General features: G+C 43.1%; 7 protein-coding genes across 13 annotated transcripts; 2 read left to right on the forward strand and 5 right to left on the reverse strand.

The window, feature by feature from the left end:
- Positions 1–20,654: 20,654 nt before the first annotated feature.
- XYLB (xylulokinase) lies at positions 20,655–102,882 on the reverse strand. 4 transcript variants are annotated; one of them, XM_032183379.1, is made up of 20 exons: positions 102,795–102,882; positions 101,653–101,735; positions 100,671–100,740; positions 99,099–99,179; positions 97,528–97,614; positions 95,600–95,728; positions 94,245–94,310; positions 91,790–91,862; positions 86,780–86,898; positions 85,506–85,587; positions 84,493–84,533; positions 83,946–84,061; positions 81,167–81,282; positions 78,611–78,684; positions 77,176–77,272; positions 35,843–35,901; positions 31,700–31,787; positions 29,361–29,455; positions 21,565–21,609; positions 20,655–20,710 (listed from the first exon to the last, which is right to left on the reverse strand). In XM_032183379.1, the coding sequence occupies exons 1-20, from the start codon at positions 102,837–102,839 to the stop codon at positions 20,696–20,698; spliced, it is 1,581 nt and encodes a 526-aa protein (XP_032039270.1). In that variant the 5' UTR covers positions 102,840–102,882; the 3' UTR covers positions 20,655–20,695. The 4 variants fall into 4 exon arrangements, with proteins under 4 accessions (XP_032039270.1, XP_032039271.1, XP_032039268.1 ...); XM_032183380.1 differs by lacking the exon at positions 20,655–20,710 and adding an exon at positions 101,329–101,365 and having other exon boundaries at positions 21,331–21,609; positions 102,795–102,858; XM_032183377.1 differs by lacking the exon at positions 20,655–20,710 and having other exon boundaries at positions 21,331–21,609.
- Positions 102,883–112,804: 9,922 nt separating this feature from the next.
- Positions 112,805–117,778, forward strand: C2H9orf152 (chromosome 2 C9orf152 homolog). The gene is made up of 2 exons (XM_032183357.1): positions 112,805–113,033; positions 117,111–117,778. Exons 1-2 carry the CDS (start codon positions 112,805–112,807, stop codon positions 117,680–117,682), a joined length of 801 nt encoding a protein of 266 aa, XP_032039248.1. The 3' UTR covers positions 117,683–117,778.
- Positions 117,779–122,864: 5,086 nt separating this feature from the next.
- On the forward strand, positions 122,865–138,312 carry NUB1 (negative regulator of ubiquitin like proteins 1). The gene is made up of 15 exons (XM_032182593.1): positions 122,865–123,042; positions 125,863–125,980; positions 126,071–126,232; positions 128,261–128,319; positions 128,863–128,933; positions 129,785–129,967; positions 131,455–131,543; positions 132,881–132,987; positions 133,867–134,053; positions 134,414–134,521; positions 134,717–134,869; positions 135,787–135,933; positions 136,171–136,269; positions 137,034–137,226; positions 137,637–138,312. The coding sequence occupies exons 2-15, from the start codon at positions 125,864–125,866 to the stop codon at positions 137,798–137,800; spliced, it is 1,839 nt and encodes a 612-aa protein (XP_032038484.1). The 5' UTR covers positions 122,865–123,042; position 125,863; the 3' UTR covers positions 137,801–138,312.
- Positions 138,313–140,504: 2,192 nt separating this feature from the next.
- Positions 140,505–160,667, reverse strand: WDR86 (WD repeat domain 86). 2 transcript variants are annotated; one of them, XM_032181545.1, is made up of 7 exons: positions 160,341–160,667; positions 159,120–159,427; positions 156,192–156,333; positions 154,310–154,742; positions 147,407–147,542; positions 143,391–143,494; positions 140,505–141,873 (listed from the first exon to the last, which is right to left on the reverse strand). In XM_032181545.1, exons 2-7 carry the CDS (start codon positions 159,280–159,282, stop codon positions 141,655–141,657), a joined length of 1,197 nt encoding a protein of 398 aa, XP_032037436.1. In that variant the 5' UTR covers positions 159,283–159,427; positions 160,341–160,667; the 3' UTR covers positions 140,505–141,654. The 2 variants fall into 2 exon arrangements, with proteins under 2 accessions (XP_032037436.1, XP_032037437.1); XM_032181546.1 differs by lacking the exon at positions 160,341–160,667 and adding an exon at positions 159,870–159,919.
- Positions 160,668–175,435: 14,768 nt separating this feature from the next.
- CRYGN (crystallin gamma N) lies at positions 175,436–181,748 on the reverse strand. The gene is made up of 4 exons (XM_032183368.1): positions 181,728–181,748; positions 181,052–181,300; positions 179,608–179,753; positions 175,436–175,571 (listed from the first exon to the last, which is right to left on the reverse strand). Exons 1-4 carry the CDS (start codon positions 181,746–181,748, stop codon positions 175,436–175,438), a joined length of 552 nt encoding a protein of 183 aa, XP_032039259.1.
- A 4,923-nt stretch (positions 181,749–186,671) lies between these two features.
- RHEB (Ras homolog, mTORC1 binding) lies at positions 186,672–227,376 on the reverse strand. Its single transcript, XM_032181222.1, has 8 exons — positions 227,206–227,376; positions 209,028–209,099; positions 203,230–203,297; positions 200,323–200,405; positions 195,676–195,732; positions 195,528–195,575; positions 194,934–195,015; positions 186,672–187,988 (listed from the first exon to the last, which is right to left on the reverse strand). The coding sequence occupies exons 1-8, from the start codon at positions 227,255–227,257 to the stop codon at positions 187,896–187,898; spliced, it is 555 nt and encodes a 184-aa protein (XP_032037113.1). The 5' UTR covers positions 227,258–227,376; the 3' UTR covers positions 186,672–187,895.
- A 6,125-nt stretch (positions 227,377–233,501) lies between these two features.
- PRKAG2 (protein kinase AMP-activated non-catalytic subunit gamma 2) lies at positions 233,502–442,818 on the reverse strand. Of its 3 annotated transcripts, none has more exons than XM_032180954.1 (16): positions 442,611–442,818; positions 376,950–377,021; positions 364,593–364,872; positions 299,619–299,833; positions 279,755–279,827; positions 260,508–260,617; positions 248,359–248,440; positions 247,567–247,625; positions 244,590–244,635; positions 243,719–243,773; positions 242,273–242,399; positions 241,315–241,480; positions 240,822–240,859; positions 239,300–239,446; positions 236,812–236,905; positions 233,502–234,618 (listed from the first exon to the last, which is right to left on the reverse strand). In XM_032180954.1, the coding sequence occupies exons 1-16, from the start codon at positions 442,719–442,721 to the stop codon at positions 234,587–234,589; spliced, it is 1,707 nt and encodes a 568-aa protein (XP_032036845.1). In that variant the 5' UTR covers positions 442,722–442,818; the 3' UTR covers positions 233,502–234,586. The 3 variants fall into 3 exon arrangements, with proteins under 3 accessions (XP_032036845.1, XP_032036846.1, XP_032036847.1); XM_032180955.1 differs by lacking the exon at positions 442,611–442,818 and adding an exon at positions 389,950–390,084; XM_032180956.1 differs by lacking the exon at positions 442,611–442,818 and adding an exon at positions 389,380–389,424.
- Positions 442,819–472,464: the final 29,646 nt, after the last annotated feature.

Genomic DNA, 472,464 nt, shown 5'->3' on the forward strand with positions numbered 1-472,464 from the left:
GCCTTTATAAGCGATACTTGGCTTTTTCTGCTCCCAAGCTTGTCTGCTGTGCAGCGTATTTCTTCTGCTGATAAATATTTATGCTCCATGATTTTGATTTATACGAAGGGCTTAAATATCATAAAGCTGGATAAAACCAGCATAAAATAACATAAAACAAAGCACTAGTATCCAGAATGGGGTGGACTAAAAAGGCATGGCTCCCATGGCAGCCAAATTTTGCCCCAGAAATGACCTCTTTCCCCCCAAGAATGGCACAACTTGGCAGCTTCCCCCTCTCTGCATTACAATTGAGATTCCAAAACTGTGTGTATCAAACAGGAAAGGTGTTTGCAGTATTGCCAAGGTTACTAGAGTGAAAACATTGCAAATGTCATTTGCATGATTGTACTTTCAAATCCTAACTTGTAGCAACAGTGCATTTTAAATGAAGGTGATTTATAACTCCAACCAGAACACTAATCATATTTTGGAGTAATAGGATTTATTTGTTGGTTGTTTGGTGGTTGTGTTCTTTAACCTCAGAGACAACAAGCTATGTTCATGAAAAGGGACATGGCTGGGCTTAAACCCTACCCCAACAACATTTTGAAAGGATTAGAAAATAAACACAAATGAACTCTATTTTCAATATGCCGTTCAGAGTCTGGGTAGTCTTTAATGTTTCCTTGCTATGAGAACATCCTAAATTGCTAAGCAAGTTCAGACAATTTCCATTTTAAATGAAAAACTCAGATTAACACAAAAAAGGAGTTGTCGTTTGGGGATCAAGAATGAATGTTTAACAGCGCCCAGCTGTTCTCCAGCTCTGAAACTCCTTACCCAAAGCACATTGGGCTCATTACAAAGCAACATTCAGTCCTACACCAAGACTAGGATTTATAGCCCAATATTTTGACCAACTAAAACTGGAAGCAGTTGCCATGTTCTCTATGACACTGGATTTTTGGGACTGACCGTTAGGTGCTGGGGCACCTAACTTTGAGTCATGCAATATTTATGGGGAGAAACAGCTTGTTTAGGCCACAGTTTAGGAGGCGCATTAAATCTCATCTCATGGCCCATATCCTTAACATCGAACAAATGGATTAGGTCAATACATACCACCCAAAGAGCTCGACTTTAACCTCCGTGCACACCAGACTTACAGGAACAAAGGTGTTCCACGAGGGACTAAAAGTTACAAGAAATAGTTCCAACAAATTCCCACCCACACCTTTAAAAAAAAAAAAAATCTTTTCCAGACATTTCTGACATATCTCCATGAAAAAAAAAAAAAAAAAAAAAAAAAAAAAAAAAAAAACACGTTTAAGCCACCTTCTAGGACTTGTTTTAATATAACTGTTCTCAGTGGAGGCCTGTTAAGCTAACCTGGTAGACGTGGGAAACCAGGAGGGTTCATGTGGTCTGTTGCTGCAGCCCAGCCGAAGGGATGATAAACTTCATCTGGCCACTGGGAACTTCATAAAACACACGCTAATGTGGCCACTTAAACTGCATGATCATACACTTACTGGCAATTGAGTTTGGGCTAGTTAAAGGGGTGTCAAGTGAAACGTCTAGAAACAGCACCTAAAGACTCTAGTTGTGCTTGGAAAATTTGGCCTTGAGTATGTTCACACACACACACACTGATTTTATACAGTGTGTGTATATATATGTGTGTGTGTATATATATATATGTATAATTTCACATGTACTTATACTCACATCTATAAATGAAAAAATTAATCTAAAATATGTCGCCCTGCAATCTGTCAAATAAAGCTGATATAATAAATATGTCACTTTATTTAACAACTGATGCTGAAGAGAACGAGGCAGAATGAAAGAAATCAAGACAAGGCTTAGTAAAAACACTGAGGAAGGCAGAAATTAAAGCAATCAATCACATTCTCGTGGAACGTCTACACCACTCGAAATAATATTTTATTGTCTGCTATTGATTGGATGCCACTGAACAAAATTGCAAACAATGAATCTGGTGTTATAAGCAAGAATCACAATAAGAATAACTTATTTCAAAGCCTCGGCCACACAACAGTTTGCAGTTCCAGGCACGGAGCATTGGACTTCTTCTTGCTCTACCACTGAAACCTAGGAGAACATCCTTGTTCATTAACTACTGTAAGGTTCTTCTGCAACTCTGCCAGAAATAAGGGCACATTCCCCTTTTGCTCTCCTTTGTATTTTCTATGTGACCATGCAAACTGGCAAACTTTGGTAGAATTAGAGGGAAGGACAAGGAAGCCAGGGAGAAGTGGAACTGCTTCTTCAAATGGTGAGCTCTCCATTCACAGAGGAGGAGGAGGAGAACACCCTTAAGGAAAATACATCATTCACCAGCAGCCACACAGTTCAAACCCAAGCAATTTTGTGGAAAAGAAAATTTCCATGGGCCTTCCAGCAGGCCTAGCCCCTTCCCAGGTGCTTTGCCCTTGCTTGGATGGGATGCTGCCACACTGAGCTGTGCAGGGCCAGGACTTGGGCTCTCATTCAGTCCTGATGGAAAGAACTGGGTGCAGGACAAGCCATGAGAGGCCACATCCTCTTGCTGCTAACCAAAGCACAATTCTCATTGAACACCCCACATGAAGCCACCAGGACAACCCAAGATGGATTCAGCTCCAGAAGGGATGAGTTGTCACAATACGGTGCTTTACAGCAGCAAGAAGGACATCCAAAGCTGGTACCCAAAACCCTTCTGAGCTTGGCTTGCTGTAAGGTGCAATGAATATGTGGCAGGGCTTTTTGTGCAACAGAGAGAAAGTCCCACTTCTTTCTTTCCTTTCAAAATGCACAGCCTGTGCCACCTCTACGAATGGTTAAACAGAGCACGATTCACACAGCCAGGAAAATCAAAGGGGGTGGTCTCTGGGTGAGCCATGCAATCCTGATAATATCCAGACTCTAAAACAAAGGCAGGCAATTATGAATGTAATAGGCTGGATGAAGGAGCGGGCAGCCAGGCTGGATTAGGAGGACACATCACTCCCTGGGTTGTCTTATGGTCATGTTAGCCATTTGCATACACGTGTGAACAGCACGAAAACTCCGGGCCAGATCCATCCACAGTGCAAACTCATTCAGTTCCAGTGGCTATACCCTGGGTGCTAATTGACATTTTTAATTACACCTCATATCACAGCTCTAATCTGCCCACAATGAGTAAGAAAGACATAACACACAGACTGGGGTCTGGCTCCAAGTGTGACAGAAACGGGTAGAAAAAAGTAAAATCATCCTTGGACCTGTGCAGTATGGCCAGAGGAAGAGGTGGAGGCTTCCCCCTGCTGAAGGAGCTTTTTACTCAACTGGTATTCAGGAATCAGATTGTTTCTAATTTACTGTGACTCAGCTGTAGGAGTTGGACTTGATGATCCTTATGGGTCCTTTCCAACTCGGGATATTCTAGGCATTCCCAAGGGGCTTCCAGTTAATCTGGAAGAGATTTTGGTACTCTCGGTATACCCACCTGCCAGTTTGGGAGGAAAAGTTACTTCCTAATGTATTATAGTTACTTCAGAAAGGTTGCCTGCACAGTAGTATCTGTGGGCAGATCCATGGATCCTGGTGAATTCGGACCACGGATGCTCTGGGCCCAGAAATCACAATAACCTCAGGCTGTGGGAAACGCAAGGGAGGAAAGGATGCAAGTGGTTGAAAGACAGCGTGCAAAGTGGTTAGTGATGGCTCACTCCCAAACCTGCAGAGGCTTGCCTCAAATCCGGGCCTGGCCAATGTTTTAATTGATGCCTTTGAGGAAGGGTAGAGAAAATGTTTGAGAAATGCATAGTAGAACTCAGACCAAAAGGGGTATGAGTGCTCAAGAGGCGAGGAGCAGGCTTCAGACCAACCACGATCTGCAAGGCAGTGGTCTGAAAGAAGCAAGGAGAAATCTAGCGGGGAGAGCTGAACCTCCTGCCCCCGGGAAGGACGTGTCCAGAGCACAGGCATGAAATGAGATGCTGCTTTGTAGTCTCAGAGCAGGCAGAAGGCCACAAAGAGCCATCAATGGGAATGACAGCCCAGTAAGGGCTGCAGGGAAGGGGTACATGGGAGGCAGGAGGGGTTGGGGGGGGATTGCCCCAAACCTCCCTAGCAGGAGGGCTGAGGGCAGCTGCTGCTATTCCAGCCTCTGGGCTCCCTACCCAAGCCCAGGGATTATTCCTGCTGTCAGATCAATGCACCTCCTATGAGCAACACAATTTTTTCCGTGCCCGCCACCCTATTCCAAGAAGCAGCTCTGCCTTTCGGAGCAAGCCAGCCCGTGCCGAGGTGGACACCGCATGGATTTGAGGACGGCCGGCGGGCTCTCAGCAAGGCTGTGGCTCGTACAACGAGCAATTAAAGAGGGAGGAAGGAGCCAGCGAGGTGCACAAAGCCAAACCCCTCCAAACCTGGGCAGAGGTTCGCGTGCAAGGCAGGCGCGGAGGGAAGCGATCTGGCACCCTCTAGCGCGATGCTCCGGGAAGCGCTCGTCCCCCCGGCACCCATCGCCGGGCCCCAGCCGTGTCCCCTCGCCCTGCAGCCCCCCAGGCAGTCCGAGCCCATCTTTCCAGCCCAGCAGCCCCCTTTGGATGCCATTTGCTAGCCCAAGACACGTTATCTCCCCAGCAGAGGAGGCGCAGCTACAGCCGCCCACGAATGTTTCGCCTTTTATGACTTGGCTCTCGAGCTGTTGGAAGGGAAGCAGCTTTCTTCCTGTCCTCATCACCTTCACCGTCCTCTGGTGAACTTTTGGGTAATGTATGCTGTGTCACCGGAGCAGCACCAGCCTGTGCATGGCAATCAGGCACCCGCATGTTTCCCAGGAGGATATCTCACATCATCTCCGAAGCTGAGGAGCCTGCACGGAGCATGGGCAGGAGAAATAAGATAACCCCAGCTCAGGGCACATCAGTCCCTTCCAGGGATTTGGACCAATTCCACAAAGCCTCCTGAACAAAACCTGCTCCTTTCCCGCGTTGTCACAAGCAGCATGGTTTGAGGGGCAGATGGGGGGGGTGGCCTCAGCATCACCACCCAGGAAGGTGCAGGTGGGACCGTGCAGAAGCCGTCACCACCAGGACAAACACCTCTGCGAGCCCTGAGACAGGGCAGGGCCAAGCCCTGAAATGTTGCTGTTGGTAAATGTTGCTTCTGGTCTTCCAAACGCATAAATGTGAGAGCTCCACTTGGACCTGGAGAGCTGGCACCACACCAACCTTCATGTCATTGAAAAACACCCTTCTTAGTTGCCTAGTCACTGACATTTTTGTTGAAAGTTTTTATTATCTGGGGAGAAATGGGTATTTTGTGCTCAGTGCAGGGCAAGCTTCCCATCCCAAAACACAGAGTCCACTTTATCAACCCCCCTTCCATTCTCTTTCTTGTCCCCTTAGTCCAAAACCAAAGGACTGCTTAGGCAGGAGTCAACCCACGTATCTCCTGCCCCACTCTCACCCCAAAACACCCTCCTCCATGTCCTGTGCTCCTCTGCACCAGCCAGATGCTTCCCATGAAAACCAGCTGCCAGTAATGCAAGCCACGGGTCTGGCTCAGCTCTGTCTCAAGCTGGATCCAATTTTACAAAACTCATCTCGCAAGCAAGTTCATCTCCTACAAATAAACATAAAACCTGGGATGTTTGCCTGGCCCCTGAAACAAAAGGACTTTTGCTACACAGCTTAAATTTTTATTGCTAGTTAGTGTAAGAGAGGGGGAAACACAAAAGTGAGGACTGAGCCAGGATCCGTGCACGCTTTTGCAGGCAGACCAGCCAGTGAATCCCCTTAACGACCTTTAAAAGGCTTCTTGCCTGTCGTGCTAATTGCGTGGTCACTTTGTGATGTGGACACATGTTCGCAGGATACTCAGCCGAGACCATCAGCGAGACAGATTGCTCTCAATTTATGCACATATTCTGAAAAGTGTGATTTTTCCCTCTTAAAGATGTAAGAGGCCTTTTTTAAAATCGGCTTACGTTTCCAAACCACAGACCCACCAAACTGAATAAGCCGAATTCAGCGAGCCAGAGCTATCAGCAAGGAGACTCAAGCCCTGGTCAGGGTGTCGGAGTTATGACCACATCACTTGCTCCCAAGAAGCAGCAATTTTTTATTTTTTGGAGGCAGGGCAGGAGGATAAGCATTAAAGCAACTCGCTCACACTGGCTTTTCCACTTGAAAACCACAAAGCTTCCGCGGCACGTGCAATGCTTGCATCCTTTTAGAAGACCACAATAAGATCCAGCGTTGCCATAAAACCAGTACGAGAGCGGTGGCTTGCAGGAAATCACTAAAAAATGGTCTGGGCAATGTGGAGAGGTTGAGTAGTGCCCTCCCTGCTTCAGAACAACCAGTTAAGACTGTGTTAGATCAGGTGCATTTTTTAATTATGGATTACAGAAGACACAAAAGGGAAAGGAACAGGGGCATGGGCAGGATGCTTGGTGCCCATTTGAAGAGCAGGGCAACGTCGCACCCGTCCGTGCACACAGATGTTAAGTGCTAGTGCGGTGGAAAAACTAATGCAATAATACCCAAATCACTTGAGACGCCCTGTGCTCCCCCCTCCCTAGGAGCTTTAAATAAGAAGCATTAAATGAAAGCCGGAGGGCAGATTGTTGCTTGGGGTCAATCGATGTTTCTCCCGCACGGTCAGTGACGTTGCATCTGGCGAGTGCTCGGCCCCGGGGCTTCAGGGGCTGCGATGGTGAGAGCAAAGTCAGGGACAAGGAGAGAACAGCCTGGGCTGTGGTAGCACCAAGCAGCTGAAACCACCACCTCTCTGCCCATCCTGGGGAAAGAGAAGCGCAGGAGCAACAGCACGTATCTGTGTTTGCACCATTAGGAGGAAAACTTGAAAGTTAACATGTTATTTCTTGGTTTCAAAATATTACTGAATCGGAAATGGATTTCTTTTTTTTTCTAAATATCCCTATTACCCTACTATTCTTGACTGCTCTTTAGTCATTACTTAGTTAACTCAAACTTGCTGGTGAATGTACTCCCATCAATGCTGGTCAAAAGAGCATCTAGGCACGTGCTTAACTCGAAGCAGATAACTAAGGCACATTCAGCGAAACTCACCCATCTGCCTCAGTGTTTTTTTTTCTCTGAATAGGGCCCCTCTGTCATTTTAAAAGCTATATTTCTTTTCAGCATAAAGTACTGCAGCAGTGAAAATCAATGCGTTGTGCTCCATCAGTGTGCATCTGTCACTCAGCTCCCAGTGCGGGGAAAAGGAAGCAACGCACGGAGAAAACACTCGCCCTGTCCCCTTCCTTTAAGAACAGCCAAGAGTAAAAAGATGCATAATTTAGTGGAATGGCTTTATTTGTGTGTTGGGTTATACTGAACGTCAGCCAAGGTTATGTTCTTGCCTTCGGTTGCTGCTGGGTGTTGCTTCAAAGTCATTCTGAGTCACTGCTCTCCGTCTTCATCTGCTGATGGGCCCCCAGGTAGTGATGGAAACATAACTTCCCTTGACATGGATAACCTCCAATAAAGGAGTGACTTCTCTTTTGACATGCTGATTAGAATAAATGCAGGGAGGCTGAAGGGAGGAGGAAGGGGGCCATAGCTCCTGGAAAGCAAAGAAAATGGGTCACATCCTGCTCTGCCTCTGTGGCCGCAGATTCACTCCGAGCTATTTGCAAAGCAGCAAGGAACTCGTTAGGCTGCTGCTAGGGCTATTGATGGAAATGCAAATCTTTACCTACAATACCTTATTCCACAGCAAATGAACAGCAGCCTGGGGAAAACCAGAGAGCTGTAGTCTAGGGAACACGAACCTCCCGGTCCCGGAGTCCGTCAGGATTGAGGCATCGCTTCTCTTTTTCGGATCTTAGCCCGAAAAACAAACCCCGAGGTCTGACTTCACTCAGATTTTCCATTAGCTGTGTCAATACTGACTTTAAAGAAATTCCTCCAGGTTTCCACGAGCCTCAGTAAGGTGAGAATCAGAGCCTGAGCATTCGGTAAATCAGCCCTGGCTGGTGCAAAGGGAAAGGGCTGTGCTCAGAGGGACGCGGTCTGGCTGGCACTTTGCAAGACCAAGGGAAGTCTCCTCTGGAGCCGAGCTTTTGTTTCAGCCTGACACGAGGCTTGCCAAGGCCAGTAATTCTTTCCATTACGTTCAATGGGCTTTGGGTCAGGTTGTTTATAGTGAATTCAGCTTTGGCTGCCCAGAGCAATATGTTGTGAGATCAGCTTGCTCAGAAACCAGGTGGGGGGCTTCCAGAAAAATCCTGCCCTGGTCTTCCAAAGGATCCTGCTGTGAGAGTGCCCCAGTCACTGTACTGGTCCCAGTAATGCTGCCTGCAATGGGATCACACAGCCAAGGGCTTCCCCTCTCTAGGAAAGAGCATTAACACTCCCCATCTCGACCCCTCAGTGGGGTCTGCACTTGCTGTCACATGCAGGCTTTCCACCGAGCACCAAACATTGTCATTTACACCCATAAAAAGCTGAATTCAGCACTCTTTCCATAAAACGGATCGTGAACCCTTACCACCACTTGCCTCTCCTTGGAATAATAAATTATGAGGACAAATGGCAGAATCATTATCAGTTTCAATACCCAGTCATAAATAGTCTTGTAAGAACACTGAAATGATGGTGTTTTATTGCGTTAGATATCACTTGCCATTAATTACAGCATGAAACTTTTGTACTTTGATGAAAAGCATTTTAGCCAGCTCAGTTATAAATTTAAAACAGCCTTAAAACAAAAGTCACCTCAAGATGTGTTGGCCTTTTTTTTTTTCTCTATAGATCTAAACCCAAAATAGCATTTTAAGCTTGGACAGACACAAAAGCAAGATTTTATAAAGCTATTTTATTGCATGCACATTCAGCTTTCGCATTTACGGCAAACTAACAGTACCCATGGCTATTTTTTACAGTAACATCGTTGGCAGATGGATTTCACTGGTGCAGATACTTCATAGTTGGCTTGGTTTAGTACGGGTTTTCTTTGTAATGATCAAGTGCTGTTGTGAATCAACGTGATCTAGTTTACATTTCTGCCCTGTTTCCTCTGTTTGGATCATTTCTCTTCCCTTCTGTCACTGTAACCACAGAGGACAGAAGCAGCTGAGTGCAGAGCAAGCTTGAAGTCAACAGGAGCTGGTGGGCTCAGCTCCTAACAAATCTGGGGGACCCCCCAAGACGTCACATAAAGAAATTGATTTCAGCCTAACTTTGGTGCAACAACCCACAGGAGTGAAGCTAAAAATCTACATTTTCAAACATTTCAAACATTTTTTATGCAGAGGTCGAAGGGCTTCCTGCTGTGGCAGTTTAAGTCGCTGCTCCTGTGGAACAGGTTATCAGCCCGTGGCATTGATCCCATTTTGCATTCATTTACAGAAGGGATTATTCCACCCTGCTTTGGGATTGTAATCTTGAAGCCACTGCAGCCAAATCCCACAGAGAGCAGGATTCTGTCCTAACCTAATCCCAGCAGGATTGCTCACATCCATACATGAATTTACCTTGCCAAATCCAGATGAACAGCACCAGCTGTACTGGATCTCTTATTTTGAGTAGACTTGGAGAAGACATTTCTCTTTCCTTTCCCATTCCTCCAGGAGGGAAGCTGTGTGGCCCAGAATTTGAGTTAGTCTCATGAGACCTGGCAGGCCAAGGTTTGGCTTCTGCCCTGCCAAAGGCTCTTGTTTTGTCCAGGCACACCACAAGAACCTCCTCAGAGGTATGGTGGGAATCAGCTCAAGCTTAAAACAAGCCTAGGAGTGTGCCCATTTTACTTTACTAGCCCCTAAATTGATCCTCCCCACCTATAGGTAGAGCCCATCTTCCCCAAAATCTGCCACTGGACATAAAGAGGCTTGGCAGCACATCTTGCCAGTAAAGACAAAAGCAAAGCTTTTTCCATGTTCTTTATGACTAGGTTGGCCAAACCAATCAGCAGCAGATCAATATACTTCATGATTTTCCTTTTTCTGATTATTTACCTATTAAAAGCCTTATTCTTGCCCCTCACGTCCCTCATCATCAGTTTCATCTCGCTTCTGGCTTTTCTAATTCCATCCATGTTGGACCATATCTGAGATCTGAGGACAAGTGACGTTCCCCAGGACTGATGAGCACCTGCAAAAACAGATGTCATTATAGCAACTGAACTGGTGCTTGAAATGGTGACCATTTGCTTTTTGACACAAAAGTGAGAAATTGGAAAAAGAAAAAAACCAACAGCCTAATTGCTCATTTAAAGCAGCCTGTTCTTTCCCTTCTGCTTAGCCTCATTTGACAATCTGAGAGTTTAGCTCCCAGTGCTCTTGCTTAAAATATAACAGATGGCCTCTAATAAGTAAATTGAAAAGTGCAAATAAGGTTAAAACAATTTTTCTTTATTGAATATCATTAACTTCAAGGCTGTCCACTTTAAAATGCTAATTAAACCTCACTTCCTTTTGCAGGGTTCTAGTGAAGAAAGATTGCCACGGGGTAAATTCCTCTTGCTTGCAGAGGACTAACCCAGCAAGCCGAGAGCAAACGGGGCTGTTACGTGCCCCACTGTTACGAAGCTGAGTTGGAACCTCTCAATTTATCTGCCCCTTTCATGCTCCTTCTTCCCCACAAGTCCAATGCAGTCAAGAGGAAATTCAGAAAGAGGTGAAGTGTGAAACCCCACTCGGCAAACAGCAGTTTCTCCCAGGGTCACTTCTGGTCCAAGGCTAATGTAGGGTTTCTGAGGGAGCAAGGGATTGCTGACATGGTGCTACGGCCCTGCCACGCGTCATGCTGCAAGCACGTGGCTCTGTGCTGCTGGCACCACACTCAGGGGACGGGAGGTCCTCCAGCACCTTCCCCCCGCCTCACTCCTAATTTCCAGTTCAAATTTATTCCTGGTGCGTGTCGTTTGCTTGTGTGCCAGCACTGTCCTTTGGCTTGAACAACTCTTCTCCTGCTCTTTACCCCCAACCTGAAGGATTTATGCTGCGTGATGGTGTTACCTCTCAGCTTCCACTTGGTAGGTTAAGCAAGCCAAGCTTTTAGGACAGCATTTCTCTTCCCCTGATCAACGCATCAGCCCTCTTCCTCGCTTGTTCCAGTTTAAATTCTGTCTTGAACACAAGAGCATCGATTTGCAAATGCCCTCCCCGACGGGGTCCCACCAGTGCCTTGCACGAGGCAATGCTCCTACCTCAACTGGAAAGGTGCCCAGCTGAGCTCAAGGACAACACTTAACCTTCATGGCCAGTTCACACTTAATTTCTAGTCACCATGTGGAGAAAAAAAAAAAAAGAAAAAGAAAGAAAAAAGTGTGTTGAAATCTTTCACTTCCTTTGTTACTGCTGAAGGCTGAGGTCCCAATCCAACACGAGGCCCTGGAGACACCACAACTCCACAGCCAGCCCCACACACACCTGAAAGCAGTGGCTGTGGGGCATTCAGCCTTTTGGACAGCAGCCTTGGGGTGCCAGCCCATCACGGGGAGCTCTGGTGCTACCTCTGCCTGGTGGGTTTAACCCCAGTTCCCAGTTAGTTCCCAGTTTGCAGACTGGGGGAAGCTCAGGGAGGGGGCCGTGTCCATGTCCCCTGGGAGCCTGGAGCACTGTAGAGAAACAAAGCAAGACACATCAGGGCAGAGGAGGGGTCCCTCCCCCTCCAAACACAGCATTCTCACTCATCTGAGAAATTTAATTTACTTCTTCATTTAAAGACTCAGAGCGTAAATTACAAAATGCTGGACTTGGTATATAAAACACCGAACTTGATACAAATTACCTGGCCAGTCTCACCTCAGTGATTTCTCATCTAGACAATCTGGCTCACCATCAGCACACCCACCCCCTACTCCAAAATACTCATGTTATGGACAATCCAACTGTGCCTGTCCCATGCCTGAGTCACAGCAAAGCTTCTAGGCCAGGAAAGAAGGCAGTTTTTTGATGTTCCTTCTGGCCTGTACTATGAGCACTTGTCCCAGCGGTGCCTCTTCTTTTTTTTGCTATGGAAAGCTCGTGCATGATGGGAGTGACTACTGACAGGCAGGGGAAGCTCTTAGCAACAGTTGTTTAATTATAAAGCATGCCAAAACTGCACACAGTACAGATCAAAGTAGAAAATCTACATTCTCTGGGCAAACAGCAAAAGGAGTCTTTGCAGAAAAGCATTTGGGAGAGTTTGCCACACGGCAAACACGGTGAAATGGAATCAAATAAAACACCACGGACATATCTTTGGAGCCAAGAGTCACAGTGAGAAAAAAAAAATGCTTTCACACCAAAGGAAGTCTTGAAACGCAGTTTATTTGCTTATTCATCCACATGAACTGACTAAATCACGTATTGGATTAGCTACATTCAATGCCTTCTTTCTCCCTCTGCTTAAGTAGGCATTTCTTCTAAGGGACAACAATGGCAGGCACCAGAATAATTAGGCTGAGAAATTGAAATTAGGGAAACGCATTGTTGCCTTTCAACAGTATCTTTCTTGATCAAAAGGGTATTTTTGCAATAAGCAACTGTCCTCAGGTTGAGTCATTTAGGGCAGGAATCTAACAAAGAAATGTTATCAGGAGTGACAGGGGAATGTCCTGTCCTAGCCTAACAAGCCATGGCAGCAGTGCAAAGAGATGCTCTCAGGAGACGTAAGCTGTGACATCAAAGTTGTGTGAGAATCCTTTGCTTCATACTTGTTTTCTCTAATGTGTTTTATTTTGAGATGAAAGTCCTCAGCTAAGAAGCAGCTCCGTTTCTGCCCTTTTTCTCTAAGCTCTTCTTTTATCCAATGTGGCTCAGGCTGTTTTCAAGGAGAATGCCATCTTCCGACACAACGGCACTGGAACAGAGCTGAGGTTTCAGGAGGGTAGTGCATACATGTCAGTCAGAGAGTAAATATTGTCTCCCAACAGCAAGTTGAACAGACCTTTGTTTTCCTCTGCAATGCTTGTCTAGGTCTTAAGGGAGCTGTCTTTTACTGTACCAGAGTACTGAGCTTGCAGGCATAATACAAATGCCTGAAAGAGTCCGGCTTGAAGGGATAAACACAAGCAAGGGCATGCAGCAAAAGGACAAAAAGCAGAAACGTAACAAAGCTCCCGGCCCACGTCCGTTGGATATCTCCATGCAGGTGTACAAAACGGGCTGTCTGAAGGGAGCTGGGGAGGTCAATCTCATGGATTTGACAGTAAAAACAGAGCAGTCCTGGAACAAGAAAACTTTCTCGTTGTACAACAGTAACTGGGGACAACTCTTGCCTCCGAAGTTGAGAGCAGCTTTCAATCAAGTCTTCAAGAGTTTTGACACAACCTGAAAAACTGGCTTTTTCTGCCCTTTCTCCACAAAACTGCCTTTCTACTCCCTCTGTCAGCAGGGAGGAAGGGCTCACTCAGGAGACAATTCACCTGATCTCTTGTAGACATCTGCTGTAAGATAAGAAGAGCAGCAGCCAAGAACTCCTTTCCCTTGTCAACCTCTTCTTTGATTACAAAGAGAGCCCCCATCACAGGAGACAGATGTCTCCTATGTCTGGTCAGATGAATCCCATCCCAAAGGTAACCACAGACTTCTGTCTGATCAGATGCTAAGAGAGAAAGGACAACCAGAGAGATGCATCCCATAGGACTAAGACACAATTTATCCAATAAAAGCAGAGTTTGTAGCAGCATCTTAACAAGAAACATAGCACTAATTTCTGTCATCCAAAGGTCTTAGAGCAAGAAATGCTGCATGCAATAATAATATCCTCAGTTGTTCTAAGGGAAAGGTTGAATTATTGAGAACTGAGGCAACCAAGATCACCTAATCTCAGAAAACCAAGAGAATAGTGTTGGGGTTGACTTTCAGCAGGAAACAAGCTCACTCGGGAAAGTACCATGTAAGAGAAGTTCTTAGCATCCCCCAGAAGTGGAAACAGCTGTCCAGGCAAACCGTGTACGAGAAAAAATCGTATCTGCTGCTGAAGGAAAAAGGAAGAAAAAAATAGATCATGGGGGGAAAATATCTAGAAATCTTACATTCCAGCAATGTAAGCTTTGATGACTGAAAGCTAAACCACTTGTACAGGCTAAGCACAAAGGCTTGACCTAGGCTGCAATCAAAGCACAGAGAGTGCGCAGGGGCTGTAACGACTCTGAAAACCTATGCTGAAGATGTCGTGTTAGCACACTTCAGAGACATACTCAGGAAGAAGCTGGTTACCAAAAAAAATCATCCTAAATTCTTTTTGCCTAGCACATCCCATTGCAATTTTGACCTGCGCCAAAGGAACAATGTAATAACAGATATGCACCTTTGGTGCAGATATGACTTTATGCCCAATTCACATGTGTGAATTGTACCAAAACTTCACTGTAGTAAAAGTTCAAGCCACATGAGATCAGGACTACATTCACCTCTAGTGAAGTTTTGTAACACTCCTTGTGGGATGGTGATCCCCTGCTATCGGAGGGAATATCCACCCAGCTGCTCATCATCCTTGGCCATATTTTTAACCATTTACCAATTTCAACCCAATTTAACTAAGGGTTGAGATCTCATTAAGATCCAATTCCTGAAGGTTACATGAAAAACAGCAGTGGCTGAGAAAAAGAAAAATCAGAATTAGCAGCTTTCAGAGAGAAAGGGGTTATAACTTGGACCCGTATTCATGACAAGCACCAGATGCAGACAGTTTAGTTCTCTAAAACAACTGTGCTTTTCTTCCCCACCCTCTAAGCTGCATACAGAAGTCTGGGGATGACAGCAAGAGAAATGTGGATAAAACAAATTCTGCTTTGGCTTTTTGCAGCTTTAGATACACAGCGCTGCTCTGTGATCTGTGGTGGTAGCCACGACTCCAAAGGAAAAGAAAGCTGAAAAACAAAAAGGTCCCACCGGGATCACACACGGCGCTACTCAGCTCAATTACTTATTAAAGCACCGACAGAGCGTGGACTTTTTCAGCACATTACTTATTCAATCAGAGCTCCAGCTCTCTCGGACTGATCCCTTAAGAAAACCCAAGCACCTTTCCCTGTTTGTTTCCAGTTGCATCACAAAAAGATTTTAAAGACTTCAGGCTGCCAAGAAAAGTGTCTCTGGGTCACGGTACACCGAGAGCTTGTGGGCGAATCCTCTGCAGCTCCAATTGACTGACGAGGGCACAGGGCCATCGAGCTGAGGAAGCAGCTTGGATTTTTCCATGTACCTCCACGACCCACCTGCAACCTAGAGGGGCTCTGTTCCTGCCAGGTGGAAGCTCTGGACCACACAGCACCGAACAACTTCCTTGTGGCTATAAAGTGTTTTGTTTTTTGTTTGTTTGTTTTTGTTTTTTTTTTAGTCAAGGAGGTGAGATCAATCTTCTATACAAGTTCCATCAGATTAATCTGGACTGGGAATAGCTCAGCAGGTCTTTAAACACAGAAGCTAGCTTTTCCTCTAGACCAGCTGGGGATACCTTGTGGCTAACCTTGAAGCACAGCAAGGTCCCTTGTTGCTAACCTCAAAGGTCCCTTGAGATGGAGGGTGGGCATCAATCCATGAGATACGTTGAGGTAGAATACATTGCTTTTAGGTTTGTGCTCACTAAGATCTTAATTAACAGGGTAACCTCTTTACTCCAGCCAGCCAGAACATGAGGTAGAGAAGCTGGCAAAATGAAAACTAAACAAACAAACAAACAAAAAACACTTGATTTTTGAAACTACATTGCACCAGTCTTCCATCACTGTGGGCTCCTTTACAGGGATGTGCACATGAGAGCAAGAAACCTGTGGTTCCTTGACGGGCTAACGTGCATTTCTAAGAAAGACAAAAAGAAAAGAGTGGTAAAAGTCTTAACCAAGGGAAAATCATGTTCGACCAAACTCATAGCCTTCTATGATGGCATTACCAGCTGGGTAGATGAGGGGAGAGCAGTGGACGTCATCTACCTTGATTAGCAAGGCTTTTGATACTGTCTCCCAGGTCATCCTGCTAGTAAAGCTGAGAAAGTGTGGGATAGAGGACTGGACAGTAAGGTGGGTTGAGAACTGGCCGAGCTCAGAGGGTTTTATTGACGAGCAACGTCAGTGTGCCCTGCACAATGCCACTGCCACCTCGCTGGAGCAGTTTGAGTGGCCCTATCATAAAAACATGCCCCTTGGAAGGTGGGGGGCGAGGCAAGACAGAGCTGGAAGTCCTGTCAAGGAAACCTCAGCCCTAGGAGGCCGGCACCGCCCTGCAGCCTCCTGGCACCCACTGGGTGCCCCAGCTCCATGCTGCCTAGCAACAAGCACCACCGGCCTCGCTATTGGCTGAGCCAAGAGGCGCCAAGGTAGGCGGCCAATGGGGCGGCGCCTGGCTGTGATGGAGCAGAGGTGTCACAGGGCAGGGTGGGTGATGTGGTGCTGGGTGTGCCGGGGCTTCAGCACTCCAGCGATGGCAGCGCGACAGTGGGCTGCGTGTGGCCCCTGAGGAGTGCTTCTGGGGGCAGAAGTTCTTCATCACGCAGCTTTGGGTGTTTTCTTCACTGAGACCCTGAGGAATTCTTCATCGTCTGTCTTTTGGGGTTCTCCTCACATGTATCCCCCTGAGGAGAGCTTCATCATGCAGCTTTTCGTATTGTTTTCACCCTGTTGCCCCTGAGAAGTGTTTCATACATGTATTTTAACTTTTGGTGTTTCTCTCTCATTCCAGGTCCCAAGGAGTTTTTCACCGTGCAGCTTTTGGTGTTCTCTTCACTGCAGCCTTTGAGGATTTCTTCATCGTGCAGCTTTGGGGGTTTTCTTCACTGCAGCCCTGTGGAGTTCTGCATTGTCCAGCTTTTGGAGTTCTCTTCACCGTGTTTACCCAGAGGAGTTCTTCATCCTGCAGCTTTTGGTGTTTTCTTCATTGCGGCCCACGAGGAGTTCTTCATCGTGCAGCTTTTCAGGATCTCTTCACCACGTTTCCCCTGAGGAGAGCTTCATCACTCAGTTTTTCATGTTTTCTTCACTATGGCGCTCGAGGAGTAATTCTTCATGGAGCTTTTTGTGTTTTCTTCTCCTTGTCGGCCCTGCGGAGTGCTTCTGCTTGCTGCTTTTGGTGTTTTCTTCACTACGACCCTGAGGAGTTCTTTATCGTCCAGCTTTTGGTGTTTTCTTCATTGCAGCCCATGAGGAGTTCTTCTTCGTGCAGCTCTTCGAGATCTCTTCACCACGTTTCCCCTGTGAAGAGCTTCATCGTCCAGCTTTTGGTGTTTCCTCATTGCAGCCTCTGAACAGTGCTTCGTTGAGCAGCTTATGGTGTTTTCTTCGCTACAGCCCTGAGGAGTTCTTCATCGTGCAGCTTCTGGGGGTTTTCCCCACACCATGTTTCCCCTGAGGAGGCGTCATCATTCAGCTTTTTGTGTTTTCTTCACTATGGTGCTCGAGGAGTAATTCTTCATGGAGCTTTTTGTGTTTTCTTCTCCTTGTCGCCCCTGAGGAGTGCTTCTGCTTGCAGCTTTTGGTGTTTTCTTCACTACGGCCCTGAGGAGTTCTTTATCGTCCAGCTTTTGGGGTTCTCTTCAACACGTTTACCCTGAGGAGTTCTTCATCGTGCAGCTTTTGGTGTTTTCTTCACTGCATCCCTGTGGAGTTCTGCATTGTCCAGCTTTTGGGGTTCTCTTCACCACATCCCTGTGGAGTTCTGCATCGTCCAGCTTTTGGGGTTCTCTTCACCATGTTTACCCAGAGGAGTTCATCATGCAGCTTTTGGTGTTTTCTTCACTGAGGCTCTTGAGGAGTTCTGCGTTGTCCAGCTTTGGGGGTTCTCCTCACCATGTTTTCCCTGAAGCGAGCTACATCATGCAGCTTTTCATGTTGTTTTCACCCTGTTGCCCCTGAGAAGTGCTTCATCTTTTAACTTTTTCTTCTGTTTTTCTCTCATTTTTGGTGTTCTCTTCACTGCAGCCTTTGAGGATTTCTTCATCGTGCAGCTTTGGGGGTTTTCTTCACTGCGGCCCTGTGGAGTTCTGCATTGTCCAGCTTTTGGAGTTCTCTTCACCGTGTTTACCCAGAGGAGTTCTTCATCATGCAGCTTTTGGTGTTTTCTTCGCTACAGACCTGAGGAGCTCTCCATCGTGCAGCTTTTTGGGATCTCTTCACCACGTTTCCCCTGAGGAGAGCTTCATCACTCAGTTTTTCATGTTTTCTTCACTATGGCGCTCGAGGAGTAATTCTTCGTGGAGCTTTTTGTGTTTTCTTCTCCTTGTCGGCCCTGAGGAGTGCTTCTGCTTGCAGCTTTTGGTGTTTTCTTCACTACGGCCCTGAGGAGTTCTTTATCGTCCAGCTTTTGGGGTTCTCTTCACCACGTTTACCCTGAGGAGTTCTTCATTGTGCAGCTTTTGGTGTTTTCTTCACTGCATCCCTGTGGAGTTCTGCATTGTTCGGCTTTTGGGGTTCTCCTCACCATGTTTTCCCTGAGGTGAGCTTCATCATGAAGCTTTTCATGTTGTTTTCACCCTGTTGCCGCTGAGAAGTGCTTCATCTTGTAACTTTTGGTGTTTTTCTCTCATTCCAGGCCCTGAGGAGTTTCAGCGTGCAGCTTTTGGTGTTCTCTTCACTGCGCCCCCTGAGGACTTCTTCATCGTGCAGATTTGGGAGTTGCCTTCACTGAGGCCCTTTTTGGCATCTACCATGTCTGCAGCCAGACCGACCGCTCAGTGCCTGAAGTGTGAAGAAGCACATCCTCCCGTTTGTTTTCAATCTGCCAACTGATCCTTTCATGTAGAGCTCTTTCTTTTTTTACTAGGTGTCATGTGTAATCCTTTCTCCTCCTTTTCAGTTATGCTGCTATAAATCTCTTTCAAACCATTTATGAGTTCTCTTGCCTTATTCTATTTCAAACCATTTATGAGTTCTCTTGAATAGGCTGCCACGGGAGGCTGTGGAGTCTCCTTCTCTGGAGATACTCAAGGCCTGTCTGGACGCTTACCTGGGCAACCTGCTCTAGGAACCTGCTTTGGCAGGGGGGTTGGACCCAATGATCTCTGGAGGTCCCTTCCATCCCTACAATTCTGTGATTCCGTAATCTCCTACAGCTGCGTCTTTTCAAAGGACTTTTCTAGGGGGAGATTTATTGAGTGTTATTCTATCTGACACTAGTCAGTGAACATGTGCAACTTTGGTGAGCTAGAAAAAAAAGAAAAAAAAAAAAAGAGGTTGTCTATAAATTCTTATACTCCAGACACCGTTCCTCAGAGGCCAGCCCTAATAAACCCATCACCACAGCAATACTGTAATTCAGTGGTGCTCAGCTCCTGGTCTTCCAGAGTCTTTTTGCAGAGACTCCTGCAGCAAGCACACAGTGCATCAGCTGCCCTGGGGAAACAGCATTTTAATGCTGATACGGGACACATCAGAGAGCCCCAACCTGACTTACCGGGGCCAGAAATGTTCATATGTGGCTGCGGTACAGCCTTGAATGCAGAGAAGAGCTCAGGCCCTGAAAGTAACTAAACCACCTAAGCAATACCCCACTAACAGTACTGCTAATAATCTAGAGATGCTCTGACTACCAAAAAATAAATAAAATAAAAGTCCTTGTGCCTTGTAGCACTGTGCTACGAGCTGGGAGATGTGAGCTTGCTCACTTTCTTCAGCTCAGCAAGGAACTGAATCTCTTATTTCACTGGCAAAGCACCAAAGCTGGACGAGGTATCAGTCTGCTCACTCGGGTAAGCCAGCTGAGCTACTCAAACTGTCAGCAAAACCAGACAAACCTAAAACACCTCCGAATCCCACCTCTATCAATTAGTAATTAGCTAATGATTAATGATGACAAACTAGTAGGCATCGCTTAACTCGCATTAACAAATTCCTCGGTGCCTTTCCACAGCCCTTCTCAATGACAGAGCGACTGCTGAAGGTGGAGGCTTGTAAGAAGCATTACATGTTTTAGCACTGTACCTTGGGACTCAGAATAATAAGCGCATAAAAGAGATAAATGTGTATTTGTAATGCCACCTTTTAAAGCAATTGCTTAAAAGAAACCAGCTTTAGAAACTCGGAAATGTAATTCTTGACCCCGCTGAGTAATCTTGCTAATATCAGGCAAAGTTACAATTATTCAGTTATGAACAAAAAAGGCACTGTTCATACTCACAATGAAGCACTCATGTATAAAAGGGAGAGCAAAGGAGAAACGTGCCCATTCCCCTACCCCTCACCAGGTGAGTCACTGCAAGGGGTTCCCACTCCAACCACAGAGATGCGGCAGGGACAAGGTGAGTGCTGCTATCCCGCTGTAAGGTGAAGAACACGAGTCTGAGTCACCCATCTCCAGCAAATACCCAATAAAGAGACCTGCTCCCTACAGTTCCCTACCTTACTCCCTAGGCACTTTACAACTTCTGCAAGAACAGAAGAAAGGCTTCAGTCACTTACGTTAGAACAAGCCTACTTTATTCCCAGAAGAAATTTTATCCTAAGGGAAAAATATTGGCACTGTACAAGGGTGCAATAAGGTGTTCCCACTTGCAGAGGGTGATTTAGGATGTTCACTTGAATCCTGTGACTTCCACACATCTCTGTAGAAAGATCTGTATTTTCTCTGAGATTTTCCTCAACTAGCACCTACTTAATCGGGACTGGAACATTTGAAGTGGAAGAGTAGCATCAGAGCAAGACAGCTCAGCATTCTGCTCAGCATTTCCAAGAAAGAAAAATGGCATCCTGGTGGTATAAAAAACAAACAAAACATTGACCTTCCTGGCCTGTTTCTTCTGCACACACACTCAGCATGAAACAAAGAACTTCATGGCCATGACACCTGAAGGAGGAAAGGAAAACAGCAAACAATTACGCAGATGAAACCGACTCTTCATGAAACAGAGAGAAAGCATCTAAAACTTTCCGCATCTGACCCTTATTTTCATCTTTTCAAAGCTGTTGTCAGATAAAACTTCGTGCAGCTATGTGGGCATCACACAGGGTAAATACAATGCATCTACAGATGCCTCTGCAATTTCTGATTTCTAAAACCCAGTCACATCATGTTCCATCACACGGTGGATTTTCATGAGGTAACAAGAATTCCCCATCTCTGAGGATCCCAGGGAGTGGACAAAAGCTTTAATCAGCCTTCACAGAACACATCCCCTATGTACTGAAGGAAAATGGGATGGAGTATGCTTCAGCTTTCTGTTGGTGTTATGTGGGCATAGACGTAAATATAGATAAATTATGTAGGTGGAAGAGGTTGCGGAATTAAGATACTGCACTAGATGGGTACAGAGAGAGTCCAGCACACTGAACACATGGAATCAAAGCTGATGGAGATGGGTGGAGTGATTCGTATACACAATGGACGTGACTTAGTCAGCCAGCTATTCCAAAACAGCAAGCACCCTCTGAAAAGCACTCAGGAAAAATTGGGAGTCACACACAGAGAACAATAAGATATTTTTTTAATTAGGGTTTCGATCACAATGTAACTTTTTCCATCAACACATTCCAACTCGGCCATTTACAAATTATTCTTCTACAATGAGGAAAAAATGATTTAAACAACTCCAGTAAATTCTGAGCAAATCTCTTTTGATCTCCTTGGGAGTCCACCACAGCCAATGTGTATATTTTGTTTGCTTATTATTTCACAGGACAAGAGGTTGGGTTGTAGATCACCTTCTGTTCAAGCTCTGCATATCTTTTCAGAAGTGGACGATAGAGCTAAAAGGGAAAAAGAAACAAATACGTCAAATTTGAAAAATCAGATTTTTCAATCACACTGCAGTTAAAAATACCTTCGGATCTGAGAAATGTAGCATCTTCATAGGCACCTGGAGGTTTCAAGTTTTTTTTCCCCCAATTTACTGAAGAAAATGCTGCAGCGTCTTCCTTCTTCAAATGTCACTGTCCCTTTTACCGTCTCCTTTATAGCCTAATTTTATGACACGTGCAGGTTGTTCTTATTGTGATTGCGTTCTTGCTATAAGCAGAAGTCATTGCTTCCAGAGGAAGCAGCTCTGGTAAAGTCACCTCTCCGAGCCTGGCGTGCCCCCCCAGTTATAGCTGTCCTGACCACCCAGGCAGAACTCCGTCCTTGCCTCCCTCCCTCAGGACGGATCGCTGCCTCTGTCCCCTCCTCCTCTGCCTTGCTAATAGGCACGCCGCCACCCCCAGCACACTGAAATACCACTGCAAAAAGGTCCTCCTTGGCCAATGTGCTGACTGGGGCTTTCTAAAGTACATTTCCCACTCCCTCTCCCACCCCTCTTGTACTCCCTTATCTCCTTTAGCTTTACTTCTCCCTCACGCCTTCCAACACCCACAGCCCTTCCCATCTACGATGTGCTCACGGCCTGGCTCCTCGCCCTGCAATCCCAGGGACAAACGAAGACCCAGCTCCTTTCCACAACCACACCGAGCATACCAGTAGCTTTCCCCTATTTCCTTAGCTGGAATCCACCAGGAATTTTTAGATCCAGAATTGTTCCAGCTATGAAAAGTACAAGAATCAACGTACTCAAAAACCCAGATTGAATATCTCGGGCTTTTGGATATGGCCAAGATCCTAGCCCTACTGTAGCCCTACTGCTCCAACCTTACATTATACCTCCAGATCTGAGAAATAAACCGCTTCGTTAGCTCCTGTACCCACTTTTAACTGTCTGTCTAATAAAAAAAGTAATTTGACGTGCCACACCAGGACAGCATCCCTTATTCGCTGGCCTTAGCGCAAAGAAGGGACAGCCAGGAGCCAGTGTAGGGTCTGGTACAGGCTTGAACAGTCCTTAGGAGGATGCCATAAGGTCAGATCCCTGCAGCACTGAATCCTATGGGCCGCCAGTCTGGTCTACAAGCCCTCTGCACTGATGCTATACATAATCAGGGCAGTCTCGCTCCTGGCTCCGGGATCAGAGAGGTTACAGAGCCACAATGAATCATACCCAGTAAACTGAATTACTGCTCTCATCAATAAGTGAGATCCAGCATTTAAAGGCATGTTATCCTCTTCCACATAAGAGCCACAACCAACAACTGTAGCTGCATGAAAAATTCAGGAGGGAGACGTTTTGAGTGCAAACTGTGAGGCTGCAGGAAAAGAGAGCGCTGTTCTTGCGGAGTTTTATGCACAGTCCTGCACTGGCCTCATATTTGCACCAGTCACTTTCTCAGATGAAAGAAAAAAAAATGAAGCGTTGGCAGATTTTTCTCATCTAAGAAATAAAGAATTGGAGTGTTTTATTCTTGATGGCAAAATATGCAGTGCTCGCTTTCCTCTTCCCAAAGGGTAGTGTCAGTCTGCTGGGTGAAACCTGGAGGCACTGCTTCAGTCCCACTTCCACCTTCCTCTAGGGCAGGTGAGAGCGACCTAATGGACACATTCTGCAGCAGGAGCCTGTTTGATCAACTCCTCCCTTTCACCAACACCATGGTGCAGCAGGTGAAGTACATTTCTTCAACAGATTAAATATATCAAGGGGAAGAAGAGAAGAAGCACCTACAGCAAGCAAGCACTGTTGTTTAGCCGTGACCTCTTCAGGACAGTTTTTTCAATCCATCTCACAGTAATTAATAGTCTTACAATGCCTTAAACTTACAATTAAAATAGATTAAAATGAGATTAAAATAGAGAAATCTACTCCCTCCTTCCTCGGCAACAGGCTAACTCAGTGGCCTTGGGCAAGTCATTTAACATGCACGTGCCCCAGCTCCTCTTCTCTACAGGACAGTGATGTTGAGGCCTGTAGAGGTTTATGCAGACTAAGGAGTTAACAATAGCATTGTTTTCATTTGCTAAATGCCACGTGACTCAGCATGACATTTTTAACTGACTACACGGGGACCTTGGGTGTTCAGTGAAGTCCATACACATATTATTTTCATGTGTCTGAAGAATGTTATTGCTCCCATTTCTGCTGAACGCACACATCACAGTAAACAAAATATTGAGCAGGCAACCACAGCTATACCAGGAATAACAGCATATCAGACAAAACCAGCTCTTTTAACCACTGAAGCGTTTATAATCAAGCTTCGCTATTTCTTACTTTGCTGTTCTGTAAATTTGGAAAGCCCTCAGTGTTTCTCAACAAGGATTCAGCACCACAGAGCTGCATTGGCAAGTGTGCTCAGCTGCTAAGAAAGGAGGCTCCTTATTACTTACCCAGCAGTGTTTTTACAAAATATACAACAGCACATTCACTGGAAGGCTGGGAAGTATTATTGTTAATACATCACTCTAAATTAAAATGTGTCAAAATAAAGGAACAACCACGTTAACTGATAACAGTTCCTTTTCCTGTTTATTGGACTTAAGCACTTAGCCTGCTAATTGACAAAATTCAGGCATTTGCAATAACCTTCCCAGCCGTTAGTGTAAATGAACGTTGCATTGTGTACCCTCTGAAAAAATGCAAACAACAACTAAATTCAAGACCATTTCTTGTACTCTATTTATTTTCAATTGGGGTTAGAGGGAAAAAAAGGAGAAAAATAACAGCAGCACAGTTCAAAGGGCTAACACAAAGTTTTAAATTCCTCTTCATTAGGGAATTTGGCTGCAATACCTCATGGCTGGTAAGGGCAGCAGTGCTTCAAGCTTTTCATAAGCTGTGCTTTTCATGCCAACCTTACAGCAGATGACGTTTGGGGCCAAAGCAGCACTGCTCCCATGAAGTACACACAAGAAATGCCAAAGCATCAGCTGAGAACCTGGCCTGAGCATGCAGCCAGCTACGCTTGTGAAAGATGCGTCTCCACATCTGCCATGACTGAACTGCCTCTGCAGAACCTCAGGCAACTCCTCCTAAGCGATTCCAGGACCCTTTTTCCTGAGGCAATTATATAGATTTATTTTTCTAATTGAGGTCCAAAGGGAATAAAGAACTCTCAATGATGCATAAAAACTCAAGTACATAAATTCCCTCTCTGTCATAGCTTCAAACCTAATATATCAGAGCATGATATTTAACGAAAGTAATTACATGTATCACAACATGAACCTTATTATTGTCCATAATTTAATTGTCCTTGCTATATTATGGCCTTTTCTCCTGCTTATCTCTATAGCCTACTCTGCAACATTAGCAATACTCCGATGGCTTCATTTACAAACCCTAAACTTCACTCCTGGGACAACTTGGCCACACTCCGACAATCCCACAAATAAATAAGAAAATGGTAATGACACGTATTACCTTATAACAGAGGAAAAACTTGACCTGTCTTTCCTGGGAAATATGTTCAAATAAATGTATCTTGCTCTCTAGTCCAAATCAAGTATGTCATCCTCGTATTTTATCTCACCATAGTACTAGCCTATAAACTTAACACAGCTGTTACTATTTCCTCATGCAACGCCGAGGAAAATGGGACTTTGTCCCTCTACAAGCAAAACCAGCTACAAATTATTACAAGTGACAATCCTCACGGATCCTTCTGTCTCCTGCAATGCTGTGTTAGCCAATGATTGGAGCAATTCAAAATTTACAAATTACAAAGATGATGCTGATGATTATCTAATTTTAATCTACCCAAGTACATTTAATCTACCCTGAATAGATTAAAATCAATCAGTCCCTTGCAAACACTTGCTACTTTTGATAGGTTCTTTTTTTTTTTTTTTTATTTATTTCAACCACATTCAAATTACTTCAGCATCAGAGATTTGCTTAAAAAAATCAAGAGAGACAGATATTTTATTTTTAAAATCATGGCAGTTGTTCACCTTTTTTAACACAGAATGAATATGCTTAAAGCAGAATGGATATGACAGTGTCTAGAAATACCCCGAAGACAACTCCAAGGAACCACACCCCAGTCTCTTTATCTACTCCATGTATTCATTCCATAAGCATATCTGAATCAGTTTAACAGGTTACAAAATTTATTGGCTTCACAAATCACTTTAATCAAACTTCCATCGATGCCTATTATCATATTTCTATAGCTGTATTATTATTACCTACTTTGCACTAAATTACCAACCGGCACCAATCCTAGAAAATAACCATCCCCCTCCAAAATCTAACTCAACAAAAAATATCGTTATTTCAAATCAATAAATAGGTCGTTATAACTTTCCTGGGTAACAGGGTCACTTCCATAAATACACATGCTTACAAGGCAGTTCACCAAAGTCAAGAAAACCATGTTTTCCCACGTTTTTCCTCCTTGAATTTTTGCAGAATTAATACATCTCAGTACAGTCAATAATGCAATCAAAATACATATCCAGAGGTAGTGAACTGCACCATGCCTTCCCCCTGCAAAACCCTACACAGTATTACAATAAATCTGGTGCTATGTCACAGGGATGTGGTTTGTATCAACACAAGCGATCAACTCCAGATAACCATGTTCCTTCTCAAGCTTTTCTGTTAATTAAGCAACAAGCTAAACAACTCTGTTTTAATAGATTACTGAAACAGAGCTGAATTCTGATGCCATAATAATAGATTCTTTTTGTCCTTTAATATATATTTATTGCTCTAGAATCTCCTGGTTATTTCTGTCATGCTTAGTGGGTTCTGATTAATTTTTTTCCTTGGGGGATGAGACGGCTCCAAAGAGGTGAGATGACTTATTTTTGTTGTTCTGAAAATAGGGAAAGGAATTCATCAGGTTAACCTACAGATAGCTGACTTCAGCTAGCCTGGTTGAGTCATGACCAAAGATTTTTGGCACAGTGCTTACCACCAGAATTCTTTATGACCTGTTTGGGTATCTACAGAATTATAAATAAGCTCAAGGTAGTGATGGGCCCCCACGCTCTACAAATATTCTGTGAAGTTGTGTTCAGCTAAGAGGCTTAGGGTCAGCCACAGAGAGGAATTTATCCTCTTTGGAATAGTCTCTTCCACAGGAAAAATTGACATTTTCACCAGAGAAGTTGCAACTTCTGGGACCTCGGTTTCCACTACTAACTCACCACACATCACAAGCTCTCTACTTCTCATCTTGTGACTCTGTTTTACCTGCTCATCAGCTTAACTGAACTGGAAGAATTGTTTTGTGTGTCCTGCTCTTCCTTTCAAAAGAAATCATACTCATTATTACAAAGGATCCTTTGGCAATCAAAGAAACACTTTTTGCGTTTTTGGTTCCTGCAAAGTCCTACTGCATGGATAAGCCTTGGCACCGAAGAAGCAGCCACATCAATCTGTCACATTTGACCTCTTGTCTATAGGAGGTTTTCCTCCTTCCAAGGATGTAGCACATGTTGCCTTCAACCTCCACCAGGAAGAAAGGACAAAACCAGACCAGATTGCTGTGTTATGACTGTTTTTTCTCCGCACTGCCAAGATTTAGCTGTAGCTGTCCAGAAAATGTAGGGAAGTGGTCCAGGCAATTTCACATTGGTTAGCCAGATTCTTTCAGAAGAGCTCCTCAGTGAGACAGAACCTAACCTCGGGATGACTTTGAAGTTTATAAAAAGAACCGTCATTTAAGTGAAAGCCTCTAAACTCAACAGAATTAAATCGGAGGGACAGGGAGATGCAGCTCTGTAAGAAACAGAATCAAACTGACTCATCACATTATGAATTTTTACTGCACTGTTCATGCTAACACACCATTACTGACAGGCCCTCTGGCTTTCTGCAGTTTCACAGCCATGAAACTAGCCAGGGAATCCACCATCAACTGTAAAATTGTAAGACAGGAAGGAAAAAAATGGTGTGGAATACGTAATTGCAAGAAGCTGCTTTTAATGGAATGAAGCTGGCAAGCAAAGCTAAAGCAGAGGAGCGGTTATTCCTTTGCATGCTGTTTGGCCACTACCTTCTCTATCATTCACTCCCATCCATTGGGGCAATAATTCACTGCTGTACATCATTTAAAACCAATAAAAAGATGTGCTATGAGAGCCAGGTTTAACCAAGTGGAAAAGGAGAAGAAAAGTATCGAGAGGGAGATAATTAACTCTTTTAGCTTCCAGGCCATTTTATGCAGACAGTAAAATGGAAAGAGGTAAATGAATTCCCCACTGATCCTTCCAGCTAGGTTAGCCTGGCCCCTGCAGGGGCACAAGGTGCTTGCTGCTCTTGCAAGGCCTCTGTGAGTGACAGCTGTATCCCCTGCCCTTGAGCTTTCTAGCTGAAGCAGCACTGGGGGGTCAAAAGCAGGTCTCTGAGCACTCTCCACCTCCACCAAAGGCAGCCTGTCAGCTTTTCAGCAGAGAGCGTTTTGGGGGGAAACAAGGCAGCGACGGGAGGCTGAACCAGGCACCAGGGAGCTGCTCCCGAAGCCCCTGCAGGAGCCTTCAGCTGCAACACATGCGGCACAGGCCACTGCTGTTAATTATTTTATCTTTCAAAATGAGGGGGGAAGGTTGAGTAAATGAGATCAGATCAATCAAGTTTAAATTATTCAATGTCTTAATATTTCTGAAGGGGACTTCTATTCGATTACTGAGCTCCTTCATCTCAGTTAATAATTAAATAATATGCTGGCAGGCACAATGCAGCATGATCATTTCTATTATTACTCATGATGATATCTGGTGCTCCACTACACATGTAGCTGGGAGTTAGTACTTTTGGCAGATCATTAATTTCCCAGTTTAAATAAAAGCTTTAAAACCTTGTTGCCTGTAGTTAGGGCACAGCCAAATCTCATAAATGAAGAGCGTAAGGCTGTCTTGATTTAAAAAGTTTCTACACAGCTGAAGACGGAGGTAGACTTACCCTTTCTAATTTAAACCCCTATTTTCTAGGAATCTTGCTATATCTTACTGCTAATTTATTATCTGGCTTTATATTTCAGAAGCTGTTGTAAACTAAGGCCTTTGGCACTCAGTAGTGAGAGGTACGGGGTTGTACTGGAGGGCCTGAGACTACAATTCCTTCCTTGGCAGGGATACGGGCAAGAACTGTGCTGCTAGCAACAGTGACTGCTTTGCTTTATCTCTGAAGCACAAGCTTCACCTTCAGATACGCTGAAATTCCCAGGGTGGGCAAGGTCCCAAGAAGACCTGTGACTACTGAATCCTCCCGGCTAGCACGCTATTAGCTGTTCCAACTTGGAGCAACAAGAATTGCTGTCCTCTCTTTCAGACTGGAAGGATTTTGCTGATGTTTTCCAGTAAGCACCCCCACCGTGCTTTTTTTCAATGCTGCTTGCTGCAAGCAAGTAAAGACTGTTTTGTCAATTATTATCAGTTACAACCTGACCTGTATCCAAAGTCTACCTATTTTATAACTTTTTCTGTCCTTTAAGAAGCAGATTCTGCTCTCTGATCACACCCAGTTAGGAAAACACATCTCAGACCTGGATGGAGTGATCACACAGATTATTACATCGTTACAACACTAGGCATCTCCCCAAACGAAATCAATTTTTACAATAAGAACTGTGCAACAAAATAATTCTTAAATTAATCTATTGTATTAGAAAAAAAATTAGTTAATGACTGCATTTTGAAGCAGACAGGAAATGAAAATGAAAAGGAAAATGACATTTCCAGGCTTGCTCACCTCCTCAGCCCCGGTGGTTGGTGTAACAGCCAATCTAGGCTCCGGTGCTAATTTCACAACATCAGCCAAGGACACATTTGTCTCAGCTACAAGTCCTGCAATGAGAATCACAATCCTGATCAATGCAAAAAGCAAGATGAGGGATGTGCCTCGACTCCCTGGCAAATTAATACTTTATATTGATCTTCCCTGTTCAGGTCAGCATTCGGGATTGAAGGATAAATGGCGAAAGATCTTACATTCCAATGCAGTGGGAAGTAGGGACTCTGTGATTGAGGTTTTTGCCAATCACTCAATTCGTACCCTGGAGAATAGGCAGGCAGCAGAAACGCTACTCAACAATATCAGTAATTATTTATGGTTACAACAATACAGTAAGCAGCAGTGGAAATACGTGGAAGCAAAGGATTCAAGGACAAAATGTGACCCAAAAAAAAAGGAAGTGAAAACAATGTCAAGAAAACCTGCTACAAGTCATTAAATATATTGATATATAACAAAGCAGAATAATAGCGGGGTCCCTCTACCATAGCATTTTGCTTTGCAAGTGAATCACAGCATTTCAGGAGTTCCTTGTTGCACCTGCTAAGAACCCCAGGCTAACTGTGGAAAACCCTGCTTGCAGATGTACACGGTAATGTTATTAAGGAGCCCCTGTCATCAATATTTCGTTTATATTAACTAGTCTTTGCTTTTACCCAATTCCTTTGCCTGGCCAACAGTGAGTCAGCTGAAGGCATCAATCAAAAATGGCATTTAGAAGCACACACAGCATGCCCCGGGGGCTTGGCTGGCAGAGTACCTGAGCGAAGGAGCCCCTCTGTCAGCATGGCATCCAAAATCTTCCCTCAACCGCTCTGTCAAGCAAGCCCCAAGATTTCACATGCCAACTGGCAGAGGGAATTTACATCTTCCATACATATGAAATAACTGCAAAAACCTTAACAACAGCTTGACTCTGCAGCTCACTTATATTCGTGGGCAAGGGCTTTGCCTGTGGCATTACGAATAGGGAAGGTCCTGGTGGCTTCTGAAGCAGTAGGCAAATTTTGAGTAAAGAGTTTGGAGATCTGGCCCCCAAAGTGCAAAAAGGAACCCATTACGGCCTCAAACATACCGATAACCTAACAGTAGTGTTTCCACTGTCCTGCCATACTTTGCCTGACAGAACCCTTGTGTCTTTTCTGGAAATCAAGCAGAGAGCATGCTGTTTGTGTTAAACACGTTGACTCAAGCTTTTGGCTGTGCTGCTTTCAGATGCACGAGAGCATGTCGTCTTCAGATGCTCTAATGTGACAGCAGAATTGGCTTCTAAAATTAAAACATGGCTGATTTTTCCTGATGGCTGATGTTATCTTCTCCATGCTTGCTGCAATGCCATGGATTTTGTATGAACCTGTACAGAATCTATCCATTTCTTAAGGGCCAAATCCTAAAGCCTCTTATTAGAAAAACTGAGGCTAAACTGAGTTGGTCGAAGCAAGGACTTTACAATTTTATCCGCATTCCCCAACTTATTTAGCACTAAGGTATTAGAAACTTTTAAAACTACTTTAATGAAATGTCCCGTCTGGGACTGAGCTCTTAAATGGCTGAGGGCCTACCCTGAACATACAACCCCATGCATTAATAAATACAAGTTCATTAACCCTTTAAATATGGGACTTGGACCGCTGTGCTACAGTGAGTGATGTAGTACAACGAACAAAATGACTGCATAACCTAAGAATATCCCACGATTTACACTTTTACAAGACAAAGTGCACACAGCTTGAGCGTGAAGCCCAGTATGCCTTGTATATCCTATGTCTTGACGTTTAAAAGCTGGAAGATATATATAGGTTTAATAACATTTACTCAGCTCGCAGTATTACTAGTCCTGTCATCCCTGCCCTCTTGGATCCTATTTGCTTGGATTGATCCTTTGTTTGTTTTGACCATTTCAGCAGCCCAGTTTACAGCCTGGTCCACGATCCATGGCAGCAGGGTACGCTGACATCTTCAGATGGCTGTATTCTTCCTCAGAAAAGAGGCACGGAGATCGTAACTTAAATCATTAAGCTCCTAGACCCTACCCTGCCGATCTCAGCAGTTTCCAGGCCCTATTCCCCTGGTTGAGGAGCAGCCTTGAATCAGACTTGAATTATAATGCAAATGCTATTCTTGGGCCTGATCCAAGTGTATTAAACCAAAAAAGAAATACCCTTTGACCTCAGTGACCTTCCAGTCAGATCCACACAGCTTTATTCTCTCCTTATTTTCAGTAATGTTAATCCCAAGTATTAACCAGCTGAAATTAAACGCCCAGGCTGCTCAGAAGTATCTCCTTACAGTCTTACCGTGAATTGCTCTGTAAGCACTTCCCAAACAAGCAGAGTTGGCGGTATCAATAGTGTACACCGGTGCGTTGAACACATCAGACAGGACCTGAGGAGTATCAAAGCTTCAGTTATAGCATGCCCGTGAAAGACAATAGGTAATCCCCTAACACTGCACAGAAAAACAAATGACTACTGTACACTCCAACCAAGCATTTGGGTACCCATGCAAAGAGGCCCTGAACTTGTCACACAATGGGGTATTGGTAAATCTGACCTACAGATGTAACTACGGCCAGGAAATGAAGCCCCATTTCTCTCCAAATCTCTTTACTACAAGTTCAGAGGACTCTAAATTTGAGCATCACCTCCATCATAAGCCCACAATCTACCTAGGTACCTATCTAGGTAGATTTTGCACAATCTACCTGTGCAAAAGGCTTACATGAGGGCAAAGACATCCACTGAGGAACCCACAACTGGTTCCTCTTTCCCTCCATCAAGTTTACGACTGAGCCCAGAGGAAAGGAAGGAGAGAGGAGCCAGTTGTGTCTCCTCAGTTCTCAGCTTTGAAACAACAAAAGCTACAGCAATATGAAGGTCTACATTTGTCGCTTTTGCCTCCAGCACTCCCACCACATTACGGTTAGCAGGAAAAATGATACAGGAGCTGGTTACACAGGCTTTACACGCACTAGGAATCCTCCTGTACTTGTGGGATCCTTAGCTACGAAGACAAAGCAAGACTGCATGTTCTCAACTTTGCTTTGCAATACAAAGATAATTGTACAGACAAAGAATTGGCTATGATATCCGACAGACACTACAGTTACTCCACCACGCACCGTTCCACCCACTGCACTGAAATCTACACCAGGCATCTCATATTTAATGAATATATGCTCTATCCCCCACAGTGTAGGTATAAGGAAAAGAGATACAGAAGAGGAAAAATGAAGACAAATTTGAGTAAGGACAAAAGAGGTTCAAGAACTTTTTTTCTGAAAACACCGCCAATAAATTCATTCCAAATTAAACAGACATTCTGGTTTCATCACCCTGAGGTCTGCAGGTGTCCCTCGGGCTAGGCAACGCAAGAAGCAGGTAGGAATTGAGATTTAACTTGTGATGGTTATTACTTTTACCAAAGGCTACAGTGTATCACCCAATTTACATCAGTATGTAAGAGTCTGAAACGAGACCAGCATCCAAGAATCCAAACCATTCAGTTTCATCATCTGCAAACCCCAATCCAGGAATTAACAGCCCCACCAACCATGGGCTCCAGGGGTTCAGAAAAGATGAGGAAGGAATTCAATTCATATATGCTGTACAAGAAATAGAATATTACATTTCTAAAGGATTTTGCCTCTTTCTCTGAAAGGTTAGGTCAAATCTGCAAATCAAAACCTTAGAAAATCATCTATTTGGGGACTTTTAAACAAAAGTGACTTGTTGCTAATAGGATTCATTGAGAGCCTGAGCTTATACACTTAACACTCATATATATCTAACTTCAGTTGCAAACAATCATTGAGCAGTACGTGAGCTTCAGTGCTAGAGGACAAGTAGAAAATTAATCACAGTATCCATCAAAAAGTCCTCTGATAAAGGCCACAGAGTGCTGCTTCCACTGCCCATCCTGCTGGCCAGTAATACTGCGTGGTTTCAACACATCCCCCATCTGCTGCTTCATCTCTCCATCCCAAACAGGTGTTCCTTGTCTTATGCTTGAATTGTAAATTCCTGTGGACAACAGAGGTCTTTTGTTTTGCATAACTGCAGAGCCTGACACAATGCAGCTCTACTCCATCCTGAATGCTAACAAGTACTGTAATACTACAAATAATAACTATCTTGTGCCACATGATTATCAAATTAAAATGATTCAAAGTTCATATTTTTAGTATGTCATTTGAAACCACGATCTCTCTCATGAATAGGTTTAAAAGAAACTGTTAGAGGTTTTACTGTTAAAAATATTTCATTGTGTTTCATGTGGTCATTAATCAAGCACCAGGTATGTTATAAAAAGCTTCCCAGAACAGTGGAAAAAAGCTGCCCTACTATGGCTATATTTTTTAAGCACATTTTCCTAAGTTGCCTCCTTTACTACGTAAAATATAGGAGTTACTGAATGTTGATTAATTAAATGATACTCTTTTGTAGCCCTGGAACAAATTATCCAAAATTGAGCACGATAAGGGGGAAAGCTGTTATTCTTCATGCAACTGATATGGTTTCTGAGGTTTTGATTAAATTAAAAAGGAGGACCCAATTAACCAGTGATTGGATTAAGTGGATGACACTGTATTGATCATATTATTTTAAGACACCTCTAATGAGTTTTAAAAGCAGCTCCATTGTTGCACTTGAAGAGCAAGCACCACAGCACTCTCTCACCCCCACAATTTTCAGCTCTGTTTCAAAATCCCATGTTATAAAAACATCCTGCTCTCTGCCTTCATTCCACAGCAAGGAGAACCCCTTGCACCTAAATACTGCTTTAAAAACAAACTCAAACTAAACTAAATTCAAAACAAACCCTACTAATTCGATCTCTTCCTTGACATACTCTTAGTGGAACTACTTCAGCAAGGACCAATGTTTTAAGCAATTAAGCCATCAGCTAATTTCCCAATGTCAAGTTCCTGAGCAAAATAACCAAAGCAGATGAAGAGAAGTGACATCTACAGGCAAAACATGCCAAATCTGTTGTGTCCCAATCAGCTCTACACCCCATGGTTATACAAACATGCATTTTAGATGACTGAGGAGAAAGCGAGCTCTTCGCTCTTCAACCTCCATTTATTCCAACTTGGGTTTCGGAGAATGGAGGCAGTCACTTTGTACAACTGCAATTGTCAAAGAGCGTGGTGCACTGCTGACTTGCTGTAGCTGATGGAAAGGGATCGGCATCCACAGAAAGCAAACGCCCTGTGTTTGACTAACATCAGGGCCAGGACTCAGCCCAAGACTAAGACAGGTGCTTTGTGGTGCAGATGCCTACCTCCAGCCTCAGCATGTGAGGCTTTAGTCAAAAGGAAGCTTGTCAGTGCAGTCAGTGGAGTACAGAAAGCTCTTTGGCTCACCCGGAGGGAGACACCTACGTCTGATAAGTTAAAACACCGTTTTCTTTGCACTGTAACTGCCTGGCTCTCCCCTGACTATTACAGGATTTTCAGTGACAGACCGCATACAGACATTGCATCACAGATGACTGGATTCAGACAACGTGAATCCTAACCCAGAGGTCTAATTCTGCGACAGCAAAATCTAGGTGAGAGGCCTCTCACCATCAGCAAGAGGCTTTGCTAAATCTCAGTGCTCGCTTCTGCTAAGTAAAAAACTGCCCAGATCTGTTGTTAGTGGCTAAGTGTCCCCACCCTAAATGCAACGCCACTCCTCTAATGCTGATTTCACAAGGGAGGCCAACAGTTAAAGAAGCTGTAGAGATTAAACAAGCTTTCCATCACTTAGGAGGGTCCCTACAGGACAGAGCCAAAGTGCAGAAGCAGAGAGCACACCATACTCTGCTCCCAAGACATATTCTTGAGACAGAGAATCTTAACCAGGGCTGGATGTGCAGCAACAGCAGGAGATGAGGAAGGTGGGAAGATGGAAGAGAGACTACACAGAAGCACAGCCTCCCCCGCAATATGTGACACACTGCTAATACATAACAGCTGCTCAAAACAATAGGGACAGGGTGTTTTGGTGGTGGTGGTAGTTTTTTTCTGTCTGGTTGTTTTTTTTAAGTGTTCAGAACCAGCACAATCCCTCTGCAGTTTAATTCTAAGGTCCAACTCTGGCTTTAATGACAAAAACTACAAAAATATCAGGTATTTTAGCAAGCCTCTTCTTGATTTCTTTGCTGATTGATTTGACCTAAGTGGTGAGATCTGGAAATCACCAGTGTTTCAGATACATGTTCATGAAACTAGTCAAGTATATAAAAAAAAAATTAAACTTCATTACAAAATTAGCACTGGGCTAATGGTCTCTCCACATTAAACCTGACGAAAAATCCCAAAGATCTAAAGCAGATTCACAATCTCATACCCACACCTTCCTGTGCAGCTGCAGTGGTTTGGATTCTGTACACCAAAATAAAAATGCAGATAAAACTGTGCTTGAGTTCAATGGATTTAATTTCCTACTTACCTGTAATATCTTCTTATTGTGGGATGCACCACCAGTAGCCAAAATCCTTGTTCTGGGCACTGCAACGCAATACAACACATAGATCAGACTGAAATTGCATATTGTCGAGATTTGCACTAAAATCTCTGAACCAAGCAATGAGAACGAGGTGGTGGGAGTCAAACAGTCTGGGCTCTCTCTCTGTACCTCTAATCTACCTTCTGTAAAAAAGGAGATAAGACTAATTACCCACCTTTCCAAGCCACATTAGAACACTTCTTTGGACAAGGCAATATAAATTTTGTTGATCTATTATTATTATAGCGCTATCAAAGTCTGGGAGATTTGCAAAAGAGATAGCCAATACGAAAGGCTGAGTGTTATTACACTACAGCTCTGGTTTGAGGTCAGATTGGTTTGGCTCATAGCTGTATATATACAAGCTGACAGATAACCTTTAAAATCAGCAGTATTTTCCAAACTTGTCTCCTCGTGACGTTCACAATCAGAATTCACTGAAACCTGAGCAATCTCTATGTGCTTGACTGACAAGGAAGCGTGTCAAAAGGCAATTAGAGATAGTCTAAGTCAATTCCACAAAATAAAAAATGATCTGAATCTTCATCCAATTCAAACCCATAGATTTGGAGGTACTGAGAAAAAAAAAATTACCCTGCATTCTTCAGTCTTTAAGGAAACCCACCCTTCCTCATCACGTTCTCGAATTTCTGTCCAATGCCTCATTATTTATTTGTGTGCATGCTCCTCTGGAGCACAACATGCAACAAGCCAGACGTCTATCCACAATCACAATTCAGCAAGGTGTTATAAGCATCTGTAGTCCAAATATCTCACTGAAATTCTTTAAAGGCTTAACACTAAATAAATGCATAAATACTTCAATATTTTATATTTTAAAAAAGACATGTTTAATTATCCTAATCTATGACAATAACACCATCCTCCTGAAAGGGAAATTTTAGTGTGATATTATTATGTTATTTTAACCTCATTTTTAATAAAAGCTAGAGATAATTTATTTCATAGAAAGCAAACTTGGTCAACTTTTACTGAGGCTCAAAATGACTTCTTGTCATTTTATCTTTTCAGGTACCTTAATGACAAGGCCTCTGAAGACAGAACCAGCAACAAAGAAGATGGAGCTCACAAAGGTTCCTCATGCCATTTTTCGACCCACTACTAGATTCTCAGGTGGAGTCTAAGACCCAGCTAAAGCATGGAGGACCCTATTTTGCTGATAAATTTAATTTTATTTTCCTCTTTGGAGGATATTCAGAGATGCACAAATTGGGTTTTCAAAGCCATTAGGATCTCTGTCAATGTCAGTAAACAAATAAAACAAACAGCAGAGCAATTCCTCAGGGAAAACAAGTTTCAATTATACCAACACATAGTGACAGATCCCTGCCAAGATTATCACAACAACATAATAGCACAGAAACCAGTGAAAAATAACTGGTAAGCCTCTGTTCCTAGAGACCAAGCTGAACTCTGAATGATTTGCCTAGTAGTTGCAATTCTGTCTTGCTAAAACCTTATTGTGAATATAAATTCTTGCCAAAGTACCGTATCCAGCACGAAACCACATTTCAAAGACAGCCAGCAAGACAGAATTAGAAATAAATGTTTGCTACACTTCACAGTGACTAAACAAACCCAATGAATGAGGCGTGCTTACTGCCCCCTGCCTCTGGAAAGGGGCTTTGTGTACTTCTGGGGTATCCCCATTGGGAAAGGATGGTGCACAAGACACTGGTGGTAAAGCCAGGCAGTGACCACCTCTGCCTGGCTTTGTTTTTTTTGCAAACAAATCTTAGCTCAGCTGCTTCTGGTACTTCCACCTGCATGCCAGCTCTCTGCCTTAGGGCTGCCGCTACACGACTTTCCAAAAGTTTTGGGGTTCTGTCAGTAGATACTGCATCTTCTTTCACTGGCATAGTAACTGATAGGCCAGGTAGGGCTGCCTTGTGCCTTCAAGCTGACTTCAGTGTTCCTGTAACAGATAACGTATCTGCATTAGGAAGTGAGGACTGGACAAGAGACTTCTACTCCTTGCTAGATCAGAAGATTCGGGTTTTGCATCCATTAGCATTTTATGCCATAACTATCTCGGGATATTTCTGTGTAAATACATTTCCCTAAGAAAAATAGGGGTAAAATTACACTGCACAAGCTATTCTATAGAAATCACCCATGAACCTACATTTACCCTACTTCTAGTTGAGTTAAACACCTAACAATAGAGGAAACAACTTAAGCCTAGAAGTGCTTAACACCCTGATTATCTGCACACCTATCTTAATCCAGACTAATTCTTTTGTAGCTAAACACTACAAATTATTTCAGTAAATGTCTAACCTACTGGATAAAAGAAACTGATGTAGTTTATGCAGTGAAGTTTCTGATGTTGGTTGGACATCTCAGGTTCTGAATGGGGTCAGTTTATGGGTACAAAAACACAGATACACATAAAAATAAATAAATAAATCCTATGCTGAAGCTACATAAAGGGCAAAACCATTCATCCTCCTCCACTTTGAATAAGTAGGATGGTTTGCTTCACCAAAACATATCCCAGTAGGCAACAGCCTAGTGAACCATAGCCATCACAATCTGACAACTGAATCTGACCCAGTGTGCTGGTGGGACTGGTCCATCAGGGCACGTAGAAGACAGATCTCAGGTGAACCCAGTGCTCCACACTTCCAGCAGCAGCTCTGTATGTGTCCAGAGCAGAGACAACAGCTTCACTGGTTGAGTTTTATTACAAACAAGAAGGTCCCAAAAGAATCGATCTGAATTCACTGAATTTTAGGTTTATTCCTCATTTCAATCTCTCCCTTGAGACTGGGGAAAAGGCATTGATCACTGATTACAGGATTGCCTTCTTAACGCCAATACTGTGTGCTTTACCGAACGGTGGACATTCGCTCTGAGGTGTGTAATTGGATACATCTTATAAATAAATAAAGCCCATCATTTATGTATACGGGGGCATTAACAAAGACATCGTTCATCCATCACTAGTGGTGTTCTCAGCCAGCTGTGTTTGAATCTGTCGGGAGCTACCATCTATCCCCTACGGCGGTGCACAGAAAGAACTTAAATACAGTGCTACAAAAAAAAAAAATAACAACAACTGTAGCAAACATAATTCATGAATTCAATTCTTTGACAGTTGAATCAGTTTAAACACCTTTTAATTAAAAGCTCCCTGCATAGTACCTAACCAACCAGTTTATTTCCTTCCTACTTAAAATTTTATGATTTTTTGAGCGCCGATACAGATTTTTAACCCTGTCTAGAAAGTGTTCACAGGGCATGGTGTCATCTTGCATCATGCACATCTTCCTCAGATCTATTATCTGCTGCGGAATGGGGTGACTGATTTAACAAAATTCAGTTAAAATAATAATTCCCATGGCAGCAGAGAGAGCGAGGGGGAGAAGAGGCAAGTAAAGAAGTTCACTTGCACAGCAAGATGGAGCATAAGGCTCCAAACACGACTGCGATGTTAGCCCTCCGAACGTGTTACTGCTCACACAGCCACCCCCACTCCGCCTTTCACAGATCCAGCAAGAAGAATTGAATGATGTTAAAGTTCATCTCCTGGCTCTTGTTTTCAGTCAAAATATTGCTTTCATGGAAAGGCACAAAGGGGAACAAAAACCTGTCACTGAGAAGACAGAGAAATTACAGTGGTTTGTGTTACAGCAGTTCCAGTGCTCCCCAAAAGATTGAAGCTCTGTGCTGATGATGCCTTCCCAGAAAAGCAAGCAGCTTCATCGTGTTCAGACAAAAAGTTGGGGGGTGTGGAAGCAGCAGAACAAAAGTTTTAGAAAGTGCAAACTCAAAGAAAATTGCCCACATGGATTCAGCATGTGGAACAGGAACCAGTGGCACAGAGAGAGTCACTCCGGAGCAGCCCAGCATCCCCTCCAATGGTCTTGGCACATAACCATAGCTATTAAGAGAAATAATCAGATGAGCAAACTCACATCAATTGGGTTAGTGCCAATGATTAGCACCAAGGAGGCTGGAGGTAGAAATTCACCCTCCTGTTCCACCAGGAGCGGGGTCGGAGCACAGAGCTAACAGGTCCAGGTGCTGAAATCGATGGGAAGACTCCTGGCCTCGAGGCTTTGGGATCTGGCTGTATTTCAGCTGACAGCAACAACGTGCCTGTGTCAGTCCTGAATTTTGCTAGCTCATGCATGGCCAAGTCAGAAAGCAGAATCTGAGGGTGAAAACCCTTCAACTTTTTCCTCTACATTTCCCAGCCCAGCCCTGATTTGTACCCCAAACTCCAAGCGCTAGCTGACATTCAAAACTCCTAAAAGACATTTCCAAGGCTTCATCCAAACAACTTCATAATGTCTTTCTCATCACAAATGAATCCATAAATAAAACAGAACAATAGAACATGCATTCAAAAAGCAGCTGATTACGCACACGAACCCACGCCAGCTATAAGCATGATTGCGAATAACTGCAATTTACAATTTGTAAGCAACAAGAAAAGTGTCAGCCCCTCCTTTATTTCTCTGATTAACTCCAAACACTATAATTTTAAAAAATATATTTTCTTGCTTTTCATTCAAGAAAAACAAAACAAAAATACATCATTATTTTGCCCCATTTATAAAGCCAATGTTCCAAAATCTTCCTCCTTGCAAATTAACTCTTCAAAAACTCGTGCTAATCATTCTTATTCAAATAAGCACTGTGAAACTGAACTCCCGCTATGGTAAAAGGCTTTTCTTGTCTATACCTTTCTAAATATGAAATTATGCAAGCTACAGGTTACCAAGTGACCCTTACGTCCCTGTGACTTCTAGGATTGGGTCCAAATGCACTTGCTGCTCTACCTTATTGTGCTCTGTTACTTCTAGCATCTCCAAGCATTTCGTAATACAAAAGAAACAGACTGCCACAGCCTTCAGCACATTAGACAACATCTGATTTTTAACTTTTTTTTTTTTTTTTTTTAATTTAGAGATCCATACAACTGCCCCAGTGAAAAAACTACAAGCTTGAAGCCAAATAATAAAACAAATTCATCCATCTTTACAATACTAAAAAGAAGGGTAATTCGTAAAAGCTTTTCCTGGCTTATAAGCAAACTTTTCATATTTCGTTAACAGACTTCTAATTTCATTGCGGGTTTCAATTGCTCAGCTGCATGTTAGAAGTTTTCCAGGCACATAATTTATTTTTATTTTTTTTTAAATGCAGTGCCCAAGGAAGAAAAATAACTTTTAAGGACAGAATTGATCATCAGCCTGTATGGCTACAGCTCCTATCAAACCAGCTGTAATTCAACAGGAGAAAATAAAAGCCTTGATTTTCTCAGCAGCAGTGACAAATATGGCTAATATCCTCAACATTTACGCTACTTACATAGACAATGTCTCTACAATGATGTAGGGAAGAACAAGCATGATTCTTCTTGATCACACTGCTGCAAGGCAAGAATCATACCACTACAATGAGCTGATGTGCACATGCCTAAGTAAAACAGAGTAGAAATGTTACCCATAGTCAAGATTCATATGCTACTGGCAGTCTAGATGGCCTTGTGTTCTCATGCAACAATGCTGACTCCTAAGAGCAGAGATTGTTCTTCGTGAAGATGCCAAATTCAGCTTTCCTAAGACCTTGCTTCAATAAAGACAAAACTTCGTATTTCACAGCCTGAAACTTAAAGACACCAAATCACCTAACTCTGAAATTCTTCTTAATCTAACTCACTTCAGACAGGAAAAAGCCTTCCCCGTTTTAATGGATTTCAGGAAAAATCAACGTAGAAAAAAATGTGTACAAAAATTATCTTTTTAACCTCACCTTACTTCATTGCAAATTACCCCAAAAACACAAATAGTCCAAGACATACTATAGGGAACCAGAAAAAAATTACGATACAACCCTACTGACAATTCAACTTCATTGACTTCAGCTGAGTTACGCAGCAAAGAAAAGTTTGGTTCATGAACGCTAAAGACTTATTTGGGAACAAGCTGATCAATAGTCATAACAGTGCTATAGCATACATATTGACAAGTGCACTATGAGACCTCTGGAATATTTGCACTTCTTGTAGAAATACTTCAGAGCTGCAATTGCTTATCAATTCGCTGTGATTTTTATTTTTTTGAAGACATGGATCTCTATTTGACGGAATATTTTCTTGAAGCCTGGGCTAAATTCCAAGTGTAACATATAAAAACATACCCACAACTCAGCACTAGGGTTTACAGTAAGCAGCTAAAAAAAAAAAAAAAAAAAAAAAAAAAAAAAAAAAAAAAGGAGCCAATTCAGGCCAGAAGTTTTCATAGATACAACCTGAATAATTTGGGAAAACCTTCCTGCAGAAGCTTTTAAGGAAAGAGGCAGAAAGCAAACAAGAAGGAAACACTTAAAATCTATTTGGTCAAGACTGAAAATGTACTTGGGGAAAAGTCCTCTCCTGAAGACATTATTACTAGATGTAATTTAATAAATACTTGCTATCTCTTTGACTTGTATAAACTCTTGGTTCTGAATTAATTCCTTATAGAAAAAAATAAGTTACCATGAATTAGTGAGGTAAAATGCATTCACTTAGCAACAGAACTGGTTTACATCAAGTTGATTTATTTATTTTTTTGACACTCAACGTTTTCATCTTTTCTTTACCCAAAGTTTAAATATGGTAAGAACTGTGGAACTCAAAAATAGTGTGTTGGGAAAAAATACTAATCTGCACAAAAACTGTTCAGCAGTTGTCCAAACATCCATGAAGTAGCCAAGGCTGCCAAGGCTTCAATTAAAGGCTCAACAAAGTGTCACCTGCTTTGATTTACACCATGCCTCTGTTAATTATTCAGAGACTCTTGGCAACACCTCTGTGTTCCCTCTCCAGTTCAGAATTGTTGTCCTTCAGCAAATAAACATTACATCTGGAACCAATGGGACAAATTAATTGATTCTCAAAAAATGTTTTCAACCAGAACTTAGAGGAGACCAAAACTTAGAGGAAACCCAACCTGTGTATTTGAAATCTAGCCATTACATCCAGCTATTTAATAATCTACCGACAGAGAACTCCAAAAATGTTAAAGGTCAGAAAAGACCATCTGCTTTAATGAGGTCACAAAACTTCAACACCATGATCCTACCCAACCACCATCCAATGCAGCAACGCATTTACTCAAGGACAGTAATGCGAAGAAGATACAGAAACTCTCAGTTGAGAGACACAAAGGGACAGAGAATTTACTGTGACTACTGGCTATTTTCATGCTGAATGAGACTTTAAAGTTAAATATTTATATTTTCCCCATCATTTAGATTTTTATCTTTTAAACTTATAGCTAGTTGATCTTTGTGGGCTCAGCCTTCCAATTAAAACACTACTGTGGAGCTGGGCTTCCCCTTTATGTCTTGGCACTTACAGACCACAATTAAATTACACCTTGTCTTTCTTTTTTTGATAAGCTAAGTATATTAAGTTCTGCTACTCATTAAAAGGCATATTTCCAAGACCACAAACCGCTGATGCTTAGAGCCGCTGGTACCCTACCAGTACCTAGCAGAAACGTCTTCACCACCACAACCGCTAGGAAAAAAGAGCTGAGTCAATGACAGCATTAAAAACATCTACCCTAGAATTATCTGATGCTGCATGTTGCCAGTTTGCCTATCCAAATATTTAGCAGGAAAGTGCCAGTGTATAAAATAGGTTGCACAGAGAGGTGGTGGAGTCTCCATCCTTGGTGATCTTTAAAAGCTGCCTCGATGTGGTCTTGGGCGACCTGCTCTGGGTGGCCCAGCTTGAGGGGGGGTTGGACCAGGTGACCTCCAGAGGTGCCTTCCAACCACAGAATCACAGCACAGTTTGGGTTGGAATGGACCTTTACAGATCATCCAGTTTCAACCTTAACCATTCTGTGAAGAACTCCTGATTAATCAGAGAACCTTTGGCTTGAAATCTGCCAGGTTTCTTGGAGGCATGTGCCAGCTTTGAAGGTGTGCAGCTCTGGAAGATGTGCTGTGTAGAGTCCCACGGGAAGAGGGCAGGCATCCTCGGTCCCCATTGCAGGAAGCACCAGAGTTTGGGAGGGCTCTGCACCGATCCATGCAGCAATGACCCTAGGAACACTGAAGATGCAAAGCAAGAATTCCTACTGCTCTGTTCCCTGGACCGGAGGTGAGACGTTCACCTACAGTCAGGACCATGCAAGATGTTCCCAGAAATTGGTTTAATAAATAAATAAATAAATAAAGTCACCTCTGCCTTAAGCATTTTCTACTAACTAAAAACTATTATTTTCTTCAACGTGCTCTGTTGCTAGCATTGCAGCACAGCTGAGTATTTCTTCAAAATATTCCAACACAAGAAACTCACGCCTGAACCTGAGCAAAATACATACCCTCCCATGCCTATCCCAGCTCTGACGTGAGTAATCATCACGTGGATTTAGAGACCACGCAGCAATGTATAGTGCTGCTGAGTTATTTAGAAGCATAAACTCACCATTGCTTCATTTTTAAAATCTATTAGTCCTCACACACAGCAATATTCATCCTTGCAAATCTTTTAAGGGGACTAAAAAAAATTCCATTGGCAAATCAACATATGACACCATCCATGGAAGGTTAAAATGGGAAAAGCAAGGAAGGAGATAAATGAGCTGCCCAAGGTCGCACAAAATCAGTAGAACAACCAAGAATAGAACAAAGGCCCCTTCATTACTTAGATCACAAATGCATTCGATTCTGCATTAGTTAATCTGCACAGTCTGCGCATCAGTAGCAAGACATGTCCACAGGAGAAAATATAATAATAATCAGCTGCAAGTTCAGCATTACCTAAAGCCACAGAATATAATTAAAAGGCACAGGGTGCGACGACTTGACCTTGAATGCCACTTGAGGGAAGAGAGGAAAGAACATCCTACGGGGTATTTTGATTTTCAAGAAACCCAAAGCATGACAAACTTTGTGAAGAAACAGCTTGAGATCTAGGTTTGCAAACCAGACCTCTAGGAGATTGTAAATCTACTCTGCTTCTTTACAAGTTATCAAAAGACATTAACAAAGGCCTACAAATAACAGGAAAGAGTCAATGTCCAAGCATCATCTTATTTTTGCAAAGGAAAAACCAGATGAGAAACAGAAAAGAAAATACAAAACAAGGCAACTTTGGTGTTTGTATCTCTCTTCACGAGATATTAAAAAAAAAAAAAAAAAGTTTTACATGTTTGGTACTCACAAATGTTGCCTGTACCTCTCATTCTCCTAGTCCTGTAAGACTGCTTTGTGCTGGTGAAGAAATTTGCTTCTTGATTTTTCTCTTTAATACCTCCTGTTTCTCTCACTAGATGTAACCTACAGGTCATAAAGGACTTCAGAAGAATAAAACTAATTAATAAGAGGGGTTCACCTGCTTGCAAAACACCAGGCAAGTATTCTGAGGAAGACAGAAAATGTGCTTATCGGTTTCATACACCCAGAAGGGAAGCAAACAGAGTGAGTTGGCAACAGTTTCTCCTTTTTCTCCCTATAAACCATACAAAACTTACTATCCGAAAAAAAAAAATAATAATAATAACAAACACTAATCTTCCTTACATGACTATGGTGGGTCACTTCATTGCCCAGAACCTCCTCCTGTCTGTACCGACAGCACGCAGCACTGGGGACCGCTTGCATCGGCTAAGGCTCTGAACACTACTAAACTCCTCTGTTATTAATAAACCTCCTTCTTTCCGAGAGGATTACTTATAAATGAATTTTGTGACCTCTGGCGAACTGGAACTAAACAGAGAACAGAGGGGTTTTTTGCCTTTAACTAAAAAATAAAGGCTATAGGAAGACGAATAGAGAGGAGCAATTAATATTTCCTAATAATTGTCATAGCGAATGGGAGAAGCACTACGTTTCTAGGGGTTTCGGAGCAGAAAGGTTCCAGGTAGCTGTTCCTTCCCGGGCTGGGTTCATGTAAATCGGATGCAGTTGCCAAGCAACAATAGGTGCTAAGGAATGAAATACAGGCTGCAGAAACCTAATAGCCTGGAGAGAACAAGAACTACAAGCTGAGATTTATGGCAGATATAAAAGGAAAAGAATCATTCTCCCCCACACAAAGAACACAGATACTTTATTATCAGTGTCCTTAGCATGTTTTTTCTAAGGCATAATTAAGTAATAAAATCCCCACTCCACCCGAAATCAAACAGGTGATTTTTTTTTAACGCTTTGTTCATTAAGCTTTTTAGAAAAGGACCTTGAGAAATTAGCTACCAAGACAAAAGCTGAAATTGAACCCAAAAAGCTTTCTTTCGCACGAGAAAGATGTCAGCTACACAGACAGTGCTGCGACTGCCAGTCAGCGATCCACGTTACCTTCTTGTGTTTTTATACCCTGCTCATTAACATTGCATCTGATCATCAGAAATTCTCTTTAAGCTTATTAAGATTTTAAAATATTTTTAGCAAGTTAATTAGAATACATTAACAGAGCTCATCTGTGTTCACCCATCATGCATATTTTATTTTATTCAGGCAAATTGCTTTTAAATGAAATATTAGACCCAGGAAGGGTACACCGCTGGGCACTGTACCAAGGGGTTGCATCGTTCGATACTCCATTCCCAAACACCCCCAAAACTTCATGCTGCTGGAAATGGGGAGATCTGGTGGCAAATAGGGGGTTTTGTGGTGCCTGCTGTATCACATTCCCCTCTAGGTGGGGTGCGGGTACATCAACCTGATGGCTCTTCCTAGTAGATGAACCATCCTTAGCTGCCATCATGTTGCTGCACAGTTTCCAGGGGTCAATATAAATTAAAGGCATCAAGAGAGCACCTGAACGGGAACCAAAGGCACACACAACGAGTGCCTTCAACCCCTCACTCTGCAGTGGAGCTGCTCTTACAGATTCATGTATTTATTTTTGCTGTTGATGGTCTCTTAAGATGTTATCTTACCTTAAGGAAGGAGCCCAACCAGAAGCTTGGGCATGGTGTGGCACAGGTTTCCAGCAGGAAGAGGTACACATGGACTTGGCAGAACAGCAAGAAAAGCTCACAAAGAACAAGCCTGAAATATACTTTGCCTTAGCTGGAGTTATAAATTCTTCCCTTTAATGTGCACTAAATGTCACCAAATTCAATCACCTAAAATTAAATAACAGTTTATGAGGAAAAGGGAAACAGCAAAACCTACCTTGGGGTATTTTGGGCATGCCAATTCCAGATTTTTGCTCTAGTGAGATAAAATCCATCACCAGGCAGTGAAAAGTAACTATAATAATACTATAATAAGGCGTTCCTCAAGATCTGCTATTCATTCACTCAATCCAATCAAGTGTGACATGGTATATTTCAAATTGTTCCTCCAGACTCCATCTGGCCCAAATCCTTCCCATGTAAAGAAGGATGGAGAATGTCACTAATTTCATCAACACTTCTCAAGCTAAGCGCTTACTTTTAGAGGTCTGCTCATAGAAAAGGATGAATGAAGTTTGCCAGCCTCGTGCCTGATCCAGATTTTGCACTCTCACCGCATTTCAATTAACCCACCCCAGATTGCAGAGCTGACATATTTGCTTCAGACAGTAAAGAAAACATCCTTTAAAAAGCAACAGGTCTGAAGCTTTTGATGAGTGATCGCACAATTCATATCAAAACAGATATTTAAATCTCAGCCATCACACGTTTTGAGATCTGCATCATTAACACAGCCTGGTTTGAAGGATTTTGATAATGTTTACAATCCATAGAAGTTCTTTATCTCCAAGGCACTTAGTACTTTAAACCAATGACCACTATTTAGGTATGTGGTATTCCTGTAACCTTTCCTGACATGTTAACCTCTTCAATTCTAGTGGCTGCTTTTCCATGAACTGATTCCCTATTTGCAGTTTTCTCCTGCTGAGGACCCCCAAAACTAGATGCATTTAGGACTTGGCTGAACACATCAACTGTGCTGGCACAGGGAACCTGAATCACAGCTGGGCAATTCTACAGCAAGCTCTTCCAAATGCCAAAGACAACAACTGTATGGATGGGTGGAGTCCCTTTTCTCTGACAATAACCCTATCGATTTCAGTGAATCCAAAACTACCCCATCATAACCTTCTCCTTTCGTTTCTGCGTTCATTAATCAACTCCAGCACCCAACCACACGCTCCAGCCTACCCTTTCTCCTCCAGCTTGACTGGGCAGAAGTTTTGCTGTATGAAGGAATTCTCTGCTTCAGAAAGAGATTTCACCTCCCTGCAGCTGCCATGGCCAACAACCTGCGTCTTCACATTAAAGGACACAAACTGTGTTGGTTTATTTTGTAACATTTAAGCAGAAATATGTCCTCTCCTAGGGAAAGCACCTACCTGGAAATCGATGCACATTTCTAACTACACCCTAATTGCAAAAGAGTAAAACGAGAATGAGCAAGGAAAGCAAGCTGACATTTTAATGTCATTTGGAGTGACCAAAGACACTGAAATATGTTGACAATTAAAAGCACTCGCTAAAATAATAAAATTTTTTTTAAAAAAAAAAAGCATAACCAGCAGACAACAGTACAATAAAATGCAATTTAACAAAGCACATGTTGCCACTGACCTACCCTGGTGAGCATATGCTGTTCCTAGAATCCGTGGCTCAGCTACCCAGGCCAGCATGGTGTAAGCAAAACCCTACAATAACCCCATTAGAGCTGCATCTGTAGTGCAGCTACACTCCAGTTCTGCAGGCTCAGGATTTAAATGCGAAGCTGGAATCCTCCGGTGCTTGCAGAAACCTTGCTGTCAACCCAATGATCCCCACAGCAGCCCAGAGCACATTACCCACCCCAACCCCCAGCTGGCTGCCTCTCCTCCAGAGAAGTCCTGGCTACCTTTATTGCAGGGCTGCAAAATTCCTCCTGTCCATTCTCCCCTCCTCCACAGCCCATACTCAGCAGAGAGGTTTCATGATCAATTCTTTCTGTTTTCTTCTGCAGAAGCCAAATTCTTTTGCCTCCAAAAACCCACACCCGTCTAAAACATGCAGTGTCTCTGCAACAGCCGCTGACCCTATAAATTATTCCCCAATCTGGGTCCGTCCTCTGTGTACCTGAGATGGGTTCACCACATAGACCTGAACACAGCATATTGCAAATCCCATCTGCATTACATCCAACCCTGACACACGAACAGCAGTCACCAAAAACACACGACGCCTTTTCCCAATTCCTCACCATTAACACATCAAGCAGCAATAAAGGGTGCAATGACTTTCCAAGGGCATCTACCTGTTTAATTATTCAAAAGCAAATTGACTCAGGCACCACGGTATGAAACACTAAAATATGCAAACGAAGGAAATTATGGGGGAAAGCAACAAAAGAGGGAAAACGATCGTGGCGAGAGGAACACATGGGGGCCCATTCTGATCTCCTCGCATGCTTGAGTGTCTCTATATGTTTCTACAGAAGAAGAAAAGGCTGTGAAGTAACAGGGTAATTATTATTTACTCCTTTCAGCACACTGACTAGGCTCTTGAAACCAGCTAACCATGCCAACAGCACCCTAAATAGAGTGTTATTTTCACCTATAGGCACGAAGCAATTTCTGAAAAAGGGAAGTTTGCACCTTTCTAGGCAATCAAATCTTATTGCTGGGAAAACACTTGTTTCAACAGAGGCTCTGTGTATCAGATGCAGGATCTGATCCATCGCTGATTCCTGTTTATTCTATATTAAGGTCCTGAAATACCTCATTAAATAATAAGAACAGGTTAACTGAGAGATACTTTAACACAACTTCTTGTTATTTTTCCATAAAACACAAATATCCCATTAAAACAAAGAGCATTTGGTTTTAGCTTGGACCAAAACCAATCTTTCCAATCAAGACCTCCAGTGAATTGAATGTCTCTTGTAAGCAGGTGCCACTGTGCTATATTTTCATCCAAACTGCTGAGAATAAGCTAGAAGAAAATGACAAAGTAAATTGAACAAGAAAGTATCTGATCTTGATGAATAATTCAATGATGCAATGCAACAAATACGGATTTTTTTTTTCTGGTAAATGCAGTTTACAACTGTCCTTTGCTTAGAAAAATGACCTTCTGCTTGTAATTATGCTTTTGTCTTTAGGCACTGAATCACGGTCTCAGTAATACTTGCGATTCCAGTTCGCAGCTCTTACTGATCTCAAAGCACTCCACTCCTGCTATGTACCTAATCTTTCCTTAACAAAATAATACACCGTATGAAGATCTTCAGCTGTAGTATTAGGGCCCCTGCTCGCTGACTGTTCTTTAACTGTTTTGGTCGCTTTTCTTGGGTCTGAAAAGACATGAAAGTATCTTTTAATAGAGCTTGTAGAGTGAAAACCTGCACATAGACTTGAGCCACGGTAACTGCAGCGTGATGGACGGGTCAAGGCAGGAGCGATGCCATCTGCCAGGGATGCGGCTGCTGAGCCGACACCTAACTTCTTACAGCAGCAGCCAGAACTGAAAGGTGAGGATTTTGTGATCCATATTCAGCATTAGCTATAGTCTACTAAAAGTACATTAAGTCTACTTTTGTCTATTAAAAGGTTTTAGACTAAACCCACAGCAGGAAAGCAGGATCCAGGGCTGTGGGACCATATTTCTGCCTTACACCATCACTGCCTCCTTCCATTACACTGGGCAACCTTTCTTCAGCCTTAAAGGTAGAACTCATATGCTTATAAACAGGCAGTGCTAACACTAAACTAGTGGAAACAGGATTAAAAAAGCATCCACAAGGAGAAGGGGAATAAGCTCTTCTCTGTGGAGAGAACAGAGACTGGCAATATTAAATCGTGGCGTGCCAAAGTTCAGTTTGTTGTGAGAAAAGCTTTTTAAGAGTCAAGGTAGCAAGACGTGGGCATAGGTTAAGCACCACTCGCATTCCCCAGGGAACTGACCTGACTCCTTGGGTAACAGCGTGAACAGACACCCATCTCTCTTCCCTTACAGAAAAGTCACCGTGCAGACAGGACTGCCAGAGCCACAGGTCCAGAATAACCACGGCCACGTTGTCTAATAAGAGAATTCACTGGGGAAGCACCTGAGCTGGTCACCAGTCTGTTCCCAGAACTATGTCCTTTATTCTTGACAATTAGACAATTATTCTTGACAATTATAAATAAGGATTTACCTGTCAGCCTTGTTGTATCCACAGCAAAGACAGCAGCAGAAGAACCCCACTCACTGGGGAGGTGGGCACAGATGGATGACCTAATAGCAACAGATCCTGATAAATCTTCCTTAGAGCTGGGGTACAACACAGTGTCTTCGGGTCCTTGTGTAAGTCACACCTGGCATATCAGCATTAGAAGTGGAAACTATGTGGTCACGACTTAAAAAGACTCTTTTTGTCTTTTTTTTCATTTATTTTTCACCAATTCTGCTGCATGGCTCTTTCTTGATGCATAGCCTTAACATAACCAAAAGATATAGGGAAGAATACAGATAGAAACAAAACAAACAAACAAAATTAACCTTACCAATCTCTGCAATATGAGACACGTAGTGAGTAAGACTGGCTTAAACACAAGTAAGGACATAGGAACTCAGGTGCATATTTTCTGTCCCCTGCAATATATCAGCATCTCTTGCTCATGAATACTCAGATTGCATTTGGCCAGTTGGCAGCACTTCTTAACACCTAACAATCTCATAAAAATATATTTTTTCTCTGCGCTAGACAGATCTGCCCACCTTCAACCTCTGCTACCCATAAAACACACAATTTATTCAAGTACCTTTACTCAGAGTATAATTAACCTTTTCAACGTACAAAAGCTTCTGTGCCTCTTAAATGAACAAAGAGCTATTAATGAACAAAAATACTTTCCTGATCAAATGTTTAATACTAGTTCTGGGAATACAGAGTATAATATTACTACACATACAGTGTATATTATATAGTATATAGTTCACACATTTTCTTCCAGAAGGTTTCTGTTTTCTGAGCATCATCATATTAGCCTGATTTTTAAACACCATGAGGAGACTTTAGACAGGTTACTGGATCCAGTCACAATAAGAAACTGCACAACACAGTCATGAAAAAGAAGTCTTATCTGCCTTAATTTTAAGCCAAATAATAAGAATAAGATGAATTTGATTTTACTAATTTCGAGGTTAGACTGTGAGGAGCCTTAACATCACACACGGACGTAAGTTTTCAAGGCACAGGCCGTGAGCTCTTGGCAGCCCATAATGTGAGAGAAACAGGCCTGTTGTCTAGGAGACTTGAATCTCCCACATAAGAGAGCCAAGCCCATACTGAAAAATGTATGGAACTCCCAAATTTTACATCTGCAAATCAGTGACCAAGAGGAAAGAAAGTACGTGAGTTGTTATCTTTTTTCCCTGGTGCTAATTTTTTACTGGGATGAGAGGTCAGGATTGGACTGAAGGCTTGAATGTGCCCCACATCTTCTGGTGGGCATGTTGTGCACTTTCCATGGAGGCAAATGCTAGCTTTAGTTCAGTAATTTTAGCTGTGTTTTAAACGAAAAGATGCCCTGAATCCTGCAGTAATGCAACTGTTGATCACACTCTGTTCAATAACAGAAGTCCTGTCAGATATTTAGCCTTAGTTACCAAAAACTACCTTCAGGGAGTACAAACATTTCCCCTCTGGCATCCTGTCAGTCACAGCGAATCTGTAAATAAACTGTCAAACTCCATTCCAATCATTCCTGAATCTGCAAGGGAAAAAGTAGTAAAATTGGTGCAGCTGGTTGGAGTCCCTGTAGAACAGGGCTGATTTCACAGCTTTAATATGGTTCACTACTTCACAGCAAGTCCGATCTGATATACAGCATGCAGAAATGAGTGACACCTTTGCTAATCATTTTCTTAAACTTATCACATGCGGAGGTAATAATGGATGCAATGACTTTTCAAGGGCACGGCCAGGTTAATTTTTCAAAAGCAAACGGATTCAAGTTCTGCAAAATTAAAAATCCACTAAGACACACTGTAAAGCTATCTAAATTATGGAAAATCACAAGAATAAAGGAAAAAAAAAAAAAAAAGCTCTGGTCATGGGAGTCTTAGACTCTTCTTGTACCAGCATATAGAAAGTAGGAATACAGCAACTGCATACAAGCCAAGGATTTAACTAGAGATGCTGACTATAGCAAAGACTAGTTAAATAAAATGGGAAAACCCATGCATTATTACCTAGAACATATTGGCACCCTTGTTTTATAATTCATAACTTATGAAGTAGTTCTGAGAGAGCTGGTCAAGATTTTTTCTGTGAGATATTTTTTGTTGGACCATGACAGCTAATCAAAGAATTTTTCAGGGCCATGACAGAAAATTAATAACTGAAGAAAGATCAGAAAAAGAATAAACATTATCACCCCACTGCCCATGCACTCACCTAGGATGTAAATCACCTGATTTAGAGCAGGAACAGAACCTGAACAGGGGTCTGCTTTACCCCACAAATTTTCCTTCACCATCAAGTTATACAAAGTCACATTGTCTCTCTGGACCAGTGAATATTTCATAAGAAGTAGAATAGCCCCAAGCAGAAGACAGGCTGACTCGAAGCCCAATAGCAAATGCACTGGCTTGATTTATGTCAAATCCAGGTTCAAGACGAAGTCCTGTTATCAGTCAGAAAAGGGATTTCAGTTGCCATCTCCATGTCCAACTCTTTCACGTTTCTTCACAAAAGCCCCCCGAAGTGTACTTTTAATTATGTGACAGTTTGAAAACAGATTTTGAAAGCATAACCCCTTATGAAACAAAAAGGTACATATCTGATTGCACATACTTCCTCAGCCTCCTGCTCTTGGGACATGTAAAACTTTTCATGGCAATAGCTGAACACAACAGAGGAAAAGATTAGGGTTAGTTGTTAAGGTCAGTATGACTGCAACGAGTATGACGATGAAAAAATACAGCGGCCCCTTAATTAGGGTCACTGTATGCTCAGACTTCTCTCTTCATCCTGTCTTTTTCAAGCTTAAAAGTTGGCTGGCTGGGAAGAGAGGAATACAAAATGCATCATGATGTGCCCTATGTGCCCTGGCCTCCTGTGCGCTACATGTGTCAGATCTGACATATCAGAGACATCGTGCTCGCCAGGCAGACTACGTGGCCTAGAACCTACTAGCTCCTTTCATAACCTTGCAGAATAAACAATAGAAATACTACACCACATCCATATCTTACATAAGTTTTAAGCAAAAGCAACAATTCCTGCCCTCCAGAACTGTGCACCAAACTGGTTTATTCTCCTTTACATGTATCTAAGTATCTCATCCAAGGTACAAGTTCAAGTTCAATTTGAACTTGAAAACATCAGTGACTCTGGACTAGACCTCTGTTGGTGTACAGGGTCCTTAGGAAGTTTTTCCACCAGAGGATTAACCACAAAGAAAAAAAAAGGAAACCTCTGGCCCAAATTTTATTTCCCATATAACAACAGAGCTAGTTTATAATCCCAGTCTGATAATGATCAATTCATCCTCAGAACGCCCTTAACAGCCAGGAATTATCATCGTTTGTATTTTAGGGATAGAAAAACTATTCACCTACGTGAAGCAGGGCTTTGTGCCATGTCTCGTGAGTGAGAAAGCAGCACCCATATCACACCACCTTTTTGCTGCAAACCACGGTCAATGCTTTGCTTTAAAATCAATGAGACATCAAAATCCAGCCTGTACACTTCTTTCCATCCAAAAAAAGCAATATCGTTTCAATTTCCAATAAGAAAGAAAATGGCTTATTGGATTGTCCTTCCAGTATCAGAAAATAAATAAATAAATTTACTTTGCATGACGAAGTTTCGGTCCTAAAAGCCTGCAGTGAAACACAATCCTCTGGCAGACAGCACAGCAAAGCACAACAGCTCATGACATGACATGAACCCTAAGATAACAGCTGACAAAAAAGGGGACTTTAGGTAAAAAGAATGAAATGATCCCAGTGGGAGTTGCTCCGGGGCACCTGTGCTAACTCCCCTGCCAAAAGCATTTTCAACTCTCCAATGGCCACAAACGATAAGAAAAACCGATGATGAAAGAAAGCCCACAAGGCTACACCTGCAAAGTGAAGTATTTTCTCAAAAATACTTCAGATACAGAGGCGGAAGCAATTAAAAACAAAAGAAAAAAAACGTGTGCTGCTGTCTTTGTTTTCACCCAAGCTGAACTTCCCCTGCGATTGAATCGCTGGCTGGGATCCTGAGCCGCGGGCAGGAAAAGCTTGTCTGGGAAATTGGAGCGGGTCTCGGGCCTGCCTCTTTGGAAATATGCCCATGGGGACACGCTCACCCAGACTCACAGACCAAGGTCTGAGCCACACTACGGCAAACTGGACCTGGTGATGAAGGAGCAAAGCTCTTGATGCCCTCCTCACCTCAGTTTTTACTGCTAGGGTGTGTGTTCAGGTCCCTGAGACTGGAAGAGGGAAAACCTCTTCTCAGGGGAAAAGACCACACTGGGGAATGCTTAAATAAACTAAATAGACATATAAAAGGCCATGGGACCTCGTGGGATGCACCCGTCGGTGCTTAGGCAGCCTGGTGGTATCACTGTGAGGCCAGCCTTGATCATCTCTGGAGGTCACAGCAACTGGGGGAGGCTCCTGAGGGAATGGAAGGAAGCAAATGTCGCCATCTTCAACAGGGGGAGGAGGATAAAGGGAACTACAGGCCACTCAGGCTCACCTCTATCTTTGTAATGTGATGGAAGTAAATCCTCCTGGATACCATTTCCAAACATGATTAAAAAAGGTTATTGGCATTAGCAAGCATAGCCTTCTGAGGTGAGGTGACTGGTTTGGTGGGTGAGGGGAAAGGGGATGCAGAACACTGGATGTTGTTTACCTCAGCTTCAGAAAGGCTTTTGGCACCATCTCCCACAACATCCTCACTGACAAACTGATCAAGTACAGACTAGATAAGTGGTCAGTGAGGTGGATGGAAACTGGCTGAGCTGCTCGACTCAAAGGTGGTCATCAGAAGAACAAAGCCCAGCTGGAGGAGACTCGATGGTGGTGTACCCTGGGGTGGATACTGGAGCTGATGCTGTTCAACACTAACAGCCCTAGATGATGGGACAGAGTACACCCTCAGCAAGTTTGCAGACCGTCCAAAAATGGGAAAGGTTGATAAACAAGAGGGTTTTGCTGCCATCAAAAGGACCTCAAAAGACTGAGAAGGGCCAACAGGAGCAGCTTGGAAGAAAAAGGCCTGTGGTATCAGCATGTAAAAGAGTGGTATCAGCACGTCAAGGGAGCACTGCTCAGCACAGATGAGACCTCTGGAGTGCTGGGTCCTGTTCTGGGCATGAGTAATAAAAGAGAAACATGGACATACTGGAGCAAGTCCAGTGTAGGGCCATGAAGGTGATTCCAGAATTGGAACATGAAACCTTTGAGGAAAGGCTGAGAGGGCTGGGAGTCTTCAGCCTGGAGAAGGCTCCTGGGGGATCTTGTCAATAACATGAACAGTTTAAAAAACCCTAAAGACGACTTTTAAAAAAATCAGCCTGAAGTGTGAGATACTCATTTACAAATATTTGTTTTTCATCACTAAATGCTCCAGTTTGTAGAGATGAAATACTAAACAGCACATCAAAACATACTTTGAAATACAGAAACTAAACAGGGAGAAGGGAGTAGGAGCAAAACAGAAATCTGGTCACATGCCTGTAATTAAAAGTGCATCTTCAGTAGTTAGGGAAGAGCAAACTTGAGATGATAAAATAACTCCAGAAAGCACTATTATGAAGGCTTATTTTTGACTGGTAAGTAAAGAAATTTTTGAAGACATGACAATTACTTTGTAGAGCAGAAGCTTGTGAAGGTAGCCAACTCTGCTTTGTGGGAGCCTATTTGACCCCAACTAAGCCACCTGATTTCAACAGGAATTGGATATGATCAAGGCAACACAGTGCAACTTCACCTTGTGATAATCTAGCCCTGAAGATTTTAAGAAGAAACAAATGTGTCTGCTATAAAGGCTGTAGGTGTTCCATCCTTTTCATTTTTTTTTCTATAGCATTTCTTTATAAAATAACTGTACATTCTAGCATGCCTCGTAGTTTATTTTTCTAGTGAGGAAAAGAAGAATATATAGACAAGACGTGACTAAATTAATTTTGAAAAACTCCCGATTTTAAAGTGCCTGGTATTTAACATTGTGATAATTGCAGGGAGGAGAGTTGTCCCTAAGTATGTAAGGAGGAGAGAAAAGGAAGCACTCGGATACTGCAGAGAAATAGGCAGACGGACAGATTTACTTGACACGCTCTCTCGAAGCCCTGCAGGCTTCATCAGCGGTGCTTGTAAGGCCTTTGAAGTGTAGCTGTTGCACAGCTTGTAAGTCCCGTCCTCTGGAGCTGCCGAGGTTGTGGTGTTATAAGCTACTTAAGCTCCTTACTCCAGATCTAAGCAAACGGCTTGATGCACTTACAAGCTTCACTCCCTCTTATTCTGAAGATTTTAAGCTGCTTAGCTTACTGCCTTCAACTTTCAAATTCCTACAACCAAATCCTACCCATGCACCATGCACCCACCTTTATTAACCTGCTTCTCTTTGCTCAGGATCCTGACTCTCTTGTGCCAAGTCAACGGCAGAACAAAATCATCTTTTACAAGCTTAGCCCTCCCAAAGTCACAGCCAACACCTGAATCCTATTGTTTGGCAGCTACCACTCTGCAGTTTCAGGATTCATGGATTTACTGTAAAGCAAACAGGTTTTCCATCCTAACAAAGCTTTTTGTCAAGGAAGTCTATTTTTTTTGGTTACGGTTTAAAAAAAAATAAAATCCACACTGGCATAACTTCACTCTTGTAAATGTGAGCTTTTACTGTTAATTTTAGATTCAGGAGGAACTGCAGAAGCTTTTGGCAGCAGGGCTGCTTATACAGGAGAGATGAGTTTCATCTAAATCAAGCTGGTACCAGACTACTGGCATTTACAGTTAATAACGTTACGGGAGAGCCTTTAAACTAAGAAGCATAGTAAGGCTGGCACAAATGGACATGACACGTTTTCTAGGCCTGAAATCATTTTAACTTTGTATCCATAAATAAAAGATAGGACAGGCATTAATAAATCCGAATAAGAAACTGCAAAAAAAGTAATTCCATTTTAATCACAGCACAGAAAATAAGCTACTGGGCCAACTGTGTAAGTGCTGCTACACAGACACTAGAAAGCTAAAAAATATGATAGAAAACCTGAAGTGTTTAGTTTTCAATGAGGATATTGACAGAAGCAGCAGAGTAGTGAAAGGCAGATAATAATTGCCATGCTGTAAAATAAAAAGAACAAATCATATTGCAAAGCTATAGAAAAGCACAGCGATGAGATTGTTGCTATACATTAATGAAAACCTGGAGCCTGAACAGACAAGCAAGCTAATTACACCAACTTGTCACAGCATCACAGAGTCACAGGGATGGTCTGGGTTGGCAGGGACCTTAAGGACCATCCAGTGCCACCCCCTGCCATGGGCAGGGACCCCTGCCACCAGCCCAGGCTGCCCCCAGCCCCATCCAGCCTGGCCTTGGGCACTGCCACGGATGGGGCAGCCACAGCTCCTCTGGGCAGCCTGGGGCAGGGCCTCACCTCCCTCTGAGTGAAGAATTTCCTTCTTTGTATCTACTCAAAACCTACTCTCTTTCAGTTTAAAACCATTAGTTCTTGTCCTACCCCTACACCCCTGCCCAAGAGTCCCTCCCCAGCTCTCCTGCAGCCCCCTTTAGGCCCTGGCAGGCCGCTGGGAGGTCTCCCTGGAGCCTTCTCCTCTCCAGGCTGAACAACCCCAACTCACTCAGCCTGGCTCCACAGCAGAGCTGCTCCAGCCTCTGAGCATCCTCGTGGCCTCCTCTGGACTCACCCCAAAAGTCCCTGTCCTTCTGGTGCTGGGGCCCAGAGCTCCAGGTGGGGTCTCACAGGAGCAGAGCAGAGGGGGACAATCCCCTCCCTGCCCTGCTGCCCACGCTGCTGTCGGTGCAGCCCAGGACCCGGCTGGCCAAGCACACGTTGCTGGCTCACATTCAGTTTTTCATCCACCAACACCCCTGGGTCCTTCTCTGCAGGGCAGCTCTGAATCCACTCATCGCCCAGCCTGAATTCCTGCTTGGGATTGCTATCCATGGGATGAATCCATCCGGTTTGAATATCACACCAACATTGGGATCATAGAACAAGACTTGCCCAGAATGATGACAAACACAAAGGGAGCAGAGAGACTACCCTGGACAGAAAATACAGGAACACTGAGAGATTACAGTTAGCCCTTTATGGTTTAGGGTAAACATCACACTCATGTATCTACATGGTATATATGCTTTATGCTATGGTATAGATGTTAGATGCACTACAATTACTCAAGAAACCTAGAAGAAAGAAAAGACATGGGTTCAGAAAGTTACTACTGAGGAACCCCTTTGTAATAGTTACCGTGAAGTATTTAGGTATATTGGTCTGGGAAGAGCCAATAAATCAAAATAAATAAATAGGATAAAAACCCACAACAGAAATGTTATTTCAATGAAATGGAGTACCAGAAAAAGCAGAGAGCACATTAAAAAAAGGCAGCAGACAAGAGCCTACAATGCTCATAAAGTAACCCAGACTATTAAAGAGCAGTGTATGAAGAAGCTCTTAATTCAGGATGTTTTTGAAGACATGTCCCAGAATGAGGTGTCAACAAGGGAGGCACAACAACAAATAAAATAAATAAAAGAGGAGAAATAGATAGATGGTACCCATGCAAAGGGTGCACAGGAATCAAGTGTAAAATTGTTAAAATGTTCCCTGGGGGAAACAAAACCTAAAGAAAGGGCAAAAGGGGATACAGGGGGAGGCCAAGAGAGCACAGCATTCAAGGAGATCAATAGGGAATAACTATTCGCTGTTTCTCGTGGTAGAAACCTACAGAGGAGCAAATGAAATTATCAGGTGAGACGTTCAACACAAAAAACAGGGGTTTCTCACACAATGCACAGCTCAGCTGAAGAGCTCAGTGCTACAGGATATTATGGGTGCCAGAAATCTACATGCTTTTAACAAGCCATTAGAGAAGTTCATGGGAAAAAGTTTGTCAACAACCGTGAAATAATAATTAAAAACACACCTCAGGCTCAGGATGTTGCTGAATTGCAGACTGGGAGGATGTTAATAGCTGTTGTAGCCTTCCCCGTGTATTAGAGACAGGCAAAGGAGGAGCCTTGTCTTGCTCGTCCTTTGGCCTGACTCAAGACAGCCTCGTTAACCTTCATTACAGCAAGTAAAAGCACTTCAGGGTTGAGCATTCTTGAAATCGTCCCCTCAAATTTCTGCCCCTTTTGAATGAGTCTGAAAAAGAGTTCAAACCAGAGCTGGTCCCAAAAGAATTCTTAATTGGGAAAACAAACCTCGCACATTTTTCCTTTCCCCATCACAAATAATAAGTCAGCAAATAGGGCAGCCTCAAATCTTGCAGACATTTGACTGTACCATGCCTAAATTTCCAGGTATAGCCATCCTCCCCTGGATGTGTTTGTTTTAAAAGTTATGACAAGTCTCACAACCTTTATTATATTTATCATGGTTCTGGAGATTGCAACAATCTTGACCTTTTTCCCACATCCTAATGCAATTTCAAATTAATCTCCTCTGTGTAACAAGAGTTATCAAATGCCACGGAGCATGTAAACCACATCTTGACTGCTGAGAAAACATCTCTTAACAGAACATTATTTAGGCACGCGTTTAAGCTTCATTGACCTCGCAGGTACCTGAGCACTTCCTCGCATCAACCATTTCTAATCCTGACAGCACCAAGAGTCGATGTGAGCTGGAAGTTTGCACTTCAGCTGCCAGACTTTCACTCCATCACATCCTCCTGAAAGGGCGGCTGGTCAAGATGCAGTTTTGCCTTTTTCCACCGTCATGAAGGGCAAAACACAATAAAGCTTAAAAGAGAAAGCATTCTTTATTTGTCAGAAGTAATTAAACATGTCACTGACTTTCTGCAAAGCTCAGGAGTCATCTGGGAAAAGAGCAGTGTGTCCCCTCATCCATCTGAGTGACAAGGTCAGAGCAGCCCTCACTTTCTTGCTTGCATCTCCATCACTGACTCTGTTCATCAAGCTGTAAATTAATCTGTAAAAATTTGGAGAGAGTACCTACTGTAATTAGCCCTATCTGTCCAAATGAGGCAAAACGAGATGGGGTGGCAGTGGAGGGCTCCAGTTGGCTTGTGGCTGCTGAGTGACAGAACTAGGTCAGTACACCAACTTGATTTGGAAAAAGAACAACATAAAATTAGCCTTGTGTCTTGTTACATTTCTGAGACAAGGCTTCAAGACCTTCAGTTACCAAGAGGCCAGTGATAAAATGCTTTATATTTTTATTCCTCCTTATGAAAATTTTGTTTTCCATATCCAGTTAGAATCCCTCAGCTGTTGTCACACGTTCTTCTGCCACGCACCTCAGCCTCCCTGAAGACTTCTCTTCTCCAGGCTGAACAAAACCAGCTTTCCCAGCCTTTTCTGCTCAGGGCAGCTCCCTCTAGCCCTCAACCACTTCACTCGCCCTCTCTCCTGCGGTTGCTCCAGTTTTATCAACGCATTTCTTGTATTTAGTGGCCCAAAACTGGGTGCAGTACTCCAAATGTGGTATAATACATGTTGAACAGAAGACTGTAGCTCACTTCCCTCGATAGCCAGCTGTGATGTTGATGCAGTCCGTAAGCTGTCAGCCTTCATTGCTCCAAGGAAGCATTGTTGGCTCTTTTTTAGCTAGACCTCCCAGGTTCCTTGCAGCAGTTTTTCCCCCAGCCTCTTATCGATGCAGGGAGTTCGTGTGCCCCAGGTGCAAGACTTGACATTTTTCCTTGTTGAATTTGATGAGGCTCCTGACAGACCATTCCTCTGTTTAACATGCAACTTACGTGATTTATTCAAGTCACAGGCATGAGCTTCTCATCATCATATCAGAGGATAATCCTGGAGATAGAGCTGAATGTGTAAAACAGGATTAAGTGCAGATAGGATGAAGTAGTGTGATGCACAGCTCACCTCTTTGGCCTTTTCTCATTATATCATAAGACCTTTCCCAATGTTTATATTCACAGCTACTAATACACTGGAGGTCACTACACTAATAGTTCTCAATTCTGAGAAATTTGGCCCAAGCTACATCCCTGTTCAAGGGATTTCTGCAAGGAATTGCTAAGCATGCACTGGGTCACAAACGACACGACTCAGTTTTCTTGCTGGCTCTCAGCAGGAAGAGAAAAATTGAAGCTAGGAGCTCAGGAAACCACCTCAGAGCATGCCTAAACACAAGTAGCATCGCTAGCATAAGCAAGACAATGGGATGAAAATCTTTGCAGTTTAATCTACATACAAAAAATAGTTGAACTAGAAATAAAGCCCATAAATAAAAGTGTACGCTTTCTTCCAAAGGTACTTTCTTGACTCAGAGCTGGGATTTACGGGTAAAGAAATTTTCATTGCTCATGTCTGCACAGAACCTGTCCTGCAAGTAAAGAAGCAGTTGCAACTTCCACCACTACTGAACCTGCAGAAAGTCTGTTTTCTCTTGGGTTTGTTTCCTTCTCCATTTTCTGTGGACTTTTAAAGCGGATGGAAGTAGTTTGGGACTGGCTGCCTGAACTGGTAATGTCAGTTACAAAAAAATGTGTTTTTTTTTTTTGTTGTTGTTGTTTTTGTTTTTTAAATTTTTGGGGGTGGGAGGGGTCTAGAAGACTTACCCTATTGTGTATGAGGGAAGAAGTGCAACTAAAATGACAAGTCAAGGATGTTTATGTATTTGGATTTTTGTATTTATATAAAAATATGGATACTTATGGATACAAACCAAGTATGTCCTAAGGTAAAATAATTTCCGCCTCTAAGATCAGAATAGCAGGACATCTGTGTAATTAAATAAACAAACAAAAAGAAATAAACATAGCAAATCACAGAAGTTTTAAAGACAGACTTTTCACTAAAAAAAAAAAGTTCCAAAACAACTTCACATTGCTTATTTATTAAAATTATTAATAATATTAATAAATTTGTACATTTCTCTTTCTTGTCAAATCCAGTGTATTAGGCAACTGGTACACCTGCCACGCAGAAGCACTTGGGGTTTTCATGTATGAGTGGCACTAGAAGGTCAGGGAGAGGTTAGTTTGTAGACACACAAAATGGGTTTGGTGAGGAGGAAGAGGAGGAAACACTGCACGGCTGCAGAAGAACATGGCATTTCAGCACACAAGGACACATCAGCTATTTTCTTCCTAGGCAAGAAGGGGAGTACACTGCCTGACGCCCCATATCTTGGCAAACTGAGCATTATAATTTTCACAAAACACAGAAGGGAAGGAGGGAATCACTTCTCAGTCCAGTGTGGGATTTGGTAAAGGATGAGCTGCTGTCCTCTAAGGGTCTGGACATGCCTTTTTTCTCTCCTGGTTACAAAACAATTTTAATCACGGTGGGAAGGAAACAGTTATTCCATCCTGTTCTGTAGCCGAACCATGAATCAAGATGTGAGCTATCAATTTACCCTCAGGAATCCTTTGTTGCACAAGTTAATTTACCTTTCCTCTTATGTAAACCCGGTGTCACCTTACTGTTTAATATTGAAAGTTATTGACAAGGGAAATGCTGATTCATGAAAGTGAGATTTTGTTCTAACGCATTCATGTGAAAACAAATGAGCCTGCACCGTTACACGGCCCTTCCTCTCGCTCGCATTTCATTCCAGCCCTGTCACAATTTCCAGTGGGGTGAGCGAATCCCCAGCAAATCCTGCAGCAAGTTCTTCTCAGTCAGGGGCCAATGAATTGGATTTCAAAGAACAGCTTCGTCCTCGGTGCAGTAAGAGCTGCCCTGGGAGTGTAAAAGGGCACCACTGCTCACAGACTGCAGCTGAGCTATCTGAAATGGGGGAATTTGTTTATCTAGTTTGTTTCCTATTAATATTTCCTTCACTCTGGTGACCAGAGATAGGATATAAGGGAACACCATGAATCAAGGGAGGGTCAGGCTGGGTGTTAGGGAAAGGGAAACACCACTCTCAGACACAGGGTCTGGTTTTGGGTGGTTTGTGTGGAGCCAGGAGTTGGACTTGATGATCCTTGAGGATCCCTTCCAAATCAAGATATTCTGTGACTCTGTAGAGCAGAAATGTGCCCTATTATGTTGCTGTAGCATAATCCTGATCAAGATTTATATTCTAATCCAGCACTACTTTTCCTCACTATTCATACACCTGCACTGGGCCTGATTGCCTGGGCTGGATCGTAGCCTACAAATTACTTCAGCCACCCTGAAACCACCCAGCCATGGCTATGTGATAGGTGGCCAGAGGATTATTCTGGAACTCTGGTTATCCTCTGACAGTAAAAAGGCTCACAAATCTGGGAGAAGCACCCGAAAACATCTGTGTAAGTGCATTTTCAAAAATCTTCCAGAAGAAAAGCCCAAGCACTGTCAGCCTCAAAACCACAGCCCATCTCCTGCCAGGGAAAGCTCTCTGTTGCTAGCCCAGGAATTCCTCATCTACACCACTGCAAGCGGGCACTCAACAGCAGGCAACACCCTCTCCAAAGGGTGATGTATGGCAGGTTTTTGAGCTAGAATGATCTCATTTTTAGACCAGGCACAGAATGAGGACCCCAACGGCCAAGGGAATGGAGGAGCACGGATAAAGTAGACCGACAGACAGAGATGCTTGAGGGTGATGTTCTGGAGCCATGTTCTAAGGGTTTGTGAAGTAATAGGTATGAGAGCAAAGTTTAAACTAAGGAAGGAAGCATTTTGCCAACTCTACAGTAGCAATTATTGAGCAGTCAAATGTGTGAAGCAGCACCATGGCATGCTGGTCTTCATCATAGTGCAGGAAAACGTTTTTTTCATTCATTCCAGTGACTAAACATTACAACCTCCTTCAGTGCCTTCACAGAACCATCTTCAATGACTCTGGATGCAGGTTGATCCAGAACTCAGAGAAACTGGAATCCCATCTCCCAAAGCCAAGTAATACAATACAGGTAGTCCAGCTACATCCACCAAGATGTAGGGAACAAGAGACAGTAAACACCTCACAAGCCTCCATCACATCACCTCTGACAATTATCCTTCCAGAGACAGCCAGCTTAACCACCGACTGAAGATGTATCAACCTGACTCACACGGATGCTAATGAAACCAATAGTGCTGCTTGCCTCATACACTGGGAAAAGAAGTCTCTCTATATAGGGAAACCAGAGCAACAGCTGTAAGCTTCAGCATCTCCACTGCTTTGTCAGCATCCCACTTGTATGGTTTCCTCACCCAGGATGGATGCAGGGGCACGGGCACAAATCATACCCAGCTGTGCAAAGTGACACTCTCTCCAGGTGAGACTGCCGCAGGGCAGCTTTGACTACTTGGCTCCATTTCACCTCTCCGGATGAATTCTGAAGAAAACAGTTGCTTAAAAATGAAAAAGGAACTTTTATACAGATGAGTAACCTGCCTGTGCACAAAGCAGACTAGCCCGGGATGGCACCCGGACTTTCCTCTTCCTTAACTAGATTTCTGCTGATTTCTGTCAGTTTAGGATACAGCATCTTCAAAAATATACACCAAAGCATAGAGAACAACTCAGAACGATCCAGTTCTGGTGCTAGAAAATATGCTTCATTTATTTTGGATGTTTTAATCACACGGGGAGATAAATCATCTGAAACTGGCGTGTTCCTCGCTAGCTACCAGTATTTTAAGTTAGCATAGCAGAAGCCAGTGAACATTTATTCAGGTGAACTCGTGTATGTAATGGAGTTGCCTTCAGCAACTCTCCCTTGCTTGTGGGCCTCCTGTGACTAGGCTGCCTAAAGTTTACCTTGATATTTCTCTGATGGTCACAGCTGGGCAGGATTTGTAAAACTTCAGGCTAGAAAGCCTTGCAGCCTGCATTATACACGGTGCTAACAGGCCAAACAAAGAGGCAAAAGCAGCAAGAGGTTCACTGTAATACTGGTATTTTCCTAGCTCTTATCGAGCAAAGCATTTAATCTGATGTATTACACTTAATGAAGAGTCAGGAACTTGTACTGCAAATAACAGATCAGATATAATTGGAATTTGTTCCACACCACTAGCCTACATACATCAATAAAAACAATAACCACATTGGATTTTGGGCTCACTTCATTTGCATTTCTTAATTTAGTGTTTAACTAATTTAACAATAGTAATGATTTAATTCAAATTAAAATCTAAGGAAAATAAAACAATTTTAAAAAGCCATTAAAGATTCCATTAAGTTCCATCTAAATTAATATTAGCTTTCTTAGTATTTTCAGTAAATGATTTTCGTCTCTCACTGCTGAAACAAACATGAAGTTTCCTCTGTGCAGTCAAGCTTTAGACAAACCTTGTTAGATTTATTGGTATTATTTCAAGCAATTAATTAATATACATTGGAGTTATTCAGAGGAAAAGCACAAAAATGGCAGGAAAATGGATGAAGCTGTTTTTAAAACACAGCATTCAACTTAGATAATTGTTCTCTGAGCCTTTTATGCGGAGTTCTCAGGTATACACTGTTAGATAACATTTCCCACACATTTGTGGTACTGCTCCTAAGCAGCAGACGCACAGGAGTTATCCAAGCCACACTAGTTTTACGAGACATCTTTCTGCATCTCCACATGCAGCAGTCACTTGCACATGAGTGGCTTTTCAGACAGGAGAGTTCATTTCAGGAATACATCAGTTACAGGAACTAAAAGGTAAGTTCTGTAAGTATCCAGCCCTGCTTCCCAGCCTCTAAACGGTACAGAAAAGTTATTTATATAATACCAGCTATATAGATTACCAGCTATCTAAATCTATATAAATTTAAACAAATAAATCTATTTAAAAATCTAAATCTATATAGATTTAGATAGATACAGATATATAGCATATGTACAGAAACTTTGGTGTTTTTATTCTACTGATGAAAACAAGAGTCCTAAATGTATTTTTGCTCTTACAGTCTCCAGGAATCTGCAGCTGATTTTGGAGGGTTGGATGTGCAAACAAAGGATGCATGGAGGAGGGAAGTGCAAGAAGTCAAACCGAGACCTCTCTAAACCAGAACTGCTCACTACATCAGTTTAATCCCTTGGTTAAAGCAAAAAGTGGTGAAATGCTAAGGCCTCTGAAGAGCTACCTGGCTCATTTTCAAAGAATATAGAAGTGCTGGAAATTAGGTTTATAGTCCTGCACTCTCCTGGTTCTCATGATTAACCTTTATTCATGCAAATGGCAGCAGTGATATCAACAGGAACACTCCTGCAGTGATTATGCTTGCAAGTAACAGCTTGGCTAACATTTAAAACTTGCACTGGACTGTATTACAGCTCATAACAGCGACTGTAGTTGAAAGGATTTATTAATACTTGTAAGACACAAGTAAAAAAGGAGATTAAAGCAAAAATAAACAAGAAACCTTAGTCCTTCCAATTTACTTAAAAAGACAATTCCACCTTTCCAAACAGATACTGCAGCAGTTTTTTATTCTAATGTGCCACACTTCAAAAACAATGGCTCCAGATTTTCACCTGCATTTCAGTGGGTATCAGGCTTTTGCACTCACAGACAAAATTAGGTAGGAAATACAAAGCTTTGTATCACTTTCTCTGAAGCACAAGTGTTCACTTGCAGGTAAACTTAAGTCATCTAACTAGAAGTGCACTTAATTTGAAGAGATTACTCGAGCAGCTCTCCACTTGTACACTTGTATTACCATTATAATTAGAACTACTTCAAAACAACAAAAAGTTCAATTTTGACCACAATAAACACAGAGGAAAAAGATCAAGAGCACCTTGACTGAAGAGGATGAATGCTTTTGAAAAATATCCTTTTAAATCCCTCCAGCTCTGTGACCAGTGACCGCCTTCATTCCAACGCTACTTACAGGGCTGCAACTAGACAGGCTAATATATGACATTACTTTCTGCTATTTTGTATGCTTTAAGTAGCCATTGAGAGGCCTGAAATACATCACTGATTGGCAACAATGCTGAGTGCCCTCCAGCTTTCCATAATTACCGCTTCTTGAGATGCATACATGAAAATTGCTATGTACATATAAATATTGCCATTTACCTGTTAGGTAGCAGATACCAGCAAGGGAGAGGGAAGGAACTGAGTAACTGAGTAACCCAGCCCTGGAAAAACTGAGGAAGAGGTCAAGGATGTGTTGAAATAGAGCTTTCAGAAGCCTTCCTTCAGCACATGGGTACCTCTCTGTAGCAGCCTTGAAGAGCAGATCACCAGGTGCACAGTGATGAATGCTATGAAGAGCAAGCCTCAGAACTACAGGTTTCATGGAGAGGAAAACACCAGCTCCACAATCTGCCTAGAAGACAAACAACGTACTCTTTTCAGCCACGCTCTCTCTCTCTGCTTTAGTTCTTGTCTTAGGAAGTCATCTGCTGACTGTCCTTTTGGCATGAAGCAGTCCTTTGAAACATGTCCTTTGGTCAGTGCCTAGTAGGGTCAAAATATGATCCCAAACCTTCTACCAACAAAGCTTATACTTGAAACATAACAACGAGTAATCTTAATCTATTGAAAACAGGACATGAGAACGTCCTGAAGAAAGCTTCTATCACCCATGGAGGACTTGTCTAAAAACACTGAAACTTTGGCTACCAACTTTAGGCTAATGAAGTCCAATATACATTCAGGTCAGTTAATCTGTTGTCCAAAATATTACCTGCGTTTAATACTGCATATATAATACATCTGTATTGTTTAGCATCGTTACCTTCCACGATCTTGTTGGCATGTAAAAAGAAAGAATTCACTATTACGTGTTTGTGCATACCAAGCACTTTCAAGTGGAGTTTTCCAGACAGGGCATTCAGCTTGGTCACACTCCTACGCAGCTGTTCCTTTCAGTTTGTGTTACTGCAAAAGGAGAAGTACAAAAGCACGCAGATTTGTATTTCAGTAAGATGCTAGCTGATTTCTACAATCAGGAGTGAGTTGAAGTTTCCTCCATCAAAACTTCCAGAGACTTGTAAAAAGTATGCATTTCAAAAGAATCAGCAGAGATAAGCACACCTAGAGGTGAAATACTAAGAGTTAAGTCTCACTTCAGTAATGTTTCTGGTAGAGATTAACAAGTGCATTTATATGCAGCAGTTATCCTCTAAAAAACTTCAAAGATCATTTTGAGACACTACCAAAAATAAAACCGTCACAAACGCACCCTCTGTTTATATATATGTGTGTATATATACACACACACTTCTATTTTCAATTTCAAATTTCCAACTTCCAGAAATGTCTTGATATGAACTTATTAAGCTTCAAATACTGTCAGATAGAAAAAAAAAATACTTAAAACCAACATTAGTGATAGAGAACAGGTTGTTTTTAAACTCACTCTCTACTTGGGTAGTAACTGATGAACAATGCTTAGCAGGTGCTCCTGGATTTAGTTTTAAGTCTGTCTGATGCTGTACAATCACCGTAAGAGTTGCGGGAAAAAGACAATTTCTGATTCAAGGAAACTTTTTCTTTTTGCTCTTTTATCTAGTCTTTAGATTTTCCAGCTAGGAAAAGTATAGCACTGATGAGGCAAAGGGACACTGCAAAAGACCATCATGTCTGGGCTTACAAACATCAAAGAGAAATTATATCACTGTCCAGAAACTGGGAACAGGAATTTCATGTCACCTACCATATCAGCAGTAGATTTAATTCCATGGATGCTCTAATCCCATTCTTCCACACATCCAACCTTTTGTATTTTGGGTCAGTTTTGTCATTGATTCCAAATTTCAGTGTTTAAGTGCAAAGCTAAAAAACTTTCTGCTCCTACTTTCAAAGTTCTCTCTTTGACATGAGTAAATACTGCACTCAGAACTTATTTTCATGAACTTCCCATCCTTTGCCACCATTAACACTTGGACTAAACCGACACTGTGAAAGCCCCGGGGCTGAGACTTGTCACTTCACGTGCACCATGCATACCTGTTCTCGTGCATAGATTAGACAAAACATATACAGGCTAAAAAGCGTTACAGTTTAAAGGTGGAAAAAGAATACCCTCGGTTCTGAGGAACCACTGCCAGAAATAAGAAAGAAAAGCTGCCCAAATTAATCTTTTCATGTCTCAAGAGAATTAGATATACAAGTAGACTGCAAAATTCCACCTGTCCAAAGAAATGGGAATTTTTATTTGGTTTTTACTTACACAAGAAATTGGGGTAGGGAGTATTTTTCTTCCTTGATATCATTTAAATAAGCATTGAGTAACTGCCCTCCAGAAATCAGTCTGAAGGGAACCAAAGCTTTAGATGCTTAAAGCTGTTTTAAAAACGTAGGCTCCACTCTGTTTTAAAGCAGGTTAAATCTGTCTTGCCTAACCTCATCCAACAAACACAATCATAGCTAAAAAATCACCGTACGTGTAGGCAAATAGAGTAGGTAGGGAAAGAATGACTTATCTAGTAGAACCCCTGTTAACGCTGAAAAACTCGAGTGTGGGTTTGATGCAGCTGAAAGCATCGAGACACTTAGTGCTCAGAGCTGATGCATAACGTGAGATGTGCAAGAGAGGCTGAATCACCTTAAATCAGAAAAAAAAGGAAAGACAGGGTCTAGGGAAGCTTGGAAGAGCTGATTAGAGTTCACTAACAGGCCTGTCACATTTGAGCAACAAAAAGGAAAACACAAAGACAAAGAGAGATCTAAAGAGGAAGAGAGATTTAAAATAATAAATATCTAGCATTTGACTCAGTGTTAACAAAGGTAAATGTAGGATTTTACAAGCAGAACGATCATCAAAACAGGGGATCGCTTAGGGTGGTAGCAGCATTTGGTATAAATGATTAATACAAAGGATTGTTTGGATAGCTCTGAATCAGATGAGCCTCCAACAACTGCATCTCCTACAGACTCACATTTCTGAGGTGGAATGAACAACTCTGATCCTTCAAACTCACCCTTCAATAACATAAGTGATCCCTTTACTAAAAACAGGATGCCTATTTTTAGAAAAAAAATCCATCTTGTTCTTAAAACTGTCAGAGCTTCAGAATCCACTACCCCACTGTCAATTGCTGCATCGTTTGATTTCAGTCTCTGTTAACAACCCGCACCTTGCTTGTCATTTGAGGTTTGCCTACCTTCAGCTTCCAGTTATTGAACCATAATGTTTCTGCCTGTAAGGCTCTGGAGTCCTATACTGTCAAGTTTCCTTTCCCAAAGAAGGTACTTAAGGACTGCAATCATGTCATTCCTTTGCTAATCTAAATGGATTTAGAACTATAGATCAGCCTCAAAAAACAAGTGATAGAAGGTGATTTATTAGATAACCCAACTGATCTCCAAATCCCTAGCTTCTAGAGATCCATGAAGCTCTAACAAAACCAGTCAACTGACAGCTTAACTATTTTTCAGAGTACTGCCTGACCAGTACATCCACTGCAACAGTTATAAACAATCTCTCCCCCCATCAGGGTACAGGAATTGAACCATTTAAATACTCGGTCTTTTGCTGACCAAACATTAAAAGTGATTGTTCGAACAACGACAACATTTCATCATTGTGTCAGGGAAGAAAGACAGATAGTGCCCCTTCCAACGTTTTTATTAACTCTTCGGATTTTCTGTCTTCATTGCGTTTCCTGTATATGTATAGCAACAATAAAACCAACTAAAAGCAAGACAATAGCCACGACATGAAAAAGCCTAGAGCACGTAAGCAACTTCCTTGTAGCACATTAGGTCATTTCCTTCAGAGACACTTTATCTAACCCGTTTCCAAACTAGCTAGGCTAATACTGTACTCTCCTGAGCCAAGCAATAATAAAGAGCCCTTTTTATAAAAGACTTGGTCAGGGAGTTGGTAACGAGCTAACCAACCTCTCACTCCAGATCACTGGCTTAAAATGAAGCCTTGCTTGTTGGTTCTTAAAACCAAGCCTTGCTTGATGGTGCCTAAAGGTTCAGCTGCAGGACAGCAACACAAGTCGGATGCTCTGTGGGAAACAAGAGGAGCTGCAATAAAGTTCTTGGCAAGGCATTGCCCATCTCAGGCTGGCATTCTTTTCAGCCAGAAGTTTCAGCAGAAAATACAAATATCCTCTGCAGCAGTATCAGTGACTTATCTGGGAGGAATATCCTGCCTTTGATGAATCTGAAAGTACTTTTTGAGCCAACACTCCTCCCTCAAATGTACATGTCCACCAGCATGGGGTGGACATACTTTGTTTGTACATACTTTGTTTGTACCACATATTAAGCAGTTCACTCTGCCCCATCACTATTCATATATGTTCCAATCTGACCATTACCACCATTCCCTATTATTTTAAACACAGAATTTCAACCTCCCATCCAGGGCACTGTCCCCTAATTATTTTTAAATTGTTTTCACTCACTTGCTGAAGCAAAAGGCCCCTAAAAAAGCCATCACCCTCGTGCTGCTGAAACCCCATCAGCACTCTTGGCAGCAAACATCGAGAGACAAGCATGAAGCCAACACAACATTTTAGTATTGATTTCTCTAAGAAATTTAAATCCCGTAGGGCATAAACATCAATTTAATCTGTATGCAACTACAAAATGGCTTCACTCGCCGCGTTCCTCATTTCAGCCAAAACACTGCTACAACTCGAGCAGAAACACAGTCAGCAGTGAAGGCAAAGACTGATAGAACAAGTAGCCCAAAGCTGCTGGTAATTTGTAAGAGAATTGGAGACTCCAACCACAGAAGCCATTCCTGTGAGGGTCCCAAAATCCGTGGCACCTCGCCTTGCCAAACCCGAGAGCCACTTATCATGGAGCAGAGTAGTGACAGCCTCACACCTCACCTTTGGGCTTCTGTGCCTCCACCTGACAAGGTGAACAATGAAACACAACAGCTCCACGTTACACTAATTGATATTTTCTGAGGTCCCCTCGCTCCATTAGACCGCTCTCCCTGCAGACAAAGAGGCACACGTTATTACTACCCTCGGCCCGCTGAAAAGAGCATCAGATGAAAACATCACCCAAAGAAAAAAGGAAATTGGGGAACGTGGAGTTTGCCCTTGTGCGATCTTAGACTGAGCTCTCTGGAGTGAGAATGCGTATTTTCTGACTGCTGGAAAGTCAGGCCCAGCATGCTCTGACATTTCCTCATTTTTCTAGCACTGTATGACTGCTGTTTTGTGTCAGGATGCATCCCATTGTACACGTGACCAGCAAGATGCATTTTCACACACTCGAAACACCAGTAACATATGGCACTTCAAGAAAAAAAAGCATCTCATTCTTCTAACAGTGCAAAAACACAGGCATGTCTGCATCACCCCAGCCAACACACAGGCACCAAGTGCTGTCAGTAGAATTCAAGGCACCAACGTTATCTGCAAGTGATGGATTTATGTACGTAACAAACTGTAAATTCCATAATAAACACAGACGCGGGATTTTATGGACAATGCTTTCGCTTGTAAAACTTGGCACCTTCTATCCATCTCCCCCTGCTGATGATAGTTAGGTGGCAGAATCAGATTCCTAAAGGTACAAACACGACACAAACAGCACAGCGGGCACCTAAAAGTATTAAGAACCCACCAACAGAGGTACCAAACGTGAACGCTGAGAGCCATGCCCAAAGCTAGCAGCTTCTACACAAACACACCCCTGCCCCAGATTATTTTTCTACCTCTAAGGCAGGATTTATTCATTGCTGCTGCAGTTCTACAGCTCTAGCACACAGCATTCACGCACATACTGCTCAGATTGCCATCAACACAAAGGTTCCTATACTACCAGCACATCATTGCAGTATCTATTGGCTGCTTGTGTAAACACCACCAAACACCTACTTGTGTACTGCCTTCCTTCAGCATACCCAACGCACACTGTGGCAATGTTTACTTCACCCACCAGTGGCCAGCGGGGTAGATTTTGCTCCCAAAATTAATGTTTTGTTGGTCTTCACCAGGACAGCTTCACTGGATGAGAGCAAAGACCACCATAACGTTCTCTGGCCAGTGTCAACATGAAGTTTAGGACTGCTTGGTCAGGAGTAGAATCAACTCTGAAGTTTATTAAAGATCATTATGAAGATTATTAAAGCAAATACTGGCAGATCACTCTAAGCCACGGAAAGTTTTATAGCTGCTGTGATCACCTGTGTCACCAAACTGCACACGCTGTCATTTCTCTGTAAAGTTGCCATGGCTTGGACCAGAAAGGATGGGTATGTTCCTTACTACAATAGGTCCCCAAACCACGCACCAAGCATGTTTACACAGTCAGCATCTGAATTCCAGTTGTGAGCTTAGCTTTCAAAACGGGCTGGCTGTAAGCAGAAGAAGGAAGTGACAAAACAGAAGGTGTTTATGATATAATCAAAATCCAGGAAAATAAAGGCAAAACAGCAAACCTTCCCCTTATCTGCATGAATCTCTGAATGAGAGGATGTAAACAACAGGCACAGACCAAACTTTGCTTGTTTGTTTCTAGATCACAACGCTCTATCCAGCCCTTAAGCAAAACAGGATACAGGGTGTTACTGAATGATTTCCCCTGAAATCTGATTGAGAAAGATTAGAGCAATTAGAGCAAAGTGACACACACTTTTAAAACCCTTAAATCACGATTAATGTAAGGTCTAACTTTTCTCTCAAGGATTATCTGGTGACTCTGAGCCATTTCCAGAACAAGGCTGACACACACATTCCAGCCTGAAAGAAAAAAAAAAATCATGAGGCAGAATCCCCTGCCCTCTACTGGCACACGAGATGCACTGAAGCCTGTGCACACACCCACAGCCGAGCACAAACACAGCAGCTGAAGAGCTGTTTTAATTTTCTTTATACTAAGATTTGTAATTTGTGAAAGATCTATAATGTACCGGACACGTCAAACTGGCTGAAAAACCTTACACGTGAAATAATATTTTGGCATCACTGCACTTCTTCCTGCAGAGCCAGGTAGACCGAGGAGTTTTAAAATACTGCTAGCAAGATAATACATTCTTTAGCCAAAAATAAATTCTAAGGGATTATCTGACATTTTTGATGTTCACAGTGCATATCCAAGAACTCTGACAAACAGAAATATATTCTACAGAATTCTCTTCCACGCATATGGCTTTCTGGCTTACCTGCTGCCTTCCAGGTCACAGTCAGCCAAAGTGCGTTTGGCCCAGGAACTGAGAGGCAGGTTCATCACTCTGCAGAAAGGATTTTCCAGCACCTCGGTACCAGAGCTAGGGAAATTCTCAGCCATGATTCTGTCTCATTTGCACTATTGAGATGGTACCATATAAACCTTGGGATACCACAGGGAATTGCTTGCTGTGACTGACCATGTCACTTCCATCTTCTGTGGCTGATCAATTTAATAAGTATCCTCATGTAACTTTCTGGGTCTTGTGAGCAGTTATTACTGTATTCTCTTACTGGTGAAAACAACAAACATTAAAAAAAAAAAAAAACACAAATGGTTTATGCTGCTGTACTTACATTTTTGAATGCAAATCTTGATTTCTGGAAAAAATAAATTGCCCGCATAAACAAAGCCCAACAGGAATTGAATAAACACAAGGGTCCTGACTGTATCTTTCATCCAAAAGATAAATAAGCTTTTAAATCACATTAAAAACAAAAAAGCAGCCTGAAAAGGAGCTGCTATTAAACAACAGAAAGTCTGGTAATATCAGAGTAATTCCCACAATGCTCATCCGTACCCTGAAACACGTTCAGAACACACCCTGTTTTCAGAGCTGTCACACAACAAATGCAGATGTAAGCTTGCCATCACCACACAAACAACAGAATATGACATTTAAATGATACCACTAAGGAAAAGTGGGAGATGTATACAGCCTACACTACATGCAGCAGTTCTTTCTTAAAGCAACTCATCTGTTAGTTACCAAATAGCTAGACCCTTGGGATGAAACAAAACAAAAGCATACAAGGTTCCAAGGAAACTACAGGAACACAATGCAATCACACCCATCTCCTTTTTGCTGCAGATACCTACAACACTAAAAAAAAATAAAATAAAGACAATTCTAAAGCTTATGAAGCCACATCCTAAAACTAGTTAGGTTTTCACATGTTCTACTAAGCTTAAATGGGTAGAAATTATCTGTAAATTCAATTATTTCTGTGTCAGATTTGCCTGGTATCTTAAATCATTCTCCTCCTACTCTGGTGTTTGTCTAACCCCTGACCACTTAAAAATTACAAATGTATCCTCTTCAGCCATGAGCCTTCTAGTCTATATAAGCCAATCTTTTGGTACAGCAGAATCTAGGAATGAAGGATAAATGGTTATTTTAAACACGATCTATTTGAATCTCTGTCTCCATAAATAACCTCCACAATTAAATACTGTTTCAAGTATATAAGAAAACACGTAACAGGAAGATCTTTACAGTGTAAATTTATGAGGTGGTGTTGCCACGCCTTGTGATTTGTTCCAGTGTCTCTATATTTTCTTAACTTGCAGCTCCTGGACTTCCCTCTTCACAAACAAACCACTCTCTTTCGTGATTATGAATAAAAGTAAGAGATTCGAGAAAATAAATTGCTCAAAATATTAGGTCAGGATGGGCTGGTAAAATACATAAATGACCAACATTTTATTTTGTAAAATCACATGATTTCATAAAGCCATCAAGAAAAGGTAATCCAATGTTTTTGAGATGCCACTGGCTGACATACTGGCAGAAAATGCCAACAAAACAGCTTACCAAATTTCCTGTTTTTTTCCTAGAATTTCACATCACACTTATTTAAGTAAAATGCTAGCCTATTTTGCTGTTTCAATGTGCTAAAAACTATGTTATTAATTCTGGGGAGCAAGATCTCTTACTTTCTAAATCACAAGACAGAGAAAGGGCTTCAGCTTTATTAACAGAAAACTGTGGTAAAGAGGTAAGTGACCATTTTATGGCAGGTCCAGGAACTGAACATAGATTTCAGATTTTCTGAGTTACGGTCTTGTGCTTCAGGCAGAAGGCTGTTCTTCTTTTCACTTAACAAGCTATCGAAAATCCAAACTCTTATTTAAAAATTGACAATGCAGCTCAGTAACAATGAAATAGCAAGAATACGTGAAAAGAAGTAATCAAAGTTAAATCACCAGTCCTTCTAAATTTAACACCTGCAAAAATTTGTCCCCAGCACACTGTCAAAAATGTTTCCAAGAGGCTAGTTTAGAATTCATACCACTTTCTGTATCCGTTAGGGCATGAATCACGATACTGACATTACTGTCAGAACTCCTATCTTTGTGTTTGAACTCTAGTGCCATTAGTTCTGCAGCTTTTTCATCATACTTACTGACTTTATATCCCAGCTTTTCAGCGTGAATCCTCTTGGCCATGAACTGCCCTTCAATCAAGGCTCGTATTTCCACCTCCTTTGGAAAGTCTGAAACCTGTATCAAAGAACGAATACATTAAGTTAACCAGCACCTTGCAGAGTATACAATGCCAAGCTGGAGACAGGTTAAAAGTACGAGGCAGATTTATAGTTCATTATCCTTGTCTTCACCCTGAAGTCAGCTTTCAACTAGGCCCAGCTCTGCAGTCACATACAAAAGGCACACCTGAAGACTCAAACGCAACCCATAACTGCAGAGCTGTTGGCAAATCCATCAGTCTTGAAATCAATGCCGGATGGATGGGAAGAGGTGCCTGGGTGAGTTGTAAACTCTTGGCATTTCTCGGCACAAAAAGCTGCTCAAAGATCAGTATCTCAAAAACATTAAATTAAACAAGTAGATAAAATTCAAATGCATTAAGCAATGTCACAAAAGTTTAAATCCATTTCTGTCTGCAGACAGAACAATCCTTTCATTAATTGCTATCTATAACATTTTTCTGTCCTTCTGTTAACTAGAAGAAAGGCAAAAGAGTTAGGAAAATGCTGAACTACAAACCACTACAAAAAACATTTCACAAAAAGTTCAGTTTTTCCATGCACTACAAATACAGCAAGAAGTGACTAAGCATTCATTTAAGCAGTAAGTGTTTAAAAGACCAGTGCTACACTGCAAACACAAGATAGTATCAATCTCTGTTCACCTAAGTGAGGTCTAATCAACGGGGAGTCGTGATTGATTAAAAACATCTGTTGAGTTCCAATGCCACCCAGAAAGCCAGGCATTTAAACAACACCCATTTCTCAAAAGAAAAATACAAACATAAAAAGAACTTTTCTTTTCATAACATAATTTTTATTTTAATTCCTGTTGTACTTGAGCTTGTGTTTACTTACTTACCACCATGTGGCCTGTAGGTTAACCAAAGACATGCAGGACAGCCAAATGAGGTCTTTGCACTCACATTTAGAGCAAGATAAAAGACGAAATCCTATAGCCCAATGTTTCAACACATTCTCATCTGTGTCCAAAATTTAGAAGGCAAGGACTAAGTGATGCAAGTTTAGCTTTAAGATTATTGAGAGCTTGGTAATCTTTTTTCAAAAATAGCTTTAGCTTTACTAAATCCACATTTTCTAGTAAAAAAAAAAAAAATATATATATATATATATTTCCTTCAACAAAACACCAACAACATTTAAGTTCTAGTTCAGACTTTGTGTTATGGATGTTCTCTAGCTACAAACCAAACCTTATGTAACTCATCCCTTGGACTTGCATCAATCAATGAAATTCAAAAGCAAGCATCTCAAAGAAAAAAGATAATGGCAAAGATTTTGAGCTTTGAGAGTACTCCTTCAAGCTTTTGGACATTAACTAGATTATTACTACCTTTTGGTTGTCACTGTTGAATCTGTGAATCCCAACTGCTTCAGGAGTAATTTCCATCACATCAAAGTAGAAACCTGCATCAAGGAACATTAAAGAGTGTCATGTTTTCTCCTAGCCCAAAGTTGTAATCTTATTTCAGAACAGATGAAATGATAATAAATGTATGTCATATATTTGGAAAGACATTTGAGACACTGCACAGCTTGTTTCTTAATTCATTTCAGTCCAGATACTTACTAAATTTAATTACTTTCAGTTTACAAAAAAAAAAAAAGAGGATCTTAAACATATCTGGCTCAAAGCCTTTAATACTTCATTAGAAATCCAAATAATATAATAAAAGACAAGTCTACAAAAAACCACTTATCCACCAAAGCATGCACACATGCAAGTAATATAGTAATAAGATAATATGTAACACATCTCAGAAATAGTTCCAATAAATTATGTGCAAGGGTGAAAGAAAAAAAATGAAAAAAGTGAAAGTTAGTAAGAAGAGTACAGGAATAGTGGAACACTTCATGCACTGGATAAGATTTCATGAGTTTATTAGAGAGCATCAGATATTTTGAGTCATGAAGCAGAGCCGGTCTCTGAATAGTTTTGATGAGATCTAAAGAAATACAGTAACGCTTTGCAGGCAGCTAGACAAAAAGTGAGAAAAAGATTTCCTTTGTGTTGATGGCAAGTTGGTCAGAAAAGATATTCAAAAAAGGGGACCAAAAAAAAATAAAAAAGAAAATGAGAAAAGAAAAACTGAAAAGAATAGCTAAGAAACTAAGGGCAGTCAGCACAGCCTGTAAGACTCAGATCTTCGGAAGAAGACTATGCTGCCCTAGCAGCCCTATGAGTATTACCCCTCAAAAAAAAAAAACACAGAAATAGCACTGTGCTTTAGCACACACAACCTTTTTGATTAAACATTCTAAAAGCCTGCCAGCAAGGAACACTGTGGGTTACAGATCTGCAGGCCCTACCAGGGAATTTATATCCCAGAATTTCCTTCTTGAACCTGCTGCCACCTGGCATATGAGGTGCTCAGGTAAACTTGCTGTTTTAATAGCTTTCTCAGGGACCTCCCAGCTGTGACAGGACCTTCTCCTCTTCACCACTCTTCTTTCTCTGTTTGTTACCCCTGTTACTCTCGTTATCCCAGCCTCACCCTACCCGCTGCCTCTGCTCATCTCCAGCTCTCTAAAGCTTCCAGTGGCATCTTCTTGCACAATAATGGGTGTGGGGAACAAGTGTCAAAAGGGAGGATGTCTAACCAGGTCCTTCTTCACTCTGCTTCCCTCAGGAACTCGGAGATTCCTGTATTTTTACATGTATGCTGTATCTTCAAGTAACACAGAAGTTAACCAAGGATACCAGTTACTGAAGATGATTTTCAGGAAACACATTTTTACAGGGTACTGAGTTATCCGAGTGAATATACAATAACACAAATTTTAGGACGTAAAGCCCGTGTCCTGGTATCCCTGAAATCACTAACAAGATTTCCATCAACTTTTTGTGTGTGTTTTGTTGTTGTTTTTTTTTTTTTAAATATCGTCTAAAATGGCTGACTTCTGGGTTTTGGAATAGCATCTTCCCATTTTCTGAAACACCTGAATTGATTTGTCTTCTAGGGAAAAGAGATGCCTGGCCATTTCAATACCCCACAGAAATTGGATTTGACAGACAACGTAACAGAGCTTCTAAAAACAAAATCAGTGCTAACATCACTGTCAAGAAACTGTATCTTTAATTCACTTTCCTAAGGAGTGGATTCTTCTATAGCTTAATTATCCTACTTTTTTAAAATTAATTTTAACATACCGATTCAGATCTAATATGATTGCAGTGATTTCAAATCCAGCTCTGCAATGGTTAAATTTTAATCTTGATTATACTCACCTTTCAATAAGTTATTGCAAAGCTATTTAATATACCCATGAAATGTTAAGCTTTATGAAAAAAATGTAGAATTTCAAATACATGGATTTATTAATATTTTTTTAAATGTTTCCATCATTTTATTTAGTTCACTGAGCATAATGTGGGAGGAAACAGGGATGAAGTGACTCTGTGACATACACTGGGGAAAATGCAGGACATCTGGGTACGATTTGATATTACTGCTTTGTTCACATGCACAGAGCACGATTCTAGAGTAATGTGCAGAGAGCAAAACCATTGAAGACAGAGAGAAACAGCATGGAGCTACTTGAACCACTTGATTTGAGTTTCAGCAAAAAGCAGCATACTTTCATGAAAGCCTCCTTCAGAAATTAGTAGTTCTAAACATTCTGTAGATAAGATGCCATAAAATGCTAACACTTTTTCAATGATCAAAAGAGCTCCATAAATATAATTTTCTTATTCAGTGGACACTGAAGAAAAATACTCTTATGACACTTACCCACCAACAGAGTATTTCTGAGCATACATTAGAAATTTCCCTTGCTTGGCTTAATTCTTGGTCTTTATCACAACCCAAGTAAAAGTAGGTGCAACTCGCAGCAAATTATGTCTCCAAACAAACCCTGGAACTCCCAGCCCTGCTAAGGCTCATACCCAAGTTTCCATTGTTTCCAGCAACAGTTGACGATAAGGCTTTGGAGAATTCATCCCAGGAGCCTGAAGCGCAGTCATCTCTGATCCTCTCCCTCATCAGAGAGCCGTTCTTAAAACTAAAACACACAAACACACCACATGCATTTTTCAAATCATTTGACTGTTTTTTAAGCAATTTGTTGTTTTACTTAATACTGCTGTTCGTTGTATCAGCTGAATACAGCCAGGCAAGCAGATACAATCATCTCTTCATTATGGAAAGAAACGCAGAGGAAGGAAACTAAAAAAAACAACTACAACAAGACACGATGAGGAAAACAATGCAGAGATGCTCTTCTACATCTCTCCAACGAGTGAATGGTTCAGATCTATTCTGGCAGGCCATGCCAAACACAAGCTAGCTCTGAACAGCTAACACGTCTCCTCAGAGCTCCACGTGCAGGATTTGCAGCCCAGTGCCTGACTTACTGCAGTTTCCTGGAGCCCAAAGCCCTGAAGACACACCGGGCACTGTCGCATCATGCTGGCCATGAGGCAGGACCTGTGGAGCTGGGTTTCTGCACTGTGCCAACACTCATCAAGGGCTTCATTGAGTCTGGCTGCACCCAAGAGCAAAGACAAACACCTGCTTTTGGACATCCCCCAGCTGGACCTAGTGACTGCTTTCAAGAGAAACGGTTTGTGCTGCGGGTGCAGAGGTAGCACTCGTGTGCCCTGCCAGCAGTACTCTGACACAGCACTAAAAAAAACTCACTTTGATATGGCTGTAAGGAGGAGCAAGAGTGTCTCCACGCTGCATTACATCATTTATGATTTCAGGGTCCAATAAAACTTATGAGGTCTAGATCCATGCCAGTATCTGGCAAAGGGAAGCACCACAGCTGCAGCTACACGGTTCTGTTCCAGAGCCCGTAAGCCATGCTGTAAAAATGCATCTGTTGAGTGTGCACGATCTGTGCACCCTTTGTGCCATCTCCTCCTTTGTCTCCTCTGTGAATATAACGCTCCTGCAGCATACTGCAGCACTGGACTCAGACCCAAAGGAAAGCAGTCTGAATCCTCTCCAACAGGGAGTCATCACACCAACTCAGCAGGAGAGGCACAAAAACATCCAAAAAGAGGGCAAGGAAATTATTGAACATGCTCTGTAGCAGCAACTGAAAGCATTCAAGTTTTCTATACATATATTCTGCCTGGGAGTTCAGGCACTTTTCCTACTAAAGCAGGCGAGTTCCCTATTAATTACACTGCTCCATTAGTAAAGGGGCACTGGTGCCAAAGGAGCAGTGTTAGGGCAGGACCAGCCAGACTGGCAGAACAGAAATTCTTTACATCTGCATGGCTACAGAAGTAGCCTGTGTTCTGAAGGACAAAGATTTGGCCTTCTGCACGTGTTAAGCTGGAGCAGAAGAATGGCAGCAGAGTGGTTATTCAGAAAAATGTCTCAGCGTCTCCTCTTACAAACAGGTTGTTTATAGAGCTCTTCCACCCAGCAAGCAGTGAGAAATAGAGAAAAATTGGGAAAAAGGAAAACTTGAATGCAAAGCTTCAAAAATAACCAACTGCCGGGAAATCATATTATGAAACTCAGTAACTTGCAATTGACATCACCTTTTTAAGCTCCACTTCACAACACAGTTCCCACTGTCATCTACAGCATCCTTTCACTGTGCAGGTAAGGCTCAACATCACAGCTAAAAGGCAGATTTGAGCTCTGTTGAAGTTTTCAGTTACAAGCACCTACAGTTTGATTTTGTAGTGTTAGTGATACGAGGTAATCTCAGGATCCACAGGGAGCAGGCTGAGTTAATCACTAATGCCATCAAATCTCCGCTTCGGAAAATGCCTCTACCTTATAGATCTGATCATTTGTAATAATTGAAACAATATTACTACTGCGACTTATAAGAGACAGTCCAAGTAGGGGAAAAAATAATAATCCCTCTTAAGTCCTTAAGAGGGTTTTATGTGCACACTCGTAATTAACAGGCCTGTTACAGAAGTGCTGTCCACTTCCGAAGGCCTTCCCAAGGAACAGCTCTACCCATTCCTGCCAATAACTGCTGCGTTGTGCTCTGTGCAATCCCAAGTATTTAAACACTAAATGTACCTGTGTATTACTTGTAAATATTTGCCTAAATGCTCTGACTTTGGAAGTTTTTCAGTTGAAAATGTGGATTTGGTGAGGGACAACCCACAGCTTCAGGCCTTCCTTCCTCCTACTTGGCTGGCAAGAGGCCAAACCATCCCCACATCACAGCAGCCAAAAGCTACCAGGAGAATCATTCTGTCAGCTGGGCTTCCTGAGATCTCAGTATTTGCCACGTGCACAGTCTAATATGTCCCTGAACAGCACTGATTATACTCGTCTATGAAAAGGAAGCCTTCACCTGCCCCATTATGTCCCCTCTGGACCACTAGAAGTTGCACAGTCCGGTCAAGCTTCTGACATTTCAGATTATTACATTTCAGAAGACTGCTATTCCTGTACATTAAATATATTACCTTCGATTCACAGTGAACTGGCCTTATGTATACATAAAAATAATTTTGTCTTTTTATCGCCGTGAGAATTTATCCTTCACAACTCTGCAGTTACCCACATTGAACAATGGGCATGCCATAATCCTGATGCAAATGTTTCAGCAGTAGGTTGCCATATACCATACGGAGCGCTGAACATTCTTTCCATTATCATTTTGCAAAAGAAATAAACCACTAATACAAAATATATATATATATATTATTGATCCTAGATGTACAAAAAAAATGGTATTACCATAAAAGTGCCATAAATGTTTGCGAATCAACAGGATTGCAGAGGATATGACCTTCTAAGGCAGGAGTCGGTTCCTGGATCCACAGAAACAATGTGTCACTTGTGCCGAGGCTAATCTGGAAGGAGAAAAAAAAAAAAAAGTAATTGAAGCGTTATCACAACGTGCACGGAAAGCAATACAGAAATTAAATTAAAACCATTTGTTATTACCACTAATTGTTTTTAAATTACACATTAAGTCAATTGGATTCGTATTGAAGCTAGCGCTGACTTTTAGGTTGTCACATCAGTGAAATACATACCAGACAGAGACTTGAGCTTTAGGGTCTAAAGCATTAGTTAAAAATAGTTGCAGTTTACTTAAAATCTTTCAGGCAGCTTGCAGATTGATAGAAATAAAACAAGAATGAAGGCAATAAAAAGAAAATCAACACTAGCAGATTAATTTAACTGATAACCTACAGCTATCGTCCTTGTTACCGTTTCACATTTCATGTATTCCATTTATTCAGGGATACAGATAGTTTTCAGGAATGTTTTGACTTACTGCAATATCTCCTTCTTGAAGTCTCATCCCTGCCAATGATGCTGAAAGCAGAATAACAGAGAAAAAGTTACTCGTATGACTCAATTTTAGCATGCTACTTGGGACATCACGGCACACTGCACTCGCTGTCTCAAAGTAGAAAAAATGGGAATTATGTTCATGATAACCTTGGCCTATACATTGTAAAAAAGGGGCCAAGAGCTTGGGTGAGAGCTTTAACACTTAATCAAAACACTCAAACAACTGCAGAACTGCAGGATTCTCTGAAGGTTTGTATGTTCAAGTTTGAAATACTGTGGACCCTTACTTAACAACACTCTTTAAAGTACAACACCACTCACCTGCATCAGACTACTCATATATTTATTGGACTAAACTGGACTTGAATTTCTAAAAGAAAAATTTGCCTTTCAAGAAATTCAGAGCTTAATCATGTCCCATAATATACATGGGAAATATACCATGATGAAGCCTACATCTTTATTCAAACCTGGATATGCTACTTTTACATGGATAAGTATTTTATTTTCATAGTCTTGAGAAAGATGACTTTGCTCTGCCCTGAAACAGTCATGAGGATTCCAAAAACTGATCCTAAATTAACACTCTCCCTTACACTGGGATATATCAGTCTGACAAAAGGACAGCTCTCATTCTTACAGAAAGGCTCTTTGATTCAAAAGATACAACAGCAGGGTTTGAATTCACATTTCCTAAGTTAAAAATGGAAGTAATTCATATTACAAATAGTTTATTCTCTTAGACAAACCAAAACCTAGAGTCACCTCTAATTACTAGGCTAAAGGGAATTCATTTGCAGTACCCAGCTTATCCAAGATGTCTATACCTCAGAAGAGCCAGTGATGGATGGCTGTTGGAAAAAGCTATTAATGCTGATAAACATGATATTCTTTCGCTGTATAAGGGAGCATCTGAGAATTAATGAGATTGATCTAGAATTTCAGTACATGCATAATGATATTCACTGAATCTTACACATTTAATCATCTCACCTGGGTTGTCTCCTGTAAAGGCTACTACTTTGCAGTCTGGGCTAAACCCATAACGCTGAATATAATACGGAGAAATGGACCCCTAAGGAAAGAAATACGGAGTGAAAAAACAGCTTAAAAAATGGAAAATGATCTTGCAGTGTATGATACAATTGGTTGTAGCACAGAGCTGAAAAACCCTAGAGCAGCTACAATAACCATTTCTGTATATTTAAGGCAGGAATATTTCATAGATTTTGAACCTTTTTTTTTTTTTTTTTTTGTCGGAGAACCTCATAGAAATATCCTGAGATTAGATTTTGAAATACATGAAGTAAATAGCAGCATTTTAGCTCTGGGTCACTCTGGAATTCTTCACATCAAGTAATATAAACATACCCATCTATTTTGCACAGATGCATGAATATTAATACATAAAAATTAGAAATTCAATGCAAACAAAAGAGGAAACAACATTAATATACATCACAACATTAAAGGTTGAAATATGACACCTATTATTGTAGGGGTCAAGAACTGTATTCTTTTAAGCCACAGAGAAAACACAGGAGAAGAAAACCATCCTTAAAAAATACATGGACATTTATGCAGACTTTTGATTTGTTCCTCTCCATTATACATGATCAGCACAGGAATCACAAGTCAGCTACCTTACTAGCACTGAATTGAGAGGGATCAGGTGACAGATATCTACCCTGTTTTACATGTGTACCACCTAAAGCAATAGCTCTTTCTGTGCCGGACAGTAAGACTACATTTATTTACTCTAAGAGACATGGGTCTTGATTTCATCTTTAAGCTGCATAAACTGAGGAGCTCTAAACATCCCAAATGATTCGGGAAGATTAACTTATTAACTCTACAAACAGTATAAAACAAGGTCCTTGTTAAGCAACACAGATGTTGGGTTATGTTTCTGCAGTAATAAATACTGTGCATAGTTTTGCAGTCGTAGTTGTGGGCATATGGGAAGTCCAGAGAGAAGAACCCTAGTGATTCTTATCACTTCAGCATCTGCCAAAACCTTTATTTTCGGAGCCCAGGGCATGCAGGAATCCAAAGTGATCTGTGGCAAAAGCTATGACAGACACCAGCTACCAGTTTTCAAAACTATCTATTTCTGCTCTGGCACACATCTCTGAAGGTAATTGTGCATGCATGCACACACACACACACAAATATACTCCAAGAAAGTACCATCAGCAGAACTCTCAGCACAAAGCCTTAGTTCTTCCAATGATTTTTTTTTTAAACTCTTCAAGACTGGCACATACCAGGACTGAATGTGATGGCACGGGGCTTCCCAGTTTCTCTTCTAATCCTGGTGCACAAGCATCAAGGCAGGACGCTGACCACACCTTTTCCCAGATTTGCAGCAGATTCATACCAGAACCTACAAGACAGAGATCAAACCAAGAAGCACAGATCATTAAACATAACAGCAGTGTAAAGAAAGCAGATAATATTGCATCAGAAAATTCCACCTTGTTACAGGCAACAGAAAGTTATCCTGGAAAGTTGTCCTGGTTTATAAAGTTAACTGAGGTTGGTTAGTGGCCAAATCTATGTAACTTCCTGAGCACTCCACATCCCTTGTTTGTATTTCTAAGATGCATTTAATTGCACATTTCATTAGACTTGAAAAATCCGTACACGCTTCTGGTTAGTGCTGTTCAGGGACATATTAGTCTTACTCTGGATTAACAACATTTTCATTTCAAAGACTGTTTAGCCCGTGACTTATTTATCTCAGAAACACAGCCACATTCTCAGCCGAGCACAGTGGAAAACTTCAAATTCAATTCAAAACATCTTTAAACTCGGTATAGCACAAAGAAGGTGAAGCTGACCAACAGGCAGAGTCTGTGGAATGAGGCTACACTTGCAATGCTGGGACACAGAGGAAGAGAAGAGTCCTAACCACATCTCAGCCAGCACGTTACAAGGCTCTAGTAGGACTCTTATTCTCAACAAGACCATAAGCCTTCCATATTCCCTGCACATACCCTACTGTTGGTTACACACGCACAAATAAGCTTACACTATCAATTCCCAGCAGCCTTTTTCACTTAATAATGAGTTTAATAATGTTTATTAACAAAACACCTATCTGTACAGTTGAATCCTAAGCACCAACACCATGGTCTGGACCCAGTGCTTTGCACGGCGCTGTAAATAGAAAGTGTTGCACGCTCCAGCTGAGACACCAGAATAAACCAAGCCAAACAGCAGGAAATTTGGACTATACTTAGCAACGTAGAAAATAGAATTACATTTATTAAATTCAATCAATCCCATTTCATGCAAATTGAACGCACTTAAATTATGCGCTGGTAAATTTGGCCTGTGATGCGGCAGCAGGAATTTGACAGAGCACAAAGTGTGCTTGCTCCCACAGGCAAAGGGTGCATTTCCCTTTTCTGCTGTCAGAGTCACTACCAGCAACAGCAGAAGGAAGGTGGCAAGATTTAGTCCAGCTTCTCTCAATTCTCTCTTAAATCCAGCCATCCCCCCTGCCTTGGTAAATTGAATCCAGAATTGTTATCTGCACTTCCAAGACATGGAATGGAGCCTCTTCCCAAATCTCTCAGGCTTAATGAGGAAATATGCAAAGCTAGAAAGTTTCCTAGAAAAGACCCTAATGTAAAAGGACAAGAACACCTTAGCTAAATTAATCACTGAGCCAGAGAATCTTTAAATAAAGAGGAATTTCATTAGAAAAAAAAAAAAAAGTTAGCTGTTGTTTTTTTCATTTTTTTGTTTTGTTTTGTTTTTTATGGTTTTCCTTGTTTCTTTTGTTTTTTAAAATCCTTCACCTCAACATCCTGCAAGCCCGAAGAAATGTTTAGCCAGTATCCTCCAATGCAATTCTGGAAGAATAAGCACAGCCTCTCCAATCTTTTCTGCCTAAACCAGGCAAACCACTAACCTTTGTGACTGAAAAGGTCTAAGCTGATATAGAAACTGAAACCACACTTCAGTTTTATTGACTGGTAGATACAGCTGCAAAGAGACTTTAACATGCCCTGAGAAAAGAAAGATGAACTAATTTATCCCACCCTCAAAAACTCATTTAAAAGATGTGAAACAACTATTTTACAAGAGCTACCCGTCTGTTGGCCTGGATTCATCCTATCCAGCTGCAGGAGCTTGAATGAGAATCTCGAGGCAGCAGAAAACCAAGACCAGAGAGCTGAAAGCTCCCTGGAACTGCTTCTCCTTCTCCTTCACTCACACAGGGAGCAATGCACAGTGAGCTCCTAACTCAAACATGTCTGGTCATGCATGATCTATGCTGCTTCTAGAAATAAAAGTTAGTAAAAAATGGCTTAAGCACACCATTGTAAGTTTAACATTAAAATAAACAGTAACTCTAGAAATAAAATCATAGGAAAAAAACAAAGGCAGTCTTCAGACTTGTCACTCCGACTGGGTATCCCATCAGCAACGAAGGTCGATAGCCAAGCCCATGGTCTAGTAAGGACTGAGGAAAGGATTAACACGTGGAGGAGTAGGATTCAGTATTTCACTGCAAGCATCCCTGACTTAAAGTGACCAAGGAGCACAACTGGGACTTGCCAATATTTACTGCTTATACAAAAATATAATTATTTCAAGACTGGGGAAAAAAAAAAATCATTACAAAGACCAAAAGACACTGACTAACTGGCTTTATCAATCTGCAAGCTAAAGATCAATATTTGCATCCATTTAGAAACGGGTAAGTGCATCTATATTACAGCATTCTGGATTGCCTTTTCGGCGAGCAGTGCAGCTCTGCTGACACCAAACAAGCTACAGGAGGAGTAAATTCAGCCCAACAGGCTGCCTTCTGAAAAGGCTTCGGTTCAAAACAGCCTTAGTTGAGACAACAACAGAAACAAGTATGCTAAGCTACGATTTGCCTAAGGCTCTTGGAAAATCATTTCAAAAGATAAAGCTTCTCTAGGTCAAGAGCTGAATAGCTGTTCTTTAAGGTGTCTTCTGAAAGAAACAATGCCTCGAGTGTTTGAGTTATTTAGGTCCCAAATGTATCTTCCTTTTACCACCTGCACAATATAAATGAAAATCATTCTTCGTTCCACCAGAATGTAATTTAATTTTTTTGGAATCAATCACACAAGGTGCTCAGCCATTCATAAGCAGTGGTTTGAACCTTACAAGATTGGACCTTTAAGGAGAAAAATTCCTGAAACTGAGTAGCACATTTCCTACAATAACCCTCAAATTTAAAGAGAGAAGTTATTGTGCAGAGCTAAACAATTTGACAGGGTCTTTTAAAGACGATATGACCTGAAGTTAAACCTACAGAAATGAAGAATAGGTCTATTATCTGAGTATTATTTTGAGACGCATTTCAAACTACAATATACAGGTGCAATGTAAAAGATCAAGTGAATTGCAAGAAATCGTACATGACAAGAAAACAGGTTTTTAAGATGGATCCAAAAAACTATTGCATGCATTATAATTACATTTTATTACCAGAATTAGAATTCGCTCTCATTATGTTAACAGAAGAAAAGAACGTAGAAGACAAAATATAGCTTACAACACCGAAAACTCTTTTGTCTTGTAAAGAGAACTGTAACATCCTGCTTAGTCCCCTTATCTTTCTTCGCGCAAAAATTTAATAATCTTACATGCTTTGAACAGTAGATAACATTGATTCAAGTTATGTAAATAGCCAGAGGTGTAACAGAACAGGCTCTCCTTAGAGCTGCTTGAAAAATGCAGCACATTTTCTATGAAAGTTCTCCAACGAAGCAAACTTTTGTTTTGTTTACAGTTTGAAACGTTTTGGTTTCCAACCAAACTGAATTGTTCATGTTCCAAAATAGAAGAAGCACAGATTTTCCTCACTTGCTTCCAACTAGAAAAGTCAGAGATAGCATTACCCAAAAAAATAAACAAAACAAAAAAAAAAAAAAACAGGATTTGTTTATTATTTGCTTATATTTTAAACAAAATGTGAATCAAAATAAACACTCACTGACAAAATAATCAACAATCAACATATTTCTTTGTCAGAAAAAAGGATCTTGGAGCTCTCACCATCCTTATTTGAAAAACAGTAGACACAGCCAGTTCTGTAGGCTGGTGAGTGGCCAAAATGCTCAGCACTCGGGACTACTGAGGAGCAAAGTGCAGCTCTCAACAGGTATTGTGGGCAATAATTCACAAAAAAAAATAAAATTTAGCTGTGAAAATACATGGCTAACAGAACAAGACCACAAGACAGATGTAATAATCTCACAATTGCTGCAAAATAAGCGTGGATCGCCTTGCAATTTTTAAGGTCTCAAATATAAATGGGAAATCTAGTATTGAATAAGTTGTCCATTACCTAAAATTGAGGTGCCTTGCCTTTTCCTATGAGCTTTGATGGAACAATGAAGAGGAGAAAAAATAAGTTTGTCTTCACACATGGGTGTCAACTATGGCTCTATAATGCAACATTTCCTTAGAGAGCCTTGTTATCTAACCTTTCAGCTCTGAAATGTATCTCCTCTTATTTTCAGAGAAGGAATCAAAAATGCTATTTAGAAATGACAGCACAGCTCCCAGGAAGCAGGTATCCCTCATAAAGGCTGTTTAAATTTGCCGTTTAAAAGCTGGATAGCTGAGATAACACACAACAGAAAGGAGAGACACGTGTCCAGTCACTTTTTTGTCTTTGTTATGATGAATGAAGAGATAAAAAAGGTTAGATTTTATTCTTTTTAACTGAGCTTGCTTAGTTTTGTGGGGTTTTTTTCTTGCTTGGCTTTGCTTATCCTTTTAAAAATGAACCAGAGGAAATTTGTTACAGATCCTTACTCCAGTTAGGCATGGGGGCGTGTGGAATAATCACAGTATACATCTTATTTACATCCTGTGCAACTCAGAGCTAAGCCAGCAAAACCAAAAAATATCAGAACTATGAAGTCTACCTGAAAATCCACAGTTTTTAATGCTTTTAAATAGATATGTCAACATTCCTTTCACATCAGAAAGTAATGAAAAAGGTTCACTTTCATTTAAGAACTTTTTCTCTGGCTCCATTTTATAGAAATTGGAATCATGGTACGATGGGGATGAATAAGCAAAGCTGACAACACTATCAAGAGTAGCAACAAACTAAAAGGAATAACTTAGTTGAAAATCTAACAGACTTGCAATTAAAGCTTAAAGACTGAAAATAAATGGCAGAGAGCCTGTCCCCCTTTTATGTAAGGCGGGGAGGAATAGAGAGAAAAATTTCCTTCTTGAATTGTCACTACCAGAAAAGCCCACGCACTTACCATCACTGTAATCGATGGGTGCATAAGCTCCTAGGAAAAGGGAAGCTGCGAAACTACTAACCAAAGAGATTCTCTGAAAGTAAAAAAAAAAAAAAAAAAAAAGAGTGTGAGAGTGATTCCCATCAGTACTCACTTCAAAGAAAATAAATAAGTAATTGGAAGCAGCAAATGTTAATAGATGCTTAATGTTAGACACAGAATGCACACAGAAATACACCTAGAAGGATTATTCAGCTTTATATTCCTGCCTAAGTAACGCAGCAGATATCAATCTAAAAGTAACCCCATGATAAAAGCTGTTAATAGCTCTGCATTCTGAAACATGCAAAATACACCTAGTATATTAGCATATTCTATGTTATCATGAATTAATTCACAACTGTGGTGTATCACAGGACTTCAGTTAAGGTAAAATACTCACCAAGAAAAAAAACTGTGTGTGGATGACCGGGGAAATGCCCAGAAGACATGAATTGGTCAACTCAGGGTACAGGTCTGCGAGCTTTCTAGTCACTGGCAAGGCTCTGATAGCACCTTTACGTGAGCTCTTACCTTCTTCCCATCCATGACCTCCTCCCAGCTGAGACCCCAGCCCTCCCAGGAGTTACTCCCTGGAGTTGGGAATAATCAGCTCTGCACTAAACCACTGCCTGCAGTTCTGCCTCTGGATATGTTCCAGCAATGCGTGAAATCCAGCTGCAGGGCTCCTAGTACTGGCCCCAAAATACCCTGGCCATGTAACATAAAGCACTGATCCAACACAGACTCACCTCCGTTTCAAGCCTGCTAGAGAAACCACCGAGTTAAGCAGGCCAGCTTTCTGCAGGATCAAGTATTGTATGTTCCCCAGAAGCTGGCATAAAAGCTGTCAAATTCCTTATTGTGTGCTCTAATTCAAAAGAAATATGATTGTCACCCAATAACTAATCAGAATCAAATCTCTACTGGTGGAGCAAGCCTGCAGTGACAGGTTTTTGTATTAGTGATTATGAAACCACTGCTTCACACAGCATTCAGAGACGGACTATAGCCAGAGCTCTAAGAAGTGGTTACAATGGCCAGGAAACTTAATGATGCACTCGCTCTTCATGCGTCTCTCCCCAAGAATATATCACATTGTGCTTAGATAACGAAGGCCTACCTTCTCTGGTGCCCCAATGGGCACTAGCTGCCTGAAATGGAAGGAAAAGGATGGAGTTAAACTGTGAATCAGCCAGTTCAGCAAGCTGACCTAGAGGAGGAAAAACATCCACCTTCCACATGTCACTCAGACTGCCAGGCTGCTAAGTGCTGCTTGAAGGTCCCCTAAAGTAACTCTGTCATGGAAATACTTGTACTAGAACACAACTTCTTGCATATCCTTTACTGCCACAAGGTACCATCAGTGCCACCAGCCCTCAAAGTCTTAGCTGACTTAGTCTGACCAATTCTCAGTTCCCAAGGACTTGTCTCCCACCCTGCCTCTTCGATTGATACATCTTTTGCTAAACTTACTCTTAAACTTGTGATCAAGCTGTATTAGTGTTCTGTTCCATCCCATCCCTTACTGAGCACAAAGGTTATACAATGAAAAGAGAGAAAAAGAAATTTTAAAAAATGAAGCATTCTCCCCAGAAAACTTTGCCACTCACTCCTCCATGAAATCAAATGTTTCATGCATAGGTGAGATTCAAAAAAACAGAAAATTTGTTATCAATACTGACAAGAACTACAGGAATATAAAAGCACAGGACACCTGACTTCACAGCTCAGGATGTTTGGTGTTTTCTAATCACAGGGTAGGAGCCTTTCCCTCATGTATATCGTACCTGTATGGAGGTTTCACCTTGCTTCAAACCATTTTAGTCGCAGCTAGATGCAGACTTGAATTGAAGCAATAGAATTGCACATTGATTTCTAAAAATTAAAAAGCAGAAGGAAACTACACGATGCAATTCATTTGTCGTAACAGAATCAAAGTAGCTCCTCAAGGGAAAATCTATTAAAAAAAATCTAGGATTGATTGCAGTTTTTTTCCTATGCACATCTGCAGGGATGCCAGCTTTGTATGGCAGAGCAACCACATTTCTGTATGCAAACAGACAATTCTGAGTGCTAAAATTTCAACTGTGTGCTTAGTTACCCACTTGTATTTGAACTGCTGAACATACAATTTACTGCCACCCAAACGAAAGCTTGGTTTAAAAAACTTCTTCCACAAAGGCAAGATCCAATAGAGCCCGCTGTGTTAAATATAACATTCAAGATGGAACTGATGCCTGACTTTTATCTGCCTAATGACTAAGAATATAACAAAAAAAAAAAAAAAAGCATTTTTTTAATTTTATTTTCAAAAGCAAACAGAAGAATAAAATATTTTTAGCCAAAAAAGAATAATAATCTGACATCTGCACAAAATTCTTTTTAAAAGATTTTCATCTGTGATTTCCAATAAGTATATTGAAGTTGAGCCAACCTCAGTTTGCGCGTAGACCTCAGGATTCTGGCTGTAAATCTTTGCTATCTGGTTTCCTGTAAAACGCTGAGAAAGAAATGCAAATGCTTAGAAACACAAACCTTAAATGGAGTCAATAATCATTAACTCTGTGTAATGAGTTCAGTACATTGCACTTTGGATATTTAATTTGCCTGATGCATGATGAAAGTCAGTGCACAGCAGGCAATCTGCACTAAACAGGCTATAACACATAGTCTCATTATGAGAATTTTGCTCACCTTTTGAAAAAAAAAAGCTTGTGAAAAAGCATTACTATCCATAATTTACATTTCAGAAATGACAGTTCAATGGAATGAATCACTCTTATTACATGCCCAGGAACCAACACTATTCAAATGCTGCCTTCAGATTCTTTAAAAGATTTAGGCTACCCAACCTATGCACCTCTCTGTGAGGAAGGTGAATGGAAGCAGGCAGCAAGTTTAATACTCAAAGAAACAACTTAAGCACAAGCTAACGGCAGTTCTAAGAATACTTATTTTTCATCCATGTATTGTATCAAACAACAAAAATCTTCTAACACCGAACTTCTGAAACCTTAACCTTTGGCAAGTTAAAAACAAACTGTTAGAGGTATGCAAAGACTGATTTCAAACACTGGCCTTATGGCCAGTGCATGATTCAAAAACAGAATCAGCAATTCTGGGGGTTAGAGCCTTATTCTATTGAACCAACAGTAAGAGCAGCCAGGTGCCAAGATGCCTGGAGGGCAGCCCCACTCCCACTCATTGTCATAGTTAAAAGAGAAGAAAGGGTTGGAAAGAGGAGATGAGTGACTGTGTACTCTCTGATAGGGTCCCGAACTTCGGAAACTCATTTCTCTCTTAGGTTGACAGCTACTTGTTAGCCTTCAAGGAACATTAAAAGAGCAATTCTTTTAACTGAAGAAGTAACCTAGAGCATTTATCCCCAAACATCGACTCATAACCCTGAATAAGCCTGTAACACAAATTAATTTGTCATTAAACATGGAAATTTGGCTGCACAGGAGCTCACAATGGAGAATTCAGCCCTGGGAACCACTGACCAAGTGCAACAGCTCACTACAGTCACCATTTCTGCACTGGTTCCTGCAGTAGAAATTCCAATGTTTTGCTTAATTTCACCTTAAAATTCCCATAGAATACGGTTTCCACCTCTTCCTTTGTGAGGCTACTACAAAGCACAGTACTACGGGAGGTTCTTCAAAAACACTGAATAAAATTCTCTCTTTCATAGTTAATGCCTGCTCATTATCTGCTGTGGTATAACTTAAGGGCAGAATCTTTTCTGTCACCCGACTCTGCCGAGGATTTCTTCTCCCTGCTCCTCACCTCATAGGCTCGAGATCCAGTGATAGCCGCTAGGCGCTGTGCTCCTCCCACAGCCTTCTCCAGATTGCTGCACTGGGAAGCTGTACTCGAATCCATCCAGATGGGGCTGTTACTGACAGCAAAACATGCCTGGAACAAACAATATTCTTTATTAATACCATCTGAGCTCTTAGAAGTCCCTGCTGGAACAATAATAATAGAGCAGACCTAGCTGTCAGCTCACAGTTCAGTGCTCTGAGGTACCTTCTGATCCCCTCTCGATAATTATAGGAAAACAGATATTGGACAGCACGTTGGTCAGCAGTGGAAAACCTAACCCAAACTTCACACTTGAGGGAAGCAGCAGACTCCACCTGATGGTAATTCGCACACGCCCTGCCGCAGGGTGTGCTATGGCAATGTATTGCTAACACTCCTTTGGTAGCCAAAGCCCCAGGTCATTTTATACAGGTTTAGACCCATTTTTTTGAACTTCTCTTCAAATATTTAAGACTATCCAGAGCTGTTCTAACAGATTTCTCTTCAGTGACTGGTATAACCAATGCAAGTGAGGCTTGCCATAAGCAATGCATGTGAGTCTTAGTATCACCAGAGAGTATTCTAATTCCACCCCCAAGAGTTTTGCACAGATGAAGTATTTCAAAAAGTAATCATTTAATAGATCATTTACACAAACGCCTCCTTTTCCATATACGACTGTTGTTTCTGATCTTAGAATCACAGAACATCCTGAGTTGGGAGGGAGACACATCGAGTCCAACTCTAGCTCCACACAGGACCACCCCAAAACCAGACCCTGTGTCTGAGAGCGGTGTCCAAATGCTCCTTGAACTCCTGCAGCTCAGTGCCAGGACCACGTCCCTGGGCAGCCTGTCCCAGTGCCCGACCACCTCTGGGTGCAGACCCTTCCCCTAACCCCCAGCCTGACCCTCCCCTGTCCCAGCTCCATGCCGTCTCCTCGGGTCCTGTCGCTGTCCCCAGAGAGCAGAGCTCAGCACCTGCCCCTCCGCTCCCCTCGTGAGGGAGCTGCAGGCCGCCATGAGGCCTCCCCTCAGCCTGCTCTGCTGTGGGCTGAACAAACCAAGGGGCCTCAGCTGCTCCTCACCAGTCTTCCCCTCCAGACCCTTCCCCATCTTTCCAGCCCTCCTTTGGACATTCTCTGAGAGTTTTATGTCCTTTTTATATTGTGGTACACAAAACTTGCACACAGCACTTGAGGTGAGGCCACACAGCGCAGAGCAGAGCAGGACAATCCTTTCCCTAGCCTTGCCATGCCTCATGCACCCCAGGGTACAGCTGGATACAGATCTTGAAGTAAGGAAGGTCAGAGACTCTGAAAGGAAAGCTCTTTTCTCCCTACTTCTCTTTTCAAATAAAACTGTCAAGTCTATATTCAAAACATACTAAACACAACAAAAATAGTGTTGAGGTTCAACAATTTACTTGTTACGAGGTTCTGTCCTCACAGCATTACACTTCAATGGTTTCACAGGGAAATGTAAATTGATTTTTTTTTTTTTAATATTTTCTAAAGAAATCTCAGGCATTACAAGGAAACTCAGCTACAATAATATTCTTCATTGCAATTTTTTTTGTTAATACAAATAAAAAAAATGACAATACTTACAGGTTGTTTACAAAATATAATGTTTCCTAGAAGAACAAACAAGCTGTTACTCTGACATAAAAAGATTGTGGAATGCCTGCCCACTGACACCTGTAAGCTTTTAGAGCAGTACACACTGTCAATCAGGAGAACGGGAAATGTCAAAAGCCCTGGAGCTGAAGGAGTAACCTGTATATTTCACTTTATGCTGCAGGGACATGCAACTCAGCTAAACACGAGGAAAGGTTGGCAAGGAAAAAAGCAATGCCTAAGTATCAGAACAAGTGTAGCTCTCCCTTCAGAGATCTTTTATGCACATTACCTTTAGTAACTGATGTAAAGGCAGTTCGGGTGATGCATTCTTTAAAGTCTGGATGCTTCCTTTCTTCCAATACACACTCCCATGTTGCTGTAGGAAAGTACAAAAGCAGAAGTTGGAGATGGCCTCTCGGGCTGCAAATTTTATACCCTGATCTGAATTTCAAGCTCTAAGGGACAGAGAACTCTCTCCAAGCTAGGAGAAAAAAAAATGCACGTTTTCAAATCAAGTGTCCCATTAGAAGACACTTCAAGACTGAGCAAAGCATATACTGAAACTGTAAACACAGGAGTCAATACAATAATGATCTTGAATTATACCAACTACACCAATGAAACTAGATATACACAAAGAAATCCCCCAATCCCATAGTTCTTGACCCACAGTATCATCCAGATTGCTTCAACATCTCTCTTCTGGTTCTTCTGACAATTGAAACCAGTTTGCCCCTTCTCTGGGGACAAAAACTGGCACATCAGTGTACCTCTGCTGTCTGATCTGCAGCACAGAAACAAGGTTCTTAACGGAGAAAAGGAAAAGACTATGTGTGTTGGCAGGTGACAGCTAAGTGAAATCCATTCTACCTGAAAGAACCTGAATATAGCACCAAGTTGATACCCCAGCTTGTGGAATTAAGAGGAAAACAAAGGGAACACTGGTAGTCTGGAAAAAACCTTCCTACCTTCACTTGAGTGAGTTGGGGTTGCCTGGCAGTCCCTAACTTCTGTTCCACTGAGGAATTCTTAACAGAGCCTTGATACAAACTATGACTTTCAGACATGTTGCTCAGACTTTCAACTGAAAGCAATGAAACATGGAGATTAAAGCAAAAATTTTGATTAATTAGCCCCAGATATATCAAGATGAATAACTAAACCTCATGCATCACAATCAGCTATCACTTCAGTGCTGTCCTTACCCTGAATATAATTTTTAAATCTGTAAATGGTATAAAAGACTTCCTTATCTCACCACAGTACTAGGAGACTGGAGAACTGACTTGGTATCAGAATGGGTTTTATAAACCTCAAAAAATGTACTAAAGGATAAGAAATGGCCAAGCAGCATATTTGTCCTCTTTGCATCAAAGACTATCATAATTTGTTTTCTTTTGTTCCTAGGCAGATCTCCATCCTAGCCAACAAAAGCAGTGCTCAACGGGACTTTACTAAGCCCTCAGCTATGTCAACTAGTCACTGTTTTTCTATCCTATTCCACGAGCACCTGGATAAAGTGAAATTCAAAATGACCCTAGTCATTTCAGAATCTGCATGTATAAAGAATTTAAGCAACAGGGAAACAACTAGCAGCTAGTTTTGCACTACACTGATCTTAACAATTACAGAATAAAGCTCATGCTCCAGTCCTACTACCTTCTACAGATTGCTCTGAATGCTTCAGGTTTTAGGTTACCTTGAGTAACATGTGTCTTTTAATGGATGCTTACACAGAAGCTTTGATCTTACTTGATGTCTTTAAGGTCTTCTGCAATACAACTATTTAAAATTTATCTGCATACCTTGTACTATATTGAAGAAATACAGTAAGATTGATTTATTTCTTTATAAACTAACCTGGCCAGCACCAGACAAAGCTCTGACTTGAGTGAAGTTAAAGCCGGAAGATTTCATCTTTTCTAAAATCATATCCAGAGCCTACGAGAACAAACAGAATCAAGAATGACTGTAACGAGCTACCAAATTATGCATACTCACAATCCTTGGAATTAAAGAGTAAATTCATGTCATCACTGATAAGAGTTCATTGGCAGATAATGAAAAATTAGCTAATGACTATGGACTTTTCAAGAAGCTGCATAAATTAATTTACTAAGTAAGAGTCCATAAAAGAAAAGTTGAATCACACAACGGAGGAAAAAAAATCTTTAAACAAGCTCAATCACAAAGAATCATTCTTTGAAACCTAAACAAGCGGCAAGATTTAAAGAATTCCAATTCATTAAAAAACATCTATTAAGAGTGCCAGACACAAGACATGATTATCTTTGTCTGTTCTTACTTTTGGAAATCTATGAAATCTTTAACAGTGTGCACCCTGCACCCCATTGTACAAGATGCTAGGAATCCTCAATCCATTGTGTCTGCTGAAAACTCAGAACCTCTTTAATTCAAGCGATTTTTTGCACTTTAAGCCCCTAGGTTACTTTTGTTCTTGCCACATTTTACTACATTTTAAAACCAAAAAGCAATATATCTTTATATAGTCCCATTCGGATCAGCGTTTGCCAGACTTTGTTGACAAATGGACCGCTGTAAGGCTTTAGAATTTCCCAAGAAACCATATTCCTCTATCACATACCTGTACCATCATATTATTAATTTAATAATTACAACTGTTCCTGTTTATTATGGTTCAAAAGACCAACTGCGAACAATTTACCAAATCTTTATGGATCATCAGACAGAACTACAGTGGAGCACCAACTGGGGATTCCATGACCTTTTAGATGTCTTAACTATTCAAATCGTGCTAGTAAAACAGATTGACGCAGCACCACGTGAGAGCAAGCATTGCAGAATCTGCACAGAGGCAAAGAAGGCCTGCTTTTAAAACAGAAGAGAATGTTATCTGTATTTCAAAATAAACACCAGTCAAAGTGACTGGGAATTACTGAATAAATTGCTCTTTAACCACCTGCCATTTGAGAAATCAATTTGTTAGCAAAGCTTATTCTAAAAAGACAGTGCAAGTAACCTGGATGCTGGGGAAAAAAAAAAAAAAAAAAAAAAAAAAAAAACAGAATTAAGTTAGGCAAAGCTGCAGTGGTCCATTTTGCATACGAAACAGGAAGATGGAGGGGGAAAAAAAAATAGCATGTTAAAAGTAGGGGAAATCCAGGAAAGGATTTTTCATGCATACAATGCTATAAGTAGCAGAGAGTGAAGAAAGAAACAAAGAAACAATATTATGCGTAACTAAAGTGGAAGTTGTTTACATTAACATCTGCATCCCAAAGACATAGAACAGCACTTTAAAAAGCAGAAAATAAGCAAAAGGACTACAATGATTTTAATGACAAGTTTCACTGTTGTTTTCAACATGTATTTATTTCAATGGCAGCAAGAAGAAGTTGAGCCATACACTACAAATACTTCCAAAAGGCTGACAATAAAGTTTGTTCATACCTTGACCCACATTAGCACAGGAGAAGTGACTGTCAGCCTGTCACTGTGAACATAGGCTCCACCTTGAGTCCTACAGAAAAATGGTATTTTCTCTTGGTAAATTCAGTCTCTTTTCCCCACCAAGCAATGTTATTTAAGTTTAGTAATAACCAAAGAAAGTTGCGATGTTTTGGGTTTTTTTTGTTAGGAGCAAAGATAAGATCAGTGTTTGAAACCTTAAAAACTAAAAGCCAGCTCCTAGGAAATGACATTAGAGAAGTTTGACTCAATTGCAAAGGAAACAAATTGCAAGAAAGGGTCATGGTCCTGAAGTAAGACCTGTGACAGACTCCAGTGCTGACGCTGCTCATTGGCTCCATGCAAGTCACGGTTATTGCTAAGTTTCCTAACTGTCCCCATTAGTGGCTTGAATCTAGAAGATGAAATTCAATTTTTGCTGTTAAACCATCAAGTAGATAAATGCATTTTATTGGCACTTGTGACTATGATGGAAGAAATCTGTAAATCTGTAAATTCTAGTCTACAAATTGAGTTTATACATCTTAATGTGCCATTTGGAGCCACTGAATTTGTCTCCAAATGCCTCTTAGAAGTTTCCCTCATGCAATTTATTTCCTGTTGTCATAACATTCCATCCTGACATAAAGGTGGTGCTTACTTCTGTGTCCCAAAAAGAAACCGCCACGTCCAAAAGTCTGAAGTTCCAAAAGAAAAAAACGTTGGTTAATTTACACCACGTTGGTTAATGATACTTTAGGGTGGGAGGGTCTTTTTATTTCCTGTCGGGAGTTCTTGCCATGCTTACACACAAAGCAAGGCAAAAGGGCATACTTCCATTGCCAAGTATGAAACACAAACACAGCATTAACTTTTTCCACGCCTCCACACATATCAATAAGACCAAAGTAGGGAACAGCCCCCCCCATCCTAGTCCCCAAAGTTTTACATTGTATTATCCAAGTAAAACATAAAAAAACCTTACTTAAATTCTGGAAGATCTTTATCAAAATGAACGTTATCCTCATAAATGACTCTCAGATGTTCATCAATGGCAATGACTTTCAGCTAGAAGAAATAAAACAGGATGTTAACAAAAACTGTCTGGAACAGTAACTAGAGAGTACTGATAATTCGTTTATAATAATTCAATTCTCATAGTTGAAACGGGAAGGAAGAAGTAGGGATCACCCCAATCCATACAACTAACTGTAAGTATGGGCACAATTTTACGCGAACCAAGTTATTACGTGAGTTTACAGCATTGACATACACATATCCAGCAACATGTGTATTTGTTTGCTACATTTTCTCCCTCCTTAAACACAGAAGAAGGAGATGCTTTGCTAAAGAACAGCAAATAAGTTATATGGTTTCCAGTTTGCATCACAGTAACCAAGTTCTCCAAAGAGTACAGTATCTTAGGTTAAAGATGTCACATGGTGTTGGCTTTATTTTCTTAAAAGCCTCATCTTACCAAGGAAACTTTGGGATACCTTCCCTCCTGCCCAGTGTCTGAACTGAACTCTACCAGTCTGCAAAGCTCTGAGGCCATCCCACAGCTGCATGCTCAGCTTCTGCAGCCTGTGCAGAGCTACATCCAAATCCCAAATCCATCGAGCTGGGCTTTCCTGCAAGCACTGACTAGAAGAGTGCCACAAACTAGCTTTTCTCAAGCTCACCTGGCACAGAAGAAAAGCATGAAGCACCTCAAAGAAAAGCAGGCACGTCGTTCACATCCTGCATACGTTTTAACAAGGGAGAGTGCAACCTGCTGCTAAAGGACTGAAAAAAAACCTACAAAGAGCGAGTCAACTCAAAGGAGCTGTATTCAAATAATAAAACCATCCCCGTTTGGGGGCGGGCTACTTCAATTTTAGCCATACCAACGTAGGGCCTCGTTTATGCACTAGCACAACTCATTACCAAGCCGGTGCACGGCGCTAGCTTAAGAACGGCTCTGACCCAGTGCGGCTTAATTGGCTTTCTGCTTGCGGTGCACCCCCTTGGAAAACACTTGATCGACATCCAGGGTAACCTGGATATGTCTTTGCAAGCTCCCAAACTTCAGCGCAGCTGTAGCGAAGTGATTTCTGCCCGAGGAGGGGAGGGAGGAGGCCGCGGTACCTGCTGCGTGCTGAAATCCCAGCCCAGGAAGCAGGGGGCGGCCATGTCGCGGCCGGCGGCGGGGAAGCCCTCACAGGGGCCGGCTGCTCGGGGCTCTTCCCCCCGGCTTCCCTGAGCCCTTCCCCCGGTTTCCCTGAGCCCTCCCCCGGCTTCTCAGGGCCCTTCCCCCGGAAAGGAGCCGCCAGCCCGGCCCCGTTGTGGTGCCGTGGGTGGGGAAGGGCCTGAGGGCGGGCGGGTTGAAGGAGCTGGGCGAGGAGGAGCAGCCCCCTCGTCCCTCCGCAGCCCCCTCGAAGGGGTTTGTGAGGGAGCTGCGGCTGGGGAAAAGTCCCTCCGGAGCTGATCCCATGGCAGCTCGCTCGGCTTTGTTCAGCTCAGCTGAGCTGCCGAGATCTGGAGGAGAAAACGCCGAAGCAGCCGCACGGCGATTGGCCTAAACCGAGGCACAACGAGCAGGGCAAATCTACGCCACAGCCCGAAGCAATCCGCTGAATTTTTATATATCATGTGTACAGGTCTTGGTGTAGCATCACACCCTGCGTTTGTGTAAAAACATTCCCACAAAATTCTGTTTGGGGAGGTTTTAGGGTTTTGCATTTTCTCCTATAGCAATGTGACAGAGGCGTTGCCTAATCTAAGGAGGGCTTATCTGAGAAATACTCCATCCTGCAGCCCCGGCTGTATCTCAGCAGAGCTTTAACGAGATTTTGCATGCCCAGGATCCTAAACTGTTTTAAGAGTACAAATATTTACTTTGAAATGCCCTTCGAACTATAAAACATTAGTACATTTTGTCATATACTGAACAATTTGAAGATCCTGTAAATACTCCCAATAATTTCTCAAAGGCCCAATACCCAAAGCTTATGCTTCAAGGTTTCTAGTTACTATTGAAAATAAAAACCTCTAAAAAAATAATCCTGAAGACTTTAAATCTAGAATGCAGACACCATTCTAATATACTGACTTTTAAACAAATCCCACTCCATCACATCACCTTTGAATACCCTGTGTTGGCAGTACCCGTATTAGAACTCCCAAAGACATGGGATCATAAAATCTTTAAAAAAGAGTTTAATTTAAAGATGTTGAGGAAACATTGACAGTGTGGGGATCCCTTCAAAGGCATACAGTGGTATTTTCCAGCACTTTAGAGTTTAATCCTGTGAATGTATCTAAATAGTTTGCAATCAGGAAAAGTCCAAATGAAGAAAGCACTGACAGGCCACTTGAAAGCAAAGTTATGTAGAATTGTCACTGAATTTGTAGTTTGGCTTCCTTAAATCAGAAGGCTTCCAGTGTCTGGTATTGGTGGTTTTTACCTGCCCCGAAAGAGTTCATGCTAGATGGACCTGTCCCAAACAAAGGTCTCGTTTAAGCAAGAAGAAACTGTAGAAAAATACAGTTTTTAAAATGTTACCAAGAACTGTTTCCTTAGTATAACTCTCACCAGAAGAGAAAGGATCAAATAACACACCGAGGCTTTTCCATTAATGCAGAATGTGACTGGTGAGCCAGGGAGGAGAAGCTTGCTTTGCCCTTTAACTTACTGCATATTTCCGATAAATAAGTAACAGATACGGAATTTGAAGGCTGCAGTTTTCAAAGTACAACTACTTGCAAAAAGAGAAATTGAAGTCAGTCCTGAAGAAAGCCATAAAAATAATAAATGACTTCAGAAAGAGACAGCTGTGCAACTTTTGAAAAGAAAATAGAAGGAGGTGGTAGTTACGCGAAAGGAAACAATAGTTTATAAATACATAAAGCAATCCTGTGGGGATGTAAGAATCCATTATATTCTTCGGCAATGAGATCATTCAATGGACAGATTGCTGCATGAAATACTTCATTTTAAACAGCACAGAAGAGTTATGGGATTGGGATAACAACCCACGTGTTATCAGATCTCCTTAAACTGGAACATCATTGCAAGTTTGGTAGAATCCACTCAAGGACAGAATTGGAAAGTTATTGTTGTTACTTTTCAGGTTTTTCTAACAAAAATAGGGAAGTTTAGAGAAGAATTGTCTCATCCTGTTGCTCTGTTGCACATCCTTCCATCAAGTCAGTGTTCTCTCAAATTTAGTAGTTTGTGTGTGGAAAATTTGCATTGCTGTTGTTCTTTCTGCATTTAAAGCTCATGCTGGCAGTTACTACCATAACCTCTAAAATTGTTTCTTGAAAGCAAGCAAGGCTTAACTGTACAGCTATCAGTGAAGTTGCATTCACGTGCCATTGATGTTTTAGCACTGACAAATCCAAAATTTCCAGAGGGGATGGACAGAATGCCATTTATAATTGAAATGTCACGATCACAGATTAACAGCTTGAGGCAAAGCACAGATTAATCACACAGGACACATAAAGCAGGGTAGAGGGAAAAGCGAGTTTCTTCCCCTTTTCCTATCAACCAGTTTCTGCAGTTACACAAAGAGCTGACAGAGAAGCAATACTTTTATGCTCCGCTAGGCCATTGGATCTTTTAGTAAGTTATAACTGTCAAGTTAACTTCTATCCCACACTCATTTCAACTCATTGCAAAACAAATTATTTTAACCGTATTGCATAATCCTACATACAAGGTGTTTTCACTTTTTATTCTCACTTCAAGTTTCAAACTCTGCCTCTGATCCCAGTTTTACCCTGATGTAAAAACTTAGATTTAACTGCAGCCTTCAGCTTTGCACAGGTGTGCAGGTAACAAAGAAACCATACAAATTCGAGCAGTGAACTCTTTCAAAAATAGTGCCAGCCTAATTACCATGCTTTGATATCATCACATCATCTTAGATGTGCCAACAAACTAGGGAACAGCTAGAGCAACCCTTTGTTTGATATAAGTTAGGATTACCATACTGACTTTAGTCCAGCTATCCTGATTTATGCAGGCCACATAAAATACTTGTACCTGCCTACGAAGGTACGAGAAGTCCATGAACAACTACAAAGCGACCAATCCTTCTGCTTCCAGCAGACCTGGGGCCTCTACCTAGCTATTTTATGCAGCGGGGCAGCCAAATATTCTTAAGTCCCAAACTGATTGTTCAAGTTTGTACCTCAACAGAGGTTGGCGCAGCAGAAATGAGACAGCTAAGACTCATTGCACAGCCCTCAGTTATGCACATGCAATACCAAGGCAGCCCATGTTAGACCTGGCACTGTTAGGCCTGCTGGCACGGTTATCCTTTTCCCAGTAAGAATTCTCCAGGGTCTTTAATTAGCCTCAGAAACATTAAACACACTAAGCTGGGTCAGATAAATTCCTGTGTATTTGCCAAGTAATCTGACAGTCACATGCAATGCTGCTAATTAAGTGGGAGATGTTTACAACGCTAAGCTCCACATAACACAACACTAAAACAACACCTCAACAAAAACCTCAGCACGAGCACTGGACCTACCTACTGGAAAGATATCTGAGCCATAATAATTCTCTAAAGGTCATCCCTTTTCTGCTTAGCACCGCTGGTACTCTGTTATCACACGATCTCCAGCGATGTTCAACCAAGTACTGATAACACGGAATACCACAGTACCATAAATTAAATACAAAGCTGCTGTTATCTTTAATGAGATAGCTTTGTAGCATCAACAAATGTTTTCCTTTCTGTAAATATGGCCTTAGCTGTGGAAGTTACTTTTGCACTTGATTTTGTGGTAGCCATTTTATTTGATCATACCTCCAAATGCTGTGGAGAGTCTCATTATTCATTCTAAGAATAAATACTCAATATTTAAAAGCAATGTGTCAGGACAGCTATTATGCACTTTAATTTTACCAGTTCTCCTGTGAATGGGTGAAAATTTGTAAGACAAAGATCCAGCAAAGGCCTTATGTACGAGTTCCACTAGAGGAAGCCCAAACCAGTTACGCAGAGACACAGGTGTTACACTGAGACTGAAGACATATCTTATTTGGGTGTAATCATTCCACAATCTTATTAGATAATTTAGTTCCTGATGTGCCCAAGGCCAGGCTGAATGGGGCTGGGGGCAGCCTGGGCTGGTGGAAGGGGGCCCTGCCCATGGCAGGGGGTGGCACGGGGTGGGCTTTAAGGGCTCTTGCAACCCAAACCACTCTGTGATTCTATGCTATTGAAGCTCTTAGACACTGGACTGCATTAAATTAACTAATTAAAGTGCTTTAATGAAGAGGAGCCTCTCATGAAGATTTGGCACAGGATTCCGTATAAAAGCACATGAATGTACAGGAACAAAAGATATAAGCAAAGAATTCAGATGAAGGCTCAACTGCACAATCTCAGCAATATCGTCAGTTTCATGTGTTTTGGTCAATTTGCAGCCTGTATTTAATCAAGTACATAAAATCCTCCAATTTCACTTCTACTGAATTCAACAGAAATTGTTGACTTCAGGAGGTACTGAGTCAGGCACTGTGAAATTGTTTCTGGTTTTACATACTCCAGTTTTACAGATGTAATTTCATTGACTTCAGTTAGGCTACTAGTGATTATGAAGGGCAGTACAAATTCCTCATGAGATCTCTGCATGGAAGTGAAGTGAAGTGAAGAACGTTTCTGAATAGCAACTTATTTTTAGGACACTTTCCTCCCCTGTACAGATTTCAAGTCCATATTCATTCTCACAATAGCAGTAGCACTTAACCATCCTTTTCAGAGAACTACCTTAACTAGAGTAATTTGCAAGGCTTATTAAAACTTACACACCTGGCAGATTTCCTTGAAGATGAATTCTTAAGTTGTTTGTGTCCTAAAGCTCAAAAGCAAGATGTTGTCATCCAGATAAAACTTTTCATTAACAAGAGATTAACCAGTTCTTTTATGCTGCATTTGATTCTTATCAAACTCCACTTACAGATAAGTACATTTTATCGATTGAAAACAATCAAAGATCAATTCATTCCTGCTCAAACAATGCCTTAAATGGAAAATAATAAGGGCCAAGCCTCACACTTCTCCGCATTACCCTGCAAGGATCAAAAAAAAAAAAAAAAAAAAAGAAAAATTTACCATCAAAAATATATCAAAATCATGTAGTTTAGAGGTGGAAAAAAAACAAGGCAGAAAATTTACATAGCTTATCCAATTCTTTTTAGGCCCTATTTGAAATTAGGGCTTCTTCCTGAGATCCTCTCTGGTTATGTCTGTTGCAAGAACAAATTAACACAGGTTGATGTCATCTCACAGAGATGTAGCCATCATAACTATATGCATAGGAAACACTCTTGAGAAGTAGCTGGTGTAAAGACATTTACATAGCAGTACCACAAACGTGATCGCTGCTCAACAGTAACTGGAATTTAAGACATGCAGAATCAAGGAAACTTCAATGAATTTCCAAAATCCTCTCAAGGTCTATCCATGAAGGTGACCCACCTTCTATCTCACCCTCTTCTCATGGATAGCTTTATGATGTCAAAATACTCTGAACATAACCATCTTGTTCACAATAATTTAAGAAACACTAGAACTACGAAGGAAGGTAAACGGTGAAGGAAGATGTCAGGGTTCATTTGTTTAGAAAGTCTAAATCGTAAATAACTTCAGTTTCTTCTTTGACTTCCCTCTCCACACTGCCACTTCTAAAAGGGCATCTCAGAAATGCTCAGTGGGCAAGGACAACAAAACTACAAAATGAACACCAAAACCTGTCCCTAAGTTTTGGATGCTAATTGTTCATACAGAGGGAGAAATTCTAGTCCTAATGGTGCAGGCAGCCAACAGAGTAAGCAGCCCTCTAAAAGATGAAAATTTAGTATTTTAATTTACTTTCCATAGCAGTTAACAACCTAAAGGAAGGTTATTTAATCCTCAGCACCAACAGAGTCAAGACAGAAGAAAAGGTTTTTAAATGAACCTAAGCCAGGCACAAAAAAAAAAAAAAAAAAAAAAAAACCAGCACATACAGGACATCTGCTGCATTTAACTCCTCACAGCCAGCAGAGTTTAATTTGACTTAGGTGAACCCAGTGATTTCAGTGTGGCTGCATTTACCACCCACAAAAAGAAAACAAAGAACAAAATCCACTGTGGTTCTGCAAAGGGTATTGCTTAGCACCAAGTACAGATGAAAGCATATACCTAAATACACACACATTACATAATTATATTTGCCTAAAGTCCCCAAGAGATAACAGGGGAAAATAGAATCCTATCAAGGAAAGGTGAAGATGGACTACCTAAGAACCAGGCTCACCAAACCTTCAGAGGGACTTGAGGACAGCTGGGCTGCTCTCCCTTTGATGCACTTGAACCCTTCATGTGTGAAAGCACCTAAAAGGTCAGCAGATCAGAAGAAAGGTCTCAAAATCCTTCTGAAAACTTGCTTCATAGGCACCTTCATCCCATTAGCATGGACATGCAGAGAACACCAAAAAAAGGTCTTGCATCATCGGAGTCCTGTGCTCAAACTCCTTAACCAATCCATGACATGCTTTAAGGTTGTGCTTCCAAACAACAGAAACACACGTGCCCTTATAAAAAAAAAATGATTAAAAAGTAAATAATTACAATTGATTCTGATAAGATTGTCTGAAGCACAAATAATAGCAGTCACCTTGTTTCTACCTTTTTTTTTTTTGTTCCTAAATTTTCTAACAACAGTCAGTTTCTAACACTTGAATACTGTGTACGAGTGAAAAAAAGCATATAGAAAGTTACAGAAAGGGCATTATCATAGTAACTTTTTCCATCTCAGTGTCACTTAAAAAGCTTTTTTTTTTTGTATTCTACCTTTACAAGCTGCACAAACAGTGTAGGACATATGTCTGTAATTCTCCACATGAATAATCTGAATAACCATACATACCTCCAGTCCCAGGTGTGCAGGAAAATCCAGTGCTGTAGGAAGCGCATTCAGTCACAGTTAACTGTTAGGAGCATTTTTTAATTATCTTTAAATCAACAATTATTGCTATAAGATCCCCCAAACATTTTTTAATAAAAAATTAATTTGCTAGTCGCAAATTAATTAGTCTGAGATAAAATTAGTTGCATCTTTTTAAATGAGATTTTGCAACGAAGGTCAAGGGCAGTAAGCGTCTACTTCAAGTTCTAAAAGCCATTGCTTTTGGATTATGAAGTACTCTCAAATTTATTTTGCCTCAAGGAAATGAAAAATTGCTTCCATTGTGTGATGGAAGAACAGACTTAAGAGAAAATACAGCACTTCAGACTTCAGTGGATAATCAAATTAAAATCACTCAGACGACGTTTTTGAGAGGAGTTTGTTCAATTAGAGCAAGCCAAGTTTGTACAGAAACCTAATCACGGCAGTAAGTTTTCAAAACCTGTGGTATTGTTAGGACATACATCTACCAGTGCTAAGAAATGGCTCGACTGCTCCTATTCCTCAGCAACCTACAAGCCAAATCTGGCCCTCTAACATTTTAGGACTAAGGCAGCCTGCAGCCATACCACTCCAATAGTGCCATCTGCTGCGTATTTTTAAAGCGCACAGGGGTCTGCAGATGCAAGTGTGTAAGGACTGAACGACTGATTTAAACCAGTGTCATCGTTTCAATTCTGCGTGTGTATATGATAAGATTTTTCTTTTCATTAGCAAAACTTAGACAGTTGTTCCATTATGGTGTAAGAACAGAAGCCAGTTTGCAAGTTTATGTCTGTGGTATAACAAGGATTAGCTGCATCAACTCGCCATACATCCAAAACACATCCCTATTTACTTTGTGAGCCTCTGTAAATTAGCCCTGCACCTCACTTTATGAATCATATCCTGGCTGCAACTTATTCACAAAACACACACGCGTATGTATGCACATACACACCTTGAGAGCAAGCAAAGTACAGGCTCACAAATACATATGTACACACGAGCACACCTCCTGAGACCCGGTCAAGATGCCATGTTCACAAGCTTCCCCTGAAAAGAAAAAACTGCAGCGTGTAAGGGGCTGGCTCAGTAACACAAAACCACTCCTATTCCTGGTTCCACTGATCTTCAGGCTTCTGTTTTCTGTCCCCTGTTTATATTTTTGCTATTTACCCACGCAACTTGGGAAGAGACCGCCCTGTATAATGCATTTGTGGAGCTAAGAGTGATGGCTTTTCCACCAGCCTGAGGTGCTGGTATTGTACAAATGATTAAAAATCATAATAGTTTCTGATCAGATGAAAACTCACACTTTAAATGCCCTTCTAATGAGAAGTTAAATGTCTGTCTTTTAAGACAGAGCCTACATGTCACGTCAAAGGATGTTACCGCAGTAATTCTGCCTGCAACACACACTCAGGTTGTACAAGTCACTTTCTTAGGAGGGCAGTGAGTCAAACACTGTGCCTGGAATTTTAAAAAGCTTGGGTAACTTTTACAAGCATTAATAATGTTTGTATTGAGTGCAAGCTCAAACTGTAATGGGGTTAATTAAATCACCTGCCCCAATGTAAGAAACCAACTGCATGAAGGTCCAGGGGGAGACTCCACGTGCCACCAAGTCAGAAGACTGAAAAAACAAGGTGACTCAGGTACTCCTTTCCGCAGATCACCAGGTGTTTGCCACTGCTGAAGGCAGGATATCCACACAGATATAGCAGAGCCATGACACATCAGAACAACTCTTAGCACAACACATGATTTTTCAAGGGTTAAGAGAGGGAAGCTAACCTGAGGAGTGTCCACAGCGTCTGATAAAGTATTGTGCTTACTTTTGTTTCCCTGGCAAGGGCAGAAAAAGCCTGCAGCTGAGGTAGGGAATGTGTTTTGCAAGACACAAACACATTGGGAAGCCAGAAGCAATTAATGAGTGAATTAAAGCAGGTTTACACCTGAGCCTGTTGAGCCTTACCAGAACTCTATGCACCTAACTCTGTAGCTAGAGCTTTGTCACCTGCAAACACACAACTTCCAAACAGGTTCCTCAGACCTGTAGATTTTGAACCCGATTCAGTCAATCATTTATAATGCAAATGAGAGCATAATTTCTGCCAGTAACTGGAAAAATACAGCACACAGGCATTCCCTCCACACTCTGCCCTTTCACACTGTTTTTGTGCAATGTTTCTCATCGCAAGGAACCTAGCAGCTGAACAATTATATTGACTCTGCTGTTTAACAGCATTATTTTCTCCCATGCGACTCTCTTGGACCCTTGTAACAGCATCAAGTGGAGATATTTCAGGGACAGGAACTTGCAGCTGATACTTCAGAGAGTCTCATACTTTAATTGACATGATCCAAAGCCATTTACCTTTTTTAATATAATTATTAGATAACACTGTAACATGTAAGAATGTTTAAAATGTGGCTCACCACATGTTCAAAGAGTTTATTCAGCTCTCAGTACATAAATTATTATTTCTGCAGCTTATTTCATTTTATAGAAATGCAGAAAAAAATGAATGAGTGCAAGGAAGGAATTTCTATCTCTGGCTTCCCAGTTTCAAGAGTCGTTGGCACGCACTGTTTTGTCTTTGCACCCAGGAATACTTCAAACACATTCTGAAAAGGAAGCAATAAGAACAAGTTGTTATTAAGGTTCTCAGTCCAGTCCCCATCCCACTGCCCAAAGAAGCTGCAACAAGAATGAAGCTGGATGAAAATTAAAGAAGGAAGAGTAAAGGGGGAAAAAAGCACAAAATACACAGAAAGAAACCTGAGGAAAGATTTTTTTCCTGATGCAATTACTGTCATGGGCAGGTCACCACGACAGCATCCCTTTAAGAATTAACATTACTATATAAACCAGCATTATCCGGCCCTCTTTGCACCTGACTGTGTTCAATGAGGTTTTGTATTTCACTGTTTTTTTTGGCAAAGCCTCATGCGCTCACAACCTTAAGTCAACATTGAATCTAACTATCCAGTCATAATCATGAACCCTGTATGCAGGAGCTCAAGACACGCTGCACAAGAACAAGCTGACGGATATCCACGACTTCAGAGTAGACAGCACAACTTCTGAAAGAAATCACCATACTCAGAAGAAAGTTACTTCTTCATTTAGGAAGATTTCAGATGCTTCATATTTGATTTTTTTTGTATTATTATTATTTTTATTTTTTTTTGCCAGCACAATGAAGGAAGTGGCCTGCTTTTGCATGAGTTTTTCTTCCTTGTGGGAACAGATGGTAAAGGCTTACAAATACATAACTGGTATTTTTTCAGTGACTCATACCTCAGAGCAACAAGCTTCAGATCGTGATAAGCAGCCAACCAAGATGGATGTAACCTTACTTGAGGAGCAGTACGACCATATAAAACAGAAGCAAAAGCTGCAGTCACACATTATTGTATTTAAAACAGGTATGCTCTGATTTCTAGGAAACAATGTAAATGTAGATGTAAAAACTTTTACTTTAAATACTGAATAACTTTCTTTGTTCTTTTTATTCTCACCTTCAAGAGAGGTACAAAGTGAATTCCTTTTCTGTCATTTCGTTGTGTGTGTTTTTTTTTTTATTCATTTCACTAAAAGGCAGTCTTATGGTTATATCAATCAGTTTCACAGCAGTGAAACACTAACGTGAATGTGAAACAGATGAACATATTTGATATAAGGTTTTAGTCAGGAAAGTAGAGTTCTTAATCTCTTACAGGAGCCACGTACTTCACATCTATCATCAGTTTTTTTTGTGCGATGTACTCTGCAACATTTCTGCTTTCTTGAATGCTTCTGTCAGAACAATCAATGCTGGGTCTTCTCTTTCTTTTTCTCTTCTCCTTTACCTATGTAGAGAAATGCCTTCTGCAAGACTGCAAGAAGTAATAGCAAATATCAGGCATAAGCTGGGTTTTTGATTAACAACAACAACGAAAAATGTACTCTTATAGTGGGTAACTAATATACAATCTTTGAACAAAAGGCTTCTGAAAGCATTTTCATTGCACATAGCTCAGAAAATATATAAATTAAATAAATAAAAAAGTAATGAAGTATCAATCATCTACCTGCTATGTCAGACAGCTTTTACAAAACAAACATTCAACTACTTTGAAGTTTTTAGTTAGTCTGCTGCTTATCATATTGCTCTGATGTGTTTTCATTTCATTTCTAAGTTAAAGTGATATTGAGAATACTAACTCCATTAATGAAGTTGTTTTTGAATGTAATATTATGTAATAATGAATGAATGTAATAATAATATGCAAAACCTGCTTCCTTCACCTCCAATATTAGTATTTAGCTCAACAAATGCAGAACTTGGGCTATTTCATTCTTTACATTTTCCCCTATATTTTTCAGCAGTTTTCGATTTTGGTGGTCAGACCTTATCATCAAAACAATTGAAAAAACACATCATGAGCCATAAAACAGATTAACTTCTTCAGTATCATTTCATTCAAATGTCTAGAAATTGTAATGTTAGAAGAATTTAAGCCTCTGTGAGGAAGAAAAGGATATGAATACACAGGCTTATTTTATCAGGTATGAGAAGGAAACTAACATGAAGACAAAACAGGCCATCTAGTCAACTATTGCAACAACAAAACCAGGTAAAGAAAGGAAGCAGAGGTCTGTATTTAGGTGAAATTCAGACGAAACTTCAGATATAATGAATGTAGCCTTTTTTTTTTTTTTTTTTTTTTTCCAGTACAGCAATAGAAGTTTAAAGAATGATAAAGCAGGGCTGTACAGTTTCTAGGAAGTTTAAAATTTAGAAGTTCACATACATGTTTTCATGTACATACACAGAAACCAAAACATCCACATAAACATAGCCCTCTGCATTGAACTTTTCAGCAAGCCATGTGGAAAGGATTAATGTTGCAGTTAGAAGCAGCTGATTGTTGTTGTTATTGTGCTGAGTTCTCTGTGTCCTGAGAATTAATCTTAAGCATTCCTATGGTTTGGAATTTGGAAAAACCTATTACATAGCTCAGCACTTTGAAGCTGTTACATGAATCAGTTTCTAAGAGCACGTCAAGCAGCAACACACATCGAGACAGCATATTGCCCTCTGCTCCTTCAGTTACAAGCTTGAACTAACCAGAGCTGTTAAGAAATAATGAGTTACTAACTGGTAAGCCACCTGAAAACAACTTTCTTCTGTTCCTTCCCCAAAACACACAGCCACAGTCACACTTCTGCCTGTTCCTGATTATTTGAGAAGAAAAGCTGACAAGACTTGAAACTCCCCAGGTAGGGGATGATACAGCAGTGCATTCATTATTCATTGGCTGCGAAGCAGAAAAGCAGTGTTTGCTGTAGGAATTAAAATAGCATTTGGAGCACTGCAGTGGCAACAGAGTAAACACTGGGCCTCTGACTGCAGAAATCTCCTCCAAGAATTTCCCAAGCTAACTTGAAGCAAGATCAACTTTTGTTACTTCACAACCGTAAAAGCACCTGTGATGACATAGAAAAGGCCGCATGGTAGACAACCCTGCAACAAGGCTATTATGTGCAATTAAAAAAATAATCTGTCTTTTCCAATGATCAAAGATCTGATTCGAGCTTTCTTTAGAAGTTCAGAGTGCTGAATGTTTGTTAATTCAACAGAGGACTTGGACATTCCTATCGGAGCTCATTGCTCAATTTTGTGTGCCACACCTGCAGCCAAGGAATCAAATCAAACCTGAACCGAAAACCAGTTCAGGCTATTTGACTTGGACTGGTGCGTTACCCTGAACTCTCTGATCAGCTCAAGCCAGCCTGGAATTCTCCTGATGAGCAGTTCAAATGGTTCTAGATAATACCTGACATTGCCTATCAATGCCAGTTCATCCAGGAGTGTAGTTATACCCACAAAAAATGTGCAAAGCTGCATCCCTTCAGTCTCTCAGTTCCTCCTTCCTCTCGTCTCACAAGTGAAGAACAAGCCCTGCTTTGTAGGTTGGTGCTGCACTGTGCTGTTCTGCAGGCTTTAGAAGGATCTCCTTTGCAAGTGAACTTTTTTGCAGCCCCCAAGCTGAGCTTTATTTCCTGGGCAAAGTCCAGTTGTAGCTTTGATTCTCACTGCTCCACAATAGAGCACTGTGTGATCTTATCTCTAAGAATGGTTTCACCCTAGGAAATTCTCTGAGCGTATTTCACTGTATAGACATGTGCAGAGACACATCCGTACCTCTACTCACCACGTCCTTTCATCTCTTCTCTTCCGGTGGCACTGCAGGGGGATGGAAGAAATGGGCTCACGTGGTTCCCACTGCCAAGAGCCACCAAGCAGCCCATATCAGATCAACCTTACTCGGCCAGCTGAGGGAGCAGAAAAAATTCAGTGAAACTGTGCCGATGTCACTGCTTGAGCAGTGGGAGCCAGAGACGGTGACGGAAGCCCCTCCTCAGCTGAAGCCCTGTTGCACAGGACCATTTACTGCCAGTATATCAGCTGGTCCTGACATCTTCAAATAGGTCCTTGTTAAATGGCATGAAAGGCAGCTATAAGGTTTTTTGTGTGCGCATGCATTTTTTAAGGCAACTTCCTATTCAAACCAGCTTCATTTCAAATTCAAGGTGACAATTCTTTGGAGCAGCTATTCAGCTCTCCTGTTTCAAAACACAATCACCACTCTATTTTTTTCACTTCAATATGCTTTATAATTCCTCTTGCAACAGACACAGTTCCTGTAACTCAACCCTGTAAATAAGGTCAGCATTCTCTTACTCCTACTCCTACTTTAAACTATATTTATAGTAACTGAAGTGTATTTCATTAGCACTTACAATGACAACAGCGCTGTTTGCTTATCTTTAGTATAATGGTTCAGCTGCTATTCATTTCCAAGGCACAGGCCAGTTGTGTTCAGGAATCTGATGGCTGCTATGTGTAATTAAGGTAGCGTTAGCATTTCTATCCTTAATATCTTATACGTGTCTAACAGTAACTTTCATACCGCATGAGAAATTAAGCCATAGAGATGGAAAACAATACAATTAAAAAATAAAATACACACCTCTGTGTTAATGACCCTTGTTCAGAAAAAGAAGAAATTTTCAGATGATTTTTAGGTTGTGAATACAAGCCTCAAGCAGTATCGAATTAAACATTTTTCTCTCTCACATCACAGTACCTATCAACACACTGAGCAAGCCCTCGTTCACCTTAAGAATTTTTGCTTACAAGCAGTTAATTACTAAAAGTCAATTCTCAATCTGTGCTGTTAATGAGTCTTAGAGTAGTGCTTAGATCAATATTGACTTGATAAATCTCCATTATCTTTTGACTGATCCTATCGTAGCATTTATTTCCTCAAAACTGAACGTGAAATACTTCTACTCCGTAATCTGGCATCAAACGAACTTGTACTACTCTCAGTCAAAGATGGAAAGAGTACAGATAAACTCAGCTGAAGAGCTTTAAAGGAGGAGTGTGTGCTACAGAAATTAGACCCTTAATTTCTGCCACAGTAATAAATTGCATATATGCAATTCTCTTGCAGGTGCACAGGAATCTGTTCTCCCAGAATCGATGGTCAGTGCTGTTTTAATTAATAAAAAAGTTAGAAAATCGAAGTCATTTACAGAACATGTTCCCATCAGAAAGGTCAGACTGGAGGTGACCAGCAATGGCAACGTGCAAGACAACTCACCGTGGCGCACTCACCTGGGAATTCACCGCCTGGCGCAAGCCCCTTGTCAAGAAGTTCCCTGGGATCCTTCTCACTGCAGGAATGGACCGTGCAGTTTTGACAACCAGAGACTGATTTCAAAGGAAAACAGCCCACTGCAGCACCAGGAATTAAAAGGTGAGGGTGAACTATCCGCGCTCAGTCAGCTGGGAAGTTCGAGCATGGTGAACGGTTTCAGCAAAGAGAACGGCAGCAACGTTGCAGAAAGCTGCCCAAAGCCTCCTCCGAAATCAGCCGCTTCGGCCGTTTGGATGCAGCAATACATTTCCTCTACAAAATGCACGCCAGCTTGCCACAAGCTAGACTTTTACCCTTTCCCCAATAAGAAAGCACCCAGAATTTCCGAAGCAGCAAGGAGGCTTGGGTTGTACGTCTCACGATGAAGACCTTCAGTAATACCTAAAATTTAGTCCAAAAAAAAAATGAATAAAGCTTAAAACAGCAAAACAGTCTTCCTAGTTACCCTGATCAACCTGCTGAAGGCCTAATTAGTCAAGGAAGATCTGCTCTACATTGGACTGTAAAGCAACAGATTACTTAAAGTGACATTTTGTAATGAAGATGCTGGACTGCAACAGAAACTCACTTCTGCTGCTATTCCAGATACAGGAGCAATTATCTGTTTGTTTGTTTCCTTCTCTATTTTCAGGTTACTTGTTTTAGAAACTAAAATTTTATCACAACAGCAGTCGAAATACCTGAAAGAGCTGGAGCAAAGATTAGCAAAACTGCTAATGAAGCAACTTGGCTAAATTTCAGTGTGTTACAATTTGACTAGACAAATAAGTAATGAAGCAGTATTGAAGGTGATTTATACAGTAAACATGATTCGATAATTATCTTTCCTTTTGGAACGTTGAAAAGATATTCGTGATACTTCTCAATGTATTTTTAAAATCAATGAATAAAACCTGTGCTCATTTCTATTGTTGTTTTAATGGGATATAGTAAATGGCACCTTTTCCCTATATGTAAATCCTATTAAAACATACTGCTGGTTCCATTCCGCCCCCAGAATTTCATTAAAAAAAAACAAAATTCTGAAATAGTTATTTCATTCCCCAATACCCTACAGCAACATACCTTCCTTACCAGAAATATAACACACCTTTCTGCTGCTACAGCTGGATGCACTCAAAGGGGATGTAACCTACACAAATATAACTGCAGTGACACAATTTCTTATGTATAAGGCTTAATGTTTGCTGTTGTGGCACAACTGTACCACAAACCCATGCTATTTTTATTTTTTAAAGGAAGTTGTTATTTCTGTCTCCCTTCCTTTTACACCTTTGTCAAAGGAGACTGTCCCAGGTGCTTTTCAATGAAAAAAGAAAACATGCTACATATCGCCCACTTTTGGAGGCAAGTGTTAGGACAGGTCTCTCTGACAGGTAAGTTTCAGGAAAACTGAAGAGTTGAGATGTCTCCTTATTTCATGAGGACTGATTTTGAACTATACCCCTGGCAGCCACTGGCTCTTCTGAACTATTCCACATCTACCACAGCCCTAAGAGGAGAGCAAAAGAAGGATCGGGTGGATGGCCCACAAACTTCACAGCCCTACAAAGAGCCAGCTGGCACACAGCCATCACAGCCTATGCTTCCATTGCAGGAGGTTTATAGCCATAAGTACAGAAGCAGAGAATGGTTTGGGTTGGAAGGGACCTCAGAGTCCACCTGGTTACAATGCCCTGCGATGGGCAGGGCCCCCTCCCAGCAGCCCAGGCTGCCCCCAGCCCCATCCAGCCTGGCCTTGGGCACTGCCAGGGTTGGGGCAGCCACAGCTCCTCTGGGCAGCCTGGGGCAGGGCCTCACCTCCCTCTGAGTGAAGAATTTCCTTCTTTGTATCTACTCAAAACCTACTCTCTTTCAGTTTAAAACCATTAGTTCTTGTCGTATCCCTACACCCCCTGACCAAGAGTCCCTCCCCAGCTCTCCTGCAGCCCCCTTCAGGCCCTGGCAGGCCGCTGTGAGGTCTCCCCAGAGCCTTCTCCTCTCCAGGCTGAACAACCCCAACTCCCTCAGCCTGGCTCCACAGCAGAGCTGCTCCAGCTTCTGAGCATCCTCGTGGCCTCCTCTGGACTCACCCCAAAAGTCCCTGTCCTGCTGGTGCTGGGGGCCCCTGATCTGGATGCAATCCCTGTGAGAATACCCCAGTACCATGGCACACAGTACTACGGTGTTTCGTAAGAGCGCAGAAAATTAAAGAATATCATAGAATATAATGCTGTTCTAACCCCTCTTGCCAAGCCTCCTTTTTTTCTGTGCCACTCAACACCATTCCAGACCTAAATTCTCTCATGTCCCACACTGATCCAGCCAACATCAGTAGACAGGCAGGCAACTGTCTCCTGGAAGTGACCATTCTTACGAGAAAGGCAAAAGAATATCGAGGTTCCTTAACAAAATTCTCTAAAGATATACTTCAGTAGCTTTTACTGATCTTCTTGCTCAGGACTTGCTTAGTAATGTATTTTGAGATGCCACGCTGAAAAGCAGCAGCTGTTACCGATAGTGATGAGTATGCCCCAGTAACTCCTCAAGAATTTTTCATTCATCTTTAGTAAAAGCAGCAGATTGAAGACATCAGTTTGGTAGAAGCATTCACTGTGATTTTTCAGTGTTTTCAAATTTTTTTTTTTGATGTTTTCAATAAACTGGCTTGCCACAGACTGGTTTCCAGCTCAGATACCAATTCCTATTTCAGTGTAGGCATGAAACATCAATAAGCAATCATAAACACTTAAAGAAACAAACCAAAACAGCAACAAAAACAGTACTTAGAGTACTTAAAGAAAGATTAGAAAGGAAAAAAAATAGATAAAACAGATATGAATAAGAGGTATAGGTACAACAGGGATAAAATACTAAATAACCAGCCATAAGAAAGTACCTGGAGAGAAATATTGAGGGACAATGATTTTTTTGAACTATGTGATGCACGTTAGCTTTCTATTTACCTGACTTTCTTATTACAGAGTATATTGACTTGTACTCCAGCCTTTCATTATACTGGAGTGTTATTTTTGTTGCATCTCCAAGTCTGTAGACCATAAGGGAATCACATAAAGCCAAAGGAATAACTGAAAAAAAAATCCCATGCTAGCAAGAAGCCACTATAAGAACTATTAAAAATTTAATTTAAGGTCATATTGGCTGGGTACTTGCAGTAAAATAGTCAAAAACATTTCAGTGAATGCAACTTCTAAACTTTTAAATCATTATCACAGAAATTTTAAAATGTTATCTGGCCACTTACCTACTCTATAAACCTACTTGATTAAATTAGCGATATTATTTTCTGCAAATACGTTTAAATTGTTTTTAAAGTGCTTTGAATTAGTTATCTTAATTAAACATAGACCTTGAGTACTTTGATTTAAAACTCGGTGAAAGTTTATGCATGGACTAAGTAACTCAATCCTTTGTAGGCACTTTCATGCAAACAGTTCAGCCTTTCCTGAGTGTTCTCCAGCAAACTTGCTTGCTTTTTGCTTTGTACTAGCTGGAGCTTAATTAGGAAGGGCATTCTGCCTCTGGAGAAGTCTTTCAGCTTAATTCCTAAGGTCATTATGGAAGATAAATTTCAACGAATTTTCACTTGTTAGTGGAGTATTTTTAGTTCTGAGAAAAGTTGTTACATTTCAGGAGACTGAAATGTTACACAGGTACATTGCCTGAGGAGAATTCTACTTTTTTTTTTTTTTTTTTTCCCCTCTAAAGGGGAAAAATGAAATAAAGGACACATTTCATGAGAAGAAAAATGGAAACCTTCAGATATTAGCAAGTCCCAATTCTCAAGTGCTCCTGATTTGCAAAACCCTTTGCTGTTTGGAGCTTCTTCATGTTTGGAGATCATGGGGGAGTAACTACCATCACTGTGTTACTCAGCTTCAGCAGAGTTTCAAGCATTGAACTCAAGACTTGTCATAAAAGCAATTTCAGTAACAATACCCTTACTTCACCCATGGGCAAACTTGAATGATTTATGCACGTGGGGGAGCCTGGAATCCTGAAATTCTAGTTCAGAGTCGTGTTCACGAACCACAGTACCTGTGAAGTTCCCATTTTCTAAGCTTCAGTATGCAGCACCCCCACCTAGCTTCATGACTGAGTAAGGAATATATTTTACATAAGGACTGACCTGCAGGGCCATCTGTTCTGGAATAAGTAATATTCTTGGGCAGCGCTTTAACTTTATCAGAGCAGTTAGAAGAAAATCCCTTAGCTACTGGGACAACTGGGCACAAAAGAGTATCAACTCACAAGTTAAAGCATTCTTTTAATGGGTTACACCAGAAATAATGATGTCTTTTACAGGCCCCAACAGGGTTCCAGGAGCAAGCTGAATTCTGATTTTTGGGTACACCTGGAGCCAGGAGTTTGACTCAGTGGTCCTTGTGGGACCCTTCCAACTCAGGATATTCTGTGTTTCTATGAGCTGCAAACTTTTGGGAGTCTCTGGTACAAGTGTAGCACCAGACAGCCCACCTGGCCTCACAGCCTGTTCCCAGCAATGGGGCACTACGGGGATGGCAGCAGGAGGTAAAAGGCATGCCCATGGACCACAACACACGATGTATTGCTCCACTCAGGTCTCTGAACCCAGTTTAATTTTAACACCCGCACAACAAGCACAAATCTGTTCTCCAAATCATTTTCGAGGGGACAAGCAGACATTGATTCTTGAAATAACTCTACAACTCAAAGTAAATGAGTTAGAAAGTAGGTGTGTGGTTTATTTTGGCACTGGGATAGCTCCCAAGTGCATGCACACCTCAACACTTGACTTGCTTTGGTTATATACAGGAAAAAGTTATATATGCATGAAGTTTCCCAATACACCTATACATATGAATAACCTATCTCTGCTTTGTATTAAAATTAGCTCCAAGAAGTCATTTCCACAGACTCCTCCCATCTGCGCCTGCTAGTGGTCATTGGGGGGTCATGGGGACGAAGGCCGATAACTCCTCTTCATCACCACTGCTTGACCCCCTGCCTTTGTACAGACTCAGCTGCTCCTTGGCTCTTGTCCAAACCACACGGTTGTTCTCAGCTGGTTTTTGAGACAGGTTTTCCCCATTTTTGTCAGGAAACATCCTCTTGGGAGGGGCCCCAAGACTCCTCGTTTGGGTTCATTTGCACAGCAGTAAGCAAAGACAACTCAGCAACGTCTATTGGAGTGAAATTAAGCAACCCCCCCAGCCCTTCATTCCTGGCTTTGATAATTACGATTGCTTTATTTAGCCATTTATTTAATTTATTTGTTTATTTATTTAATTTATTTATTATTTAATTAATTAAATTTAAAATTATTTATTTAATTAATTTATTATTTAATTAAATAAATCTAAAATTATTTAATTTATTTATTATTTAATTAAACATTTATTACAACTAAGCAAGCCCCCACTCTTTCATCCCTGATTTCAACCTAACATTGCTAAAATAAATCCGGCCCCCCCCCCGAACTGAGGGCAAAGCCCTAAGATGGCGGCGGGGGCTCGGCTTCACCCACGTGACGCGCGCCCGTTCTCCCCGGGCTCCTTCCGGCCTGGCTGAGGCAACCGGCCTCCAGCGGCCGCCGCCCGCTCCGTGAGGCCGAGGAGGCGGCCGCCATCCCCCGGAGCCCCCGAGGGGGGCTGAGGGGCCGCCGGGCAGCACCCCCAAGACCCCTCCCCGAGCCCCTCAGGGATCTGCTGGGCCCCCAGGCTCGGCCTCCGCCGTGGAGGCTCAGGTGGGTGCCCCCCCTTTCTTAGGGCGCGGGGAGATTTTGGGGGTGGGGGCTGTCGCCATGGTGTCGTGACAGGGGTGATGGTGGTGACAGGGGTGATGGTGGTGACAGGGGTGATGGTGGTGACAGGGGTTTGGGGTGCCAAAAGTGCTTCGTGGTTTTGCCCGTGGTGCTGCTTGAGGCTGCACAGCCTCCCTTGAGCTGCGGGGGTACCAAGCAGATGCTCCAGGGAGCCTCTGTTTAACCCATATCTCTTTATTATAACCTCAATAATATTATTTATAACTGCTGTGGTATTTATTATTTATGACCTCACTGAGCATCTTCTCCCCCTTCCCTTAAAAATTCCTTTTTTCACCCTTATTTCTATATTTATTTTCGTTTCTCTCACCTATGAGGCCAGCTGGCCCCAGAGGATAACCCCCGAGCTACCAAAACTCCCCCCCTGGCATCCCAAAGCCCCTCCCAATTCTTCACCAAAACAGCTTTGAGAAAGTCCCTTTAAACCCTTACCGAAAGTGAAAGCGTTTCAGGCACACTTGTTGTGCTGGCTGGGGGCGAGGTAAGTCACAAAGGCGTCGTTAGAGATCCTCTTGCAATTTGGTTACATTGAAATATTAATTTATGAAAAACGGGAGATATTTTGCATATAGAGGGATAGATTTTTGCTTGTGAAAGGGAAACCTGCCCTTTTTTTTTATGCAGGATGGGAAAGGGTAAGTTTAATTGGAGGCTGCAGTGTTGTTTTCTGGCTTAGTAGATGAGTAAGAAATCACAAACGTACAAAACTATAAAATAGAATATTCATAAAAAGGTAAGTGTACAACTTGTAGCCTTATTTAACCTTATTGCAACTTCAGACTTTGTCTGGATGCCCCAAAGCAGTGGATACCTGTTTGTTTCTTAGGTTTATGTTAAATAGACTATATATAGGTATGAGGCACTCATTCAGCATACTCTAAATATGCAAAACTCAGTGTTTAAAGTTATTAATGGGAATTACGTGACATAGTTTGGAAAAGGAGAACAGCTCTGTCAGTACCTTTAAGACAATCTTTGGAAAATGGAATGTGTTTGTTGCGTTCTGCTTGTAAATGCCGTATTTTGCTGTAGCTGTAAGGTAATAACAGCATCTCAGCAAGAAAAAGCCGGGCTGCCTCACCTGGTTTGGCCAGACACTATGTAAATGACAGGAAACAAAGCAGAAGGGTTGTTAAAATCCCCATTTGTTTCAGTTAGCCACTCTGGCTCTTCTCTAGAAGAGACTCTTGTCTTTGTAGCATTCAAAGATTCTTTGTAGCTCACTAAAGCTGGGGCTGAGATGCCGCTGACAAGTGAATTTAGGAGCTGTTGGATTTTTGCCTAGTGTGTCTTTTTGTTGTTTTTGCTTTATTTTCAGAAAGCATGCCTTAAGCAAGGAACAGGCTTTGTGCAAATGGGTGGTAGCATCTGATTCTCCTATTCTGTCCCCTTCTTCCTGAGAGCTCTGTGCTGATCTACAAGAATAAGAAAATGAAACCATTCTCAAAAGAAAAATGAAACCACTTAATCAGTTTTGATGCCAATCTCAGGGCACAAATGCCAACACTTTAAGTGCCTTTCTATATAAATTAAAAGATGTCTTGCATATGATTCCAAATGTCCAAAAGCCAAGTGCTCCATGCTTTAATATCCAAATCGATTTTTTTTTCTGTCGAGATCACTGCATCTGCCTTTCCTTGCCCTCTCTCTGCCTTCCCTGTTTCTTGTTGTGGTTTTTGTTTGTTCTGCTTAGTTTTCAGGGACATGCTGCTTCCCTCACAGAGGTTACTGCTTCCTCTCAGCTGAATAACCTCTGGTGATGAATTCAGCCTAAACTATTACCTGGGAGACAGGGAACTGCTCTGCTCAGCCACAACCATCTTCTCCCCAGCGATGGGAACTTCATCGCCTGCTGCAGATTTACAGCACACATCACCTCTAATCTCAGCCTCTGTTCTTTATGTTGCTTGTGCCTTTTCTAACTTTGCAGTGGGAGTGGGAAGAGCATCTCTTGGACTGTGACAAGTGATGCCCTGCTGTTTCATTGTTGTGATACCAGAATTTTACAGTTCCATTTAATGATACTGTTCAACATGCTTTCTTGTCAAACGACTGAGACTGGGGAGACAAAGATCTCTCTCATCCCTGTAGCAGGTCTCACTTTGCCAGAGGGATAAGAACTTTGCCCTGTGGTATTCTCATGGTGAGGCTCGTGGTACTGAGATGCTTCTTCCTGATAGCTCCTTTCTGTCTTGCCAAAGAGGGTTATAATTCACGTTCAGCCTCCACTGGTGTAGAAAGGCTGTTGAAGCAAGGAAGCAGGAGAAGCAGAAAGGCAGAGGTACAGCAAGAACATGTTTTAAATGGGGATTGGAATGAGCAGCCCTTTCCAGGGCAGGGCAGAAGAATTGTATCACAGAGGCTGATGAATCAGCACATTCTGTAATTCCATTTTACGTGAGGGGTTAGGAAGAGATTTAATTTTGCTTGAAATACCAAGGTGCAAAGCAGGAGACTCCTGAATTAGCTCTGTCTCAGTCCAGCTTTCACACTCTTTCTAGGGTTTTTGATAATAGTTTGGTTGTCAGATTCCCCTCATCACCAAAATGCATGGGATGCATTTTATACTCAGGGGATTGTTTGTTTGTTTGCTTTTGTTGTTTCTGTTTGTTTGTTTTTACAGAGTTCTTCAATATTGTTTAGGCTCAGTAAAAAAAACACTATCTTAATACAGGAAAGCTATATGAAAAGACTGATTATTTTCCTTTCTTTTTCCTTCCAACAATGCTTTTGTTTTAAAAGGATGGCACAAAAGAAGTATTTAATAGCAAAACTGACAAGTTGCTTACGAGAAGACAAAATTCAGCTATGGAAACCACCATACACAAATGAGAATAAGGAAGCTGGTGAAGAGATGAAGGTAAATATTCTGTCTTGAGTTGGTGTCACGTGCTTTTCATGTCCTGTTACTGGTGTATTTTGCCAGTTTTTTTTCTTGCTGTTTCCTTAGGAGCTTGCACAGAAATATTCATCCAAGCTGAATATCAATGAGAATGATGCAGAGAATATGCTTGAAGAAATACGATGTAAAGCAATTGAGCGTGGAACAGGAAATGAAAATTTTAAAGTGACTGGGATTGCGAGACTTGATATATATCTGCCTCGAAGAAAAGTAAGTGCCAGTGCAGAAAAGTTAGGATAAGTACCTAGGCCATAGGATTATGGCCTTTTGAGTACTATTTTTTTTGTATCTAATTCAAATGTTTTCACTTCCCTAACTTGTAGGGGTGATTTGCATAAGAGATCTGTGTTGAGGTATAAAAAATACATTGGGGAGAAGTTCTGTAGGTATATTTTAGTTTCCCAGATAGATGGAAATAGCACGGCAAAGGAATATAATTGAATATAATATTGAGAGATTAGTAATTGTCTTTCCTTTAGGATTTAATGAGAAATGATCTTTCAATTAAGAAAAGTACATTAGATTTAAGCGTCTGTCTAGTTCAACTTGATTCCTTCTGACTTAACCGCTCACATTAGCAGTAAAGAGCAGATATATTTTTTTCTGTTGTGAAATACCTAAAGTTGCATTAGCATATGAGTATCACTTTATTACCATTATCCTTGTTTGAATGACAGCTTTTTTCTTTAAAAAAAAGAAAACTTTAAGTGCGATAAGCAGCTTGAATGCAGTGTCATCTTTAGCTGCGTGTGGATGATGATATTGGACAGAACTGCTTTGGCTTTTAACCGTGGCATTTGGCAGGGTTTTTACAGTGACTTTACATCATCCTTGTGTAACTCCTCCAGCCCAGGCACTACACCTACTTTAAGGTACATCCAGTGTTTGAACTTGGAAAGGAGAGGGGTGGTTTTCTGTTGTGAAGGTACGCATCTATTCTAAGTCCAGACCAAAAAGCCTGACATAATTAGAATTCACTAAGTCTTGCTTTTTTAAAGCCAGGCTTCAGCCTTTGGTGCGTGCTATGCATGAAAACAGAATAATGAAGTGAATCTGACGAAGTCTGTGTCATGCAGGTCACCCTACTGGATTCTGTGGCTATGTCTACCCTTGTCAGCTCAACTCTCACGGGGCCGGCTGGCCGCTGTTCCACAGTCAGACATCCTGTGGGTTGTTAGCATCATCTCTGAGGCAGTTTTGCCCAGTCCACCTGGTATTCTGCCAAGCCACAGCCAGGTGCAGTGTAAGGCTGATGTGGGCCAGGGACTGATTTCTATCAGTTTGGACACAGCTGCTCGGCTTTGAAGGCTGGGAGATTTCAGCCCTGTGCAAGTCAGTCACAGGGCAGAGGACGGGCTCTTGGTTAGGGTTTGTAGTAGTGCAGACAAAGCCAGTCTCTGGCAAGCACAACTGTGATTTCCAGACAGTTCCCAGTTTTGATCCCGCTCTGAGGGAGCAGCATCTTCCCCAGTGCTGTACATCTTTGTCCACTCTGATAACAGGAAAAGAGAACTCCCCTACTTAGGGACACTTAAAGATTGTCATCAGCAACAGAAGTGAGTGGTCATCCTGGAAAAGGGTAGTATTTTCTACTGAAGATGATGATCTTAGATGATAACTTCTGCTTCAGAAGGATTTTTTGTTGTTGTTACCGAATAATTTAAAAAACACAGCACAGTCATAATTGTTCTCTCTCCTGTAGTGAAAATTAATTACTAGGGGATGTGATGGGCAAAAGGGTAGAGGGTGTTAAGTGATTGCTGTGCAGTTAAGGCAAACAAATAGTTTCATAATTTCTCTTTTCAATGCTACTGGGCATAAGGGAATTAATTCATTTAAAATTCCAGTTTATCTAATCTGGGACCAGACACACTAATAAGGAATTAATCATAACTTAGCCAGTCACAGGTGAGTGGCATAATTACGAAGCAGAGTTCAGATTGGAAGTGCATAATTAAATTAGTCAGTTTAAATTGTTTGGTTCTGAATTTGGATTTATCTAATTCTCCATCTTCTGCTGTGGTAATGCTTATTTTTAGCACTGTATAGCAAGTGCAAGACTCCCTGCCCAGAAATTACTAATATGTATGCCAAGCCATAACCCTGTTAACATGATTATTATTTGAGAAAGAAATTGTAGTTGTTGTAAAACAGTTAATTAAGAAAATGTCCAAAGTATCTTGATATCATGCTCTTTTCCTTCCCTCCTCCTTACCCCACCCAATATAATTACTACAGAGCAGAAAAATCCCACTGGAAACCAGCCTGTTCATCACAGGCAAGGAACTCAGATCACAGTAAGTGTAATCACCTTTTGGCTCTTCTCTTCTGAAGTAGCATACTGTCATACGGTACTAAAACTACAAATGGTGTGCTATTTGTCATGTTATCTTGAGCATTTTCTTAGCATTGAGCATGTCTGAATAGGATGCCCAGTGATACAGAGGGCAGTTCTTCATGTAAAAAGCAGTTTAACAGAAAAAAGAAGAGTTACAACTGTGGAAGGGGACTTTCCTCTATAAGTCACCAACAAGTACCTGAGAAGGCACCACTGATTAGTGCTCCAAATCTGTAACGGGTCTGCTGAGCAGTGGCCATCAGCTTCTCTCCCTTCTATATGTTTAACCGTACTAAAATCACATTCTTTTCTGCCTGTTTTGCTTTTCCCATTTTGCATCCCATCTTTTCCCTAAGCGATTCAGAAAGCTTTCTGATGCTATTTTTATTTCCAGCAGCCTTTTGTAGCAAAAGGTTAAACCAGTTATGAATGTATTCATTTTCTAGAAACACTGTTTATCCTTACAAATTTATATTAATGGGTGCAATGATTTATTTCACAGGATAGCACAGGAACATGGATTAAAAGAAAATGCCATCAAAATAATCATAAATAAGAAGCAGCTTGACCTGGGTATGTATCTCTAGTTGAGTATACTTCTGTGTTTTTAATTTTATTGCTTCTCAGAGGCAAAGTTTCTTGCAGTTTTATTAATTTCTAAAATCCCCAAGGAATAGCAGTTATATTTGTCAGGTTTTGCTCTATAGGAAATGTAAGAAATCATAATGATCAAAAACCTCAGAAAGAATTAGAGTGATTATGTGAATCCCTTCAGAAAGCAGATTTTCATCATTTATTAAGTGTTGAAACGCCCAAAATATGTTTAAGAGAAACCATAAACTTCTCCAAAGTCCATATTGTATAACAGCACATTCAAAAACTTTTTGTAATGTCTTACACATGTTCAACTTCAGCTACTTTCCTTTTATTGATTCCCTAAGCATATTTAGTTCTCTTGGAAGAGGTCAGATGTAGGTAAAGCCATAAACTTGATAATAAGAACTTGGCTTCAATTCCCACTTCATCTGTCCTGTTACTGTTGTGGTGTATGATTCTGGACACGTTGTTTAACCTCACGTTATTCCACTTTTTGCCTGGAGATCTACTAACTGAAATAGAAACACTCATATTTCTTGAACGCTTTGGAAAAAAGCAAGCAAAGAAACATACCAGACATTTTAAAAGCATTTTTAAAATACCAGTCTGCTTCTAGTTTCTGAATTTCTGCTGAAGATGTCAGTAGTTGACCCAAGTACTCAGTCAAAACCACTGTCTAGTAATTACTGTAGTTCTCCAGTACAGTGCAAGTAAGGCAAGGAGCTGTTTAGGTTGTTTTTTTTATCTTCCAGAGGTAGTACAACATAAAATGGTCTCTCTTTGTAAACTTAGTATTTATATTTCATTCATCATACTTTATTTTACAGGAAGAACTCTTGAAGATCAGGGTGTAACTCACAACGCGAAAGTGATGGTGCTTCAACTGGAACAGAGCGATGAGGAAACTAAAAGAAAGGTTCAGGAAGAGGAACTTCAGCGCAAGAAAGAGAAAGACATCAGTGACAAGATGCAAAGGACTAAGAAGGGTTTGGAAATTCTAGCAGAGAGAGGTGAGGCAGAAATGGTTTGGAGGTGGAGAGCTGGTTGTTAAGTCTTGCTGATCAAAACTTGTCTTCTCAATGGCCTTTCAGTGTAGAAGAGTACCTGTTCCGTGACCAGACTTCAGCTTATACTGGTGTAGTTTTCTACCAACTTGAAAACTGCATTTTAAGTTGATTAAAACTGCCTCTTCTACTCTAACTCCTATAAAACTGGAATGCTAGAAAATATTTGGCACTTTGAGAGGGACATAAAATGAATCAATTATTATTTAATTGACACTTGACAGTTAGGGGACTGGCAACTCTGCGAACAGGCTTCAAATTTATTGTACACATAAGCACAGTGGAATAATGTATTATAAGTCATTACACACTTCTCTGTAGTTTAACTCAGATATGGCTGTGCGTAACCATGGTTTCATTGTGCAGAACAGCTCTCTTGTCACTCTGATCTATAATGTGGCTGTTCTTTTCTCATTGTGTTTGATGCTGATTGCTAGCAACTGTGGATTAAGTTAAAGGGATATAGTCAATTTAACAGTAATAATTTTTCAAAATGAGGTTAAGTGTGCCCATGAATTGCACTGCTAGATGGTGAGTTTCAATCATTTTGCTACTTTATTGTTTTGAAAAATCCACAAACAAGAAACTGAAATTGAGTATGTAATGAGTTCCTGCCAAATGCAACAAAAATACGTGAACAAAGCTGCTTTTAATGCCCAGTGACAGCCTGTTTCTTACTGTAATGTCAGATTTTGGACAAATTAAAAGAAGTGATTCCTTTTATTGACTTAAGGGGTAATTTAGATCCCAAGCCTTGGATCCTGTATAGGGCATTTTAAAGATATTTACCACTGTCAGTTATAGCATAATGCCACAGTATGGCATGGAGTCCATAATTGTTTCATAGGCTCGAGGCTCTCTTCAAAGCTATGTGAAATTTAAAAAAGACTTAACAACCCTTTTGTAAACTTTTAATCTCAGCAAACTTCTCTTAATTGTCTTTTGTTTATAAGAAAAGCATCTTTTTATTTTAAATCAAGTGTAGGTTAGAACAAAATTGATAGTTTGGTCACAAACATTAAATATATGGGGAATGGAAAATACTGAGCTGTATTTTTCTTTGTTTTTTTATCAGCTGTGCTGAGGATTTCCTTGTATTCTGTAAGGTTTATTTGATAAAGTATTTCAAGTGTCATATCACGTAAAATGTAGGTGGTTTTGTCTTCTGAAAAAAACTCTTTACAATTCACATAAATTTCTGGATGCTCATAGACAGCTCTCTAAGTAAGAGACCCTAAAAGTTTCTTGGGCTTGGCTGGTTGACAACATTGGTGGCAGATCTGTCCCAAACCAGCCTTCATATGGAATTCAGAATTTTTGGGTTTGTTTACTTTTTGTTTAACCATGCACTTAATGACATAATTTTATGACAGCAATGTTATTCTGCTGGAAGGTGGTACTTGAAACTAAGACTGCTTTTTCTTATGTTTCAGAGGAGTACTTGGATCCAGATACTGCTCCATATCTAGATATAGCTAATCAGACTGGGAGGTCAATTGAGATTCCTCCTCAAGCTAAAAAAGTAAGTAAAAAATATCTTACAAAGGTAATAAGATAGCTTTGTAAAGCTTAATTAGTGAAGTATGTCAAATGTGAGATTGAAATACACTCAGGCTTTTTGGGGATTGTACACTGGGTCCAGTAGATGTATGCTTAACAGAAATAATTTTGAAATAAAAGAAGAACTGAGGATACTTTAGTCAAGACAGACCCCTAATTGCTGATGCAATTGATGTAATCTTGCCTTATTTTTGTGTTTTAAGATGAGCTGTAACTTCGTTATAGCATACCACCTGTTTTAAATTTGAGTTGCCCGAGAACCACATGAAAATAACTTGTTCTTTAGGCTCAGTCGGTTTCAGTTGGGAACTTGCTGAGTCTCACAAAATCGGGAGTCTCTCAGATTTAAATCTGTTCACGTTCAAGGCCAACATTCTCAGCTGAAAATCTTTGGCTGGGTGCGTGCATTGAATTGTAGTAGGAGTGACACACCTGATGTTGGCTGCTGAAGCAGAAGAGTGGTGGTAGACACTGTCTTTTCAGATTTTTGGATTTGGTGAAGATAAATAGAAAATTCTCTACAAACTGCTTGGAATTATGCCTGGAAAAAAAAAAAATAAAAAGGGGGGGGGGGGAAATGAGCAGGCCCCAACATGTGTTAATTGCAGCTCTAGCATCAGTTTTCTGGTTCATCTCGAGTTTCTGGATGATTGGAAAAAATAACTGCCTGTTCCCCCAGCGCATATTGTTGTGATAAAGTGCTGAAAGTAGTAACTCACCCTAAGAGTTGAAGAATCAAAAGTGCAATCACACCAGCTTTCATCACTATTGAACATGGGTGAGAAGAACTATTGCAGATTGTTTCTATCAAGAAATATTATTTGTATTTCCATTTGTCATGCTGCAGGAACGAGAGTATTTTCCTGCCACATTCAAGATTTAATTTTCAGTTCTGAGGTTTTGCAGGAGGTGAATCATTAAAGTTTACAAGGTAGCATTGATAGCTAAGCAAAACAAAATTGATACTGCTAGGAAGTGTAGGACCTACAAAATACTTAGCTTTTTATCAGTCATTATTGAAAATCTATCTAGTTTCAATCTTAAATTTGGTACAGCATCTCATGTGTCAGTAGCATTCACTGCTTTTAATTGGACAATATATTAATATTAGTAGATGGGAGGAAAGTATGAAGCAATGTGAAACAGTGTTGCTCTTACTGAACTGATAGAATGGTACTTTCTTGGAAAGAACAAGGGCACTATTGGATTACCTAGATATGTCTTTTCAGTTATAAAAGTGAGCTGGGGGGTGTGCAGAAATGTCTCAATATGTTTTTCACAGGCGCTTCATTTTTTCAGGCACTTGTGCTGGCCATGGGTTATCATGAGAAGGGCAGAGCATTAATGAAGAAGAAAGAATACGAAATAGCACTGCCATATCTGTTGGATGCTGATAAACACTTCTGGTAAGAACTTTTTTGAGTCCTTATACCTGGCTTTCCTGTACTCTCAACCAAATACAGGAACACCGCTAGCTCTGTCTGTGCCTGTAATTCAGGGCCTGTTTTGCCCAGGATTACTTCTGCAGACGGGAAATAGCAGACAAAGGCTCTGACTTTTGGTGACAGGTGGCTTCATGGAGAACAGCTGAAACAGATACTGCCACGGGGCAGTTTAGTCTTTCATACAACATAAACAAACCATCAATATTCATGTACTGGGCTATAAATTGCTGTAGCTGGAGAGGCAGATGCAGCTACTCTTTTGCAATTGGTCCTGTGAAGGAATAATTTCCTGCAAAGGGTGGAGCAGATAGCAGAGGTCAGTAAGCACGTCAGGGTTTCTGCAGGTAAAGTATTTTGGGGTCAGCAGTCAGAACCTTAAGTTGCTCTTTTGAGAACACCAAAAGTATCGTTGTCCCCGTCTGCTTCTCATCTGCATGGAGCAAGGAGACTGGCCCAGAACCCAGCGTGATCACTTGCGCTGAGAAAGATGATTGATCTCTGTCCTCTTAAAGGTTACATGGAATTTAAATCCATCCTGCATTTAAAGAGATGCTTGAATAGTAACAAAATTAACTGTGACTGTTGTAATTCTTTGAGGTGTAGTGTTATCATTCATGTCCTATGTATTAGTGAATATGTTGGGAGATCGATGTTTTATTAAAGTTCCATTGGTGTCAGTTTGCCTCAGATAAGAAGCACATGCTTCCTCAAATATGTGAGTATACATACTTCTAGCATGTTGCTTCATTAGTATTTAAAAAAAAAAAAGTGTGGAAAAAGCAAACAGCCACCCCCTTGCTTTCCCCTGCCCCCCAAAAATTAAAGTTTTTTGTTTTCCAGTGAGTGTAGCACAGAGCTGCTGAACACCGTCGATAACTACGCAGTGCTGCAGCTGGACATAGTGTGGTGCTACTTCCGCCTGGAGCAGCTGGACTGCCTGGATGATGCCGAGAAAAAGCTGACCACTGCCCATAGATGCTTCCAGAGGTGCTATGGGGAGAACCACGAAAGGCTGATTGATATCAAAGTACGCTGGTTTTGGTTTAATTCAGATGTCTTTGTTTTTTTCTTCATAAAAAAGAAGAGTTCTTACTCAAATATTACAAGGTCCTCTTGTAGAAGTTTAATGTTTCCTCATGCTTCCTTTGCTGGCTATCTAGTTGTGTCACTGCCAGCATGGTGAAAGTGTTGGACGTGACAACAAGATCACAGCAAATGTGCTTATATGCACAGATGTCCTTGTTCTAGACGTGATGCTTTATCTGCATACAAAGTGCTGTATATTAGAGACTACGTTTTCTTTGTGTGTACAGTGTTCTCTTAGTAATAAATTCATGTTCTCATTTATGTTTCCCCTTCTTCCCACCTTTGCTTAACAATTCTTTAGGGAAGCTATGGTCGTGAGAAGGTTTTGTTTCTACGGCTTTACCTTCTTCAGGGGATAGGACACTATCACAGCGGCAGAGAAAAGGAGGCTGCTGAGTACATTCAGAAGGTAAGACACAATTAGGGAAAACTTTCAGGTTGTTCGCACCAGAAACCTTGTTCAAGGAAAAGTGCTGCTCTGTTTGGGCTCTGTGTTGCACCTGCCTGCTCTTTGCTTACTCAGAAAAATGGAGAAAAACATTCTTTTCCATTTGTATGTCAGCAACAGTGTTGGTAACACCACTTTTGTTCCATTTACCTGCAGGCATCTCATTTATATGAAGAGCTGTACATAGATCCTGAAAAAGTCTATCGCCTGTCGCTCCTGGGATTCTCCGAACAGGAAGCCCGCCTTGCCCTGCGAGCGTGCCATGGGAACGTGGAGCACGCTGCCAACCTCATCACCAACAGGAGGGAGGTATGGTGCAGGACTGTGTCTGTTGGGGTGTCTGTTAGATCATGCCTTGCGTGAATAATGCACCGTGGTGCTAAATTAAGGGCTTTGATTATTCTGCTTTGGCGCTGTTACTGGAACTAACAGCTTGACATCTGCTGCCACAAGTTTGAAACCAAAACTTAATAAAACAAGAGAAGCTCTATCCCAAAACACTTGGGAGGAGAGAGCCAAAGACCTGTGATTGGTGCAAACCCTTTCAGTGTAGTACAGTGTTTGCTACTCAGCTCTTGTCTTGTATGCAAACAAAGCCACCGAGGTGAAAGTTATCATTCCTGGGCTTGACTGGCATGGAAGACAGGAGGTTGCACAATAAAGTGCTGTTAGGGTGACCATGAGGCCGCACTGTATGGCTTTGGGCTTAGAAGACTTACAAGATCCACAAGGAGAGAAGGCTGTTCTGTGTTGGTGTGAAAGAGGCTGAGGGTGTTGTCCAGATTTGAAGCACCTGAAGTCACTTTTGTTAAGTCGAAGTGGCACTTCTGGACTTCAGACACTGAAATGTGGATAGAAAAGTCAAACGGCTCAGAACTTGTTGGCTACATGCCTGCTTCTGACTGCGTGTCCTTGGCAAGTCTCATCTATGGGCCCATCTGCCAGACTGGTTTATCACTTACCACACAGGGCCTATAATAGCTGTGATGGCATAAGAATCTGATCTGCCGAGACTTCAGAGCAGAAGTACAGCCACGCTGCTTGCTCATGGGAATACAACTTTATTTAGGGATGAGTGTCTGGCAGTAATATCTATATTTAAAACAAAAAATCCTTTTTCCTCAAATTCAAACACAAAGAAGTAAATCCAAGAAAGCCCATATGCACCAGGGGAAGGCCGAAGCATTGCCATGCACAGTTAGCTTTGTAATGCTGTGTTCTTGCAGGAAAAAGCACAGATAAGGAGGGAGGAGAGAGCTAAAAGAAGGCAGCGACTAGAGGACATAAACACCTTGAAAAGTATGGGCTATTCAGAGAGAGCTGCTCAAGTAGCTCTTCATCATGCACAAGGAAACCTGGACCAAGCCTTTAAGGTAAGTGGTTTTTAGGAGCAGTGCTTCTGTACCAAAAAAAGTACTTTTTTTTTTTTTTAATTTCTTAGCAGATTTTCTGCCTTATGTAGTGGTTAGCTCTGAGCTACCATTTTTTTTTGAACTGTAACAACTGAACTGCTTCCTGACCCAGTGAATCAGACATCATCTAAGATGATCCATACCGAGGACTAATACGACTGCATTGCTCTATTCTAATCCCTCTCTATTTTACTGTAGTTTATTCTGGACAATCCAGAATTATTGTTGGAAAACGATGACGACGACGATTCCGTGGCCATGGACCAGTTTCAAGTTTCCCAAGAAAGTATTGATCAAGTGAGTCAGACCTCTTTTCTTTCTCGGGAGCTCATAGTCATGTTTATGAATTGTCTTCAGCCCCTCCAGATCTTCCTTAAGCGAAGCTGCACAAATATTCTTTGTGCCATGTCCCTCGTGAGCTGTCACACTTCCATTATCTCACATCCGCCCCTCACAGTGAACTTGCGCTCCGGCTGAATTGTAATTCCTGTTTACTTCCTGCCCCTCACACCAAGCTGTCGTGCACAAATGCTAAGGGAAATGTGTGCACTTGAGTGCTCCAACCCTAAAAAGACAGCAGATGAGAAATGCATTCAAGTCTTTAAGCATATTGTAGTGCAAAAGGGAAAGAGTTGGGCTGTGTCTTTCTCACCACAGGCCATCTGAAAAGCTCCACAGCAGTTTGTGTGGCTCTGCAATTAGTGTCAGATAGGCAGGAAGACCAGATTGTGTAGAAAAAGTAAATAGCATTCCAGGAATGTGAATGTGCTGGAGTGCTTTGAAGTTTCCTTTTTGAAAACAGAAGAAGAGTTGGTCTGATGTTCAAGAAGAGGCTCTTGATTCTGCCCAACATCCCCATTCCTTTAATGGGTCACTGCCCTGTTGTTAACTGTTCCAGTAAGGCAGAGTCAGTGTCCTGGAATTCCTGGTATGCAACGCTTTCCTCTGTGCGAGAGGAGTGACTGTCAGACACACAGTCAGATTCCTGTCAGTCACTGGTGCTGAATGAGCTTGGATTTCTCCATATGTACTGATTTTATTTTTTTTCCTCCCTCCTGTAGCTGACGTACATGGGTTTCAGCCATGAGTCAGCAAAGCAAGCTTTAAAGGTCTTTAGAGGCAACATCCACTTAGCTTCCCAGACCCTTGCCCACTATGGGGGAGTTCTGCCTGCCTCCCTGCAGCTGTCTTCTGAAGGGTCCAGTCCATCAGAAGAATCTGCTTCATCTAAGGACTCACCCACAGAGTCCGCAGGTAAGAATTCCTGCGTGCCACAAGCACCTATCACTAATCGCTCCCACCTACCTGTACTCATCACACCAATTAGAATTAACACCAAACAAACCTCTCCCTGCCTGTACCCTTCAGAGAGCAAGCAGTAAGCTAAGACTGTCATTCTTTCTGGACCTACAGCACTGTAGATGACTTTTTTTTGGCTTGCTGATACCTGATTTTTGATTGCTAAGAAGTTTTATTCCAAATCTGTGCGATGCAGTAGCTGATTTGACCACATATCCCTTACTGTGATACAGCTGTAACTGATACCACTTACAGTAACTGGTTCTTGTAAAGCAGTCATGCTGATGAAGGAGGGAAAGTATAAACTTCTTCCAGCAATGAAATCACCACTGTTTGGGGGGTTTTGTTTTTCTTTTTTATTGAAGGTTCTTCTAGCTCACAGACAGACGAAGACATGGAGACCGATGCAGTCAATGAAATCCTGGAGGATATTCCTGAACACGAAGAGGATTATCTGGATTTAACACTGGAGGAGGAAGAACAGATCATTCATGAATACTTATCCTATATACAAGTACCACAGCATTAAATCTCATTACCTCTACTTCAGTTACATGCTTTTCCCCTGACAAATTGAGTTTGGATTATAAACGCATCTTCAGCTTATCTCTTACTAAATGCCTCGAATTCAGTTAAACTATAGGTGAAACACTTAATTCCTGCGTATTTATAAATCTGCTTAAAGCCTACATTTGTGATACATTGTAATTTATTGTCATAGCAAAAAAAAATAGAAGCGTTTATTTTCAGAAGAAAATTTAATAGAACTTAACTATATTTTTATTGTGAAATAAGTTGATTCACTTAGAATACAGGTAAATAAGCATTTCTATGCCACTTTAAAATACCAGCTTTAAAAACCGGTTGTAAATGAGAAACCTAGGTGATGAGGCTGGAGAGGTGTCTATTTACAAACCGTTCTTTTCTTCTGAAGGATTTCTAAGAGTCATTTATGTATCCGTGCATGGATTTATACTGCATCTCGCTTGTCACTTCATGCAGGTGTTACACAGGCAATAAAGATAACGATATGCTGCTTCAGCTTTTGGCCAGTCTTCCGTTCTTTGCTCTTAAAAAGCTGCAGGAACCCCTCTGTAGGCTGTGTGTTTGTGTAGGGGGGTGTAATTCGGTTTGTACCTAAATAACCAGTTTCCCCAAGCAGCTTTTCTTCCTCTTACAGGTACCCAACACACCTCAGGTTGATTGAAGTGTTTAATTTCACGCGGACCAGTTTCTTTAACTGGCTGTTGAACAAAACCCAGCTCAGCTACTCTGGCAGTGGTTGTACCTGGCTAAATGGGTTCTCAACGTTGTGGAGAAGTACTTGGGTTTGAGTGCCTTTTATAGCATCCAGGTTTCTGCTCTGTAAGCACTCCTTTCCACCTGGAAGGCAAGTTCACCGTGTTAGCTCTTCTTAAAAATGGTTTATCTACTTCCAGTAACTTCAGTCTCGCGGTAGAGGGAGCTCATGGCCTACCTGCTCCAGGCAGAGGCGCTGAAGCTGGTGGGAACGCAGAAACCAGCCAGGATCTTTGCTTAGAGGTAGGTCCGAAAAACTGAGAACCTTTTATGTGGTGCCAGTTCATTCTTACCCAGCATTTACCAATGGGGGAAATGAGGGCTTGCAGCTGTGTTAGGGCACACACAGTGCTGTAAGCAGAGCCACAGCCTGCAACCCGACAGCACCATTCCAGTTACGGATTTGATAGGCTTCAGTAATGGACTTTTCTTTTTTATCTGGCTACCCTAGTCAAGGGCAGCAAAAGGCAGGGGATGATTACACTGTTAAGGAACTGTTTGTCTTTATTTTACACTTGTGCATCAAGACAAATGCTACAAAAACGAGGTAGTTTTGTATCTTGTCCTCATAGGTTGAAGCATTTCTAAAGCCAGTAATACAAAATGCTGAGGAAAGAAACGGCAACTGTTCTATCCCATTTCTATAGGGGAGAGCACTGAGGAACTACTGAATGATAATGAGCAAAAAATATATAAATATACAACAGAATGGGAAAAAAAAAAAGTCCATGGACAAGAAATAACAAGAAATGGGTGGGAAAGCATGAGTTTTTGCTTTCCTTCAGCTAAAAGGTTCACAAACCTACCGGCATGATGGCATTGCCTTATCCAACCCCTAAGGCATGCACTGAAGGCAGCGTTGTGCTGCACAGGGCTCTTTTCTTTGAAGTGGCTTGCATAGCAAAGTGGCAATGACAGTTCGAGAAGTGCACATTTGTCCTTGAGGAATTTAAAATTAGCATCACAACATGCCGTGTCTGCCAGAGAAGCCATTCCTCAGTGATGTAATCCTGCCAGCACTGCCCCCCAGTAACTGTGCGTGCAGTTTTAAGCCGGGCGGGAGGCATTGGCTAAAAGGTGTAGTTAATTTTGAACCTGTGCTTGAAGACGTCGATATCTTTAGCAGCAGGCAGAAGTGGTACTGACTCATTAATTCTGCTCGAGGAGCTCTGCATCTATAAAATCCATTTGTGACCTCCCTGTGCAGCTGCTCGCTGACGGGCTCTCACGTCTGCCCCAAAGTGCCTGCAGTTCAGAGTTTTGAACACAAAGAATGTGCCAGGCCATCTGTGCAGCTCTGTCCATCTCTGCTGAAGGCCTGCTACTTAGCATAGATTTCCAAGCACCACACAACTCAACTGAGCTGCGTGCCGAGCCTGCACCCCCAGCAACCAAGGGAAACATTTCCTGCAGGGCCAGCACCGAGCTACAAAGGGGCCCGCCGGAGTTACAGGGGAATTAGTGTACAGTATGCAGATGCCCTCCAAAGCTGGTCTCTTAGCAGGCGTTTAACATAATTAAAACGTTCTTCCCAACTCGCTGCAGAAACCCGCCAGGTAAGAGCTAAGGAAGCTGCTCAGCAGGAGAGGCGAGCAGCGTACGTAGCAGCACTGACAGCCCTGACAGCCCTGACCCAGCGCTTCAGCTGCTGTGCGTGGCTCCTCATCACACGCAATTTTTCCTTAGTATTGTGCTCTGGTTTGGGGCCAGTCACCCCTTCCCCTGACTACGGACACTAAGCTCGATCTGTCCGGTCACGGGCAGGAGGCAGGACAGCTCCGCAGCGCGCCTGCCTGGCCCCAGCACTGAGGGAAAGGAAAGAAATGTTTTCAAAAGCGTATGTTTATTTTTCCATATTCCAGCCATTCTTTGCTGCTGCGCTTCTGCAGGCGGCCAAATCCCCGCCAAACACGAGTAATAAGCAGGCAGTTATCTGTAAATGCCACATGTTTATTAGTCCATTCTAAAAAGGAATTACAGCATTATTTTTTTTATCTTGCCGTAGTACAGAATAAATAAAGCCATAAAAATAAAAACATGTGGGTAGCTATTTTTGTACTGGGCCTACAAAGAGCTATATCTGCGAATAGAAAAATAGAAGAACACTTGTTTATTCATGGCTCAGTGGTTATCAGAAAGGAATGAACCTGGAAAAAGACTGGGAGAAGTACCCTCGACTTCAACTGCTTAGTGACCCAATAAATCTTCCTGTTTTGCCTCAAAAACATGCTCAAAACTCCCCATGGATAGAAGGAGGATGCCCAGCTTCCAGCCCCGGCTGTGCTGAGGCCCGTCCCAGACGCACGTAAGGAGTTTCCCATCTGGGAAACTGTGCCTGGGGAAAAACAGGTGGTTGGCAGCGTGTGCACCCCTGGCAGCACACACGAGAAGCACACGGGGCCACTGCTGCTTCCTTTCTGAAGCGTGAGAGCTTAAAGAAGGATCCTACGAGGCGGCTGGGAGAAGGACAACTTGCTGTGCCTTAGCCCAAGAGGTCTGAGGTGTGGCTTGGTCTCTCATTTAGCAATTTAATTGCTGTCCTGATGCTCTCAGCTTCCCAGAGAGGTCTCCAGCCTGCTTTAAACTCCTCCCTGCTAGGCCGTATCCTCCTGCCTTCATCCGTCTGATCAGCAAAAAATTGAGCTGAAGGTCAGCCTTGATCATTGAACTCATAGTCCCACTGCAAGGCGCCTTCACTTGCTACATTCAGCTGGACAGAGGGCATGCGAGCAGGCAACAGGAACGGGAGGAAACGCTTCTCATTAGGTACCAGACAGGCAGAAGTGTGAAATGCCTCTGTGCCAGAGAAATTGGAAAAAAAGCAGTTGTAAATCAAGTCCTTAATTACACACCCAGCACAGAGACATCACCTGACCCCCCCCATGCTCAGCTGAGAGTCAGCTGGGGGGGGTGGCCTGACTGGAGTCTTGTCTGCCAGTCCCAGAGAATCAATCCCGGCTTGTAAAAGGCTCGAGCAAAGCAGTTTCCCATCTCTTCTTCCCAAGTTCTGGGTTACATGGACACAGTGGTGCAGAAAACAAAAGGTTCAGCTTTGGTCACGGCTGAGAAGTCCCTTCCGGACAGTCACATGAGTTCAACGGTCTCGTGGTCGCCGTTCTCCTGCTGCACCATGCAGCCCACTTTGTTGTTGAAAAGCCGAGGGAGGCTTCCCTTCTGCGAGCTCCTGCCCTGCGCCGACCGCTCCTTCTTCAAGCGCCGCTTATTCCTCTTGCATATCCCCCGGATGTCCCAGATCCTTAGCGTGCCGTCGTGGGAAGCCGTGTACAGCAACTCGTTGTGGATCTGCAACAACAGGGTCACACAGCATCAAACTGCACGGCTCCGAACGAGCACAACCCAAAATCAGAGCGAACGCAGCTTGAACCGAGCCTTAAGACCCGATAGCTCGTCGCAGGAGCCGGTATAAATTATCACGAAAACGGCTGGAGTGGGATGAGATGTTACCAAGTCAGGCTTCGTTTCTCAGCCACTTCACAGAGCCATCAAATATAAACAGCAAGGGTTATAAATAACTTAAATCTACCAGAAAAGCAATGGGGAGCTAACTTCTTAGTGTCAGTGTAGGCTGGAGCCGGGAATTTCTGTGCTGGTTTCAGCCTGCTGGTTTTGAAGCTGAAGGCAGCACCGAAAATCAGCACCGGTGGGTGGGTCAGGAGTTGTCCTTACCACCTCCCTTCTTCCTCTGCAGTACACAATCTGCACAATTCCCCCTCTGAAATCTTTTGTTCTTGCAAACCCCCAGAAATGTAACCTCAATGCCTGCCTGTAGTTTGTATTTCTCAACACAACATTCTCTCCGTTGGCAGTGTTTCCAGTTACCCCCCTGCCCCCAGAAGAAAGCCATCGGCCTCGTTCATCCTCCCCTTCCCACACCGGTTCAGATTAAGGTCGCCACTTCTCAGTCCTCTCCTTTCCCGGGATGTTTTACCCTTGGGAATTAAATTACAAAAAAGTACAGAGGCAAGATCTGCTCTCGGCAGTGCTGCAAAGTGATTCTTGCAGCTGTTACCCAACTTCACCTGCATCCAGGTGACCCTCTGCTACAAAACCTGCTCAACAGCCAAGCATTTGCAGTTTAAGACCAGCTAGCCACGTGCTAATTCAGAAAAAAAAACATACAAGAGGAGCATATTCACAAGTATGTACGCTTGGGATCAGCTCCAACAGGAATTTCATCCCCTCTCGTTTTTCTTTCGACCTTCAGCCTGCCAAAAATGCTGACAGAGTCTCATGCTCTTCATCAAAAACCTCATCCTGTGCTCAGCTTGTACCGAGAGCCTGACGTGGGGAAATGTGGATCACCCAAAGCACCCAGGGATTCAAACTTTCCCTCCAGGACTCCTTGCAGTGTAATTTAAACCACAAAACTGGTCTTAGCACTGCCCGCAAGGATTACTAACTTCCACACTTTTATACTGAAACACCCGTAGCCCTTGAGGACAACGTGTGTGCAACTTTTGAAGGGCTTCAATTAACTTCCAGAACATTTTTAACCCAGCAGCAGAGATTCTTCCCTTTGTCTGGTGGGAGGTGGACCAGATATCAATACAGAGCTGCTCTGTCATCTTCATATCTATAGAAAAATATATGCCGGAGGCAGTATTTTATTATTTTATATAGGGTTTTATAAGGTTTCGCTTATCCTCACTGGAGTTTTTCTAAAATTGCATGGGGAACGTTTGAGTCTGTGACGTTTCATCTTAGCCCAGCACGTCACAGGGAAAAGAGCCACAGCAGCTCACGGAACCAACGGGGGAGAAATCAGAAGTGAAATCCCAGCAGAGAAGCCCCTTTGGTACCTGGATGCAGTTGATGATGAACTTGTGTCCTCGGAAGATCTTCTGCAGGACGCCGCTCCTGGAATTGAAAGCTCTGGCGCAGGCATCCCCGCTTCCTGTGAACACTGCAAAGCAACCACACGGCGTGGCACGAGGCCAGGCGTGAGCAGCCACGTAACACCAGCTCACACCAGTTCACAAACCTTCCCAAAACCAGTTCACAAAGGACTGGGGCATATCAGCATTTGGCCTGAGCCTCTTCTCAGGTAGAGCAAGTTCTGATCATTTCAATTTCAGCCCCTGCACGTCTGGCTTCATTTGTAGTCTTCAAACACTGAACTCCCTCCACACATCCCTTTGTAGCTATTTCCCATTCTGATCAGATGAATTTGGCCCCAGCTTCATCATTTTACGTATTTTCCCCCATTTTCAACCAAAAGCTTACTGTCAAAACGTCTGGCTGTCTCTGTTAAAATATCACGGGTAGATCTGGCCTCGGAGGTGAGCAGCAGGTGCAGGCAGCTTTACAGGAAGCTTTATAAACTCTTCCAGCGTGGTAGATTTCTTCAGCTAAATCCTGCAGCTTAGGGTCTTTGCAAGCAGCAGAGCCTTTAAGCGACTCAAGGCCTGGGCTATAACCTGATTCGGTACAGAACTATTTGAGGATTTGGGCTGTAACTCTTCTCTTCTAGGTGCTAGACATTGTAAATGTGCCGCGAGATTTTTGTTTTTAAACTAAATTAAGCACGAGCAGGGATTTTGACTGAGGATCAGGTTTCCGCAGGGTATCTTAACATGCTCAGAGAACAATTTCTCAGCTTTTCAGGAGCTTCACATTAGACCCTGGATTTGCTGCAGCCAGGAAGCATAAGGCAGTATCAAACATTTAGGCTGTGTGCTTAGCATTATGCCCCAAAGGGAGCACATCTGCATGCTTTAAGGGTTACAAACTGTCCTCGTAAACAGTTATTTTCCCTTCACTTACCCCAAATTCCTCGAGTTTATCTAGAGATAAAAATTTCAGATGTGCAAAAAGCAACATACTCACTGCTCCCTGCCTTTCATGGCTCTGCAAAAGCCACTAGAGTGGGAAGACTTTTACAGAACTGAAATGCCTGAAAACAACAGATTGCTGATGTCTTATCTTTTGGGAGTAGCTGGGCAATGGATTTCTAAATAGATGTGAAGAAATTAGCACGTTGGTAAATTAACACATGGTAAATTCAGGGCTAAAGTAAGAGATGAGAACGGGCTACCTACTGCCATCAGCTTTTCAGCTTCCAGTTAAACAGCAGGAGGCTGGGTACTTCGGGGTACACCTTCAAGAAACATCTGGATGTGGAAAAATCTGCCTCATTTTCTATGGGCCTGCACAAACTCAGTTGCCAACACAATCCTAAAAAAGCATTTGTCCCATTCTGCAAAGCAGTAACACCAATGTAAAGCACAGAACAAGGTATTTCTTTTCAGTGAACGGGAATCACTTAATGCCTACTACACACAGACACACCGAGTAAGAACCAATTAAGAGTTGTTTTCGCTGTGCAGCTGTCAGTTTGTTTCAGCTATCAGGATTTTGCTTTTGACAAGCATCCTTTACATCTTTTGAACTGCCACTCTAGATTTAGGGAGCTTCTCTGCAGCTCTGAGTTTTAGAGCCGAGCTGTTGATCTAACCCAGATTCAGCATTTAAATATGGTTATATGTGCACCTCTGTGAAACAAGCAATTAATATATAAAAATAACAATTCATTTTTTATAATTTACTTAAATTTCACAGTATCTTGGGAGGGTGGACAGGTTTTAAACGTTCCCTTGGGAATTTTGTGTCATGAAAAAAAAATAAACTGAATTAAATTTTTAATGACCATGCACATACTGCAGGAGAGAAATAACCAAGCCAATATCATTAAGTTAATGAAGCTGAGAACAAGCTTTAATATTCCCCATGCTATTAATTCCAGAAGTGTACTGAGGAAAGCCACTAGAAACATATTCTGATTATTTTAGGCTTAGTTCTCAGATCTGTCTGGCCTCCCTATATGATAGACCCATTTAGGAAACACGTGTATATTCTTCCTGCCCTCCTCTGACTACGTTTCCTTATTTACACTGTGAAATCTTTGAGGCACCAAGCCTGTGGGTACTGATCAGATAACAAGCAAAAAAATTCAGATCTTCTAAAAGAAAATTACCACTTCTCAGCTGAGATTCCTTCTGTCTTCTTGGGCAGGTGCACGTGCGACATAACGGAAAACAAAGTTAATTTATCTGGAATTATTTTCTCCACGTTTTTGAAAAGCAGAGAATGCACGCACAGTGCCCATCTGTCCTAGGTGAGCAGCTCGAATTTCAAGCTACATTAACTCTAATATTTGGTATCGAGTGCATATGCCTTTGATCACTTACTTACCCAGTAGCTAATAGCTGTGTTTCAATCACAATTGCAGCTATTAGAGAATTGCATTACTTAACACAACCAATCATAGTATATAAATTCATTTTTAGAGGGAAATTTCCTCCTTCAAGAATTAAAACGCATCTGGATTATTATTCAGTCGCAGCCCTAGCATTTTTCCATGACGTGTATTCCACCCCTCAAGTGGAAGGATTCAATTTGCCCTGTTTGACACCTTTACTATTTCTGCATCTGATTTAAAAATGAGATTTTTAACTAACACTACGCACACTTCTCTCACACTAGCAGGATGTTCTTCACAGGTCTGACTAAATGCAGCAACAGCACTGCCTGCATTTTGAGAGACTGCGAGGGAAACGCAGCGATGTGTACGGCAGGGACAGGGCGTGGGGCTGAGGGGGAAGAGAAAGAAAGCCGCAGGGTTGGTGGGGGTGGCCCCAGATGATTAAACTTCTGTCTGAGCCTGACTTTCTTCTTTTGAGCAATAATAACTTTGCAGCATAAGCTCAGGCCCCTTTCCCTTCCATTTCAGCCTTTTAGCCACCTGCACAAGTTTAAATCAGCAGCAACTAAAGCACGGGGCAGTTCTGGGAGCTGAAATTAATTATGATTAACTATTTTAATAGAGGCTGGTAGTGCTGTGGGTCCATTAAAAGGAAGGCCAAAAAAAAAAAAAAAAAAAAAGGCTTACCTGCTAAAAATCTAAATCTACCTACGGGTTTGGTTTCGTGTTGTTTCCAAACACGATTAAGCAATGAGTTCGGTTACTGGATGATGAGTGTGGTCAGGTATTTGGCCATGTCCAACAGCCCATTCATCACCACCATGCCAATAATCTTCCAAAAGAGTTATTAAGGCCCAATAGTAACCATTCTTTTAGTCTCACGTGTTGGTTGCAGAGCTGAAGTACAGAAATCACAAGCAGAAAAGCTCTGCAGTTTCTAGAGCAGCTAAAGACAGGTATTCCTTCACTGGATGACATGGATGGCAGAGAAATACTTGTCTGGGAAGTGAATGAAGGCTCATCAGGTCTGATGTCAGTGGCAGAAGAACAGGCTGATAAAAGCAGAGCCGTAGCCTTGCAACCCAAACCCCGAAGCACACAGATGGCATGCAGAAGGAAAACCAGCCAGGAGAGGGATTGAAAGAGATTTCTTGGTCAGAGCATGCTATGTGGACTCGAGATGTGGTTCTGGTTTAGGGCAATCCCTTACACAGCGCTGACAGGGTGGCAGAGGCAGGCACAGGGCAGCACTTTGTGTCCCCAAATACGCAGCAGAAGCAGACTGACAGACATCAGACTGGTGAAGCCAAAGCGTGGCCGTACAAACAGCCCCCAGACAGCTCTGGATCCAAGCCCCTTCCCTTCCTAGCAGAAATAAAGCAGCTGCCCCTTCACATGCTGGAAGAGGGAGGTGGGAAATGATGGGAAGATCGAAGCTTCTCACATGGAGCAGCGCAGCAGAGTTTGATACCGAGCACAAAACATGCTGGAGCTGAAAAAAGCGACGGTTTCACAAGCCTTCGCAGCTACTGTGTCCTCTAGGAACAAGCTTTGATCAAAGACAAACATCCACAAGGAGACAGGGGATTGCTGAACACAGGAAAGGCAACTTACAGATGCCAGCGTGGTATTTCAAAGTGCTAACGCTGTGCTTGTGAGCCTTGTAGGTTTGGATTCGCTCCCCAGTGTCCACCAACCAGCACTTCACCGTCCTGTCCGCGCTGCCTGAGTACAGGTGCCGGTTCACTAGCTGAAGGGAAGAGAAAAAAAAAACATCAGCAAGAGTCTCTCAGGCCTGCTGGTGAGAGAGCTGCGCTGCAGTGACTCATCCGAAGTCACGGCTTCTGACTGAACAGCCTCAAAAAAGGGAAAAAAAAAAAACACAACAAACCTGCGTGGCGGTCTCTGCAGAGCCTCACTGACAAGAACACTTAATTAAAACACTTCGTTTTAATTAAAACGAAAACCCCAGAACAATCTCGAGTAACAAAAAAATGTAAATTCAAAATACATTTCCACCCAACAGAAACCCGAGAATAACAGGATCGCTCTGCACAAGGTCGTTTGGAAACGCTCACTCTTCCTCGGGTCTTGTACCTTTGTTTCCTGAAGTCTTTTTGGACCATTACCTAGAGATTAGATGAGTAACTATTCTCACACGGGTTTCTAAACATTTTCAACCAGATTCTCTTCTGCTGGGAGTGTAGAGCAAGCCTGCCTGTAAAACCCAAAGAACAGCTCTTCGTGGATGGCCGTCATCCTCCACCCTGTGAGCTCAGCAGTGAATGAGGTTGTTTTCTCCTTTCCACGCAGACACAGCCAAGGGAAGGATTGCAGGAGGGAAATTGAGACAGTGAGGACGTTACCGACCCGTGCAAGGCTGTGAAGCCAGCTGGTACACACCAACAGCTTCGCAGGGAAGCCCTCTGGTGCAAAGAAAAGCCTTGCACTCGGTGTTCAGCTGAGGAAAATGAGCGGAAGGTTTGAACAGCCACAGTTCCACGGAGCTGTGAGCCCAGGCTGAGAGCTGGCCCACCACCTGGAAGCAGGAGGACAACGTGCTCTCACAGCCACCCTTCGAGGTAAGGTTCAGAGACTTGTGGCAATCCGTTTCAAAGGCACAGAGAGCCGGGAGGGGGAATCCCAACTCCCCAGGGACACAGGATTTATGTTAAGGAGGAACACCACCATGGTTCCCCTCCCCACGCACAGATCAGAAGGCTCAAGGGACTGGCAGACACCTGCAGGAAACCAAGTGGAGAACAAATGACAAAAAACTGGAGCTGGGTCTTGCTCTGAGGTCACTTTTAAGGGGCTGGCTCTTCCACCAGCTTGCATTGTTATAAACCCTCCTTCTCTGCTCTTTGCACGCTGTTTCTGCCAGGTTGAAATGTTTTTCGCCCTCTCCCACCTCCATCCCCACTCCCAAAAGGCGTCGTTCCTATCAGAAATCCCATCAGAAATCCCAGCAGGTGGAGCAGCCCGCTGGATGGCACAGACCAAGCCCAGCAGCAGAACTGTGGTGCTTGCAAAATGCAGGGCACGAAGGAGCTGCTGGTGGGGAAACCCAGCGAGAGCCATCAGCTCAGGGTGAAGACGCAAATCAGATCCACCAGCAGCAGATATCTGAAACAGTTTCTACCTTAAAACGGAGCATGCTGCCTTCTCCACCAGAAGGCAAGACCATGCTGTAGCTTTGATGGGGGCCAGGCTTCCCTGGTACCACAACTGGCACCCTATTTTGTGTCCGGGCATCCAGGTGCGCTCATTTTCAGCAAACACTTGTGGGCTTGCAGCCCCCCATCACAAACTACCAGGCCTTTTCCCTCCCCTCATCCCAAAAGGCTGTGAAATCCCTACCCAATTCCCTATCCCCAGCCCTGTTCTTAGTGAAGAATTTAACTTCTTTATGATTTAAAAGGAAAAACGTAAAATTTCACCCAATAGATTTCCCGAATATACCCCAGCCTGTCAGCTATTGGTTTCCAAACGATCAGGAGAAAGAGTTACACGCTGTAATCTGCAAGTGCCTGGAGAAGCAGTGATATTTTCAGAGCTGTATTTCCCTTGGCTGGCTTCGAAGCCCTTTGTTCCCTTTGGCTAAGAGCCCGATAAAGTTCCGGACGAGGCAAAGCATGGCAAGGCGAGGCAAGGCCACCTGTGGCAGAGCACACAGCACCCGAGGGACTCGCAGCTCGGATACTAACAAGCTGAGTGGGCATTTCAGACCCGAGGAGCTTCAAAAGAATAAAAAAAAAAAAAAAAAAAAAAAAAAAAGCTGATGACAATCAGATGCCCGGTTTTAAAGCCTGAGCCAGACAGAGGGGAAAAAAAAAAAATCACCACGTTGATAGCTGTAATTCTGGCCCGTTCGTTTTTCCTCGTTGCTTTGAGGGACTTTGTTTTGCACCAGATGCAACCCAGACACCAGAAGGAAGGAAATTCGTCTCAGTCCTTAGCCCGAAGTCCTGGAGGTGTGCTGGTCCGTGAAGAAGCTCAGTGACACTGGCCTTTAAGCTGCAAAGATACAGCAGTGGCAAAATACAGGTTGCAAACACTGAAGCATTTCCAGGTTTTACTTAAAACTGCTCATTTTATGCAGCCCTGCTGGTGGCGGCAGCCCCTAGACACGCCACAGCTCCACCAAACAGCAAACCAAGGGCTGGTCTCTCAAGGCAGTCCCAACCCTGTTGCTCCACGGGCTTGGCTGAAGTCAATACTTGCAGCAGCTTAAGACAATTTCCACCTGTGTGAATGCCAACAGCACAGCAGCAGAATTATTTAGCAGGTATTTCACCCCGCAGCTTCCAGGAACGGACTTTGCTCTCCCCATTGTGTCTCCCGAAATTGTGTAAGCCACAATTTAGCCCCCAGCCAGCTGCCAGGAACTCGAGTTCACGTCGACCCCGTTTCCCACTGCCAGCTCTTCCTCTTCATGGGGGTCGGTGTTCCTACAACCTGTCAGCTGGGTCTTCTGCTCGCAGCTGCTTCCAAGTCAGCAATCACCAGCTTGGAGCAGCCTCAAGTTACAGCTCTGCGAGCCTTCAGCCGAGTTAGACTTTCAGGATCCCATTCAAACCACATTCATTTTAATGAGCTAAAGAACTCCCTGTGGGCAAGGGATTGGGTTTTGTTTTTGTTGTTGTTTTTTTTTTTTTTTTAAACTGAGAATCCATCTAGAGTGAGCTCTCTGGTCTGGCTGCTAAAGAGCGTTTTTCAACTTCTTCAGTGCAATGTAATGGTCCTAGAAGCACGACCCTTTTCTAAAGGTGTTGTACAAGTTCAGATCCCTCTAATTCGTATCTTCACCCTCTGATGAATTATGCAACGAATTACAAAACCTACGTGCACTTCATTCAGTTGATGTGACAAGGAAAACAATTCTGTCCCCGTGCTCACAACAGTTAAGCGCACAAGCAGAGTTCAGGCAATGGCTTTGCTCAAAGCATTCTTTTCTCCTCGCCAGCTCGGAGAGACGACCAAAGGGAATGTTCCCAACAAAGGATCTCTTGCAGGAAAACCAGAAGCAAGCCCTTGCCCACGCGTGTTCATTTAAAACTCCTTTTGCAATTCTCATCCTCCTAAGAACGTTCCCTGTAGCATCCAAGCTAAATACCAAGCTGGATCGTTTTCCTCCTGCCAGCTTCTGGCAGCACAGCTTTTACAAATACTCGGCCTGAACAATCGGCAAACGACAAAGCAATCCCTGAGAACGATTTGCAAAACCGCTTTGGAGGCGTTTGGAACAACATACACAAGGAAATATTTAGGCCGGGGTTACTGCAGACGGCCGCGTTAAGGAAAAGCAAAATCGATTATTAATTACAAATAGCAGGGCTCCGAGTTTTTTTTAAGTGGAAGAAGCGGAACGAGCTGCGTGATTCCTCTCAGCCCACCCTTGCTTCTTCCCCGTTGCTTCCTATAAAACCTCACCGCTGGCTCTCGGGCGGAGAGGGAGCACGCAGAACAGCTGCTGGCCCTCGCCTGCCAAGCTCTCGACGCGCTGCGGGAGAGCAGGGAGGGAGCTCTGGCTGCCGGTTACCTCGCCTGACTGCCTGAGCTGCCACGGCACCGAGCTCGGACACGATCCTCGCAGCAGGCAGCAAATCTTCTGGGAAAACATCAGTGGAAGCAGGAGGAGTGGCAGGAGGGGAAGCTGGGACCTGCAGCGGAACGATGAGGGGAGCACAGCACGTGTAGGACCGTCAGCCCAGACAGGACGAGGCACAGGAAGATGGGAACGGCTCGCTCTCTTCACTCCATCCTCCAGGTTCTCCAAGGAAAGGGGAAAAAGGAGAGCTAAAAGCTAACCAGGGCTTTCTCTCCTAGTTTAGGATCCTCAGGCTCCTCCAATCGATGCACCTAAAGGATCTCAGAGCAACCGAGGAACATTCAAAATCCAAATGTGTCCACGGCATCACCTCTCTGCTCTTCATGCTGCAGGAAGCAAGGTGGAAAACACAAGTGTGCTTTGTGCTATCTGCCCAGAAAGGCTCCATCCACGCTACAGAAAGGCTCCTGGTATTTACTGGAAAGCAACGGGAACAGCCCAGGCCTCATTTCAGCAGTTCAGAGCATCCCGGGGCACTCCGGGTAATGACAGCGCATTTTAAAGTTGGGGAAAAAACACGGTCTCGATATCCAAACTTTCCCTGTCCTCTGGCCAAAGTCATTTTCGCAAACTTTTTGAAAGGTCAGCCTGCCTTCGGAGCCTTTTTTTGCATAAATAAAATGAAAACAAGGACTTTTTTTTTGCCCCATCAGCCTCCTCACACAAGCATTTACCAGCCGGTGAGGAGGTAACAACCGCCTGTAATTGCTGGGACCAGCTCTGCTCCTCCAGGACAGGGGAGTAAAAATCTGGGGTAATTAGCAGCTCACTCTTCTATCCCCCGAAGAAAGCAATTACTGCCAACAATTAAAACTGCTGGCTACCGGGAGGGACTCGCAACTACCTCCCAGCCCTCCCTGGCCCACTGTTAGAAAAATGCTCCGCTAACTCCCTGACACAGATTGCAACACCGACACAAAGAAGCCCCGGGCAAAGAAGGCTCCAAAAGCTTCGGGAGAACAAAAAGTCGTCAGGACAAAGAGCAGAGCAAACAAACAACAAGAAAAAAATAATTAAAAAAAACAAAACACCTCTGTTCAGGAAGTTTCCCTTCTGTTGTGCCACCTTTGTATGGATTCTGGTGACTGACCTTTTTATAAAAGGCTGAAAAATCCCACGTGGGCTGCACGGAGAGGCAGCCAAGTGGAACAGAAGGGCTCGTGTTGAACCCAGTGCAAAAGAGGAAGGATCGACGGGCTGAAGCTGTTCAGCAGCGACTCTTCAAGCTGGGGTAGGGTTTAGAGGCCTTAAAACTGCAGGGTCTCTGTGGGGCAGCGTGTACCCAGCCTCAGACACCAACCGGCGATGGGCTCCGGGAAGAGGATTTGGCCAGGAGCGCTGCCAGCACAGCCTTGGCAGCAGCAGGCCTCCTCTACCCCGAATTGTTCAGGTTTTCCAAGGAGATGTGTTGGGTTCGCCTTTCTTCTCCCCCCCCCACAAGAAGCTGTGTTTGTTTAAAGCCATTGTTTAACTCCGTGCTCACGAGCGGAGGAGCACTGCTCATTCTGGAGCATTCAACAAACTTAATTGAATTTCCCAGGCTTCTGGGAGAGGGTCAAGCCAGTTTTGTCTAACGATTTTAGCCAGAGCCCAATTAAATTAAAGCAAGCTCTGTCCTTGCCAATCTGTGCCTCGGAGAAGGGCAGCAATTAAGCAGCAAAACATAGCGTGACACCAGGAACGGCAGCAGCTTTACTTGAGCATCCTCAAAGACATGACCACGCTATCTCAGGACCAAGCTGTAACACCCAAGCAAGACAAAGATTACTCCAGGGCATCACAATTTAGCTCTTTTCTCCTTTCTAAAACTGCAGGAAAACAGAATTCCTTCAGTACCATTGGGTTTTCAGTCCATTAGTGTCGGCTGCGACCATCTTCAGAAACAAAGGCAACTTTTATTGCACAGCTATTAAAAACAGATACTGCAGCCTCCCTAAAGGAAAAGCTGGTAGGGCCATAAACAAGCAGAGCATTGAGAAAACTATTGTCTGATGGAAGTTAATATGACACATCTATTCAAACACATTTTTTCCTGACCTGAAATTTAAGTTACAAACCTCCTTTAAACACCCCATTCATATTTTCTGGTGAATAACGGACTTTGCAGGACAAATACTTGTTCTGTGGTTCCCCTTTTCCTTCTTCATCTCCTTAACCCCTTTCCCTCCCCTCCAACGTTAGCAAACTTGGCAACATTCACCAGCCAAATACTGCAAACAGAAAAATAAGGTACAGTTTTTCAATTCACATTAATTTTTCCCCCTCTTTCCCTCACTATTTCCGATTTTTCTCCCCCAAGCTCTACTCTCTTCCACTTTCCTTGCCCATTCTGCTGTTTGGCCATCTCTTTCTCAGAATATGTTTGCGTGGTTTTAACAGCAGGATTTCTTTCAGCTTTACGCTCTCCTAGTATCTCTTGCCCATAATTTTGGGTTGTTTTTTGGTGTCTTGTCCTTTTTTTTCTTTGGAAGGTATCTGCTTTACTCTGATTTTTACCCTCCCCTTTTTAAGTTATCCATCCCTGTGTCTGGGGATGGGACTCAGGTTAAATTTCTTCAGAGTTTGGTGAACACAGACCCTACATAACCCTCCTCAGAACAGTGCTCCCTGCTAACCCCACATAAATTTCAAGACCTAGGAAGCTTGGAATAAATACTGAGGTAGAAGTTAAACCAAGACAGCCACTAGAAGCCAAGAGGACACCGTAACACGTTTCAGAGAAAGAAGAGTTGTTCCAAGACCACAGAGCACAATTATTTTGTTATTTCATGAATGTTTCACGCTCACCATTTAAAACCTGTCTCAGAAGAGCTTCCATTCTGTGAATGGAAGAGAAAATTGAGGCCCACGCACTCAGGATATGGACACCCACTTCGAATGGCTCTTGAGAAGGCCTCCGTTCTTACCTCTAGACAAATTATTGATCCTTGGTGCTCTTTGAACACTTTCAACTGCTCACCAGTGACAATATTCCACGTTCGAATGGTGTAATCCGTGCTGCCAGAGAACAGCTCCCTGTTTGGTGCGTCAAGTATAAGGCATAAAACAGCCCCAGTGTGTCCCAGCAGAGTCTGGTAACAGCGCCCGCTGGACACCCACCAGACCTTAACAGTGCAGTCCGTGCTACCTGTCACCAGGAGGTCTCTGCTCACTTTCTCCTCCTCTTCCTCCTCCTCCTCCTCCTCTTCGAGGACATCCTTGGAGGAGTAGTGAGCTAGAGTCAGGACACAGTTCCGATGGCCCCGGAATTCCTGGATTTGGTTCTCCTTGTCCACACTCCAGCAGCGGGCCGTCCTGTCATAGGAGCCACTAAAGAGATAGTCTTTGGCAACCAGGATCCTGTCAAAAATAACATTTATATCTATTAACACTACCACTCTTTTGACGTAATCTGTTTTTTTTGTCACTATTTTCCTTCCAAGCACACTGAAGTTAGCAACAGTAGCATGAACACAACACCTATAACTCTGATTCAGCCTGTTTCAAACACATTATTTATGAACAGACATCTTTCTACACTTTCTACTCCTTTCCAGCAGCACTACTACTTTTTTTTTTTTTTTTTTTTTTTTTAAGTTATACATGCTAATTAACAGCTGTTAATTTGTTAGGGGCAGTGTGGGGGTGGGTAGTGTCGTGGTTCTTCTGCATGTTTTTCTAGTTGGCGGTGGATTTTTGTTTTTACAAAAAGCTCATTTTTCTTGATAAGTGTGTATTAGTATTTCTTTGCAGATAATTACTTATAAACTGACCTACGAAAATCGCTTGGAATTAAACTACAAAATACATTCCAAGAACCTGGACTGTAACTAATGATGTAGAAATACAAACATATTTCTATCAACAGATAGAGAGTGCAGAAAAAAAATACTGTACAGCTAATTTCTCATAGTGCAGGATCTTAAAAAGGGTAGAGCAAGAGCACCCCAATTCTAACAGGACTAAAGAGCAAACTAGAGATTGCAGCTCAAGAATTCAGCTCACTGGGCCTCCGCAATAACGAGCTGAAGCTGCACAAACACGTAACGGATAACAGAACAATCTCTGCGGTTCACATTTCCCAACTGGAGATAGGGAACATTATAACCTATCTCCTTTGTCAGCTGAGTTTGGTCCTCTGGAACCTTTCAAACTGGCAACAAAGACTTATGAATAGGGAACACATTTCCCCATTTGCTGATTCAAGCAAAATCAGGCCAGTGCCAAAACACAGACGGAGCCAGCCCTCCTATTTACAGGATCCAGCTACACATCGTATGTGTTTTGTGTTCGGTAAAGAACAAAAAAAAACACACATAAAAAGAAATCAATCTTTTACTGCTCTGTTTGTGATGAATTAAAACCATCCCAGCGATTAAGAGGACTTTACAATGGGCCGATCAGTCATGCACAATCAGTTTCATACTAAACTTCATGTGCACGAGCAGGAATAGTAACTGCAGAAACAGCCCCGACTTTATGCCTCTCAGTGACTCAAAGGCTTGACGTGATGTTTTTACATCTCTTTATCAGAAGCATCTGTTATCAATTGAATAATTTCTTGTGGAATTTCATTCCTAGCACTGGATTCAATTCCCCTGCTGTGTGCCTTTCATTTCTCTCCTATCTGCTGTCTGTGGATGTGTCAGCACTGTTGCTAGGAAAACGAATCATTACAGCACGGAACACGTGTAGCTTGCACTCAAAGGTTTACACAACCTATTTTATTAGCGCGGTAATGGAAAGTTGCAGTAAAACGACAACACACGTGGTAACAGGAGCACAATGGAAGAACTGCGTGGAACCAACCTGTTAACAATTGAGGTGTGTCCTCGGTAAATGGCCAGGCACTGGCCCGTCACCACGTCCCACTTCCGAATGGTGTGGTCGGCGCTGCACGTGAAGGCGGCCTCGTTCTCTAAGTGGCAGAAGGTGATGTAGCTTTCATGCCCTAGGAACAGGAACAGAGAGGTACAGACATTCAACCACAGTGCACGCAGGCAGGGCAGACTAGGTGTGCTCTTCAGCTTAACTCAAAATCCAACAAACAAACAGACTGAAGCCCTAGTTTTAAATGCACAACCATGTTCTTCACATTTAAGGATTTGTGTAAAACACAACGTGTTTAATTAACAGTGGAAAACTCTGCTTCATTGATATAAGGATCAAGTGAAAGGGTAAAACAGCACAGTTCCACGTATCAGGCAGCTCGTATCATTTTATAAAAGCATAATGGGCTAAATTAGGATCAGTATAATAAAATTTAGCCTACTGGAGTTTAAAACTCATTTTAAAAAGGGGGGTGGGGGCTGCTTGTTTGTTTTAAATAAAAAATGGTTTGGCTTTCTTCTTCTGGTCAGGAAAAAAAAAGGCTGCATTTCAACTCAGCCCATTATCAGGACACAAACAACAGTCCTAAACTAAATCATGAAACTATGAAAAAAGGAAGAGACGTGAGCCTTAGCAGCAAGTTTAGTTTCACTGTCCAAGCAGAATGAAACACAAACAAAAAAACGTAACTAACTAAAAGTCAACCAGTAGTTTCCCCACTAGGACTAATAACCTGAGTGAAAACACTGTGTTCAAACCATCAGTGCACTTTTAGGAAACGACACGGAAAGAAAGAATACGAGCAGAATTATTTACACAGTAATCAGAGTATGTTGGGAATTTACTGTTACAATAGACAAAACCGCTACGCTACAATTTCATGCTGAAAAATATGGTAGTGGTAGCGAAGAGGAATCTACATTGCAACCCGAGGCTTCTGTTGCTGCTTTGCAAGATGTGACGTTGTTTTATGAAACATAACTGCATTTAAAACCACCTTAGGATTTGGGGCCCGGCTTTGTCCAAGATTTCTTCTGTGAAATATTGTCACCGATCTAGGTAACTGATAAGATTGTTACCCAGATTTTAGCTCTTACACTTTTTCGTATTTATATATTCAGACTAAGTTTTCAGACCAGAACTGTTTCTTCTGAAGTGTCACAAGAGAGCCCCAGACTTTGGCTGAAGCCGGGAGGCCTTACTGGGATTTAGAAAAGAGAAAAATATAAAAAGAACAAGTGTGATTAAAGGGAGAGAAGTGGACAAAGACACTAGAAAAACAGAATCATGTTGTACAAACAAGTTACTAAACAACTGAGGGAAAGCAGACTGTCCAGTAAAACACTTGGGTTCGCTGACTGCAAAAATGTGATTTTGTTAAAATTCCTCTACTTCAAGAGCCTTTTAGTAATCAGCAAATCAGAATCCACATTACAAAAAACACAGGCTTGTTTTCTCTTAAGCAAATTCGCCAGATGTCAAAAATTAAACAGGCCTGTAAGTAGGACTGTAAGTAAACTATACCCATCCTCATATTACTTGAAAACGTTTTGCGAAGCAGCTTAAACGGGGCAGGTTTCAACCACTGGCATTTTTCTTGCAGCAGCTTCTTCTAATCCTGCTCTTAGAAGATCAAAACAGCATTTTGGTTACTGAAATAAAGTCTGTCAGTCAGATTTTAACCATCGATACTACTTGAGCCACACAACGGATGCCAAAACCCCCTCTGGCAGACAGGGTCTGGTGATGGTCTGGTCAAAAACAGCCTCCACAGAAGTGGGTCGGTTACGCTGTGGTGGAAGCTTGAAGCTGTGCTACAGATACAGGTTGATTAGTAATTATAGCTCTTATAACATGAATTTACACAAGAATTGTGTGAGTGCATGGATATAAAATACATACAATTATCTGATTCAATTGACAGCTCACAAACAATCTATCCAACCTTCTTTAAGTTTACCCCCAAAGCTATCAGTTCGCAGCCAGATCCTGAATATAGAATATCCAGTATCCTTATCTTTCTAGTCCAAAGTTAATTAGTTCTTTAAATGGATTTCTGACCCTTAAGAGCAAATGCAGGGAGTTTTCCAGGAGACAGAACTATGGCAGGATGTGGGGGAAAAGACAATACTCTATCATTAAAAACAAGCAGACAAACTAACAAAAAAAAATCCAAACAATGTTTATTTTTGGAAGAAAAAAGGATCAGAAATTCCAAATGTTAAGAGCTTCCTTCTTTTTTTTTTTTTTTTCCTCCCTGTTTTAAGAGAAAAAGAACACGAGTGAGTGAGAATACAAACAATCTTTGGTCCACAGAGTGACCCCTCATGAATGGGTTCTGCAGAGCTTTTCCTCTCCTTTTAATTATTCAAATGTTAGTTTAAGGATAATAAATTTTGTTCATAATGCAAAAACAATTTAGAATGAAAAAGCCCAGCAGCTAACATTTCTGTGTCAAATGTAAAGTTCTGTGGGGAAAAAAAATAACTTATTTATTACAGTTTCTTTCCAGAAACTTCAGTTTCTGGGTCAAAAGCTTCTAAATAAAGATCATCTGAAAAGTGAGATGATTAAAAGGACCAAAAGAAATACAGAGACAATAATAAGAAGTCAAGATTTCATCAGGCTGTAAAACAGAAGGCTTCTGGAAGGAGACAGAAGTTAAACTGCTGTGTTCCACACCCTGAGATAAAAGGATCCGTGCCTTCAGTAGTGCTGGTAACCTGGTTTGGGTTGAAAGAGCTTCTGCTTAACATTACTGCAACCAACCCTCAGAAAAGCCCAGAAGAAAACAAGCACGATTTTGGCCGCGCAGCAGACAGCAGGAACTGAAAGAGCCCAGAACATGCTGTGTGGCCTGTCCCAGGCTCCCAGCCTCGAAAAGCAGGCAAAAAGCAACCGCCCTACCTTGGAAGTGGCCGTGGCACTGGCTGTCGGCCGTGCTCCAGAGCCTTGCAGTGCCATCCTCACTCCCTGTCAGCAGGCGCTGCCCGTCGGGGCTGAGGCTCAGCCAGTTGATGCCTCCTTGGTGATCGGCACAGACCTTGACGGCGGAGCCGCTGTTCCCCATCCCGGCGAAGGCAGCAGAGGCTCGGGGGTCAACTCATGGGCGCTGGGCACCCCCTTGGCACCGCCGTGGGTCTCCAGCCGTCTCCCACCGACCCACTTCAGCCATTACCTTGACTCCGAAAAACTCAGCCGGGGGGTCCTGACTCCTGTACAGGGACACAGAGTGGTGAGATAAGGACGTGCCGAATCCCATAACCTCCCCAGATCCCATAACCTCCCCCGTGGACACATCGCTGCCTCAAGCAGGATGCCGCCAGGCTCTCGAGCACCCCTCTCTCCACAGAAAGCCCCACTGTGGAAGATGGGTTTCCAACCACTCCTGCACCTTCTCCACAGGCATCCAACCCCTTGGGAGTGGACCAAACCCTCCCAGCCCCACAACGTGGGCACCTGGAGCCCTGTGCTGAGGCAGCGGGGCGCGCTTCGTCGTTTTAAACCACCTCAAGGCTGAAGAGGAGACGCCTCAGAGCGGGGTGGACCCAACCCTATGGGGGGACCCCAACCCTATGGGGGCCCCAGAGCCCAAAGGCGCTGCCTATCCCCGTCCCCCTCGTTCCCCCCCCAGCTCCACGGCCACCACGGGCTCACCTCAGGGACCCTCCTCGCCATCTCTCCCACACGACCCCCAGCATCTCCGTCCCGGGCTCGGCTCTTTGCGAGGGGAACGGAGCTAGGGGGGGGCTCAGCTTCTCTCTCAGAAGGATGAACCCCCTCCCCCGGCTCCGTATGGTTTTTCTGGGGAGGTCAGAGGGGCAAAAACAACCGAGGTGCTGCCCGAGGGGGAAGAGGGAAGGGCTCCCCCCGCCGCCGCCGTGCCCCCCTCAGGCCACCCCGGGGTGGGTCCCCGGCGCCGGCTCTCCCTCCATGTTAGAGCCGCTTCCCCCCCGGGCGGGAACCGCGGCCTCTCCCCGGCCCTCTGCCGCTTCCTCGGAGCTCCCTCTTTGTGCTCCCGGCACGGCAGCCCCCTTTTTTCAAGAAAAAGAGGCACCCCCAACAAAAAAAGAGGCGCCCCAAAGCTCCCCCCCACCCCCCATCCACGGGGCTGTAGCCGCCCCTTACCTCTCCTTCCAGTCACCCGGCGCTGAGGCGGCGGGGGGGAAGAGTCGCCGGGGCGGGAGGGTCGTTCCCAGCTGGGACCCTGCAATGACCGCCCTAAAAGCGCTCGGATCCCACACCCCCTTCGCCCTCACACACCCGCCGAGTCCCCGGGCTCGTCCTCGGGGGGAGGCAGCGCTTCCTGCGGCACGTTTCGCCCCCTCAGGCTGCCTCCCGGCTCCGCGGCGCGGCTGCGCCATTCCCCCCCGCCTCAGGGCGACCCCCGGGGGGCAGCGGCCCCGCCGCCGGTTCCCCGGAGGGCAGCCGCGCTTCTTTTCCTCCTTCCCCTTCCCAAAGGCTCCAGTTTTGGCTCCCTCAGCCCCTCCGCCTGTCCCCCTCCCCGTGCTGCCGAGCCGGGGGCTGGCTTTGAGGGAAGCCATCGCCTTTTGTTCCTCCTCTCGCCCCCCCTCCTCGCCTTCCCCGAGGACCGGCTGAGGTTGGGCTTCTCCTCACGGGAGCCCCAAATATCCACGTCTTCCTCGGAGCTTTTGGGGCTGTTTCTCGTTTAATGGGATCCCTCAACCTCTCTGCCCCATGGGTGAACCACGCTGGCGGCAGAGCCCATGACTTCGGCCCCAAAGTGGGATGTGGGGTGGTAGGGTGGGGATGCTACGAAACGGGGCTCCGCTGTGCCAGGAGCGGTACAAAACAAAGATAAGAAGGGTCCCATCCCACCACAGCATAATTAAATGTATAAAAGGTAAGCCCATGAGGTAGAAAAGGTGATGAGAGCCCCCAGCAAGGGGTTGAGGGGATCAGACACAGATCCTGTTGCCCAAACTAGTCAACTATGAAACGGGCAGCTGAGGAACCCATGCTGCTAAAAACACACCTGCAAAGTAGGATACAGAGCAAAACCCCACTTTTCTTGTCTCCCACTCCATTAAATCACAGAAGCACCTTTGCATGTCAAGTCACCAGCCTTGAAACGGGCCCGCCGGCTCCATTTCACCCTGTCGTGTTCGATCTGGAGGTTCACCAGACATTGAACAAGACAGCGGCCCAGCTCCTGCGTGATGTATTTCAGTGCGTGGGCTGTGCAGAAATGCATGCATTAAATGGATACTTAATGGGATATTTCATTTTGCACAGCGCGTTCTGGCAGACGTGGAACGGAGCTGATACGTCCCGCCCAACACCAACATGAGATGGTCCTGACGCTGCTGCTGGCTGTAACCACACGACCACGGGGAGGCTCACTGGAGATGCAGCTGCAGATTTGTGTTTCGTGTGGCACGGTGTCACTGGCCAGCCCTTTTCTGACAGCAAGTCCTTCTGCACCATCCCTAGGACGAAGGCTGCACGCTCAAGAAAGTAGCCAGTAACTTTCGGGTGTGAGACGTGAGCACTGGGTTTCTTCCCTCCTGGATTTCTTCCCTCTGAAAATCACATTATCCGTGGAAAGATATTTTTTTGGATATGTCGGCCTGGGAATCGGCTGCTCTCAGGGAGTGTCCCTCACCATCTGCTCGTACATCTGTCAAATCCACTCACAAACCACTGCCCGGAGTCCCTGTTTGGGAAACTGTAGGATAGATTAGCACTCCTTTTTTATTTTCCTATGCCGGAGTGATGAGAACACAAGGGAAAATTCAGATGGAAGGGGTATTTTGTTAGGTGGGAGGCAGGTACGGACATTTTAAACATAAACATTTTAAATCTCCAGGGAAGGATGAGCTGCAGGGGAAACCCTTGGCCACAGCTCAGGAGGCCGTGCATTGACTGCAGGAGCCTGTGGGAACAGAGGTTGTGCTGTTCCCTCCCCCTTTTTTTAAAGCCCTTTTAAGGTTTTTTATTATTATTTCAAATGAATATTTCCCTCCTGTGGTGACTGATGAAAGAATCTGAGCTTTTGAACATTTTCATGAATATTTATTCATTTTCTTGGGGTTTTTAATATTCTTTTTCTATGACTTTTATCTGCTTGAATTTCAGATTATGTTTCTTTATTGCATTTGTATACTCCTTTTTCCATTTTTAATTGTCATGAGGAAGGCAAAATAAAATTATCAGCTGTTTGATTTTGCTCTTCAGGGCCCAAATCCTGCAATGAATCTTTCGTCATCCAGACACACAAGCACAAAACTCAGTGTTGCTGGTATACATTTCACTTGTCATTCTCCAACAATTTTCTGTTAGCTATTCACATAAATATAGATATCTGCATACACAGATGCATGAGCTGCTCCTGTAACATCCAGATAAATATAAAGCTTTGAGAAGGCATCTAGATGTTTGTGTCTAGATTTGCACTACATGATTTGAGGGCTCCAATGGCTATTGCTAAGTTTAGAGCCAAGTTGTTTAAACTCTTTTACTAGTTACCGAGGAGAGGCAAGTGCCTTCCAAATAAAGAATTTAGAGTTCATTTACATTGTATTTTATAAGGGGAAGGGATATGTCTATCCTTCAACATGGACTATGCTAGGGGTCCAATATGAGCAGGTTCCTAATTCTTTTCCATTAAGTAGGATGAACTGGGACCTTTGTCTTTAAACCATTCTTTCTTTCCAACACAGCTTCAGCTTCTGGTGTCTCTGATCTGGTAACAACACGGTGCAGGGAGATTCCTTAAATCATCCCCAAGAGAGTAGATGATCAGGTGGAAAAGCCTCTACCAGCAACCTTCATCCCAAATTACTTCTATTTAGGGTCTCACTTGACAGACCTTGACAAGCAGTGTAGGCTCCATCTCATGTATAGCTGTAAAATGTAAATGCTGAAGAGCACTTCCCGTAATAAGACTTGAGTGATAATGCAAATGATTTCAGTAATCTTATTGATGTAATTTGTGGGGGACGGAGAACAGGCAGCTCTGCCACCTCCCCCTTCTCAGGCTTTGGGTATGTGGATGGAATTGCAATGGTCTTTATGGACGACAAAGGCACTTTTGTTCTGTCAAAGAAGCAGAGCCAATAATGCCCCAAAGAAGTCAGCACCAGAGCTCCGCTCACCCGACCAAAAACAAAAGAATAAAGTGTGCAGCAATGCAAATTATCTTTCTTAGAGGATTAACCCCTTCCTCCACACAAACCCCTCCACATTCCCACAGAAGGACCTTTATGGCTGCCAGCCTCTTTTCACCGAACCCTATTGCTCTGCTTCAGGCTATCAGCGCCAGTCACCATCAGATTGGTGGATAATTAAGCATTGCTTCCTCTTTCTTCACCTCAGAAAATCACAAAAGCCAACCAACTCGCTCCTGAAAATACTGTCTGGGTCCCAGAAAATTGATACTGGCATACCCTGCGCTGATTTTTTTTAATACCAACCACATCGTTATAGTGATTGAGAACAGTTAACCTCAAAAGGCCGTGTGGTGTCTCCAGTGGCAAAGTTCCTCACAGAGCAAACCTAGTCTCTACGAAGAAAATTTCTCTACTAGGGTTAAATTTGATTTTAAAATTGATCTAGTTTCGCTGGTACAGTGTAAATAAAATTTAACCTTAAACGGATTTCGATGTAGCTTCCACTGGTTTGATTGAATTCAGAATGTCATCGACGTCTAAATAGCTTTGCTTGCATTAAGGGTTGGTATTGGCAAAGGCAGATTGATTTTTACATGGATTTAATTATCAGAGCTCGAGCAGATGTAGCCTTACTCTGAAGGGATGGGGGAGTAGCAGTCAGCACAGCTTCACAGCCCCAGCAAGTGCATTGCTCCAAGAGGAGCTACTCTCTCCTCTTCCCTGCATCCTTTTGTAGGTTCAATAAGAGCAACGCTCAACTTTTCCTGGCAGAGCCACGCTGCAGCTAAAGGATGGGCACAGAGCTTTGTGTTAAAATGCAACAGCATAGCTTTGTAGGATAAAATGTCTTGATTTCCCAGCCCGATGCCGCAAGTATGAGGGCAAGCCAGATAGTTCTCAGCTCTGAAAGGAAATACCTTTTAGGCAACATGTAATCAGCCCGTGGAAGTCATTGCCACAGGATGCTGTTGTGGCCAGGAGTTTCACAAAGAAATTCCCTAACAAGTCATACCAGCAGGACCCTGCCAGCCCTCAACATTTACCGGAGACCGCCGTGTAGCTCCAGATCCATGTGGGGCCGTGCCCCCGGGTCACAGCGCAGAGGAAGGCTGTGACCGTGCCTTACATCTGGGCTGGGTGCGAGATTTCTTGGGGCCTCTTTGAAAGGAAGGGTTGGTTTGATCCGCAGCCCAGTTGCAGTCTTCTGGCCGTGGTAATGTCTACATGTGGGATCAGGAGCTCTTTAGAGCAGCCCTTTTACCACCCAAATAGGAAGCCCTGTTGGTATAGGGTCCCTTCCCTTGTAAGCAGCTCGGGCAGGACGCTGCTTGCCTGCACATCTCTCCGTGATGCCCAACAGAGCCAGGCTTTCCACTCCAGGACACCAGTTCTGTGTGAGGTATTGCTTGGGAACAGGACTGAAGAAGCTCACATGGAGGTTCACAAAAAAAAAAAAAAAAAAAAAAAAAAAAAAACTGCAGGGTTGGCAATTGTATTAAGAAACACCAAAAAAAAAAAATCGTTTTGGAAAGTATATTGACCCTCCCTGTTCGCCTGCTCTGGAATTTCTTGCATTTTCCCAGGGTCATCCAAAGGCCTTTGGAGGCTCTGGGCACCAGGCTCGTGTGTGCACACAGTCTGAAGCTATCCTTGCGGACTTCAGACTCAGATATCACAACTGAAAGCAGCACTGCAGATCCTTCTGAACCCTCTGTGACCGGCCTCTGATACAGGCAACACTACATGAAGGTGACAGCTCTCCCTTTCCTCATCTAAGTGTGGATCCTTTGCAGTTAAAAATCTCCCAGGGTGCTCAGAAGTCTAGCTTGGGTATCAAGATTTAGCAAATTCCCCCTACAGGGATAAAAAGATGGTTTGAAACTGTCACATAGCCCAGGATTTCCTGTAAACGTCTACTAACTTCTTTCGGTTTTTAATCAGATCAGAAGCAGTGGTTTCCAAACCGTTCTTTCAAAAAAAATGCTTGGTTTTCTAGGTTTTCTGTTACGTCTATAACAAGAATGCCTCTCAGCTAAACTCAGATACATCTCTGCCGTCCACTGCTACTTTACCCAGCTGGACGGACTGCTCTCTATCAGTGTCAGAAGTCTGAAAACCCGAGATTTGGAAAATCAAGTGGTATTCAGTGAGCTAGGTTAGGTGATGGTAATATTGCTGGTCATATTGGGGTCTTAGCACCTAACCCCTGTCGGCAATGGGAGTTTAGCCACGGACTCTCTTGAGGGTTGAATTGACTTTTTGCTGTGATGAACTGATGGCTTTAAACCCACTGCCGTGAAGGAATCTTATCTTGCTGGCTCAGAAAGCAGATGTCATTTCCTAGAAATTTTTAAGATGCTACATGCCAGGACGTGCAAGGTCTTTACTGTAAACAGCTTTCCCCTCACGTAGGCTATAGATGGCAAGGTCCTTCCATCGTGTCACTGTATAGCGGGAACTTTGCTGCATCATTCAAAATCATAAATATTTACAAAATTGCAAAATAATGGTAAAAAGCTCATTTTACCCTCTTCCCTACTTTGATGGGAGCCCTGCTGTTCCTTCCAGACGGTAAGCTGGCCTCTTGCCCAGACCATATATCTCTTATGACAGACTCCTTAAGGACCACATCTACATGGAAGCCAAAAGAAATCTGTCTTACTAAGTGACACAAGACTGACTTTCTGAGCCCAATTCTGAGCCTGTCTTAACTGATTTTGCCCTGATACAACCCTGCTGGCTTTGACTGCATCAATCCAGATTTATACTGACGCAGGCTGAGAGACTTTTGACATTGGTACAAAACCCCAGATTTCTAAAAATGCTGAAGATACAACCAGTGACCTGTGCAGTGTTATAACAACTGTATTCACATCTGGCCTCTAAAAGATTTATCTGTTTTTCATCTGCCTGGCTCTCAAAATTGCCGTGCTGCCTTAGGTAAGGGAGGAGCGTTCATGATCTCTTCCACCTCCTTGCTGCTAAGAGCCTTGTACCAACAACTGATATCAAACCCATAGATCAAACCAGAAAAGTATTCTAGAGCTGACTAAGCTTTGCTCTTCGCGGCCAGCCCTGCTCCTGACCCCAGTACAGCAGGAATTGCAATCTTGTTCCAGGAGGCTTTTTTTTTTTTAATTTATTTATTTTTATTTTTTTTTTACTAGGATTTACTAGCACCTCTGCAGTGTGAGCCGCTCGAATGCAGCATCCCAGTTGGTTTCACAGGGAAAATCTTCACATGATGCACCTACTCTTTTGGGGCACATATATTTTAATTAGAAGGTGCATTTTCTTTTTCACCTACAACAAATACAGCACCGTGTTTTCAAGTACTCTTGCCCTTAGGGCTTGATTTTACTTCTAGCTGACCTAATATAGGTTTGTGTAGGGAAACTGCACTGCAACAGCCTCAACCTCTGGCCACCAGCAGTAACTTCATACATGACTTGAGCTCTCTGGGCTCACCAGTGAACACGTTTTGTCTCCTTTTCTTATTGCTGTCAGGCTGAGGAGAGCTGGCACATGCTGCTGCAGCCTCACCAGGCCCAAGCAAAACCTCACTTCAGTGTCCTAAAGAGGGTGTGAAGGACTGGTGAGGTGGTGGCTGGTGTTGTGCTGAGGGGACACAGAATGGCAGCTGCAGGGTACCACAAGGAAGCTCAACACCGTGCGCTGCTAACAGCATGACAGGTAGTGGGATGTCAGTCTGCTTTCACTTCCCAAACATCCCCACGGTTTGCTTGGTGAATAAACCTTTCCTCATCGCTGTTCTCCTTTTTTCCTCCTCTACCAGTGTTCATTTTAGCCTTTTTTTTTTTTACAAAAAGGCACCCCCGCTGGAGTCCTTTGCTGTCGGGAGGCAAGAGTGCAATTTAGCTGGTCCGCGGCCGTCTGTTTCCATTCATTCCTGAGGTTTTCCAGCTGCCCACAAAAACAATGCACTGATACACTCTGGGTGGACTTGAACCATGGCCAATGCAGAGGGTTAGGTGGGGCCGGGAGATCCGCAGTGCTTTTTGTCCTACAGAACGGAGTGGATATCAACGCCACATGGCCAGAGGCACGATGGCCAGGAGCACGGAGGAGCAGTTTGCTGAGTCCTGCAGCCCACACGTGCCATCCAGCTTCTCGCCAGGCAAATATCAGCAAACTCAAGCATCTAAGGGCTGGGATTAAAAACAAACTGAATTTCAAGGAGGTCTGGAGCTGTTTGCACTTTCACGGGTGTGAGGTAGACAGATCCCATCAGAAAGGATGCGATATTTAGCTATTTTTTTTTCCATTAAATTCCTCTTTTCTCCTTTTATCGTCCTTCTTGCTCATGCAGAGGCATGGAGTGAGTAATAAAAAATGCTAACAGCACAACTCCTTGATTTATACCGCCAGCAGATCTCAGGCAGAACTCCCTGTTGAGTTGGAGGGAACAGCCTGATTAAAAATTGATGCCACAATATGGTCTGTCTTAGCAACGACACTCGCAGGCGAGATTCATCTAGGATATAAACCGTGACATTTAAAAAGCCAGTTGGGTGAAACTTGACCAAAAATATAAAAAATACAAATCGGTGGGCGCAGCCCCGGGGAATAAAGTCAATTGCCGTTCCGCTTTATGGAGCATGGCGTGTGGCTCACTGCAGCCATTAAGTCGTCTTCTGCTGCCTCTTTTCTGGCCTCAAGAGGTTAAATTCTTCCCAGAGCCATCCACCGGGGTGGGAAATTAAAAGTGAGTGTGTGTGCCACAGAGCTATGTCGGCCTGGGTATGTGGGTGAACTCGGTTTCGTGTTGTTTGCCTGAGAGGTCCAATGGGGTGGATAATGAAGGGGGTCGGAAGAGGAATGTGCTTTCTGCCCAGAGTGGTCTTTCAAGCAGGCCTTTGCTTATTTGTTGGGGGAGATTACTCACAGGGTCACCTGGCAAAAATGACTGGAAGTTATGAAAGAAAGGGCCTCCTGCCAACTATTTAGGAGAAAGAGGGAGAGAAGTGGAGAAGAAACAGAAGAAAGAGCAGCGAGTTGGCTGCAGGGCAAGGGACATTTTGTGATTCGGGGGAGAAGCCAAGAACCAAGGCTGTAAAGGGAGGGAGAGGACCCTGGGCTCCTTAGGAGGCTCCGTGCTGTGTTCTGGTGACATTCAAGCACAAATGGAAAGAAAGAAAAAAAGCACAGGAGCTTAAATGTGCCTCGTGGAGCCTTTATGGCAGCTCTGTCTGTACCTGCAGAGCATGGGCAGGGGTGAGCACGAAGCCTGGGGGTGCTGCTGGTGGAGGCCCGGCTGGTCCTCCCCGGCCTAACGCTGGGCCTCAAAACATGGTTGTCGTTTGTCACTGCTCCCACAGAGGTGCTTTTAGGGCACTGCTGAGACAACCCCATAACTCCCAGCCCTCGTCGAGCCAGCAGGACCCTTCTGCAGCCTAGGCAGGGCAGGATGTCAGAGAATCGGGCCTTGAGCACCCCAAGAAAGGCACGGATGGGCCCAGCATGGCTCCCTGCGGCTCGCACCACTTTGGCGAAACATCTGCTTGTCCGAAACACAAATCCCTGCCATACCCCGAGCAGATTCAGTTCCCCCCGAACGCAATCGGAGCTGCTGCATCTGCTCACGCCACGGCCAGGCTTCAGCCCCAGGAGGATGAGGCCTTAGCGAAGTCAGGCCGAGCTGCCTGCTCTGCCTGACGCTCTCCTGTGAATAACTTTTCTTATTACACCTCTCTGCTCCGGCGCCAAACCCCAAACAGGCAGGAAAGGCATCCAAAATTCAGAAGAATTATGACAGAGGCTCAGGCATCGCGGGGTTTTGGAAAGGTTATTCGTTTAGTAAAAAAAAAATAATAAATAAATAAAATAAATGTGCAAATCAAACTCTCTGGCAGCTTTTGTGTGATGATAATCGTGCTGATTAAGTGTTTGAGCCTCAGGAAATGCTGGGAACGGCACTAGGACCTAGGAAATAACCACTGCGAGCTGTTGGAAGACAGCTGCGGGCTCTTCCTGTTCTGCTCTGTAAGTGATCCATCTCCTCTCACAGATCTGTGCATTTTGGATGCAATTGCACAAAATATGCATTACTTATGGCCATGCAGATAAATACAGAGGAGACCAGCAGTTGTGCTGTTAACCCCTCGCATCCCCCTTAGGCCTGGACGTGCAACGAGGCAGCAGCAGAGTCAGAGCCCAGTTTTACCTACAGCTGACTTTGATGAAGCCATGGCTACATTAGCTAAGGGTATTAAGCTTAGGGAATATATTCTTCCTCTCCCTCTCTAAATTTGGCTGTGGTTTCCATTGCCCTTTGCTGATGAGGAAGGTGCTCATTCTGATATCCGTGGCGGTGAAGCCAAGAAGAAGCTGCTCAAACCAGTGGCCTTGATTCACTTTCAACCTTAAATTTGATGTATCATCTACAAGAAATCAGAGCTCTGCGCAGGTTGACGTGAGTGCTCGATGTATTGAGCACAGAGTTGATTTCCCAGGAATTTACAGTAGCCCAGAAAGGGGCAGGAGGAAAGGATGAGGACGGAGAAGATGCTGTTTACCTTGGTCAGCTGCTCTGGGACTTTCCTCCCCCCTCAAGCGTGGATTTCACAACAAAACCACTGAAATGATAAAAACAATAGCTACTTTTCTGTGGCACTGCTGAACTATGCAGCCTCGGAGCTCCTGCAGGGGAATGGAAATGTGAAGAACAATCTTTAACCATATAGGAACGTATGCGCAGTGTTGGCCAGCTATTTGGCAGCCGTAAATCAGTGCAGTCGGGCTAAACAAACTCGATAGTGCTACGTGGCTTGCTCGATGAGCCAGCTCTGCACCAGAGCCCTGCGCCAGGCTGTGGCCCTCTGGGACCGGCTGCGTTAGCCAGCACACAGCTCCGGGACTGCCTTAATTGATGGTAATTGGCACTGCCTGCCTTCAGCGTTGGGTAATCGCACTTTGGGGCTGGGAAATCAGAGCTTCCCCGCCGCTGCTGCACCCAGCAAAAGTCAAGAACTGCAAAAGGACTGAGGCTGGAGTCTCCCGAGACAGTTTTGAGTCTTTTCCATACAAGCTAAAGCATCTGCTCCTTCTTTCAAAAGCTGATTTGGACCCAAATGGAAAAATCACTGATTTGACTGTTTTTATTATTATTGTTAGTGGTATTATTCTTACGATTACCATTCCTTCGAACTAGGTCGTGGGGAAAGAGCACCTTCTGTAAGAAATCAGTGCAAGCTTTGAGAATCTGGTAACCTCTGCCCTCCCCTTGACCTTCCAACATCTTGACTGTAAGTTTGACCTGAATATTCAGATGCCAATTTAAAAGGAAAAAAAGAAAAAAGAAAAAAAAAAAAAAAAAAAGGAAAGAAAAAGGAAAAAGAAAAATACCCCAAGAACTGGAACAAGGGAAACTCTGTCTGGTATTTCTTTCCAGCCAAAGAACTCTTTAATAGCAATCTATTAGACAAATCCCAGGCCTGGGGGTCTGTTACAGAGTTTTTGGATCCTTACCAGACTTTCTTTTTTTTTTTTTTTGTCTCCAAACCTGTGTTGCCTGAATGCAGCTGAAAAGGAGAATCAGTCAATGCAGTCAGAAGGTTTTCCAGTGCTGTGGAAGTCCCTGTTTCTGATGGGGCATGTCATCTTTTATTGTCAAGGGAGCTGACTGTTATATAGCTCTTATTAATAAATTATAGAAAAAGACGTCTGAAACCTGTGAAATGCAGATTGCCAGCTCTGTAGTAAGACCTGAACTGAAACGATAAATTCCAGAAGCCAGAATGGTGTTTGCCTACTTTTTTTTTTTTTTTCTCTCTTTCTTTTAAAGGTAGAAGATAAATGAATCTGGCCCCAGCCCCCAGTTGAAAAAAAGAAGCTCTATTATTATTATTATTCTCAGAAAAATAATTTCAAAGGACAAGTCAATAATAGCAGGATACACACAAAATAAAACCTTTGGAATCCTGTTATTATTATTATTATTATTGTAGGTTCAGATGACTCAAATGTTATTATTTTCTTCTTGCATTACCAGCCAAGAAAACCAATGACAACCACATAAAGCTCTGCAAATCTCAGCAGTTTTGGTTCCCACTTACATTACTGGAACAGCTGCTGCGCTCGCATAGCTGAGCCGGTCAGCTCTGCGTGTGGACGGGACCACACGGTGCTTTCTCACTGCGAAAGCTGGAGGATGATTTACGCCCAGGATTTATGTTCATCCCACCCTGCAAAGCGGAACGGAGCCTGGAGAGGCAGGCACGTCACCGTGTCGGGGCAGGCTCGGTTATGTGCTGGTGCCCCGTGGCACACAGAACATAGAGAAATCATTCACGGAGAGGGTAAAGACTTCTTTTGGTGGTGGCTGCCTTCATGAAGGCACGCGAGGAAGAGGACGATGGCACAGACACCTTTTCAGGGGTGATCAGTGACTGATCCTTCAGTGTCCCAGACCCTGTGCTGCCCTAGCAGGATCACATAAAGCCATCCCTTCCAACAGAGGGGAAGGCGTTAGTGCATTTTGGATGGTGTGAGTGCAGGTGTGAATGCCTACCCCAAGCGCAGCCTTACCACAACCCACTGGAGATCATCCTATTTAAAGAAGGAATCGACATTAACCATTTCAGTATGATTTCGGGTTTCCTCCACGCGCAATTTGACTGCGAACACTGATGCATCCCTCCACGTGCCAGCACACTTGAAGCAGGGCAGCTTGACTCGGTTACAAATGGATTTGTGCCAAACCACATCAAGACGGTCAGCCGTCCGTGGAAAACACGGCGTTCCCGTTTGCTCCTCCCTGTTTCTGTCCCTCCATGGAAAACTAAAACCCTCCTGTCCTTTTCCACGCTTTCTTCCATGTGGGTGTGTTTGGTTTCCTTCGTTGTCACCAATTTGTCACCAGTTGTATGGGAACGGCTCAAAACTGTTATTGCAGCTCCTCTACTGATTGAATGATGGCTGATATGGAACTTTTGGATCAAGAGGACACCAAGCCACAGCCCCTACAGGAGTCCCTGTCACTGGAGGTTGATTAAGCTGGCTTTAACCTCTCCGATAGATCAGGGGGGTTAGGAATTGCCATTTGTGATGCTGAGGATGCTGACCACATCAGGCACACAGATATCATCCGCCTCAAGGGCTTCTCAGCTCCGTCAGATTTACTCCTGGGCAATAGTCTGAGCCCATGGAATGAAAATCCCCAAGCCAAACCTGGTTTCACCCCAGGCAGCTTCTCCTTAACCTGAACACAACAGGGAAGAGAAAGCTAAAACCAGACTTTGCATGGGAGCCAGAATACCTGTCCACCAAGAAAACAGCTCTAGCAGACATGGAAGAGTGAATTCATTGCTACCTGGTCCAGAGAAGTGGCTCTGGAGGAAGAGAAAAGAAAGCACAGGAGGGTCTCTCCATGCGCTGGGTAATGTAGCAATGCAGAAGCGCTGTAGCTGTGCAGATGTCTTCCACAGATTCATTTGCAAAAGATATTCCATCAAATTCCCACATTATCCAGCTACAGAGAAAGGACATTCGTGTATAAAGGCATTCTGGCAGGAGCTACTTGCTTTGGGGCCAGATGTAATTCAAAGTTATTCTGAATATTACACTGCAGCAGCCTGGCCAAGCCCAGTAATGCTGATTATTAGGGCTTTCCTGGCTTTCCAGATGGAGCTGATTTCATTTAGTTCCCTCTCTTGTAATTAATAACTTGTCCCTTTTGTTCATTTTTTTTTTTCTGAATCTTTGTTTCACCCTGGCATTTTGTAGGACGCTTTCCAATTTACTTAATCCTTTGCTTGCTGCCTGGGTGCACGTAGCAGAGCTCGTTCAGCCGTGCAGTTTAACGCCGTGCGGCTCGGAGCTCTGCTCCACGATCTCACATCCACTTCCCAGAGGGCTGGCACTTCTGTCACCGAGCTCAACCACACAAATCAGGCCGTTTCATACCCGAGCAATGGCAGTAATCTTAAGAACAGCCACCACCCTAACCGCCAGCGTGCACATGGGATCCGTACGCTCTGTCCTTTAAACAAGTGCAGATTTAGCAAGGAGGAGGAGGGAAGGCGAGCTGCATCCCCCCGCTGCCAACGCAGTGCACGTTCTGCAGCACCACCAGGCTCGTGTCCACCACATTTAGCTTTCAAACCAAAAAAAAAAAAACAACAGGAAAAACTCATTTCCCCGCTGCCAGCTGCCAGTGATACAACGCTTCTACGTACGGAGGATGGTTTTCAATGAAGTGTTCCCATGAGGCTGGCTCCTTGCGCTGGGAGGGTGCTCGTAAATGGGATCTCACGTGTTAATAAGTGATGAGCGTGTGGTCTGGAGGCGTAGCACGGACATGTGTAAGGCATGCTCTAGGTAGCTAAGCGCTGGTTACACGCAACCGCACGGCTTAACCAGGCTGCTTCTTCTCTGTTTTTAACCCTAGCAGGGTTCAGCCCAGGGCTGGGGCTCCTGGCTTCCTCCGCAGTGTAAATAATGAGTAGTAACCCACCCAAACCCATAAAAAACCTGAATTTGAAATGTTTAGAAGGAGTGGACCTGCACGCAGTGCCTGTATGGCCAAGTGGGGCTGTACATCTGTGTGTACATGCACGGTCCCATACATGCATTAAGGAAGGGGAGGGATGGCCGTGCTCCCCCCTAAGGGCTGAGCCACCGCAATCTGGAATCCGTACAGCTCAGCTCCCCAGGGTTTCTCAGGTCTGACCCAGCTTCAGCAGGACAGCCAAGTGTGGAGAAACCCAGGTGTGCGGATTTCTGGTCTTAGACCGCTGCTCTCGGGGGAATTGGGGTGGCTGGTTTGGATGGTTCCTCGTTATTTTCCTTGCTTTTGTCCTCCAGCCACACAGAGCATCTGGGATTCCTGGTAGGGCTTCTTTAAAACCCTTTGTTTCTGCTTCCCATGAATGAAACTCCTTTAAAGCTACTCACAGTTCAATGCCCGTCTTTCTTTGGGAGCACATTTGTGTTGTTTTTTTTAACAGATTACTGTCCGGAAGGTCACAACAAAGAGCACCGTGTGTGACTGAATATTAACTTTTCATATGAACTCGGGAGCCGATTAGAGCTTTCACGAAGCAAGAGCAATGCTAATCCTGGAAGAACTCCTAAAATCTTTCATAAGCTGCATTTAATTAAAAGAAAATGAAGTACGCAAGAGTTGATGCATGAGTTGTACGTTTGTGCATCCTACTCAATGAATGAATCATTTCCCTGCCTTCTTTTCCGACCCAGAAATACCTTGCAATCCATCAAGGATGCTTCAACATTTTTAGGGTCCCAGCGGACCGTGTGTCAATGAAAGCCACCCAGGACATGGCCAGCACAGTCTGGAGCTGTTGTCCATCGGGGGACATCACTGCCTGTGTTGCTGCTGAGGGAAATGTCAGCTGAACTGTTGGTAGAGTCACTCTGTAGGTTTTTTAAGCTGTTTCCATACCCCCTTAACACATATGTGACCTATGCGGGCACACTGCATGCTTTGCTGCCCCCCCTAAAATGTTTTTATTTTATTTGGAAGCTGGTTTTGATATGGTTTTCAGCTGATCTAAGCTCAGAGTAAGTCAGGAGGAATTATTTCCATCGCCTTCGAACCAGGACCAGCTCCTGGCACTCAGACAGGCCCCGTAGGTCCATCAGATCGGGGCACGAGCCTCACGTGTGTCCCCTCATGGCACGAGCAGCTCGCACCCCTCTGACGGATCACAGCGTGTGTGTGCAGCACCCTGACCCCCTCCAGGCATCAGGAGCCGGCTGGGTCCAGCGCGTGGTGGCCCTGGATGGGACAGAACAAGCACAGCTCAGAGCAGAACCACACTGGGAGTGTGTTTTGAGGTTTCTCCAGGTCTCCTTGCCACCACCACTTCTGGAAGGAAACCTGTGCCATCACCCCGTGTCCTCCCTATAGATCTCTGCACCATGGAGAATGAAATCCCAGCGCGTAACTCAAGCTTAGAAAGGTTGCAAGCCCGTTCCCTCCTGAACTCATACAATTGACGGGAAAAAAAATGTGCTTAGAGCCAAAAGCTGATGTTGAACGATTTATTCCTCGGCCCAGATGGCAGGAAGGGGGCGATGCCCGGCCTCAGTGGTGGGGTGAGAGCTCAGCTAGACGTAGTTGACGACTCTCCTGACGGACTGGACGCTTGAGCTGCACGCCTGCCACACTCTGAAGCTGCTGAACTCGCCCCGCTCCACCACGTACATGCGGCCTCGATAGTTGGGCTCCTCGTACAGCACCCACCTGAGCAGAACAGGACGGTTACCTGCGGCCCTACAACCCCACTGTGCAAGCTGGGCTTGGCCACTGCAAATGCAGCTGCATTTAGGGGCTTCCGTGCTGCAAACCACCAGGCCCCACAGCCCCATTCAGCACACAGAAAGCCCCCAGAAGAGTTTCCAGCACAGCCTGGCAGTCACCCCGTGGCCAGCTTGGGCAGAAGTTGGTTTGGGTTACAGCAGCAACAAAGCCTGGCGCCAGACCTTTCCCCTTTCTGATTGCTGTAGGAATTGTGTGTTTGTGCAGGAGCAGAGTGAGATGTGACAAATCTGATCTTCACCAGACACGACAGAAACAAATTCACAGCATTCAGCGCTAAAGAAGGACACCAGTCCCCCCCAAAATCTAATCAATTTACATTTTAAATCATAAAACCAAACTTCAGGGGCCAGAAGCAAGGCAAGTCTGAAGAATTCCTAAAAGCAGGACAAGAAAAAATTCCTGGGGTGCACCCCAAAAGGCCCCTCAACCCCTGGGTAAACAAATTTGGGACTGTAAGGAGAAATATCCTTCCTGCTGCACTGGAAATAAATCCTACCTCCTTGAGCTGCCTCTCTAGCTGTGATGGGAACCATGTCTCTAGCCACGCTCAATCATTTCTCTTTTTCCTAGGAATTCTCTCTGACGTTTCCTAACAGGGAGCAGGTTAATCTTCCAAATCATTTGGTTTTTGTGGTCGATCTCTTGCCAGACATTCAGCTGTGACATCTTGGTTAGGACCTACTGCATGTGGGATTTCCAGGGAGAAAACTCCTTTAAGTCCTGCACGGGCTAGTGACTGCTGAGCCTCCAGGGTCAGACAACAGCTGCTGAGCTCGGATCAGTCTGACCCAGAGCTGAAAGCTGCAGCCCTTAGGAAAAAAATGTTGTTTATAAAACCAGCCATCCATGAGCATAATCAAAAAAAAAAAAAAAAGAAAAAAAAAAAGAAAAACAAATAGAAAAAGCTTAGAGCATTTGGTTGAGCCACCCCACAGACTCTGGGACACGTCTGGATTTATTTTGCACTTCTGGAGGGCACCCACCCATGCGGTCCCGGTGGTCCTGCATCACCAAAATGTGCCCAGCCGAGACAGCTGGCTCCTGAGCGTTCCCTACAAACAACCAAGTTCATTTTTTGGCACTTTTTGAGGCCAGTTTCTATCTGAAGCAGAACTGCGAAGTCGTCCTCAGGCTTTCCTTGGAGGCTGCCCACTGCTCGCGTACCGGCAGGGTGCCCTGAGGCCACGTGCACCCTCAGTATCTGACCCTTCAGAGAAGGTACTCAGCTCTTCAGCTTAATTAAGAACAATTCACACCATCATCATTCTCCTCTGAACACACCCCTGCCTTATTCATAAGGCACGCCTGGCTTTCTTCCTTTTCTACCCCATCCCATTCAGCAACGGAGGGACCCCAGGGAACAACGTAGGGCTAGAGCAGCCCATCATAGCCCCAGAACCTCCGTGTTTCTCTCCAGGCCCATGGTTCACGTGTCCACGGGGTCAGTGGAGCAGCTGAGCAGGCCCTGGGGCAGATGGAAGCGGAGAGCACGACCTGCTCTGGTGAGAGCCCAGCGGTTTGGGGAGCCCCCTGCTTAGGGAAAGGCAGCGAAACAGAAGAACAGAAGGATGGGATTGAAGCGTATTGGCAGTGCAAGGTGATGAGTGAGGACTTGTACTTAGCTCTTCCTCTATTCCCTAAAATTTACGTTCTCCCAGAACATCAGCAACCAAAGCAATGGAGTCGGTCAGCCCAGAAAGGAGACGATCCCGTCCTGGAGCCCAGCAGGGCCGAGCGGATCCAGGCACAGAGCACACAACCCCCAGCATCTCCGTGCTGCGTTTCATTAGCCCGTAAACCCAGAGGACGCTGGAATGAACCTCATGTGGATCCCCATCAGCCAAACCCAGCTGCTCGTGCTGAAAATCCAGCAGGGCCTTGGCTGCAGGAGACCTGGCTGCTCGTGGCCGGGGAGGGACACCGAGAAGAGCAGGGGTGATGGGGGCAGAGGAAAAGACACAGGCGTTGGTGGAAACTCACTGCTTCACCCCAAAATCATCGTGGCTACTAAAAATCACCCTGTCCTGTCTGAAGGGCCTCGGTAATTAGCACCAGGAACACTCGGCTGTGATGAAGTCCACGAGGTGTTTACACTGCAGCCCATGGCTTGGGGTTGCCTGCTCGGAAGGGCTGTTTCTCGCTCGCTGTACCCACACATGGACCACAAACCTGGGAATTTCAGCCTCTCGGCCTCAGGAGGAAACCAAAAACCTGCGGTTTGCTGACCCAGCTCTTCCTGAAATCTCTTCCTTTGCTTGCTCTGAGGCCGGCCGATGGGTTGGGTGTCAGAGCCCGGTGGGTGCCGCAGGTTCAGCTCTGATTGAGCAGTGGGGCTCCATCCTTCCCCGTGTGGGATTCGGGCAGAATAAAAGTTTGGTTTGGTTTCTCCAGGTTATGTCGCTACCGTTCAGAAAAGCCCTTTTTTTTAGGCGTTCTCTCCCAGACCGTAAAACAAATTCAGCTTTTTAAAGCTGTGATTTCCAAGCCATCCCCTGCAGGTGGGAAGCACGAGGCCACTTGCCATCAAACTGCCAAGCTCCCACGGAGGCAGCAACATCTCCGAGTGCCCCAGAGAAGATCTCTCGTTCCCAGCATCACCCCAAAAGCTGCACCAGCACCGTTTCTGTTCCCGTGTCCCCAGCCCCAAAGGGAAAGCAGGGAAGGTGCCAGCACCCTCAGTCCCACACAATGCTGAAGGCGGGCGTTTCTCCGTTCCTGCCTCTCCATCCTCTCCATCATCACTTCCCACAGGCACGGCCACCCCCATGAGAGCAGCAAGCAGCATTTTCATGGCACGTGGCACCATCCGCGGGCTTTGGAGGGGAAGAAAATATTTCTGCATCCAACCAACGTCATGCAACAAGGAGGGAAAAAACATTGGAGTGAGGTTTGGGCACTGCTGGGAGCTCAGAGGAGCCCTGCTTTATGTTGTTCCTGGATGCGCAGGGTGATACAGACCTGCTTGTGGTCTGGGGATGAGCTGGAAAGAGCCTGCGGCTGAAATTCGCCTCGTTTCTCATGACTGCATCTCCTCTGCTCTCCAAATGGCCAAAGCAGGACTTCACCAGCACCCCGCAGAGCTGCAGCACCTCTGGGGACATCTGGGTTTATGTGGTCCGTCCGAAAGAGACATGGTAAATGAGTGGTCCTACAACACTTAGCACACTCGTGGGCTCTCTCTTGGCTTTATGGTGCTGGTTCTCCCCCACTGCTCAAATGACTTCTGCTTCAAATGCTCAGGGCTAACTGGGTCCCCAGTGAGCTCAAGAAATAAGGAAGGGAAGGAGAGAGGGAGGGAGAAAGAGAGATAGAGATAGAAAGAGAGAAAGAGAGAAAAAGAGAGATAAAGAGAGAAGAAGAAAGAAAAAGGGAAGGGAAGGGAAGGGAAGGGAAGGGAAGGGAAGGGAAGGGAAGGGAAGGGAAGGGAAGGGAAGGGAAGGGAAGGGAAGGGAAGGGAAGGGAAGGGAAGGGAAGGGAAGGGAAGGGAAGGGAAGGGAAGGGAAGGGAAACGAGAAAAAGAGAAGAGAGAAGAGAAGAGAAGAGAAGAGAAGAGAAGAGAAGAGAAGAGAAGAGAAGAGAAGAGAAGAGAAGAGAAGAGAAGAGAAGAGAAGAGAAGAGAAGAGAAGAGAAGAGAAGAGAAGAGAAGAGAAGAGAAGAGAAGAGAAGATCGAGTTTGAAGTTTCATGCACCTTCAAGGTATCCCAGAGCTCTTGTAGCCTTTCACCCTGCAAAAATCATGCCCTTTGCAGCAGCTCTCATTCCACACTCAATATTGGAGTCGCCAAAATCACTATTAGAGTCGCCAAATTTCATCTTTAAACCTTGACTGACACTTTCAGGCTCCCCCACACTCCTCCAGCACCAACAGGTTTTCCCCCGCTGGCTCCTTTGCAGCCGCATCCCTCGCCCTGATGCTGGCCCTGTAGGGCACGTGGGAAGGGACCCCGTGGGTACTCACGCGCCGTCGCCGTACACCTTGATGGCGTTGACGAAGGGCTTGTCCCAGCCCTGCCCCTGCAGTGAGGCGCAGTCCTCAGTCAGCTCCAGGCTGCGGCCGCTGAACCGGCTCCCCTCGAATATTTCCATTCTGTAGTGCTCGCCATGCTGGGGGCAGAGGGAGTGGAGTCAGCCAAAAACCAAACCAAACCCAAACCCAATCAACCCACGGTTTGTTGTTCCCCCAGCTCCTGCGAGATAAAGAGGGGAGGGTGTTTTGGGGTGGAAACAGGGGGAAAAAAAAACTCGTGCCATAACCTCGTGCCACCTCCTGGCCACATCGAGCTGCAGCCGCAGCCCACCTCTTCCCTGTGAATCCCCCCCCCAAAAAAAAAAAAAGATGTCATAATGTTTCCCCCAGCTAATTAATTAGGAATCTGTGGTTCCGCTGTGCCTTTCTTGAAGAAGAGAAGTGAAACAGGGAACAGGAAGGGAAACCTTCACAGCGGCATCGCTACGTGAGCCTGTGGGGGTGAAATGAGGTGAAATCCTCCGGGGAGAGCTCGCTGCCTAGGTTCAGGGGGGGCAGAGCGAGCTGAAAGGGCTTTCTGAAGCCGAATTCAGGGAATACCTAAACGTGTGCTTCCTATAAACCACGCCGAGGCACGGAATGGCCGGGCTGCGGTGCCAAACCCCACAGCAGGCGAGCGGATACGGCGCCCGAGCAAACATTCCTCCGGGAATCCGCGCTGCTGAAAGCGCTCACGGACATCCAGCGGGGGAAAAGAGGGGGCCAGGAGGGGAGGAGCACCCCCTGCTCTGGCTCTGGGCCCCGGGAAGGATCCCTTCGTGTAGGGACCAGCAGCAGGAGCGGCGAGCCATGCCCTGGGGTGCTTTGGGAAGGAGGTGCCCATAAAGTGGCCAGCAAGGAACCCCTCCAGGCCCGGGTGGTCTGGGTGGTTGCCCGGGGGGTCCCGAGGGCTGGGAGAATCAGAAAGGGAGAAGGAACCCAGCTTCACTTCTCTTGGCTGCTTTTCTATCTTTCCAATTATGCCTTCCTCCAGGTGGTGCTTTTAAAAGCTTCCTGAGGGGAGGGCTCTCTCTTTGGGGGAAAAAATCGGTGGTAGCCTGGAATTATTGAGATTTTTTTTTTTTCAATAGCAGAGAATTCAGATAAAATCCACCTGGAGCAGCTGCCCCATGGGTCCAGCTTGGGAAACCCCTGGGGCTGAGCTTCTGGGCCCCCGTTTGCCCCATTACTGAGCCTCCACCTTGAGCATCCCGCAGCAACCCAGGTGAAAAAGGCGCACGGTGCCATCAGGACGTCCCCACCTCATCTGCAAACCACATTTGTAACCCCATTCCCATTGAGGCCATTGCATTTGGTGCCCTGTGGCATCTCCATCCCCTCCAAGGCTTCATCCACGCCACGTAAGCTCTCAGCCAAGCCGTGGGTGGCCACTCACCATCCCCACAGGCCGGCAGGAGCCCAGGCGGTCGCCGCGGCTGTTCCAGTGATGGAAGTGGGGGTACTCGCCGTGCTCCAGCACGTACTGCTGCCCGCGGAGGTTGGGGTGGGCAAAGCAGACCCAAGCCCCGCTCTGGACGCAGATGGAGTTGACCCGGTTGAGGAACCCTCGGTCCTGGAAGCTGCAGCAGGTCCCGCAGATGTCCAGCCTCCTGCCCGTGAAGCATTTCCCTTCGTAGAAAGTGATCTGGGGTGGGGAAGGAGAAGGGCACGGTGGTGAGGAGCAGGGCACAGCCAGGCCCCGATGTCAAGCCGACAGGAGCCTCTCACAGACGCATCATTTCGGGGTCGGTTTGTTTTTTAGCCACTTCCCAAGAGGAGCATGCACGCAACCATCCCCGGCTTTTTTTTTTTTTTTTTTTTTTTTTTTTTTTTTACAAGCTGTGTTTGTTTTTCTGGGAAGGCAGCGCATCCCGCGTGCACGGCACTTCTCTCTCCCCCACATATTTCCAGCAGGAATGTTTAAACAGGAAGCTCCGCTCTCAAACGCGGCTCCTTTCCCTGCACCCTCCCCATCCCTTCTACCAAACCCGTGCCATGGGGGACGTCATCCCAGTCCCTACCTTCACCCCACAGAAACCCGGGCGAGGGCCGAGCGGTTGGGTTTTACTCACTTTTCCTGAGTACTGAGACATTTTCTGCTGGCTGCTCTCCAAGACCATAAAAAGGGGAAGCCAAAAACCAAAACCACGGAGCCGTCGGCCACCCCGCTATATAGCAGCGGGGGCAGCCGGGGCTGCTGTCGCGAGGGCTTTGGGACAAAGCGGCAGGAGCCGGGGCTTTGCGCGGCCGTGCTTAGTAGGCAGAACTGGAGGTACTGGGACCTGCTGAGTGCGGGGTTTTGATTTCAGGCAGACGATTTAACAAAAGATTTGCTTGGCAGGGCTTCAGTCAATTAGCGGTGTGCATTTACTGCTCCTTTTTGAAGGATTTCTTTCTTTTTTTTTATTTTATTCTTATACAGAGCAGACAACAAGAAAATAAGGAGAGTGAAGCCACTCGAAGCATGGCTGTTTCTTTACCAGATGGCTGCTGCTTTTTCCCAGAGCATTTCCCCACTACTGATGTGTGGCAGATGTCCTTGGAAGACTCCTCGCCAGCAGCACGTTGCGCTCCATCCATCAGAGAAATGGTTTCTTGGTCGACCTTCCAGCCCCGTTAAATGGCATCTCTGAACACCACGGACCTCATCTCCGAAACACAGCGGCTGGGCTCACAAGCTCACTCGTGTTCCTCACGATCATTGTTTTCATGAGTTTCATCTTTCAAAAGGCATATATAAGGCAGGATAAGAGGGATTTTTAAGCAATACCATTGACCATAAATTAATATTTCCCAAAGAACTGCAATTATGGCTTTGTCACCATAGGTGTTCTACATCTGGCACCTCAAACACCACCTCAGAGCCCTGGCCCAGGCAGCCCAGAGGCTGTGGGGTCTCCTCCTTGGAGAGCTCCAAAAGCCGCCTGGCCATGGACCTGGGCACCCTGCTCTGGGTGGCCCTGTTGGGGCAGGGGTTGGGCCCAAGGGACAAAAACATCCATTAACTGACTTCTGAGGACAAAAAGCCAGGGAAAGCCCCAGCCCACAAACCCCACGGGGTGGATGCTTCGAATCTGTCCCCAAAACTCCCTGCCTGGCGGGTTGTTCCCACCCCTCCGCGTGCATCCTTCGGCCAACCCAAGCAAACCTGCCTCGCTGCCACAGGAAAGGGGGCAGGAAAGCTGCTCACGTTTCCATGCCCAAGAAATAATGAAGAAATGGCTAATTAACAAAGAAACAAACCCCACCAAACCGTGCCCTTATCAAAATGGTTGCAGCTGTTTCCATCAGCTCTCCGGTGAGCGGAGAGGAAGACCTACAAGGCTCACTGCTGACAGGACCCCAAAATAACCACGAAAGCAAACTAACCATGAAGCCGGGTTTCCCCTGGCCCTGTCTCACGGTGGGATTTTCCCCGTGTCTCCTAAGGTGCGAGCTGTAATTAAATCTGCAGGGACTGGATGTCCCGAGGCTCCAGCCCAGCTGTTAAGTTTGTTAGAAGCTGCCCAGCAGGTTGGGAAGCTATTTAAGGAGACGGAAAGAGGGCGCGACTGCTTTTTTTCCTATTTCTTCGAGAAAGCACATTAAAGATATGAAAAAATAAGGAGCTAAAAAAAAAAAAAAAAAAAAAAAGGAAAAAATGGGGAAAAAATAATACTTCTGTGGTAAAACAGTGCCCAGCCAGCCTGTCCCCAGGTGTCCCAGGAGCCCCCACGGCTCTGCTGGGGACACAGGAGGGAAGGGCTTGGTGCCATGGGACACTGCTGTTGCCAGCTGTTCACAAAAGCTCACCAAGAAACTCAAAGAAAAATCCCTTGTGGCTATCACAGAGCCTGTGGTTATCACAGAGCCCCTTCCCTGATGCTGAAGGCCCTTTGGCTGGTGGCTGGCTGTGGACTTGGGGACATTGTCTTCTCATTGTCCCCTCCAGGCCAACACTGTTGGCATGACAGGACACCGGGCTGACGGACATCTTCTCTGACCCCACCTGGCTGGGGCCTGAGCAGAAATTTTGCCCAAGGAGCGTTATTTTACCACAGAAGTAGATGTGGCCGTGCTACCAGCCCCCACACAACCACCCAGGACCATCTCTCCGGCAGTCCCTCTCTCATCCCCATGTCCCACCTCAGGACCAGGCCGTGAGCACGGCAGAAACGAGCCCAGGCCGGGCAGTGCCCCAAACACAGCCATGACACACCACATTGCTCTGACAGGGTGTTTTATGGGCTTTTTGTGGGGATTTTTCCCTGCTGCTCAGCAGACAGCGATGGGTCCATGACGATCTGCTGCGTTACGTGGCGCTGAGAAGATCCTGCTGGAATACCTGAGGTAAAGGGGGGAGAAGCCAACCTTGCTCCTCCCCTGACAAAGAAATGTCCTTAAGAGAGTGGGGTGTGACTCTTGCAGGCAAAGCTTTAGGGGTGACCCAGCAAACGCCAACAGGAATGTTTATGGGCACAGGATTAGCGTTAGGCCGTGCTCAGAGGCACCTCATACGGGCAGTGTGACTCCATGCAGACAGCAATTAGGTGAGCAACAGCCAAGAAGCTGCCTCACACCCTCTGACAGGGCCCTGCTCCGGCTTCTGGAAGAGCTTTGGGTATCTGCAAAGCAGTGTAAGACCAGGCCCTGTACATTTCTGTATCTGACTGCTTTCAAAAGCTTAACAACTCACAGATGTCTCCACGTACCTCAATAAGAGGTACTTCTAGCTGATTAGATAGGGCTTCACCCGCTACACAGCCACCTACATGCGTTTTTCATTGCAGATGCACCAAGATGTAACCTCAGCAACATCTCCACAAGGGTGCCTCTCCCATGACACAGACTCACGGAATGGTTTGGGTTGGAAGGGACCTTAAAGACCATCTCGTTCCACCCCCCTGCCATGGGCAAGGACACTTCCCACCAGCCCAGGTTGCTCCTGGTGACCTACTACGTGTCCATGCCACACCCCGTGTCACCACATAGAAGTACAGACTCCAAAAAACCTCCTAATGCCTGCGCAAACTCTGCAGCAGGATCATGGCTCAGACCTGGCCAGCATCCCACTGTGAAAAACAGCCCCGTGCCTCACAGTGGGCACCTGCTGGTTGGATTAAGCCACGTATTTTTTAGCTGTATTTTAGAGATGGATATTGAAAAAATAAGCAAGGACTTATTGTAAGTAAAAGTCTGCCCAGGGATCAGTATTAGTTCAGCTCACCGCACATCTCAGCAAGCAGGGCCACAAAACCGAGTGGACCAAGCTGGGCCTTAGATCTCATTTTGGAAGATATCAGAAAGTCCCAGGTTTTTGGTGAAATCCCTTCAGTTTCCATTTTGTTTCACAAGGGAACAGGACACAGCAGAAGCAGCTGGGCCTCCGAGGACACCGAGCACCAGGCCCAGCTCAGCCACGGCTCCTCCGTGCCAGTGCGTGAAGGACATCTGCCGCAGGGCCCCCAGCTGCCAAGGGGGAGTCATTTTGACCTTATTAGACGAGGTTGTGAAGATTAGCCAGCCTTAGCAGCATGCTCCGAAGATGAGCCGTACTGATTACATAAGGACTAATTAGATCCTGTTGATTTCCCCTTCTCGGGAGGCCGCAGCACAGCGGCGCTAATTAGCGACCTAAGCCCAGCAAGCCTGGGTGGATCAGTGCCCGTAACACCGGCATGGGGCAGCAGCACAACTTCTGTACCAACAAAGGTCTAAGGCAGCACATTTCTTTTAAAAAAGGTGAAAGCACGCAGTAGGGTGATGGCATAAGACCACCCTTTCCACTTCCAGTTTTTATTCAGCACTTGACTTATGGAAGTTAAAATTTTCTCATTTCCTCCCCAGGAAAAGGATCTTTGCACATCCACCCTTGCCAGTGACCATCCCAGAAGAATAAGGCTGGGCCCCATTAAGTGTGCACCAATCTTCTTCTAGCCCAGGCCAGAGAACTTGTCATTGCCTTCGTGATTTACCTTTTAACCCGTGCACCATTTATGACAGTCCTCAGCAGGTGGCTTACCGCATGAGCCAGCCATAGGACAAAGAAAACAATCTATGTTAGATGCATTTTTTTTTCAGCTCTTAGGTAAAATGACTTCTTGGAAGTTCTCTTTGCAAATAATCCAGAGAACCTGCCTCGGCATTTGGTCTCCCCTGAAAAGCTTCACCACTGAAAGTAGGGCCTTTGTTATCTCAAGACCATCAAGTTGCACATTTCCTCATCCACACCCTGCAAGGCTTTAAGCGTGCTGGCTGCTAAGGCTTTAATGCAGCAACTTTTCAGGCTTCAGAGATTATGAGCGCACGTAGGCATTATTATTATTATTTTTTAATTAGTATACGGAATGCTTGAGGTGTCTGGTACTCCAACTTCCACCTTTTGATGCCAACATATGGGGCAAGTCAGTTACCAAAATTGCCTATTTCAAGCCACATATCAATAATCAAGGGAATTTGTAACTCCCCTGATACCGTGTCCTGAATGCAATGCCAAAGACACTGGCTGGGCAAGAAATCGTTTCAGGATCAGGCAATGAAGGATGATAGAAAACAGACGCATGTTGACCCTGAGCTCCACTGAAAACCATTTTCTGAATGCTCTACAACTTCATTACCAGCCAAACTACCTTGGTTTTGGCTTCTTGTGAAGGAAACCTGCTGCACAGCCCCATATCAGCCTGGTTCTGAAATGAAAGCATGTGTTGTTGTCCCCGAATGAGCACACTGATGGTGCTGAACTGCTGTGGTCTACCATGTACAGTACAAGTTCAACTTCTGTAAGGGTATGAGAACTTAGGTAACAGAAATGAGCTTTCAGAAACCTTTTTGTCCAGGAAGCCAGTTAATCTCATACGTGGAGTTCAGACAATTTACTCAATAGGTAACCACTGTACAAGAAAGAGATGAGACTTTCTCCATTTGCATCATTTAAAACAGAATGAAATGCAAAAGCTACTTCGGGTTGCAAAAACCTTGCAAGTTTCCCTTCCATTTTATTCCTGCCAGGAATCAAAAGTTTTCAATGGACACAAATGCATGAGAAAACACTTCCTTTAATAAAACATTCCCTTAAATCAGCATCTTCTTCTATACAAAGTAGGTCAACTGCACATTTTTTAAATACATAGTTGAATTCGTTTGTTTCCAGACTTAAGGTTTTAAGGCTTGTCAAGCCCCGAGTCCAAAAGCCCAGCAAAAGCTCACAAGTGGTTAGGCGAAGCAGTCCAGAGCTGCAGTGGGACTGGCAGAGTGAAAGGCCAGGTGCCAGGAGACCACCCACCTCTCTGGATGCACAAGTAGAGAAATGCACGATAAACAACTCACATCAATTTGTTCAAGACGTGCAATTTATTTTAAGTGACATTTTTGTTTCCTTAGCAAGTCTACACGGGTAACCTGGATAAATCCACTCCATCCTGAAAGTGCTCCTAGTTACAAGGCGACGGGAGCAGTCTGCAGTGCAGGTGTGTACTGGCCTGTTCCTTGGGACAGCTGCGTGCCCTTTCCTCCACAGCTCTTACAGTTACACAAAGGAAAAAAAAAAAAAACAGCGTGGGTTGGCTGCCATAAATCCAAGTCTTCCCTTCCACATCAGACCAAGGTGTCCCCTTGCATCTCCTTTCCATCAACGGGCACAAAATACAGCTGAGCTATTTGGCCACCCTGGAGTTCTAGTAGCAAAAAAAAAATGGTTGGGATTGCCTAAGCAAGAGTCAATCCATTGGTTCCAAGGATCCCACACTTCCTCTTAAGGCCAGTAGGTGAACATTTCTCATAAAAGCAAGCTGACATGGGGCAACTAACAAAAAATTATGAACAGAACATTAAGGTTTGCAGCTATTTTATTTACAAGTATACATTTAACACAAAGAAACACTGATATCCAAGCCTAGTTAATAGTAGTGTAACAATATGCATCAATTTTGATGATTATTCTAACCAACAAACTACACTGAAAAATTAATGCCAGTAAAATTCTTGGTCATAATATTAAGAAATACAATATATAAATTGAAAATATGATTGCTTAAAATTTGAAAATGGAAGTGAAGCCATTTGCACAGGAGTCAGAGTTTAACATAATCTGAAGGGAAAGGCTCCAAACCAACTGTTTATCTTTCAGGTTAACAGAAGAAAAAAATAAAAATAAAATTAAAAAAAAAAAAAAAAAAGAAGCATAGTTTATCCTTAAAGATAATGGGCAGTTTTGCTTCTTCAGGTAGAATGTATTCCCAGTGTTTTCAGATTTTGCAGTGGAATTACATTACTGAGCATGAAGACTTCCCTTGTGAAGCTGCCCCATCGATTTTTTCTGCCTCCAAAATTATCCTCTTAAAAACATCAACGGCAGTCTGCAAAGAGAGAGAACAAGATTAGTAGGTAAGAGGAAACTACCAGACACTGAAACAAAAATCTTGGTGGTTTCACTGGCTATACCAACAGATAAATGCACATTCCCAAATGAGAGGGAAAACAGGGTCATTTCAATTTTGAACATGCACTTTTGGAAGAACAATGTAAAACCCTTCTCCACAACAATCCTCAACTATTTTCTCTATCACTGCAGAGAGAAAAAGCTTAAACTGAGCCATACTCAACGGCAAGCTAATAAGACATAGAGCAGACTTAAAGTTAAGTATTTAAATAATAAATTTGCTCTGAATGACCAACAGCATTGAAGATTTCGATGCTTTGCTTCTCCAGAGAACAAACCAATTCATTTCCCCCACGTAAACTTTAAGATTCTGAGTAACTACAGAACAAGGCAGATTTTTCAGCTCAATGCACTGACTTTGCACACCCCAGTGTGAGGGTTACTTTAATATTCTTCATCTGTGAGAAGAGCCAAGTCCCTCCACACCCCCGTGATGCTCTCATCTATAGTTAACAATGGTATTTGACATGGTGCAAGACCACAAAGGGAAACGCAAGCCAAACTAGCCACTGTTTAATATTAACCACTGTTCTTCAAGGAAGTCTTTCCGAGTACAAAAGGGGTTTTTATATTTTAAAGAGCTGGGACTATAAGATAAGTATTGCTAACACGATCGGGCTCACACAAACACCCCAGTTTACACCATATGGAACAAAGGACTATGCAGTCTCTCCGCAGACTCTGAAGCACACAGGCACCATCCATCCCTCTGCTCCCCTTCAGAGGGAAGGCAGCAAATACTCTTGGAGTAGGAGTCACCTTCTGTTAACAACTCCCCTTGGTCTGGCCTGTGCTGAGTCTCCTCCATCCACATTTAGCACACAGGCTGGTGAAAAAGGCTCTGCTCTTCTCAGGTAATGAAACTGTGTGCATGGGCTCTGAAGGGCAACACCTCCCCTGTCATGCGGATGCTAGAGAGTACCAGTTAAAAATTTTTGCATGGAAAGCCAGAATGAAAATATGTTTAATGGAATCAGAGAGACTAAGAAAGGATGCCAGAGTGCCTGAGTGATTCAGGAGGTTCTGTGGAAGAATTTGCTTAAGTATACGTATATTTAAAGCAAAACAAACGAACAAAAAAATACTGAAAGATGGGTATAGAAAGGTGCCTGGGACAACATCGCAAGCACTGCAATAAATACCTCACACCATAAATCTGGTCTTTCCGGGATGCACTCGGTTTTAAGGCTTTCAAAACTGTATGTAAGCCTCTGGCAGAAAAAACAGGAACTAAAACTACAACAGCCAACACCCCCCTGAGACTGCCTGTAAGTAGTTTTAAGAAGAAATCCATGTAGCAGTCAAACATGCTGCTGAAGTCCTTTCCTTCACTATGGTATTTCCAAGCTGAAGATTCACTTTATGATCAGGACTTCAGCACACGTCTCCAGTTTGGAATTGGTTCCTGACCATCCCATACATGCCACTTGAAGTTTCAAGCGTGTTTGTTTGTTTTTAATCAGCATGCAGAAGAGCAGCCTGTGATTTACGACCATGTGTTTTGGCCTGACAGATGTTTTTCTGCCTCCACAGGATATAATTCTTAACTGGATCATTTCCAAATTAAACCCATTGACTAAACTGGCTCCAAACAATCTTGAAGCATTCTTAATGAGATTAGACTGAATTTTACAGTTTCCCAGATTAATACCAGTTGTGCACAGTATCATCTCTGGAACTATTTAAAATACCTGATCAGCTGGAGATAGATTATTCCTCCCTATAATGAGGTTTCTCTGCAATCCAAACAGAACCTAGCACAAGTGGCTCATTAGTCCACCCCAGCACAACGCATTTCCTGGGCAAATCAGACTCTAGGAAAGCCAAGGACAGGACTCCAGTTGCTATCAAACTGGTTCCAGTACTGAGCAGTTTCCCTTAGTCCACAATAGGTGCTGTACTGATTTACAAATACACTGCACCGATGTGTCTTTACTTACAGCTGATATTTTCAATGCTTTTATTTTAATGCACAAGTTCTTTATATCCCTGCACATTCTTTGTCGAAGCCGTGCTGTTGGAGGCACTGAGATGTAGGAGTTCACTGGGTTTGTTAATTCATTTCCCAGAAAATGCACATTCACTGAGCAGGTTTAATCACTGTCCTCCAGTTAACCCGCAGCGCCTTGCAATTCAGCCCAAACACACTGCAGGATTTTAGAAGGAGCTTTTCAAACAATGCAGGAAACTGTTTTGTAACAAGGAATGAAGAATGCAGCCAGGCTTCATATGCATCTGCCTCCATATGGTCCAATTCCAGAGCGCGGGGCACATCCAGCCTACAGAAAGCCATCTGGCTTCCTCCCTGGAGGAAGCAGAGCGGTGTCAGCCTGGGCAACGCACGCTGCCTAGGGAGCTTAGCACCTTGGCCTGTGCAAGAGACACTCGCTCACTGCTCAACCGCTTCTGCAGGTGTGTCCCGTGGTATGGAAGGAGCGGACAGCCCAGGAGGTGAATTCTTGCTGCCCAAGTCAGGAACGTGCTGCCAGGAGCCAGCGCAGGAAGGTCCAAGCACCAAAACCCAGCCCACAGCTGCCACCGTCAGCTCGGCCTTTGTTGGGCTGAGTTTTTCAGATACGCACCCGTTCTATTATTTTAAAGAGGAAATTCTCCACTGCTCGTGCTCCTAGTTGTTCTTGGCACAGAACTGGGCAAAGGAACTGGAACAATAGTCAGGTGAGGAAGATTTGTTTTCCTCCCCAGTCCTTTGCCAGCCCAAACACCCTCCCAGGTGAGCGTTCCAGATCCCTGAGGGGCGTGGGGAGGCTGCGATCCCACATCTCTCTGAAGCATACACCCAGCACTGCAGCTTCTGAGCTTGGTGAAGATAAAATTACTTCTTTTTGAAGAGTAGTGTCCAAGCAGTTCATTTTTAAGAGAGCTTTTGCTCTTAATTTTTGCTACTTCTTTCCCCTTTCTCGAGTAAGTCCACCTAATGAATTTTAGGCAACTGGATGGACACACTTGGATGCTTGTTACTCCCTAAGTTCTTCCAGTAAAAGTTGGCTTCCAGCTTCAGCTGGATTTAAGGACCAATTTGGATTCTGGTTGTATTTCAGAGCATTGTCATTTATTGTACTGGGATTAAGAAGTACTACACTATGACTTAGGAGGAACGAAGTAGGGAATTCCACTTTTTAGGGTCGAAGCTCCTAAGTTAGCCCAGCAGACACAAAGCAGTTCAACATACCCAGTGCTTACTGAGCAGCTTGAGAAAATGCAACAAGCACATTTAGGAGCCAAAAAAGAGATTTAATACCTGATGCTGGCTTCCAGCCCACAGCCCAAGAGGACACGATCCACAAGCCTCATGCTGCTTACAAGATAGCTGATGCCCTCAAACCCTTAACTTGGAGGTGTGTTGTTTTATAGTGTGCTTGCACTGAAAAAAATCCAAAATTCCTGTTTTGCAGGAAGCATTTACTTAATCTGGTTAATATTTTCTAGCCAGTAGCAGAAATTTGAAAGTCATCTTTTCCATCGAGTCCCAGAATTGCCTTCTCAAAGGCTAGGGATTTCCCCAGATGACTGAAGCGTTGCTGATATACACAGACTCCTGTGAAAGCCTTACCAGGCCACTAGAGTCTCAAGGAGGTGATACAGAGCCTAAAATAGATTTGACCTGGGGAACTCTCACCAGCCACCACCATTTATCTTCACACCAGCTCAGATCTTTGTCTCTCCTGCTTTCCATTTATTCAAAGCCACGCCGTTTCATGGATGCGGTATCTTTTGGCAACTCCTGGCAGAACAGGTACAGTTGGATTCTGTTCATCTGCACAACTATTTTAATTGCCTAACACAGTATGGATACGCTCCTAGAACTCCCACAGATGCTCCAGACAGGATTTTATGGGTGAACGCAGAGGAAGAGAGATGAGTCAATGCTCTCCCACCCCCCTTTAGGGGGCGAAGAGCCTCTGCTATCAGAACTTGCAATGTGGAACACCTTCTCTGGTTTCAGCAGTTCCTTCCAAACAGAGCTGTTGTAAAGGACAGACCGTGTTGGCCAAACCTGAAGCAGCCTCCGGTCTCTCTGCAGCAAGGAGGCCTGCTCTCCTCACTGCTGTGAAGGACACCACGTACCAAACCAACTGCAGCCAGCACAGCAGATAGAGGTTGTCACTCTGCTCACATCCACCAAATATACGTGGATAGATTTCAGAGAGAACTAACAGGGTCCCTGAGCTCTCTTGCTGAAGTTCTGAAGTCCAGTTCATCCCTTTACACATCAAATTATCTTTATGGAAAGTAAAAACAATCTGACGCAGTTTTGGAAGGAGTTTAGACTTCATCTTCACAGGCAAGTTATGTTTGCTGTACCAAGGCAGGACACAAAAAGATCTGGATGAACCTCCAAGAACAAGTTGCTGCCAAGTGATGTTGACTTAAGGTGAACATTCAGCACTAAAGCACGACAATAAACCTTGTTACTACATTCAAAATAAGCCTTTTGCCTCCCCTGCCTCGCCCCAAACCAGAGATGGTTTCAGAGTAGGAAGAGACATTCTCCCTTGATAGAAGCCCACGTACGAAATGGTTTGATCTTGCTAAATTAGGATTTTGGGGGGGGGGGGGAAAACACGTGAGTTCAGAAGTGTCTGTGGTATAATTCATAGGAGAAGACAGTGTCCCATTTTGCTACCTGCCTGATGTCTCCTTTTCCCCCAGAACCTCACTGCTGTAGACTTTATACTTTGCTTTCAAAGCACAATCAGCTGCTTCCTTCAGCAACAAGCTTTCCTCAGCAGCTGTTTGCAGGAAGACCAGGACAGCTGCCCCAGTTCTGGGCTGCTTCAGTCTTCTGTACATCCCAAACCCCCAAAGGAAGCACATGAGATAGCCTAAAATCAGCCACACGTTGTGGGCACAAAAAGTGACAAATTATCTCCATCTGAAGTCAGCCCAATTTACCAGGTGTATTACACAAGAGGCACGACCTTACCACCAGGCTTCCCTTTCTACAGGGAGGAGGAATTGTATTCAAGCACCTGTTCCCGAGAACCTGCTTTTGAACTCCAAAAGGGACAGCAGCTGCAATTTTAATGACCTGCACTACCCAGTGATCTGTGCCCTGATGGATCACGCTGACAGAACAACCTGGTAAGAACGATTTTGACATCTAGAAATAACAAAACTTCTGACTCTCCTTGGGATTTGTACAGAACAAGTTTGAGTATCTGACAATTGCCACTCTGATTTCCCTGAAGCCTACGAGTTTGCTATACGAATTTCAGCGAGCTGCATAACTCGGGGCAGGACTCTTGGACTAAGACAGTCACAAATACACGGCAGTCAATGGGACTTTGTTAGTGCAGCAGTTTAATATGCAAGGCATGCCAAGCATCATATAAAGCTCGTAGCTTCTTTGCATAAATATACCCAGCTTTGTTTTTTTTTTTAAACCAAGACAACACAAACTGCAGAAAGTTATTGAAAAGACATTCTGTAAAATATACACTACTGCACTGTTACAGATTGTGAACATATGCCAAAAAAGAAAAGTACAGAGAATAGTTTTGCCTACTCCAGATATAAAGTTTTTTTAAAAAAAAGGAATTCTTTTAACTGATTTATTCTTCTTCTGTAGTTTCTGTGGGTATGCGTTTGAAGCTCTCCAGCAGTAGAGAGGATATTGAGAAATTCCATGCTTTCATCATACCCAGATTTGACAAGGTTAGTGCAAATCTTAGCCAGAAACAGAAGTTCCTAATTCCAAATATTCTGTATCTGGAGAAAAAAAATCTGGACTTTCTTTCAGGGAAAATCCAACTTTACACAAGCGTCTGTTGTCAGTAGTTCTACAAATTATCAGACAAGAGCTGTTTGTTTTGCTTCTGGGAACACAGAGAAAGAAAGAAAGGCTGCTTAAACAGGTGCTGTTCTAGCTGTAGGATTGCCCTTTTGATTCTGCTGATGTTATCAAGGAGGCCAAGGATGTGATACGCTAAGTTAAAAATGAGACAACGTAAGCATTTCTTCTGCATAAGGACTCATTTGTTTAGAACTAGCCTGACAGCGTCCTTTTGACCCTATTGTATGTTCATAGTTGCAAAAAGCAGAAATTTTAATGCTGTTGAGACAAAAATGAAAAAAAGAGACACAACCCTCTTGAAATGAAAATGAAGTTTTTCATTACTTCAAGCCCAAACCAGCAGGTTCTTGTAGCTTGAATATGTAGGGTGTCAAATCAATGACAAAGTGTTATTAACAGCCACAGGAACAAATTCAAAAACCCGAAGAGATTCAGAAGGCATTTTAAAGTAAGTTACAGCACAAAAAATAAGATGTTATTTAACACATAATTAAACTTTTGTGATAGGAAACCAGCAGGAATAAACGTATGCTGGTTCCATTGGACAGATTGTGCAACTTCACTGCTATTCTATCATTCTGACAGCCTCTGCTGTAGACAAATCAAAGTGTTAGACATGGGCCTGTGAAACCATTAGTACCCTTATTAGAGGGACTGAGTCTTGCCTAGACCTGAAAACATGAGGTTCATCCCCTTATACCAAGTTATTCCTCCACAATAGCAATGAGTTCCTAATTTAAGGTAACTGCAGCATGTCACAGATCCTGTCCCACCCACCCACCGCACAGATACGCAAGGCTTAGTATGTCACTAACTGTTCTGCTATGTTCAGTGAAGCTTAACTTTCAGTTCTTCATTTCACCCTCACACTTACAGTTGCGCCAAAAGCATCGTATACCCAAACCTGAATGCAGACATCCATTTTGTTTCCAACAATCTACACAAAGTATCTGTACAATACATGCAAATACTTCAGCTTCCTGCATTAAGTGAAACTCGGAGACATCCCATTAAGCTGCTATTCAAAATAGATCTTAAATCTGTTACCTGATTTTCTTTAGCAGAAGATTCCAAGAAAGCTGCATTCCAGGATTCTGCTAAAGCTTTCCCTTCTTCATAGCTGATCACCCTGATAGAAGAGAAAAAATATCTTTTTATAATCCACAGCAGAATTGGAATTTGAAACTGCAGGAAAGCCTTAACAGTACTGAAGCACATAAATACAGATATAACAGGAATGTTTTGTGAAGTCTGATTCTGAGCACTTGATACCGGCTGCTGTCAAACACACAACTGGGCCAGGTAGAACTGTGGGACTGAGAAAAGCAGCTGTCCCAAAGCCCTGAGTTGTTCCCTAATCTGTAGCATCATCTGATCTTGTATGGTTGGAAAACACACTTCTGTTACTTGTTTTGATAGAAGGGTAAAGCCACTGTCTTTGAAACCTTACAGCAAGAGTCAACATTACAACAAAAGCTCCTGGCTCCTAGTTCACATTCTGGACACGAATCCTTTGCCAGTACCTTGTTTTAACCTACATTTTGACTTTAGTTCTGGAAAGCCAAGAACAAAACCAGCCTATTGCAACCACAGGAATGCCGGCTGCTGGCTTGCATTTCACACATACTGGAGTTCACATACCGTTCCATATGCAGGTCTTTTTTATTTCCAACCAGCATAATGGGTATTCTGTGAAAGAAAGTTCAGAACTTCAGCACAGTTATAGTATACTGAACAAAGTACTAGTAACATGCCTGCAGTGAAATGAGATGAAAGTGTCACTACTTACTGGACTTTTCCCACCATATCCAATAACTTGCCATGGATAACTTTTATCACTTCAAAACTGCAAAATAAAGGGATGAAGTCACACATGCACTCCAATGTTTATCCTTAATACCCAATACACAAGCAATTAAATGCATATGTAGATATGCTTACTCTGTGTATAGTGGCAGAACTACAAAGATGCTGAAAAAGTGTCACTGATTTGTGTACAACAGACCAAATGGTTCTAGAGGCAGCAACAAAGACTAGGCTATGCCTGTCATTACAGCCTCCCCAGTTATGATACGTGCAGAAATAAACCACATTACCCAGGCCTGATGTGTCTAACATACGAGTGCTAAAAGCCCTATATCCCCAACTGGTTTGTATCTGCAGTAAGAAGTTTAACTACTCGCGTCCAACAAGCCTGAATGAGCATGCCAAATTAAAGCAGAGTTTCAAAGAAAAAGTTAACAACAAGAAGAGTTATTTGGTTAAGCGTAATTCACCATGAAAAAATACAGCATTTTAGTTCATACAGGAAGTTAGCTCCTACAGAATTCTTTGATTTTATTTACGTGAAAGCCAAGAGAAGCCTGAATTCCAATCTTCTACAGAAAGGAAGTAAACTGATCAGCAAGATGGTATTGAAACTGTGGTTATTCAGATACTTGTCAGTTCCCCTACTGTACAGATGAAGTCTGCATGGCTGGAGATAAGGAACAGTACTGTGAAATGCTGAGAAGCCTAAAATCCCACTAAGAAAATCCCCTGCATTTGACATTTAGCACTTTTGAGAACAAGCTATAAACAGGGTTAAAGAGCAGATGTTGCGCTCCTCTAATTACATTATGGAAAAAATGCTGGTACATGAAGTGCACAATTCAGATTTAAGAGAGAGGCACAGGTTCACAGGCCAGACACAGCTACACAACAAAAAAAGCGACTGAAACTTCTCCAACTTCCAAGCTTGTTAGCTACAAGCAATGCCTTGACTTGTGCTGCATTTTAATTAGAACTGAAACTCTTAAGAGCAGAGCAGCCCTCAAACATACTTCCAACTCCAAGTTCTAAAAGAACTGGTGCCTGAAGACACTATTCAAGCTATTTGAATCACTAGAACTTCCCACTTCTGGAGCAATAAACACGACCATAGTTAAGAAGAATTTTATGTCAAGTAAGATTCAGTTTGGGGTACTTCAGAAATAATTCTTGAAGTGTTGAGTTCTACTCACCCTCTATGTTTAGGTATTAGTTCTAGTATATCCTATGGAGAAAATGAGCACTTTGCAAAGAAAAATAGTGACTTAGCATGGCACAACTCGTTCAACTTGCTGTTAGTAACTCAAATAGTACAGACTACATTAAAGAAGTGGAATCAATGGAAGGTCTTCAGGGTTATAAAGAACTTATGCTGAAAGGGAATGAAATGAAATTTTGGTCTTGAGCTTTCATGTTCTAACTACTTCAAAAGAAAGATTTAAACAGTTTGGTTGTGAGAAAGTTCAGTTCAGATGCATCACTACATATGAAATTAGATGACCCTGCAAACTGAAAGAACAAAAAAAAATCTGATACAGACTACAAGACTGTTTCTCAGTTCATCTGAAGCAACAGGAAAGATCTAGCATGCTAGCCATAAGATAACTGAGTCACAAATCTAATACAATCACTTTTTTCCTTCCACTATTATGCATGTTGCTGTCAATATAGTTAGGAAAATGCCATGCCACTGCACAGCTCAGCGATAAGACCTCACCTGTGGTTCCAGTGCATGATTCTACTGAATACCCTATAGACCAACCCACCCTCAGCTCTTCATTTCCCAATTCTGTCCTTCTGCTTATCTAGTCTAGTTCAAGAGCTCCGTTTTTAGTTTAAAAAAAGACTAAGGATAAACAGCTGATCTTTATTAATAGATCAAGGTGAAAACTGAAAGAAGTGCTATTTAAGCCTGAACATGATTCTGACACAGAGATACAAGCTGCTAAGAACTACCTGGAATGAAACTAGCTGGACCAGATCGATTTAGTGTTCTAGAAAGCTTTCTAAATTAATAAGGCTAAAAGGAACAAGGGTACAGTTTAAGACAGACATTGACCAATCCAAAAAAGAACAGCATCACATCAAGCCTTGAAATAGCAAGAGGTCCAGAGAGCATAAGAGGTCCTTTCCAGTTCTGCCAAGCAAACAGGGTTACGGGAAACAGCTCAATGTGTGAAATACAACAAAAAAATTACTGGCTGTCAGAGAGATGTTCTATACAAAATCGTGGAACAGTGGCAAGATACAAAATTGGAATTTAAACTAGAGCAAAAGCCCTCCAGTAACCTTGCAGCTGAGAGTCTGGGAATATTAAAAATGTAGGTCATTAGTTTTTACTCAAGTCCCATTTTAAACTTCCCAGTGGAGATCAGTAGGGAAGACAATCACTTTAAAAGGACATTTCTATTAAGTTTGCTGTCAAAGCTCACACCCCGCTCAATCAATACTCAGATCAATATATACACTTTGGCAGAAATCAAGAGAGATGGCAACTGTAATCTGATTGCCTGGGAAAGTCAAAGCTACCAGTGTACCCTGGAAAATCTATTCTGCCTAAACACTGTCTTGATACTGAAGACAAGGATCTGAACAATAAGGGATCATCAATACTTTGTAATTCAAAGGGAAAAAAAAAACTTGGATTAAGTTGGATCAAGAATAAAATACTAAGGAATATACTATCTACCTATAGTAGATAATATATCTACTATATATAGTAGATACTAATAGTGCAGAGAAGGGCGACGAAGCTGGTGAGGGGCCTGGAGAACAAGTCCTACGAGGAGCGGCTGAGGGAGCTGGGCTTGTTCAGCCTGGAGAAGAGGAGGCTCAGGGGCGACCTTATCGCTCTTTTTAGGTACCTCAAGGGAGGCTGTAGCGAGGTGGGGGTTGGCCTGTTCTCCCACGTGCCTGGTGACAGGACGAGGGGGAATGGGTTTAAGTTGAGCCAGGGGAGTTTTAGGCTAGATGTTAGGAAGAACTTCTTCACTGAAAGGGTTGTGAGGCATTGGAACAGGCTGCCCAGGGAAGTGGTGGAGTCACCATCCTTGGAAGTCTTCAAAAGACGTTTAGATGTAGAGCTTAGGGATATGGTTTAGTGGAGGGCTGTTAGAGTTAGGTTGGAGGTTGGACTCGATGACCTTGAGGTCTCTTCCAACCTAGAAATTCTGTGATTCTGTGATTCTGTAATATAGCTACATATCTTAATCTGTATTAGTCTTTTCACCATAATTTGATTTCTATTTTGTTTGAATGCTACCACAGAAAGCAGACTCCCGTTCCTTTAACTGGGTGACTTTGGTTAAAGACACTTTTGTCCCAAGAATACCACACACCAATGAACATTTTCCTCTTTGGTTTAGAAGTGGAAGGTTTTCTACTTCAGGCTGAAAATGCTAAGTCCTATTTTATACAGGTTACTCAGCACCAACAATGAACCTCCAATTAAGGGAAGAAAAAAGAAAAAGCAGTGTATCTAGATACACATGAAAGCCCAACATCTGTTGCATTTCCTCCAGATCACACATGCTTCCTGTTCACTTCTTCAGAACTAAAGATGAAAACCAAGAATGAAGTACTGAAAATCTGTTCAGCATTAAAGACCTTAAAAGCAACTGAAGTTTATAACCAGACCGTGTCACTTCTTCAAGAAGCACAGAAGAGCCAATAAGCAAGCTGTTTTGCCTGCAATTTATGATGGTCTTACCAAAGAGATGACCTGTTCTGTCTGCTTTAAAGGAAAAGATTTGGAATGCTTCAGCACTTGAAAAAAATCTATTAGCTTAGAAGTAGAAGGGAAGCATTACCTTTTCTTCTACCTGAAGCAAGCAAAAGGCTTCAGGTCTTAAAGTAATTGTTAACAAACAAAAATAATGCCATAATGAAGATGCTGTACTGTGTTAGAAAATTAAGGCTAATTCAAGAATGACCAGTACTGAAATCAAGAACAGCAAAGGGAAGGCACAAAATAACAGCAGAAGACAAAACCTTAAGAAGGTTGAGACACTTGGTACAAGTAAGTGACTCCAGCTATGACGGTCTGTCCTCATGTGAGAGCTGACTACAGGCAGCAGTGAGGACAAACCAGATGCCCCGGGAAATTTGTCAAATAAGGCATTTGAGCGAGTCTACAGGCCAAACATCTCATAACTGCTATTTATACCAAAGTTTTTGATGGTTAACCAGAACAAGCCAAGACAGGAAGCCAAAGAAATCTCAGTGCTGTAACAAGCTGCTAGGACAAGACCTAACAACTAGCTGGGCTCTTCACACTAATGTACAGTGCCCTCTTAGATTGTGTTCAACTCCATCTTTGTAACATATGCTCCAGCAATGAATTGTTTATTCCTGGTACTAGTCCATGTACTTTTACTTACACTTCAATCTACACAGTTCAGCACTGCCTCGCTTCTTACACAGTACCTTTTGTATCTGTCTGCAAAGTATCTGTGATATTTGGATCTGAGGGGAAATTTCTGCAAAAACATTTTTATTTCCATTATACTTCTAAGGGAAAGAGAGATTAAATGAATTACATACTGCATTCAGCTCCTGCCTGTGCTATATTTTCTCTGCGTGTATCTGGTTAATATCCGAACTATTAGAACACAACAGATTTTATTACCTTTTTATTGACGTGACTGAATAAACAAGAATGTAGCCATTGATGTCTATGGAGTACGTCTGAGGAAATATGGAGTATTCATCCTGTAGAAAGAATAGAGCATTTATAATTGCTTACTGCCACAGTTGAGAGCTTGATGCTAGTAGATCAAGAGCAGTTTTCATTCATATTTGTAAGACATGAGGAACAGGACCTTTTTGTACATGTAGTGCTTTCACAACGACATTTTTTTCCATCATGATGCCAGATGTGGCTTCGTTACCAAATTAAGAGAAAGGAAGGCAAGCCTGGGACACAAGCTTAGTTAGCCTGTTAGTCCGTATACTCTACAGCTTTTTCGCTTTATTCCCTCTAAGACTATGGATCAGCCAAAGCTATTCCCAATCCTCTTACCCCACTTAATTATCAGTTTACACTAGTACAAAACATCCACTCTGTCCTACCGCTAATTACCAATTATGCCTCTTATCTTGCTAGTGATACATTTCAATCAAATTCTACATTTCAACGGCTGAAGACAGGATCTGGCACTTCAAAACTGCCAAGTGGCAATGACCACATCTAAATTACCCAAGGGGTCCGTTGGGAAGTAAGGAGCTGTGGCTTACCAACTAACGCACGCTTATCAACCGTAGATGGACCAACTACAATTATTAGTTGCTTCATGCCAAATGGAAGTTTCCTTTATACAGCAAATGTTTCATAGAAAAACAACAACAATATAACAAAAACACAACCTCAGACACTTAATTTCTAAACTTACTACCCCTGTAGAAAAGGAAATGACCAACTAGGTAAATGAAACTGATATACTGCAGAAAAACACAACACAAGTAAAATGAATCCCATGTTAAATATCTAGATTGAAAGACTGCAGTAGCAGTTCCCAGGTAACATTTACATTTTGACACGAGCTATACATCTTACTGTATGGGTTCTCAAATTTTTTAACCTGTGTTTCTAACAATGTTAATTTTAGCTTAAGATCATGACCTCACTGTATGTTGTCACGACTGAACAGATGGAGCAGTGCAGTTACGCAGCTGAAATCTAGACAGCTAAAAGGAATCAAACTTCCTTAACTAGCGAATGGGAGGAAAGCCTTTCATAAATTAACTTCACAGATTCAGCCAAAAAAAGTTTTGGAGAATGACACCTGCAAAAGGTGCTGCCCTTTGCCTTTAATGCTACACACTGAGGGTGACCTTCCCCCATCCTTACTTAAATGCCAAACTGCCACTTCTGCTGGCTGTGTAATCCAAAAGTCAATACAGAAGGGGTCTGAGCTGGCCTGCATGCAAAACAAGTGAAAGTGCAATTCTGCAGCCATTTGCCTTTATCTGGAATTACTCTGGATTGCTACAGTTTGAATTTGATTTATACTCCTGTTTTGTGACCCCACACCAAGACTTCTGTTTAAATGAACTACATAAATCTGAATACGGTACCACGAAAGGTAAAGATGCACAAGACAAAAAAAAAAACAAAAAAGGTAACCAAGAAAACTAATTTTTAGCTTGTTAGTTAAAAAACCTGCTGAGCCTCTTGGGATTTGTAGGTCAAATTAAAAACTTTGCCAAGCAACAAAACAAACCTAGGTATAACTCTAGGTATAATGTTAGTTTCACAATTTCAATTTACATTGAAACAACTCTGAAAATAAACCTCAGCAACAGAGACATGTCACTGGTGAAGTCACGTTGCCTTCTGAGAAGGCCTTCTCTTTTTCAAAGAGAAATTTTTACCTTCATTACCATGCTACAGTTTGAGACGCACACGAAGTGAAGCCTACAGGGCTTGCTCTGCTGCTCACAGCCCACCCATCCCTCAACCTCACTCTCCTCTGCAGAACATTCCCATCAAACACCACTTGCCCCAGCACGCGTGGTCAATATTGTTTCTAATCCCTCTGACAGATTACAACATTGCTGATTAACACCACAAATTAACAGCATATAAAAATAAGGTGTGGTTATTCTTAAATCATGTAGTTCTCTTCAAAGAAGGTGATCAAACATACCTAGAAGGTCACAGCCCTTCTGAAGACTCTCCCAGCTCTAAGCAAGTGTCCTGCAGCTTTCAAGTCTTGGTGAAATGTGCTGATAGCACTTAAGACTGTTTAACACCGGTCAGCTTGCAAAAATCAAAAAGCACAAGCCCGGAACTCACAGAAGCTAAGCACACGTAACCAATAAAAAGTTTAGGGTAGCAATACAAGGATCTATCAGTCCCTTTTCTTTTTTTTAAATACACAGTTTCTCAAAAGATGGAGCACTGCTATGTGTGGAACGTGCACTCTCACCTGCAATTGCTGCCAAGCAACACTACGTAATGACCACCTTTATTTCACGAAGCTACTGACCATGCCACAGGATGGTTGTTTATTGTCTCCTCCTGCACTCCCTGCCATTACACCAAGCTCAGAAGCATGCAAGGAACCATCACTTACTCAAAAATGTAAACAAACTGCAGTGGTTTATGGGCAGCCCAGTAAGCACTACCTACACGCATTGCTGCCTACTCTGTGTGACTATTTCACGGACACGGTCGTGGTGTGTTGTAGCTGGAGACCACAAATGGGAGAAAGTCGTGAAAAGCTTCCCTCTGGGTTATCAAACTGGGTTATGGACCAGCTTAGTCCAGATTTTAGCCCTTCTGGTACATCAGCGTTAAAGCAGGTTGTTCTTCACTTTTTTAGGCATATGTACTTTAACCACTAGCTACTGTTTCAATTTCAATAGACAGGAAAAAAAAGCCCTTATATAAATACCACGCAGCTCCCTGGGGATTAAGTTAGAAGCTGAACTTCAGCTTTGAACGCGTGGTCGCAACCAACTTCGCTCGTCAGGAGTATGAACAGCCATTGCCTTATCTCTGATGAGATTCAAAGGAAGAAAGATTACTTACTTGGCCAGCAGTGTCAACCAGCTGAAGATGATATTCTTGGCCATTTACTGTGATCAATTTTGTAAAAGCTGGAGGAAACAAGAAACACACACACATTTCAGAATTATGAACAAGGAAGGGATCAGAAGTCACTTATCTGTGCCGTTGTCAGCTGAAAGGTTAAGAAAAAGCTTTCGTTAGAGACTTTAAAGTAGCTAGATCAGATTGCTGTAATTTCAACTAGCACATTTTTGGTATTGAACCTCAGAAAATTACTTTAAAATTTCAAATTTCAAAAGATTCTTCAAAAAGATTCTTATGCTGCACGCAGCAGTTCTTCCTTCAGAGTTACTTAAAAATGAAGAGCAAAAAAAGCTTTTTACATGCATTTCAAAGAGACTTCCAGGCAACTGTAATTTGTGGTAACATGAGACACTTCCATACAATTAGCATCAAAGCCAACTTTGAACTTAATATAGGGTATTCTCCCCAGTTTCCAAGCAGTTTAGCAAGATCAATTTCCTAAATGTAAATACCACGAGGTAAATGATCTGCATTAAAAAAAAACTCTTTGGAGGCTAAGACACACACAGCCTAGCTTATGAATATGCTAAAGCTAAATAATGGGAATGTAGCTAGCAGCTCACCACCGTGCTTGCACATTTGCCGTAGCTACCAGTCTGTTTAGTCCTCAGTCAGGAAGTACATTCAGTTCCTGAGAGATGAGAATTGCTTCTCTTCCCGGGATTTATGAGATGCCAACGCACTGCGAGCTGAGGAACCTTACTCAGTGTTTGTATTATGCAACTGCAAAAGCAAAGCGTGTCAGAGCTCTTGTGGCATGATGTGCTACCGAGCACTACACGGAGCAAGCAGAGCACAGAGCCAGCTCCAGAGCTTTGTTTTGCCCTTAGTGTCGGACTGTAACACACAGAAACGGGACAGTACAAATATACCGAATAAGGTTTGTGTTGTCTCCTGGATAAGGGAATTTTCCCAGGTATTAAGTCATGAGAAGCTTCAACTTTCCTTGCAACAATGACCGGGGAAATAGCCAACTCTGCAGCGACATGCTGATCGTGCCCTGAACTGGCCATCCGAAGCTCCCTGTTCTCAATCCAACTGTGCAATCCTGCCCACGCCTTCTGTGTCTCGTACAGGCTCCCCTAAAAGCTGAAGTTCGCCAGCTTTCCTCCTCCCCGCCAGCACTTGCTGCCCTGCCAAGCCCCCACAACGCACGCATTATCTCGAGTAAATGGGCTGACTCCACGCCGAAATATCCGAAACTCTCAGTTTCGGCCCTAGTAAATCCAAGCGTCCTTTTTAAAAATGGACAACCCAAACAAAGCGAAGCCAAACTACTGCAGGATGTCCACACACACAGCATGGAGTGTGCGTGCAGTTTCCATCACGATACAAGTGCAATTTGAATGAAGCCTCAAGAAAAGCTCCTACCAGATCCCGCCTATCCCCAGAGGTTAGGAAGCAGAAATCCCCAAAAGCTTTTTGCTGTGGCAGGGACAGAAGCCACTGCTTGCTGGAACAGATGTTAAGGTGCAGGGTTGCCATAAACGGCGTCGCTGCTTCAAGTGTGAGGGAAAACAGCTTCATCTGGAGGGATGTCCTGCGTTAACAGGTACCCGAACAGTAACAGCCTCTCTCCGGTCTCTTGACACCTCACACACACATCAAAGTGCTCTGTAATCAAACTAGTTTCAAGAGCCCCATGAAGTTAATATTTAAAAAGGGACGGAGACAGATGGCAGCTTTTTCAGCCTATTCTGGAAGCCTAGAATAGACCGAGCAGCAGAGACATCATCATCATCATCAGTACCAAAAGCAAACTGTGACAGAGCTGGGGAAGGGAAACGGTGGAGGAGTCACCGCAGGCTGCGTGATGAGAACTGTTAGCTCAGCACGGAGACTTCCAGCACCAGCAACAGCTTACTTGGGCAGCACAACCCTCTCCTGATGCTGTCGGAATTAACAACTCCCTGGTCTTTGCTGAAGCTTTTTAAGAACACTCCTGGTAAGAATTACATCCCAGGAAAAACCTGCAGCTGTATTTAGTGAGGGTCAGTGACCCATGAGCCATTCTGGGACGTGTTGCTTGCTCCTGTGCCTACAAGCAAGATAAATGCAACCAGTAACACCACCATGGCACAGTACGGCTCCTCCTGCGATGACAAGAAGAGATTTCTGCAGACCAGAACGAGTCTCCGCAGTCCGCGTCATAACACGGCCATCTGTGAAACGTTGCTCATCAGCTGAAGCATGGCTGAAGCCTGTTTTAGCTCGATGAAGCACACGGATCTCAGAACAGGAGATGCTCACAGCTTGCAACACACAGCTTAAGTGGCGTTATGTGTAGAAACTGCCATCCCATCCCACCTTCGGTTGGTTCAGCTCTGGTGCCACTCAGAATTGGGTGATGCAGTGACCAGCACACCTCCAAACAGATGCATTCATGCAGCTAAGGGGAGCTACAAAGGGAACTAAAGCCACGTTGCTGTCAGGGACAGTTCTGCACAGCACAGCCCCAACTGCTGCCATGCCTCAGAAGCGGCGTAACTCCCACAGCAACTCCATCACCTCTGGCCACTGCTCCCCACGCCCAAGGCCATTCAGTTCCACTGACACGAATGAAGTGGTTTGCACATGCAACTCAAGTGCCAGCTGCTGCGAGAGCAAGCCATTATGGTAAGAAATGTGTACCAGGCTTATCAATGTGCTTTCAGACCAACACCTCCACTGAATAAGAGGTAGGGGAGTGGTGTGAAATGATTCCCAGAGCTCCTGGCTGGTAAACGCATCCAGCTTATTAGGGTTCATCACTTCCTACCTTTTGCAAACCTTCCTAATTATCTTTAATCCAAGGTCAGTGCCTATCATGAATCCCTCAGGACATCTTTTATAATACCGAGATGTGTAATACAACAGAGCTATTTTGGGTTTTTCTCAGAAGCCTCATTTACACCCAAGAAGGCCACTCAGCAGCAGCTTCTGGGAAGCAGCAGACTGTCACCTTCCAGCACAGCTGGCTTGACACACCTGGGAGAAGCTGAGCCTTAAGGGTGCTTCCAGCAGCCCATCCAAACCTCCACAGCTACCAGGTGCTTCCACCCCCTCCCCTTTCTAATACACTTTTAATCACCATTGTATTTAAAAAAAAAAAAAAAAAAAATAGAGGGAGGGGAGGTAGAAAGACCCTAGGGGAAGACTGCTTCCCCCAGGGAGTTACTAAGCCTGGTTTGCTGGAGAAAATATTGCCGAGATGCAGGCAAGATGCAGTTTTCCTGCAACACAAAGTCACTGAATTAATGATAACCGAAGAGATCCCTGCAAAGACGGGGGCAGGGGGAGCTGTGGGCACGTCGTCTTCATTTTCAATTCCTTCTGACCTATTTGCTTTGAGCTCCAAATTAAGATTTTTGGTGTTAGTCCAATAAAAATTTAAGAGTTTAAAATTCTTCTGGTCTTTGGGGAAGCACACTATAGAACGCCTGAGCTCATCTGCCTCCAGCCAGCTCCGCGTCCACACGGACTCCTTCCACGCACTCCTGCTCTGCAGTGGTTTTGCTTCTCTTTCCACGATTTCCTCACGTAATTGTTCCACTGGTTTCTCAACCTGGTTGTCTCCAGAACAGCCACCCATCACAGCGTCACTCTCGTTGGGACATTAGGAAGAGGAAATCCTATTTTGCTAAGCAATTAACTCACCTCCACTGCTGCCACAAAATGGCACAAGTTACTCTTCCCGATGCACAAGTTTACGAGAAGCAACTGAATTCAACACGCTTATTAACTTAGATAAACTAACTTTTCTGGTTCTAATGTAATATAAACAAAGCAAAATGCAGCAGAGAAGTGCTGACTTTAATGAACATTAAGTGAAACCCGATGCAGCTTATTTTCCCTGCACCACTTCCAAAGAAGGTAAAGATTTTTACATTGGAAAAGGAAACTGCTGGAATATTAGGTCATGTTCTTATAGTTCAAGGCTTACACTCTATGCATCTTGTTCCTGGGAGAGCTTAACTATAGCTTGCTTTCAGTGCAGTTTAATTTTAGACTCGATTTCTCATGCAAGGTATATTATTTGAGGACAAAAATTGTAAAGACCAAGCTACCAGCAGTACTGCAGTTTCCTACCCTCTCATCAGTGCTGTTAAAATATTTTGATCATTATCAATAACAATTTTTGGAGACAAAACAGAAATCACATAGGCCAGACCACTCTTCAGCCTGTATTTTTCCCCCCCGATCACTACATGAAAGTTAGAAGGTTTTACAGCCTGCTTTAAAGCACTGAAGAAATGCAACAGCCTTCATCATCATCCCTTCTACATGAGCTTGGATTTCTGAACCCCCCTTTCTCAGTATTGTTAATTGGATTCAAAATTAAATGCAGGGAAAGCATGCAGAGTTGATTACACGTATTATACCTTATGACCTCAGACAGAATCAGAAGCATACAGCTAGAGGTGTCAAAAGGCTTGACTGATTAAGAAATTATAATTAGAAAAAGCGTGTGAAAGATTAAGAACTTAATTCAAAAGAAGCATTTTATACTAGGACAGACTTCCTACTGTTTTGAACCTCGGGGCACATCTTGTAGGTTTTCAACCCCTACTTCCCAGCGACACATTCTGAAGCCAGAAGGGACCTTCAATTCTCTACCTTTCAGAGAGCAAACTCCTCCAGCAATACCACAGATCACAAGACTTGCGCCAAAAGAATAATGCTGTTTGTTTTCTGAACAAGCATGAAATCATGCGAACTGTTGAGCTTTTTCAAGATGTCCCCATGCCCAAAGTTTTCATGGCCATGACATACTTAATGTTCTGCACCCCGAGAGAGCGAGTGCTGCCAACCAGAAGTGCCAAATAATTGCAGAATTGATGCACAGCTCAATTATCCACATGTACGTAATCAAGCTTAGTAGCCAGAGATTCTAACCAAATCCAGGCATAGAGTAACTCTGGGTGTGATGTTTTAAATGAGTCTTTTTTCATATAGTTAAGAAATGCTACCAGTGATAGACACACAACTAGAGAGCACAGGAGTTTTGCTACAGAAACCTATTGTCCATGAGTTTGTAAAGGGTGAAACAAGCCCATGCCAAGGTGTCAAAATCCTAAAACAAGATATACAGACACTCCCCCACACTTTGGAGACAGACTTTGACTCTTTGCATCTCAAATCACTTCCACATACATGCAGAAAACTACAAGATTACTTTAAATATTTCACATTTTTATAGTGAAGACAGTGAAAAACTACCTGTCCCAATTACTGCCAAGATGTAAAGTACTGAAATCTAATGCACAATATCTCATTTGTTAATGGTTTTAATTGAAAGCAAACCGTATTATAACTCTAACAAAGTAAAACAGGATGATGGAAACTGCTTAAGAGAGCCCTAGAAGGACTGACAGATCACTCACGTCAAAAGGCAAATTATCCAGCTTGATTTGCTAAAGCAAAACAAGAGGTTCTTCAGAAAGCAGTGTTTGAATTTTAGCTCCCAGTGTTTGATTTTTTAGTTCCAAACAGTAAAATAATCCTGAATAAAATGTGCTGATGGCCACTGACTCCTAATTATTGTGTTAGTCAAGAAGTAATCTTGTGCTGACTACTTCATTCCAAATTCCAGACTAACACACAGACTCAACATCCTACTGTGTTAATTCAACTTGAACTTAAACATTAAAGTAACAAGCTGCAATGTTAAAATACAGATTATTTACATAGGCACTTATATAACTATGACTTTTAACAAAACTAGCTACAGAAGAGCAGCTTATCAGTTTACTTACTGTTCTCTATGGTTGGATCGTATGAATCAACGAACTGCCCTTCCACAAACTGAATCGTCAGTGAAGATTTTCCTGTAAAGCAAGGAAAAAGATCGTTGGTATTGGAACAAGTCTGCAGGCTGTTACCACTTCACATTTGGTAGTAGACAGAGTAATTTTTATTCTTTTTTTTTTTTTTTTTTAACAAGAGCTGATATGAGCTTTGTATGGTACACGTAAACTATCCATACACAACAACTGACCTATTTTTAAATTAAGTGCCTATTCCTAGGCACCGAGTCTCCTGAGCTTACACCAAAAACACTGCAGAAGCTACTCAGCACGCATTGTGCTTTTGTTTTAACACAGATCTTATAGCATTATTTCAATGTCTCTTCCAGTTGAAAGTTGCAAAGTCCAACCCTCAGAAAACTAAATTTAACAAACTGTTATATCTGGAAGGTTTTTCCATCCAGAAGCAAGAAAACCAGAAATAATTTTTAGTCATATCATGGACAACTAGTCACTTGGATAGCATTAACTAAATTTGGGTTGACTAGAAGGCTGGATACCTTTCCCTTGACAAAAGGATGACCTCAAAACTCTTGAGATCAACATACTCTCTTCTTCTACTCATCCTATTAATGTCCCACAACAACAGAGCAGTGGATGCAGTGTTTTAAGCATAATGATTGAGGCAGCATCATTGGATTTTTATTTTTTAAAGCAATTTAGCAGCAACTTTTGCAGATGACTCAACATTCCCAGTTTGCATGTTGTACTTAGTAGCAAATTTAAAAAAAGGAAACTAAGCTGTCTTGAAAGATTTTACAAGATGATAAATGAAAAATGAGTCGCATACATTGACCATAAGTAACTTTAAAGCTCTGAAAAAAAAGATATTTTAAAGCATTACCAAAGTCTTAACAGAATTTCCATTACAGCACATCATCTACATTTGGGAATCCACTAGATCCTATTACATCATGTTCACTGGACAAATATACTCTTATAAAGATTGCCAAGTGTGCTAGCTGCCTCTGGATGAGTACACACTGTGTTCCTTTATGCTTCTTGCTGATGAAAGTATAAACAAAATATGACCCCTAGTTAAAAGTTAGCATCAAGACCATCCTACTCAGTAGAAGCATTTCAATGACATCAACAATAACTGATATTTCGGGTGAGCCAGGCTGCAGCAAAACTATTTTCCTGACTTAATTGCTTTGTATAAAGATTGTCCACTGGCAGTGCTTCAACCACGTTATGTTTACACTTTGCTGGAGAAAAAAGTTCTTTCCTAAGCATTCCTCCAGGAGGTATGAGAAAACAGTTTTCCATTTTTTTCCCTGGTTCTTGCTTCCTCATACAAGGCTCTTGACCCGTTCACATTCAAATTTTTTACTTTTTATGTCAACATACTTAGGAAATCGCTTTGCTAACAGCATGCTAAAAATGACAAGTCAGACAAATAAGGTAAAGGATGAGAGCGGTGCAAGGGCAGTTCCATTCAGTATCTACACATGAAGTCAGCTCCTTCATTAACTGCAACACTTTCTGGATTGACTTCTGCAGACACTGAGGAAGAAAGTGTTGCAGAGTATCATCACCTCAGGATCTTGCGATTAAAGAAAGCCATAACCTTCATCAACTCACTGCTTAGCTTATTTAACATCGCTTCCCAGCTCTGCCATGCTTTTATCCCTTTACTGTTACCCTACCAATCTTGGTGGTTTATTCAAAAACCAGCATGCAACCTTTTGAAAGCTCTTTTTAAAATAAAATTCAAATTCTTAGGTATCTTTTTCTGATACAACAGTGCAAGTAAAGATATGATACCCAGTTCAGTAGAAGGGACCTTAAGGACAACCCAGCTCCAAAGATGCCACGGGCTGGGATGCCACCCACGAGGTCAGGTTGCCCAGGGCCTCATCCAACCTGGTCTCGAGCACCTCCAGGAACGGGGCATCCACAGCTTCTCTGGGCAGCACCAGCAGCAGGTTAAACGCTTTATTCTAAAACAGAGCTGTTATATCTTCAGGTTGTCTACCTAGAACAGAAAAGCTGAGCACAGCTCGCTGCTGAACAGCTTTCCCCCTAAGAAGGATCCTAAACTGCAAGACACGGCTGCTACCGGCTGTGCTAAGTTTGGAAACCGAGTACTAGGAAGGAGTCTGAGCCAAGAGCAAATGCTGCATGTAACATCCAGCTGCATTAATTACTGCTTTCCTCCCAGCAGTGAAAGGGAAAGAAACAAACCAAAATAAAAGACTGCAGCACTATTCCACCACTCTCCTCCTCATTTCCTTCAAGCTCCCTAACAAACCTGCTGCAATGCCACAGCTGGGATCCCAAATGATCCTGCTTTTTCTCCCCGAGCCACAGGGCAGCCCCCCAGCCTTAGGGTCAGCCACGTACCCCATGGGTAAACACACACAGCAGCATCCTGCTGAAGCAAGGCTCCCAAAAATTCAGAGCCTACGTCATTACCAGCCCCCGTGCCACGTCCCATGCCCGGGAAGCATGCAGGACTGTGTCAACAACAGCTCGGCCTGAACTTTGTCCCACAGGTTTTTATTCCAGGCCTTTGAACCAGGCTCATGGACAGAGAGGAGAATTCAGGTCACCGCTGAGCTCCTGTCTCCTCTTTCCCCAGAAAGATCAGGCAGCTCCGCTCGGGGTTTTCGGAGAATTACAACACAAATGCACAGCCTGCCAGGCACAGGCCAAGGAAAGGCACCCAGCTGTGCTCACTGCAGGGAGCAGGGCAAGGGGGAACAACACAAACCAGCCGTACCCACACTGCCTGCACACAGCAACCTAGAGGACCGAAGAGCCAGGGGGCTTACGCCATGCTCTGTTACTCGAGGGTGCACGCCTCAAGAGAGGCCCAGCTCTCACGTGCCCTCGTTGGGAACAGACACCGAGTGCTTTTCGGTTTGCTAAGCTTTTCCTCGCATTATCCTCCACAATGGGACTTTTCCTGCCTTCGGGTTTTAGGGAAATAAACATCTGTGGAAACCAAAAGGAGAAGTGTCATGAGCAAGAGCAAGGCGATGGCTGCTGGGAGCAGCTCCACGAACTGATGCAGACCTGTGAGTTCCAGATCAGAAGCATAAAAACCTTACTGGGAGACGATGGTTTAACCTTCTGATTCTCCGTTCAGCATCAGAGAACTTAAATTCCTACGAAGAAATGAATGAATCAAGTAAGGGCAACACTGGGGCAGGGCAACGGGATAACTCCTCCAGCTATACTTGGCTGCTGTAGCTCCAAGCAGTGGATATTTTACAGCGAAGGAGTTGTAAGCAAAATGCTCCAGATTTCCTCACCTCCCTCTCCCTGGAGGGATGGGAGAGGAAGAGTTTGCAGGGATGGATTTGATGGTACCTAGAATCCAAGTCCCAGGTGGCTGGAAGCTCAGCTGAAGTTGTCCAGAAGTATGGGACATTTACGATTTGACGCTGGAGTGGTACAGGAAAAAAAATTTTCTACTGTTGAAAGAGAAAAGGAACAATTTCCAGAGAGAAAACCATGTCAAAAAATAAGCTGCCACGTTTCTATTCACCCAACAGACCACCTGCTAAGTAAGGCAGAGCACACCACATCAGCTACAAACACCATTGCTACTGTCAATGCAACCCAGCTGAGTTTTTTTACTCGTCCTTTTACTTCTCAGACAAGAGCTGTGGTATTTAGTCCACCCTTACATTTCAGACTACACAACACAAGGCAATTCACTACAAACATGAGCAACCCAGCTCGTGTGTGCTCCTCAGCAGGTGGCCTCCCAAAAGAGGCTATCACCTCTTTGGTGTGCCACCTGCCTGCCAACCTCTCCCCACATCCACAGGCAGAGGGAAAACCCAGCTGAAAGTCTCATCTGCTGCCAACTTCCCCCCCGAATGATCTCCCCAGGAGACAGAAATGATGCAAGCGGCCAGGCAGGCAGGCGAACAACGGCCCCACAAGCACGGCATTGTACAAGCTCGGCCCCGCAGCTGCCCTCTAACGTGGCATCACCACGATGACGGCCACAGGCAGCGCAGTTTGATCTGACCAGGGAGGATTTCTCAGTGCTAGAAATGAGCTGCAGGAGCCATCAGTAAAAAATATGATGGGGTCAGGAGCGACAGCCCCTGAGGAGTTGCCCTTCTCTGTTCCAGTCGGATTTTAGGTGCCTGTGGTTTCTTCAATCCATCTTTTTCACAGAAATGCCTGCTTGTGCGCTGTGCTTAATTATTAAATGCTGAATGGCTGGCAGCATCTAACCCATCCATACCACAAACCCAGCATCTTACAGAAGTCAGTCTCTGAGTAGATCTGCTCCTACCTACAGAACAAATCAGTTCAGATTTTGTCAAAGAAAGTCCAAGGAATTTCAAAATAAAATGCTGGCAGTGGTATTGAATTAGATAACCCTACTGCATGCCCAAACTTCAGCATCTCACACACATTGATACCCAACTTGCTGTGTTTCACACAGATTACAATTCAATGCTTAAAGTTATAAGTAACTTGAACGTTGGGACCTTTATCTTTTTTTTAAATTTGGAAAACCAAGATGTGCAAAATGGAGACCCCAGCACCTTCCTGGGGCAAATTATCTCCTTGTCCTCAGAGCACTGAAGAAGACCAAATGGTTTTTTGGAGCAGATGGAAGGTTCAACCAGGTGGCAAAGGGAATTGTAGAACTGGTCTTGGACAACAATCTTTTCACAAGCTAGGAGATCTCAAATTCATTATTAACTCATCATTCATCCCAGGCTTCATCGTTAGCAATTCTCTATGGTTAACTAAGATTTTTCTCCCTCTCAGGTACTAACCACATGCAGTTGCTATTCTGCTGACCATTGCTATGCAGTTCAATAAATCATTCTAATGGCTAGAGAAATATCTGGGTCAACGGAGAATTCTGTTCCTAAACTTCCAGAGACAATATAAGTTGTGTTTTATTCAGATACAACTTAGTTCTATTAATACTACTTTGAATTACAAGGAATTATCATGTATAATCATGGCACATACGTCTATTTTGAGATGCAGTTTTACCCATTTCGTAGTGATTTCCTTGTGACATCATCAGTATGGTAACAGGATTTAAAAAAAAAGGTCCTCTCATGCTTCTAGAGAAGAATCCCTGACACAGCCTTAAAGCTCAATTGCTGCACTTGTGATATTTATGCTCCATTCACAACTCCAGGACTGGTGGCACTCCTCTCAAGGTGCTATCGGAGCTTTCTCGAGGACAAACTACAAGATCTGTACTTATAAAAGGACCTCAGGAACAGAGACCTTAATGACAACTGGAAAAGTATTTCAGGACAACACAAGCTCTTTTTCAACTTCTGTGGCACTCTGTGCTGTTGCTAGCACTGCTCCCTGCCTTCTCCAGATCTACTTTCCCATCGTGACACAAGGCAAGGTATTTGAGGTCTCAGGCAAGGTATTGTAGCAAGAACCACTCCTAGAGCAGAAGATGACACTCACGTGACAGTCTATAGTATAAAGAGCACAAGCCTGGAGGAGGAAAAGGACACGTTTCCCTTCCTCCTGCCTTGCACAACCTTTCTGAGGTTTATCAGAGGTATTCCTCTGCAAGCCAGAAGCAATCTGAGAGTCCCTCTGAACAGAAGGCAGCCGGCTTCCTCATTTCCTTCACATTTCAAAGCAGGCAAACTCACATGTATTTGTGCAGGCCCTGGCTAGGCTGCCAGCAACAAGCCCTCAAAACAAACCAAGAAGTCCTAATAATGCTCTCCAGATAAAATTTTCTGTAAGGAAAGCAGAAAATCCCTGATGTGGAACAACCACCTTGCTCTATCCAGCAGCAGCGCTTGCCCCTCCATGTTCACTTACAGGTTGTTGCAATGCACTGGGTGTCGAGGGAAGTATTTAGAGAAAAAATTCTGTTGTTTTGATGCAACAGCTTAGCTGACACTTCCATATGTCCATTTCGCCTCACTTAAGTCACCAACTTCACCAAGTGATTGTCAGAAAATAAGTTTCAGGTATTTCAGTGCACAGTGCAGTTACCTCTGCTTCTTACCCTTGCCAGCAGAATAAAGAGCGAGAGCTTGCCTGATATTTCCCTTTTGATAAAGGATTTTAATTTCACATGCTAACTACCAGTTGTTAAAGATGGAAAAGCTGCTACAAGGCTTTAAAAAGAAATCCAGAAACTTGCCTGGTGTACATCTCACCTAGCCACAGTATTCACAGCTGGCTGCATTAAAGGTGCTTTAAACAGCTCAGGTGAACTGCATCCTGTACTCTCCCCACGACCGAGGAAATTCAGACATTCACCTGTGCAGATAAACACCATCCTCTGTATTCTCTTCAGACTGCCTGCAGACACCCCGCATCCCTGCAGCTCCGTGGATGAAGGATTTAAGGTGACAGCAGAAACTCAGAGGTAACTCAACCTGCCAGGCACGTGCTGCTACCCTGATTAGGGAGTTTCTTGCCAAACTAAATGCTTGGTGGTACAATTTGATACGCTGTACTCTGAAAAGGAAGCTTGTTAAACCTAAAAATCAGACCCTAATGTTTCAGTTTACAACACACTTAGAGAGAAAGACTCAACTTTACACTATTTTCCCCCCCCAAGAGGCAAAATTTAACTCCGTGCTGGGTAGAAGTCAAGTCCCTTCTCCCTGCGCACACACTTCAGGCAGATAATTAGGGAGCTGAATAAACCTGACCTTTCCTTGGATCACTGGGTGTGTGTAACATGAAATGCCTTTGAAAAATACTTCCAGTAACTGCCATTGTTTCATCATTGAATCAGCTTCAAAAATCTGTGCCACTGGAAATAAAAACGTCTCTTGCTTTAACGCATTCCACGCATTCCCCTTCTTCAGCTTCAAAGTTTCAGTTTCAACACAAAGCAACTCCCAGCTTCCAGTCAGTTCCTTCCTGAAGCTAGGGCTTGCTGGGGTGTACAACTTAAATTACTTTTTTTTTTTTTTTTTTTAAAGTTAGAAATACCAGGACAAGAAGGTTTTAGCACTTTTTCAAGAGGCAGACCTTCCTGAAGCCACCAGCTCTAGCCCTCCATCCATGGTACAGGTAGGAACTGCACTTGCAATGCTGCTGAATTCAGCCACAGTGGTTATGAGCTCCATTACACACACGTTGCAGGTGATAAAACAACTGTCTGGGTTCACAGCAGGTTTGCAGACATTTTCCTTATTCCATTTCTACACAACTGGCTGAAGCTAACACCAGGCACAGTGAGTTACACGCAGCTGGCCGCCTGGTGCAGCAGCGTGCCATTGAACAATGCAGAGCGTGTCTTTCTACCCAAACTTTGCATTTTGGTTAGACAGCAGAATGAACTCCTCCCCATTTCCTCGTGCTGTACATCTCACTGTTTTAAGCCAGCTGATCTACACCACCAACAGAAAACCTCAAGAGCACAGAACCCTTGTCAGTATGAAAGACCTCAGTCTGTGCGTGAGATCCCTATGGATCCGAGGACCAGAGCCACTGCATTTACTGGGCCCACCACGTCTTGTTGCTCACAGCCACCCCTCGAGCAGAAGGCTAAAAGCCTCTGAAAGTGTCAGCGAATTTTTCCTGGCATTATTTTCAAAAGGAAAGCCTAGGAGATTGACCCCGAGCACATCGTAACACAAAGTGAATTGCAGGAAATGCGACTGAAATGGTGGGGAATGGGCCCTTGAGTGTGCGTAAAGGTACTCAGAGGTGTAACTGCGCAATGATCACTAGAGGATCTTTGCAACAACAGGCGGCTTCAGCCTCAGACGGGCTGTATCGCCCTAAAATTGCTGGTTGATGTAACTGGCTCTTCTGTCGTTGCTGATGGTCCAAAGTCCGCTGAACCCGATGTCAACAACTGCTAGTGCTGCACGTGGCAGCCAAAACCCACCTTTCGTGGAAAGGCTGCTGCTACCTGCGGTCAGAATGGGCACACAGCACCGTTTCCCTGCTGTGTCCTGCGCTGCTGGGTGCTCCCCAAAGCTGCACGGAGCAGGAACTGAGGTACCCACTCTGAAGAGATGAAGATCTCTTAGCACAGAACAGAAATGGTGGTGTTTAGGGCTACAGACAAGGAGCAGTGATGCTCCTCTCTCCCACCAGCACTGCAGGCCATGGTGAGCTCCCCTGTACCTCTGTCAGCAGATGCACAGGCAGACACTGCTCAGAGACCATAAAGTTGAGTCTTGACCACTTGAATTCTTCTGCACTAGCCCAGGAATCAGCAGGTCATGGCCCAAGCACACCGCCACAGCTGCTACAAGGACACAATGTCACCACTAGTAACCTGCACAAGTCCTTGCTGTGATCTATACAAAGCCATGCAACACTAAAACCATTATGCTTGAAACAGTATTTCCCTTTCCAAAAACTTCCCCCCCTTGGCTTTATATCAACTTCAAAAAGTTACTGTTGTTTCCAGTCCAACTCAATTCCAGCTCTTTGAACTAACTTTATGTGCACCTTGCATGTTCTCTCTGCTTACGTGCCAAGATCCTTCCCTCCTTAGTAATCAGGGCTGCAAACAGCTACAATCAGTTAAACGCCACCTTCAGAGCACTTTATACAGCCAGAGCTAGTCAGTGACACCTCCTCTCTGATTCTGATTGCAAGCCTTCTCTTCTTACACACTTACCCCTTTTCTAGGTTCTCTTTCGCACCTATACTATACACTCTACACTGTAAAACCAACAAAAATGACTGAGAAAGGATTTTGTCTGGAAGAAGAAAGTAACTGAGCAGCCTCTGAAAGCAAAAGAAAAAATGTTAATGGTAAGGAACATTCAAAGTGATGATATGCTGAAATCACAGCATGACAGGCCCTGGTAAAACATCAGGAAAAAAGCCCACAGAATTAAGAATAACACCACGCAGAGTACTGAATAACCTCATGGAAGAGTCACCAACCTTGGGAAACAGTAAGGTAATGTTAAGCCAAGGACCTGTCAAATATGGCATGACATAGTTGATTTTGTCATAGGGCAGAGGAGATGGAATAGGTAACCCATGATTTCAATGACATATTATAAACGTTTTGCCTGTCGTGACAGCCAGCTGGCTTTCTCACCTTCTGAACCAGTGCGTATCCATCTGTTGGCTCACACAGTTTTTTTTAAATCTATCCTCAGTGTTTAAACCATCTAGTACAAAAAGGTCACAGCACAGAACTCTGATCTTTGCAAGGAACGAGAAAAAAACACAACAGAATAAACAGCAAAAAAATGAATCCCCCGCAACCACCTAAAAAAATAAAGCGTCAGGGAAGTAACTGATGATGACACCTGTACCCCGACAGTAAACTATTTTTACATTTAGACTGCCTTTCAGAAGTGAAATGTCTCCCAGCCGGTCCAGCTCCAGCACATGAGGAAGTTCTTGCCAACAGGAGCTGGATTTTCCAGCTCCCAGTGCTCGGCTCGCACAGCCGTGCAGCTTGGAGCAGAGGAGGAGTATCAGGCTACAGCTCAAGGCTCCCAAACTTCAGGCCGACCTTCAAAAACAGAGCAGCACGCTGCATTTGTCTGCTGGGTGAGTCCTGCACACCGACATCAAAATCTCCGAGTGTGGCAGTGGTTATTAGTCAGCTGTTAGCCTGTTAAATCATAAGTTAATCCAGTTAATCGTAAATTCAAGTCTATTTTAAACACTAGCTAAGAAGCTAACTACATGACATCTACTTGGCAGAAACGGGTAAAACACAAACTACTAAAGACCAGTAGACGAAGGGCCAAGATTTACTGTTGGTACAGCAAAGCCTTCCAGAAGGGGCTTACATCCTTAGCTCTATTATTAGGGAAAATAACCCCCATCTTCATTTCTGGCTGTAAGAAGTGCAGGGGCACGGCCCAACATCCCCCACAAGGAGCTGCCCTTCAGACTTGGCTGCAGGCACCCCGCTCACTCTGTGCTTTTTTCTCCTCCCCAGCCTCCACCTTTAAATCCTTTCACCCTTTGGCACACACAGCCCGTGCCCACATCAGCAGCTGGATGCCAAAGTAACGGGATGCCCAAATGACCTTCAGAACAAATAAAAGTATACCCAACAGCCCCATTGTCAGCTGTAAATTATGAATGAGAACGGCTTTTTAAGATCACAATCTTGCCTGGAAATCCTAAGAGAGAAGGCATCATCTTATTTATCTGCAGCACCATTACCTTGCACTTGTTCTGAGTGGTTTGTATTGACAAAAGCACAGCCCAACGCTATGAAACACCATCCCAGATGCTCACCTAGCAGACATCTCAACAAGCTACGCACTGGAACGCTGGCACTTGCACTTAAATCTTCCTCTGTCCTGCCACCACACTTCTGCAGATGAGTGAGGACAAGCAGAAAAATAGTTGAGGTATCATAAGGCTCCCACTCAGAAAAAACAACCACAAACATATCTTGCATTTAAGTAATTGTTAGATTTAAGTTTAGCAACCAACAAGAAATTTGTCAAGAATTTTGACAAATGCGAATGGAGTTAAAATAGCCCCATTAACACCTCCTGTTAGAATTTATTCACCAGCACCAAGCCACGTGGGTGAAGCAGAACATTTATTAGAAACGGACGCCTCCCAAGACAGCAAGGCGACAAGAAGACAGTCCTGCAGCAAACTACGGAGTGCTTGCTTATGTGCAAGTTTCAGAGCAGAAACTTCCAGTTCTAACTCCAAATGGTGATTCTGAAACAGATTTTAGAACACCACCAATTTGTTATTAACGGTAGACCAAGCCCTAACGCAAAACACACTCTACTGCACTAATGTCAAGAGCCTGATTGTTTTGACAGCTCGCGGGACAGATTTAATGGAGTTTTCCTACACATGATGCATCCCAGCGCTTCTGCGTGGAGCAAGAGTACCTTTAAAGGAGGTCGTACATCTTGAAGGAAGTTTTGGCAATACAATCTGACAAGCTGTTGAAGCCAGACAGATGTATCCCACTAACTCAGGAGACAACGCTGTCAAGGGACACTTTAATAGCATAATTTTGCTTTCCACTCGCACATGTTGGCACCCACACACTGAAGACCACTTATGTATTCCTTCTTTTTCCAAATTAAAATTCATTTAAGTCAGCACTCCGCAGAATACAAATAACCAGCTCAGATCTCGCAGGCACGCTGTTCTGCCTGCTGTAATTTAAAATATTTAAGGATTCTGATAACCATTCCAGAAATATTGACCCCTCGTTCATTAAAACTTTACTGCTACATTAAAAAGACGGCAGAAAGGAAACCTCGCTGCTTAAAGTATGATCCAAACCAAGACAGGGAGTAACGATTTCTTCAGTTCTGATCTACTTAAGATGTAAGCACCGCAGTTTTTCTGAACAGGTCTTCTGAATCTCCCATATTAGGGTCTTTTGGTCCTTAAAAGGCCTTCAGAAATCATTTACTTAGTCTTATGCCTCCAAAAGATTAATCTTTGGCCATTATCCACAAGCTCCTAGGGACTTCATCCAAATTCAACAACTATAAATTTCCTCCTCATGTTCCAATTCACGCAGGAAGTCCCACAAGAAATTCCAAGCAGTTTTCCCTCCTGCAGGAACTCCCAAGGCTCACAAGCTATTCTTTGCCTATCCTGTCCTCATCCCGACGGGCGCGTTATGCTTGATAATCCAAAATCTGCACTTCAGCAGCTTGTGCTAGCCATTTATACCAGTTATCTCATCATTCTCATCCTGCATCCTTCGTACAACACTCAAAATTTGCATGCACAGCGATCAAAGTGCGTATGGCAAGCCGAGAAAGAACCAGTGCATGTGAACAGATTCAGTGCTTGTGATTCACCTCCATGCTGCAGGAATGGATACCTACCTCCACCTAAATGAGGAGCCGACTGGTATTTGCATACAACAGATACTCTGGGGGATAGCTGAGCAAACACTGAAGATTGCTCTGGAACGTAACAGAGCCTTTTAGACTTGTTTTCACTTTTTTTTTTTTTCCCCTAAGTAGAGAGGCAGTGATTCTGTCTGGACCTTTACCTGAGATCCACTGCAGCATCTTTATCACCAAGCGCGTCCACAAATTCCAAGATTGTACCACTTAAAACATCATTTGAATTTGAAGGCTTGAAAATGAGGTTTAGGTTTACCACCAAGGTTTAGATTTACCACTGGTCAACACCTTCAAACACCTTATTTTTCCGTGATTCTGTCCGATAGGACTAGCTTTGACTCCGAAGGTTATTTAAACAAGAATCTTGAAAAACTTGATTTCCTCGTGGCTCCTCGAGGCACGGTTCACCACCTTTCCAAGGCTATCTTTTCCTGGCAAGGGAACCACTCGGGTTCAAAAGGCCCGCAGCTGAAAGTTTGAAAAAAAAAAAAAAAGCGTTCACGCTTATCTGGAGCGGCGGAGGAAAATACTCCCAGATGTGGTTTCGTAACAGGTCAGATCGAATCAAAGTCTGCGCTGCCACAGAGAGGCCGCTCCACCCTCCCCTAACAGCGCTCGCTCCTGCTTCAGGTCCTGCGACAACTTCTGCTGCCTGCTGGAGCTGCGAAGGAAACCAATTCCCTGGGCTGGGGGCCGTGCTTCAGGCCTGGCACGGCTGGGGGCAGGAACCGGCCGCTTCCAGCACCAGGGCAGGGTGAGTGAGGCTTGTGCCAGGCAAAGCCCCACCCTGCGCTGAACGTTTGCATCTGCCTTCGGTGCAGGCAACTGAAAAAGAAAGTGGCAGGCACAGCTCTAGAGAAAAGCCGCGTTTGAAAGCATTTCAGCCCTGTTCGACACCTGCCTCAGTTTACCTCCCTGTTATGAGTTCAATAGAAGCATCTCCCTGCTCTGCAAACAATTCAGCATCTGCTGCACTTCATACATCTCAAAAGGAGAACACAATCTTAAATGGTTCACATTCGTGTGGTTTTGGTAAATTCAATAATCTGAAATCCCACGGAGACCTATGTGGGTTTCCTCCGCAGTCTTCCCTTCCCCACCCCACGCAGGACAGCTGCCCCTGGTGCGCGAGCACAGCAAACGAAAGCGAATTTCCTGAGCAGGACTGGGAGAGAGAAATTCGAAGCAACCACCCTTCCTCCTCCCCCACCCCCAGCTCAGGAACAACATCTCCGTTTCTCACGCTAGCGAATTCACAACGAATTTGCTGGTTGCTTCAATTAGAGGCCTTTGAAAAGAAAAGGAAACCTCTCGAGTCCTTAAGGAGCCAGGTTCAGAAGCACCAAGGGCAGCTTGATGTTTCTCCAATTCCAGCTCCTGGTTTAGGACGCCGTGGGTTGACACCCCGACAGGTCAGCCTGGACTCCCGCAGTACTTGCAGGGCTTGAGCACACCGTGAAAATCCCAGAGGAGCCGTTTAGGTCTTGGCCTGAATATACAACTGAAGCAGAGTAGTTTTTAACTCATGCCCTTGAACGTCACCTTCAGGAGAGCTCCTGGAAGTTACCCAGGCGTTAGTTTATCGCGCTGGAGCCGCTCTCCCCATCCCAAGCGCATGGTGACACCGCAGCAGCACAGCCCACAGAGGTGCTGTGTGCCCCAGGTCCATGCTCACAGCCGTGCTGTGCCTCTAAAGGAACACTTTCAACGTTTTGCACCTTATCAATGACAGGATCTGTATTTCACTTAGTTCCCCCTGTCAATATTAGCTCTCAGTTGCATACCCAAGCCCCAAAACACTCCGCAGAACAAGCAAACCCCGTGAGCGTTGCAAGGAGAGGAAGCCAGAGCAGGCAACGGAGGAGTTAACGCAAGAGCCTCGTCCTGTCCTCACATAACCCCGCAGGCTTGATATTACAGCTGAGCACGCTGCCTCCCCTGCGCTGCTCCCAGCTCCTGCCAGCAGATGCACTGCAGCAGCCCGCACCACGCCGTGCCGGCGGCCCAGCTGAAACGCACCCGAAGCTGGCGCTCGCAGCCTCCTGGCAGCTGCCATCGGGGCTCATCCCGGTGCTGTGCGGGGCTTGGCAAAACATTCACCTTCCCCAGCAGCCAGGGAACTCCATTTTCCTGCTCGGTCTCTTCCCAACGCCACAGCGGCAACTGGATCTGGAAATCAGGCTGCATCATGCACCAGCACTCATTTCTTCACTCCTTCTCTCCCGACAGTCACACGGGTAATTTATTGCCTCCTGCCATCACCTCTTCCCTCTGTCCAGCCCCGAAGGGCTGCAGACGTTAACAGATGCCATCTTTCAGAAGGGAGAAGCAGAGCTCCAGCTCCATTTTACGATGCCAGCCTCCTGATGCTCCAGTGACTTGTGTTCTCACAACCAGGAATCATTTCACCCAAACGATTATCCTCACTATTTACAGGTCTCTATCACCGCTTTTTCTGCCTTTCAGGCAGGGCAAAGAAGCATTTTTTATCTCATCACAACCACCTGGAAGCCCTTCTGTATGAATTTGAACTCGGCCGATAGTTTTGTTCAACTCTAGTTCTTTCACTATGTGTCTGCATGGCACATTCACAGATCACAGCTATTTCTGTCTGAAAACTGCTTTCCACCCACACCAAAGTTTGTTATGTATAAACCTGAAAGTCACCGAGCGCTACTTATCTGGAGGAAAAAAAAAAAAGGTAAGTAGGTGAGTCACCAGCAACTCGACTGACCCCTCTCAAAGCTACCGACCAGGAGAGAACGTTCTCAGATCACCAGTACAAATGTGTAAAGTCAGGAATTATTTCCAGTATGCCAGCAGCAAAATCATCAGCGAAACAAAAAAAAGCTGACAGATGAGGCTGAGATAGCAACCTACCACTGAAGCATCTGCTCCAAGCAGCTCCTTCCTGCTTATCTCAGATCCATCAGTTCAGAGAATCCCGGCAATAAACTGTTTTTACAAAACGATCTAAGAAACCTCACTGATACCAGATTCACAGTCTGAATTCACATTTTTCTCGTACAGACAGAAAATAACCAAACTGAATGCATTTTGGACAACTCCACGCTGCTTTTCAGAGTAAATGTCACTGTTAAGAAATTCACCAAGTTGATCCAGACACCAAAACCTTAGTCTTGGTTGAATTGCTTCCACGCATATCTAATATAGCCCAACTGTAACTGGAAATAATGAATTATGGCAAAAACACAAGAAGGGCAATGTAGGATGAGTCTTTTCAGCAGAGGCCTTGTAACTTCACGAAATCTCACGCTTCCTCACATGTCAGACAGATTTGCTCTGGAATCAAACCTCAAGTAGCTGTTCCACTCCGGTCACTTAACTGACATCAGAAGCCAAAGAAAAGTTCCTCCCATTGCAAAATGATCAGATTTTAGGATGAAATGCACCTGACTTCTATCATCAGAACCTCACCGAGACAACCACATTTACGTAATGGAACTAAACTTTCTTTTTAGACCGCTTTCAGCCCAAGCAAAACCCAAAGACGACGTTCTTGTGAGCTTTCTGTCTAGCGTCATGCCACAACCTGCAGGCTATACCCACGTGTAATTGGCCTTCTCCACCAAAAAACAAGTCCTGAAGTTCCTGGCACATTCCCTGCCCGCATCTCCCTCCCCAAGCAGCAGGGCTGCACGGGAATTGGCGAGGCTGCCGCTGATCTCTCCCATCAGCAAAGCGCGGTAGTTTCACCTACGAAGGGTTGCTGGCGGTGTTGAAAGACGGAGGGAGTGGATTCAAACAAGCAGGCTCCTGAACTTTCTATACCAACAGCTACTCCATCAAAACACCACTCCCAAGCCCAGCTGCATTTGACAACACCGGGAAAAGGGTAAAATGCAGTACAAGTAAAAACAAGGGCGCAGCATGAAGCCAGTGAGGGATTGAGACTCCCGTTTCACAAACCCTTTGGAGGCCGTGCCTGTCCATCACCCTGCACGCTCGCAGCCTGAGAGAGCTGCAGTCATCAATTGCAGGAACAGCTCGCTGCTTGATGTGTGTCACCAAAACCTGGCTATTTGGGGTCAGAGCTGAGAGAGAGACGGGAAAAAAAGGTTGCTATTTGCTGATTAGGCTCATCTCAAGCACCACGCTGCATATGTGAACGCCACAAGCTCACACAACCCAAGCATTTACCCAAACCTATACAACTGGAAGCATCTTACACCTTGTTGGAGATGGCCTCCCTCACTCCAGGGTCAGAATTCAGGGTAAGGACAGCTCCCTCTTTATAAAGGAAACCTGCAAACCTTCAGCTGTCCTTTGGATGCTGGAATTATTCCCCATCCTAATGAAAATTAGCTCTGTTCAAATGCTGCATTTTCCTCAAAAGTAACGTTCTTCATTCTCCCAAGGAATTATTGTCCAAAATCTTGTCCTAGGAAGAGCTTAGATCCTTTTCCTAGAACTGGATCAGTAATCCCGCCATTGTGACACAAAACAAGACTTACTTTAAAGCTTCTCTGAAGCCAAACTACGTACTTATTCTCCTAGACTTTAAAACTTTTTTGGGTAAACAAAAGGATCCAACCCAAATCTCGCGGTTTAAGTCCCATTTTTTTCTAACAGCCCTGCAAGATGGAAGCAAGACCCCAATGACCTGTTTCTGCTGCCTGAGCTGTTACATAAGCATTTTCCTAGAAACTCGATGCTCCCGTATTTAAGAGGAGCAGCTCTGTGGTTTTAACAGGCAAGATTTCTACCTAGGAGCAACGAGGCAACAGAGAGCTGTCAAGGGTAATGAGGGGAAAACTACTTTTTTCCTTCTTCTCCTGTGTTCCTATGACTTGTAGTTGTCCTAATAAAACTCACCGTGTCCCATAAAGCCTAAAAATGCCCTAGTCTCAGAAAACTGGAGCTGAAGGAGTTCAGCAGTAGGTCTTTATGGGCATTAGGTAACTTTCTGCCCATACCTTTTGAGAATGCTTTCTTCTATATAAGCACTACTGCTCAAAAATGTTGTAGGCCACAGCACTGGATTAACAACCCCATGCTATTTGTGCCATTTTTTTTTTTTTTTTTTTGACTGCTGCTTTTCAGCATCAACAGACGACGGACCAACGCTCAGCAGAGCGCCCAGGCCCCTACACACGCTTCTAAAGAACAAAATTTCAAGAATTTTTCCTTCCCACTTACACTGCCCATTGCTTGTTTTTATCCAAGAAAAAAAAAAAAGAGGACAACAAAACTGACTGTGTAACTCATGTCAAATACGCTACGCAAAACAATCAACCTACTGCTAGCTGGTCCTTGCAAGGATGATACAAAATCAGCCTCTTTTTGCTCTCACCCCATCTCGAGGGCAGGCTGCAGTTACGCACAGAACACCTAAAACTCCCCTGCTTACAAAGCTTTTTTTTGATCTGGAAAAAAAGCTCTGTTTTCCAGCTTCTTTCTGCTGTGCACGACCACAGAAATCACACTAATTCAGCTGCTGCCATAAGAGGGTTTCTACAGGAAAGTATCTCTCTACAGGATCTTTGTATTTTCCAGCCACGCATTATCCTCGCCATCGATCTGAGCTTTTAGGTCTGATCGATGAGGAAAAAGGACCCAAATGCCAAAATGCCTGCTTTCCATCGCAGCCCACGAGCGCAGGGGAGGGCGTTACAGGTGCGGGCAGCCCCAGAGAAGCTCTGGGCTGCTGCGGCCTCGTGCTGGACGCTTCCAGGCAGCTCTTCCCCTCGGAGCCAGGGGCTCAGCAGGGCCGTGGCACCACGGGGCTGTACGAGCACAACCGGCGGCACCGTCTCCACCGGTGCGATGCGTCTCTACAGAGGGAGGAAATAATGATAAAAAAAGAAAAAATAAAAACAAACACAGGGATTGGAGTGAAATAAAGCGAAGGGAAGGCGACTTGTGGGGAGGAGATGGGAGCGCAGGAGGCTGGGGTCCTGGAGGAGCGGTGCTGGCAGCCTGCAGGACCACGGCCACCCCTCTCCCTGCAGCCTCCCACCCCTCCAGAGCGCTCCTTATCCCTAAACCACCCCAAAATCACCTCAAAACCCACCCCGAGAGCCATCCTCCGCCAGGCAGCGCCAGGCTTCCTCCGCCGGCCCCGGGGGCCCGCAGCGCTCTGCGGCGCCGCCATGGCGCCCTGCCGGCCTCCGGCCTCCCTCCGCGGGGCCTCAGCAGCCCCCGGCCTCCCTCCGTGGGGCCTCCTCAGGGCCTGCAGCCCCCCCCCCCGGGCCGGTAGAGCCGTTATAGGGCGGCCCCACCACCGCAGAGGGCTTGGGGGCGGCGTGGCCCCCAACAAATCCCCACACGGCCTCCGTTGTGCCCCCCCCCCCCCCCCCCCCCCATCCCCGTGTCCCCTCACAGCGGCTCCCGGCTCTCACCCACGCTCCGGTAGCCCAGGATCGCGATCTTGCGGGACTTGGACGGCGGCATCTTGTCCCCCGGCCGGCCCCGCACCACATCAAGGGCGGCGGCTGCGGCGGAGGAGGAGGAGGAGGAGGGAGGAAGAAGAAGAAGAAGAAGAAGCGGGAGGCTGCGAAGGGGAGGCTGTGAGGGGATGAGGGGGGGGGCGCTGAGGGGAGGGGGAGAACGCAACGGGCGCGGGAGGAGGGGGGGGAGAGGGGGGGGTGAGGCGAGCGCGCGCACGGCACCGGCAACGGCGGCAACGGCGGCGGCCGCACCACGTGACCGCGCGTCACGGCCCCGCCGCCCCGTACAGGGGAATAGGGAGGGGAGGGGGGGGGGGGGGGAAGGTTGCTGCGTCATCGTGCCGCCAGGCCACGCCCCCCTCGTGTGGGGAGGGGAGGGGGGAGCGCGCGCGCGCGTGCGCGGGGCGGGAACGGCCGGCGGCGCGCAACGGTCGCTGAGGCGTTGGGCGGCTGCCTGAGGGGAGGTGGCTTCAGGATCCCCCCCCCCCCGCCGCCGCCTTTTAAAGTGTTTAAAGGCATCTTCCTTTTATTCCAATAGCTCTTTGCTGCTTGTCATACAGTAATTAAGGATGGAAAAGCGCTCCGAGGTCGTCATCTGGTCCAACCATCCCCCTACCACCAATGTCACAACTAAACTATGTCCCCAAGCACCACGTCCAGCCTCTCCTTGAACACCCCCACATACAGTGACTCCACAGCGAGGAGAAGCATGCCCCTTTTTTCGTTTATTAACCTTTTAATCAGGTGAAACTCCAAGCAGCAGCAAGTTTTGTACCTCAGAGAGCAGGTCCAGCGCTCATTGAATACAGAGCTAAAGAAGGGTTTCGTGAAGCAGCTTTGCCCCTCTGCTGTTACTTTTTTTTTACACACATTTCACATTTTCTTGAAAAATAAACACTCGAGTAAAAAAACTGGTTTTCCACGTGCATATTTTCTTTTGGGGAGGTGCATCCATATATCTGCTGTGCAATTCCACACACTATGTACAACTGCACTAAATTATTGCTCTATTATTATTATACTACGTTATGCATTATGTACTAAACTAACCTAACGGTCAGATGATATTAGGGGAAAATGGTCTTGTCCCTGATCTCAGCCACTCATTCTCATGTGCTGGCGTTCCTCTGACCTGGTAAGAGGGCAGGGAAGTACAGAAAACAAACAAACAAACAAAAAAAAAAAAAACAACTACTTGTATGCAAAAGCGATTTGCTCCTGAAGCTGAGATGAGCTTTACGGAGGTACCTGCACTGTGGAGGGCAGCCTGATTATAGCCCTCATCCTCTGGATTATAGGATCTTCAGGGCTAAGTCCTGGTAACCTGTGAATCACCAGATAGCGTGGCCTTCAGTCAGTAGGTGCATGGTGAAAAGACTTATATCACAGAATCACAGAATTTCTAGGTTGGAAGAGACCTCAAGATCTCGTGACAAAAGACGGGCTTGTGTTCTTGGTGGTGATGCTGACAGCTGTGCTGGATGTTGTGTGAGCTCCTCCATGTACAACCTCTCTCCTTGCCAGATATAACTGCACAGATCCCCCCCGTTTCATCACTCTGGAGTACTACACCGTAAGGATTGGTGCAATCCTGTCACACAGATAGGTTTAATCAGGCTGGGGAAGATGAATAAAATGTAGAAAGAAACTCCATCTCTGTGAGCAGTCACGTTGTTGAAAGCTCTCTGGAGGGGGCACCACTGACACTCACTGCCATTGAATCTCTCTGCCGCTGTGCTGTCATCTTTGCACCTCTTCCTTCCGAAATCATGACATTGTCCAAAGTTTGGGCCATTTCCCAAGCCAGAAGACTGGAAGAACTGAGGGAGGAGTTACCTTGCAACAATATTAATGGATTTGGAAACGTGTGAAGTCTGTGGGAGTTGTGCTTTCAACCTCCCTACCCTTACACTTCATATGATTCGCCTGTAGGATGTAGGCACTGTGCTTATCACTCTGAACCTCATCTGCATTTTCAGACACGATATCCAGATCCTTCCACATGCCCAGAGCAAGGAGTGGTAAACACCAGCTTTTTTTTTTTTTTTTTTTTTTTTTTTTCATTTCTCAGGGTTTTTAGCTTGCTTCTTGACACTTTTCTTTTGTCGATTAGACCTTTTCCCTTATTCTTTTTTTCTTATCTCCCTCACCTTTGGGCTGTTGTCTTTTTGTCTTGATTCTGTCAACTTTCACTTGTTCGCTCTGGTTTTTATTTAGAAGAACTGACTACCACAGGTTCCCCCTCCACCTTCCCCTTCACTGCCTCTAGCTGCAATGCAGTTGTTCCACCTCAGGAGAGCACCCAGGCTTGCTCAGGCTGAGGTGGGGCAGGAACCCAGAACTCACCCTTTGTGGCATCTTTTAAATTTGGGAAAAACCTCCAGCATCCACTGGTTCTTTGGCAGGAAGTGACTAATCCTCATGCCATGAGGATCTCAAGCGTTTCATTTTGTCTTGACAGGGGCACTTGAAACAGGCAAACGAGGAACTCTGAGACCAGCTCTGTCCTTTCCCCATATGCGAGGACTTGGTGCTGTCACTGCGTGGCCTTTGAGAGTGCTCTGGGATGGCGCCACAGAAGCAGAAAGGAGCTGATCTGCTCCGTGAGACGGCTGTTGTTGTATTTCTAGTTGGGATAAATGGAAACACTTCCTGGAATGCTCTGTTGCAGAGGGAGAGCACAGCTTTAGCTGTGAAGCATATGTCACCACGTCTGATTAGCGCACTGTGCTGTATTTGGGCTGGTACTGCTGTACATTTTGGGCTGAGCAGCTTCACTTGCTCACTAAACAGCCCTGCCCTGAAATTCTCTTCCCTGAACAACTCCAGGTGCAATCACCGCAACGTGCTGAAGCAGCAGCAGCAGCAGCAGCAGCAGGGCTTTCCCTGTGCCCTCCCTCGCACTGTTCCAGCTTCGTCATTCCTAGAGCACGTGCCAGTTGTCCTGCAAACAGCAAGGGAGTTCAGAGAGCACTGCGATGTGCCAGGTATGCCACGCGCTCATGCTCTGGGTGTATTCTGAGCTAGTTTAGTACCTCACTTCGCCAGATACTCCTCCAAATCAAACGTACTCTCGGCACTGGTTTAGTTGACAGGTTGCATTAATTTTATTGTAAATGAGTCATCAACAGGCGTGCTCAGTGAACACAACACACCAGGTATGGTTTGTGTTTTAAAAATGCGTATATCAAAAGGGAGAAGTGCAGGCACAAGTAGAACATGTATATGTGGTGAGATCAGGACCAGATGTGGCTGAGAAAAGGGAACGTCTGTCTCTTGTTGCCTGTGTCTGCTTTGCTGCGATGGAGGAAAAACTGTGATGAATTTCATTTAGGAAACAGAAAAATACTGAACTGCTGGGTTCTGACAATACAGAGCATCCAAGCCCACGAACACGGTGCTGGTCATATTCCAAACGCAGAACAGCTCCGACTTGTACATTCAGTTCCTGTAGCAGCAATTACCAGTTTAATTACCTGCTCAATCCCCTGGCAAATCAGGACCTTCCTGAGGAATTTTTGAAGTGCGCCCAGTGTTAGCACTGGGCAGGCTTCCACATGCACAGCACACACTTTACTGCCCACAGAGGTTAGAAAGTACATCTAGTTCAGTCTTACCCTTGTTCCTGCTCCCTCCTGAATTTTGACAGCGATCACATTTTCCATTATTCAGTTAGAAACTGGCAAAATGATAGAGAAATAAATTAAGGGACTAATTCGCCATTAAGTGATATCTGCAACTCCAGCCACTGGGGCTCCTGACATCACGGGCTCCTGCCCTCAGCTCTTGGTCCCCAGGGAGCAGGGACACGCTCCAGAAATCAGCACGAGGTGCGAGCGCATGTCCCCTGGTGCTGTTCACTTCAGTGGGAATCAATAAAATTGTCATAAAACAATTTATGACTAAGAAAGAGGCTTTCAAAGCTGCTCTGAAATTAAGACCTGAAGTTAGGAGCAGATCGCAGTGTCTGCAGAACACTCTTTTTGCGTAACGCACGTGATGTGGATGCGAGGGTAGTATTACATTACCCAGAATGACATTTTCCCCTGCAAATTACCCCTGGTAAATGTTTAATGTGGCAGTACAAGGTGTGAAAGTTCACAGAAACTCCTGAAGCAAGCCAGCTACTCCTTGCACTGGCTGGAGAGCTCAGTACGAGCAGCCTGCTGTACGCGAGGATTAAGCACGTGTGGTTTCACTTCTGCTTGGACCAAAACTGAGACTCCAACTTACCCACGCTCAACTGAATCATTCTCCTAAGACAATTTCTAACACCTAAATGTATCCAGAATAGGTCAAAACCAGTCTGCCCTTTGCTCCCTCCCAAGACCGCGAAGTACTTGAGAATAATTATCTCTTGCAGACATCTCTTGCTGGCAAGGAAATGCACAGGAAAGCACAGAAATCAATCATCTGTGTTTTACCATCCTGTTGGCTAAAACAGGATCCGTTTCTGCAGCACCTCACATCCCCGGGACTGAAAATCGACGCTCCCTAACAGTCTTTCAGCAGAGCTGTGGGAGAAACTCACTGCAACCTCCGTCTGCAGCATCACCACCTTGTAAAGAATAGGAGCAGAAGGAATCACAGCTGGCGTCTCAGCTCTATAGCACCGACTGCGTCTGCCCAGAAAATGAAAATTCTGCAAGAACTTGAGCTTAGTGACATTTTATTCATTCTTTTCCCTGGCTGAGAGCTCTTGTGAGCCACGTGAAAGGGACGAGCCTGACATCAAAGCTTTAGCTGCTCGGTCATTTGAGCGTGGTGCATGCTGCTGAGTCATCCCTCCCTTTTCTACCCTCAGTTACTTACTCCTTTCCCTTCCTGAAGCTGCCACAAACATTTTTTTTTTGAGCTCTGTAGTAAACTGATCTGTGTTAAAAAGACATGGTTTGCTTTTGTTTATGCACCAGCAGAGGTACTTGTGCCAGGACAAGGAAAGCTATGGTAAAGTCCCTTTTTGCTGGTACTCTTTCATACTTACAGTTACACTGCAATTCTACTAAAAAATTCTAATTCAGAACTGTATTTTAGAAAGGAAAAATAAAAAATCTCTAAGTACAGTTTTTTTTTATCACTGAGGAGAGGGCGGAAATTCTCTAAATACAGTTCTGCATCACCGAGGAGACTGCTTTCTGTGATTTTGCTAGCCCTGCGTCCACAACATGCGAACAACACTTATAATAATGTTAAAATAAGGAGCCTGTGCGTGGCTGTTTGAAAACTGCAAATTCATTCTGGCTTCCTGCGTGCTGATTTATGCAGACGAGCCCGGAGCTGTCTGGATGGAACAGGGCCAAAAGACTTTGTGCTAAAAAAATAAGTACACGAAAAAAAAAAAAGCATTTATCAGTGGCTCAACCCTGCATTTTTAAAAGTATCTTAAATGTGGGACTGAAGAAAATGCTCACAGCCTGGCACTAGGTGGAGCGAGATGGAGTGATGCATTTGGGCAACTCCCTTACAAGCATCTTGTAGAGAAGGCTGCAATTCAGGCACTGGAAAAGCATCTGTGCAGCTCAGGTGGCATTTGCAGGTAGTACTGACCACGTATCCTCAGCCTGAATTCCAATCTACCACAAGTTTTCTCCTACACATACCCCACAAAGAGCAGGAGCTGCTGTTCCCGCCTCCCGTCACTCCGTGTCCCCAGCACAGGTAATGAGGGCTGGGCTGGGGCCGTCTGCGGGGCAGCAACCAGCACCAGACCCCAAAAGGCCAAAAAGAGCTATTTCAACTCAAATACGGGGAGCACAGCTGGTATTTACCCAGCTGGAAAAGGTGATGTGGAAGACAACGTTCTCCACTTCTGACTCACTGAAGACAAAATTTAAAAGAATGGTTTTCCATTGGGTACTACAAGAACATTTTTGTACACGTGAAAAAAGCCAGTACGAAAAAAATCTTCACACATCCAGTTTCAAAATTTAATTTCTTGTAGGAAGCGAGAAGTTCTGAAGAAAGGGCTTTTCGTTACTATTAAAGACCTCACATACTGTGAACAAACAAACCTGTTAACCCTTTACCTCGATGTTTATACATGGAAAAATAATAGAGCGATTCACTGCCGTTACTCCAGGACCCCGTTCTCACACAGTATTTTCAGGAGAAGTACTACCTGCGTGATGCCACGACCAACAGCTGCCTTTCAGGTTGCAGGAAGATGAGAATGCCCCTGTCTAGTTTACACTAACCCAAATGCACGTACCTTTATACATGCGAAAAAAACATGGCAAGGACTGCTAAAACCAGACTGATGTTGTAGGGTTTAATTTCTTCCATCTACAATTATAAAAATCTCAGCTTCAAACTTTACAGTACATTTACATCAGCAAAACCCCACAGCCTTTCTCACTCCTCAGCTTCTGTACAAGCCGTATACAGTCACAAGGTTCGGTTTAGTCGTACAACCATCATTTTACACTTTGTTACAGAGGAAAATATTGTTCTCCGGCACCTTGTTTCCTCCACAGTGCCCGTGTGTTACAGGACAGAGCGCTTCTGATTCGTGCTTCTGGAATCTTCAGCTCAAGTAACGCGGACTGATCAACAGGACACAGCTTCTGCCACTCCAAGGTTTTAAATAATGAGAAAATCTACCACTTGTTTGTATAACAATCAACAGTTTATTAATGGATATGGTGAAATTTTAGCTATCCACCAAAGATGTGTAAAAAATTGTCATGAAAGTAAAAATAAATAAAGCTGTTTTTAAAATCAGTCTCGTTTTACATCTCGGTTCAGAATGCAACATTTAACACAAAACTGTCATTAAAGTTTTAAAGAAGTCTACTGATCTTCAAATTACAGCTTTTATGACAAGTCTAATGAGAACTGAAACTGATTTGGTTTAGGTTTAAAGACTTTCACATTCAAATACAGTGTCTCGTTTAGCACAATACTTCCTTTGACAGTGATGGGCAACAGTGATGACATATTGCTGTATTTTGACATAAGGCACTATGATATGAATATGCCATACACTTGCCTTATGTCACATATATCCATTGCTGACCAGTGACTTCTGTCAAATACAAAATGAAAAAGTTTCAGAATACAGTGCATTTTAATGAAGGACATCATGTGAAGTCTTCCAGCAAATGTTCTGAAGACGTTTTGAAATACAAGCCTACATTTTAACATAAGCTTTTGTCATGCTGCTTTGTTTTTTTGCGACATCACTGGGGGGGAAGAGACTCATCATCCATCACTAAGTCCCAATACACATCCGCAACCATCCTGCTCTGTTCTATTGCAGTCACTGTTCTTGAGACAAACTTGACCCAGAAACTTTGTTCAAGTTCTCCTACAAACGTTTGTACATTCACAGCAGTCATTCACTTTCGTTCTCCTTTTGTTTGGCACCTGTTAACAGAAGAGGAAAGCACGTGTGACTCATTGTGGATGCTGCAAAATTTGTCTGACCACGTTATCGGAATCCTCGTGCTGGACACCATCTGTGAAGAACACACCTCAGGGCTGCCAACGTGATCAGAGCAAGGAAGGCCTTGAGCCCACTGCTGCTTCTAGCTTCATTGCAAAGATGGAAGTTACTAAAACTGCTTTCAAGTATCTTTACCTTCCCTCCCCCCCATTATTTAAAAGAAGCCCAACCAAAAAGTCACGCCACAAACCCGTCCACCTGTTAGAAGCCAAGCTTAAGCATCAACATGGCCTGAAAAAGTGAGGTCCTACTTGAGAAATAAAAACCCTGTCGGAATTCAGTTTAACTATGCTGTGTTGACAGATTTTTCCTGGCTCAGGGGCAGGTTTTGATGCCAGGATGGATCCAAAGGAGCTGTTCAGCAGAACCGTGCAGCATCTTGCCTCTTCTCCAGGCTCTCAGACTGGCCACATGCTGGGCAGTGGCTGAACCCTGCGTTCAGCTGGCTTCAGCATCCAGCTCTGGAGAGCAGGAATCTCTTGCCAGCAACCTGGAGTTCCTATTTGTAATGTATAATCACCAACACTGAAAAATCCATTAAATACATCCAGTCTTCACATCACAGCTGATTTTTTTCCCCCTCTGGTGTACACTGGTCTTAATTCCTGAGGATATATTTTCCTTTCCAGTCAGGGAAGAGAAATGGACACGTTTAGGACGTGATTTATCTGGTCATTCTTACACATCCACCTCAAGAGCTGAATCACACTGAATTCCACAGACTAGATATATGCTGCAGACATCCTCACTTCATCAGAGAAACCCCAGTGCCTCCTAAAAAAAATCCCTTTCTTCACCCCATATCTTCCAGCAGCACAATCCTGCCCTTTGTTGCTCTAGCAGTAGAAACTCTTCTGTGTGCTGGCTTGGGGTGAGAAAACTCCACGGCTCCTTTGCTGGCTCAGTTTCCTGTTAGATCACTGAGTTAAAGCTCACAGAGGCATCTGATGAGAGCGGGTGCTGTCACACGCTGAGCAACAGAAGCACCTGACCCAGAGTATGGGAGCGGGGGAAGTCCCTCTTTTAATTACAGAGCACCATTAAATCAGCTCGCAGAACTGTATCTTCAGTGTCTGTGCAACTCCCATACAAAAAGCTCTTGGTTGCTCAAAATCCAGATAAATCTCCTCTGTCTAAAGTTTATTTCATTAACAGGAACAAAGTTTGATCATCTTTGTAGATTAGGTGACCTTTCCCTCCAGTCATGAGGGAAATGACCTGGCACTTTCACCCCAACCTTCTCTACACGTCTACCCCAGGAGGGACAGCTACCCCTCTCACTCTCCCTCTCCACTCTCCTTCTAGGAGAGCCTCTTTGACCCATTAAGCTCATTTAGATTTCTTTTTTTTTTTTTTTTTTTTTTTGAAGGACACATTCAGGTCTTTCTGCTTAGCTTGGTATTTTTGAAAGCAAAGTTGTAATCCTTAAAACCTTTTCTGTCTTTGTCACAAAGCTGAAAGCGGGCTTAGCTTTAGTTGTTGTGACACCGAAGCCATCTCATTTACATGATCAAAGTGAAGTTACAATTAAGAACATAAAGCAGATCTCGGGCAAAACTAAACAAATAAAAATAAAACCCAAAACAGCCAGCATGAAGTCACAGAATTAATTACATCTATTGCTGGATGCTCTTGTTAAAAGGGACCTGATCGTGTTAGTAACACACTAGGGATTTCTACTGGAATAATTCCGGTACTCCGGGGCGATGTCCCTGATATCTGTGCCAACAGAACCCACAGCAGAGCTACCAGCTGCAGTGCTCCGAGGGGGTGGTTTTGCAGAGCTCGTGGAAAGCACGCTGGGAACAGCTGCCAGGGCACAGAAATTCCAGGAGATGGGGAAGGTGCCCTGCTGCAGATTTCTACACATGCAACGTTCATCCTGCCTTTCCTGTTAGTAACTAAGACCTCTTTTCTAAAAAAGAAAAAAAAAAAAGACTGAAAATTAAGTGTTTTGCCAGCTTTTTCCTCATGAGAAGTGAAATGTATTGAAAATTATGACCAAACAGTTACAAAACTTTAAAAGCAAAATGTGTTATTGTCATTAAACCAGTTAAGAGCTGCAAGCTGTGCACCACCGATTGATGGCAAACGTTACAACACCCGTACTGTACCTGCTGGCGTGAGTACCAAAGCCTGTAGAATGTCAGAAAGGGAGATGATACCCACAATGCTATCTGCTTCATTCACTACCACCAAACGATGAACCTGCAAGGCAGGGAAAATATTTTAAGATTCTTCTGCTTTTAATTAATAATGAAAGCAAAGAAATGCAAAAAAAAATCATAAACAAGTAGAAACTGAATTTTTGAATCTCACACAGTGATATGAACACGCTGACCCTGCATAAATGAAAATTAGCACACATTTAAAAAGCACGCAGCTGTCTGACACAACAACAAAATTGTATTTGAAATGACAGGTGAGCCAAGATCTAGGTCTTAAAAACACTGCTGCTCTCAGATAACACCAACACTTTTCCCCAATTTACAGGTTCTGCTTAACTTAGCCTCCAATCTCAATGAAATTGAAATCGATTAAGGCTTCCTTCTGAGACACACTTTCTCAACAGAGAGAGTCACAGCACTGAAGCTTGTTATATCCTGACATGCCAGAGCTGTTTCTGGCCTAACCGTCCTCACAGGGCTACAAAACTGCAGCTGAGTGGCAGATTGCTTACAAAGTCTGGATTTTGCATGAGGACAGAAGAAAGGTTCCATTTCCCTACAGGAACTCACTATCAAGGACAACTTGGAACAAATTTAGATTTAAACTGCATTATTGAATATTGTGCTTCTCCTTACAGCTCTGTCCTATGGGCTACTTTATACTACATGACTTTTGTTCTAACTGCAGGGCAAGTAGCAGGGTGCTGCTATATCCTGAGGCTCAGCACCAGGAGCAGCCAACAGCAGAAAAACCACTGCAGAACTGGGAGAGTGCCCAAATCTCAGCCTTGACACCAGGGCCCAGCACAACTGGGCACAAGGCTGGGTAACTGAAGACATCACGGCTGAGCCAGCTCATAAAGAAGTGAACCTAGGAAGGGTGTTTGTGAAAAAGGTGAGAGCCTACTCCTGGTTTTCTCCTTGTGTAAGCAAATTCTCTCTCTTCTACTTAAAGTCATCAAAAATCATCAAAAATGTAATGGCAAAACGTAAGAAGAATTTCTCATCTTTTCGCAGAGCTAATAGCAAGAGAGATGCAGTAGTCTTGATTTAATGGATATGTTAATTTATGGCTGAGGTCAACCACTTCATTGCCAGGCTGATACAAAAAGAGAAGCTCTGATGCATTTGAACAGTCATACCCTCCTGACACAGAGGGGAAACAAAAGGAGTGGCAAAGTGAGAGAATATTTTGCATTTTCTTTTTGATGAAACCACGCTGGCGGTATTTTAGGTGGGTACATGCACATTCTTAGTTTTTCTTCTCAGTGTAACGAATTCAAGAAAAACGGACAATACAGTTGTTAATACAGTTCTTTCATTCCCAGTAAGATCAAGCATTTGTCTGACAGCTAAAAATAGCATCAATTACTGCCTTACTTGTAGCTTGGACTGACTCATTTTTACATATAATCTCACTATGTTCAGACTGAACCAAGGGGTAGGAGTTGTTCTGAAAACCCAAATGTCTAAAGTTTCTTAGAATATTAATAAGATTAGCCACGTCTGGAACCTGTACCTCAGCAATGCTAAAATTACTCATCTTCAGGATGAAACTAAGCTGATGCAGGAAGTTGGAAGTAAAAATTGTCTTATGTAGGTTCTGAGGGGTTACTCACAAAGTGGAAATTTTACTCATATTAAGTACATGCACAGTTACGGCCCTGAAGCTGAAAAAAGAAACTTGTAAAATTGAAGAAGTTAAATCTCCTAGATGGAGTTGATCACACCTCAGAGAGGACTGGTAATACGGATTTTCTTCTGCAGAGAGGCATAACAGGAACACCTGCATACTCCTGCACCTCCACGTATAAGAATGGAATGTGTAAGAATGTAAAGAATTGAAAAAAAAAAAAAAACAACACACAGAAATCATTTACAAGAGCAGTTGGTGAATTCTTTGTCACAAGAATTTATTTTCTGGCCTTGTTTCACAGTATTTGCATGAGAGCAGTGTGGGATTCCATATGCATCCATTACATTTCCTGAACAATGGGCCAAGCAACCCAGCTATGAGCTGGCATTCAAAGAATTATTTCCCTGCAAAACTTGCGGCAGGCTTGGAAAAAAATTGATCGTTCCCAAGAAAAACAAACAAACACACACACACAAAACCAACCAAACATTAACAACTAAAAAATAACCCTCCAAACAAACAAAAAACCCCACAAACCCCAAACTCCAAAGCTTTGAGCATTCACATTAAACTAATATAAGCCAGCAGTGCAAATAACTAGACATTATTACAGATTGTGTTTTACACGTTCCTTGAAGCATCTGTAAGTTTATATATCAAATTGATACCTACACATGTAGATACAGAAAAAATATTTCCTTGAAGTAACCAAAATAACCTCAAAAGGATAAATTTGCAGTATTTGGTCATACAACTTTTAACTTACCGTGAAAGAAAAAAAAAAATAAGCCAACTCACCTCAGCCTTCACTATTCTATCAACAATGGTCTCCAGTGTTTCCAGCATACTACACTTTACAACACCTTCAAAATACTGAGAACGGTGCTGTAGGGCTTGCGTCACCGTGATATCTAGGTTATTATACGTTTTTTCAGCAGCAAGATTCTGAAAAACAAGGCAAAGACCTCACTACTTAGTAATAAAGTACTCAGTAAAGTAAATATTTTGGCATTGAGTAGACACATTTCTGGGGTAAATTGAGCCTCTTCCAAGTCCCATATTAAACAAACCAGATGCTCTTCAGTTTCAGTTTTTGGGAACAGTCAAGCATGCAATTATGTTAAACACCATATGACAGGCTGGATTAATTGAGAATACTGTTTTGTGATTATGCAGTAGGCTAATGAAAATCTCCTTACTTTGTTATCTGATATTTGGCTTGACGGCACTCATCCTGCTTTTGCCTCAAGCAGTAGGAAAAGGTAAAGATGGAGTTCTACAGATTTCAGAATACACAGAATACACTTTAAGAATATACCAGGTTTGGATTGTTTTTTTCACAGGACAGGTGAGGACACCAACTGCTCTGAGCCATACAGTAGATCCAACTAGAGAACAAATTTGGTTTCTTTGCCTTTCGTATTTGTGGGCTCAAACTCCCTCTCCTGGACTGTGCTGGCACTGCCATTTGACATAAATTGTTGTATGTAATTTAATAAGTACTATGGAATAATAAAAAAAAGAAAGTCCATCACCAGTAAAAGCAACAAAGTTAAAAGATTAAATTAAACATTTCCAACTTGCATTCTAAGAATAGTAGCCTGCTTGCAGCAAAAGGACTTTGTCCAGACTAGCAAAAGTCTTCCTTGCAGGAAGGATGCAAAGGAAATACATTTTGTCTTACCTGAGTAGGAAATGAAATTTACTGATGAGACAACACTACTGGAATCATTGAAACAGATACACATCGAGTGTACATAGAGGTCTATAGTAAGTAGATGACCCTGACAACTGGAATAGCATTAACGGGGTGCACTTGAAGAATACTGAGGATATGCTCACACAACTAAGATCTTACAGAATATTTTGCTATAGTGTAAGATGTCAGCCTGATCTAGATCAACAGAAAAATCTAGATGTCCTAGTCCTTCAATCAGAGGATAACTATTAACAGACATTTGCATCTAGTGAGAGGCAAAAATCATCCCCTATTACCAGAAGATAGACATGAAGCAACGAAAATGCCAGCACAAAAAAACAAGTAAACCTTCCATGAAAAACCATATACCAGTGTGGTCGCCTGTGTTCAAGAATTAGGCAAAGAACAGATGAAGAAATAGGAGTGTCCTGTTCAGGAGACTCCTTGTCAAAACGTCATGCAAGAAGTGCACACTGTGTAGGGTGAATTGAATCTGTCTTATTCAGTTGGCTAACTAGAGCCTAAGGAACAAAATAGCCACAATCGATATATATTAACAAATTCATTTCTAAATGCTTACTACATATAAAATATGTAATAGAATATAAAAGAAATACTTACTATTACATCAAATTTGGAATAAATATCTACAACTTTTCCTAGAAAGAAAAATATACGTTAACAAAGTGTTTCAAATATGAAGTTCATTTTCTTACATCCTGTTTGCATGTTACCTTATCATTACACAGAAAGCAAAGAGACGAGTCAAGAAGGAAAATGGAAAAAAAAACACAAACAAGACAAAAAACCCCCAACTCATGATGAGCTCTTTCAGTCCCATCAACCTACATCTTGCATAAGTACTTTTTCAATATGTTATAATATTTATTTAATGTTATATATACTGTATATAAAATGCATATATGTTTGAGTTTTATATATGTATATATAATATATAATATATTTTATATATATATATATATATATATATATATATATATATATATATATATATATATATATATATATATATATATATATATGTGGGGAGGGCAGGGAATAAATCATTCATTTATCTTAACCACGCTCTTATTACAGAAGAACGAACACACACCTGACTCATCCACAACGGGTAATGCCGATATCCTTCTCTCTACAAATATATTCAAGGCTTTAATGATAGGAGTGTCTGGATGTATGAAGGCAATGTTGTGATAAGTTCCTATTCCAAGTTCATCCAGATTCTTCTTCATAAAGGCAGGCTTTGGCATCTCTGACATCTAGGAAAATCAGAATGAATGTATTTACAGTGCAGTTTTCTGCAAGACGTGCTACAGGTATCAGGTTTCCCTAGTGACAGGTACATACATCAGGAAATCTGTATTCACTCATCCATCTACAGGCTCCACATGATTGTTACAGATCATTACAGTAATCTGCTTTTAAATTTACATAAAGCCAAAACAAGCTTAGATCTAGAAGCGTTACTGCTGTTTAAAGCTCTACACTAAGACTATGTAACTAGGTGTTGGGGTTTCTTTTTTTTTTTTTTTGCTTGTCAGTTTATTTTTGTATCACTAAAAGCTTTTGATCCTGAGCTATGTCATTGCCACTGAAACTGAAGATTCTGCATGCTTTGTGCTTATTTTGAACTCCTGGTGCTTTGTTTGGCCTCCTGTCTATTCCTGTGACCAACGTATGGTACAATGAATTATGACAGTCTTGTCTCTGGGAGATTATTCATTATTCTATCCACGTAATCAAGGAAGCTTATGAAGCTGCATAGACCATCCAGAAAAGGACACCAAAATACTCAAAAAGTCAAGACAAGACCCTTGTGTTTAGTTGGTTTTGTTTGTTTTTGTTTTAAATGACTAAAAATAAAGAAGTGTATGGGTACTCCATCAAGCCAACTTCTTTCTTATAAAAAAAAAGACATGCAAAAACAAAATGCAGTGCTCAAATATCAAAGATTATAAAGAAGTTTCTGAACTAAGGCTTACATTAATGTTTCAGATGTCTACCTGGGTGTGAGGAGGCAGTTAAAGCAAAACATAACTTTAAGTACTTACAAAAAGCTGGAGGAACTTCAGGATTCTTTTATGGGTAAGTATATAAAGTGCATTTCCACTGACAGGATCTATAACTGGCAATCTGTGGATTTTGTTTTTGATCAATGAATATACAGCATCAAAAAGGCTGAGGAGAAAAAAAATAAAAGACTTTTAGCCACCAACAAGTAACGTTAAGTGATATATATACAGATTTACAAGCTAAGGGATTTCAAACTATCTATAGTGATCTGCTTACAAACATCCTAAACCAGTAATAATGTAGTGACAAAAAAGTGATTTTCTGTGGTAAATAAGTATTTCTCCTTTCCTTTCTACAAGTGTAGATTGTTTTTCAAATGTCTGCTGTCCTCACTGCTGTCTCTTCTGTTCAGAGACAAACAGTGAAAATAATTGTTCCTGCAATTAACACATCTCAATCCCAACCTTCTGTAACATTTTCTAGGAAGAACATTTTTATGGATAACTGTATGCATGCAATTAAGCCAAAACAATTATCTAATCATTTCACTGAATTACCACCAGGTATTAGCAAGTAGTTATTCTCAGGAGATCTGAAACACTGCTCCAGACTCCATTCCTCTGTATTACAGCCTATGATTTAGCAATATTCCAACCTATGCACGTCTATTCTCCTGTAAGTATCACTGATTTTGGTCCTAATAAGACTGCAATAAAAACAGTTTACTGCCAATTATAATAAATTAGCAAGGAATACATTCAGTAAGAACTTTGCATGTTCTGAGTCCCTTACAGGGATGAACTATCTCCATTACATACACACAAAGCCAAAATTCCCCATACTGCAGTTCAGATTCCACTCTTGAAGTCAGCATTTAACTAGTCCTAAGTGTTGCAGTCCAACTGTCACAAGACCCTTTCTGGATCGGGACTTAAGCTGACTTTCTGTAGCCTTTTAAACATATCCTACTGCATTATCTTCATTTTTATACATCTCTTTTTGCACCTTTGAAAGCAATCACTATTTTCTTCTCATAAGATATTTTTTGCAAGCAGTTATCATTCAAACACATTCGCCATGACTAAACTGAATAACTTATTCATGACTTAATTGTAGCTAAGGATCCATTACGTCGAGATAATCACTAATTCCCTTCATTAGTTTCCTTTGATTGGGTATAAGCAATCCTATTCCAGCAACTGAAAGCAAGAATCAGAACTGCACTCTCCTATTGCAAGATTAAAAAGGATGGAAGTTTTATAGTGATCAGCTAAAGCTGTTGTTCAAATTACCTTTGGTAAATAAGGTACAATGGCAACTTAAAAACCATTCCTTTAAAATTCCATTGAGACAAAAAGATACCTACTGAACTACGGTAATTTAGATTTTAATGAACGCAACCTAGTAGGAAAGCAGAACAAAAAGTCAGTGTTGAGACGGAGTTCGTTTATTTCAAGTTAAGCAAAATGAAAAGAAAATCTTACCTTGCATCTGGGGAGATGTTCACTAAAGGTTTAAATGTCTCTTGTAAATAAAGCTCTGCGTATAGGAAAAGACACCATTATCATTTACATGAAAACATCAACATTTTAAAGAAAGCATTTTATGAATTCCTTAGTACAAAATTAAGTGGACAGAAGAGACAAAGTATATACAGTCTATTCAGATGTTCTACCTCTTACACATGTTTACCTGTACTGACATTAAAAAGAATCCAAAGTTTTAAAAGGAGTAACTGATTACCACCAGGGGTCACTGCAACAACAGCCAACAATTTTACTTTACCACTTTCCTCTTTTCTGAAGGGGTTTATCTCCTCCATAGAGGATTTCTGTATGTTATTATATGGCACAGAGTCATTTTTTTCCATTAAAGTTTCTCCCTGCATTCAGCACTTCTGGTCACACCCAACCATGTTCTATTAATTTCTAGTCACAGCATACAATTTGCTCAGGTGTGACGTGTTGCTCATCTCAGTTCAGTCAGCACCCATTCATCTGATACTCATTTTGCATCCTGGTTCAGATACATTCCCAAGCCAGATACTCCCATCACCTCTACAGCCATGTAAAGCCTCTTCCTCTACTTAATTTTCTTCTCTTAAGAAAGAGTGAGAAGGTACTAATCAGGAAGATCAGTGAAGCAGTACATACAAAGCACGATCACTCTGGTTCACATTATTTCAGGTAGAAAAAATAAGCAGCAGGAACATGCAGACAAGCTTTTGCTACTCCTGCTTTCATTAAAAGTATGCAGAGATAAACTAGTTATGTCTATGATTAACTAAGAATGCTGAATTCTATGCTGAACAATATTAGAACACGTAATTAGGAATCAAGCAGTAAACAATCTTACCCCTCCAGGTTTCTATCTTGTGCTCCTCCAATTCATAGATCTGAACCTGCAATAGGTACATGGAAAATTTCACTTGAAAGCAATAATTTTAAGCCCAAAATAATTGCCTATATATTAATAATCTCGTTAATTTCCTTGTATTTCATTGGAGGCAATTTAACATTTAGAGTAAGAATCCCAGCTAATTAACTGCCCAGTCCACAACAACATTTCTTGGCAACACAAGAGAAAAGGGTGCAATCCTGCTCGATGCGCAGAGCCATACTGCACCTGCCAGCTCAAGGGACAGGAGAGATTTTTCCCCCTGCCCAGGTTGCGGTCTGGATCTCTGCTAGGCTCAAAGGCACCTCCTCAGTAATTTACCTCACCTTAAAACAATCACGCTGGGTAAACCCTCTGAGGATACCTCACCCACCTAACCAAGTAAAGAGCTTATCCTGATCACTACTTAATGCTAAAAAGAGATTAATTTCACTCTTGCTGGACTACAAACAAGCAGCAGCACTTGGTTTAGTGCTCAGCTCAACCAGAAGAATCACCGTTATATTTATTTTTTTCTCCCCAAGTTTCACCTTTTACTGATGTCACATTCTTTAAACGTTTTTGGGAGCTGCACCTACGCCACGCTGGTGCAGCAGAAATGCTGAGAGCATGCAATGCTGATCACCTAACCTGTGCTCAGCTGGTACGGGGCACCAAACAGACAAAAAATAAATAGTGAAAGTTACTTATTTTCTGCTGGTTTAGGTTCCTCTAGGTTCAGAAAACCTATAAACCCTGCTGAAGCTGGAAAGCTTATAGGTGAAGTGTAGGAGCGTCTACAAAGCCTGCTACATTTGTCTTTGGACCAAAAGAGACTACTTCTGGATTGCTATTCAACATTTTTATCAGTATCTGGATGCAGGGTGTTCTCAGTTTGCTGCTGACACTAAACCTGGGGGTGCTTTTGACTGCCTGGATGGCAGCCCTGGGTAATAAGGAGCAGCAGGAGGTTCAGCAAAAGGGAAATGCTGGGTGCTGCACCTGGGATGCAGCAATGATGAGTGGCTGGAGAGCAGCTGGGCAGAAAGGGAGCTGGAGGGGCTGGTGGCAGCAGGCTCAACGCTCTCTACAACTCTCTCATCGCTCTCTACAACTTCCCAAGCAGGAGAAGTGCAAGAGGAAGGTGCTGGTCACTGCTCCCAGCTGACTGGTGACAGGACGCAGGGTAACGGCACACAGCTGCACCAGGGGAGGCTCAGACTGGACATTAGAAAATATTTCTTTACCATGAGGGTGGTCCAACACCGGAAGAGGCTTCCTAGCAAGGTTGTTATGCCCCCTGCCTGGCAGTGCTCAAGAGATATTGTGGCAATGCCCTCACTCGTGTGCTTGAACTTTTGGTTAGCCAGTTGGTCAGGCTTTATGGTCAGGCAGTTGGACCAGATGATCTTTGAAAGCTCCTTCCAAATGAACTATTCTACTCTTTTATCACCTTTCAAAAAGTGTAAGGGAACGTTAAATGGTCATACTGTAATTAGGCTGTTTTAGGTACAACCGATGGAATAGCGTGTTAGGTGACATGAATAAGTGGCAACAGTTAGACCTTAGGTAAAAATTTATGGAAAAAGTGGTATTATTGGAGGTTGAGGGCCATTAGAATATGGAAATTATCAGCGTGCAATCAATTTCCATTCACCTTTTTTCCACTCCACCTTGTAAATCCCCAGAAGACAAAAAAAAAAAAACAAAAAACTCTGAAACTTTAAAAACAAACATGACCAACTAGCTTTGAGAAGCCGAATGTATCAGCTGTCTGCTTCATCCAACTGTTCTTGATATTTTAGCTGGTTGAACAGTAGGTATATTTTAATTAGAAAAGGGGGAATTGGGATTTGACAGGAACAAGAAAGGGATGTAAATGTCTGTATGAACATGTAAGCAAGAGGATCTCATCAACTGACTGCCAATGGGAATGGTAAATTACAGTTAATTGAAGTCAAGAGATCTCCAAGTGATTGTGCAACTCAGCCATGCAGCTAAAGAATTTCCCTGTGTTTAACTAGTTTAACTCGTCTGTTCTCCAGCATCATTTCAAAACCTGAGTAACCTTTTAAAGCATCCAAGCCTGCACAAGCTAGCTTGCTGCTTAGCTCCACGTATCCCTTTCAGGATAACTCTATGATAGTTATTAGACAAAGATGATTTATTTATAAATAAATTCACAAATGTTTATAAATATTTATAAATTTGTATATAATTTATATATAATGTAAATCTATAAATATTTATAAATAAATTTATAAATAAATGTATAAATTAATAAAATGACAATGTATACATTACTAAAATGACACTGTGTAGCTACGTGTTTGATTTTTAAATACAACTAACTTTTTCATATAATTTTAAACACTCCCCCCAGCCCCAACCACGTTTTTGGTTGATGTTCCACACTCATACAGAGCCCTGATTACTGTGCTTTGAACCAACCTGGACACAAGCACGCAGTGTGATCAATAATCGAGTATTTCACCCTCACACATTTTATATTAGGTCTAATATTGAATTAGTAAGTTAGGATAGGTCCTTCACCCCAAATGCAGTAGACAACAGCTGCAATTCCAAGTGGAGCCTGGTATCCAAACCCCAGGCTGTCATTATGGTGAAGCAGCAGGCAACACGTAACAAATGGTAGGAGTTGTTAAGGAAATTCCTCGTGTTTATACATGTATAACTGAAGCAAACAAATTCTGTTACCTGCCCAAGCTCGTGGGACTTTCATGGGTAGAGCTGGGAATTGAACCCAGGTACCTTGATACCATCCTACTACCTTGACCACAAAACTATCCTCTCTTTCAAAAGAACTCAACAAGTTACTCCTGACAAAGCTAAGCTTCCAGAAGCTTAAAAATAACAGCAATCCAGCCTTCAAGCAGTTTGCTATTTCAGTTTGTGTACAGTCTAACAACCGATAGCAGCTCATCGTCATACTTACCATTGGAGATTTATAGTATCTATGCAGTATGTTAATGAAATCTGTAATTGTTAACATTCCTGCAAAAAGCGATGAGAAAAAAGTTCTTCAGATATATACTTAAGATACAGAAATACAGTTACATTCTCCATTTAAAGTCACACTATATCATTTAACAAACATTACATCTGTGTAACATGCTATTTGTATTGGATTAATCAACTGCTTAATTCCAAAACTATGTATATAACATTTTCATATTGATACAATCATCCAGAATAAAAATACTGGAGCCTGAAGTCATATTCAAAACTATGATCCATGTGCTGCTCCTCTTTCAATCTTGCCCAAAGAAAACCTATTTCTCCCTGGATGGGACATAATACCTGCGGTATTCAGAGTTAGTTCTGGTATTTAGTCACTTCAGAGAGCACCTTATTGAGAACATGCTGAGAAAGAGATGATTGTATTCCATGTATATCAGAATACTGGAGCATTATGTTTTCTTTTTATAGTTCCAATTTATTTTATTTTATTTTTTGGTGACTGTTGCATTTATTTTTAAATGCACAGAGAAACAGACATATTAGACAACAAATTACAGAAGCTGATGACCTGGAAGAATCATCACAATTCTCAAAGAACTACAAAACTGTGCAAGCCAGCAAAAATTCTTTGCTCACAAGGAGCAAACAAAGAAGCCCAATATGTCTCAGGGTGTTAGACCACGACTAGCCCCAAACCACGTTCAGCACCAGTGCAGTACCCTGAAAATTCAAGTAATCCTTAACAACAATCCTTAGAAGCACCTACCTACAAAACTCTGTTTTTTACTCTCCCACAGTGGAGCTGCTCTCACACCATTTGCCACCAAGGCAAAAAAGGCCTTCTTTACCTGCAAAAGGAATGAACAGCTAAATAAATCTTTGCTCTTCATTTAACATATCAGACACCGACAGGAGGTTTCCTCAGCTGCTAGGAAAAACACAGTATAGAAAGATAGCTGGGATTCAAAACGGAACAAAAGCCACACACACCACAAAAAAACTTAAATTGTTTACTTCTGAGATGTTTAAAAAACTTAGCAAGACCTGGTTTTGTTCCATTATGGGAACATGCTGTGTGAAAACCCCTGATGAAGAAATAAGCTGACAGAGCTGAGAAGATATGCTCATTAGCTGCGAATTTATTCCTTTTGATATTAACTGTGATAATTATTAAAAAGGTCGTGCTTATGGAGGGAGGGAGGTGGGGAATAATCATCTATAATTAACATAATCGTCAGAACTATGCAGTTTATAAGCATAGCTTGAGATTTGAAAATTTTACTATGTTCTAGGTACCATTCACTATAGCAGCAGTTGCATGGAAAAAAAAAAAAAAGAGAAATTTCATTTCATCTCCAGCTTCTAGACTCTGTGGGCTTCAAGAGGGCTAAGCAGTCAGCAGAATCCCGTGCCATACAACATTTGACATTAGACTGAGTGTTGTAATTTATCACTTTAAAATTCTAAGAATTTCATAAGCCCTCTGGGCTGCCCCAGAGCCCATCACCTCTCCTGCACTTCAGAAATCTGCACGCAGCGTTTCACACGCCTGGTGTTAATCCTCTTGTAGGTGAGCCACCTTTAAGACGAGGCTTCCGAAAGCAATCTGTATTTCTCGCAGCCTCTCTGCAGCCAGCCTGCTTCCTCTGTGATCCCCAGGAGCCCCTCTGCTCTCCTGACCTCAGAGGACTGCTCCCCAAGCCCCTTTCTGACTTTACCAGTGCTTCTGCTGCACCATCAATGACTAGGAATGATGATCCCTGTAACCACCATCCCTAAAATGCACTGAAACTAAATTAAATACATGGGAAAAAATACCCAGCACCACACATAAGACCACAACGCACACACCGGGGAGTATTTCTCTAGCAAAGGGCTAAATAGAAAGGTCCCCGAGGTATTAAGGCACCTCACTGACACAGGGAGGAGTCAGGTGAAACAAACATTTCCAAATCCACCACAGGAGCCTACTGACTCCTAAGGAAGGCTAAAACCACAAAGAAAGCCTCCGGGCAGCCACACAAAGCGTTCCCACATACCAACATCACACTTGGTCTTAACGCAGCGAAAGTGAAGAGCAGCGAGCTATTTGGGGAGCAGATAAGAGGCAGAGGTGAGTTCACACAGCCTAACTCCACCTTGGGGCAAAGCAAGTGGGTTCTAATTATTCTTCATTAAAAAAAAATAAGTACACTCAGACTGTCTGAAACTGAGAGCCTTCAGCTTTGGTATCTTTTGGAAGAATGGCTGTTTCAAGATTTATTGGTCACTGTCAACTTACATCCTACGTCTTCCATGAGAGTTACACATTCAAGCTCCATCGCAGCACTCAGGTAACAGCTAATCTGGTAACACCAGAGAAGTAAAGGGTTTCTTTCCAAATAGGAATCATGCAGCAGAACTCCTCAAGAGAGCTTATAAACTCTGCTAACCTGAGAAGAAATGCCCACAGGAGACAAGACGTGAAATGCCAAGCGTGAGACTTCAGGCAGCTTCCAAATTCGTGCCACTCATCTAGCAAGATGGGAAAATTGAGGATTATTTTACAGTCAGAAACGATACTTGAAGAGAGAATGCCAAAAATGCACTAGGCTATACACTGAGACAATCCAGGAAGGAAAGAAAGTTTCCCGAAAGGATCAATTCTTCCTCTGACCCGTTGATATATTTGCAAGTATTTGTCTCAAAGCACCTCACAAGTCTTCTGTTAGATGCCCTCGTCTAGCTTTAGAAGACAGATTTTGGAAAAACTGTGGCCTGCTGGACAGATAGATATGCTAAGGTAGCTCAGAGTTCAAGCCTGCATAAAAGCCACCGAATTCAGCTTGGGAATGAGGATAGTAAATGTCTGAAGTAAGAGAAAACAAACATTTAAGAAAAGAAAATGATATTCATTTGCCTAGGTTGTCCTTCCCAACCACAGCTTAAATGATAGTCCCACTGTTTCCCTCAGGGAAAGCGTTAGGCAGTCACCTTCTAAACCAAACAGCAGTGCCAACAGGCCTTTATGTAAATACTTATTTCAGCAAGGTCATTACAAACCAAAAAACAACCTCATGCCTACTTGCTAGTGCTGCTCGCAAGCACAAACACCCCTCATCCACTCACACTTCCCTTCAGGTCCTGTGGTTTCCCAGTTTCAGTTGCCCAAAGCATGGCTCGGTGGCCCGCCAAGGCGCTGGGGTGTGGAGCTGGGCTTCTGTCCAGCACATTTAGATGTCTCGGTGATGTTCGTGCAGAAAATCCCCACGAGGACCTTCCTTGCAGACGATGGGCAGTCTGGAGGCTTTGAAGGTCGCTGCCGTGTCCCATCCTCAGGCCTCCAGCAGCGCTGTTAATCCTCGATCCCAGCAGCAGCGCTCGTGGGAGGCCAGCTCTCTGATCTGAGTGTTGGGCTGACCTCCCCAAAGCCATTGTTCCTCAGCCAAATCCCAGAGATTGCTCAGCCCCACGTACAAACGCTCTCCAAACACAGCCCTTTTGTTCCTGTTAACCCTGTAGTGGCCCTAACAAAGGAAAGGCTTTGCAAAAACTACTTGCAATCAGATGAGGAATCTCACCCGCCGTGACCACGTACCTTCTCCAAAATCCTGCCCCTTAGGTGAGGGTCACATCACCGCAAAGAGCAGCGACTGGAGTCCTGCAGCGCGTTGTGTGTCACCTTTCACTGCTCTACAGTGAATTGAAGAAGCTTTTCGTACTACAGGAGCTCTTTCTACCAGTTTTGAGCATGCTGAGTAAAGGCACAGAATAATTTAGGTGAGATAGGACTTCCAGAGGTCGTTGCTTCTGTACACTGTCCAAATGTTTTCCCTTTAAGTCTTAGGGAGGGCACAGCCTCCCTCCCGTGTGAGGGTCACTACCAAGAAAGATGCAGTTGGACCCGTACACGAGAAGCCCTGTGTTCCCACAGAGCCGAATACTTGGAAAACCTCATCCCTTAAGGGTTACAAGCTCCAAAACAGCCCGAATGCCAGGCAGGGGCACCTGAAACACTCACAGCAGACTAAAGATCTCACCAAGCTACGCAAAAAGCTTCTTCCTCACTGATAGGAAGCACTGAAGGGTCTCTCATCGCTGTGATACTCCTCACCAGCTGTCTCACTACTTTAGGTAAGGGGTCATTTTTGCAAGGGCATGGAGAAAGCCTCTGAAAAGAAAACAGAAGATGAACTGGTGTGCAAAATGCCACGTACACACACGTACTTCCACATTGTTTTACCTAAACGTGCTATGCACGTGGTTACAGCTTTCAGAAGCGACCAGTGGCTTTCAAACTTGTCCGCCAGGACTGCCCCATAAAGAAAAGAGGGTGGCTGCTAACACCACTATCATTTGTTGCCTTTGTTTAGCTAAAAGGTTCTTGTCCTGGGAAAAATGGTAGGGAAAAGCTATCACAGGTTTCTGGGGGGAAAGAAGCAGTGCAGAGTGGGGTAGAGAGAACCCCACTGTGCTGACAGACATCTCCTCGCCACCACGGCCTCAGTACCAGCATTAATTTGAAAAAAATGGCAAGTGAGAGAAGTGAGGAGCACAGAGGCTTCAGATGTGCCAGTATGAAGCATAGGAAGGGCAGGAAAGACTGATAGTGTGGAGGGTGTTAAAAAGAATTCCCAAACTCCTGTGGTCCAGGTGCTATCCAAGGTGATAACGTGCACTTCTCTTGCCTTATCTTTCACTCCATAAACCAAACCAGGGCACCGGCCTTACAAACCTGAAAAGGCCCTAGTGCAGCCCCAAGAGATCCCTATTTATGAGGTCAAGAAAGAAAGTGGGGTCCTCGATACTTTCGCCACGTCCAATTCCTGATGGATGGATGATCAGAAGTGGGCTGGGCCACTCATTGCTGCTTTCACTGGGTAAGTTGAAAACTTAAAACCTGAGGCCGTTCTCACGATGGTGTTTAAGAGCTACAACTGAGGAGCTTGGAAACACACACCCCATAAAATTCACACGTGGGTGAAAGCATCAAGCTCAGATCTTTCAGGAACTCGCTGAGAAACAATTAGCCTGGGAAAGTTTACAAGCAACAAAGCATTCTTGAACTTTTACTTCAGTTAAAAGCAGAAAGCAGCCAGTTTTCACCCACTGGGTAAGAACAGCTGAAGTAGAAGATGACAGCCATATACCTGTAAGAATGCCACATGAGAATGCCTTCTCACTGCGTCCCTGTATTGGGTTTATGTGGCAAGGGTTTGGTAGCACGGGTGGTTGCTGTGAGCAGAGCCCAGCAACTGCCCCATGACAGATTAGAGTCAGCTCCAGACAGCTCCGAAAGGGATCCTCCACTAGCCAGAGCCGAGCCAAAAAGTGGCTTTTCCATCTCTGGGAAAGCAGATTTAAGAAAGGGAATTAAAAAAAAAAAAAATGATGCACAACAGCGGCTGGGAGAGAAAGGTAAGAGTTGTGAGAGAGCCAGCCCTGCAGCCCCAAGGTGAGTGCAGCAGGAGGGCAGGAGGTGCTCCAGGCAGGCAGCAGCAGTTCCCCTGTGGCCTGTGGAGAGGCCCCTGGTGGAGCAGGCTGTCCCCCTGCACCCATGGGTCCCACATGGAGCAGATCTCCACGCTGCAGCCCCCCCATGGGTGGAGGAGCCCCCAGTGGAGCAGGTGGATGTGGCCTGGAGGAGGCTGCGGCCCATGGGGAGCCCCTGCAGGAGCAGGCCCCAGGCCGGAGCTGCAGCCCGTGGACGGGAGCCCACGCAGGAGCAGGGGTCTGGGGGAAGCTGCCGCCCGTGGGGGACCCGTGCTGGAGCAGTTTGGTCCTGGGGGATGGACCCTGTGGGATGGAGCCGTGTGGGAGCTGCCCACTGGTGTTACACCTCCAGCACCCCTTGAAAAAGGGAAAAAAGTTTTCCCTTTTCAAGTGCTAGGAGCACCCAGCTTCACACTACCTGAGTACTCCTGCCTGACGGCCGTGTTTCCTCAGATTGTCCTCACTGGAGAATGAGAAGGTACAACAGCAGCTCACCCGGAGTCTTTTCTCTCAGAGGCCAGGCACGCTGCAACAGCTCTCACTTGGTCAGACACCCGAGAACAGCACAAACCCTCTTTGCTCTAGCAGGGAAAGCAGCAGGGCTCTGCTCTGACCCTTGTACTGCAAAATAAAACCGACACCCCCGCAACCAGCCTTTCGTTCCTTTGCTCTGTGCATGTCTACGAGCTGCCTGGCTTGCAACTTCTTTTGATGTAAAAACCCAAAGAATGGGGCAAGGGCTTCCAGCCCTACCACTGCCCTGCTCTTGGCAGAGCTGGGAAAGGGAAACAAACACCCCCCCCCAAAAAAAACACTTACAGCCAATTCAGGAGATGCAAGCCTAAATCTAACTGCAATGATGTCTCCTTGGCACGTTCTCCCCTGCTGCTCGCTCCCATCACCAGGAGTGCAGGTGACTCTTGGTTCTAGGAAGCCGTCATCTCTTATCTGAAAGCCATCATCTCTTATCTCTGCAGCAAGGTCTGGAAGGACTCACACTGGCTTTTTCCCCCTTACTTCATTCTCAACTTCATTCTCCAGAGGCTGGAGCAGCTCTGCTGTGGAGCCAGGCTGAGGGAGTTGGGGTTGTTCAGCCTGGAAAGGAGAAGGCTCTGGGGAGACCTCACAGCGGCCTGCCAGGGCCTAAAGGGGGCTGCAGGAGAGCTGGGGAGGGACTCTTGGGATACGACAAGGAGAAGTGGCTTTAAACTGAAAGATGGGAGATTTAGATTAGATATTGGGAGGAAATTCTTCACTGTGAGTGCGGTGAGGCCCTGTCCCAGGCTGCCCAGAGGAGCTGTGGCTGCCCCATCCCTGGCAGTGCCCAAGGCCAGGCTGGATGGGGCTGGGGGCAGCCTGGGCTGCTGGGAGGGGGCCCTGCCCATGGCAGGGGGTGGCACTGGGTGGGCTTTGAGGTCCCTTCTACCTCATACCACTCTGACTCTCCGAAAAAAAACAGGTCTGCCTTCTAAGAAAGCAGAAGTTCTGGCTTGAAGGGACTGCTGTTCGATGCCATGCTCATGTGGGCTAAGAGTAAGAAGAGAGGTCTCGGGGGCAGAGCCACTGGGCATTGGACAGGGGACAGAAATTCCTTCCCAGATTAAGATCTTGCCAAAAAAAGTGGCAGGGGTGGGGCAGGGAAGGCAAGAACAATGCATGACTTTCACTGAGCCAAGCACAAACACTTTTATCTACACCCTGTGTCAATGAAGATACCACTTAATTGGTATAGGGGAACTCATTATCTTCCCCCCAGATTCAGGGCTGAGTGCTTCGTGTTGGCTTGGAGAGCTGCAGGAACGGAGCTCCAGTGCTTGTTATCTGCAAGAGACAGGAGCAACTCTGAAGGAAAACAAAGCCTTCCAGTGCTGTCCTGCTGATTTTGGCCTGAGCTGAACGAAGGGAACTCTCCTGGGGTCTGTCTCAGCCCACAAGGCAGCTAGAAGCTGACTTACATTGTTCTTCTGCAGCTCTGTGGGACGGGGAAGCAAGGAGGGGTGTTGACGCTCCTCAGGAACGCAGACAGAGTTGGTTTAAATTTAGCAGCTTCGGAGAGGAAAAACCTCAAAGCCAGTTAAGGAACAGCCAGCCCCCTTGTACGGCTGCACAAACTGGTACCACAGCAGCCCCAGAGGCCGCTGTGTGGTTCTGGGAGCCAAAGGTTTTAGAGGGGTCCTCCTGGAAGCCTGGTCTATCTCATCACCCAGGCAAGAATGACCTGGAGGGAACAAGAAGAAAGCCATTTACTTCGACTCAGCACGAGGAAGAGAAACACAAATCCTCTTCCACTCTTCTGATGTGGAATCCACTGCTTGCTCCGCAGATGTGATCTACTTCCAGCTTGTTAGACCACAAATGAAGCTCCCAGGAGATTATCCCAAATATTTTTTCTCGTTATGCAGTAGAAAAATAAGCAGTTGAGCTTCTACTAAGGTGCGACAGTTACTGAAAGAAGTCTCTTAGTAGTAATATCTGGTTCATTACCAACTTAAACTTAATTGAACAGAAAGGTTAAGTAATGCAATCTTGAAATCACGCAATCATCCAGGATTTCTTCAGGATAGAAGACAAAGAGCTCTGAAAGCTTGTTCTGATGAGTGCTTCCATAGAAAAAAATTATTAGTTTATGAAATACTCGACCTCAAAAAGAACTTCGGTATCATACTGAGCAAAAAGCCATGTGTGCTTCTGTACTAAAACAAACTTAAGAGATAAGGATATCATGTAGCCAAAGGTTAGAGCTTTTTACCCCCCCGAGAGCTTATACAGACTTCACAAGACACAGCCACTAAATAAGTGTGCCATTATCCTGCTCATGGGACTGCAGATTGCTGCTGCTATGTAGCAGGGAAGTCCCTGTCCTATCCTTACCTTTTACTTTTCTTTTAGAGGGTAGATGGAGAAGCACTAGCTTGTTTTGTAGCCAGCGACAAAATATATTTAAGTAATAAATTTGTTTGAAGGCCAGACAAAGGTCTAGCCTTAAATAACCTTATAGAGATAAGCTTCAGGAAACTGCTATAAGCTATGTTGTTAAGAGCCACTTCCTTTAAATATTCAAATAAAATTCATGATGGGGTGGAAAAGAACAGTGTGATGTTTTGTGTGCAACAGACCTAAGTCAAACTGGGGCAGTAACACAAAAAAGTGAAATTTCCCCTGCATATTGCCATGTTAAATGCCTTAATACTTGTACTCAGCCACCTCACCAAACACACACGCAGGTAAAAAGTAAAGCTGCACCCTGCTCAGTGCTTTCCTGGAGTCTGATTTCCAAACTTTCCACTGAGTCAGATCTCCAAACTTCACAGGATAGTTCCTAACATCTACCTGGCTCTCAACTCTTCATGCTCAGATCAGACTTTAAAATTTCTTCAGTGTGTGTTGAAGAAAGATAAAAGCCTTCCTCAGCTGAAGCCCAGCACATTTCTCCCTTCCCGTTGGATCAGAGGCCACAAAGCTCCCAGAGCTGATGAAGAAACAAGCGGCCTGTCAGTCTGTTCAATCCTATTCCTGGTCTTCATTAGCTGCTCCTCCTGCTGCTATTTCAGGTGCAAAGCTGAGGGGAAGCCTTATCTCCTCATTCAAAGATAAAAAAAGATTTTACAATTTTTTTTTAAACACTAAATCTCTCCGAGATACCGGGACTACACCTTTTTAATGAAAAGATGTCACTTTAGTGGTACTGCCTGTGTCGTGTGATATCAATGGCCACCTCCAGTTTTCCTACAGTTACCAGTTTTGATGTACTTCTCATATCCCATGGCCAATTTTCCAGGGCAGAAGCGATGCGTGCTGCGACTTCTGTCCAGCAGAGGGAGACCCGATACCACAGTCAAACACAAACCCAGCACAATCTTCCGAGGAAAGGATGAAATGGAGCTGCACTGCTTTCTTCTGTCTTCTCCCATTGACTCGACAAGCTTAAACACTAAGCAAGGCAAAGAAGTGAGCCTTGTTTTAAGCTCTAGCACTATTCAAAACCTAAACTCGATTTTGAGACATTTGAGAACTTCAAGCTTTTTTCTTGTTCTTAAATTAGGAGAAACTCATTTGGGTAGGAGAGAAACAGATCCAGGGAAGACAAATATATATGAGACCCTCTCACTTTGAGGACACTGGATGTTCCAGAAGCCTGTGTCATCAAAAGATGAATCAATTTTCTAGTACAAGACTTCGTATTAGTTATTTATATATAAGAACCAGAACAAATCTGGCTACCCTTACAAGGTACCTTCTCCTCCTTTTAATTTAGCCATTTAGGAGCTGTTCTAACGCATATTCCAGACACATGTACGTGCACAAGCCATGCTGACAAGACACTGAAGATTGAAGATACTGGAGGTGGAACGTTAACACAATGCACTAGGCAAAGGAGGGAGATACTGAAGGGAAGGATTTTGAAAATCTTGCAGCCTAGCCCAACATGAACGTTCTGGGCAGGCCGCTTAATGTTTTCTTAAATAACCCTGCAATTTACTCTTTTTGCAAAATGTGGGAAGTTGGAAGACAGCACTAGTGTTGGAAGACAAGCATAGCTTAATGTTATGTTATAAATGAGAGAGCAAAGCAATTGGGATTAAATTTAATGGCACGAAGTCTGAAATATCAAAGTTCAAGCATGATGCTAAAGATACTGCTCATGTTTGTCACATACCAGAGGCTGAATGAACAACTGCAGGCTCCCTTCTACCGCTCCTTCCTGCCACCACTGCTTCCGAACACCTGGAGAAGGCTCAGAACATGCCCCACGATCACAGACCGAGGTACACCCTTCGTTCTTCTCCAGCTTCACCCACAGCCATTATTAAGGATCTCAACTAAGACAGGGATTTGGTGGAAGTCAAGTGAAACGTTTTCTGTTACCATTAAGTTACCCATTTGTCTTTACAACAAATATTCACAAGGTTCTTTCACTAAAACCCTGCTTTTCTGATCATTACCTCACCAACTGGAGATGACAGCCCAAGCTCTCGATGTTAATAGCGTTATTTCAACACAGCTCCGGTGAGGAAGGCTGGTATCAGGGATCATTCTCTGTAATTCATCTACAGATTTGGGGAATCTGCCCTAACAGCTCCAAGATTCACTAGCTCATGTAATAAAGAGGAAGAATTCACCTTTCTGACTGCAGTAATGACCAAGCTCAAGCTTTTGACCACTTTTTAACCGCTGCTAGCTGAGAAGTCAGCACGTTGTGAGCCGTGCCACAAGCAGCAGATAGCAACTCCCAGCAGATTACCTCAGTATGAGAACAAAACCTCTGGAACAAAAGAGCTACATCGTTTAGAAGAGCTGAAAGAGCACCAGTTAGCACCAAAATCACCATCGTATCAAATCACATTTGGCCTTTCAGGATCTGAAATCAATTCTTAGTTCAGAATTGACAGCCGTTCTCTTCCTGGCAAAAGGAAAGGAACCACAGAGATGTAGCACTGTTTTCTTCTGAGGTGGTGAAAACATCAGCACAATCTGACTCCCGTGGAAGCAAGCTTCTGTGGGACAAAGAAAACTGAACAAGAATGAGCCAGAAGAGCCTAGGGTGAAGTATTCATGATGTCTGAATGTCAAATCTTCACTAGAGCTTTCAGGACTTGCACAATCAGAGCCTACGTGACTGCTAACTGCAAGAGCAGATGCAGTTGAAAGACTCCGAACAGTGAAGACATGGCAGACAGAAGGGAAGTCAGCTACACGAACCTTTGAACTCTGTGGGATTGATGTCTGCGTGCTTGAAAGCTCTTCCTCTACAACCAGTGGTTACAACCATCTAATTGCAGGCCGGACGTCTTTTCACCACAAAATCCAGCATCCACTCAAGGACATGGAAGCACCCTTGGGGAAGAAGCAACTGTTCCTTCATACCAAGGTGCTTAAACACAAGAAGCTCCTGGGAGAAAAGTCTGGCTGCCTGGGTGGAGGAGAAAACAATCACCACTGCCTCCTGCCAGGTTAATCGTTGCGTTCAGCACTGCCTTCTCTGCCACCAGATCAGTTAAGCTGCAGGAAGTCCTACAGCACGTGGGCAGAAACGTCACCACAGCCCTGCTCAAGTTTTAATTGAATTCCAACAACGGTTGGATACTTACCTGGGAGAACTCAGCCAAGATAGCAGTATCAGAGACAATATATTGAATCCTCAGCGTGCTCTGTGTCTAAAGAGATTAATAAACTCCTTCATGAGTGAGATGCCTGGATAATCAACAAGCCCATTGTGGAAGCTACAAGCTGCTTTTTCTTGAGCAGTAACTAAAGCCGTGGTGCTTTTAGTCATGCTGCAGAACTGACCACCAGTGCTATGCCCTGGTCACAACGCTCTTTAGTGAAAAGGACCTCAGCCTGCACAAATCAGTCTCCACATTCCACACATCAGGATCACAATCACACAAAGCACGAAGGGACAGAGTGCTCTAATTATCTCCCCAGCCTTCCTTACACCATCTGTTTCTGCCTGTGCGTCTGGCAATCAACTCAAGAAGGATGCTCTTGGTCCTTATACAGACTACTTTGTGTGCAGTACTCATGACCTGCCATAATACTTTGCCCTGTCGTGTAAGGAGGGTTTCTACCTTTTAGATCGTGGTACTAATTAATAATCCTCCACTATTCACTAGTATCCAACATGCAAGATAATTCTGTGAATATTTTGGGACCAAGTATCTGTTATGTGGTTCTCTCTGACTGTGGAAGGCTGGAGTCTAAGCACATTCCATGACAAAGTACTTAACATGCACAGTGAAGCCAGAGCAGAGCACCTTTGAAAGGAAACAGACCAAAAACAAAACAAAAAAGAAATCCACTCCCCAAAAAACATCAATTGCAAAATCCAGGAAACAAAAAGCCACAGAGCTCTACCACAGTGCAGAACAGATTACTCCATTTCTGTAGCAGGCAGCTATTGCCATCTTTTGGCAACTAAACGCTTCCCACAGAGCCAAGAGCCTAGCAGATGATGATTTACTGATTAAAAGCAAAATGAGAAACTGAAAACAAAAATTTTCTGGAGACTGTAGTAATTTGTGTCATTAAGCCATCCATTCCAGCCCTAAATCATCGTAGCAACATAGCAGGAACAGGCTCAGAACACCTAGATGCTCTAACTGCTGCACAGGGGTCTTTATATGTGAGATGGCTTTACATAAATTCTCACAGCCACAAAGAAGCCAATATAAATTTGGATTTTTCTGAACCTTTTCCCAGTGAGTGACTCCGGCTCCAACAAGTCGCCTTCTCATTCTGTTCAACCAGGAAGCCTCCCCACAGCTCCTCCTCTAGCAGAGCACGAAGGATACAGTTGAAACAATATGGGGGCTTGTATTCAAAGCACAGCATTACGGGAGAGCTGCTCAGATTTCATTGAACACTCAGGAAACACACGCCCATTTAAAAAAAAAAAAAAAAAGAGAACTGCAAGCAAAGGCAGACTGAAAGGAGAATACTCACTTGTAGCGTAGTGTCGAAAACAACAAGCTTAGAGCTTGTTGGAACAATGTCATAACACTTGTGTGACCTCATGAATCGCACATAAATGTCACTTTCCGATTCTTCAAGTGCTGTAAGTAAAAACATTATGTTGTTTTATTTAAATAACCTTAAAAAAAAAAGAGTAAAAAGCATGCCAAATCAACTGAACACCATTGCAGGACACCCCTAAAGCAAGACTCAAATCCGTGCTTTCAGATCTAGACGGACAGTTCGTCGTCCTGCACTTTGCATTTCACTTCTTTCCTTTCCAATTTAATAGCACACAGGCAAATGCATTGCTTCTCCTTGACAAGAAAGGACTTCAGTACTAAAGGGTTATGTTTCGGTTTTGTTTCCCTAACAGCAAGCTATTGACTGTGCACACTTGGTACCTGAACTCCAATTACGTACAAAGCAAGTTGGAAATTTAAGTAGCATCAGGCTTAACTAAGCCTTAAGTTAATATTGCTCTGATAACAAGTTCCCCAATCGGCACCGCTCCATTCAAACTATGTTACACAAAACCTCACAAATCCCACAGTTCATTTATGAAAACAGGATCCATTGGGGCTGGACTCTTTTTTTTGTAATTTTTTGTTGTTGTTGTTGTTAAACGTGATTTGTCTGTAACAAGGACACACGATCCAATCTATATTAAATTAATTTTGCATTTATCAAGCTTAGATGCACACACGTAGTCTTTAGATCTGCTTGGGTATGTTACTTTTTTTTAAAAGCCCTTTGGCCCTCCGTTCTTTACAGCAGGTACCTGCAGCTCAGTCAAGGTTAACCTCCCTATCAGACGTGCACCCTTGCAATCCTGTAACACCGTGCAGGAACTCAGTCATGCTGTGCTTTTGCAGAGCAAGGAAAAAAAACAAAAACCAAACCTGAACTACCTATGAACCATTGAAGAACTTGGTGTTAGAAAGCTATAAACCTCGAAATCCTCGTTTGCTGCATGTGCTCAAAATTAATCCTCTAGTGCCAGAGAAAATGTCACTTCCACAGGGTGGCTCAGCACAGTTTTAGTCCAATCCTACAGAAGCCAAGATGGAACTCCCCTGTAGCAGCTCCTGTAGCATACAGGCAGTCTCTCTGCATGTCAAGTTAAGTCCTTCATTTCCAGCTCCCCCTACTTTAAAGAAGCCCTTTCCCCACCAAAACCCAAGCAGCAGTTCCAGAGGAATACAGAAGAAAGTTCAACTGGAAAGAAGCAGAAAAAAAAATTAAATCATTTGTTGGATTTATGTTCCTATAAAGGTCAGGACCAGGAGTGAAAACAGCAGGAGCTAGGAGAAATTGATAAGAGATTAGGAAACAATGCGAGCAAACCGATAGGGGAAGAATGAGGCAGATTGACTCGGACAAGGCTGGTGCGAAGCAGCCTTTATAAGATGATACCAAAGGGGAACTGGTACTGACTCGGCAAGGGCAGGCATAAGGGAGGTCAAAAAAGGCAGTCGGGAACAGAGGACGCTTTATGTAACTCCGTAATATAGCAACAGCTTATCACCCCCCAGCTTCCTCAACAGCTTCCACGGCTACTGGCTGCACAAAGCGAATTCCCTGACCCTGCAGCAGGGCGAGCTACGGCTGGCTTTCTTTTTGAAGAGCAAACTAGAAGGAGGAGGTGGAGGAGACAATGTTACTTTGCATACAATCAGCTTTTTTTTAAATATATATCAAATAGCTGATGAACTGCAAAGCCAGCAACTGTTTTTAGTTGAAAAAACGTCATCCTTCGCAGAGCACGTCATCGCTGGGTACCGTTCTGTCGGCCTACCACCAGTTATGCAAATGCAGCGAGGGCAGTAATTGCTGAGTGAGCTTGTTGCCAGCTTTAATCAGGCAAGGTCGGGAACGGCAGGCACAGCTCTGACCTCTGCATGGACCAGCGTGGTAAAGATGTGCCTAGAAACCCTCCTCTTGCTCAGCACACGCTCTGAACACAAACTTTTAACCAGACCTGAACAATCTTCACCCATTTGGGATGCGTGGGGTTGGCTCGGTGCTGCTACCTCACCCGAGTTTGTCTCCCAGCTCAGAAATCAGCGTCGGGCACATCCCCCAGGCACCACAAAGCAGCCGGTTCCTTCCCCGAGGATGGGAAGTTCAGACTGGAAACGCTCAGAAGCGCAAGACGGTGATCTGTGAGCCCTGTGTTTAACAGCTACAAAAACAGCGAGGGAACTCCAGCAGGATCTAAACAAGGATGCAATTGTCCAGCTGGAACTGAGGTTTGTTTCTGCAGATCCTGACACCACAGGCCAGCATAATGCCCTGCTGTAGCAGCCACAAACTACACATGCAAAACATACGCCCCGCTGCGCTACCTCGTATGCTCGACGTGGTGTCGTCAAGTGGCAACTGGAAAGGATATTCAGGACCTTCCAAGCCCTTCAGCTACCCACGAGTACTGAGGAGCTGCCTCCAGCTCACTCTTTGTACAAGAACTGTGTGAGAGTTATCGGCTGCTGAAAGGAGAAGAGGTCTCCAGCAGGCTCAGGACTCCTCAATTTACCCCACAGACAGGAGGTACGTACATATCCTGGCTATTCTTTCACCCCAAATCAGCAACGCGATCAGGTGTTGATAGCAGAAGGGTGCACAACACGGACAAGAAGTAACGCAGACCCTCTGCTCCTGCTGGAAGAAGGGATTGAGGTATCCAGGATTAGATTTGCATCCGGATCTCATTTGCAGAAGCCCAGTTACAGTAAGGGATGTCCCGAGCTGTAGCAGGGCCTCCTAGGGGAGCCCCTAGGGGAGCACAAGCTGCAGTGGCACGGCAGCAGCGCCAAGCACAGCCCGTCCCTGCCACTCCTGGCAATTGTATTCCCTCTCCCCGAGGCAGAAGCCTGACGTACACCTTTCATAAACTGCTCCTGTACCTCCCGTAACGTGTGTGAGGCTGGAATGGCACCAGACAGCTCCAGGAGTCCTGACTCAGCAAAGGCAGCTGCAAAGAAGCCCTGGGGAATACATTTGCTGGACCTACACCACGATTTAGGATGCTGCCTCCAGCCAGACCTCAGCTTCCTACAGCTGATGAACCGAATGCTGCCTGGCTCACCGACAGAACAGATTCCCAGCAGGAGGCATCTTAATCTGCAGCAGGGATCAGGAGAGAAGAGTCCACTACGACTGAGTTTGTTTCTGTGGGGTGTTCCCTAGTGAGAGCCCATTTCTTGAAGATGGATCAGAAAGTTGTGCTGCAGGAGGACGTTCTCCACATGCACTCCCTCCCCACAAGTCAGAGGTGAAGGCAAAATGCTCCAACCCCCAGGGCTTCCTTCTGTAATTTTTTATAGACAGAGCACACGCAGAAGTTACCTGAAAGGTTACAAGGCTTTTGGACTATTTAAGCACCTGATTACAGCCTGTCTTAAGGCCTTTTATAGGGGAAAGTCATCACACCCTCACCTTATTCCTAACAGGCAGGGATCCTTTAAAGAGAAGATCAAGCTATTTCCCCTCCCAATCCACCCCACCACCTTTCGTACTTAACACCAAGCCATTTTTACTCCTTTCTCTCCCACCCTCCCCTATGACAGAGATGCTTTAACTTTATTTCAGACAGCAAATATTTTGAAAAACATTGTGGCTTTTCTCCCCAAATAAAAAAAGCCAAGGATGAACTACTCAGCAGTGCTGACTCAGATCACGGTGGGACCTGGCACTAGGTGTAATTATCTATTTAGAGAGCTCTTTGGTGGAGTTCGTGTCTGAATACTCCTCCTAAGTGAAAAGGAAACTTCCACAGTGAAACCATTTCTCAGAGATCCCCTGCAGAGACACCTTCAGTTCCACTCATCCCTTTGCTGCCACTCGGGGTGCTTTTCTACTGTGGCTTCCCCCTCAGAATTTCAAGGCCTTCAAGAAAAAGAGAGAAAGAAGAATTGCCTGCAGATGGACAACAGGAACCTGCAGTGACACACATGGCCAGCACACACTGAAAAGCCTTCGAACAGCCCTACATAAAAGCCAATAGGAAGTTTCCAGCTGTGTTTCCTGCAAGCCGCAGGCTGCCTTTCTGTGCTGTACCCCAGCAGGCAGGCCCAGCGAGAAGATCCTGAACCGTGCACGTTTCCCAGTTTCAACAACACAAAGCCACAAGCTTTTTTATCTTATTACCCTCCTTGTGTTTCTGCGCTGGTAGCCGATCACTCCTAAAGTTTGTTCCTGGAACCACAGACGCTGCGTTCCACAAAAGGTGTTTTCTTTCAGCTACGAGTTAGTTCCACCACAGCCCACAATCGTGCCGCTGCAGCAGCCCTGCTCCTCACGATTAGATGGAGAGCTGCTGGCGTTACCAGCTCTCAGATGGCTGCAAACGCAAAGATTCCTCGGGAACCAAAACAATTGTTTGGGTAACTGCCGCTTCCAAGTTCACTATGAAATTAACTGCTTCATTTTAAAAATCCTTTAAAAAGCAGGAAAGACAGCTTGGAACACTACATCAAAAATATGCTCTAACTGCCTGGGTAGACAAACAGAGGATGGCAAACTACATACAGACACTGGAGTCCTTCTCTAGAGCTTCCTCACAGGAGCTACCAAGTCCCACTGCCCAGCGCCAGACACTCCAGCCTGGACCACTGTTAGGAAAAGCAGCTCCTCCTGGCTGATGGCAAATAAAGGGAAATGGGGAAGAGTAGAAGCGTACTTATATCAGTCTCACGTATACTGAAGAACCCAGTTACTGGAAAGAAAACACAGGTTCTTTCCCATTACTGGGCACAAACATATGCATCTGTAGTTTAAGTTGCTCCAAGCCACTCACAAAAGATAAAAATCAAAGCTTGCAAGATATTGAAGATCACATTTCAGATGCCAGCAAGTTACGATTTTTACTGTTGAAGACATTTTTCACCCCGAGTTTTAATCAGAGCTGATCCAAGAGCAATTCATTAGGTGAGGTTCACTGGTATAACCCTGCTGAGCAGCTCTCCTTTTCTTGGTATAACACTAAAAGAAGTGATCTTATGTTCCTTACACAGGTAAAATAACTTGTTAAAAGTATTTAGTTAGCAGTAATTTGTAGCAAACAAATACGCATGGCAGTGAAAACAGCAATTTGAGAATGGCTTAAGCAGCAATTAAAATTTTTTTTTTATTATTTTTTTACATTCCAAGCCAACACTCCTTTGCCCCCAAACACAGAATAACTCCACCTTTCAGAGGCTAAGTCCAAAAACTGTGGCTCCACAGCAGCATAAGCAGCAGCAGCTGCTGTTCCTCTCGTGCTAGCTGTGTGGCTCCCCTCCCTCACTCGGTGCTTTTAGATTTCCACAGAACTGTTCCACAGATGGGCTGGAAACGCTGGATCACTCAGAAATTTGGCCTTCTGGTATGACCAGTTTTAGGTCTGTTTAGCTCCTGTATCTAGCAGATGAGTGCTGCCCTCCCCGTGCCCTAGGAGGGGTAGAACACCACCTCCTTGTCATGGCAGGCAGCCATCAGGTTGGCTCAGCTACACCCAACGGTGCCAGAAGACACCGGGGTGAGTAACCAGCTAAATAAGGCACTACGAGTTACAGGTAGCTCTTGGCACAGCACGCAGTAGGTGGAAGGCACGGCACTAACCCTGCTCGTTGTTCTCCTGTCTACATTTTAACCTGAGAACTGCCACCAAACCTTCTAAAGTTTCTGTCCGCCCTCGGTCTGAGGTTATTGGATGCGTTGGGGTGCATCAGGCACGGCAGTGCTGGGGGGTGGAGGGAGGGGATTGTGCTGCTCGGCTCTGCTGCGGCCTCACCTCAAATACCGGGTGTGGATTTGGGTGCTGCAATATAATATAAACTATTAGAGTGTGTCCAAAGGAGGGCTAAAAGATGGTGAAGGGTTTAGAGGGGGCGATGTGTAAGGAGCAGCTGAGGTCCCTTGGTCCCACCTCTTCCTCAGGTGTCTCTACAAGCCAACCAAGAGTCCCTGGAAAATTATTTTCAAGGGAAATGAAGGCATTTGAATGAGAAAGATGTTTTGAGGTCAATGCTCCAGGAATCAAGCGTTCGGGTGGGCTTTTATCAGCACCCCCCAGCCAGGAAGCAGCACTGAAAACAAACCCAGAGCTGTGCTGCAGGCAGTACATCGCTGCAGCGATGAGCAACAGCTGTCTCAACCTACCCCCCAGAACAGAAACATGACTAATTGGTCAGGATAACATTCTTTTTAAAGAGATTTGAAGGATACACTGACAAATTAAACATACAAGGTATCCGATGGAAAGCATGGGAACCCAGGGGCTGGAAGGAAAGAACAAGCAGCTCATTTTGTAACAGAACAATGCGGGAAGAAGGCAGGACTTCTCGGTCTGCTGAGCTGTCTGCTCCGGGGCCAGGAGCACTGCAGACAAGAAACAAGGCACCAGGAGAAGAATCAGCGTCAGACTCCGTAGAAGAATACTGACTTAGCTTAGGAAGGGCAAGCAGAGGGGAAAAAAAAAAAAAGTGTTGTTGTACTGTACCATTTGATTTCTGCTCGTTCATGAGGAAACTTCTCAGGAAGAAAGCAACCAAGTGCCAAGAAACACCCACAGAATTAGAGGATAAGACCTAGTGGCAACAAAAGATGGAGAAGGTGGAAATAGAGGGTTACAAAGACGCCTGCTGTAAACAGCAGGAGATAAATCATTGTATTTTCAGAACGTGCCTGGAATGGCTTTGTTGCTAATGATAGCAAAGGATTAGTTCTGATTTTAGTAAGAGTGAATTTAGTCTCATACGTAGAAAGCAAGATGATGGCAGCGATGGGGTTGGCTATTCCGTGACGAGCTGGAAGGATTTCAAGTGCTAGGAAGCGTAAGATAGGATGGAAAGACAGAGACAAGAAATCATTTATTTCCGAAAGCTGCAAATAAACTTAAAATACGCTGGCAGACCACACATTAAACTTACAAGGCAGCATTATTCACGCAGCCACAGGCTACGTGATGCAGGAGTCCCAGATGGATGTTTCCCAGCCCTGATCTAAAGGAATGCACGAGCTGGCAGCTAAAGCAAGATCAGATGGAGTTTACAGATCGGAGATACACTGATACAAAGGAGTGATAGGAAGTTTATCTGCAGAGCTCTATCAACAGCTTCTGCAGCGATCCAAGACGAATTCAATTCAGTATTACAATGAGAACACGGAACTTCGGGTAGGAAGGGGGCTTGACAAAGCACCAGCAGGGACACTGTTAGAAAGAATAAGCTAAGCCCTGTGAACTGTAACACATCCTACAAATAGGAAGCGGTGCCAGAGGTATAAGAAATGAGGAAGAATAGGTACACAAATAGGTTAGGGACAAATGTCTCATTTGGTGTTCAGAAGAAGGTTTATTTTTTCTTAACAATTTGAAGTTAAAAGAAGCCATAACACGTCTTAAAACATTTCAGCTCAGAATTTCCTTAAGATCAAAAGTTCCTTAGGTCGCTTTAGGTCACTAAGTGATTCAGATGCCATCTCCCCTTGTCACAAGGAGGTGCCTGATGCAGAGAGAGCAGGTTGTTACACATGTGGACAGGAGACACTAGCTACAAACAACTATCCCCAGATTTAATAAGTCCTTGAAGGGGAAGTTACAATTCTACTCTAAAGGAGAGCCAAACACACGTAGGAACAATCTAAACTTAAGCATGTACTGAAACATTTTAATAAATGTATGTATTTGTAAGCATCTAGAGAGGAAGCTTATTGAAAGCAAAGATAACCAGCATGATTGTCACGAACAGTTCAGTCTAACTGGATGAAAAAAGGAAGGGTAAAAAGAATAAACACAGCACACGTGCTATATAGATATTAAAGCAAACTCTGATGCTACTACATCTGAAAAACGTGCATTAGAATCACCACAAGGCGATTCCACAGATACATGAAGCAGCCCCAGTTGCAGCAAAGCTACTAAGACTTCTTTTTCAGTGAATTTGCAGGCCTGAACAACGAGGGCTGTGCATTTTTTAAGAGATGAGCTCCAAAACAAGCTCTTTTTAAAGAGTTTTGGTCCAGCTTATATGTCATTCTTCTCTAGGCAACTTGTACAGCTCCTCTGTACAAGCGCTGTTTCAAGAGGGACACACTCTCCACTTCCATAAAGCTTCACAGAACTGGGGTTTTGAAGCCTTTGTTTCTGAGAAATTAAGCTGAAACTGATTATCATGTCCAAAAACTACTGAAGGAACAAGGAAAAGAAAAATGGTTTCAGTGATAAAGTACATCGTGACCACATCACCTTAGTTTTCTACAAGCTAGTCTCAGAGAACTTTTCTCAGCACCTTAATATTTCACAGGTACAACACTGCAAAAAGTCTCAGAGAATCAGGGTTCCCTTTTATTCAAAACATTTAATTACTGATCTTCAACTGAAGATGTTTCCAAGAGTTTGCAGCAAGGTTGCAGGAATTTATGCTCATATTCACAAATGGTTTGGAGTTTCAGTCTTTCAAAGAACACCAGAACTGGAAAAAAGCACTCAGTCCAACGAGCACAAACTAGGGGAGTGCCTAAAAAGCACTGCTAAGAACTACCCGACTGTTATTCATTTAATTTAATAAAGCACAAGTGGGGAAGAGGCAGTTTGCTTAAACAAAACAAAAGCAAACAAACAAAAACCCACCCCAGCTGTTACAGGGCTATTAACTCACTCCAGAAGCTGGCTAAACAGAACAAAGCAACCTTGGGATGGATATTGTATGGTCTCCTCCCTCAAAGGTCCTAAACATGGAATGAGACAAACATCAGACACTGCCTAGGCACATCTAGTGAAGAAAAAAAACAGACTATGAGTTCCTGACATCAGACCCACTTCTCTGGGTTTGAGGCTTAAATATCTCCGCTTCTCCCAAGCCAGTAATAGCCAAGAGTTGTAAGAGAAAATTAATGCAAACAGCTGCCTGAAACAATGCAAGACTCAGAGTTTGTTTTCAGCCCTCCTCGTGTGTCACAGCACACTTCAAAACCCTGTGCTGAATTTTGTCTCTCATTTTTGGAGTTAAGTCCTAGCAAACAGGCTGAGAAGTTAACGCTTTCTTTATCCTGTCACCCTCTGCTAGCAGGCTGCCTGAGCAAATAAATTATGTGAGATTTGAGGCAGACAAAAAAGCGACGAGCAGCTTAAGAAATCTCACATTCCAGAGCTAATCATAGGAACTCTGCAGTTTCTTGTCCAGGCAGGCACAGAAACTTATTTGTTTACGGGTGAGAGCCGTGTTGTTTGGGGACTACCTGGGGAACTGGTAAACAACAGCGCAAGGCCAAGTGAGCCCTTCTGCAGCAGCCCACTATCAGCGGGATCAGCTCCTGGTCAAAGTTAAAGATTTGTACTTTGCCAAAAGCTGCTTCACTGTGGTTTGGTGAGTAAGGCAGCAGCTTCACCCCTCAACCTAACAGCGCTTCTAAGGTTTTCACCACAATAAAGAAGAAATGGACCTGAAACGTTTTCTAACAACATGTTCAAGTTCTTCCCTCGACAACGAGCACTGCAATTTTTTTCCCCTAACCATCCCCAACAAAGATCTAATTTAAGATGTCGCCTGTCTGGAATGCAGACATGCTCTTCAAGATTGCGAGATGCAGGCCACAACCCAAGAAACCAAAAATGGTATTAAGGCTCTGGATATTACTATCGGGATCCATCCGCTGGGGAGCTGCATTCAGGGAAGGTTCGAGGTCTGTGAGGGATGCGAGAAGAAAGCAGGATGTACGCTGGGGAGTATTACCCATAAAGGAAGATTGGAAAAAAACTGGAGCAAGCATAAATCCTACTACATACTCACAACCTACATATTTTAGAAGAGAGATATCCCTTTTAAGTCTGTTAAGGGTTACTTTAAGATCACAGAGTAACAAGCAGCTTACCCAGAGCACTGTCCGCAAGACCAGCAGCTCCCAAGGGAGTGCACATCTTCACCAGGCACAGCTACATCCTTATTGAACAGGGTAAGGATCTAATCTTCATTAGGAGGTCTTTCACAGAAGAAGAATCTAATCTCAAGGCATAAAATGCTTTAAAGGAAGAAATAATTTTTTCGGCTGAAGCCTAAGGACTTTGGACTATGCTTGCTGGAGAAACAGTTTGGTCGGGTCTAATAAAACGTGCTGTAAGCGTGCATTGCAGGCATTTCTCCGCTCAATTTTTAAACTGTTGGTCCCAAGTCCTGAATGACTACCTACTGACCACATCTTCAAGCTTTTAATCACTCAGTACGCCACCGAAGAGACGTACCTAATGGCAGGTACTGCTTGGAGCTGCACAGAAATAGACCAGGCAGGTGCTAGCTGAAGCAGGTGAGGTTCAACGCCCCTCAGTACGGTACATGCAGCACTTAGCTGTGTTCTCTGGAACTTAGTTTGGAGGTTGTATTGATCCATTCTCTGCCTCCCATTAACTGCAACTTCACCCAAAGCTGATCGTTCTCCAAATTTATACGACATCTGTACAGTACAAAGATGTATTGTTTATTTTTAAAAAGGAAAAGGAGTAGAGGAGTTCAAGGAAGGCTATGGCAGGAGACAAACTCGCAAAAACAAGTGTAAAGCAAAGCAGGACAAAGCACTCACCTTCTGTTATGGCATTCAGAGCCTTCAGTCAGGGGCTGAGTGGGCACCTTTTTCACTGAAAGATCGATTCCACTCTGCTTGAAGCAACTCAAATCACCTAACATGCATCCTACAAACCTCACTGCTATGCCAATATGCTGAAATCAGAATACTGTTCAAAGGTTTCTGCAGGAAGTGTTTGTATCTATTTGTTCTTGTGCCAGCGTTATTCTTCATTCAGCTAATTTTCCTCCTTGCTGTTTACCCCTTCCCACACTCCTCAGAGGATATTTTCATACACACGGGGTTATCAAGTCCCCTCTTGGCTCTCCTTTCACGATAGTAAAGGAGCAAAAGCCTTTCCAGTTGCTTCCTGTAACACAAGTTCTATATTTTCTGGTGGCATAAACGGCCCTTTTCTATGCCTTCTCCTTCCTCTGTGGCAGTAAGGATTCAAACTAAGTAGCCAAAGAACACCATGGTACACTGAATGGTGAAAATCTGATTCTGCTTCTGGAAATACCCAGCATCTGAACTGAATAATCAGAGAAAAGCAAAAGAGGCTGGTAAAAAAAAAAAAAAAAAAAAAAAAGACAACTTGAAAAAAAAGCTTTGAAACTTCCCTGTCAGAAGCAAAACTGTGAGTCTGCAGCATAATAATGCTGCTTTTAAACAAACTTTAGGAGTGCCATCTAATTTCTGCCACAGTTAAACGTGATAACGTTGACTCTCAATAGAATTCTTCATCAAGCTGGTTTATGTAAACCAGCAAAGTCCATACGATGTTCAGCACAGGAGGAAGGCATCTAAAGAACAAGCTAGATTTACTCAAGCAGTCTTCAAAGCTCCTGTGAAAATATCCACATGTTCAGAAGCATGTTAGACACTGGTGACTAAGAAGGATGAGGTTATTTCAGCTTTGCAAAGTTCTGTCTTGGTACCTAAACAACAAATTCAGCTCTGCATAGTTATGTTTGTATCTGTACTGAATATTGATACCTCAATACTAGACACTGTAACTAACACTCCATGGAAGGATTTGAAGGATTTTCCCCCAACTTCCTTGGCTTTGCCTCTGTCAGTCCCCTCTGCTCGCAGAGCCACAGTAAATCTCACTGCAGCACGCACCCAAAGGCGAACAGTCCCGGTACGGACAGGAGTGTTTTGTTTCAAGGGCAAGAAATGTTAAGAAAAAACAGTACCAAAAACTGTGCTTCCATGGGAAATGCTGCATTCCCTAAAATGTTTGGGACTTACCCACTCGCCTCCCCCTTGCAATGTTAGTCCAGTTTTAAATGCTGGAAGCCAAAACATTCAAATAAAGGCACCGTAGGCAGCTTAAGTGCTACCCACAGAGCAAGGTCCTCACAAAAGCAGTGCTGCTGTAGGTGACCTCACAGGAGGGCCCCACAGACAAAGCCTTCTGCTCATCCAGCCTGGAGTTATCCAGAAGACAACCTGCTTTACGAGGAGCCCTATCGGAAAGGACAGTCACAGCTGCTGCAAGCGATTCGAAGGGGAAGCATCTCTCCTGATTATCTAGCAGCAACCGGATCGAGGCAGCTTGGGCAAGTAGTCTGCCGTCACCCTTATCACTGCCACCACCACCGCGTTATTTCAACTCTGCTTCATCCCTGGAGAGGTGTAACAGGGTGTACCAGGCAGAATCCTTCAGAACTGCATCAGGGTGTTGCTCAGTGAAGAGGCCAGGCTGCTCAAACACGGGGAGTGCTCGCCAGAGTGGCCTCAGGCATCGTGTGGCCAGCTGGGAGGCAGCACTGACACCGTCACACCGACCACACAGCTCCACAAGCATCTTCTGATCAACACGCGAAGGGGTTCTCGGGACATTTGGAAGTTGGGGTGACGTTACCCAGAGCCTCTGACCTTACATCAAGCAGTTGCTAACCCATAATGGCTTTTGCTAGGATTATAAAGCCACAGAATTGTCTAAATAGGAAAAGACCTCCAAGATCATCAAGTCCAACCCTCACCTCGCTGTGCCAAGCCTACCGCTAACCCATGGCCCAGAGCACCACATCTGCGTGTTTTTTAAATACCTCCAGGGATGGTGACTCAACCACTTCCCCAGGCATCCCAGTGACTCACAGCCTTTCCAGTCAAGAATTTTTTCCAAATATCCAACCTAAACCTCCCCAGCACAGCTTGAGGCTACTTCCTTTTGTCCTGTTGTTTGGGAGAAGCCAGCAACTCCCACCTCAGTACAACCTCCTTCCAGGTAGCTGCAGAGAGCAATGAGGTCTCCCCTGAGCCTCCTCTTCCCCAGACCAAACACCCCCACAGTGACCTCAGCTGCTCCTCCCAGGACTTGTGCTCCAGGCCCTTCCCCAGCTTTGTAGCCCTGCTCTGGACACGCTCCAGGGCCTCAATGTGCTTCTTGTAGTGAGGGGCCCAAAACTGAACACCGCACTTTCATTCATAAAGACCCTCATAAAGATGTTAAAGGAAAGCAGCCCCAGTGCTGAGCCCTGGAGAATACCCCTAGCGACTGAGCTCCAGCGGGATTTAACTCCATTCACAGCTCTCTGGCCCCAGCCAGTTTCAGTTTCTCCAGGAGAACGCTGTGGGAAAGTGCCAAGAGCTTTACTGAAGTCTGAGTAGACGCGATGTTTGCAGATCGTGCAGGTGCAACACCACCAGGACACAAATCAGTTCCAGCACTTCCTCGTTCTGCTTTCAGTCACTTGCTTCTGATAGTGATGGCCTGGACTCACCTCTGCCATGAGGGACATTTTTCCTATAGTTTTTTTTTTTTCCTAGGACATCTCAGCCAGAACAGTTCCTCTCTTTCCAAGAATGGGTTTGGGGAAGCATTTCGCCAATATTAAATTTTATGGAAGTTTTTCCATCTGGAAGCTCCTCCAACCCAAAGACCTAACGCAGCCATTTTTAGAGCACATCCCATGTAACAGGGCTGCAGCTTTTCCTTTGGCAAATGATCTTCAGTCCAGTAATAACACTTGAAAAGTTTGTTTCCTGAAAGACTAGTTCCTCCGGGTGCCTCAGCTGCTGTCAACTGAGTATTTCCTAGTCAAGATCAAGTCGGGCTTTCCTCACTTAAGGAGTGAACACCACACTAAGAGCACGAGCTGCACCTTTTGTAGGAGCAGGAAGAGTAAGGACTGGTTGGAGACAGCACTGGGCTTCCAGAAAGAACCCAGTGCAGTACGACGTAAGAGACCAGCATGCAGACTGCACAAACAATCTTCATTTAAGACAAAACTACCAAAAGTATATTTTATGCTGTTCAGGGAAGGCTTTGTACTTGCACTGACCTGTAACTTCATACATAACGTCCATCCTTCTGCTTTGGAGAGAGAAATCTCCATGAGAACACTTGTATAGTGTTCCTAAATAGCAAAGTGGCAGGCAAGGGACACGAGGTTGCCCAGGACAGCAGGGCACTGGATCATAACTTTTTGCATGAAGAATATAATTCAAACAAATTTGAATACCCCAGAGCAGTTACTCTGTAACTCTTCTGGAAAGTTCATGGTGCCCCCGGTATTCTTAGCTGCAAAGTGACAGAAAAATAACAGTGGAGTAAATTCGGTGGGAGCAGTTGTTGACTGCAGTTTTGGCTGCAAGGATTCAGTCTAACTCTGAAATGGGATGCGCAGGGGGAAAAAGGCACCATGTCACAGGATATTTTTTTCCTAATGTCCTATTGTGCCTCAAATATTACACCACAAATGAACTGTAAGGCAGAGAGAGAAACGAATCCTAATCTATGACTATATAAAGTCCATTAATGCCAATTATCTCCATGTAACAGCTCTTGCTACCTACACTTCAGGTTCCAATTGGCTGAGGAAAGGCCACGCGAAGCACCCCGTCATTATCACCGCGTACCCTGATATGGCAGAGCACACCTCCTGGTCAAAATACCATTTTTCAGCTCAAGAACAGCTTGAACAACCACCTAATTAACATCAGAAACAACCTGCAGCTGTAAAAGAATGCCTTATCTTAGTATTGCTACAGAAATACTAAACACAATAGGGTTAGGAAATACTAAAGGATTCTTTCATAACCTGAACGCTCGATCCTTCAGCCTTATGCCCTGAAACAAAACCCGGCACGCACATGAACGGGCATTTTCTTACTTCTTGCAACTGCTTTTGGCCTCCAAGTGCCATTTGTTCTCGTGCCTTGATTCGGATATGCGTGTGGCAGCGGGAGGCTGGCAGAAGGGAGGAGCTCGGTAAGGAACCGCTTTCCAGAGAAGCCACAGAGCAGGGAAGGAATGACTCCAGACACAACAGTTAGTCAGAAGGGGATGCAATTACTGCGCAAATCCATTTCAAGAGACAGCCAGAAACAAGGAGAAGGAGAGAGCGAGATGCAGGCCAGAGCATTACCGTGAGAGATTCCACTCCAATGCAAACTGTTTATCAAATAACTGCCTAAGTGCTACTTTGTGCAACAATCCATGGCAGGAGGGTGTTCAAGAGCGGGCGCATCAGTCCTGTGACACCAGCGCCTGCAGAACTTTTCCCAGCCCAGGCACTGAGCACAGATACACAAGAACCCTGCAATTATCTTCTGTCCGCAGAAAAAGCCTTGCAAAGACTCCCGGATGCCAGAACAGTTAGCAGATGCCAGAAAAGAAGTAGTTAAGCTTTGTCTCGTCAGTAGCTAGCAGGAGAACATGGAAAAGGGCAAAGCTTGGGGAGCAGCTTGGCAGGAAAGGGGCTGGTGTCCTGCTGGGCACCAAGTGGGGCACAACCAGCAGATGCCTTTTCCCAGCAGGAAGGCTAACAGCGCCCTGGGCTGCACTGGGGAAGTGTAGCAGGTCAGGGGAGGTGATCTTCCCCTCTGCTCAGCCACAACGTGAATATTGTCCAGTTCTGGGCCCCCCAGTGCAAGAGAGACCTGACATGCTGGAGAGAGTTGAATGAAGGGCCACGAAGATGATAGAGGGACTGGAGCACCACTTCAGTTAGAATGTCAGCCCAGGAGGCTCAGGGGAATCCTACTGATACATACAAAGATCTAGAAGGAGTGGCCAGAAAGGAAAGAGCCAGGCTCTTTGCAGCAGTGCCCAGTGCCAGGACAGGAGGCTGCGGGCACGAACTGGCACACAGGAGGTTCCTTCTGAACACCCAGAAACTAATTTTAGTGACAGCCCTGCCCCAGGCAGCCCAGAGGCTGTGGGGTCTCCTCCTTGGAGAGCTCCAAAAGCCGCCTGGCCATGGGCCTGGGCACCCTGCTCTGGGTGGCCCTGCTGGGACCCCGAGGTGCTGCCAGCCTCACTGGGCTGTGGAACAACTTCATTGCCCAAGCTGAGTGAATAGAACGGGATGACGTGGATATGAGCCAACACTGTAACAAAGCTAGCTTCCAAAAATCACACTAAAACTACACCAATGGAATCAACACAACTGACAGGTACCTGTTCGCTTCTCTAATCCTGCTTCCACTCTCACAGCTTCTCTCTCTGCTGTAACACAAGTTTCTGAAATTTCAGCTTAACCATTTACATTTCACTTTCATTTGTTAACTAAAGCCCTTTTTCTTTTCCTATTAGACCCTCACAATAATCTCTCCTTGCTCTTTTCCACATTCATCTTATTCCCCGTAAAACACAACCCTTAAGTACTCCTGACATTGATCAGAAGTGAAAACAACCCTAATATAAAACGTGACTGCATAAACACTAGTACAGAACAAGCAAAACCACAATACATATAAAGAAAAAAAAATTGATAGTATATCTACAGACTGACGAGAGGTCTCAGCATTAATTTCAGGCTGCAATGAGGAATTCCACACCCACCAACAGATAACCTTCCTTCTTTTTGAAAAGACACAGGTAGGTCAGCCCCATCCAAGGGAGACCGAGCAAGATGAGTTTAGAGTCTTCTTGCAATAACGTTTTAACTGGCGGATTTTCTGTTTAAACAGAAAAGATACTCTGAATTTTTTACAATAGCATTTTTCCTTTTCTGCTCCAACTACTGTTGGGGAAAAAGTCCTTTAGGGAGTCCTAAATAAAACCAGTACCCATTGGCCTACCCAGTCTCTCCTATGTGCACACACTAGCAGCCCACAGCCTGTCCTACCTCAGCTGTAGAGCACCTGATGCTGTTAAACACCATCTCACTGCGATCTGCTCCTCTACATCACTTCAGAGCAGTATTACTCAGCCAATCCTAGAGAGAGCAAGTGATCAACCACTAAGAAGTTTCACTGACCCCAGAGAATCTGGCCAGATCTATTAAGTAGACAGGCTTTCAACCAAGAAGACCAGCATTCCTTTCTGGTACAGACCCATCATGTGTAGCACTGCCCACATTCATTATGTGCGAAGTGTTCAGAGGGGAAAAAATCCCCCTTGAGTTGACAGTACCATTTTATCGAGAAGTAATCTCATCAGGCCAGACTCTGCATACTTCCTTACGTTACTACTTAGACTATAAATCTTTCTCGTACTGCCTTTTCCAATGTAACTCTCTTAATTAGAATCCAAATTAAATGAATGCCTTCTGTGCTTTCGCATTCTCATTTGTGTAACCTTTGAGGAGAATGACAAGCAGAAATCCATTTCAGCATGCTGGATGGCGTTCAGGGAACACGTTGAGCCTCATTTTCCAGCCTTTTTTATTAACCCGTTTCAAGAGAACTGCAGCATAATTTGACAAACAAGGAAATTATCAACTGTTGATGGATATAGGAACTCAAAAGCTAGCACGAAACACTCAAAATTGGAGGCAGTCAGAGAAGTAGTTCCAAAACAAGTTTCAAATTTCTTATTTACCTTCCAATTTTGGTATTGCTGGAGTGAGCTCACTTGGAGCTTGACAACAGATCATCAGTTGAACTATGGCTGCTTCCACCTAATTAAATCTTACTAAAATGTTAAAGAAGCTCCTCAACTTCCGCGTGCTAACAACTTGCCATCCAACAACAATATCATCACCATCAGATGTCATTTTGCTCCCCCACCCCCAATATTAGCACAAACTCCAGCAACTAGTGCAAAAATTTAGGTCATAAAACACGTACCGCAACTAAGCTGCCGCATTTCCGTCTGCCTCTCAATTTTCTATCAATTTCCTTCTACAGGCATCCCCGACAGTAAGTTCTGCTCCAATAATCACACTCCATTTCACTTGCACCTTACCCTCTCAATATAGCACCCCACACCCTTCCCACTTTGCTATAAAATTAGGCATAAAACTGGGTATTCATTAAATGTGGAAAGCGAGCCAGACGACAGCTTCCTTTCAAAGTTTACACACCAATTTAAAGTGGTCACACGTTTGCTATTAGGCAATGTCTTTTGACAGATGCCTGAGCAGCTCTCACTCACCCAGCTCAAGCACCTACCCACAAAGCCTTAGCTTGGGAGTTAAACCAGCTGAGAAACAATGCAAATCTGAAGTTTGAAAACCTGAGTTCTGTAAAAAGCTGCTGGTTATCTTAACGTGATGTTTTAAGAGCCATACAGGCATTCAGCCCACTCAGGTGTCTCTTACACCAACATAAAGTAGTAAGAGTGCTATAAAACTGAGTTTATTTATTTTTTAAACCTGATATCCTTTTCAGATATCTAAGCTTTAATGTTTATAGCAGCTCTTATAATCATTTAACTGTTAGTGAGTCAGCAGCTTTTAGGATCTATCTAGCAGTAGCTAGATTTCTGTAAGAAAAACAAACAGCAAAACAGAAACCAGTAAATTTAATTCTTAATAAGCATAAAATGAAGGCCTGACTAAAACTAGCTAATCAGTGCAAGAAGAAATCTAGAAGTTCGTAACAAATCCCTTGCATCAAATATTTGTATTTCATTATGTTTACAACTCAAAGGCACAAGTGGTTCATGAGAAATCAGGCTCTGTACGGACTCCTACAAGAGCTCAAAGAATCCAATTGTCAAGAGCTTCCTTTTCTCACACACAGGAAGCTTAAAATAAAAGGTGTTACTTTTCCAGTCCAGCCCCACAGCTGCAAAAAAAGCACACTGCTCACCAAGAAGGTGCCTTATTAGCATACCAGCTTCGATATTTATTTTCACGGAATGACTCAGCCTACTATTTCCGATTTTTCCTTAAATATTCGTCCTACATTTTACGAGAGCGGCCACCAAGTAGGGAGAAAAAAAAAAATAATAATAATAAAAAAAATATCTCGTGAAGTTTGAGGCACTTCACAACGCCGAGCACACGGACCAGCGGAGAAGCCCAGGACATTCAACACGGATCTTTGGGGGTCAAGTTGAAAATATTTAGTGATTCTCCACGATAATTTAGTGCCTGCAAGACAGAGGAGCTCGTGGCGAGTTTCTCTGCCAGGCACAGCACTCTGTTAGCCCACAGCTGCTGATAAAAACCAGGCAGGGGAGCTGCCCCACGAGGCGAACCCCGTTCACAGGCGCAAGGCAGAGCCCTGAGGAGCAGCAGCAGCCTCCCAGCCCGGCTCGCACCTAGCTCTCCGCCTATATTTGGTTATCACAGGCGCTTCAGAGGGAAAAAAAGGGCTCGGAAAGGGGCCGGGGCCGCCTCCCCTCAGCCTTGCAGCCCCTCAGGGGCGGCCCTGAGGCTGCCAAGCGCGCCCGGGGCCTCTGAGGGAGCCCCTCAGGAGGCAGCGGCCGGGACAAAAGGCGCGGGGCTGCCCCTTTCCCTCCCCTTCCCCCATTTTTTAATTTTTTTTTTTTTTTAATTATTATTTTATTTTTTTACCTTCATCTTCGAGCTCCAGTTTCTCCAGCATCCCTTCGGAGGCGGCCGGGAGCTGAGAGGGAGCCGGAGCCGCCTGCGGGAGGGAAGAGAGGAGAAGGAGATGAGCATCCAGCCGCCGCCTCACCGGCCCCGGGGCGGCATCGGAGAAGCCGGGAGACGAAAGGGGAGGACGAGGAGGAGAAGAAGGAGGAGGAGGAGGCGGCGGCGCTGAGGGGAGCACGGGCGGCTCCAGGGCAGCCCCCTCGGCTCCCTCCCCCGCCGCCTCTTACACACAGCGAGAGGGGAGGAACCGCGGCTCAGCCCTTCCTCCCCCCGCTTTCTCCTCGGCCCATTAACCCTACGCCCCCCGCCGCTCCCCGCACCCGCTCCTCACGGAGCCGCCGCCGCCGCCCGGCCCCGGAGCTCAGCGAGCGGCCGGGGGCGGCCCCGGCGGAGCCCTCAGAGCCCGGGCGCCCTCTCGCTGGGCGCCGCCGCCGCACCTCGCTCCCTCCTCTACTCCCCCCCCACCCCCCGGTGGAGGGATTGGTACGTTCCGGTTTGCTGCAGTTGGGCAGCGGCGGGAGGGGGAGGAAGGTACCACTTCCACGGAAAAAGGGGAGGAGGGGAGAGAGGGGGTTGTTGTTTGAGGGCGCTGCCACAAAAGCTCTCCTTGGCCGATCGGCTTCCTCTCTATATACCCCAAATCGGGTTCTCGCCTGGCTTCGTTGGGCGAGGGCGGTATAGAAGGGGGCAGAGGGGAGGAAAGCCCTGCGATCCCCCCCCGCCAGACGGAGCTGGTACAGTCCCGCGCGTCCACCTGCAAGGCAGCGGCGGGGAAGCCGCCGGTTCCACCGCTCGGCCTGGGGGGGGGGGGGGGGAAGATCCGGAGGGTTTCCCCGGGGCGCTCCCGCTGCGCGAGCGGAGGCGCTCGTTCTCACTGAAAAGTTCCATTTTTTAGAAGTTACAATTCCAGATTCACCCGAATTTCAGCGTCTTCCACGTTAAAAGCGCACTCGGGGAAAGCCGGTCGCTAACCCCCGGAGCCAGGCGCTGCGCGCTCCCCTCACAGCCCTCTGAGGGGGCCGGGCGGGCGGGGAGCCTGCTGCGGGTCAGCCCAGCGCGGTCGTACTTCAAAATCCCTCTTATAACCAAATATTTTAACTAGATTAATCAGATGTAATTTAAATTGATTTAGGCAGGTGTGGTGAGCTAAACCTGGGCTGTCCTGCCTGCACTGAAGGGATCCCCAGTGGCTGTTGGGAGGCTGGGGCACGGGTGCTGCTGAGGGAGGTGAGGAGATCCCTTGGAAAGAAAATCCTAAAATACTTCACACCTCGTTGCGTTTTTTAAAAAAGGCTTTTTAAAAAAGGTTTTTTAAAAAAGTTTTTTTAAAAGGCTTTCAATAAATATTCCAACTGACCAGCCACAAGACATGAAGACAATTCATATTAACTTAATGTATTTTTAGTCTACTAATTAAAATGCTTTGGAAGCTTCTAATTATCTCTGGGAGCTATTTTTAAAAGCTCTGAACACTGTATCTTCTATGTCACGTGCCTTGGTATTGATCAGTTTTTGCCTACTTTGCTAAACAAAAGAGAAGAAGGCGACATGTCTGGTGATATCTGCCATGATTTTGTTTCTTTTTTTTTTAAAAGCAATAGGTATTTACTCCACATCAGAATCTCCTAAGCACCAGACATGAGGAAATACAACTCCAAGGTTGTTTGTAGGTGGAAGTAACACTGAATCTTCAAAGGTGTGCATTGCATTTCACCTGCTATGAAACACGGATATGTTTATAGTAAGCCAGGTAAGCCTATTTAATGCCGTGAGCTGCACTGCTTTGTGAACCTCAGAGCTTAATGCAAGATCTGAGTTTTACAGTGGCAGAAACTACGCCCAGATGACAAGTATTATGAGAACATCAAGATAATATAGATTGTAATGTAATATAGAATGGAGAGTTGTATTGTAAACTTTATAGCTATGCTGTAACATCCATACTGTTCAAAAAAAAAATAAATAAAAACAACAAAGGAAATTGACAAGTAAAGGCTGAGCTCCATCCCCCATCCTGCCTGCAGTCTCACAATTTGTTTAAGCCAATCTTAGAACACGCTACTGATCGCAGCGTTCATTTTGCTCCTCACTTTGCATTCTAGCTGTTTTTGTGCTCATAGGCAGCCCGGTGAGTCAGAACAGGAAACAGATGCAGCTGAAAATCAAACGGACCAAAAGAAAAGATTGGTTTTTTTCATCCAGATCGGTTCCTGATCCAACTCACTGTGCGGTTGTACAGCCAGCACTGCACGAGAAATGCCAAGGGCAGGAGTGACAGCGGGACCGTACCTTCTGGAAACAGCCCACACTTAAGTTCACTTAAATTAAAGGTGAAAACATTCGTGTTCATTGTGAACTGCTATAGCAGTATACAGATTAGCAGATATTTTCAGCAGTCTTAGGTATTACCTCTCTCTACAAACTCTGCCTGCTGTTTTACAGAAAGATTACTGGTTAAAGATAGGAAAAATCTGTCCTTCAAAGGAGCTGTAATTCATACCAAGGCAGTATTATATACTGTAACATTCCAATATCTGTTTATTGCGACTCTTTGTTCTACTGCCATGAGAGGTTTCTATTAACTATATCCTAGAGATTTGTCTAGCTTAGGATTTAAATGTTTGGGCAGACATCAGAATGTATCAGGTAATTCATTTCAACTGCTTGAGATGGGACAAGACAGCATATACTTCATATACTAAATATTAATGAGCAAAATAAATGTTATATATAAAAACTTAGGAGGAAAATATATATAAAATCAAACCTGCCTGAATACATTTTTTCTTTGCCAGGTTTCAGTTCAGTTTTACAGGGGCATTACTTAAGTCAAAAACCCAAGGACCTACGACATAGCGCTGATAGGGGAGCTTAATACAGCAGTGCCAGCAATCTTTGTAGAAGCAAAGTAAAACAAATAACTCAAGGTTGATACAACACCAAAAGTCATAAAAAGGTGGATGTAAACAAAAGAGGTTTAAGGACTCCTGGGAAGGCTAGGATGTAGATTTTCATAGATAACTGCTTACTTTGTCTTGGATTGTTTTCTTTAGTTTTCTAGGGTAAAGAGAGTTAATAATACTCTGTAGAAGTAAAATCAGTCATGTAAATTAAATATGCACTTATAATGAATGTAGTAAAACACATCTGATTATCTAGATGTCCTTTTAGTCCTGTGTCCTGATGAAGGAATTCCTTTATTTTCCTAAGACCATTCTAAATATTTAAATTACATCATTAGTATCAACAGAAAACTATTTTTGATGTAGTTCCCTGCCAGTTTGCCTCCCTGAGTTGGTAGGAATGCACCTCCTGGGATAGGAAGCTATCAGTGGCAGTCATCAGATCAGACCAGCTATATCAAAATGAAGGAGATTCACCTCACCTGAGCTTGGACACCTACCACGTAGCTTTTTGTAGTGAATGAGTTAACCTAGGCTGCTGCTTCTGCCACCAGTGGAGGAACAGACATTTCTAGAACGTCATTCACATGACCTCTTTTAGACGAGTACTTGTGATAAAATGATTTGGGTGCTGGACTCAAGTCGCTGTACTGCTTAGACCTCTAGATTGATTAGGCTCGTTCTACTTAGAATATCTGTCTGCAAGGGAAGGTGGGCGGAGAAAAAATAAACTAGAGGAGAAACTCTAAACTAGGCAATGTAACTTTGATTCCAAGACGGGTAAGAGGTAAAAGTACCCCCATTTTAAGTAGCTAGAGGAAAGGAAGATCACCAGCAACAGCCAACACAACCAATCTCAGTCACTTTAATAACAGGTTAGAAGTCTTGTGGTAGGCAGATGCTGCATGACTTAACAGGACTTTTGACATTATCTTGCACTCCACTTTCCTAAGCAAGCCAGACAGTCTAGAAGAAAATACTGCTAAAGGTCAGAACCGTACTCACAAGGAAGGTAGTAACATCTTTATAACATCTTTTTAACTGGAAGGGTTTAAGAGAGGATTCCACAGAGGTCTATGTTCTGTCTAATATCATTCACTGTTTTCACTGGGGACCTGAGGAAGGACTAATGAATATATGCTTTCAGCAGTCATGCAAGGAAATGACCAGAGAATGAAACTAAATGTGAGACAGCACAAATTCTTGGAAGAAAACATCACGCCGTCTGCAAAAGTGTTACAGATAAGACATGGAAAGACTGTTCTACGTATTTGCTGGTTAGTTGCCAGCTGGGATATTAGATTTTGTTTGGAGCATTGGACTCAAGAATCCAAAGAACTCAAGAGTCTGAAGAAAAGCAACGACGATCATCTAGGAGTAGAGAAGACATGACCTGTAAAGAAACACTAAACCTCCTCAAAAAAAGAGGACTGAAGGAAAATAAAACCACAGGTTCCAAATGTAACAAGTTTTTGCAAGAAGGAAAGTGATAAACCATCTTCTGGGTCTTTGGGTAATGAAATAAGTTACATAGCCTTTAGCAAGAAAGTCTTTGGTTGGAATTTAGGAGAACTTCCCTGGCTGTATCAGGAATAGTGTGGCCAGCAGGAGCAGGAAAGTGATCGTCTCCCTGTACTCTGCTCTGGTGAGGCCGCACCTCGAGTGCTGTGCTCAGCTTTAGGCCCCTCAGTACCAGAAGGACATCGAGGCCCTGGAGCGTGTCCAGAGCAGGGCTACGAAGCTGGTGAAGGGCCTGGAGCACAAGTCCTGTGAGGAGCAACTGAGGGAGCTGGGGTGTTTAGTCTGGAGAAGAGGAGGCTCAGGGGAGAGCTTACTGCTCTCTACAGCTACCTGAAAAGAGGTTGTATTGAGGTGGGAGTTGTTGTCTTCTCCCAAGCAACAGGACAAGAAGAAGTGGCCTCAAGCTGTGTCGGGGAGGTTCAGGTTGGAAATGAGGAGACATTTCTGCTCAGCAAGAGCAGTCAGGCATTGGGACAGGTTGCCCAGGGAGGTGGTGGAATCACCGTCCATGGGGTTGTTCAAGGAAAGGGTGGATGTGGTGCTTGGGGACATGGCTTAGTGGTGACGTTGGTGGTAGGGGATGGTTGGACCAGATGATCTTGCAAGTCTTTTCTCTAATAATTCTATGATTCTATGACAATGACAGTGAAACACCAGCACACTTTGCTGAAATCAAAAGAAAACAAAAAACTGTAAAATGCCCATAACTGGAGTTTATTAGCAACAGGTTAGAAAGACATTTGTTGGGAATTGTTTACACACAGTTGATTGTGCTCTTGGGGAAAAGTAATTAATTTCATTTAATCAATTCTTTCTAGACTTACTTTCTTTTGTTTCTACGTCTTTGCAGTCTTTTGAAAGACATACTTAGTCTTTGTATGAGAATTCAATGAGAAATCTTTATGTTTTGTATGAAAGGCAAAGTTTACTAAAAATCTAATAGAAATACAACTCTGCTTTGCTTCTCCCCCCAAAACAAGTGGCCTTAATGCTAAAGTAGAAAAAATACTAAAATACTGAGTAAAAACAAAGTCTTTGATGACTGGGTACTAATAGAAAAAAAAAAAATAAAAAATGAAATGCTGCTGGAAATCACAAGCGTGTGTGGAACACTTATTCAAGCATTTCAACAAAGATGATACCTGTTCTTCAGTAAGAAATACACATTTTCAGATAAATTCAAGGCTGTCTCCAAGCTTTTCCTTTTTCCTTCTCTTTTCATTCTGATCCCTGGAGGCGGTAACGTTATCGATACAGGTATGCTGGGGGTGCCACCCGTGCAGCTCACAGTTCAGCAGTAAAGCTGAATGCCCTTCGAAGTACTTCAGAAAGGGAAAAAAAAAAACTCCTTACCTTATAAAACCTAATGGATTGAAGAGCAACAAGAAGGAATTCCCATCTAAATGCAAATCAAGGCAAACCCATTTTGAATGCAAGAGTAAGCTACAAATGGTAATTTTCCCACCATTTGTTACTGCTACTTACAATTACAGTTCTACACCAGTCAAGTAGTTAACAGCTCTTCTCTTGATGAGCTGTCAATGAACAATTCAGATTTTTTCCAAATGTATGTCATAGATATGCTTATTCTGTAGCAATCTGTGCAAAGTTAATTTAAAAAACTGTTTATTTTGTTGGTTTAATTTAGTCTGGTTTATGAAGTGGAGAGAGACAAAAAATATCAGATAAAAAGTTTTCATCTGCTGGTTAATCTGTGAATTAAACTCCTACTTGTTTTCTTCTAGAGTGTCATAACTGATACCAGTGGCTTGCAACAGCTGGGAAGGCTGAAATCAGCGAGTCTGGGATCAGGATCCCATCCTGAATCCCTTCCATATTTAAAAATGTTAACTGTGTGGTGAAAAGGATCGCTGTAGGATGACAGCCTGAGAGTCTGTTACGTGCATGGAGAACACGGTCAGTCCCAGTGCAGAGCTCTGGGCCTGATTCTGATGCAATGTCCTCCTTGCCTCAAAAAACTTGGAGTGAAAGGAGCAGCTGTGCAGGAATTGTAGTTTCTACCATTTATTCTAAGGAATCTCTGTTCCGGCACCCAACAAACAACTAGTAAGGAAGGGGATGTCTCATACAAAATACTGGATTCAAGTGTTTTCTTCCTGTACCTGGAAGGATTGCAATAAACTTTGCTCTAGTCTTAAAAAGGTTTTGAAATACTAGATGCTGTAATCATTTCAGCACGTAGTAAGTACAAATGAAGATTGTGACAACTCAGAGATTACAATTTGTTTAGAACACAGTAACCAAATCCCAATAACAACGTGTGGCATTGAAAATGAACTTAGTGTCAGCGTTGCATGTTCTCTTACCATGCTCTGTCCCTAATCTGCATGGCCCTTAACGAGTTAGAGGCACAACTAGCCTGCAGCAGGTGTGAAAGTGATGGAACAAGTTGTACCTACTCTGCATGTGTTTCTAATATTGTACGGTGAGATTAAAGATGGCTGTCGTTGCTTCTTTTTAAAACAGCTCGAACCATTTGCCATTGGATAAGAACTCTGCCCGGAAAGGACTTTTTTCTTCATCCTAATATCATCAGAATGTGAGTCCAACAGTTGTCCTAATGGGGAATCTGCTGACATGACACAGTAACTATGCATTGCTTTTACCTTTCAGAAGTAGTAACTAGCCTCCCACTGAATTATATTTGTATCCTCACACACACCAAGAGCTATAATATTAATTACTTCACAGAGTTAATTATTAGTGATCAGGAGTTACAGTTGGGGACCTTTAGTAGGTTTTAATGGATAACGTACTTGGAACAGCAATAACACGTAGCCTAAGAGTGGTTATAGGAGTGCACCAGGAAAGATACTGAAATGAATGATGTGCATTTATACTAAATCTGCACTGCAATTACAGCACACAGTGTTGAAATCTCTTTACCCTGAAGATACACGAACTGAATGTGGAGAGTGATTTCATGTTTTTAGTGGAGAGCCCTTCCTAAATATTTCTGTATGGAAATGAACTTGCAGTTTAATCCCAGGGAGTTCTGTCACTGGCTTAATTGAGAAAAAGGAAGGATTTACAAAACTTCTTTTGATCTAACATCAGAAACAAAGAACCTGTCTTAGACAAGAACAGTGGCCTATATCGCTTTCCTGCTTTGTCTGAGAAAAAATGTTGGTAGCAGTGCCAGAAGAGTTAAGCACTTCTAAAAAAATAAACCTCAAGGAAGTAAACAACCAAGGTATAGCCTAGATCCCCAGCTAAATTCTTACAGAGAAGTCAAAACAGAAGTGGTGAAGAGACAGGATTTGTTTACATAACCTCTAATCTCTAGCTGTATGTCTGATCCTGCTTCACTCTGCAACTCAGATAAGAGTTTTGAGTCAAGAATATCAAAGAGGCATTCTCTAAAGAAGCCTGTGTGGCCAATATTCATTCCCCACATTATGCATGTAGAATATAGGAGGAGACTGAATCGGTATTATCACAGAATCACAGAATTACCAGCATGGCATGTTATTAGTCAAGCCACGATTTAAATTCTGTCCTTTTGAACACAAAGTTCAAAAAAGTTTACTTGTGAGGAACTGTCTAGAGGTTGCTTGTTAAGAACAGTGATGTGATGATAGTGCTATCGCTGCAAACATAAGGATCTCACTCAGTACTGTAATGTGTTCCTGTTTTTTTAAGTGTTCTTGTCTTAAATGTTTATATCATATATGCTTGAAAAGATAGGCTTTAGCTTTTTTCACACGTGATCTCCCGAGTCTCTTTGAAATAGGACCTCTCTCTTATCACACTGAGATGGCAAGAGGGAAAGGAGAAATGATTGCTGGAGAAAGCTGTAGTAATCAGCTCATAAGCATTACAGTCGATATTTCTGAGTGTGACAAACATACCGTGGTTTCATCTGTTTGTTTTTAATAATCATAATAAAACAGATTAAGCTAAATCATTGATTAAAAAACAGGTAAGCATTAACTAATTTAAACAGGATGGACAAGAATAAGTGTGAGCCCACATTTACCTGGGGCTTCATCCACAGGCATTGAACACAGAAGGATTATTTGTGTTACTTAAGCATTTACTTAAGTACTTTTGCTGGATTGAGGCCACAGTACTGCAGAGTACTCTATGGAACAGAGGCCACTGAGAATAACAGATTAAAAAAATACCTGGAGCCAAATCTGATATGAATAAACATTTACTATGCACCATTTTGCTTTCTTCATCCTAGTGTTGTATTTCAAAGCCTCAACCATGGATAGTGACTTCAGTGTGCAAACACTTATTACACCAGCTTTCAGTGGTGGGGTTTTTAAAATCTAAAATGAAACACCTTTTCCCTTACAGAGCCTGAGGGTAATTGATATCACACTTCAGGTTTGAGTAAACTCTGCAGAATTCCAGTAACCTATTAGTAGCCTACTGTTAAAATGGAATTTTCATGACCATCAGCAGCTCTGAAAGCCTGGAAGCAGAGACCTGGAGCCTAAACATTAGCAGAACAATGCAGGTGAGCATTGGAAGAGTGCTTTGCTGAAAAATAGGGACAGTCTTCAGCTCACAGCTGAATCACCCATGATCTCAACAAAGCTGTAAGAAGTTTATGTACATCTGGACTGAACAAATAATTCACTCGGTGGCACGAGCTTCACAAAGGAGCAGATAACTGCTGCCTGAACGTGTAGCAAGTGAGCTATGCAATAAGTAGCCGCCTTCTACAGAGCTTATCATGATGAGGATCTCCATAGTCAATAGGACAACAGAAGTATTCAAAAGCTATCTCAAAGAGGCAGGCCAACGTCCTTCAACACAGAGCCCATGGCTAACTTGTAATCTCCAAATAAATCAGCTTTTGACATAAAATTATTCTTCAGATGGCACCAAATCTGCATAGCTTGAGGAACCTGACCTTCCTCTGAATTACTTCCAGACCTACTGCTGATCACTGCGGGCATAATTGTGTGCTGCTTCTCCTTTATTCTGCATGAAAGAAGTCTGTGATGATAGCATCGTGCAACAGCTATCTTCCTTCTGTCATGCATGCTTTCCCTATGACAACCTCTTAACCAAATTGTTCCATCACGCCAGTTGTTCCATCAATGCCACTGAAACCAGCTCCTCCAAGGTACTGGTTCTGTGGTTTGGCAGCACCCAGAAGGGACTGAAGCGAGGACTTTGCCAAGCAAGAAGCACATCAAGTGCTTCAGCTAAAAGTTTTATGACTCCGAACATGAAGAGATGTGGAAACACCGATAAGGCTTTTCCCTGTATTCCCTGAACCAGAATCGAAAAGAATTCAAATTAGTTCCACACTAAGGACCTGGGCTATACCTCCAGCAAGCCAGCCACTGTGCTTGCATTACTGCAGTTTGTGCATTAAAAAAAAAAAAAAAAAAAAAAGTATTTTTAAAGTATTTTTATAAAAGGATACAAAAGTATTCGTGGTCAGTGGATGTGCACAGTGTGCATCTGGTGAACACTGGGTTCGTAAGCACATGCTTAGATACAGTTGGTAGTTAGATGTCTGCTGGGAGCTGGAATTATTCCTTGACATGCTCCCCAAGTTTTTTATATTATTTGTTTTTACTTTATTTTTTTATTTTTTTTTGGTTTATCCCAGGCCCTCAAAATAGGGAAATAAAGGATTGTGTTCACAATTCATCGGTCTGTCTGAGGAGACCTCTGTATTAACGTGGCGTGGTATCTCCCAGTTACCAGCAATATGAAAGTGGGCTGCTTAAATTGTCCTTACAGGTAAAGTAACAGCTGAGCTGTGAATGAATGTAGCCCTTCTGAAGCCAACAGAAAAAAAAGCACACATTTCAGTACAGTCAGGATTAAAATCTGTTTAGAGAATGTAACATATATCAATGATATGTATTGCCTACACACAGATTGCATTGTATATAAGCTCTTTGGAGATGTCTCTGAGTTTCTGAAGTGCATTTAAACAGCTGACTAGAAATTCAGTGTCTGTTTCACCTAAACAAAAACAAAAATGCAGTTGAACACTAAACTAAATAATGCTCTCATGGGTTTGAGATTAAAGCAATTGTTTCTGCCTAGATGGTTGTATTTGCAAGTTTTTCGAAACCAAGAGCATCCCCTTTTAAGGTGAGACGTTCTGCAAGCCTTGGACCTTCGTATCAGGACCACGACCTCTGTGCTGTGCTGTCTGCCACAGAGGGAGCCAGAGAAAGGGCTCACAGAGGAGCGATGGCAGCGCAGAAGGGAAACTGCTGCTGGCTGGGCAATCCCAAGAGCCTGCTCTAACCTTGGCTGTTGGAGTTAAGCTCAGGAGTTTTCAGCTGGGCTCTTCTCAGAGGATGCCCAAGTAAGGCCTTGCAAGCGAGAGACACGATGGGGCATTCTTGAAGGAAGGGGAGCTGGTTTGGCTTTGACATTTCAGTGGTTGTTATATTCATTTTTAGTTTGTTTTGATGATATTTTAAGCTCTTGGGAAAGGCACACCACGTTCAGAACAGATGCCTGGCTATAGATCTCCAGAAAAAAATAAAATAAAATCTGTATTTATTTCAGGTTGTTAATTGACTTAGGTAGACATTATATCGATTCCCATTTTTAAAGTAATTTCATGGTTAGTAGTGGTAAAAACAAGTGAAAATGAAAGTTTGCCTTCCAGCACACAACATTAAATCCGGGGCATGTGTGTGTATTTACTAATCTGCATACAATCAGCAGGACAGAATGTCCTATGGTAATTCTTCGAAAATGATCAGTTTTCGAGAACGTCTCAACTATTTTAAAGCAAGCTCTGAAATACATAACTTAGAAAAGCAGCCTACTTTACAACGATCTGTTGTGTAAATATGGATGAGCTCTGGAAATGAGAGGTTTCTATACGTGCTCATAGTCTGTAGTGTTAAAGCTTGTTGCTAAAGCTTTTCAATACACCATGCTATCTGTAGTCAACTTATCTTAAGCCACTCACATCTCCTGCTCTGCGAATATCTGACTTCTGTAGAATGTGTTCATTCTAGCTTCTTCTAGCTTCTGGCATTGTGTTTTTTTTCTTTTTTAAACTCCTTGTTTTCCTTTACAACTCTGTAACTGAAAAGAGAGGAGGAAATCTTGAATTCAGAGAACTAGAACAGCAACAGCCATGTTTGGGGCCATGAGGAAGGACTGAGGTAATCATCCTTTCCTTTAAAATGCAACCCCTGTATCTGTAAAATCTTGGATGATGGAAGAAACTACCTGATGACCAGCTTGTATTATGTCCTTTTGTACCGGAGTGGTGCCCAGTGACCTCTTGCTGTCTCTTTCTGAAGACATATTCCAGGAAAGAAAGCTGTGTGCTCTTTGTAAAAGCAATTCCTCGCAGTGCTTCCTAAGGAATCGGCTTGGGCAGCATCCTGCCCTGTGTGCAGCGTGTCTGTGGGGATGTACTCTTGAGGGTTGTCATCAGTATGCTTAAGGGAAAGGGGCAGGAGAGGAATCTGATGTCTTTCATAAGCTATTTCTTCATCAGTAGCTGTTTTCCCCACCTCTTTTTCCATCCTCTGCCTGCCCATTAGCTTCCTTTCTCATCTCCAGTACTTGTGCTGGTCATTTGTAAGTGTTTTCACAGACAATAAAACTTGTACAATGACCCTGACAGAGCAAAGTGGCTTAGCATGCACACAGCCCTGAGTGTTGTGGTACTGCTGACTCCAACCGGACCACCGACATGCTGAAAATTAACCCCACGTTGAAGTGCTTTCCTGGATCGAGGCCATCACGGCATTGACACAAACCAAACCAAAACAGCACCTGAGATTCGGCAACACAAACACAGCAACCTCAGCGAGGCTCAGCGCTGTAACCTTCAGATTACCTTTCCTCAGTGCCCTGACATTGCTGGCTGTGTTATGGCTACACTTAAAATCTGGTCTGCGAGTGCGTACGGGAAGTAGTGCTTAGGAACAATCCTCTTCAAGCCAATGCTTACAGTTTTAGAATTTGCCTGGCCTGTTTTGCTAGATCGGGCTCCTGGACAGTAAGGTCCTCGGGCAAGAATCGTGTTTCTTTTCCTGCTGAAATCTTATGTGCTCACACACCACAAACTAACAATTTGTAACTTTTTGTTCCAAGGTGGGAGGAAGGCTTTCTACATGCTGCAGATGCCCTGGCTTGTGCAGGTGTAAGTGAAAAAATGTGAGAGTTAACATTTTCAAAAATCTAAGGCATTAACCTTACCATTGACAATTAACTGTACCCCTAAATATGCAAAAAGACTACATTGAAACCCCCTCTCTTGGATTCCGCCCCCTCCCCTTCCTTTGCTGACCCTTCTGCCTCTGCTACCTTTGCTCTTTTATCTGTTCAGGAGTCAGACTTGATGATCCTTGTGGGTCCCTCCAGCTCGGGATATTCTGTGATGCTGTGCTCTAGTGATTACTTCACCGTTCTACACTTCAGCTTACAAGCTCCATACAGTAGGAGCTTTGTTCTTTAATTAATCAGAAAATAAGCTTACGCATACCTTTGGCATTGTACAAATCATTATTGTCTTCCTAAAAACGTCTTCCACATGGCCTCGCCCTTAATTCCAGCTAAGAATGCTGTTGTGAACAAGCTCACAGAATAAATATTTTGCATTCATTTCACAAGCACAATGGAAACATTTTTCCAAGCTGCTGCCAAGATGGTATCTAGTCCTCTTCTGAGTCAGCAGCCCATGCAGCTGACTTTCAAATGGCCAAACTTGGTTGATTGTTATCTTAAAAGAAAAAGAACACAGACACAAGCTGTATTTCTAAAGAGCTGGATTGCTTTCCTCATGCATAAGCAGACAGTGACACTGAAATATGAATGCTGCAGGAAAGGAGCTGTACAGAAGGGAGAGCTGCTTGCAATGTCCCCCTTATTTCGCCCAACCTGAACGGTTTCCTCCAGTCACAGAGGAAAGGACGAGGCAACGCTGTGAGGAAGAGAGAGAGGAATATTGCTGCTTTATGTCGTCCGTGCCCTTTTGGTATCGACCAGCTGTTTACATTCTTTATAGCTCTGTTGGCTCTTGAAGACAGTGTATCTAAAAATACAATGCAGACAAAACCAGGCTAAAAAAGATGGGGATTGATGAGGAACTCGTAGAGTTCCCACCCAACGATCCCAGCCTGTAGCGTATTTTTGCTTATTCTTAGCTGGATTTTCCATCCAGTGAAATACATAAGCGGGCATGGTGCAACAGAGAAGGTTGAAAACATAATTTTTGTCTTCCTACGTTGCCAGATGGAGTTGGTAAGAAACTGGCAGCGATCCTCTATTAAGCTGCACCTATATATTAAGTCACAAGGTGTGTATCAGGCTTGTGATCACGGACAGAGCTCGCTCCTGTAAGAAGTTCCAATCTCCTAGCAGAATAACAGGATGCTTATTAAATTAACGAGTCTAAAATGGAGAGGCAAACTGTGACTGAAATCAGTTCAAAGGTAAAAGCAGGCTGTAAATCCTAAACCACCCTCTCACACCATGTTACTTATCGAGAAGCTACCTGTTCATATAGGTACACGAAGCCAGGTGCTTAGTTTTAGCCTTTTTATACCATGCACAGTGCAGGACACCAGTGATAAAAGTAACTTTGCTTTACTCCACGAACTTTCTCTTCAGGATGACAGGGTCATGAGTTTGGTACTGATGTAGATAGAAGAAACTCACAGATGCTCTGGTTTTAATTGCCTTAGCTACTTACAGCCTTACGAGAGCTGCCCAAGCAGCTGGGATTTGATTGAACTCAGCATTTTGGCTACTCATCCCTTCTACCTAGCCTCTCTCCTTTTGATCTAGCGCTAAGAGGAACAGGAATTATAGGACTTCATGCCGTTCAAATAAATTCTCCGCAGAGGAAACTCATAGCTGGTTGATTAAATTAGCTCTATAGAAAAAGCCACAAGCTGACACAGACACGCATTTCCTCGGGGCAGAAAAGTTTATGCAATATCATTTCTCTACATCCTAAGATTGATTGCCATGAATCCGAACGCTGCAACCCGAATACAAATACATGAGGAATCCAGGGTTACAGGAGGTCGTGACTGCACATTTTTTCTTCTAAACCAAATAAGTAGTTTTAAAAAATGCGAATTAACCAATAGAAAATTACCAGTAAGATGCTTTTTGCATCTTTTAAAAGGGGAGAAAATACCAGATATGGTACAAAAGGCAAGACTGATAGGGGTAAAGGGACAGAATAGAGTATTATTAAACTGGGAGTTGTAATTAAGTAGGAGTGTGGTAGAGCTGAAGCTCTCTGCTTTTGTGAAATTCAATTCTGAGTGAGTTCACTGGTTCGTCTATTCCTAGCATCCCGCTGAAGCTCACTATGAACACTGTGGGCCTCTCTTCAGCTCAGCGGAGCCACCCTGATGCTCTGTCAGAGCAGACTGAAACCAAATCTGGTAGGCTCAGGACATTTTTCCATTAATATCGCATATAATTGTTAGGCAGTTAAATTACACGGTATCAAAAAGCTGTTCATTTCCTAGGTTTGCAACTAATTACTTGCATGCCAACTGTTGGACGAGTATATACCACTCCTAAATTAAATGCACTTTCACATGGACAGCAACAGTTGAGGAGGGAGAAATGTTGAAACACAGATGGCTCGTCACAGCCCAGAGGATCCATTAGAGAACAGAATCATCTCCCAGGAGGAGCGCTGGTATTAAAGCACTTAAAACTAGTCTGGACACAACACTGCCAGAGCCTTCTTACTGGTAAATGACAGCCTTGCTGGCTCTAATTTTTATGATCAGTTTACTGTGGTGTAAATCAAAGCTGAATCATAGCAATGCCTTGGCACTCGTATATATCCTTAAACCACATGAATGCTGAAATAGGGAGTTCTTGTATATTTGCAGACTGGATTCCATTTTTTTTTTTTCCCAGCCTATACTTTTTTTTTTTTTTTAAACTCAGCATCAGAATCAAAGAACGTTTTCTGTTCTCTTCATCAGATTTAAATCTCTTTAATCAGCCAGCTTGATTATGGGAGCTCTGATAGGTGGCATGGCTTTTTTGGAGAGAGCCAAACTGGAGGACCTGCTGCACATCTCCTGGTTCCCAGGCTGCCTGCCAGCAGCAGGGTGTGATGTAATAGCCTTTCACGCCGAACAAGTTACGAGCCCTGTTTTTGACTTTACTACATTTTGGCTAAGAAACAGCATGAATAGCCTCGCAGAGAAATGCTCCTGTTTAACAAACAGGCAGCTGCTGAAACAATCTTCCCTTTCCCTCTGTGTATCTGTGATTGGAAGGGACAGTCCCACTCACAGCTTATACCTCTCCTCTCCCATACACTGGAGCAGCAATAACTGTAAAATGGACTCTTCCAGTCTCTCCTGTGTCCTACATGTGCAGTTTTAAGAGGACTTACACAAGCTTAGCTTAAGTCTCAGACAGCCTTCTGGCTGAGATGCCTTCTTTTTAAGAAACTTCTGGGAAATTACCAGGCTTTCGAGAGCAGTAGTTAAGTCTGTAACCGTAAGGAAGGGACCATTTGTAAGTGTGTTCTGCCTCCATTACTTCTTCAAAGCAAAGGAAGCCCCAGTCCTGTTTTTCACCAAGAGAGCTCAGTTTGGAGCTGGCATCTTCTCTCTGGCCTGGACGCTCCTCATGCAGGGAAAGAGGAAACTCATAAAGGCCAGGAAATGCTGGGCCACAAAAATGCTTGTGTTTGCAGGAGACAGGGAATACTGTTATTTTCACGGTGTCCTATGTGTCAGTGGAAGAAGGAAGGCCAAAATGAAAAGGATCCAAGCCCACTGAGCCCAACCTACTACATTCCACGTGGAAACAGGGGCAAAGCGGAAACAGGGAAAACACGTTCGCTATTGAATTTGCAACCTCTCTACATTCCTTTCATGGCTAGTAATGTCACATTAGAGAAGAGTTATCATTCACCACTTAACTGCCTGAAGGTTACACAGGCCAAACAACACAAGGCCAAAGTACAGAGTCATGAACTGCGTGGCGAAAAATCAAGTTGCTCCTTCCCCATTTAATGTGGTGCCCGCTAATCTTTTGGGATGGCTTTGATCTCTTATCAGCTGAATTTCTCATTCTAACCTTCCAACTCAACCACCAGGAACACCTACACGCCCAGGGGAAAGCCTGGAAGAGCTGCCACGATGGTCAGAGGCTCATCACATCTAGCTCTGGGCACCTAACAAGAACACTCCAGCTAGAAATGTATCACCTGGACTCACCCTCTGTACACTCGGTGCAAAGGGCTGTTCAACCCACTTAAGATCTGATTTATCCTCTGCAAACGCCTCTCTGACATACAGAGACAGCCAGAGCTACTCTACTCCCCGCTTAAGCAGCTCACATAGGTTTCTAAAGTTAGGTGGGATAAATCCAGGCCTTAGTGATTATCACAGATATCCATTTAGCATGGGGTTAATTGCTTAGATTTGTATTCTGTGTTGAGGTGATACTCGTAGAAGCAGCATCTCCCTCTGCTCAGGCTTAAAAATCTTGGTGAAACGCAAGCTAAGTGCTATTGAAACAAGAAAGTCCTGATTATGTCTGCCGGGAAATAAATATTTTGATTCTTTCTTTCACGTCTTCTCTATTATTCAACAAATTTAACTATTCACTGCCACAGTCTCAGACATAAAAAACGCATACACAATCAGCTTCAAATGCACGCTGTTATAAAAATGGGTTTAGTTCCAAGTCCTGATATGCAAATTCCTGTCCTCATCCACTGTTCTGTTTGGTTTGTTTCTGGTGTTTGATAATACTTCCACCTCTGGCCCCACGGATTCCTCTTTGCTATTGCAATATGTACGGCAATCATGAATAATTTATAATAATTCTAGGATCTCACACATTATCATCACTAATTAAACAATGTAATGAGATTTAAGTTGACAGAGCCCTGCAGATAAGAGTTCCTTGTTTCAGCTGTCAACATGAAAGCTTCCCTGTCATTACACTGAACATCTAACAGCATGTCCACTCCGAAGCCATTTATCAGATAATTTATAGTGTTCTTAAGATATTTGGAATCGTTAAGCCAAGAAACAGTGATCTAAGTCAACAAGAACTTGAGCTTGTTGTTTTTACAGATCTGTTTATGGCATTTGCACTGTGAAAACAAGCACTTGTTAGCGCACAACTAAGAATAAATGAAATGTCTGAAATGCAGTATTCAAATCGGGGTTGTTGGCCTACTGCTGTCATATTTGTGAAGGAATGCCAGCGAAATAACTTACAGGGACTGAAAGACACGACAGTCCTGAGCGAACACCCATCAGCTTCAGCTTTGTGCCCTTCTGCAGAAACTTAGCTTTTCCCTCTGAGCAGTTTCTCCCATTAGGAGAGCGTGACAAATCTTTCTGTGGCCCCTGTTGAAAATTAAACGTCAGCGGCTTTGTTTGGTTCCTCACTGATCTGTAGCTGCTGACATTTGTTCCCAAGTAAAACAAAAACCTAACGAGTCACTGGCAGCCCTGCACGCTCACTCTCCTCAGATATAAATGGGAGCAGAGGATACAAAACCAAGATAATCAGGTGTTGGACATCCTATGTATGTTATATGAATTTGTCTGTGTCTTTTGAAAAGGAGATAATTGAGTCCAATATATTGAGTTTTCATCCAGATTCTCTTGTGTACAGATACACAACCACAGCAGCTGATAAATACTTGCCAAGAAGTCTGTTTCTTCTTTCTGGTATCTTCATTTAACTTCATTTAACTTCACATTGTCCCAGTCAGCAAATAAAAACACAATAGACTTTTCAGTCTTTCAGCTGCTGCAATGTCCTAAGATTACGTTGTTTCCCCGTTTCTGTTCTGACAGGTACAAAGACTCCCCTGTAGCTGCCTAACAGAGAAAACCACATTCACATGCAAATAATATGACTGATAGACTGAAGCCTACCAGACGTATATTTGTGTCCTGCAAGCCCTTAAGTTTCACAGTTTGTGTATCCCAAGGCTACTTCTTACATGAAAAGGCAGCGAGTAGTCTGGAGAAGGGTTACTGCTGGAGTTCCTGACTATAAGCATAGGATTTATTTTATTCAATACTTTTAATTATTTATTTTTTTGCATAGCAGCAGAACAGAAGGTCTGTGTTTTGCAAGGAGAGTTTGGCTTACTTAGTCAAGAAAAACAAAGGTTGGCTACAGGTACGACAGGACGTAACGAGCAGTGAATGAAAACATCTATTATTTATAGGAGCAAATGGTCATAAGCTGCAAATGAAAAAATGCAAGTCAAAAGCCAGAAAATTCCTAGCCAGCAGAGAAGGGCTCCCCAAATGAGGGACTGTGCTTTACTGGATGGCTGCGAATCACTTGCAAGTGGTATTTGAACCATTAAGAACCACACAGCTCAACAGCTGCAGCCGCTACTGGGGAGCTACTGACACAGAAGCAAAAAGGTTGGGGACTGCTGTGTTAGCATGTCCGCAGAATTCCTGCTTTAAAAGCAGTCAGTAAGAGCTGGAATGAAACAGAACTTGTAGCACTTCAAGCGGGAAACAGAGCTCAGGAACCTTTTTGTTCTCTACGGTTCTAGATTTCTAGATACAGAAAACATCAAAGATTTTACTTTCTGAGAAAGAAAAAGAAGAAAAGCCGGGGAAAGAGAAACACACGGTAGTTAATTCTGGAGAGAGGGGAACTTTGAACAGATGTTAATGCAAAGAATGAACGGGAAAAAAGAAAGAGCAAAAAGGCAGAGGAGTGCAGAAGAAGAGAAGAACAGTGATGCCCCTGAGGCTCAGGCTCGCCAAAGGAGGGAGGGAGGAGGCACGACAAAGGCGTGCAGTGCTGCTGTTGCAACAGAGAACATCAGAGGGTGGAATTTACAGTTCCCAGGAACTGCTGCGTTCATGCATTCCCAGGAACCGAAGACACTGCTCCTGTGAAGACACCACCGCTACCTGGAATCTGCTTAAATACCCTGCTGGTTCTGCCCTTCTTCCTCGGCTCTCAGGTGGGACAGACGGCATGGTAGCAGTTAGTGCCATCAGACAGCAGCTGCCCCAGTCATCTCAGACTCCAGGGACAGCAAGAACTCAAAACCCTGTAGCTCCTACTGTGAATTTCTGTTTGATATGCTCTCCTTGGCTGCTAGACCTCTCATCAGCTCTTTTTAAGAGAGATGGAAGACCAACCTAAATAAAATTTTACCCTTCTCTGAAGTCAGATCTCAGCAATGTGTTTTGGGCAAAAATTAGTTGCTATTTGGTTAAATCACAAGAGGAGCTACCACCTTAGGATTCCTCATGCCTTGTCAGCCAGACACTGAGATGCCAAGACAAGTCTGGAGTAAAAGGCGCATGAAATCGTTCTTGCCCTTCCACAGTATGGGCACACAAGCTTGAGCTTGTAGTACAAGAAACAATTACACACGACACTGTACATTTTCCAATGGAAAACTGGACACAAGTTTTACTCACAGTTTTTGAGGTAGCACAGGGAGATGGTGTCATTATAGGAGGCTTGGCTGCGCTTTGGGAGGGAGGCAAAGAAAATCTCTGCCCTGTGTCCGGAGGTGAAGAACAGTGAATCCGTGTTTCTAGTCTCTCGGGCTCATGCTTATAGGATTCGAGAGGAAACGTGGGCTGCTTGGTCACTTGTGTTGGGGTAGACGGAGAAGAAGAGAGGCCAGAGGCTGTAAAAAAGAATAATTACTAAATCATTTCCGAAGAAAAAGCAGATAGAAATCTCAGCTTTACAGTAAACCTGTATTTTTTACATCACTTTTCAGCAGACTAACAGCACGTATCTCACCCTCCCACTTATAAAAGGGAATGGCTCTGCCTTCCCATTAAAACTTTTTTAATTATTCAGCTGGGTGAACCGCATGACCCATTATACAGGGAGGCGTAGTGGCAAGATAAGAGAGCTCCAAGTTTGTGTTACATTAACCTCCCGTCTGGTCCCTTATTTCTAAAACGATCCTAAGCAGTGGTGTTCCTTTCTTGTCACAATTTTAATTCTCCTGTGAATGCCAAGATTACCTCTATCTCATAGGAAGTCGCTCAAGAGCTTTAATGCTCGCTTCTTCATTTTGATTATGCTAACTGTCACACCCAACAGTTAGAACAAAATTAGGTGCAGAGGCAAAAAGAAGCAGGGTATATTTCCCATGAGCTTCAGCCTGCTTTCTATAAAGCTCCTGGCAATGCCTTTATACAAACTAGAATTGTTTTCAGCAGCCTTTGAGGAGAAAGACTATTCTTATCTTTTTGCTTAAAATCATTATCAGCAGGAGATAATTTGTCTTGTGAGCATCCTGTTTTTATTTGACACATGTATCTACCCCAGCTGTATTTTAGGTTATGTTCTTAGGGCAGGTCTGAGCTGTGATCAGACAGGTAATTTAAGCTGTATTTATTCCCCGTTTAAGAACAAGCAGACATCTACATCCAATTAGAAAATTCATTACAACATCCGTGTTTCTTGTTATAACATACACATACATGTCTATGACATAGATCTGTTTGTGTGTCAGCAAACAAAAGATGACTCTCTTACGCCAGCATGAGCAGAGCTTCATATTTTTAAGTAGGCTATGGGCACCTGTATGATCTCTGAATTTGGTTCTCTTCCTGTGCTTCCAGAGATCTGTGTAGGTAATCAGTTAGTCCATAGTGGATTCAAGTCCACCGACAAGGAACAGACAGATAGCTTTTAATACGCAGAGAATCCCAAGCCATTCCAACAAATGCTTCGGAACAATGCATCTTCATGGCAAGTTTGGTTCAAGCTTTCAGGGTTTCACCAGAGACTTTTGCACACCTCCATTCAAACACTTTGCACTGGTTTACACTCAACCTCTGCTGGTTCTTGCTTTCAGCCTAGGGCAAGGTGTATTAGTACAGCTCACTTTATTCCCAAAGCACTTCTGTAATCAAATGTCTGATTCACACCAAGAAGCCTGGTTGAATGAACCCTCGGGAATGTTTTTCTATCCTGACTTCCATTGATGACCGCAAAGGATGTTCGCTACCTCTCAGTGCCACTGTTCTACCCCAGAAGACAGCATGTTAAAGGAAACTTTGTATTTATGGGAGGTAAGCAATAAAACTCATTATTAACTAAGATGCTAGAGTCAGAAGACTAGCAATCCAGCTACTCAGGAAGGGATTTATTACTTGAAGAAATAATTACTCCTGACATATCTAGGAATTAATGAGGAATTCAGGTAACGGTTCTTTTAATATCATTGTTCATTAAAAACAACCTTTCTTGGTGGCTTTTAGATATGAAAAGACATAATAGAATCGCTCATCAGGAAACTCAAAATGATTAAGCTCTAAGATGTTTTATTTGTAGTGGTATTAGTGTTGTAGTGTGATATATTTTTTCAAGAAAATCCTAACTCTCACTGAAAAATTTTAGCTTTATTGGAATCAAAAAGGACCCCATATTCACTCCTTCTCTTCGTTACAGAGACTTGCAGCTCTGCTGATCAAGCAGCAGTAATCACATATCTAGTGGAGAGTGGGTGTTGTAGGCAGATAGAAATGTTGGCTAATGTGACATGCCACAAGGAGAGGCAAGAAGAAATGCCCTGGTTGTTTTGAATGTCCTTAGCTTCGACTGATTTCAGTGAGGTTGGGGAGTGTTCCATATGCTGAAGGATTAAAAGGACAGTTTTTGCTTGCACATCTAGATAAACAGTTCTGGGGAAGATGCTCTTATCTTCTGTGTTTTTATGGGTGTACAAATGTTTCCTAAGCACTTAGATTGAGGTTTGAGGTGGATGGTAGCTGTAATTGTTGCAAATGGAAAACCACTAAAAGGGAGAAAAACACCATTAGATCTTAAAGTCTTACTACCGGGGATGTGTTCATTATGTGCTAATGTATCAGCAAGTCTACAGAAACGATTTCCAGTATCAGCAAGCTCTGCCAAAAGAGTAATTACCAGACATAAGGGAACCACATATTCACAGCCCTAACAAGGCTGGCATACAAGCATAGAGGACAGCTATAGGACACAGGAAGATGTGGATCAAAGGAGACCAAGGAAGTAACATCTCTTACATCTCATGAAAACTATTGTCGCCTCATTATAAATGTGTAACAGCACAGCCAGGAAAAGTTCCTTACAGACACCGTGGCTTCCATTTTATAACAGCGTTCACTGATGGTGAACTTCCTCGTGGATGGCAGCTTGGGAAACTTGGCATGAGTTTTATAGATGACGAATGTCTGTGACTCCAGCAACTTCACTGAGAGCACTTTGATCCTCTGAACCGGCTGTTTCTCCTAGGCTCTTAAAACATAAGTGCTCAAAGCGAGGCACATTTGAGATTTAATTTTTCTATGACTCAATTTCCTCAAAGAGATGGAGGGAAAGTCATAATTATTTTGCAGGGAATTTGATTAAATTATGTAATTAGACATTTTCAACATTTGCTATTTAAAAGCCTCCCTCATGGCATTATTGTGGTATATATTTTGTTTACACTTCTAGAATACTGAGATGGAAGGAATAATCCTGTAGGAAATGTTAAATAGCTTTATGATTGTTAAAACAAAAGACTTAGCTGCTATGATACAGCTCAGTATCCTAAACCCTACAAAGAATTTTGTGAAAGCCTGTGACATGAAAGGATGAAAATTTCTAATATATCCCCAAACTACAATCAGTTCAGGAGTAACAGAACTTTGTGTTAACTTAATCCTATTGAACTGCCTTCTAAACAGATGGCATTGGTGTAAATATATAGGTACATGTATTTGCAGTAGCTGCACTTGTCTATGACAGAAGAAACTGTAGAGACAAGATACATCGTGTATCCCAGGGCTGAAAACAATTTGTTTTTAAGAAAGTACATGTTAAACAATTAGGCCAGCCACCATTTCTAGACTTTTCTATAATGTAGCTGAAAAAATGCAGTATGTATCTAGGATTTTGGAGAAGAAACAGTCTTTGAGGTTGCCTGCATACTCCTCCGGTCCTGATAAGGAGATGAACTGACATGCCAAGTAATTATCTCTAATGCTAATGCTTCTTTCATCAGACAATGAAATGACTAATCAAGTGTGGTATTTTCATGTTAGCAAACTAAATAACTCTTCCTTTTTTTCCATTAGATTAACAAAACAATTTTAGACAAAAAGGAGGAAATTCTAGTAGATTAGGTACTATATCACTGGTCAACAGAAGGTTTTATCCCATGTTCTTGATTGTCCCAGTCCATTTTTATAATATAATCACAGAATATCCCAAGCTGGGGGGACCCACAGGGACCATCGAGTCCAATTCTTGGCTCCACACAGGACCACCCCAAAACCAGACCCTGTGTCTGAGAGTGGTGTCCAAATGCTCCTTGAACTCCTGCAGCTCAGCGCCATGCCCATGTCCCTGGGCAGGCTGTCCCAGTGCCCGACCACCTCTGGGTGCAGACTGTTTCCCTAACCCCCAGCCTGACCCTCCCCTGTCCCAGCTCCATGCCGTTCCCTCGGGTCCTGTCGCTGTCCCCAGAGAGCAGAGCTCAGCGCCTGCCCCTCCGCTCCCCTTGTGAGGGAGCTGCAGGCCGCCATGAGGCCTCCCCTCAGCCTGCTCTGCTCGGGGCTGAACAAACCAAGGACCTCAGCTGCTCCTCATACGTCTTTCCTTCCAGACCATTCACCATCTTTCTAGCCCTCCTTTGGACATTCTCTAATAGTTTTATGTCCCTCTTATATTGTGCCACACAAAACTGCACATGGTATTTGAGGTGAGGCCACACAGCACAGAGCAGAGCAGGACAATCCCTTCCCTCCAGCAGCAAGCCATGCCCGATGCACCCCAGGACACAGCTAGCCCTTTTGGCTGCCAGGGCACACTGTTAGCTCACATTCATCTTGCTGTCAACCAGAACCCCCACATCCCATGGGACTGGCTCCCCACATCCTGGCTTCTCCCCAGCCTCTCGTTCCCCAGTCTGCACATTATAACCAGGGTTGCCCTTCCTATGTGCAGAATCCATCACTTGCTCTTGTTAAACGTCCTATTGTTGGTGATTGCCCAGCCCTCTCTAACTTGTCAAGATCTCCCTGTAAGACCTCTCCACCCTCGAAGGAGTCAACAGCATCTCCTAATTTGTATCACCCACCAACTTATTTAGTGTGCAGTTGAGTCCTACATCCAAGTCATTTATAAAAACATTAAAGAAGGCCCTAAAATGGAGCCCTGTGGAACCTCCCTAATGACTGCCTGCCAGCCTGAGTAACCCCATTTGCTATAACCCTTTCAGCCTGACCCATCAGCCAATCGTTCCCCCGTCATATTATGCACTTGTCTAGCTGTATGCTGGATATTCTGTCCGGAAGGATACTGCGAGAGACACTACTGAAAGCTTTACTAAAATCCCCAAGAAATCACATCTAGTGGCTTCCTTTAACTGGATGGGTAACCTTGTCAGAGAAGGAAATAAACAGTCCGTTGTTTTGCTTTTTTTCTGGTTCATCTTGCCATTTAATTCCTGGTGGCAAAACAAGTCCAAAAAAAAAAAAGAGGATAACTTTGTGGTCTCCTTACTGATGAGTTGTAAGTCCTAATGTTTGTGTAATTGAATATGCATATGAATAAAAATAATCTCAAGAGTATACAAATGTAGTGCTTAATTGAATCTGTGTGAAGAAGCAACCTACATATTATAGGGTGTCTTTACTCTTAGAATATGCATGTTTGATTGTAACAGAGCTAAATAGCACTAGGGTTAATTTTGATCAAAACAAGGCAATTTCCAGTTGTCCTCCCCTATGACAGTATTGTCTCTGATGGGAGGCAGCAATGGCCCAGCATTCAATTCTTTGCTTTTATTTGCACAGCCTCAGCTTGGATCTCGCTGCACATCACAGGTTGGATGCAAGAGCTCCAAGAAGGTACTGCTGTAACAGCAGAGCCCACAGCTTTGGCCCAAGATAGCATGCAACGTTAACTGGCATTTACTTAGTCACACGCATACAAAAATAATGCTGCTACCTTCCCTTGCTTCTTGAGATATGTGCAACTATTTCTTTTAAATAAAGCCCTTATTTTGCACGGTATTAAATTCTACATCCACCTACTTGGGCATTCGGATTCACAGCAGCCTTCCACAGATACATAACAGGAAAGGATAAAGCGCTCCATTGTCAGTCCCATACTCCCAGGAGAAGAAGGGTGGCTGCCCTCCTGCATTCCCCGGGTGACACCCACAATTAATTCTGTCACCTGCATTTCATGCCTGACCTGGCAGGATGCATCTGGTGGTTTCTGGGAGGAAGGATGCTCACAGCCCAGTGATTCCTGCCAAAGCCTCCCTTTTATTTATCAGCAGTGCTGTGTGGTTCTGCCCAGAGCTCCAACCAGCCCCTTTCCAGAAAGAAAAAAACATCCTCTGCCCCCATGGACCTTTGGAGCCTCCTGCCCACACGTTACGTTACTAGAGATTTCAGGGATGAACTAATGATCCTTCACAAAAGGGTGGGTCTGGACAGAGCTGCACTGCCCTGTTGAGGGTCCAAAGGATATAGCCAGCAGCCTGCTGTCAAACATTTCATTTGTATTTATGCACTTAAGATGGAGTTGCTAAAACGTGAAAGTTACTGGCAATGACAAATAAATCACTTTCACAGTTTGCATCTTCTTAGGGATCACACGTCGGTATTCTCTCGTCCTGTACATGAGCAAGTAAATAATGCCATTGCTGACAATAAAAAATGGCTTTCCAGGTTTCTACATAGAGATGTACTCGTTTACCATTTAGGATGAAACATCTCAAAAAAAAAAAAAAAAAAAAAAAAAAGGAGGGAGGGGGGAGTTTCCATTTGCAGTGTCTCCAAGTGACACTTTTTGTCTGATTCCTTCCCAGGACAACATCGTCCTTTCATTTGCATTCTTCAGCTGGCAGTGAAACAGAGAAGTAGGCAGGCTGTGGCTGTTGAATTTTAAGCAGTCAGAAGCACAAGTGAATCCGAGCTGAGCCTGCTGTTCATTAAGCTGATTCACTCTTCAGACACAATACTGTGTTAATTTTGACACATAAGCAAATTGATGCAAATTATGTGAAATGAAGTTTAATGCCACTTAATGGCAGTAAAACTATGAGCCCGTAAGCAGGTAAATGGCTGTTTCTATTCAAGTCGTGTTGGTGACATTGACACTAAATGTTGTAAAACACATTAGTTAAAAACAAACCTGAAAAATAATCTTATTAGTTATTATATTCTGAAGTATGATGGAGCAGCATCTACCCTAGCTGCATTTGCTTCTGTCTTAATGAAGCAATGCCATGGCTCTTCATCTGGCTGGGGCAGTGTTCAGAGAGAGACTTGGTTGTTTTCAAAATGATATTAATAATAATAATAAAAAAGGAGTAAAATATATCCTTCAAATCACTGCATGAGCAGCCTGGATCAGTCTGATGGGCTCCCAGCCACCTGGGATCTCACCTGCAGAGCTTCCCTGTCCCACTGCAGGCGCACCCTTGCAGCTGGTTTCTGCCTCATGGTGCCTCAAGCTTTGCACTTTCTAATTTATTCAATTTCAAATTTCAAAGGGACCTCAAAGCCCACCCAGTGCCACCCCCTGCCATGGATAGGGACCCCTCCCACCAGCCCAGGCTGCCCCCAGCCCCATCCAGCCTGGCCTTGGGCACCACCAGGGATGGGACCGCAAGTCCCTCATACAGTCAGGTTGGTAACCAGGTAAGTATGAACCCTACACTTTTCCTCTTGATTTGTTGCCCAGGCACCCTCTATTGTCCCCCATCCAGGACAAAACACTGGGCCAGACAGACTTTTGGTCTGAGCTACCTTTGATGCCTTCATGTGCCACGGACCGGTATCATATCATCAGGCTGCACCAAATGCTCTGCAGCCCTGAGGATATTCACCGATGGGGCAAACAGAGAGCACAGGGAGCACTTTCAGAGATCCAAACTCCCACATTGATCCTGTGCTTTCATGCTTAGTTCATAATAGTTATTCTCCCCACCTAGATAAGTTTTGTAACTTTTTTTTTTTTTTTTTTTTTTTTTTTTTTTTTGCATTGCCTGTTTCCAACAGACTTGCATTTTTCCTATATTCAGCAGCAAAAATTATATCAGAATATACACATACACCAGGGAGCCTTATTGTCAGGAGAGACATGGCTGTTAAGGACTGTGAACTGGGGCTTTTGGAGCAACAGGCAAGCATCAGAAAGTAGTGCATAGGATCCCGAGATCTATACACTTACGAATTTGCTGCTTTTCAAAGAACAAAACGTTCCTCACAGTGTGATTTTTCAGGTTCTCATGGGCAGGAAGTGCTGCAGCTGTGACTGAGGTCTCAGCCTGGTCTCTAACTCTCAGCTTTCTGTGACCCCTTCTCCTTTGTCTTGCAAATGCTGGAGAGAGCACCAGATGCAAGCAGAGAAACAGTGGTGAGCTGCAAGCTGGATGGGAAAGGACAGCTTTCTATTTTTTTTTTCCCAAGACAAATGCAAATTCCACTGCTGTTTGACAGCCTCCCAGGTGATAAATGAAGAGGTCCTGGTCACGGTTGAGGTAGCCACTGGGTAAACGCCTGGCCAGGCACAAGCAGTGAGATCAGTGCAGTAATTATACTGAGAGATGCAGCACCAGGAATCTACCAGACACTGGCCAGCAAGTGTGGGCAGAGAAATTGAACCATGCACCTTGCCAGCGCAAGTGGCAATGATGGGAGTGAAGCATCAACAGTGATCCTCAGCAGGGAACACCACCGTGGGGAAATGCCCTACAGAACCATGAGAAGCAGAAGCAGGAGACTCGGCTGTGCATCCCTCTGAGAAGAACACATGAGCAGCAAATGCCTTACCCTCCTGTGCATCCATCGCCCATGGAGCATGGGATCAAGAAGGCTGGGAATACCAGCCCTGCACTTTCTGAATCACCTGGCTGACTTTGCAGTCCTGCTGCTGACAGCAGGACAACGGGGGTTTAGGATTGCCACCTTCCAAAGCACTCTTGCTGTACGCAAACCCAGGACTGCTGCTGATGGGATGGGACATCCTGCGAGCGCTGCCTCGGGGCAGCCACCGAGTTATAACGAGGGCTCACTGGGCAGTCCTGTGAGACAAATCTGAAAAGTCACTGGAATGAAAATCAACCAGTCCTCTTCATTCAATCTGCTCCGTAAAGACGCATGACATCTGTGCAAACACCCGTTTTCTTTTCGTGATCCAAAGCAGATGACTCATGGGCGTGCGCCAATCCGTGCAAATAAGCCACGTGCAATAGCTGACCCTTATCAACACAATGATAACCGCTGAAAGAAAAGCCTCTGCTGACTTCCCAGCCTGGTATCAGCACGTCAGGCAGGCACAGCGCTACATCACATGGCAGAGATTCACATGGCCACTTGTACTATGCGCTGGTTATAGCCGGCTGCTGTGAGAAACAATGCCTACAGCAGGACGACTTTATTTACTTAATACACCACCTGGCTTTTTAAACTTTCACAGAGGACTTTGTGTTCAGCATCAGAGGCTTTAATGAAATAACTTTCTTCTTCTTTTTTTTTTTTTTTTCATTTTAGCGAAACTGGGTCTGGCTGCTCAAGCTAACATTCAACAGCTCTTTCCACATGAACCTCAGCTGTCCAGTCTAGGTTTTCCATACTGCTTTGTTTCAAGTTGAGCTAAATCCTTCCCTGCTGCTGCAGAAAGCTGTAAACTGCCTTTCCGTGGTGATATTTCAGGAGCCAGCACTGTGTCTCTCCATCAAACTAGAGGAGAGGCTGCTACAACTGCTCTCTGCCCCAGCACCCTCTCCCTGGGTTCATTCAATGCCTCCTGCTTTGCACGGCACAAGCTGCAAACCGCAGCGTTATCGTCATCATTCGTGTTTTGTTTCTGGTAGCACCAGGCAAATATAATAAATAAGAGAGGTATAATAAATAAGAGAGGCCCTGACCTGAAGGATTTACATTTGGACAAGCAAAGGAGAATAAGAGGGAAATTAAGGGAGGAGAGAAGGGAGGGGCAATGCTGTGTGCACAACATACAAACACAGGTTTGGAAGTAATTGCTTGCTTGCTCCGATGCCTAATTTCACACTACAGATTTCGTATTCAATCACTGCACTAAATGTCAGCTTCTTAAAAGCAGCAGCTTGGGGGAGTGCAGAACAGTGCAAGTTGTTGCTTTTGCAATGATTTATGATACGCTCTTCCAACACGAGTTTAAAAAAAAAAAAAAGGTGGAATTGAGGCACAGATTTTCCTGGCTCACTTGCTGTAAGTGACTTAACTGTGTACCTTATTTCTCTAATATGCTACAGCAGAAGAACACCCAGTGGAACATCCCCCTTTACCTCTCACCTTCTCCCTCCTCCCCATTTTTTTTTTTTTTTTTTACATATATATCACTTAGAGGTCCACACGGATGAAAAGACCAGTCTAAATTCTGTCCTGCAGAGCCCTGCTGAAATCGCTGTGGGTGATTTCATCTGCACACTCTGAGTAACTGAGAGACGGAATATTAATGCACGTAAAGACCACTAGGATATCCATTTACTGCATACGCATGAGAGCTCTAGGGCTGGCGCCAGGGGAATGCACACTGTAACACTGCACACAGCCACAGCCGCTCAGCAAGAAGGCAAGTGTTCAGAGTATGTGACTTTGGAGCTTCAGAGTAGCAGTTTACAAGACTGCCAGAGCAGAGTCTTTAGGAGTCAAGTCCTGGGACCTGCACTGTATTTAATTTACCAGTTCATATCATCCTTGATTTTCTGCTCTTGCAGTGAAGAAACCAGCTCAAGAGCTGCTAGTAAAGGCACCGGAGTTGCAGCTGGACTGCAAGTCTCACAGCACAGCTTACTCCTGTTTATTTTCTGCAATGCTTACAAGGGCACTGAGGTGAGAGTAATTAAATATTTGCAAAGTACTCCAAATCCTCAGGGTAGCTGTAGCTAGAGAATGAAGCCGTAATTCGCAATTTCTTTGCTTTTGTAATTCATGTGTTTCAAAACCTCTGCTCTTCTGTAATTAAAAGCATAAAATAAAAAAAGTCTCCCTCTCTCTAGCTCTTCTCAGAATTCAACAGGAGTCCAAGGATGGCTTCAGCCTGCAGCATTTGCCTCTCCCCGCTGCGTCTGACTCAGACTTCTGTCTCATCATAATTCTTATCTTGCTAACCTGGGAATTAATCTTTTCCTGCATACATGGCACAGCAGAGATAGTACAGTACTCTCTAGCACACCTAGCAAAGCCTTCTGAAAAAAAATAACTAATGACTTCATGGCTCTTGTCTGATGGAAAATAAATTGCTGTGGGCCTGCTCCTGATCCTTCTGCCACTTGGTCGTATAATTTCCATTGCCTTCACTGGCACCGGGTGATGCTTTTAGCTGAGCATTACTGCAGTACACAGCACAGCCTGGAGAGTTTCAAACCCGGAGAGTTTCATCATGGCTTTCTCCAGACACTCACAGACTAACCCTCTCCTTCCCATGGAGCGGTTCACACAACATTGGCTTTCTTCTGCCTTTCACAGTTAGATCGCAAAGTGACAAAGATTAAAAATAACTCCAGACCTCTGCCCTTCCACTGCAGGCCCGCTAGAAACTGATGCTATTAGAATAAGAGAAAGGAATCCCTCCCACATTGCCTTTTTTCTCGCTATTCTGACTTCTGTTTGCAGGCTGATTAAAACTTCCCTCACCCACCGGCTGTGCAACAGGTCACAGCTGATGCCTCCTCTCAACACCCAGCTCCGTGGTGCTGCAGGAAGGAGCCCATGTGCCCTTCAGCAGTGCACGCTTACATTTTCCGAAGGGCCGGCCAGGCAGTTTTCCTCTCCAGGAAATCCTTCCCCTCCCTTGTCATCCAACCCCAGCTTCACCCCACCTCCCGTCCCCGGTCACTACTACAGCGTGCCTCCGGCACATGACAGCGGTCACATTCCTGGTTTGTTTTACTGCTCAGGGCTGTCATCCCGCTGTAAGGCATCTGAAAACGCTGGTAGCCAAAAGGACTCAGCATGCTGAGCGAGTGAGTACCTAAGCAGCAGACTCGTTGGAGCAGGGCCACCTTCGTGTCAGAGGTTTCCCCCATGCCATGGGGAAATCTGATCTATTTAGGGAGCTCTACCTTTGCCCTTTCATTTTGCCTTTACCCCGCTCACACCCGTTCTCGTCCTCCTGCAGGTATCTGTTTCCCTCCCTTCTCTATATTCTTCCATATTTCAGTCCCTGGGGATGTCGGTCCCATTCCTGCCCGCCAGCATCACCTGTGGAAGGACAGCTTGTGTTGTCACCCCAACTTCATTTTTGGGTTAATGCTCCACAGCAGGGCAGGGATTTCACAGCCCACAGTCAGCACCTCAGGCCCCAGGCTCAGGAAGCCCGAGCCGTGGCTTGTCACGTACAAACAGATAAGAGGGAAACCCCAAGGACTACCACACATCAAACTGCAGAACCGAGGCAAATCCAGCAGCCATAAAACCCACACAAAGCGAACACTGTGTTTGGTGCTTTCATTGCATCCGTCCATCTCCAAGCAGGTACATTTGCAGAGGCTCTGTCTTGAAGTTTCCACCTCTCTGACTAGGACAACAGTACCCGAAAGCTCAGAAATCAGAGTTGCAAACGAATCTTCAATGTGAGTGTCAATATACTTCAAGGGGAGAAAACAGGAACAACTCCGAGTGGCTACCATGCCAGGGAAGAAAAGCTGAGACAGGTCTTAAATGCCTGATTTCAGTACATTCTGCCCCAGATGGATCAGTGGAAAAGCAACATCAGTTCCTAGAATCTGACGTCTGCTCCATAGTTTTCTTTAATTCTACAATGGTCAAGGAAAGGGAGTGTGCAGAAGACACGCATGCCCTTTTATTCAAGGCATTAATCCCGTGTGAATCTGCACATGGGGCAGACATGAAGAAGGCTCCAGAGAAGGCTGTGAGGAGGGAACCTGAGGGCAGGCCTGGACCAGGAGAAGGGACATGTCCACCAGCCAGGCCCAGCCCAGGCAGCTGCTGAGGCTCTTCTACTGTGGCAACATTATGCACCTCAGCTCCTCACACAACCTCCACCCCACAGCTCCTCATCTACCGACAGAGCTGGAAAGACAGAATTAAGGACTTCCTTTCAGGAAGAAATCGTGTTCAGCCACAAATCCTCTGATGCTCATGAGACCCCCAAGCAGGCCCCTCACAGGTAGCGGGGCTGAGGCCGGCAGTGTACTTGTTATGCCAGCACCGACTCAGATGGCGCTGAGCAAAGCCAGCACCACAAAGGCCACGGCGAACAACTGTCAAGTGAGCAAGGATTTCAGTCACTGCTGACTGAAGCTGGATTTAACCTAGCCGGGGAGAGGCTTTGTATCTGATTACCAGCCCCGCTGCACCAGTCACTTCCCTCCTCGGCTGCACTGTTTTGATCTCATTTCTGAAAATAAATGATGAGCTGTTTTCTCCTCCTGACAAGTAACTGTTGCGCTGGAAAGCTGGATGGTTTTGGTTGTTGAAGCAAGGCAGTGCGGCAGCCTGTTCCTCGAAGCACAGACAGCTCAGGCCAAGGCCCTACCCTGAGCCCTGCATACCTTCTATGTACCCGGGAACCCTTTAGGCACCCTCTCAGAAAGTCACTTACACTCAATTTGCCTCCACAGAAAGCCTGTGACATGTTTACAAGCACTTCTGCAAGTGGTAAATTGCTATGTATCACCCCAACTTGCTGAGCTTTGGTGATATGGGATCTGATGCTGAGTGTCACCTGCTGCTGCCCAGCACGGAAGAACAGCCAGGTAGTACCAGAGCATCAGGCTTTGAAGAGCCAAACAGATGAGGGTTGGCTGCTGATGGTCTGGCCTTGCCAAAACCAGTCAGGAAAGAACAGTGGTGCTTCGCCCTTCCAGCCCAGATTCAGAGGACATAAGCTGAGGAAAGCCTGTACTTGCCAAGAAAACCCTGTCCTTTGCTTTCCTAAGCCTCTGCTTTTTCTGACAGCTGATTATGTTCCTGACACCTCCAGAAAAAATAGAAGATGACACTGCAGAGACAGCATGAACATATGATCCTTAACCCCTACCAGACCAAGAGTTTACAGATGGACTGACAAAACTTCAAGAAGTTCTGCAATGTTCTCCCTTCAGCATGTCAAGAGAGGACAGAACAGTGCTGAACAGTGCTCACAGCTCTCCAGATGTTTCCCTAAGATTTGTCCATGTGGGCTCTTGTCTTGGGAGCATCAGCAGTCCATTTGCACCACTTTCTCCATCACACTGTAAAGCTGTGTCTCCAAGAAACTTCATTTTTTATTAAAAAATAAAACAATATATGTATATATATATATATTGCATTGATTAAACAGATATAAGCTGCCACAGCTTCATTACTGTAACAGCAATTACAGCAATTTAATCGCTGCCTGGTGGATGATAGCTGGTATGTAAGCAGACATTCTTCTGGATGCAGAATAGAACATGAAGCATCATCCCTGAGTTCTGCTGAACTTGAACGGGATCCAGCTGGGAACAACTCAGCTGTATCGGTGTCGGACCGTGCTCGGTACAAGCTGAACACCAGCCCAAGCCAGCTGAGACCTCCAGACCATCACGTGGCTGGCTGCTAGCCTCCCAGGGCTTATGCCCAAGGTATTCACGCTGTGCGTGGAGCCAAGAGCAGGATATCTGACAGCGTGTGCCTTCGCCCTGGCCACCCTGATGATGCAAAAGGAGAGCTCGGCCTGACTCCACAGCACAGATCGTGCCAGGCTCTCTCACCCCATGAAACCCTGAAGTGTGGGTGAAAGCAACTTCCCAGCACAGGCTTCGAACTTCCCTGAATTAAGAGCAGCAAGGAATTTTTAGAGAAGGCTCTGCTGTGCATTTAACCGTGGTGGCAGCAGGAGTGGTAGTAGGCAAGGGGAGATGGGTGCTGGATGTGCCAGCACGAGTCTCTCGGACCAAATGGGCAGAGCAGGAGGGTTGAGGGGTCAGGAGCTGGGGGACAGTTTCACCAAAATGAGGGTTATTTGTCTTCCTCTATGCTCCGAGTGCATTCTTCATCTTGGTAAACAAAACTGCAATGAAATAAAAGGGCTCTGATGGTGAACCAAAGCTATTTAGTGTGAATGAAAATAATCAGAGCTGGGCAGAGGGCTGGGGCACAGCTGGCCGCAGGAGGAGGTGAGCGCTGCAGAAACAAAAAGGATCTGGACCAGAGCAGGGTCAGGCACTAAAGCGGCCAAGGCAAACAAGGCACAATCTGTGGCAGACCCTCAGCAGCATGCAATTAGAAAAAGGATCCCTGATGGACATCGTTAAATAATTAAGTCACTGCGCTGAGTGATGACCTTGCTTCCCCATGCCCCACGTCCCCCCTGTACTAATGGAGCTCCCAACCACTGCACAGCTCCGTCCAACAGCAGTGTGCAAGATGTGGCTGGAAGTAAGTCCAGGAAAGAACAACAGAGCACATTACAATCTGTATTTTAAACTATTCCTTCAATCTGACACCTGAAATTAACCAGTATCCAGAAGAAAATATCCTAATTCCTGCACTCAAACAAACAAAAATCACGTTGTTTTCATTCACATCCATATATTCTTCTCCACTTCTTTTCTGCTGACACCTAGAGCTGGAGCTTTAATGACATTTTGCTCTGGCTCTGTTTCCAACACCACCGAAGATAACTACGTGCCAGCAGCAGGCTGAAGCAACAGTTGCTGCGGATCCAGTGTCAGAGTGTGACAGACATGTGGACGGCTGCTCTAGGTGGGGGACACGCAGCTGGGGAACCTGTGATTCCCAATCACGTGCCATAATGTGATCCAGGAAAACTGCCTCAGGCTTTTCCCTCGATCTCCTTCCTCTCCAGCAAGGAGCTGTCAGCTTCCCTCCCCCATGCCTGTAGCCATTTGGTTTGACTGGTGATGGGGATTTTTTTTTAATTAAATAAAGCCAAGACAGTGGAAATGCGGGCTGAAAACAGGGAAACTATCTGACGACAGCATGTATGGAGCTGAGGGTGCTGGAACTGCCTCAGAATATTTACAGCCATCCACAGCACTTGGTCCCTCCTTTACTTAGCTCTGGGCTTTCCCAGAGACCTTCCAGGCAGACCTAAAAGCTTTTTAATATCTAAGATCCCTCTTGCTCATCTGTCAAGCCATCCAGCTGCAGGTTTCTTGTTCTGTGGAGTGAAAATTATTCATCAATATGGCTGCCTTAAAGCATGTAGTAATGCACGGCTTATCCTGCTCTGCCTCTTAGGAGGGCTCATACATGTGCTCAGACCAACAGGCGATTTTGAAGACTGCAGCAGTTCATGGAGGAGGATTTCCGAAGCAGCACTGAGTCATGGCTGAGCACTGAGTTCTTCCAGATAAATTTTCCGGCCACAGAAGTACTTAAATTGTCCCTTTAATGCAATAAGGTTATTTATACCTGCGATGCACTGCGTATCAGTTAATCAAACTGCAACTTCAAAAGGGTCTGAAGTGCTTGGAAGCAGCAGTGTGGTTAATTAATAATGCAAAACGAAGCCCAACAGAGGCAAGACATCAGCAGCAGCATGCATGGGGCTCTGCAGAAATGAGCTTCCATTAGACTTAACCAGCGCAGCACCGCTCCTTCCCCTGAGAACCCTGCTGCAATCTATCCCTGGAGCCACACATCATCTTTTGGAGTCAAACCTACTGCAGCATTTACATCAAATATGTAACGCATAGCCTGTAATGAGATGGGGACAAAAATAACCTACACATCTTGGTTTAGCAAATCATGGTCGATATGCTCCTGATTAGCAGTTGGTCTTCAAACAGAGCTCAGGAGCACAAATTCCTCTTCCCTTTTCAGAGAGGAAAAGCACGTGCTGATCATAATGCCAACATGAGGGATGTGTCTAATCTGTAAGGTGGCTAATGGTGGTTTGGTGTACCTTTTCTTAAAGGCAAATGAGTCCAGAGGAGGCCATGAGGATGCTCAGAGGCTGGAGCACCTCTGCTGTGGAGCCAGGCTGAGGAAGTTGGGGTTGTTCAGCCTGGAGAGGAGAAGGCTCCGGGGAGACCTCACAGCGGCCTGCCAGGGCCTAAAGGGGGCTGCAGGGGAGGGACTCTTGGGCAGGGGGTGTAGGGATAGGACAAGGAGAAATGGCTTTAAACTGAAAGATGGGAGATTTAGATTAGGTATTAGGAGGAAATTCTTCACTGTGAGGGTGGTGGGGCCCAGTCCCAGGCTGCCCAGAGGAGCTGTGGCTGCCCCATCCCTGGCAGTGCCCAAGGCCAGGCTGGATGGGGCTGGGGGCAGCCTGGGCTGGTGGCAGGGGACCCTGCCCATGGCAGGGGGTGGCACGGGGTGGTCCTCAATGTCCCTGCCAACCCAAACCACTCCATAATTAAACCACTCACCTGGATTCCCAGTACACCTTGGTGGCAGCCTGGCCCTCTGCTTCTCCCACAAGAGAACGGAGCCGCTGTGCTCAGGTCTGCAGCACGGGCAGAAGCAGATGGACTGAATCGCACTGAGATGCCATGAAACCCTTTTCCTGACATTAGCAGCTGTAAAGCCTGCCCGTTCCAGAAATAAAGCTTTTATTTTCTTTACTGAGACCTACGCTACTTCCATTTCCCCCTGCTCCAGGCATCCCCAGGGGATTTTTAGGCCTTGTCTGTAACGCAGCCCTCACCCCTTCTGCTTGGGGACGCTGGGCCCTGTCTCCAGCTCTGCGGGTGGGACATCCCAGAGCCATTCAGCACAACTTGATGGTGGGGTATTTCTGCGATTTCCAAACCGAGCTTCTGCCCTTGTTCAACACTTCTCTCAAAAATTCCCCCCTGGGGATGCACATGAGGTCATTTATACATTAGTAAGCCAATGTCACTGACCTGGCCTTGGGTTTTGGGCTGTGTGTGTCTGTCCAGGCAAAAGGGAAGAATAAACTCTGCAAACAGCCACCACCCCCCTGCTGCCAGGGTGGACAAGCTGAAATTGGGGTGCTCCAGAGCACCTCATTTTGCTGGGGGGCTGTTTCAGACCTGCTGGTACAGACACTGTATCCAGCACCCCCAGTACTGTACAGCAACACCCACAAACCTCTCCTTCTCCACACCTGGTGTTAATTATAAATTTAAATTATAGCCCAGCGTTCAATAGCCCTGGTGTTACAAGTGGCCTTGATGTAGCCACAGCAGAGCTACCAAACTGCTGGGTTAGATGTGGCTATTTTACAAGCCCATCCAATTTTAACTCATTCATTATTGGCATTACAGGCGGCTCAGCTCCCTTCCCTGAATGTTGCACAATGAGGAACAAGAGGCAAAGTTTTCACAGCAGCATGCCTCAAGCCATGCACGTGAAGCCAATATAAAGGCCCTACAAAGCCAAGTTCTGTTTCAGATGCTTGATTTTTCATTGATGCAAGCCAGGTGAAAATTTAGGATCAAGCGAGCAACACTGTACTGTAATTATACAGCCATTTTAATGCATATGGTCCTACTGTAAAAAGCAGAACATTTGTATGTACATATTGTATTCATCAATGGCACTGGCTTCAAATGCCAACAACAACAAAAAAAAAATTACCAGCTAAACCTTCCAAGAGTCACGGCATTTAAAATTGTAAATGTTGGGATTCTTCTCTGCATTTTCTTTTGGAGGCATTACGTTTTCACAATATTGCTCTGTGCCCACAAAGGGCTATAAAATTAAAAAAAAAAAATCAAAATGCAAGCTTTTTTACAGTATATTTTAAAAAGTCAGTGTATTCCTGATTTGTACCTATTCATGAAGCAAGAATCAGACTTGCATTGTGTATAACATGATCATAGAACCAGTAACTATTACGAGTTGTAATCACAAAGTCACCGATCACAAATATCCGTAAATGTTTGATTTTTATAGTGGTATTATTGATAAAAATAAAGAAATTAGAGATGATATCAGCTCCTCAAACAATTCCTCTGGCCCTTATGTAAATGCTAGTGACATTTCCTACTACACAGTGGGCATTTATGACTTGCTATATGATGTTGTGAACGTATATGAAGCCTCTTGAATTTTATAAAAAATATTAGGGAATTGTAAAGTAGACTCCTACATCATCCTAGCAGTGCTGAAATAACGTGCTCCACGCCTTCAAAACCGACAGAACAAGTGGCAGTAGGCGACCGCGTTTAATCATTGCTGTTCCTAAGTGAGGCTGCACTTCAGGAGAAGGGATGTGGCTTGTGCTGGATTCTTGGTCTCATCTCATGCACTAGCAAATGCCTGGCTCTATTTCCCGGTAATAATCAATGAAAGACTTACACTGAACCCAACCTAGGTGCCAAATAAGTTAGCAGCCTATTTTATGCACCTGCTGGTGCAGTCCCTGCCTCAAAGCAACTCCTAAAGAAAGTTGTTAAGACCTCATTTGCACAGACTTTACCACTCTTTCCCCATTTTTTTTAATATTCAAAAGGATTTAAGCTACTGTGTGCATGTTTTTTTTCCTCCTTCAGAATATGTTTTTTTCCATGCATGCATTGGGTTTCTATAGCGATGTGTGTTGTCACCTAGGGTATGGCCAGGGATGGTATTTTTCTTTGGCTGTGACATCTGATGAATTACCAGACTTACAGCCAACTTCATGCGGCCTGTATCTGTGTGTATTTGTACATGCGTACACACGTTCGTAAGCAAATTAGGGAAAAAAGCGTAACACCTTAGTTTTTTAGAGCCCAGATTTGCAACCACTACATGTAAAAAACTTGGGCTGGACACCCTTCAGATGTCCTGTGAGTAAAACACGACTGAGTCTTAGAAGAGCAAATCTGGGGAACTTTAGTTGAAAAAAACACATCCAAGAAAAAGGAAAACAAAACAAAACAAAACAAAACCAGAACCCAACAGTCTTTCCAATGTCCAGTAAGGTATATTAAATTAAAGAACCCCAAGTAGACTCTCTGAGATGCCCTTCCAGGATTCCCTGACGTTTGATTTAACCTGCTCACACAACTCCCAGACTTGTCTCAATGCCATGTAATTAACTGAAAACACAGCAGCAGCCTGAGACTTAAGCTGGATGTTGTAATCCCTCTCTTTAAAACCAAGATGACATCAAATGCGATGACACGACGAAGGGGCAGCCCTCCAAATACACCAAAGAACAACCTGAGCGTGGGTCTGATGGCCAAGCCATGGGACTTGGCTGTAGTGGGATAAATCCTGTGCCATTCGGTAGCAAGCAGACACCGGACTTAGCACGAGCCCGCTGCAGCACCCTGAGGTTAAAGCCCTCATTTTACATCTATTGCTCCATGCTGAGAATTTAGCTCATGCTGTCATGCCACAGCCAAACCCTCCAGGCATGAAGGTGAAAGGTCTCCATAAAACTGGGCGAACACAGTTTTGGGGAGGGTTGGCCCCAGCAGGGCACTACAAAGGACATCGGTGCCCTCTGCGGCAGCAAGGACAGGGCAGAGGTGGGCTGCAGCAGTCAGAGCAAGGCTGAGGGCCCGAGGATGTGGTCAAACCTCCAAGCTTTGCCTCAGCACATCTGTTTTTTTTCCTTCCATCATCTTCACAGTTGCATTGGGTCCATCCTGGTGGGCTAAGTGACCTGAGCAGCCACCAATGCTCTCATGAAAGGACAACGACAACCACAGCTGCTGAAATGCCTGCTACAGCCCTCGATCATCTCTGCTGCTGCTACTCAGCCTGTAGAGGCTTTGGTCCCACCACATAGCCTCTGGGCAAGCCTGGTTTACAAGTTACAAGGATCTGGACAGACACTGATAATGGCTTCTTAGATCTAAGTGGCTGCCAAAAAAACCCTCACGGGAATCAAGCAAAGCTGCTCGTGTGACCAGTTGAAGACGGGGCGGTGTTTGTCAGACATCGCAGATAACTGGCGTGCTCCTGCTGCCAAAGCATTCAGATGCTCCAGACAGCACCCAGAATTTAACATCAGCTGTACAAAATGCTGAAACCCAGCCTGCAAGACTGACAAATCCAAGGCTGGAAAAAATACATGACCACAGCCTAGCTCCCTCCAGCCTTAGTTCAATGTATGCTCCCCTGGGTGCACTTCCACCACCTCCAAGCCCCTTGATGAGGAAAAAATTACAGTATTTGAAAAGCCAAGCCCAGAAATTCAAATGGAATTTTTAATACAATTTTTAATACGATACATTTACCTACAGCTTTAATAACACGTGGATGCAGGGTAACTCACTAAAAAGCACAAGGGGACATATCATTAGGGACACGTGTACAGCCTCCTTGCTGTATGTCTATCACATGCGTATGGCCTCGTTGGTTTAGGCTCATTGAGACCACATCAATAACTCAGCAGCGCTGTGTTACCGCCTAAACCACAATTTCTTGAACACTTCTAAGACACCGTGCCTAACCTGGCACAGTGTTTGGGTTTAAATCGTATGACAACGGGAAAGCCTGATTATATATCTTATGTAAAATAAAACCATTGGAGCTTGAAAACCTACATGTTTGTCATCCACAGCTCTCATAGCTCAGGTTCCCACCAACGCTCAAGCATCATACAAGCTTGGCTCTCATCATCGCTGGACCCATTTTGTTCCTCTTCTTTTGGGAGTCAGGCTCTGTGGGTGCTGATGGAGGGAGGAGAGGAAAGCAACCCAAAGGCCCCACCTGAAAACCTCTTGTATCTGGAGGTGAAAGGCTGACATGAAAGAAGTTCTATGTTACCTAATGAGTGCTGACAGGAACAGAAAAGATTTTATGGGTGGGTAAGATGGCAGGAACTCACCCAGGTATGCTCCACAGCCCATTAAATCATTAGAATGAAATACAGAGAAATGGACCAAAAAAAAAAAAAAAAAAAAAAAAAAAAAAAAAAAATTAAAAAAAAAAACCAAACACCTTTCAAGTCTCTGCTCCTTTCTTTCCAGTCCAGGAGGTATACATTTTCTCCTTCTTCTCAGAAAAGGGACAACAACCTGTTTTCTGGGGCAGAAAACCTCTTCCTGTGTTTTGGTTTGGTGACACACTGCATTGCTACTCATGCTACCATCACCTTCTTTCTGGAAATGTCAGAGCACCTTTGACTTTTGGACTCCAAGCTGTGTGTCCTGCCTCTCCCTTCTCAGTGACTGCATCGGTAAAATCACATCCGTGAGCTCCAGCACCGCTGCCTCCTGCTAAGGAAATAGGCAGGACAGAGGATGCTGTGTTTCCAAGATCATTCCCTGAAAGATTCAGATCTCACCAGGGATGAAGCAAAGACTAACATGGGAGAACAAATAGCAGCTGCTTTTCCTTGCAGTTCATCAACCAACATTCACATTCATCTCAGATGAATGAATCTTGAAGTCATCATCCTCTATCCATGTGCATCAGATGGTAATAGCTAAGATAAATTAAATTTGGGAAGGTTGGGGATAATGGCAAACACAGCGAGGTTATTGCAAAATGAAAATCTCCACCTAGACTTAGTGCTCATCAAATGCAGCCTCGATGAATTCCTGTGCTGGAGGGAGCTCTGATGTCCTGGGGATTTGCCAGCTGGGTAAACAGAGAGGCTAAGGGAAGAACAGTAAACTTGGGCCTGACACCCAGCTCTATTAATTGAAATAAATGGCTCAGTGTCATAACTAAGGCACTGAGCAGCCCCTGGGTTCACAGGTTGCTGAGGATCCCCTGTTCCACTGAAACCTGTTCTGGCATCTCTGCAGGGCTTTAGGAAGCTGACTGCAAGCACCTGGATGTGAAAGTTTTTATCTGATCTATCCAAGATCACTCAGCAAAAGCTCTGATCAAAGAACAAAATCTGAAATCTTCATTTCCCCTCTCTCTTGTTCTAGGTGCTATATATACATTAACACCCAGATCTGATACGGAAAGCCTTGTCACCTGAAACCCAGCAGTGTGCTTTCTTGAGCATCTTTTTAACCCCCATTGTCAGAAAACCCTGGGCAAACAACATGCTGACTGCAACAAAGAGCAAGTCTGTACCACAACCGAGAGACATGGAACTGCAACCATGCAGTCCCCAAGCCTGCCAGTACCTTGGGGTGTTTAGGCAGGTGTCTGAAGGCTCCCTGCCCGAGTGTTACCTGATTTACCTAAATTAAAACCTACTCTGTATAGCTGCTAGGCAGCTGTGTGTAATTAAAGCATCAGAGCCAGGCACACCGACACAATCCATCAGATTTCCTCCACGTGGGCCACCTAAGTGAATTAAAATGTGCCAATCTCCTCTCTGTGTGTTTAGCAATGTCTGACCTCGCTGTGAAATTACAGATTATTCCACGCATGTGTTTGGTTTTCTCAAACACAGAACACAATCCTATATTCAAAGAGACACAGTTCCCTCCAAAATCCCATTCTGCCTGAGTTTCTCTGCTTGCTCTTGCTCGCCCCTCTCCCTGCAGACACAACCACAAACCAGGACAGAGAAACTGGCTTTATCAGCTTTCTTCTTCTGGCATCGAGTAGGACTTTTCTGCCTCTTTCCGAAATACAAACCTGCCGGGTTTCCCCTTTGCTCGTGTGGACTCAGAAAGAGCTTTAAAGTGGAGAACACCCCCACAGAAATAACCTGAGAGATTTTGAAACCACCACAGAACCAGAAGCAGCTTTGCTGTCCTGGTGTCTGAAGTCCAAGTTGCCCCTTTAATTGTGAAATACTCAAAAATTGGCGTTCCCATCTGTCAAAGATGGGCTGGAGAGGAAATCCCAAGGGGTAGGTGGGCTTTCTGCTGAGGCTTTCCTTCCTAGACAAACGGCAACAGTGGCTGGTCGAGAGGGGACGGTCTTTGTGACAGGACCCAAAAGAGGACAAAAGGGTGTGAGCTCATCATGGAGTTAGCGATTTGTTATCATTTCAAGGAAGGCCTCATTAGTTTTCTGCCTTATCGTTCTCGCCGCCCCTAATTGCGCCATTCTTCCACTCCGGTGCTCAAAGTCTCTTCCTGAAACAAAGGAGCGAAGCCCAAATGTAATATTAATAGCTGCTCCTGATGAGCTTTTAAGAGCAAGAAGGAAAACTGGCTGAAATCCTGCCTGGCCTACGTGGGGACTGCCAGGTTCTCCTCACGGCCTCCTCCCTGGGGGCAGCTGGAGGAGGCTGCTGAGACACCACCACCACCAGCAGTGGCGTCACAGCCTCTCAGTGACCCCAGCAACATCTCAGAGGCTTCATATCCCTTCCAGAGGCTGCATGTGGGACTGTGGTTATTCAGGCAGTGAAGACTCCGGGCTCTCTGAGGCCTCCTGTGGACCTCAAGGTGTCAGGGCTTCGGATAGGGCATGGGCTGACCCCAGCTCTCTTCAGCAACAGCTTGAGCAGAGACATGCAGATCACAGCACAACACACAGCAAAGTGTTTGTGTGAGTGCCTAGGACACCCAGATACTTCTGTCTTTTCCAAATGATGACATCTTTCTCCTCCTCTTTCCACAGCAGAGGTCTCAAGAAACATTCAGAGAAAAAGAGCCCAACAATGAGGGACCCAAATGCAAATCCACTGGGTCCAAATCCATAACAGATTTGTATTTATGCAAAGGAAATCCTCCACATGCAAAATTTTTTACACGTGAGCTGTGAACACACAAGTCTGTCCCTCTGTTTATCTCATGCCTCCAGTGGGTTTGTCTCTACCTTCTACCAGCAGCATGGGCAGAAACGCTCTTCGTTCTCCCAGCTGCTGATCCACACCGAGAAGTACCTGTGTGAGCAGCTATTTCCCTGCACAAGATGCATACACACACACCCCAGGTGTGACCAAGACAGATCACTGCTTTATCACTGCACAGGCAGATACCAACAGCCTTGGGCTTGCACAAATTCCTAACGCGTTCAATGTTTGCTGAAACCATTTGCACAGAAATGAAAAGCTTCGTCTAAATTCAACCCTGGATACCCCCAGTGAACTTGCTGGAGCCATAGGACAGCTGGATTTAACTCCTCCACGTATGTTCCTGTGCTCTTTCAAGGTGCTGAGCACCTGGGAGCAGAGCAGCCACGTGAACACAAGCTCACTGTGGTTAATAGCACCAAGTGGGTCACAGCGTGTGGTGCTCTGCAAAGCTCAGCCTGCAGAGTGTTGTTGGGAGATAAAACTAATCTGAGTGAAATAAATGAACCAATGAAGATATTCTCTGTTTAATGCGGTGGAAGTCATTATTTGAAACAGTGTCATTGCATTCCCACAAACAACAAAGCCATAACGATTGTTGTTAAAAGAAAATAATTATGAGGGAAGTAGTAAATTAGGAAAAAGGAAGGAAGGAAGGAAGGAAGGAAGGAAGGAAGGAAGGAAGGAAGGAAGGGAGGGAGGGGCAAAGAAAGAGTCTTATGGCCAAAATACCACCACTAGTATCTAAACCCCATTCAACAGAAAGCCAGTATTTGTCCCTCTGTCTGTTGCAAAACTATTTAAACTGGAAAAATATGGAAAACCCTCTCCAAATGCAGGTGGCCACATGAAATGGTGCTCTCTTCTCAAGCAACAAGCGGGGAAGGTGAGCCACACGATGCAAGCACACACCCCAAAAGGTAGATCAGCAATGCCACTACAAGTAGGAGCATTTGTCCCACACAAATTACGCTGTCCAGCATGAGCCAGCCAGCAAATACAGTCCCCTTCACTTGAGCAGAGAAGTGCGATTTGAAAGAGCAGGTCTTAGGGTGACCCTTCTGCAAGGAAATGCAGTTTCAGTTCTGATTTTGATCCTACCTTGGCCTAATTCCTTCATCTCTCTGTGGCTCAGGCTCACCATCTTCTTTAAAAGGAGTTATTTTTTTATAAAGACTCTTTCTAAAGAGCCTTTGTTTTCTTTGAAACAAATGCTGAACATGCTATCCCTTTCCCTTTTTAAGCAGATCATGGTAACTTACGGGAGATGTAGAAAACGGATCATAAAGATTCATTAGAACTGCTACCATAAAATCTCCATACTGAAATATTTAGGCAAAAATTGTTCTGGACAAGCAACACTAAGAATGATAGAGGCTCATCCAATTAGTTTTCTTCAACCAGTGCTTTTACAAACACCAGTCCTGCTACAGCCCCCCAGGACATCCCCTTGTCACCCTCCCACCCTATCGACAAATGTGGAAAAATGACTGTTTTGTGCTCCTTGCCCTTGCTGGCAGAGGCTGTCTTCATTGGCCAGAATTTATTATATTTGATTTTTCCCTGTGAATGAGCAGAAAACAAAGCTCCAAAGCTCTTGACCTCAGCAGCAGCACCCGTGGGGCTGAGCTGCATCCTCCTGCCACAGCCCCAGCATCGAGCTGCCAGCAGAGCAGCACAGCTTTAAAGCATCTCTAGAAACTCCTGTGTGTGAGTAGGAGTCAGCCGGGGTGAAATGCAAGCTAGCAGTGCACTGAAGACAACTCCGATTTTCATCTGCTACAGTAATTCCTCTTCCAGCAACAGCTAATTTTCCTGCACAGCCTCTCCTAGCGGCTTTTAAAATCGCAGCAGTCAGGTTTCTTTTGTCAAGTCTTCCCAGCAGGTTCAAACAAGGCCTGGAAAACCGAGGGCAAGGAGAGGAACAGCAAATCATCACATCACTGCCCTGCAAATTAATACACTTTAATACAATTCAGCTATTTTGTACTCGAATCCCTCACAATGCCAGAGCAAACACCCAGAGCTGGGACCTGTTACTGTCTCGGTGTGTTTGGCTTCTCATCTTTCTGTTTAACACGAAGGCATCTCCTCAGTGTCTGTGATAAAGAATATTATTGCAAAGAACAAAATCGGCTTCCCCTGTGTCTTCTTGTCCTGAAATGTTCCTTTTACTGCTAAATAATGGAAGAAATCCAAGATTTACATGTGAGTTCCTGTTTCCAGCCTACCAGCGAACGCTCTGTCCTCGCCTCTTAACTGCGTGCTCTTCAGACTGTCTCTTACCCCACAGGCAGTTTTGCTCCCCTATTTCTTTTTCTTCCAGATGCCAGCTGAGCTCGGATGAACTCTGGCACCTGCCACGTGAGCACAGCGCTCAGGACGGTCCAAGTCAGGAGTAAGTTTGGTCTGGGGGAGCAGGTGAGCTGGCACTTCAGCTATCTCTTGGTTATGTGAACCATAAAACGAGCAAAACTTCCTCCAGCTCAGTGCAGCTGATTAGCAGCTGCTGGGAGGAGAACTCTCTTAACCTCTTGAGGAATATCATTTTAGAGATATTGATAATTATGCTCCGGGAACTGCTTATAATTATCTATGCTGAGGAATAGTATTGATAGGCTATGTCCCGCCTTGGCTGTGAGTCAGAACAGCTCTCATCACAAAAACCTTTACAGGCAGCAAGCTCCACATTTCCATTCTCTCCTGTTTTTGCCTCATTTTCTTACCAGCTCACAAAGGGGCCCAGGGCATGGGTTGGGGCTGAGCAGGACCAAAGCAGGAGCTCCAGCTCACCCACTACACCCTGGTTCATCTCCTCCTGGCAGCACGGGTGCCACGCAGGGCTGTGATTAAATTCCAGATCAGATCCTGTTGAGCTTCTCCTACTCATCACTTCTAACATCGCTTTTATCTGCTCAGCACTTCCCACCTCCCAGCTGCATCATCAGCCGTTTGCTTTCAGTCTCTCATACCTTGACGATGTGATGCTAATCAGAATATGGGGAGATAAGAGTTAAGGAGGGTTTAGACAGAAAACCCTGAGGCTGGCCAGAGGAAGAACCGGGTGACAGTTAGATTGCTTACTTAGGGAATCGATAACAATTTAGGACATTTGTGGCAGTGTGAGGGTCACAAAGTGAGGCTCCTCCTGTTACTGGTTGCTCTCACGACATCTTGATGGGACTGATCGATGTTATCAGAATTTGACAGATGGGAAAGCAGGTTTTCTAATCCCAGCCCTTTGCCCAGGGGTAGAACATCTTTGGAAGTTAAAGTAAAATAAAAGTAACACATTTTCATGTGCAAGGGTTTTGTCCTCAGCCGGAGGAATGCAAATTCCGTGCAGCCTTTACATTGTCTTCAACGGTTTGGCTGATTATCACACCTCTAATTCCAGTTCACACAAGCCTCACAGCACTTTCTTATTATGGATGTGCTGCTGACATGTGCAAAGGCTGATTAGATAGCTAGACACAAGCCAAGGAAATAATAAATACACAACACCACTTTTCAGAGATTTATTTTACTACAGGCACTTGTGTGCACAGTTGAACTCGCGTTCATAGTTTGATCTCTGCTCTTTCTGAGCAAAATTTTTTTTCCAGCTATTGAGTTAAATATTCCAGATAGATAAATCACATCATAGTATTTTTCAGGTTTATTATTCTGCCATCAGTTAGACAGTGAACTGTTATTGTTCACTATCCTTATTGCAGCTCATGCAAAGCTGCAATCCTAATGCCATCTGTGGGACATGAAATGCCTCTGTGGCCATGTGCTTGTCCCACCTTGTAGGTGTACCTGTTCCTCATAGTCAGAACAGGAGAAAACTACACCATGGAGTCCAACCATGCCTTTTTTTTTAAGGTAAACAGTCACTTGGGTAGCTAAGAGAAGTCTTCTGGTTACGTGCCAGTGTGAGCAGTCTACATACATAAAAGTGTCCTGCTCCTGGAGCAAGCGCTACTGGGCAACCCTCAGGCTGGCATCAGTGGTGACCCTGTCCTGTTTAATTGTGTCACTAAAACACTAAAAAGTGTCCTGTCACTTACTGGCTGTGCCCACAGGCACCTTCACAATACAGAGGTGCAGACTGAGTCCAGGCTGTGCGCTGCAATAGGTGACCAGGGGTTTCTACTGGATCAGCCTCAAGGAGGACGCCATAAAACTAGAAAAGATGCAGAAAAGGCTGATAGGGTTGATCAAAGGTATGGAGTAACATTTCAGATCAGGAAAAATGAGTGAAGGGAAATGATAGGACAGAGGTCTGTACAATGAGGAGTGAGTTGAAGATGACAAACAGGGAAGGCAGCATCAGATGAAAGCAGCAAAGCTCAAACCAAATGCAAGGGAATATTTCTGACACACCACATTCTTAAATGGCAGAACACTGCAGATGCTAAAAGCTTGGTTTTGAAAAGTGACTGGACAAGATCATGGAAGAAAAAAATCATTAAGGGCTCCAAAACACCAGTTTTAGCTCAGAAAGTAAGCCACAAAATCCTGGAGGCTGGGTGAGTATTAGGGGAAACCCTCTCATATTCTTGTCCTGCTCTCATACTACTCCCTAGACCTGCGTTACAGAAAGAGACTGATCTGGGTGGATGTTTGGCCTGACCTGGTACATTCGTTCTTGTGTTTGAACAGAACATGAGTTTCAAAGCAATAAAAACAATGACATAGTCTCACGCCTAAGCAGAAGGCGCCTTTATTCCACTCACGTCCACACTACAAATATCATAAACCACTTTATTTTCTGTAGCCTAAACTCCACCACTTGTAAGATGATACAAATGGGATCTACCTTTTAAAGACACTCCTAGATCTACACCTGAGAGAATAACAGAGTGACAAAGTCACCCGTGTTATTAACCAGACCTGTCTGTGAGGCAGCTGTGGGTGAGCACGTGCTGGTGCTCAAGTCCAAATAGTCAAGGGTCTATGACAAAGCCTTAAAACAAGACATTAAAAGACATCAGGCATTGTATTTCATTTTCAGAAGCACCAGCTGGTGCTGAGTATTTAACAGCTTTTACGGTCAAATCCTCCTTTTTTGTGTTTATTTTGGAATCCGAGGCAGGGGGCCTTGGGCTGCTGTTTTCAGAAGCGTGAAGGGTCAAGTCCAAACCTACGTGGCCTGTTTATGGTTACAAGGGGTTGCAACACCAGAGACAGGACCAAACCCAGTGGATGCCTGACTCCTATCAGGTAAGGTGGGGAGGAAAATACAGGCTGGAATTGCACTGCCTGCGGTGCAGCAAGGATGAATCCAAGTTACCTTTCAGCACAACACCCAGATGCATGCATTAGCTATGTCAGCACCGCTTCAAAATTCACCTGGGAAGCAAGGAAAATTAGGAGCTGGGAGGCTGATAGTTCCCTTTACATCAGCTACTAGCGGAGTTAGAGTCTGGTCCTGCAGCAGAGCCATGGTCACATCCATGTGGTCACCCAGGGCTGAGACAAGACCATGAAGCCACCCTCCAGCTCTTCAGCTGCAGGGAGACTTCTGGCTATTCCCTATCCCCACCATGGAAGAAAAAACCTTGACTTCTTCCATCCCTTTCTTTTCTAGTTCAGGTTGACCTCCCCCTCCATGTGTGCAGCCTCATGGGGCTCATTTTTCAGCCACCAGCAAGCAGCATTCAGGGTCCTGACCCATCACCAGCTCCCTCCAATGCAGCAGAAGCACCTCGTGAGCTCCCAGACAGTTTTGCCATTAACTTTTAAGGAGTGCTGCTCACTCATGTATTTTGCAGCAGGCTTTAATTTCAGCTGGCGGCTCACTCCCATAACACGGGCGTTTCTCTGTGAGCCTACTCAGTTAGGATTAGTTTCATCAGTCTTGGGCATGGCAGCTTTCCTGTATTAGTCTCCACGTCTCAAGCTTAGCTTGTGCTGCTGGGATTTCTTGCAGGGAGCTTGGTGCTTTGCTTTGTGCTCCGCGTTGGAGCTTCCAGTGTTTATTTTGGGGAAATTTTGTAACGATTTACACTAAGCCCTTGTTTTACAGCCCTTCAGTTTTTAAGTTTAAATAGACTTCATGTAGTCTCTAGGCTCCAGTTTTCCCATTGCCGCTGCCAGGAAGGATCTCCATAAAGTTTTAAAGAAGGACCTGGCTGATACGAAGGAAAACTCTGGTATCCTTTTAGGAAGGAAAGGAATAAAACCAAATCTGACAGCAACATCAACAAGTGTCTCCAGGAGTCTTGGCAAGCTATGGATGCACAAGACCTGAAGGGATCGTGTACAGTGAGCACGGTTCGTTTGCTTTCATCTCCTTCTCACCAGCAGCTGAGCATCAGCAGCCAGACGTGTGCTCTGAGACAGCTCCCTGTCCCCAGACAGCAGTGACAACTGGGCTAGGGCTACAGGCTCTGCATTGCTGGACTTTTTCAAAGCAGGTTTTACTCTGTTCAGAAGATTTACATTTCTGTTTTCACACCTCCTGTTTGGGGATTTCTAATGACTTTGCAGCGCAGTTCCTTCCTAGCCCCCAAGCTGATTAAAAAGAGCACCCAGTGAAGTTGTGTAGAATATGGGTCAGATCTCCAGGTGGTGTAAAAGCAGCAAATCTCCAAAAAATATAAGAAGAACTAATCCTACTTTTTTTTTCCTTGCAATAATATCCTTAAGCTTGAAAAGAATGGTGGGAACTGGGGGCTGGTGCTCTCTCTTGCTCCTCTGCCCAGGCTTTCTCCTGAGATGCTGCATGCTACCACAGGAGGCTGCTTATCTTAGTTCTAGGAAGATGAACTGAAGATAAAAAATTACAATTTATAATGTCAGATAAAAATAATGCTCACGATACAGAGGGCAGGGTGGTTAGGTACCTTCACATTTCGGTGTCAGCCATGCCTGCAAACTGTCAGCCCGAAAAGGTCATTAAAACAATCTGCCCTTTTATCAAGAGCAAACTCCGATTGTGCTGAATGCACAGTGCTAATTCCAGCCATCTCTGGCAGCTCAATTAACCCTGTCCTGAGTGTCATACACACCGTGTGTCATACATGAGCTGTCTTCACGCAGATTTAGTTCTTTTCCCATCAAAGGCACTTTCAGCGAGCTCTGCAGCCTTTCAGCTGCGGAATGAGCTTTTCATCTTGTTGCTCCTTTGCTTTCACAGCTACTGCCTTATCTTCACAAGGACTTATTCTGTTCCCTTCAGAGCTAAGCACTAGCTACATTTGCAGGAAAAGTAATATCAGGTATCATTCACATTTCTCGTAGTACAGAGGACTCTGTCCCAATCAGGTACCAAAACTTGCAGCTCCCATCAACTTTGATGTGAGGCAGCAGCAGCTTCACCAGCAGCATTCGGTGTTTTCCAGGCCTGGGTCCCTCATGGACTTCTGCAAGTACTGCTAACAAGTTCACGACTGAGCAGGGGCTTTGATAACCTCGTTATATTCAAGCACATGAGGCTAACAGGTGTGCCAGAGCTACAGATCTGCTTACTTGGAAGATGAGATCCTTCATACGTCTGAGCGACCTAAGCAGCATCCCACACAGTTTTTGGCAGCCCTGTGTGCTCGGTGGCAACTGCGAACCCTTCCCTCTGATAAAAAACAACGTGTGCCCTTTGCTAAAGCTTCAAACCCACTGAGTAGAGTGTCAGGACTGAAGAGATTCCCCTCGAACATTTGTTTTATGTGATAAATTATTTATAAGCGGTTTCAAATGCTCCATCCTTCAGTCAATAGTTGACTGCCTTGCTTCCACCCTCACTGCCCCTTTTGATTTCCTCGGGTTTTCTTTCCCCGAGATCAAGGTGATCTATTTTTAGGGTGGTTAAGCGAGGAGTTGCTATAGTGACAGATTGCTGATACAAACCAAGCCCCGCTGCGGATCCTTGGGCTGGCAAAGGATGGGTGCCACCCAGCGTGGGGCAGTGGCTCCGGGTGCTCAGGCACTGCTCAGCTCAGGGCTGAGTTAACAGCAGTCCTGGACTCTCAAGACCATGCTTAATTTATACGAACTGGTCAGAAAGCAGCTTTTAATGCTGGGTACCTTTTGTATGAAACACAGAGCTTGCTGCCTTTGTTGGCCCAAGAAATTACTTGGTGTAGCTAAGTCTTGGGCTTCACACAGTGGTCTTCTTCTGCTGGTCTGCTGGTACAAATCAGCCGTACAAGTGTCCCAAGATGCCTCTACCTGAGGATTCGCTCTGTTCTTGAAAATTTATGAAAATGAGGGCAGTTGCATGCTGACACTGAGAACTGGGGGTGGGGAGGAGAAGGAGTGAGAGGGAGTACAGATGCACAGTCAGGATATTTACAACTTCAGAACCAAGCAGCTGAGCAACTCCACCAAATCACAGAAATCATAGAATCATTAAGGTTGGAAAAGGCCTCCAAAATCATCTGGTCCAACCATCCCCCTACCACCAATGTCACCACTAAGCCATGTCCCCAAGCACCACGTCCAACCTCTCCTTGAACACCCCCAGGGACGGTGACGCCACCACCTCCCTGGGCAACCCGTCCCAATGCCTGACTGCTCTTTCTGAGCAGAAATGTCTCCTCATTTCCAACCCAAATGTTAGTTGGGAAGGACCTCTGGAGGCCTCTACTCCAATCTCCACAGAACAGGACTGTTGTCAACCGAGCCCAGGTCAGCTGTGGCTTTGTCTAGCTGAGTCTTGAAAACCTCCAAGGATGGAGGAGAGCCCACAGTTATCTCTGCTGGTGCTGCACCACCCTCTTGAGGGAGTTCTTGCTAACATCCAGCCTGACTCTTTAACTCCTTCTTTAACCATCTGCCCTTACTAAGAAGAGCTTGGCTCTATCATCTTTTAAACTCCCCTTCCAGCAGTTGCAGGCCACTATTAGATTGCCCTGTAATCTTCTCTCTGCTGGATAAAAAATGCCCAGTGTCCTCAACCTGTCCTCGTAGGTTATCTGCCTAGGTCCCAGAACACCTTGGCAGTCCTATTGGTAAATCTTTTCTTGTTTCTCTGCATTTTTGTGACTGGGGGACAAGAAACTGGGCACACAATTCCAGCTGAGGCCCAACCAGAGCCGGATAGTGTGCTGGGGGGGAGGAGGGACAACTTCCCTTGACTGGATTGCTCTGTTCCTCCTTATGTAGCCCAGTGTGTGCTTCACACTACTTGTGACTAGGTGAACAACTCATTCTGGCATCATTTTTCACACAAGATCCACCACAACTGAGTCCTTCTCTCTGGGAGTCAGTTGCCAACACACAGCGTGCTCTGCTGCATGGGCTTATCTCACCCCGGGTGCAGGACTCGGAGCTTCCTCTTATTCTTGGGCTTTTTCTTGGCCTGGTCCCCAAATTTTCTATAATCCTGGGACTGAAGCTCTCGCACATGGTATTGACTACCTGCAATGCCACATCTTCCACAGATTGGCAGACAGTACACCATGCCTCATCATCCAGGTTGTCTATGAACATCATCAGTCCCCATCCTGATCCCCAGGTGCTGGCCATGCCTAAATGCAGCTGTTTCCCTTGGGAAAGGTCAACACTTCAACAGTTTTCCAGTTCCTCACCCTTTCATTTCAGTCCTCTTCCCAGGGAGCATGGCAAAATCCTCACCACTGAACACCTGAATTTTCATGCCAGTATTGCAGGAAAATCCTTTCCTCTGCAAAGGCTTCATCTGCCTCATTTCTCTGGTTGTTTCCACCTCATTTCTCCTTTATCTGTATTTCTTAAATTGCTTTCTTTCCCTATTCTTGTTTATTATCTCTAATAGGGTATGCAATAATTCTGAAAAGACTTTTAATTTTGCGTAGAGTAAACAAAATTATATGGAAGCACTGAAACGGAACTGAACTGTGCTATGTCACAGAAATCCTACAGGCTCTGCTCCTGTAGATTAGTTCTTCTTTTAGCTATTGTGGATGTCTCTTAGCTCCTCAGCAGCCTGTGCAGACATCTCCACTGATGTTCTCCAAAGGAAATACCACTCTGTACTCTCCACTCTGAAACGTGCCCCATTACACTGAGTGGATGTCAGAGGACAGATGTCTCTGCGGTCTGCAGATATGGAAAATAAAACAAAAGCTTTGCTCCCACCAGTGTCTATCCAACACACGGGAAGCTCAAAGGGTGCTGCATCCAGGACCCCAGGAGATGCGGGCATGCCCCGAGCAGGGGATGTGGGCATCTCCCAAGCACTCCCACAAAGCTGAAGCCTGCAGCATTTGCTACGCCTTCCTCCCACTGAGCCACGACTGTGTGACACCGGCATAAAGCAGCAGAGACGTCACACTTCATCTGCTCCTCCCCAACAGCACTGCCAGGAAAGGCAGGACTTGTCCTGGGAGTTCTCTACACGCTCGTGTAGTTCTTGTATGGACTAAAATAAAGCCGGGGGGCAGATGGGCAGGATCTGTTAAACAATCCGGTTACTGTGGCTCTGAGAGCTTCAAAAGGCCCCTTGTTACCCCGCTGAGAACACAGCCCGGGGAAGCAGCTGTTTTCTGATGCCTGGAAAAAACTCCAAAGAAACAACAGGATGTTCTTGATTAATATCAGCTAATCCTATCACCCCTCCTCGAGCTACTTTGCCCTAACTTTATCATAGGAGGAGCAGAAAAAAGACAGGCTAAGATGGGAGCTGCTCTGTGCAAGTGTGCTGGGATGTGTCCTTAAACCAAGCGGGGCTGTGTGACCTTTCCAGCACAGCGAATTCAAGCCTCCACGCCAAGCCTGCCAGCTGCACAATGACAGCTCCCAGAGCAGCGCTTCACTCTCAGGACCTAAGCCTTCACCTTTCAGCACGAGTCCGTAATGACAAAAAAAATGCTCAAACAACTTTGAGGCATTGAATCACCCTCCTCAGAGCACTCCTGAGTCCTTGAACTGCTTTTAGGTTGGACAAGAATAAAGGTGAAAGTAGAAAACAGCTGAATCCTAGTAATTCCTGGGATCTGCTGATCCAATAAACCTGACAAACAGATTGCCTTAACATCATCTTTTAAATTGCACTCTTGGGCAATTCACTGAAACTTTGAGCAAGGAGTCAATAGTCCAAAACATTGATTTCTAATTAAACAGAAACACCCCCCTACCTAAATGCTACTGTCAAGTGGAAATTCAGGCTGTGAAAACAGATCTGTGCTTGAAATTTGCTTTTAAAGCCTGGCAACAGCACTTGTAGCATAGACGCAAGGAAGTATAAATAAATTGTGGTCTAGCTGAGCACAACACAATCAAATAGAAGTCAGCCTCACATAACAGCTTCTCACACAGTTATTCTTCAGAAAGTCAGAGCCCTTGAATAGCACAAGTAAAATACAGAGGAGACAAAAGAAGAGCACCGTAGTATTCCCAGATGGGGCAATAAGGGTGAAACTCCAATTTTGGTCACATGTGAAAATCAGTAATTGCAGTGATTTTGGGGATGTAAATTGTGATCCTCCAGTGTTCAGTGTGAAATCACTGCAGGATGCATTCATTAAAGTGAGATGTCATATACGCAAGTCTTATCTGTGTTATTTTCTTTTCACATAAAAATAGATCAGATAAATTATTATATCACAAGGCAACCGAGATAGCTTTTCAGTCTTATATACATATAAATATTGTTTGTTTTCAGAAACAGGCTGTGTCCGCACCTGCTTCCACTCACAGTCACTATCAGTTTTCTGTCTCAGTTTCTCCTTTTCCACCTCAGCAAATCACCTTTCCTCTCATGTTTGCATTTCACAGCTCTACCTAGATTTAATCTCAGCATTTGCTTTTCACATCTCTCCTTCAGGAAAAAACATTCATCCTGCTGTTTTGAATGATGCCATTTGAATAGCAGATTTAAAGTATAATTAAGACAGTAAAAAATGGAAGTACCTATGCTGCTGCTGCATCTGTGTTTGGGGGACAAACCCTTGCCCCAGAAAGTAGCATAGCCACATGGACTCCCAAAACAAGAGCCCTCTGTGATGCAAAGATGCATGTTTTCTAAACCAGCCTGCCCAAAGGGAGGCCAACCCTGCTGCTCTCACCTATGGCCACACCGCTGACAGCAGCATGTCAATGCTGAGCAAGTCTCGCATTTATAGGAACATAAGTATTTTGGACCAAACTAGCAGCCCAGAGCTGCCTGGAGCAGGACCCATCACTGTAGGATGGGGAAGGAGTATAGGTGGACAGACTTATTTGCAAGAACAATCTGTAAATTAGTGCCTCATGGGAGCTTGCTGTATTTTTAGGTCTATAACCTTCCCTTAAAAGAAAAATAACTTCATTTTTGAAAATGAATTACTTGGAGAATTTGCATTCTCAGACAACTCATTGTGAGGACAACAAGTCTGCATCTCCTTTAGGAGGAAGGATGCTGCCCAGCTCCATGCCAGCTGGGGCACCGCACCGCTCACTGCTCCTCCACTTCAGTTTCCACCAAAACAGAAGAGATTTTCTGGCTTTATTACTTTCCTAATTTACCAATACCTGACTGAAAATACCTCGCTGATTTTATTGCTTCACCAGAACAGTCCTTTTCCCCATATTAAGAATGTTTCAAGCAGAGTATTTATAGAAAGCAGCTGCACAGGTACTACATCAAGGCAGAAAATGGTGAAAGAAAAAGAAAGAAAGAAAGAAAGAAAGAAAGAGAGAAAGAGAGAAAGAGAGAAAGAGAGAAAGAGAGAAAGAGAGAAAGAGAGAAAGAGAGAAAGAAAGAAAGTAAGAAAGAAAGAAAGAAAGAAAGAGAGAGAGAAAGAAAGAGAGAAAAAGAGAAAGAAAGAGAGAAGGAAAGAGAGAAAGAAAGAGAGAAAGAAAGAGAGAAAGAAAGAGAGAAAGAAAGAGAGAAAGAAAGAGAGAAAGAAAGAAAGAAAGAAAGAAAGAAAGAAAGAAAGAAAGAAAGAAAGAAAGAAAGAAAGAAAGAAAGAAAGAAAGAAAGAAAGAAAGAAAGAAAGAAGGAAAAAGGTCTCAGGCATTTCACCATGCTTCTTGTCACCGTTTTTCTGCTTCCTGAAAACCAACCACTGCAATTTCACAGCTTCCAGGTCTCAGAGCTCCCTGCAGTACAAGATTAATCGGTACTGATCAGCCAGGGCTACACATTTTCTAAAATCACTGCCAGCTCAACAGAGCATGAAAACCAGTAGAGAAAACCATTAACAGACCAAAGTGGTCTCAGTTTTTCATGTCTGATCTCTGCTACCGACAGCTTTAGCTGCCTTTATGGAGCAACAGGAATACTTTTTTTTTTTTTTTTTTTTGGTGTTTGTTTGTTTGTTTTCAGTGCTTTTACAACAACTGCTGGAAGGGCAGTGACCCCTTCACACCCATTTATTCCTCCAGAATTTTCTTCGTGTTTTCTGTCCCTGCTCACAGCGCAATGATCTGCACCCTGGCTTGTGCCAATAAATGGTGCTGTGAGCCACACAGAAGCATCCCTTAGGTTTCATATTTGTACTTGGAAATGCTGTGAGAATGTGGACCCTTCCCCAAGCTGATCCCACCATTGGTCATATTAATTACAGGTGGCATGGCGTGGGCTTAAGTGGCACCAAATCTCAAGTCGCAACAGGCCTCAGGTCACATCAGGCCTCACGTCGCAACAGGCCTTATGTTGTAACAGGCTTCAAGTCACAACAGAGGAGGTTTAGATTCCATTTTAGGAAGAATTTCTTGATGGAAAGGGTGCTTATGCACTGGAACAAGCTGCCCAGGGAGGTGGTGGAGTCCCCATCCTTGGAGGTGTTAAGAGACGTGTGGATGTGGCAGTAAGGGATGTGGTTTGGTGTCGGGACTCAATAGGTCAGGTTGATGGTTGGACTTGATGATCCTGAAGGTCTTTCCAATACAGGTGATTCTATGATTTCTGACCAAGAGGGGAGGGCATTTCCACACAGGCTCAGCTCCAGAGCTGCTAAAGCTGTCCTAAAACACAGCATTTCCTGGTGACTCAGGGATGTGTCCCTGCCCTTCACAATGGAACAGGTTCATGTAATGGGGGTGCTGAAGCATGTTTGTACTTGTATGTACAGGGTCTGAGTCTTATTTCAGCAGGGAAACTCCTAATTTAGCCCTATTTTGGACCTAAATGATACCAGGCCAACCAAGTTGTAGGGGAGGAGTCTTTGGGTGTTGATTCAACCCCACTGAGACACAACCAGAGAGAAACAAGGAGCAGGCAGAGCAGCTCCTGGACAGCTTAGTAAGGCCAAAAGTCTCCAAATGGAGCAGTTTGAGGCAAAACACCAGGGCAGGTGGCAGCTCCAGGGCTCACTGCTGCTGACTGTGCACCAGAGAGGTTTCTGCACAGGGTGCTTGCGGCTCCAGCAGGGAAGAAACACTTTTAACACCACACCTTTTGCATGTGTTATTCAATCCTTCACAGAATGGGTGGTGTCCTTTAAAGGGCAGAGCAATTAGCCTCATCGGGGCCAGAAAGTTGTCCCCATCAGAAATGCCATGTGCCTATCCATTACAACAAGCCACACTGAAGCAGGAGCCGTTGGCTCTCCTGCCTAGGCAACAGCGATCACAGTGGGGAGAAGGGAACTCTGCCAAGGGATCCAGAGGTCACATAAATTTAGGGTGATCCCCATGCTCAGCACTGCCAATATCGCATCATTTCCCTGCTGTTCAGAGGGGTGGGAATGGGATAACGATGTCTCACCACTGGCTGCTCCTCTCCAAGAGCAAAGCTCAGGGAGCTCTGCTTTCATCCCACTGCTCTCCTTGCTCTCCATCAGACCTGGTGTTCCCTCACACATTTTTCCTTTACCCCTCAATATTCTCTCTGCCAAGTAAAATCAGAAATCCCAGATTCAGTTAGTCCAGGTGTCAGAGCATCCCTTTCTAAGGCACCAGGGGACTTTTTCCACTTTGCACCATTTCCACCCCTTTTCTAGAAAGGATGGGAGCCCATTCATTAGCAGACATGTGCTTGGCATCAACAACAGCATCCCAAAATGCTTCTTGAGGACACACCTGCACCATCAGGCTGGGAAAGCACATACTGGTTCGCCACCGTGCACTTCTCATCCATGTTGATAGCTGGCAGCTGAGAGGAAGGCACCCGTGCATGACAGCACCTGATGAGCCCCACACCTGCCTGTTGCAGATGCCCTGACATGCAGATAATGCTGATCATAAAACCTTCACAGTGCCTTTTGTCCCTCTGAGAGCTGCTCAGAAAGTGTTTAGCAAGGCGTAATAGCAACAAGGTACAGACTAAACCTAGTAAATAATACAAAGCTTTTGTTGTGACATTTCCCTGCAAATATTTAAGGCTGTTTAAAGAAAAAAAAAGCATTTGCAAGTGTTAACCCGTTTCCCAAAAGGAATCCAGGCTCCGTGGGGATGGCAGAGGCTACCCCAGCAGCAGAGGATCCACAGCAGGCAGGAACACAGACATGTCTGATTGTTTTTTCCCTCTCTTGTGGCTTGATGGTTCTTCATTCATGATGAGCATGGATGCAAGGAGATGACCTAGCCACACTTTACAAAAAAAGCAGATGAAAATAGTGTACAGCAAATGCTGTGCAGTGAATTTTGCCTAAAGCTGCCAGCATACCACCAGGGTGGGCTACACTCTGGGTTAATGGGGAAAACTACTTATGGGAGCTAGTCAGGATGCTAGTTAGCTGCTGGATTATAAACCATGCACTGAGGAACCCAAACACAATCTGGCATTTTTGGCATTACACTTTCAACCAGTTTGTTTATAACTGCCACAGACCTTAAAGGTTCACATAGCCAGAACTTTTGGGGCAGGATGAATTATTTTCTCCATGGAGGATGATAAGCAGAAGGTTTAGATCTAGACTCTGAGGAAGCAGACTTGTACCACACCTGTTGCTACCTGCAGTGAATCCTTATGCAGATGCTGGCTATTCCCACCTGGTTGATGAAACCAAAAGAAGAGGGTCAGCTAGTGGTTCAAAGTGCCATTAATCACTCAATCTACAAATAGCACACATGCTACTGCCCAGGTTGGAATTTAGGAGTTTTCATCAGAAGTTTGGGAATATTTTTGTGGATCTGGGCAATCTGTAATCCAGATCTTTCCCTCTTCTTGTATAAAGGCTGTTACCTTGTTGTGCATCTCACCAACACTGTGACACTCCAAGGGTCATATCTCACTCACAGAAACCTGACCTTACTTGCTCTCCAGCAGAAACCCTCAGACAGTTTTAGTGCAATGCAAAACAAGCCTCAGTACCTTAGATTTAAAAACACTTAATTGTACAAAATGGGGGAAAAAAAAAGAGAAGCATTTTTAGGAAGACATTTTAAAAACATCACAATTGGTCACGAAATAAATTAAAACACACTAAATAATAGAAAAACAAGCTCTCTGGATGGGCAGTCACCCATCCATCAATAGCAACTCTTCATCAGCACATCTGTGTGCACCTCTCTGCACCCTCCATATGGTCCAACACAACTCATACCTTCCTCATCCCGCTGGATTTAATACAGTGACTCTTGACCAATAAACCACATAAAACAAAGCCTCGCAGACCCATTGTACGAGTCAGCCTCTCTAACCTCTGCGTGATCTGGCTGACTCAGTGTAACATCATTTTTAAACCCTGTGGTCACAGGACACAATCTCTCAGCAGAAATCACGGCCTTTGGGCAACCACACACACAACTCAGCCCCTGCACTGTAGTTTCACTCAGTGACCAGGAAAAGTTTTTGATTAACAAAGGAAGGTCCCTAAGTGCACCTCAGACACAACTATACTGCAGGAACAGAAAGATGGGTTTTTAAATGAATTACTTATCAGACCAATATGCAATTATTTTCTACTTAAAATTTGTCTTTCAATATACAATGTTAGCCCTAACTTAATATTTAGTTACTCTATTTCAATGAAAAACAGTCAACACTCCCTTTTGAATGGATTTCACAGAGTTTACTGTAAGACTTACTGTAATATCACTCCTTTCCTAAAGCTTATTTCCGTGTGTTACAGGTGTCAGCTCAGATATTCACCCCCAGTGCAAAGTAACATATAACTAATCCCCATACAACAACTGCACAGTTCAGTCAGTGGAATTAGGAAGCACAAAATTGTTGCTCGATTACCCGATACCCCACGCTGCCCTCTCCCACAGATCGGCATCTCTGCCTTATGGTTGGGTCACACCGCTGGGCCCTACCTAAGAGGCCACGAGGATCGGAGCGGCGCCTCTCCAAGGTTTTGCACTGCTCCTTTCTCTTCTTGCTCCCTCTAAAGCTCCCAAAACGCTTCATGAGCTGCAGCATGCGCCCACGCAGCAGCAGCTGTCGGTCATGCCCAGTATCGAAGAAAAAACTCACAGCTCTGATCCAAAGGCAGCTCAAGGGGCAGGAAAAGGTGTCACCTGTACCCAATGCCCACGTGCAAGACAATAAAACTCCAGGAAGACCGTGTGGTTACAAAAAAAAGGCAGCTTGCTGGAAATTCAGCCTCAAGGTGCTTGGTTGTAGTCTTGGTGGAGAGAGGCTCCCCAGCAGGATGGCAAAACCTGCAGGCGAGGCGCTTCCAGCCTTAATCCCAGTGCTCAGGAGCTGCCTGCAAGTGGCAGCGGATACCGGGAGAGGCTCAAAGTCTGCCCAGCCTGCAGCTGGTGGCCGTCAGAAGCCTCAGAGAGTGAAACAACATTTCCCAGCGGATCAGCTCATGCGGAAAGGGTCGGTGAGCGCCTGCTAAGCTCCCCCGTTTAGAAAACACTAGCTGCGCAAAGGTGCCAGGAGCCCTCTTGAAGGGAATTGTCATGTGCAGCTCGGCATGATGACTCTTTAAAAAGGCTGTAAAAGGAAACCACCCCTATACAGACAATTCCTGGCACCGGGCAGCCCGGGCACACTCACACCGTGACATGACCTCACCCAACTATTTTGATTCTTGTGCGCGAGGTCTTCACAGGGACAGCCCGGCCCAGCTGCCTATCGATGAGCTCAGAAGTGCCCGGCCCCCTGCGACTAATGACTAATGGCTTAATGGGAACGAGCGGCTGCCAATTCATAAAAAGAAGGCTGATACTTTCTGGAAACCATAGCTGGAGCTATGGGCTGGACTTTCTCCAGTGACATGCCCTCCCTGTGCTGTGCATATCCATATGCTCTGCATAGATTGCCTCGGTCAAAGCTGCTGTTTGCAAACACAGGACACAACTGAAATGTGCTTTGTCGTCTTTTCCATCAGACAAACATTCACAAGGCTGTTGCTCACCCCTACGGACAGGGGTGTATTACAGTAGGCTCTGAGTCCGTACATTTGGAGCTGTTTATTTTAGGAAAGGGTTGAGCAGCGTGGGCTAGATCTTGAGCAGGTGGAAAGGGGAGCAAGCACAAACCAAGGCATGGTCAAACTACCACAGCCAACCTTCCTACGATTGCAGAAAATGTTCTGTTAAATAAAAAGCTTTACCTTGAAGTCACAGAGTGCCAGTCTTTCCTCTGTATATCACCAGAACTTGAGGCTCAGATCTTTCTAAAATCAACCCCTCGTCTTGTAATCTAGAGTAATGAGAATCTTATCTGTTTCATTCCTAGGAAGAATTAAAGGTTAAATCACCTTTTAGTTCTCCAAGGAAGCATAGATTTTTCTTTGTGCCCATGATTGCTCATGGGACTTAATGTCATTAGAAAGGAAAAGAAAGAAATGGCCACGAATGTTGGAGAAAATACCTTTATCAGCACAGATTTCTTGTGAGCTCTGCTCTCCCAGAAAGATCAGTGTCACCAAGGCATCAACGTAAGGGTGTCCCAGGACTTCAGGGACCCAGAGTGAAGGTGCAGAGGTGACAGCAGAGCCCTCTGGCATCCTCAGCTACCAGGGACTTCCCTCAGTTTACCCTATGGAGAACACAGAAGACTTTACAGAGGGCACCTTTGTCCTTCCACCTATCAAACAAAAGAATAAATGAAATTATTAACAAGACATTATCTTGCAGGCACAGCTCTCCTAATAGCCATGTAAGGAACTAATTTTTTTTTCCCCAGCATTTCCCCTCCTGACTTGTCTCCTGCTTCCTTTCACCCATACCTTTGTGGCCCTAGCCACATGTTTCAGGTCTGCTGTCTGGCCCTGTGTGACCATCACACTTACTGCTGCAAGCATGATTTTTGCTGTCCATTCCCTTCATTCTGCCCCACTTGTAGCACTAGGGTCAGCAGCCCTAGCAGGGCAAGCTTCAGCTGTCCCCACTGACATGTGTCACGGGCCAGCTCTCAACCCGCTTCCACAAGAGTTATGACCTTCATAAGTCTTTCCTCTGAGAAACAGTTCCCCAACGGCAAAACTGATTATTCCTTGCTGCAATTTAAGCCCACTGCTTCTTCTGTTATTCACTGTGCGTACGGAGAACAGATTGTTCCCTTCTGCTCTGGAGCAGCCCTCTACATATTTGAAGACAGTTATCAAGTTCCCTTTCCAGTCTTTACTTAGCCAAAAACACAAGCAATGCTGCCCACAACACCGAAGCAATCTGGACCTCAAATTTCCCCTCCTTTAAAAGCATTCCTCCTCCTTAGTGGCCAAAGGATTGCTGAGAAGAGCTTAAAGTCACCAGAAACCAAAAAATGTAAATCCCTTTTTAATGAGATAAAAATTGGTATTGCTTCAGCACAGAAACAGCCCCCTTTTTAGCAGAGGGCAACGATAAATAGTAACTGATGACCTCCTCATGCAGGGCCATTGCACCAGGAGGGCTCCTTCCCCCTAATTAAGGAAAACAGCAAGACCCTGATGTTTTTGCACAGAGCTACCAGAAAATGGAACAATAGCATTTAACAACCGATTTTCACAGTAATTTGTTAAAAAAGCACTAAGTGTTTTGAGTATGATCATTTTGTCTCCCACAGCTAATGGTCTAACAGATCCTACCATATTTACACCAGATACTACATCCTCTTAATGACTCTAGTGGAAGGATCTTATAAAACTAATAATAAAAAGCTGGGCTTCAAAGAGCTCCTTTGGGGCCATCTACGTTCTGGAGACTGAAAACACAAATCCCTTGCAAACAACCATGAAATTGACTCTTGTCAAACTACTTTAAAGGCTCCCAAATTAGTTATAGTACATTATGGTTCTTTAATGTAGAAGGATCACACTGTCCCTTTCCACTTACACTGTTCTGCTGTTCCTCTTAGCTCTGCTTTGATGGCCCAGTGTCAGGTCTACAAGAGAGCCCCAAAAAAGGCTCTGCAGCTATAAAAGGCCCCACTTCTGCAAAACTCCCTTACACCAATGCTTGTCTTGGTCCCATCAACCACCTCTATTCCCAACCCATCCTGCAATACCCTCCCCAGTTCAACCCAGCCCTCCATCCCCTTAAACCAACTGTATTCTTTTTAAAAGAGAGGCTGCAGCACACAAACTAGAGAAGATAAACCTTCTGCTATTTTTCCCTTTGATGCATGAGGCCCCATAAGGAGAGGAGTCTCATGGCAATAGCTGCCTGCAATACAACCCAAGAAAGCTCCCATCTTCTTGATGCTCCTTGCTTTTCAGTTCCCCTTCTCTCAGGAGAAAAGCACCTTTTGTATCCCACCACCCCATCAGCGATTTAAAATGACTATTCAGGCACAAACACAGCAAATTATTCCCACCCCTGAATGCTATGCAAAGATTTTTTCAATGAGGTAGAACTGGGGTTTGTTAAGATTTGGTCTCCTGCCTTGATAGGAAATATGGAAAATGGCACTGTAGGAACTGAGTGCAAGCAGCACGAGCTGTCTGACCACCTCTCAGAGTTTGAGACATGACCTGATTCATCCATCTCACAGAAGTGTAAATTCTGTGCTGTGGTGAAAATCCTCGGAGTGCTGACATTTGGAACCATTCCCCCCCCTGCCTTTTTAATAGAAATTTAACCAGGTATACAAATGCAGCAGCAGAGTGCAGGGCAGGTAGGGGGAGACATTGAGTTTTATCAGGGGGTTTCCTTGCATGAAAATGAAAAGAAAGCAATGTTTCCCTCCTCCAGATTTAAGTTCTTCTTTGGTTTAAAATGGGAACACTAAAAAGAATATGTATCCCTTCTGTGACAAGTAAAACTACAACTGGCTGCAAACTGCAAATCATCTAGCCCAAGTATTTCCCTTTCCTTGATGCTGAAGCTTTCCTTGTTCAGAAATTCTTCTGGTTTTGTCACTGCTCATAGAAATCGAAGGAAGTTCAGACCCATCCTTAGAAGAGTAAAAAATGATTCACTTTTGCATTTTTACATGCATCACATTTCTCTACATTGTTCTCCTTAAAAATTTCCCCTAAACTGGAATTTTTCTAAATTTCTCTTCTCAATTGTACGGGCAGATGTTCTCAGAATTACAGTTTCCTATTATTGCCACCGGTACCGGGACATGTAACAAGTCTCTTAAGACCAGATTGGTTTTAACTTCAACTGGATTTCATATAAAGAGCAATCTTGGAAAGTATTTCAAAATAACATGCAGAGAAATGTGTAAAAGAGATCTCTGCTATTAAAAAAAAAAAAAAAAAAAAAAAAAAAAAAAAAAGCTCAAAACTAGAAGTGATGCAATGCACAATAATAACGAGTATGTTTGCCGAACAACATTTGCACACCAGTTGGACAGACCATACAAGCCTGCATTTTCAAAGGGAAATACAAACTACCACTTTCTCCATCTGGTCCAAGTCCAGCTCACACCCCATAAAAGAATTGCAAGTTTATGACTCCAAGCTGGGCTCAATTACTTTCCATAATCATAACCGAGTGTTTCACTGTAATGAGTTTTTGTCTGTATCCCCTTTTTTAATAATACTTCATGCTGCTTTCACTGTACATTAAGAAAGATTTCAATCTCTGAAGCTGTCAGGCTGGCACTAAATTGGTTTTGAAAAATCTGAAAGTTAAATTTTACTTATTTTTAGAATTCCCCCAGGTGCTCTCTGGATTCCCCAGATCACTTGGTAAATTACTTATAAATTACATCCTGGCGTCTTTGTCGTGTTTTTTCTATCCTACCTCTCCAGAGCTTATAATACGAACCAGCAGGAGTAGGAGTAATGGTGATTGTAGTGTTGGCATCGATGTGATTTCTGGATTTCTAGTAAGGCTCAGAGAACCTACCCCAAAAGACCAATGATTTGGGACTGATGAATATGATAATTTTATCATTTCCCCCCATCCTAGTAATAAACCACGGTGCATATGTTTGCAGCACTTCCTTTCTTGGCAATTTCAGTTTGCAATGTGAAAAATGGAGCTGTTCTTATACATGCTACAATCTGGCTGTGCTCAAAACAGCAAAACAGTGCTTGATCCAGTAATTACAGGATGTCTGGTGTGACAAATGCAGCTCCTAAAATTTAATAAGGTCTCAGCTAAAGGAAAATATCTCAGCAGTAACTTCCTTAAAAAAAAAAAAAAAAAAAAAAAAAAAAAATTAGTGGAGAAAATTAAGTTCTTCGGAAATATTTTTCCACTCGTGCTTTTCTCATCTCTTCTTGCTTCTCTTCCTCCTGTCTTTGATCAAGTCTTTCAACCATGTCCACCCACAAAGCCTCGAGAAGGAGGTAGGATTCACTGGAACTTCACGTATCCCCTTTTTGTCCTCCTCTTCTTTTCTCTTTCCCAGTTCCTTACTGCTCGTGCAGGATGGAGCAGACCGAGTGGTGTTAAAGTTGTACTGGGCATTGTGAGGCTGAACAAAACATCCCCTTCAGTTTAAATGCCAGAAAAGCTCTTTCAGCCAGCACTGAATAGGCTGCAAACTGAACGACAGCAAATGAATAGAGGCAGAAATGACTCCAAGAAAATCCTGCGTTAGGGATGGCCGGCACCTGAAGGGTGAAATCCCTTCCAATATCCCATAATGAACAACCCAAAACACAGGAGACTAAAAATCGCAGCACCACAACTCCACAGAAACATAGTCCTCTACTGATTTTACCTTAGGAGACATCCTCAGACGTCAGCCTTACTCTAACCCAGCCAGCATCCCTTCCCTGCAGAGGCACAGCTCCTACATTTGCAATTCATGAGCTAGTAAGAACATTACCAATAAAACAGCTTCACACACATTTACTGCAGTTTAAACATTTGTGCTGGCACAGATATCATAAAATACAGCTCTCGGTGACAAACATGCACATGTGAAGCAACGCCCTCGTCCTAAAATGTAGACAGGGAGATGAGATTTCAAAGTCATTTCAAGTTCTCTATCCCTCTGCTCCCCACAAAGAGCAGCCGAATCTGACAGCAGAAGCCAGGAAATTTACTTACACATAAAATAAGATGACAAATAGACTCTTTTCCTGGCTTAGCATTATTATTATCTGCTATTTTAGGTTGAAAATAATCTTCAGTCTTCTCTAACAGTAAAAAATGCAGATGGTGCAACTTTGGGGTTGACAGTCATCCCACAAATGACCCCCTCCTCTGCCACAGTGGATACAAAAGACTATATCTATTATACAAATAAAATTAGAGACGGTGACAAGAATCCTATTAGACATGTGAAACAACACAGACAACGCTGACTAAAGAGAAAATTGGACCACACCTTGAAAAGCAAAATACTTAGCTAGAAGCTAGCACTGGAGAAACCTTACTCGTTCCTGGCTCCAGCAACATCACTGACGATGCTCCAGTTTTTCAGTGATGGAAGAGGGGTCTCGTTGTGTTCAGCTGCAAGAGAGCAGCCAATTCCAGAGGGACAAACCTTTCCCCTTGATCTCCCAACCTTCAGTCTCCAAAAGGTGAAGGAGTTTCCAGATGCTGCCTCTCCTTCCCTTGGCTGCTGTGATGATGGGTGAGAACCTGAGGACCACGCTCAGATTACTACAGATGGCCTCAAATGTGGTGTTTATACAGAATGGACATTTTCCACGTGTTATTAACAACCCAATTTTGTTGACAGCAAAAGCAGAGTCTTGTAGCTGTAGGCCAGAGATGATCTGAATTACTCTCTGAACTCAAACTCTGCAGACCGGAGATGATCCAAATTATTCACTGAACTCAAACTCTATGCTCACAAAATCCCAATGACAAACCTAGGTACCTACAGGAGGAACTTTGCCTACTTACTGTATAGCTACCGACGGTATATTTACATGAACCACCGAGGACATCATGCTGGCCTAGATCCCAATCCCATGAACTAAACCCAGGCGTGATGCCAAAAGGGGAAATTCTGAACGGATCATCAAAACCCTGCACTGTCATTACAAAGGGGGACTGCTCCAGCCAGGGGATTACAGCAGAAAGGGAGGAATCCACCATGTGCAGGCATGGGCTGCACTGAAATCCAGCCCCTGCGTGGCATCTTTGCAGTGCAGCCAGTTCCCTCGGTCCGCTTGTTCAAGCCACCCCTAACAAATACAGCAGACCTTCACTTGCTGGTTAACAAAGGACACAAAGGATTTGGAAAAAAAAAAAATCAGTCACAATTACACAAAATCCTCAGATCTGTCCTCATTTTTCTACCCCTACTTTTTATAACAATTTTTCTATGAATTAATGATTCTGAAGCATCGTGAGTTGCAAGCAAGGGAATGAAACAAGCACGTTGCATACTTTAATGCCAAGAATAATCAAACTGGCCCTGCTAACTGCTTGAGACGAACATCTCAGGAAACACCACCACCAGCTAGACCTCCCAGAGCACCTTTTGATCTCCAGCAGAAAGGAGGCGAGCATCAGGGTTTGCAGCTTCTTTGCCCAGGGGGAAGAGCCTTTCCAGAAGTCCTGCAGCAGGCTGGCACGAGGCTGGAGAGGAAGAGAAGACGACGGCAGTCTGTTGGACTCGGTGGCTCGGCTCCTTCCTTTGCAAGAACACGACACATTGTTCACGGGGCTTTAAAGCGCTGTGTGCGTGAGGTGGCTGTCTCACATGCCCGAGCTCCGAGGAGATTACTACAATTAGTCGCCCAGATTACTGCAGATCTGCCAGAGCAGATGGAAGCGTAGAGGAGGAAACGTTCATTATGACATACATGAGGTCTGGAGGAGAAATCATTCAACGTTGTTCTGGTTTCTCTTTCTGGCTTTTTTTTTTTTTGCTTTTTTTTTTTTTTTTTTTTTTCTCATGAGATTTTTGCACCCAGAACAAACATAGCAATTTTGTTGGCCACAGAAGCTTTACTGAATTTTTAAGAGAAATGAAAGCACAGTGAAAAAGGCAGATCCTGCTGCTTACCGACATGGCAATCGAGGGACCTTAGCAAACTGCCAGGGTACAGAAGGAACAAAGACTAAGATGGAGCACATGTAAAGGAAAGTTGGCACTCTTTCAATGTCCACAATGAGCTAGAAGCCATCCAAGCCCCAATTTCTTGATAATTCTACCAATTTGTGCAATTGGCAGACAAGTAACTTGGAATAAAGCATCCAACATATCCATGGCATCCAGCTGGTAAGCTGCTGTGACTGCAGGATGGGAGTGAATGACAGCGTGGGATGACTTGGGTTGTAACAAGTTCCACCTTTATTCATTTTGCACATGAAAATACCAAACAGCGTTCAGCTCAGAAATGCTATATTTAGGGCTGTGTGAAAAATCTCAGTGGGTTGGCTGGGACCAATGTAGACATGACCTAGAGAAGGCTTTTTGTGTGTTTCTTTATGCCTAGATGGCAGGAGGGATGGAAACTTGGGAGCAACAATGCAGTACGAGAATATTCCTGGAATATTCAACCCTGCCACTCTGCACAGACAGGAGAAAAGGAGTCTGAAACCTTTTCACAACTGCTCCAATAAGGGAAGGGAATGTAAAAGCTATTGATTGTGTCCCTGGGAGAGTGCCCCAGAGATGGAGTGGGCAAGAGACAACAGTAACTCCTTGTGCAACTCTTCCTTGGCTATTTAATTTTTAAGATGCTCTCAAGAATCGGAGGACAGGTACCAGTTCTCAGGCTGACCCCAGCTCAACTCAGTTCCCAGGCCAATGCTTAGCTTCCAACTGGCATCTTTTCCCACTTCATCAAACTGCATTGAGCCTCAAATTGAGACTTGTGGAGCCACGAAATCTTGTTTAATGGTGATTCAGCTTAGCAACGATTTGGGCCAATCACACTACTATTTTCACCTCATAAAACTCATTTGAAAATGACCTAAACAAGCACCACAGATGACGAGAACTTGTACGGTGCCATCAGGTTCTCAAATCTTCTCCAAGGACTGCCTTTGTGTAGAGGCTCGAGGCCTTAAAGTAGAAAGCACCACATAAAGTAGCTGCAACATAATTAATCAGTTTAAAATCCACATCAAGAATCAAAGCAGAAATATGGTGTTAGACCAACGAAAGCTCTGGTTATCTCTAACAGCACAAAGCCCTGTTCTTGAATTTCTGTGTCCTCCCCAAAAGCATCCTGCATCCTTAGTCCTCCCCACAAGTGTCCCTGCCTTTGGGGACGTTTGTCCAACACTGTGCTGGGAGCTTCCCGTGATGCAAGCTGGTGTGATCTTAGAGATGAGGTTGCCTAAAACAGCCTGGAAAACCCTATCAGATGGAATGCTTTTGTTGTTTTTATTACTTAACACACATTTGTGGAAAAAAAAATAGTCCCTGTCATCACCTTGGCAGCTAGCAATAGGGCCTGGCAAGTCTGCCAGTCATATTATTTGCGTGTGACTGGAGCAAAAAATATTAAGACCTCTGTGCTAACAGACAGGAACAGAAATGATGGCTCCAGGCAACATATTCCTGTAAACCAGGTAGGCAGTTTCCAGTCATAATAAAATACTGACAGGGAGGGCAGAGGAGGGGAGTGAGGGGCACTGAAACGGGGCTGAATGAGGAGTTTGGAAACTCCGGTTTTATTCTCAGCTCTGTTATCAGACTGCTGTGTGACTAGGGATAACTACGTCCATCACCAGCCTGTGTGCTCAAAAGGCAAACACCAAAATCAAGCAATGGCTTGATATGGGATGAGGCAAACACAGAACCCAGCGCAGCCTGAGAGACCCAGCTGGCAAGCTGGCTTTCAAGCACATCTTTGACTTCTCAGCCCAAAGGAAAGATGCCCAAGATTCCCAGCCCCAAGGAAAGGTGCTACAGCACCACCCAGCACAGAGGGCTTGTATTCTGGGGAAGCAGCAGCAACCCGGGGGCCCTTCCTTCCCTATCCTGCAGCATGGTCCCTGCAGCCTCACGGCACTAGGCCCAGCAGGTCCAATGCCCTTGGTGCCCCCCTTAGCCCTGTAAGACTTCATCCCTTAACATCTTAGTGTTATTAACATGTTAACGAGGTTCCTAACCTCATTTAGCCACTAGGTTTTGCGCCACGCAAAGAAGAGAAGGAAAAAGGAGGTGGAAGCTTTCTTAGCGTGGCCCTCTAAGGGCTTCTCTAATCCTGCAGCCTCCAGGACAGAGGCAGAAGTTGCTGATAAACCTCTTAATCAAATGCGATCAAGTCCCTAATGCATAGCCAGTGCCTGCGTCCAAGGGAGAGGATAAGAAACTCTGGGGGAAACAAAATGCCTCGATTACAAAGAAACAAGGCACCCACACGGCCTCCCAGCCACACATTTGCCAAAGGTTTTTCTTCCCCTGCACGCTCTGCCTTTTTGCAAGACGTGCATGTGCTGCATGTTGTTGAGCCTCGCATCTGCTGGACGGATGAGAAATTAATTCCTAAGAATGTCAGTGATGTCAGGCATTTTCTTCTTTAATGTGACCATAAAGTGGCGAGAGCCGTCAGCGGCACTGGCTGTAGTTTAACAAAAAAATGTTGACGTTGCCTGGATACTGAGCCCCGCTCCGTTCGAGGATTTACTTGCGTGTCTGCATTTGACAGCAATAACTCCTCAGGATTTGGGGTTTTCTTTAATATTCTGAGAGCCATGCAAATATCTCTCCTTATTCAGAGCTCGCCTCTTCTCTCCTCCCCCACTTTTTGGCTTTGTCAAATGCAAAGTAATTCTTCAACCGTAGTAAAACCATAAATAAGAAGTCATAAAAATATTTTTCTATCCTTCTTTTTCTCCAAGGTTAATCTTTTTGGTTATATAAGCACTTTATAAAACAGCATGGGGAAAGTATATGAGGATCTGTTCATGTGATTAAGACTCGGCTCCTTCTTTAGCATGTCCCAGTGACAGCATTTTATGCTTTGCATTTGCCACCGCCAAGGCTTATGCAGCTGTCTCGCTGTAACCTCCAAAGCAGACCTCAGAGAGATTTAACATTGCTTTTTAGGGGCTGCTTACAGTAAGTCATTACGCTGGGTATCTGTGGATCCTGGGGAAAAAAAAGAGCATTACTAAGTACCTGCTAATTGTTCATTACAGTGGGTGGATTCCAGGTTTCACAGATGGCAAAAATCCAGCTACTCCAAGGGGAAGGGATTTTGTCCCAGTCTTTCCCTTTATTGCTGTCCTGCTCCAAATAGGCCTTGTGCAGAAACAGATCTGGACGCCGTTTAGTGAAGTGCTGTAGTGTTTTATAATCTTTTATGGTAAAGAATTTGGAGGGACTTGAGAGAGGGCTTCAGGCAGAACAGAAACAGAACTGAAGCACATATACAAAATCTCAAAACTCCTCTTCCCGGCAGCTAGATGGCAGAGAATTAAAAAGTCCACTGCAGACCGTTTTTCCAGTCAGGCCTCTGACATGTCTCCTAAGTGAGGAACAGTGCAGTTATCCCTGCACTCTGCTGTGGCAGATCTCAGCACACTGCAGGGTTATTTTCCAAAGGAAATGATGTGCTACTTGGGTACTTTCTTTAGTGCAACTTGTTTTATTTGTTTAATAACTTCACCACCTTTAAATACACAAGCAACCAACAGCACCCAGACTCCTCTCTTCCAGCAATTCCATCCCAAACCCCAGTGCCCCAGTCCCACAATATTGTAACTCCCTTCTAGTGATGCCCTCAAGCCCCTATGAATGCCACCTCTCTTCTTTTCAAGCTTTAGCACTGGGATGGACAAAACCTCAGCAATACACAGTGGAAAGAATGACAGCACTGCCTGACCAGGCTCGTTTGGTGGCGATGCCTCTTGCTGTTGCCTTCCACAAGCCTCTTGTGGCTGGGAGATGCAAGAGCACTCGCTGGCTTTGAAGATGCAGAAGCCAGCGCGTGGTGATTCCCATTTAACACCTACGAGTGCAGGGACAAACACTGCCCTCCCACCTGCCTGGCTCTTCATAAATATAAAATGCAATAGGGGAGTAAAGGAGTGAAAATGGTGGTGGGATTCCTGAAAGGTACAGGCCTTCTGATCGCTTCTTTAAACACTTCTTGCAGCGGGCAGTCACTGCTTTTCCACAGGTACTCGAAGACTCTCTGCTGCCTCAAAACTCATCCCTAAAAGCTAGCTCAACACCCCCTCCTCCATCTGACCAACACTCACCAGCAGCCTGTTTGACTTTAATGCGATTTAATTGCACTGACTTGTCTTAATAATAAATCTCATGCCAAGACACTGCAGCTGGAGCAAGAGCTGACCCAGGGACAGCTTTCCAAAGACTTGTACCCCCCTGTCCTCTATCTTGCTGCCCCCCAGTGCCACAGAAGCTTTCCTGGACCACCGAGGTGGCTACGGCCACCCTGACCTCCTCCAGCCCTGCTATGGTTGTGCAAAACAAAGTGCCTTACTCCAAATTGCTCTCTCTGTAATGCTCCTCCGTCACCATCCTCCAAGGCTGGCACAATCCCAGAGCAGCTACCATCCTTGAGTACCCAACAGTATTTACTCCCTTAAAAAAATGCCCGAGATTTCCCTTCCTCACCCCTAAAGTCCATGGTTAGAGGACAAAGCGTCACCATGGGGCAGGGGAAAGAAAGCTCCATAACGAAATCTCCCTCGCACAGCAGCTCCACAGTGACCCCAAAATTCCAGGGGATTCCCGCTCTCCCCAGAGAAATATCTTAGCTTTAAGGACCTGGAGTTCAGGGTTTATCTGACTGCATGCATATATGGCACTATCTTTTTTGCATTTTCATATTGTGATATTTTTTACACGTTCGTTGTCCCAGTGGTCTGGATGCTATGGGAGCATCAATTCACAGTGGTCAAAGAAACATGAAGGAATTATGGCCCATCACTAAGGAATACCAGAGGGGTGGCTATTAATTAAATACATTGCTATAAGTAAGAAGAATATTAAATCTCAGTTTCTTTCTCAGTCTTTGTTTCTACAGCAGAGGAAACCATGGGGAAAAAAAAAAATGTTCCTAATCACTACAACAGAGCCCCTATCTGTTACCCCATAGCCCTGGCTTTGATTGTTTCTCTAAGTTCAGAGCACTGATCCCTACCGTAAGAATTTAAGCTCTTAAGTGCCCACATGGGAAACTATTCCTTGTTGAAGGAATCAACCCATCATATGGATGATCCATCACCAACCCATCACCCACCATCATTTGGGTGATGAGCAAATATCACTGAAATTACTAAAAATATTTCTTAAATAAAAGTTTTTTGTTTGTTTGTTTGCTTTTTCAGCTCAACCAGCTTCCTAACATAGATATCTCAGCAAGGATTTACACAATTAACCCCAAACAGCCAAGTCTGGAGATGGTTCCAATGTGTTGGAACAATTCATCAAATGCAATGGTCAAATCCTCTCCTGTGCCACACTCTCAGAAAGGCAGCTGTAGCAAATCACTTCCTTTAATTGAAAGTAAGACAGCAGAATTGGACTTTCACGGGGTAGAAGCCACACTTTAATTACCTTCACTAGCAGCAATAGTGCTTTCTTCTGAAAGATGAAAAAATTCAGCTAACCACTCATCTAAATGTTTACGTTGATTCAGTTTTGAAGCTTGCTTTCCCAAACAAGTTTAGGCCAGCACTGCACTGTGGTCACCTGCTGCTGCTGTACTAAGGACCCGCACACCCTGAGCCAAAGCACTATATTTATTACCTGGCTGCGTGTTCCAGCTGCTGTTTGCGACTTTAGTCTTGGAGAAACCCTTTGGCTCGAGGTGGCTGCTCTGTGCCTAACGCTGCCCAGTGTTTCTGCAGGAAACATGAAGGCAGCAGGTGCTTCGCGATGTTAAACACATCATAAATAACACGGGCACTATGTGCCACGTGCAGCTCCTCTCGGGTCAGTATTAAGTGTTAGCTCATGTGCAGTTCTTACCCTCCGAGTCCAAAAAGTCTTGACCTTGTAGCATTTAGACGTGGCTTTTTTTTTTGGCATGGACTAAAGGTGGTTTTAGCCTCTGGTGAGAAGGCTGCCAGGTGGGGTGGAAGGCAGAAGGAGCCTCCACGGGTTGGGGGCTGCCCATTGGGCTCTACGGGGGTGCAGTGGTGAACAAGAAAAACCCCATAACTGCAGCAGTGTCGTCCTGCTGAGGTGTCGGGTCGGGTTGCTACACGCAGCTCACTCACCATTAAACTGATCCGGGAAAAGACCGCGAACGTTAAGAGCTATGGAAATCTTATACTGAGGTTAAGCAAACAAATTTGACACCAAACCTTCCACCCTGTGCATGCAGGCAGTTGAGCACAAACATTCACAGCGCCCCTGAAATGCTCAGGATTCCCAGATAACGGCGTTCGCTGATGAACATAAGATGAATGGCTTCTGCACGACTTCCCCAGCAGAAATGAGTTGCGTTAGGGTATAGGTACTTGCCAACGCAATTAAAAGTCCATCTTCATATTGAGGGCTACATCCTGACCCCACTGGTGGCAATGACAGAGCCTCCTGGGACTACGAGAGGAGGACTTGGTTCCCTGAACAACCCCAGAAATCACTACAGTTACATACATTAGAGGGATGGGTGCTTTTAGCCCTCACTGTTTGAAAGGGTTTGGAAGGAAAGGAAAAAAAAATAAAGCATAATAAAGGGTTCTTAGCATCCTGCTCGAAACCTAAAGCAAAGGCACACAGTGCAATCCCAGCCTCTCCGTACAGCAAAGAGGAGCAGCAGGATGCCCACAGGAGGGCACCTATGTTTCGTGGTTGGCTATGAGCTCCCAGGGAGACGCATTTTGGGCTTTGCAGCGTGGCACTGCCTGGCACAGCCACCCACACGCGCTCGTCACCACAGTCCTGCACCACACACCTATGGGGGCTCTCAGAGCTGCACTTCCCCTTCAGTTGTTGAGAGCCATAACCAGCAGGAGATGCTGAAGGAAGCAAGCTACAAAGAAAACCCTTTTGCAATCCGCAGCAGCTGCCTTATCAAATCATGCTTATATAGGAACCTGGAGTCAAGCTACAAAATAATTTAACAAACAAACAAAAAAGCCCACAATCCATTCTTTGTTTCAAAGCTAAAATAAGAAAGATCCTATCCGGATTTCATTAAACACTCAGTGCCCCATGCTAGAACCAACCGGCCCAGGTGATAAGGGAGGGCTGTGAGTCTGCTGATCCACCCTGGAGTTCCCAGGCATGGGGACCTTCGTAAGCTCCCTGCTGGCTCCGTGTTCCTGTGATTGTCATAAAACAGTTAGGTTTTGACATTTGGACCTTTCCAGCAATGCTCTACAGATGTGTTGGTTTAGCTGTTTAGCCAGATAACAAACTCCAGCATCCTGAAAGTGGATCAAAGCAAAAGCTACTGGCAATTACAGATTATTACTCATGGCACACAGGTGGCTACAGACTAAAATCTTCCCTTCAGAAAGGTCACTGTTCAGGAAATTACTCTCTAAATTACAATCACTTACAACATGTTTGCCTTTCACAGCTTTACACTATAACTACGATCCGTTCTCATCTTGCTGCCCCATCCTTTGCGTTTTGCAGCACCAACCACTGCATGTCCTGGCTGGCAAACCACTGTTAGTGCTTCCGAGCATTGTGCAAACCCCACTGTGAAACCCCAGAATAGCGAGGACTTTGAGGAGCAGGGAGCTCTAGCTAATGTGCACGTGTGTTGCTGTGACTAACACAAGACTTTTCTGAATCTGTTTTGGGTTCTCTGCATAGAGCTATCCTTCACTGGGTATGTCTGCTCCACACCGTGCCAGGGAAATGTGTCAGAAGGTTTGCTGGATTATCAGAGCTCCCACAATAACAGTTACTGGCTCCCTAAACATGTATTAGCCTGCTGAGAGGATACATGATTCAAACAAACTTTTTTAGAGGTCCTGATGCTTGCGAGCCATTCTTAGATCAAGGCACAAAAAATAGACTCAAGACTCATTTTCTGACATCAGTAGAAGACCTTGCCTGTCCTCTCCTTATTTTAAACTAAGAACAGGACTTCTAGCCTCCTCCAGCTGATGTGTTGATTATTTTAAGCCCAATAAAATCCAAACCAATTAACTCACTAGGCTAGAAAATCCTAAACCAATTAATTTTAAAAAGTGGCATCCTTGTCCTCCTCTGCTTTGACAAAAGCAAACGTGAGCTTACTTTAGTCAAATAAAGAGCAGCATGGACAGACTTGCCTCCAGTACACAGATTCAGGAACACAGAAATTAGTAGATCAGTGAGGTTGGCATAACTTTGGTATTACACAATTTCCACAGCCCTTTCACCTCTGTAAAACTCCAAGTACAAAAAGGCTTTACGCTAGATCTCCTAATCCAGTCTGATATTTGCCTTAGTATGGCAATGGGGAAAAAATCTGAAGCCTGATGCTTTGCAGAGCTTTATACTAGAAGAGAACTTCTGTGCTTTTCCACATCCCCTCATCCCTGTATCCCATCTGCATTTAATTTGTCTGTACACACCAAATGGGCCAACGATGTCTTCATAGTTGGATGATGACTATACAAGTTGCTCTAGGTGCTCCAACCACTGAGCAAATTAACATGGGTGATACAGGCTCTCCTTGTCCAATTCATGACTCTCCTGGTGACTGCTGGAAGTGACTTTGCACTGAAGCAGCTGCTGGGAGCTCATGTGATGGTTTATACCAGCTCAGCTGCCAGCCTGTGGTGTCACTGCGTTCATATAGAAGCGTAGAATCACAGAATCATTTAGGTTGGAAAAGATCTCAAAAATCATCTTGTCCAACCTTTAACCTAGCACTGAGAGTAATCAACATCTCACCCTATTGAGTCTCACAATACCATTATTTATTATTATAATAATTATTATTGGTTATCTATTTGGAATTCAATGTTTTAATTCAGCCCCAGCTCAGTCAAAACCCACACTGATTCAGCAAGGGCTACGTGAGAACTACTGGCCACTGGACTGAGTCTAGAATTTAACTCTACTTTACTACACAGACTGTATCTCCCAAACTATGCCTTTTTCTGCCCTGTAATCAAGTTGTTTCATTCCCTATTTTTCCAGATCAGAAAGCTGATTGATTCAACATTTATCATGTTCATTTATACATTGTTTTGAGGCATTTTCCATGGGCTTTATCTATGGAGAAAAGCACTCAGAGAACTTATGATATATATAAAGTTTGACTTTGATACCTTAAGTGGCTGGTAAGACTCGAACTATGTATCATAAGATATTGGATGCACAATACAGTTTCACTGGGATCATGACTAGTGCTCACTAAGCTTCAGATAGAGCAATGCACTTAATACTAAGTATGTGAACAAAGCTACTAAAATAAACAGAACAGGATTTCTCCCGTACTTGCCCAGGGACTAAATTCTGAAATGATTAATCTCAGTGGAAATCAGACACTTAAGTATATTTGAAAATCTGCTCCTACATGTTTTCCTGGGTTTTAAAACTAGAGATAGTTTAAAAGAAATACTCAAATTATTTCCAAATGGTTTGCTGTCTAACACTTGGAGACTTCAAAACTCTCTTTTCAGCTTTACTTTTGCTTGCATTACCACTTGTGGGGAAACAAAGCTGCTTGTGAGTGAACACTGCCCTGCAGACCTTCCTTACACAAGGACTTGAAGGAGATGAGCCACGAAAAGCCACCAGGGTTCAGCAACCTGTAGAGATGTTCAAACTGTACATTTTCTGTATGTATATTTCATACTAAAATAAATGTGGAAAGCATTATTTTACTGATTGGGAATTTGGGAATTTCAATTTCCTCTGCATGCCAGCAGCAGTCTCTAAAAGAACTAACATAAAACTAAGATCACTGATTTATTCTCTGTACATTACAAGAAATAAAATCTTTTTTAGTTACCACAAGTAACCATTTATAGCATGATCCATAGTCCAAATCCCAAGAAAGAGATAGAAAATGGGAACGACTAATCCCAGGTCCATCATATCGGTAGGGTTACCAATGAAAGTTAGAGAATGAAAAATTTCCTTTTTTTTTTTTTTCCTTTTTTTTTTTTTTCATTATTGCATCTAAGCAATTAGCAATTTGAAGCCAGTCTGAAAAATCATTCCTGCCTAGAATGAGTAGCATAGAATACAAAATTATGCTGGGTGTGCTCCGCCTACGCAGATTACAGGTAACACTGACCATGGGTAAACTAAGGTGAAATGGGAAAAGCATTGAAAGATTTCTCCAAATAAATTAAGACCAATCACAATGGGCACATTCTAACCAGAAAAATCGTCTGCTGCTGACAGCAGATGTCAGTAGCTGGCAGAGGAACCGGGGATGAATGTGGCTGGTCTTTGGCCACGGGAAGCTGTCTGTGGCACCAATTCAGCTGCAGCCGTGCTGCTGACACATGTTGTCTGCAAAAAGTCATTTTTCTTGTGTAGGCAAGACTGAAATGAATTGTGTTAAGTCCCCTGCCTCTGTGGGCACAGCAAACTTGAAAAATTATGATTAGATGTATCTGTGCAGCAGTGCTGGGAAGGAGAGGAAGACAGAAATGGCTCTGCTCCTTTCCTAGTGCTTATGGCCCCATCCAGTCCTATGCAGGAAGCATGAGGGCAGTCACAGACAGAAACTGAAGCTGCCCCATGGCATTTCCCTCCAGCATCCCACTTGCCTGCAGGTCCAGAAGGCAGGGGAGCCATGGACACAGGCTGAAAAACTGAAGAAGAAAGCGGCCCCAGCTATCCAAGGTCCCAATGCAAGTTATATTGATGTGTCTCTACAGCTGTAGTCCAAAGAGCAGGAGGGTCCCAGACTATGGGTCGAATATAGTGATTTAGCAAAGGAAAATCCAAACATAGACTTCAGAAGCTTGTAGGAGGGATGTATCTCCTCACATCCTGTATGGCATGAGAAGGAGGCTCCTACAGAGTAAAGGTGGGCAGCCAGCTTGATGCAGTGGTATGTGGGATGCCCATGCCTGGCTTCTCATGCCTGTATTGGACCAAAACACCACTTCATTGCAAATTATTACTTAAATATCATGAATATGGAGTAAAATCTGGGAGCTGTGAATTGCATGAATTCACAAATGAGAAAAGCTGCAGTACTGATGTGCCAGGGTCAGGAGGCCTTCAAGGTTGCAGAGCTGAATGTGGCAACATGAAACCTCAGAGGCTTTTCCCCATTTCTTTCCCGGGCTATTGGAAATGAGAGCCACTGGCTCCATCTATGGGTAAAAAATAGTACAGTTGTATTTCCTTACAGATGGTATATTCTAACTACAAGATGTTCTCACACCAAAAAAAAAAAAAAAAAAAAAAAAAAAAAAAAAAGAAATCTTTCTGGTCCTTTAGTACTGGAACACCAGGAACCCTCCTTATGGATTATGTTAGGCACCATGGCACTGAATATCAGATGCCAAAAATATATATGTATTTACTAAGGGAAAGCAGAAAGCAGAAAATCAAGATCTTGTATTGAAAAGCATTTCCTTCCTCAAATATCGTGCATGTTCACTGTTATTCAGCACTGAGCACCAGCTTCAAGGTGTTTGAAAGCTGTGTAATTTTAGATACAACAGTCTGCAAGCAGCCTTTAATCCTGAGCTAACTTACGTTTTGATCCCAACCACCACAGCCCAAAGCTTAGGTCAATGGAAACCTTTTAATTGATTTCCTTTGCTGTTAAAATTGGCAGCGCCATCAATGCGCTGTGATTATTGCTGCTACTTTAACTGGTATTTTTGGAACAGGAAGCAGGATTGGAAAATGTCCTGCTGCCCTTCAGAGAGGGCATTCAGCCCCTGGTAGAAAGCTGCATTTTTAATGAGTTAAATCTCACACAGCCAAGTACTTTTATTAAAAATGTTTCTGGTATTTGATTTAAACATATCTGCAGGGATAGCTCCCTAATTTCCACTCGGTAAAGTGATGCTCTCCTGATTTACTTGTACATGTGTTACTTCTGAGGTGAGAGCTCACGCAAGACCATGGAAAAATGTAGGCTGAGTTGTGTTTTCTTCCAGTGCAGGTCATCCTCCTGAGTTTACTTTGGATCGCCTTAGTTTGCTTTACTTCTATACATGAGGTGCTGCCTTGGGCTTTGCTGTTCTGAAATTCCTGAACCAAAGGGGCTGTGCTGGGGGCCAAGAACAAATCCCAATGATAAGAATCCCACTGAGTTTCCATCAGGATGGGCGAAGGCATCTGGAGCATCTTCTGTCTTTTCAAAGGTGGGACACTGGGCATGAAGCCCCAGCCTGTAGTTTGCTGTTTCAAAGCTGTGCATACAGCTAAGGACTTTTTGCGGGAAGGTATCTTTCACTTCAAGGCAGTTATTTAGGTCAGAGTCATGGGGTTGTGGCCAGCTGTTGAACTGGGGTAACCAAAAGGAAAAGACACAAAGATGAGCTTTTGGTTATTGCCAGAGAGAGAGAAAAAAAAAATATTAAAGATGAGCAAATGCTTTAAAATCCTAGCCTGACACTGGAAAATGTTTTAAACCTCATGTCTGCAGATCACTTTCTGCTTTAATATTGTCCTAATCATTAATATCCTTGCTGAACTGCATATATTCGAGGGACAAAATAACTTCACTGGGAAAAGAGCAGCTACATGGGAAAGAAAACACTGCAAATGTCACACATAGCCTTTGAAATGAAAACAAGCGAGGAAGAAGTTGCTTCCAAGACAAACAAGGGATACACAGAGTAACAGGTTAGTCTGTGTTTTGAACAAGGCGTGGGAGGAGGAAGCGGAGGAAAGACTGGGGATGTTATTTACAAGGAAGACGGCGTATACTTCCCTCACATACTGCTGCAAGATAATAGGAGAAGGAGTGTAGGGTGGGCTCAGTTCAAGTAAAGTGAGGGAAAAAAAAAAACACCTACAAACCCTGTGGGCTTTTACCTGGTGCTTTTTTCAGTTGTGGATTGCCTGGGTAAGTGCAGATTTGCTATAAACCAGAAGGGAAGGCTCCAGTGACGAATTTCACAGAGCAGCTGAGGCTGGGAAGGACATCTGGTGGTCTCTGGTCCAGCCCCTGCTCAAAGTAGGGCTGCAACTTCTGGTTGGGGTGCTCAGAGCCTCGTCCTATAGCATTATTAAAATCTGCAAGGAAGCAATTTCACAGCCCTCTGGTCCCCTGCTTCAATGCCATGCCACCCCCAACAGGAACATTTGGCTTACGTCTACCTGAAGCTTCCCTTGGGGCCTCCTGGCCTTCCTTTGTGCATCCCTGAGATGCTTTGGCTCTGCCTTCTCCATAACCCCCAATAGGTAACAAATGACAGCTAAAAGATCTTCTCCTCCTCCTTTTTCCCCATATACCATGTGCTCCAACCCTGACCAACCTCACTTCATTTCAATACCATTAACCCATTTCATTTCAGTAGTACTAACCCAGTGCCAGCAGCTGATCACCTGTAACAGCAGGCAAGCACAACCACGTGATTTCAGCTCGCTGTCCTTTTCAGAAGAAATAAAGCAACCTAAACCTCCTTCCTTTTTACCATGGGTGTCCCAAGCTGCTTGAGAAAATGGGATTTTAATCACTTAGGATGAGGCAATTCTGAGCAGTGAAGCATTCAGGTAGCTTCAGAAATGAAGCCATGTGCTGTTTTGGCTCTTCTCAGAGCTCTGCAGCTTGGCACCTGCGCAAAGGTCTGAAATATCTGCTCTGAGGGGTCTCTGAGAAGTCTGGTCACTCAGAAAATGCTCCTCGGCCTACACAGACTTTGTTTTGAGTGGGATATAGTCATTTAACTTAGTGCTTCATGGTACATCGGGTTATTCTTTCTTTGCCACACAGCAGAATGTAAAAGTTTTGCCTGTGAAAAACTACATAACACAACAAAACTGTTGGTTTTTGTAAGTGTCCTGATGTCCTTGTTAAATACAATTCAGTTAAATATAGCACACCCTAAGAGCCTAATTCATTACCAACCCCTGTTTAGCACACTGAATAAAATCTACGTTAACATGACAGAGTGAAGAGCGTGTATCTGCATAAGTGTCTCTTACAGAGAGCTTAACGATGTGAAAGCACCTGGTATGGATTGCTCTGCAGATTTAAAAAAAAAAAAAAAAGCTGCAGAATGAGACAAGTTATCAATTTTACTACAAATTTTAGTCAACACACCCTTTGCAAGAGGCCCTAAAAACAAAAGACCACAGACACCGAAGCCCAGCACAATTCCTGCAATGCTCTCTGGAGTCACAGGATCATGGGGATCTTCTGTTAGCTCAGAAATAGCATGGCCCCGTTCCAAGCCCGCCCCTGCGACAGTGATGTGACCTTATCAAAAGGGTTTTGCTGACTACTGGAAGATTTCTTTATTTAAAATTCTGATGTACCTAGCTAGGATCAGACTTAAGTGGTGCTATTTGCTTGGATAACTTAGTCAAAACATCACACGATGGCTTTGCTATGCAGTGTGTATTGATGCAGCAGCAAGCTCTTCTGGGTGCACTGAATCAGCTCCATACTCCCTGTGCAACATTGAAACCTATCTGGACCAGCAAAAAGAGCTCAGATGAACTGTAATTATTGTGAGGCTTGAGAAAAAGGGGAGCATAAATAGCATGTTTAAACTTTAAGTTGAGAAGAGCAAATGCCCTTGAATAGAGTGATGCTTGCTATTCAGTTGGTGTCCTTCAGAAACACTGACTCTCCTGCTTTTAGTCTCCTGAAGGTGTTTCAGAGACAGGCAAGGACTGGAAAAGGTGCTGTTTCAAATAAGCTGCAGCAGAATAAACAGAAACAAAAAGAAAAATCCAATACGGGTCTGTATAGCTGTGTTCACGTGCACAGAAGTCGCTATGAAATTATTTGTTCTGATTAAAGCCAGCATTTTGAAGAGAAATTATGATGATGAAGGTGCTTCTACACTATTTATAAGCCACAGAAAATTATCAATGTTTTGCAGTAAACATACAGCCACATTTGTGTATATGCATCACTAATTCTGCACCTAGATTGTCTCAGAAGATCTGACCAAAAACATATGTCATTATTTCTTCTGTCAGCAGAAAGGAAAGTCTGACAGTCCAGCACCTTCAGTGGCACGATGTTGTTCCTCTCTTTCCCCTGTAACTCAGTCCTCTTCCTGCAGCCAATATCCCCTAGACAGAGTGGCCACAACTGCTTGTAGATTGACCCTGGGAACCTTTGCTCAATGAGAAAGCCTTAAAATCAAAGCCTTTTCTCAACCCTGCTCATTTGAGTTGTAGAAATGGTATATTAGTCCACGGGCTGGTGAAGAAGCAAAATTTGTTCCTGATGCAAAGTAGGCAACTGCTCTGAACCATGGAGGTCTACCACATCCTTCACGCTGCAAAGGAGCTCAAACACCCCTTTGGTGGTCATTTGATCAGAAACACGTACCATTTATCGCTATCTAGTCAAGGCTTCTCTTTTTCCCCAACAACAGGGCAAAGAGATACCAGTAGAAACCTGCTGAAATTCTCTATGGAGTCTACAGAAACAAGCCTCCCTCAGCTCCTGAGATGAGGTCCTTTCTGTGCCCACCTCCACCACAAACCCCATGACGGCTCGAGTTCTTGAGCCCTGGAGCTGACACCCAACCAGCCCTGGTGAAACTGCTTGCGAACTCCCCCTGATGCAGGAGCAGGATTCCTAGGGAAAGTTTTGAAGCGTGATTTCCCTCCTCAGCCCTGTGCAGGTGTCCTGCATAAGTCATTCCCTACTTGCCAGCCAAAACAACCCCAAACACATGGTCAGTGAAAGCAATAACGAACAATTAGCACATGCCTCATCTGCACTTACTTCACTACCGCAGGTAAAGAATGGGCCAAGCCCAGAGGTACTGTGTATCTTCCTGAAATAACATGAGCAATTTCTTACTTTTTCTTGATCTGGAGAAAAACTTGATGCCCCCAGGAGAGGTAGACGGGTTAGAATTGGGGGAGGACTCTTTGGAGGAGGACCTGAAGATCCCACTGAAGCTCATTCGGCGTGGGGAGCGTGGGGGAGACTCCTGGTAGGGGAAGGGGAAGACTGTTTTGGGTGAGCCGGGGCTATGTTTGGATCTCACAGGGGCAGAAACGGGACTGGAAGGACGGTTCTGGAGCCCTTTGGAGAAAAGGCCTTTTGAAGGGCTGCCTGCAGAGTAGCTTTCTTCCACCTGAGGAGAAGAGAAAAAAGGAAGAAAAAGAAAAAGCACCATTAATTCACTTCAGCTTGTGCCACTGGGATCTCAGAACTTGTCTCAACACAGTCATTCCCGTTTATTTGGGCTATGGATTAGCCAGGCCTGCCTGCACTAACACGTATGATGCATATGTGCCACCTCTCTGGGCTCCATGCTGCCTGTTAAAGATGACCTGAATTTCACCAAAAAAGTAAAATTATGTGCATAGACTTTATTATCACACATACAATTCTGGATATTTTTAGTAAAAAAATGTGTTTTTTTATTTTATTAGCCACATATTCTTATTCCTTCCCTGGAAAACTTAAAGGTGACTGGCAATAAATATAGATAGGGCAAACACAGTACCCTAAAGTCTTCCTCTTGCATTTAAGCACCCATCTGTGGAGGAGACTTAAGTCTCCTCCACACGATACAGCACAGCAGAGAGCACAAGTTCCCAAGCACCTGGCAGGTCTCTACAATGCCAGGCACTGCTACTTTCAACTCCAGTCCCAAAATAGAGAGACCATTTTAGACCAGCAATGTTCTAGCTAATTAGCCTGGCCTCCAGTTTGGGCATGACCTTTCCAACAGCTCTGTCTCTTCTGGGACCTGTGCTGGCTTTCCAGCCAGCAGGAATATCTGTGCACAACATAGCACAGCACTGTGCGGGCTCGCCCAGCGAGGGAGTGGGGGGAAATCCAGAAAAACAACCTAAAAAAAGGAGCAAAGATGAAATTCTCCCCACATGCAATTAACAGAAGCCTACCCAAACCGCTGTGGGATTTGCCTGTGCCTGAGCTATATGCAGAGTTTATTTCCTTCTGGATGAACAAAACACTCCTGTGGGCACGAGGCTTCTTTTTTAGCTGGGGTCATTTCTCATGAATGAAGGGCCTTGTTTCTGGCAGACGGCAGCACCGAGTTTCAGGTCTGCAGGGAAGGTAAAAGCAAAGGCCACGGCTTATGCACCCATGGGCACAGTGTGCTGCCTCCTGCACAAGGCATGCTGAGGTCCAAGCCATTTGCATGCCTCCTCGCTCCCCAGTTATGCAAAAAAAAAGGGAGGTATGGGGCAGACCACAACTCCTGCCTGCCAGGCACACCCGATATGCGTCAGTCAAGCTGGGCAGGGGTGTTGTTGCCATGGGAGGAATGGTGGGGAAAATAACAGCTTTGATTAGAAAGACTTAAATGAAAAAAAGGATGAAAGCTGGAATGGGTCCTGCTGTGTGGGAACTGCAGAAGGGCCTGCAGAGATCGTGGTCTCTCCTTTGGGAAGGTTCCCAACCTGAAAGGCCTGTGGTACTTCATCTGGGAGATGGGCACCAACAGCATGGGTCACCAGCAACAACACGGAGCCCCACTGGCATAGCAGAGCCCTGCTATGAACTCTGGCCTGTGCTCCTCTGAGCAGCATGGAAATGGCTGGCAAGATGCACAACTGCTTTTTATACCCGCACACTTATTTTTTATAGCACAGAAAAGAATGTCTTGGCAATACCTGTCCTTTTGCAGAAGCATTAGAGGAGCAGTTGCCCTCATGGGGAAATTTTTGGAATGGATAAATCAATTCTAACTAAAGCACTGGATACAAACACCAACAAGAGACTCTCGACTCTTGATTCATCAGAAAAGAAAATATAGTGTTTCATGCTTAATGCAGTGGCCTGAGCCCTCCAACTCCATCACAGTTTTGTGTGCAGTCTTGAAAACTCATTTCTATTCCACATCTATTCTTCTGTGAGGACAGTATCTCCTCAAGTACCACTCTAAGTCCTCTGGCACGCAGATTGTCTCGTGGTGAGTATTTATCATGAAGAATAGGTCACAATCGCTCAGCTGAGACTTGGAATAATTAACATGCTATAAATAAATTAATAAAAAAACCTGCATTTTTATTATGGGTAAACAGTCTCAAAGTGGTAACTTTTTCATAAAAGCTCATTAACTTCACTAAAATATCATCTGTAAATCATCCGAGACTCCTTACACGTGGTTCTCTTCTAACTACACAGCCCAGGAAACAACCAAGTAGCACAACAGCACCTCCATTCTACTGCTAAATCTACTGCCTGAAAGCTGGGAGTAAGAAGTACATTTTCAAGTTCATTTTACTCATAATACAAATCTGCCACCACTACTATAGTTTAGGACTGTTTCCAAGATTGTAATTTCATTATATTATTTTTCCTAAAGTGACAAGCGATGAAATTTGTAAAGCTAAGAGAAGAATGTCCTTCTGGTGCCACCTTTAATATTTCATGCATCTTTTTTTGCATGCTTATTTGATTATAACCAAACACGGACAGCAGACACTTCGAAAGACTATGCTGTCTTCACGGGATAAAGCAATTCTAGAAATGTAAAATGTCAAGGAACAATTTGTCAAATAAAATCAGTATTGCCTTGCACGCACAAGCCAGACATGGAAGCAAAATGTTCTCGAATTCTGAAGAGAAGCAGTGGGATGTTTTTATTTATTGCAATCACAACCAGTTGCTTTCCCTCCATCACGCCAGGCAGTTGAATTAGCTAATTGTTAGAGCACCAGGGGCACACTGCTAAATACACATGTGCATGCTACTAAATTAAAGGAAATTACTACAATGAATTCTTCCCCAGCTGCTCCACACATTAATTACACAAAGTTTACACCCCCCATCAAAGAGGATAAATACCTGTGATTTTGCTTGGGGAATTGCATCAGTATTTCTTTCTTAGAGTATTATTGGAGGCTAATGATTGCGAGTTTTTAAAGATGATTAGGTGCTTCTCTGAATAAAATCAGCAGTAACGACAGCTATGACAGCACACGGAAAAGTCACAAGGCGATATTAATTTCCAGGCATCAGCTGGGAATGCAGAAGGATCTCTGCTGTGGAAGAAACTGCAGCATCCGATGCAGACCCAGAGTGACGACTCCAGCAGTGGTGCTGGAGGAAGGCTGCACAGCTAGATGGGTCCTCAGCCTGTTCTGCATGCTTTTGGGGTTAATATCCTTGAAGCTGTGACAGGCAGGTGGGAACAAAACTCCCACACGTGCTTCTGAAATATAACTGTTTCCCCTACTGAGCTGTAGCAGCAAGACAGTATTGCACCTTGGATTCTCACATTAATAACCCTTTTAGATCAATTTGTGATGGCCCAGGAAAGCCAGTGAAGTGAGAATGAGCAGAAATATGAATCACACCTAGCAAATACACACAGTGACGGGGCTCATTTGACCCTGGCTGGATAATTGGGCTTTTGGAGATAAGTAGTGCAAACACCCGATGGAAGTACAATACAAATCAATGCACAAATAAGACCTAATTAAATTCAAAAACTGCCTGAAGTATGAAGATTGTTCACTTAAATAAAATAAATAAATAAATCAAAACCAAACAACTACCAACAAAACATCCCCTGTGTTGGCTTTGTGCAGAACCTACACGGGGTCCTTGAGCCTTACAACTGGTGATGCTGGAGAAGCAGAAATCTCAGCTTCTGAGCTCAGGTCTGCAGAGAACAGAGCAGCTGGAATAGGGCTAAACTAGCAGATGGGTAATAGAAGAATAAACGAGTGCCAGTGCAGCCCTACCCTCAGTCTGCAGGGATGTGCTCCCCGCTGAGGTTAAGCAGCTGAGCAGAGCCCCATGCTTGATTACACGTGCTGTTTCTGGTGACTGGCTTTAGCTGTTTAAGGCTTACATAGCACTGAGTAAATGTATCCCCAAATGCCATAAGACTACCACCAGTGTTCATGCTTCAGAGCACAAAAGGATCCTCAGCTGGGGACTGGGGGGAAACCTTGCCACGTTTTATAAACTGAGTGATCTTAGGCAGGCTCCTAAAATGTATCCAGAGCCAGCTGCTGTTGAAAATAAAGCAACAGAATGAGAGGAGAGTTGCACTGCTTTACATGGAGCAGACGTGCTTTCAGTTTTCTGAATGGAACGTAAAGTGGTAGCTTGGCACCTGTCCCAAGCTGGGCAGCTCTGGAAGATTTCATCTCAGCAAACAGCATCCTCACGGTTCCCCTTGTCCTTTCACCTGGATGAGGGGCTCTCTACCTCCCTAATCTCTTCTTCCTTTCCCACAACAATTCACGTTGATGTCTCAGAGCTATTCTGTGATGGACCAGCAGGCCTGCATCTTCATTTCCCATGGTCATTTTCAACAAACTCCTTGATGACAAAAATACCAGCATAAACCTCCACCAGTTCCAGACTACCCCATACCAGTGAGTGAGATACAGCTGGACACAGGCCCAAACCACCACACAGATGTTTTTTTTTTTTTCCCTGCTTGCTTACCACCCGCTGAGGATTTAACCTGTGCTGTGAGCACTCCCCAGACACTACCTGGGTTTGGGGAGAGCTCAGGCAAGAGACAGGCCCAGACTGCATGTGGCCACCCTGTGCTAGTGAGTTCAAGAGTCTGGCCCTACGGCAGGACTGGGCCCAAACCCAGCATTTCTGGAGCAAGCGAAATGTCCCTGACCTCTCTTACTACTACTATTGATGTATCCCAAGTATCTTGTGCTGGTAGGAATTATCCATCCTGAAGGTCTTCCAGATCTTCCTGTATAAGGCACTTCTCTACATCCAAAAACACCCCCCTGTCTTTGTATCACCAACAATTTTCATTGGAATTTCTATTTTTCTGTGCCTTACTACCAAAGTTCAGCCCAAGGACTGAGGTTGGGAAGTGCCACCAGTTCTGTCCCTCCACCCAACAGTCATCCTTTCGATACCAGCCTGCCATCTTTACATTAAAATATTTTCTTACCTAATTTGCAATCTTCTTATTTTACAAGAAAGATTAAACCACATTACATTGAATCACCGTATGATAACCCCCAATGCAATGCACTGAGACCAAACTATTCGTCCTTCACCACAAACCAGACTCTCATCATCCACACATGAGCCGTCTCAGTCCTGCCTCTTCTCACACACAGACACAAGTTTTCCCAACATTGTCATTTTCTTTCTCCTGCTTTGCATTGAAATTTGGATCCCTTTTCTCTTTTGCCAACTTATGTCCTCTGTAGGAAGCCATCTGTTTTCCCAGCCTAGAATTTAAGGACTGCTTAACTGCAGGGAAGAGAAGTGTCCTGTCGAAGAGTTGTGGCCAGAAGAATGAATGAGCTGTGCTGAGAAGACTCTGACCATGAGCAGGCAAAGACTGTCAGAGCTGGAGAAACCCTGCCTCTGCCCTTGTCCTTACCCTAGCACCTCTCTGCAGCCATCTCCACTGCTCTCCTAGAGGCAGAGGGCCCTTTAATAGGCACACAGCCTCCCTCAGAGATGCCCTTATTGCCTACTTCAGGAATCACCTTGGATTTTCATATTCCTTCTCCATTTTGGACAAACTCATCTCTCCTTGGATGTGCTACAGCTCCCCTCTGGGGTGACTGACTCCTGCCACAATCCCTTCCCATCTGGGATTTACAAAGCTCAGTATCTCTGAAAAATCTCTGGCTTTGAGTCAGTTACTGGTGAATTTAGATTCATTTTCAGAACAGTCTGAAAATAAATAAATAAATTAAAAGAAAGAAACCAACACCCTGTATGGAATACGAACGGGCTCAAACTAAACAGCCCCAAAGCTTCAAAATGTTTCCGAATTTAAGTGGAAGTTATTAAAAGTTCCTGAGCTCTGCTCATTTCTTCTCCAGCTCCAAAAAATTAGCACACTTATGGAGCATTTGAGTTTTGTTTGCTTTTACAACAGTGAGTTATTTGACCTTTATTTTGCCTCTTCTCTTAAAAAAAAAAATTGGAAGGCGAATAACAGGAAAGGAATCGCCTCCCACCATCCTTGTCAGGGACAGTAAGCACAATTAAAGACGACACACCAGATAGATGTCTGCACTTATTTCCTGCCCTTCTGCTGAATCTCAATAAAAAAGCCCTTTGATAAACTTAATTGGATGATTCCCTCATTCTGGTGGAATAAAAGAGCTCACAGAATCACAAGAACTGACTTCATTAGCCCGAAAGGTAATGAAGGACTTACTCTCCCAGGCACCATGAGGCTGCATTCACCACCATTAGTTCCCTTGGTTCTGCATGAGCAATAACAATCGGGATGACAACGTGTTTTACGGGATCAGAGATGTCACTTCCCAAAATTAAAGTACAATGACACTTCCCAAAATTAAAATACAATGGGATGAGGCTGGCTGATCTGGCAGGCCCTGAGAGCCCTGAATGGCCATCCGGATGGTCAGGGTTGGGTTTCCCACAGCAAGCAGGAGCATGCTGGAAGGAAGGTGAAAGCAGGGCTGGCTCCAGGTGAGATGAGGATGGCTCCTGGTTCTGTTTCCTAACCATAAATGTTTCTGTCGAAGCAGCAGAGGGGAAGGAGGCAGGCATAAGTCAGTGCAGACATTGTCACAAGTGTCCTTGTGCCAAGGCTCGCTGCATCCACTGCAGGTGCCCCGTGCCGAGGCTGCCGCAGTGCCTGGGACATGCTCCCCATCCTTCCTGCTGAGGCCAGCTCACTGTTCACAAAGAAACGGATAACTAAAGGCTCAGAAAAAAATAAATCAAAAGGAGATTTGTTATCTGGGAGAGAGGGGGATAAAAAACAGACTTTTTTTCCTTCTCCTCCCTGTTCTACCATTTATGAGTCACCGCACAAAGCAAAAACAATGCTGGGACCAGAACCAGGGCAAAGCGCTCCCCTGAGTCTTTCAGTACTGGAGTCATTCCTCAGATCTTTTCTGATCCTAGTTCATCAACATTTTCCTGCATTACTGACAGCAGATCTGTAAGTCAGTGACAGATGCAGTCATAACAAAACCTACATTTTGCCCTGTTCATTGGTTTGCACGTCCAAAAAACCAAAGTAATCCTTTAGCCATCACATCACATCCAGAATCTATGTACAGATGATTACCTGCAGCTGCTCTCAAAACCTAATCAAAGTTTTATGAAAGATTTTCCAAAAATAAAGTCTTCATTATTTGCTCCTAGGTGTCACTGCTCAGTTTGGCCAACCTGAAATGGGCAGTCTGCTTGTAAAATGTGTTTTAAGTGACTCAGGTCATTCTGCATTGGAGAGTTTCCTGCTCTCTTCCTCCTCATTTTTCTGTGAACTACAAACTGCAATTTGCAATTTGTACAGTAATGAGCCTGTATTTCTTTCAAGTCACTGATAAAGTAATATATAGTAAAGCAACAATATGTTTTGTCTGCCTAGAAACAAAATTCTCCACTGATGAGTCTCAACTTATTTTATCAGCCAGGTTTTATTCACTTAGTAGGCTCCACATTTGGTCAGTATCATTCCACTTTCTTAAATCTAAATGTCCTGTGCTACATTTTTATGTGTATGACACCAATACATTTTCCAACTAAATTTATAATCTCATTTAAAAAGCCAAATTCTCTCATAAAGAACTGTTTGCCATTAATTCCAATCAAAATGAGTCTATTGTAATAGCATTATTAACTATCCAATATTAGATATTTCATTGTTTTACCCAGGACTAATGCCATACTGACAAATCTGAAAATTATCCTAATTACAGGCATTGTAAATATTAACATAATAATTGCTTTTTTTTTTTTTTTTTTTTTCCAGTCTTTTGCAATCTCCTCTCTGCTCCAAGATTTATTCAAAATCATCACTAATCAGCCAGTTCATTCAGAGCTGTTTTATCAAGGTTGTTGGGTTTAATTTTAAAATGTCTAGCAGTGGTATCTTCCATTTTAAATGCCCTTGAGTCATTAATGGGACAGAGTCACCATTGTCATCTAAGATAAACATCTCACCTGCTTCTTCTCCATGTAGAGAAAAAAACATTCAGTGAACACTCATTTTTCAAACCTTCTCCTATATTTTATTAACAAATCTACTATTTCTCTAAAGTGACAGAGCAATATTATTTTTCGAACTTCTTTTCTTCCTATTCCTCTCACCTCCATATATAATTTGCTCCCCACGGACAGTTTTCTCATGTCGTTTTCTTCTCACAGTCATTCACAATCCCAGGCTTTCATCTGAAAGCAATGGTTTCCTGTAATTCCCACACCTCTTCCTGTAACCTACATTTTAGATGAAAGATCTATAAATATTCCAAGTGTTAACAGCTCTAAAATTGCTAGTGCCACCTTGGTGCAGGGGGGCACTCATCACTGACTGCCACCCTGCCACATCATGCCATCATTATTTTCTGTTCTCCAGCTCAACATCATTCAGGATTCTCTAGTCCTCTAAACCTTACTCCCCCCCACTTCTGCTGTCTTTTCCCAGACTGAGGCAATCTAGTATATTTAATTGCGTCTTAACTCCTAGTTATCCTCATCTATACTAATGTATTTAATGATCCTGTAAGGTCATTCTGTGAGAATTAAAGCCAATTCTGGTGAGTCTTTGAGTATGGGGCAATCAGTAGTACCAATAATTTTGGACAAAACCACCAGCACAAGTATTAAAGCACTTTGTCAGGCAACAAGAAAGGCCACAATATCTGCTACAGGCACAAGAGCCACCTTGCTGCATCAAATCACACCAAAAAAAATCTCTGCAAGAGTCTGCAGAGAATTATACTCTGCCTTCAAGAGAGGAAGGTGAAAACCACCCTGTCCCCTTCCTGCCATCAGGTTACAAAGCAAATAAGAACACATCAGCTATAATAATAACAATGCCAAAGAAAGTGATCAAGGCTAAACTTCATGAAATATATGCCACATTCCCACCACTGCCAAAAAATTCTGACGTGAGAAAGTAATTCTGCACTTGAGTTCCTAGCTGTGAAATGAGGATTATTGTCACAGAATGATGATTGAGAGGCACTCACATGGTGAAGTGCTGAGAATCCTTGTGAAAAATGTTAGTACAATTTCTAAAAGCTTTTCAAAAAAAAAAAAAAAAAAAAAACAAAAAACAAAAAAACACCGGTATTAAATTAATCACAGATCAGATAGACAGGCTGTGAACTACTTTTCTCTAACTTGATATATAGCCCAGGTGACAGAAGAGTTAAGTGCAGGAAGACATCTCTGATTAATTGCCAGTCTCCAACATGGCTGGTGAATGGAAAAGTCATGGTATTGATGAAATATTGGCTTAGAGAATGCAAAAGTTACAGATCACACTGTGATTTCAAACTTGAACAAATAAAAAACATTTCACTTGAAAGTGAACAGTAACTTGGGAACTTCCCTGCCCCCTCTGCAGAGGCCACTGGGATGAGGTTCAACATGGGTAAGTGCCGGGTCCTGCACTTGGGTCACAACAACCCCAAGCAGTGCTACAGGCTTGGGGGAGAGTGGCTGGAAAGCTGTGGAGAGGAAAGGGATCTGGGGGTGCTGATTGATGCTCACATGTGCATGAGCCAGCAGTGTGCCCAGGTGGACAAGAAGGCCAACAGCATCCTGGCCTGTATCAGGAGTAGTGAAGCCCAGCAGGAGCAGGAAGGTGATCGTCGCCCTGTACTCTGCTCTGGTGAGGCTGGACCTCAAGTGCTGTGTTCAGCTTTGGGTCCCTCACTACAAGAAGGACATCGAGGCCCTGGAGCATGTCCAGAGCAGGGCTACGAAGCTGGTGAAGAGCCTGGAGCATAAGTCCTGTGAGGAGCAACTGAGGGCACTGGGGGTGTTTGGGCTGAGGAAGAGGAGGCTCAGGGGAGACCTCATTGCTCTCTGCAACTACCTGGAAGGAAGGTGTGGGGAGCTGGGGGTCGGCCTCTTCTCACAGGTAACTGGTGATGGGACCAGAGGGAATGACCTCAAGTTGTGCCAGTGGAGGTTCAGGTTGGAAATGAGGAGACATTTCTTCTCAGAAAGAGCAGTCAGGCATTGGGACGGGTAGCCCAGAGAGGTGGTGGCGTCACTGTCCCTGGGGGTGTTCAAGGAGAGGTTGGACGTGGTGCCCGGGGACATGACTTAGTGGGTGACACTGGTGGTAGGGGGATGGTTGGACCAGAGGATCTTGAAGGTCTTTTTCAACACTGATGATTCTATTAATTTCTTTATGTAGCACCAGCAGGACCTGGCAAACTTTTAGTTTAAATGAAATAAGATCCTGCAGTCTGATGCTAGTCATCAACAGCAAAGATCCCATCCTTCACATTAAGGAGAAAAATGATATTTAGAATGAGATGTGTGGCAATGGATTTCATTAGATGATCTGTTTTTTATCATAAGTTGGGCACTGGCAGCTGGTCTTTTATCACTTTGTTGCAGGTTTTGAGCAGAGCTCTTGGTTAGGAAAAAAAATATCTTGGTCTTACACACTCAATCAGAAAGGTCAGTTAAAAAAACAATTTCAAATGTCAAGCCCCAAATGATTATTCCAAAGTTAATCACACTTCCACATAAAGAATTTGACCCAGGTTTGGGAGGGAAATAAAACACATCCCCTGAAACTGCAAAAAGGGGTAACTACTGAAATTTCTTCCAGTTCTTCCCAAGTCAACCACTCATTTAAAAAAGTATCCCAAGACCAGTAAGAGAAAAAATGGGGACTTCATAAATGGTAAAGTGGAACTTGTTAAACAATATCACATAACACTACACACAAGGAACATTAGCTTTAGCATGTTTTTTTCTTTGGGACTGAGATTCATGCAGCTTCCCTACCTTCCTTTGGGAGAAATCAAGTTTCAATTAGGAACACCTGCACTCTCCCAGCATGACAACCCTTTCCAAAACCATCTTATTGTTCACTTTATTCAACCCACCAAAAAAGTCCCTTTTGATAACACTGTTTATTTTAGCTTCCTTGGCATCTATGAGTTCCTCTGAGTTCATCAGTGATTCCTGTGTCACAGTCTTAAAAGGTCCGGTGCAGAAAAGAACAATGCTGATGTTATAAACATACTAATTTACTAATAGATTGCAGAAGATTTTAAACAACTATCCTTTGCTGCGAGGTGTAAAGGAATAGAAACTCATGCTGTCAACAGGGCTAAATTATTATCATTCTAGATGCAGATTAGCTTCACTAAGGAGATATTTATTGCTTCACCTGCCTTGAACTATAACTGCAGACTCTTTGACAAATGGCCTATAACAGGTTTAATCTTCAGAGAGGTCCATATCCTTGTAACTATTGTCATAAGTCTACTGCATAGACTTATATATAGACTATAGATTATAGTCTATATAGATTATATTATATTATATTATATTATATTATATTATATTATATTATATTATATTATATAGACTATATAATCTATATAGACTATAGATTAGCTTTTGGGGGTATCTATCATTTACAGAAGTCTCTCTCCTCACCAAGTCCTAACTTGGCTGGTAGGGAGCAGACCAACTTGTACATCAATGCTCTGTGAAAATTATGAGGTCAGGAACCTGAACATGATAGATGCTATGCACGATTTTTATTGCTTTGAAGAATGTGTAGGCACTGTCTAACTGGTCCTAAAGTTGTCCATTGAATATGCTCATCTGATCATCTGAAAGTAGGCAGACTCTGAATGTATTGGTTTAATGTAATAGCAAGTTGTTGGAAAAACAAATGCTGGCAATGCCTACAGAAGGATAACCTTGAGCTAATCTCACATCAAGAAGGAAATATTCCATCTTGTTTATGGGTAGATGCTACCACTATGACTCCAGCAATTGCAAGCAGTTTCTTTTGACAGCACCATGGATGGATAGATCAAGGATGCTGAACAGTTAAACCCTCTGTAGCCTGAAGTCAGCAATTAGGAGGCAACTCAAGGAAGACAGACAGACAGCCACAGATGCCTATTTGGGCACTGCGTTTCTGTAGAAACACCACAAATTCTGGAAGCTAACTGTTTTCCTGAGAATGCAGTTACCCAATACCACTTTATTGAATTACAACATTACACACAACATGTGCAGTTTCTAAAGGAATATCACCACAGAGGTTATCATTCTTTACAGGTGATAGCATTAAGCACTGTCATGATAAGGCCTGCAAAAATCACAACACTTGCCCTAGAGTATCTCTTTCAATGTGTTAATGGCATGGCAGGAAAGATTAAAATCCCGAGACTTTTTTAAGTCTAATAAATTGTGTTTATCTCCAAGGAACTCAGCCACTACAGTGAAGGTGAAGCTTTGGAAATATCCTACCTTGCGAGAAGCATTTTTGTCTGTGTTCTCCACATCACCGTCCAAGAATGGCATGGCAAAAGAGCTGAGATCCTGCCAGAAAAGAGAAGAAAAAATGATGTCTTATATTAACGTCTTCTTCCTTCCATCAGAGCTCCCATGATTGTAGCCCACTCTGTTATTTCCAAAGTGCCCACTGCTTTACCCATAGCAACTGCCAAAAAGTAATAATGTGGGCTCTGATAATTCTCCTGGCCTGTGAAAGGGAACAGATTTAAGTAACTAGTGAATAGAGAGCCCTTTGCAGCACTTCCAGTTCATCACCATCAAAAGGCATTCAGCATCTGGACAGCCAAAGCAGAAAGTCCTGTAAAAAGTTTCAAAAGGGGGGTACCCAAATCCCATGGAAAAAAATTGTAGGAAATTACAATCTAACTATAGCCACTTGCTCAGCAAATGACTGATCTGGCCTTTAGTGGGGACTACAATCTTTGTTTAAAAAGTATTTATGGTGATGAAACCTGAATGAGAATATGTCAATGTTCTCAAAATAAGTAACATACATAGCGAAGAGGGAGAAAACAGAAACGTGGTGTTGAGGATGAGATAAACAATTCATTTTCACAAGGTAGAGGAGCCCCTTCTGTGACTAAATTCTGTGCAACTGGAGAAAATAAAGCCATAAGAAAAGCACACATGCTCATCTTTAACTAACAAAAACAAACTGTAATTATATTCTACCTCCTGCCGTCTGTTCTGTTTATGCTACTTCGTGTTCCAGCCACGAGATTTTTAGGGCTCCTTTGTAAACGCATAATGAAATTTTCTGTGTTAGTGTCAAGTTTAGCATCTGTCTGATCAGAAAAGTAGATAATGAGTAACTCCATGAGCAAAAACATGGTTGTTAATGTTGCGTGCTGAAGAACTGAGGCTTGGATCCCAAGCCTCAATCTCAAAGTCAGGAAAACCTCCTCAACACAGAGCCTCTCTAATGCAAGGCATCACCCTTTAAATATAATGATTCAGAGCTTCTCTACCATCACATCTGCATCTCATTTAAAATTGCTCAAAACAAAAATAAATAGCAATTTCACTTAAACCTAATTTGAGATTAAATAGAGCTTAATTAAAAATTAGCACTGGCCGGGAAGTCTATGAGGCTTGCTTGCCAAAAGGCCTTCAGAATTCTGAACAGCCACAGGTCTAATCACATCACATTGTGTAATCATACTAAATCCAAAATATGCTCAAAAATGTGTGTAACTTGGGCATAATCCTTGCAAGTGTTCGAAAATATTCTGGTTACATAATGAACAACAAAAATAAGGAACAAAATATTGAATTACTGGAACTGAAGCACATGGGAGTAACTCGTGCCAAGCTGGAAGGGGAAAGAAAAGCAACCCCACTTGGCCAAACTGGCCCCGAGTCCCTAGGCCACAAACCAAAGTATTCATGACAAATAAGTGTGCTCCAAGCTATGTAAATTCAATGGGAATCATCTACCAAGGCCCAAACTACAAAGCACCAACCCAACTGTGTGTCACCCTCATCACCACGCTTTGACGTGTGTTTCACATCACGCTCGTTTGCAAATGCAAATGTAAGCAAATATTTCAAAACCAAAAGAAGAGTCAATTTGTTCGCTTGTATTTTCATTGTTATCAAGATTTGACAGGGGTTAAACCAGGCACCACAGAACCTTAAAGAGAAACTTCCGTATTAATTTGCTTATTCCTATCACTAATAAAGACCAAAATGACTCATGTACTCCATCTAAAAATTACCTAGCCATAAACAGTGTTTATAAACATTATCAATAAATGGATTATTATATTCCTACTTCATAGATTACCACAATAGTTAAATAATAAATCTCTGTGAAGAATTTTAAGAACCTAATGGAAAGTTACACAAAATCATATCCCCTCATGTTTACTTTAATTTAGCCAAAGGATTTACCGACACTTTCTTTGACCCATCGTTGGTAGTGAAGAAGCTGGAATCTGATGTGTGCTAAATCATTTTCCATTAAATAAATCAAGGAAATAATACCTTTTGAGCTCCACATGTTAGCATCCCTATATCCCTACTTTTTGTAATTCACAAGGAGAAGACCTGCAGTTTGGGAAGGCTGGAGCCTGGAGGAAGAAAGTTGGTTTTTAAGGGGACACATACCTAGCAATTAGGGTTGAAAAAGCTGTCCAGGAAACCTGGAGCAGCTGGGAATGAAACCATTACTTCTCTTTTGAGCAGAAATGTTCAAAAACAGGAAGAGGTAGGTAGGCAGAATTATTTTCCTACCAGCTAAATTTCAGTTGCCAGTTACAATTCCAAGCTTAAAAATGGATACATGCTATATTCTAAAGCCTAGAAGTATGAAACTCACCTGATGATTTTATTCTATTTTGTAACTCTCAGATTTGATGGAGGTAAGTTTCCTTCATTTGTTTTCAAATGCAGAAACAGTACATCTCTACTTACAGGTGGAAATAACTGGAGCCATAACAGAGCCTCCCTGGACAACATGAGACCTTTCTTTGTCTGCTAGCGAACATTTAAGCAGGATAATTTTATTTGTAGTCCCATGACAGAGTCTGTAAGCGGCTACCTAACAATATTTTCATCTTTCTCTTCTTCATGAGACTCCAGTTACAGAAGGAAAAAATGCATATATCAAAAGCCAGGCTGCAAATAGTGCTCTCTCAATTCCAGCCTGTTGGCTAAGCAAGGAAATCTTGGGTGTTTATTTGCTCTTTGTGTCTCTGCAGAATATAGAACAGATAATTTCTTTTTTCGTGTTGTTCTACATCCAGAAGCATATGCAGCTACAGGGTTGATGACACAGTACCTCTTAAAAAAAAAAAAAAAAGGAACTGCTCCAAAAGTGTTGCAAAACACCTGTAACACCTCTTGACAAGCCAGTGGTTCAGCCTTAGCTCTTATTCCGTACCTGACTGCTCTGATTTTATGCTAACTGATACACATTGAAGGCTTGCTCTGCCATCATCCTAGGACTTAAACTAGTCTTAGGCAGCTTTTTCACTTCTACAGAAAGCTGGCGATGCTGTTATCCACTAGCCCTCTCCAGCTCTGCTTCATTACACTTGGTATAAATGCTCTAGAAAATCCCATGTTCTGGGGAGACATTAGAAAAACTTCTGCAAAGGTGTACAGTGGTGTGTTGGTAAGAGCAAGATCCTTCTCATTTGAGACTGCAGAGCCCTGGCTGAAGACTAAATGGCATCACTGCTTGTATCCATCATTTCTGCATCACATCCTTGGAGAGAAAACTTCTACAGAGACCAAAATCTGTGCTCATCCCTGTAGTGGGAAAGGCTTCCAGAGGCTGCAGCTCCTAGTGGTGCTAACCTGGAATTAAGGTTATTCAAAGTCTATTTTGTAAAGTTTTGTGAGCTTTCCTGTCATGCTTCTGTTCCTCAGGAGGTCCTTCCCATTGCTCAGTGCAGACCAGCAGCTAGACATCAGTCCTGTCATGCCCCATTAGAAAAAATGAGCTCTTGAACAGTTTAGATGTACTTTACAGCCACAAGGCTGGTTTAGATTTATATCCAGACACACACACAGAGCTACATCACTCCTTCCTGATTCCTCTCTTTTTCCTTGGACAACCCTTGTATCAGAATACTTGGAAATATGTGAAAAGAAGGAAGAATAAAGATTTTGTTATTGGATATCTTGGGAAGACAACAACAACAAAAAAGTCCCTTTCTCAGAACTGTTTTGGAGCATAGGAAGGAAAACCACATTTTAGGATACAGAAAGCAAATATATCAGCTGGCAACATGCAGCCAAATGGCAGCAGGAGCAAGGTTTGGTTCGCCAAGCAATTTTTCACCTTTTCCAACCAGTTTCAGTTTCTTTCCTTACCAGGGAGAATTCCTGCCAAAAAAAGCCTGCCCAGACACGCAGGTCTGGACGTGGCTGCAGTTGGGGACCTTGGTGTCAGAAAAGAGTTTCCAGCAATTCTGTTGCAGAGGCAGCAGGCTTAAATAACAAACCACTAAAGCCTTGAATCCAGTAAGCAACGTAGTTGGAATAAAAAGGATTTATTATTATTATTGTTATTTTTTTTTTTGTTTCAAGGCTGCTTTGGCAGCCAGGCTAAAAGAGCTTCCCTGCAATAGCTGAAGCTGGTGAGCCAGTAAGGCATAACAGGATGGGCTGTGAATGACAGGTCAGAGACCTATTTCCAAAGTGTTTTGGGTGGGAGTAAGACTTGTTTTATGGTTCTGATCAACAGTGGTCTACCCATCTTTCTCCTCAAAGGAAAAGGGGGAGAAAATACGATGAAAAGGGCTCAAGGGTTGAGATAAGGACAGGGAGGTCACTCACCATTTATTGTCATGGGCAAAACAGACTCAGCATAGGGAGATTAAAATAATTTATTGCCTATCATTAGTGGAGTAGCACAATGAAAAAACAAAAGCAAACCACAAACACCCCACGGCCCATCTCTGATGTAAGGCTGAGTCCCTCTGCTATAAAAAACTTCGGGAGCCCAGCGGAGGTAGTAGCAACATCATGCAGTCCTGACTACTGATGGTCCCACCTATGAGACATCACTTTTCTGCTTCACTAACTTCTATGTATGGGCTAGGACTGCACCAAATTTAAGGACGTGAGATGCCTGCCAGACAACGCAGTCTCTTTGCAAAATATAACTCAGGCAGGAGGTAACAATTTACTGAGATGGTTTCTCAATAAGGGGAGATGGCTCCTTTAATAAAATAAAGAAAACAAGAGACTGAGAAATTAAGACAAGAGTGCCAAAGAGTGCTGATCTCATAAAGCACTGCTAAAAATCGCACTCCTCAGCATCTCAGCTTTACAAGCCTCTCGGGGTCTCCTCTTCTGCTAACATTACTGAGCATGTCAACTGTCCTACCAAGGACAAAGAAATTCAGGATATTTATTCATATAGTTGTGAACCACTTCTTTCAGCTCAGTCTGTGCACCAGCAGATTTTTTTTATTTTTTTTTTTAGATCAGCCTTGGTTTGTACCTATTACAAGCCTATAGGGAATTCTGAATAGTAAATATACTACATATGCTAATAGCCTGTGAGCAGAATCCAAACTTTGAACTCTGTGGAATAGGGTGCATAACTAAACAGCTCTGATTGCATTCAAATTTTTCTTTATGAGAAGAAGCCTTTTACGGTTTATATCAACTCTAATATTCCTATTGCACGTGGAATGATTCAAAACTGACCTACACAGGAATTTCTATCCCTCTGATTCTGTTGTTTTGATATAACAGGCATAGTATCGTAGGACTTGCTACACGGCTTTATTCCTTTAGGAGTAGGTTGCTCATTGCTTTGCTTTTCTCCCTCCCCCATGCCATCTAGACTGCAGCATGTGTTTTGGAGACAGATATATAAATTGCACTGTGAGACATAGGATGCTGGTGACTAAGTCTCGGGATGACTCAATGGGAGTGGGCAGTAACAGATGTACAAAGCTGGTTACATTTGTGCAAGCCAGCTTTGTACTTCACAGGGCTATGGCAATTTATTTGTGTACTGTTACTTTTAAGGCTGTTCACATTAAAAATGAACAATTGAGTGGGTCTGGACAGTTTGAGATGGTAGAAATGAGCTATAGAGGCTTTATTTTGTCCACAGCATGAAGATGCCAGAAGCACCGTGGTCCTTGGTGACTGTGCAGGACCAGTTGCACAAAATTCAGTGTCAAGGTGGACATAGCACCAGACTTGAACTAACAGAGGGTGTAACACCCTAATTTTTTAAAATAAGTTAAAATAAATAAATGACCTGCCTGGAAGAAATGGGAAATATTCAGTCCCAAAGAGGCACAATCTAAAAAGTTAGGGAGCTATGGCTGGCTGAAATCCAACACAGAACTCAGTATGTGAAGATCACCATCCATCTGGTGATTATTCAATGTCCTATAGCAAAAAAAAAAAGCTTGGAAGTCTCAGCTGCAACAACAAACAAGCAAAGAACTAAAGAGTTTCTGAAGCTACTTCTCCCCTGTTCTCACTTGTGGGTTGCCTGGCTTGAGTTGCCACCACTTGATCTGAAAGAGCTGCTAAAACTGAGAATTTCTCGGAGAAGGGGATAGAGATAGAAATGAAACCTGTAATTCCTTGGTATTTCCCTCAAACAGCTGTCCAAGCTGCTCATCCTGAGTTATCCTGACCATGAGACACTGGCAGCCTCCAGCACACCCTTCCAAACCTCTCGACTGATCCTGACCTTAAACTACAGCCAGCAGCCCACAGCAAGCGTACCTCTTCTTCTGAGGCTGTAGGCAAGGTTCATAAAAAAAACCTGCAAGAGATTGTGGATTGCTTTTTGTTTTTCTCTCAATCTCAGAACTAAATCACCAGAACACATTCCTACACTGCTCACGGAAAAGCTGAAATTTTCTTTCAAGTCTCTGCTCTCCTGCCAGGAAACACCTCGGTATCTTCTTGGTGATTCAGCCTTTGCAACCGAGCTGAGCACAGCCTGGAGCACTCGGACCTGGGGTGGGATGTGATGTCCACAGAGCCCAGGGTGGTACAGAAACATTGTGATGAAGAGCACTGCTCTCGCCTAACCAGAACATCACACACCATCACTGGGGGATCTCCAACACAGCCTGAGCAAGATCCCCATGCACATGACAGTCTGGTTTGTCAGCTCCTCCACACCAAGAACCACACAGCACGGTGACTGACAGCATGCGTATTACAACAGCAGACGGACAACCTAGCGAAAGCGTAAATAACAAAATGTCATTAAAAAAAATAAAAGAAAGAAAAAGAACAGCAGAGCAAGCAAGTCAGGGAGGAAAACAAAATTCTCAATATTCCCTGTGACACCACGGTCCACACGCAGTGTCTGCAGTGGCTGGCTCCTGCACGTATCCAGCCTATGGAAAAAATCTGTTGCTTTTTAGATGTTGCAGCTTGCTTTACAAGTATGAAGCTGCCTACTAACAGGGGAGCAAGGCTGGATGTCCCCCAGTGCTCCACAGACTCTGGTGGTTACAAGCTCTTTATTAAGCCCAATTTTTAGGTGCTCAGCCTAAGACAACCTTTCTCTGGCTAGGCATTTTCTCCAAGAAACAACCAAAGTTAAAACAGGCAAGGTGAAAGCAGAAGAGAACATACCTCAGCCCTGGTGAATGTGATCAGATGAACAATGAGATGATCGGATGAACGATGAGGGAGTTAAGAAACAACCAGAAGAGATACCACTGCAGGGAGAGATGGCAAGAGACTGCCAATGTTCAGATGGCTCATCTCGGTGCCAACAGAATTGCTTTCCAATACTTACATAAACGAGACACAGAATCCCAAGGTATTTGCAGAGAAAAAGTACACATTTTCTATAAAACATAATGTCAGCCACAGTGGAAGAGCAGAACCACAGGAAACAAAAGATGATTTTGCCATTATGTAATGAAAACACTTGAGACGCTACAGCATGGGGGCAATCTGACGGGATTCAAAGCCGGGATCATCATGAGTCTTTCTAAATCATCTCCATACTTTATCTGCTTAAGAAATCACTGTAGTTGACATTTTGATGCTTTTCTTCACTCTCTGTAGGCCAAATCTCTTAGAAAAACATTTCCTCAAGGAAGAGCAAAAAGAAACAGAGTCAGAGCTGAAAACCTCCAGCTGACGGCATTATCTGAGAAATCCTTAAAGGGTTCCCCCTTGCATACATCTCACTAAAAAAGGTGGATTTTCTGCCTGGTGTGAATGCCATAAGCACTTGAACTACAACTATTTTTTGCAGTTCACTGCATCTAGGAAGACAGCTGCCTACTGCCTCCTCTTTCCATTCTTTTCAGTTAATAACCATGAATAATCTCAACAATTAGAAAAAAAATAATAGCTGGAAAGCCAGGTAAGTGCTAAGAGCTGGAAAGCCAGGTAAATGAGGAACCTACTCTGATCAGGAAGTCCCTCAGCTAAAAAAAGAAAGTAAAAAAAAAAAAAAAAAAAAAAAAGTTTAGAAGCAAAGAGAAAATGAGGTAAGGAAAGGAAGAGCAGGATGGCTCTGTGCTTGGTGTGCTGAAGACCTGAATAGGAACTCAGCTGGGACAACTCATAGAGCCCACAATGAAGGAAGATTTCTAAGTTCATGCTTTCCTGATGTACACTCCTTTGTGACTGCAACTGCAGGAAAAAAAAAAAATCATATCTACAAAATTTACAGTCACTTTGCTATAGCATTTCTTACAGTTTTAGCACCAACTGTAAAAAGAAAACATTTTTTTGCAGGATGCTTAATTTCATAGGATAGACTATTTGTTTTTCTTTTCCCCAAAGAACGGATTCTCCACCCTCTGAGCTCTTTACACATTTTGCTGGAGCTGGCAATGTAAAAAGCCCTCAAGGACAGAAGGAAGATCAAATTTTCAGAGATAATCCAGAAAACACTGTCACAGTCACAGTACAGTACTCTGCCTTAAATCCAGCTTGCATGTCCTTCAGTCTCACCCTAGGCTTTGAGCTGAGAGATGCTGAGAGCTGCAAAGATTTGGTACCTTTATTGTTTTTTTCTAGTTAGTGGTGTCATGTAATACTAATAAATTACATTACATTTTTCATCCCGTGGGGATCCAAGCAGCTTTACAAACTGCACATCCAGTCCAGAATTGCTTCACAGATGGACTTAAGTGATGAGACTTTCATTGCCTGTGCTGACTTCCTGGCTTACCTGGGGGAAAACATCAAGGACAAGATATCTGTCATCGAAAACACTAGTCATCTACCCCACACTTTTTGTCTAGCCTCCCATTACAGAGCTCAGGGAAAAGCCAGCATCTCCACTGGGGTATTTGTTCCCATTCCCCTTGTGCAGGGCTCCAGGGAAAGGTTGGACAACTTGCTTATACTTCGGATGGTTCAGCACAGGATGAACGAACCCTGACTTTCACCTCTCCCTCTTTACCGCCTATGAAGTAGGAATAAAATCACTTATTTTCCCATTTCCCTCTATCTAGAAAGTGAAGCATCCCGAGTAGCAACCGCGTCGTACTACAGGCACGTCTACACGGCAATCACGAGTGTGGCTTAACCCAGCTCGGCACCGCACCGACAGCAGTGTAGCCATGACAACACACGGCCTAGCGTAGGCTGCACAATCCCCGCGGGAGGCTGAGTAAATACTCTGGTAATTTAGCTCACTTTGAGCTCCTCGCTCCCGCTGTTGTACGGCTGTCGGGACTGAGCCGGGCTAATTTACGCCCAGCTTCAATCACGCCTTTGCCTGCGGTCTAGACACGCCATGGTCATCCATACAGTGGGTGGCACAGTGAGATCCCAAACTCTGGCATTTCTAAGTGTTATCAAAATGTACATTTTCTTCACCCAGCTTTGGCTGCTGTATAGAAGACACGGTTAACTCTTTGATGGAGTGAGCACCCATTGGAGTCAAATTGAGGGAGCCACCATGTCCAACTGAAAAAGAATTTAACTTTTAAGTTAAACAAAACAAAACAAAAAATAAGAAAATAGGCCTGCTGTATGACCACGGAGAGAACCCAGTTCATTAGAGAAGGGGCATGATCTAAGGGAAACATCCAAGGGTGAGATCCAAGCACCTCACACTGCCAGACCTCCTCACACCCTGGCCACTTGCTAAGGCTGCCTCTAGGGATGTGCTTCAAAAGCATCACAGCTGTGCTCGGAAAAAGGTGTTAGAAGACAAAAATGACCATCTCTGGAAGAAAGATGGAGAGAATATTTGCCCATCTGGAAAATCTTGTGAACAATGAGACTAATGGAACAAGACATAAAAAGGGATTACTCATTCTCACTTGAGATAGCCATCACTGAAAATATTTTTTTGCAGTGGGTCCAGTTTGGAAATAATCTTCATATGGAATGGGAAAGACAGAAATAACACAGAATAAGGTGTTTTTTTTCCTAGTTACTGTACATGCAATACTAAAATTTTAAAGTGGATATCCCCCCAAATAAATTGCAGCCTTTCAAGGGCTGTGGTTTTTATTGGTATGTACTACTTTTTTTCCAGAAATTGTTCCCCATTTAGATCCAGTACAGGGAAAATGCCTTAAAAATGAGCCATGTACACTTCTTTAATAAGTCTAATTTCAACTATCTAACTCCTCGTGCCCATTTGAGCACCACGATTACAATGGACCTGGGTGAACACACTGTGGAGAAAAGACAAGTAAGCACACCTATATTCAGGTAAGTCTTATTTAAAACTTAAACTTGATACATGTATATGCACACACATATGTTGCCAAAAGTTGTTTCTGCTGTATGTATTGTTTTTTAAACCCAGCAGACACTGGTGAGCTGTAACATGCAAACCTGCATTTGGTTTGTCTGGCAGTCTGTACATGAAAATGGTTCAAAAAGCATTTGATCCTGCCTGGAGCGCGTGGGACATGCTTCCAAGCCAGCAGGGTGCTCTGGACACGGTGACAGATGGACAGAGTATGAGCCTGGCATGGGAGAGGCCATTTGAGAAGTGTCGGCTGCTCCAAGACATGTGGCAGACAGTCCCAACCCAGTTTTCACCAAGTATCAAACCTCCCTTTGGAATCACCAAGCCAGGCTCTGCCAGAGGCATCAGGAGAGACTCTGCTTGTGGCTCACCCCATCATGGACACCCATTGTGCCAAGGGGTTTCACCAAAAACCTCCCAAACAAGCACCAAAGCAGGACACAAAAAACTAAGCAAAGACAAAAAAGCCATTTTTTTCTCAAGGTGAATTAAAACAACAAGCAGGAAACTTTGATTCAAAATAACATTTTTTATTCTTGCTTGGCTTTCTATTTTTATACAGAGCAGAATACTACCGAAAGCTAAGTTCATGCAAGTAATATGGCCCTCAAAATATATTGGCTATTTTTCTCATTAAAATGAGAATTTCAATCTATGTGTATTAAATAGCTGTGCAGTTATTAATTAGTATGCCTTTAAGTTTTATTGACATTTACTTTGAGCTCCTTTACCTTTTGCATTAGGATGCAAATTTGCATTAGGATGCAAATTGGGCTGCCCACAAACAGGCATTATAAGCAGCAAAATACCTATTAAAAAAGTGTCTCTTCCATCAGAGGAAGAGGTTAAGTTCATCAAAACATATCAGTTCTAAAAGCAAAAGCATTAGTACCTACAGTGAGAAACAGAAGCAGACTGTCACTGCTGACTGTGCCCTCCAGGGTTCACAAGTGCTAGAGCTCATCTCACAGGGAGTTTTTTTTTCTTTTACTCACATATAACACATGCTCTCATGTAGGAAAACACACGTGGTAAGCATGTATTGAATCATAAAATAGAATCATGGGATGGCTTGGGTTGGAAGGGCCCTTAAAGATCATCTAACTCCATATATTGGGTGTACATATACATGCTAGCAAGCTCTCGGGCTTTTAACTGACAGTTCTCTTAAATGTTGATGATTTCATATTTCTTGGCTCTGAATCAGCTCATCACTGGACCTACATGGGTGGTGAAACATGCCAAAATGGCACAGAGATCTTCTCTTCCTGATGGAAAACCCAGGTCTGTTTACTGCCTGAAGCAGATTGTGGTTACAGGTGATTTCCACCAGCTCTGTGATTTACCTTTAAAGGCTTACAGCAATATTGCTTTTTATTCTCCTAATTTCTTCTTGATGACTGTGATCCTAGTACAAATTCATGTGTTTTTGTTTGTTTGTTTTCAGTGTGCATTTCAAATTGAGGCATTTTTAAAAATAAATATAATTTTTATTCCACTCTCAGCAAACCCTGGACAAAAACAAAGTGCAACAGAGACGTCTCTTGCTGGGTTTCCCACTGCCTCCCTTTCCATCAAGTCGGTGTTTTGAAACACAGGGGGTTGCCCCCACAGCAGCAGGATCTGTTTCATCCTCCTGCCAGTCATTCTCTCTTCTTGCTGATGCTCCTGAACCCCAAACTCCCAATTTTGGCAACTTCAGATTTCTCTCATTTCTGAGATTCCCGACTCTTCCCCCCAAATGGGAATGTAGCTGAGAGTGAAATCTCCTCCTTGAAGCAGACACCCTAATCTCTCCCAGACCCCATGTGCCTGAAACAGCCCAGAACAGCAGCTAAAACACAGAGTCCAATGAACAGAACAGAGAGGAGCTGGCAAAAGACATTGCATCGTATACCGGAATAAATTCCAGCTGCCATTCACCAAACCCCTCCCATCACCCCACTAACAGGGCACCGCGTCTGATGCCAACACAGAGCCAGCCTCATCGTTATCGGACGCTCATTATCTCATGGGCCCATTAATTGCAAAGCAAACTGTGTGAGCTCAGCATTAAGTCTGGCAGCAGAAAGGGAAAAATGCACAAGGAGCACATGAAGCCTGCAGTACTCGTCTTTACCCTGCCATACAGTCAAATATTGCATTACACTGCATTAAAAGAAAGGCAAACAGCAGAATAGGAGTTCCAATCAACCAGCTTACCAAAGCGCTGTGATTTGGGGTTTGCAATGACTAGCCACAGCAATTAGTTGCACAGCAGTTCAGGCTGCTCTGAGATGATCAGTATGAGCAAACAGGCATTGCAGGATGCGGAGACCAGATGGTTTTAGGCTGAAATTAAATAAACACCCCAAAAAGATAATCTCTCTTTCCAAAACACTAAGGAAAAGTTATGCAAGGAAAAAAAAAAATAACCAGTTACATTCTTTAACTAGATAAAAGAACATTTTGTTCAGCCTTGGAATATCTATTGTAATTAAATGCTGTAAAAACAGGACAACAGCCCCGTGCCAGCCATGCATACAAAAGAGACAAAACAAGATGAAAAACAAAATACCCAAGAACCATGCATTTCTTACACAGCCTGAAGAATGCCTGCCTCTCAGCAGAGTCCTGCAGTGCACTCAGGCTTCTCCCCTTAAATGAATGTGAAACCTATTCCCTTTACAAGTCTGGTAGAATAAATGAATAATAATAATAATAAAAAAAAATCAAACCTGAAAAAAAAAAACCAACACAACACCCAGAGAGCAGAGCCACGCGCTGACTTACAGCTCTGAAAAATCCTGCAGTCTGGCTGGAAACGTCCATTGAAGAACTGCACGCAAAGCTTTTCCCTAAAGGCAGGCGCATTTAAAACATTTCAGGCTCTGCTACTGAAGCCGATGCTGCAACAGATGGGGACCAGGGCTGGGTGTGTTCCTCCTTCCCATCGCAGCGCTACGAGGGGCTGGCAGGAGCCGTAGGTAACTCAGGATAACGCAGGCAACAGTTTCCTCCGCCGCTGCCGGCTCCGTGCCAAAAATGCTTTAAAGCATCGCACGATTCGATTACAGGAACCTGCCACATCAACGCTGGCGGGGGCTAGCGGCACGCCGGCCGCGCAGGCAGGTGATGAAGGGCTGCTCTGGGTGCATTAGCTAAATGCCGTGGGTCCGCCAGGGAAGTTGGAGAGTTCAAATAACCGCAGACGTTTTTTAATATCAGAAGGAAAGGGATCCTATTTTCGGCAGCAGAAGTTTCACGTATCTGAGGCCGCATCCGCATCAGCCCCTGCATACTTTGGGGAAGGCAGTGCGGAGCAGCAGGCATGGTATGAAAGGAGTGGCTGCTGTGCTGAACAGCCCTGCTCCCAGCCCCTGCTCCCCAGCCCCTTGATCCCAGCCCCTTGATCCCCCCTCAACCATGAGCCCACTTTGTATCAGTCCAAAAAATCACCTTATTTCTCTCTGCACCCAAGTTCTCCCATTTGCAACATGAGGAAGACTTAACGTGACTTTGCAATTTGCTATAAAGACCTCATCAGGAAAACATGTTGTCAGAGTGCAAAGTACAACATTACCATTAAAAATACAGATAACAGTAGAAATAGTTGAAAATTGAATAGAAAATAGAATAGTTGAATAGGATAGCACGTCACGTGGATGAAAGCACACTCTGCTAGCACAGCAATGCAAACCCTCCAAGCAGGAGATGAGGGACCGTGGGGATTTGAGATTTCTTCTTCAGCAACAATTTTTTGAAAAAAACCCTCTTAATAATACTTCTCAGCTTTGCTTAATCCAGCAAGTAACCTCATAAAGTGTCCTTTGCTGGCAAAGAAATCACCTCCAGACTATGGGGCCACATCCTTGGCCAAGATGCTCCTGAGGTCTGCCACAGATGAGGTCACCCCTGGTAGGCCAACACGAACATCAAGGCAAAAGGCAGAGAGATCCCATCCGCAGCTTCCAGTATTTGAACAAAGGACATCAAAATCCTCCTGCAGTGAACTGACACCTCTCTAGAGAAACAGGTGGCCGAATCCTGAGCCATGAAGCATTGCCAGCCCTTTCTTGGCCATTTCAGAACAACATTTGTGGGGACAGACTGAAATATTCTTTAATATATAGGGCTTGCTTTAATCAATCAGGATTTTGAATTCAGCAGCAGTGAGGTTGTGTTGCTGCCCCTCGTGCATGTCCTGCTGCCTCCCCTTGGCGTGCTGAGTGTGCTCCCACCTGCTAGCACAAGTCCCTTCTGAGCAAAAAGGCTGCAAAGGGTACACACTGTTCACTCACACATGGCAGCTATTCCTTGAACCACTTTAAGACAAGCTCAGTTTCTGCCCTTTTTAATACAGAAGTGAACAAATATTTGGCGTTTAGAAGGTTTCTCCCCAGCTAAATGAATATTTTATGCCTGCAGAATATACAAATAGTTTGGGAAAATAAACAAGCTTCCTTTTACAATTCTGTTTTGGTGGTACCAGAGATATTAGTCAAGCAGCTGGGGCAAGCAAAACATGTTTGTGCCTCCCCCCTGCAGCTGTAGGAGAAAGGACACATCTGAGGCTGCCCTAGAGAGGGCAAAAAAGAGGAATGGGTTTTGCCTTGGAGTAAAAGAGGTCCTCCTTCAAACCAGGCTGAAAAGCAAGGTTCAGCTCAGATGCTTCCATGCACAGGCAACTTAAAAGGATTATTCTGATTAAAGATGAGATGAAATAAAATGGGTATTACAGCCAGGAAAATGTCTCATATCCCTAAATCATTCCTTTCAAATCACTCGTAGGGCTCAGTTTGATGCAGCCAATTTAAAGAAACACCAAGACCTATTAAAGGTTTTTTATTAATTAATCTTCAAAACCAGTTCTGGACACAAAGTCTGAGTTGGCACAAATTCTACCTTGAAAATATGCCTCTTCCTCCCCCACCTTTGGATAAGGAATATGAAGCAAGAGAAACATATTGCACAACTACATCTGAGATAAGCAGAACAGTTAATGGTTTAGATACCATTTCATAAATATTTGCTGAAATAGTTTTTGGATTCTGTCCAGCTTCTGACATCCACGAAAAACATTTAGTGATTTGCCATTTTCTTTCACCCTTCTAGGATGGAAAATAGGCAGGGATTATTATTATGATTATTTCTTACTGTTATTTAATGTCTACTTGCATTTATGTGGCAGGCATCCTGCCAAAGAGCCCCAAGCTATTCTTGAATACACAGGCCTGAGGTGTCAAAATCACGTTTATGTAAATATTTTGTATTCTTTATTAATTAATTAACACTTCTCTTATGACTGCAATATTCCCAGATCAAATACCCATGCTTAGATGTGGCTGGTTAACCAATAACTGAAGATCCAAGAAAAAAAAAAAATAAACTGAGTTTTGAACAAACACCTTGTTTCAAATTGTGATTTCCAGTGCACATGCTCGGATCTGAGAAACCAAAGCTGTATACAGCATCTCGCACAAGATTGTGCAACATGAGAAAGCCACCCAAACAAAGCCATTAAAAGTATTCTAGCAAACATTTTATTGACAAATTCTAGGAGTCTGTAAGCATAGGGATCCAAAATTCCAGCTGTTTCCTTATGCACTAAGGACAATCTATAAACCTCCAGAAAATGTTTTATGTAATCAAGATTCCATTCAAATAGATTTTTCAGTGTTGTTTGATTATTTATTTATTTATTTTAATTCTCAAGTCTTTGCATTTCAAGCTTGTCAGTCATTATTGGTTTTGTAAGTACAAGAGTTGAAAAATGATTTCATTTTTGAGCACTCCTCAAACACTCACAGATCTGGACTGACCGTAAGATTTTCACATCTTTCTTGACAACAAGGTGGGGAAAAAATCACCTAAACCCACTTGTGCCTCCTACAGTGAATCACTCACTTGGGCTCCAAAGATCAAAATACGAGGAAAGCAGATTCATGACTACCCCGGTCTCACCAGCATAAAGCTACGGAGCTCTCTGGCTAACTGAAATGGGGCTGTACCAGCTGTATCTTGTTTTTCCATCTGAAGAGTTTAATGATTCTGGTTTGCAAAAATCCAGAGCCAGATCCTCAATCAGCTTCAGATTCTGTTGCACACAGTTCCTGCACAATTTGCTCACACTGTTCCAAAACACCAATCCTCTTTCTTCTTTTTGGTCCAAGTACAAGCCTAAGATAGCATAAATTTCCAACTGGCAGTACAGCAACCTTCCACAATTCCCTGGAGGAGACTGAAAATGCATTGCCATTGGTTGGTGTTATTTATATGCTGTAATTTTCACAAAGATCTAGTGGTTTTGTAAGTACTACATAAATTAGATGAGTTCATAGGGCCTGCTTCCATGACAATCTCCTTGTTCTAAGCAAGCAGTCCTTTAAAAATCCATCAGGCTACTGTCTGCAGAGATACCCATTGGATACATGGCAACATACAGAGACTGCTGAGGCACACGGTGAGCCAGAACTCTGTGTGGCAGAGCAGGGCATTTGTCCAGTGCATATTTAAGAAACTCTATGTCATATTTTTGCACGGTATGCAGTCACCCTGCAAAATGTTACAAGGAGCAGCAACCGAAAGTGTCACGCAGCACAGATGTGCAGCAGAGCAGCCTGCAGCCAAGAATGCAACACGTCTGGGGGAAGCTTGGGGAAGAGATGCAACTCCTTCCAGGTCTTTAAAAGCCACAGTGGTAGTTGGAAGACCAGGAGAGCCCAAAGGGAAGGTGAAATGGGGAGAGAAAACTCCTGAATAGCACCATAAATTACATCAGTTCTTAGGGGGAAAGCCAATGTAGTCTCAAGAGAAGCTGATGTTTGGTAATGGGCAGCTGTAATCTGCCAGGGCTGGAAAAGGGATCACAAGGAAAAAAAGCATCACACCCCAACAATAAGAGGCAGGGATGAACTGTGGAGTTCATCGCTCAAAATCTGTCAAAACTGAAAATTCAGGGTGGTGGAAATGGAACAAAATGGATAGAAAGAGGAACAGAGACAAATGTCCAATGCAAAACAAGATCTACAGTTCATCCCTTTATCTGTCTCAAGCAATCATTGTTTTTTCTTTGCAGTTTTCATCATGATCTACCAAGCAATGAACCAAACATCTGGAATTTGTAACTCACTGTTGACAAGCCAGAAGCAGAGCATCCATGTAAGAACAATCAAAACCCAGTAAATGTCCATCTCTCCTCTACAAGGAGGTCAGATCGTGCCAGGCCAGGGATGCCCCAACCAGCTAGGTACCAAAAGTGGGGCAGCTGCCTGCAGGTGATGCCCTGCGTGAATTAATGCACCTAGTCCTTCAGTAGGATACAAGTAGTCATTTATGCTCTCTGTATTTACACATACACCAAATCCAAACAATTTTGAAATGATTACATGTTCATACAGAGACAGCTTTGGAGGCTATGGAATAACAGCAGCCTTTCCCACCTCTCTCCCACATCCAGATGGCAGATGGACAGACAGAGCCTTTTTTCTACATGATGGTGGGGAGGAGAAGGCTGGAGGCACTCCTGGCAAGGTGCTGGAGCAGTGCTGTGCTCTGCATGGGGTCAGCAGAGGCCTCTGAGCAACAGGGGAGAAGGATGAGGGTTGTGTTAGGACAGAGGCGAAGAGATATGCCTCAGCTCTGCTGCTGCCTCTGGGTCCCTCTGCCCTTGAGCTGCTTCAGGCTTCTTTTCCCAGCAGGGCTGGGGAAATCAGTGCCCAAGAAGCCTGGGAATGGGTTGGGACAAGGGAGCAGCAAAGAGAAAAAGAGAATTGCAATTAGCTCTGCCTAAAACCAGCCACACCTGTACCGTCCACAGTGTTTTAAGCCTTTGGTGTAGAGCTTGTGCCTGAGCACATAAAATGTTACAGCACATTCACAACTCTCTAGAGAGCACTAATTATTTACCTAAAAGAAAACATCCCACTAGGATACCATCACAGCCCAACTACCCAGGCATTAAGATGCCCTTGCAGAGTGTAAAGCCTGTTTTATTTTCTTTCAACTTCATGACTATTTGTCACGCATTTTAAGGCTCAATTGTGCTGGACACTGAGTTATTTCATCTAAGTTGTCCCCACAGCTCCAGGGCACGGGTAAATCACCCACATATCCCACCCCAGCACAGCCTGGCTAGGGACGGTATGTTCTTCATATTGAGGATTCTGGGTTTTCTAAGGCACTACGTGTGCATGCTGCACGCAAATCTAAAGTATGCAATAAATAGTAACCATTAACTCTGAACTGAAGCAAGGGCCCACCTAGAAAAGGATGAAGCAGCTGCTTACATACCATAATGAGCAGTTAAAATGTCATCAAAGGTTTAGAAGGTGAAGTACAAAGATCTTCACTAGTATCAACTGGCTGCTGCTGCAAAAAAATGGAGGTAACACCACCCTGCAGCGTTTAAAGTAGGTCAGCACTGAGAGAAAATAAGTACTTTTAAATACATCTATTGCAATGCAGACACCTGATAGTCAAAAATTCACCATGAGGAATGTGGGAAATGTATTCGTCATTGTAATGAAAATAAAGTTAACCTGTTTATCCTCTCCTTTTCGTTTACGGAGACCTGGTTTGGTTGAGGGCTGAATATCATAGGTACGAGCAACATGGACGTGTCCCAACTGGTGTGACTACTTCAGGAATAGTTACATCTGCAATATTATGTATTGATATTAATACTAATATTGCCAGAGCTCAGGTGCCTCTTGCCAAAGTCACGTTCCCTCTCCAAGGGGCTGCAACAGGCTGGGAGGCAAAGCCCCACCGCTTTATTGCAACCTCCACTGGCATGGCAGAAACCCCATGGCAAGGAGCCCTGAAGCACATGCCAGTGATGATAAGAGTCCGGTCTTTATTTACTGGGCACAAGTTTGCAAATAGCAATTCTGGATATAGGAAACATTCGGTGAAAGCACAGTTATTTTAAGGAGAAATGATGGATTTCCCCTGTAGGGAATTAGTTGAATAATAAAAAAAAAATAATAATAATAACAGCACACATAGGGTCTAGGTTTTACTTCCCATTTTTACCATGTCAATAATAATTTAAAATAATCTACCCACACCGGAAAGAAAAGTATGTTCTCAAAGTCTCTGACCACAGGCAGCAGCATTTTTAATGCATCTTAGAAACTCAATTTGCCTAAATAAAGGTGAACGTAATTTGTTTTTAAATAACCCAACAAATAAATGACCAATAATATAATAATAATTAAAAATAAATACATACAAGTTCAAGTGATGATTGCAAAAGAAAAGCTTATGTCCATTTCTTTAGCATCATTTTATGTTTTTTTAAGAGGTGAGGTGGCACCGCACATACAAAAGCCGCTAAGGCATACAAAAGAGTCTTTTTCACTCAAGAGATTCATGAAATAATTGAAAAGGTTAAGCCTTTTAAAGGGTGTAACCTTTGCATGCAACAAAGAAAAGGGTGTAAACTGTCACTGGACTCATCTTACTCATACCCAGATCCTGAGTAATAGGATTAATAATGTGTGTGGACATATATACCTATCTGAAAATAGACACACACACAGATAGATATAGATACATACATAAAAGCTAGTGTTGCTTATAAATATTTTTAGGCCTTCCCATCTTCCATGGTCCATACTCGCTTCTACATCTGTATTTTGAGGAGTGAAAGGTGGCTTTGTGTTCAGGGTGGCGGGGTACCCCAGCCCTACTCCCAGGCACATCCTAGATAAACTCTGGCAAACCCCAGAGGACAGAGCCTGCAGAACGCAGAAAGGTCTCTCTTCTCAATCAAATCCTGGCTGGTTTATTTAGGAAGAATTATTTTTATTTTATTTTATTTTATTTTTTTGTACTTTGAACTTTTTCATAATACTGGATGGAAACAGGAATTCTGTTTCTCTTACCTCCCACCCCCTTTGTGCACTTGACACAATATTGGCCTAAACCCACAAAGAAAACAGTAACAACTACAACCCACAAATCCATCATTTGTCAGATTCCTCAGACCAAATTCCTCTTCCACAGACAAGCCCAAAACACTCCAGTCTCAACTGGGGGAGCAGCACAATCCCCAGACGTGCGGCATTCAGCAGTGTGGCCTAGTGCATCATCACTGCACTGACAGGGCTCAGGTCAATAAATATTATTGAACTTCTCAGCCAGTTCAAACCCCATCTTCCTACTGAGGGCAGGGACACACAGTGATATTAATAACCATGCTGTCAGTGTCTTCCTGGGGAGCTGAGTCTACGTGAGGAGAAGAAAAGGTGACAGTAAGACCTTTCAGATTCACAGGGCCAGAGGCTGGCAGAGTGGCAGCAGCATTGCCAGCCAACTGATTTCACAGCCTGGCTGCAAGTTGTCCCTTTGAAAGTCCCTTTTAGCATTCTTTTTCAATATTTATCAGTCATTCACAGTTTACTGCACCAAATTTGGGGCAACTTTATCAGTCTGTGTGAACCAGCAAATAAACCTAAAACTCCTACCATGCTGCCTGGCCCTGTCATTTTCTGCTTCTAAGGTCTTCTGTCTTTCAAGCTTCACCATTTCCAATTTACTATGCAACAGCTACTGCTCATTATCTACAGACAAAATCCAGCCAGCCTACTTGATTATTTTACAGGTATCTTCCTAGCATTTATTTTAATGCTCCCAAGATAGCATTTGTGATTACAAGGTCTGCCAATATTAAAATCAGATCAAGAACGTTTTCATTGAGTTTCTTAGGTTGTAGACATCTGAAATTCATTTCCAACTGCACCTCACCTTACTAAAATCAAGCAGCACAGCTGAAGAGACAGCCCTGGAGAAAACCAGAAGTCAGCAGGGATGCCCCACTTTCATATCCGTCATCACTTCTAACCAAAAACATAACCATGCTGCAAAAATACTCAAGGCTGCAATAGGAATGCTAAATTCTGTCTTATCAATTTGAAAGATGTTTTGATTAACCAGAATTTAACCCAAATTTGACCCAACATACCCCAAACACTTGTGGAAAGAACATTTTCATACCTCAAAACACCATGCTGTTACGTCGTGTCTGTTTTAATCACTAGACTACTGTGCTGTGCTGGATAATATACATCTGAAAACTTGCCGAGCTCACAGAAACCACCCTGCAAGCACCCGGCGGCTTCCCTGCAGCTGTCAGCACTAGATTAGCTTCTGAACAGGAACAAGTCCCATAAACAGCAGGATCATCTGTTTTGAAGGTTGGAGACCGAAATCTTGTTTCTTAGGCAACGTGCCATAATTTAAAGCATAGTCTTATGTGTTTGATAAAATGCCTTTTCTTTCCTTTTTTAGTGTTTATGAGTCCACATAGTTTCCCTGGAGGCTGTTGGTGGCCGCGGGTCGCAGTCCCACTCCCCAGGCTGACTCCCAGCATGGCCCCAGTAAAAACGTGCTTCAGCCTGGCTACACATTTATCAGCAAAAAAACACTTTTTGACACCAGGCTGTGCAGCCACTTTTGCAAAAGGCGGGAGTAAAAACAACGATTCCTTTTTGTTCTTATTGTGGAAAAAATGAAAATTCATTTACCGTTCTCACAGCTTTTCTGTGTATGGGATCTTTTTCCTCTCCCGTCTCATTTCTCCCCTCCCAGTTGTTCTTTATACTGTATGTTGTTCAGACATACTGCCTTTTTACAGAATATTATAAAGTAACAAGTATCATTCAGCGTGATTGTGATACGGTGATGATAACACAGCATTTAAATAGGCAGCATCAGATACCCTAAGGAGGTATTTGGCCAGGACACCCAAAGTAAGAAGACAAACAGCACCTTTGGATCTCAATCAACAAACAGCCAGTGGTTGAGGGCTATGCAAACCACTCCAGAAAGACTTTCAGCCTTGCCCTTTCTCTTGGATACCTCTGCAGTGCTCCTGCCAAAGACAATCCACCCCTACAGTTCATTAAAAGAGTCTGAAGAGAGACTTATTTATTTTAGAATATATTAATTATTGTATGTACATACTGTTAGCAGAACTTTTCTCAAGAATGCACAAGTTCTCAGTTATTTTGGAAGAAAAGAGGAGGAAACACAGCTACAAAATACTTCTGGATTGCTCTCTCCTAGCATTGAAGTGAAACCATTACCAGCGTAGCATAATATACCCATTATAATGTCCTGAAACAAAACAAACATTTCCAACCACGTACAGCTTAAGATATTTGTTTCTCCAGGACCACTGACTTTCGTCTCGATTGCAAAGAAGCCTTTGAAAACAGATTTCCCAATCCCTCAGCCTTCCACTCTAACACACCTGAAATACCAACATTTAACAAATTGCAGGGGGTCCCTGGGGACCTCCAGCTGAAACTCTGCCAGCACACTGGCATGTGTAATAAGCTGTCTTCCACTTCAGCTACAGCTTTTATGCAGGGTTTTTCTCTACAGGATTAACTCTTTAGTGTTAGAGCTTGGTCACCTCTCTTTAGACCAGAACAGATTTCTACTGAAATTTCATCAGCAGACACAGTTGCTAGGAGAGGAATATGAGAAATACCTTTAACTTGAACTTTGCAACATAATCCTTCATTGCTTTTGGAAGCTAGACTGTGAAGTCAGATTTGTAATTGTGTAGTGCAGTGATGGCATCTCAAGCAATGGTATATATTGAGTTATTTCCATTTTCTCTAGGGCAGGAGTTATGGAAGCAGAAAGGAACTGGGAGAAGAAAGCTGAACCCTTAGAACTGCCTGCAGTATGCCATTTCAAATCGAAGTCACGAATGGAAGTGACCACTGAGTAGGACTACATTTAAATTTAAAATGGAGCTTAATACTGTGCTTATTTTTAGGCAAGAATAAGAAGCATTCCCTTCATCTTCTGTATGAACTTAATCCTAACCAGCATCCAGTCCAAAGTGATCCAGGGCAACTTCTAACATTTACAGGAGCACAGGATGGTGCTATATGGCCATCTACAGGAATTCAGAAGTTTATTGGTTTTCCCCAATACCACGGAGTTATTTCCAGCATATTTCTTTCCCCAGGGCCATGTCAAACATATCTTCCAGTCCATTATAATTCAGGTATCATGTCAGACTCTAAATTACATCCCAGCTGAAAACCAGCCAAACCAATAATCCCCAAATCTCCAGTCTTTACTTATCTGTGATAACCTTAGCTGTGGTCTTCCAAGCCAAGGATTGCCCAGACAAGTGATACAAAGCCATCCAAGGAAAACTGGACACCAGCAACATCTGTTAAGTTATTATGGGTCTAACCTTCTTCCTGTATGCATTCCTCATTTCAATTTTACAAAAATAAAGATGCTTATCTAGCTTAGTGCTAGAATTTGAGGTTTGCCTACTGAAAGGACAAAAGTAATGGTTGTGCATGGGCTGTATATTGGCTTACTGGGAGAAGGAGAGGCAATTCACATGCTCAAGGTTAAAACAAATGGAGAGCTTTGGGACAGGAAGAATTTCCTCTTCTTCCTTCCCTACTGCCCCAGTGTGAAAGTGCTTTGTTTGGTTGTTTGTTTTTCATCTTTTTATGTGTGGTCCCTTTTCAAAGGCCACCTGGGAAATTTATCTAGCAAATTCTTCCTGCCAGGAAAGCAAATTTCAAAATAAAAAGCTGGTAGTACACTTAGCTACTCCAGCCCCTTGCCTGTAGCATATTATCGTTGTGGTGCTTTTTTTTTTTTTTGTGTGTGTGTGTGATGGGTCTAAGCTTTGTTATTGGAAGCTGTGAACTGGTGTGTGTGTCTCTGTGTGTAGGGTGTAATCAATGTACTATGAATCCTTGTAGTGTGAAGCCTTTGAGATGGCCAGTAACAATGCTGCCAGATGAGCGCCTCGAAAGAAAGAAAGAACTTGAGTCATTCATATCGAACAAAAAGCAAGCACAGCACTTTCGGGACATACCTTCAAGTTTCTCTCTCACATACATACATGCCACAAAATACTCATTGGCAACAAGTGGCATTGCACTCAGATCTTTTTAAGAAACTCGATTTATTGTTGCAAGCAACCACCAGCTCAGCTCGTTCCTCCAGATGTAACCGCAAACATTCAGCTGCTTAAACTAAGCTTTCGTGCCAAATTCATTTCTTTTTTCATAGAGGAAATGAGGTAGCAGGACAATACAGAACAGTCCATAGCGATCTTTCCCCAGCACTGAAGTTCTTCAGTTTATAAAATTCGCAGAGGCAGATCCTGCATCAGCTGCACAGAATGCTGCAGAGCAAGTCAGCAGCTCTAATACCTTACAAAACTAGATTTAAAGTCATAAACTTGATATATGGCTTCAGATACAGCCACATATTCAAAACTGCGATTGCATCTGAATCAACTATTTGGCAATTCCTATTTTAACAACCTGTTTTAAGTTGCCTTTAAGCCTTGCCAAACTGTAATGAGAAAGAACAGAAGTTTTTCAAAGCCGCATCTGCCTCAAACAGGAACTGGCTACGAAAGCTTCAGCCAAAATATTTCAGCCATTTCTCAAAAGTGTTGCAGAAAATGGCATTTTTTCAATAGCAAAGACTATTTAATGCTGACTTTTAGAGGGAAATTTCTGGCATCTTGGTTTGGATCAAAGAGTTCCAATTTAGCAGGGCAGACAGTGCATCAGTCAAACATTTCTGTTCTTACAAAAATGCACCTGAATGTGGCTACTTTATACAGGGACATTGACAGTTACTCTGGGTAAGCTCTCACAGTAATAGGACTGGCAGTGGGAACAGGACAACTGGCATCCTCTAAAGAAGAAAGGAGAAGGAGCTTGGGAGAGAATTCGGCCAGACAGCTAATAGGCAGCAACAGTGTTTGGAAATATCTCAAAAGGAGCAGAGGTAGAGGACAAAATCAAAGACTTGCTGGGCAAGGGGATTGAAATTGAGTTCAGACATCCACAAAATGGAAACCGGGATTAAGAAACAGTCATAAGGTAGAGTCAGTGCAGAGAGGGGGACAGGATGAAGTCCTGTCCTCCCACAGGATGGGAGGGAGACGGCTCTGCAGTCAATGGGCAGAAGAGACTGTTCAGTATTACCGCCTCCAAAATACTTAAAGAAAATTGATTCCTTTTGGGGAAATACAGATACAACTTTGGATTATTTGACATTATGGGCAGGAGTCACCTCAACTCAAACTTAGGTGTCTCAACAGAAGTGCATACATGTAACCTCGTGCTTAAACTCATAGGATAATAAATTAATATTAAGGGTGGCATTCAGCTGCCAAAGCAGAGATCCCCATTGTCCTCAAAGGCAAGAGACATCAAAGCACAGGGCTGGCAGATCTGCCACAGCATCTCCACATGACCTGTGCTCCACAGGAGAATACTTCACCAATTTGCCTGGCATCCTTTTTGCAGGAAATATGCTCTTCTTTGTGACTGGCATACCCTCTCCCAAGAGCAGACGAAAACTGGTAGCACTGCCTGGTGTCAGTAGAGGTGCCAGCAAAGAAGCTGAAGGCCTGGGAGGACACCTTAGCACAACTCAAATGCTATATTACAGACATACACATGGGCAGCTGAACCAACAGCTGTATCTTAATAGATCTGTAGAAAAGAAAGGAATTTAAGTTGGACAGGCTACTTATATCCAAACAATTCCTAACATTGAAGGCCTTGAATTTGTAACCTTACCAATATTCTTTCAACACTTCTTGGGTGGGTATGCTTATATAAAGTCTTTATACATTAATTTGGACTGAGATAGTCCAAAACACCTAATGAAATGAATACAAATCCTCTTTGATTCATAATAGTCAATAAAACAGCACCATGCATACATAACACTCAGCATGTTCTTTGCTGATAGGTACCTTTGCCAATTAAAGCAACCCCAGTGCTGGTTTTCTCAACCACCCAAGACAAATAAGGTTAAACAAATTATTTTGGAAAGCCAATAGCAAGGCAAGATCTCCCGCTGAGAGAAAGGCCAGTCTAGTTTGATTTCTCTGCCTCCTGCCTCTATGTGCTTGAGAAATTCAAACTCAAGGCAAACTCTGTATGTAACTTGTGAAGACCAAAGAGGAAGCTCAAAGCCCTGTGAAAAGGTTAGTGAAGAGAATAACTGGAAACACGGAACGACAACAACAAAAAAAAAGCAACCCAAACACATATATGTTTCATACTCTGTTAACCATGGGTATTTTTGTTTGAAATCTCAAACACAAGATCAAGCAATTCAGGCCCCAAGCCTGATATGGATATTTGGCAATCACCAATCTGTGTGCAAAAGAATAAAGAAAATGCTGCTCTTTGTACTTCTGTTATAGCTGTTTACTTTCTGGCAAGAGTTTGCAGTTCCTGAGATCTTATAATACTTTCTGTAACCACAGAGCTGCAAAGGTTTGAGAGCTCTACCAGACCTTGGGCCAACAGTTCAACAAACTACAAAAGAAAAGCTCAGATCTTCAAAGAGAAAGAGGAAGGAAATCAACTGTCAGCTAAAAAAAAAATAAATAAATAAAAAATAAAAAGAAAATAAAAAAAAAATAAAAGAAAATAAAAGAAAAGATGATTTATCGCTCACCAGTTTACTTTGGAGAAGAAAAAAAAAAAGGAAGAAAAATAAGATCCTGTGAGACTAATCATGAAAGGGAACAGAAGCTTTAATTTTCCCCTTGCAAGGAGAAACGGTATCTTTTTCAGCAGAGATGGGCTATGGGGACCTTCACTGAGCTACTGAAGGGCAGTCAGTCTCAGTCCCTCTCCTGCCCGGTGACCAACACATCGGCAGCCCCATCACACCATGCAGGACGTATGGATGTGCTTCTTTGCATGATCAGACATATCACGATCACACAGCAAGCACCAAGATGACTTTCCCCACAGCCAGGTGACCTGACACACATCTGCACCAAAGAAGCCCTTAGAAAACACAGCAGGGGCAAGTGAAATGTTCCGGCAGACTGTATCCAGCTGTATTTTTGCCATCCCGGGCCTTAACCGTAGAAAATACTTGATATATTTAATATTGGTGTTCTACCCAAAGCTGGAATAAACCATGCAGTTCAGAAAAGAAGCAGCTAAATATCTTCAATAAGAAAGAGCTATGGCTCACGCATGCTCATTAGTCAACTTTAAGAGAAAAAATATCCTCAGATTTAGTTTATTCTACATATCCTGATGAGAATACAGTGGTCATGTCTGCCATTTCATGGACAGCAGGTACAGATTTCTGCTCTTACCAGCTCACTGGGTTTGCTCAGGTATTAAAGAACTGGAATTTGGCTACAAAAATCTGGGCTACTATGAAACAAATAACAAATTAATATTATTACACAGTATGGAATCTGTTTCTTCAGTTCCTTGTAACATTAGGAAAAAAAAAAATACAAAAAACATTTGGGTTGCTACATACCAAAATGGTTAAATTAATTCTGGGATGTAAATAAAGCTTTTATCACACATACAAAAAGGTTAAATCAAAGCCATCTCACCAACTTCTGCATTTCAGGCTTGATTTTTTTTAATTGTTCAAGATTTCAATAAGAAGTTCATAGCTCCAAGCCAAATCACCTAAATGGGACTGTACAGATGCTCTTGGGAAACAAAACCAACCAAACAAACAAAAAAAGACAAAAAAAAAAAAAAAATATCCCTAATACAATGCCAGTGTGTGATCCCAAAGCTGTACTACCATCTAATATATTTCAACTGATTTTGATATTTTGCTATTTCTTCTGACCAAAACTGTGTAATTTTTTGCTTTCACTGAAGAAACACAAGATGGAGAAACAGCCAACAACAGAGAGAAACATGGGGCCCTGAACACACATCAGGAAATCAGCTTTAAACTTCCATCCCCCCCTACTGATTTCAATTGCCTTATAAATCTCTCATGGTTCTTACAAACTTTTAAAAGGTGTATTATAAGAACTCTATTTTTTCTCATATTTCGCAGTTATTTAAGAAATTCTATTGTCAGTTTGGGAACATGTCTGCTTTTCCATGTTAATTTATTAGCAAGCACATATTTTTTCCCCACAGTCAAAAAGCTGATGTGTCTGAGTAATATCAAACAGGATTATTTTTCAGACATGAAAATAAGTTATTATGTCAGTGATGCCATCCTTCCCTTCACCTGTAGCAAATGTGTAAACTGGCTTCAGCTGGTTATGATGTACTGTGGTGGAATAAATCATGTAATCTTAGGGAGTTCTTCATTTTGTTTGGTTAAGGTATTGATACCTTAAGGTATTGCTAATTCTGGCAATAACACATTTATCTCCTTTTCTCATTATCATCTTTCTGCTCTCGTTTCTGTCCTTTCATAATTTTGTTATGCCAACTAAACCACATATAAAATGCAAGGTCTTTAACTTTCATCCTTATTAGACATCTGAAAATGCATCTATTCCAACACGATTACACCCTTTCTCCGTCTCACTGTAGTTATAGTGTAGAAGGTCAGGTCATAGAAGAAAAATTTGCATTAGGTCCTTGAGGGCCTGAAAGTTGGGATTATCCTACTTAATCTCAATTTTTCTCATTTTCTGCTTCTGATGCCTCTGCTAAAAATTCAGACTCACACATCTCTCCTCCTAGAGGACTGTGAGGTGAGAACATGATCACCCCAAATGTGCTGCTTCCCTGACACAGGCCAATCAAAATAAAAGCTTGGAAGATAATTACAAACTGGCCCGGCATACAAGCAAGATCTCACAAAGAGAGGCATTCCCAAACAAGCACCATGGCCCAAGCTGTCTCCTAGACAGCTTGACTGACCTACGGAAAATCTGGAAGGACACTAGAATAACTCCTCAGGACTTCAGGGAGTGTCAGAGTGTTTCGAGGCTATTGCCCTGGGATGCATGGCCAATTCCACATTTTCTTCTGCATCCTGACAAAAAACAACACCATGAGTGGAATCGGCCCTGCACAAAGAGGTATTCCCATTCACCAGTCTGAAGGAAACCAGCAGAGCAAAACCTCTCAGAGATAACCAAATTTATCATTGGCTTCAAGATACACAGGTCTCCGAAATACCCGTCTCTTGGCTGCTGTTTAACCCAAACACCTCAGTTAAAATGCATATGACAAAAACAAGGCAAAATCCCTTATCTTATTAAAATTAAGATCCATAAAAACAATCTGAGCCAAGAGAGACACTTTGTACACCCACATAGTACTTTATGGGCATTGCTGTGGGCCAGAAGTTGAGCAGCTGAACTTTGTGCTAAGTATTGACTAAGGATATTTTTTGTTATAACTACAAGATGAAACAACGATCTACAACTGACTTTATTTTTCTAAGTAGGAATATTGCAAAAGTACAAGAAAATGAAATCGCAATTGACAGTCCACATAGAATTCAGTATGTTTCACTTAGATCTAAGAGCACTCTAATTACTGAAATATATACATATATATTATGTTTGCCAAGGAGCTATCATGAACTCAGCCCATAGTAACTACTGTTTCAGTTAAAAGATGCAGGCTTAGTTTAGAGAAAACAAATTAATGTTATACCACATGACAAAGGTCTTCAGCTTTGCCAATGAAAGAGTCAAATCAACCCAAAATGAACAGCAGACTTTCCAATGACTGATGACTCTCAAATACTGTTAACAAATATCATACATTAACACTAATAGCAGTTAAGAACTGAGATCTATGAGTATTTGTGATCACAGGTAGCAATATATTCCATAAAAATAAAGAAATATTTAGATCAATTATAGCAACTAACAGGGAACAAACATACTACCTTCCTGAAGTACTTCAACACCCTAAAATGATAATTTAATTCTTCTTGTTGCCTGTCCTACATGGTTGTAATCTTGTTTGAGCAGCAGCAAAATAATGCCCCTTTCAAGTCAAAAATGTCTAAACTCTGAAGGCAAGGCAGCCCAGTAGGCAACCCCCTGGTGCTGGGAGCAGAAAGAAATTCCAAAGCCAAAATGCTGCTCACAAGTTTGAAAATAAAGTTAGGAATTTCCCCCAGAAAAGCTCTGCAGCAAAGTGGCCTGGCTGAACTGCCGGCTGCCAGGGAAACTGGATGGCTCTTCAAGGGGCAAGGCATTCACCTGCTGCCAAGGAGTGACAGGTCGGCTCCTATTCCTGCTCTGCCAGCAGGCTGAAGTAGCTTTTGCAACACACAGGGCACATTAGCATGAAAAAAGGAGTGCAACAAATCAAAAAATGTTATGAAGATGAAGGCAGAAAGTAGTCGCAAATAAGGATTTCCCGGGCTGCAACTGATTTGTGGGTTGTTTTTCAATGACTCTGGGCTTATAAGGTTGTTACTATAAATATATTCATTAAGGCACTGCAAATATTAGGTGAAGCTGTTCACCTGGTATTTGTTTTTGTGGAATCCCCTAAGATACTCACAGGCCAAACCTTAACATCAAAGTTCAGAGGAACACAGATCAGCTCAATACGGAGGGGAGTTCACAACAATAACGTGCAAATAAAACTTCTCATGCCTTAAGAGCTTTACAAACATGTTCTAATTCATCTCCACAAAAGCTCTATTAAGGAGATAAGGACAAATTATCCTCCTTTTTAGAAATGAAGAAAAGAAAACAAAGTCAGCAATTTACCCAGAGTCACTGAGGGAGCAAGCGGGAGCTAATGGGGGTTTGATCGTCAGCCATGCACCAGCCCGCACATGTCCCTCGCATCCGTGCGGGCACCAGTCCTCACCACAGCTCCTCGATCTGTGGCAAGGATCCTAGACCTCGTTGCAAGGTTCCTGTGTCAATACCATCAGTTAACGTTTCAACAGAAAGACAAGGGAATGCTTTCTAATGAAGCAGTTCGGCAACGAGATGAATTAAGCGCCGATCCTCCTTGCAGGCTTGGCACATAAGTCTCATTAAAGTTAACAACAGATACGAGGCTCATGTGCAAGCGAAAGAGATTAGGGCCTTAAATCCAGACAACATTGGGATTACTGAATTTTTCACTTCAGCAGCTTCTTTGCTGCCCACGCGGATGCTGCTTTCGGAAGGTTATTTCTACTTGCATTCCTCATCACTGCAATTGCTCTTAGATGCAAATATTTTGTGTTTGGGGCTGCCTTTGTGAGGAGGGTGGGTGACTTTTATAAAAAAATGGTAGCACCTGGATAATTGGGAAGGTGAGCATTAGGTACTGTTACGGAATTAAGGACTTCAAACAGAGATATATGCAAAGCTCATAGATCAGTGAAGAATGCCCAGAGGGATGAAGATGTACTTTAGGAAGATGTCTTTATTTCCTTGCTCAGTGTGGTAAAAGTCACCTAATCTGGGGTAAGGCATCTTTCTTCTAAAGCAGCAGGACTACATTTTCAGAGGAAGGATAACTCAGCAATTCTCATCTCACACACACAAACACATAAGATAAACTAGTGTTCAGACTAGCAGCCAGACATCGTGTTAGCTTTTTGACCAAAACTAGACAAAACCAGTCCAGGCCAGGGCTACCCAGTGCTCTCATCTCCACCACCCACCAGAGACACTGTGGATGATGCTCTTCAGTTTTATTTCCCTATCCTGGGACCCTTCAGGCCACAAATCAACAGGCAAGACCGTCTTTTCAAGATCCTTACTCTGTTTACCTGGACCCAGTAAAAGCTTATAAATGGCATGCACATACACCACAAGAAGAAAAAAATTAGTTAAGAAAACAGTTTACATGCAGGTGCTGCAAGATGTCAGAGCGGACATAATTTAGAGAACATTTCTAGAGGTGTATAAACATGACAAAACCATCTTAAATGTGCAATAATACAAAGCTTGGTCTTTTTACAGCACAGACAGAAAAAAGAATTTTTCTAAGATGCTTCTGAAACACGCTTGTAGCGAAAGCAAGTAGCAGCCTGCTCTCTGAGCTGCCATCTGAAGAAGTGCTTTCCACTCCTCAAATAACAGCCATGCTTCACTGTTGTGACCACCGGGATCTGCAGAGGAAATCTCTAACTCTGTTTTTCCCCCATTTGTATGCAGGAAGTAAACAAATGAACCCAATGTAAATAATAAATATTACTGCATTGTAGTTTCTATCTCTGGCTGGTACTTTTCATCATTGAAATGTGGGAGTTACAGAGCAGGAGGCACAACCTTATTCTATAATCCCAATTTATTTTCAGGGGATCAGTGAATTACTGCAGCTACCCAGATGAGAATAAGACAAATATCTTACATGGGTTCATCAGGAATAAATCACAAACAGCAGATACAATACATCTTCAATTCTGTAAAGCTTCTTACATCGTCCCACAGGACACTCTCATAACCAGGTTGGGGAAATAAGGTATGGATAAAATCTCAGTGATACTGTGAATTGAAAGAGAAACTGGTATCAGTGATGGCTTGCCACTAAGCTAGGAAGACTTCCATATTACATTACTGTTGGCCTGTTTGTAGGGAGTGTTTTTATTTGTTACCTGCATAACAGATTAGAGACTATACTCCATAATTACAAAATAATTTCATTTACATTGCATGACATTTCTGGGCTTTCTTGGGGACTGCAAGAGTAACCAGTATGTTCTGGCAAATTAGTGAAATAATCCTCATCCATGAAACAAAACACTACAAAGTACCGTAGAAAGGAGGAAGGAAATGCCTAAATATGAAGTAAGGAACAGCCAGCTATTGGCAGGGCTGCTAAAATGGGTGACTACTTGAGGATGAGTCAGTGACAAGAAACTGCTGGAAAAAAAAAAAAGAAAAAAGAAAAAGAAGGAAAAATGTCACAAAGGTGTGGTAGGAGAGCTGTCAGACAGCATTAGGGGCAATTTTTCTACTTTGTAAGACACTTGAAACCCCTGCCATGTATTGTTTGTCCAAAGCTTTTTCAAAACATAGTGCTCCTAAACAGAACAGTCAGAGAATATTAAGAAATTAATCAGCTGTGGTCTATGTGTTGACTAGGAAAGAGACAACAAGAAAGAACAAGTCTGTAGTTGTCACAAGGATGTCAACTAGTCTCCATGGCCACTGAGCCAAGGACAAAAATAAATAAACTTAGGTTGCAGGAGAGATTTAGATTGGGCACAAGAAATAACTTTCTGTCAAAATAATGGTGACAAAGTTTAAGAGACTACTGTGGGACGCTGCAGCACCTGCTGCTTTGGAAGGTGGCACTGAATGGTTTAGCTAGAGGTGGCTTGATCTCATCAGCTTTGGAGGCTGGGTCTGGGTTTTGTAAGGTCCCACATGCTCCACTTTAATATGAGGGGTGGCTCTCAGCTCCTGGATGAGGGATGCAATAGGGTCAGCTCCTCTGTGCATCTGGACTCAGCAGAGGCAGATCTTCAGCCTGGATCAGGATGAGAGCTGGTTGTGGGAGCACCATGTGCTGCACAAGCAGCCATCCCTTCTTTTCCATCGGTCCTGCTGGCTCTGTGTGACCTCAGTCCAGCCCAGCTACAGCTACCCAGCTTTAGTGCAAGAGGCTGCACTGAATGATCCTCTGACATCTAAAATGGGCCAATGCTTCTAAGAAGTGTGTCACGTGGAGATGTGGCTTAAGAGCTTGGCTTTGATTTCATAAAGGCTGAATCCATTCATTCCAATTGTTTTCTCTCACAACAATATAATTATGAGCTGTCTGATGATCCACAACAGGAATTAAATACCATAAAAAACAAACAAACAAAAAAATCAGACCTTGCTTCTTTCATCACCCATCACAAATGGAAATAAAAATATAGATTAGAGTAGTCCTGGTCTTAAGTGCCTTTACTAGCTAGCTCACATGCTATAGTCTTCAATATATTCTTGCAATCATAATATTTGTAATATTTTTTTCCCACTATCATTCACTTCTTACATAAGGGTCAAAAGCAAAACCTATGGTTTTCAACAAATTACATATGTACCCTACAAAATAACCCCTGAAGTACACGAATAAACACACAGATACTGATACCCATTCTTGGTTGTTCCTTCTATCTAAATTAATGGAGTCACCTCCATTAATTTTCCCTGTGCACCTTTAAACCAGATGGTGCACAGTGGGTTTCAGCCAGTCCTCCAGTCCTGGTGAATGGGCAAGTTTCTTTAGGTGCCAAACTGTCTCCCAAGTCCTCATTTGCACAGTACCCTCTGTCCTTCAGTCCCAGACACTTTTATTTTGGTAGAAACCGCACACCTCCCCTTCAACAAAAACAAGGGCTCACTTTGGTGAAAGTGAGCTCCAGAAAAAGTACAAAAGTTTAACTAACAAACAGGTCAAGTAGATTTCCTGATCAGGTCTTTTTCTTATTCTTTGTTTACATTGCAAAATGCTCCAGCCAGGCTAAAATCCCACCCAAGCTGTTCACCAAACACTTTAGCCACATCTCAGCATTCTTGCAAAATACCTGAGCACGTTCCATTTCGTTTATGGTAAGAACACAGCACAAGGACTACCCATAAAGTCAATCACAGATTCAGGAGGAAAGAAAAAGTGTCTCAATTCATAAAGGCTCCTCTCCCAACACACCCTTCTGCAACCAGCTCCATGACCCGTGAGAAGATGAAGGCTGGAGTTTGGGAGAGGTGAACTGGTTGTCACTGTACTGTCACAATATGTCACACCACTGCCCTCATTTGCTCTGCTGCCTCTGGATTTTTCCTCGTGGGACAGAGGCATGTGTAATGCTGGTGCTGGGTGGATAACACAGAGCAGAAACACTGAGGAAAGCCCTGCTCCACCACAGTGGGCTTCCTGGGATAACATTCACATTATATATAGGTGCTGGAAGTGCAAGGGTGAACTATGGCCCTGTCCCAGTAAAACAATTAATAATTAAGCAAGTTTTGGAGTTTCACTGCACTAAAACATTGGTCTGATTAGTGTCAAAACAATAAGCACAATTTATATATATAAATATATTTATATGTATTATGGGTGCAGAAATGAGGAAAGAGAATTCAAAGCATCCAAAGCTTTAAAATTTTAATTTCAACACAGTTCTTTGTTCCTATTGCTTTTATCTGGAGAAACACAGGCATGGTACAGTGCCTAACCAGCCACGCAGTGACACATCCAACCTACAGCAATGTTTGTACTGTTCAAGGTTTTCCTTTAGTTGCTGAGCTTTAAGGCAAACGAAAAGGCACATGACTAATCACAGTACATGCTCTCTATGGAAAAAAAAAAAAAAAAAAGAAAAAAAAAAGGAAAAAAAAAAGAAAAAAAAAGAAAAAAAAAAAAAAAAAAAAAAGAGGACTAGGGGAAAAAATAAAAACAGAAAACAAAACCTTCCTATTTAGGTGGCATTTGGGTACTAAATAAAGAGACTACACTCTTACATATGTCCATCTTTCCATCCAGATTGGTGAAGACATTCCTTGGGATGATGAGAAGGAAGGCCCAGTGTTGTGACAGGTCAGGCAGGAGGAGGATGCCAGGTCAGCAGTCAGAAGAGCAGAACTTGCTTCCTTTAGCCCCAAATACCTCTCTCAGTTTTTGCCTGCCATCACCAATGAGAGAATCCAGAAAGTGATAGCAAGCAGCACGGTCATCTCATTGCTCAATTTAGAAATGGGGTCCTAATTCCACTGAACAACTAATTCACCAGCCCACTAATTTCTAATTCTGGTCACCTCTTGTTTACCAATTATTTTCTTAAAGTTGTTCTTGGGGCATCATCAAGCCTAGCTTTTTATTTTGCTTTGGACAGCACTGACTTCTGTAGAAAAGCATATTACTTCGAAGAAAATAGAGAACAGGCCTCTGGCAAAGCTTTCTTTCCCATGTATTTTGGAGAAAAAAACAGATTGCTTGCAGCCAGAACATTTTCTCACCAAATCATAAATTTTAAAATATGGCTCAAATTTGCAGCGTAAGGAGGTTATTTATTCTCTTAGAACACAGTCCACGTTTTCCCACACTTATCCTATAATGCACCACACAAGGAACCAGCCCCATTGCTCAAGGGAAGCTGAGAAAAGAGAACAAATTTTCACCACAGCATTAAAGACTGACAACTACTGGAGGCGGGTTACCAGACTTAACTGACAAATTATTTCACCTGCTATTGCAAATCCTGCATTCCTAAGTACTTTCAACAAACCTCCTCATAAACCTCTTAATCTGCCACTTGAAACAATTCCCAGGCTGGAACAGTCACCTCACAGTGTTATGAAGTTAACCCTCACCAAAGAAAACTCACAGCCTTAAAAAGATGTGTTCTACAGCAAAATGTTACATCAAATACATGGATGTTCATTCAAACCTAACTGATTTGTAAAGGCAGATTTTTTTTTTGCTTGTTTGTGTGTTTTGTTTTGGTTTTTAAGAGAGGAAAATTTGAAAGGAAATTAAATATTGAAAAATGGTTAAGATAAAAATGACACAAATGAAGAAACCACAAGGAAACAGGAACTGCCAGCTGAGTATTTTTAACAAAACCCCAAATACCAAGGTATAAGGTTGAAAAAGTGACCTCTTTAAAATGACAATATAGATGAATCAATATAACCAGAAATTTTATCTTAACTATTTGTGAATATGTAGATATAAACACATGGATATAAACCTATCCAGGTCAACAGCAATTGTACTACTGAATTAAGACGCTGTTGTCAGAGAATGCAAAATCTTCCCATATGTAGATTACAGGAGAATTCCTAAATCCTGAAAGATGACATAATCGAGTGAACAAGATGCTGAATTGTCATCTCCATCGCTGACACACTTTCTGACTTCTAGTAAATCATTTATCTGTTGTTTGTTTCTGCTGAAGCCCTTCCTCAGCTTTGACCAGAATTAATATGAAGTCCCCAGAGCAATTTTTTTCTTTCAGTGCATATCTACACAAGGCTTAGCACGAAAAAGGAAACAGGAATTTACTTCAATGCAAACAGCAACAAAGATCCATAATCCCTTGAAGGCAATTCTTCTCACACAGTCTGATTTCTGCAGAGGCCAAGGAATGCCCTACAATTTCTCCATTCCTCCCAAACACTTGGGTTTGAGCTTCTGTATCCCTTTCACCAGTGATTTCCAGACCTGAACATAACAGGCACCAAAGTCTCAAATACGTTAATTACAGGTAGAAAATCTCATGAGGAATTTAATAGCAGACTGTTTTCATCTCATGTACTGTCATCACTTATCAGTTGTGTTTGACAAAGACCTACTAATGTTTATGAGGAGAGGTGTGTGTGATTCAAGATCATGGAATAATTCAGAGTGGAAAGTAGTTCAGGCTCTCTAGTCCCACATCCTGCTGAAAGAAGGGTAAGCGAAGAATGCAAACCAGATTACACAGGGTTTTGGACAGTCTTATCTCAGAAACCTCCCAAGAGCCATAATCATCTCATGATCTGAAAGAAACAATCCCTTCCAAAGCAACTTAGGGAGTCCTCCCCACAAAATAAAGTCTTTGTTGGGTGCTACCCCTCTAACTCACTGTGAAATGGAAGCAATAAACTGTTGCCTTGAAGGTGTTGCCCCGAAGGTGTTGCCCCTCACCTTCTTTTTTAGCCCAGCAGACTCAAACCACATCTGTAGTCTTCAACATCCCAGATGTTACGTTGATGCTAGGGTGAAATTGTGGCTCCACAAAAGCTGGAGATGAAATTTGTTCAGGTTTCAGCAGACCCAGTTTGAGGCTACAGGCTCCCAAATGTGCACTGATATAAACCTAAACCAAGAGCTTCCTACTGGGAACTGTGGTTGATGTTTATATCTACATTAAGGAGACAAACTGCATTTCCAGCAGCATATCAGTTCTTTATTCAGTAGATGAGTCTAAAAGGCATTTCTTTTCTAAAAGTCATTCTAAATCATAAGATCCAAATCATAAGATCAGAGCATAATGCAGGTTGGAAAGGATCTATGCAAAGTCTTTACTCCAACCTCTTTCTTAAAGCATGGTTAGCTATGAGGTAAGACCAGGGGGTTAAAAGAAAAATACACCCACACCATTAAAATGGCTCAAAAACCATCCACCATCCCCATATTTAAAAATAAAAATAAAAATAAAAAACAGAAGAAGAAAAACATTCAAACATCATTCAGCTTTTGGTGAGGACATTTGCAACATACAGTTTTGGTTATGCAGGAGAACAGACAATACTGTGTGGGTAATGAATTGTTTTGGTGTTATATAAGACAATGGTTAAAAATCCACACGACTTCAAAGGAAGATTACACAAGATTATAGACCTAGGGTGAAATCCTGGCTCTGATTAAAATCATTGGCAAAAAATCCCACTGACTTGGCCACTGTGAGGATTTCACCTCTAATGTGACGTGTCCGTGTTTTGCTAATGTGGCCACGTGAACCCACACGTGCCAGCCCTGTTGAATCTTACAAGCACATCTCTGCAGTGATAAAGCCCCAAAAGCTTTTTGTGATCTCCCTCACAGCTGTGGGGTTTGTATCGCATTTAAGATGTTAAGTCATGTTAAGTCTCTTCCACAGTAGAGTTTTTGCTATATACAAATTAGGAGGACTGTATGCAAGCTAACCCAATCTGTAGTTTTGACACCCACATTCTCCTTTTTCACATCCACTTGCCTTTCCTGCTAGGATGCTACCACAGGAACAACTCCACAACTGAATAAACCAGCCTAAAAGTAATCACTTAATTAATCCTTGTGCTACGAATCATGGAGACGGGCAGCTCAAAGGCGGTCACATAAAAGTAGGTTCTGATCCCAGCTCTTATGCTGCTTCCTCATTGCCCTGGGCAAACCCTGACTGACTGTTACAGCACACCGGGCACCAGCACGCTAAGGGGGATGAGGCCAACACCCCTACACGTGATAACACCACAGCAAAAAGCCAGCCAGCCAGCTGCCGTGCTGCACCAGCAGGAGATCACCACCACAGATACTACATGGGCAGTGCAGGATGCTGTCTGGGGATGCTCGCCCTTCCTGGCGAATCCAAGGGTTATGTGTTAGCGTGTATTCTCTCCTGTCAAACTCATAGCATCCTGCCTTATTCTGCCAAAAGGCATTGCTGGAGCCTGTCCCAATGCTACCGTTAATTTTACTTGTGCTTCCAATGCAGCTCTGCACTTCAGCACGAGGTTTCTCCAGCTAAAAAATGAGCGCAATGCTCATTTACAACAAAAGCGTTGACAGTCGACTATGCAATGCGTGTAAAGGCCTCTGAAAATATAGATCACCACAGCGTTGAATGATTAACCTTGATTAATATTGCTTACGCAGAGCTTTGGGTTGGGGTTTACAAAGGCAATAGCAGATTAATTATAACTTGTCCTAAATGCAAAATAGGAGGAAGTGAAACACCCTCGATTTCGCTCTCATGAAGGAAACCCACAGGCACTCAGAGCAGCCTGCAGATAACTTGGGCACGCGGTTTGGCTGAGTTTGCCATGCTCAGCAGCCATGGCACCAAGGTGCCCAACGGAGCCCACAAAAAGGCCGGTCCTGCCTCTCAAACATACAAAATGCTCTTTCTTGTACTGGTCCAGTGGCAAACTTCACCATGTACACAAGTTAAAAGTATCAGCTTGGAAAGATCCTCTTCCCAAAACCACAGCTGGGAATTTTGTTATAAAATTTGTTTTTTGTAGTATGCAATGTCAGGAATTTAACACCACAACAGTAATTTAATTTCCAGGAAAACAGACAATATTAATACCAGAGCTCTTAATGCAAGTCTTAGAGTTTTCAGTGTTTTAAACGTAAGCCCTGTCCTGCTCTGTGCTCCATGCAAACATTACACCACTGTTATGCTGCTGGGCTGTGGGAAGGGCAGGAGAGGTAGCAGTGGTTGCAGCGGGACAGGTGAAGTGATCAGAAATGATGCAGAAAATCCAACTTCTACGTGAAATTACACCCTTAGTAATTCTGGAAATGGGTAAGATGCAGCAAGTGAAACCAAGACAACATTGATGTTACTTTTAGAGAAGTTAAGCATCTGTCTTGTTTCCTCAAAAGGCTTGTGGAATATACAGATCTTTTTTCCTTCTCAAAATAATAACAGTAATAATAATGATAATCTGTCAGACATCTTGTGCTAGGGACTCGACCCTCCAGAAGTATCAACATCCTTGTATTTGTCCTTGCCCACACAGATGGAGGAGCTAAAGAATTATCCATGTCAGCAGGACAAGAAAAAATTAACCCGCTGCTAGCAATAGCTACAGAGTCATTACTTTTTCACCTTGATCGTGTCTCCCTAAAGAATGAAGCACTGCACTTCAGAGGACGTTACTGAAAGATCATCAGAGGTTAGCAGTTTAGGTACTTCTGCAAGTGAAACTGTGGTTTCTGTGCTGATACTGAAAGCTTTTGCTGGCTGCAGTAGCAGAGCAAGCTAATTTCTTCAGAGGATGGGGGACTTCTTTAGCTGGACATGCTGTATGTGCTAATCAGAATTAATATGCTTGACTCAGCCACTATTTCTTTATTTGGATCTAAACCTTTAAAAAATCAGCAGGGATTTTTTTTTTTTTTTTTTTTTTTTTTTTTTTAAATCTTGCTGCAGATGGAAATTTCCATACTACAGTTCTAAAATGATTGTAAACAGGAGACTGATTTCAACATCATCAGATCTTAACCCTTTATATAAAGAACAGTGGCTGAATAATCTGTCTGTAGGGAAGGGAGAGCAGAACAATTCAACAAGGGCTCTGTGCAAAAAGGAGGAACTGAGACTGAGAGCTACTTATTTTCTCAGCTCCCCATTTTTAAACTTTATGAAGAAAAAGAAAAAAGAGAAAAGAATCAAAAAGTTACTAACTTAAGAGAACTTAACACTTTAAAGTTTTCATCTGCTCCTTAGCCAGTATTGTAGACTAGCTTGCACATGACAAAATAAACTAATTATAAGAAAAAAGATTATACAAATGCTACAGGATTCCTTCCAAATCCCTCACCTACTAGTTCAAGGGCAAAATATAGACACTTCAATATTGAATGACTTCATTTTTGAGCCATGGTATCCAAAATTTGATACCTTGAATTCTTTTCATTAACCTGAATAGCAAACAGGGACAGAGTATGCCTCCTAAAATGCAAACTTTTTCATTCATATTACCAGGCTGCTGTGTGGGAGGAGAAGCAGATGATGCTGTGGGCTTCCACCATGCATGCTCTGCAGCCCTTCAACTTGCTGTGCATGCTGGAGATGCAGTGTCTCTGCCTCTGTCATACCTTTAACAGAGCATGTTTTCCAGAAATACGTGCACAGAGGAAAAGGATATGGGCTTTCTGAGTTCCCAACTCTTGTCCTACGCACAACAATTGATTTTTAAGCTACTTCAGGATTTGCCTCAATCTTCAGACATGAATGGAAGGATTAAATGTTTCAAGGGTGTATTTATATAATCTGGGCCTAAGGTATCCCTGGGACAAAGTGTCCCTGCCACACCTCTCCACAGCAGCAGCCAGGCAGGTTTGCTTTGTTTTCCCTCCAGGGAAGACTAGAATGTAATAAAATAATAATAAAATAATTTTAAAAGCCCAACATCTAAAGATCTGACTAATTTCACAGTGATTTGGGGTTAAATCCCAAATTCTAGATCTTCCTTAAGGCTGAAATTATAAATCAAATGCAAAACTGTCAAAACCTTGCATCACATCTATCAAATGCAAGCAAATATTTTCAGTGCAGAAAGAACATTTCAAACCCCTGACACACAACCAATCTGGTTAACAAACACACGTTCCCCAAGCAGAGATGTTCCAGTTCATGACTTCTGTACTTCGTACCCAGAAGTGATCCAGCCGAGGCAGCCTTGTGCAAAGTTTGTAATTGCCATTGAATAGATTTGCTCAGCTAGCACTCTCCTTTTCCCCCAAAGAGTCTCATTTGAACATTCCTACCTTTCATTACATTCACTAGCCTTGTTTACCGTCTGCTGTTTAACAAGATATCCTCACCAAATCCTCTTGCTATGCTGTTACAGCAGTCTGAACAAAAACAAAAGCAAATGGTTAAGGCTCCTTCCACTTCTCCTGTATTTTTGCCATCAAGGGATTATTGTTTGGTCCCTGCGGTGCTACATCCACTAATTAAGGAGTGCATTTCATCTGCATTGCAACACTAACCATGAAAAAACAATCAACTGTCTACCACAATCAAGAATTAATATCTGTGAAATATCATACCACGATAAAACCAGATGTTACCGTGTCCTTTCAAAGTAAGATGAATCTTCTCCCTCGCAGAGGGGTTCCTTTTTATTTTTCACATAAACCTAGCGAACTGGAGGGAGATGGAAAGCCTGGCCCCTTGTGAGTACCAGTCTCCTGAATTCCTTGTCTGAGTTTGCAGCCTATGTATAGTTTTTGGTTAATATTTATTTGACCATTTTGACATTCTTTTGAGTTCTGCATATCTTATTTGTGGGCCTGGTTTCACTAAACTGGCAGTGGTAAAATTGGGATTTTCATATGCATCAGCATGGATACTTTTTGAGACTACGTTTTTATTTAAAAAAAAAAAAAAGTGCTGCACACAAAAATGGCTACTTTCATACACATGTGAGCAGGGCCTTGGTTTGCTGCTGAATTATTGCATAGATGTGAACACAGGGCTCCGAGAAAAGATCTGTAATTGTTTAGTGGTTGGGCTGCTGGCAGAATTCCTGGGGCTGTTTTTATAAATAGGCCTAAGGACAAACAAACAAGCTACTAATAACAAGTCGGCTGTTCTGTTTTAAAGCAGCTCTGCTTTGTGTTGTCCAGCACACGAGAAGCTCAGATGGCAAATATAGCAAAACCCATGGCAAGAGCTAAGAATAGATCATGCCAATAATCAGTAGCGCTTCTATTTCTCTAAAACCTTAAAAATTCAGTTCAATTAAATAAGCTTAATTTGAGGGAAATACCAAGATACACCAGGCTGTGTTTGGCTGTTCTGTCTCAGATCTCCATTTCCACTGATACTGGATCTAGTTGAGAAGGGGTAAAATGGCTTATGAACAGACAAATCCAACTCCAGAAAGCCTGCTAAATTTCTAAAGTTGGTCTTGCTTCTTCCACACGTTCTTTTCACTGTGTCCAATTCCCAACTACATCGAAGACCTGGACAATACTCAGAACACCCTCTCTGAACCTTGTGAAGTTCTCCTATTTATCAGGAACTTCACAGCTTTTAGTGGGAATGCCTCTTTCCAATAGTAATCCTTTGGGTATTTAGCCATCAGCAATGCTCAGACTTTCTGCCGCCTCCATTTCAGTCTATTCACTTAATTTTATGATATTGGTATTTATTTATTTGCTTTCAGTGTTCTGGGAAAGTGATTTACCCTTCCTAGCTTTATATTCAAACCCATTTATTAGCCCTTCAGTACTTTTCTTTGAGAAAGACACTTTCATGGATATCTTTCTCTGGTATTTCATATACATCTATCTATTTCACGAAATATGACTATCAGAAGACCTTTTCCACCTGTGGACTTGGAACCTTATTTGTTACTAATCAATGGAAGCCAGCTTATATGGGAAAAGCCCATCCTGAAACAGTTACTCTTGTAAGCAATGCAGCTATAATAAACTACTTTGGAAAAAGAGAGGGAAAATTAGGCCCCTTACCCTTTTAATACCTCTTCTCTTACTTGTAGATCTTATCTCTGTTACTTGGAGGATGATCTTCATCAGCCACTATTGGCCATGGGATCCCTGATGGGGATGTCACAATTTTGCTGCCTGCTGCCCATTTCCTCTGCTAATCCTCCTCTTGGAGGGGCTTGTTTTTAATTTCCATAACTGTGTTGGTTTTGCTTTGTTTTGTCTTTTGTATCCCCTTGGAGAGCATACTTTGTCCCCACAACCCTCCTCAGAGACTTAGCAGCTCTCTTTATCTCTTTCTTTATGTCATTCAGCATTAGCAGCTTAGTCTGTGAGAAAACAAATCCTCTTTCTTGCTGATAAGAAGAGTCACTTACGCTACTCCTTCCCTTTGTTTTCCCCCTCTCTTTAGAGGGAAGATCTAGCCAGCCTTTGTGCCACTTCCCGGGATGACGCAGGAAAGAACAAGATGCCCGGTGGACCTCAAGCGATTGCTACTGAGGTGAGTGCTTTTCTGATAATGCCCAGAAATGGTGGAGTCAGCACGGATTAAGGAAACAACAAAGCACTCAGCATTTACAGCAGTGCTGAACACACACTGACGCATGTCAGGGTACACGCTGCAGCCCCAGGGGAAGCAGCAGCACCATGGCTAGGTGAAAAGACTCCAGGTGACTTTATGAAAGCACCTTTGCTCAGGAGAAAATCCTCTCATAGAAGTATGTTGGCCATAGGGGCAGCACAGCAGGAAGAGGATCTGGAAAGAATAATGGTCAAGAGAGCAGCAACTGGTTTCTCTTGACAAGCAACAACCACAGAGACACAATTTCCTTGGCACAACAAATGCCACACAGCCCTCCCAGAAAATGCCCTCGTAAATCACCTTCACAGCCATGAGGTGAATTTGTATTCAGTTGAAATTCAAAGGGCCCAAAGTCTGCAACATCAAAGCATCACAGTTTTCAGAGAAGCATAACTTCTCAAGCCCTCGCAGGACAGTTGTGGGCTGAAGAGGCATTGAAATGGACACTCAGCATCCCCTCAAAGGGGTGGGTCTGAATTGGCAGCCGGGACAAAGACAATGCCAGGCCAGGCTCTAGGCGGTACTTGCTCTCTGGATAAACCCACCACTGCAGGGCTGGAAACCAGCAACTGTTTCAAAAGTGTTAAATCCACATGCACACACACACAAATCCTTACTAAAGCATAAGCATTACCAAAGAGATCACTTAAATATCTACACTACATTATCACCACATCACTACATTAGCTTACATGTGTGCAAACAGCTTTGTTCTTGAAATCTTGCTGCTTTCTCAGCAGGAATCTAAAATCTCAGGAAAACCTTCAGAACACCTGCTTACATGAGAAGGGGTGGGGAGCAAACACCACTCTTTTTCAGCTTTAAGGAAAAGAGTTATTTCTGCAAGTTTCTGCTGTTCTGCAACACAACAGCTGCTCCAGCCTCGCTGTCAGCTTAAGCCAATTGTAAGTCATCAGTTTTCAGTGCACAATGCAGCTGAAAGTGAATTCAGCTGGTAGCACTGTTGGAAACAAATCATTATTTGCTCAGAACTTATATTAACCTTTTATTTTCCTTGAATATCCCCACAGAAAAAACATGGTTCATACCCTTCAAACAGACCAGAGAAAACAAGTATCAAAAAGAAAAGAAAAAATTTAAATAAAAAGGGAAATAGGACACCAGAAAAGTTTATAAAATGTAGCAGAAAGAGAAGAAAAAGCTTTAGTAATTACCCCAAGCATTATCACTCTGTCAAGCAAGCTGATGAAGATCTTGAAGCAGAATCTGAGCAACTTCTACTCCAAATGAGCTCAGATTCTTTCAAGAACTACACAGCCCATCAGTATACCACGCTTGAAAATTGGGTTGTCCTAAATGTAGAGACCAAAGTATAAACAGGCTCAGCTCCAGGGATCGTGTTGTTTCAGCCACACCACCAAGCCCATCTGCTTGCATAAATGACTCTACTGTAAAGATCCAGACAGCCACTACTGCTGCAAGGATGACAAAAGTAGTCCTAACTAAATGTGCTTAACTCTGTCTTATCTTTAGCAATTTGGTAAAATAATGAAATCGGCTTCCTGCACTGAACAGATCTATTTTAACTTGTAGTTCTGCAACAAGAAGTCTGTATGTTATACAACCTATAGAGAATGCTATACAAACACTTTGCAAATGTAAGTCCAGTTCTAGTGATCTATTACTCAAGAAACTGGCAGATATTCCATTCAGACACATATTTTATCAAACTAAGTTTTAGGTAAAACCTGGACGAAAAAAGGATAAAGTTAGAAAAGTAAAAACTGTGGAAGCAACTTCAATTTCTTAGTATGTCTTCCAAAATTTAGTTTGTAGATAGTGAACCCCTCTTTGTGCGCCCTCTCCTGTGCTCCTTCCTGCAGACACACCAGGCAGCATGGAGGAGAGCAAGGAATTTCAAGTCTCTAGTACAACGAAGCAGTGTATTAAAACCCAGATGAACAACATACTCTTTTTTTTTTTTTCTTTTCTTTTCTCCATCACTGTTTCAGAAATAGCTTTGTTCATCTTAGCTCAAGAATCCCCTTGAAATATTTTAAGCTGAGGCAGACAGGCTGGTGATGATATGAAGCTACCAGGCTCACTCACTACCAGAAGCACCAAAGTATTTCACTGGAAGGACTGGGTAACATCACTGAGCAAAGGAAAAGAATCAAGGCTAATTTTATTAATTTGATTTAATGAATTTAGGTTATTCCCTGAATTCGTGTTCTTATGGGCTATATTTTGCCTAAAACCTAAGAATTTTGCAGCTGGGTAGAGATGATCTGAAGTGTAGCTGTGTCTAAAGGTTAACAAGGAGCTAGCATTGTAATGCTGCTGGTTGCAGAACGTGGCAGGAAGCCTTCAGAGCAGATAAAAAGCTTTAATAACATACATATATTAGCATTGTGAAAACTCATCTGGAATAATGTGTACAGCTCTGGTCATCTGTGCTCAGGAAAGGTTAATTCAGCTGGGAACAGGTGCACCGACAGACTATTTTGATGACGAGCAGAACGGAGGCTCTCTTACGGGACGTGACTAAAAGAGCTTGGCTTGCTGAGCTTTGCAGTCGACAGCTGAGAGCGTGTGCGATCGCGCTCCAAAGTTACACACGGTGGACAAACACCACCGAGGGAGAAGAGAGATAAAGGACACTTTGTGGGTGCAATCGTCAGATGGAAAGAGATTGTGAATAAACTTGGGTTGGAAATTAGGAATGGAAAGACTGAAATTCTGGGGCAACGTTCTAGCAAGAGCAACAGAGACAAAAAATGTAACTTCTCTTCAGACTGATGGAGTTACAGGGAAGATATGATGGGGCTCCCTACAGGATTTTCCTACAGGAACAGGAAATGAAAATAAATGGCAGGTTAAAAGAAGGCTCCTTATTGTTTTGTGCATAATCTACAACAAGAAGGGAAAGACATGGTAATTATTTCTAGTAGTGTTTCCAGGTTTAAGCAGTTGTGGAGACCCCTTAGCTGACAGATCTGCAGAACAGAAGCAGCCTAGATATCTCATGAATGGAAGATCAGAAAAGGCTACTGACATCTGGAAAAAAAAGTCACTCTATGTATAATGTGAGGGCCATCATAAAAATATAGGATGATTCAGAAGGTTAATTCTGGACCATTTTCCAGATTTGGAAAGAGACTGGTATGCAACATGTGACCACGTGTCTCAGAGAGACACCATTTCAGCGTTCAGAGTATGCCAACCACATTCTTTTGCTAGACCTACATCAAAACATGCGAAGCCTGTTGTAAGAAGCCCTTGCTCCATGTCTTTCTCGGAAACCTCACATCAGATGTGCCACATGGATTACATGCAGAAGTACGCATGGAAATATGGGTGTGTGCAGACACACCCCTATGCATATATACGTCACAAACGTGGGATACTACTCATAAAAACAGATCATCCACTTACACAAGGGTCTGAAATGCCCCAAGATTTGGTGAGGATTTGGATGATGACTCCAAAGTGGAATTAAGGTGATCTGACTTCTTTAAATCAGCCAACAAACATTAATGATCTTCATAACCTACTGAATAGCCTGAAAAAAAAACAAGCAAACAAATGAAAGAATATATATTTTTTTCAAATCTGAAATATTATATTTTTAGCTAGACTTGAAAGAGAAGCTTAAAAAGAGGAAGGGAAAGCTTTAAAAGTGAAATTAAAACTGAAATAGGACAGAGAAATAAAAGGCTTCCTCAAAATGGTTTAGAAAGCAAATGTACTAACACTGCTCTTTTTCACTTTAAGCATTGACCAGCCACCACCATGGTCCCTGTCCCTACTTTCACCTGTCTCAGCCACCTGGAAGACTACTTTTATCTTATATATGAAAACCAGACCCTTGTTATGAGAACGCCGAGCTGATTTGTCACCGTCTTTCCAGGTTCAAACCACAGTTCCCACGGTGAGGGCGTCCTTCGCAGCATACGCTCTTCCTCAGCTCTCCCCAGGGCTTAGGGAACAGGCGGCTCTCCAGAGGCATCAGCTGCTGTAACTTTGGGAGTCTGGTGACCTGGCTTTTAAAATAGTGGGAGTAACTTCCGCTGCTCCCTCAGCAGAGCTTTTATGGAGCCAAGAGCATGCCAAAACCCTGCTCGCCCTTGTGCGCAACTCGAGCAACAAAAGAGCAGCTGTGCTCAGTTTAAGGCAAGGCTCTACTTTCCCACCCCTGATTTAAAACTGGCTTATTTCCATCAGCAACAACATTATCCATCATTAACAACAATGAATGGCAGAGAATGGATGTTTTATGGGGAGCCATAGGCTCACAGTGCTATCTGATTCTGCTTCGACTGGGTCAAATTGACATCATCCCCAACCGAAGGCAGTAAATCTGTTTACATAGGAGTCTGGCAACTCCTTTGTACTTCATCATAGGTAAATTCCTGCAGCTAAAGGGAGGCTCATTACTGTTGATCCTACATATGAAAAGCTCCATACAGAGTCAGTGCAGGATCAGGACTAGTGTGGGCCAAGACATCTGCCAGTGCTGAATTACATAGATCAATCTGGCTTTAAGCACGATGTTTTAGCTAATGTACAAGACTAGGGACCCCATAAGCTCTACTTTCCATCTTGCTGTGGACTTGGGGAAGTTACCTTTTATACTCTTGCTTTCCAGGCTTTAAATCAGAAATAATGATACTTCCAGGTAATTTGGGTATTAACTCATACATTTCTGCCAAACATTTTGAAATGTGCAGAAGGAAGAATACAGAGGAGGGCAGTCCATTAGGGTTATTATGTTATGTTGGCTCTAACACCAGGCTTCCTTTTCAGGAGAGTTTTAAAACAAATATTTGGATCAAATACCCCATCAATAAAAACCTGGATACCCTCCAAGAGTCCACTTCTTTGTCAAGTTCAAATAAAACAGATCTCCCCATGTTTAACGTATAAGTGAAAACTGAAGCATACAGAAAGCTGGTATTAGAGGGTACAGTTGTCTGATAAGAACTATGATCTACAGACAATACACTGAATAGCATATGGATCATAAGATGAGACTGGTGAATATCACGATCTTGCAAATACCTGAGAGCTGACAGTCAGGTGATAGGTGAAATTTCAGGTTCAGCATAATTAGGGCATTGTTATTACTAATGGTTCACTAGGAATTACGCTGCCCTCCAAACCAGGAAGGCAGGACAGTGCTGGCAGGCAAAATGCTGCAGAGGCCTGGAATGAACAAGACCATGTTTTTCTCTATATACAGAGAAGTAAACCGCTTGTATCCATTCAAGATCTCATGACACCTTCCCTTTAGAGAAAAAAAAAAAATAAAAAAATTACTCCAAGCTCTGTTCCACAATTTGCATTTTTAGGTGATTAAAGTTCTCCCTGTCAGATATACCTGATAAAGTAATTTTCCTGAATTCCTGAAAAAAAGTTTTCCCAGCACTGCTAAGTACCAGTGAAACACCTAGAGCTCCCTGTCCCAGAGCTAGCTATGTGTCAGGCATAAATGGCAAAATACAACTTTTAAAGCACTTTCGAGCTTTTCATATGAGAAAGCTTATGACAGTCCCCAAGTTTACTCCATGTACACCATACCCAGCCAAGGTCAGAGCAGCCTGGGCTATATGCTCCCCTCAAGATCAAGAACAAAATGTTGTCAGGGTGTTAGGGTCATGACTGCCATGTTTCATACTACAGGGATATCCTTTTCCTCTGCAGTCCTGAGAGATGGGAGGAGAAGCACAGCTGGATCCAAGATAAAGCGAGCTTGTGGTTAGGAGGTTGCCCTGCTGCTCGCAGTCTAGCTAGACTTCGATTCAAGCACCAAAGCGACTGTGTATTTTTGGGTTGTTGAGGAAATGAGACATTCATGGCCTGATTCAGAAACTAAAGCTTTGGACAAAGTTTCAGATGAATCTGTTAATGAATTACCAGCAATCGCTGAGTTTATGTTTGACTGAATTTCTGTGGGCAGCTTAATGAATACATCTACTTGGAAAAGACTTAAACCAAGATGCACATTCATACTTGCTCTACTTTGCCATTACACATAAAGCATACAAATATGTTGCGCAGTCACAGTTGCTTTACATATAATTTTGCAACAATAAAAAGTCAAGAGCAAGAAAATATTAAGGCTATTGCTAGAAAGTATATGCTTCCTTCCCAAAGTTATTACATCCCATGTAACCCAACCCATGTGCCAGACAAAGAACCCTCCCTCCAGCCCTTGGAGGTCAGTCCCATGTCTCCATTGCTATAATGGGTGGAATCCTCTTCTGAGCCGTTTGGTAACATGACACACAGCCAGGCTCATGGACAGCAGTGGTAAAAAGCCTGAATAACAGACTGTCCTCGTAAGGAAAATACAAACTTCTTAAGGCTTATTTTTAATTAATTGCCAGATGGAAATGAAGTATTTTTCTTTAGAACTTTTAGAAGCTTCTCAGAAAAGTCAAGCTTTCCTCAGAACCAGCCTTATGTTCAAGCTGGGACAGATAAAAGACCTTTTTTTTTTTTTTTTTTTTTCTTCTTTGTTAAATAAATCATGATAAACTCTGACGTGATTTTCAGAAAAGAAAACAACATCAACTAAATCACCATGATGATTCCGACATAAAACATCTAGCCAAGTTTATGTACTGCACATAAAAAAGCATATATTATGCAAACATACATAAAACTGTTTCAATTTACAGATCGTCAGCCTATACACTGAGGCATACTTAATGTAAATGACTTATAACTCCATAGAAAGTACATGATTTAGCCTTATAAATGTCTCCATACTGTCACTAGGCATCTACTTAAACAAAATATGGTCTGTCAGAATTCTGTATGGGCTTTTTGTACTTTGTCTCTATAATGTGGGGCTGAAAGAGAAAGGCCGAATGCATCTATTCTGGTCTGTGCACTTTGCCAATACTCACAGAGATATTTTAGGTTTCTGGCTCACAATGAGTTCAGCCTCTTACCTGCCTCCCCATTTAGACCACTGGAAGAAACCACAGCTTCAGAATTACAGCTGGAACATAATCTGAATAGTGGAGAGAGTGAATCATAGCATTAGCCACATATTGCCACTCTACTTGAGTTTCCCTCACCTATCTCCATCACAGATCTCTTAGACATCCATTTTGCCCAGTCCTTCTAAATGATACACTCAGACTTGCGGTAAACAGTGTTATGAAAGTTGTCTGCAAGGAGAGAAAGCTCTCAGTAGAATATCCAGAAGAAATTTAGATGTTTGTCAAATTGCATTCTTGTAACTGGAAAAAAATATTATATTTTTGCATTTATTAACAAGGTATTTATCAATACACCATATGTTTCTCATTTATACCAGCTGTAAGAGCACTCACAAGCTGAGGTGGTTCCCTCTCCCATCCCTCTAACCTGTGAGAGAGCCATAACAAAACCTTAATAATTTCATTTTGAGCTGGAAATCTTCCTCCAGAATGTTCAGCCACTCCTTGCTCAGCACTGAACAGACCACTCAGGCCAAAAAAAAATCCTTTAAATCCCCTAAAATGCTAATTGTGGATATACTACATGAAATAGAAGGAGCATAATAGCTCCCATTAGCATTAGGTAGCCTACTCTTAGGTAGCCAAGGTCATCAGATGTTCTGAAAAACCTGACATTCATCCCTAAAGTCTACCTATGTCTCAGGGATGCAAAGAAAATGAAAAAATACTTTCAATAAAGACACAACATGTAACTGCAAGAGTGATTTTTGTGGTGCTTATATTTTATGATTGTGGTGGGTTTTTTTAGAAACTGTATCTAGAAATAACAGTTACTGCTTTTGGCTGGGAGGATACTGCTAAGGAATTACTTTTTTTTTTTTTTTTTTTTTTTTCCAAAGGGTACAATAGTGTTTGGAAATAAATGGATTACAAAAATAGGGACACATATTAAAGGGAAATCTGATGTGAAAACTGGAAGACTGGCAAGAAGACTGAAAAACTTTCTTTTGGCAACAGGCTCAAAATCAGTCTTAGTCAGCAAAAATGTTTAGGAGATCACTGAGAAATGAAGTTCCCAACGCAGTGCCAGGAAGTCAGATCTCCTCACTACAACGATAAATATCTTTAGTGGTAATTGCTTAAAGACCAATCCTGCCTGTCAAAACTAAAGTGCCACAATGAATTGTTGTGAGGAATTTTATATGATGGACTTGATTTGTGCTCTGAGCCATGCTCAGTCTTTAGGGCTGTCCTCATGCTAACTTTCACAGCACTTAATTTAAATAATTTTCACTAAAAAGAGATGAATCTATCTCTTTGGATAAACCATCTTATCTTTCCACATTCTCGCTTTTCTGCAATGCTATCAGCAATCATATTTCTACCGGTCAATAGTTTTCCATCTTCCTTAACTCTATTATAATTTTCCATTTAAAATGCACTATGGCATAATCAGACTGCTTTTCAAGATCATCAGCTCTGGTAGGAGCAATATCTGTCTTGAAGAAAAAGAAATGGCACTGGCATAATCAATTTACTAATGACAGGCCCATTATACAATCAACAAATTGGTGTTTCTGCTCGCTATTCCCTTTTCTCTTGCCTCCATAATAGCTCTTGGTTCAGATTTAGACTTTGCAATTCATGTTGTAAATGGATAAAGTAAGCATTTGGATTTTTACCAATTGCGTCGATTACTAATTGCAGCTGTTGCATTTTACTGAAAAAAATACCTACTTTTCTGCATAAGTATGATGATGGTTCAGGCACAGATGAACATGCAAGTGCCCTGTGTATCACTTGTGTTTTGTGTTTCCTTGATCTAAAGAGCCTTTTTGTCTCCAGGAGATGATGAAGCACACGCAGGGCTGTGTAGCTAAATTCCACTGCATAATAAAGTAGAAATTTACTCATTTTTCTGTATGAAAGTCAATGTCTTTACTAACTTCATTTTCTGTTGCTCATTATTTTCTACAGCAACTATCCTATAGGATAGATGTTTCATTTTGCAGCTCATCCTAGCAAATGATCATCCCTCCATCACTGTATTTACCTGATTTTTTTCAGTGTTTAAGGAAAATATAGTTTAGACATTTCATTGCAACAATTCAGGAGAGGAAATTCTGGTTTTTATGTTTTTTTTTTTATTTATTATGAATAAAAATCTCATCTATATAATTTCATTCTATTTTATTTGTTGTGTATAATTCATCTGCAAAGCACTCCAGCCTGCCTTGAGTTAGAGAACACAGTAAAAATGAGATTCCCTGAGATATTTGACTGTGCTTTGACAGAATATATCCAAAATGCCACTAGCATGTTACATTAAAATTAATTAATTTAAAATTTGCATTTGCAATATTGAGCACCCTGATAACTAGAACCAAAAATTAAGATGATTCCAAGCTAGCTCAGCAGTAAATTGCTACTACCTGTTACCATCCACATCCCCAAATACCCAAAAAAAGCCTCCACAGGTAAATAACTAAAAATGAGACCTTCTAAAATAACTTGGCAAGGGCAGAGTAATGCAGAGGATTCCTGTTGTGGGAGTTCTCCTGTGCAACAAGTACATTCCCAACGAGCAAGCCCAGGCATATTTGTTTTTACACAGCCGTTTCCACACCAAGACACACTTCCATTCCCCCCTCCCTCCTTCTGCTTTTGTATTCCATCGTCCACATTAACAATTAGTGGAAGTGGCTGGCTGTGCCTGCTCACATTGTTCCCAGACTTTGCTCTCCCCCAGTGAGCTCTGAAGACCATGCATTATTTGACATGACACAACTTGGAGGCCTTCTACAGCAACAGCTGTATGCAGGGAGGCAGAGAAAAGAAAGAAGAAAGTTAGTCCAGGTTACAAACATCAGGACACAAATTACCACACCTTACTCTTTTACCATGCTGTCCTTGGTGGTTTGACTTTATTTAGTCTTATAAAGAAAAAATAAAATAAAATAAAATAAAATAAAATAAAATAAAATAAAATAAAATAAAATAAAATAAAATAAAATAAAATAAAATAATAAAATAAAAAATAAAAAAAATAAAAAATAAAAAATAAAAAATAAAGGGAGAGAAACAAGATTAAAAAAAAGAACATAAAGGTCAATATACAAAGTCAGATAGCTGTTCTATTTGTTTTCTGACATTAAAACACAGGATATGAAATTGAAAATTATCTCCATACAGCTAGAAACTAAATCCAGATGTTTTAACATCAGGCAGAAGCATATTCATAATGATTTATTTTTCTGAAATCATTCAATATCTACTGCATTTTCCATCACAGTTCATTTCTCTGGAACATGAGCAATTTGCCAGCCTGTACGTACACACTGAACATATTCAACTTGTAGTAAACAGCTGCACACAGGGCAGCTTCCTTTCATACACACACACACAGGCTCTGCACTTGTGTCCTTACATTTTTATTTTTTTTTTTCATTAACCTAGCCAAGTGCACAAAACTTGCAAGAGCATAAAACAAAATTAAAGGTAAACTATTCCTCTCTGGAAATGAACTCTTAGCAATTTCTTATCTGAAAACTGATGTTTCCTTAGGGTATATACTTAGTATTTCCTCTCATTTTGTTGCTGAAGTCCACAGGAACAAGATTTTACTGGGAGAAGGTGATCCCCACGTGCATGTCCCCAGATGCTCAGGCTGTGTGTTCCAACTCTCATGCATACACAGATCACTGCCAGTGATATTAACAGACTTTGGTAATTACACGTGTGCCCTTTACTCCATTACGTTAACTCAAAAACAGTCAAGGTGATGAGCTGTTTTGCAGCAGATATGTACACAAAAATTTCAAGTTGGTTACCTCATCACCTTCTGACAACTTGAGATGTTCTCTCATCTCTTTCCAGTGACCTTGACAAAGAGCAGCCTGTGAAGCAATATCGGCACCAACTTGTGCAAATCCAAATACTTTTAAACACAAATACCTCTGTTTTATAAACATTTGGACAAAAAGTAGACACAGATCGTGGCAGTGAAAGATAATTTTTCCTTTTAAAACTTGTCTATTTAAGAGTCGATTTGAAATAACTATCCACAGTAAGTCTGAACACATTAAATGCCTGCAGTAGTTCCCAACAAGTTTTAAAAGGTAACACAGCTAAAAATATGTAAATAAAAAATCCTCCCAGCTTTGAAATGAGTGCAGCTTTTTCTCAAGCTACATTTGAAAGTTAAAGGGGGGTAGAAAAGGAATTTAGTTTGCAAGTCTTTATCATATGCAATAATTGGTCACTGGCAAACCTAGGTTCGTACATCGACTTTATTGTATTGTATTATTGTATCACAGTGAATTGCACCACACCAAGCACTGGTATTGGTTTCAGTTTTTATCATCAAGAGGACAGCTGCTATTTATTTCTTCCCAAATTACTTCTTGGTATTACTTTCAATCTCGGTTCCATAAAAAAGCAAGCTTCTGACTTTTTTTTTTTCTAATCTTTTGTTGTTGTTGTTGTTGTTTAGCTATCAGGTGCAAGAGGATGTTTTCCCCATTCAAAGCTGAAAATAAATTGAGAGTGGAAAAAGTAGGAAAATGAGCTTTTGTTTTGTACTACATGTACAAAAAACAGAAGGGGAAGAATGACGTTTTGAAAGCCTGAAAGATGTAAAATTAGATTTTCAAACGTGCTTAAGGACTTCCTGATCAGTTGAACCAGTAGGATCTTCAAATACTGCAAAGGGAACTACCATGCCCAAAATCTTTTTAAAACCCCCATCTCTCTGAACTCCTAGCTTTCTTAGCACCTAATATTTTTCTCGAGGATTAATCTTGTGAATGGCATTTCAAGAAATTTGAGTAATCCATTGTTCTAGGGTTTTTTTGATCTCAGATTATCATCAATTGGCCATCAAAAGTGAGTGAGTTACTGGGGCTCACCAAGTTACCACTCACCTGCTGAGTTGTTTCATCTGACAGCGCCCACTATGAAAATGAAACATGCTGGCTAATGAAGAAAGCATTTTAAGATAACATGTTTTACTCAGCATTGCAACGGGACAGGAGGATGCACATAGACTGTTAATAGAGCCAAACTGGCAAAGAGCAGCTTGCTTTGCCCGGGTAACTGTTGGTTGGAGGCCACCGGGACAGCTGATGAATGCTGCATTACCCAAAGGTGAACAACATTTTTCTCTTACTAAGTAATAGAGACTAGTCCACTGCTGTACATGACTAAGGAAGGCATGCTTCCTCTTTTCATGTCTTCAGAGTTTTACAATCAAAAATCAGAAGAGTTCATTTAACAGCAGCTTTTGCATGCCAGCTGATGATGCCTCCACAGGCCTGCTCCAGTGAAAGGAGCCAACACTCTTTAAGTACACAATAAAGAAAAAGGAATTGAAGTAATTGCCGTTTTTTAATTACTGGTATTACTTTATAAAGAGAACTGTTGGCATGTACCCTCCTGCCTCTGCATAGCTTAGAGCTGCGTACAGTCATCCTCCAAAACATTAAAAAAAATAAGGAAAATGTATAATTAATCGTCATCCAACTAAAAGAAGTCTATTAAATTAGTATTTACCTTTAACGTCAACTAACTAAATAAGAGGACAAAGGGAACAGCTGAGTAACATTTCTTACCTCCCATTCATCTCAGACTATAAATCTTATGTTTAAGAATAATGTTGGCTCAACTTTTCAAATGGCAGAAGCTCTCCATTTTCCCACAAAAAATAGAGAGCTGGTATAGCATTAATGGAGGGAGTATCCAAGAAGAATAATTTGAGACAATGCTGGTATTCTCTCTCCTGCACTAGCTGGCAGCAGGATTGGGGAATGCCCAGCTGTGGCAACTGGAAGAACAAATTGAAGGCAGGGAGAGAGGATGCCTGCTAACTCTTTGGAGGGTGCTGTGTGTTGGTACAATGCTGTTTGGGATGCTCCAAACCCCATCTGCTTGAGTTTACAGATGACTATGCACTAAATGGCTGCAGATCCCTTGTTTCAAGAACTCTACATCTGACATGCCAACACCTATTCAGAAAAGAAAAAAAGAAAAAAAGAAAAAAAGAAAAAAAGAAAAAAAGAAAAAAAGAAAAAAAAAAAAAAAAGGAAAAAAGAAGAAAGAGAGAGAGACAAAAAAAAAAAAAAAAAAAAAAAGACTAATCTTTCACAACTTTCAACATCCACATGAACCATATGGAGGGTGTGATAAGTAGGCACACATTGATGTGTCATTTTGGGTGCTAGGATTTAATGTAGTCTTCTCTCATTTATCTAATCTCCTGAATCATTGGTCTTCCTAATCAGACTATCAAAAGAGCACTAACTGTTATTTTATGACACAGAATGATGGTAGACAAAAACTGGAATCCTTTCACTTAACACAGATTTTCAAAAAACAAAAGGAAAAATACTTTCAGTCACTGCTGACTTAGGCTGAGCTTGTACACTGTCTTTTACATGAAAAATACCACAGGAAGAAGGATGGGGTTATTATTAAGGTACATGAACTAGGTCTCAAGAGCTCATGAGTGCAACTCCCACACTGGTCTACAACATGGGACAAGTTGCTTAAACTCAAACCATCTACCTGAATATCAGTACTGCAGGAACAGTACTGATTCCTTTCATATGCCTCCAGTCTATAACACCTTTCAAGTCTTTAAATTCTTCAGAGTTTCTCCCTACCAACATATGCATCTCATGTGTGCATGGATATCCAGCTAAAAAGCATTAGGTCATGCATGGAATGACCATCCCATAAGGGTTTCAGTGTAGTATACTGATACATAAAAAAAATACACTGAAAGTGGATCATAGTTTATCAGCCTCCGTGTTAAAACAATGGAAATGTGACACACACAAAAAATCTATTCTTATTTTGCACTTATGCATGGAATATTCTTTGTGGCTCTCATGCTTCAACCACACATCAGTGCAAAGCTTACATCCAGGACTCTCTTCTGTCCAACCTCAGGCAATAAAGCAGATAGACATTCAGATAACTAGGTGATGATTTCATGCTCTTGAACTGTCTTTCCTCGTGCTTCTTGATTTAGATCATACTTCCAACACAGAAGCCCTGATTAATACTCTGTAACAGCAAATCCCCCTCTAATTAATTTATGCAAAAGGAATGACAAGGCATGATGAAAACCACATTCCAGAAGATGCAAGGCTCTACTGAGAAGCTGGCAAGCTCCCATACGTATTGTGATAACATTGACTAAGCATCTTTTTTAGTCTCTTCCTTACTCTCCCTTTCTTCCACATGACTTTTTGGGAACATTGTGCCTCCAGTTTCCACTCCCATCTTAGAGCATGTTTTTCTCAGAAGCCTCTACACTACACGATCAAATCCAATTTCACTTCCCAAATTAATATTACGCTTTTAGGACAGGATCCAAACAACTGTGGAGCTATTCAGTTTGCCTGGCTAGCAGCTAAACAATATTTAGTCTCAATGAGCTTTCACTTGCCCAAATGCACTCCTTCAGAGCAATGAAGCTGTGTGGTTTTCATCCTTGGAGATATTTTATCATGATAAAACAAGGAGCAACACACTGTGACTCTACTCTCAGCTGTAGAACTGGACTAAACAATATTCAGAGATGTCTCCTGACCTCAATTTTTCCATGATTCTGTACAAAATACTTGCTGGTAGTTACACCTTTGAAAGGCAACATCGCCAACTATAGCTTTTCAATGGAGAGCTTGTCTTCATTGCAGTATTTCTTCATGCTTGGTTTCAAATTTTACCCCTAATCCAGCTCAGCAGGTATCGATTTCTAACTCTACAGAAAACGTGGAGTTAGAAATCCAAACATTTCTAAAGGAATCAACAGGCACACAGCTTCTAAAAACCAGATTTGAATGTCAGTAATTCATCAAAGACCATTAGGAAGTCTACAACTAGGCAGGAAAATCCTGTGTTTTGTAGTGCTGTACGCCAGCACTCTAACTACTGTGATAGCTTTTCTTTCTGCAGCTCTTAGAAGCAGGGTGTTTTATTTTCATTGTTCCGGTAGCATTACCAACATGGAAACTTGACTGCAAATTGCACAATGCCTGTTGTGAATAAATGATGATAAAGGTTTCATAACATGGCAGATAATGCTTATAATGCACACATTTCCTCCTAATGAAACTCCAGATCTATGAAAGTGTTCTCCAGGAGCTTAAAACGGGTATGTAGCTCTATCATCCTGATTGCAAAAATAGATTAAGTCTTCAGCTGATGACATAGGTTCTGTTTTTGGAACAGAATATCATCAGCACCCCATGTAATAATGACCAAAAGGTCTGAACAATCATGGTGTGTAATATAAATGACAACCATGAAACACATACTGCAATGCATTCGCTACGCAGCCCACTAAGTCATGCTTACATAATGTAATTTACTGCTTTAAAGATTTCATATGTAGTTATTTGCAAGCAGTTTGCGAGGCAGTATTACAGAAGCAATCATTAAATTGATGCATTACATTCCGATTCCTGCAACCATACAAAGATCAGTCTGCAGCAGAACTTGCCATATACACCACTGTTTCAACTCACTGCTAGTATGAGAAGTAATTCACTAGGAGCATGGTGCTATAGCACCAAACCACCAAAAATATTGTAGCTTTATTGATGGTATCTTATATTTATGTGTATACATAAGATCTCCTTTCCAGTCACATGCAAAACATACTCCATTCAAGATACATTCAAGTTGTTCTCCCTTTTTGGCTTTGAAGACTTGCACTCTCCCTATTTACCAAGCTGTAGGACTTTCTCTGGTGTGTCTACAGTGCAAACAATAGTAAAAAAACCTAAACAGCAGTCCGCTGCAACTTGAGCTGGTACTGAAAGCAGGTTAATTGTTGAAGCCTGATGATCACCTTAGGGTTATGTAGACCAAAAAAGGGCTATTTTTATGCCAGCTTTATTCTTAATTTCTTTTGTAACTGACTCTGCTCTTTCTTTATTACCTATACATGGAACACCTTTTGATATAAATTCAGCTTTTCTTCAAAAGGATGGCAATTAAAAGTCTCCACTCACCATGTATGTCCATAACTCAGTCTACCAACAACCATGCTGATGTTTTTTTGACTTTCTACTATTTTCTACTTCTTTCCTGAGCCAGCCACAGGGTCATGCCAACCTACACTGCCCATACATCATCAACAAAATGATTGTTTAACCCTGTCTTCTGAGCCAAATTCTGCTTTTGGTCACCTCTGAGCAGGTCGCTTGAAAGCAATGTGGTGCCAGGTGAGATTGTACGTAAATTGACCCTTGCATGTCTGTGAACAGGCACTGAAACCTCCCAAATACTAACGTGGGTGCACATTAACTGCAGAATATAAATGGAAATGATTCAGGTGAAGGAAAGAATGCATCTGGTCCTCTCATATCCTTGGACTGGCACATCGAGAAAGAAAACAATCTCAGAAGCTGAGATTTTGAGAACAGTCACTGATGCCAACACAACATGGTGCAATGTCATCTGCTTTCTAAGTAATAATGTGACTAACTTTACATAATGGGAATTATTAAAGGTTGTTTAACACTTAACAACATGACTCCTCTTTGGCAAAGAACAACAAAATCATGAACTCGATTTTATTCCTCTTTGTCTCACTTTCACCATCAAATACCTTTACTTTCCTCATCACTCCCAGCCCCTCTGGGAGAATGACATTTTCTTCTGTTTCTGTAGTTCCCAATACAAGCATGGTGTGAATAACCTTCTAAGAAGGTGTGGATCTTACAATCCACATTTCTATAAGGTTTCTTCCAAATTCATGACTTCTTCCTCCAATGCAATTCACTTTCCTGCAAACCCACAGACCTCACGGGGCTCATGGGGCTCACAGGGATAAATAATAGAGGGTAGATGTGATAATCTGGGAGTAGAATCCCCTAACAACAAAAAAGTGATGTTTCAAAGAAGCAGTGCTTTTCAGTAAGATGAGGATCAGTTTCTGTCATGCTTTAAAACTAAAAAGACTAAGAGCTTCTTTAAGTACAGTGGCAGCTACTGTCACTGCAAATATGAATCCATTATTCTTTCCTTCAGATAGGTTCAAAGTGCAATCTCAAAGCTCCTAAGCAAATACCTGTTGCCCTCTTCAGATCCTTAACATATCAGCCCCTTAGGAAGAAATACAAATTTAAAATTCAAGGCCACAGAAGCTCTGGAAAACTCAGAGTCCACCCTGTGAGAGCAAGGGCAATTGCAAATTTAATTTTATGGAAACTTTTCCCTCTCATATTTGACTCCCTTCACCTCCTCTTCCCAAGAAAACAAACTTCTTTTTTTTTTTTTTTTTTTTTTTTTTTTTCATTCTTAGATCCCATTGGAAGCTGATTCCATTTTTGAAAGAACTGACCAACTAATTTCTCGTATGTAGCTTTCTAAAGTGTTCCTTAGATTCAAGCACAGTTCTCATCATCCCACCCAGCAATTACCAGGAGACAAGCACCCTGCAAAATCTGTGCCAGAACAAAATCATTTCACAGTGACTTATTAGGCATGCAGTCATTAAGGACTTTGCAAGCGTGGTAAGCAAGATGGAGGGGCAGAGTCTGAGCCAACATGAGCTGTCAGAACTGTGTTGTAACCCATCAGGTTAGAAAAATTGGAGCCATCTGATGTTTCAGCCTGGCATCCCGACATAATAACAGGCCTGGAAGCAGCAATGAATTTGCACATTGAGGGATGTGTTCAGAAGCATGGCAGATGACAAAGAAATAGGCAAGGGTGCAGAGATGTTTGGGTGACATTGATGAGAAAGAATTGTGGTCTCCAAGAGCCTCCTCGCAGTGCATCAGCTTTGTTGTCAGGGCTGAAGTATCAGAAGCAATAGCCACTTCACCAGGCTGAAAGATGTTTTCATATTCATTTAGAGATGTTATTTTTGTCCTTATTGTGAAAAATCTCTTTGTTCTCCTGCATAAGAAGTCACCTTGTGATACATTTGGGCACGATCCAAGGAAGTGCCAAGGTGCTGTAAGTCTCACCTGCTGGGAGCTGCAGGTGCTTGGCACTTGCCATGGTGAAGCTCTCGAGACAGGTTCTGCTCTCATTTGCACTGATGTAAACACAACACAACTTTTCGGGCACTGACTGAATTATCCCAGCTGAAATTTGAAGCAAGCAGGAGCAGAATCTTCCCTTTTTTTCTGCAGCAACACGGGATTACAATGGTAACGTTAGCATTAGAGCAGATCAATTTTGCAAGATGACAGAAGAACACGCTGATCTCACTACTGCGAGCTCCTACTCAGCAGACAATTGCAACCCATCTTAGAATAGGGTTTTTAAAATGTTCAAAGTAATGTGGCAGCATTATCGTCTAATGGCTTAAAAAGGGATTCTATAATGCTAATGTCTTCATATTACAGACATGATGCATCTAGAGAGCAAAGAGTTGTATCCAAATCTGTAGCAGATTTCAAGGGTATTAGACCAGAAATTTCCATTTAGGCAGCTCTAATTTCAAGCCCTCAGAACATGCTGCTGGGAAAGACAGAGGCTGATATGACCTCTACCTTACAAAGGCTTCTGCGACCGCATTACGGTTCGTCTAAATCACTAGTTAGTTGTGCATTTACAAAGAAAATGACAAATAAACCAAAAAGTTGTTCAATCAGCCCAGCAATTTGGCAAATTCTTCCCTGCCATGCTAAGAGAATCCAGTGGCCCCTGCTTCTCTCTGGGCTGCTGAATGACAAGTTGAGAGGAGCTAGGAAACCCAACTAGCAGGAACTTAGTGGTCAACCACTATTCCCAGAAGCAAAGGTTGGGCGCCACTGACTTGTCCCAGAGGAGATTCAGCACAGAAAGAAGGTAAAAATAGAGCATTTTGAGACTTTCTATATAATGTTTCGATGCTCTTCCTTGAGAAAGATGTACCTGAGAAATGCCCTGGAGTGTTGCAAGACACAAAACCAGCTTTCTTAAACTGGTATTTTTTCCCCACCGTCTGAGGCAAGTTCAAAAACAAAACAACAAAAAAGAGGGAACAAAAGCATACAAGCTTTATTTTCAGACATGTCTATTACTCCCCAATCCTCTAGCCATTAAGTATACAATTATGTAGTGTATTTTTTGTGCACCATTCACCTTTCCTCCCCTCCCCCCACAAATATTTATCATCACATTTTAATTCAAGATTTCTACATGATTAATAAATATGTTTTAGGGTAGCCTGCATCACAGCAGCACCTTTCTGGCCCACTGCTCTCTCTTTCAGAATTGACTCTGCTCTCTCTTCCTGTTCAGACCCTTTCAGTTCCTAATTTGAAGATCTCAATGAGCAAGAATTACATGTCTCAGCAATAAACATGATCTCACAGCAAAACAAAGAAGGGGATGAACAAAATAAAAATTACTGTCTGGTGAAAGCTCCCTTGACAACTACAGCTACACTGACAGGCGCCACTGAAATAATAGGAATGATGCTTCAAAACAACAGCCAAGAAAACGTTATGAAAGAGAAAAAACAACACTCTAAATGGGCCCTTTCAAATGCATATTCCACTGTCAAATGAGGAGAATGACAAAAATGTTCTTTCTTATAGCACAGTCATATTTAAACTGCCAGATAACAGAAACCCACCAAAAATGAGAGTACAACCTGAAAGAACTTGGGTCTGATAGCCCATTTCAGGAAGACTGAAATGATGCAAAATGAATCAGAAGGATCCTATTTTGGGGGTAGAAAGGAGAGATGAAAGGTGTTAGTTCTGTACCAAGTCTTGAATTGCTCCCAGCTGGGGGAACAGTAAGACTCACATGAACTTCAGTGCAGTGTCAGGCATTTGTGGCTGAGTAACTACCACTACCTAGATGACAAACTGCAAAGCAAAGAAACTAAATGATTAATGAACATAAAGAATTACCGTCTGGTACTAGTGATGTTCCATCTAAGACAAAACTAAAGCAACACTCATGACAAAAGGCTGTCTGCAGGCTTAAGGAAGTGATTAGGAGAGAGCATCAGCCTTCATCTGTTCAGAGTGAGCAAGTTATTCAGCGTTGTTTTCCACCTAAGCTTTATAGCCATAAAGTGGGGCAAACTGCTCTAAGTACTGGTGTGGTCAGAGATGTCTGGTGCTTGGTTTGATTTCATAAGCACCTGTAAGATCCTGCAGCAACCACAGCATCTCCCAGGCTACCTGTGGCTCTTCAGCAGGCAACAAATGCATTTTCTGGAGATAGAGCTGCACAGCAGGTCCTGGCGAGACTGAATCAGAGGAAAGGGGCTGTGGAAAGAGCTGGTAACGCAGCAAGGCAGCAGGCAGGATGGAAAGGGAAAAGGTGCACAGTGTGAGTGGTGCTCAGACCTGGTAAATCTAATTTTCACGGTATTTTACACTCCTATTACGAAGTCCTGCCAGTAACGTGGCAAAGATCGCTGCCGAAAAATTCCAGCCCCAAACACATAGGCAACACCCATGTGAGCAGAAACAGACCCGGCTCTCCTAGGATCAAACACACTCACACAGCGCAGCAGAAGTTTGGCTTGGGCTCCTGGGCTTGCATTCCTCACCAGAGAAAAACGAAATGTGCAGAAGAGCCATGGATTTCTCCTCCATTTTATTCCACGCACTCAAGACACCTAATAAATTTGCTTTGACTTCTTATTCTTCTCTAAAAGAAAGGAAAAAGCTTAGAAATATCTTTTTTTCTTTGCTCCCTGGTGGCCTGGCAGAGACTTGTGTAGGACTCTTTCCCACTTTTATATAATGAGATAAAAGAAAAACAGATTGCGCAGGAAAAGATATTGGGACTCGGACATATTTTTTTACCAGAAATACTGGAACCAAAACCATGTTGGTACTGAGAGTAGAAAAACTAAATAGTTACAGGGATAACACATCCTAATAGTAAAGAAAAGCAGCAAACTTTTGAAAGAGATGTAAACGCTGAAGACCCAGATGAGTCCAGCCTCTGGGTCCTCACGGGGACCAGAGAGAAACTTTCGGTCTGGCGTTGTTTGGTAGCTGTGTGCTACGGCTTCTCGTGTGCTTTACAGGGAGACTGTACAAAACAAAACTGAGTCAGTGCACAGGCTGCATGGCTCCCTTGTCTGCTCCACCGTGCTAATGCCACTGTCGCTGCCTTTCCGGCAATGAACACACCGCTCGTGTCAAAACCCGAGCTCCCGAGCCCTGGGAAATTCAGCCCCGGGCTGCTTTTGAGCCACGGCAGCGTCAGGTTGAGCGCCCTGATTCAGCCACAAGGCACGGACAGTTCCCAGAGCCAAAGCTGGCGCTGCTGAGCCCCGCATTTGGGGGTGACCGGGTTTTTCCCCGAGCCACACTACAAGGAGCGATCCCACAGCTGAGTTATCCTCGCTGCTGCTCGCTGCAGGCAGGACCCTGAGCTCCCAGCCCACGGGACCCCCCCTTTGCTCCAGCCCAGCCCAAACGCGGACGACTCGCCTGTTGCACCCCAAAACCTCCAGAGCTCGGTGTGAGCGGCAGCAAACCCTTTTCCCCTGCCTCCCGGCGTGGTGAGGCTGAGGGAAAGCCGTGCTCCCCGGTGCCCAAGGCACAAGCCAGAGCCGCCGAAGGGGAGGAAGAGCAGGGAGGCACTTACGGGGATGTGCACTCGCAGCATGAGTTTCTTCTGGCTGGAGCTTTTCCTGCTGCTGCTGCTGCTGCTGCTGGAGGCATCTTTCTTCTTGGTGTCCATGGCAGTGCTCCCCATCCCTGCACCCCGGCGTGCTGCTCCGCAGGGGAAGGCTGCTCGTCCCCTACCCCACCGGCAGCGGGGTTACTCCAGGCTCCTTAATTATTTTTATTTTTTTATTCTTTAATGGCCTTAGGAAATAGGAGGGGGGGGGGGGGGGGGAAGAAGCGGAGGGAAGGGGAGGAGTTTCTCCAGCCCCAGCCTTTAATCCCAGCAGCGAGGTGCCAGGGGGACCTTCTCAGGAGCAGGAGATGCCCCCGGGCGCGCTGCTCGCTTTCTCACTCTTCCGCCCTTTCAAAAATATCCGGAGCATCCTGGGGGTGGGGGGGGGAGGGAGGTTAAGGGGTTAAGAAAGTTTCCTTCCCTTCTCGCAGCCCGGCCGAGCTCTCCCTGAAAGCGATCAACCCCCGAGCTCCCTCCCCTGAAGGAGAATGAGGAGAAATAAAACCCAAACGCCACGAACGCCCCGGCCCACACTGCTCCCCCGCGGCCACAGGCCGGGGCTGCCGCCAGCCAGCCGTGGTTTTTCCTCTCCTTCCCTCCCCAAAAAGCTTTCAAACGCCCAAATCAGCCGAGGGAAGGAGGCAGGTGGCAGCCCGTGGGCAAGCAGTGCCCACCTTGCAGTGTCAGGGAATGGGGAACTTCTCCTGGTGGCTCTTTGATGGCCGTGCCACCTCCGCTCCCAGGTCTGAGGGGCTGAGGGTTTCCGACAGCAAATTCTGCAAGAGCGAGGGGTCTTTGCCTTAAAAGCAAACAAGAGGCTTTCATACGTGCAGAAACAGGCATGCATTCTGGATCAAGATGGGAGTTTTCCTGTTAGAAGTGACACTCTTCCCCTCAAACACCCTGATGCTGGGATGCTGTGATTCTGTTTTACAGGTGCCCCTTGTGGAAAGCCCTGCCAAGCCTGCCCTGGCACAGCCACACACCCCCGATCACAGCATTTAAACCCAGATTTTCACTGGGCTCCCAGCTGTGCATGTGTGTATTCCCACAGTCTACGCTGCAACTACCGCTAGCAAATCTTACTGGATCTATAAAATAATGATTTATAAGCACTGAGGGGAGAAGGGGAAGCGTTTTGCATGGAAGTCCTCTTATCTTCTGAAATAAAACCACCAGCACCAGGAATGTGATGGCTATCTTGAAGACATACACGAGTTCATATTTATTTCCCTCCTTAGGGAAGTCTCAGGAATTGACAGATACAAAGTGAATTTGGGTATAAAATCTGGAGCCACTTGTCTAAAACCATACAGAATCAGATACAAAAATACGAAGCCTCTACTTTAAAGTTATATATAAGAGTCCCATAGATTCCTATCGCATGTCCTAGAAGGAAGAAAATCCAGAAATGACACTGCAGGGGTTAACAATATTGTCACTGGATCATAAAGGGATATTAATGGCAGATGGATGGGGGCAGCAGAATTCCCCCAAGGAGTAAACTGTGTCTGGGGCAGGCTGCGAGACCCCCAGAGAGGCAGGGGGGTCTGTAACTCACTTTCCCACAACACTTATATAAACTCAGGAGAGCTTCTGCAGACGGATATAGGAACAACTAAATCATCCCTTGAATGAACAACTGAGAAAGTTACTAATAAACATGCCTCTAGCAAAAAAACTGTTATGACCTTTTCCATTGCTAGTATGCTCTTGAAAGTTAAAAAAATGGGGAAAAATGGTAGAATTTCTTTAAAAGGGTTTTAGCACTGGGTATCATAAGTGAGCAGACTTCTTGGCTGTTCTTTCTTAAATTAACAGGCATCTGAGGTGGAATAAAATCTGCCACATATATAATCTATTCCTTTATTTATACAGAATTGTTTCCTACAATATTATCTCTGATTTTACACAATTAGCATTTTAAATATAAACTCATTCTTTTTCTTGCAGATTACTTGAATTAATAATGGTGGAAAATGTAAAAAAAAAAAAGGTTTAGGAAGTAGCAAAAAGGCAATATTACAAAACTCCCAAACCTAAAAAACATCATGAATCACCTTCCCCCCTCCATTATAATATTACCCTGTGACTGCATTTATAATTTTAATAATATTGCAATGTGGGGTTATTCTTATTTTTCTCCTTTTATCCTCTAAGATCACAAATACAGCTTTTGAAACTCCTTTAAACTTTTCATTGCAGCTCTGAGGATTAGAGACACACTTTAAAAAAAACAAAGCTAAAATTCTCCTACAGCTGCTAGACTTCAGTAGCTTGACTCTCCATAAAACCAAGTGTTAATAACACCCTGCTATAAAATAAAGGAATTACCAATTATTTCAGAGTGAGGCATCATGGTTTCGCTTTGCTTTCTTTTTTTTTTTTTTTTTTTTTTTTTTAACCTTAGTGGACAAACAGAATAATTTATTCATCATTTGAACAAGCAATATTGTGAATACTTCTAATGAGAGTTCAAGTGATTTTTCCCATGTTCAATCCTGTCAGTTTGACTGCTGACAACCATGTTTTCAGAGATGGGTAAGCATCCCAATTACTAATTTCACAGACTAATGGACACCTAAATAACTTCAAGGATATGACCCTAAGTATTTAAAGGTTTCATGCATCCTCGAGGCGGGCAGCAGAAGAGGATCACAAACACCCCAGCCATTTTGTCTCTCCCTAGTATGGTGTGAGTCCACGTTGGCAAGCCTTACCTGCAATTCAGCACAAACTGCCCATGGGTTTTGGTCTACCACCATCAGAAAACTTGCCCTAGTTATTCCTTAAATGCAGGTTGAATCAATTTTGCCATTATAAATTGCCACAGTACATTCCTAAGTATATAAAATAACCATAAAACTTTACTTTAAATCTTGGTTGTATCGACTGTAGTTGCTATAATTAAAATACTGTCTAACTAGCTAACTTTTGTGCTGAAATTTAATATGCAATATAGAGAGATTTTTTGAAGACTTTAAGTGAAAAAGTGTGTCTGAAAAAAGTGGTGCATGGGGAAAATTGAGTTGCTGGTGTTTTTAAACCTTTGTTCAAGCTTTCTGTTAGCAATATTACCAAGCACTCATACATTTTTATACAGAATAAAACTCTCTATTTTCTTCCATTTTTCTCTGTTCTCCAGCTTTCCGCTCAATTTCCTGAGCATGCATGAAGTCGATTGTTCAGTTTCTATTCAACACATTTATTAGATTTAATTTGACCCTGCTGCATAGGGCTCCTTAATTTAATCAACAGTACAATGTAATTAACGTGATGCAGAATGGAGTACTATAGGCATAAGTCTTTTCTGTAGAGGCCAGAGAGGAGAGGACAAACACTCCTACATCTCTCTGCCCTTACGCACTCACCTGCTACTTGCAGACACTCATCACACTGCAGGGAAGAGTTTTCAGAAATATAGTCAACGTGAGGAAATACCTGCAGATAAATTGCATTGTTTGCAGCAAAACTGTAATTAAAACAGTCTTCTGTGGAGAAATTTGCAGGGAAAACTGCAAGCCTGCCAGGAAAGCTTAGCCAGTTGGAGCAAGGTGAGACAATGAGGTCAATGAGAGAGAAATTTCTGGCCCCCAGTGGGATAATATAACTGCAACAAAGACTGCCAAATCTTTGTGCTGAAGGAGAGAAACTGCGCAGTCAGGTGCCTGTGCTGGCACTCTGGGCTGTCAGATGTCCTCTGGTACACGACTGGTTACTGAAATAAATTCTGTCCCAGCACCTGAGACCCCATAGTGCTGTTTTAAAGCTGTATGCTTGGGTTGAGCCGTGCTGCTTTCTCCCTCTTGCTCACATCATTTCTGCTGATGTGTCTCTTGGGCTGGAGCTGCTGCACTGATCCACCTGCTGATTCAGCAAAAAAGTCTTCTTACCCAGACCATAACGTGGAGGAAAGGAAGTAGGAGGGAAGCTGCTGCATAGGAACTTTCTGTGATGTTTATCTAATGTTATCTGATTTACAGTTTCTCCCCAAACAGCCAAAGGCAGGGGCTGGGTTCTGTTTTTCGTTGTTGTTGTTGTTTTCCCCTTCAAAGTGTACCAGTTGCAGATCTAAAGTACTTGTGCAGCTTGAAAAATTGATCCTGGGTATCAAGAAGGTCCAAGAGTTTTCGTTTGAGATGAGCAGGCCCATGCAATGGGTACACAGAGCGTGATAGCATGGCTGGCAGTGGCACTGGTGCAAGGATTGCCAGGAGGATCCCTGTTTTGCCAGCTGCAGCACTTGCCCCACTATCTCCCATCTTCACTGCTCCACAGCCTTAGTCCTTCCGAAGTTGCCCACAAAGTCCGTGGTACTGACACCACAAGGACAGACAGAACTGCAATAAATCATACAAGTACGTGCTGATATGCTCTGAACCACATTGCATGGTTCACATTAGTGCCTGCACTGTGCTGTAGACGATAGTGCCAGGTGAGTAAACCTGCTCAGGTTCTCATTTGCATCGCAATAGTGTAAGAGTAAAATGAAACAGTGCTCTCAATGTCATCTCTGCATAGAAAGTAAGTCTCTGGGAGATCTGTTTAGGCAGAAATATAAAAAATGCATTTTCTTTTTTGAAGCACAACAGCTTGATAAAGGACCTTGAAGCTGATTTTTCAAGGTTCACGTAACCTCTGTTGGCTCTGAGAGCCAGGAGACCCTTCCAGTGATCAGGGCACCTCCTGAAATAAATATCTTTTTTTATTTATTTTTATTCCTTTCTATACACACACATACAAATCCGTTAACAGGAATGACACTGTTCTGACCCAGAACTTTTCATAGTACTGAAGAATCACAAAAGAAATGGACAAACCTTTATAAAGCATATAATTTTCTCCTTACTGATTGTGATTTGGGATTTCTGGTTATTAGCCAGACACAATAGTTAGTGATTTTGAGTTGCATATGTGGGTCTACAAGTTAGACAAATAAAGTCAAGAAATTTTTAAAATAGCAGATTACATGCAAAAGCAGTGGAAAGATACACTCATTTCAAGTATTGTGCAATTTTTGTCAGTCCTGCAAATGAACACATAGAAAAACAAGCAGGCTTCATGAAGAGTCTGCTTTTAACTTTCTTTTCCAACAGTATCTATAATACAGTACGTCAGCTAAAAGAGCATTTACAGGAGGCAGAGGCATAGTTCTTACCAGATATGTGTGGGCACAAGAACAAAAAGTATCTTCAGCAGTAAAAACTTGAAAATACTTCCCTGTTCTTTCCAGAAAGCTGGGAAGAATTCAGAGAGCTGAAGAATCACAAACTCACTTTCTGTGAGCTTTCTCTGTGTAATAATTTTGGAATTTATTCCTTGGCATAGAGTGCATTGGGCCTCATGCAATACAGTAGGCACTAATGACCCTTTCCTCCTGGAGCAGAGTCGGTGAGACTGCTCCAAAACATGAGCCTTTTACTGTGCAGTGGTGCAGATGTAGAAATAAGTGAGCTTTCAAAAAGCAATCATAAGCATTCAGTTCCAGAATGGCTTGTAAGGTCTGAAAGAAAAAAAAAAAATATTGCAAGTTTAGCTTCAAATTTATTATACTGAAAAGTCTTGGTGGCAAAGTGTTGCTATTCCAGAACATACCTGTAACAGTGTTCCTCCACTTGACCTCCACCCAAGGCCAGTGGCTAGACTCTGTTCAGGGAAAGCAAAATTGCACTTACCAAATATATTTTCTGCATAAAACAATGCAAACATGTTTTCTCACATGGTGTTAACTAATAACAGCAGAACACCAGAAAACACAGTAAATGTGGAGACCCAATGTGAAGGCGATCATTTGTGGATGAATAAATATGGAGCTAATAAAAACAAACAAACAAACAAAAAATAATTCCAGAATGATGTGAAATCTCATCTGCACAATGGTTTCCAGAAACTTAGAGCACTCACTGAGACCTCGCTGGCCTACAGAGCTTGGAGGGACCTATGAATATCAGAACATGCACAGCAAATTGCAAACATCACAAAAACATGAGATCCGAGTGGTAACTTCTTGTTTTCTTGAAAAATAATAATATGTATTTCTCCTATACTGAGAGCACGGTCTGTTCAAATTAGTTTTGCTGGCAACAATACCTATGCATTATTTAATCCCCAGCTAGCTATTCTGTCTAAAGTTGAGGTGCTGCAGAAATTGTTTTTATGTTTCTCTATGCATGATGAGCACAGGCAAGAAGAGCAGATACAAAGTGTGCACTGATGCATATCCAAGATCTCATCTCACCACAACTAAAGGTGACATGCTGGGAAGGATGCTCAGAAACAGTACATTCATCTACACTAGCAAGCCAGCCACTGTCAAGGCATGGTCCTGAGCACTGTCCTGTGGCTGCCTATATTGTTAAATTGCTCATGCAGTCTCTGCAGAGTTCTGGCTCAGGCCACCTACAACTTTCTAAGACACTGCCAAGGCATGGTTCAAGAATTGATACTGGTCAGGGGTCTTTCCCACTAGGAAATCTGGACATGGCTGCTCTGCCTCAAAGAAGAGAATTTCACTAGAAGCCTTGCTGTACCAGTTGGCCTCATGGCATGAAAGCCATCTGTGATCTGCATCCTGGACCAGCCCCAAGAGGCTATAAATGTCATATCCTGGCTTCCCTGCATGTTTAGGCTCTATGCAATCAAGTTGCTCCTCAGTCTTTTTGAGGCTTGTCAGTAGACCACTTCCATAGGAAGAGGCAAACACGACGCCCTTCTATACTACTCCTGTTTCAGCAGCGAGATACAAAGAGGAATGCTCTTCACGTTGCACTGTGGTGTATAATGCTGGAGGTACCAAGGGTCGTAATTATTAGCAAATCATTCTGCCACCCAAATGGCAATGGATATATGCATTTAAAGACTGCAAATTGCACATTGCCATAGCAACAATGTAATTCCAAAAGAAGTATGTATTTGTAATGTAGCAAGCATAGATTTAACACGTTTCATTTTTCAACTCCATTTGAGATTCTGAAGACAGGAGAATGGCTTCAAACCTCTCAAACACTGGTAGAAAATGGCAAAAAATGACGGTAAAGAAAGATTTATGGTTACGTAATTTCATGTCAGGAAGAACTTTTGTTTTGAAATATCTCCAAATAACTGTATCATTTATTATATCATATGTTCTTAAGATGATGATCTAAAATCTCATCAGAAAGGTTTAAAGAGCAACAAATGTCTAAAGATGGTCCCAGAAGATTAAGGTGATCTCCATCCAGGATATGACCAACTCCAAACATGTTTAGTTATTGTAATTCAGCATAGCTTCATTGAGATTATTATTTTTTTCTTCACTGAAATTTGATTATGTCTTATTATGCAGAGTGGCTGGACTTTGGAATCTTAAATTAAAAATGAAGAGCTAACACTGTAGAGGTATGCATAAACCCAGTAGATAACATGGGTGTAAAAGAAAGTGATCGTCTCAAGGAGAAAGTCTAGGCCTTGAAGATAGAAGACAAAACCAACAAGAATCAAGAATTGATTGAGTCCTGTCAATGACAGAGAGTCTGTAAGCACCCAGTTTCTAGAAATGGCATAAATTTCTACATAAAAGGCACAAAGCACAGTTAACAGGAATCTTCACAGGTATGCTGGCACTGCTTTCAGAGTACGTTCTAGCAAATGCCCTCCCCCTAAAATGAAAAAAAATTACAGGAAAAAATCAGTTCCTACCTCTAACTGAGAACAGCTTAGGTCCCCATTTTCAGCCAACTTAAGTATTTTCAGCAGAAAGAAGTCAGTCTTCCTCTGAGTACTCAGTGCTGGAGGGAGAGCACAGAGAACAGTCTTGAAATTGTGGTATTTTAAGTCAAATTGACCTCCCTATTTGTGGTGTTTGTTTACTCCTTATTCAGCAACTGGTTTACAGTCAAACAAACAAGCAACCAGCAGGAAAATGGCATTTTAGTGAATGAGCACATGGTCAGAAGCTCGCACAAGGTGCTAGGGAAGTGTGAGAGACAATAGGAAGTATTGATAGAGCAGGATCATGGAGGGAGCAAGGATCATGGAGGGATGGCATGCGAAAGATCTGCTTAGGAAAAACAGTTGTCAAGATCATCCACTTCTAAAGACCATGGAAGTCACACTTCCAAGGGTGAGAGACAGGGTCAGCTGCTGGGGAGAAAACTGGCCAAGAATCCATGAAGAAGGATCTCTCATCTGAAATATGTCAAAGGCAGCTGCCAACCAGACTGAAAGAAAGGCAGCTTCTTGGCAAAAATCTTGCCAAATTGCATGAAAAGAGTAATAAAAAAGTCCTAAAAAGTCTTGCTGCTGGCCCTGAGAGGTTCCCATTTACAGACTAACAGCAGACCTGAGGGAAGGCTGGGCTTGAGCCAGAATTTGGAAATAAAAATCACCAGGTATATATTTAGCAAGATAACTGGTGGAAAGTGGCTGAAAGGTCTGTAGCATCCCTTTAGCACCACTAACAGCACACTTGGGCTGGGTGACACAAAGCCCTGGCCCATGTTTCCTCCTCTTGCTGCCCCCTTCCCTATTCACAAAGCAGATAGATCTAGCAAGGCTTAATGCCATAACTGCTAAAATTCTGTTACAGAGCACAGCTCCTGATGTGAAAAAGTACTGCTGTAGGACAGAAAACATCAGGAAATGCGTGGAGGAGAGGAACAGAACCTACATACTGGAGGAGAATAAGCAGCCAGAAGACTGAAACAAGAAAATAAAAAAATTTAAAAAGTCCCATAGCAGGTGAGTTGCAACCAACTTATATATCTGTTCCTGCAAACATCTCTGCAAGTGTCCCAGATGACAGGAAATGTATAATCTGGAACTGACAGTCTTCTTTTTAAATACAAATCTTAATTTTCATGCCCCAACCACTTTTAACTTCTCTAGCACAGAACAAAACAAGGGTGGAAAACGTGGGAGACTCTCTAAGCTGCCTAAATTATGTTAAACTGTTACTCAGTACCTAGAAGATTTTAATGTGCTTTGATTATAATGTGCAGGTGCTTTGAGCCTGAGAACTCTTGATCAGATCCTGAACACATCTGTTTTTTGAGTGGCATATACTGTGAGAGTGATTAAATAATGTATAACCGATTAAGAATATAGGAGAATCATCTATATATAATGATCACCATAAAGAGGTCTAATTTTGTAGTAAAGGCAATGCCAAAGTAAAGGTACAGAATTGCTAACATACAGACATACATATATGTGCATATGTGGTGTATGTATCCCAAAATTGGTCCCAAGGTAACTAGGGAGTAGGCAGTGTGGACAGTTTTTGCTTGAGGCAGGCCTTAATTACTAAAGTTAATAATAAAGGGACTTAAATACTAAAGGGACTAGTCCTGCAATCTTATTATAACAGAAGTTTTGCTTTTATTGGGATTTGGGATCCATGTTAATCAAATATCTCACAGCCAGAATAAAATGTAAAATATTTGCTACAATGTGTTTGATTTTTTGGAATATTCATATTTGTTTTTCAGATGCCACTCTTAGGCAATTGCTACTTAGAATTTCCTTTTTGGTACTTGGCCTAACAACTACATTATTCTTCAAATCCTTAAGGTTTGCTACCATTCAACTCAGCAGCAAGACCTGATGTCTGGCAGCAAAAACTTGAACATTGCATTTTGAACCAGGCATGAAGGGACAACTTGTCTTATTCATCTCTTCAGATCTGACAGTAATCCCTCAGCAAAAGGCTTAGGCCTACCACAACACAGATGTGCCACTAAATTAGGACAATTTTAGGAAAGATATTTTTCAGTACGTTCTGCTTGTTAGCACTAAATGAAAAACTGAGGAAACCCCAATAGCCAAAAAAGTACATGTCAAAGATCAAACCACTGTTCAGCAAGAAATCACACAAAAGTTACAGCTTCAAGGGTATTGCTGAATGAAGGATGCTGGTTTCTTATCTTTACCTGGGCAGCCTGCTCTAGGGAACTTGCTTTGGCAGCTGGGTTTGACCTGATCATCTCTGCAGGTCCCTTCCAACCCCTACAATACTGTGATTTTGTGAAAAAAAAAATAAAAAATAATAAGTCTCTCATGAATTCTATTCATAGTAAAGCTTTTTAATTATTTGTCTTCTGTTAAACCAATACTAACAAAATTCATCCCTGGAAGTGTATGCTATTTTCCTCTTTAATGTCTAATGCAAGAGACCAGATATTTCAAGTCACAAAAGCAAAATTAAAACAACCCCCTAAAACTGAAGAATTGCTTTAAGCAAATTAAAAGAACACATTGGTATCAAAGCATTTCTGTTGCCGGGCAGGAGGAAACATGTACTTTCTCCTTGAAAACTGGAGAGCACTGGAATTAAAGATTTATAGGCTCTTTCAAAAAGCGTCAGCCTCTCAAAGTGTTCTCAGCTCCCACTCAAATCAATTAAGCTGAAATCTGAAGTTGATACAAGAACAAATGTAAATAAATTGACTCGTATACGTTTAGTTGAGGAATTAGAAGTTTCTTAGCTATAAGAACAAGCAAGTCCTGAACAGATTTTCAGTGAGAAACTGGGGGAAGAAACAAAACAAAACACAAAAACCTGTGCAACATACTTATGAAAGGGATTATACAATATGACAAGGGTAATAACAAGTGATTGGAATATGTTCCCATGCAGGATGTAAAATTAATCTCAGAATTAAATCCAACAAAGTGTGACTATCACAAGATTTGTTTAGGATTCACAGCTGGATACTAAAACTGAAATTTCCGTGACATTATGTTGTCCACGTATTGCCTCCACCTTACCTCTTACTCAGAGAAAAAAATGTAAGCCTAAAATCTTGGTCCTCTCCAACTAGAAAGCCTATGTTGAAAACACCACATCTATCAAATTTATCTAGGGTCATAAACTAAAAGTAAAGGGTTGACTCATTTGGGTGAAATACCTTTATTTCCTTAGAATACTGTGGATAGGAGATAAACTATTAAAATTCTCCAAGTCCTCTGAAGTTCTCCCAGAATATATGTGCTTGATCAGAAGGAAAGGTGAGTTCTCCCAAAATTCATTGGGAAAGGATAAGAACAACTCATTTTACCATAGTCCTACAGACCAGGCTGTGAGATAACTCTGAACATTATGAGACAAACATCATGAATATCATGAGATGTTAGCCAAAGATGGTGCAGCACCACTGTTAGAGTAAAAAAGCACAAATGACTTCACCATCTGGCTTTATACACCAACAGCACACCAAATATCAATTACCCTAGTAAAAGCTTTATGCAGAACATTTTAGGAAAGAAAAGGTCCTGTGGTATGAAATCTGGGGAAGTGGAATACTCCCAGGCACAAGGCAATTCTAGCTGGAGGAAACGGAGCAAAATCAGTAAATAAAGCAAAAGCATCAACACACACATTATGGAAGGCAAACAAGGGGGGAGACCAAATGAGTTCTCAGCAGTTCCTGGGTGTGGGAGTCTTAGACTACAAGCCCTCTGCTGCTAGTGTTGACATAGGAATGGATTGTCCACTTTGTCCCTTTTGTCCCCCCTCAAATGCTGCAAGTCACTGTGAGTTTCACCTCCAAGTCAAATGTCATGGTTAAGCTTCAGCGTTAGTGGTTTGCTGTCACAGTTGTGTAAATGGTGAGTACCTTGTGAAGCCCCCAGAAACTTCCTGAAATCAAATGCTGAACTTGTCTCTTGTGAGTAACAGAAAACCACAAACCAGCCTTTTCATGTTCCCTTATCACATTAGATCTTACAGCTCTTTCTCTATTCTTATAATGAGCCAAAGTAAACCTATTTTTCATGCACTGCCATTTACCTGTAAAATTTGCATTTTCTCCTTTGTTAGACAGAAGAGTTTTGGAGCCCTTGGTGATAACCATTGATAATCATTGCTCAATATTTTAAAATGTGTCTATTTAAACTTGGTAGGAGTATTTTGCAGGGTGTTTTTTTTTTTTAGTGTTTCTCCAGAGTGTTTCGCGTGCTTTCTGCAAAGAAAATAAATAGATCAAATATTATGGCAGCACAAGTTGGTCAATTATTAGCTTTTGCATACCCAGATCATGGCCTTTCTTTACAAGGACACATGTTAATGTATAATAGGAGTGTGCTTCAGTTCTTTTTAAATTGATTTTTCAGATGCATATTGCAATCTTATAAGGTCAGCTGGAAAATAAGGTGACTAAAGAGAGGCCTTTGAGAAAAAGAAGCCACTAGACACACAACTGGAGCTAAACATAGGAAAATTTTTTAAATTTTGTACCAGTCCCAGGCTGACAATTGATATACACCTCATCAGCTGCACTTAAAACTGGATGAACTGTGCACAGCAGAGTTTCAAACTGTGATTCTACACTTCTCGGATCAATGTTGGCCAATTTTATAAGCCATTTTTTCAGGCTACTCATGCCTACTGCAGCTGTGCCTATCCCTGTGGAGATGTAGTTGCTATTTAGCATACAATATCATTTTCAGGATGTTGAACTAGTAACAGTGGAGAATCTCCAAAGAAGTTTAATCTGGTTTTGTATACAGCAGGTGAGGTGGCAGGGAATCCAAAATGTCCAGGCAAAATACACACTGCAATCAAAGTTTGCATGGCAGGGGCAGAACTAGGAAAATAAGAGAGAAAAATATTTTGTTCCAAGGCAGATTAAGGCAAATCAGACTTTCCAGAAAACAAAAGGTTCCTATCATATAGTCACAGATAAAAATGCCCAGAGAGGAACTGGACAGAAATTAAGGACCAGTAGCCAGAGAATAGCAAACTGGCTCGTGCATCCAGAAGAAAAAGACTGAGGGAAAAAAAAAATAAAAAAAAATCAAATAGTCTGGACTCACCTGGCTCACTGGGGAGACTTTTGATAAGATAAAGAAAATCATATCAGAACAGTCCAGTTCAGGCTTCAACAAACTGCCTGAACTTTGTACTGTTGTGTCAGATATGGGGCAGTTTTAATGCAAGAAGAACTACATTACAGGTCATCATAGCATGCTGAGACCACGTTTATTTTGTACCGAGTTCAAAATCTTACAGAAGTAAAAACACCTAAACAAGGTTACACCAGAGTTGTAAAGGTAAGAGAATCGAACCCTCCCATACACAACCCTACACACATAAACAAAGAACTCTTGAGTGGCATATTCAACATATCTAGTGGCTAAAATCTCCCATCTCTGCTAAACAGAGGTGTGAGGGGCTTAGAAGGAAAAAGGTCCTCACAAGTAACTGGAGAGCTCCCCAAACCCTCTTTCTAGAAACTCCACTTCCCAGTTTTGATATCCCTTTACCTTTAAGTATCAAATCTAAATTGTTCAAAATGAGCTAATTTCAGTTGCATTTTCAAATGAGATTATAATAATAATACATTATTTATGAATTGGATATTATATATTTATAATATATTTGAAAAATTTAGCACCCTGTCTGAAGGGGCTTGTAGAGGCAAAAAGAAAATAATTCAAAACCAAAGCCAGGAATTCTAATCAAAGTGTACAACAGAAAAAATAATTAAGCACTTTATAGAGAACACTGTACAGAAGTGACGTGACCTCCTTCATTAGCATGAGTCTGTGTATCCTATCAGAAGAAATAAAAAAGGAAAGTGTTACCAGAAGCAGGTGACAAGACAGTCTGCTTTAGGCTAGGATAGCTGTTGCACAAGACTCTGAGAACTCTCTTTATCAACAGGAACATGAAAGATGCAGCTCTAAAATTTTCTAGGTGTACCAAATCTGATATAAACTGCAGAAACTAGTCAGTCATCCTCACACTGGATGAGATATTGGAGCAGCTACGAAAGGTCTTTATTGCCAAGCATAATCTTAGTGACACATCTTGTTGTATCATTTTGTAATTTTCTCCATTATTGAAAATCTTGTGTTCTTAAGTACTGCTTTATCTTTAATCTTCTCCCATGATAAAGCAGATTCTACACATCTGCCAGTTGTGAAATGCAGCACTCCTTTCAGCATCATGAATCAATTACTTGGTGGGTGAATGGCAAATCCTGGAGCATTTACCACACGCCACCTGTGGGACTCCCACGAGTCACCAGCGGGATTTACCATCGAGCTGCAAGGTCTGAGCCATGGGCAGACAACACAAATTCCTCCGATGAAAAGAGACACACAGCAAGTTTGAGTTTGAGTGTCCTTGGCAAAGCAAGTAATGGAGGAGCTGGAGATTTACAGTCACCATTACAATGCTATTTCTTAAGCTGACAATCTGAATCACATCTCAGTTTATATTGAGGAGATTCTCTCATGTTACATGTCTCATGTGCCAGATAAGTGAAAGGCAGGTGAATCTAATTAGATCCAGAAACTTGACAGGAAATAAAGAGAAAAAGGTTTTGGAACTGTCTGGGTAAATCTAGGACAAACTTGAACACTGCAAATGTTTTCCTGTTTTATTCTCTTGGGGCTTAAAGTGTTCCTCTGTAGTTTGGGATTGTGTCCAATTGGTTTATGAGTTTGTTTTTCATTTTGTTGCATCAGAAAAAAATCTATATAGATACCTGGAAACCTTAGATAGTCAGGTTTCTCTTGGCAGTAGAGACTTTAACCTGGTCATCCAACACACATGTATGTTTTTGAAGAGTAAGGTTTCTAGCTCTTAACCGCTGTGGTGAGGAAAACCTCGAGAATTGCATCAGTACAGACAGACAGGCCAGCAAGGAACCTGGAATATGATTTCTGAGACTCATACATCAGCTCAAATGCCTCCTAATGGCAATTTGAAGGACAACATTGTTAAGTAAGCTAATCATTAACTTATTAATATGTTTATCGATTATATTTTTGTTCATTATTGTTTACATAAGAAAACAAAGGCGGGTCAAAACTTACAGACTAAATGCCTTCCTTCATTCCCCAAACTGGGTGATATATCTGCTACTGTACCACATTCCCTATCTTCCAGTCAGGGAGAAACCAATCTGGCAAAATAACAGATGTCTGCTGGCAGTTTTCTTGCAGGCAGTTTCAGGATGTTTACTGCCAGATCCCTTGAGACCTGCCTTTCAAGGGTACCGTGTGCTCATGTCAAGGGTACTGTGTGCTCACGCTTCTGGTTGAAGTGGGAGCTGCAGCAGGTCCCCCTTGCCCCTGTCCCTCGCACGGACCTGATCCCACATGGTTCATTCACTGCCATCAGAGGTCTGAGAAAAGAAGAAAGAAGGCAACACTCATCCACTGTGGGATTTTTTTTTAAGAGAATTCTTCCAGGGGTTTTTCTGTGCTACCGTATCCTCATCGCTAACTCAAGACTTGCAAGGCCTCCCCATTTCACAGGGCTGTGGAATGATAAACGGTTTAATACAGACACACCGAAGTAATAACATAACGTGCTACATATCCTTGAAACATTCTCCGTGAGCCAAAGAGAATCAGACAAAAAAATGTTTTAAGAAGCCATAGGTGGAAAAACAAAGCTGTCTTTTCTTCTGTTCTGAGTCAGCTCTGGTAGGAAGGGATATACTGCCAAAACTGCACAATAATTCTTCTGCTTTCGGATGTGGAAAAGAGTTAGAACTGAGTTACAAGAATACTGCATTAAAAAAGGATAATCTGTGAAAGTACATATCCTGGGGATTATATAAATGTCACTGACCTTACAGTTCCTCTCGTTTTTGTTCAGGCTCTGTCTGGACAGCACATAAGATACCGATGATCTCGTATCTGGAAACAGATAAACATTTAATTCCAGGTGAACACTTCTGCTTATGGAGAAACCCATCGCTGTCAGTAGCGCTTGCTGTTTACACAGAAGTGTGGTAATTGTAGTCTAGCTACAACATTAGAGTTTTGGGTCCTGACTTTCAGAACTGTTCAGCACATTACAGTGCTCCAAGAGCAACCTCTAGCAGCTAGAGTGAGGCAGCTGAATAATTTTCAGACCAGTTCCATAGCACCACATTGGACCTTTCTGTCTTAAACTTTGCATGACAGGGCAATGTGCAATTACTTTAAGGGAATTTATTGTTTTTGCCAACAATTTTGGCTACCAAAGGCTGCTGTGGAAAGAAAAAATATATATTCTCCAGTTTACCCTCTTGCTTCCAACCCCTGGTCCCTAGTACACACATTTTTTAAGCATCTTTCTGCTCAATGCACAAAATAAAGCAGCTGGCTGCCCAGAAGGCCTCACCCAAGACAAAACAGTAACAGTCCTTCAGTTAATCTGGCTCCCTGGCTCCACCAGACGCCAAGGAATCCAGAGCCTCCCAGGCTTCTGGGAAGGGAGCTGATGTCCTAAAATGCCGTAGGTCAAATCATTTAATGCTTTTTTTGCTCTCCTCGATCTATAGCTGCTGGGGACCTGCTAGTCCTCAGCCTGATGGGGATTGCTGATGCTCGGGTAGCAGCGCTGGCTGGCAGGATGCTGTCATCGCTAGGATTGCGCTGCTCCTCTTTGCACAGCCAAATGAAATCACCTCCCAGGCTGCATTCCAGAAAAGGCTAGGAACTGAAATTGCCCCTTTGTACAAAAAGGGTGGGGGCACAAAAAAAAAAAAGGCAAACAGGAATGTGCGTTTATGTCGTTGTGGTTCTTTGCTTGTTTTCGTTTAGCTCAACACTTTTCGGTGTGCTGGAAGCAAAGAAATAGCCTTGAGCTAATGCCTGCAGATTAAAATGTAAGGCTGATCACTATCAAAAATGTGTGACCTTTGTGACCTACAGCAAAGCTCTGAGTAATCATCGCAAGTGGCAATATGCAAATGGAAGAGTTAAACATCTTTAAGCCATCAGGATGACGTTGCCAGGTAGAGCACCCAAACCTTAAGTTCCTCTACAGCTCTGACAGCTCAAAGTTTTTACTTTGCATAGTCTACACTGGCTTTTTTCTCAGGGCTGGATTTCACTGTTACTTGACATGAGATGATGATGACAGTGTACCACTAACACTCTCCACATTCCTTTGCTGTTAGCAGCAACTACTCTTGCCACTTCAATCCTGTGTCTGAGATATTCATATGGATCTCTATTACCAGAAAATGAGAAAATCTTACAACCTGTGTACACTGACTTCCCACTACTCCTCATCTCCCTTTCCTGTAGGTTAGGGACATCTTATTATTGCCACTGAGGAACTGAGGAAGGCAGGCCCAGTGAGCAGTGATTGGTACAAGATGGTTGGTGGTCTAAGAAGAAACTGAGCATTCATCTACCAGAGATGCTGGTTGGAAGCCAAACCCGATGACCATGTTTGAACCAAATAGAACTAAATTCAATAAAGGCCCTCTGCAGCACTCAACACGATGTTATTTATGCCTTGAAATAGCATATCTGTTCCCCAGATCTTCCTATCCAATTATTTAAAGGCTTGGTCCAACGGAGATAACATACAGAATCCGACTGTCAAAGATCTGCTGCCAGCTGCAGTCACCTGCGGGGACTGGGAAGAAAGACACGTCTGATGATAGCATCAAGACTTTGGCTGAGACAGTCAAGCTTCATAAAGCTGTCATTGTTTCAAAAGGGATGCCTATTCCTTCTGCATCAAGATGGAACCAGCGATGATCCATCCCCTGGATTTTACCCAAGGAGAGGCCAAAGAGAGACATGAAAAACAAAGGAAATGAGCAGACCGCTGCTGCCTGCCTCTGCCCCCAACCACAACCCACACATACTCAGTTTGTTGTTTTGGCAAGGAGAGCAGGCACCGAATAAGCGAGAAGAGCTGAAACTGGCAGAGCAGTCAGAAAAGTATTTAGAGGTTGTTTATGTATGAATGATTGCAGGGTGGGAAGGGCAGACATCTTCTATTTGGATACATCAGGTAAAGCCCTGGGGGCAGCGCTGAAAACAGAGCCCTTTGCAATCAGATGAGTAACATGATCCTGGCCTGCTTTCTCTTCTCCCTCTGTGCCGATTCCAAGTTCTAGTCAAGCTTTGCCTTGGAGTCCTATTGAACATTAAATTCGCAGGCATTTGTTAAATCCTGCTATAGCCCAGAGGATGCCTACTACTTTAATCCCCTTTGTTAACAACTCTCAATTTTTCTGTGTTGTAGCCAAGATTCGCTTGCTGACTCCCTCTTGAGAGGCCCTGGAATATTTATATGGTCTACTTACCTCCTTCTGAAGTACTGCTATTCAACCTCCTATAAAGGAGGAACAAGACCTTCACTAGGAATATAGACATGACACCGCCAGCTATGCCAATCATATTCAAATCCTGAGTAGTAAACAAGAAAACAGCCCAAACACAATGCCCATTTTCCACTAATTAACTACTAATCTGACTGAGAACTCACCGTTATTTGACATGTCAGATGTCGCACTGTCCCCTTTATTGTGAGGCCTGAAGGACTGAACCCTTTGTAGGCACAGCCACTGTGGGGCAGTCACACATAAGCATTCGCCAATGCACACGTGTGCTTTGCATTTCCCTGGATGCTGCTGAGGCTGGTTAAGTCTTGTTACCCTCTGCCTACAGACGAGGGGCAAATGCAAGGGTTACGTGGTGACATCCTCTGCTGTAAGCAGATTTCACCAACCGGGGTGACTTAGTGACTTGGGAACAATTACAATTTTTGAAGGTAAGGTTGAAATAACACAGCACCAAAACTGCTTTTCATAGTTTATGTGTCTATTCTGAGAGATGTTGTCAACAACTCATAGCTTGAGGATGTTTGAACTTAGTTGCACACGGTGCCAAATTATATGTTCTCAGGAGGATCACGCCTACATGCAAACAGGCAAGTTGCTATTTGCTTTTGCCATTTTCCCAGAGGAAACGATGGTGCCAGACAAGTGTGAGCAGACCAACCTCATACAGTATGTGAGGCTTTGTGGCTTCAAACTCTGGAAGTAGAAATGACAAGTACTCCCACTACACCTCGTGTAATTTCCCAGGGAAGCAGAACAGTGACTCTAATTGAGGAGAGCAGGAGATCCCCCTCCCAGATCAAGTCTCTGGGCTCAGGTACACAAGAACTTTCTAAACGTAAACCAAGGTTTTGTGAGAATTTCTCACTGTTCCATGTTGCCCTGGATTCCTCGAGCATTTGTACTCAGCCTAAAGGTAGATTTGGCCCAGAGCTGAAGAATGGAGATTGCAACTGATAGTAGGCTGATGATGAAGAGATAACTACTGGAGCTCATAACCATCACCTAGAGACACAAGTAAACTGAAAGTATACAGTAGCTATTTTTTTCCAAGTTGGGATTCTTGCCATCAAAATGAAGCCAAGGAGATGATTAAACCTGGCTTTGGTAAAACACAGAAAATTCTACCTACTTACTTGCTAAAACCAGGAAATCAGATGCTACTGCCACTGCTGAGGATCAATTTTAAGCCAGATCTCTGACATTAAGCACTACTGTGCCACTGTGTACTGCGGCAGTCTTTGTCTTGTCTGACATTCATTATTTGATGGACCAAGGTTTCCTGAGTTTAAATATATTCAATAATGAATATCAGCTTTATTTAATACAACTTAGTCACAGAGCGAGAAAAGAACCTATTTTAGTTTTCAGTTTATCTTTGTCACACATAATGCAAGAATTTTCTGAACCCTTTCTTTGCCCTCTAAACATAGATCCCATGAAACAAAACCTTTAGTTCAGTCAAAATTTGCATTTCTTGCTAGACTTCCAGATGAATTGGCTTACCATGTCAAATAAGCAGATGAAATAGATTCACCTAATGAGCCTGGATAAGAGAGGGAATGAAGGAAGAGGAAAAAGTAAAACTAGCCTCACAATAATTACCTAGGCTGTTTCACTCTTCTTTCTGTAGGTGCCAAGGTATGAGAAGTAGACATTGAAAGGTAACTGATAAGCCACCCAGGGGTTACTCAGTCTGAAGATAACACTACAGACTATACTATAGAGTGAGAGCTTTATGTATACAAGCCTGAATGTCAGAAGCAGCCTGGACCTGACAATACAGAGCTTTCTGAAGGCTAATTGATGCTCATTCAGAGCAGGGTGAAGACAACCCGAGACAGTACATGTAGCGTGCCTCCTCATTCAGAGCACCAGGACTTTTAAAGACCATACAGCCCTAACTATGAGAATTAGCAGGCTGAATAGCTGCCCTGTTCCTGACTTGCAGTTTTCTCCCAGGTTAATGTGACAGATGGGTGCTGCAACAGGCAGGAATCACATTCAGAATCTGGCTGGGGAAGCATAACAAATGCTCACAACATACACGCGTCGACCTCTTATGCTACCCACCTTTGGGTTACACTGGCTTTCTAACAGGACATTAAGAAATATTGTTAGTCTCTCACTTTTTTTTTTTTCCCCTTTATCTTCTTCATGGGGCTTTATGGGATAGAAAGAACTAAACTTTTCTGTTTGGACTTTGTTTTGGTCAGGTTTAGGGAGTAAATATGTATATATATTTGATATTAGTACCCACTCATATAAAGCAATTGTACTTGGAAAGAAAATTTCTGAAGATTTTAGCTAAAAAATCTTGTGTAGACAGTAAATACCTAACACACATGGAAAAGGATACTGATTTTTGTTGTTTTGGCTAGTGTGGAAAATCACAAAGCATTTAAGACATGCTGGCTAACTTCTGATTTTGGAAGGAAGGAATATATTTGATGTTGCTAACCAACCAGCTTTGCATCACCCTTTGAAAGGTAAAATGATTGCAAAGTTTGATATGGCTATACACAACTGGCTACAAGAAGAGCACATTTGTTTTAAACCCCAGTTGAAACAGATACATTAGGAGGGAATAATCTTAGGAAGATCCCTAAATCCAGTCCCTTCATGACAACTTTGCAGCACTCAATCCGTTTTTGAAATCACTAAATTGCACATCAGAACATGTGGGGCAGTGAACTTCTGCCCAAAAAGTGGTAATAAAACCAACTGGGAGATACATTTCCCAAAAGGAATTCAGGCTATTCAACACATTGCTCACCCTGTGTACTGTTGTGGGGACCCACCTAGTGAAAGCATGAAGAATTGCACCAAATCAGAAGAGAAAGAGAATATTGAGCCAAGGAGACAAATAATTGAACAATATAATTTAGAAGCTTGCAAGTGGTGAAACATGTGGCTAGACAAGAGAAACCGCAAATTCCAGCCAAACTACATCTAACCACCATCTGGTATTGCTTTGCAACTCCCAGATAACATGGCTCTATAATATGGTAGAGCAGAAACTTGCATTTAAAAGAAGGGATAATGTATTTCAGCTTAGCTCAAATTGGTACGGTGCCACTGGGCATCTTTGGGACGTATGCTCAGTATTACCCATCTAAGAACTGACACAAACAGGAGTTGGTCTCTGTAAATTCAGAATGGCTTTACTAAAAATCACTAGAAGAGATTTCTCTCCCTCTCTCTTTCTCTTTAAACTTTAATCTTGTAATATAAGACAACATTTTACACATATGTCAAATTTTCAAGGTCTTATTCCTCTGTCCACAAGGACTGGAGGTTTTCATTACAATGAAAGCTGAATTTCTGACCTTATTTCCTTTGGCAGTGAAGGCTATAAGAACAACATGAGTATTGTTTGGTTTACAACATATTTTTACATAATGAAATGCTGCGAATTTTATTACAACCAATACTGATCTGTTCAAAGGGATTTTGCCCTCATTTCCTAAGTGCCCTGTCCTCACTCAGCTAATTCACAAGAGAACCAAAACTTTCACAATTGATCAATCTCCAAACCATGTCAACATAAAAATCAGCCACCTAGCTAAACCCTGGTATTTTCTCTTAATGATACGAGATGACATGATCTTTTTTCCATCATAAGGACATACAAAATGGGCAGAGATTTTATATTCATAAAATATTGAAAATAGCTTGTGAATGAAAACATCTGCTTTTTTTTTTTTTTTTTTTTTTTTTTGTCTTTTTTTTTGCCATCTCAAGATCCTACAAATGAAAGTTGCAAATATTGAATACCCAGTTACAAATGGCTATGTTATAATGTAGGAATTCCCCCTGAACCTTAGTATCACTTACTTTAGATTCTGGTCCTGTGTATACATTTTTAGTTCCGCACAGTTTATGTGACTTTATTTCCAGAAGAGTCCTGGAAAACCAGCCCCACAGAGCCACTTGCTAGCATCAAGTACGGCCACTTAAGGTTGGTGAAGAGCCATGCCAGTTTAGAGGCAAGAACGAGATTTTAGTTTATCTCATCCTTATTACAATGTTCTTCTCTCTTCCTTGACAAGACTATTACAAGGAAATCCCCCTCATGCCATCCAGCTTGATCTTAGACCTTGAAAATATTTAATTTCCACTTCTTTCCTGTCCCTTTCTTGTGTTCAGGATACTATTAGGTACTTATTAGCATTTTCATAACAAGGAATACTTTTACCATTTGTTGCTTAAATGTCCGCAAATGCATTTGAATACAAAAAGCTCTACCTGAAAACCAGGGCTCTTGCATGAGAGTGTCCTAGGAGTCAGAACACTGCTATTTGGGGAAACAGGGACTCTATTCATGGTTCTGGACTAAGAAACATCAAGTCACACAGGCCATACCTGCCATCTGCCCACACAGCCACTGCTGCCTCCAAAAGAAAGGGAAATAGGCACCAGAACTGGAATGGCAGTACTTAGGAGCAGTGATATTTGACCCCAGAAATAGGAACAGAAAGCCTCGTTCCCTAAGGCCTTCCTCTTTGGCTTGGCACTTTCTAGTCCTCCTTTTCCCTTCGTGGAAATAGTGCCTCTTCTCCTGTCCCCTCCCTGCTTCTCCTTCCTTTCTCAGCAGCCCCAAGCAAGTAGAAATTGCTGTAGGGAGAAGAAGACAGGAAGCAATGATGCTTGTGGCAACTGTAGGTGAGACATGACTGGAAAGGGCAGGTTAGGGGGTCCTATAACCCTCAAGGTAGTATGGCAGAAATATCAAGGTGAAGAGGGAGACACCGCTCTGCAGCTCTCCAAAGCCTCTCCAAGCCTTCCTTCCACCTACTGCATCCACAAAATACTGCTGACCTCTTCCAAACTGGGATTTCCATGAGTGATCCCCATCGCCACCCCCTTTGTGGCTTCTCTTTGCCTGTCACCCAGCATCCCCTAACTCCTGCTACTGAAAATGTTACCCAAAACTGAGATTCTTTTTATTGCAAATGGCAGCTAGACCCTAAATGGCACTGCTACCAATCCCCCTTCTCCAGCTTTGCAGCTTTCTGTAGCTTCCATTTACCATTTACGCTTTCTTTTCCTCTATCAACACCTCGGATGTTTTTATCCTGCTCTGACCGGGTACTGTGTCTGAACAGAACGAAAAGCAGAGCTTTGTAACACCAGGGGGCATCTTGCAGCCTGCACAGAATGTTACATTATCCCCTTGTCCAGTGCAATATCTGTCCAGAATAGATTTTAGCAGTACTTATCTTCTATTTTCACCATTTTCCTTAGGCTGTATACTTCTTTCAGAGTTTGACATTTTCAGACAGCGCAATAATGGCTTCCTCCGGTCATTCATTTAATTGCCTACTAATAATCCTTCACTAAAATCATTAACACAAAGGTCGTGTTATTTGCATTAGGGTTTTTTAATAGTCCCCCAAATTATCCTGAGCTTTTAAATATTTTTAAATGATAAAATAATGAGTAAATGTAAAAGTAACTGCTCAGCGCTTTGATTCTGCATAGACCAATTAGGACATTCATTTTCTACTTTGTTTTCATCATTTATTGAATTCAGGTTTAAGGCATTACAAAACTTACATTTTAGAGAGACTGCTTTTTGTGGCCACCTCTAGCACATTCCTCTGGTAAGCCACAAGTCAGTAATGCAATGAAGAGTATGTTGCTGATGGCGATTTTGTTTTGTTTTTGTACTGGCACTGTGCCTACAGAGTGTAAGAGAGGTCAGGTGTCCTTGTTTGTAGTGACACATAATTGCCCAGTAAGAAACCGTGTTTGCCCACAAGTGCTTCTCATCTAAATAGATAAAATAGATACAGGATGTGGGGGAACAAATTTTATCACCATACTGCACATAATAAATGAAGTCATCAAGCAGTAAACCCAGACTAATAGAGGGAGCCTTGAGGGACAGTCATGTCTCCAATTCTTGTCTTCTCAGCTGTAAGGATTGTGATCTCAGTTTCTCACATATACATAATAAGATAGGAAACCCAACTATCATTAAATTTCACATATCGTCCTTAGAAAAACAATACAAAGATGAAGTATATTGCTAATATATCTCAGGCTTCTGAAAAAAATAAAAATAATAAAATAAAATAAATAAAATAAAATAAAAATAAAATAAAATAAAATAAAATAAAATAAAATAAAATAAAATAAAATAAAATAAAATAAAATAAAATAATGATCTAATGTGTCAGTTTTCAAATGGTTGTATGGTTTTTCATGAAGAATGTAACATCTTGAAAAGTTTTTAGGAGGGGCATCACACAAAGAGCAGACTAGAATGACAGACTGTGGAGGGAGGCGTGGAAGAAGAAGGGGTACAAGACCGGTTCACCATATCCATCTGTGATTCTGTGATTACAACAGATAGTGAAGTTGCTACAAAGAAGCAGGAACTGCCTCCAGTTGGTTATGAATCAGCATAGTTCTGTAAAACCAAAGGAAAAAACAGAGCTAAAATGAAACTATGAATATTACCAGATGATAACCCTTTGCCTGTTACACATACTTCTTTTTATGCTTTTCTCAGTGCTAGGAAAGTGAAAGCTCCATCTTTGAGAATGCAGAAAATTAAATTTCAGTATGAAAAAAAAAAAAAAAAGGCTCATCATCCTGCTGTATGACAGGTATTGGGCTCAAGGTTAAGATATTCCTTGGTGAAAGATATTAGGATCATTAGAGCAGCTATGAGGAAGACTTAAAAGATGGCAGCACAGATTTACTACAACTCAGGCCTTAGCATTCTTGTCTCAGTATGAACTCTGTCTAGCCCCTGTTTATGTGACATACATAAAGGCTTCAGGAAACCTGAATCTTTCTCATTTACTTACCTATGAAAATTAAATTTCAGACATTTTCATCAAAATAGGAAGACAGAGTGATGCAACAGAGTGAGCACTGAAGGACTCCATTCTATTTTTCTCTCTCTGGCTGCTCTGCTGGATGACCTCAAATAAACAGCTTCATCTTTCTGTGCTTTAACTTCCACATCTGTAAAAAGAAGAAAGTGAGACTGATCTTCCCTACAAAGAAATTATTTTCCTCTTCTTACCTGGGTGTAAAAGCACAGGTGGAAAGAAACTCTGGGTATGGTTCATTGGGAAAATGCCAATTCAGTTATGAGATTTCTGGGTTTTACTGATTGTTTTCATCCTCATAACTTTGCAAAACAGACCAAAGTGGAACAGAAATCAGCCCAGGCTGGCCCAGACCCTAAGCTTGTGAAGTGATCTGAGCACAGTTGAGCAATGCTGGACAGAATCTTTAGCCAATTACCTCCCTTTACAGATTCCAAGGAATGTTTTATTTCAGGAAAATGACAGAAAATGTAACATCTTGCTCCCAGCTCTTAGCAATGAGGACTTCTGAATACCAAAAACAGACAGAATTTTGTAAGCAACACTTCAAAGCTAAAACACAATTTTTCCACAGTTCTGGTAAGACTCTACAGAAAATATCCAAAAAAAGTCAAAGCATGCTGACTTATTTATTAAATAAGCCCAGCCCAACAGGACAGCATTAGTGCTAAAAATTTTGTTATCCCAACTGGAAAATGAGTTATTTTAAGTGCTAGAGACTGTGATAGTCTGTTTCCTCCCCCACGTCCCCAGCCTGACCTATGATAATCCTGCTCAAGCAATAACCACCGGTGGGAGATGTGATGGATGTGTCTGGTTGTGATGGCTGCATCCGTCTCAAAGTGGATTTGGTGGAGACAGACAACACCACACTAGCCAAAGGCTAATTTGAGCAATGCACCCACCTAACCACAGTTGATGAATGTCCAACACAAGCCAAATTTGGCAGAAACGAATACCTGCAGCTGTTTTGCAAATATGGCTATTAGTCCATCATCTTATCCCATAAGTAGTGAGCAGCCCAAGAGCCCTTTGAGCTCTCCTGCAGAGCAGAGTGCAGTTTTCTTCTTGAGCAGAGCTGCCTCTCGAGGTTACACCTGCCGCAGAGATCACTCAACACTGGGAGATTCCTTTCTGCAAGAGACCCTCAGTAATTAATAGCTTGCTAAACTTTGTAAGCTGCACTAAGATCATATCTTCAATTAACTGTGCACATGTAATCCTTTAGACATACATCACTGACCAAGTCTGTGACTAGGACTGGAACCAGTTGCACCTAGGCTCTTCTAAGCAAGAACTTAGAAAGCAAGAGGGTCCTCTCTGAATTTTGTGATAAACAGAAGGGGCTCCCCAGCACATCTGACTTACTCTGTCTTCAATCCTGGAAATAACCCAGTGTGCCTTGCCATCAACGGAGCTTTGTTAAGTTGCATAAACTTTGTTAAATTACTACTACATAAACTTTGTTAAATCACTACTTCATACCAAATACACCATATTGCTGCTCCTGGCTTCCAAGTGAAGTGTATATCACTTCCACCTGTGATACAGAGTGAGAAGAAAATTCCTTCTGCTTTCCAAGTCATCTACTTATCATTCGGCTTTTCTACTTATTTTTTACTTAATTTCTTTAGCCTGAATCTTAGCCTAAATTCTCCATAGGCAAGTTCTGATATTCTAACAAAATCAAACTGGTCTGATTCACAAAAGAGTGTGAAGTCTGGCATCAACCAAACTGGTTTTGATTTACCTTTGTGAAAAAAAAAAAAAATATATATATATATATATATATATACATATACATATATATGTGTGTGTGTGTGTGTTTTCAGATACAGGATCCAATGGCACTATGAATCTAAAGTTTCACATAATCATTATTATCAGTAACATCTGAGTGCCTTAAGAAGGTTTTTCATATGTTATCTCCTGTCTTCTTCCCTTAAATCAATACCAGCCAAATCATCTCAGTGGTCTGACTAGCTAAAGAAACTTGAGGAAATAGCATAATAGAAGTCAAGCAAGTTTACCTTCTGGTACAACCTGGCAAAACCTCTAAGTTCTGATACCTAGACTGTGGTATCTCCACATAGACACCTTCATGTGAGTCTAAGTTCCTCCTACAGCCAATAAAGAACTACCCAACACAGCTAATGAAGTAGAGAGTTACACAGATGCCAAAAAATACACCGATGCATTTACTTTAAGGTGATCTGAGTAGCTTGCTGCATCAACTACGAGCAGGGTTCAGCTTGCTAACCAGCAGCTTAGTTGCAGCTGTGACAGTCTGTGAAACCAAAGATGCCCACATGAGACTGACAGATATGACATTTGTTGTTGTTTCTTTTTTAAGGAGACCTGCATCTTCTTGGAACAGGAGCTGGAGGCCAGGTAGGAACCTCTGCAACGCCTAAAATGGAATTAGATGCACGCATTTATGTAACTAAATCCCACATGAGTTCTCTACTGAGTACAAAGGGATCTTAGACATCTGGCTCACATGGAGACACCTACACACTGAAACCCAAATTTAGGTGTTTTAGTTAATCTGCCAGCTGAACCCACCCCTTTACTTGGAGATTTCCTGAGCTGGCAGCTGCATTAGCATTATGCTTAACGTGCCTCAAAGGACATTTTTTCAATTTCCATTTCTAATCCGCTCAGGAGAGTTTTTATACTTTTGACCTCCATGATATACTTGCAGCAATTTACAACTGCAACTCAAGAGCAAACATTCTTTGCTTCTTTTCAATTTATTACCTGAAAATTTCACTCAAGATACCTAAATCTCGTGCCGCAGGAAACACAGTTCACTTTTTCAACAACAGAAGACTTTAAACCATTACCATACTCCTTCATAGTCCTTTTCCAGGTTAAATTGTTCTAGTTTATTTCAACTATTTTTAGAGAAGCAGTTCCACAGGTCTGATCAGCTTCATGCTTTTCTAAGGAGGCAATTCCATATCTTTAATCAACTTGTCATTTTTCTCTGTACCTTTCTTTGTGCTTTAGGGAGAATTCCTTACAATGTTCAACATGTCCAAGCACTTCAGGTTTTACAACAGTATCCCGTCTTATTCTTTGCTCCTGTCCTAACATACCTAACATCCTCTTAGCCTTTTCACCTACTACAGAGCACAGAACTGATATTTTCAATAGACTAGCCACAACAGCTCCACAGATTCTTTCCTGTGCGCTACTAATGAATGTAAGGGTATGTGCGATGAACTTGTTCTACAGGCTTTTCCTCAGTAGTAGATAATAGTTTCTCTCTTCTATCTAGACATCTATTTTTGCAAAGCTGTTCAGAATATAATCTCTTCAAGATCTCCCCTAACTTTCAAATTTGTTGAAAATGGCCCAGGAGTTTGAGAGCATTTGAGAAGAAGGAACAGATCAGACAAACCCATATACATACATACTCTGAATTTTCATTTGACCTTCTCTCTTTTGGAAAGTGGGCAAAAAAAATAATGATATTTAACAAAAATAACTGGAAGGAAAATCTGGGGAGCAACCAGATATGTGTCCTGTTTGCTTAAGTACACACACACACACAAAAAAAAAAAAAAAAAAAAAAAAAAAAAAAAAAAAAAAGGCCAGTGCTTTCAAGGGCTTGTTTATTCATTCGAAAGTGTAATCATGTATAAACTCTACTAGGCAATGCGCAGACTCTGCCTTTAGTCATGAACAGCCCCTACACAAACTATTATACAGGAAATCACTGAAACAAATGCAATTTATCCCAGTTATTAAAAGAACAGTTGGTGTTTCCTCCAGTCTCCTCTATCACAGCTGGTCAACTTTGTTCTGAATAATTTGGATTTAGAAGAATAATATACATTAATTCTATCTGGGGATATTCCTCTTCTTTTTCATAAAGTAGAAGAGACAATTTAAGAAATTAGACAGGGCGTACAGAATATCTTTTGTAGCTCAGTGTCTCTTCCTCATATCATTTCTGTGTCCAAGATGTGCCAACAGAAGGAACATTTAATAAATGAAATTTCAGTGCTTGAGTACTTATGGATCCCAAATTCTGACTGTAAGCCATACTGACATAGTATTACTTCAGGTTGCTATTTCTAGCCAGCATTTTTACATGAATTCTTGTCCCTTGCTGTGAACATATAGGAAGTGGAGCGATTAGTTAAACTAATGACTTATTGTAGAGCATATTAAACAATTGGGCTAGAAAGATTGTCATTATCAGGGATTGAGAAATGACGTATGTCTCAAGGTCCTTACAGTGAATGACACTAAGAAGTAGCAGTTTATTAATTGTTAATAAAATGATAATCCAGGCACCAAGGAACATCTTTTCAGCAAGAACTAAAATAGCTATTTGGGTAGATTAAATACCTGGAATTACAGGGTAGGGAAGAACTGTCCAAACTAGAAGGACTACAAGGATAATCATTCTGCAGAAAGCAGATAGCATATGCACGGAGACTGCTTTTACTTAAAACAGCTTAACACACACCTACAATCCTCAGGCTAAATTATTACGAATGAGAGATCAAAGCTGTATATTAGCCATTATGAAATAGGAATTATGAGAAGCTGGCTGATGGGGATGCTATCTCATTTAATTGCACATATTACTTTCATCTTGATCACTGCTGCCTCTTTGCCATCTGCCAGCTAACCCCTCCATGGACTGTCACTCCTTTTTTTCTCTTACTGGAGCTTCTGATTACATGCTGCCCTTTTGGTCCCTGTACTTCAATGCTATAGCTACAGTTTTTTTGACAAGTTCTGTTATTCTGTTCTGTTTGTGTTATTATGAAGCACCTTGTTGTAATGTCTGAATACCAGGGCCAATATGCTCCAAATAATGGACTCAGGTGTGTCAACGTTGTTTAATTTGCACTTCACTAAAATAAAACCTGCCATCCTCAAAAT

The sequence above is a fragment of the Aythya fuligula genome, chromosome 2, assembly GCF_009819795.1.
Source record: "Aythya fuligula isolate bAytFul2 chromosome 2, bAytFul2.pri, whole genome shotgun sequence".
NCBI classification, from domain to species: Eukaryota; Metazoa; Chordata; class Aves; order Anseriformes; family Anatidae; genus Aythya; species Aythya fuligula.

Coding starts and splice junctions, on each gene's coding strand:
- C2H9orf152 (XM_032183357.1), top strand. CDS start 112,805: ATGAAGGAAGTGGCCTGCTTTTGCATGAGTTTTTCTTCCTTGTGGGAA. Junction 113,034..117,110: donor CATTATTGTATTTAAAACAG/GTATGCTCTGAT, acceptor ATTCTCTTGCAG/GTGCACAGGAATCTGTTCTC.
- CRYGN (XM_032183368.1), bottom strand. CDS start 181,748: ATGTCTCAGTACTCAGGAAAA. Junction 181,301..181,727: donor TGTCTCAGTACTCAGGAAAA/GTGAGTAAAACC, acceptor TCCCCACCCCAG/ATCACTTTCTACGAAGGGAA. Junction 179,754..181,051: donor CCTGCCGGCCTGTGGGGATG/GTGAGTGGCCAC, acceptor CTCTGCCCCCAG/CATGGCGAGCACTACAGAAT.
- WDR86 (XM_032181545.1), bottom strand. CDS start 159,282: ATGGGGAACAGCGGCTCCGCCGTCAAGGTCTGTGCCGATCACCAAGGA. Junction 156,334..159,119: donor GTGCCACGGCCACTTCCAAG/GTAGGGCGGTTG, acceptor TCCTGTTCCTAG/GGCATGAAAGCTACATCACC. Junction 141,874..143,390: donor TCATCATCAACTGCATCCAG/GTACCAAAGGGG, acceptor CTGTTGTTGCAG/ATCCACAACGAGTTGCTGTA.
- PRKAG2 (XM_032180954.1), bottom strand. CDS start 442,721: ATGGGGAGCACTGCCATGGACACCAAGAAGAAAGATGCCTCCAGCAGC. Junction 377,022..442,610: donor TGCTGCGAGTGCACATCCCC/GTAAGTGCCTCC, acceptor CTTTTCTGGCAG/GATCTCAGCTCTTTTGCCAT. Junction 244,636..247,566: donor GATACTATAAATCTCCAATG/GTAAGTATGACG, acceptor TACCTATTGCAG/GTTCAGATCTATGAATTGGA.
- XYLB (XM_032183377.1), bottom strand. CDS start 102,839: ATGGCCGCCCCCTGCTTCCTGGGCTGGGATTTCAGCACGCAGCAG. Junction 84,062..84,492: donor TTCAAGAAGGAGATATTGCA/GTAAGTCAAAAC, acceptor TTCTCCTTCCAG/ATTAGCCTCGGCACAAGTGA. Junction 81,283..83,945: donor ACATTTATGGCACTTTTATG/GTAATACCATTT, acceptor TGTGTGTTTTAG/TTTTAAGAACGGCTCTCTGA.
- NUB1 (XM_032182593.1), top strand. CDS start 125,864: ATGGCACAAAAGAAGTATTTAATAGCAAAACTGACAAGTTGCTTACGA. Junction 126,233..128,260: donor TATATCTGCCTCGAAGAAAA/GTAAGTGCCAGT, acceptor TAATTACTACAG/AGCAGAAAAATCCCACTGGA. Junction 134,522..134,716: donor CTGCTGAGTACATTCAGAAG/GTAAGACACAAT, acceptor ATTTACCTGCAG/GCATCTCATTTATATGAAGA.
- RHEB (XM_032181222.1), bottom strand. CDS start 227,257: ATGCCGCCGTCCAAGTCCCGCAAGATCGCGATCCTGGGCTACCGGAGC. Junction 200,406..203,229: donor TGGTTGACACTGCTGGCCAA/GTAAGTAATCTT, acceptor TTCTTTCTACAG/GATGAATACTCCATATTTCC. Junction 195,733..200,322: donor TCAGTCACGTCAATAAAAAG/GTAATAAAATCT, acceptor TTTATTTTGCAG/TTTTGAAGTGATAAAAGTTA.